The sequence below is a fragment of the Caretta caretta genome, chromosome 5 (genome assembly GCF_965140235.1).
Source record: "Caretta caretta isolate rCarCar2 chromosome 5, rCarCar1.hap1, whole genome shotgun sequence".
NCBI lineage: Eukaryota > Metazoa > Chordata > Testudines > Cheloniidae > Caretta > Caretta caretta.
The window spans coordinates 130,783,129-131,359,844 of NC_134210.1; the positions used below are offsets into that span (position 1 = coordinate 130,783,129).

Genomic DNA, 576,716 nt, shown 5'->3' on the forward strand with positions numbered 1-576,716 from the left:
GTCAGGTTCCCCAGGAGGAAGGCAGGAAACTTCTAGGAGTATTTGGTTGGGAGAGAGAAGGAAAGGGTTGGTTAGAGCCAGGAGGACTTCACACTTTGTGGCAGGACATGACAACACATAACTGTGTCTAATTGGATCAGTAGGGGGAATTTCAGGAGGCAGGGTGTAATAACCATTAACACCTTGCCCATTAGGCAAGGTTCTGTGGTGACTGCAATGACCACAAGTGACAGTGACCTGTTACTATCTAACTCAAATGCCCACAACAAAATAAAACAAAGCAAGAGGTGGCTATTTTTATTGGTCCCAGCTCTTTAAGAAAAAGTATACAATGACCTCAACTTTCTGGAAGTATTTGATTTGTAATTTATGGGGACCCACTGGCATGCTCCACGAGGAAGTGAAATATCTTCCCTGCGTTTTGGGTTACAATGGTTCTGCCTGCAGGCCATTTTTAGAACTGTCTGGAAGCTTGTTTTGTGCCAGCACAGGAAGAATGTGTCACTGCTAAAATGAGCCATGTCATGGTCTCCAACACAGGCATATTAGGTGACTGTGATGAGTGAGTTGGTGGTTTTTCTTCTAGATGGTTTAACACAGACTAGAATCATTACCATCAAATTAACTCTTACGTTTCCTCTGTGACCATCTCAGAGAGCCGGTTTATATCTTCCTGAGTTCCCTCTAAATCAACATTTTCTGTACTGTGATCCCCAGGATACAGCTGAGAAATGTTTTGGGGACATACCCCACTCCATCCTAGCTCCACATCTAGCCCTAAAGAAAGGGGAGTTGGTCCTGATCTCCCCGGACCTCTTCGTGATCCCCAGGTTGAGGAGAGTCCATGCTTTAGGTCATTTAGTTTGGCTGGGACAATCCCCTTTTTCAGCTCTGTCCCAGCCATCCCTACTTATTCACCAAAACTGGGGTACTTGTTCCGGCTGCAAGGCAGAGCGGAGAGCAGTGGCTGAGGCCCCAGGGTCAGCTGAAGACAGTGCTGCCCCCCAGCAGGAAAGCAGAGAAATTTGCAGCTGGTGGACAGGATTGCCTTAAGCTGACCCCTCCCCTGGGCAGCACAAAGCTTGGGGGGTTAACTCCAGCTCCAGCCGTGGGCGGCATGGGACTCAGGGGGTCAGCCCCAGCCATGGGCGGCTCAGGGATCGGTGGGTCAGTGTGGGTGGTGAGGGGAGGACAGGTCTGGCAAGACCTGTGCAGAGGGCGAAAGGGGATACAGCTCCGTCCTGTTTTGAGTTTAAGAAATATAGTCACTCTACATTTAGTGATGTGTTTTGAAAGTGGGCATGTTAGATTTAAATTTCCTACTGTGGCTGAGATTTAAGACAGCAAGCACCAGGTAGAGGGAAGACTGACATATATAGAAGCCATGTATATAAGCTACTTACTTACAGGCATAAAAACTATTTTAAAATATGATTACTGTAATGTGGTGGTTACTGTAATGAGTACTGATTAAAAGTAAAGATTGCTGCCAGAGTTCTGTATAGCCAAGCATCACCAGGGGACTGCCCCGCCACACCTGGGCTATAATGAATTAGCTGCTTCCAGCCTGAGAGGGTGGGACTGAGCAGGGCCAAGTGATAGTTATAAGGCCCAGGTGTCCATTAAGAGGGCTGATAAAGCTTTATTTGGAGAGTGGAACTATAGGGAGCAGGTAGGCTCTTGTGGAAGGCCCTGAGCCTGCAGAGGGTTGGGGGACTCCAAGGGATGCGGCCTGGGGCCCAGTACCCTATCTCAGAGCGAGGAAGCATGCCAAGAAGAGAACCCAGCAGGGGCTGAAACAGTAATCCAGAGGAGCCAGCGGAGGCCCAGTGCTGTATTGCAGAGTCAGAAAGACTCTTGAAGGTAGCCCAGAAAGGGCTGGGAACAGGGCCCAGAGGGTAGATTGAAAAGAAGCCCCTGGAGTGCAGAGGAACCTTTTTATTTATTTGGGACTCTTTTGTTTGGATTTGTTACCCTGAAAGGGGATTGAACTCAGAGTGACCCAGCCAGAGGGCTGTGCCATGTGAACCCTGGGAGAAACAGAAAATCTGGGGGAGGAGGAAACTGAGGGAGAGGGTGCCTGCAGTGCAATGGGGCGCAATGGGCCAGCATGGGGCGCAATGGGCCAGCCACACCCCATAACAGGGGGTCTTTAGTGTAATTGAGAATTTGCCCTAACAAGCTATTCACACAGTCAAACATATATGTAAATCAGGAGATCTCTCCCTCCCTATCTGGTGTTTTTCAATAAATAATACCATGATGTATCTTCCAAGCCTTGGCATTCAGGCAAAACAAACCACAAATGCTTCCATGCTGTCTGAGGAGAAGAAACCAAAACGTTTCTTTTGTGTCTCTGGAAAAAGTGATCCAAACCAGTAATGTTCCCTGCTGTGGGAGATGACAGAAGATGCTAAGCTTCAATATCAGTCAACAGCAGACTTTGTTGTAGTTTTCCATGGCTTTGCCTTTTAAAAAGACTTCTGGTGTTGTGTGGCATTATAAAGGCAGTTTCGGCATCACAAAGTAAAAGATTTTGACACATTTTATTAAATTCGGAGGCAGTGATGAAATGTTATTGTCCCCCTGAAACTCATTGTTGGCTGCAGAATCCATGGACTCATGGTGAGTTTTGGTAATTTAAGTTTTTTCCAAATACTTGAATGCACTAGTTGCACAAATGACAATTCATTCCATTGCCATAGAAGTCTGGAGATGGACAGCATAATGCACGCTGATCACTCTTGTGTTGCCCTTGGACCATGTGTGAGGGTGGCAGAAATACAGCGAAGCAAGGACAGAACCTGAAGGAGAGGAAATGCTCTTTAGAAGAATTTAAAATACTAATGCCCCTGTACTCTGTTGGCTGGTAGTCATCATAGAACCAGGATGGTTCCTCCGTGGCCCAACCGCCCTCTCTACAAGCCATCAGAGCTGGCCGATTGCAGGGCTGAGCGCATGCTACTAGCTTTCAAGGCCTGCATGTTTTCTGCAAAGTCTACATGCGATTCCAGCTTTGTTTTGTGGTGGTACTAGCTGACCAGCTGGCTGGGGGGACCAGGAATGGGGGTGAGGATATGGCCCATAGTCTTTAATAAAGATCAGGCTGCTCAGCGTGGCTCTTAGCCGGCCGACATGACGTGACTCCCATTAGACAGGAGGCAAAAAGGGAAAGTTAGAAGGAATAAAGGCGAAGGAGACCCTTTGATTCATCTCTCAGGCATTGCTCAGAAGCGTGATGTCCTCTTGCTCTATCTCCTTATCTGCTTTGGCCAAAACATCACAAAAGATTGGAAGGGAGGGCCACAGGTGTGATGGTAAATCCCTGGGTCCCAGTTTCTGGTGGCAACCATTCTGGATTTGCTGACGATGGCCAGTTATAGTGAGGGCGATGCTGCATCCCGCGCTGAGTAAGCTGCTGAGTGCTCCCCAGAGATACACTCTCCAAAAGGGCTGGCCATCCTCTCCTGGCACCATCGCCCAATCAGAACGTATTGCTAATGGGCCGGGACTGGACGCTTCCTCTCACCTGAGAAGACTGGGGTTGCTGCTCTGAATATTTTGTAACCCCATTAGTCCAAACACACTCACTTCACCCCATCCTGCTTAGTCCATTCTGAAGGGTCATGAGACAGAGGCATGGAGGGGGAAGAGGGACATTATTGGGTTAAATCTAAAAGATGAGACTAGGCCGGGGGTTAAAACAGAACAGCGGAAACCCCAGGTAAAGGGTTAAGAAACAGTAAGGAGGAGCAGCGTGGGGCTAAATACATAGTTTGAGGGCAGGGTTTTCAAAAGCCCTCAGCGTGGGCCTAGCTCTGCTTTCATTGTGGGAGTTCTACCGTTGCCTTCTGTGGGAGCAGAGCTAGGTCAGTGGGCGCTTTGCCAATGTCTTCAGTGAGAGCAGAGCTAGACCGACACCGAGTGCTTTTCAAAATCCCACCCTACATTTCCTCCCCACCCCCAGGCTTTGTTGGTATGTGGTCTGCTTAAGGCTGGACCCTGCAAAGCCTGAGGAAGGTGAGGACCTCTCACTCCGGCAGGTAGTTTCATTAACTTCAATGGGATTAGTCATGGGCCTCCTGCTGATGTCAATAGCCAAACTCCTAGTGACCTCACTAACAGGAGGCTCAATCTTCTGTGTGAGTGAGGATTAGCCATGCTAGTAGTAATGGCAGGACCAGGCCTTTGACTGGGAGCTCTTCAGGGTGAAGGCCTATTTCCTTCACTGTCTGTGAAGCAGCCTGCATGCACTTGGGAGCTGTGTCAGTCGTTGTTTACTATTACCAGTAATACTAGTTAAAGGGCCACATGCCTCCATTTTCAGGTGCTTATACTATTTCAGAATAATCACCCTTTGTCTGTAATTTCTCCAGCATGTTCTCAGCCTAAAAGGGAGTGGGTCTGGGAAATTTGGTAAAATTCTACTTGGTCCTTTTAAAGTTATCCAAATATGAAAATGGGTTTTATCCCACTACTTTAAAAAAGAACCAAACCCGTTCAGAAGTATTTTCCTGTGGATAACTCAAACCCATAGTTTGAAACTTCGCAGCATTATTGCATAGGTGGCCTCCAAGAAGAAAGGCCTTCACTATGTTTGAATAAACTAGGCGTCCAAGTAGAGTTTAGCGTACTTGAAGATACCCCACTGCCTCTGTCAGGCATAGACCTGTCTGCTTATCGTCACAAAGTAGAAGCTGGATAGAACTGACAGTGCTGGAGAGAGTTGGTCTTGGGGCCATAGGACAGGCAAAAAGCAGATAAGCTTGCTGATAAATAGAACAATGCTGCCAAGAATCGGGTGCCAGGTCACCCGCATTTACACCCTTAAAGAGAGATCACAGGATGGCTCCTTGAGGAATAAATGGCTCCCCAAGAACTTCTCACTAAATCCTATTACAGCTATTCAGCATTAATTACCCAGAGCTCTGGCTGGTTCAGCTTCCTTCTTTTTTTCATGTTTCTTGTTGTGATCCAGAGTATCTGACTTACTGGAGGTAGAGATCGAGTTCAGTGGCACTGCTCCCCTGTTAAAAGTTAAGCATGTGCTTAAGTTCTTCGCTGGATCAGAACATAAAACTACTCTGTCCCTAAGAGCTCATTATTTTAAAGCTATCACTGATGATGCAACAACTTGGTTTATATCATCCACTCGCACTGCTTAGCAACACGACATCATTCTAGACCCCATGAGCAATGGGAGCAGGGAGTGTTGTGGGTGAAACTCTGTCTAAAGTCCATTCCTGTGAGACGTTTTGGAGTTTGATGATTTGATCCTTAGCCCCACTGATGTCAATAGCAAAGCTCTTATTGACTGTAACAGTACAGATTCAGACCCTGAATGAAATGACAGGTTCACCGGGGGAAGGAGACCAAAGCCCTGAGATAAATGGGGAAGTGGGATACTGGGAGAAAGCATGAGCAGGAGCGCGCGAGAGGGGAGGGCTCCTGCCTCATACTGAGAAAGAGGGACGATCAGCGAGTTATCTCAAGGGCCTAGACACAAATGCAAGAAACCTGGGAAACAAGCAGGGAGAACTGGAAGTTCTGGCACAGTCAAGGAATTATGATGTGACTGGAATAACAGAGACTTGGTGGGATAACTCACATGACTGGAGTACTGTCATGGATGGATATAAACTGTTCAGGAAGGACAGGCAGGGCAGAAAAGGTGGGGGAGTTGCATTGTATGTAAGGGAGCAGTATGACTGCTCAGAGCTCCAGTTCAGAGAGTCTCTGGATTAAGTTTAGAAGTATGAGCAACAAGGGTGATGTCGTGGTGGGAGTCTGCTGTAGACCACCGGACCAGGGGGATGAGGTGAACGAGGCTTTCTTCTGGCAACTCATGGAAGTTACTAGATCACAGGCCCAGGTTCTCATGGGAGACTTCAATCACCCTGATATCTGCTCGGAGAGCAATACCGCGGTGCATGGACAATCCAGGAAGTTTTTGGAAAGTGTAGGGGACAATTTCCTGGTGCAAGTGCTGGAGGAACCAACTAGGGGAAGAGCTCTTCTTGATCTGCTGCTCACAAACCGGGAAGAATTAGTAGGGGAAGCTAAAGTGGATGGGAACCTGGGAGGCAGTGACCATGAGATGGTCGCGTTCAGGATCCTGACACAGGGAAGAAAGGAGAGCAGCAGAATACGGAGCCTGGACTTCAGAAAAGCAGACTTTGACTCCCTCATGGAACTGATGGGCAGGATCCCCTGGGAGAATAACATGAGGGGGAAAGGAGTCCAGGAGAGTTGACTGTATTTTAAAGAATCCTTATTGAGGTTACAGGGACAAACCATCCCGATGTGTAGAAAGAATAGTAAATATGGCAGGTGACCAGCTTGGCTTAACAGTGAAATCCTTGCTGATCTTAAACAGAAAAAAGAAGCTTACAGGAAGTGGAAGATTGGACAAATGACCAGGGATGAGTATAAAAATATTGCTTGGGCATGCAGGAGTGAAATCAGGAAGGCCAAATCACACCTGGAGTTGCAGCTAGCAAGAGATGTTAAGAGTAACAAGAAGGGTTTCTTCAGGTATGTTAGCAACAAGAAGAAAGTCAAGGAAAGTGTGGGCCCCTTACTGAATGAGGGAGGCAACCTAGTGACAGAGGATGTGGAAAAAACTAATGTACTCAATGCTTTTTTTGCCTCTGTCTTCATGAACAAGGTCAGCTCCCAGACTAGTGCACTGGGCAACACAGTATGGGGAGGAGGTGACCAGCCCTCTGTGGAGAAAGAAGTGGTTCGGGACTATTTAGAAAAGTTAGACGAGCACAAGTCCATGGGGCCGGATGCGCCGCATCCGAGAGTGCTAAAGGAGTTGGCGGATGTGCTTGCAGAGCCATTGGCCATTATCTTTGAAAATTCATGGCGATTGGGAGAAGTCCTGGACGACTGGAAAAAGGCTAATGTAGTGCCCATCTTTAAAAAAGGGAAGAAGGAGGATCCTGGGAACTACAGGCCAGTCAGCCTCACCTCAGTCCCTGGAAAAATCATGGAGCAGGTCCTCAAGGAATCAATTCTGAAGCACTTAGAGGAGAGGAAAGTGATCAGGAACAGTCAGCATGGATTCACCAAGGGCAAGCCATGCCTGACTAATCTAATTGCCTTCTGTGACGAGATAACTGGCTCTGTTGATGAGGGGAAAGCAGTGGACGTGTTATTGCTTGACTTTAGCAAAGCTTTTGACACAGTCTCCCACAGTATTCTTGTCACCAAGTTAAAGTAGTATGGGCTGGACGAATGCACTATAAGGTGGGTAGAAAGTTGGCTAGATTGTCGGGCTCAACGGGTAATGATCAATGGCTCTATGTCTAGTTGGCAGCCGGTATCAAGTGGAGTGTCTCAAGGGTTGGTCCTCGGGCCAGTTTTGTTCAAGATCTTCATAAATGATCTGGAGGAGGTGTGGACTGCACCCTCAGCAAGTTTGCAAATGACACTAAACTGGGAGGAGAGGTAGATACGCTGGAGGGTAGGGATAGGAAACAGAGGACCCTAGACAAATTAGAGGATTAGGCCAAAAGAAATCTGATGAGGTTCAACATGGACAAGTGCAGAGTCCTGCACTTAGGACGGAAGAATCCCATGCACCGCTACAGACTAGGGACCGAATGGCTAGGCAGCAGTTCTGCAGAAAAGGACCTTGGGGTTACAGTGGACAAGAAGCTGGATATGAGTCAACAGTGTGCCCTTGTTGCCAAGAAGGCCAATGGCATTTTGGGATGTATAATTAGGGGCATTACCAGCAGATGGAGGGACGTGATTGTTCCCCTCTATTCCACATTGGTGAGGCCTCATCTGGAGTACTGTTTCCAGTTTTGGGCCCCACACTACAAGAAGGATGTAGAGAAATTGGAAAGAGTCCAGTGGAGGGCAACAAAAATTATTTGGGGACTGGAACACATGACTTCTGAGGAGAGGCTGAGGGAACTGGGATTGTTTAGTCTGCGGAAGAGGAGAACGAGGGGGGTTTGATAACTGCTTTCAACTATCTGAAAGGGGGTTCCAAAGAGGATGGATCTAGACTGTTCTCAGTGGTAGCAGATGACAGAACGAGGAGTAATGGTCTCAAGTTGCAGTGGGGGAGATTTAGTTTGGATAGTAGGAAAACGTTTTTCACTAGGAGGGTGGTGAAACACTGGAATGCGTTACTTAGGGAGGTGGTGGAATCTCCTTCCTTAGAAGTTTTTAAGGCCAGGCTTGACAAAGTCCTGGCTGGGATGATTTAGTTGGGGATTGGTCCTGCTTTGAACAAGGCGTTGGACTAGATGACCTCCTGAGGTCCCTTCCAACCCTGATATTCTATGATTCCATGACAGGAACAAAGAAAGACGATTTGTATCAGTTTTCAGAGTAGATTTGTATCCATGGTGCCTACAGAGCAGCCACTGGTCAGCTCAGTACGAAAGTTTTGTGGTAACAGTCAAAATGCCCTCCAGGCTTCTGAATTTTTGCTCATTACGTCTTGGATAACCTATTTTTTGTTAAGTGAGAGTATTATTTTATTTTCTGTAAAATTACATGTAATAATCTGAGGTTTAAAAAAACTGACCAACTTCAGGGCAATTGATTGAGCACAGGGGCTCCTTTACTAATCCCATGGATACTGTGACTCATCAGCACAGTGGGTGAAATTCTGGCCCCACTGAAGTCAGTGGCAAAATTACCATTGACTTCGCTGGATCCAGGATTTCACCCAAGGTATAATGTATATGGGGGGGTGGGGGGGAGTCAGGTATCATTTGTTTGTATTTACCATTCACCCAGAGGAGATGATCCTGAGATTACAATCTGTACTGTCTAATTACATGTTTCAGAGTAACAGCCGTGTTAGTCTGTATTCGCAAAAAGAAAAGGAGTACTTGTGGCACCTTAGAGACTAACCTGCATCCGATGAAGTGAGCTGTAGCTCACGAAGCTTATGCTCAAATAAATTGGTTAGTCTCTAAGGTGCCACAAGTACTCCTTTTCTTTTTGTCTAATTACAGTACACGTACAAATGATACCATTGTTTTTTACTATCTTGAGACAGTCCTGAGATCTTTGCTTAGTTTTTGCTATGGCTTGTCAAAAACCCGGGAAAACTTTATGCAAACGTTGTTAATGAAAAACTCATTCCTTCTTTGTTGTCAATGTTGTGAATTTCAAAACTGTCCTGCTAGCTGGCTGTTTGGTCAAAAAATCAGGATGAATTTTTCTGTGACATTTTCTGAAAAAAATTTCTTTCTTTTTCACTGAAAAATTGAAATTAGGAAAATTTCCAGCTGCCCTAGTTTTTTCCTCCTCAATTCTTTCCCAGGCAAATGCTCCTGAAATTTCCTAGAGGTCTTCAGGAATTTACTTGAGTGAAAACTGAGCAAGGATTTCAGAATCTGGCCTATTGTAATTAAAATATTTATAATTACTCACCTGACACTGTATTGTCCCCTTCATGGGCTACTCCCATCTAGGGGACAGAAAACTCCATGGGTTTCCACTCTGAGTTTCCTATGCATTTTTCCAGAGTGGCAGGGAGTTGAGGGAGGAAGTGCAGAGAACAGGATGTATAGTTATCCCTCCTGTTGCAGAAAGGGTATTCATCTCCCAAAACCAGTGGATCGCCAGAGTTCTTCACAGAGGATAATAATGTAACTGTCCTCTGTGACTAACATACGGAGACCTTGGTTCTATTCCCAGCTCTGCCATCAGCCTGCTAGGTGACCATGGGCAACTCACTTTGCCTCTCTGTGTCTCAGTTTTTCCATCTGTACAATGGGGATAATGATACCTGGTAGAGTGCTTTGAGATCTACTGATGAAAAGTGCTATATAAGAACTCACTATTTATTATTAATAATAATAAATTAGTAACAAAGCTAAGTCTTTGGGATGTTTGTTTTGACAGTGGCCCTTTAATTTAAGTGTGTGTGTGTGTGTGTGCGTGTATGTATATATATAAAATTAATACCTGAATATATTACTCCATTTTTATCAGGCTTGGCATTTCACTTCTTCCTCACTCTCATTTTCTAAACAATTGTTGTTTGATTAAATCCCTTTGGTGTTATTTTCAGATGGGGAGGGGGGATGTAAAACTTTTAACTCTTTACGGCCTGAACTTCCAAATGCTCCTGTCATTTTTGTTATTTCTAGAGAGCCGGGGTTAATGCAATTCAGTGCTCCCTGTTCTGGTCTTGTACTCTCTCTTCATGTCCTTTCAGCGCCTAAGAGATTTATTTTTGTTTAGCTTTCCTGCTCCATTCAAATTGAGATTACTATTATTAAGATGTGTTTAGAGTACAGCATTCCACTCTTTCCTCTTTATTTTGAGCTTCTGGCTGACTACGCGTGATAATTACATGTAACCACTTCACTTTGTAATATATTCCCCATATTTCCCTTCCAGCTGACCTAACACTTTCATACAGTAACATACTACAAAGTTCACTAACCCTTTTTATCTGGAGGCATAATTGGGGCTGTGTGTTTCTGAGTCTCTGAAGTCCACATCAATCCTTCTAAGCAAACTTCCTTTCAAATGCAGATAAAGTAGAGTACTTTTTCTCAACTCAATGAGAAAAGCTCTTTTGCCTCCTTTAGTGCCTGTTTTATGATATCTCTTTCATTATTTTAATAGAAAAATCAGCAAATTTAGCTTTCCAGGCCATGCAAGCAGCACTGTGCATCTAGTTTTGCTTGGTTTTGACTGTATCATAACTTAGCCTGTGGAGCCTGATAAATATGATTTGAATATAATACCATAATAATAATTTGAATATAATATAATATAAGACCTAAGTGCAGATGTCCTTTTTCACAGCCTCTCCATGCCAATGCTCCCCGGGGTTTTTAACATGACTTAACTGATACCCAGTTAACGCAAGTTAGCTAAGACGTTTGTATATGACAGTCTGGGTACCCCATCAATGTCTGTTCCACACACATTTGTGAAGTCTAGACTAGCAAGTACACAGAAGTGTTAGTAACCTTGAGGTAACTGACCCTCAGTCAATTCAAGTTAAAAACACTAGTGTAGACACAGTCTCAGTTTGCACTAAGGGGGAAGTTCAGGCCCCAATTCAGGAAAGTATTTAAGCATGTGCTTAAGTTCATCCTTGTTCAGCAAAGCCCTTAAGCACATGCTTAAGTCCCATTGAAGTCATCGAGGTTGCTATACAGGGATAAAAAGAATAAACAAACCCTGGATAGACAGGGCCTTAGCAACTTTGGTTTTCCCTCTGTGTTTCCATTAATGACAGTAAACTCTGGCTTTTAACTGAAATATGACACAGTTGTACAGTTTGAAAGTATCTTTAAAACATTTCCTTTGCACACCTCTTATCTTATTTTCCATCAGGCAATTCACCATGGATCAGTTGCTTTGGAATATACATCCATTCAAATGATATGGCAAGTGGCATTTTGATCTGTTCCAGTGAGTTACATGTGCTCCAGTAAGTACTGTTGGTTATTTTATCTTTCTACTTTATACTCACAATTGACTGAAAATGTCTCACATGTAAGAAGCTATCTAACCAATTCAGTAGCAAGACAGCACCATACAAGACATTCTTGCAATGTACAGTTTGATCAATCTGGCATGTGAAAGTCATGTTGCTCCCAAACCCAGTCATGTAGATCAGATGTGGAGCTGGCTTACGAAACACTTGACTTCCACCCATCATCTATGAGGGCATTGTTAATAAGGTCACTACCATGGTAGGTAAATGTTGTCACAGTATTTAGCACCTGGCTGCTAACGCTGATGATCAGTTTGAAACACTGTTTACTTAGCAGTGATTGGTTTACAGCCACAGTATTTGAAACCCTAATTGCCTAACCAATGTCACATCTCTGGTTCTTCTTCATAGGCCTATGAATGCCCAGTTATCTTCCAAAGAGTAGTTCTTTAAAATAAGATCTGTTGAAGAGATTACTTTACATATTGCATGTAAATTATATCCCTAGCCAAAACCAAGGCTCTTTGCCAGAAGAACACATTGATTTTTTTTAATGGTTAGCACAATCTGCTGAAAGAGTAATATGCATTTTATATATTGCCTACGCACACAGTTCTTTTTATCACGAGCACGCTTCCACAAAGCTCAGGAGGAAATTACAACTGAAAAAGTTAATACATACTTAACTTGAGGTCTGAATTGGGCAAGCTTATGGCAGCTTGTTGAGCTGGTACTTTTTTTTTTTTTTTTTTTTGGAGGCCTCCACCTTGTACTCCAAGAGCTAAGCATTCATTACAAAAATAAAGGATGAAATTGTAACCCTGTTGAAGTCCATGGGAGTTTTGCCTTTGACTTCAGTTGGGTCAGGATTTCACCCCAAATCTCTGTCTCTTACTATTGTGCAGATAAACTTAAAAATGTGAACAGAGCGTTACTAATACAGTGATGTCTGCCTCAGTCTCCAGCCAGCCTGAAACAAGGAGTCTGATTCTCCCTTGCCCTGCACATAGTATAGCTATAGAGATCAGTGGGAGGTAGGTTTAAATTGCTGCCGAATCAGAATGGCAGCATTTTAGATCCACTGTTGCACTAGAGTAAATGACTGTGCCAGGCACAAGGCACCACAGAGTAAGACCCGGTAGCAGTGAGAGACGTGTGGCAGCCCCTATTCATCACAAGTGGGCATTAACTTTAAAGACTAATAACGCTCATTTAAAATGTCAAAATTGTTAATGCATTACTGATCAGTGCATGCAAAAACGAAGTGAGGGATTATGAAGGTCTGTGCCATCTGCTAAGAATGGCACTGCATTTTGTTGTCTTGGAGGGTGGAACTCGGTTTGTGGATGGAGCTTTGGGGAGTGCCAAGCCCGCCCCCTCCCAATTTGACTGATTTACTCCTGCAAAAAACTTGTTTCTTTTTGCTTTTTTTGGTCTCTAATAAAACAAGAAAAAAGAACAATCACCTCTACCCTACAATAGTTTCACATGCTAAGGCATGTTGTGGAGTGAGCTGGTGTCCAAACTTTAAATAAATATGTTTATATTTCTCCTTTATTTGCTTAAGTCACAAGAGTTTTGTTGTACAGGAATTATAGCGGCTCCATTAGTACCAATATAATTAGCAGAAAGTTCCTATTATTAAGCTTGTTGAGGGATATGAAACTTGGCCACTTTAATTCACATTTGGCTGGAGCCTGGCACACAGGCTCTTACCTTTAGTGCAACGTTTTTAACTGGAGATTACTGACAACGTGAAATTTTGAGATTTTAATCGCTTTTGATCAGTGTCATAGCAAATATGGTTGAACTTTGACAGCTAAAACAATGCAATAGGTTCTTCCATGTAAAGCTTTTTGTAAGGATCACATTGTTCATATGAAGATGACTGGACTGTCATGGCCAATGGAATAACTTATCTGTGCGCATAGTATTTCTAAATCACAAAATGATGACAGAGGTTGGTTTCATAACTGGATCTGGAGTCTTTAGGGCAAGAGTGAGTCCAAAGTAAAGGCTCCCTTTATGCTGTATCCCAAGCCAAAAATGGTTGAGTGGAGAAAAGACAATGGAAGAATCATCAGGTTCCATTGATATGGAAACCACTTCAGACAACCTGCAAACCCAATGTTATGTCAGTGAATTAGGGACTTCACTTTGTCCTTGACTCCTACTAGCAACAACCAATAAAATTGTATAGTAAATTTCTTAACATTCCCAGACAAACAAATTGATGAGAGGTTACAGCTGAAAAAGTATCCTGTAATTTAAAGGAGAAAGCTGGAAGAACAATTTTTGGTTTAAAAACTTCAACATTAGAAAACAGGAAATTCTACGTTAAATTTAAAATAAAATCCTCCCAACCTTTGAGTGTAGGGAAATTCACAGTGAACTCTCTGCTCCCCTTATGTCAGTCCTGGCTGAATTCCTGTTCAGGTGACCTGTTCGGCCATTAGAGGATAACTTGGCAGTAATAATAATATCTAGTGCATTTCATTAGTAGATCTCAATGCACTTTACAAAGGAGATCAATATCATTATCTCCATTTTATAGATGAGGAAACTGAGGCACAGCATGGTGAAGTGAGTTGCCCAAGATCACCCAGCAGGCCAACAGCAGAGCCAGGAATAAAAACAAGGTCTGCTGAGTTGCAGTCCAATGCACTAACTAAGTCACATTGCTCTCCATCGCCCATGCCCTTTTGGGTGGTACTTATGTCTGGAAGTTGGCTGGTACATGTATTGGTAAATCAGCGATGGCACAGTCTTTGTCTAGGTGGCAAATTGCAAAACAACATTTGCATAATAAAGGTATACTTTCCAGGAGGGGAAGAACATTTTGCATCATGGGTATCTGTGGGCCTCAGAAATGTGAAGGGATGGATGTGGTTTGAAGATGCCTGCTCACAACCACAGCAGCTGGGTGCTGTTGCGGAACAAAAATTAGCCCCCTGTAATCCCACAAAATTCCATAGGTGTTCCTCTCAGGGTTCTAACCTACACACTGCCTAATGTTAGCATCTAGTGCTTTGAGCTCCTGCAGATTAAGAAGGCACTAAAGAAATGAAAAGCACAGTTATTGGATAGCACTCTTTGGCATCCATCTGTGCTCCTGTACCAGAGCTCAACTGCATGGGTTAGGAGCAGCCTTAATTTGTAATTTTCTTGCTGTTGTCAGATTAAAAGTGTGGTTTGGGCCCTTTTTTCTCCCTGTTGAGCTGCCAACATTTCAAGTCCCACCATTAAGTTTATTTATATCCTAATTCTTTGAATTTATACTGCATATGAATAATACACCACAAGGATGTTTATGCATTTAGTTTCTCTCTCTTGCCCATCTAATGCAGCCAACACACGCAGCTTTGGAGAGGTTTCACTCCCATCCTCTGCAAGATTACTGTAAATTTTGCAAAAAGAGTCAGTCTTTTATTGCATCCAGTTTCCCCAGCCCCTGTCCAGTGCTGCATAAGACAGGGAGAGTTAAACCCTTCTAATATGTGTTCTGTATTTGCACTTTATGTTTTGGTTTGAGTAACTCAGAATGTTCTTTGCAAACGAAAAGGAGTACTTGTGGCACCTTAGAGATAAATTGGTTAGTCTCTAAGGAGCCACAAGTACTCCTTTTCTTTTTGCAAATACAGACTAACAGGGCTGTTACTCTGAAACCTGTCACTTTGCAAACGAATTGCACTTTTAATTTATAACTCTTCTAACTCTCACCTGTATCTCAGGTCAGGTGTAATTTATTTTAGTGTTTAGATCCCAGTCCTGCATGGACAGATGAAGTCCATAAAAGTTGCTCATGGTGCATAAAATTAAGCACATGCGTTAGATTTTGCAGGATCCAGACCTAAGTTCTCCAGCAGCATGTGTCAATTTAAATCAAATCCAAACCAACTTGTCGCTGCTTTCACTTCCATATGTTTTTATTCCCTCACATATTCCCTTGTCATTTCCCTTCCTCGCATTTCAGTTTGATTTACTTGTCCTAGAACTAAAAGACCTCCTGAGAAGCTGTAGCTCACACAGAAGTGCTGGGCTTGCTGCAGAAATTGTCTCTGGCTTGCATTAAAATCCACGAATTTACTTTCCCCTTTTCTTATTATTACCGCTGCCTGACTCCTCCAATGTCGAGGAAGTGCCTGGCCTCACTCCCTAACCGAAAGTCCCTGGGCACTGAAGGAGAAAAGGCCAGAGGAGAGCGAGGGGGTGATTAGACCCACAGCCCAGTCCCCTCTCTGGCCTGCCCGGCGTGGGGGCAGACCCCGGGGAGCGGGCTGCAGGGGAACTAGGCTGCTCCGAAGGCTCCCGGGCAGGGGACTGGGAGCAGCCCGCGCCCCGGGAAGACGTATCCTCCCCCCTGGGTAGGGTGGGGGGAGAGTTTAGGGTTAGGCACCTCCTGCGGCCAATCGCACGGAGCGGGTGACTTCGTGCCTCCATCCAGGGGCTGCCGCAGGAACTACAGAGCTGAGCCCAGCCTCCTGCAGGGGAGGAGAGGAGCGGCCGGTCCCCTCGGGAGGGCTCCCCGCTGCTGCCGCTGCAGAGCCCCGCTTTCCCCCCCAGTCCCGGCATGGCGAGCCCCCCCTCCCGCGCGGCCCGGGGACCCTTTAAGGGGAGGGGGCAGGGGCTGGGAGGCCTGGTATTGGGGTGACTCCGCTCCCCTCCGGCCAACGCTCGCGGCTCGCCAGTCCCCGGGCTCGGAGCGACGATGGTGCAGCTCGCCTGGGCTTGCCTGGTGCAAAGCTGCCTCCTCCTGCTGGCCCGAGCACGCCGGAGCTCGAGCCCCGCCAGCGGGGACCCCGCCGCCAGCTGCGAGCTCCACCGGAAAGTAAGTGCCCGGCCCGGCTCCGGTCCGGGGGAAAGTCCCTGCTGAAGGGGACAGGGCTGGGCTGGGCTGCGAGGGACTTTCCGCTGCCCGGGGCTGGGCGGTTTAACTTGCGGGGACCCGCCTTGCTCCCCTGGTAGCAGCCCGGCGTGGGATGTCTCCCCATGTGGGAGAGCCGGGAGGCAGCCGCCTGTCCCGCTTGCCTTCCTTCCTGGCTGGTTTGTGGGATGCAGTTTGGGGCTTTGCCCGCGCCCCGCGCAGGGAGAAGGGAAATCCTGGCTGCCCCCCCCCCCGGCTTTCCCTGCCTTCGGGGATCTGTGGGGTTCCCCCCCGCCTCGTACAGCTCCGTTCTTTTGCTCGGAAACACGCTGGAGCAGGGGAGAACCTCTCTCCAGAGACAGGGGAGGGGGAAAGGAGCCGGGCACGGATGGCTGGCTCGTAAAAGATGAGGTGTAAATAGTGAAGTGATGGGATTTCCAGTGTCCGTAATGAGATCCAGCTAGGGGAGATAAGGAGGGGTGAGGAGCGCCAGCCTGCTGTTTGTGTGGGTCCTCGCCGTGTTTACTTTCTGCAGCTCTGATTCCTTTGGCAAATCACTCCAGTTTTAACCGCCCCCCCCCCCCTTGCATCCTGCCAGTGATCAGAAGAAGTGTTCTCCAAACACGACCCTGTTTGTTCTAAGCTCCTGATCCTGGTAACGCCACCACTGTTTACTCTCTCTGCACAAGATGATTTGAATTAAAACGCCTCCTTCAACCTGCACTTCAGATCTTTTTGTGACATCCTGCAAATTCAGCTAGATAGGTCCACAGATTCTGTACTGGACTTTTAAAGTTGGAATGAAAGGCTGCAAAAGGCAGGCGAATGATTTCACTAGCAGAGGGAAGTGTAAACATGTTGAAAACTGTCCTAAGCCTGCTCTGTAGATGACCTCTGGGACCTTTTAACTTGAAAATGGTAACAGAACATAGATCCAAACAAAGAGTAAAACATTGCTCCTCACAATTTTTGCTTGAGACTATCTGACTGGTTTTTTTTAAATGACCATGTGATTCAGTTTTCCAGAGATTCTTTGACAGTATAGAAAATTTACAGATGACTTGTTCTTTTTGTGCTCGTTTTCCTGTTTCCAGTCCTCTGAGGCATGGCATACCACGTTTTATTAAGGTACCCATAATGTATTATTCCCTCATGGAAATCTTGCTGTGGTGCTCTTTTAATAAGAACTGCTGCAAGAAATGTGTAACTAAAACCAGTTTCTCATAAAGTAGCCACCAGCAGTTTTTTCTTAGCGCTCAGAAAGAGTTCTTGCTGGAGCAGCTCGGAATATAGAAGAAGGTGAAATCAGAGCACAGAAGGATTAAATGCCTACTGTGAGCATCATGTGCAAACAGGGAATTGATGGTAATGGACATAATACACTTTTTAGTTTAATTAATTAAGGATGACCTCAATTGGTGCCTGCTTGGTATGGTATAGTTAAGCCTCGCTAGGATGGTTGCCTGGAGACAAACTGATAGTACAACCAGGCACTTATATAGCGTGTTACATGGTCAAAGACCTGTACAAACATTAACTAATGAATCCATACCCTGGGGAGGTAGCTATGGAATATTATGCCCATTTTATGGATGGGGAGAATGAGAGATTAAAGTGACTTACTCCAACCCACAGAGTGGCCCAGCTTTCTGCAAGGGTATTTGCCCCACATGTGCAATGCCAGTTGTGTGTGCAAATCAGGGATGTGCCCCTAGGAATGGGCATGCATAAATCCCAAACTTCACATCCACAGTGCTTGTTGGCACATAGGAGTCAGGCACAAGGAAAGGGTGGGCGCAGACTTGGGAGAAATTGGACTGTTCTCTTGCTTCAGGGGCAAGTAACTCTCGTGAAATAGGTGGGAGTTACTAGTTGGTTGCGGTGTTGTTGTGGCTGTGCTGGTCCCAGGGTATTAGAGAGACACGGTGCGGGAGGTAATATCCTTTATTGGACCAACTTCTGTTGGTGAGGGAGACAAGCTTTCAAGCTCCACAGAACTCTTCTTAGTGTCTGGAGTTATTAGTGTCCTACAACGCAGCTTAGCTCCAAGCTATGGGTGTAGTTTTGGGGAGGGTCAGGGGGGCATTGACACCCCCCCCAACTGCAAGTCTCGGGCAGACATGGAATTTCTTCCCCCCGCCCCCCATGCACAGCCTTGTTGGAATTTCCTCCCCCTTGCCCCCCCAGTATAGAAGTCAAACTGTGCCTATGCTCCAAGCACCACCTGAATCTGAATCTCCTTTCATAGTTTGTTTTACCTTTCAGTGTCGTGGCTTCCTGCTGGCTTTTGCCAAGACTCGTCACTTCTGCCAGGGCAGTTGGTTACTTTGGCACACTGTTTGCCAGAATTGCTACCTGGTTGCATTTATGTTACTTTTTATTTTTTATGAGGATAGATTTTTTGCTTATTGCTCAAGCCCCAACCTGGACAGTTAACAACCATACTAATTAGCAAGCTAGCAGCATAAACTTTTGTTATTACTGACCTGTTTGAGGCCGTCTCTACACGATTGAATTTGACTGTCTGAACATGATTGTTCGCAATGATATTAGCTGACCCATGTTGAGCATGATTAAGCAGCAAGTGAGGATGAGGACGAAACATGATGAACAAAAGCATAAGGCCAAGATTTTCAGAAGTGACTAGTGATTTTTGGAAGCCTCATTTTTTGGCTGCCCAATTTGAAACACTTCAAAGGGGCCTGACTTTCAGAAAGTGCTGAGTACTCACACTCCGAAAATCAGATGCTTTTAAGGTATCTCAAGTTCGGCATCCAAAAAATCAAGGCACTCATAATCACTGGTCACTTTCAGAAACCTTAGGCATTCTTTCTCTAGTTCATTAAGAAGTGCTGCAGTGTGTTGGATTCAGTGCGTGGCTTAGAGGCAGTCTGACCTGTTCTCATGTACCTGAGAAGATGCTCAGCCTGGTTTGCCTCATCTACGCTCACTTCTGATGTTTAGTCCTGGGTTAGCTAACATGATTGCAGCCAGCCATGTTCAGGCACAGCAAATTTCATAGTGTAGAGCAGACCTGAAAGGAGCTAGGATCCATTGAAGTGCAGGGCTCCTATACTTAGGGAGGTGACAAATCCACAATTGGCTCATCTCTGTGCACAATATACCATTGGTTTTACAATGATTTGGGGATCCTGTGGGAGGATTTAGCAGCTGGCCAGTGGGGTCAGGTTGGAGACCCTTGTCATCAGGGAGCTGTGTGATGGTTTGGTAGCTGGGAGAAGGCCAGGGATACCTTTTTATTGCTCTTTCCACTTGTGAGCTTGTCTCCCATGCGCTCACTGCAGGGACGCCTACCTGTAGCCCACCTGTCTCATGCTGGGTCCTGCTGCCCCCTAATGAACTGTCCATACACCAGGCAGCAGTAGAGTCTGGGGCTTTCCCAATCAGAATCAATCAGGAATCGGGGCTTTGGAGCACTGCAGACTCGACTGTGTGTCACACTACAGGCAGCTTATCTGAGATGCCAGAGCGGGTCTAGCAGACGGCGCTCAACCCCTGCCAAGGTAGAAGGCGGTTTGCCAGCCGGCCAGTCAATTTATTACTGGAGCCAGGATGTAAACCAGATTTCAGTGTAATCAGTGGCGGCACCCTCATAAAACTGGGTCATGTTTGGAGAGCAGGTGCCAGGCGAGGCTCGGCTCCCTTCAGAGGATGGGGCGTAGAAGCCATGGGCTTGTGTGAATTTGTAGCAAGGACTTTCAAAAACAAAAAAGTTTTGGGGCATCTGTAAACTTTGGCAGAAAAAATTGTATTTATGGAAAATTGCAAGCCTCTGGTTGAAAACACCAACATGTTTTCACCAGCAGTTGATGCAACAAGACTTTTACCCTTTGTCAAGAAAACCAGAGGTGAAATGTGTTAACGAAGTCTCATTATCTCCTGATTACTATGCCATTAAAATGTGAGACTGCCTGTAGTTTTCCATATTGACAGTCTGCTTCCTCAGGTCATTAGGACAGTGGGAGAAATGACACTATTCAATGATAGGTTTCAGAGGAACAGCCGTGTTAGTCTGTATTCGCAAAAAGAAAAGGAGTACTTGTGGCACCTTAGAGACTAACCAATTTAAAGAGACTAACCAATTTAAAGCTCATGCTCAAATAAATTGGTTAGTCTCTAAGGTGCCACAAGTACTCCTTTTCTTTATTCAATGATAGATTTTATTTTCAGGTCATATAAATAGGAGTATCCAGCTATTTTCACGGGGGTGTTGTGTAAAAAGGAAACACACTCTTGAAATGACACATGAACACTTCTAACTCCATCTCTTTTTAAACAACATTCCCCATTGTGCCTGAAGTGGATAAAGTTTTTTTAAAATACCAGTTCCTCAAATTATGGGATGTGCTTTTTCTTACCTCCCTAAATTGCTTTTACACCTGCCCTCCTCTGTGACTCCCAAACCTTCCATCCTGAGTATGTGTATTCAGTGTCTGAAAGAGATAAGTTGCTATTTTAAGGAAGTGGCAAACAATAATTCTTCAGAGACCTTTCTTGTCAAAGCTCCATGTTATAGCTAAAACTGCAGCCAATAATTCTCCCCAAATCCTGGATTTTTGGCACAGTAGAAACCATTCTATGTTTTCCTGGGGGGAAAAAGCTTTTAAAAGAATTAATTTGCAAGAGTGTCTTTTGTGAACATTTAGGGTTTTCCCCATTCATGAATGAACTCTTTTGATCTGTTAGTGTATTTTGCTAAATGTTGATGCACATTTATGTGTTTAATGCCAGCCCCCAGGGATTAGCAGTTGTAGCTATTTACAAGTGTAGGGAGCATTGTTCATGATAAATGGGCCAATTAATCTAAATGGCTAACTTTTCCCCATTATATTTGCTTCTAAAGAGCATAAGCAGTTTGTCCCTTTATGTTATCTCATCTGTCTGCTGTAAATTCTGGCTTTTAGTTTGAAAACTGATTTTTATTTTTCCTCTGGTGAAAAAGGTACTGAATTTGTATTCTTTTAATAGTTGTATGCAATGCAGTCCTTTTCCCCAGGCAAACTCCATTAAACTAGATTTAGGATATTAAGTATGCCAGTAATTTAAAGGAGGGGAAATGAAGAGAATATTATTAATAATGTATTTAACATTTGCAGTTAGGTGCATGGGGCACTTCACTCACTGTACAAAGACATAGGCCCCGATCCTCAAAAGTCATTAAATACCTTTGGGGATCAGGGCCACAGTCCCTGCTTTGAATAGCTACAACCTAAGTGGAACGTGACAAGATGGGACACTGAAAGAGATAAGCAGCAGACAAAGGAGATAGAAGGAGTGCAAAAAGCACACACAGAGTAAGATTTTGGGGCTGCTTGAGGGATGTATTCCCAGTTTTGTATTACAGTACTTTAAAAAAAAAAAAGCGTGAGAATATGGTAGTAAATTTAAAGAGGCCATGTGGTGCAACAGATTGGCCACTGGACTAGGATGCAGATGACCTGGGTTCTATTTCTGGCTCTGAATGATTACAGTGATAGAGGCCCTAAATGATACTGGAGCCACTGTACGTTCACATAGTGACATTCCCTTCCCTGAAGAATGTAGTCTAAATACGCAAGACAGCCCCAGAGTGGGAGGGAAGAACAGAGGTGATGCGGTTTGCCAAGGTCACACAGCAAGTCACAAACAGACCTAGGACTAGAACTTAGCACTCTTGATCCTCAGTTCAGTTCTGTACCCACTGCACCACACTGCCAGTGAAGAGTCCTTTCCTTTTTGATTTTCTAGGTTCTTGCTCGTTTGTCAATGGCTTTCTGGTAACCGGATGCCCAGTGTAATTCCACTGGAGATCTTTGTTTCTTCCCGTTGCTTAGCTGCATTATTTATTTTCTGTATCTCTGTAGTGTTTTACAGCAACCAATACAAGGTTTCAATGGTTTTGAAATAACTGTTGGGGAGGCAAATTACAGTATCCCTGATAGTTGTGTTACAATAAAATACTTTGCGCGGATGTCATAAAAACCTTCCTGTTTGACAGGTTGTAGCTCTGATCTACCAGCAGGTCTTTGTTGGCACATGAAACGATATATGTCAACTGACAAATGAAGTAGGAGGTGTATATTTGGGGACTGAATGTTATGTCCTGTTACGGTCCCGTAAACGCTGCTTGTGTCCTCCTGGAAAAGCAAGCCGGCAATTGCAGCAAAGCCTTTTGCTGTTGGTTTAAAATAGCTGGAATCTGGGGGTTGGTCTATTTCATGATGTCTCAAAAATAAATCCATGAAAAATCTATTGGAAACACCCTTTAGCAAGAGCATTTGGCACTTCTGCTCTGCTAAAAAAAATAAAAGGAAGTCAAGGTGCACAGAGAATTGTAAAATTATCTAAAGGTAACTGGATCAGCTAACTTCAGGAGATAGCTTGGCACAGGATTCTGTTCCTAGTCATGCTAGTGACTGTGATTTGGCCTTAGGCAAGTCATATTGCCTCCCCATTTCCCTCAAACTCTTTTCTATCTTTTTAAGCTCTTTGAGGCAAGGACATATGTCTCCTACGATATGTGTGTGATGTGCCTATGACAGTAGGGTTCTGATCTTTGCTGGGGCCTATCTAGCTATGATCTTTATCTTGCCCTCTTCACTGTCGTATCCGAGCACCTCACAGTCTTTAAAGTATTATCCGCACAATCATAGAATCATAGAATATCAGGGTTGGAAGGGACGTCAGGAGGTCATCTAGTCCAACCCCCTGCTCAAAGCAGGACCAATCCCCAATTAAATCATCCCAGCCAGGGCTTTGTCAAGCCTGACCTTAAAAACTTCTAAGGAAGGAGATTCTACCACCTCCCTAGGTAACGCATTCCAGTGTTTCACCACCCTCCTAGTGAAGAAGTTTTTCCTAATATCCAACCTAAACCTCCCGCACTGCAACTTCAGACCATTACTCCTTGTCCTGTCCTCTTCTACCACTGAGAATAGTCTAGAACCATCCTCTCTGGAACCACCTCTCAGGTAGTTGAAAGCAGCTATCAAATCCCCCCTCATTCTTCTCTTCTGCAGACTAAACAATCCCAGTTCCCTCAGCCTCTCCTCATAAGTCATGTGTTCCAGACCCCTAATCATTTTTGTTGCCCTTTGCTGGACTCTCTCCAATTTATCCACATCCTTCTTGTAGTGTGGGGCCCAAAACTGGACACAGTACTCCAGATGAGGCCTCACCAATGCCGAATAGAGGGGGACGATCATGTCCCTCGATCTGCTTGCTGTGCCCCTACTTATACATCCCAAAATGCCATTGGCCTTCTTGGCAACAAGGGCACACTGCTGACTCATATCCAGCTTCTTGTCCACTGTCACCCCTAGGTCTTTTTCCTCAGAACTGCTGCCTAGCCATTCGGTCCCTAGTCTGTAGCGGTGCATTGGGTTCTTCCATCTTAAGTGCAGGACCCTGCACTTATCCTTATTGAACCTCATCAGATTTCTTTTGGCCCAATCCTCCAATTTGTCTAAGTCCCTCTGTATCCTATCCCTGCCCTCCAGCGTATCTACCACTCCTCCTAGTTTAGTATCATCTGCAAATTTGCTGAGAGTGCAATCCACACCATCCTCCAGATCATTTATGAAGATCTTGAACAAAACCGGCCCCAGGACCGACCCCTGGGGCACTCCACTTGACACCGGCTGCCAACTAGACATGGAGCCATTGATCACTACCCGTTGAGCCCGACAATCTAGCCAACTTTCTACTCACCTTATTGTGCATTCATCCAGCCCATACTTCTTTAACTTGCTGACAAGAATACTGTGGGAGACCGAGTCAAAAGCTTTGCTAAAGTCAAGAAACAATACATCCACTGCTTTCCGTTCATCCACAGAACCAGTAATCTCATCATAGAAGGCGATTAGATTAGTCAGGCATGACCTTCCCTTGGTGAATCCATGCTGGCTGTTCCTGATCACTTTCCTCTCATGTAAGTGCTTCAGGATTGATTCTTTGAGGACCTGCTCCATGATTTTTCCAGGGACTGAGGTGAGGCTGACTGGCCTGTAGTTCCCAGGATCCTCCTTCTTCCCTTTTTTAAAGATGGGCACTACATTAGCCTTTTTCCAGTCATCTGGGACTTCCCCCGTTCGCCACGAGTTTTCAAAGATAATGGCCAATGGCTCTGCAATCACAGCCGCCAATTCCTTTAGCACTCTCGGATGCAACTCGTCCGGCCCCATGGACTTGTGCACGTCCAGCTTTTCTAAATAGTCCCTAACCACCTCTTTCTCCACAGAGGGCTGGCCATCTACTCCCCATGCTGTGATGCCCAGTGCAGCAGTCTGGGAGCTGACCTTGTTCGTGAAGACAGAGGCAAAAAAAGCATTGAGTACATTAGCTTTTTCCACATCCTCTGTCACTAGGTTGCCTCCCTCATTTAGTAAGGGGCCCACACTTTCCTTGACTTTCTTGTTGTTACTAACATACCTGAAGAAACCCTTCTTGTTACTCTTGACATCTCTTGCTAGCTGCAGCTCCAGGTGGGATTTGGCCCTCCTGATTTCATTCCTACATGCCCGAGCAATATTTTTATACTCTTCCCTAGTCATATGTCCAACCTTCCACTTCTTGTAAACTTCTTTTTTATGTTTAAGATCCGCTAGGATTTCACCGTTAAGCCAAGCTGGTCGCCTGCCATATTTACTATTCTTTTGACACATCGGAATGGTTTGTCCCTGCAACCTCAACAGGGATTCCTTGAAATACAGCCAGCTCTCCTGGACTCCTTTCCCCTTCATGTTAGTCCCCCAGGGGATCCTACCCATCCGTTCCCTGAGGGAGTCGAAGTCTGCTTTCCTGAAGTCCAGGGTCCGTATCCTGCTGCTTACCTTTCTTCCCTGTGTCAGGATCCTGAACTCAACCAACTCATGGGCACTGCCTCCCAAATTCCCATCCACTTTTGCTTCCCCCACTAATTCTTCCCTGTTTGTGAGCAGCAGGTCAAGAAAAGCTCCCCTCCTAGTTGGCTCCTCTGAAGCAGGATAGTGCTACTATGCCCATTTTACTGATGGAAACTGAGGCAGCCTGCAGTGGAGCAGAGGATTTAACCTAGGTCTCCCAAATCCTAGGCTTGTGTCCTGACCACTGGACCATCCTTCCTCTCCTCCATCTGGCATCTAGGGCATCAATATACATAATAAAGTGACTGGTGCCTAAAATTGAGTGTGGTGTGATCCGTCTCTGGATCCTGTGAGTCTGATTTTCCTCTTACGCTGGTGTAAATCAGGAATAAGTCATTGAAATTAGTGGAGTTACGTGGTCCCCTTTGCATCTCTCTGGCAGTGTCAAAGGACCGTAAAGTGTAATGCTCACTTTAAGGCCCCTTTCTGCTGCTGGAGCAGTGTAAAATGACCTTAGTGTAGAGTGGAATCAGACCCAGTGCCTTTATCTACTAAATATTCTTGAAATGAGGTGAGAGAGAGAGGCTGCCAACTGTCCCATAGCGCTGGGAGGGTGAGCAAGCGTCACCACTGTTCCTGTGTTATCTCACAGCCACTTAGCACTTTGTCGAATTGCTCCCCTTTTGGAGGGAGGGGAGGAAGATGTTTGCTTGCTTTTTATCTTTAAGCTACATGGAAAAAATACCTAACAATAGAAGAGCTGCACAAGGGCAAGTTAGGATCAGTGTGTGATACGCACAGGGTGGAGTTTTCAAAGGCACTCGGCCTGGCTGTTTTCTCCTCCAAGCCCAGGGCAGTAAAATTAGGCCCATGCAGAATGCATTTGAAAGTCTCACCCACAATTTTCAGAGTAACAGCCGTGTTAGTCTGTATTCGCAAAAAGAAAAGGAGTACTTGTGGCACCTTAGAGACTAACCAATTTATTTGAGCATAAGCCTTCGTGAGCTAGAGCTCACTTCATCGGATGCAGTGAGCTGTAGCTCACGAAAGCTCATGCTCAAATAAATTGGTTAGTCTCTAAGGTGCCACAAGTACTCCTTTTCTTTTCACCCACAATTGCCATCTCAGGTACTTGGGTGGCTTTCAGTATCCTAGTATCTAAGCACCTCACACTCTGTAATGTATTTACTCTCTCAGCATCTCTGGGGGGCAGGGCAGGGCTGTTATCCCCATTGTACAGATGGGGAGCTGAGGTGCACGGGCGATTAAGTGACGTGCCCAAGGTCGCACAAGAAGCCTGTGGCAGAGCAGGGAACTGAACCCAGGTCTTCCCCATCTCAGGCTAGTGCTTTAACCGCTAGTCCCTCCTTTCTCTCACATCACTGCCACCCGTTCTCTCCATCTATGCTGAGTAGAGCTCTGGCACAATTAAGGAACTTACTAGACACTTACTAACCAGAGGCCTATAACAAAGCTGTAGATTTTGTGGGGGGTTTCAGGGGGAGAGAGTGGGTGGAAGAAACACAAGGGAGCTCCAGAGGCAGCCCCTTTGGTGCGCTGCCCAACCTCCCCTCAATACCTTCTGTGGCTGGAAAGGGGGAGGCTGTTGGGGAAATGGGCGTAAGTAATAACACCTGCTCTCCTAGGAGAGTGGGGGTGTCAAATGCTTTGAATGCCGGCACCGCCTTCTGGCAGAAGATGCAACTTTGTGCAGCAACTTCTAAAGCTCTGTGTTGGCCAGCAGGATTGATTATGTTCAGGTGTTGGGCTCCTGTCCAGAGCAGACTGTGCCATTCAGTACTAAGGGTGTGCTTTCCCACCAGATGTGCCGTCCCTCCAAAGATGGTAAATGGAGGTCCATTCTGCCCATTTCTAATGCCTGTTCTTGTGGGAATTAACGATCCCATAATAGTTTTCAGAGAGAAGCGAGGAGGCCCAGCCTGCCCTCAGTAATAACTCTTGCTGCTGTTTAGTGCATAGAAATGTCTGTAGTAACATCCAAGTACTCTTTAGGCACAGAGATCTCATCTGAGACTGGGTGAGAGCTATTGCTGAGTGCATAACCGGGGCTGGCTTCTCCAACACAATACACTGTACTTACGGATTGCAAGCTCTTTGGGGCAGGGACTGTCATTCACTCTATGTCTGTACAGAGCCGAGCATGGTGGGGCCCTGATCTGTTTGGCCTGTAGATGCTACTGCAAAATAGTTCTTTGATAATAATAATAATAATTAATAATCTACTTTCGGTATCTATCTGATTGCTTTCTAAAGGCCACTGAACTTCCCAGAGTATGTGAGTATTATGGCAATTACTCTTCTGGTGAGTTTGTTTATGATCCTGGATGAACCTCAATTGTCACCCTTTATGTTCCAGCCAGATAAAGCTCGGTTCTCTGCATGTTGGCTTTAGCCTTCCAGCAGCTTTTGTTTGGTTATATTAGTTGAGCCAAAGAAATTTTAAGCTAGCCAGAGGCAACTCTTTCCCTATGATCCCTTTTAGCTTTGGCTCCTCCCGTGCATTGCCTGTCACATACAAGATCAGACCTGTTTAAAGCAAAGGATGCCCTTTCAACCCCCTCCATAGCTATGGCTGCTCTCCTGTCTTTTTGTTCACTTGCAGCTAGTAAGTGACACCACTTGTCACTCCTCCTCTGTGGCTTCCATTTGTCTCCATTTGTTTTCTTGCCACATTAACGTCTTCCTCGTATTTTCCCTATTAACTAATAACTGGTTTAGTCCTCTATAAAATTAAAATGCTGGTAAATAAAAGGATTTTACACTCTTTAAAGAGACCTCGTCAACTTGAAAATCACCTTGATTTTCATGGGAGCGGCTGGGTGTTCTGTGCTTGGAAAATCAGGCCATGTATTTATGCCTAAACGTAGGCACCCATTATAAAAAAAATCTTGGCCTTGAAATGTAGGCTTATGGTGCGTGCTTTGGAAAATCCCACCCTACCTCTGAAATCAACGGTAAAAACTCTCATAGACTTCAGCGGGAGAAGAGTTAAATCAACATTGAACACTCTGGCTAGTTGCACCCTGAGCGTACTATTCTTAGTGAAGGTTAAGGCTGTGCAGAAGTTGATGACACTCTGCCTGGGGAAAGCCTCCTTCCTTACTACAGGTGAGTAGCCCATTTGTAAGGATTTCCTGGATGAGTGGATTCTCATTAAGTCAAAAATAAAATAAATCAGAATGACTGTCAAAGCACTGGGAAATGAAGCATTAAAGTAATTGGACCTTAAGCACATGGATTCAGAAAAGCTTCCCTGTTCAGGAAGGGGATGTGAACATTTGCCTGCTGAAGTCAGGGCAAGTGCTAAATTGGGCTTTTGCTCCATGTCTATTTTCAATCTTCTGTTAGTTATTACTTTACATATTTCTGTCCCTTCCCTATGTCAAACCTCTTCCATCTCTATTAAACCACCCTCTCTATCCTCCCCCCTCTACTTTCTCTGCTTGCTTTTTCCTCATTCATGCTCCTTTCACTTTCTTTTTCCATAGTCATTTCCTCACATTCTTTTCATGTCCCTGCCCTGTCCTTCTTCTTTTCTTCATCTAGCATCTAATGGTCTGTTGTATTTTTCTAGCCTCTTCCTTCAGGCCAGCTGGACCCCTTTGCTCCTGTTTAGCTTCCTGCAGGATGAGGGAGTTGAGGACAGAGAAATCAGAGGAATCCCAACATGCCAGAAAAGCTAATTCAGCGATAGAGTGGTTTTTGTGGCATGTGTGTCCGTAACATATTCCAATGTCCCATGCCAGCTGTGGGATGCACCTTTCATTTCTTCGGCATGCATGTAACTTTGCCTCAGAACACTGCAGTCCTCGCTTGATTTGGAGACCTAGCCTCTGGGTGACAGTAAAGTAGATGTGCTGGAGTTTTCAGCTGAGGAGTGCTGTGATCTGGAGCTGTGTTTGATAGAGAACATTCTCAGAAACCATTGTCTGGGATGAGCCACTGTGGAATTATCTTTCACATTAACCCTTCTGGCCCTAGGTTTCCACTGGAAATGCATAGGCAATGTGTTTCCAATAAGTCTTCTAAGGAGCCTGTTCTGCATTTACCAGCCAGAGCAAGGCATCTAAGCTCAACATTCACGCACACGTAAATCTAACCCCAGCTCTAGGGCAATCTTTTTGGCTGAAAGCTGACCATATGTTTGAATTGAGTGTCTGGATGCCCCTGTTGGAGCCAGACATTCGATAACCAGATCTTCCTGCCGGGCAGGGATGGGGTGGAGATTCCAGATGTTTTGTGCTTCCCTGCTTGTGGGCAGACAATCAGGAGCAGATTGCCTCTTACAGCAGCACTGACCCCATCGTGTACTCTGATTGTAGATTACCTGGGCCCGCTCATCAGCTGGTGTGAACTGGTGTAGCTCCTTCAAGTGAAGTCGTTGAAGACGTGGTGACCCCGTATATATTTACTGTCATGCCATAGACCACTCAAAGGCTTGATACAACATTACCCTCTAGGATTCTTTGAGATGTTATGGTCAGTTCTAGGGGAACACTTTAAATCATTCTCTATTAAAGCAAACACAGTGACGTCTGAGAACCAGACAGAAATTTAAGCCACCACAGGGCAGGATCTTTTTAGAGCTAGTTCTAAGGTTTGTTGCTACTAAAGTAACTAAGCTGTGCAGTTAAGAGTTTGAAGGCATCTGAAAACCATATGTTTTTTAAAAAATAAATGTAAAAGTTTTTTCTCTATTTCAAAAAACATTTCTTGGAACTGTGGGCCAGGTCTGGCTCTCAAGCAGCATTCTAGCTTCCTTTTTTGTCTTCTAAAGTAATTGCCTTTTTCTCCCAAAGCTGTGCTGAGATAGGTTACGCCGAGGGGTCAGGGATGGGCATCAGCCACCTGTGCAGCCTGTGTTTCCAAATTATTATCTGAGTATGTTCCTTATCCACCTGCCTGTTATTTTTCATGTTACATGCTGACTCAGAAGTTCTCCAAGGATGTGAAGCTTGGCAAGGGCATTCCCTCACCAAACAGATTTGCATCACAAAAAGCTGTGTCCAGACTGTTTCCTGGATGAAAGTTTTCTGTCTCTATGCATGTTTCCTTTCTCCTGGAGGGCCTCAGAAATCATCCATGGATGCTAAAAACATGGGCTTTTCCTGATGGAGAGGTTGAAGGGTGGAGATAGTGGCAGCGAATCGACTTCACCAAAGCAATGGCCGCATTTGACCCACTCTGGCTGGGGGAGGTTGGCTAAGGTAGATTCCACTCCCTGGCTGGTATCTGCAGGCAGTGTTGTCATCAACGGCAGGGCTGAAGTGTCTGTCACTTGGGTTTTTCTGTGAGATGGAGAGGCCAGAGCCACTGGTTTTATTTTTAAAAAAATAATGACAATGGGGTTTTAGTGTTTTAAAAAACAAAGAAAAACCCGAGTAAGGCAGGGGGGATTTTACTACCAAAGGAATCTCACAAGCTGAAAAAACAACCACGGTCCCAAAAGCGTGGCAGGTCCACCTTTGTTAATAGTGCCTAGCTCTAATTATCAGTAGGTCTGAAGGCACTTCGCAAAGGAGGTCTGTCTCATTATCCTCATTTAACAGACAGGGAAACCGAGGCATGGAGGGGTGAAGTGATTCTCCCCGGGAGCTGGCCAGAGCCAGGAATAGAACTCAGGTCTCCTAAGTCTCCGCCCCATGTTCTACCACTAGACAACACTGCCTTCCTTTAAAAGGAGAGACCGTTCCTGTGGGCACCGAGAGTAACTCTACTGGCCAGCAACATCGTGTGGCCCATTGTATTTGGGGTGCAGACTTGCCGGCGAGAGGCAGATCATACTAAAACAATGTAACTATTTATAACCTATGTCACTTGCCGTGGGTATTTCTCTCCTCTCCCCGTCTGTGTGATTTTTCTCCCCATGCCCCTCCCTCCCCTCCAGCCTGCAGGCCATTGTTCGTTTACTCGGCTGTGTTTCTCTTCCCTTCAGCAAAGCGAGCTTAACTCCTTCCTGTGGACTATAAAGAGAGACCCCCCATCTTACTTTTTTGGCACCATCCATGTCCCGTACACCCGGGTCTGGGATTTCATCCCTGAGAACTCCAAGAAGGCCTTCCAGCACAGCCACATTGTTTACTTTGAACTGGACCTCACAGACCCCTACACCATCTCCGCTCTCACCAGCTGCCAGCTGCTGCCGCAGGGCGAGAACCTCCAGGACGTGCTCCCCCGGGACATCTACCGCCGGCTCAAGCGTCACCTGGAATACGTCAAGCTCATGATGCCTTCGTGGATGACTCCGGACCAGCGGGGCAAAGGGCTCTATGCTGACTATCTCTTCAATGCCATCGCTGGGAACTGGGAGCGGAAGAGACCTGTGTGGGTGATGCTGATGGTGAATTCTCTGACCGAGGTGGACATTAAATCGCGTGGCGTCCCTGTCTTGGATCTTTACCTGGCCCAGGAAGCCGAGCGCCTGAGGAAGCAGACCGGGGCTGTGGAGAAAGTGGAGGAACAATGCCATCCACTGAATGGGCTGAATTTTTCCCAGGTAAGAGGAAAACGGTGTTTGACGTGGAGCGACCAACTCTGAGGATGTCTAATAAGGACAAATATTTGAATACAGGCTCTCTACTGGAGAACCTGTGAACACAGATCTGGGAGACGCAGCCCACAACTAGGGCCATGGTAGATGAGAGGGAGTGGCTGGGCAGGTGCAGTGCTCCAGCCAATGCAGTTACTGTGATACACCTTTCCCTTCTCTCCCCAGGGTCCCTGTGTGGGACTCATCCTGTCCCCTCCCTGCACATATCGGGGAGTCTAGTACCAATGTGGGTGAAAAACTCACATCCCATCCCTGCTTGGAGCATGGAGGTGAGGGCTCCTGGCAACTTCTCTCCCCACCTCCCCCCCTCCCCCCCCCCCCCGGTCCACAATGAGGCTCTAAATCGCTTGATGCATACCCCATAGGCACCACACTATTAACCCCTTCTTTGCTGAGAACTAGCCATTTATTCTACTCTCTGAGCAATTTTTAATTCACGATAAGACTTTTCCTGTGGCCCCAGAGATGGGGACTTTGCCTGTGTGATTGCATCCTTTGTCTCTCCTGTATGCACTGCACTGGTCAAGGTGACCTGCAGTGGGGGAAAATCAGTTTGTGCCCTTTCTTTGCTGCCTTATGGTGAACAAAGAAGTATATCCACTCTCAAACAAAGTATGTTTTTGCTTGTTTTGTGTGTGTTTCTTCTCAAAAATATCATAAACACACAGTCTTTCCTATTTTGTGGGAGGGTTTTTTTGGAGGCGCTCTCTCTGGGTAGAGGTGTGAAATCCAGTATTGACAGGTCTCATGATTTCATCATTAATCTCACGATGTTTCTTCAAGCCTCAGCTGCTAGAATCAAGTGATTCCATGAGAAGCTCAGTTTTTCTTAGACCAGGGGTCAGCCATCTTTGAGAAGTGGTGTGCCAAGTCTTCATTAATTTAAGGTTTCGCGTGCCAGTAATAAATTTTACATTTACAGGGGCCCCAGACTGGCAGCGGGCTGAGCAGTGCCGGCGGCTGGGACCCCGCTGCCGGTCTGGGGCTCCGTCTGCCGCACGTGCTGCCGGTCTGGGGTCCCGGCCAGCAGCCTTGCTTATCCTGCTGCCGGCCTGGATGGACGGAACCCTGGGCTGGCAGCGGGCTGAGCGGTGCCGGCGGCCGGGACCCCGACTGGCAGGGGCTGGCGGGCAGAATCCCAGACTGGCAGCGCGGGTGGCAGACGGAACCCCAGACTGGCAGCGCGCTGAGCCACTAAGCCCACTGCCAGTCTGGGGTTCCGTCCACCAGCCCCTGCCAGCCAGAGTCCCGGCTGCCGGCCCCGCTGAGCCCGCAGCCGGTCTGGGGTTCCGTCCGCCGGTCCCTGCCAGCCGGGGTCCCACCCCGCTGAGCCCGCTGCCGGCCCGGGGTTCTGTCCACCCGGGCCGACAGCGGGCTTAGTGGGGCTGGCAGCCGGGATCCTGGCTGGCAGCAGAAGTGCCACTAAAAATCAGCATGCTGCAGGTTGCTGACCCCTGCCTTAGACAAACACAGTGTAGCCTGGTGGTTGCAGAGAAAAGCTTGAAAATGTGACAAGAATGTGCCCTGAAGGCTCAGACGCCAGAAGGCAAAGAAAAAGAAGCCCAAATGTATTATTTTAAAAAACCAAACCTCATGTTTTTTAAGCCAGTCTCTTGATATATATAATATGTATTTTTCAAGGGGCCTGTTGATTTTTGGACCCTTGGGCTTTATCGATACTGTAAATCTTTAGCACAAGAGCTTTGTTATGATTGTTTCTTCAGGCAGCTGTGTTAGTTGTGTGTTAATTACAGATCTTGGTTTTAACAGGCTGACTAGAAATCACTCCTTCTCTAATCATGTGTCACTTGAATGGGGACCCAGGTATTATGATCCTATTAGTGCTGCAGTTATCCATATAGTCTTCCAGGGGAGAAAGAAAGAAAGAGAACGAAAAACACATACACACACCACTACCACCGCATTTTTATACATGACAGAAAAGCAAACAAGGGCCCACCCCCACTTGTCTTCTTTGTAGGTGATTTTTATTACTTTAATGGAATTCAGGCAGGTCGGAGAGACATGATTTCCCCACACAGAAGCCTTGCTAGTTTGTTCATATTGTATTACGCTCCTGTGCAGTCTGTGTTTTATAACCCCGCTCGCTGCTCTGTTCTATTTTGATTGCTGTTTGTACTACCCTGTAATTATAACTCCCTGGGTCACCCTTAGCACCTTTCTGAAGGACAGGTACGGTGTTAGTCTCTTGTGCCAGAGGGAGCTGTGTTTAGTCCTGCGTGTTTCTGCACTGGTTATTGTGGCACTCTGGAAGCACAGAAACCCTTTGATGTTTCAGTGCTGGCTGGCTTGTTGATGGGGCTTCTGCTAAGAGCCCACCAGCTCCAATTCAGCTTCCCTCCCCTAATCCTCCAGCCTCTCCCTCGCCACATCATCTCCCTTCTTCCCAGTGGTCTATGTATAGGTTTGGCTGCTTCCTCCTGTTTCCCCCCCATAGCTCCCTTCCCCAGCCTTTTTCAGCTCCCATCGAGTTAACACCAGCGTTTCAATACCGTCCCTTCCTGATGCATTCTTTTTGGAGTGGGCAGATTGGGCCTAGAATCGGGGATGAGGGGACTCCTGATATGAATTATACATGTCTAGTAGCTGAGTCCTATACTCTTCAGTTTTCACAGAAGTCTCAGATGAACTCTTCCCCTAGGCACTGGCTTGGTATTGTAATTGAATGTTGGGAATTGTTCTCCTTTGAGACCTCTATCTCTGACATTGCATCATCTTCATGAACTGCAAAGAGAAAACCTAGGGCAGCTATTTCCTTCCTTTGGGGTGCAAAGAAATCATTTAGCCCTTGCTTTCCGAGAGGTTTTGCTCTTTGGCTGTGGTTGTTCTTCCTACTTCCTCTTAATCGTTATTTTTATGGCTCTGTCATACTGTATTTGCCAAAGGCGTCTGTTCTTTACTAACTTGGGCTGCCTTTCCTGTTTTGAAATGACACTTTTGGCTTGACCATACTCTGTATAGTGCTTTTAGCCCTGTGGTGGTGTTCTGTGTCTTTTTTATCCCTTTTGCTTTTTCTGAGCGCTGTATAACTTCTGGGAGTGTGAAAAGACTGAAACAGTCACCACACTCGGTCTGTCTCATTTATTTTCCTGCCTTCACTCTTCATGCCATTTCTAACCTCATTTGTTTAAAAGTTCCCCCTTCGGGGCTTATTGTGTCTCGTGGTGCAATCCCCTATAAGGATGCAAACTTCAGTCATTGCAGAATCAGGGCCTACGTTGGGCTGAGAAATTATTTGGATCCAGACCGTTAAACTTTGAGGTGTCAATAAGTATTAGGCTTCAGTTTTTTTTGTTTTGGATCCATCCAAAATCTACAATACCAAGCCAGAAGAAAAGGCTTTTTATCCACTGGCTCCAAAGTGGTATTTTATTAATAAAACGTTTGCCTTTCATTTCCAAGGTGGCACGTTCAACTCCTTTGTGTCAGTTCCCACAGTACAAGACCACAATGGAAAATTACCTTTGGAGATAGCAATTCAAACAAAAAGAAAAGGAGGACTTGTGGCACCTTAGAGACTACCAATTTATTTGAGCATAAGCTTTCGTGAGCTACAATGAAGTGAGCTGTAGCTCACGAAAGCTTATACTCACATAAATTGGTTAGTCTCTAAGGTGCCACAAGTACTCCTTTTCTTTTTGCGAATACAGACTAACACGGCTGTTACTCTGAAATTCAAACAAAGGATCTCAGAAAAGGATAGATCAAGGAGCCATGCATGGCCTGAAGCTAAGGAAGGAATAGTTTAGGTTGGATGTTAAGGGAATGGTCTTGACATTAGGAGAAATTGGCTGATGCAATAATCTACCAAGGCTGCTGATAAAGGCCCCTTCACTATGGAGACTTGAGAACAGATTAAACAGGACACTATTTGGAATGGGATGTTGTAGTGTTCTGCACCTTGGGTGTGGCTTCAAGGTGCGTGTATTTTAACCATTCCTCCTTGATCCAGTTGGAACATCAGGAAGTAGGGCTTCTAGTTATTTCAGTGCATGTCTGTGACACAGATTCAGTTATTTTGGTTCCAGTTGGTGTATAGATAAGCCCGTAGCCTATATGTCTAGACACAGAAGTCAGGGCATTATCTGGGTGTCTCAGAAGGGAAATGGTTAAGTGTTTGAATTTATGTTGTCATACTTAGACTTCAATTAAGACATTATTAACTAAATTTGATAGTTTGCACCTCTGCCTCAGTGTAAGAGGAATGCAGTCACTGATTTGCAGTCTCTGCATTCAGAAGGGCTAGACGCTTTGTTTGTTTTAAATGAGAGCTTGGATTCTGTGGAAAGACTTCAAAATGACCAACTCTGCACAATTTGCTTTTGTGTAAATTTGAATTGTTCACATCTAAAGCTGCCAGGATGACATTTGTACTTGTTCAGTTGAGAAACTAGTTTTTGATGAACTGTATTTCCTGATTAAAATTAATAATTAACTTGGCACACCAAACACTTGCATAGTAGAAACACAGTCTTCAGAACATATGAGACAACGATTGCTTCTCTCTCTCCCCCCCCCCCCCCCCTTACATTCCCACAGAGCACCCATCACTGTGCCACCTGACCAACTCCCAACAGGACTGTATGAGCAGATCAAGATACGATTTTCCCTTTCTTCTCTGTCATCAGGGCTGGGCTCCGCTGTGGGGGTTTTCTCAGCGGAGACACTAAGGGAATGTTCAGTCAGAGACAACTTGGCTCAGGCATGTTGCTCTGCAGGCACTGACATTTGGGTCATTCTCATCTCTTCTGGCAATGAGTTCCAGGCTGATGGGCCAGTCAGTGGGTAAGCTCTGTCTGCTCCATTTACAAGCCTCGCCTTGGGATTGATAGTACCCCAGGGAATGCACAGAGCCACTGGCTGGTGTGTGTGTGTGTGTGGGGTGTGTGTGTGTGTAGAGGGTGGCGTTATATATACGGCAAGTGCTTTACAGCGCTTTTCTCTCCCCTCTCAGCATCACCTCCACCTTCCCAGCATGCAGCCTCAGCCAGGTGCTCTCCTCCTGGGGGAGATCTCCACCCAGCCCTCGGAGAGCTGGGAGGTGGTGTGCGGTGAAGGTGATCTAGACTCGGGTATTGTCTGCATGCTGCTGGAAGTCTAGTTCCTCCTGATCCATAGCCAAGTGCACACTGTCCCATGCCCTGATCTGCAGTAGATGCAGGTGTTGCTGGTCCAGGGCCTCCGGATGTGGGGCCCAGCCTGAGGTACCACCTGTCAGGCCGCTTGTGGCAAGTGTTTCTGTGTGTGGGGGAGGGGGGCTCCTATCTGCCGTGAGGACCTCACAGTACAGCCACCTTCCCTCCAGCAAGATGCTGCTCTTTCTGGAGCCTCCCCATGGCACTCCTTGTGAGCACCAGAGGGCGTCGCTAGAGCAGCATAAGGGCCTTTCTTCTCCTCCGAGATTTGACCGTGCTCCCAGCTCCTGCTGTCTCAGGGAATGAGCCTGGGATCCAGACTCCCATGGCATCACCGCCCTGGCCCTGAGATGGTTTAAAATGGGATTTTAAACACTGTACCATGCTGTACTGCCTGTGAGTGTGTCTGTGTGTCTCACATCTGCCTTCTCTCCTGGGCTCCTATACTCAGACGTGATGTGCTTAGTAGGAAAACAGTTGGGGTGCTCTGAACTGCATGGCACTGATCGCTTCTAGGTAACTTTGGTGCCACTTTCAAAAGAATAGCTTCTGCGTTGGCAGACAAAATGGTGCAAGCACAAGTCCGCAGCTGACTTGCAGACTACATAAAACTAGGAATATAAACTCTGAGGCATCAGGTAGCTTTCTGACTCAGTTTACCCATGGGGGAAATGAGAATGGAGCTTGGAATTGGATGAGGAGCATGTCAGTTGATCTAAGCCTGTGTTAGACAATATCCAAATTAGAACTTTCAGAACTCCTCCTCTCTTTGCTTGAGGCTTAGCGCTATCTTTGCTAAGCGTACAAAAGTCAAATGTGAACAGACAAGTATTTGGGAGCAGCTTTCCCCAGTTGACAATGCAATTTGAAACCAGTGAGAGGCTGGCGAGGCAATCCATGCCACTTAAATCTAGTACCGTCAACAACGCCAAGTGTATACAATGTTTAGGTTTGAGATTTATTGGAATCACAATCCTGTCATAGAACCGTGTTAGGGCAGATTTATGTAGCCGGCCTTGTAAATTTCTCACAATCTGGTTACACTGTTCTAATAGGATTAGCAGGATTGCTACATTTGGCCAGAACCTGAATTAATTCTTGGCTGAAAACGTACGGCTTCAGGTTTGGTTTATGTAGGGCATCTGCTAAAAGGATTAAGGGAACATTCCAGTGAAGAACTTTGTTTGGGCAGCTTTTGTGTATTTCTCTGTTAACCTGTTTTGGGTTTTTTTGGAGGGTTCCGCATGTCTGTTTTTCACAGAATCTGTAGTCTCAATGCACTCACTGGTACATGGCTGATTTTCATCCTGTTTGATCCTCGTATGTGTCATTTGCACTTCTTTCTTCAAAGTGCCCTAAAAGAATGAATGTGAAAAATGTTGGTACATCTTTGCAGGCCATAAAAGCTGCAGAAGTTTAAACCTGCTGGTGCCCCAACTGTAGAAATTTTGCATTGGATCCGACTGATTTTTGTCAAACAAAATTTTTTGCTACCAGCAAGTCTTCTTATCTTAACCCTTCCTAATGCACAGCCAACTGTTCTGTTCTTGCTGAGATGATCACTGTCCTTGTTTGGTGTCATCTGAGGTGAGGTTTCATAACTCAAGGGTCTCAGAATTGCAGAGGCAGAGACCCTGTGGATGGCTATGGTTCATGGTGGGAGCAGTGTATCATTCTTCCCTGTTGAGGAGAGCCCGGAGTTCTTCAACATCCATGCATTGCTTCGTCGCTGGCCTGTAAACTCACTGGAATGAGGAATGCAGCATTTTGGCAGTGCGAGGTGTTCTAAACTCCTTTTAAGCAGACATGTTTCAAAGCATATTTGGTTCAGCTGAGCAAACAAGCACATTCAGGAGTCTGTTCAGCATGTGATACAAATCTCTGCGGTGTCGTTAGCATGTGCGTAAGGGAATGCAGTACATTATATCAGTTCTGTTCCATGCTCTTCCACTGGGCTCCTCACTTGCATTTCTAAGAGTTTGGTCTAGACCTCAAGGAATCATTCATATCTGGACTTTATGTGAGGACTGATGGTGTTTTACTGTTTTCCCTTGTTGCTCACATGAGAAGCTCTGTGAACTAAAAGACAACCGTAATCCTGTACAAATGCACCGCTGAACACATCAGGACTTTCTACACAACATGCTGGTGAAAACCTTTTTACTGATGCCTGGGCCCAATCCTGCATCTTTAGTGCAGGTGAAACTTCCACTGACTTGAGCCCATCTGGCCTCCGTAAGTGCTGAATTAGGTTTTTAAAGTGTGTCTTCACTGCAGAGTGAACTCAGGTTCTTACCTGGGTGTTGCTTTTCACCTCCTTCCCACCTACACACACACCTCTTTCACCCAAGTTTAGTGGTGCTTTCAGCCCGAGCTAGCTGTTGTATCTTAGGGGTGTGGGCTGGAGTCTGGGTGCCTCTTTAACTCAGGTGGATAATCCACCTGCTTTGCAGTGAGGATACACGTAAATCACTTGGGTGCTGACTGTTTTCCAGTGCCTTCCCACAAGATAGACAGACAAGGTCTCCCACAACTCACTGGGAAAAAATCTGCTTACTGCAGCACAAAGACTGTGGGATGTACCCCCCAGAAATCTGAGTAACATCCACAGAGGAGCGCAGTGACAGTGAGGACAAAGTGATGTGGGCAGGGCTTTGCAGTGCGTCAGCTTGCACCCAGGCTAGGCTAACTTGGGTGCTCAGACCTGGGTGCTGATCACCCAAGTTATCCCTGCAGTGAAAACGTGCCCTTCGTTAGCAAATGCTTGGTGGTTCGCTGGTGGTGTGATGCACTCTGAGCTCATGTGTAACACTGTTACCTTTTTCTGGGCAAAACATGTTCTAGGAGGAGTTTGCAGATCTTTGCCTACCTCTGCACTCCTGCTAACAGCCTGTACCTCCCTGCCTATGCAAGCAAAACCTGAGTCAGGTGTTCCGGAGTAGTCTCAGAGAGAAAAAAATAGCCGGGGGGGCCCTTTTAGGTCATGGTGTTACTACATGGCACCAGGTCTGAGCGCCTGGGTTATCCTAACCCAGAGGCAAGCATCTGCACAGTGTGCGTGGGGGCATAGCCATGCTTCTTTGTGCTGAGATGCACCAGAATTCTTGCGGCCAGGAGAGCTTGTCCATCCTTCAGGGGGAATTGTGGGAAGGCACTGGAAGACCATAGTCCAATTCTCTCTCTCTCTAAAACTCCGCTGTCATTAAGGACAGTCCGGCTTGACATGAAGAGCTACAATTTCCAGGCTGGATTCTTCAGTCTGCACTGAATCCTGGCCAGTTGGATCAAACCAGGATCTTGAGCTCATTACTGTGATGACAAGACAGCTTTCAAAATGCCAGCCCAGTGCTGTGGTTGGGGAGGGAAATTTCCCCCAGGTTCTGGATGAAGAGTGAACCAGTGACAACTCAGCAACCCAGCAGCCAGCCCTGCCTGCCAAGGCGTTTTTAACCCTGGTAAGGTTTCAGAGCCACTTGGATTCTTAAAGGGCTGCTTTGAATCTGATGGGGTCCCTTTCGGTTTGGATTAGTGAAGACATGCCGTCCAAAAAGTAGCCTATAGTTTGTGCTAGCTGGAGTGTAATGTTTTCATAACTTCCAGTAATTATGAGCTTGCTATGGGCTCCTTGATAAAGGCATTTTTTCGTCTCTTCACTACCATTAGTCATAGCATGTGAGCACCCACAACCGCTCCTCTGGCTTCGGATTCTTGCAGGGATTTACACATTCTGACATCTTGGGATCCTGTGATGGTTCAGAGGCTAGTCGCCCTAGTGCTGCTTCAGAGTTCGGGGGATGGTTATAGTCATGTTGGTTAAAAAGAGGTGCATGAACCACACTAGTGAGAAAGTAAATGCAACCAGTGGCTAGAGAGGTCTTTCTAAACGTATCTAGCCTGCACATCCATAACTCGAGACTCTTCCCTGTAACAGGAATGTCTGACTCATGATAGTGTTCGAAACAAAACATACCCACATTTAAATAAGGCAGGTTCTCATCTGGGACAGTCCAGTGTTCCTTGCTTTAGAAAGTCCAACTTGCTGTTGCTTGCCAGTCATTAGAGCCCAGGACTGTAGCAATCTGCTCGATTTCATTGACTATTCTGATACAAAACATATATGCTGGATGATCTCCCGTGAGGATGTTGGACCAGATTCTTGACCTCTCTGTGTGCTTTGGCTGTGCTGGCTTAACAGTCCACCCAGGATTCCCCCTAAGTAAGGGGGTTCACCAAATGGCATAGAGCCTCTGTAGTGACCCCACACCATCCCCTCCCAGACCACTGTGTAGGGGGTTAACCTGGAAAAAGGGGGTGTAGGAATAGTGCTGCTGTGCTCTGGCAGTTCTTGGCTGCTAGAATAGTCCTTTGGGGGCATGGGCAGCTAAGCAGAATTTAGAGCAGCTCCCAAGCTGCTCTAAATTAGTGAAGGCCTGCTGCAGAACTGGGACTTGCATCTTGCATCAGCTACCTTTGCATCTCCCACCCCTTCTCAGCTGCAGCTGAAGAACTAGCCTGGTTCACCAAAGTCAACAAAATGGTTACCTGAGGAAAGGTGCCACAGCCCAACAGTGCGGACAGTCACAGCCTGGAGAAAAGGTTGAAGCACAGCTTCTGATGCACATCAGGAGGAGGCAGTGTATGGGCTAATGCCACAGTAACAACCCTGTAATTGTTGAGTGACTGTTACAAATATATGGACATTTTAGGCCCTGTTGGAAAGAAACTATCTAGTAATTATCCCTCTTAGGTTCCCTTGTGCATGCAGGTACAGCCGGCCCTTCTTGTTAGCTTTCAAAATGTGCTCCAATTAACCGGCTGGCTAGCTGACTCCAGAAAGGTCCTATTTGGTACTGGCCTTGATAATAGCAGTGGATTCATACAGGGATCAGACTAGCTTGATTTCCAAGTCTAAAAGGTTGGGACCAGGTAGAGAGCTCATTTTTGCCACTTTAAAATCTCTCTTAAAGAGTCAGTGGCGCTATGTGTTGCTAAACCTTCAAAATATCTGACTCTAAAATGCAGTTTTAATTGTTTGGGCGGGTTGAGAGGTGCATTTATTGTGATAGGAAGATGCTGTTCAGTATTCTGTATTGTAGCATTTTGCACTTGAAAACATGCCTTATATTACTGCAGCACCTAATCAGGATCAGAGGCTGTGCAAATCTATCGTCCGGGTCCTGAAGCCTTCCTAATTTGGCCTTCAAATTGGTGAAGCTCCTCTGAACTCAAGGGAGCTCTGCTTATTTACCCTGAAATCCCAGCTTTGTCACTCTCTTCACCTATCTAAAGCTCTCTGTTCCATTTATTGTCAGCTCAGTTGTCCTGACCTCCACTGCTCCCAATTTAACAGTATCTTTGTATTGATCAGCTGCCCCTGATGAAAGTCAGACCTCAGTGTATTTCTGGTCAGCCCAGTGAAATGGAGACAGGGTTCCTTTTCTCCCTGGTTCAGGCTGTCGACACTGGCTCACATGCAGCGAGATGTCTTCTCAACAAGGGTTAGAAACCGAAATGCTAGGTTAGCTCCTCAGCTGGCGCAAATCAGCATAGCCCCATTGCTTACAATGGAACGATACCAGTTGAAACCAACTGGGGACCTGATCTTTGTTTTTAAATGAGAGGCTGCATCTGAATGTGCAATGCAGGCTGGATAACTATATCAGGTGGGCCAGAACTAACCCTAAAAGGCCAGGTTTCAGAGTAACAGCCGTGTTAGTCTGTATTCACAAAAAGAAAAGGAGTACTTGTGGCACCTTAGAGACCAACCAATTTATTTGAGCATAAGCTTTCGTAATGAAGTGAGCTGTAGCTCACGAAAGCTTATGCTCAAATAAATTGGTTAGTCTCTAAGGTGCCACAAGTACTCCTGTTCTTTTTCCTAAAAGGCCAGTTGCTTAACACCACTGGTTTATAACCATTAGAGATGTCTTGATCTATTTTTCTGTCTGCCAGATGATAAGCTGTGGAGGTAAGTATTCCACTGATGGACCTACACCTTAGTTGCTCCTTTTAGATGAAATGTATAAAGAGTAAAGCCTTGGCTCTCAAGCATTTTAAAAAGTCCTTTAAAATTCTACATTCACTTTTTCTCAATTTTTTAGTTGTAAAACCTAATGCCGCCTAGTGCAGTCTACTGACACACCGGCATAAATGTCATTGTGCACTCTCTTTATCATAATTATAGCAGGAGTCCCGAGAGGGTGGGGGGAAATGCAAGCAGCACTCGTTCCAACTCCATAGCTTTGATCCTAGCCTTCTTTCCACATCAGACAACTCCCAGGCCTATGGCTCCTTTCTAGACTCTTAAAACACCCTATCGGGTATGACATGTTTGACACTTCAGGATCAGTTCATGCCACGCAGGATTCTACTCTTGTCTTACAGATCATCTCCTGACATTTAAATGTGTCAGCAGGATGCTGGAGGGATTCCAAATAAACCCCAGGATACTTAAATGGAAATTAAACAACACATGGATGTTCTATGGAAATTATCCAGATTCTAAATCTTTGCTGATCAAGTAGATCAATTCAGATCCTTCAACTATGAGCCATTTATTCCTCCCTACACTACCCCTGTGTTATATTTGGTTGAAAAGTGTGTATCACAAGTGTATTAAAGGGACATTGTCATCTTGTTTAGATCTAAAATATAGTTCCCATTAAGGGTTTTATATATGTTGGGCTCATGGCCTTTTTTTGGTTAAGCACAAGGGGGCAGAATTAGAGCTGAGTTTTCAGGTTAACTCTGCATTCCCGGCTTGATTTCTGAGCTTTAATGTTGCATTGATGCTTGCTCATTTGCATGGAAATGTAAACACGTTTATTTACAACACTGACTGGCCTAATGACACCAGTCTGGGGTTCCTGGGAAATAGCGCTAAGCAAGAACTTTAGTTTCTCCACATTTTTTTTTAAATACAAAGGCAAGTACCAACAAGCGAACATGTAGGACCACTAAGGCACAGGATCTTAGCCTTCTGCTTCATATGTATGGCACTCCTGCATGCACTTCCTGCTAGAACTCCAAAAATCTTTTAAGAGCAGCAGGCATAGAGCCAGCATATCATAGATAAATCATAGACATTCAGGGTTGGAAGGGACCTCAGGAGGTCATCTAGTCCAACCCCCTGCTCAAAGCAGGACCAATCCCCAATTTTTGCCCCAGATCCCTAAATGGCCCCCTCAAGGATTGAGCTCACAACCCTGGATTTAGCAAGGCCAACACTCAAACCACTGAGCTATCCCTCCCCCCATGTTAGAGGTTAACTTTGGTATCAGCCACAATAACATGCAAAGCATGTGGGAAAGGTGAAGAGTTGAATGAAAGGGACGTTCACCTGTCCGTAACGCAATCTGCAGTAAATCTCCAACGGGTAGTCATTTTAACTTGCAGTAGCGATGAGATCTTGAAGAAGGAATACCGGGAAAAATTCCTGTCACTAGGGGGAGTCATGGCTAGGGAGAGATTTACAGTGCAAAACTGAGTCCCGGCTCCTTCAAAGCTGCACATGCTCTGCCCATTTGCCACAGCCAGAGCTGTCAAGGGGGCAGTCCAAGATAGAGCTGGATCAAGGGGCCGCAAGCGGGGAGGGTCCCAGAGCCTGGGCTCCAGCCCAAGCCTGAATGTCTACACCACAGTTTTACAGTCCCGCAGCCTGAGCCCCGCAAGTCCAAGTCAGCTGACATGGGCTAACCGCGGGAGCTTAATTGCAGGGTAGACATCGTCTAAGCGATGGCTCTTGCCTCTGGCCAGGATAATCTGCAATGGAGCAGGGAGGCTGAGGATGGGGCATGATCAGGTCAGAACGCAGGCTCATGTCAACACTGTTGTTGCCATGTTAATATATACCAATCACACGTGCAGCTGGAAGCGCCTGGATTTCTAGTTCCCATACCCATCATTCCTTTCTGTGGGATTTTGCAGATAGGCCAGAATCCATCCCAGTTCTCATTTCCACCACAGAGGGCAATAGCCAATCTTCCGTTCTCATCACTGTTTTTAAAGACTTTCTTTGCATCTTCAGCACCTCTCTTGTTTTTCCTCTAACATTCTCACCAATTCAAAGGGGAGTCATAACATCACCGAGCTTTGAAAACATTTGCTGGGAAGTTGGGATCAAAATCTGTGCCACAAGTTTCATTTAACACCAACCGAGCAAGAATGCCTTCTGCTGTGTTTCACAATTACTTCACTAGTCCTTGTCTGCTCAAATTCTAGTTTATTTTCTATTCCCGTTGCCCCTTAATCGTCATCCCTCTCTTGAGACCAGCCAATTCATCATCTAGGATCTAGCCACAGATCTGGGTAATGGAAACCTGGAGACTCATCATTTCAATCTTCCCCTTAAGTGCTCTGAGTATTATGCTGTGGTTTGAGCATCCTGTACATAACTTGGTCAGTTTCCAAATTGCATTTGCCCCAGCTAATGGTTCCTCCTTCGTCTCATGCACCCCAGTCTCGGGAGCAAAGTAACTGGAGATTAGCCGCAGATAACACCTTCTTTATCTTGGCAACCGAACATTCCAGCAGAGATTTTTATTGACAGGCGCTTATAGCTGAGCTGAAGATTATAGTTAATGCTGTTGGAAATACCCCTTCCTGAAAGCAGGGCTGTTTTTATTGGGGGTGGTGAATTACACTTGCTTCAGCCTGATTTATATATAAAAAAGTGGTCCCATACCTTATTTGCTATAGTTTCTGATAAGAGTGGCAGGGGAAAATAGGGTGTCTTCCTATTGCCAAGCTACTGACAGGAACAAAAACCATGTAAAGCCCCACTGAGTCTCAGATGGTGGTCTCTGAAGCCAGCACATTTATCTGGTTCAGCTAACTCCGAGCAGCTCACCTTATTTTCAGTCGTGTGATTTTGAGAAGTAGAATGAAGATGGGGAAGAGATCCATCCTGACGTGGGTCGGGCTGTAAAGGCTTTTCTTTTGTAGGATCACTCAGGTAGGCTTCAAAGCCATCCGGTAGCAGCTACAATGGAGAGGGGGCATTGTAAAGCGTTTGGAGAGGGAAATAGGAGCTGGGACTTGGGAAAACAAATTCCACAGGGACATAAACAGGAGAGCGTGAGGTAAAGTTGATATGGGTGAGCTGCTTCCATCCACATCCTCACTGCTTTTCCTGTCACGCTCCCTCGATGTGTAAGTTACATTCACTTGGCATGTCCACTGCAGCCAGATTCGTGCAAGTTATGTTACTTTGCAATGCATGCTTGCTCCTAGTTTTTCATAGAATCATAGAATATCAGGGTTGGAAGGGACATCAGGAGGTCATCTAGTCCAACCCCCTCTCAAAGCAGGACCAATCCCCAATTAAATCATCCCAGCCAGGGCTTTGTCAAGCCTGACCTTAAAAACTTCTAAGGAAGGAGATTCTACCACCTCCCTAGGTAATGCATTCCAGTGTTTCACCACCCTCCTAGTGAAGAAGTTTTTCCTAATATCCAACGTAAAACTCCCCCACTGCAACTTGAGACCATTACTCCTTGTGCTGTCCTCTTCTACCACTGAGAATAGTCTAGAACCATCCTCTCTGGAATCACCTCTCAGGTAGTTGAAAGCAGCTATCAAATCCCCTCTCATTCTTCTCTTCTGCAGACTAAACAATCCCAGTTCCCTCAGCCTCTCCTCATAAGTCATGTGTTCCAGACCCCTAATCATTTTTGTTGCCCTTCGCTGGACTCTCTCCAATCTATCCACATCCTCCTTGTAGTGTGGGGCCCAAAACTGGACACAGTACTCCAGATGAGGCCTCACCAATGTCGAATAGAGGGGAACGATCACGTCCCTCGATCTGCTCGCTATGCCCCTACTTATACATCCCAAAATGCCATTGGCCTTCTTGGCAACAAGGGCACACTGCTGACTCATATCCAGCTTCTCGTCCACTGTCACCCCTAGGTTCTTTTCTGCAGAACTGCTGCCTAGCCATTCGGTCCCTAGTCTGTAGCTGTGCATTGGGTTCTTCCGTCCTAAGTGCAGGACCCTGTACTTATCCTTATTGAACCTCATCAGATTTCTTTTGGCCCAATCCTCCAATTTGTCTAGGTCCTTCTGTATCCTATCCCTCCCCTCCAGCGTATCTACCACTCCTCCCAGTTTAGTATCATCCGCAAATTTGCTGAGAGTGCAATCCACACCATCCTCCAGATCATTTATGAAGATCTTGAACAAAACCGGCCCCAGAACCGACCCTTGGGGCACTCCACTTGACACCGGCTGCCAACTAGACATGGAGCCATTGATCACTACCCGTTGAGCCCGACAATCTAGCCAACTTTCTGCCCACCTTGTAGTGCATCTATCCAGCCCATACTTCTTTAACTTGCTGACAAGAATACTGTGGGAGACCGTGTCAAAAGCTTTGCTAAAGTCAAGAAACAATACATCTACTGCTTTCCCTTCATCCACAGAACCAGTAATCTCATCATAGAAGGTGATTAGATTAGTCAGGCATGACCTTCCCTTGGTGAATCCATGCTGACTGTTCCTGATCACTCTCCTCTCCTCTAAGGGCTTCAGAATTGATTCCTTGAGGACCTGCTCCATGATTTTTCCGGGGACTGAGGTGAGTGAGGCTGACAGGCCTGTAGTTCCCAGGATCCTCCTCCTTCCCTTTTTTAAAGATGGGCACTACATTAGCCTTTTTCCAGTCATCCGGGACTTCCCCCGATCGTCATGAGTTTTCAAAGATAATGGCCAATGGCTCTGCAATCACATCTGCCAACTCCTTTAGCACTCTCAGATGCAACGCATCTGGCCCCATGGACTTGTGCACGTCCAGCTTTTCTAAATTGTCCCGAACCACTTCTTTCTCCACAGAGGGCTAGTCACCTCCTCCTCATGCTGTGCTGCCCAGTGCAGTAGTCTGGGAGCTGACCTTGTTCGTGAAGACAGAGGCAAAAAAAGCCTTGAGTACATTAGCTTTTTCCACATCCTCTGTTACTAGGTTGCCTCCCTCATTCAGTAAGGGGCCCACACTTTCCTTGGCTTTCTTCTTGTTGCCAACATACCTGAAGAAACCCTTCTTGTTACTCTTGACATCTCTTGCTAGCTGCAGTTCCAGGTGGGATTTGGCCCTCCTGATTTCATTCCTACATGCCCGAGCAATATTGTTATACTCTTCCCTAGTCATATGTCCAACCTTCCACTTCTTGTAAGCTTCTTTTTTATGTTTAAGATCCGCTAGGATTTCACCGTTAAGCCAAGCTGGTCGCCTGCCATATTTACTATTCTTTCAACTCATCGGGATGGTTTGTCCCTGTAACCTCAACAGGGATTCCTTGAAATACAGCCAGCTCTCCTGAACTCCTTTCCCCTTCATGTTAGTCCCCCAGGGGATCCTACCCATCCGTTCCCTGAGGGAGTCGAAGTCTGCTTTCCTGAAGTCCAGGGTCCGTATCCTGCTGCTTACCTTTCTTCCCTGTGTCAGGATCCTGAACTCAACCAACTCATGGTCACTGCCTCCCAGATTCCCGTCCACTTTTGCTTCCCCCACTCATTCTTCCCTGTTTGTGAGCAGCAGGTCAAGAAAAGCGCCCCCCCTAGTTGGCTCCTCTAGTACTTGCACCAGGAAATTGTCCCTTACGCTTTCCAAAAACTTCCTGGATTGTCTATGCACCGCTGTATTGCTCTCCCAGCAGATATCAGGAAGATTAAAGTCACCCATGAGAACCAGGGCGTGTGATTTAGTAGCTTCTGCGAGTTGCCGGAAGAAAGCCTCATCTACCTCATCCCCCTGGTCCGGTGGTCTATAGCAGACTCCCACCACTACATCACTCCTGTTGCTCATACTTCTAAACTTAATCCAGAGACACTCAGGTTTTTCTGCAGTTTCATACCGGAGCTCTGAGCAGTCATACTGCTCCCTTACATACAGTGCTACTCCCCCACCTTTTCTGCCCTGCCTGTCCTTCCTGAACAGTTTATAACCATCCATGACTCCAGTCATGTGAGTTTGAGTCATGTTTGACAAACTTGTAAATAGCATTTCAGCCCCTTCTCTCTGCCCCCCAATGTGATAGCCCTGGCTTTGGCCCAAGGACTTGCAGTGGGGTGGCACCAGGTTACTTTAGGCTGAGTTCACTCTCCTAGCGCTGCCACTGCTCACTATGCAACCTTGGGCGAGTCATTTAATCACTATTTAATCAAGTCTTTATGTAGTTATACAATTGAAGGGTGGGTGAGAAATGCCTGTAAAATGTATATTTATTTGACCGTCTCCCTCACTATTCATATATTTCTCAGTGTTATAAGGTGTCCAAGTCTTCTGGCACCTCCTGGAGGGGATCCCATGCTCTCTGTGCCTATGAGGGGGGCTTTGCCCCACTGGCCAAAAGCAGTTCTAGGGCTGAATACTTATCAGAGGCAGCTCTACCAGCTGAGCTAATAAAGTGCAGCTGAGCCTCTGTAGGCTCATTGCCTTAAAAGAAGGATGTGCTGGAGAGAAGTCATAGGGTTGTGGTGGTAAAGAACTGGGATGGGGCATAGTGGGGAGCTGCCTAGTACGGTGTGTAGTTCTTGATTTGGATTTACTGATTGCAAAGCTGTATGGCAGGAAATACTTGTGAAGCTGGAGACAAAGACACTCTACCTGGAGAGGATGCCTTGGTGTTTAAACATTTCTCTGATCTTTCCACTCCTGGCCCTGCAGCACTCAGCTTCTCCGACTGTATGTTTGCCAGGGCAGTCTCTGGGTCTCCTCGGGGCCTGGACCGATGGAGGCTTCATGCAGATTGGAGCCTCTAAGTGCTTCTGTCGTATTGCTATTTAATTATTAATGTGCAGTGTTTCAAAGTATTCAGCCAGTCAGAAGTTGGTCACATGGCCTGTAAGGCTTACATGTCCTAACACAATGGAAGAAGGCAGCGTTGGCCTTGCCAAATGCTCCACCCAGAGGAATTTACAGACTAGAATTCTCTGATTTAGCCTGACACCTGCCGTACTGCGTGGATGCACTACTGTCCTATAGCATCTGCCTGCTAACTGCCTTATGTCAGGTGATCTCTGTGAACCAGAACCAGAGAGCTGTGTTCTGCCATTCTGGCTGTCTTGGGAGAGACACAGCAGCCTGGTCAGAAAACACCTGCTGCTAACTGTGGGTACAGCTGAACTGGCGTGGAATGCAGTTTTGCTGCAAAGTGAGAAAAAGTCCAACAACATTTCGGACATTGTGGCTGAAACCCATCTTAGCCACAGGTCATAAGCATTGTCTTGGGCCACCCTTGTAGTTAAACTGTATTCAGCCGCATTCATTGCTGATGTCTTCATTTAAAAAACAAACAACAACAAAAAAACCCAACCCCCCCCAATCCTATACCTGGATTACAGCTAGCGGAGTGACTGAGATAATACTTCAAAGTATTTCTCATGGGGTGCGTGCCTACCATCTCAAATCCTTCCTTGCAATAGCCTGTCCATGGAGGCAGCAGCACTGAACCCAGGGTGGCCTCCTCCTTTCACCCATCACACAGGCTGATGTCCTAGGGGTTTCAAGCCACCGATGGACACTACTCAGTCAGTAGCCAGATCCCCCAAGTTCCTGTCACTACCTGTCAGGCTCCTGTCTGAAATACAATAGACTCTCAGTGACTAATCTGCAGATCACACATTTCTTAGAGGTGACTTCCAAAGTGAAAAAAAAAATTAATTTCTCGCCTTTTTCGCGTATAAAGATGGCCCAAAACTCTTCCCCAAAATCTGGTTTTCACACTAACAGGTCCAGTTCTTGGCTGGCAGACTCCACAATGGCTGGCAAAACAGCAAAACAGTGAGATGGCAAGAGCCAAGAGAGTGACCGTTGAGCTATTAAATGTGGGAGGGACTTTCAGTCAAGCTGTTAAAAAGTGGGGTTTTGTTAATGCCTATGTAATGTCAGTGACTAAGTAACATTTTGAATAGAGGAAGTCTTTGTTAAAGATTCGTCACCCTCAGCTAAGCGGTTGGCACTAAACATCCTGGAGACTTCCCAAAGGCTCTCCATTAGAGCTAGGGACAGAGCAAAGCTGATATTCCTGATACTTCTAAGGAAAAAGCAGGCAGTTCAAATAAACGAGGCCTTCTTTATACACCTTAGCAAGCAAAGGATGGTAAGCCCCATTTTTTTGTTTTGAAAAATGATTGGTAGGCCGCTTTTAAATAAACGCCCTATTGGTCTCACCTCACTTCTCACTGAAGGTTTAGTAGCCAGGCATTGCAGTGAGGCCTCTTGTGACTAAGATTTCATCACTTTTATACAACATAATGCAGTACTTTTACTAGAATGTCAAGTGTGATATGGGATATTTCTAAAGAAAGAGATACTGCATCACAAGATGTACTTTATTATTTATTTTATGTTTTACTTGTCCGTGTACTTGGCAATTTTCAAAGTAAGTTAAGGTCTATAAACCACCTTTGTGTACGGGGCAGTGCCACATATAACTCCCGGGTATGGCTCTCTTATTGTCCTGGCTTTCTTCATGTGGCCCATACTAACAGCTGCAACTACAGCTCACTTCCGAGTGAGTAGAAATCGAAAATAGCTCACTTTCTGTCCAGTGCCATGTCTTAATACATGTAGTGTGCTCAGAACTCTGAGGGTTCACCCTTTAAGCAAGGCTCTGTCTTCACTGCTTAAAAAGCTGTGTTTTCGTGGCCGGGCATCCAGCATGCATTAGCTATCCTGGTCTAGAATTGTGGTGGAGACAACCGCTCTGTAGTTTTTACCGTGAGGTAGCTTAGTGCGGTCCACACTATACACCTACCGGTGGGTCACCTCGCCTAGTTTACCTCAGTAAAACCCAACATTTGTTTTTTAGCAATGAAGACAAAGCCTAGGGTTTTACAGCAAGATAACTATCGCACGTTACGTATCTTGCAGTAGTCCCCCACCCCTTTATAGCACTGACGACAAACCTAAGTAAAGCCATTTTGAGCTATAGCTGGCCCACTAAGTGCTATAAAAAATAGGTTCTCAATCCTGCAAACGTGTGACCCCATAGCATAGTATAATCTTACAAGTGTCTCTCCTGTAATTCAGCAGTGTCAGGATTAACAGATGCTGAGCAGTATTTAAAATGAAGACACCTGGTTTTGAAGGAAAACCCTTAGTTTTAAAGAGCCACTGTTCACTGAAACATCACTGCTCTGTGTGTGTTTTAACTGTACATGTGACACCAAAAGCCCCGAGCCTGTAAACAGTTATACATATTGTTAACTTCACATGTGTGAGTGTGACTTCAGTGGCACTGTTGACGTGTGTAAAATTAAGCAGTGCATAATTGTCATGGGGACCCCAGGATCAGGGGCTTAAGAACATTATGTGCCGAGGGAGGTCAGAGAACTTAATTCTCTTTCCTAGCTTGTTTGCCTTGGGTGTAGTCAGGCCCCTTTCTCTTTGCGCTGCACCTTCTGCAGTCATTTACACATGTGTAAAACACTGTCCTACTGATTTCTTAGCGTTAAACACCCACTTTGCACTAGTGTGATGGACTGACTATGCAAAGTTTAGGGCAATGGTAAATTGAGCCTGTAATCAGTTTCCTCTGGTTGTGTGGGTCTTTCCTGGGAGAGGAAAATGTGATGCTAACACAGCATGTTGGCATGGGGATCCAGGACAGGTGGAGGACCTGAGAGTCATGGATAACCTCTTTCCGAATGGCCTGGGTTTCAAGTAGATTGCCTTCATTTAAAGTGCTTTTGAATAGTTGTCCTGTGAATTCATTAGCTGTTCTAAGGCTGAGTTAGCTACTAAAGCCACATGATTGACAGTATTGCCAACTCGAAGCGTTCAAAGCTCATGAGTCAGGCCACCACAATTATGAGAATGGCTTAAAAATCATGAGATTTTTGAAAAATAGATATTGACTTCTTTTTATTTGCTTTCTGGTTTTTGATCCTGTTTCCAAGCTTTTATCTGCAGTCATGAAGGGCTAGAAACTTATTTTTAAAATGAAAGCTGGGATGCTGATGCAGTCCCATTACTCCAGAGCTGGGGCTTTACCCAACAAACCTTGGGAGCGTTGGCAACACGGCAGTGGTGTATGCAGTGTAATACGAGAAATTCTTTTATTCCAACTGGAAGGAAAGGGGGCTAATCTTGACACTAAAGCATTATTGTATTGATGCAAAACAGCGAGTAACAAATCCGTCTGTGCAGCCTGCTGTGCCTCCTCCCAATACGTTGTTCTTGTAAACATCCCTGGTTTTTGGCTGCACTTTATAGCTAAGCAGCATGTTTGACAAATTCCCCCAATGGTCCCGGCCTATACAGCGCACATTTTCCCATTAAAAGTGAAGAAAGGGACTCAAGTAGCTGCTCCTGCTTTCCAGAGGCAAAGTTACTCAAAACGTGTATTCTAGTTGTTAGAACAAAAAGTTGCTTTGTTTCTGCTCAAGTTGCTCTCATCTAATTTTCACTTTTTTGGGGGCGATTAGTTCTGACATGCACCACATAGCTCCCACTGGCTAAAAACGAAAGGAAATCAAGTCCACGGGTCTCTTACCAAATGTCTTCAAAGCAGAGTGTTGGAGACAAAGTCAAGAATGGATGCAATTCCAGGCAGTTAACAGAAGGGAGTGATGGCGTTTCACTTGTGAGCTTTGGCTGTGGGCAAGCCGGGACAGTCATTTAGCCTGTTTGTGCCTCAGTTCCCCATCTGTAGAATGGGAAGAATAGCACTGCCCTACGTCATGGGGTTTTTTTTGAGGATAACTACATGAAAGATTGTGCAGTGCTCAGATAGCACAGTGCTGGGCACCAAATAATTATTATAGAATCATACAATATCAGGGTTGGAAGGGACCTCAGGAGGTCATCTCGTCCAACCCCCTGCTCAAAGCAGGACCAATCCCCAACTAAATCATCCCAGCCACGGCTTTGTCAAGTTTGACCTTAAAAACCTCTAAGGAAGGAACCTCTAAGTACCTTATCTAGATAGTCAAGGTAATTCTGCTATGCCCCATGCCTTTGAGGACACATCACCTTCTCTGGAAAGTAGATGGAGTCTTAGCATGAGATTGCCTCTCCAGCACTGCTAGTCAGCATTGGTGGTGCTGGATGTGATGCTGCTCTATAAGTTGTTTTAATGCATTAGGAATAATGAATGTCAGGTAGGTATTATTGTTACCGGTGATCCATTTTGCTATCACGGTTTCCACAACTTTGTAATACCACAGTTATTGCTGCTGTGGCTTCATCATAGCTTCTCTTCTATATGACTGGCCATAGGAGTCATCCTGGAGGCTCACACTGGATCAGGAACTTAGTTCCCTAATGCTGCCACAACTTACAGGGGGCTGAAGAGAGGGCAAACCAGTCCTTCGAATGCTGTTGGCTAGGCAGGGCAAAGTAAGTGCTCTCAAGAATAGAGAGAGTAAGAAAAGGAGCTTTACAAATTCTTGCAGCTGCTTCTGCAAGTTTGCTGGGGTCAGCCCATGTGACCTAGACCCAGCCAATCAATAATTTAGTAAGAGGTGGTTAGGGGAGGACCATAATCTTGACTCATTCAATGTAGACCCCAAGTGGAATCTTCCATTTGCTGGCCAGGAGATCACTGAGTTTGTGGACTCTCAGCAGAATTAGCAGTAGGGCTGTTCAAGTGAAGTAGGCTGAGAATATGTGCTATCTGGCCTAAGTGTGAATCATTAGGAGTACATTTCTCCCTGGTATAATTCCAGTGAACTCCTGGCCTTTTCTCAGATGCTGAAGCTTAGAGGAGAAAGCAATTTAAAAATGTCTTCTTGCTTCGGCTAAGGCAACCTTTATTTTCAAAAGGGAAAAGAAAAAAAAATTAAGGGATTAAAACAGCTGTTGGCATTTCTTAATAATGGTGATTTGGGATTGCACCTCATCCAAAAATCACTATTAATTGACTACATTATTCAAACTTTAATACCTTGTTTCTCGAAATATTAATAAAGAAATGATCTAGAAGAAAAGGAAATGTCAGGATGAGTGTGCTTATTTACCACAAAAGAAAGAAAAGAAAAGGAAAAGACTGAAAGATTGCTTTACATTTTCAGTCTTGTGTGATGTTCTTTTCTTTTTCTCTTTTTTTTTTTCCTTACTGTTTAGTGAAGGAGGCTTTTGATAATTTATGTTGGATTGGTGTATTTTTAGAATTGCTTTCCGTAGGATTGACAGTGCCCTGAGTGCTTCCCAAGACCTGGCTTTCGAAATAAAAGGATGATAATTGTTTATTACTTCTCCAAATAAATGCTGTTTCTCCAACAGGAATTTGATTGCCACATTTGACCAAGGTTCTCTCATCTAACGCTCTGTTAGTTCAGAGCATAAATCTGCAGCAGGATGGCTCTCTGCATGCGTCTTGGAATAAATGCTGCTGTCTAGAGGGTGTTTTTCATTTCTCTGTGAAAGGGCACAGGGCTAACAGCCCCAGTAAATGAAACGGTTCTGGAAATTGGGGAAGTGATTGGCATTTTGTCTCCAGCAGGCTGATTCTAAACAGATTAGCAGGAAAAGTGTCCGTTTACATCAGTTTAGGAAAGGAGAGATGCCCAAACATCAGCCAATTTATTGGTGAATACTCTGAAGTGACCTGATGCTAATATCCTTAAGCTGGTCATTTACCATGGTTAAAGGAGAGTAGGATTAAGTCAAGGTAACTTTTATTTCCATGCAAGGCTAATGCTGGACTTATTTGTGCTAATTGTAATAAGCAGAGCCCCAACAGGCTGAGAGGAGGCTGAAGTACCTGCAGGTGCCATGGCAGAAACAAAGTAGAAGTGACAGCCACTTCACAATGTCTGCCAAACGCCCGCTTGGGTAACCAGTTTGCAGCTGCCAAGGCTCAGATCCAACATTTCAGAATTCACTCCAGGCCCTTTTTGTGCACGTTTAAACTTTTCCAGATGGTTCGTAGACTTGTTACAGAACTTGGCCGTGTGCATCCTTTTTTGCCGTGCTGGGTGCTTGTGGAATGCAGCTGCACTTTATGCAGATACACACTGGCTGGGAGAGACTTCCAAAAGTACTCAGGGATTTAGGAGCACAGGTCCCATTGACACCAATATGACTTGTGCACCTAAATCTCCTAGCCACTTCTGAAAATCTTTCCCTGTTGGGACTATATGGGCCATAGACCCAGTGACCTATATATCGCTCATTTAAAAAAGTAGGATTTAAGTTGTTGTTGTTGCTTGTGAATCAAACAGCTATCAGGAAAACTTTGTGCCTGACTCCTGTTACAGCCAATGTGCTCATGCTGTGACAGACGTGTCACAGTAGGAAAAGCTATATGTGACTGATTTTACCCACTATGTCAGTACAATCCAACACATCTGGCTTATTGGTGTGTAGGGGGGGAGGAATATCTCTGTGTTTTCTGAGTTGTCGTACTATTTTAAACCGTATATAAGAAGCACGCGAGTGGAAGGTTTCAGTGCAGTTGTTAGCTACTGGAAGTACAAGTTCTTATGCGCTGAGTTACAAGATTGCCAAATGCACTGTCAGGGGGGTACGTTAATGAACGGGAGGGCAGGCTGAACACAGCTGGATACATGTAAGTATTTTCCAACTCAACTATCTTCGGTGGGTACTTGAAAGCACAGCATCTGCAAAAACCAAAATCAGGTGTGGCTTGTACTGTTGTATACCTTGTATCCATGGCCCCCAGATTGTGTGTTCCTATCCAAACCTTGTGCAAAACTGCAGGAAAAGAGCTTAATCCTTAAAGGAAATAAAACAAGAGAGGGATCAAAATGGAGGAGAGAAGCCAAATAATGGACCTTTGCAGCTTGGCTGGTTCTTACTTCTTTGCTGTATTCTCTGCCAGCATCGCTAACCCATTTCCTCCTGTGCACCTGACATTTAATCTAGAGATTATAACTTTCCAATTTTTCAAAACTGCACACTACAGCTCCCCCCTCCCCCAGACCTCGCTCCCACCTCCCCCAGGACTCACCTACTACCTTCAGAGCTGGGCTGGGAGGAGCCTATGAGAAGACTGCCTGCCCAGTTGGGGCATGGAGGAGAGGAGGGGGATGTCAATCCCTGGAGCTAGGAGCTGGAGAGAGCACTTTGAGAAGCCCTGCCCGGCCATCATGGGCAGCAAGCCTGGCCTCCAGCCCTGCTCCTCAAACGCTGCATGCAGTCAGGAACCCGACCCTTGGCAGCACCAGTATCTATCTCACCACTGGAGCTAGGAGCCAGTTCCTCAGATTAAACTTTTTTCCATCAGCTGAGCTCCTCCATCAGCAGCTGCTCTTCCTGCCCTTCTGGCAGCGGAGACTGGTTACTGCGGTAACCGGACTTTTGGTTTCCGGTCAGCAGTACTGACTGGACACTGCAAGGGTCCCCTTTCGACCGGACTTTCCAATTGAAAACTGGACAACTGGCAACCCTAAGTTAGTCCCTCTCTATCTTGGAGGGTGCGCAGGCTTGGAGGGTCTGCATTGCGTACTATGGCATAATATCTCCCCAGCCAATCCTTATGATGGTCAGAGTTAGAGCTGCATGGGAAATGGTTTTCCCATCCTGGGAGAATTTTTGAGATTTTGAACATTTTTTCCCATCCTGAATGGGAACAAAACATTGAAATGTGGCACGTTTTTCCAAACAGAAAGTCTGAAAATAATTCATAAGGGGTTCACCAAAAATTTATTTTTACTATAAATTAACTTAAATTTCTAGACAAAAATTCATTTCAACCTGAAAAAAAGAAATTTTGCATTTCCCAGTTTGAAAATTTTGAAACTTTTTCAAAATGTTTTTGAAACTGGAAGTTTGTTGAAAGCAACCTTTTACTGAATAAATAGTTTCAGTTTTGACAAATTGGCATTTTCTGACCAAACACCCCTCCCCCTGCCCAAACACTTTATTTAACAATTCCCCATCTGCTCTTGTGTCAATGTTATCTCCATTTCAACAAGAACACCACCTTTTTAGGGAGGTCAGTTCTGGGGTCCTATGCACATTAAAATTCCTTTCTATGAAGGTAAACTGCAAAACAGTGCTAAATTTTGAGCTGACCACATAATTTGGGGCTGAAAGGCCCTCATCTAGCCAGGTTTGGGGTGGCAAGGGGAGGGGAAGGTCAGCTCAGGAATAAGCTTCACCTAAGCATTAAAAAAATCTTTTCTGCTGTAAAGTCTTTTTTTGTACCACCTCGTTTGCTGGATGTTTATATTGCAGTAACACCTAAAGGTTCCAATCCAGTCTGGGACCCATTGTGCTAGAGACTGTATTCACATGATCTATATCCTGTGGACTTTCCCTTGACTATGAAAGAGTCTGAGTCTAGGTCAGGGTTAGCTAATACATACTTGCTTAGGTCAACCTAAACCCTTTCCCCAGTGTAGATGCTGGGTAACATCCTGTAGCTTAATCTAGCCGGTTGAATTGTAGTCAAGACAAGGCCGTGGAGTGTACAATCTAAATTCACAGTCCTGCATGTGCGTAGGTTTAAGCGTCCATATAGTCCTGTTTCTCTCGGTGACACTACTCAGGTGCTTAAAATTAACCATATGCAGAAGTGCTTGCAGGATTGGGGCCTGAGAATCTGTAAAGTGTGTGACATCACAAATACCGTGAATTGCAGTGAGACCTTTGGCATTTGTGATGCTGCATGCTGAAATATCTTCTGTCAACTGTGCCCACCTAGCAGTTACATAACGCACAGTAGCCATCCATTGGTCTCAAAGCGCTCTACTAAAGTGGGGGGAAGCAGGGGTGTTGTCATCTCTGTTAACAGAGATGGAAATTGAAACACAGGCATGTTGATAGACTTGTCCCATATCACACAGTCAGTGGCAGACTCAGGACTAGAGCTCAGATCTCTAGAGCTTTAGTCCACTGCTCTGTCTAAGCAAGGCAGTACACAGAGGGCTTCCCAGAGAAGACACACACCAGTGTTTTCAAATATGGGTGCATACCATGAGGTTAGTGGCTGCATTGTTTTTCTCAAAGGTACTTGGAGCTCAGTAGCACTCAGTGACTTTAATGGGATTTGGGGTGCTCAGAACTTCTGAAGAGCAGGCAACCTCTATATAGAAGCTGACAGCTGGATGTAGACTAACTGTAGGCAACTACCTGTAAAAACTCTAGCCATAATTTGTAGAGAGTTGGTTAAACTTATTTCTGTGCTGAATGCTGACCCCAACCTGAATGTGGGGGTAGGAGGATTCGGGGGGCCAGACATCTGTGCCCAACTGTTCTCAATTTTGTCTTGCGGTTCACCTTTTAAACCTTCTCCTTGGCATTTCAGGAGAGTAACTCCAGCTGTCTCAGTCATGTCCAATCATAAGGATTAGTTTTCTGTAATGTTCCTAAAAATTTGCACAATATTTCAAAGGCTTCAGCTTCCCTGTGCCTGGGGCATCTGACCTCCTTCCCCTGCACCTTTGATCCGTTATTTGGTTAAAGTTATGAAACCCACCTGTTGTACTGAGCATGTTTCCCTTAAGGACCTATGTAACTAGTTAGAATCCCACCAGCGCCTCTGAAAGATACTTCCCGATTATGAATTGCTCCGTAAGTCAAGTCTGTACAAGAAGAAACAAAGTTTAATTTTTCTCTTTTATTGAACGAAAGGAAGTTGTTATATGGGAAGCGAATCTGAGTATCTTTCTTCAGTGTGGGGTGTTCATAGAACTATTCTGGCACAGGTCTCTCTGCCAGATCTCAAATCTATCTACCAGAATTTAACCCTGGGCCTTGTTTCCACTCTGCTGTCTTTTTTCCATTCTGCCGCATGGAGAGTGTTGCGTAGCACATTCTGACAGGCCCAAAAGAGACCCTTCTATTCCATTGTCCCCTTTTTTTCTCTTGTTTTGGAAACGGATTTTAAATCAGCAGATCATTTTCCTGGCCATTATGGAATATCCACTGATATTCCATGGCCCTGCTTAGTTATTAGTGGGCCTGCCGTGTTTCTCAAGATCTGCTGCTGTATTACACAGGTAAAGACCTTCTTATTCCTTTTTAACTGAGTTGATCTGTTTTTTTCTGCCCTTTGCTCCTCTGTGTTAACTAACACTCTATGTTCTTGTTTGTCTGTACAGTAAAGGTTGTCTTTTCCCCTTCACCTTGTTGCACACCCTGTCTGAAGCTACACTGTTACTTTTTCCTTCCATTCTTCCTGTTCAATAGGACTTGAGTCCTGATTCTTTACAATCGTCCCTGTGTTTTTCTTCTCTCTCTTGGTAACTGGTTGATACCATCTCTTTCGTCTTTCCCATTCCACCTCCTGTTCTTCTCATTTACTCCCTTCTCTGTAATAGGAGCATTGGGTGATTTTGTAGCACTTAGGATACTCAGTGTTTCTCTGCTGCACTTTGCAAGCCATCTTGCATTTCCAAGCACACTGTGGTTGGTTGGCTGCATTATGGCTGCATCTGTGGTAGCATTTCTCAGGGAATGTCCTGGTAGTGCCATTTCTTCTGTACTTGTGCTTGCGCAGGCAGAACTCAGGTATTTTTACCATTGTGTCGTCTAAACCCGCTCACAGCAAGACTTATCGACGTGATACTACAAATGACAGTTTTCAGCAGCCTGCACCAGGGATCACAACATTGGGGCCACCAAAAGTGTTCGCAACAGTGGCAAGTCTCTGGGAAAGAAGCAAGGACCCAAGTTCAGCTCTGGTTCAGCTGCATTGTTGCTAAGACCTGTTGTCAGCATTGGGTGAATGTGACCTACTGTGGTCAAGGCTCGAAAGGCAGATGAACACACCAGCTTTCCCTTGCTAGTGAGTCATGCCGTTGCCCTGGTTCTGAAATACATTTAGACTTCTCTACGATGTACTTTAGAATGAAAATGAGGGAATCTGGAAAAGTGGAGACAGCCATGGCATCTGGGGAGAACGTGGGCAAGCTGAAAGATTGGGGAGGAAGAGAGAGGTGTCTGAGTCCTGGGAAATCTGCTTCCTTGTGGTGGCTTTTCTCCAAAAGGGGTCATGGGCCAGATCCTCGCCTGCTATATGTTGGTGTAGTTCCATTGGCTTCAGCTGGCCCTTTAAGCCTAGTGGGAGGGGCCTGCGAGTAGCATCCTCCTAAAGTTTGTCTGCTGTTGAAATGAGTGGAGTGGGCAGAGAACTACTCTGTTATATGCATGAATGCTCTGTGGTTCCTGCTTCTCCAGGCTCCAAACTGAGGTGCTATTTGGAATAGTTTAATGCAATCACAGTGTGGCAATCCCTTCTCAGCCTCTTGCGGGTGTTGTGATTTTTGCTGTCATCAGATTATTGGACCCAGGGCAGACTTCTCTAAGCCTCTGCTGCATGGAAGTCCTCAAAGAAAGAGAAACCGTGAAATGAACCTATTGTGTGGTCAATGGAAGCATTGCAAATCCAGGTGTTAGGTAGTGAGGTAACCAACTTATTGTGAACATGCAGTCTCCCAAAGCTCATTTAATTAGAAATGAATTATCCAGAACATGCTATATTTTTCTTTTAGACATTGCTTTCTCTCCAAACCACCTTTATTTTTCCCATGCTAGATTGTTCTAAATTGATAAAGATTATTTTATTGAGTGTATAATGTTGAGTCCTGAAAAGACTTTTCTACCAATTTCAGCTTAGCAGAACATAACAGCATCTGAAACTTTTTAATAAAAAGAAACAAGTATATAAAAAAGATGAGTATAGATTTGAGCAGCCTGCCAGTCAATATTAGCTCATTGATTTCATTTGAGCACACAGTCTATGTGCTGGAGTCTTAAGTGTTCCCAGACAAATAAGTCAAGAAGCCTTTGGATGAAGAAACTAAATTTAGAAGATTGAGGGTCATCTCAGAGGCAACACTTGCAGAAGAAGGCAATTTAATGTGAGTACATTAAAACAGTGTTGCAGTGAGTCACTAGGATTTTGGGGTGATGAGGAACATGTAAGTACTTCCATCGATAACCAAGTCAAACCTTCAAAGTTAGGAAATACCAGAATTAAGTTCTTCCTTCACAATCTTAATTCTGGTTTTTTTTTGCACATGCCTTCTGATAGTCGCTAATTACATGAGAATTTACTGTTTTCCTTTCCACCAGACCCCTTGGCACAAATACCTATTTTCCACTAGCTTCCTTCTCAGAAATGGTTGAATCATTTTTGCATGGACTTCTCCAAAGGGCATAAATTGAGACAGGTGCCAAGCATGGAAAATACCAGCCTGAAATGTCAGTTAGACTAAGCCGTAAACACCCAGCAACAGAAGATTATAATAGAAGGTCTTGGCAGTTCCAGGTCAAGGCAGTGCGGGACTGTAGGTCCACCCCAACGTGGGGGCCCTACCAGGGTCACTACCCCAGTGAAGGATGGTGGCCCCCTGTCAGGTGCAGGATCAGTGGAAGGGTGACCTCCTCCCTGAGCAGCAGGGGCCTGGGCTTCTGTGGTGGAAGGTGTGGAAGCTGGTGGCTCCCCGCCCCCCGTGGTTCTGCTAGCGATTCGTCCCTCTGCTGAGTGCTGCCTGTAGACTTCGGCAGCCATCCCTGCCTCACTGCACCCCGGGCAAGCTTTCAGCATTGCCAGACCCAAGCATTCAGGTTCTGAAACATAGTGAGATTTTACAAGATCATAAATGCGGGGTTTTGTTGATTTTGTCTTCTGTGATTTCACCCTTTAAAGTTCACGTTTTTCAAGCTTTTCTCTGCAACCAAGTGGGCTAGAAAGTTGCTTTGATGCCAGGAGTTGGGGCTGTAAGAAACACATAAAATCTCACGAGACTCTGTAGAATGACGAGAGTTGGCCATGCTTCATTTTCAAGCTTTTCTTCAAAAAAAAAAAAGGGAAGAAGGAGGATCCTGGGAACTACAGGCCAGTCAGCCTCACCTCAGTCCCTGGAAAAATCATGGAGCAGGTCCTCAAAGAATCAATCCTGAAGCACTTGCATGAGAGGAAAGTGATCAGGAACAGCCAGCATGGATTCACCAAGGGAAGGTCATGCCTGACTAATCTAATCGCCTTTTATGATGAGATTACTGGTTCTGTGGATGAAGGGAAAGCAGTGGATGTATTGTTTCTTGACTTTAGCAAAGCTTTTGACACGGTCTCCCACAGTATTCTTGCCAGCAAGTTAAGGAAGTATGGACTGGATGAATGCACTATAAGGTGGGTAGAAAGCTGGCTAGATTGTCGGGCTCAACGGGTAGTGATCAATGGCTCCATGTCTAGTTGGCAGCCGGTGTCAAGTGGAGTGCCCCAAGGGTCGGTCCTGGGGCTGGTTTTTTTCAATATCTTCATAAATGATCTGGAGGATGGTGTGGATTACACTCTCAGCAAATTTGCGGATGATACTAAACTGGGAGGAGTGGTAGATACGCTGGAGGGGAGGGATAGGATACAGAAGGACCTAGACAAATTGGAGGATTGGGCCAAAAGAAATCTGATGAGGTTCAATAAGGATAAGTGCAGGGTCCTGCACTTAGGACGGAAGAACCCAATGCACCGCTACAGACTAGGGACCGAATGGCTAGGCAGCAGTTCTGCGGAAAAGGACCTAGGGGTGACAGTGGACGAGAAGCTGGATATGAGTCAGCAGAGTGCCCTTGTTGCCAAGAAAGCCAATGGCATTTTGGGATGTATAGAATCATAGAATCATAGAATATAAGGGTTGGAAGGGACCCCAGAAGGTCATCTAGTCCAACCCCCTGCTCGAAGCAGGACCAATTCCCAGTTAAATCATCCCAGCCAGGGCTTTGTCAAGCCTGACCTTAAAAACCTCTAAGGAAGGAGATTCTACCACCTCCCTAGGTAACGCATTCCAGTGTTTCACCACCCTCTTAGTGAAAAAGTTTTTCCTAATATCCAATCTAAACCTCCCCCACTGCAGCTTGAGACCATTACTCCTCGTTCTGTCATCTGATACCATTGAGAACAGTCTAGAGCCAAGTAGGGGTATAAGTATAAGTAGGGGCATAGCGAGCAGATCGAGGGACGTGATCGTTCCCCTCTATTCGACATTGGTGAGGCCTCATCTGGAGTACTGTGTCCAGTTTTGGGCCCCACACTACAAGAAGGATGTGGATAAATTGGAGAGAGTCCAGCGAAGGGCAACAAAAATGATTAGGGGTCTGGAACACATGACTTATGAGGAGAGGCTGAGGGAGCTGGGATTGTTTAGCCTGCAGAAGAGAAGAATGAGGGGGGATTTGATAGCTGCTTTCAACTACCTGAAAGGGGGTTCCAAAGAGGATGGCTCTAGACTGTTCTCAATGGTATCAGATGACAGAACGAGGAGTAATGGTCTCAAGTTGCAGTGGGGGAGGTTTAGATTGGATATTAGGAAAAACTTTTTCACTAAGAGGGTGGTGAAACACTGGAATGCGTTACCTAGGGAGGTGGTAGAATCTCCTTCCTTAGAGGTTTTTAAGGTCAGGCTTGACAAAGCCCTGGCTGGGATGATTTAACTGGGAATTGGTCCTGCTTCGAGCAGGGGGTTGGACTAGATGACCTTCAGGGGTCCCTTCCAACCCTGATATTCTATGATGATTCACACCAGTATGGGCTAGAGGCTTTTTTAAAAAATGAAAGTCAAAATTTGGATTCTGGGACTCTAAGCATGTATGTATTGTTCTTGTGCCTTATTTCGGCCCGACTATTAAACACCTTTAAGCAAGGCATCACTTCTGCTCCACCTGTAATCGGGTGCATATCACATAACTGTGATCTCTATAACAAACTGCAGAGCTGTGTGATAAATGTCTCTTATCATGCACATTTGATCACCTTGCCTGTATTCCCAGTGCAGCTCTTTCATGAATTTCAGGAATTTGCAGGAGATGGTTGGGAGATGTCCAGATAATCTCCACGCCAGAATTTAGCATTGAGAGGAAAGAAAACGAAGTAAGAGAGGATACAGCCATGGGTAGGAGGAAGGGCAGTGTAGATACAAGTCTAATAGGTTATACTGGCAGTAAAATGACCGTGCCTAATAGGGTACAGAATGTGAGTGAAGCCAAACAGCAAAAATTAAGATGTTTGTACACTAATGCGAGGAGCCTAGGTAACAAAATGGAGGAACTAGAGCTACTGGTGCAGGAAGTGAAACCAGATATTATAGGGATAACAGAAACATGGTGGAATAGTAGTCATGACTGGACTACAGGTATTGAAGGGTATGTGCTGTTTAGGAAAGACCGAAATAAAGGTAAAGGTGGTGGAGTAGCATTGTATATCAATGATGAGATAGAATGTAAAGAAATAAGAAGCAATGAAATGGATATGACTGAGTCCGTCTGGGCAAAAATTACACTGAGGAAGAAAACTATTAGAGCCTCCCCTGGGATGGTGCTTGGGGTGTGCTGTAGACCGCCGGGATCTAATTTGGATATGGATAGAGCCCTTTTTAATGTTTTTAATAAAGTAAATACTAATGGAAACTGTGTGATCATGGGAGTCTTTAACTTCCCAGATATAGACTGGAGGACGAGTGCTAGTAATAATAATAGGGCTCAGATTTTCCTAGATGCGATAGCTGATGGATTCCTTCATCAAGTAGTTGCTGAACCGACAAGAGGGGATGCCATTTTAGATTTGGTTTTGGTGAGTAGTAAGGACCTCCTAGAAGAAATGGTTGTAGGGGATAATCTTGGCTCAAGTGATCATGAGCTAATTCAGTTCAAACTGAACAGAAGGATTAACAAAAATAAATCTGCAAGTAGGGTTTTTGATTTCAAAAGGGCTGACTTTCAAAAATTAAGGAAATTAGTTAGGGAAGTGGATTGGACTGAAGAATTTATGGATCTAAAGGTAGAGGCAGCCTGGGATTATTTTAAATCAAAGCAGCAGAAGCTATCGGAAGCCTGCATCCCAAGAAAGGGGAAAAAATTCATAGGCAGGAGTTGTAGACCAAGCTGGATGAGCAAGCATCTCAGAGAGGTGATTAAGAAAAAGCAGAAAGCATACAGGGAGTGGAAGAAGGGAGCGATCAGCAAGGAAAGCTACCTTATTGAGGCCAGAACATGTAGGGTTAAAGCGAGACAGGCTAAAAGTCAAGTAGAGTTGGACCTTGCAAAGGGAATTAAAACCAATAGTAAAAGGTTCTATAGTCATATAAATAAGAAGAAAACAAAGAAAGAAGAAGTGGGACTGCGAAACACTGAGGATGGAGTGGAGGTTAAGGATAATCTAGGCATGGCCCAATATCTAAACAAATACTTTGCCTCAGTCTTTAATAAGACGAAAGAGGATCTTAGGGATAATGGTAGCATGACAAATGGAATGAGGATATGGAGGTAGACGTTACCATATTTGAGGTAGAAGCAAAACTCAGACAGCTTAATGGGACTAAATCGGGGAGCCCAGATAATCTTCATCCAAGAATATTAAAGGAATTGGCACATGAAATTGCAAGCCCATTAGCAAGAATTTTTAATGAATCTGTAAACTCAGGGGTTGTACCATATGATTGGAGAATTGCTAACATAGTTCCTATTTTTAAGAAAGGGAAAAAAAGTGATCCGGGTAATTATAGGCCTGTTAGTTTGACATATGTAGTATGTAAGGTCTTGGAAAAAATTTTGAAAGGGAAAGTAGTTAAGGACATAGAAGTCAATGGTAAATGGGACAAAATACAACATGGTTTTACAAAAGGTAGATCGTGCCAAACCAACCTGATCTCCTTCTTTGAGAAAGTAACAGATTTTTTAGACAAAGGAAATGCAGTGGATCTAATTTACCTAGATTTCAGTAAGGCATTTGATACCGTGCCACATGGGGAATTATTAGTTAAATTGGATAACATGGGGATCAATAGGAAAATTGAAAGGTGGATAAGGAATTTGTTAAAGGGGAGACTACAACGGGTCCTACTGAAAGGTGAACTGTCAGGCTGGAGGGAGGCTACCAGTGGAGTTCCTCAAGAATTGGTTTTGGGACCAATCTTATTTAATTTTTTTATTACTGACCTTGGCACAAAAAGTGGGAGTGTGCTAATAAAGTTTGCAGATGATACAAAGCTGGGAGGTATTGCCAATTTAGAGAAGGACCGGGATACCCTACAGGAGGATCTGGATGACCTTGTAAATGGAGTAATAGTAAAAGGATGAAATTTAATAGTGAGAAATGTAAGGTTATGCATTTAGGGATTAATAACAAGAATTTTAGCTATAAGCTAGGGACGAATCAATTAGAAGTAACGGAGGAGGAAAAGGACCTTGGAGTATTGGTTGACCACAGGATGACTATGAGCCGCCAATGTGATATGGCCATGAAAAAAGCTAATGCGGTCTTGGGATGCATCAGGAGAGGTATTTCCAGTAGGGATAAGGAGGTTTTAGTACCGTTATACAAGGGCACTGGTGAGACCTCACCTGGAATACTGTCTGCAGTTCTGGTCTCCCATGTTTAAGAAGGATGAATTCAAACTGGAACAGGTACAGAGAAGGGCTACTAGGATGATCAGAGGAATGGAAAACTTGTCTTATGAAAGGAGACTCAAGGAGCTTGGCTTGTTTAGCCTAACTAAAAGAAGGTTGAGGGTAGATATGATTGCTCTCTATAAATATATCAGAGGGATAAATACTGGAGAGGGAGAGGAATTATTTAAGCTCAGTACCAATGTGGACACAAGAACAAATGGATATAAACTGGCCAGCAGGAAATTTAGACTAGAAATTAGACGAAGGTTTCTAACCATCAGAGTAGTGAAGTTTTGGAATAGTCTTCCAAGGGAAGCAGTGGGGGCAAAAGATCTATCTGGCTTTAAGATTAAACTCGATAAGTTTATGGAGGAGATGGTATGATGGGATAACATGGTTTTGGTAATTAAATATTCATGGTAAATAGGGCCAATGGCCTGTGATGGGATATTAGGTGGGGTGGGATCCGAGTTACCCATGCCTCCAGCGTAGACATAGGAAAGAATTTTCTGTAGTATCTGACTGATGAATCTTGCCCATATGCTCAGGGTTTAGCTGATCGCCATATTTGGGGTCGGGAAGGAATTTTCCTCCAGGGCAGATTGGAAGAGGCTCTGGAGGTTTTTCGCCTTCCTCTGTAGCATGGGGCACGGGTCACTTGCTGGAGGATTCTCTGCTCCTTGAAGTCTTTAAACTACGATTTGAGGACTTCAATAGCACAGATATAGGTGTGAGGTTTTTTGCAGGAGTGGTGGGTGAAATTCTGTGGCCTGCATTGTGCAGGAGGTCAGACTAGATGATCATAATGGTCCCTTCTGACCTAAATATCTATGAATCTATGACAGGCCAGCAGCTCAGCTGCTGTAAACAGCCACCCCTTTAAACTCAACCTGCAACCAAAATGTTTTCTCCTTTTACTTCCTACCCAAATGTGGAACTTTCCGGTAAACTTACCAGGATGGGCTCTGTTCAATCCCATGACCCCATAAAGGTTGATTTTCAAAGTCAGCTGACGATCTAGCCATACAATTCCCCTTGGAATTCATTGGAGTTGTTTGGCAACATAGCCTAGTCTGCTTGGAAAACCACAAGCCCGAGGCAGAGCTGGAAACAGGTCCTTGCTGCTGTTGGAAGCACTAGATCCTCTGCTTTCCAACTGAACACACAGTGCTCCCCTTGCTCCCCAGGGATATTGGCTCTGAAAGACAGGACATTCATTATGTCTTTCGCTCTCTCCCTTAGAGCCCTGCAAAATTGACACACATGGTAACAAGGATATGTCTACGCTGGAGGCATGCCCCCAGCTGTCCCATGTGGTGTGTTGCCCAAATCCCCCAACCATCCATACTCAAGGCCTTTAAATGCCTGTCTAGGGGCACATGGAACCCGAGCTGGCATGCTCCATTGAGGATATTTGGGACAACGTGTGTTGAGCTATGACCCGCCCACTTAGCAGTGTGGAGGCAGCAAAAGCGTGGGCCCCTGGCCTTGTGTTTAGATAGTCCTCCAGTGCCATTCCCATAATTCCCTGTGTCTGTATCTTCCAGGTCTTCTGGCCTTGGAATCTATGAAAGAGGCACTCAGTTATCGGCAGAGGTATAACAACCTAGAGGGATTTTTTGGTTATTTGTATTGTGCAGATACCAAGAGCCCAACCAACATCAAGGCCCCCTTGTGGGAGGCAGTACACAAAGAGGAGTAATAGTGTGCAACTGTCCCAACCCAATGTCAATAAAACCTTCATATCGCACTCTGCCATCTTATATTCCATAGATAGAGTCTAAGATTTCACATGTGAATAAAGCCAAGAAAAAGAAGTGTTCATCCATATAATGAGGTGTTGGAAAATGGCTAGGTGTTTATCTTTTTTTTTTGGTTATATTACAATAGCACACAGAAGTTCCAATTAGGTCAGGCGCTGCACAAACACACTGTAAGCTGTTTGGGAAAGGGTTCTCTCTCACAATCTTATACTTCTCCCCAGTGCTTTTCCCAATTAAGAAAAGGAAGATCTAGCCTGAGCATGAGGAGAAATATGCTCATGGTGAGATGTGTTCATGACCTGATTAGTTTCTCAAAGGAGGAGGTTCAAGGGCAATTATATGAGACTTTTAAAACCTTGAAAACATGGTGAGGACTGGAGTAGTCCTCATCTTACGGGGTGATGGAATAGCTGCCTAGTAAGTCATGTGTAACTAACTTGGTTAGACCTCCCATGTGTGGGTGATTGCTTCTAGGAAGGTTGGACCAAATGCAATCCCTAGTTTATCCAGGAGCTAGGCACATAACATCTCATGACAATAACACTTCAGATTGCCTTTAATCTTTTCTTTGCAGAAGAAATATGTTATTTTAGTTCAATGCAGAATAGTTTTTGGATGAAGGTAAAGTGTTGAAAATACAGGGATCTGTTTGACTCGAGGCATAACAGGTGAAATATTTATCATAAAACTATATCCATCCCCAGCCTTGATCAGAACTCATAGCATTTGCAGTTTACACTTTATCTGCTAAGCTACGTAATTTCATTGCTATCCAGTAACACACGCACATGTTAAATTTATTATTGAAGTTAATATTCTGTAAACGTCTAACTCAGAAAGGGACTTAAACACGTGTCTAGATTTAAGAGAGACAAGGTGTGTGAGGTAATATATTTTATTGGACTGATGAGAGAGACAGCCACCTTGTCTCTCTAATATCCTGGGACTGACACAGCTACAACACTGCCTAGTGTGACGGGGCAAGGCCAGATGGCTATAGAAAAGTAGTGGGAGATAGATCTATTAGCTCCAGGCTCAACAAATCCCTGGTACCAGGATAAGTGAAATGGCAGCTGCTCCAGGTCAATTAAGACACTATAAGGTGGGTAGAAAGCTGGCTAGATTGTCGGGCTCAACGGGTAGTGATCAATGGCTCCATGTCTAGTTGGCAGCCGGTATCAAGTGGAGTGCCCCAAGGGTCGGTCCTGGGGCCGGTTTTGTTCAATATCTTCATAAATGATCTGGAGGATGGTGTGGATTGCACTCTCAGCAAATTTGCGGATGATACTAAACTGGGAGGAGTGGTAGATACGCTGGAGGGGAGGGATAGGATACAGAAGGACCTAGACAAATTGGAGGATTGGGCCAAAAGAAATCTGATGAGGTTCAATAAGGATAAGTGCAGGGTCCTGCACTTAGGACTGATGAACCCAATGCACAGCTACAGACTAGGGACCGAATGGCTAGGCAGCAGTTCTGCGGAAAAGGACCTAGGGGTGACAGTGGACGAGAAGCTGGATATGAGTCAGCAGTGTGCCCTTGTTGCCAAGAAGGCCAATGGCATTTTGGGATGTATAAGTAGGGGCATAGCGAGCAGATCGAGGGACGTGATCGTTCCCCTCTATTCGACATTGGTGAGGCCTCATCTGGAGTACTGTGTCCAGTTTTGGGCCCCACACTACAAGAAGGATGTGGATAAATTGGAGAGAGTCCAGCGAAGGGCAACAAAAATGATTAGGGGTCTGGAACACATGACTTATGAGGAGAGGCTGAGGGAGCTGGGATTGTTTAGCCTGCAGAAGAGAAGAATGAGGGGGGATTTGATAGCTGCTTTCAACTACCTGAAAGGGGGTTCCAAAGAGGATGGCTCTAGACTGTTCTCAATGGTATCAGATGACAGAACGAGGAGTAATGGTCTCAAGTTGCAGTGGGGGAGGTTTAGATTGGATATTAGGAAAAACTTTTTCACTAAGAGGGTGGTGAAACACTGGAATGCGTTACCTAGGGAGGTGGTAGAATCTCCTTCCTTAGAGGTTTTTAAGGTCAGGCTTGACAGAGCCCTGGCTGGGATGATTTAACTGGGAATTGGTCCTGCTTCGAGCAGGGGGTTAGACTAGATGACCTTCAGGGGTCCCTTCCAACCCTGATATTCTATGATTCTATGATAAGACACCTGGGGCCAATTAAGAACTTTCCAGAAGGCAGGGGGAATGCTAGGTTGATTGGGACAGCTGAAGCCAATCAGGGGCTGGCTGAAATGAGTTAAAAGCCTCCCAGTTAGTCAGGTGGGTGTGCATGTGGGAGGAAGTTGCGGTGTTGGAGAGGCTGAGTAGTACACACCATATCAGTCACAAGGAAGGAGGCCCTGAGGTAAGGGTGAAGTGGAGCTTGAGGAATTGAGGGCTGCTGTGGGGGAAGTAGCCCAGGGAATTGTACATGTCATGTTTCTAAAAGGTCAGCTACCATAGCTGTTACTATTAGAGTCCCTGGCCTGCAGCCCGGAGTAGAGGGTGGGCCTGGGCTCCCCCCCCCCTTTGCCCCCTGATTAATCACTGAGACTGGGAGACAACAGAGACTGTGCAAGGAAGGATAACTTCTCCTCACCTCCCTTGCTGGCTTATGATGAAAATGGCTCAGTAGACTGTGACCCTTGTCTCTAGAGAGAGAAGGGTTACGCAGAGGGTCACAGTGAGCCTTTAAGGCTAGAGAAATCTGCCAGGAAACGTGGGACCCACGGAGGCAAGGACAGAGCTTTGTCACATTAGATTTAAGGCATTTTAACGGGGTTACTAACATGCTTATTGCCTGAACGCAATAGAAACATACAGTTTATATCGTACTTATGTATTTCCTGTTTACTGCTTGTGCAGCACTCCAAGAGGCTTTGGTTGGAGGGAGAGCATGCAATGATTATTATCATAGCCTATTAAGAATTAAAAACAATGTAAAGGCTACAAAGTTCAGATATGTTGGATTTTTAATCATTCATACAAAGACCTGATGCAATCAGAATGTCATTCAAATCAGACAATGTATGTTTATTGTTCATCCGTTTATCGAACAAGTACATTTTTCTATAATAGAGCTATAGACTTATCCCTAAACAGGGCCTCTGTCTAATACTTTTTGATTATGGTGTTACTGCAAGTTGGTAAGCAATGAGAGAGCACAAAAATACCACTGTGAGCACCATGAAATTCTGAGATGATCTTCTCCAGCCATCCGAGGGCACACATACCGAGGTGAGGAGCTGTGTTAACAGCTCAGTGGATAGATTCTTTACGCCTCTCATTAGTGATGACAAATGTCAATACATAACTTGTGCAATGGTTAAAGGGAGGGGGGCAGATCCTTAACAGGTGTAAACTGTCCAAGCTGCATTTGGAGCTGTGACCGTCTACACCAGCTGAGAAGCTTTTCCTAGTTTGTCTGAGTTTCAGGCTGTTCTCAGGGCAGCCTAATGGGAGCAGAGTTAAGGTGGTCTGAATGGCCTTACCTGTGTGCATGCATTTGAATACTGGGAGGAGTGAGGGGGTTGTGTGATGTTGAACCCTAAACTGGAATTTGTAGGTGTGCCCAAGTGTGTGTTTTCTTGGAAGGTTTTTTCACTGCAGTACGTGATAAGATTCCTGTGAGAGGTCCTTGATTTCAATAGAGATTTTGGAAATGAAGAAGAGTTCTGTTGGGCAAGACCCCAGGGAAGGTAGTAAGAGGAAGTGAAAGACGGAAGGTCATAGAGTGATATTGTAATGGAGGCAAAGTAAAGGGAAATTCCATCGCAAAAGAAAATTGCTATGAAGAGGAATAATACAGACACGTAAAAGATGAGATCTAGGCTTTGGTGCAGATTTTTGATATTACAAATGGCAGTTGAAAGTTAAGAGGAACTAGGCATCTAACTGCCATTTGTGCCTTGAAAATCTTCCTTGTCTATGTTGGAAAAGTTCAGTGGTTTCACTAAAATGATCTAAAAATTGCTAGTTAAACCACTGCAATTTTATGTAAATGCACTTTAGCTAACCCAATATAGGCAAGAATTAAACCACTCTAAGTCCATTGCATCATGGATTTCCATAGGTTTAAATATATTATTTGTTTAAATAGTTAAACCCGGAGCACATATCTAATACAGACCATTCCGTAGAGCTGAACTGGGATTGTAGGACAATGGAAATAATCAAATATTTGAATGGCAACAGAATCTTGAAGAAATCTGTGCGGGCGCGGGGGGGTCTTTATTTATGAAACACACCAAAGGCTTTGGAAATATCAATAATACATCTAAAACATAGAGATACCTTTTCATAAGAGACTGGAAAAAAGTGTTATAACAATATCTGGGGAAAAGAAAACCCATGGCAAGAACAGCACTCAAAGGGGACCAAATATGAGTGGATGATGGGAACGATGATCAGTGTATGATGAAGCAAACCGCTTTTTAATAAAAAGTGCGCGAGCATGAAACATCAAGAAGTGGTTAGAGCCACTGTTGCTTAGCCAGGGAAAGTTATTGACGTGGAGAAGATAAAAGAATACCTGGTAAAACTAAATATTTCTAAATCAGCAGGACCAGAGGACACACGTCCAAGACTTCTAAAGGAACTAGCACAGGATACAGCGGAACTGCTAGCCATCATTTTTGAAAATTCACGGAAAACAGGTGAGACCCCAGAGGGTTGGCGAAAGCAAATGTAGTAACATTCTTTAACAGGGTAAAAAAGACAGTTTAGGAAGTGACTGACCAGTTAGTTTGACTTCAGTAGAAGGTTACAACATCGTGAAAAGGAAGGATCCAATTTGTAAGCACTTATATAGCAAGCTGGGTGAAATTCTTCAGTCAAAACTTCTTTTTGGCAAAAAATTGGTAACATTGAGACATTTCTTGCATTCCTGTCAGTTTTGCCAAATTGTTCTGGTTGAAAAAACCCAAAATCCTACATAAAAGGATCTGGAAAACCAAAATGTTTTTTGTTTCAACATTTTTGTAACAAAAACATTTTTGATTTTTTTGGTTCAAAATGACTTTGTTTCAAAATTTCCTTTAATTTTATTTAAAAAAAAAACAATAAAATGTTTTAAAATAGTCAAAGTCAAAACATTTCGGTTTTGTCAAATGACATGTTTAGTTCTGCCTGATTTTTTTCCAATGTTTTGATTTGCTGAACATTTCAACCCCCACGCCCCGTTCCCAGTCTGACTCTGATACAAGTGGGTTCCCCCGAGTTCTTTGGAATTGCTAGCAAACCAAAAAATCTGCTCTTCGCACAGCTCTGCTTAGGTAGCCCATCCTGTTGTGACACCAGGAAATAAATATGGCTCAGTGAGATGCAAGCAGTGTGAGTTCATTTAAAAAAAAAAGATTGTCTGTGGGCAAAGTGGATGTAATGAACTTAACCCACTTGGCCTTCGGTAAGACTTTCAATACATTCTTGCCTGGAAAAATAATAGGGACGTTAAGGGAATGTTTAAAAGGTATGGTAAGGTACCAACAAGGGCTGGATCTCCCCAGCATACAAGCTAAGAAAAGATATTCAGCCCATTCCGACCTTTGAACTTACGTTATGTTATGATCCTTAACTATACCAGGATAGCTAACGTGGCACAATCCCTGTAGTGTGGATGCAGTTTACACTGGTATAAAGGTGTCTCATACTGGTATAGCTTATGGCTATACTGGTATAAGGCACCTTTCTGATATAAATGAATTCACATTAGGGGTTATACCGGTATAACTATTTTGGTAAAAATCACCCCCTAACTGGAACAGTTGTCCCAGTACAAAAAATCTGTAGACCAGGTCTTAATGTTTATAAAGTGCTTTGACATCATCAGATAAAATGTGCTAAATAAGCACATATGATTATCACTGTGGAAGCTGGCTGCTCACAATGGAGATAGCCATGATGAAAAGATAGAAAAAAAGTGTGCTTTTCAGATGGTCTGATGTGTGCTAAGAGCCGCTCTCCTGGTGGTTGGGGGTTATGCAGAACGTACTGTATTTATACATTACTGGAATTTGGCACTTTACCTTTGCAAGCTATTTTGAAAGGAAATCAGCCAATGAAGCTACTGACCAATGACAACTATTGCTGAAGAGTCTGGGTGAGTCAGGGACTTCAAAAGACTGAAGATAAAAAGCAAATGTGATCACATTAATGTGTCACTACAAACAAGACACACTGGGTGGTCATGGACAAGGATGATTTCTCCTGTCTCTGCACAAATTATACTAAACTGGGAAGTGTTGGGGGGCAGGGCTGTGCATCTGAGCTGAGCAGCTCCAGGTGAGCTGAGGGGACATGTTCAGTGTTTAAGTAATTGAAGTGGTGGGCACTGTGATAAAGTTGAACAAACTGGCAGCCAGGAGGGAGGCGCTGGGGGGCAGGGAGAGAGGGGGAGCTGGCTGCCAGTGGGTGCTAAGCACCCACTAATTTTTTTCCATGGGTGCTCCAGCCCTGAAGTACCCACGGAGTCAGTACCTATGGTGCCAGGAGCTGTACAGACACAGAACAAAAAGTCCCTGCTCCAAAGAGCTTACACTCCAAGTCGTGGGGTTACTGCACGGCCTCCCTACAGAGCAGAGTTAAGGTTGTTTGGGTCACTTAACTGAGCATTTCTTACCTTAGTGTGTTGGGATTTCTGTCAAGTTTTAACTCTGAATTTCCTGGGTTTGTAATACTTGGTTTTAGGATAAATATACCAGCTTGTGTTGTTTTTTTTACCCGTAAATTCCTGAATGACATGCACTCTCCACCTTAAAATCTTAACCATAGATTTTTTGTTTATTAATTCGATAGGGGTTTGGCTTAGCATGGGATTTTTCTGCCTTGCTCTGTGTCAGGACAAGAGGGACTATGAAATGGGATTAAGATATCACAATAGTAATACCGACTTGGAGGTTGTTTCATGAGTTTAAATGTTCTAGTGTTGTCTCCTTTGAGTTGTGGATGCATTAACCTGGAGAAAGGTGTAGTCAGTTCAGCAGCTGTGCCAGTAGGAGAAGCTTTCAGGGGTTTGTGTGTGTACAGACAATGAAACCTATCGTTAGTTGCCTGATTCTTTATAAGACTCTGTTTGCAGTTGCTTAGAACACATGGGCAACCTTAATTCTGGTATGATTGACTTTGCAGGCTTCATGTCCTTTAAATATAGCTTGTTCAGATGTATTTAGCGAGAGAGGTTTCACTGATTAGAGAAAATAAATTATATAATTTCTTTTCTCCATCAGTTATGTTGTAAACTTAAAGCCTGTCAAGCACTTTAAGATACTGGGACAAAAGATTCTCTATGAATGCAAGGTGGTAGTAGTATTACAATTATTAACATGAGGTGTACTTAGGCTGTCTACACTTACCGTGGATCAGTGCTGCCAGGGGTCGATTTGCAGGGTCTAGTGAAGACCTGCTAAATCGACCACAGATCGCTCGCCTGTCGGCTCCGGTACTCCACCGGAACGAGAAGCATAAGGTAAGGTAAGTTGACGGGTAAGTCAAGTTTCTCCCGTCGACCCAGTGCGGTGTAGACACTGCAATAAGTTGACCTAAGCTATTCACGTAGCTGGAGTTGTGTAACTTAGATCGACTTAACCCCGTAGTGTAGATCTGCCCCTAGAAGTGATTTCAGGACACTTACTCCTTCTTTGGCATAGTCTGTTTTGTCGTGTGAACAGACCCTTAAGGGGTCTCGGTCTCTCTCTCTGTCTCCCTTTTTAATAAATCTGATTCTAACCCTGAAAAACAAATTGGGTAAGGGAAAGTGTTGCTTTTCTCTCAGCTCTTCTCTTTGTTGTCAGGGTGGCAGCAGGGTGTATTCCATCTGATGGGATATTCCACATGGTACATCAGGTGCAACATAAGGCCAGGGAATGGTTTGCAAGGAGATGGTTAATAGCACGCTTATACTCAGACCCCCTGTAGTGTTCTGGTAGCTCTCTAAACGAAACTTCTGCACAGACTCCTGCTGTCTCCATGCCTTGAGTGGTTTTTGCAGGGTTACTTGCTGTAGCAGGAAAGTTCAGGTTCCAGGCTTTGAGAAGGGCACTCCCAGCCTTTTGCTTCAATGGGAGTTGAGATGTAGCCACAGAACATCTAAGAAGTGCGTTGCATCTAAGCAAGGAGCCCTGCTTTCTTCTCAGCACTCAGTTTGAACCATTAACATGACAAAGGAGGATTATTGACTTTCATTGCCACGATGCCTTTGATTCGAGGCTCGCTTTGATTCGGGGCGGCTGTGCTCACTTGCACAGAGGGACCGGTCCCCTTCAGGTGAAGAGGGAGAAGAGAAATGAGCTCTTAAAGCGGAGGAGAGAAGAGAGCACACGACTCAATTGAATGGGTGACGGCAACCAATGCAGGGAGTTGCTGAGAATGGACACCAAAGCAGCCACGATGCCTTGAGACAGTTAAAAGCAAATTGTCTGGCTGAGCGGGCTGTAGCAAGGAAGATGCTCCCCCAAACTATAATTCAAGGGGTTGAATGGCCCTCAAAACTGAGAGCTGAGAAAAAAACATAGAAGATGAGGCAAATGATCGAACAGATGTGAGCGCTTTTGTTGCGAAGACTTGGAGGCTAGCGGGGTGGCGATAGGCTAATTTGAGTCTCATAATGCCAGGTTCCTTTCATATGCAGAGCAGCGCTTTGATCTGGGCTGGATGAAAGTGCTGAAAAGTGGAGAGGATGGCAGGGGGTCTTTTGTCTTTGACAAAAAAGGCATCTGCCGGGCTCTAACTCCCTCTTCCCCACCCCTTTAGCCTAGCAGGCTGTTCCAACAATGCCCGCAAAGGGGACAAGTGTCTCCTGACAGCTGAAGGAATCTCAGGGAGGAGAAAGACTTGCAGCAATATATATACCAGAGAGCTTAATCGATTTTTTCCACAGTACAAAAAGGGGGGGGGGGGCAGAGGGAGAGAAGAGAGAGAGATCTCAGTGGAAATGAGAGGTGGGAGGGGGAAAAAACCTTTCTAATAAACTTGTTACTTTTGTTCTCGGAATACATCTTTTCAGGAGATGCTTTGATGCTGGTGTGAATGCACTTAATGGAAAGTGGTGCTGGGGTGGGGGGCAGGAGAGGAATATTTCTGAAAGAAGGACAAACTTGGAGTGATTTCCTGTGGATCTCAACGCAAGGAACATTTCTGAGTTAATATAATACAGTGTGATGCAAGAGACACTCGGAGAACAGAAATCTACCTTATGTACCATGGGTTTGCAAAATCAAGCTTAACACAAACAGCTGGCTTAATTTAAACACTCCCCAGCCATGCAGAATTAACTGTAAAGGTCTCTTGCAACTTACTGTTGCAAATTTCTGTCTGGCTTTTCCCTGTTTGCTATTCTCTTCTCCCTTTTCTAACAGTGTACAGTAGCTCAGTTTCCTACTTGCTGCAGGGGGATTTTAACTTGGTGCCAGCATCCAATTCAAAGGCTCTAGATCAACTGGAGGCCTGATTCCAGTTGCTTACTTGTCTTACCCCTGTGTAACTCAGCAGAACTATTCCTGCTTTAGTATACCTGGTAAGTGAGATGAGAATCAGACCCTGACAGTCTAATTACTGTGGGCTTCCCAGATCAGCACTTTGTAATAGAACTAACATGTTCTCTTAGTAGTAACACGAGATAAGGTTATCAACTCTGAACCAAGTCAGTTACACAAATTAAACACCTTGAGCACATGAGTTCGGGAATTCTCCTTGCTATGAAATGCCCAGGACTATCAATCATTGACTGTTTACTGAAGATAAACTTTTCAGCAGGGGCACCATTTGAAGCAGCATCTGGTATTGCAAACAGCTGAAATGACACCATTCTCTAAAATAATTGTGTGGGGAGAATTTTAGGTGCTGTTCCTAAATGCAGGAGTGCCTTTACAAAGGCACACATGCTAGTACAACATAACGAAACCCTCAGCTTCCTTCGGCAATCCGTGCTGTGCGCTAGCTGCGTTGTAACCATACGCTCTTCTTTGATAAACATGCCACGTTCTACCTCCAACAAATGCCCTCACAAAGCTTTAACAGCCTGATGCTGAGAGTATTTTTAGCACTACCATCATCCGCCCTGCACTGCATGGATCCTGGTGCCATGAATTTACTGCATGAAATTGTGGCTCTGTTGATTCCTATGCATTTGGCATAGCTTGACTTTTCTACCTCCCAGTGCTGTGGACTTGATCTTGAGTTCCTTTGGCTCCCCCTGATGACACCAAAGGGGTGCTGAAGGTACAACTGGGTGCCATGCAAGCAGGAGAGCGCACCCTAACTGATCTGCAAATGTTGGCTCAGAAGTGGTTCTTACTGGATGTCTATATCAGTTCTGTGTAGAGCTGTAGCTTAGATGGTTGGAACTAAAATGGGGGTGTTGCTTCCTGGAAAGTGAAAATAGGGACTGAACAGTTCCTTCCCAAAATGGAAATGAAAGCAGCCAATTGAGGTCAATATCCCCAGCTGCAGAATTGGTTTCTGGTGTTCGATAAAGCTATACTTGCCTGGGTGCCTTTTGCAGAAAGAACAAGGCATGAGACACCTAGTTCCCATTAAAATTAGATGGGAATTGGGCATCCAAAATCCAAAAACTTGAGTCCCTTGGGTGGCTTTGAAAACCTTATCCTGGAGCTTTAGATGATCTTCTAGCTGAAATATGGAATATCTGATTAGAACAGCAAAAGGCTTTTCCTCTCCTACAACTGCTTTACCTCTCTGACTATCCAGTAGACCGTTGCTGATCTTCACACTTCTGTGGTGGACAGCTCCCACCTTTCAGCGAAGAGTAGTGAGCCAAGGGTTGTAGTGAATATTTATATTAGTAAGGCTTTGTGAAGTACATCTCAGTGTCCTGTAATAGGTTTGAAAAGATTAAATCTTTATTCTGACAATTGTAGTTTTTAGTTTTAAACTGCATCTTTATGGCACAATGTCCTCGCTTCGTTGTGTGTTCGCGATCTCACTGATTCACAAAATTTAATGACAGGTTTCAGAGTAACAGCCGTGTTAGTCTGTATTCGCAAAAAGAAAAGGAGTACTTGTGGCACCTTAGAGACTAACCAATTTATTTGAGCATGAGCTTTCGTGAGCTACAGAGCTGTAGCTCACGAAAGCTCATGCTCAAATAAATTGGTTAGTCTCTAAGGTGCCACAAGTACTCCTTTTCTTTTTACAAAATTTAATGAGGCCTCCTAGTGGAGATGCACCTTATCCCAGCAAGAGTGCTTTTGCTGTTACTGCATATACTAGATCCTGGAACAAAATATGCCATTCTGGCCAAAGCACTTTTTTGCTGGTAAAATCGCATCTATCTTAGGGCTTTTGACGGTAAAGATCACACCCCAACTGACATTTCTGTACCAGGAAAAGTTTAAATCAGTGGCTCTCAACCTTTCCAGACCACTGTACCCCTTTCAGGGATCTGATTTGTGTTGTGTCCCCTCAAGTTTCACCTCACTTAAAAACACTTGCTTACAAAATCAGACACAAAAATATAAAAGTGTCACAGCATGCTATTACTAAAAAATTGCTGATTTTCTCATTTTTATCATATAATTATAAAATAAATCAATTGGAATATAAATATTGTACTTACATTTCAGTGTATAGTATGTAGAGCAGTATAAACAAGTCATTGTCTATAAAATTTTAGTTTGTACAATCTTTGCCAGTGCTTTTTACGTAGCCTGTTGTAAAACTAGGCAAATATCTAAATGAGTTGATGTACCCACTGGAAGATCTCTGTGTACCCCAGGGGTATGCATACCCCTAGTTAAGAACCACGGGTTTAAAGTGTAGAGCTGACCTTTGTCTGAGTAGGCCCCCTCTAGTCTTTAGCGTCAATTAGGGCTTGCCTATACAGGAAATTAAACAAAATGAACCAGAAGTGTGAAATTAAAGGGCCTTAGTTAAAGTTCCTGAAATCCCAGTGTGGACACACTTGTTCAGAAATGTCCTTAATCCACTTCAGTTTAATGTACTTCCAAAGTGAATTAAGCTAAAGGAAACTAAGGGTATGTCTATACTAAGAAATTAGGTTGAATTTATAGACGTCGTTTTTTTAGAAATCATTTTTATATAGTCGATTGTGTGTGTCCCCACACAAAATGCTCTAAGTGCATTAAGTGCATTAACTCGGCAGAGTGCTTCCACAGTACTGAGGCCAGCATCGACTTCCAGAGCTTTGCACTGTGGGTAGCTATCCCACAGTTCCTGCAGTTTCCGCCGCCCATTGGAATTCTGGGTTGAGATCCCGATGCCTAGTGGGGCAAAAACATTGTCGCGGGTGGTTTTGGGTACATGTCGTCAGGCCCTCCCTCCGTGAAAGCAACGGCAGACAATCGTTTTGCGCCTTTTTTCCTGGGTTACCTATGCAGACACCTTACCATGGCAAGCATGGAGCCCGCTCAGATCACTTTGGCAATTAGGAGCACATTAAACACCACGCGCATTATCCAGCAGTATATGCAACACCAGAACCTGCCAAAGTGAAACCGGGCGAATAGGTGACGTCAGCGCAGTGATGAGAGTGATGAGGGCATGGACACAGACTTCTCTCAAAGCACGGGCTCTGGCAATGTGGGCATCATGGTGCTAATGGGGCAGGTTCATGCGGTGGAATGCCGATTCTGGGCCCGGGAAACAAGCACAGACTGGTGGGACCGCATAGTGTTGCAGGTCTGGGACGATTCCCAATGGCTGTGAAACTTTCACATATGTAAGGGCACTTTCATGGAACTTTGTGACTTGCTTTCCCCTGCCCTGAAGTGCCAGAATACCAAGATGAGAGCAGCCCTCACAGTTGAGAAGCGAGTGGAAATAGCCCTGTGGAAGGTTGCAACACCAGACAGCTACCGGTCAGTCGGGAATCAATTTGGAATGGGCAAATCTACTGTTGGGGCTGCTGTGATGCAAGTAGCCCACGCAATCAAAGATCTGCTGATATCAAGGGTAGTGACCCTGAGAAATGTGCAGGTCATAGTGGTTGGCTTTGCTGCAATGGGATTCCCTAACTGTGGTGGGGCCATAGACGGAACCCATATCCCTATCTTGGCACCGGAGCACCAAGCCAGCGAGTACATAAACCGCAAGGGGTACTTTTCAATAGTGCTGCAAGCTCTGGTGGATCACAAGGGACATTTCACCAACATCAACGTGGGATGGCCGGGAAAGGTACATGACGCTCGCATCTTCAGGAACTCTGGTCTGTTTCAAAAGCTGCAGGAAGGGACTTTATTCCCAGACCAGAAAATAACTGTTGGGGATGTTGAAATGCCTATAGTTATCCTTGGGGACCCAGCCTACCCCTTAATGCCATGGCTCATGGACAGTAGTCAGGAGCTGTTCAACTACAGGCTGAGCAAGTGCAGAATGGTGGTAGAATGTGTATTTGGATGTTTAAAAGCACGCTGGCGCAGTTTACTGACTCGCTTAGACCTCAGCGAAACCAGTATTCCCATTGTTATTACTGCTTGCTGTGTGCTCCACAATATCTGTGAGAGTAAGGGGGAGACGTTTATGGCGGGGTGGGAGGTTGAGGCAAATTGCCTGGCCACTGGTTATGCGCAGCCAGACACCAGGGCGGTTAGAAGAGCACAGGAGGGTGTGGTGCGCATCAGAGAAGCTTTGAAAAACAGTTTCATGGCTGGCCAGGCTACGGTGTGAAAGTTCTCTTTGTTTCTCCTTGATGAAACCCACCACCCCATTGGTTCACTCTACTTCCCTGTAAGCTAACCACCCTCCCCTTGCTGCTTGCAGAGGCAGTAAAGTCATTGTTGCTTCACATTCATGCATTCTTTATTGATTCATCACACAAATAGGGGGATAACTACCAAAGTAGCCCGGGAGGGAGGAGGAGGGAAGGACAAGGCCACACAGCATTTTAAAACTTTAAAACTTATTGAATGCCAGCCTTCTGTTGCTTGGGCAATCCTCTGAGGTGGAGTGGCTGGGTGGCCGGAGGCCCCCCCACCGTGTTCTTGGGCGTGTGGTGAGGAGGCTATGGAACTTGGGGAGGAGGGCAGTTGGTTACACAGGGGCTGTAGCGGCGGTCTGTGCTCCAGCTGCCTTTTCTGTAGCTCAACCATATGCTGGAGCATATTAATTTGATCCTATAGGAGCCTCAGCATTGAATCCTGCCTCCTCTCATCATGCTTCCGCCACCTATCATCTTCAGCCCTCTCTTCAGCCCACCACTTACTCTCTTCAGCCTGCCATCTCTCCTCCCAGTCATTTTGTGCTTTCCTGCACTCTGACATTGTCTGCCTCCACGCATTCGTCTGTGCTTTGTCAGTGTTGGAGGACAGCATGAGGTCAGAGAACATTTCATCGCGAGTGCGTTTTTTTGCCTTCTAATCTTCACTAGCCTCCAGGAAGGAGAAGATCCTGTGATCCTTGAAACACATGCAGCTGGTGGAGAAATAAAAAGGGACAGTGGTATTTAAAAAGACACATTTTATAGAATTATGGGTACACTCTTTCACGGTAAACCTTGCTGTTAACATTACATACATAGCACATGTGCTTTCGTTACGAGGTCGCATTTTGCCTCCCCCCACCGCGTGGCTAACCCCTCCCCCGGCCGCGTGGCTAACAGCAGGGAACATTTCTGTTCAGCCACAGGCAAACAGCCCAGCAGGAATGGGCACCTCAGAATGCCCCCTTAAGAAAAGCACCCTATTTCAACCAGGTGACCATGAATAATATCACTCTCCTGAGGATAACAGAGAGATAAAGAACGGATGTTGCTTGAACGTCAGCAAACACTGGGACCACACGCTGCCATGCTTTATTCTGCAATGATTCCCGACTACGTGCTACTGGCGTGGCGTGGTAAAGTGTCCTACCATGGTGGACGGAATAAGGCTGCCCTCCCCAGAAACCTTTTGCAAAGGCTTTGGGAGTACACCCAGGAGAGCTTTGTGGAGATGTCCCTGGAGGATTTCCGTTCCATCCCCAGACACGTTAACAGTAGCTGTACTGGCTGCCAGTGCCAGGGCAAATTAATCATTAAACACGCTTGCTTTTAAATCATGTATACTATTTAAAAAGGTACACTCACCAGAGGTCCCTTCTCCGCCTGGAGGGTCTGGGAGGCAGCCTTGGGTGGGTTTGGGGGGTACTGGCTCCAGGTCCAGGGTGAGAAACAGTTCCTGGCTGTCGGGAAAACCGGTTTCTCCGCTTGCTTGCTCTGAACTATCTACAACCTCCTCCTCCTCATCTTCCTCGTCCCCAAAACCTGCTTCCATGTTGCCTCCCTCTCCATTGACAGAGTCAAAGCACACGGTTGGGGTAGTGGTGGCTGAACCCTCTAAAATGGCATGCAACTTATCATAGAAGCAGCATGTTTGGGGCTCTGACCCGGAGCAGCCATCTGCCTCTCTGGTTTTCTGGTAGGCTTGCCTCAGCTTCTTAAGTTTCACACGGAACTGCTTCGCGTCCCTGTTATGGCATCTGTCCTTCATGCCCTGGGAGATTTTGACAAAGGTTTTGGCATTTCCAAAACTGGAACGTAGTTCTGATAGCATGGATTCTTCTCCCCATACAGCGATCAGATCCTGGTACCTCCCGTTCGGTCCACGCTGGAGCTCTTTTGCGATTCTGGGACTCCATCATGGTCACCTCTGCTGATGAGCTCTGCACTCACCTGCAGCTTGCCACGCTGGCCAAACAGGAAATGAGATTCAAAAGTTCGCGGGCCTTTTCCTGTCTACCTGGCCAGTGCATCTGAGTTGAGAGTGCTGTCCAGAGCGGTCACAATGGAGCACTCTGGGATAGCTCCTGGAGGCCAATACCGTCAAATTGCGTCCACACTACCCCAAATGCAACCTGGCAAGGCCGTTTCAGCGCTAATCCCCTTGTGGGGGGTGGAGTAAAGAAATCGATTTTAAGAGCCCTTTACGTTGGAAAAAAGGGCTTCGTTGTGTGGACGGGTTAAATCGATTTAACGCTGCTAAATTCGACCTCAGCTCCTAGTGTAGACCAGGGCTAAGGCTACTTCTGAATGAGAGCATCCACAGAGGGATTTAATGCATTTTAACAACGAGTACGTCTACATTGCAGCCAGGGGTGTGCATGGCAACTCATGTGGACATACCCGTAGTTATACTCTAGCTAACCTGCTAAAAATAGAAGTGAAGATGCCCCGTCTCCCACCCCCCAAACCCCACCAGATATGTGCTTGCTTGTGCAGCTTACACAGAAAGTCTGTGCCACAGCATCTTCACTTCTATTTTTCACAAGCTAGCTAGAATACAGCTACTGCAGATATGTCTACACGAGTTGCAAATCACACCACGGCTGCAGTGTAAACTACCCTGAGGCACTTTAAATTCACACCTTTAGTTAACCTGGTTTAACTTTCTTGAACTTCCTCAGGTAGACATGCCCTTAGCGGGGTGCTATTGGAGTGAGAAACAGAATTCCTGCAGTACCTGAAAAATGTGGGCATTAAGTGCTGTTTTTTGTGTCTTGAGGAGATTGAAACAGATTGTGTCTATATATACTAATACACCGAAGTAAAAAGTTCTTTGTGGGTAGGCAGTCAGGTTTGGTTGTAATGAAGGCAACATCATTTCACATTGTGTGAACATAGCTCTGTAATCTCTGCACTCTCATCTGTTGATCAGAAGGCAGGCACATACAATGGGGAGGGACAGACTGACATGATTAAATCCCATGTTCCCATTGTTTTATAATCTTGACATTTGGTATATGCATCCATGGACCTCTGAGCACTGGTTGGGGAAACCTTTACATTTTCCATCAAAGGTCACCAGTCCAAAACAGTTTACAAAAACAATACTAATGTCTCCTATGAGGCATTGATGGTGCTCATGACATCTCTAGTTTGGAGGAAATAAGGCCGCCTGAGGTCACTGGTTTTGTTCATTGGATTTTAGCCAAGGTAGTTGTTGAAGAGGGAGTAATTGCGCTGCATGGACCAATGCTGGTATCTGTTTCCATCCGAAAGGCAGACTGCTGTCAAATAGCATTCAGAGATCGCTATTTTCATACTGCCATAGTTGGACATGGATAAAAAATTTCCTCTGGGCAGGCACATTTGTAAAAAAACAATCTCTGTGTGGCATGCATGGATATGTTTATATACATGTATGTATAGACACCAAAACTCATCACACAAGACTCAAATTATTATTTGTATTACCATGCTAGTCCTTAACCAGGACCCCAATGTGGTGGGAGCTGTACAAACACAAAACAAAAAGACAGACCCAGCCCCAGAGAATTTACAATCCAAGTATAAGACAAGTGACAACAGATGGATACAGACAGATGAGGGAGTACCAGGAAGTAGTGAAATGATACTGGGCAGTCTGATCAGCAGTGGTCAGAATAACATTACGGTTATGCCAAAGTCAGGCGCTGGACAAATTCTTTCTCTGGGTGGTGTTACACTCAGGGCTGGTTCTAGGCACCAGCAAAAGAAGCAAGTGCTTGGGGCAGCACATTTCTAGGGGCGGCATTCCGGCGCTGCCCATGCCGCCCCTAGAAATGTGCCCCCGCTCCCCCAGCTCGCCTCTGTTCCGCTGCTCCGCTTCTCCTCCCTCCCTCCAGGCTTGCTGCGCGCCAAACTGCTGTTTCGCGCGGCAAGCCTGGGAGGGAGGGAGGAGAAGCCGAGGGGCGGTGCGCGTGGGGGAGGCGGCGGCGGAGCGGAGGTGAGCTGGGGCAGGGAGCGGTTCCTCTATTGCCCCCCTCATTACTTCTTGCGCTCCCCCCACCCCCACTCACCTCCCCTCCGCCTGCTCCCCTGAACGCGCTGCCTCTCCTCCGCCTGAGAGGGAGGGGGGAGAAGCGGAACAGTGGCATGTTCAGGGGAGCAGGCGGAGCGGAGGTGAGCTAGGGCAGGGGGTTGTCGGGGGGGAGCAGCAGGAAGCATTGGGGGGGGGAAATGCGGCACTCCCGGGGGAGGAGGCGGAGCCGGGGATTTGGGGAAGGGGTTGGGAAGGGGCAGAGTTGGGGCCGCGGCTGGGGGAGGGGCACGAAAAAAAAGCTGGGGCGGCCAAAAAATTTTTGCTTGGGGTGGCAAAAATCCTAGAGCCGGCCCTGGTTACACTTCACCACCTTGCACATCCCGTAGATTTGATATTAACCATATTAATATTTATCCCAATCCTCTTTACTTCCTTTGTGTTCTGATGAATTTGGTATTTTGGTAAATTTGTTTTATTTGGAAAAAAGGAGAATAAAAGTGATAAAACACCCAATATTTTTATATATATATATATCTATATATCTATATCTTTATATATCTTCCGTTCATGTGTTGAAAAGCACCAGTAGCTCTAGGTGCTTTTTGCAGTACCTGAAATAAACAACAAGCAAGAATAAATTCCACACAGCAAATGGCACAAAGCCACCCAGGCTGGAATAATTCTTCCCATATCTAGCCAGGCACATCCTTCAACCCGCCTTCTGCTCCAATGGCAAAGAGGATGAGCTTTGCAGAATGTCCTGGAAGCTAGCAATTCTAGCCTCTCTCACTGCAAAGGGACCAGCTCCAGAGTTGATGTGTCCTCATGGGAAAAGGCCCCACCCCTTTAAACCGGGGGCCTGTCAGCTTTAGCACGTCTGCTAATAGCAGCTGCCCTGATGTGGGAGGAAAGGGAAGAGTGTTACAGGAGCGTGGTAGGTTCTGAGGATGCTGGCTTTTTGTCTTTAGCTGACTCGCTCTTACGTCAGCTCAGGTCATTCCTATTGGGTACAGCAGATGAGTTTAAAGGGCTGAGTGTCTCTGAGGCAGAGGGATGTAGGGGCTGGGATAAAGAGGTCTTGTAGGGGGAACCGTAGGGAACAACCAAGCTTGGGAGCAAGGTAAGGCTGAAAACAACTTTTCTTGTTTACCTTAACAATAAAGGCAAACCTCCAGAAGAGGTGAATGTTTGTTTTATCTTGTCCAGTGTGTATGCATTGTGTTCAGAGCAGATAGCATCATCCTGCTTAGATAGAGGGTCTGTCCGGTGCCAAATCCATTTAGGGCTTCTATAGCCCAAAACCACCACCTGAATCTCAGTCAGGCAGCCAGTGCAGATTATAGGCACTGTCGTTATGTGCTCTCTGTGGCCCTAATTCAGGAAAACATCTGTATTAAAGACAGCTCCCGTATTTCAACCAGGTTACCATGAACAATATCACTTTCCTGAGGATAACACAGGGAGATAAAGAATGGATGTTGCTTGAATGCCAGCAAACACCAGGACCATACGCTGCCGGGCTTTGTCATGCAATGATACCAGATTACTTGCTACTAGCATGGCGTGGTAAAGTGTCCTACCATGGAGGACGGAATAAGGCTGCTCTCCCCAGAAACCTTCTGAAAAGGCTTTTAGAGTACCTCCAGGAGAGCTTCATGGAGATGTCCCTGGAGGATTTCCGTTCCATCCCCAGACACGTTAACAGACTTTTCCAGTAGCTGTACTGGCCGCGAATGCGTCCCAAGTCCTTAGGGCAAATTAATCATTAAACACGCTTGCTTTTAAAACATGTATTGTATTTAAAAAGGTACACTCACCAGAGGTCCCTTCTCCGGCTTGGTTGGGTTGGGAGGGTATTTCAGTCAGGGTGATAAAAAGATCCTGGCTGTCGGGGAGAATGTTGTGCTGTGTGCTCTCCTCAAGCTTGTTCTCCTCCTCATCATCATCTTCTCTGTCAGCATGGTGGAGAGTACCCCATCATTGGCGTCCACGGACAGGGGTGGGTAGTGGTGACCCCCCCCACCTCCCCAGAATTGCATGCAGTTCAGCGTAGAAGCAGCATGTCTGGGGCTCTGTCCAGGAGCATTCGTTCGATTCTTTGGTTTTCTGGTACGCGTGTCTGAGCTCCTTAAGTTTCATGCGGCACTGTGTTGTGTCCCTGCTGTAGCCTCTGGCCCTCATGGCCTCGGAGATTTTTTGAAATGTTTTGGCATTTCGTCTTTTGGAACGTAGTTCTGATAGCACGGATTCCTCTCCCCATACAGCGATCAGATCCAGTACCTCCCATTCGGTCCATGCTGGAGCTCTTTTTCGATTCTGGGACTGCATGGTCACCTGTGCTGATGAGCTCTGCATGGTCACCTGTGCTGATGAGCTCGCCTGGCCAAACAGGAAATGAGATTCAAAAGTTCCCCGGGGCTTTTCCTGTACACCTGGCCAGTGCATCCGAGTTCAGAGTGCTGTCCAGAGCGGTCACAGTGGTGCACTGTGGGATAGCTCCTGGAGGCCAATACAATCTAATTGTGTCCATACTAACCCTAATTCGAAACGGCGATGTCGATTTCAGCACTAATCCCCTCATCGGGGAGGAGTCCAGAAATCGATTTTAAGAGCCCTTTATGTTGAAAAAAATGGCTTCGTTGTGTGGACGGGTGCAGGGTTAATTCCATTTAGTGCTGCTAAATTTGACATAAACTTGTAGTGTAGGCCAGGCCTAAGCATGTGTTTCCATCCCATCAAAGTCAGTGAACAGAGTTGGGCTCAAGCCTTAAGTGCTTTCCTGAATTGGGATTTAAGTGAAGCCCTGCTCAGTGCAGAATACTTCTTCTTACTCCTGCTTCTGAATGGCCCCAAGCTGAAGCCTGAAGCAGAGAGAGTGTGCTACAGAGGTCTAGTCTTGAATGGTAAAGGCATGGGTAACTCCAGCAAGGTCTGCACCCAAAAGAACCAGTAGTCCTCTTCTCACCAGGTGCTCTTGGCCTCAGCTGCTGTTTGAACAGCCCAGGATCTAGAAAGACACCCCCTCCCCCCAAGTTGCATAGCTGGGTAACAAACAATCCCTCAGTCTGCGGTGCTGACCCTTCCGCTTGCTGCCCGCTGCTCTGTCTCCGTGGGTCGCACCTCGGTCTGCTAGCCCTTACCCTGGCCCTGATCTCATTCAGATACTGAGTCATTCATCCTATTGCAACCCCCAGGGATGTGTAGAGATGCCACAGCCTGTATCTCCCCCTGAGCCCAACAGCCTCCTGTATTCGGGTGAGCAGGAGGGGAGGCAGGATAGATTCCCCTGCCCCCACAAGGCAGCGTACTCTGTTGTTTCTGATGTGTAAATAGCTATACCTCTGCAGGAAGGGTGGGTTGGTGAAGCATGTGGATTACCACACTTGGAGTGGGAGTAGAGTTGAAGATTCTTGTTCATATTTATCTTCACAGCCAGTGAGTTAAGCACTTATGAGGAACTCTGTCTTTTCCTCCCTCCTCCCTCCCTCAGGTGATCTTTGCTTTGAATCAGACTCTCTTGCAGCAGGAGAGCCTCCGAGCAGGAAGTCTCCAGACCCCATATACGACCGAGGACCTTATCGAGCATTACAACTGTGGGGACCTCAACTCCATCATCTTCAGCCATGACACTTCTCAAGTGAGTCTTGCCGCTGCACCCCCTGGTATTTCCCACCTGTCCCTGACTGCCAGAGAATCCCCTGATTCTGCCCTTCTGCCATGCCAGCGTCCTTCAACGGACAGCGCTGCCTCCACTCCGGAAAGGTCTGAGAATTGTTACCAATAAGTGGAACCACTTATTGTTCTGTTTAGTGTGGTAGAAACGGGAAGGGGAGAAATGGGGGGGGGATGTTTCAAATGATTGTGCCTGCCTTCTTGTCAGGCTGCCCCGATTTGGATTTTGGGGGGGTTTCTGTTCCTGTTAATTTGAACCTTTCGTTTCTTGCAACTTGAGAGAGTTAAAAGCTTTGCTCAGGAGTCCAGCCAATCCAAGCATACTAACTAGTGTTAGTGTGACCAGGTACAGCAGCAACACTGGGGCTCCCGGCATGCAAGGGGTTAACTCTGGCTTCCCTAGCATAGGTGTGCTGAGGAGGGGCTGTATGCTTAACAGGCTTTGCCAGGCTCGATATACAGGTATATCTGTCCACCTCCCCTTTGTGGAGGTACAATTTAGAGTGTCAAAAGAGTGCTTTTGCCAGTAGACCGTAAACCATTTCCCCAAACAGAATTAGCTATGCTGGCAAAAGGACATTGTTGCTGGTATAACTGCACATACCGTAGGGATTTAGCTGTGTTGGTCGGGGGTGTGATTTCTTTCACCCTCCTAATTGACATAGCAATGCCAGCAAAACCTTCTGGTGTCGACCAGGCTTAAGAGGGTACGTCTACACTGCAGCTGGGAGTGACCCTCCCAGCCCAGGGTGACAGACCCGTGCAAGCTAGGCTGCTTCAGATAGCTGCGTGGATTTTGTGGCTCTGGCGGAGACTTGGTCTAGCCACCTGAGCTCAGACCCAGGGGCTCGGGTGGGCGCGACAGCCCGAGCTCTCGCCCAAGCTGCAGCATCCACACTGCTAATTTTAGCATGCTAAGCTGTGTGGTTTGTTTTATGCTGCACAGCTTTGCCCCGGTTGAACACCCCTTTGCTGCTCCACTGCCATGTATTCTGCTGAGCTCTCCCTCCCGCAGGTTGCAATTATTTATCTAACACATCGCCCCTTCAGCCTAGAACCAAGGGGTCAGGTTGCCTCTCACTGGGGCGGTGGAACCAGTGCAGTGGAGAGGAGAATCAGGCCATAAGGTTCTTTCCTGGTGATGAGTTAAGAATGATCACCCCCATCCTACAGACGGGGAGAATGAGACAGCAAGAGATTCGTGGCCTGCGTTTCAAATGTGCTGAACACTTCCATCTCCCCTGGATTTGATTTGCACTTGTGGGCTCTCAGCACCTGGGAGAATCAGGCCCTGTGGGACTTGCCCAAGATGACTCAGCAGGTCGTTGGCAGAGGGCCAGATTCTGCATGTGAGAACACTGCTCTAGATCCGGAGAAATGTCATTCGAATTACAGCTGGTTTACACTGGGCCAGATGCTGATCCTGGTTATGCCAGTCAGGAACAGGTCAAAGATCCTCTCACTCCTGGTCTGCTTCTCTAACTGCTAGCTCACACTGCCTTTCCTTCGATAGGCCCCTTCGCAAATGTGGGTAAAGATTGCTAACTGGCTGACTTGAGTGGCTGCTTTTCTCTCCAGCCAGGACCAGAACATGCTCTGTCCTATACTCTAGCTTGTTGCCTGTAGACAGCGGAGTCTTCCCTGGCCTTTTCTTTGAGACAAACAGGATGTCTGACTGTTTAATTTTAGCACCAAAGCTCCGAGAGGTCACTTTTATTTTTTAAAGGCCCCTTTGGCATTAGGTTGTATAAGGGGAGAGTCAGTTTAGTCCCAGTGGAGAGGAGGCCCAGGCTTTTGGTGCGAATAGTGACACATGCATGTGAGCCTCACTTTGGCACCTATGTAACACTGGACAAATCACAAGCATTTTAATGCCTGTATTTCCCCCATCTTGGCAGTGGGGAGCATAGACGTCGACTCCGTGGGTGCTCCGGGGCTGGAGCACCCACGGGGAAAAATTGGTGGGTGCTCTGAACTCACCGGCAGCTCCCCGCCCTGCCCCAGCTTACCTCTGCCTTTGCCTCCTTCCCTGAGCGCGCTGTGTCCCCGCTTCTCCTCCCAGTGCTTGCCTCCACAAAACAGCTGTTTTGCAGCTTAACAAGCTCTGGGAGGGAAGGGGGAGGAGCGGGAACGTGGCGCGCTCGGGGAGGAGGCAGGGAAGAGGTGGGGCCGGGGCGGGGATTTGGGGAAGGGGTTGGAATAGGGGCAGGGAGGGGGCAGAGTTGGGGTGGGGACTTTGGGGAAGGGGTTGCAATCGGGGGCAGGGTAGGGGTGGGAGGGGCAGGGGTGGAGTTGGGGAGGGGTCAGGGACAGTCGGGGGTCGAGCATCCACTGGTGCCAGCAGAAGTCGGCGCCTATGGTGGGGAGGGCAGTCACCTCCTCACAGTGGTTCATGGATTGGCTACTTCATTTTTGTCAAGCCCTTTGAGCTCCTTGGATTGTTTGCACTTCTAGAGTACGTGCCATTTTGATATATATTCCTATCGCTGTCTTGGGACGGAGCATGCTTTGCATTTAACCGTGCTTTTTTGTAACCTAGTTATTTGGTGGAGACTCATGGCAGCAAAGAGGTGTCTAAGAGGATTGTGTTGAAAGCATGTCAGCGCAAGGGGAGGCGGGATTATGTAGGAGGGCAGAAGGGTGTATATGACCTGATTTGTGTACAGGTTTTGTATGGGTGTAACTCTGTCTGTTAGTTAATAATGATACCAGTGCAATCCTGCATGCAACTTGTATGGGTGTATAAAAGTGTTTTATACCAGTAGAGCTCTTCCCCTTCCCATATGGGAATAGATATATTGGTATAATATGTATGTGTGTACGTAACTGCATCCACATTCCGGCGATGGAGTTAATGCCATACAACTCTGTAGTGCAGACAAGGCCTAAGTAGGAGAACTGGGATGAAACAAAGAAAGATTGGGTTTAGATTGAATATCAGGAAAAACGTATGATGACACGCAGAGTCCGTTGCGGGAACAGTCTCCCAAGCAGCGTGATGGAATCCCCAGTGCTCTGATACTATAAACGACAAGAAAACTCCCTGTAAGGAATCATTTGGCCTTGTCAGGGCGGTGGCTGGGTCTCAGACATAAGACCTCTGTTACTTCTGAGTGTGAGGTTCTGCCTAGCCCCTTATGTACGTCAATGAAAACGTAGGTCTCAACCTAGCAGAGCTGAGTGAGAGCTCGGTGGTGGGAGGGGTTCCCTGCCGATCTAACATTTCCCTCTGTGGCAGAGCACGTTCAGTGGGGTGCGCTGCGGAGCTGAAGCTACTGTCATGTGCAGTCCATTGTGCCAGTCTCCTGGCACTGAGCTTTGTGTGTGTGTCACTGTCTCTTTGTTGTTGTGCACACCTCACCATCGCCTCAGGGTGCCTTTGCAGCTGAGTGAATTGTTGGCAACGATAATAATAAATAGCACCTAGTTCTTTTTTAGCATTTTCCTCCACAGATCTCAAAGCACTTAACAAAGGAGGCGAGCATCATTATCCCCATTTCACAGATGACCATACAGATTAGACAAGTTTATTTTATTCAATTACTACAGATTACAGGCGATTAACCTTACTTCCCGTCCCGAGGAGAGAACTGCTCTGTTGATACCATGCCTCATGTCTCTGAGGGACAAGTTGCTCTTCACCTACACGAGAGTCCTTTTTCTCCACCTCATAAAGCTCACCTCGGAGACAGATTCTATGTGAGCTAGGTCAAAGAGTGACCTCCCTGCAGCCCTAATAGTCTAAATCTGTTAAAACAGCAATTCCAAACCAGTTGGATATGATCTGGGAAGTGCTCACACCCCATTGGCGGAGAAACGACAAAAAAAAAAAAAAACCTGCCAAATTCTGTGGGAGCCAACGAGGGGAAGGAATGAGCAAGGCACTGTCTTCCTCCTGGAGCTCCTCAATCTTACAGCACTTACTCCCCCTCTCGCCCCCTTGAATCTGGGCGGTTTTGTTTTTTAATCTCCTTCCTCTGAAGCATCAGGGGTAGGCCTCAGCTGGAAATGGGATGTTGGATGGGGCAGGCCAGGGCTCTGAGGTGGTACTGAGCATTCTCTCTCTCAGATACTTGGCTGGCTGGTTCTTGCTCACATGCCCAGGGTCAAACTGATCACAATGTGTGGGGTGGGGTCAGGAAGGAATTTCCCTCCAGGTGCGGCTGACCGTGACCTCAGGGGTTTTTCAACTTCCTCTGCAGTGTGCCAGTGCATTATCCGGGTATGTCTCACTTCATCATTTCCCTGCCACTGCAGGGGCCTTGGGCACTGGTGCCCCTTGGTCCCAAAGAATGGCAAAGGATTGTGGGAGAGGGGGGTTGCAGCAGGCAACCACTGGTGGATTTGGGGTTATTGGGGTGCGTGTGTGAGGGGTGTTTGAGAACGAATGTTTAAAGGATGCTGTAATGACATCAGGACTGGGGACTACCTTGTAAATGATGCACATGGAGCGGGTTGAAAAATGGGAACGTTCTTTATGAAAAAATTGTCCCTTTTTGGGAAAAACGTTGAAATTCTTTGACCAACCCTAGCTGCTTGGTTATTATTCTCCCCCAACCAGCGCGGCTTGCGGGACAGCAGGCAAATGGCTCATGTGACACTGTCCCTATGATCTTAATGTTATAATACTTGGTGGGTTTAGGGAAAAGGTATGAAAATTCATTGAGAAGGGGTTTTTGTCCTGCTGTACATGTTTTTTGTGGGGAATGAGGGGGAATGCCAGGCTCCTCGATGCCTGACCTTGACAATCTTCATCTCCTTGGAATACACCAGTGGAATAAAGTCATTTCCCACAAAGATTTTTCTTTCTTGCCTAGGTCCCAAATTTCATTAACGCCACCCTGCCACCCCACGAGCGCATTACTGCCCAAGAGATAGACAGCTATTTCCGCCAGGAGCTGATCTACAAGCGCAATGAGAGGATGGGAAAGAGAGTGAAGGACCTGCTGGAGGAGTACCCTGACAAGAGTTTCTTCTTTGCATTTGGAGCCGGTACGTGCTAGACGAGCTCTTGAATTTGATTACTTTCTTCCTGCATTTTTACAAACTCTGCTTTCAAGCCCCAGATTCTGTTATGAATCCCCATGCAGAACTCACTGCAGGATCAGACCCTTTAAAGGCATAACAAATCCTCTTCCCTTAGTTAGTTCTTTAGCCGTAGACTATTATTCAAATTAAAGATACATGTGAACTCTTTGGAGCTCACCAAGGTAGGCAGGGTTGTTGAAGGTGCATACTTAGTTTACGGCCTCATGCTAGCTTAAGTCTGAAAAGTTAGTTGGTTGATGGGTATCTAGTTCAATCAGTAGTGCCAAGACACTTCCAATGAGATTGGGGCCCCCCTGTGCTATGTGATATACATGTGCATAAGGGACAGTCCTTGCCAGGGTGGATTTATTCAAATCAAAGTGATTTAAATCACCTGATTTTAATCGAGATTTAAAGATGCAAGCAGGAAACCTTGATTTAAATAACTGATTTTAATTGTGCTTTGCATTTGTACTTTTTAGTTATTTTCCTAAGTAACAATTGATTCTCATTGGTTGGTAACCATTAAAACATGCTGATTTACAACTAAATAGAACTAAATCTGATACTTATACTGTATCCTCCTGGTTAGCAAATAGATCTAGACACATTTATTTTTACAGTCTCAGAAAATGGTGAATTTTCTTATTTACTAGATGACTGATTTTCTACTCATGATTTGTGTTAATCATGGAAATTGGTACTCAACTAAAAATGCACAAAACCAGCATTTGCAATTTTTGTAATTACTTGACTAAAACTACATTAATGATGCTGGATACTAGATTCTGTGTAAGTTTACCAAAACATATTTTGCATTTAAAATTAACTGATTTATTAAACAAAGTATTATCTGTAGGTAATGTGTTGAACTAACTGTTTGTGATCACCACATCCTTCAAGATTTAAGAACTAACAGACCATACTTTCACACCTAGTTTTTATTCATAGACTGGAAGAGGAAAACAAGCATTCCTGCTTTTTCGGCTCCCAGTTGCTTTCTTAACTTTGAATGAACTAGTCATTGAACTGACCTAGTTGAATAAACTGAAATGAAGAAAATATTCTCTCTGCACTTGCAGAGCAGGCTGCTGCTGTCAAAAACTGGTTGAGCACTCTCTGGTTCCAGTTGCTGAGCCAGTGACTTCCACCAGGTCAGTGGTTGGACTTTCTTTAGCACTTGGCAGCAAACATGTAGTGCAATATTATTTTTTGCATTTAATTTAAATGGTGTTATTAGATTATAAAAGTGTGGGCCTTAACACAGGTTGTCAATTTCAAATTTAATTTTAAATGTTTATTTTTAATAATCAACTTGTATTTAATAAAAATCTGATCTAAATAAAAAAATAGATCTTTTTAATTAAAAAAACCCTTCATGTTCATACACCCTGGTCCTTGCGCTGAAGACCAGCTTGGCTTAACAGTGAAATCCTAGCAGATCTAAAACATAAAAAAGAAGCTTACAAGAAGTGGAAGGTTGGACATATGACCAGGGAAGAGTATAAAAATATTGCTCGGGCATGTAGGAATGAAATCCGGAGGGCCAAATCGCACCTGGAGCTGCAGCTAGCAAGAGATGTCAAGAGTAACAAGAAGGGTTTCTTCAGGTATGTTGGCAACAAGAAGAAAGCCAAGGAAAGTGTGGGCCCCTTACTGAATGAGGGAGGCAACCTAGTGACAGAGGATGTGGAAAAAGCTAATGTACTCAATGCTTTTTTTGTCTCTGTCTTCACGAACAAGGTCAGCTCCCAGACTGCTGCGCTGGGCATCACAACATGGGGAGTAGATGGCCAGCCCTCTGTGGAGAAAGAAGTGGTTAGGGACTATTTAGAAAAGCTGGACGTGCACAAGTCCATGGGGCCGGACGAGTTGCATCCGAGAGTGCTAAAGGAATTGGTGGCTGTGATTGTAGAGCCTTTGGCCATTATCTTTGAAAACTCGTGGCGAACGGGGGAAGTCCCAGATGACTGGAAAAAGGCTAATGTAGTGCCCATCTTTAAAAAAGGGAAGAAGGAGGATCCTGGGAACTACTGGCCAGTCAGCCTCACCTCAGTCCCCGGAAAAATCATGGAGCAGGTCCTCAAGGAATCAATTCTGAAGCCCTTAGAGGAGAGGAAAGTGATCAGGAACAGTCAGCATGGATTCACCAAGGGAAGGTCATGCCTGACTAATCTAATCGCCTTCTATGATGAGATTACTGGTTCTGTGGATGAACGGAAAGCAGTGGATGTATTGTTTCTTGACTTTAGCAAAGCTTTTGACTCGGTCTCCCACAGTATTCTTGTCAGCAAGTTAAAGAAGTATGGGCTGGATGAATGCACTATGGGTAGAAAGTTGGCTAGATTGTCGGGCTCAACGGGTAGTGATCAATGGCTCCATGTCTAGTTGGCAGCCGGTGTCAAGTGGAGTGCCCCAGGGGTCGGTCCTGGGGCCGGTTTTGTTCAATATCTTCATAAATGATCTGGAGGATGGTGTGGATTGCACTCTCAGCAAATTTGCAGATGATACTAAACTAGGAGGAGTGGTAGATATGCTGGAGGGGAGGGATAGGATACAGAGGGACCTAGACAAATTGGAGGATTGGGCCAAAAGAAATCTGATGAGGTTGAATAAGGATAAGTGCAGGGTCCTGCACTTAGGACGGAAGAACCCATTGCACAGCTACAGACTAGGGACCGAATGGCTAGGCAGCAGTTCTGCAGAAAAGAACCTAGGGGTGACAGTGGACGAGAAGCTGGATATGAGTCAGCAGTGTGCCCTTGTTGCCAAGAAGGCCAATGGCATTTTGGGATGTATAAGTAGGGGCATAGCGAGCAGATCAAGGGACGTGATCGTTCCCCTCTATTCGACATTGGTGAGGCCTCATCTGGAGTACTGTGTCCAGTTTTGGGCCCCACACTACAAGAAGGATGTGGATAAATTGGAGAGAGTCAGCAAAATGATTAGGGGTCTGGAACACATGACTTATGAGGAGAGGCTGAGGGAACTGGGATTGTTTAGTCTGCAGAAGAGAAGAATGAGGGGGGATTTGATAGCTGCTTTCAACTACCTGAAAGGGGGTTCCAAAGAGGATGGCTCTAGACTGTTCTCAATGGTAGCAGGTGACAGAACAAGGAGTAATGGTCTCAAGTTGCAGTGGAGGAGGTTTAGGTTGGATATTAGGAAAAAGTTTTTCACCAGGAGGGTGGTGAAACACTGGAATGCGTTACCTAGGGAGGTGGTAGAATCTCCTTCCTTAGAAGTTTTTAAGGTCAGGCTTGACAAAGCCCTGGCTGGGATGATTTAATTGGGGATTGGTCCTGCTTTGAGCAGGGGGTTGGACTAGATGACCTCCTGAGGTCCCTTCCAACCCTGATATTCTATGATTCTATGATTCTAAGAGCTGGCAGTCTAAATAGACAACACAGACAAAGGCTGGTAGGGGTGGGGGACAGAAGCACAGAAAGGGGAAGTGACGTGCTCAAAGTCACACCAGTAGATCTGTGGACCAGCCAAGGATAGAGCCCAGGTCTCCTGATTCCCAGCCTAGTGCCCTACCTACTGCCTCCCAGTTAAATTTGTCTGTAAACCTTAATGGCCACTGGAAAGAGAAATGCAGCTAAAACCACGCTCAAGGAGAGCAGCATCCTGTCAAGCATGAGATGCACATGACACATTCATCTGATCAGTGGATGTTGTTTCAGTGAGGGTGGAAGGTCTAGATAAGGAAAGGGAAATATTTATCTAAGTGCAGTAACAGCATTTACAGTAAGGAGAAATCCTTACGCATGCAGCAGGGAGCTCTGGTTATGGGCTATCTGCTTAGCATAACGAGGATCTCTCACACCGAGCAGGGCAGTAATGAAAGGCAGCTGATAGTACCTGTTCAGGCATGCATAAAGATTATATACATACCATCCTTCTGCACTAACACACTGCTGCATACAGCTTTCCACCGTGGAGAAAAGTGAATCAGACACAGGTTACTTGGGTTAGGGCATTCGGGTGTGTGACACAAGTTCAGACTTTGTCTGTCCTTGGCCTCGCCAGTACATATCAGCTGCCAACACCACTTTCTGAACTCCTGTCAGGTCGAAGCAGTGTGTGAATCCCTGATGGGTTCATATTGATAATGACAGCCATAGATAGGAAACAAACACCAGCCACAGAAGAAGGCATAATATTCCTTCCTCATGAGAAGAGCTAGTCCTTGCCAGGTACTGCTCCAGTAATTGGGTCATAACTGAACAGTGAATGGCCGACGTTCAAATGCAGAAGAGTTCACATGGACACAACTGTGAGCGTGAAAGCAGCTTGTCCCAGAAGCACGGTCCTCGAAGGAGTAATGCCCTCCCGGCAGGAGCACATGCAATGAAATGGGCAGGAATAAGCCAGACATTTCCAGATACCTATTCCTGAGTTTTCTTCCCTGTCTTCCATTTTGTTAGTTTATTTCTTCTCTCTCTGAAGACCTGTCTGCACAACAACTTACATGCAGTGTGCCAAGGTGTGAATCTACAGCAGAAATGTACATCAAGTTGTTTGAAACGGGAGTACAGCAAAGTGCCCTAGAGCAGTGCTACTCAAAGTGGTGGTCCATGGACCAGTGCCGGTCCGCAAGCCATCGGCTGCCGGTCTGCGCACACATTGGAAAAAAAAACACCAGTTCCCCACATCAGATAGCTTGAGAAGCACTGCCCTACAGAACTTTTAGTGCATGGGAGCAGAGTCTACGCAGCCAGTTAGTGTGCGGCAAGCTGGCGTGTTCTACATTCATTTAACACCCTGGCTTGTCATGCAGTAACTCATTATGAAAACAAGCCCTCAATTTATTTGCCACTGTCGTCATCTCATACAATCTTCTCTGGCTTCCTCAGTTCTCTATCTCTTCGCTCTCTGGCACCTGCCTCCCTGTCACTTCCCTTAGATTTTTAAAACCATTCCAAGACATCTTTGCTCTTCCCTTCATCCCTTTCTTCTCCTTCCTTCGCTTCACCATTCCCCTCGCTCTCCCTTTCAATTGACACGCTCCCTTCTCCATTCCCCCCACTGCACTTTCTCTTCTCAAATCCCTCTTCTTCCTCGCCCATGGGGGAAGAGCTCTTGTACTTCTGCAAGGAAATGATGCTGTGGGAAATATCCAACCCTGCGCCTGTTGAGCTCTAGGTCACAACAGACACTTTGCACGCAGCCTGCAGGAAGTACACTGCTGCTTCTCACTCTCCACACACCAGTCAAACCTTTCTCAGTGTTTCCAGCATACTTTCTATGCCCCGCCTGCTGGAAGTTTCCAAGCCATTTGCGTTGTTTCTTCTCTTCCCCAGGGACGGACACTCACTCACTCTGTACAGGGGCCAATTTGGAAAGTGTCCCATTGTCATGTCTTTCTGTGGTACTTATCTGGCCACATCTGAGCACTCTCACATTCACATATGTATTCTCACAGCACCCCAGCGAGAAAAGGCAGGGCTGTTATCCCCCTGGGGAACTGAGGTACAGAGAGAGGGTAAGTGACGTGCTCAAGAGCACACAGGAAGCCTCTGGCGGAGCAGAGAATTGAATGCAGGTGTCCCAAGTCACATACTTGTGCCTTTAGCCAGTGGATCATCTTTGTATTTGGGTGTATGTCTTTGCTCTTCTCATCAGCCCTTGGCTTAAAGAAGTTCAATAACGCCACTGTAGATCATCCAGAAAGCAGTACAGGCCCCAGATCATGTTCCTACTGAAAAAACAAGGGCTGTATTATTCTGAAGCTATTAACACAGACTGAATGTTAGCAAACTGTCAGTAAGGCTACAAAAAGAAGGGCTATGGTCAACATTTCTTCTGTTACCAAAAGAAAAAAAATCAACCAATTACTGAAGGAAATAATGAAGCTGTTCACTTACTATGACGCAGATTTGTATGACAGTAAACCTCCAGGGAATGCTGTTTTCTTTCCCCAAGTTTTTGTTTTGTTTTTGTTTTTACAGACCGCCCAGAAAGGGGAATTGGTATGAACAGCCCGATTAGCCAATGTCTGAATTAACAATTCAGCAAGTCGTTAGAGACTTAACATCTCAGAAACACCAGGTCTTACTAGTTTTCCTGCTTTGTGACTTAATATGCTCTAAATTAAAATTAATTCACAGACAGTCCAGCACCATCTAAGACATGTGTACTGAAAGGAGCAGTCGTGATCAGGGAGAAGGTTTGTAGGTTATCACAAAAGAGGGATTGTCACTGACGAAGTGCACAACTGGTAAATAGGTCTTAGACTGTAATCAGAGAGGGACTTGGTTAGAAAGAGAGATGACATGCTACTGTTTAAGGGACTGAGCCAGTGCCTACTGGAGTCAATGGAAAGGCTCCCACTGACTTCACTGGGCTTTAAATATGACCATAAGGCATTTGTCAGACCCCATCAGTGTGCAAGACTCTACATCATGCCATGGGAATTTTAGATGGTCAACTCTGTGGGGCAGGAATTGTCATGTCCTGTATATTTGTCCAGCACCTAGATCAATGGGGTCCCACCCAGACTGGCCTCTAGGCATTACTGCAATAGAAATGTTAATTAGTATCAGTTCTTATGATTTGTTTATTGTTTTGAAAAAGATACAGTTTAGGGCAAGAAGCCTGAAGAATCTTAATTAAAAGTGAAAGTCGTAATTGTGACTGGGTTTACAGTCTGCGGGACAGAGGAGATTGATGACGTGAGCCAGCAGAAATCTTTGTAAAACAAAAAAAAGAATTCAAGGCCAGGATACATTTGTCGTACTTATAGGGAGGTTTTAAAAAACCCTAAGGAACAGACGGTAGGATTTTCAGTTACCTAGGCAAGTTGGGAGCCTGATTCCCTTTGAAGGTCAACTGGAGTTAGTAGGGTAATTTGCTTAGGCACTTTTGAAATTCCTGCGTACAGTCTAAATAATCAGACCTGGGACTCCAGGAGTAAATAGGGAATGCAGCCAGAGCTACTTTGTGCAAAGGGTGCTAAACTCACGCAGTCGGTTACTGGAAAAGCCAAGAGACGCAGAGTATAAAGACATTCAAGAAACACACTCGGCCCCGAAAGAGAAGACTGATTTGAAAAAAAACAAACCAAACCCAAAAAGAAGCAGTCAAGTGAGATCACGATATACCAGATTAAGTCAATTTTGCCTCTCCCTGTGCGTGAAGGGCCTGATTCCCCGCTGTGTTACTCCGCTTCCGGGATGCAGCATCATTTGGAGCTCCATGAGTGGAATAGAAGGGCAGAGTCCCAGAAGATGTGTGAACATGTGTAACTTGAGAGTGGCCGATCCAACTTAGCAGCTTTTCTGTCTGTTTACTCAGTAGCTTCTTGGAGACTACAGCTAGTGTAGGATTATCATAATGACAGGCTCCAATGGGGATGTAGTCTGTGGAAGCGGGAATCATTTCCAAAGCCCCACAGGTCGCATGAAGGGCACTCAGCCTGGAGCCTATGACAAATATACACAGTTGAAGTTTGAGTGTGCACAAATACCCCTTCCGAGGTATCCGTGGAATCTTCAAAATAAGGTAAGTCAGAAGAGAGAGAGAGTTGCAGAGAGCAGATCTCGATGGTGGTCGGCTGGCAGCTCCTTGTCTGTGCTAGAGTTCCCTCGTTAGTAGAAGGTGGTGGGAGATTGTTTCTAAAAAAAGCTAGTGTAGACATGTCCCCAAAGCCCTTTCTCTGGAAATCTCCCACCACTGGGCTACCACCAACACAGCTCTCTCCAGTCATAGCAACCATGAGAACACTTATGCAAAACAGTGCATAGGTGTTTTTACCACCATGTTTCCTAATGCTGCTGGTCTTGCTGTCATAGTGATAAAAGCATGACCAGCCAGTTTACACTAATACCTCCATCACTGATAGGGCTGGCGCAGCTGCAGCTAGATTTCCAGCAAAATGCCAGTGCAGATACACCATTGATAGGCAACCTGCCAGAATGGAAAGGTTTTTTTTAATTTATATTTACTCAGGAAAATCTTCCTTCAAGCCATGATTTACTTAGTTGTCAGGCATTCAACGTTTAAGACTTGTTTTGAAATAAGTGACCCACACATTTGCCAAGGGATCTAAATCTATCCACAGAGACTGCTGGGTAGAAAGGCAGCTTGATATGATTTATGATTTATGTTTTGGATTAGGGGAATTGCAGCTTTATTAAATCAATTTTGGAAATAATATGTAACTGCATCCTCTATATTGTACAAGGCCTTAAGCACAACAATTCTGAGAAAGTTTCCTATTCAAATAAGTGAACCACAGTCTAAGTAAATATAGAAAGACTGCCAAATCCGCCCATCTGAATGCCAGCAATTGCCTATGCATTAGTTGTTTGCATGGGAAAAAATGTAAAAGAATAAAATGTCATTTTTTTTTCACCCTGCTAGTAGAAAACACAGGCCATACATTTGAGGATTTCTTTAACTCTTTCAGTGAAACAAGTATATACGAAGTGTATACTTTAGGGATGTCAGAGTATAGAGAATACATTTATTTATTTATTAGGGTTTTTATTACTTTGCAATAAACAAGAGTCCAGGCAATGCCTTGGAAGCCTTTGATACACTGTTCAAATTACACCCAATAAGCAGATCTGTTAGTTACCCCAAGATCAAATCAAATAACTCCGCAACAACGTAAGTATAACAAAAACTAATTAACCTCCCCAGCAGAGTCCAACACCACTGTTGCTCAGTCCTACCCAGTCTAGCTGGAGATCAATCCAGAACGCACTCGATCTGCACGAGGAATATATTCCTTTGGGATTTGCCTTGATGATGATGACGAAGAAGAAGAAATGCAATATGGTGGCAAAAAAGCCATGTGACCTTGGTCTGCTTCTGCAGAAGCATCACAACATGGAAAAGGAAGGCTTTAAATGCAGCTCTAATCTCTAATCTAAATAGTTGTTCCATTGACTTCAGTGGGCTTTGGATTGATGGAAACAACTCTTCCAGCTGGTTACGCCAGATTTGTATTTTTCCTGTAATGAATTCTTCCCAAGTCTTTCCTTTCTGGCAGGATTAGATTCTTTAGAGTATGGTGCTTCCTGGCAGTCTATCCCCGCTCCTCCCCCCACACTTTAATCAGGCCAGTTTGTGAGAAGGCTCTGAAAAAGGCTCTAAAAGACCTGTGAGCCCAGAGCCCAGCCCCATACTCAGCTGAACTAAATGGAGATTGTGGGACCTGGTGAGATTTTATTTGTCTTGCACTTTTTCTTTTTTCCACTTGTCACCCAGTTGCCTGAAGGCATCTTGCGTACCTGCAGCTGGATGGCACATCACGTTCCCAAATTTAGGAGAAGGCCAGGAGAATCCAGGCGGGTTGTTGAATGGAAGTAGCTACATTTCAAAAGAGCATCTTAACAGTATAAACTTTAAGGCCAGAACTCTCAGAACCTGTTGGGAATAACCGTGAATTCCCCCACTGAAAACACTGGGAACTGAGTGTTTGAAAATCTGGGTACCTTCATTTACGTGCCTAACTGGGAGCTGTTGGGTACTGAGACCTTTCTTGAAAATCTGGCCCTGAAAGTATTATATCAAAGCAGCAAAAAGACTTGACTGTAAAATGTGGCTTTGGTCATTGGAAAAAGAAGCATTTTTATAAATGTATGGAACTTCCATATTTCAGGAAATGGACCGAATATACGAAAATGTTTTGAAAGTAACTTCAGAGAGAGACTCTGAGAACTTCTTGTTGAGGAATAGAGGTTAATAAACAACTTTGACCAGAGTCCACAAGTCCTGCTACAGAGGTATTAACTGAAGAAGCAACTGAATCTTGTCGATAAGGAAGTGAGACAATGGAGAAGTGACAAACACTGATACCTGGGTCCCTCTGGTCTCTGAAAATGTATTCTCTGCTTTCAGTAAATTAGGTGAGAAGTAAAGTAGCTCCTATAAATTGAGGCCTGGAATTACTTTGTTAGGGTTGTGATTTTTTTTTTCTTTTTAACTGGAATAGTTATACCAGTACAACCCCAGTGTAGATGCAGTTATTTTCCTTCCTGAACAGGAATAGTATATAAAGCACCTTTATACTGATAGAACTGGTGTATTAGGTAAGGGGCTGTGCACTTTAACTAGACAGGTATAGTTAGAGCTGTACAACTTTTGCATGTGGACAAACAGCTTAGAGAAAGGATCTTGCTCCTCAACAAAGGACAGACGCTGCAAAATGACATGAGAAACTTGCAGCAACAGAAGAAGCTTCAGCATAAAGCAAAGACCAGCAACAAGCTCAAGAGCCAGGAACAATCCCTCAGCTCCAGCATGGCTTTGCAAATGTTGGTGCCCGCACCCGGCGCCACACGCTAGGTTAACTCTGTCACCACCATTGACTTTGGTTGGCTGTTGAACTGTTATCGTAACTTAAGGTTTATTAACAGCTTATGATGTTTAAACACTGACTAGTTGGATAACATATGTCTGGAAAATAGATGTGGGATTTAACTTTAAGATTATTAGTTTTCAATCATTTGCCTGTCTTAAACCACTGTTCAAAGCAAGTTGATGGATTAAAAGGCATGAATACTCTTCAAGTGGTTTCTTTAACTGAATTAAAGCTCTTCTTCAGTTTCTGAATTTCATTGGACTTAGCCAGGTCGTCCTTTCTATTTAAAAAACCCCACAGGTTTAGTTTAAAGGAAGATGAATCCTATTCCTTTTACCAGACTTCCCTTTGCAATCAGTACATTGTTTGGAGAATCTAGGAGGTAGGTTAATTGCACAGGATCCACCTACTCAGTTTGGGAATAATTAATTTTGAGTTTAGCTCACCTAGAAAGCAGAATACAGGAAATGGCTCTCATGCTTATAGGAGCTGTAACGTCTGTTGGAGGTGTGCCTCCGGAAAGGTGCAGCAGACGAAGCCGTAACAGCACTAACTCCTTTATTGCCAGTTTTTGCTTCTTTTCTTTGTATACTAAATTATGCATGGTTAATAACTTAGTGCTGAGTTATGGCATCCCTTAGGCACAAAAAGCGCCTGTGTTGATAGACTGTGGGTCCACACATCCTTGAATTTGTATCACAGGGAACAATAATTCAGTTTTCCTGATCTTTGTTTCTCCAGGCTATAATTTTAGTAATTTGGGCGTTAAATTACTTTGCGCACTACATCCTAACTCCTACACAAACATACCCTGATGAGCTCCCATGGGTGGAAACAAACGGGTCTGTGGCCCTATGCAAGCCCATGCACTGGGATTCCTTGCACTAACAGGGTGACACTTCAGGCCAGTATGGAGGCAACCTGGACCAGAGCTAGTCCTCCCTCCATTGGATCCTTTGCTTAAGCCCCTCTTCCCCATCGCAGTCACATGGCAACATTTCTTTCATCCAATTCATTTTATGAGGCTGATTCTTCCATCTCTGCCCAGTGGGTAGCAAGATACCATCTCTGTAGTTCAGGACAGTCTGGGTAGAATGGCTGATGATGCCAAGACAAATGGGAAATCTTTTCCAAGTGTGCGCTGGACACTACCCAAGTTAAGCTCGGTAAAAAGCATATGAAACTTATTACATCAGGGATTGTTTCTGCTGTAGGCTGCCTCTGTTATGGCTTGCCAGGTTTTGTTGATATAGAATAGGAGGGTAATCCCATGCAGGTCACTCTTGCCTCCCAGAGGATCAGCTGTTTTGTGGCCAATCTTTTTTGCAAGATAGTTAATGGTAGATGAAGCTATCCGGGGACACACTCCTACAATCCTTTTCCCTGCTCCAGGTTATCATGCTTCATCCAGTCCAGCTCCTTTTAGGGAAAAGCAGAGATTGGTATTGACAGAGGAACCTCTGCTTTTGGAAGTCCCTGTACATGAAGGCATGCTTGTCTACAATCGCCATCCCCTCCTGGAGAAGAGCTCCTCGGCCTTGCTTTGGTGTATATCTTCTCCGCACTGGTCCTGGAAACTGCATCTTTTGAGATTACTCCCTTCCAGGAGGCCATGCTTAGGTTCCATTTTTATTACTTCTTCCCTGCTGCACCCCACTCTGCAGGGAAGTCATTTGGGAAAACATGAGCCTGTGGTAGAGACCAGCCCAGAAGTTCAGGTTCCACCTCATGTAGTGATCTCAAGGGAATACAATGCTGTATTTTGCACTGTCCAAGTCGTTCAGCGGAGTCTGCCTTCTCCTGGATTTAAAAAATGCAAACTTTCTGCTACAAGTGCCAAACCCTGTGCTCTGTGAGCTGAGTGACCAATCTGCGGGACTAACCCGTGTGATGCCTTCCTACATCTCCCCCATGGACCTGATCTGCCTGGAATTTCTCCTTGTGTTTGTGTTGCTTTGGGTTGCTGGCAGTTCAGGGCCCTTCCTCGCACCTTCACCAGCTGTTGGGAGGAAAGGACTCTTCAGCTATTGGTGCCTTGATGATTGATTTGGTGGGTGAATGAAACTCTGAAGGGAAGCAAGCAGAGGGTGAGTTGCTGTTGTTCATATCTCTCAGCTGTCTGAAAAATGGAGCCAGGAGCTATGCTTCATGCTCACAGGACATAGTCTGTGAGGTGGAAAGTACATAAAGGAGGGTCAGGCTTGATCATACAAGTAAGCTTAATCCAGTTAACCAGGTTTCATCCTGGGCATATCTGTAGCTGTCATGGCTACTGTTCTGGATGTACTTCCTATTATTTTAAAATGTTTTACGTTTCAGGAGCATTTTAGGAAAAGTGGTTACAGATTCTCCCTCCTTTCCTAGATGTTTCTAAAAAATTAGAAGACTTGTTTGTCTAAGATATTTATAATGGCTTGTTTTCGCAATCCATAAATTGCTAGCCCACAAAAGCCATCTGAATGTTCCTAACCAAGTCAGAGAAATAAACATCCTGACTTAGGATATCCCAGCGGTTAGGACCAGTTGCATCACTCTGTGGTTGCATCACCACAATCACATGCTACAGCTGTTCTTACCACTACTCAGGGGACATCGATCTAAAATGCATTTCCCGATAAACATTTTTGTTCACCCATATATATCCACCGGTTTGTTATTGTGGAACAATTTGTAAGTTATGGGTTATGCGGGAGTTTGAGGGAAAAGTGCTGAGATATTTCTGCTAAAGAAATACACACAAAATTACATGGAATTCAAGTTTTAGTTTCTTTTTTACATGGACTTTAAAAGAAAGGGCTGATCAAATTATTGATCTATCAGCATCAGATAGAATGTTTTGTTGAAATTCTGACAGCGGCATCATTTACAAAATGCATTCTTGCGACATTTAATAATTAAGAGACAAATTCTGGAACATCAGTGAAACCGCTACCGTCTGGCACTTCCTCATTTGCTTGGCTAGAATTTTACAAATGTCCAAATTCACAATGGTTTGAGTTGGGTTCAGCAGTCCCCTGATGAAAAAGATATTCTTGACTTAATTATAAAGAATAGAACACCTCTGTGTGTGTTCAAGGCAGTAAAGGCTGCAGACCGGAGAAATTGAGCATGTGTGAAGAATTGTGTCACTTAGGATATTACAAAAAATAAAGACAGGTTTCAGAGGAACAGCCGTGTTAGTCTGTATTCGCAAAAAGAAAAGGAGTACTTGTGGCACCTTAGAGACTAACCAATTTATTTGAGCATGAGCTTTCGTGAGCTAATAAATTGGTTAGTCTCTAAGGTGCCACAAGTACTCCTTTTCTTTTTACAAAAAATAAAGAAACTGACCCAACCAAAATCCCTTGCCCAGTAGAATCACATAATGCAGAACATTTGAGAGGGATGTTAGGAAGATTTGAAATTCAGGGGCCAATGCTTTAACTGGTTTGTAAGTGCATGTTGGTCAGACAGCTTTGTTATTTGAGCATATTGCCCATCACAATCCCTGCACTCCACTTCCTTTCAGTACAGATTAAAGGCTTGGTTTTATTTACTCTCCAGTAGAGAGTATGGCTGAGCTGGTGCACACAACAGCTCCTCAGTTCCCTTTTGAGTCTGAACACAGAAGAATAGAGATTCATGGCTCCCCACCCCCTGCCAGAGTAAATTGACCTCTCAAATGCATCACTTCACCTAGTGGTATGAGGATAATGGAGAGCTGTGTACAGAAAGAAAGGAGTAGGCTTTCTGATGGGACAAGGGCCTGGGGCTTTTCTTTTGGGGGCATTCAAGTGTGTTAGGCCAAAATAGAAAACAGGTGAAAGAGGCCTACTCCCTGTCATGCTTCTATGGACTCATTCTCTCATACAGCACGACTGTTTGATCTTAAACCTTGGGAGGGTGAATCCCCTCTCTTGTTGTTTATAGTTGCTTTCTGTGAGTAGATGGATCTGGTATATATAACCAGGGCTCTTACTGTAGAGGGGGCTTGGACTGTATGTGTTCCCAGAACAGAAACAAAGTAGTAACTAATGACAACTTTACCAGTTCTAAATAGAGGAGCTATCCCGAATATCCATGAGATCCTGTGGCTGCGGCCCTCCTCCTTCATCCTCTCTCTTGTTTGCTACTTTCGCACGCAATATCACATCTAGAATGAGTTTGTAAGCTCCTCGGGGCACAGGCCTTCTCTTTCTCTTTGTAGTGCAGAGTGTCTGGCACTCTTTTGAATGTTGCATAAACAAACAATATAACAATATCTCTTATGCATGACACATGAACAGCTGGGTGGTAGTGGTGTTGACTTCTGGTGGTTGTAACTGTTGTGAAATGAGTTTTTGAAGGCCTCATGACATGTCTGGGCATGTTTATGAGCACAGTTGTGTTTTCACATATACATTTTTTTTGTTCCGTTTCTCTTTTGCCGAGATTTATTAGCACATGATTTCTCTCTGACAGTAGAGAGAGAAATCATTGTCCATCTGCTCATTGATGTCAGTGCAAAGACTCCCATTGACTTCAGTGCACTTTGTCTCAGGTCCTAAATCATTTCCTTAAAAGAAAATTTCAGTGTAATATAAAAAATGTTCTTATCACGCCATCAAATTACAAAGAAGAGTAAGGACCTGATTCAGGAAATCACTTAAGCATGTGCTTGGTTTCAGTGGTACTTAAACAGTTGCTTGACTGCTTTCCTGAATGGCAGCCTAAATCACGATTATTATTTTTTGTAATGTTCATAAACAATAAAAATTACAAAAAGGAAAATGCCTTACAGCTTGTCTATGTTACCTAACACTGCACATTTCACCGGATATCCAATACAAGTATGCAGTTGTGCAACTTTACAACTTGTCAAAGGTTCAAGACCAGGCAGTACAAAATCAGACACTATTACACAGACATAACATGTCAGGGTGGGGGTAACAATAACATAATCATACACAAATAGGAAAAAGAGGGAAGGAGGAGGCTGAGGTGGAGAGTGGGAAGAGGGAGGGAAAGAAGCAGAGAGGTGAAGTTAATGGAAGTCTGGCATTATTTGAGCTACCTCAGCATTTTTAAGCCAAATGTCATGACACCTATTAGGTATCAGATTTCTTTGAATTCCTATACTTGCTCTCCACGTGGATAAGCTAATCTTTCTTTAGCTGCAAACTCAGACAGGTCCGAATACCACTGCTCTATTCTGGGCATAAGCCTACTCCTCCATTTTTGTAAAATCACGCACTTGGTAATCACTGCAGCCCTCAAGAACCAAAGGCTTTGTGGTGGAGTGAAACCCAGCGTAATTGGGCCATAACCTACGATATAATTTTCAGGTGAGGATTGGTTGCTGAAGTCAAGGGCTATTTTCACTCTTGTGTCCACCTTTTTCCACAGCTGCCTGCCTGCCTGTCGGTCCCATAGTATATGCGTCAGGGTTCCTTTTTCTTTACTGCAGTTCCAACAAACCAAAATTGCTGTTAGGAAAAAGAATAATTAAAACTCAGATAGGGAGTTGCCATTTTGACAATGTGATATAGATTAGAACACAGGAAATACAGCTTGTTATTGAAATGTCTGAGAACCTGAGATTTTTAACGCCTAAGGTAAGTGCTCCTGTTTTAAAAACATAGATGGCTGATAATGAAATAAAGGTTAAGAACCTTGGTATGGCTTTTGATCACTCCGCTTCCATGGAAAGCCATGTGTCCGACAGAGTACATCACAAATGTGGTCTCTTGTTTTATTCCAGATGAGCACTTTGCGCAACTCATACTTTAGTGATCATAGGCTTGATTATAGTCACTCCTGGTCTAGCGGGGCAGCTTGCAACTTGGTCAGAACACATCCTGGTGTGTGTTCCCTCGTTAGGCCCGACTTGCCTGCTTGCCAGCAAATGCCAGTTGAGCTGGCACTGTTTGATTTTTAAAATCCTTTTGGTGACCTTTCTTCAGACCCCAGCCTGTCAAGTATCGGAGCTCAGACCACACCATTCTTTACAGATGATATCATTTCTCCCCAGCTGGGAGGTAATCTACTATAGTGAGCCTGGGGGTGTGGGACTTGCTGCTCCTGGACATCTATCTCAGTACCCCATACCCATTTTGGGGAATATACCTTAAACCCCATTTTTCTATACATGATTTTTAATCTGACCCTCTTGGTTAGTTTTATTCCTATGCATTTAGGAGGGTGTTTTTGATTGGCGTACTTTCTCTAACTGCTTGTGATAATTTTAACACCAAGTGCTTCTGCAGGAGGAAGGGAGTTCGCTACAAATTATAATTTTATTTAATAGCAGGCTGGTAAATGACAGAACAGGATACAGCTTTGAAAGTCTGTGCTGTACTTCCTGTGTCTCAGTCTGTTTCCCAGAATCTCTGTCTGATGAGGTATGAAAACAAACCTGAAGTCACAATCACAAGTCTTGAAGTCACAAGTCCTGGAGAGGATTTTCTTTTCCCATGCTGGTCAGCGTTTATTATAATAGACTGTCATAATTAATTCATTATGATGTCAGCATACAGGCAAAGCAGCATACACATCTAGTTGAAAATGGAGTGGACTTATAAATCACTGACAGAATTATGCCAGAGCCAGCTAAATCCTCTCCAAAGTTTAGTGGATTTTTGCTGAAGTTATAGGTGAATATCTGTCTCTAATTGCTTATTTTAAAGGAAGTGAGAGATTGAATTCTAGCCAGGCCAGGGCAGTGTCTGACCAAAGTCCAGAGCTATTTTTAATTCACCACAGTGGGATGACTCTTAATTTAATAATCACAACAAAAGGTTTATGACTTGATATTTAGCGCCTTTGGTTATGTGTACTGAAGTAAATGCTGTTGCTCCACATTGATACCAGTGTAACTTTATATCTCTGAATGATCTCATCTGTTATGAGGTCAGAAGGCAGTACCTGTTCACACAGGTGCTGGAATTAGGGGTGCTGGGCGTGTGGCAGCACCCCTGGCTTGAAGTGCTTTCCATCGTATACAGGGTTTACAGTTTCGTTCAATGGCTCTCTGCACCCCCACTATACAAATTGTTCCAGCATCCCTGCCTGTGTAACAATGTGCAGGAACACCTGGGAACAGTTTGGGATAGGAAGTGAAGGGTACTTTATCCAGTTGAATCTACAGGAGAAATGTGAGGACAGAAACATTTATTTACCATAGTGGCATACTGGTGGTGATTAGCAGCAGGGAACTTCAGAATGACCCAATGAGAACATTCTGGCACCACCCAAATAACCGGTATTGACGCTTCTCCAATAATTTGGTATATCATGTACTTTTTCAAGACCTCATAGAAGAGAAATGGAAACCAGTTGCTCTGACAGATCTTCTGCTCCTAGAAGTGTGGCTATGGTGGATTGTCGAGGAGCGTTTTTCTTTGGGAGGGGTGAGGATGGTTATTGCTATTCTTGTTTGATTTGCTCCAAAGTTTCTAATTTTTTTTCTTAACTGCAGGTCATTTCATGGGCAACAACACAGTGATTGATGTTTTGGGAAGAGAAGGGTATGAGGTAGAACACACTCCTGCTGGACAACCCATCAACAAGTAATATATACATGTTTTTATCATATTTGATAAGCCATTGAGATAGATAAGCTGTAGACGACTATAGAGATACCGTGGAAATAGATAGACTGCTCTTTTTTGCTATTTCCCGGTACAATTCCTTTGCTCTGTTTATCTTCTGGGAGCTAATTTGGAAACGCAGCATGCATGACACTTGACAGGTTGCTCTTTCGTATTGACTTGGACATGTTTTTCCCATAACTTTTAAAGCCTTGAGTTAGCAAGTATTTATGAACGGCAAGTTAAACCTGTTTGGGTGGACAAGCTGACTTGTTGTAGTGTAGCACAAAAAGGGAAGGGCTAAAGGGAAGGGCTGCTAGTTTTTCTGTTTTATAGCCCCTTTTTCCCCACCCTGACCCCAGCTTGGCACATCTTCCCCTATGGCCTGTGCTCCTGGGACCCTTCTCCCATTCCTTCCCTCTCTTGTGTGTTCAACCAGTCCCTCCCCTTTGGCTCTTTCCCCCCTGTACACAAGTGTCGTATCACTTAGCTTGAAAAGTCTTCCCTTGTCCCTTCCCTACCTGCCAACTCATCCCCTGTATTCTCTCTAAACCCCTGAGTCTGCTCTGCCTTGACTCCGTGTGCAACGCTCTCCTTGACCTTTCCAATCTGACTTCCAGCCTCTCCACTCCAGAGCCGGCCTCACCAGCATCCTCCCTAACGCTCTTTGTGCTAAGCTGTATTCTTGTTCCCAAGCTGTCTGCTGCCACCAATACCATTGATCACTCTCTCTTCCTCCATTTTATCCTCCGTTTTAGACTAGGACACTTGTCTATTCTGGTTCTCCTTGCTGAGCACTCTTTTTCCTCATCCTGCCTGGTGGCTCCTCATCCTGCCTTCACTCCTACCTATGGATAGTCTTCAAGGTTTTCTCCTGAGCTCACCTTGGTCTCCCTCAGTGCTCTCTCTCAGGTGTTCTGCCGTGGTTTCAGTTACCAGAGAACTTCTACATCTCCCCCTCAGTCTAGCCTTGCATCTCCCTCTGTCTCAGCCATCTCCTCCTGGACTTCCTGCCAATATCCCAAACTCCAGATTTCTGATCTCCCCCCTGCTCTGCCTCCTTTCTCTGTCACAACTGATCATTTCCTTATTCTCCCTGCTTGGCTTGCCACCTGGGCCCTATCTTCCATTGCTCTCTCTCCCCTGCCCCACATACAGGTGCTCGCTAAATCCCATGTTTGGGCCTAGTATCTAAAATAAGCCTGTTCCCTTGTATTCTTACTGCTAAAACCTTGGTTCGCATTTTGTTCATCTTTCACTTTGACTACTGTAATATTTCCCTTTATATCTCCTTCCCCACCACATACCTCTGCCTTCATTATTGTCAGCGTTCCTTTTCTGAGCACCACACTCTCCAAACCGCCTTCCCAAACACCTCTACTAAAGGGGCTCGCTGGGGCTGGGACCATCTTTTTGTTCTGTGTTTCTACAGTACCCAGCACATGGTAGGGTTCCATGGTAGGAACTCCTAGGCACTACGGTCATACAAATAATATAAATGAAGTCACTTCCTTTCCTCCTGACCACGTCACCTTCCTCCTTGAATCCTTTCACTGGTGTTGACTGTTACCACAAGGGATGTAAGCTCCTTGTCGGGCTACATTTTAACCTTGGCTTCTCACATGGTGCTGAACATGCTTTGTCATAGTCTACACTTGCTTTTAAACCAGGCTCCACATGGGTTCAGCCACATGCCTTGCCATAGCCCTAATGTCAGCAGTATTCTGTTCTCTAGAGGTTCTTGTACTGCACTCATCACCATAGGATCTGAACACCACTGGGTAGCTCCCTGTGTAGGCGAGCCCTCTATGATGATCCATAATAGCCAATCAGAATCTAATACTTGAATCACTTCTTTTTTCAAAGAAAAAGTGCATGGTTTAAAAACGTTTCCTAGAAGGATGAAAAGTCTGGGGAAATGTGGTTTTTGTTTGATGAGAGCCTTTTGGCCAATCATTCTTTACAACTGCCTTAGCAACTTCTTATGCTCCAGAAAAAGAGAGCTCATGCCATCCTAAACCCCACTTCACATGGCCTAGAGATGGGAATAAAAACAAAGCCTAAAGAAAAGTCACAGAGTGAAATCTTGAGCCCACTGAAATCCATGGCAAAACTCCCCTTGCCTGGAATGGGGCCAGGGTTTCACCCATAGTATTTTATACATTGAAGGAGGCGAGGGTGGGTGTCAAAGACACAGGCCCCTAACTCCCACTGACAGTCAGGGAAAGTTCAGTGCCTAATTAACTCCCATTTGTACCTTTGAAAACCTCCCCCTAAAATCAGAACTTGCTGCATTTCATGATGTGCAGTGTGAGAGCCGGGAATGAAGCCCTTGGTGGGCTGTGGCTGAAACCTGCTGAATGAGAAAGGTGATCAGGGAGATGGAGATGAATCCTGTATTCAGAGAAAAAAATGAAGATAAATGGCTCTGTTAAAATGTTGGGAATAGCCATCTAGGACTATTTCAAAGCAGGGTTAAAATGGGAAATGAGTTTACAATGGAATGAAAAGCAAAGGAAGGAAAATCCCTCTTGGGATGGTTTTGAGGCTCATGACAGGATAGCTCAGGTTGGACATATGACCAGGGAAGAGTATAAAAATATTGCTCGGGCATGTAGGAATGATATCAGGAGGGCCAAATCGCACCTGGAGCTGCAGCTAGCCAGAGATGTCAAGAGTAACAAGAAGGGTTTCTTCAGGTATGTTGGCAACAAGAAGAAAGCCAAGGAAAGTGTGGGCCCCTTACTGAATGAGGGAGGCAACCTAGTGACAGAGGATGTGGAAAAAGCTAATGTACTCAATGCTTTTTTTGCCTCTGTTTTCACTAACAAGGTCAGCTCCCAGACTGCTGCGCTGGGCATCGCAAAATGGGGAAGAGATGGCCAGCCCTCTGTGGAGATAGAGGTGGTTAGGGACTATTTAGAAAAGCTGGACGTGCACAAGTCCATGGGGCCGGACGAGTTGCATCCGAGAGTGCTGAAGGAATTGGCGGCTGTGATTGCAGAGCCATTGGCCATTATCTTTGAAAACTCGTGGCGAACGGGGGAAGTCCCGGATGACTGGAAAAAGGCTAATGTAGTGCCAATCTTTAAAAAAGGGAAGAAGGAGGATCCTGGGAACTACAGGCCAGTCAGCCTCACCTCAGTCCCTGGAAGAATCATGGAGCAGGTCCTCAAAGAATCAATCCTGAAGCACTTGCATGAGAGGAAAGTGATCAGGAACAGCCAGCATGGATTCACCAAGGGAAGGTCATGCCTGACTAATCTAATCGCCTTTTATGATGAGATTACTGGTTCTGTGGATGAAGGGAAAGCAGTGGATGTATTGTTTCTTGACTTTAGCAAAGCTTTTGACACGGTCTCCCACAGTATTCTTGTCAGCAAGTTAAGGAAGTATGGGCTGGAAGAATGCACTATAAGGTGGGTAGAAAGCTGGCTAGATTGTCGGGCTCAACGGGTAGTTATCAATGGCTCCATGTCTAGTTGGCAGCCGGTATCAAGTGGAGTGCCCCAAGGGTCGGTCCTGGGGCCGGTTTTGTTCAATATCTTCATAAATGATCTGGAGGATGGTGTGGATTGCACTCTCAGCAAATTTGCGGATGATACTAAACTGGGAGGAGTGGTAGATACGCTGGAGGGGAGGGATAGGATACAGAGTGACCTAGACAAATTGGAGGATTGGGCCAAAAGAAATCTGATGAGGTTCAATAAGGATAAGTGCAGGGTCCTGCACTTAGGACGGAAGAACCCAATGCACAGCTACAGACTAGGGACCGAATGGCTAGGCAGCAGTTCTGCGGAAAAGGACCTAGGGGTGACAGTGGACGAGAAGCAGGATATGAGTCAGCAGTTTGCCCTTGTTGCCAAGAAGGCCAATGGCATTTTGGGATGTATAAGTAGGGGCATAGCGAGCAGATCAAGGGACGTGATCGTTCCCCTCTATTCGACATTGGTGAGGCCTCATCTGGAGTACTGTGTCCAGTTTTGGGCCCCACACTACAAGAAGGATGTGGATAAATTGGAGAGAGTCCAGCGAAGGGCAACAAAAATGATTAGGGGTCTGGAACACATGAGTTATGAGGAGAGGCTGAGGGAGCTGGGATTGTTTAGCCTGCAGAAGAGAAGAATGAGGGGGGATTTGATAGCTGCTTTCAACTACCTGAAAGGGGGTTCCAAAGAGGATGGCTCTAGACTGTTCTCAATGGTAGCAGATGACAGAACGAGGAGTAATGGTCTCAAGTTGCAGTGGGGGAGGTTTAGATTGGATATTAGGAAAAACTTTTTCACTAAGAGGGTGGTGAAACACTGGAATGCGTTACCTAGGGAGGAGGTAGAATCTCCTTCCTTACAGGTTTTTAAGGTCAGGCTTGACAAAGCCCTGGCTGGGATGATTTAACTGGGAATTGGTCCTGCTTCGAGCAGGGGGTTGGACTAGATGACCTTCTGGGGTCCCTTCCAACCCTGATATTCTATGATTCTATGATTCAGAGGCCTAGTAATGGGATACAGAGGCTTTGACATCTCAGTCACTGGCTTGAACCTGTTTAGACTAATAGACTTTAAGGTCAGAAGTGACCATCAGTCTGACCTCCAGCACATTGCAGGCCACAGAACCTCACCCACCACTCCTGTAATAGACCTCAGGCTGAGTTACTGAAGTCCTCCAATCATGAGTTAAAGATTTCAAGTTGCAGAGAATCAACTATTTACACTAGTTTAAACCTGCAAATGACCCGGGCCCCATGCTGCAGAGAAAGGTGAAAATCCCCTAGGGTCTATGCCAATCTGAGCTGGGGGAAAATTCCTTCCCGACCCCAAACAGACGTTAGACTCTGAGCAAGTGGGCAAGTCCCACCAGGCAGACATCTGGGAAAGAATTCTCTGTAGTAACTCAGAGCCCTCCCCAACTAGTGTCCCATCACTGGCCATTTAGGATATTTGCTGTAAGTAGTCACAGGTCAGCTACCGTGACTCATCATACTGTCCCCTCCATAAACTTATCAAACTCAGTCTTGAAACCAGTGGAGGGTTTTCTGTTGTTTTTTTTTTGCCCCCACTGCTCCCTGTGGGAGGCTGTTCCAGAACTTCACTCCTCTAATGGTTAGAAAGCTTTGTCTAACTTCAAGGCTACACTTGTTGATGGCCAGTTTATTTGTTCTTGTGTCCACATTGGTGCTTAACTTAAATAACTTCTCTTCCTCCCTGGTATTTCTCCCTCTGATGTATCTATAGAGAGCAATCATATCTCCCTTCAGCCTTCTATTGGTTAGGCTAAACAAGCCAAGCTTTTTGAGTCTCCTCTCATAAGGTAGGTTTTCCATTCCTTGGATCATCCTAGCAGCCCTTCACTGCACCTGTTCCAGTTTGAACTCATCTCTCGTTAAACAAGGAAGCCCAGAATTGCACACACTATTCCAGATGAGGTCTCACCAGGGCCTTGTATAATGGTAACAACACTTCCCTGTCTCTACTGGAAATATCTTGACTGTTGCATCCTAGTCAGGTCTTTCCTTTGCTCTGTCACTTCCAACTAATACATCCCCAGCTTATAGCAAAAATTCTTGTTGTTAGTCCCTAAATGCATGACCTTGCACTATTAAATTTCATCCCATTTCTATTACTCCAGTTTACAGGGTCATCCATGTCTTCTTGTATGATATTCCGGTCCTCCTCCGTATTGGCAATACCTCCCGACTTTGTGTCACCCGCAAATTTTATTAGTACACTCCTACTTTTTGTGCCAAGGGCACAAATGAAAATGTTAAATAAGACTGGTCCCAAGACCAATCCCTGAGGAACTCCACTAATAATCTCCCTCCAGCATGACAGTTCACCTTTCAGCATGACCTGTTGTAGTCTCCCCTTTAACCGGTTCCTTATCCACCTTTCAGTTCTCTATTAATCCCCATCTTCTCCAATTTAATTATTTCCCATGTGGACCTGTATCAAGTGCCTTACTAAAATCCAGGTAGATTAGATCTACTGCATTTCCTTTGTCTAAAAAAATCAGGTATCTTCTCAAAGAAAGGGAAATCAGGTTGGGCTAGCACGATCTACCTTTTGTAAAACCATGTTGTATTTTATCCCAACTTACCATTAACCTCTACGTCCTTAACTACTTTCTCTTTCAAAATTTGTTCCGAGTCCTTGCATACAATTGAGGTCAAACTAACAGGCCTGTAGGTCGGTAAATGGTCAAAAGTAATTCCCAGATGATGGCACACTCTGACATATGATCTCAGCCCAGCCCCAGTGGACATGTAAGCACATTCCCATGCCCATTATCCTAGGAGGAAGAAAAGGAGTACTTGTGGCACCTTAGAGACTAACAAATTTATTTGAGCATAAGCTTTCGTGAGCTACAGCTCACTTCATTGGATGCATTCAGTGGAAAATACAGTGGGGAGATTTATATACATAGAGAACATGAAACAAAGGGTGTTACCATACACACTGTAACGAGAGTGATCAGGTAAGGTGAGCTATTACCAGCAGGAGAGACGGGGAGGGGGTGGGGGGGAACCTTTTGTAGTGATAATCAAGGTGAACCATTTCCAGCAGTTGTCAAGAACATCTGAGGAACAGTGGGGGGTGGGTGGGCGGGGGAATAAACATTGGGAAATAGTTTTACTTTGTGTAATGACCCATCCACTCCCAGTCTTTATTCAAGCCTAAGTTAATTGTATCCAGTTTGCAAATTAACTCCAATTCAGCAGTCTCTCGTTGGAGTCTGTTTTGGAAGTATTTTTGTTGAAGAATTGCAACTTTTAGGTCTGTAATCGAGTGACCAAAGAGACTGAAGTGTTCTCCGATTGGTTTTTGAATGTTATAATTCTTGACATCTGATTTGTGTCCATTTATTCTTTTACGTAGAGACTGTCCAGTTTGACCAGTGTACATGGCAGAGGGGCATTGCTGGCCCATGATGGCATATATCACATTGGTAGATGTGCAGGTGAACGAGCCTCTGATAGCGTGGCTGATGTGATTAGGCCCTATGATGGTGTCCCCTGAATAGATATGTGGACACAGTTGGCAACGGGCTTTGTTGCAAGGATAGGTTCCTGAGTTAGTGGTTCTGGTGTGTGGTTGCTGGTGAGTATTTGCTTCAGGTTGGGGGGCTGTCTGTAAGCAAGGACTGGCCTGTCTCCCAAGATCTGTGAGAGTGATGGGTCGTCCTTCAGGATAGGTTGTAGATCCTTGATGATGCGTCGGAGAGGTTTTAGTTGGGGGCTGAAGGTGATGGCTAGTGGCGTTCTGTTATTTTCTTTGTTGGGCCTGTCCTGTAGTAGGTGACTTCTGGGTACTCTTCTGGCTCTGTCAGTCTGTTTCTTCACTTCAGCAGGTGGGTATTGTAGTTGTAAGAACGCTTGATAGAGATCTTGTAGGTGTTTGTCTCTGTCTGAGGAGTTGGAGCAAATGCGGTTGTATCGTAGAGCTTGGCTGTAGACAATGGATCGTGTGGTGTGGTCTGGATGAAAGCTGGAGGCACGTAGGTAGGAATAGCGGTCAGTAGGTTTTCGGTATAGAGTGGTGTTTATGTGATCATCGCTTATTAGCACCATAGTGTCCAGGAAGTGGATCTCTTGTGTGGACTGGTCCAGGCTGAGGTTGATGGTGGGATGGAAATTGTTGAAATCATGGTGGAATTCCTCAAGGGCTTCTTTTCCATGGGTCCAGATGATGAAGATGTCATCAATGTAGTGCAAGTAGAGTAGGGGCATTAGGGGACGAGAACTGAGGAAGTGTTGTTCTAAGCCATCCATAAAAATGTTGGCATACTGTGGGGCCATGCGGGTACGCATAGCAGTGCCACTGATTTGAAGGTATACATTGTCCCCAGCTGTGAAATAGTTATGGGTGAGGACAAAGTCACAAAGTTCATCCACCAGGTTTGCCGTGACATTATCGGGGATACTGTTCCTGACGGCTTGTAGTCCATCTTTGTGTGGAATGTTGGTGTAAAGGGCTTCTACATCCTAGGAGGCTGTCTCACTGTAAAAGACCTGCATGAACATGGGGAGTGAAATGTCCCTTTAGCTTTATGTCCTATCCCTCCAGGTCAGGGGAGACTTATGGGGAAGTATCTTGGCGTCTCAGTCTGGCACTGTTCATTGGCCCTAAAGTCACTTGAAACTTTATTGTAAAATGGGAAGATGAACGTAAGAGAGTAGAAGAACAGCCACTGGCTGAAGCAAACGCTTCAGAGTGAAACAGAAAGGAAGCCAATCTGCAGCATGGGGAACAGAGCAGAGTGAAAGGCTGTCAGATGAGGGGGAAAAAGAGAGGAGGGGGAAGATAAATTGAGGTGCACATAAACAGCCTGCCCTCCAGAGTTGTGATATTGTGTAGTGGCAGCATCCTCAGCTTCCCTCTTAGGGCAACCTGAGGTCCCCTTCGCGCCACCATCATTGTGCAAAGGGAACATACAGGAGCCGAAGCCCTGACTTGCACACTTGCTCGCTTTGTGTGCGCGCATGCTTTTCCCTTGGATGGGGAACCAGCTGGGGGCAGACAGAAGACCGAGTGAGTTGAGCTCACAACTCTGGGAGGAAACGACAGAGCCAGCTGCAGCAAGGGCTTCTGTTCCTTTGAGGGGGACACTATATGCAGGCTGGGAGTTGAGAGGCCAGGAACTGGAGCATGGAGGGAGAGGCAGGGCTCCCGCCCTAGCGAAGGGCAAGGAGAAGAGAGACTGTGCTCCAGCCTCACAGCAGAGAGCACCGAGGACAGTTTTATATATAGTGCCCTGAATTGAATTAAGCTCCCGGTGTGTCTATTTTGGGCTTTTAAATGTTATTCCTGATTTTAGGCTGAATATGTATTTCATAAAATATTCATCATACAATCACAGCCTTAATGATTGCGACTCCCGCTCCCCTCTGCAGCTGCTGTGCTCAAGGAGAGTTCTGCCGGGGTGACCTGGCACGAGGGGAGGGGAATGCGCCATGTCTCCATGCCTCTGACTATCCCTGGGTCCCTCTGGGTGTGGGACCTGCTGCCATTCAAAGGCTCGCCTACAGATTTACTGCAGAAAGTATCAAATGCCCTGAGATCCGCACCTCTATTAACCAGGTCACTCTAAAAATGCGAGGATGATGTGTGTGCACAAAGAATAAAACAGGTGCCCTGTGCTATTTGAACAGGCACTTCCTACACTCACCAAGGGATTGGATTCCTAAATCTCATTGTGATGTGTTTGTGGCAGTGCCCATGAAACACTAGGGGCTTTTTAAACCCTCACAAAGGGGCGCTCCTTGCTCACAGTTTCAGGACAGATGGAATGACAGAGGTTGGGGGAAGGACAACAGTAAACAGGGGTTTCTACACAGGTCCACTCAGGTTGCTGAAGGCAGCACAGTAGCAGTGGGTCTGTAAGGGGGAATTAAAAGTGGAAGAGCTCAGCAAGTTTGTACCATACCCAGGACACAGAGGTGATGCTATAAGAAGCTGAGAAAAGGGCAGGCAAGACTGGAGTGGAGGGAACCAGGGCACTGTAGTGCTTGAAAAGGGAAGAATAGCTCAGAATCTGTTTGCATTCCAAACCCAGCCCTGTATTAAATGTCTCTATCTGAGCTCGTTCTTCAGAGTGCCTTCTGCTTCACGGTCCCAAACGGTCTCATTTCTTGGCACTGCCTCTGTCCTCTCAGTCATCTTGGCTCAGGGTTCAGTTCTCAGTTTTCTTAGGGAAATGACTGTAAATTCACTCCTAATTTCATTCTCCCCTTCCAATGGGGACTCACATTCCATTCCACATCCTCTCGCCTTTGATCTGTTTGATTGAAACTTGTTTTAAATTCCATCACAGAGTTCAGGTTCAGTGACCAGACCAGTCTGGAAACTCCAAACTCTCACTGAAATCAGCCCATCTCCTCTCTGGGAGCCTGACTGCCGTTGCAGCAGGAGAAGGGAAACACTCATGGTACTCCCAGGGTACAGCTGGTGAAAGCAACATTTTTTTGCTCACTTTCTTCCTTTTATATTTAAGAACACAAGAACAGCTATCCTGGGTCAGACCAATGGTCCTTCTAGCCCAGTATCCTGTCTTTTGACAGTGGCCATTGCCAGATGTTTCAGAGGGAGTGAACAGAACAGGGCAATTATCGAGTGATCCATCCCTTCTCCTCTAGTTTCAGCTTCTAGCAGTCAGAGGTTTAGGAACAGCCAAAGCATGGGATTGCATTCCTGACTGTCCTGGCTAATAGCCATTGATGGACTGATCCTCCATGAACTCATCTAGTTCTTTTTTGAACCCAGTTACTGTTTTGGCCTTCAGAGCATCCTCTGGAAATGAATTCCACAGGTTGACTGTGCGATGAAGTACATTCTTATATTTGCTTTAAACCTGCTGCCTGTTACTTTCATTGTGTGACCTCTGATTCATGTGTTGTGTGAAGGGGTAAATAACACTTCCTTATTCACTTTCTCCACACCATTCATGGTTTTATTGATCTCTATCATATCCTCCTTCAGTTGTCTCTTTTCCAAGATGAACAGTGCCAGTCTTTTTAATCTCTCCTCCTGTTACAGATCCTAATAATTTTTGTTGCTATTCTTTCTACTTTTTCCAGTTCCAATATATCTTTTTTGAGATGAAGCAACCAAAACTGCATGCAATATTCAAGGTGTGGGCATACCATAGATTTATATAGTGGCATTATATTATCTGTCTTATTATCTATCCCTTTCCTAATGGTTCTCAACATTCTGTTAGCTTTTTTTGGCTGCTGCTGCACATTGAGTGGATGTTTTCAGAGAACTATCCATGATGACTCCAAGATCTCTTTCTTGAGCGGTAACAGTGTAAACCCTATCATTTTATATGTATACTTGGGATTATGTTTTCCAATATGCATTACTGTGCATTTATAAATATTGGTTTCAGAGTAACAGCCGTGTTAGTCTTTATTTGCAAAAAGAAAAGGAGGACTTGTGGCACCTTAGAGACTAACCAGTTTGTTTGAGCATAAGCTTTCATGAGCTACAGCTCACTTCATCGGTGAAGTAAGCTGTAGCTCACAAAAGCTTATGCTCAAATAAATTGGTTAGTCTCTAAGGTGCCATAAGTCCTCCTTTTCTTTTTATAAATATTGAATTTCATCTGCCATTTTCTTGCTCAGTCACCCAGTTTTGTAACTCTTCGCAGTCTGCTTTGGACTTTAACTATCTTGAGTAATTTCAGCCAAAGACCGTGTCCAGCCTGTCTGCTGCTTCTCCTCATGCTATAAGTTAACCTCCAGATCACTCAGGTATTCAGGTTGTGCTCCAGCTTTGAATGGAATGCCGTTAATAAGATAGATCATCCAGGTGCTTAAGAGGAATTTGGTTGGGCTCCACTTGAGGGAAAATACTCTTTCTTACAGACATCAAGGATTGGGTTGTAGCTTTAAAGCTACTTCCCTGTATCAGGCATGATGCAGAGCTGCAGTGCCCCAAAAGGGGCACCAGGCAGATAGTGTCTGCTTGAGATGAGGCAGATTGCTTCCCTGGTTGTACTAGCTCCTACCCCGCCGCCAGCATGGAGACCCCCTTTGAAGAGGCTAGCCCCCCGGCCCCACCAATTCTGCCCGAGGTCACCCCACTGTGACCTGAACCCCTCGCCCCCTTGCGGCTGGAGGAATCCTGCCCCCTCCCCCCACCCAGAAGACCCCTGGGCCGGCAGAAGCCACCCCAGCCTTGCCGTGCCTCCCCTCCTGAGACCCCAAGCCGCCCCATGGGAAAAGCTTGTCTCTTCTCGAAGAACCTGGGTCCAGGGAGGTTACTGGTGAACCTGAGAAGCTGAGTAGCACATACTGCCTCCTCAGCTGCCCTGGAACCTGCATGGTGCATAATAATAAGCAAAACTTCCCGTGCAAACTGCACAACCAGTGTCCAGCAGCTGCAGTACACCAGGGCAGGCCTTTTACACCCACCGCCTATGGCAGCCAGGGTTAGAGGAGGAGCAGCAGGCCCAGAGCCCCATTTCTCCCCCAGCTGCTTTTTGGAGGAGGCAGTGGTTCCTGTGCTCCCCAGAGCCAGCCTTGAGGGGGAAAGAACCTTCCTTGCCCCAGCACTTGGCCTACCCGCAAGTGTCTCCTCTCTGCAGCATGCTTCAGCTTTGTTATCCTAGGGGCCTTCAAAATGATGTCACCAACCACTAGGGTTGGCCTAGATCCCCCCTGAATCCATGGGATCTGCTGCCACCAAGTGGCAGGCTGACCTGACACACATCTCCCATTAAAACTCTCCATCCCATAGGGGTCCCTTACTGTAGTACCTGAACATCTCACAGGCTTCTATGTGTTTCTCATCAGCATGCACCTGTGAGGTAGGGCAGGACAGTTATCTCTTTTGACAGGTGGGGAACAGAGCAATGAGAGACTGAGTGACTTGCCAAGGTCACCCGGAAGTCTGTGGGAGAGCAGGGAACTGCATGCTGGTCTTCCAGCTGTTAAGCCTGTGCCCTGACCATTGGACTATCTTTCCTAGGTGCCAGTGAGTACTTCAGAACTGGTGTTAGGGTGACCAGCCAGCAAGTGTGAAAAATCGGGACGGGGGTGGGGGGTAATAGGAGCCTATATAAGAAAAAGACCCAAAAATTGGGACTGTCCCTATAAAATCGGGACATCTAGTCACCCTAACTGGTGTTTAGATTCCCCAGTAGAAACAGCAGCATGGCCATGAGTGTGAATTAACCCTGTAACTAAGGTTCTATCAGAAGCTGTATCAAGCTCTTCATTAAAAGGCCAGTTATAGACCATCTCAAATGCATTCTCTTCTTCTGTTTGTCCCATCTCTGAGGTCCTGCATGGCTCCAGGGATTGCTAATGACATATAGAGCATTTCATCACTAGATCGCTTGTTTACAAGATGCAGATTTGTAACGGTGAGGATAATTCCGCTTACCCCAAGGGATGTGGTAAATTGTCCATCCTTTGGAGCCTTTAAACCTAGGCCAGGTCTACACGACGGACTGATATCGGTATAACTGCATAGCTCAGGGTGTGAAAAATCCACACCCCGACCAATGCGATTACACCAACCTAACCCCATTCGTAAACAGTGCTGCGTTGATGGGAGACTGAGCTCCCTCCTCTTGAGGAGGTGGATTAACTACGCCAAGGGTAGAAACTCTCCTGTCGGTGTAGGAGCGTTTTCACTTAAGCACTACAGCAGTGCAGCTGCACCGCTGCAGTGTTTTAAGTGCCAACCTGCCCCCAGACTGGCTGCCTTTCTAACCGATCATTCCACCTCAAGCTGGGCCGGATGCAGGAATAACAGGGTGAAATTCTCTGAGCCATGCTATGGAGGAGGTCAGATCAGATGAGCATCATGGTCTTTTCTGGCCTTAGAATCTATCATTTTTTGGCCTGATTCTGAGAAATGGTGCGTATCTGCCAGTCTGACTTCAGCAGGCACTCAGTGCCTCTCAGCAGCAGTGTTTTGGTAATGTAGTCAGCTAAGTGCATTATGTTATCCTTGAATGATTTTTTCCTCCTGAGCTCAGCCTGTGCATTGGTCGGTGCCGGAAGCACTCTTTCCTTAGGCCCTCTGAACTGAAAAGACTCTGCTTGACCCGAGGTGTGACATGGGGCGGGGGGGATGGGAACAGAGGATGGGTAGATGATAAGATTTAAACCAGCAGAACTTCCAGGGGGAAATATTTGTTGACGTAGGGGATCAGGAGGCTGCATAGCATCTCAGTTGCCATGGGGCTGGACCAAGACCCCACTCAAGGGCGTTCCAAACATTCTGGTTTCCTTTCCCCCCAGTGGGAAGAATCAAAAAACCTGGTCAACCTTCTCATCATCCTCACCGGCGTACACCCCCTATGTGATTGCCCAGGAGCTGCACCGCCCGCCGCATCCTCAGAAAGAGGAAGAGGAGCTTCTGCCCCACCTGCTGCTGCCCGAGCGTGTCGACCTGCTGGAGAAAGTGGACAGGAAATACAAGAAGAAGAAGAAGAAGAAGCAACAGAAGAAGCAAAGGCTGCGCCAGTTTAACGACCTCTGGGTTCGCATTGAAGAAAGGTACCAACTGGCGGGGGAGGGAGGCGCTCCGCTACACTAAGATTGGCTGTTAATCAAGGCTTATTAACATGCCACAAACCCTGTGTTTTAAACTCTATTCACTTCCTCTGGTGCAAATCCAAAGAGCAGAATTTGGTCTCTTATCTCCTGCAATTCTTATTTATGCATTTAGATTTAAATAATAATAAAAATTCATATTTCTAGGTGCCCTAACACACCATTAACAATGCAATTGGTTCTGTCTGCATAATTGGTTTAGTATCAAAAATAAGGTGGGGTGGGGAAGAGGCAACTAAGGTGGTTTTCCCAACCAAGAGAACTGACTCTCCTAGGACAGATATAACCACAAGAACCATAGCCGCCTTTTGAACTGTGTGTCGTTCGTCAAGCACCTTCCATTTGCCACTGACCCACTGCTGAATGTGCATCTGTAGATTTACTTATTTCCTTCCCATCTGATAAAATGCAGGTCTGATTCTTCATCACCTTGTGCCAACATTTACCGCTGTGAAATGTGCTCATTCAGACTGGGAGCGTTTCACTCCCACTGTGTGCAGTTTAAATGACTGCTGAAGGGGCAGGGCAATGGAAATTGGCCCCTACGAATTTTAAACAAGTTTCTCAATTCAGTGGGACTTCCTAAATCATTATTTTTCATCAGCCTCAAGGTAGAGAGCGCTTGAGAGCACCTGCACTGCTTTGATACATTATATCAATATATCATTGCTTTTTGATTCTTCTGAATGATATATTATGGGGACAGGTCGGGGGAAAGCTGCAATGGCTGTTCTTGTCTGAGTTTAAATGCAGAGATGATCATTATACTATATATTAAATATGGTTGCATAGGTTGCTATAATTTTCGTTTACTGAAGTTAATAAAGTTGATGTTAGTTATAGTTTGTGGTTTTTATTGTTATAGCTGGTATTAGCTTGACCTTCAGCAGACAATCCTAAAGGATAACCCAGAGCCTTTACCAGTTTAGGCCCTGATCCTTCTTATACCCACACATGTTTAACTTTATGCATGCAATATTCCTGGTGAAGTCAATGGGACTACTAATGTGCTAAAGCCTACTCCTGTGTGTTTGCGGTATCAGAGTCTTAGCTGAGGGTCATTTTTACAGCAAGGGGTAGGTGAGATGGGAAGAAGTGTCAGCTGAGCATAACTAGGAGTAAGGGCTGTTTCTCCAGTTTCCACTTCAGGAATGCTCTAGTCAGACCTCCAGGGAGCACAAAGCTGATAAAGTTTTGTTGGTGGCTACTGTCAGCAACCCCCTCCTGACTCCAGGTATATGTGCCTTTAGGGCCTTGGGAGCGGCAGAGACCAGATCTCTCTTTCTTACTTTCTTTCTTTGCAGTTTTCTTTCCACCCATGAAATGCATCACTTGAACCAGAAACAAAGTCTGATTTTTAGTAGTGACCCTAGCAGCAGAAGGAGTAAATGGCTAGAGGACGAGCCTCCCAAACAGCTTCTATACTGGGGGAAAACAAGCGGAGTGATGTTTATTTCTTCTTAATTGTCTGCCCGGTGCCTTCCAGCTAGGGAGAACTATAGGACGCCACTGTATCTGCCGCATACTGTCACTTAACTGCCCATCACTGCGCTTCAGATTAGATTCTTTCCATTGCAGGGGTCTCTGCACTGTCTTTGAATGTGTGGAAAATCAATACTAACTTTACGCCCTAGATATCCTACGTTACCTCTAGGTGATGGGCAGTTCCTGAAATTGCTGCCTTGTTTTAAGAAAAAAAAGAGCAAACAAACACATGCAAACTTCTTTGCATGCTTCTGTTGTGCTAACTGCCCCACCTAGTGGCGCTGTTTCACGTCACTGATGAAATTCAGTCATTCACAGGAACCCTTCAGACATAAATACTCAGTCCATCTCTGAAGCCACAGCCCTTACTCCTACATATCCATCTCTCAGTGGGTAAATCTCTTGTGCTTGGGTCTGGTCCATTCGTAAAGTAACTCCTGTGAGCAGGTAACCATGAAAGGCCTAACTCAAGTGATTTCATACAGTCTTGTAGCGGGTTTGGCCTGAATTGCTCTGGTCTGTGCTCCTGTATGTATCTGCTCTCTGCTTTGTTGCACTGCCAGCTGGGTTCTGTCCAGTTACTGTAGGAGCCGCCTGCGGGGCTGTTGGATATGGAGTGGTAAGTGTTTTCAAAAAGCAGACTAATTGCCTTCAAATTCCCCAAGCATTTTTGCTTAATGCACTCAGCCAACGTAAAGCAGGAATAGTGCACAGCAGCTGGAGCGCGCTGATGCAAGTGAAATGGATATGTTTGTACAGTTGGGCAGGTGTGCTTGCTGGAATTTTGCTGGAATTTATCTTAGTTTCCACCTAACAATGCTGGGCCTGGGGATTTGAGCTGTGTCTGCCTATAGCCTCAGGGTCAAATCTGGCTCCAACCTGTTATCCAGAGAGCAGTGCCCTCTGCTCACACTCCTGTTTGGGACGGGCTTTTCACGTGGACCTTTGCTTCTCAGTCTCTAGACTGAGAAGCATTTCTAATAGATGCCTGGATTTTCCTCACTCCCACTGTCCCATATATGGTCTATATGCTTTCTCCACCTGCCAGTGATGCCCTTTCACATGGAGCATCATTTATATGGAGGCTGCAGAGAGGCTTGATTCATGCTAACATGCACGTGCAAACTGGGGAGAACCTGGACGGGGTTCAGGCTCAGCTGTTGAAAGCAGATGCATCAACCCTATAAATTGGTGCCATGTGGTGAGAATGCTGGTCGGCAGAGCCTTCTCTGCTGCAAGGCTAGATTTGTTTATCTGCTAAGGTTGCTGATCAGCCGAAAGGCTGGCTGCAGGGGCTCAGGAATGTTGCTAATACCTCTCTGCTTCCTTGGGATCTACTGTCCCTTCTGTGAGTGAAGGAAGTCTAATCAGGTAGATCCCAGCTCAGGGACAGGAATAACCAGCTCCACCACATTGAACACCCCCATCCACCAGAGAGTCTCTCTTGCCAAGTCCTTATATTGATGCTCAGCTGGGTTGGGGCCCTTCGGGAATTGTGGTGTGAGATGGGGATGAGGTATTGTCCATGGCATTCTCCTCTCCTTTGCCAGTGGGGATCTGATAGGAGCATTATCTGGCTCTGTCCTCCTCTGAGAGGGGCAGGTGTGCAGTGCCCTGCCGTTAGCAGCATGAGTCATCAAGGAGTCTGATGTCAGTGGGGCTAGGGAGGTTCAGAGTGGGGAGAGTGAAGGGCTCCCTTTCCTTGTGGATCCATGGGGCAGGGAGACCAAACTCACAGCCTCATTCAGGAACACACAAGATCTGCAGACAGCTCCACAAGTTGGTCTTGGACCCTCCTGTGGGCATTTCTGTGACAATATGACTCCTGGTTCGTGGTGATCATTGACCCTTGTGACTAACTGCTGACCAAGATTATTCTCTGTTTGCCTTGCAGTACCACTGACCCACCTCCCCGGATTCGCATCATTAATGGCTACATTACAGTAGAACCTCAGCCACGGGGACATGGGCGATCCAGTCACCTCCACACAGAAACCAGCAGGGCCCATGTGCCTGTTCACTCTCTGCTCATCTTGCTATTGACACGGGCTTTGCAGACATTAACAATGCTGCAGTGAGACTTGGGGTGAAACTGCAGGGTCTTTGGCTAAAAAACTTGGGGGGTGGGGGTGGGAATAGAAGACCAGAATCTCCAGGTGGGATGCCTGTTCTTTGGAATATCTTTAGATTCCTCCTTTTCCTGAATCTGGACCCCTAACACTATTAACTGGCTTGACATGCCCAATACAGGAGAAGATATTTTTAATGAAAGCCATTATTTATTCTTCTCTTGCAGAAGAATTATTGCAAGGTATCCCATAATGCTCTTGGGAGATGTACAATGTCGCTGTAACATAGCTGCTGTTTAGCTGTATGAACCCGACTAAATATATTTTTTTGCCTTCACTGCCTCGCGTGGTGCAATAAGTTAAACTCTACTAACTCATTGGTGACTTTGGCCAGAAGAGACTGTTTTGGCCACATCAGCACAGCTGAGAAGAAGAGGTTGGTATCTGATGTCTGTGTTGGTATCTGTCACTTTGATTTCTCCCCATTTTGGGCCCCAGATGATACATGTCGTTTAGTGCAAAATGTTCAAAAGCACCTAAGCGGGAGTTGGGAGTTTTAAGTCCCGTTGAAAGTTGCTTTTGACAATGTTACTCTTAATCAAGACTGGCCACCTCTGTGCAGAGAAGCACTGCATGTAGATCGTGTGCTAAGGGAATCCGGGCCCTTAGTGCTTGGCAACATTTCTGAGGGGAGAGAAGCTAAGCCAAAATCACATTGAGTCAAAGCCCTCCATTGACTGGGCTTTTCTGTAGTGCAGCCCTGTTTCCCCTCCCATTCATCTCATTTTTACTTAGGACTGGTCTACACCTATCTATGTCACTCGGGGCTGTGAAAACTTCACACACACCCTGCCCCCCCCCCCGAGGAGAAGAGTTAAGTCAACCTAAGCCCCAGTGTAGACACTGCTAAATTGACAGCTTCTCAAGAGACCCCTTTCCGCCACCCTAGTAAGTGTCTGGGTCACAGGGCTATGGTGGCATAGCTGCAGCACGGCAGCTGTGCCGCTGTAGTGCTTGTAGACATGGCCCAGAGTGCCCAGAAATACAAATTATTGGGGTATGTCTACACTGCAACTTGGAGCTCCAGTAGACAGATATGCGCCAGCTCTGCTCGAGCTGGTGCACTAAAAATAGCAGTCTTACCAGAGTAGCATGGTGACTCAGGCTCGCCATCCGAGCACCAGCCCATCTGAGATCCTAGGTATGTACTCGGGCAGCTGGCACACAGAAAATTACACCTTCCAGCTGCTGTGTAGATGTGCCATTAGCTGAGGTGGTGTGAAATGGGTCCAAAGGGCTCCTGGCGCCTCAGAATGCCCCCTGACTGTGAGACAGGGCAGGCATTTCACTAACCACTGGCAGCTGGTTGGGGAAATGAACTGAACTAGCTACACTGTCCACTTTCTTTTAACTAAAGCCCCCAGCTTCCCCTTTCCTCCTCCTATTTGGTGTGACCTCTTCACAGTCGCCACTGCACGAAACAGTCAGTGCTGGCTTTTCTCCTTGCCTCCCACAGGCTCATTCCCATGCCCCTGCTGCTGTTCAGAGCTGTTCCCGAGCAGCGCTAACAGGAGTGAAAAGGCCACAGTCATGTCCCTTCTGCTGGGTCACCGGGGAAGCTGGGGTTTGACCCTCCACGGCTAGGCCTTTTATAATCCCTAATGGTCCATGGCCTGTCAAGTATCAGTGTAGCTGAAGCAATAATCCTGTCAGGTCTATATTCGGCCTTTGTTCATGTAATACTTGCTTTGGGGTTAATGCCTGCGTCCAACTAAGGACAGAATATGGCCCTAACTGGTTTATTTAACCACATTAATTGTTCATCTATGTAAATTGCATCCTGAGACACAGTCTCACCGAAATATAATTGCTTTCATTCAATGAGTGTAGAGGCTGGTGTACACTCTGTGCATGGGCGAGATCACTGGGTCCAACAGAGCTCTCACCTTTGCTCCCAGATTCCAGGGCTAGCAAAGTTTAGCTCTGGCACAAGTTCAGACAGCCGCAGAAGCCGTCCCAGCAGCCCTGGGTAGCCAGAGTTGCTCAGACTACGGGGTGTGGCTATTTTGTTGGCCATTGGGGCTACTGTCCACTTGGCAAGACTTTTGGAAGATTGTAGTCTAACTTGGCAGTAACAGAAATGTTCCCTGAACCTGCCTAACGGACCTGAGATGTGCCTAAGGGACTGCTCTCCACCTGTCTGTCCAAAACACCAGGATCACTTCAGTTGTCTTGGCTCATTGTCCTGAAGTTTGGTCTGCATTGGGGTGGGGGATCCCCTAAGGCCTCCCTTACCGTGTTGGCCAGAGTCCCTATGCTGCAGTCTCCAGAGCTAAGTGTAAGGTTGTATTTGGTACACTTGTACATATTGGCCCCCTTTTCTTTCACTCTTTCTTCCTTGTGCACTTGCTGACTAGCTGCATCTGGGCTTAATTCTCCACACCCACACCTTAATTTTTATTTTTTTTTGTACAGTGTCCCAGATATTTGACAGGGAGTCTGGGCTCTTTGAAATCAATGTGACTATTGCCATTGACTTCAGTTGGGCCAGGATTTCACCCTCTATTGGGGTGGCTGGTACTTTCAAAGTAATAAATGAAAGAAATAGAAATTTGAGAATTCACTGGTTAGGTAATATAATTCTGTCTGAATTAGACTTCAGCCTCATGGAAGCAGGGGCCTGTCACTTTGTTTTATTCTGCTGCGTGGCATGTGCTTAACAAATGATGATACCCCGGATCAATATTCCGTTTGTACCCCAGCATTACAATGCACAGTATGCTTGTGTTGCTTGAATAATGAAAAATTACATGACCATGAATGTGATATTTTAAAAACGTAACGTTTGTACAAAAACCTGGAAAAATTCAGCCCACTTTGAGAATGGCTTATTGAGAAAATTCCTCTACTGGCCCAAATGGCCCATGTATACCTTGCAGTTTTCACATCCTTATGAGTAGGTGTACATTCATTGACATCACTTATCTTGAACCTGGTGCATCTTCCAGTCAGTCACTTTTTGTTATTTCATGGGTTTTCTCTCTGCTGCTTGTGGCTTTTCAAGAATTATATCTTACTTCGTTTTCTCATTTATTTCCAGTTCTGTTAATGATTGGGATTTCTTCTAGAGCTTTGCAGGAGGCATTACACAGCACAATGCTCTTTCTTACACATTAATGTTATACTCTTATCTCACACTGCTTCTCTGTAAGCTATGAATACCCCCCCCCAGAGTAAAAGGGGGATTCATTACTAGTTTACTTTCAGCCCCCCTCAGAGCATAATCCTCCAGATAAAATTGCAGAAAGGAGCAAAAAATTGCATGTGCTTCAACCTGGTTCTCAAAAGCTTATGTGCAAAACCATGCCAATGTTCTTGCTAACAATATGAACTGGAGTAATGCATGCAGCTGCCTGCCTACCTCTCCGTTCTCCAACACCCCCTCTATGATTTCACTTGTTTTGATTCTCTTAAAGGAGAAGCAATTTTTACCATTAATAATGCAAAATTAGACTTCTTCAGATCAGAAAAGTACAAGGCTCACAGAACGTGAAAGATAAATAGAGATGAAGAAACGTAAGCTTTTGTTTCCTTTATTCTTTGTGCTCCGCTTGATAGAACTTGTTCCTTTTGTAGTGTCCGCGATGGAACTCTGTAGGAGAGTGTAGCACTTCTGAATTGACGAAGAGGCCAAGACATTCAAAGTGCTCAATTTCACTTCAAACACTGGGTTAGTCTTATGACTGGTCCTATTTTCTTCCCTGTTGAGTTTAAGCTGCAATTACTCCACAAGCAAGGTACACATGCTGGTAGAGTTCACTGGGTTATTATAGGTTCTTTTGATCAGCTATTTAAAATACTGTGACATAGAGTGTGTAGAAATCACATTCAAAGCTCCCATTTAGACAGCCGTGGAATGCACTTTAAAAGTTAAATTTTTCCAGTAGTTTGATCTCTGGAAAAAAAACGGGAGAAAACGCATCATTTACACTGAATTGATTTTATCAGAAGAAAATGTTTAAACCATTAAACAATCCCAAAGAAACTGTGAACTTGGTATATTCCTGCTGAAATTGGTTATACAGCCAAAAGAGTGCTGGTTTTACTCAGTATGGGCCCAATCCTGTAACCCATTATCATGTGTGCAGTCTTGCCCTATGCAACTAATCCTAATGAAATGAGACTACTCACATGAAGGAAGGGTTGGAAAGTCAGGCCCTAACTACGGGCAGGTCCACACGTAAAACTCTGCAGTGGCACAGCTGTGCCGCTTTAGCGAAGACGTTACTCTGCCGACAGGAGAGCTTCTCCCATCCATGTAGTTAATCCACCCAAGGCTGCCTCCTGGACCCGGCAGGCGGAGAAGGGACCTCCGGTGAGTGTACCTTTTAAAATACTATATATGGTTTAAAAGCAAGCATGTTAAAGGATTAATTTGCCCTGGCATTCGCGGCTCTCCTGGATGTACTCCCAAAGCCTTTGCAAAAGGTTTCTGGGGAGGGCAGCCTTATTGCATCCTTCATGGTAGGACACTTTACCACTCCAGGCCAGTAACACGTACTCGGGAATCATTGTACAACAAAGCATTGCAGTGCATGTTTGCTGGCGTTCAAACAACATCCGTTCTTTATCTCTCTGTGTTATCCTCAGGAGAGTGAGATATCATTCATGGTCACCTGGTTGAAATAGGGTGCTTTTCTTCAGGGGACACTCAGAGGAGCCCGTTCCTGCTGGGCTGTTTGCCTGTGGCTGAACAGAAATGTTCCCTGCTGTTAGCCACTGGGAGAAGGGAGGGTTGAGGGGGTAGCCACGCGGTGGGGGGAGGCAAAATGCGACCTTGTAACGAAAGCACATGTGCTATGTGTGTAATGTTAACAGCAAGGTTTACCTTGAAAGAGTGTAGCCACTGTTTTATAAAATGTGTCTTTTTAAATACCGCTGTCCCTTTTTTTTTTCTCCACCAGCTGCATGTGTTTCAATGATCACAGGATCTTCTCCTTCCCAGAGGCTAGTGAAGATTAGAAAGAAAGAAAAACACACTCGTGATGAAATGTTCTCTGAGCTCATGCTGTCCTCCCACACTGACAGAGCACAGATGAATACGTGGAGGCAAATAATGTCAGAGTGCAGGAAAGCACAAAATGACCGGGAGGAGAGGTGGCAGGCTGAAGAGAGTAAGTGGTGGGCTGAAGACAGGGCTGAAGCTCAAATGTGGCGGCAGCGTGATGAGAGGAGCCAGGATTCAATATTGAGGCTGCTGGAGGATCAAACCAGTATGCTCCAGTGTATGGTTGAGCTGCAGCAAAGGCAGCTGGAGCACAGACTGCCACTACAGCCCCTGTGTAACCAACCGCCCTCCTCCCCAAGTTCCATAGCCTCCACACCCAGACACCCAAGAACGCGGTGGGGAGGCCACCGGCCAACCAGCCACTCCGCCACAGAGGATTGCCCCCAAAAAAGAAGGCTGGCATTCAATAAATTTTAAAGTTGTAAACTTTTGAAGTGCTGTGTGGCATTTTCCTTCCCTCCTTCACCATCCCTCCTGGGCTACCTTGGTAGTCATCCCCCTATTTGTGTGATGAATGAATAAAGAATGCATGAATGTGAAGCAACAATGACTTTATTGCCTCTGCAAGCGATGATCGAAGGGAGGAGGGGAGGGTGGTTAGCTTACAGGGAAGTAGAGCGAACCAAGGGGCGGGGGGTTTCATCAAGGAAAAACAAAGAACTTTCACACCGTAGCCTGGCCAGTCATGAAACGGATTTTCAAAGCTTCTCTGATGCGTACCGCACCCTCCTGTGCTCTTCTAACCGCTCTGGTGTCTGGCTGCGTGTAACCAGCAGCCACAGGATTTGCCTCAACCTCCCACCCCGCCATAAACGTCTCCCCCTTACTCTCACAGATATTGTGGAGCACGCAGCAAGCAGTAATAACAGTGGGAATATTGGTTTTGCTGAGGTCTAAGCGAGTCAGTAAACTGCGCCAGCGCGCCTTTAAACATCCAAATGCACATTCTACCACCATTCTGCACTTGCTCAGCCTGTAGTTGAACAGCTCCTGATTACTGTCCAGGCTGCCTGTGTACGGCTTCATAAGCCATGGCATTAAGGGGTAGGCTGGGTCCCCAAGGATAACTATAGGCATTTCAACATCCGCAACGGTTATTTTCTGGTCTGGGAATAAAGTCCCTTCCTGCAGCTTTTGAAACAGACCAGAGTTCCTGAAGATGCGAGCGTCATGTACCTTTCCCGGCCATCCCACGCTGATGTTGGTGAAACGTCCCTTGTGATCCACCAGAGCTTGCAGCACTACTGAAAAGTACCCCTTGCGGTTTATGTACTCGCCGGCTTGGTGCTCCGGTGCCAAGATAGGGATATGGGTTCCGTCTATGGCCCCACCACAGTTAGGGAATCCCATTGCAGCAAAGCCATCCACTATGACCTGCACATTTTCCAGAGTCACTACCTTTGATAGCAGCAGCTCAATGATTGCGTTGACTACTTGCATCACAGCAACCCCCACAGTAGATTTGCCCACTCCAAAGTGATTCCCAACTGACCGGTAGCTGTCTGGCGCTGCAAGCTTCCACAGGGCTATCGCCACTTGCTTCTCAACTGTGAGGGCTGCTCTCATCTTGGTATTCATGCGCTTCAGAGCAGGGGAAAGCAAGTCGCAAAGTTCCATGAAAGTGCCCTTGCGCATGCTAAAGTTTCGCAGCCACTGGGAATCGTCCCAGACCTGCAACACTATGCGGTCCCACCAGTCAGTGCTTGTTTCCCGAGCCCAGAATCGGCGTTCCACAGCATGAACCTGCCCCATTAGCACCATGATGCATGTATTGGCAGGGCCCATGCTTTCAGAGAAATCTGTGTCCATGTTCTCATCACTCATGTGACCGCGCTGATGTCGCCTCCTCGCCCGGTATCACTCTGTCAGGTTCTGGTGCTGCATATACTGCTGGATAATGCATGTGGTGTTTAATGTGCTCCTAATTGCCAAAGTGAGCTGAGGGGCCTCCATGCTTGCCTTGGTATGGTGTCCGCACAGAAAAAGGGTGCGGAACGATTGTCTGCCATTGCTCTGACGGAGGGAGGGGCGACTGAGGACACGGCTTACAGGGTTGGCTTCAGGGAGCTAAAATCAACAAAGGGGGTGGTTTTACATCAAGGAGTATTTCAGGCAGGACTTCACGGAGGGTTCCAATAAGAAATGGTGCACCTAAGTAATTGTTCTTATTGGAACAAGGAGGTTAGCCTGGCCTCTGATTGATACCTGGTTAGATTTACCTCGCTGCACCTTCTCTGTGAGTGACTGCAGCGTGACCTAGAGGAATGAGTCCCCTAGACGGGGGAGGGGGGGAAGCAAATGAGTACAAAGCAAATCTGGTCTATTTCTTGTTTTGATCCACTCCATCTATCTTTTACATTTTTGGCTGGCAGCAGATGGTGCAGAAGGACTGCATGCTATCCACATCTCAGGGCTGCTCGGCAGAAGATGGTACAATACGACTGCTAGCCATCCTCATCTCCTGCCTGCTCGGCAGAAGATGATGCAATAGGACTGCTAGCAATCCATATCGCCTGCCTGCTCACCATAAGATGGTTCAATAGGACTGACTGCAGGACTAAAGAGAATGACTTGATCAAGTCACTCCAAATTTAGTCCCTGCGCCCATTTCTGCCCAGGCGCTCCTGGCCGATGTGGCCAGGAGCACCTCGGACATGACGATGACGGCTACCAGTCCTATTGCACCGTCTGCTGCCACAAGGCAATGGGTTGCTGCTACTGTGTAGCAATGCCGTACCGCGTCTGCCAGCACCCAGGAGACATACGGTGACAGTGAGCTGAGCGGGCTCCATGCTTGCCGTGGTATGGCGTCTGCACAGGTAACTCAGGAAAAAGGCGCGAAACGATTGTCTGCCCTTGCTTTCATGGAGGGAGGGAGGGAAGGGAGACCTGACGATATGTACCCAGAACCACCCGCGACAATGTTTTAGCCCCATCAGGCATTGGGATCTCAACCCAGAATTCCAATGGGCAGCGGAGACTGCGGGAACTGTGGGATAGCTACCCACAGTGCAACGCTCCGGAAGTTGACTCTAGCCTCGGTACTGTGGAAGCACTCCGCCGAGTTAATGCACTTAATGCACTTAGAGCATTTTCTGTGGGGACACACACACTCGAATATATAAAACCGACTTCTATAAATTCGACCTAATTTCGTAGTGTAGACATACCCTCTGAAGGCATAAGTGAGACTGAAGTGGTGCATAGGCATTGTCCTGAACGTGTGTACTGAGGTGAATTTCACTCCTCGTATTTAATTATTTGAAAATGTAGGATTAACTTGCACTAGTAGATCAAGGTGCTAATGGTTATAAAAGGAATTAGAGCAGGAATGTTACAAGAAATCCCTCTGCTGAGCTTGGAAGTGCATCTATGAAAGGGACTAGGTGGGACAGATGTTTGAACCAGCGCAGACCTCCAGTTGGGGCACTAAAGCAATCCTAATGCAAAGAACCCTGAAATTCAGGCTTCTGAGCTACAAAAAGATCTCAGAGAATCTGTAATGTCCTTGGAGGACTCAATTAACCATCTCTCTACAGTAGGCCCTCATTTTCAAAGTTATCGATGTACCAATGTATCAATGCAATGTACAATGTAACATTTGAAGTGAGCTGTAGCTCACGAAAGCTCATGCTCAAATAAATTGGTTAGTCTCTAAGGTGCCACAAGTACTCCTTTTCATATTCCCACCTTGTTCACACAAACACCTAGAGTGTGTGCAAATAAAGTATCTGTACTCACATGATTGGTTAGGCAGCTAATTAGCTGATGTGCATGCACAGTATACTGATTTATGTGTGTGCATTGGCTGTCTTCGCTTCTGTTCAGCTTACACACATGTATTTGTGCATCTCTGAAACCTGGTCCCTTAGATCCCCAATTACCTGTGTCATGCTTGCTTTTCTTTCTCTGCATTTTGGCAGGGGTGGGGTGGATGAATCTGCTTTTCCTTTTACTATCACTATTCCCCAAATACTGGGTATGACTCTCATTGGTGGGCGGGGGGAAGAAGTGGGGAAAAGAGATCTGACACATGATTTCTGAATGGCTGAGGTTGGCAATACCTGAGACTTTACTTTTGTTCTTCAAGGAAGTGAACAACCAGCTAAAAAGGAACGTTTGGCTTCGAAGTATTTGTTTGCTTTTTGGGTGAAAACACACAATGGGCAACAGCTTTAGAGGCATGAAAAGCTCATTGGGGAACCCCCCTCTCCTACAGTGCACAAACAGTGCAGTGTCCTTTGGGGCCTGCGATAGACCCCCGTGATTCTTGGGATCTGGAAGAGTCAGGGATACACTCAGATTGGATTATGGAGCAGCATAGTTAAGGCTCCAGTTAAATTTCTGTTTAAGGTTGAATTTTGCATTCTCTGAAATCCATAAAAATGGTCACATCAGTCTATACATTGGTAGGTATGGGTCTGGGGTAGAGTTTATGGCGAAAATCTGAAGTCTATTGAGACAGAGCATCATAAAAATGAGGCATTTGCACAGTTGTAAATGTTTTTTAATTACAACTGTCAAACGATTAAAAAAATTAATCATGATTAAACAATACAATGCCATTTATTTAAATATTTTTGGATGTTTTCTACATTTTCAAATATTGATTTCAATTACTACAAAGAATACAAAGTGTACAGTGCTCACTTTATATTTCTTTTGATTGCAAGTATTTGCACTGTATAAAAACAAAAAATTGTATTTTTCAAGTCACCTAATACAAGTACTGTAATGCAGTCTCTTTATCGTGAAAGTTGAACTTACAAATGTAGAATTATGTACAAAAAAACTACATTCAAAAATAAAACAATGTAAAATTTTAGAGCCTGCAAGTCCTACTTCTTGTTCAGCCAATCACTCAGACAAACAAGCTTGTTTACATTTGCAGAAGATAATACTGCCTGCTTCTTCTTTACAATGTCACCTGAAAGTGGGACCAGGTGTTCTCATGGCATTGTTGTAGCTGGCACTGCAAGACATTTACGCACCAGATGTGCTAAAGATTCATATTCCCTTCATGCCTTAATCACCATTCCAAAAGACGTGTGTCTGTGCTCATGATGGGTTCTGCTCAATAACAGTCCAAAGCAGTGCGGACTGACGCATGTTCATTTTCATTATCTGAGTCAGACACCACCAGCAGAAGGTTGATTTTCTTTTTTGGTAGTTTGGGCTCTGTAGTTTCTGCATCAGAATGTTGCTCTTTTCAGATTTCTGAAAGCATGGTCCACACCCCATCCCTCTCAGATTTTGGAAGATGCTTTCAGATTCTTAAACCTTGGGTCAAGTGCTGTTGCTATCTTTAGAAATCTCATATTGGTACCTTCTTTGTGTTTTGTCAAATCTGCAGTGAAAGTGTTCTTAAAACGAACAACGTGCTGGGTCATCATCTGAGACTGCTATAACATGAAATATATGGTAGAGCAGGAGGCATACAATTCTACCCCAAGGAGTTCAGTCACAAATTTAATTAACATTTTTTTTTTTAATGAGCGTCATCAGCATGAAAGCATGTCTTCTGGAATGGTGTCCGAAGCATGAAGGGGCCTATGAATGTTTAGCTTATCTGGCACGTAAATACCTTGCAATGCTGGCTACAAAAGTGCCATGTAAATGCCTGTTCTCGCTTTCAGGTGACATTGTAAATAAGAAGCGGGTAACTATCTCCCATCAATGTAAACAAACTTGTTTGTCTTAGCAATTGGCTGAACAAGAAGTAGGACTGAGTGGACTTGTAGGCTCTGAAGTTTTACATTGTTTTGTTTTTGAGTGCAGTTATGTAACAAAAAAAAATCTACATTTGTAAGTTTCACTTTCAGGACAAAGAGATTGCACTACAGTACTTTTATGAACTAAATTGAAAAATACTATTTCCTTTATCATTTTTACAGTGCAAATATTTGTAATAAAGAATAATATACACTGATTTCAGTTACAACACAGAATACTATGTGAAAATGTAAAAAAACATCCAAAATATTTAGTAAATTTCAATTGGTATTCTATTGTTCAACAGTGCGATTAAAACTGTCGTTAATCATGATTAATTTTTTTAATTGTGATAAATTTTTTTGATTTAATTGCATGACTTAACTGTGATTAATTGACAGCCCTATTTTTAATTATTTGTGTGTCTGTGCAAAACTAAAGCCTGTGGCAGGAGACACGATATTTATGCCACCAGACTCTTTTTGCTGGGAGCTAGTGTCTGGCATGAAAAACAAGGTCTAAAATTTGAAATATGAAAAGTTATCCGACCTTCAGTTTGGAACTACAGAGTTGGCTGCCCTAGTGCAGGTGATCCAGTCATGGACTGTCAGTATCACGCACACAGAGTGCTCAGCTGATCTGAACTCCTGACACAGCTGTAGCTACCAGCACTTCCCACTGAGTCTAACAGGCAGCCTGGAGTGATAGGGAATGGGGAACTGGTGCTGGTGTCTCAGGATCTCAGCTAAAAACTGGACTCCCCCTGCAGCTGCTCCAGACAGCAACCAGCTGCAGTTCACTGTCTGAGGGGCACGGCTGCTAGTGTAACTCCTGAGGCAGCTTCAGGGACAGGTCTCCCTTGGGGGGCAGTGAAAGAGGGCATTGGATCCCTGAGCCTTTCACAAAAGTGCCTCATACAGCCATGGATCACCAGCAGAGGGAGCGCTGGGCTGGCGATCCACGGGTGTCTCCCCAGACAAGCACTGCCTGGGACATTTCTTGGTGGGGGCCAGCACTGGGATCATGGTTGATATGGGGACAGGGAGATTATTACCCTCTAGGACCCCTCCATGCTGTGGTGGGGGTCCCTCATCTGTACGAGCCCTAGAGCGCTGAAACTGCCATGCTTCACAGGGCAACTTCGTCAGTATTGGAGCTGCCCTCTGGCGACGCCACCTGCTGCTTCCCCTCCCTGTCCACCACCCAACCTGCAGCTCTAGGGCATCCACACATTGGGAGATTCCCCACCCTAGCAGCTTGATAGGCATCTATCCATAGCCCCTTGCTCTCCCCTCATTCCACCTTCCCCGCTGACATCCCCAGCATCCCTATACAGTCCCTGCTCCCTGATGTCCCTGCAGGAGGCCATCCCTGCCTGCCCAGTATGCTGCTGGCCTGGAGGGAAGTGATTCCTCGCCTCTTCATCAGCACCTGTCTGAGCAGCCTCCTGTTGCTCCTCAGACTCCATCCCCTTGCTGGCAAACTTGGTAGGTAGCTACTAGAGAAACCTACATGAAACTGCCTCCATTGGTTTGCATTGTGCACCTCCAGGGAAATAGGAAAAATAAACGGGCAGCAGAAGCGGTAAGTAGGACAAACTGGCCCCCACTATGGGTGTTTACTAATCTAAGGTGGTGTCAGGGATATGGTTAAGGCACTGTTTGTGGTGGGAGAGCTTTCCAAGTTGACGCTGACCCTTTAAATCACGTTCCAGCTATAGCTAATCAGCTTTCTGTAACTAAACCTGAACTTGTACGTGGCTACTACAACAAATAATCAGTAGTAAATTAGGGGAAAGAGGCGACAAATGGAGAGACAGCAGCAGCATACCTACACTGTGCCTCTTGAGATGAGACCTTGATTGAGCTCTCTGATATCACCTGAAAATTCGGGGGGGGGGGAAGAAGAGGGGAGAATAATTTGATAAAAACTCTTCTATGGTCACTGATAATAACTGAGTGATTCAAAACATTATGTACAACTAAACAACGTTTACCTTGGAGATAATACATGGATCTTTCCAAGTATGCAGTGTCCCTCCATTGACACTAGGTGTTGCCCATGTGCTTTAGAAGCAGAAAGCACATGATACTAGAAGAGTACCAGGCACATGGCATGCTGGCAAGAGTTTGGGGACTAACAGGCACCTGTATACAACGTATGTGGATGAGCTAGCACGATCTCTTTTAGAAACGTTCCAAGAAGCAATTCCAAAAGGCACCTTTCCTGACTCACTTTATTCGACACCTGTTTTTCTTGTATTTGGCAGACTAAACTAACTCCTTCAGAAATGTGAATCTTATATACAGAGAGTACTTCTAAATTGTCATTGAAAATATTTGCTAAATTGCTTGCTATATATATTGAAAGTAATCAGGGTGAGTTACACTAAAATCAAAGATTTCAGAGAAGCAGGCGTGTTAGTCTGTATTCACAAAAAGAAAAGGAGTACTTGTGGCACCTTAGAGACGAACCAATTTATTTGAGCATGAGTTTTCATGAGCTACAGCTCACTCCATTGGATGCATCAAAAATCAAACTAATATGACAAATGCAAGCAAACAAAAACATAAGAACTCAAATAGGGATTCAGGTCTCTAAACAACCCACTTAAGCCTTGCCCTCATCCTTCTTTGGGGTGTCATGATTTATTTAAGCCATAAACTCTTTGGATCAGGGAGAAAGTTTCTAGTTATGGTACTGAAACAGAACACAGGAGGTCTAGATACAGTTCCTGGCTCTGGCACTGACTTCTTGTATGACTTTGGTCAAGTCACTTTCTCACTTTGTGTTTCAGTTTTCCTTCTTTAAAAAGGAGTTAATATTGCTTGAAGGTGTTCAGATACTAAATTGATAGCAACCACATAAGTACCTAGATTGTGCTTAGCATATTTTAGCTGTTAAATAATAGATAAAAACCATCTGTATTTATGACAGGAAATTTCACTTAAGGTATTCAGTACTCTACTATATGCAATGGACTCAGAAGAAAATTAATTACTAATGTGCAATATTTGGCCATTGATTTCTATTGAATGCAGGCTAGACCACTTCCCCGCATCTTGTGAGTGAAATCTATACATTCCGTTTATCTGCTAAAAATTCCAAACATTTTCCCGCACTTCCATTTTGGAGAGAATGAAACCACATGTGTGCTGGATTCCATCCTGACCAGCAGCAGGAGTCAGGCTGGCTGTTTCCCCATGAGACTGACTTAAAGAGACCCCTGGCTTCCCACTCCCAACATGACAAGAAGATCCTTCCACTCTGATCTCTCACCACGCAATCCCAGTCCTATTGATTTCCATGAAAAAGAGTAAATTTTCTTTCTGATAAACTGAGATGTTTACAAATGTGGCTATTTGTTTTGTTTTATGTTGAGTGGTACAGGAATGCATATCAAATGGAATCACACTGTATTTATGAATCTGCACGGTGCCAAACACAGCCTGTCTGAGAACTCAAAAAGAAAAGGAGTACTTGTGGCACCTCAGAGACTAACAAATTTATTTGAGCATAAGCTTTCATGAGCTACAGCTCACTTCATCGGATGCATTCAGTGGAAAATCAATATCCCATGCATCCGATGAAGTGAGCTGTAGCTCACGAAAGCTTATGCTCAAATAAATTGGTTAGTCTCTAAGGTGCCACAAGTCCTCCTTTTCTTTTTGTGGATACAGACTAACATGGCTGCTACCCTGAAACCTGTCTGAGAACTGTAATTCTATAATTACACCCATCAGAGATGCTCCAGTTCTCTTGTATTCTATAATATATGAATTTCTGCAACTAGCAGGCATCTCTAATCTCTGTTCCCTCCCACCCAGCAGCAAATTGAGGCAAAGATGTGGGGTCCATGTTTCTTGGCCTATGTTATTACCTCCTCACTGTTGGTTTGGATCTCAGATAGGAAGCCATCTGGAGGCCGGAGGTCTTTTGGCCTCCTGATGCTGCAGGGGTAAAATCCTCCTTTCCTTCGCAGAGCAAATGGGAAGGAATGTGATGTCTGATCCCACTCAGGCCAGCTCCTGAATAACACAAATCTTCAGCCAAATCCCCCCCATTAGACCGAAGAAATAAAGAGAATGGGAAGTTTCTTTTGGGATTCGTTTGCTAAATTAATCTATTTAATGTTGACAAAACAGAATTAAAAAAAAATCACCTTCACAAATGGCTTCACTGTGTTCATTTTGACTGGGTGAGTTTGGGGGGGGGGACGGATAGCTCAGTGGTTCGAGCATTACATTTGAGCAAAACCCAGGGTTGTGAGTGCAATCCTTGAGGCAGCCATTTAGGGATCTGGGCCAAAAATTGGGGATTGGCCCTGCTTTCAGCAGAGGGTTGGACTAGATGACCTCCTGAGGTCCCCTCCAACCCTGATATTCTAGGTTGCTTTCTTTCTTGTAGCCAGCAAAATCTCCCCCCAGAAAAGCACAGGTTTTCCCTTTACAACCACCTATTCTGCGCAGGCCAGGCGTTTGGGAAGAGATTAGGCTCCAGGGTCCATGCTGAGGCGCAAGGCCAGGGTTTTGGTTTTTTTTGAAGCAGAAAAGAATTTTATTTGTGTAACACTTACAAAGAATCACCAGAAAGAATAAAGCAAAACTATGCAACAAAACAAGAGCAAACAGAAGGTATAACACAGCAGCCTTCAGGAGGGAGAAGTGTTCAGGCTAGCCTGGGCCCAGAGCGGGGGGGCTTCCTCGACACTCGTGGTCTTCCACCCTCCTGAGTTACCTAGTGCCATGCCCAGTGTCACCGATTATTCCTCTCCTGAGAGTGCCCGACAAGATGGGCATGGCTGCGGGGTGGGCAGTTTGGGGGGGGTTACACCCACGTGTTATAGGACCCCTCCTAAGTGACAATGATGATGGTATCCACAGCGGCAACGGCTGGGGCTGGGGTCTCTCGCTTTTCCCCTCAATCAAAGGGTCAGACCTAGGGAACCAGACGGGGTCACCGAGCAGAGAACCTCGGACAGCACCCACCGCTCCTCAAAGGTGTCAAGGGAGTCGGTGGAAGCTGCCCAGAGGAACTCTGCCCGGATACGTGAATGTACTGAGGATCGGAAAACGGCCCTACAACCGCAGGACGCTTCATTAGCCAACCTCCCCTCTCTGGTTTTATAAATGGCTGTTTTAGCTAGGGCTAGGAGGAGGTTAACCAGGAGATCTCACGATTTTGTGGGGCCACGGATGGGGAGTGTGTAGATAAAAAGATGAGGGGAAAAGTGGAGCCAAAAGCGTAATAAAATATTCGTGAGGAGCCAGAAAAGGGGCTGCAATCTGGCACACTCTAAATATACATGTGCCAGGGTTTCCCTCACGTTGCAAAAAGGGCAAGTATCCAGGATGGGGGGTGAACTATGTCAAAAACACGCCCGTGCTTACAGCTCCGTGAAGGAGCTGCCAACTAATGTCCCCGACGGGCCTCGGGACCAAGGTGGAATACAGGCTGGCCCACCAAGGTTGCTCACCCTCCAAAGGTGGCAGGAGGTCCCGCCACTTTGTATCGGGGCGGGACACCAGGGTGTGGGCGTGAAGCGTGAGTGTGTATAAATATTTCCGTGGCGCGATTTGGAAGCTGACCGGCTGCAGTTCATGCAGCCGGCTTGCAGTGAAAGGGTGAGGGGTTTGTTGGGATCTACGGGGTAGGGGCCCAATTGAAAGGTTCGGAGGGCCTGGGGTAGAGGGTGGGCGGGGTGCGCCCTCGCGCAGGGCTCGATTAAGATAAGCCTGAGCAGCGGGCGTCAAGGCGGCCTTCACCTCCTGAAGTACGCGCCGGGGGATACAAAGTCTGGAGAGCGTCAGGGGATCCAGCTGGGCGAGCGTCAGGGGATCAGGGGATATGCACTGGGCGAGCGCCAGGGGATCCAGCCAGTCTCCCCGGTCATAGTCCAGGAGGTCTCCCACTCTCGTGACTTCCGCCAGGACCAAACTCTGGCGCACTGAGCGGGACTCCGCCGCCTGCACACGGAGCTGGGGGGTGTGTAGCAGGGGCTCCGTGAGGAGATCTGCTCCCACGGTGGCCGCCACGGACCTGGTCGTTGAGAACAGTTTCCAGGTCCGGAGGAGGTCCTGGTAGAAGACCGGCAGCCCGGAGAGGTCTCGCGGAAAACCTCTCAGACAGAGATAAAAGAGCTGCCGGTCGTATCGGAGCCCTTGGAAGTGGCGCAGGAAGGCATGAGCCAATATGCTCCATGTCGAACTACCTGCACTATAAAGGAGCCTCTGCAGGGCCTGGAGGCGGAAGACACGGACCTGAGTGTGCAGACACTTCAGGCCCTGCCCTCCTTCCTTCAGGGGTAGATGAAGAACCGCAACAGGGGCCCAGTGCATTCCTGACCAAAAAAACTCTAGAATCGATGTCCGGAGGTTGGTCAGGAAACCCGGGGCCGGGACCAGGGTGTTGAGCCGGTACCAGAGCGTTGACAGGACTAGTTGGTTAAGCACCAGTGCTCTCCCTCGGAGGGAGAGACATCGGAGTAGCCTCGTCCATTTCCGGAGCCGCTCTATTACCCAGCCTTCTAAATTTTGCCAGTTCTCCGGCGGGGAAGGGTGCGTGGCAGAAAGGTAAACGTCTAGGTAGAGCAGTGGACCCGCACTCCACCGGATGGTCTGAAGCGCGGGTGGGAGGGAGCTCACCTGCCGCCAGTCCCCCACCGCCAAGCCAGAGCTCTTGACCCAGTTGACTCGGGCGAAGGAGGCTGCCGAATAGATGGCCTGGCAAGCCTCCACCCGCGCCAAGTCGCCCGGGTCCTGGACCACGAGGAGTACGTCATCGGCATACGCCGACAGGACCAGCCGCAACTCCGGCTCCCGCAGCACCAAACCTGTCAACCTCCTGCGGAGGAGACAGAGGAAAGGCTCGATTGCCAGAGCATACAGCTAGCCCGAGAGGGGGCACCCCTGCCGCACTCCTCGCCCGAAGCTGACCGGCTCGGTCAGGGTCCAGTTGAGCCTAACCAAATACTCCGCGGAGGCGCACAGCACCCGGAGAAAACTCACAAACTGAGGTCCGAATCCAAACGCCTGCAGAGTGCTCAGGAGGTACTCATGGTCTACTCTATCGAACGCCTTTTCCTGATCGAGAGACAGGAGGGCGAACGACAGACTGTCTCTATACCCGAGTTCCAAAAGGTCTCGGACTAGAAATAGGTTGTCAAAAATGCTGCGACCCGGGACAGTATAGGTCTGGTCTGGGTGGATCACGTCTGCCATCACGGACCCTAGCCGCAGCGAGATTGCTTTCGCTACGATTTTGTAGTCCGTGTTAAGGAGTGAGACGGGACGCCAGTTTCGTAAATCGCGGAGGTCCCCCTTCTTTGGCAACAAGGCGAGCACTGCTCACCTGCACGAAAGAGGGAGGACCCCGCCCTGCAAAGACTCAGCCCAGACAGTGGCTAGGTCTTGGCCAAGGATGTCCCAGAACGCACGGTAGAACTCCACAGTCAGCCCGTCCATGCCTGGAGATTTATTGGTGGGCATGCGACGGAGGGCTTCCGAAAACTCGGCCAGGGTGAGAGACAGCTCTAGCCGGTCTCGGTCGCCCACGCTGACCATTGGGAGTTGCTCCCAGAGCACTCTGCAAGCACCAGGATCGGTCGGATCCGGGGAGAAAAGGCTTGTGTAGAAGTCACGGGCCCTCCCACACATCTCCACTGGATCCGTGAGGGGGGCGCCGTCTTCTGCTAGAAGGCAGGTGACGTGTTTCTTGGCCCCCCTCGTTTTCTCCAGGGCATAGAAGAAACGGGAGCTTTGATCCATCTGCCGAAGGAGGTGGATGTGGGATCGAACAAAGGCACCTCGGGCCCGATGGTCCTCGAGGGCCAGGAGCTCCTCCCGCTTCTCCCGGCACGCTCTGCAGAGGAACGGGTCCTCGGGGCTGGCAGCCAGATGCCTCTCCATCTCTAAGACCTCCCGTTCCAACTGCTCTATCGCTGCATTTCTCCGTCGGCTGGTGCCCCAGGTGTAGTCACGGCAGAAGAGCTTGGTGCGCACCTTCCCTAGATCCCACCATCGCCGCGCCAAGGGAAAGGCACGCCACTGCTCTTGCCAGGCCAGCCAAAACTCCCGGAAGGACGTCACGAAGCCCTCATTCTCCAACAGGCTGTTGTTAAAGTGCCAATAGGCCGGCCCCGGCCTCTCTGCACGGAGGGAGGCTGTTATGGTGGCTAGATGATGGTTGGAAAATGGGGCCGGCCAAATGTTGGAGGAGTGGGCCTGTGAAAGATGGAAACGGGATAAATAAATACGGTCCAAACGAGAGTGGTGTGACCAATGGGCCTCCACCCAAACAAAGGTGAACGTGGAAGTGTCATCTGGGTGGTGGTCACGACAGACGTCTACTAGGGAGTGATATTCGACTATTTCTCGGAGAATGTTCGCAGCGGCCGGGCTCAGCTCGGCCCCTGAGCGGTCCTGTTCCTCGAGGGTGGTGTTAAAGTCCCCTCCCAGGACTAGGCACTTGTGAGAATCTAGGGTGCCAAGGAAATCGGACACCCGCTGATAGAATTGTGGCCGTTTCGGGCTCGTAGTCGGGGCATAGATATTAACAAAGTTGACCACGAGCCCCTCCATACGGACTCGAAGATGCAGCAGGTGGCCCGGCACGGCCTCAGTGACCCCTAGCACCTCGGGCCGTAGGTTGGGGGAGAACAGGGTTCGCCACTCCAGCTTGCCACATCGTGAAGTGGCTAAAGTAGACCCCGTCCCCCACTCCAGCCGCCAGCTGTCCTCGGCGGTCAGATCCGTATGGGTCTCCTGCAGGAAAACCACAGAGTACCCCCCTTCCCGAAGGTAAGAGAGCACCTGGGACCTGCGGAGAGCCATCCTGCAGCCCCTGGTGTTCAAAGTTGCGATAATGAGAGGCATCATGCGGAGGGCTCGGGGGGTGGGGGTTCCTTGTTGGCAGGGGTGTTCGCGGCCCCCGGCAGGTCGCACAGTAATCTGTGACCCATCCCGTAAGTGAGTAAATCATTACGGAAGCCGTGGGCCCGCCCGCAGGCCGCAGCACCGTGCCTTCCTTGCCCTCTACCCTCCTTTATAAGGGCCCTTGTGGCCTGGAGGATTTGATCAAAGTCCCCCCCCCCATAGCTGGAGAGCCAGCTGTACCCTGTTGCCGGCGCCAGGGATGTTTTCTAAAAACTTCCGTAATGCATTTCGCAGCTCGGGGGGGGGGGGGGGGGGTTGCGATTTCCGGGTTGTTCTCTGGTGGGGCTCTTGCAAGGCCAGGGTTTGCAAAGCATCCACGCGCCTCCAGGGGCAGCTAGGAGCCCACAAGAGCCTCTAGGCAGGTTGGGCAGCGACCTCACCAGGCACGTCTGAAAATCCCCCTGGCTCCAACTTGGGGGCCTACAGACCTTTACAAGCTGGCCCGGCCTGCCCTGCTCCAGCAGCCCCCATGTGCTGGGGCCCCGCCCAGGGCTGCAGAGAGCCCGCTGCCCGGAGCGGCCCCTGCTAGCGGTGGGGTGAGCCGGGGGCCCCAGCCTGTATGCAAATGCCCTACCTAATACATGCAAATATCGCCCCCGTTCTGCCAGCACACGCCTCGGTTAGGTCAAGGAGCGGCTCGGGGGGCGCGCGCTGGGCAGGCGGTTGGACCCCCCGCAGCGCGCTCCGGGACGCGTGGCCCCCATTGGTTGAGGCGAACGCGCTTCCGTTACCGTGGAGATCATTCGCCCCGCCTCGGCCTGCGTGGCGGCAGCTGGGGCTAAAGCGTCGGGGTTGTTGCCGGGCGACAGGGCGCTCGCTGGGCCGGGAGCGGAGAGTCTGGGGAGAGAGTGAGTGAAATGCCGCCTGGGGATCCCCCTTGCCTCCCCCCGCCCCGGACCCCTGGGGACCCGCCCTTGCCTCCCCCCGGCCGGGACCCCCCCCTTGCTTCCCCCCGGCCGGGACCCCCCCCTTGCCTCCCCCTGCCGGGACCCCTTGGGGCCCCCCCTAAATCCCCCCAGCTGGGACCCCCTGGGGACACCCCTTGCCTCCCTCCGGCCGGGACCGTCTTGCATCCCTCCGCCCCCCGCTAGGGACCCTCCCTGCAAACCCCCTTGCATTCCCCGGTGGGACCCCCACGTGCATCCCCCCACCCGGCTGGGACCTCCCTGGGACACTCCTGTATTCCCCCCACCCGGGACACCCCCTGCATCCCCCGACCGGGACCCCCAGTTGGGACCCCACCTGCATCCTCCCACCTCCTGGCTGGGACGCCCCCCCTGCATCCCCCTGGCAAGGACCCTCCCGGTATCCCACCACCCGAGACCCCCCTGCATTCACCTGCCCAAGTAGCTAAACAATATTTGGGGGCTTGCTGGGTTGTTTCCAAGAGGAGGAGAAATTGATTATATGAAGCAGGTATTGCTTCCGTGCAAACCTGTGTATTTACAAAGAACGTACATGAAGTCCAAGCTTTTTGATCACAGTAGGAAAAAACAATAGCCAGGAGTTTCCTTGCTCACAATTTCCAAGCCTGCCTCTCTAGCAAGTCCTGTGCCCCCCAGGAGCTCTGTCCCTAGGCTTCCTCTGAGGGTTTCTCTCACAGCTGCTTCTCTCATTGTCTGGTGGCTTTCTGCCCCTCTCATGCACACAGCCTGTCAAACAATCCATGTGCCTCCGTGGATTCACCAGTCCCAGGGAAACCCCTCAGACCATGCAGCTTAACCTTACTCAGCTTCTCCATGCAGCTCCTTGGGCAGTAGCTCCTATTGACTCCAGCTATTTTACACTATAAATGGGCTTAATTGCTCCTCCCATTTAGCATGAAAGAAGGATGGTTAGTACACCCATCAATTTTAACCGGGTCTGTGATTCATGGAAGCCATTAACACTTTCTTCCAGCATAGCATCATTATTATTACTGGTATAATGCTACAGGTGTGCATGGTGCTTCATTCTGTATAATCCCCATACCAGGTAGGTGGTAAATCCTGCATTTCAAGAGGATCATACCTTCCCTCTTCCTCCTCTACTCTATCTGAACAAAGAAGAGAAGTTTCCAGTACTTGCAGAAGAGAAAGTTAAGGTGGAATTCCTGGATTCTGGTTTTGCTGCAGCTATTCCCAGCAGGAAATGAACAGCTGCCACTCTTAATACAGTTCTCTTTAATGAGCATTAATATATTGGGGGTGGGAGGGGAGTAAAGAAAACTTCCCTCCACTACTAGAGGGGAAGAATTTGAAATTTTGCTAAGATAGGACATCTCTTGTTATAGTGAAACTGATTTATAAATTGCTATGTATTTCTCCTGAAGGATAATAGTGAAGAATTGAAATCCGACTCTTCTCCCTTAGTTTTAACTTTTAAAATAAATTTGTAGGGTTGCCAGTTCTTGTGCTGTCTCCACTCTGGTAAAATCCATGGAAAACAGAACAATTTGAATTGGCGTAGTACTGGGGTTCTTAACTGTGTCACATTTGCAGTTCCAAAACCATAGACACTTTTCTCTTTCCACCTCATTTCTTTTGTGTCCATATTTTAGATCTCTTGAAGCTGGTTGGGTGGAGTGCTGGAAGTGGGACAAAGTATGTGGTCTGAGGGAGTGGAAAAAATGCTGTTTGATTTATGCTCTCCTCCTCACACCTCTATGGAACTGATGGGTGGTGAGGAGGTTACACCAAAAACAGTGCCCCCGAATGCATAGAGCCCTGCAAATCTGCGATATCTGCTTTATACCCACAGGCAATGTTTGCGGATCGCAGATCAGATGCAGATACAAATTTTGTATTTGCACAGGGCTCTATGAATGCATTCCAGCTCCATTCAGTTCCCTCTGGGGTCTTGGCAGCCACAGCTCCTGCAGCAAGGGAGTTTGAGTGAGTTAATACCAGTTAGTTGTCGGCGATGACTCATTAATTTATTTATGTAATCCCTGTTGAGGTTTGGGTAGGAGAGAAAGATCATGTTGCCATGTCCTTAGTCTTGTTCCTCCTCTTGTCCAACACCTCCCCACCATCAGATCCTAATATCTGTGGACCTGCCAAAGGTGGTCTTCTGGTGAACCAGGAGATAAATAATGTAGGAGTGGCTGTCTGCCCCTCAACCACCCTGCCCTTGATTTTCTTGAGGAGGAAAGGGGAGGCTCTTAATAGTTACATCATTTAATTAGAATAATTCCAAGAGTCCTATACAAATGTATCTGACTGATAAAGAAGAGGAAAGATTTGGAGAGGAAGAAAATTGTAAATTAGAGGTACATGTAGCTCCTCCACTTTCTGACAACTCTCCCTTTTCCTCCTGAAACTATTGCATATGTCTTTCAGCTAAACACATTCTCAAAATGCTTTGACGCTCACTCACTGCTGTTGTATGTAATCTAACGACCAGGTTAGTATCTGCCCTATTATTTTAATATAGTTTGTTGCGTAATTTTTCTTTTTTCTTTCACATAGTTGGTTAATATCTGGGCATTTTAAATTCTACAACAAAATGGATTTAGATTTGTAATAGCCTCCTTTGTTTTACTTTAAAAATTATGTATGTTTAATTTTTAGGTAACTATGTCTAAGAAGCTGTCGTTGCCTTCTTTAACTACATCATCATCCACTGTAAATGGCAGAAACAATGAATGTACAAGTGCAGAACTTCCCACTTCAATCACTAATACTAGTAAACTGAGGGAAAGACTAATTTGTATGGCTCCAAAACAGATAGCAGCAAATCCTCAAGGTCTTAAATTCATACACAGCACAAAATCGCAAGAAAGAACAAGAAAGAGACAGCAAGCCATAAAACTGGAACCTTTGGTATGTTTAAGAGAAATATGATTTTTAAACTGATCTGTAAATGGGAGCTATTATATTTACAGTATAATAAAATTTTGTCCCACAGTCATTAACTGTAGTAAGATGTATATGCCAATTCTTCTAAAAAACTAGAAATGCAGGGCCAGATTCTCAGCTGATGCAAACTGTTGTAGCTTAACTGAAGTCACTGGCACTGTAGTGATTTACACCAGCTGAGGCTCTGGCCTGCAGTTTTTTGTATATGTAATATTAAGTAATACATGAAAGCTTTCTTTAGTCTTTTTTTTTTTAAAGAATATCTTCAACTAATTAAAATGTTGATTAGCAAAGGTGTTTTCAGTCCAAGTTTATATACTGAGAGGAAGAACCAGAACACCAGAAAAACTTGATTTCCACACAGTTCCCATTTGGTGTTGCAGGCAGAGGAACATTGTGACATCATAGGTAACTCTGCCAGTTCTCACTCACTCACTCCAGTTCAATTGCATACTTCAACCCCGTTGTTTGAGTCAGCAAACGAAACTGCAGGTCAGGACTGAGGTGCTTGGACTGAGTTGGTGCACACAGGGGGCTCTGCTTCTGGTCAGGAGCTCTATAGGTTGAATAGGTATGAGGCTGCAGATTTGTTTCATGGCTCCCTCCACACTATACCTGGCTCAGGCAAGATCATTTACGTTTGCCCAGTCAGAAGTTCTAGTTCATCTAAACTGTGCCTGTTTGGGGCTGCAGTGAAACTCTTCTGCCTACAGCAGAAAACGGGCAGTCAAGGGGAGAGATGGCCAAGACAAGCAGCAGTTTTAGGGTTAGGGTCTAAAGGTACAGTTAGGGATACTGGAGGATATGAATGCTGACTGGCTAAGTTACTTCTCTTGTCACAGTGGTACTTCTCAGACTCCTCTGCCTCCAGCACCAAACTGATACCATTAAGGGGAAGTTGTTATTGATATGAAGTTGATAAAACAGTGAAGAGGAGGAGTAGTTTAGCCGAATTAACAATAAATTTTAGCTTTAGTGTCAGTATCCTGGAACATTGCACGTCCAGGGATAGAAACTACGTTCCTGCCATTTCTACCACCTGCCAGCTCAGGAGCGAAGCATGCAACTCTTTGATATAAGACTATGCAATTTTACTCTTGTATTCCTTTCCTTCAAATTAATCATTAACTTCCTCTATTTTTTATATTTTTTCCTCCCCCAAGCCTGTGCTAAAGGTATATCAGCATCAGAAACAGCCTGAATACATATATCAAAAGAACAGAGAGCGTTTATTAGCTTGTGGATTACTACAGCCTTCTCCCTCAGCAGATAAAAGAAAATGGTCTGCTTCCATGGAACCAATGGCATCCTATGTTCCTTTAGTTGAGCTTCCAGAACATGTAAGAGAAAAGCAGGTATTGAATAGCGACCCTAATCATTAGCTGTTATGGACCCCCGCTCCTGTACTTCTCATTCTGTTGAAATCAGTGGAGTTTCTGTGTAAGGAAGAAATGCAGCCTTTTAACATGAGATAATTACATTGGCCCAGATTGATCCTTTCAGAGAAATCTGTGGAAGATAGCCTCAGGGAGTGTGAGACAAGCTTTCCTTTGAAGGAGCTGAGACCCTGTGGAGTTTGAAAAGGTGAGGGCTCCCAACCCCACAGGTCTGCAGGGAAGACACCTCTGCTCTTCCCTCCCCCATCCCACTTCCAGAACCTGCAAAGGTAGGAGCTGCCTGCCTTTAGCCAGGGGAATCTGTCTGACCCACAAGGAGCAGTGTCATGGAGCTTGGCCAGTCCCATGTTATGATTCCACTGCCCTTCATTGTACTCCCAGAATTCCATGGAGTCCTAGTGATCTTTTAGCTTTTGATATTACTTGAAAACTCCAGAAAGGGTGATCACTTCTGGCCAGTCTTCATCAGGATGAAAAGAACCGGTATATAGAACAGTGCTAGTAAGGTAGAGGCAGCAAACTCTGAAGAAAGCTTTAACAATGAGAAAAAAATACTTGTATTTCTTCTGTTCATGGCTTTGCCCTTACAAGATTCTTTATTGAGAGCTATATCCGACAATAGCCTGTATATTCCTTTTCTTAATGGGTTGCTTCCTTCTTTTCTTTCCCCCCAAATTCATTTTCCTAGGCTCTGATTTTATATTTAAATATTAATTTTGCAATTGGTAATATCCTTGAATTAAGAAAATTATAAAAGGGCATTGTCATGACATAAGGATATTTTGCCATGTCTGATGTATTTTTTCTGTAAACTGATATCTAATTTTGCTTTTATTTTAAGGTACAGCAGCAAAGCCCCAGTAAGGTACTAACTCCTAGTCCTCCCAAACAGCTACGTACTGCTCTAAAGCCAAGTGCCTGTAAATCTTCTGCCTCTCCACCTTCTTATGTTTTTAATGAAACAGAAGATGTAATTAAAGCTAACATTACAGATCCTCTGAAAATTATTAAAATAATATGTGAAAACAAAAATCTTGGATTCCTGTACATGACTCCAGCAGTTCCTAAGTCATCCATTAAATATGATACTTTTAATTTGAAGTGAGTTATTTTTTTCAAGCTGTTTATTCAGATTATGCATCGACACTTATTGTTAAACTTTATAACGAGCAGTGTTTATGTATTATACATCTACTTAGTTATGTTTATGTATTATAGTTGTATATACAGTACATATAGTAATATATATATTATACATCTACTTAGTTATTATAGTTATAACTATAAGCACAAGACAGTTAGCCAGACAATTAATTTTCCCCTTTATATTTTATCATTTAATTCTTTAGAAATAGTTGATATTGGAACTGCTACTTTTTAAGAAAGTTGCTTTATATTTTTTAAAATAACTATAATTGGATATAAAGAGAAAGTAAAACTATATTCTTTATAGGTTATCAATATAGCATGAAGTGTGTTATCAGATAAAGAGATGAGCACCTGTTTCAGGAGTGTTGTCAAGCACAAGGCCAAGAAGTGCATATCTTAATGACCATCTGGCTGCAGAGTATGATTGATGTATTGGTCCAGATCCTCAGCTGCTGTAAATTGGTATATACCTGCTGAGGATCTGGTCCTTTATCTGGTACCAGTAATATGGTAGATACAAGGAAACCATTAAGGATGAGAACAGCCATCTTGCCACAAATAGTGTCTTCTGTTAATCACAGAGAGGGTACTTCCTCCAGTAAAGCTAATAAAGACACCATGAGTTGGAAAAAATTTCAGGAGGTGCCAGATCATCTGACCAAAGGCAGAAAGATTGAGACAAACAAGCAAAAACAGAGACAGAAGGAGATAGATAAAACAATAGAGGAGAAAGTCTGGTCAAACCACTGTTCTAATGGTAATATTTAATTTCTGGATTCTTTGGCTCCTTGTGCTAACGTTACTATGGAGGCAGGCTGCTGAACCTCAGGTGTGAAGGGAGAGCTTTGTATTACTCTGCAGAAATCCTTCTGGCTGATTTTAAAGAATGCTACCGAAAACCTTGGAAAAGGAGTCATGTGCAGTTCTTCTCAGTAGGATGGTGGCTGTGATGCTGAATCTGAACTGAAACATTGATGGATTGTCCTTTAATACTCTGGTCTGAAACTAAAAGATGCTACAACCTCCCTAACCTCTCACCAGAAGTTGGGAATTAAAAAAAACAAAGAACTCACTAACCTGTGTGCTGCCTAGAGAATTGATGCTAATTTAAGCAAACGTTCTAATTCCAGTTTCAGATCACTGAATCCACAGAATTCTGAGCATATAAGAATGTACTGAACACAATCTCCATGTGACAAAATCATCTTGGGGCCATATCAAAACATGTCCAGACCAATTGGCAACATTTGTGTAACTCTTTTGATGCCATACTCACTGCTGGCCTAGGTCTTGGGCCATCCATCCCATAAATAAATGCATTGTGGGTGTGCGTTGAACATATGGTGTTACTGTGGCGTTCAGTGTTGTTGAGGCCTTTCTGTGAGGAAATGAGTGTCTTTTGAGTAATGAGTGAATGATGTTGCACTGTTGGTGGCTAAATGGTCATTGGGCTTTGGAAGAGACTAGAGTTAAAGCCGGAGACTACAGAGCTTGCTATCCAGCCAAGCCTCTAGGGCATAATTCATCTCCCACTACACAAGTGGGATTGTGAAGGATGAAATCAACCTCCCTTGTCAGTCTGAATGCGGGGTACAAGGCTGAAAACTAGATGATCTGTGGCTACTTTTCCAGGACTCAGTCGTGCAAGGTGTTGAGCATGCTTTTAGTGTTTTAGCACTTTAGTATATGTTTATGTTAAGCATGTGCATAGCTCCATTAAAGTAAAAGGGACTATTCATTTGATCAAAGTTAAGCACGCATGCTGATTAGTGATGTCATAAGTGCTGCCTTAGCTGCTGCTCTCTCTTTGCCTCTTGGAGAGTTACCCCAGTTTTAAAGTGATGTTACTATGGAGAATGAGGCCTAAAAGTGGGAGCTGAAAAGACAACTGAGAACAGATTTTTGGCTCCTGCTGCAGCTTGTGGCACAATGCAGTCACAAAGCCATCTTGATGGGCCTACCTCCTTAGTTTTTTTTTAATAGATTTTACTGGAAATCAGTGAATTCACTTGTATCCTATTAAAATCAACTTTACATTTATTTTTAGAATTGTAAGCTATGACTGCATCAACAAAAATGACTACTACACCATTAGCCAGAAAGCCGTTATCCACACATGTGACGGAGAAGTTGAATTCATGCAGCTAGATCGCTGGGAGCAGGAATATCTGTATCACAAAACATTTACTAAGATTCCCATATTTGCTATCTTTTGCAAACTGAAGTCATTTACGGAGTGGAGGAAAAATGTCCGTGCCAAGAAAATCAATGCGTGCCGTAAAGCTTTGCAGGAGAACTTGTTCATCGTTAATGCTGTACGTATTTGCTAATGTTGATATTTCTGAAGGAAGTAGAAAGCTAATGTCATTGCTAAAATATGGATGCATCCTCTCAAATGGAGTTCTGGCCTAATGTATTTTCAACTAGTAGGAATTCTGTACTGTTACCAAACATAAAATCAGATACTAATGTCATGATTTCCAAAAAGTCATAAATCTAAGCCTTTGTTTGGATTTTAATTTGTAAATATCTCTTGATAAACTATTCTTATTATTTGGCAGTCCTTGCGGCCCGCAGTGCTTAATGTTCAAGAAATGTGTTACCAAATCAGTGACATGGGGCTTTGTCGTCTTGAGAAAGGTTACACGTACACGCTGGAGGAATTTAGAAGCACTCAGTTCAAACAACTGGATGAGGTGAACTGTTTTCATTGGTTCCAAGTTCCTTGCATATTCTTTTAGAGATTAGGTTTACATGGTTCTTTATGTGTACTATCATTTTCAGGTGGCAAGCCGTCTAGCAGAGTTCAGGGAGCTAGCGAAAAAAGTTGTTAGAAGTGCTTGTCGAACTGCCCTGCTTGAATCTGGATTCATTCCTGATGATTATTTTTATGGATCAGGCAGTGCAGGTATGAAAAGAAACTAAACATTTAGTAAATGACTGCAGGACATGTGGATCTTTACTGTGCATTTTGTCATGTATACCAGGCCACTGAACTGTTTCTTGAAAGAGTCTAGTATTTTCCCCTTAATCTGATAGGCAGGGTGTTACAATTTTGTACATGTATTGTATTGTGGAAAAGGTGCATCTTCCATGTCAATTTATAGTCCATTTGATAATAAATAATGTCTAACAATTCCCATAAGAGGCCACCTCAAAAATTATAATGTTAGCATCCAGCTTTGACTGTTTGGGTTAGGCCTCCATAAAGAATTGAACTTGTGTTCTGCTCAAAATGAGGAGAAACACTGGCTCGTTCTGATCTCCAATGACAGGAAGTTCTATAGCTGAACTTTAACCCCATGAGCCGGAGTCGGCTGACTTTGGCCAGCCACAGCTGTGCCACGGGTCTTTTGTTCCAGTGTAGACATACCCTGAGTGCGCTGTACCACTAAAATATGTGCTTAATTGTAGCATATGAGTAGTCCCATTGAAGTCAATGGGGCTATGGGCATGCTTAAATACTTTACTGGATTGGGGCCTAAATCAAGAAGAGAACCTTAAAAATCAGTCATATACATATTTTCAAATGTGGCCTCCATTAGATCCATGAAGAGTATATGTAAACTGGTAAATGTGCACTCAGGTTTAAAACTTATGAGTACTAATAGGCTCATAAGTTTTAAACCCAAATGTGGGTAATTTTTTAAAAAGCAAAAACTATTTTAAGGACTACTTGGTTAAATGCTATGCATATTGAGCCAAAACCTCAGCTGATGCAAATCAGTGTCACTCCACTGGCTTCCACAGCATTATACTGGTTTACATGAGTTAAGGATCTTGCCCCTACTGTAAAATATTTTTTGTAAAAATTTTTTGTTTACTTGTCTATAATTTATATATTTTAAATTATTTAATTAGAAAAGAATAAGAAGTCTGAAGTACTTGTTGAAATGCTCTCTGTTTGCTGCTGCTGACATTGCTACTTCAGTATGTTTAAGGGATGTTCTTTGGCTTGTCACTGTAAGGTTTTAAATTTAGTGGTGGGGTATGGCAGTTGATTGGATCTCCTTGCTATCTTCTGCTCCTCATTACTTCTGGAGCTGCTTGGGCACAGTTGTCATAGAGCTACCTGGAAATCTGCAGTGTACATTTAAATATGTATGTTCGCTTTACCTTGTTCATGTTACCTAAACTAACAGGGAACTGGGGGGAAATACAGGTTTCCAGAAGCCAGTGTAGATGTCTTTGGCCTCTAAAGGGTCGCTTGAGATCCATGTGAATATTTGAGGATCTACAGCAGGGGTTCTCAACCTCTTTCTTTCTGAGCTCCCCCCTGCAACATGCTATAAAAACTCCATGGCCCACCTGTACCACAATAACTGATTTTCTGCATATAAAAGCCAGGGACAGGGCCCTTGTTAAGGGGTAGCAAGCAGGGCAATTGCCCAGCGCCCCACACCACAAGGGGCACCGCAAAGCTAAGTTGCTCAGGCTTCTTCTTCTGTCCGAGGTGGAAGGGCTCAGGGCTCTGGGCTTCAGCCCCATGCGGTGTGGCTTCAGCTTTCTGCCCTGGGCCCCAGTGAGTGTAACGCTGGTCCTGCTTGGCTGCCCCCCTGAAACCTGCTCGCAGCCCCCCAGATGGTCCTGGACCCGTGGGTGAGAACCACTGATCTACAGGTTTTGGGAAATGAGCTCTCTGCTTTCTCTGCAGGGGTTGAGAAGAAGGGGGAATTTCCTCTGAACCCTTCCATCGGGGAATTTCTGCGCAGTTTCCCTGGTGGAGTTTCTTGGTTACTGTGCTGTATTTTTTCTTTAGCCCCCATGAAAATGCCCTTTGCTTTTGACACAACTCAGACTGAATTGTTAAGTGATAGTTTTATGTAACTGTAGAATTTTCAGTTACACACGCTGTAGTACTTGCAATATTTTCATTAACATGTTTGCATATCTTCCATACAGAACAGGTCACTATGGCAACTGGATTAGCTGCTTCAAGTCTCTTTCTTGCTCCTCATTATGAAAGAGAACTTTATGGAGAAACAGCTGACAAAATGACCTACACAGAGCAGGCCAACAAAAGGTCTCATTGTAGAAGGTTAACATGGTTAGTGTCTGGTGTTTGTAGCAAAAGTTGTTCTTATGCTTTCTCCTCACATAATCTCACAGTAGTTAAAATTATACAATGCAGTGTTCCTTACAAACAATGCACTAGTATATGTTGAACTGATCATAAGCAAATAATAACTGCATACCAGATCAGTTCATCTAATCTTAGGAAGGGCCAAGTATCAAATGCTTCAGTGCATGTTGTTGGTGCTTAATAAATAACATATCAAATAATATAATCATAAGAGCCAGGTTAAAAAAAAGACAAAAAACCTCACAAGGCATCCAGCCAATATTGCAGTGTGGTAAAAAGGGTTGGGGGTGGAAATCTGCCCTGATCCCTACAGGCAATCAGCTTAGGTTTCGAAGCATAAAATCTTTTAATATTATTTTAGCTGGTGGCTACATAGTTGTAAAGATTGCTTTGCTTTAGTGCATTACGTTGTATTATGTTGTTCTATGAAACATCATAGAGTCATAGAATCATAGAATATCAGGGTTGGAAGGGACCTCAGGAGGTCATCCCCTCAGGACCAATCCCCAATTAAATCATCCCAGCCAGGGCTTTGTCAAGCCTGACCTTAAAAACTTCTAAGGAAGGAGATTCCACCACCTTCCTAGGTAACGCATTCCAGTGTTTCACATAGATAGAATAATAGAATATCAGGGTTGGAAGGGACCCCAGAAGGTCATCTAGTCCAACCCCCTGCTCGAAGCAGGACCAAATCCCAGTTAAATCATCCCAGCCAGGGCTTTGTCAAGCCTGACCTTAAAAACCTCTAAGGAAGGAGATTCTACCACCTCCCTAGGTAACGCATTCCAGTGTTTCACCACCCTCTTAGTGAAAAAGTTTTTCCTAATATCCAATCTAAACCTCCCCCACTGCAACTTGAGACCATTACTCCTCGTTCTGTCACCTGCTACCATTGAGAACAGTCTAGAGCCATCCTCTTTGGAACCCCCTTTCAGGTAGTTGAAAGCAGCTATCAAATCCCCCCTCATTCTTCTCTTCTGCAGGCTAAACAATCCCAGCTCCCTCAGCCTCTCCTCATAAGTCATGTGTTCCAGACCCCTAATCATTTTTGTTGCCCTTCGCTGGACTCTCTCCAATTTATCCACATCCTTCTTGAAGTGTGGGGCCCAAAACTGGACACAGTACTCCAGATGAGGCCTCACCAATGTCGAATAGAGGGGAACGATCACGTCCCTCGATCTGCTCGCTATGCCCCTACTTATACATCCCAAAATGCCATTGGCCTTCTTGGCAACAAGGGCACACTGCTGACTCATATCCAGCTTCTCGTCCACTGTCACCCCTAGGTCCTTTTCCGCAGAACTGCTGCCTCGCCATTCGGTCCCTAGTCTGTAGCTGTGCATTGGGTTCTTCCGTCCTAAGATATCCCACATCCTGATAGTGTATTTTACATTACATGTACAAATGTTCTCCACAACTTCATTAGCTGGAATTTCCATTTTATCTAGCTGGATGAGATAATTGTATATACTTACTGTAGTATGTCTGCACATAATTATGGTATATGTGCTGAGGGTTTAATCAAGTAATATGTTTCAAAGTGGACTTGCAGGGTTGGTCAGCATGGTCCCCTGCAGAGAACCATGAGTGGATTTTGTGCTGCAGACCTCATAGCCCTGGAATGGGGTTATGGCAGCTTCAAACCATCATTGTGCCTTCCTCATCCTGGGCTCTTCTAGGGACTGTAATTGAGATATCTCTGAGGTCCTGTCTAATTTACAGCACCTCTCCATGCAGTCCTATGGGCTGCAGCACTGCCTGGAATCTCTACAGTGCTGCTGCTCTGCCTTGACTTGCCCTTCCTGCCCTCAGACATGTCCCTTTGGTGGGACTTGCAACAGGGTCCTAGGGAGATAACTTTATGGCCATCCTCCAGCATGCCTAAGCCAGATGTGCTCCTGGCAAGATATGGGCTTTTAGGGCCCCCTTTACACAATGTAAAAGAACCAGAGCAGAAGTGAAGGTCTCGCCTCATAACTATCTTTCATGAGTTCAGAGATCTTAAACAAGCAGATTCAAGAGATGGTGAGGAAACTGGCTAGCATCTAAATCTAGCTGCCTAGCACTGGAGTCTCTCCAGTGATCCCCCCTTCTGGGGACTTCTCTCTAGCTCAGAGTCATAATCTTCCTGGTCTGCTTGTGGGGCAGTGCAGTCATACACTACCCCACATGCAAGGTTTGATACCATACCACAATTTAGGCCTTAGTTTGTAAGTTTTTTGAGGTAGGGGACCATGGGTGAAATCCTTACTGTATTGAAGTCAACAGAAGTTTTGCCATTCACATCAATGGTCCAGTATTGCATCACTTGTCTTTTTATCTGTCTATAAAGTATCTCGCAAATGCTATAAAGTATCTTGCAAATCACTACAAATGATAGTAATAAATGTAATCATTTTAATTTAAACATATTTGTGTCAAAAGATTTTAGCTTGCAAGTTGATGAGTCATAATTGGCAGTAAATAGTGGAAAAACAATGATTTCTGTTATGCCTGTAAAGTCCTCTGTAGTAAAACAGCACTGACATGGGGATCTCTGCAGAACTGGAAAAATATCCGGACGTGTCTATCAGAACATTCAGATTCTCAGGGCCACAGGGCATCAATGTGCTCTCTTCTGTCTTGCTTAAAATTAAGTGACTGAAACTTTGAAAAAAATGGTGGAAGGAACAGTTGGGCAAATCTTTACTGCTCTCAAGTTTCTGGGTGCATGAAGTCTGTATTTTCACAGGGATTTGGTGCAGACTTATTGTCTCTAAGCCGTGAAAATTATTTAGGGTGCCTGGAATATTTGAGCAACTTTGATGCTTTCAGTGTAGAGCACCTAGCAAAATTTGGCTCTTGTATAGCGCTTTATGACAAATTCATAAAAATTTACACTAACTCATTAGAAAGTATAACTGGTCATTTTCAGAGTTAAAAGCTATTACCACAGTACAATGTGGCAGATCTTAATGGTCTTCTTCCCCTTGCCAGTGAAGATTAAGTTACCAAGAAAGTTGATTTCAGTGATGATATCAACATGTTTTCTTGGGAGGTGGTATGGAAAACACACCAAGGAAGAGGTCCATATAGTCAGTTTAAGCCAGTAGAAAGATGTGTAGAGTGTTTCCATCTGCTCAGAAAAAGCAACATGAGGTAGGATGTTTGGAAGGGCTTGGGTGTGGCTGTGTTTTAAAAAGAATAAGTTATGGAGGCTAAAATAGAGATATATAATATAAGCTTGTTTTAGCCTTAACTGTGCAGAGGCAATTGCCTGGCTATATAGTAAGGACCTGTCTACATGATGCGTTACTGTAAGCCAGTTGGGGTGTAAATTCTAGTGTGCACCAGCATGTTGCGCACTAACTGGCTTGTGTGGACTCTGCTGATGCACACTAAAAGGTCCCTAGTGTGCACTAACATAATACCGTTTGAAATGGGACTATGTAACAATGCTACATCAAGTTGCTACATTTGAGAGCCATATTAAACCAAAGGAGCTATGTCACAGGTTGCCCTCAGGGGACTACAGGATCATCATGAAGAGAGAGAGCCTGCACTTCCAAAGCAGAGATTTGTAAGACAGACAAGTGATTGAATACCTTTCAGTGGCATCATATAATTAATCCTTCTAGATTTCTTCTGACACCCTTCGGGTACTAGGTTCTGCACACTAATAGAGTTGGGGGTTTTTTAGATTATCTTTAATTTACATTTTTGTCCCACCCTCAGTTTTGCTCATTTTGGCCACTTTCCATTCTATTAAAATTGATGATTATGTGTTGTAAGAGAGAGAAATATTAGTGCTATCTTCTCATTTCTTTTCTATAGATAACATATCCAGCAATCCATTAAAATTTCTGCCTAGAAGAGAATTATCACTATTTCAGAAAAAAATTATATGATTAACAATCTCATTTTATTGGAGAAAGTTGAGCAACTGCAATTTATGTTTTCATGCATTCATGTTGATACATGTTTATATAAATGAGGCCAGTTTTTGTGCTAACTTTGCAACCTCACTAACTTAATTGGTTTCAAAGTTTCAGCTATTAAAAAAAAAAAAAAGGAGCAAACCAAACTTTGATCTTTTAAAATATAAATAAAATGAATAAACAAACTTTTTGTTTGGCACAGTGATCCACCCTGTGCAATTAGGAAGTTTAAAAAAGAAGCAATGAAATGAAATAATTAAGAACTAAAATAATCTAACACACTGAACATCAATATACTTACTGTATGGTAATTAATCATTAGTACTGTAATTTCACTTTTACAATCAAATTATAGAGTTGCTTGACAAAACTATCAATTTTTGTAAATGCCACTTTTAGCATTTATGTCAGTGCTACTCTGACTCATCTAATAAGGGGTGATCCTTGAGAAAAAGTTAAGATGTCTTAAGAAGTTAATAAAAAGCCCAGTTATACTGCCTGACTTTGAGAGATTCCTATTTCTTATTATGGCAGAACATCCCTACAGTTGAGGCTCTGCTGCTGAATTCACATAATAAAATTTGTTTCTTGAAGGAACATTCCATTTTTCTAGATGAAACCAAGTTATCACTTATGTAAATACTGCTGGACCAGATTTGCCAGTACATTCCATCAGCTTTGCACTAGTGTGGCGATACAAAACCTAAACCCAGAGCAGCACAAAGCAGCTCCAATGTACTGGTGAATCTGGCTCACCCATCTTTGTCATAAGCTGTTTCGAGTTTAATATGAAATGTGAAGTAATTCAGAGTTTGTTCTATTATTTGTTCTGTAAGTCTATCACAAAACCATCCCTCAAAGTTCTTTTCTTTTGTATATGTATGCATTCTGTGCATATTAGAGTAAAGGTATTTTTCTGCTTTCTGTTGGGGAATTGTTGGCCCAAATCCTGAAATCCTTACTCATTTTTTACTCTGTCTTTACACAGGCAAAAGTTCCAGTAAGGTTAATAGGAATTTTGCCTGAGTAAGGAATGAGTGAGGACTTCAGGAACCAGTCCTTTGAAAGCATAATACACAGTATACCTTTCCATAAAAATCAAACGCTCTCATCACAGAGACTTGTGGTATTCACATAAAGTGACAAAGTATTGTGCTTCCTTCTTCTGTCTCTCAAGCTTTATCCGTCTTGCTGACTACCTAATAGTGAACACTATGCATGTCCTGGCAGTAAAATCAGTCACTACTCTTTTGAGCTACCTTTCTGATAAGTTGAAAAGGACACCTGCTGCAGATGTCATACAGAAGTGGAATACAGAGGAAAAGATTGAAGTCTCTGAAAAAAAGGTAATTTTGTTTCAATGAAAACTAAGGCCAAGTTTTTAAAAAATGAGTGCATAAAATCCCTATAGTCCATAATGAGGCATATAAATAAGTGCTGTGATTTCAAAAGTTCTGAGTACTCAGCAGGACCAATGATTGCAATCTTAGCCTACATGTCTCATATTTTTCTGTTTATAGGTTGGTTTCAAAACAAAGATTAGAGGGAAATTTTTGTTAGGAAAGTTTAAATTCTTGCATTAATCTCATTAATAGGTGAATCTATGCTGATTATCATTTTCTTAGAAGGAGCTTCAACTTGCATTGTCTTGCACTGTTTGTAATGTAGTGCACTGTTACGTGTAATCTATGGCTACTATAGTATTTACAGCACAGTAAAGAAACAAAAATTACACATTTGTAATCCTACTTTCCCTCCCATTTGCAAGCAATATGTGCCAAATGGGCCTTTGCAAATAAACTTATATTTAAATTCCTAGAACTGGAAAAAATCCTGTATATCTGAATTGAGATCTCAGACTTTATATGGGATTTCTCTTCTTCCAGACTTTTTCTTTAGTGCCCCTTTTGCCCTTTAATATATTCACAAATTCTCAGCCTTTGATCTGGTGCCAAGGAGCACATGCATGCATTTACATGCATATATGGAAGCAAATTTCTGATCTGTAGCAAGGGGTACAAAAATTGCTGCTATTTGACAAGGAACTCTTCTAAGGGCTTGATTCTGATCTTACTTACCACAGTTTTACACTGATGTAATTCTATTGACTTTGACAGAGTTAATCTTTATTATACCCAATTTAATTGAGATCAGAAGAATCTGTCTTTGCAAGTTTGTTCACAAAGAGTTTAGGGCCTGGTTTGGCTCCCGTTGAAGTACCAGAAATTTTGCCATTGATTTCAGTGAATCTAGGATTGACATTTATTTGTTTTATCAAACTTTTTCATTCTTCTTTTGTCTGCTTAAAAGAAATGTGCAGCATCATAGAGAAAAAGTGATGTTTATTTTTCACCCAAGATTTTTAAAAATTTCCTGATCTTTTGAAATTTGTATTGTTTTGGTTTCATTGTTTCAGGCTGTGTCAGGGACTGCAGGGCAGGATGAAGAGGAATCATTTCTGCCCATGTTTCTTACAGAGTTAATTTTGGAGATCCATGCATTGTTGTTTGCACCATCTTTGGATGACTTCCAGGTCTGTCGTAAGAAAGATTTATCTTTTAGTTGCATGTTTTAATCAGTTTCACTGAACAGAAATGTCAGGATTGTGGGCCAGATTCACTGGTATGCCCTGCTTGTTTTTATGGAGTCCAGAGACACACAGCAGCTGCAAATCTTGTTTCACTGCCTGGTCACTAGAGTGGTGCAAAATAGCCATAGCATCCTAGTGATCCCTGTATGTTCGGTAGTGATCAATGGCTCCATGTCTAGTTGGTAGCCGGTATTAAGTGGAGTGCCCCAAGGGTCAGTCCTCGGACCGGTTTTGTTCAATATCTTCCTTAATGATCTGGAGGATGGTGTGGATTGCACCGTCAGCAAGTTTGCAGATGACACTAAACTGGGAGGAGAGGTAGATACGCTGGAGTGTAGGGATAGTATACAGAGGGCCCTAGACAAATTTAGAGGATTGGGCCAAAAGAAATCTGATGAGGTTCAACAAGGACAAGTGCAGAGTCCTGCACTTAGGACAGAAGAATCCCATGCACCGCTACAGACTAGGGACCGAATGGCTCGGCAGCGGTTCTGCAGAAAAGGACCTAGGGGTTACAGTGGACAAGAAGCTGGATATGAGTCAACAGTGTGCCGTTGTTGCCAAGAAGGCCAATGGCAATTTGGGCTGTATAAGTAGGGGCATTGCCAGCAGACGGAGGGACGTGATCATTCCCCTCTATTCGACATTGGTGAGGCCTCATCTGGAGTACTGTGTCCAGCTTTGGGCCCCACACCACAAGAAGGATGTGTAAAAATTGGAAAGAGTCCAGCGGAGGGCAACAAAAAATGATTAGGGGACTGGAACACATGAGTTATGAGGAGAGGCTGAGGGAACTGGGATTGTTTAGTCTGCAGATGAGAAGAATGAGGGGGGATTTGATAGCTGCTTTCAACTACCTGAAAGGGGTTCCAAAGAGGATGGATCTAGACTGTTCTCGGTAGTTGCAGATGACAGAACGAGGAATAATGGTCTCAAGTTGCAGTGGGGGAGGTTTAGGTTGGATATTAGGAAAAACTTTTTCACTAGGAGGGTGGTGAAACACTGGAATGCGTTACCTAGGGAGGTGGTGGAATCTCCTTCCTTTGAAGTTTTTAAGGTCAGGCTTGACAAAGCCCTGGCTGGGATGATTTAGTTGGGGCTTGGTCCTGCTTTGAGCAGGGGGTTGGACTAGATGACCTCCTGAGGTCCCTTCCAACCCTGATATTCTATGATTCTGTGGTGCTCTCACTGTAAAAATGGAACTGATTATGTGCTTTTGATCTCAGAGATACCTGTATGCATTAGGGATTCATCCCACACTCTCAGGTGACATCTCACATTTGTACATACTCTCTACCTGATTGTCTCCCACTGCTGCCCTTTGGAATAGAGACTGCTGCCTAATACAGTAACCGCTCAGGGAATGTCTACACTGCAGCTGGGAGCGAGCCTCCCAGCCCAGGTAGACAGACTTGGGCTTGTGGAGCTCACAATAGCGCACTAAAAAAGGAGCTGTGTGAACACTGCAGCGCTGGCGGAGGCTTGGACCCTGTGGGTAGGATGGGCTTGAACTTGGGTGGCTAGCCCGAGTCTCTGCAAGTGCCTCAACCTGCGCATATCTGTTTTTAATGCAGTAGCACAAGCCAGCTACTGCATTAAACTGTCTTCTTGGGCTAACTGAGTCTGCATAGCTTTCTTCAGCTCTTCTTCCACATCCAATGGTGCAACAGTGATATTCTGCATCAATTGTGGCTAGGAACCAGCTCTTCTCTACAAGCAGAGTGCCTTCTGGCTACTACTGTATTTTTTGTTGTGAGGAGTGATGGTTTTCTCTGGGTTCTCCCTGTTTGCTCTCCGTATGAGGCTCCATCTAGTATCTTATCTGGCAAGAGCAGTGCTTAGCATGTTGCCTCTCCACTACTCCCCATTCCTGCTGGTCTGGAAGTGAGACATAATCTGCTGTAGACCTTTGCATACATACAAATGCACTATATTTTGGAAATATTTCACACCTAATTTATTTCACAATTCAGAAGGATTCAAAGGGTGTTAATGATGTTTTCTGTTGTCTAACAGGAACGTATTGCAGATATTATTAATCAGTTTCAGGCAACTGTGTTGTCTGTTGCTAACCTTGTACCTGATCAATACTTTGATGCCTTTACTCGTCCTATTATTAATAACAAAATTGAAGAAAAGACTTGTGGTGAAGGACCAAGTTTATCAACCATGTTTAAAGATGATAAGCATTTGCAAGCTATCATCCAGCAAATAAAGGTACCAAACGGTTTCAATTTTAGATTTGATTTTTAATTAATCAATACCCCTGTGTGCCAAGTCTCTTCTGAAGGTACTGCCCGTAGGTTTGTCTAAGGGTGATACAACACTGTACAGTTTGCATGCCTATCCAATCTTTGATGAGACTGGGCTAATTTCCACAAGGAAATTGACTGACACTACCAAATATTTTCAACCAGGTCACCAAACTGACCTTAGATGGCAATGAGTTTGATTCACTATTGATCTGAGTTAGATGCAGATTGGTGACCTAGAGATAAAAGACCACTATTCCATTACCAATCTACTGAACCTTACAGTTTCTCCAGAAATTTTCTTTTAAAGTACCAAAAAGAGGAGTCAATGTATCATGTAGAATTGTTTTAATTTCTTCTATTTGTTTGCGCCAAGCAAATTCTTATGTACAATGTTTTTTTGTGTGTAACATTTAGGAAACTGTGTATTCAGCATTTGAGTCAGCCAGCTTATATGCAGACACTTTTGAACGGTTTCGGTTATTTTTCAAAGAAAATGAAAGTCTTGACTTGGAAGCTCTGAAGCAGCAGGAACATGGTGAGTTGTCTTTTTCTCTAATTTTTAACTAAGATTCTTTGTTTGTTCGTTTTCTGTGTTATTGCAGCAAATATCTGCAGTATTTACTCTTGATTTGGTTATAAATGTTCTCTAGACCAGTTTCCAGCAGAGGAGTGCATAAATCATGGGTTCAAACATTTATTTACTCTTTCACACAAAATAATCTATGACTGTGTGCACACAAGATAACAATGGAATGAACTCCATTTGTATCTGCAACAGTGGAATAAGCTGTATTTAAGCCTTGATCCTGCAACTTGATCTGCATAGGTGGCCCCTGTGGAATCCTTTTAAAGTCAGTGCTGTTCCATGAGGGGGCTGTGCTCATCTGATTGTGGGATCTGAGCCTTAGTTTGCACCTTTTGACTTCTTATCTGCTTATGCCCAAATAAATCTGTTAGTCTTTAAGGCCTCATTGTTTGAAGTATTTCAGTGTTTCTCCGGTGTGCTAGGCAGGTACTGATGTTTACCTGCACCATGCAAGGGCCACTGCCTCCAGCAGCAGTGCACGTTTGTCCCTCCAGCAGATGATTTCTTCCCTCAGCCCTGGCACAGCCTCTCCCTACCCACTGCCCTTTCATAAGCCAGAGTAGGTCCCCATTCCCTTTATGTTTATTTACTCAGTGAGGACAAGTGTCATGCCTTTAAAAAGAAAAAGCTAATCAAACTTTATAGAACTTAAATTTTAAAAGGCTTGGTTTTAGCTTTGGGCAAAGGTTCAGGTTGATTTATCCAAATTGAATGGTCTGTACCTATCTCTTAAAGCTGAACCTTAGTTTTGAAACACTGACCCATAGCTCTGTCTTGTAGTTTCAGTACATTGTTCAGTTGAATAGATGTTTGCATTTGTTTCTGTTTAGATAATCAAAGTTCTAAATATGTTTTGTTATGTTTACAACTATCTGATAACAATTGTTCATACACTTTTGATCATTCTTCACACAAAGTGTCAGTTATTATTTTTAGTTTGACACTGTCATTATAACACACAGGTGTTGATTTCTTTGCGGAACAACTGGAGAAATATCACAGAGAACACAAAGATGCTTTGGCTATAAAGCAGAAAAGAAATGTAGGCTTGTTGCTTATAGATGCTAGAAAACTGAAAGAAAAATTAATACCATCACCAAAGCGCTGCTTGGAGGTAAATCTACAGGCAATATAGCAAGAATTTATTCCATTTCAGTTTTGCTAAGGTCAGTGACTGCCCAGTGAAGCAACTGGACAAGCTGGCCAGTTTGTTTTGTTTGAAGTCCTACCATTATTTATATTCTAGTACAAAAAATGTTATGATATCTCCAGCAATATCATGGGTTCATCTCGTTTTTAAACTCAGTTCATACGCTAATTTCACAGGTACTTTGCAACATCCTTTAAGATGTACTGCAAAATATTACAATGTGGCATCTTGGTTGTAAAGTGGAGTATCTTACCATGAGCACACAGTGCCAGTGCTTTGGGATTGTACTGGCTGCCTGTTTGTTATAGGTTCAAGTTTAAAATGATCTGCTCTGAAAAAGGCCTAATTGGCCTGGAACCTCCCTAACAGAGAACATTCACCTCTCCCTATGACATCAGTTGAGATCAGCGGAGGCTCTCGAGCTGGAGCTCCTTTGGTTAAAAAGAAAGGAGCTGCCAGCAGAGCATTCTACACGAGGGCTCTTCATCTTTGGAACTCGCTCCCATCCAGGCCAAAATAGCATGAATTTATTGACCTTTCACCTCCTAGCTTTAAGAATATTTTACACAATCTACTATTTCCCTTTGCTTTCTAGGTTATTAACGATATGCTTCCAGTTATCGGGAAGAAAAAAGTGGCTGCCATTATCGCTGAGGCACAAGATGCCAAATTTAAACTTGAGTTTCTCCCATCCACAACTACAGAATATGTTAATAGCCTGATATTCCTTGATGAAATTCAGGAACGAGTAAGTACATTCTATCTTTCAGGAGATTGGGGTGAGGGGCCACTGCATATATGTATATGTATTTTATATATGTCATTTATTGAAAAAGGTGGGTAAGGAAGACCATGTATTCACATGCTGCAGACCCCCACAAAAGTAAAAAATAAAGTTTGTACATTATCATTTCTTAATGGAGCATCACTAGAAATTATAAGACTGGGTCAGAGTTAATATCAAACTTGTGTTATACTTTTTTGCTTATACACAGCCAGTTCATTAGTCAGGAATGGACTATTGAGCTGACGACCTCCATCACAGAGATGTGTCTCATCACATCACAGAGACAGCACAGTGGTGAGGAGTTTTGGTGTCACATTTCCCTCTATATAAAACTGGGATCTGTGTCTCAAGCCCAGTATTCTGCCTTTACTGGTAGAAGCAGCTCAAGAAGAGACGAGCTTTCTCTGCTCAGTTTGCTATTGAAAGGCTTTTTTCATTGGCTATGTCTGGAGTTCTTTTCCCTCCTCCTCACTCCTCCTGGCAGGCTCCTGATGCACAGAGCTCAGTGGAGGATGTGACTAGAGAAAACAAGCATAGCAGGGCCACTATCTATGAGCATCCTTCTCTTCTAGCAGTGGGGTACTATTTGGCAGCCCCTCCAGCTTCTGAGACTGATGATTTTCTGTGCTGATACTGCATAGTGGTAACACTTACATGAAGAGCCTTTTCAGATGCTCCTCTTGTCAATGGCCAAGGTCCTTGGACAACTAGTTCACCTTCCCAGGTTCAGTCCTTCAGCCTTTAAAAATTTGGCGCAAGATCAGAAATCTGACACAGGAAAGGTCTCTAACAGAGGTCCTAGTTAGCAGGATCAAGTTGATATGCCTCCCTCTTAGACTAGGATGCACGAATGGAATTTCACTTGTGCCATGGGAAGTATTCGTACACGGTACTGGAAGAGGAACCTAATGATATCAGCTGCTTCTGTGCAGGGTATGATCAATGGCCAGGCCAACTGGCTGAGTCATCAGACACTCTCCCCAAGACAGTGGGGGGATTGAACGGCAAATGCTTCAGTCAGTCTTCCTGGAGTGGGGGAATCCACAGATTGACTCAAATAGCAACAGCAATGGTATCTGTTCTGTTCCAGGGAATGAGAAAGCAAGGCATGGAAGATAGATGCCTTCTCCTTTAGTCTGTCCTTGTTAGTGTTTATGGTCATCAAAGACCTCCTGGTGCCAGGATCATGTGTGCTACCATGACAAAGGCATAGTTTAATTGACAGCCTAAAACTGGGAAGGATGAATTGTGAATTTGGCCATCCCAACTAGCTGGAGAATGTTCTCCTTCAGACTATGGGAGACTCTATATCCAAGATTTGTTACCACATCTTCAGAACCTGATGTATTATATGCAACATGGCCTCAGTGCTAAATCAGTTTCAGCCAAGACCTATATTTGGTTTTTGTTCAATCAATACATTAAGAATCCAAGTGGCTATATTAGGAGCTCTTATGATTCCTTCAGAAAAGAGATTCTAATTTCTCATCCTCCTGTGCTCAGATTTACGCATGCTGTGACAGAAATCTGTCCTTCTATCCAAACACCCATTGGAAGTTGTTCCTGGATTAGCTGATGCAGCAGTCATTTGAACTGTGGGCTACAACCCCAGTGTTTTTTTCCTCTTAATTTAAAGTAGCTTTTCTTATACCAGTCACCCCTGTGAGAAGGAACAGTATTTTGAATGTCTGATTAGTCATGGCAATGCGGTCCTACAGACAATCTTGGAATTCCTTTCTAAAGTTGTCCCTTACCAACTGCACCAGGAAATTTCTTTTTCATCCTTTTTGTACAAATATTTCTTACCTCACTGAGATAAGATGGCAGCTTCTGGACATGTTGTTAGTTGCTTCACGGTCAGAAGCATTGGAAGTTATCCGCTGGGCTTGTGATGCAGTTTACCAAGCATATGTAGGGGGAAGCTGTGATATCAGAAATCCTTGGCAGTGAGCTGCCACTGCATGCTCATGAGTGGTGTGGCCAAACCAATAGACCATTCCAGACTAGAGGACTTCCTGTTATGAGGAGACAACTTTTACAGGTAAGGACAAAGCTACCTGTTTTCATTTTTAAAATGTTTCTAATTATTGCCAGCTGAAAAATATGTACTTATTGCATTCACAGGTGGTGAATGCTGTGTTAAACATTGAACTACATTTTCAAGTTTTAACCTCCCTTTTTCAGCTGCTAATAATTTTCTCAAATTCCTTTTAGACTGAAATTTCACACTTTTAGTAGCAGCAAAATCCATCGTCTCCAAGTGGGAACCAGAACATCCAGAAATAGACTTACTTGCAACCAGCAAAATAAAGCAAACTGAGAGAGTAACTGTGTGCCACTGCCTAATATTTTGGTATCAAAACTCTCTACAATGGAATAAAATGGTAACATAGCATACTGTATGCTAAGGGAGGGTACATTGAAGAAGATGCCATAAGTCCAGCCAAACATTTCTGTCTTCTCCAGCAGCCTGGACATACTCTGTTTTCAAACAGTAGTGATATAAGAAACTAAAAAATTCAGGGACAAGATTAACCTGTTAATTTTAATCACATAAAAAGATAATATTTGGCTAGGACTTGTTTTCTTCCCCTTATTAAAATTATTTTTCTATAATAACCATATTTTGATACTGTCAGCAATGTAACTAAGATTAAATAATGGTAAGGATTACTTAAGAAAACATGGTTGATTCACAGTAGTTGAAGTATGACTGTTTTTGCAGATTGAAAGCCTTGAAGAAGAAGGAAATGTGGTAACTCAGATGTATCAGCTTATTGAACAGTACCAAGTACCAACACCTCCTGAAGATTTTGCTCTTTTTGCAACTCTGAAACCATCCATTGTTGCAGTTCGCAATGCAATTGACAAATCAGTGGGTGAAAGAGATTCCAGCATTACCAAATTTTGTCAACATTTAGATCAAGATGTTGTAGAGCTAAATGAGGAAGTGAAAGAAGTGAAACAGCAAGCCCAGGTTTGCAAAGAGCAGTTTACATTATTTTCATACTGTACATAATTTCTGCAATTGTGTTTTATTAAAACAAGACAACCGAGCAGTAATAAGGACTATAAAGTTATCAACAGTCTATTCAACAATGTGAAGTAAGGTTTGATCTGTAATCCGATGCAAATGCTCACATTTTAAATTGTGCTGTATGCGTTAAAGGGTTGCACAGTATTTCTGAGGGCAGGATTTGGCCTTATGGATCTAAATATATAGGACCAAATTGTATCTTCTGCACCAAAACAGAGCTGATCTTATCACAGTGGTTCTCTCAGGGACTGGACTTCTCCCCAACCTGTCTCAGAGCTTCAGCAATGTCCCACATACTTACTGCCTCTGCATGTGATGGGGTTCATCAGCTTGACACTTGCTCCTTCACCTTCCTGCCCTCACCCCAAGGTCCCTGAGCATCGGGGTACAGTGAGTCACCATGAATCTGGGCTCTGTGCCTTCTCAGGGGCTGTGGACCCCACATGGAGTCCCAAAATGCTCATCTTCCTACCACAGGCAAGGGAAGCACACCAGTTCCATTGTAACCAGGGTGTTGTGGATAGGGGGGCAGGATTTGATCTGTAATGCTTAGACATATTTTGAAACGTACATGTTTTTAAAAGTGAGAAGTAATTCTTCTACTCTACTCTGCGCTGATTAGGCCTCAGCTGGAGTATTGTGTCCAGTTCTGGGTGCCACATTTCAGGAAAGATATGGACAAATTGGAGTAAGTCCAGAGAAGAGCAAAAAAATTAAAACATGATCTATCAGGGAAGATTGAAAAAATTGGGTTTGTTTAGTCTGGAAAAGAGAAGATTGAGAGGGGACAGGATAACAGTTTTCAAATATATAAAAGGCTGTTACACGGAGGAGGGAGAGAAAATGTTCTTAACCTCTGAGGATAGGACAAGAAGCAATGGGCTTAAATTGCAGCAAGGGAGGTTTAGGTTGGACATTAGGCAAAACTTCCTAACTGTCAGGGTGGTTAAGCACTGGAATAAATTGCCTAGGGAGGTTGTGGAATCCCCATCATTGGGGATTTTTAAGAGCAGGTTAGACAAACACCTGTCAGAGATGGTCTAGATAATACTTAGTCCTGCCATGAGTGCAGGGGGCTGGACTATGTGACCTCTCGAGGTCCCTTCCAGTCCTGTGATTCTATCATTCCATGGTTATGGATATAAAAGGGATCAGTACTTGCCCAACTGCAGGGTTTCCTCACAGATGTTGCCATAAGCAATCAGGTCCTGGAAAGATGCCCTTACTGTGTGGCCCTAACCATGGCATAGGGAAGTTCCATAATCTATTCAGTTAGGGAGCTAACCTTCACCAACTGACGACAAATGGAAGATGGCGGTGGGAGAATATATTTTTCATTTATAAAGAGAAGAGATTTGATCTAGAATCTTTGAGACTTGATAACTTTTCCATACCTATTTACATTGGTCATTTAAAATAGATTAAATCTCATCACACATACGTTATGCAATAAATTTTAATATTGAAACATTGGTCGTATATGTCACTGAGTTTAAAACTTATTTCCATTAGCCTGGAATATAGGATGTTTATCTCAACCTGAACTAAAAGCTAAATTTAACAAACTAACAAAAAGTTGTTTTTGCTAAACAGGACCCACAGATTTTGGATATTGCAGCTGACCAAGCCAAAGTAAAACAAACTCTGACAGACTTGCAAACCATTCTAGATGAGCTACAGAAACGGGCATTCCAGTATAAATCCTACCAGAAGAATTTCAAGGTAATTTTTCCCCTCAGCTCTTTGCTGGACTTTTATGAAGCCTGAATTGAGCTGTATTTTTTGCAGTGTTAAACAAATTTTTCTGAATAGCAGAACTTTGTAAAGCCAATGCCCTGGCTAGTGTGTTTTTGGAAATAGCTATTTCTTGCCCAAACCTGCTCATGCACAAGCGAAGGCTGGATTGAGTCTCCTTTGAAAAATTGTTTGTGTGATGTCCTAATTAAACCAATGGGATTTTGTAATCTTTGTAAGCATTTTAAAGAGACTTTATGAAAATCACAATCTCCATCAGCTACGTATGGGAGGGGGGTGGGGGGTGGGAGTTCAAGGGACTAACAAAGACCCAGCTAGAAGTCTGGGGATTGTTTGTGGCTCACTTCTGATAAGGCCCAGGTAGGCCCATGTCCTATTGCATGTTTACTGGTATATCGTTTCCTAATCAAACAGGCTCATGAGGGAATCCAGATGTCCACACACTGTACCTTCTTTGATGTGTCTGCATTGAAGGAGCTAATGCACTGTGGGAAGTACCTTGATTTTATTAGAATTTTCAGATAATACCATGGAACAGCCTGTGGCAGTCACCTGGACTTCCCCACTGGTCTCTTCAGCTAGGGAAAAAAATGCACAAGAAATGTGCAGTAGGGAGCAATCCTCCTTTGGCAGGGAGTTGGGCTATGTCTTTTAATAGGTCTTTTTCCTCTTTAGACTGTGAATCCTTTGGGCTTTGGGATTCCTTATAGGCTTGGAAACCAGAGTTCTTCTGGAGCATAACCCTTGTAAGAGCTACATTAAAGAAACAAAAGTGACAAACACTGACTGCATTTGTAATATCTATGAACTATCTGTTGTATGAGGGCCTCATGAGCATTAGATGAGAGCTTTGCCACCACGCCTGGATGTTTGTGTGGCAATAAATGTAATACTGATGACAGGGAGTTTGTAAGCTTTGTAAGCACTCACCTTACAACTTACTTGCCTCTCAGAGGGTACCTACATTGCTGGAAGGGCCACTAGAACTTGTAACTTCAGCCGGTACAATATCTGATAGTACAACAGCTGAGACTTCTTTCAAAGGTTCCACTTCTCATAGTTGAAAGCACTGGGTTACACAACTGTATGTCATAACTTCTAAGAACTATATTGGAGGAGGCTGTAATTTCCCTGGGTTTGGAAATGTGCTTTAAGTGGATACATATGTACAGCTGTATCAGTAGGTTTAGAGGGGTAAGTAGCACCAGCATGCTGTTGGATAGAACAGACTTTTTTGGAAGATGTCAGTTTGCTGGTTACTAACCTAATGCCATCTTTGGGTAGCACCTGGATCCTAATAATATTTAGGTGGCCACAATACCATTTGAAAACATGGGCAGTTGAGTTACTGTAAATTGGTTATGGGTGATAAATAGAATTATTGCAATCTGTTAGAGTGGGAGAGCTCCTCTACCTGTAGTTAAAGGGAATGTCACTGATACGTCTCAGGACTGGGTATACTATGGAAATCAAATAGAGCTTTTCCAGCTTCTTAAAGCATATCTTTGTTTAGTGATGAATATTCAGCACAGATGGAGAGAGCTATTTTAATGCAATGTATGTGCCTTGGCAGTTTTTCACAGAACTGACTAAAAATTAACAGTAGACTGCAATATTTACTGACTGCTGTAAATAAAAGGAGTCAAGACAACTGAATGGAGTTCACAATAATTTTGTATCTTTTGCACAAAAATATTTAAGAAGAAAAGTGGTTTAGAACAGATTATTTGCTCCTAAAGCAATATGATAAATTGCTATCCCTACTCTTCCCCAATGTTAACTGTAGCATTTGGGAAATGTGAAGTGGGTATTTTAAAAAATACACATTAGATCAGAGGTGGGCAAACTACAGCCCGTGGGCCACTTCTGGCCCGCGGGACCGTCTTGCCTAGCCTTTGAGCTCCTGGCCAGGGAGGCTACCTCTGGCCCCTCCCCTGCTGCTCCCTCCCCCACTGCAGTGACGCCGCTGGTAAGAGGGCGGGGAGCGGGGGGGGGGTTGGATAAGGGGCAGGAGGTCCCAGGGGACCTCTCAGGGCGCGGAGGTGTGGACAGGGGACAGGGAACGGGGGGGGGTTGGATATGTCTGGGGTTCTGAGGGGGGCGGGAAGTGGGAGGGGGCGTATAGGAGGTGGGGGGCCAGGCTGTTTGGGGGGAACAGCCTTTGCTACCCAGCCCTCCATACAGTTTCGCATCCCCATGTGGCTCTCGGGCCAAAAAGTTTGTCCATCCCTGCATTAGATTGTTTGTTTTATAATAAGTTTTAAAAATGACTTTTTAAATTTCTCTTTTGAGGTGGAAATTTCAAAATTTGATGCTTTGGAGGAAGTTAGTGCAGAACTGAAACTCAAACAGCTGCTTTGGGATTCTTGTTCTGAATGGGAAATACTCCAAACAGAATGGATGGAGGTAAATTAAGTGCTCTGATTCCTAAATGACTAAGTATAAAAATGATGTATAATACAGTTTATAATATAAAATTCTAGTTTATAATATGTAGAAAAAATACTTTCTTTTATTTTTCCAAAGTGGCATTATAGATTTTTGAATTACAGAGCTATAAAAGATTACTATGCAGCTAATCTTTTTGTAAATTATTCCAGAGGTTATGCTTCTTGAATTGCTCTATACTATCTTGTGAGTTTAGTGAAGCAAATTGTAAAGCTTGAATAACATGGCAGGAATTTTGTAGATAAGTAAGTTTTATTCTAACCATTTAGAACAAACATTTGGGTTATGAAGGCTACTTAATCTTTGTGTCACTATGGATATCTGCAGTTACTAAGGCTACTAAAGAGGAAAAAGAAAAAGAAAAAAGAATAAAAATAGTCTGCCCTTAGATAAAGTTTCACTTTCCTTCATTTGGCTTTCTTCAGGCTTCTCTTCAAAATATACATGAGTTACTCCTGTGGGGAATTCTGTGCCACTGCGCATGCGCAGAATTTATGTCCCTCACAGATTTATTTGCTTCCCCATGGAAAAATCACTTTCTGATGGGGAAGCAAAGGGAAGCCACAAAAGCAGTCATGCGACCCTCCCCAGCAGTATGTTTCAGGTGTCCAGGGCCGCGAGCAGAGAGGTAAATGATTGTGGGGCAGGAGGCGGGACTGGGGAAGACCTGGTTGGTGTCTCCTACCCTGCGCCAGGCTCAGCTATTAGTCCCAGATGGGCTGGGGAAGATCCCCTGGCATCCGGGGCCGTGTCAGACACACCCCCAGATTTCTCCCCCAGCTGTAGGAAATGCCGCAACCCGCCCCCCACATACACACACTTCCTGCACCCAACGCTCCTGAGCTGAAGGAGGAGGGATCACTGTACAGGGAGCTGCTCCCCCATCCTTCCAACCCCCAGGCCTCCATACCCCCTCATACCCAGACCCTCCCACCAAGCCTCTGGCCCCTGCATCCAGATCTCCCCCCCCCGTTGAACCTCACCCCCCCTTCACCTGAACCAACCCCAATGAGCCACCTGCACCTGGATCCCTACCCCACTGAGCTCCACTTCCCGACCATCTGGACCCCTCCCCTGAGCCCCCCCACACCCAGACCCCCCCCCCTTCCGAGCTCTATCCCCCACGCCCCCCATGCTGCACCCCAACCACCTATACCTGGACCCAATCTGCAGGGTCCCATTACCGTTGCACCCAGAACCCTCCAACAAGCCCCTGTGCATCCAGATCCCCCCCCGCATCCGGATCCCCCACTGAACCGCCCGCACCCAGGTTGCTCCACACAGAACCCTCTCAACCCACACCTGGATCCCTCCATGCTAAGCCCCTCCACACTTGGATCTTGCCATGCTGAGCCTGCTTGCCCGCACCTGGCAAGGAGGGGCAGGCCCAGTCCTTGCGCTGTGTCAGGGTTGGGTGCAGCCTTTCTGCTGAGTCTGTGTCCTGGGTGGGAGCTGCACAGTGATCTCCCACCTCTGTGTAGCCAGTGGCCTGTGCTCCCCAATGCCATGCTAGAGCCTCCACATTTATTTGACAAATAAAATTTGCATAATTTTACAGAATTTTAAAATGTAGTATGCAAAAGTTTTAATTTTTTGGTGCAGAATGCTGCCAGGAGTAGTGAGTTGGATCCTGCAGTGGTCAGATGACACCTCAAAGCATGAGTTTTGGCTACTCATGTCTTGGCCAACAAAACAGCTAATATTCTTCTGGGTTGTAAAATTCTTTCACCGCCTCGTCACATTCAGCTGTAGTTTTGACATTCTGACCGCCTGCAGTAGTAATTTCCAGCATGATTTGTGAAGAAGTTTTTGTTTTATATTTACCTGCGATTAACTTTAAACATCTCACTGATACCTCTTGTTTTCTAACCACCGATTATGTCTATAATAATATCCATAGATTGGAAGCTCTTTATGGCCAGGGCCATCTTTTCATTACATGACGTACAGAGCCTAGCACAATGGGGTCCTGAACGATGGCTCTAGGTGCTCCTTCAGTACATATAAATCCATAAATATTATTATTATGAGACCGCATATAACTCCTCAGTCATTATAGTAATGGCCTATTCTTGTGTGTGGGTTCCCAGTGCTGTACTGGTGGGAACTGCCATGACTTCAGAGGTTTAGGGCGGCCAGCATCTCCCCTCCTACAGATGGGATGTTCTCTCCCTGTTGGGGAGATGGACTAGCCCTTAGTGCCTCTAGCTGTCAGTTCCTGTTTCGCTGCTGACTGGAAGAGGGGCTCCCTATCACTGCTGCTGCAGCTGCATTAGTCAGAAAAATCAACATTTTATCTGCTTTGTGCTGATTTTTGTGAGTGTTTCCTCAAGGTGTAGAGTAATGTATGCAACTATCTTAGATTCTGTCAGTGAAAACGAACTAACTAAATGGAGAAGGAAGGTTGATTTTTTTTGTGCTGTGCGAGGTGTCTCCTACTTCTCAATACTAGTGTTTCATAATTTCTTCCTCCCCCACTGCTTTTAGTCTTTCCTGCTCGTTTAGATCAAATTTGGCTCCATTTGTGCCCTCCTATAAAATACTGAGGTGTGTTTCCTATTGTGTATCAGGCTGCCATACACCCTAAGTGGGAGCCTTCTTCCACCAGAGCATAGAGGGATTCCGCATCTGAAAGGTATATGGTACATCTCATCCTACCTCTTGTCATGGTATGGTAGTTGGTGTCATGGTGTATTTACTTACTGTATATTAATTACCTACTAGATGTCTGTGTGTGCTGTATAGAGATTTAGACAAGGCTTGGTCCCTGGTGAAAACAAGGCAGACAATGCTGGGACTTGAGTTGTGGGGAAACCTGTTTGTGTTTGTACTTTGTTGTTGTCCAGTTGTTTAAGAAAGACTGTGGTCATTCCATATATTGTGGCAGTGGAAGACTGCAGGCATCAAAAGTGCCAGCTTTGCCTATTATCAAACACAGTATAGCCTTTCCTTTTTAATTTGCAAAATTCACTGAGTCTCCCTATCATTAGTGTTCTATTGTAGTACCTTTCTTTTACCTGTGTTTAATGGATTAGGTGTATATAATAGTGCTTTGCTTTAGAATGTATGGTCTTTTGAAGCCTTTGAGTGCCCAAGGATTGCAGGATCTGACCATATACTGTAACTGTTGTACGCACTGTGTGTCAGATTTTGCTACCCTTACTTACGTTGAGTAGTATCTTTCTGTATGAGTAGTGCCATTGATTGCAGTGATTTCTTTGTGGAGTAAGGTACTATACAAAATGAATGTGACCATTAATTAATATATTTTTCTATGTTTGATTTCCACAGTGTAAATTTGATAGCTTGGATCCAGAATACCTGAATTCTCAGGTTTCCAAGTATGCCAAATTTGTGAATCAGTTGGAAAAAGGTTTGCCACCCAATAATATAGTGCCCCGGCTCAAGGGGAATGTGGAGAAGATGAGAGAAAAGGTAAAATAGCAACTTGAAATTCACTTTCCAAAAAGCTTTTTAGAAAAGGGGAGGAATAGCTCAGTGGTTTGAGGGTTGGCCTGCTAAACCCAGGGTTTTGAGTTCAATCCTCAAGGGGGCCATTTAGGAATCTGGGGCAAAAATTGGGGACTGGTCCTGCTTTGAGCAGGGGATTGGACTAGATGACCTTCTGAGGTCCCTTCCAACCATGATATTCTATGATTCTATGAAAAACATGAAGTTAAAATATACTACTTATTTTTCAATAAACTTCAAAGATTCCCTCATTTTATATAACTCATCCAGAGGCAAAATGGAAAAGGAGTGAAAAACAAAAAACTGAAAAGTTCAGTTTTTTAAAACCAAACGATTTTGGTTTTTGCCAAAAATTTCAAACAAAAAGAAACTGTGGGGAAAAGGATCTTTTGTTTGTAAAAATAATTAAATAAAATTTTTGATCAAAAGTCTTTTACAAGTTCTACTTACAAGCTTTATTTAAAAGATGGTGCTTTGAGAGAGGTCTAGTGTTGTAAAATACATGAATGAAAAATAAATATATTGTTCGTTTGACTTTTCCAGCTTCCAGTTATCACAGACCTAAGAAACCCCTTTTTGAAACCCAGGCACTGGGCAGTTTTGGAGCAAATAGTTAATGCACAACTGGTGGATGTGGAATACCCGTTATCTTTGGCTCGACTTGTTGAGCTCAGTGCTTTTGACTTTTCTCAAGAAATTCAGGATGTTTCTGGACAAGCCTCTGGAGAAGCTTCCCTGGAGACCATTCTCAAAAAGGTAACTTTTACAAACAAACATTTTGTCTTTGTTTTTGACAATGGGCTGAAAATCTTGACCTTTTTATGGACGAATAAGAAAGAATGTGTCTCTCAGTTATGGTTCACAATATATAAGTACCGCATTAATGGTAAGTCGAATTTTTATATTTGAGTGAAATATAAAGCAGAAATACAGTTTCTGTCATAATTCATAGATATTACGGTCAGAAGGGACCGTTATGATCATCTAGTCTGACCTCCTGCACAATGCAGGCCACAGAATCTCACCCGCCCACTCCTGCAATAAACCTCTCACCCTTAATAATAGACCTCTGCCCTTCCAAGGAGCATGTTCAAGGGGGCTTACAAAGGCAGAGAATGATTCTGCAGGTGCACTGCCCACAGAACTCTCCTTGGCGGAGAATGTTGGGCCCACAGAATGTTCTGTGCCTTTTCGACTGCCTCTACAGTAGCACATACCTCCTAATGTCAGCAAGTCTGTGCTGAAGTCATGTTTTGGCTTAAAAAGGCTCTGTGCAAGTTGACATTATTGTAAATAGACAAAAACCACGCTTTGTTTATTATGGTTTTATGCAAAATAAGAAAAAGGTTGATGCTTGTTAAATGGAAAAGGACAAAGTCAACAGAGATTTTTTCCCTTTTTCTTCTGAGAAGAGAGAACAATCATTTGACAGTGTCTGTTTAGCCCCATGCATCTGAAGAAGTGGGTTTTTTACCCATGAAAGTTTATGCCCAAATAAATCTGTTAGTCTTTAAGGTGCCACCAGACTCCTCGTTGGGTTTTTTTTAGGTGAAAGAGCAGTTTTTTCATTAGTTGGAATGAGACTGTCTACATTTTATTTACTTTGTAAAACCTAAATGTTTTAGTGTTGTAAGTAGATTTACAAGGTTTATAATTTTCTCAACCAGGTGGAGGATTCTTGGAAAACAACTGAATTCATTGTTCTTCCTCATCGTGATTCTAAAGATGTTTTTATCCTTGGTGGTACAGATGACATTCAGGTAAGTCACTGTTTGTACTTAATAGGCAGCTGAGAAAAGTTCACGTGAAACTAGCAAAAATTCAGATGAAACTAGCAGTGGCAGGTTACATTTATAAAATTCTGGCAATGACCTGGTAATGGTCTATGTTGATGGAACATTTTATATTATTTTAAACAATGTATAAAAAAATATAAATTCACATTCTTTTTGCTTATCCATTTAATAACAAAATTTTTTCTCAAGAGAGTTTCTAATTTTTCATCAACATTCAGTTCTCCAAAGTTAACAATTGCAATATGTATTACAATATGTAATTATCTTAATAAATTGTAGATATTTTGGATAATATCAAACATTAGAACTAGAAGAAGTAATATCAGCTGGATGACTGCATAAAACCTATCTAGAGCCCCTCTCCTGCAACTGTCTTCATGCGGTGTACCCTTTTTGCAGGCGCTTGGGTCTATCTGTGCAGAGCCATTTGCAGGATCAGGGCCTAATTTCTGTGATTTAGAAAATATGTTATGAAATTATAACATACACTTAATTCAGCCAAAGTTTGATTCAATTAAAACTTTAGGCAACAAACCATTTGTATTGTAGTTAGGGTGACCAGATGTCCCAATTTTGTAGGGACAGTCCCGATTTTGGCGTCTTTTTCATATATTGACTCCTATTACCTCCCACCCCCGTCCCGATTTTTCACACTTGCTGTCTGCTCACCCTAATTGTAGTGAAATAACATACCTTCATCTATTTTATTTTGATCATCGCTAGTGGAGAATCAGGTCCCTAGACAGTAACTGACAGACTGTGTGCTTCTTATTTAAGGTTCTTCTTGATGACAGCACTATTAATGTATCCACTATAGCCTCCTCACGATATGTGGGCCCTCTCAAAGCACGTGTTGATGAATGGCAAAAGCAGCTCTCCTTATTTAGTCAAACATTGGTGAGTAGCAAACAACAAAACAGCTTCTTAGGACTTAGCTTGAGTCTCAAATAAAGGGCAAAGTGGTGGAGTTCTAGTTTATTTTAAAATACTGAATATGCTGAAATTTTTTTTTTTTTAACCTAATTTTACAAGGTGATGTCACAAAGTCCTCTTTGATCTTATATTTGTTGGGAAACCATCATTCAGAAGATGTGAGCGACTTACACAGTTCAAATAATGAGCTTATATTTGTTTAACTTTCACCCTGGGAATGTTATCTAACTGGCAAGTGAATGGCCTCTGCAAATTGGAAGTGCGTGTTGGCTGCAAGCAGAGAGAAGCTAGGGTGCATAGTAAGAGCTTTCAGTAGGGTGGTATCAGATCTCTCCAGGTCTTGGTGTGGGTGGAGGGTGGGTCCGGCAGCCTATGGGAGGCAAGGTCCAAGCCTCTTGCGACGTGGGGTAGCTGGTGCCTTGCTGCTGGAGTGGGGATGCTTTAGCAAAGCTTTTGACACGGTCTCCCACAGTATTCTTGTCAGCAAGTTAAGGAAGTATGGGCTGGAAGAATGCACTATAAGGTGGGTAGAAAGCTGGCTAGATTGTCGGGCTCAACGGGTGGTGATCAATGGCTCCATGTCTAGTTGGCAGCCGGTATCAAGTGGAGTGCCCCAAGGGTCGGTCCTGGGGCCGGTTTTGTGCAATATCTTCATAAATGATCTGGAGGATGGTGTGGATTGCACTCTCAGCAAATTTGCGGATGATACTAAACTGGGAGGAGTGGTAGATACGCTGGAGGGGAGGGATAGGATACAGAGTGACCTAGACAAATTGGAGGATTGGGCCAAAAGAAATCTGATGAGGTTCAATAAGGATAAGTGCAGGGTCCTGCACTTAGGACGGAAGAACCCAATGCACAGCTACAGACTAGGGACCGAATGGCTAGGCAGCAGTTCTGCGGAAAAGGACCTAGGGGTGACAGTGGACGAGAAGCTGGATATGAGTCAGCAGTGTGCCCTTGTTGCCAAGAAGGCCAATGGCATTTTGGGATGTATAAGTAGGGGCATAGCGAGCAGATCGAGGGACGTGATCGTTCCCCTCTATTCGACATTGGTGAGGCCTCATCTGGAGTACTGTGTCCAGTTTTGGGCCCCACACTTCAAGAAGGATGTGGATAAATTGGAGAGAGTCCAGCGAAGGGCAACAAAAATGATTAGGGGTCTGGAACACATGAGTTATGAGGAGAGGCTGAGGGAGCTGGGATTGTTTAGCCTGTAGAAGAGAAGAATGAGGGGGGATTTGATAGCTGCTTTCAACTACCTGAAAGGGGGTTCCAAAGAGGATGGCTCTAGACTGTTCTCAATGGTAGCAGATGACAGAACGAGGAGTAATGGTCTCAAGTTGCAGTGGGGGAGGTTTAGATTGGATATTAGGAAAAACTTTTTCACTAAGAGGGTGGTGAAACACTGGAATGCGTTACCTAGGGAGGTGGTAGAATCTCCTTCCTTAGAGGTTTTTAAGGTCAGGCTTGACAAAGCCCTGGCTGGGATGATTTAACTGGGATTTGGTCCTGCTTCGAGCAGGGGGTTGGACTAGATGACCTTCTGGGGTCCCTTCCAACCCTTATATTCTATGATTCTATGACAAGGTCAGCTCTGAGTTCTTGACATGAGGCACTTCTTGCAGAAGGTGTAATAGCTGGGAGTGATTCTGGGTTGGGTACATGTAATTGAGGAAATATAGTGGGCCAGTTCATCAGCTGTGGGGTAGACAGGGCTAATGTTATGGGTAGAGGAAGGGTTCTGCACTGAAATACTGCAGATGATCAACTGAGGATCAATATACAAGGCCCAGTTGGCCTAAATAACACTTTAAGCATGTGGACCTAAATTGAAATGGGAAATTATTCAAAGTATTAAAACTAAAGAAAATGTGTATGTGTGATTTTAAAATTTAGCAACAGTAAAACATTAATATTAGAAAGAGAAGCACCACTGGACAGCTTTCTTCCTCTGCAGACGTGGCACTGGGAGAGGCTCACACAGCACTGATCAGAGCTACGGGAGTTTTTTGCAACAGGAGAAAATAAGAGGTCCTAAGCATGCTCATGTACAGGCGAGGTAGCAGGGTCCCAGAGCTCGGGCTGCAGCCTGAGTCTGAATGTCTACACTGCAATTCAACAGCCCCTTAGCCCGAGTGCTGCAATCCCAAGTCAGCTTGCATGGTCCAGCCACAGGGTCTAATTGCAGTGCAGACATATCCCCAGAGGCCAGCATCACCTGGAAGTGGGATTGTGCCTATCCTATGTCCCCTTTGTGCCAGCCTAGCCGGTGCAAAGAGGCTGGATTAACAATGAACAGAGCCTGAGGCTTATTTCTCTGTAATTTCTCACTGTTGCTACCACCATTGCAACTCCACTGATAGCAGCAGCAGTGTAGACATGGCACCAATAGCTACTGGTGCTGTGTAGACCTACTCTGAGCAGGGTTAGGGGACATGGTGCTGAAAATGCTGGCAGCCTGGAGTTCTGCTTACACAAGCACTTCTAATGTTGCTACCTCCAGTGGAGCTGCCAGAGTAGTAGCCACAGTAGGAAGTTTAGGGCAAAAAAGCCTTGTGTAGATACCACCTCATAGTATGACATCTTTGTGCTGCTGGAAAACCTGACTGGCCTGCCATATCCAGCACCATCTTGTTAATCCTCATGCAAGGGAAGAAGGCAGCAGACCTGCAGTTAAGCCTTTGTTTGGTGGTGGCCAAGTCAGTCTCTTGCAGTCTTTTCCATGTCATAAAATAAAAGTTCTTCTCAAGCAGCATATATTTTATCCTTTATTTTCCCCTTTTAAAAAAATCACAGTTTAAGAGCGAATCTGACAAACAAATATCCAAGAAAATTTGTTAGATTTTTCAAAGCAGCCTAGCGTGTTATCAAATAGAGTTTACTTGGTGAGTGCATTGGAAATGTACGTTCTTCATGACCATACAATTTGCCATATAGAAAATTATCTTAGGAGATCTTTGGGGAGTGGGGGGCAAAGTGCACACTGTCTCATCAAATGTCTGATAGTTGAGCCAAAGGGCTAAAATTGTGTCATGAATATTGAAATTTTGGCAGTCTAAGGGTGGATATCTTTGAAATATTGTGGAGGATTCATGTTTAATATTTGTGGATTTTCTTCTGCTTCCCAATTTGAAAATTCAGACTGTATTTCAATAGTTCTCCTTTGTAAGGATGGGGACTAATTGCTCAAGTTTTCCTTTTTTTCTAGGAAGAATGGTTGACATGTCAGAGAAACTGGCTTTACTTAGAAAGTATTTTTAGTGCTCCTGATATACAGAGGCAGCTACCTGGAGAGGCAAAGATGTTCTTACAGGTGGATAAGTCCTGGAAGGAAATAATGAGAAAAGTTAATCGTCTGCCAAATGCTCTTCGTGCTGCTACTCAGCCTGGTATAAAATAATGGTGTATTATCCCAATCAATGTATAAGCCATTGTAGGTGATGTTAATCCTTATTCAGCACTTACTAGGCTAACATTTATGTCTGTTAGTAGGATGAAAAATATCTGTACTGCTCCACCCCACGGCCACTCTCCGTGCAGCGTAAAGTAACAAGGAATAAGACAGTAAAGGAATAAGACAGTTGTGTCCTGTTTACTATGTACTGCATTTAATTGCATTATGTTGTCAGTCAACTTTCTGTTTAATATATATTCAAAATGTAACTTGCTATAGCTCATTTGCTCTCTTTATGCATTCTCCCCCTAGTTTCACTGTGCTTTCTCTTCTCTTCTCACTCATAATGTATATCTTCCATTATTGTTTTCAGTGTCCTGTCTCCTTTTTACTTTCTCTCCTTGCAACCTTTCTCTATATTATGTTCTCTCCCTATTCTCCTATATTTTGTGTCTTTCTATCAATCAGTTTCCCTCACTGTCATCAAGTGGCCTTTCCACCTCCCAACCACACCCTGATGGCTTCAAGGAAGCTCTGCACACAGCCCATTGCCTCAGTTTCCCCTTTCAAAGGGCTCCTTAAATAAACTCCATACAGGCTTTTTTGTCCAATAATGCTCCTGCATCCAAGTCTAGTTTACTGACATAAAGCAGAAAGCAAAAAATCAGTCCGGAGGCTTCTCTGCTTCCCCAAGTCTGTTCTTTGCAGCTCTTCTCTGCCTTGGCAGGCCACTTTCAATCATACCTGGCTGGAGTCTTTTCTTACTTTTGTAAGAGTCTCTCTTTCCATCCAGTACTATCCTCCTTGAGATCTGGTTTTACCCACAAAAGAGTTCAAAATAAAATTGCCTCAATTCCATGCATTTAACCTCTTATTAGGGTCCTCCCAGCCCTTTCCTGCCTATAGTCTCAGGCATGATAACCACTAGACAATTAAGTTGGCTTAACTGTGTTGCTCAGGGATGTGAAAAATCCACACCCATGAGTGGTGTAGCTAAGCCGACCTAACCCCTGGTGTAGATAGCACTGTCTTCTGTCAATCTAGCTACTGCTTCTCGGGGAGGTGGATTGCCTACTCCCACTGGCATAGGTAGTGTCTACACTGAAGCATTACAGCAGTGCAGCTGCAGCGGTCCAGCTGTGCCACTGTAGCATTTTAAGTGTAGAGATACTGTGAGTCCCAAGTCTTTCTGTTAGAACCCAGTGACTCCTAGCAACCTCTGATCTCCCTGAGCATCCTCCACTCAGCTTCCTGTTGCTCTTTATAGCAGAACCAGGTGATCCTTGTCTCAAGCCACCGTGTTACACTCATCTTTCCATCTCTCCCCTACTTCACTAATCTAACTTGTAAACTCTTCCTGAAGGGCTTGATCCTGCAAATGCACACAGGAGTGAGGTGCACGGTGGGTGAAATCATTACCATTCTGATTATATACTATTTAAAACTCACTTTGAATTGGTGTCAATGACCTCAGAAGGTGCAGGGCAATGGAAAATCAGACTCAAGCTTTTCCATATTAAGCATTAAGATCCAGGTACTAAGTGGCACTGGACACTAACTCTTTCATTTGCCAGGGCAGGAGAGTTCATTTTGGATTACAGTAAAATTTGCAGCAGTCAAAACATTCAACTTTCTGCTGCTGCATTCTTGTAGAATCCACTTTATCTGTAGAATGTTAGGACCTTTTTACTGGGTTTTAGACTTCTTTGGTTGTTTGAATCACTTTCTGTCCGTTGAAATTCTTCATAGTCTACAGCATATACAATATTTTAAGAAACAAAATGGACACTTGCTTTATTTTATGAAGTATTTTCCTGCACAAGTCCTCCAAGCCGCAGGCAGGGGATCTCTCATATTCACGACTGAGTACTGCTCTATCTTGGCTTTTTCCAGGGTGATACAGAAGGATGAGGGGCAAGGCGCACTGGAGCCATAAAATGGTGCACATCCCTGTGCCTGGACAGCTCATAGCCACTATTACAGCCCAGTGGTTGGAGTAGCGGCCAAGGAGCAGCTGGATGGCTGTCCAGTGCCCTGACTGTGTTGTGAAGGATGAGTTCTTCCACCTCTAACCCTTGGGCAGAATCCTCTGTTTGTTTACTGAGGCTTCATGTGAGGGATAGAAATTTTGCCCTTGTAGGATTAAATTAAAACGAGTTCAGTGAGTGAAGCAGTAATTGAATATGTACCCTGGTTTCATAGGTGAATTCTTTGCAAGCCCAAAAATGTGCACTGAAGTTATTAACACAACAATATTTAGTTTTATCTGGTGAAAGGGTTTCAGCCATAGCTTATAAAAAGTGGAGTTTTTCCTTGCATTTTTAATCACAGTGTTTTCTCTTTTGTTTTTTCATTCTCAATACTCTGTTTTCTCAAGTAATCTTTTTTCTCTTAATAGGTCTCTTAGAGACTTTTCAGAATAACAATGGGCTACTTGATCAAATTCAAAAATGCCTAGAGGCTTATTTGGAGTCCAAGCGAGTTATCTTCCCCAGGTTAGTAAAAAGTCATTGCAAACAATCCGTGCAATCTGCTGATTGACATCAATCGAAGGCATATATTTGATTTAATGTTATACTGTGTGTTACTAATACAAAAGGCAAGAATCTTTAGTTATACTATAAAATTCTTCCAAATTGTACTAGTTTTAGCTACCATGAGAATGGTTTTTTAAATTTTTCTGTAAAATATATTGCATCTAAAGTACTTTTGTTTATCAAACAGGTTTTACTTTTTATCGAATGATGAACTCCTGGAAATCTTGGCCCAGACTCGCAATCCTCAAGCAGTTCAGCCTCATTTAAGAAAATGCTTTGATTCAATTGCTAAACTAGAGTTTGCCATGATGGCTCCATCTGAGGGAGAAGAAAAGGTTTTTACTAATGATATTTTAGCAATGTTGTCACCCGAGGGAGAGAGGGTAAGTAAATATTTTTATTACTCTTTCACTCTGTTTCCAGTCAATATATATTTTCCATATATACGGTACTTGAAAGGAAAAAGTTAGAAACACAACTATTATATATGAATAAAATACAGAATAGGCCAGATCCATCACTGCATTACATCAGGTTTATAAGGCTACAGTTCCTTAGATTTCAGTGGTGTTATACTTGCATAAAAATGATATAATCACAGGATTGGAAGGGACCTCGAGAGGTCATCTAGTCCAGTCCCTTGCACTCATGGCAGGACTAAGTATTATCTAGACCATCCCTGACAGGTGTTTGTCTAACCTGCTCTTAAAAATCTCCAGTGATGGAGATTCCACAACCTTCCTAGGCAATGCATTCCAGTGTTTAGCCATCCTGACAGTTAGGACGTTTTTCTAATGTCCAACCTTAACCGCCCTTGCTGCAATTTAAGCCTTTGGCTTCCTGACCTGTGGAGTAATACACTGGTGAATCAGGCCTAGTATTTTTTTGCTGTGCCATCAATGACCCTAGAAAACACCTGCAGTATGAACGTATAAACTCAGAGGAAATAGTACCTCCATGGTTAATACAGCTTTTGTTTGTAGGTTGGCTTAGGGAAGGGACTTAAGGCCAGAGGAAATGTAGAAGACTGGCTTAGTAAAGTAGAAGAAGCCATGTTCGCTTCTCTTAGACGCCTGACTAAAGCTGCTATTGCTGATTATCAAACCAGAGTGAGAATGGAATGGGTTGTTGCTGGACACCCATCTCAGGTAAGCCACACTAATTTTAGTGTGATCTTTCTTGCCTACTGTGATAGAATACACCCCTGTGTTCACACCCTACATGCTGTTGCAATAACGTTTGTACAAGGTGTGCCTTATGAGGAACCATTTGAAGATTTATAACTTGCTGATCAGTATTAGCATGATAAAATGTGTCTGGCAGCTTTATGCCTAAAGTTATAAGTTTCCCAGTATGACGTTAAAAACCCATGTTCAGAGTCACGAAGCACCAAACTGGTCAAACATACCTGACTTGAAAAAGGAGAATATGCTTGTCTTAATTTGTGTTTAAGCAATAAACAGAGTCATCAAGCAGAAAGGGGGAAGGGAGAAAATAAGGAAAGCGTGCACAGGTGAAAAAGCCACACAGGGAACATCCTTCCTCTAGCAAACTTCCTGTCTCTTGGTTCTCAGCTGGAAATGATTTTCAAAGAGGGACTAAAAAACTATAAAAAGAAGGGGCAAACACCCCAAGACACGCTTTTCTGTATCCCTGCCCACCTCATTCTCTGCACCTGAGAAGACAAAGGAAACAGCCATTGGACTCTTTGGGAGGGGTCCTGACTCCATGAGTTTTGTCAGTATTGCTACTAGAAACATGTGGTGAAAAACGTTGTTTAAATCTAATATAGTTCATTAAATTAGGCACTAGAAAGTGTTTTATCTTTATTTTCTTGTAACCATTTTTTATTTTTATGCCTCTTTATTTCTACTGACTTAAAATCTCTTTGTAGTTAATAAACTTGTTTTATTATTTTGTCTAACCCGGTGTGTTTAACTTAAAGTGTATGGGCAACTCTAAAGTAATAAGCAGTTGTGTATTTCTTCCCTTAAAGGAATAATGGACTTAATATGTTTGGACTGTCCTTGGGGAAAATCCAGGATTGGGAGCATGTTGGGGTCACCCTGCAGTATAACCCAGGCTGGTAAAAGCCAGAGCGTAACCCTAGTTACACACAGACACTCTGGGTGTGGCTTGCATGCTGGATGGCTGTTTGTGAGTGGTCCAGGAGGGAGCTACTTCAGCAAGGCATTGTAAGGCACCCAAGGTTGCAGGACAGGGATGACACAGCCCTCCACTGGTCTGCATAGCACCCTGGTATGTCACACCTATCCACTTACTTTGGGCTTGATCCTGCAAACATCTAAACATATGCTTAGTTTTAAGCCCATGAGTTGTCCAATTTAAGCCCGTGCATGCTTGCAGGATCATGGCAGTGCTTATTTATGTGACCCCATCATTATTGTATCTGAGTTCCTACTCTGCCAACTTCTTTAAGACGTATCAATGGTATTTTTGTGTTTCCTTTCTACAGGTTGTCCTGACTGTTTCTCAGCTCATGTGGTGCTGTGATCTGACTCAGTGCTTAGAAGGAGAAGATCATGATCACTTACAAGCTTTAAATGACTTTGAAAAAATAAATTTTGATGTGAGTTTTGGCATCAAATGAATTTAATATTTTGTTGTGCCATGCTTGAAAATTAGTTTTGAATTAATTTTTAAAAAGAAAGTAAAATTCTGCTAAGTGGCTAAGTCTGTGTATCCAGTCATGTTGTGAACCAGCTGATGTTCACGTGCCTGAGCCACCTCAGGGCTTACTGCATCAGGGGAATAGTGATCTTAAGGTCAAGTATAGAGATTGTGGCTTCGGCTGAAATTGATAGGGCTTGCTGCATGGAAGTTTGTTCATGTCTTCACAAGTCACTGTTTGCTCGACATGACATCAAGAGCAGATGCTGGTTTTAGAAATGCTGTGCTGCAGTCACTGTTAAACTTGCCAGATTCCTCAGGCCACTATCGCGGGGAGGTCAGTACTAGCTAGCATCCTGCAATAGAGCTTTACAGAATCAAGATCATGAAGGAGAATCTTGTAAACAGTAACTTTTTCTCCAACTACATTGCCTCCATCGAGCCTCACTGACCCTTCATCCTTAACTCTGCTTTGGAGCCCATCTCCAAAGAAGGCTTCTGGAGGCAGAAGAACTGAGGGATGGCTTAAGGGAATGGGTATTTATACCCTGCTTCTATGGAATGATGGCTTTGAGGGAATTGTGAGTGCTCATCTCTGCCAACGTTGCTCAAATATGGTCTTTTGGCCATGTGAGTGGGTGTGTGAGTGGGGCTCAGAGTATGATTCAGGGGGCTTTGCATAGGGCTTTTTCTGTGAGGTTTAGCCACAGTGGGTAGAGGTTTCAGTGTGTAGTGGTCAAATGCTAAGTGCCAATACTTTCAAGTTGGTGTTTGATAATATTTGGCTCCCCAATGGAGCTGATATTTGGGAAATATGGTAGTCAGCTTCCATGTCACCAGTCTGTTTGATTTTCTGTTATATCTTAAATAATTTTATATACTTTAGTTGGTCTTAGAGTTGCTAAGTTTATATATATTTTTTCTTATCTGTATTGAGAACTGTTTGAAAGCAGTCAAAAATGGGAAAAAATGAATGCAAGCTTTATTTTAATGACCCTCAGATGTAAAACAACTATATTCTAAATAAGCACAATATCTCCAGAAGTGTGCAATTATATTTCTTAAACTTTCATATATTAGTTAGAGACATATCCTGGAGCTGTGCTAATTTGAACCAGCTGAAGAGCTGACCACCTATTTTTAAAGTTCTGATATTTTCAGTGCACTGAGAAAATATTTTAACACTTTATTTATTCATTTATAGAGGTTAAATGCACTGGCTGGATTAGTCCGTGGTATTCTTCCAAAATTACACAGAAATATTATAACAGCGTTGATAACTATTGATGTACATGCAAGAGATATTGTTAGTGAACTTGTAGCAGAAAAGGTAAAGCAATTGTTTTTTCCAAAATAGCACTTTGTACAAAAATATCCAAGTTAACTGCTTTGAATCACATTATTCAAAAATGCATTGTGTATTATCTCTGTAGGTGGACACTGTTGACAATTTTGAATGGCAAAGACAACTACGTTATTATTGGGATCTTGATCTGGATAACTGTGTTGCTAGGATGGCTTTATCCCAGTATACTTATGGTTATGAATACCTAGGAGCATGTCCAAGATTGGTGATAACCCCACTTACTGTATGTATTTACTTATACTCTTTATCATTATTTAGCTGGAAGTTAGAAGTATTAGTAGTGAATAACCCGTAGATAGGTAGTTGATATTTAGAAATCTTTTAGTATGGGATTGACATGTAGCACTGTATAAAACAGGGGCTTATGCTCCTTCATAGTGTTACCTCTTTGCAGCAAAATAAAACTAAAGTGCACTGGAAGATAACAGCCTGTTACTATTACCAGTTACACCTTTGGTGAAAAGTCTCAAGATGTTCATCTATACCTATGCAAAGGTATTTAATTCAGCCAATATTCAACATATCTTGGCATTTTCTATTACATGGAAAATTCAGGAATATTTATGGACAGGCTTTGAACTGAGTTTTTGGCTGCAGTGAACGATCCAAACTGACATATGGGAAAATCAGGCTCATGTGCAATAAGGAATGTAATAAAGTTGGGCAATGAGTGTTTACCAGAATGAGGACTTCAGAATTTAGCCCACTATATGCTAATATACTGAGCTATACTTTTTAATGGTGTATGTTGGACAGTTTGTGCTGATTTAAATATATTAGAGCAGATCTTCCGATGGTATAAATTGTCATAGCTCCATGGGGAGCTCCAAGTAAGGATCTGCTCCATACTATTTGATATCACCTTATACATAGAGTATTTGTAAATATGTCAGCAGGCTTATGAAGTGTTTAAAACAAATCAGAAAAAGTGAAAAGTAGCAGAAGCTTTGGCAAATACCTACTCTTCCATATGTAACAATACTATATGAATCTCATCAGGATCGCTGCTACCTTTGCCTTATGGGAGCTTTGCAGCTTGACCTAGGTGGAGCTCCTGCTGGACCTGCTGGAACTGGTAAAACAGAGACTACTAAAGACCTTGCAAAAGCACTTGCCATCCAGTGTGTTGTGTTTAACTGCTCTGATGGTTTGGATTACAAGGTATGAGAAGTAAATGTATTAATATGAGCAATCTCTCTATGCAGTCAGTGGGATTGCACAGACAAAACTCAATGCTCCATTTGTCCCTGTGAAGTTACATGTCTACAGTCACATAGGAAATGAACAGTAGAGCTGGAGTAGAAACCAGAGCTCTTGGATTTGTAGTCATGAGTCTTAATCACTAAGCCAGTCTTCCTTTTGTTTAGCTATACTACAGTATAAAGAGGATCAATGTGCCCAGCCTTTATAGAATCTCCCCATAGAAATGGTGCTGTAATTTTGCCCTACCACAGAATTTTCTCTTTGCGTTATGAGAAAGGAGAGGGGAGGGTGATGAAAAGAAAAAAAGAAATGACACATTAAAATTAACAAAAAAAATCTTAATTATCATTTGGAAAGAGTGAGGAAGTCAGGGAAGTTTTTAGGAAATTAGAACTATATAGATATAGAAACGCATCGGCTGCAAGCATTTTGGATGTTTAAAAAGGCAGGTTTTTGGAAGATGTGTCCATAATAACAAGTTTCCCTATTCTTTTGAACTGCATTTAAAAATTTTATCTTGGGCTAGATTCTCTTTTTTGCCAAGATGCACTCAGTTTGTAGGGGCTGGTGGTATCATACTGCCCCAGCCCTGGTCCTGACATAAACCTGTTCTAACATGACAGCTACCTATGGTTCCCTAAGAGACCATTAACTAGGGGACACTTGCCATAGGGGAGTGGACTCCACTCCACCCCCTCCCTACCCATTTGCCTTATCACACCCACTGCCTCCCCTCACAAGCCCCTGTAACAGGTCGACTAGGTTGGTGTAGGAGCTGGCTCCACCAGTTTTACACCCCTTTGGAATTCCTTTCTGCTGTGACAGGTTTCAGAGTAGCAGCCGTGTTAGTCTGTATCCACAAAAAGAAAAGGAGGACTTGTGGCACCTTAGAGACTAACAAATTTATTTGAGCATAAGCTTTCGTGAGCTACAGCTCACTTCATTGGATGCATTCAGTGGAAAATACAGTGGGGAGATTTATATACACAGAGAACATGAAACAATGGGTGTTACCATACAATAGCTCACCTTACCTAATAACTCTCGTTACAGTGTGTATGGTAACACCCATTGTTTCATGTTCTCTGTGTATATAAATCTCCCCACTGTATTTTCCACTGAATGCATCTGATGAAGTGAGCTGTAGCTCACGAAAGCTTATGCTCAAATAAATTTGTTAGTCTCTAAGGTGCCACAAGTACTCCTTTTCTTTCTGCTGTGGAAATTCTTAGCAGTGGCCAGATCATGTTCCCGTGTACCTACTGAGCAGTGTAAAGGGATGGAACTGGGATTGCAAATCTGTGCACTTTTACTGACAATTTTGTAGGTCAGCATTTAAATTCTCAATTATGAGCTGATTTGATTGTACTAATTTTATAAGAAAACCATGTAGAACGGAGTTCAGGGAAGGTTTTGGATTTCACAAATCATGTGACATCTTTTTAGAGAACATGGACTTTTTTCATACTATTAATTGTAATAAAGAAATTTTTCTAAGAAAGCATTTTAATATGCAACATGTGGCAATAAAATAGTTTTTTAAGAGATTCTATTTTCTTTTCCCATGGGGGTATAATTCTCCTATGGTCAGATCTGGTGCAGATACTCTCTGATGTCAGCTTTCCCTTGACATTTATTTCTACTTCCAAGGCCCAATTTTCTTTTTCTCTTCTATTTAAAGGATTGAGAACCCCTGTTGTAGTGCCTCTTTTCTCTCTGTCTCTCTCTCTTTGCTCCTTAATCATCTTTATTTTTTTTAGTTCGAAATTAGCCCACTTGATGAAAGTATCTTGAAGTGCTTTTACTACCTAAAGCCGATCAAAAGCAAGTATGCATAAAAATATGGCTTACAAATTGATTGGAATCATTCTGGGGGTTTTACTATAAACATTCTATTCTGCGCCTTGTGCATATGCATCTTTAATTACAGAATAACATGCTGTTTGTTCCCAGGACCGCTGCCTCATTCAGTGGTCTGGATGCATGTTCCAGTCAGAATGGGGGCCCGTATCATGCTGTACACTGTATAAATAAGCCAGTTTTTCTTTCTTCCACAAAGTGACATTTCTTCTTCCTCTCCATTTCTCTCAAACTGGATTAACTAGCTTCATTGCTTTTGAAGAACTGGAGACATGCCAGTGCAGTGTTAAGCTAAGACTGTGCTATGATTTCAGATGATGGGACGATTCTTCAGTGGTTTGGCTCAGTCTGGAGCATGGTGCTGCTTTGATGAATTTAACCGAATTGATATTGAAGTTCTGTCTGTGATTGCTCAGCAGCTGATTACTATTAGGAATGCTAAAGCTGCAAAGGTAATATCTTTTTTTATTAGATATTAAAACAGACCTAGTGTTTTATGTACATTTTTAATGAATGTCCTGTTAGTGAAGACACTGAGATCTTAAATTCTTTATTTAACCACAGTATAGGTACAACACAGACTGCAGCAATATAAGCTTCTCCAAAAATGTGTCATAACCCTGACCTAGTGAGGTCACTTGTAAGGGTCCGAGGGTAGTTGAGTCTCCATTCTCCACGTCCAGTCAGTCCTTATCCTTTATTATGAGATTTCCAGCAAGGGTGCTAAACAATGCCAACTATGGGCCTGACCCAGCAAAGACTTGCTACTGTGCATATCTTTACTCTTGCATGTAGACCCATTGAAGTCAGTGGGATTACATACTGGAGAAAAGATACACAATAGTCACTGTTTACAGAATTGGGTCTGTGATGGCATATTTCATGATGTTGAATTAAAATCACCAACTCATATGACAACAGGAGTGGTCCTCCATTATCAATTTTATTTAATGTTTGGATATTAAACTTTTAGATTCTTCAGATTCTTATTTTTCAGGAAAATGTAGTTAAATCTTTATTTTTTAGTGTTTATTAAAGTGGATTATTGTTCAAAAGCTTTTCCCAGCACAACTCTGTGGATGTTAATTAATTCTGACCTGTAACACTTACGCTATTTTCACTTAATTTCAGTGCCCAATAGAGACCATCAGATTAATTTCAGTTGAATTCTATAAAACAAATCCATCTAATTTCTTGCCTAATTTAGCGTTTGTAAGTACTTTTCTTTCATGCACACTTCTTAGTCACAGAATATTAAACATTCTCGCCTTCTGCCATTTTTAAGCTCCTCTCTAAAGAGTCTGATAAATTATTACTTAACTTTAGTTCCATTCCCGAACATTCCAGGCTGTGGTCCTTCCGTGTGTCATCATACTAAATGAAGGATATGTATGTACACAGCAACTAAGATAATGCCTGGCTCCATTCTGAATTATGTAAAAGTATTAGGGGAGTTGGATTTATTCACAGTGGAAAAGAGTAGATCTTGAGGTGACCTACCATTAATGGAGATTTTGAAATTCCAGAAGAAATTAGTAAAATTGGGAGAGATCAATTGTTCACATTGGTGATGGATTCCAAAACTAGGAGTCTGCTACACATTTGGAAACTTAGTCACAACTGTTGTTGAAAGATATAATGGCTAATAACATCTTACATATCTATAGGGCTAAATCTTCTGGTTCAAACAAGAGCTGTGCACCCAGCGTGATTTGACGTGTGGGGTGGGGCAGAGCATAGAGACCACACCTTCACAGTGGCCCCCACAGCAGGCCTGCAGAGGAGAGAATATGGGGAAGAGGCATGGGGAGGGCTGTTGATTTTCATCTACCTGAATCCATTGTTGTAACCCCACTGTGTTGGGGCTGCATAGCAGATCATGGATGATATTGCAGCCCTGAAGCTGATGGATGTGATGGGGGTCTTTGTGGCTTTCCTTGCATCCTACCCCCAATTAGAAAGGCCTCCAACCCCTCACTGTTTAACTTCCCTACCTAGAGCTAAGGCAAAGGCCAGGTAAATGGGCTGTAGGTTTGACCCATTGGGCTTTTCATTTAGAGAGATCACAAAGCACTTTATTGTACCTCTCCATGGATTCTGTCCTACACAGAAAGCATCCAATGGCATTATTACTCCACTTTCCAGGAAGCAGGAAGATAAACACGATCCACCTCTGCTTCATCTCAGCTCTCCTTTTTGAGGGCTGGCTTTTATCTTTTATTCTTATTCAGCCTTCCTCCACAGAGTGCAGATCTTCAGTTCCTAGGGTCAGGTTCACTATGCACTGAAGACTTTCAGAAACCTGATTTCGCAACAGGTCGTCCTGATTCAGATGGACAATCAGGTCACTGTGTTCTAAAGCAACAAGCAGTGAGGCATTGTACCCCCAATGTCTTGGAATTCTTAGTAGAGAAGGAGGGGGCTCCGTCTCACAAAATGTTCCTGGTCACCACTTATCTAACAGCAGAGGACCAGGAATCTCCCCAGACTGATCCAACCTCTTAAAAAACTCAGTGCCTCTGTCAGCATTTTCAGTTGGTTAGATTAGTATTAGAAATTCTAGCTTTGTTTATTTTATGTGTGGAAACTGTTTCTTTTATTCATTTTTATTAGTTCCAACACCTCAGTGTGGGCTCATGGATCCTACGATGGATCCAAAGGGAAAGAGGTGAGGATTTAGGAGATGTGCCTCTTGCTCTGCTGAATTCTCCTCTTCAGATGCCCGTAGGAGGTGTCTGGCTTAGCTGGGGAAAGAACACTCTCCTTCATGGTGCATGATCAGCAGCAACTTCACCCCAGGATCTCTCAAGGAGCATCAGAGCCAGCTTCAAGCCTTTCTAGTTCAGGAGGCTCTGGGGATTAAACCTCTGGTTCCATAACTGCTGGTTCAGTGAGAACTGAGAGGCCTGCATTGGTCATTAGTCCCTCAGGAAATAAAAAGCAGCCTCAGATCCCACTGAAGGTACTGTCCTCAGTGTCTGAACTGAAAACAAAATGTCCAATACTGAAGGATCCTAAACCAGCAAATCCTAATTCTAGACATGTGGAACCTCCGAGGTGTCTTCCTCTGTTAGCAGAGCCAACTGTTTGTGGAAAAGCCTCGCTTTATAACCAGAAATTCCACAAAGCTTTCTGCTGTACTCATGAGAATTTCATATTTATTTCTATTTGTTTCACATTTAAAACCAGGTGTGAAGCCAGTAGTTACATTAGCTTTTTCAAAAGCTTAGAAAGAAAAATGCATTATCCAAGTGTATTCACACTCAGATATAAATGCAAATCACAATTCACTGTCTGTAATCTGTCTCTTCAAAAAAAAAGTCCTAATTTTTTAAAAAAGAATGTGTGATTTTATATTTTGTAGAAATTTAGTATAAAGTATATTGACATTTCATTTTCTTTTAAACAGCTCTCTCGATTTATGTTTGAGGGACGTGAAATAAAGTTGGTTATGACCTGTGTGGCATTCATCACAATGAATCCTGGCTATGCTGGACGAACAGAGCTACCTGACAATCTAAAAGCTCTCTTCAGACCCTTTTCAATGATGGTTCCAAATTATGCCTTGATTGCTGAGGTACCTGTAAATATAGGGATTGTCATATGACCTCTGGTATGCAGGATGGCAGACTAGATAATCACAATGATCCCTTTTGTCCCTAATCTATAATATATATGATAAACATGTTGCAAGTGTTTATTTGAGGGCAGTGTTACTGTTTAATAGTAATGAACCACAATATTATCATGAGTCTCTGTCTATTCTCCATCTCCCTGGAGTCTTCTCAAATATGCCATTAATGAAGTTATGCTTGTGCATAGATCTCTTTGTAAACTATTTCCTGGAAAGTTGGAGTTTCTTTATAAATCCACTTAGTTAATCCCACACAGCATTCTTCTGTTTGGACATGAAATATAAGTCCGTAATTTAAAATATTTGCTATACTTTATTACATAGTCTTAAGTGTGAGTCTTTTGGTCCTTTAGGGCTAGACTGTGCAACCCTTCCCTGCACTGGTGAGTATTTACTCACACAAGTATTCCCATTAAAGTAAATGGATCTATTAGTAAATTCTCACCACTGTAAGGTTTGCAGATCTAGCCCTTAATATTTTCCCAAAGTAAATTGATTTAATGCTTTATTTCCTGTAGACAGGAGAAGATTGCATACCCGAGAGTGTTTGTAAAAAACTATAGTTACTATAATTTTGCGTTAATTTATTTTATCTCTAATACATATATTAATATGCATACATTCAGTGCCAGTTGAAGACAATGTGAGAGCAGCACTGAGTCCCTAGAAATAAAAAATTCTAGTATTTAATAAAAAATGTAGACATATCTTGTTTTCGTTAGGTGATTCTGTATTCTGAAGGATTTGAATCTAGTAAAATTCTTGCAAGGAAGATGACTCAAATGTACAAACTTTGTAGCGAGCAGCTTTCTCAACAAGACCATTATGACTTTGGAATGAGAGCAGTCAAATCTGTATTAGTCATGGCTGGGTAAGTATCCTCATTTTGTGTGAGATATAACATTAGTATGAATATAATTTTATATACTTAGAAATATTAACAGTTTTTATGTTTTAAATTATGTTTATGTTAAGAAAGATTCCTTCTGTAATTACCACTATTGTAAATGAAATGTGGATGATCACTGCATGATTTTTACACAATACATTTATACATTAGTGTAATACATGAAAATAGAGAAATTCCTTGGTTATAGGGACAATGTAGCCTGGGAGCATAAGGCAGTATATGTATTATTGCATACATTCTGACTGTCTTCATCAGAAATATCTGAAAATGGCTTATTAAACATATGAATTTCAAAAGCTCTACACTTTTTTCTACATTCTAAAAGGAAGACACATATAGAGGTCCAAAAAAAAACCCCCAAACCAAACCCTATTAGTAACCTCTGAAGATAAGTAACAAACTTGCATGGAACTCGCAGTAGTATGTCTGGATACACTAATTTCTGTTGGTGATGTGATTGGCTAAGATTGTTTCCAGACTCCAGTATTACTGAATTCTGAGGAATAAATAATAGAAACATGGTGAGTAGTCAAAAGTTGGAGTTCAGATATAATAAGTGGATTTTTGAGTTAACACAAAATTTTATCTGGACAGTGTAAGTGAAATGTACTAGAATTCTTAGGGAGTCCTTTTGTGAGAGATTATTTACACAAGTTCACCTACAGTACCCATGAATAATAGTCGGTATTAAAATAGATTGAGTGAAACTGAGACATCTTGTTTGCTTTTTATTAAAATTCAGGTCACTAAAAAGAGAGAACCCAGATCTGAATGAGGAAGTGGTATTAATAAGGGCTTTACGAGATTCTAACCTACCAAAATTTCTTGCAGATGATGCTCTTCTGTTCAGGTAATTTTCTATAATACTAGTTTGTTTTCTTCATCTAGTCATATCACATTTATGTTGCCATAGTGAAACAGAAGACCCAACTTTCTAAGTGTAGTTTAATTTGTATTTTAGGTGGAGATTGTTGCACTTAATGTCTAACACAGTGATTCTCAACCTAGTTACTATTGTGTTATGTGGGCTGCATCCACGCAAGATCTACCAAAAAAAAAAAAAGGCTTAGTATTTGTTATAGGACAGCAATATGATTCAAATCAATACAGTACCTTTCATTTCAACACTGGAAACGTCTACCGAGAGCATTTTTAATTAGCAAAATAAGTCAAAACGTTAACTGTTAAAATTAATTAATTTACTGTAAGGGTGGCATGGGATGGTGTCTTGCCACCATCACTTCCATACTGCTGCTGGCGGCGCGGTTGAGCACCTGGAGAGCACAGCTGCGGAGCCTGCCTGCAAAGATAAGGAGCCCTCCCTGGTGCGGGGCGCCCCTCCCAGCCAGGGACTGCCTGCCATACGCCCAGTTCCCACGCATCCAGCATCCAGACCCCCGCTCCTCCAACACTGGGCTGGCACACGTGCCTGCCCTGCAGACAGGGTGGCCTGTCCGGGGCAGAATGCCACCCCCAGGGATTGTCCCCTTCAGCATCCAGTCCCTCACTCAGGGACTGTCTTCCATGTACCCAGCCCTCCCAAGGACTGCCCCACAACATCAACCTACCCATCCAGGGACTGTGCCCCAGCTACCAGTCCCCTCACTTAGAATTTGTCCCCCATGCACTGGATGCACCTCCCTCCCTAGCCCCCTGCACTCCCTCTCCATGCCCCCTGTGGCACTAGGCCCCTGCACCCCCTTCCCCGTGCCTGCTGGTCTCCTACTTCAGCTGCATGGAGCTAAGGCATGCAGCCCACCCTGCCCGCCTGCCACTGCGGTCCTAGTGCCAGAAGCCTACTGCAGCCGGGGTCACTGGACCCATGATCCTGCGAGGTGGGGGCTGATGCTGGACCTGATCCTGTGCTACCCCATTTTTTCTCACACACACATATCCACTGGGTGTTTAAAGTTAAGCACCTAAATCCCTATATTGGCACCTCAATAAAGCCCCAATTCAGGAAAGCACTTAAGCATGTGCCTAAGTGCTTTACCTAAGAGAGGCCTGGTTTGTTTGTTTGTTTTGTTTGTTGACAAGTGCTGAGTACCTGTAGCTTCCATTGACACCAGTGGGGGCTGCAGGTTTGCATTGACATCAGTGGGGGCTGCAGGTTCTCAGCACCTCTGAAAATTGGGTCACTAGTTCAGGTACCTAAATATAGGTTTAAGTTCTTAACTGTACGTACTTACATTTGAAAATGTTGGTTTAAGCCCTGGAGCAGCCGTTCTAGCACATTAGGTGATAGCTATATACAAGAGCTGTCCAAGTGAAAACAACAACAAACGAGAATGGATATGGAGGAGAGGGATAGCTCAGTGGTTTGAGCATTGGCCTGTCAAACTCAGGGTTGTGAGTTCAATCCCTGAGGGGGCCATTTAGGGATCTGGGGCAAAAAATTGGGGAGCTTTGAGCAAGGGTGTTGGACTAGATGACCTCCTGAGGGCCCTTCCAACCCTGATATTCTATGATTATAAGGAGTACTTCAGTATGAAAATGGATGTTTCTAAATATATAATCCATGTAATTTTTAATTAGTTTAATGTAATTAACAAAAATAAAAAGTGACTTTTTTTTCTTTTTGTCTCTGACAGTGGGATTATTTCTGATCTTTTCCCGGGAGTCATAATCCCAGAACATGACTATGGGATACTACAATCAACAATTATAGATGTCATGCTTGCAAAAGGATTGCAGCCTGAAGCAAGCATGGTTCATAAAGTCATACAGCTCTATGAAACCATGTTAGTAAGGCATGGTGTTATGCTTGTTGGGCCAACAGGAGGTGGAAAAACTACAGTTTACCAAATTTTGGCACAGTCTTTAGGGGTTTTACATGGGGCTGGTGAGGAAAACCCTTTTTACCAGCCTGTTAAAACCTATATTCTGAACCCCAAATCAATTACAATGGGTGAATTGTATGGTGAAGTTAATAATTTAACTCTGGAGTGGAAAGATGGCTTGATGGGTCTTAGTGTTCGAGCAGCTGTTAATGACACAACTGAAGATCACAAGTGGATCATCAGTGACGGGCCAGTGGATGCACTGTGGATTGAAAACTTGAACACTGTTTTGGATGATAACAAGATGCTTTGCTTGGCAAACAGTGAAAGAATCAAACTCACACCCTCCATCCATATGGTGTTTGAGGTACTGTAATTTCTTGGAATTTAATATTCATTGTGATATTCCTGATTTGCTTCACTTAATTTAGGGACTATATTGTTATATTGATAAGATATATGATCTGCAGCTGAATTTATCATAGAATCATAGAATATTAGGGTTGGAACAAACCTCAGGAGGTCATCTAGTCCAACCTCCTGCTCAAAGCAGGACCAACACGAACTAAATCATCCCAGCCAGGACTTTGTCAAGCCGGGCCTTTAAAAACCTCTAAGGATGGAGATTCCACCACCTCCCTAGGGAACCCATTCCAGTGCTTCACCACCCTCCTAGTGAAATAGTTTTTCCTAATATCCAACCTAGACCTCCCCCACTGCAACTTGCTCCTTGTTCTGTCATCTGCCACCACTGAGAACAGCCTAGCTCCATCCTCTTTGGAACCCCCCTTCAGGTAATTGAAGGGTGCTATCAAATCCCCCCTCACTCTTCTCTTCTGCGGACTCAACAAGCCCAGTTCCCTCAGCCTCTACCCATAAGTCATGTGCCTCTACCCCTAATCATTTTCGTTTCCCTCCGCTGGACTCTCTCCAATTTGTCCACATCCTTTCTGTAGTGGGGGGCCCCAAAATTGGACGCAATACTCCAGATATGGCCTCACCAGTGCCGAATAGAGGGGAATAATCACTTCCCTCGATCTGCTGGCAATGCTCCTACTAATGCAGTCCAATATGCCATTAGCTTTCTTAGCAACAAGGGCACACTGCTGACTCAGATCCAGCTTCTCATCCACTGTAATCCCCAGGTCCTTTTCTGCAGAACTGCTGCTTAGCCAGTCGGTCCCTAGCCTGTAACAGTGCATGGGATTCTTCCTTCCTAAGTGCAGGATTCTGCACTTGTCCTTGTTGAACCTCATCAGATTTCTTTTTGCCCAATCCTCCAATTTGTCTAGGTCATTCTGGATCCTATCCCTACCCTCCAGCATATCTACCTCTCCCCCCAGTTTAGTGGCATCCGTGAACTTGCTGAGGGTGCAATCCATCCCATGATCCAGATCATCAATGAAGATGTTGAACAAAACCAGCCCCAGAACCAACTCCTGGGGCACTCCGCTTAATACTGGCTGCCAACTAGACATGGAGCCGTTGATCACTACCCATTGAGCCTGACAATCTAGCCATATCTGTTTGTTTGTAATTTTTGTCCTGGTCTGTCTCTATTTTTCTCTCTATGGAGGATGAGAATGGGGATTTCTCCAGAATGACTTCTCTTTCACATGTTAGCAATTCAGGGTCAAAGCCAAGGAGTCTTTGCCATCAGGTAGTTACCCAGAAGCTAATATTAGACTTGAGTAACTCTTGTTATTTCATTGTATCTCTCTTGGTCACCTGATCACACAATCTTATTTTTATCCAGAAACTGAGTTGCCTTTCTGACATAATATCATCGTTCATAGATCATAAAAAAAGAGTGCTAGAAAGATTCCTAGCAGATTTCACTGTTTGGAATTTTCTTCTGATATCCTGTCAGGATTAAGTTTCGCCTCATTACCTTATTACCCTCAACATTGTGCCACTCTAAGCAATTCTTTTCCCTTCTTTATGTTTAAACCCTCTGGTTCTTACATCCCACTTAAGTATCGTTTAACTAGTCTAGATATTTTAGGCCAGATTCATCCCTACTGTACTCCATTGGAATCAGTATTTAGTTGGATAAGTATACTGCTGCAACTATTCAGACAGCCATGAAAACAACTAACCAAAATTAATCAAATTGAAAAGCCTCATTACTGTTGAAAATGCATGCATTCTGGTTGTTGAATATGATCACTGACATGATGATCTGGCTAGATGTAACTGGGAAAATACTACATATTATTAATTATGAGTATTGCATTGGGAGCCTAGCATCAAAGTGTTCAAGAACTCTTACGGCTGTGATTAAATAGAAATAACATCCACTAATGTTCTGGAAACAGTGAATTCTCCAAGCCAAGAGTGACCTGCACGTATTCAAGAAATTGTGCATTAGCTTTCTCTCCAGAGTGGCCAAGGATTTGTGAGGTGTCCACGTTTCTAGCTGTTCTAGAAAAGCTCTCTTGTGTAAAGAATAAATTGAAAGGCAGTTATGAGCGCTCTCCTGATTTGTCATGTCAAAAACCTGATTTAGTTGCTATATTAAATTGTTGACACAGTTTTTCCATGGTTTCCAAACCATTTCACTAGCAGACCTATTTATTGATGCTTAACTAATTTGGTTTTTGGCGTAACTGCTAAGTAAAGCTGTTCCCTATGTGAATATGATCATAATTTACTCTGTGGTGGATAGTGATGAATCAGCATGCCAAAAAAAGAGAAACTCCTTTACCAGTTATGCATTTTTGTCTTCTGATCGAATGAGGAAATTGCATATGGAGGGTGGAGATCAAGAAGCTAATGGGGAATAAAAATGAATAAGGTGGTAGATTGCAGTTTGTACTTGAATGCCTGTCCACAAGTTAACTCAGGGTGAAGGGAACTGGAAATATACCTTCTCTGTTACATGCATTTGAAATATACGGTATAATGTTTTACATGCAATATCCATATACCTCAGGTACAAGATCTGAGGGTTGCCTCACCTGCAACAGTTAGCCGATGTGGAATGGTATACATTGACCCTGAGGAGCTGAAGTGGATCCCATATGTACAGACTTGGATGGCAGGTCTTGCAAAAGTAAGTGTCAGAAAAGTTAGTTTTACGTACTGATGTAACACTTCCAAATCTCCCCCTGAAAGAACTTGTTAGCAACAGATATTTAATATTTAATAAATATCAAGGATTTACACTTTTATTTATTTATTTTAACTAATTAAATAACATTATTATGAAGAGTAACATTTTAATAAACCAGTAATTATAATTAACTGTAATAAAGTAGGAATCTAAATGTACAAAATATATAAAAATATGCAGAACATGCATCTAAGTGTTTTTCCACTTCATGAAAATTTCCAGTTCATTATTTGTCTTCAGTGGAATAAATCATGAAAAGAAGGATTACTCACGTGAGTCAGGGTTGCAGGAACACTCCTGTCAGTGTAATCCTTCATTTGTATATCTATAATATATAAAAATGTGTTGAGTGTGCATGTGTACAAAATTTATCAGTATTCTGGATGTCAAGGATGCTGTACAGCTTGTTATTATGATGTGTGCTTTGTTCAAAACAATTTTTTGAAAATGTATTCATAAAAATATTGTTTTCATTTTAGTTAAATGAGGAAGCAAAACAGCATTTGTTTGATCTGTTTTGTCGCTATGTTGATGATGGTCTAAAGTTTGTCAATAAAAAGTGCTCACAAGCTATTCCACAAGTGGACATCAGTAAAGTTACTACGCTTTGTTGTTTACTGGAGTCTTTGCTGTTTGGAAAAGGAGGCCCTGATCTTAAAATGGTATAAGCATTTAACATACTACTATATAATACACTCAAGATATGCAGAAAACACTTACTTACTTACTTACTTACAATTCTGGTATAAAATTTTAAATGTGGAATAATCACATTTTATGTTCAATAACTTTTGTTTTGTAGCTTGTGTTGTTTGATTTGAAATCATGAAATCTATTAATGATCTGAACTGACTGATATTCAGAAATGATCGTTTCTTTGTTTAGAAGGGCACTGGAATCTTTCTGATCAGTGGGATGTTAGCTTTTAGACCAATGTTGAAAACTAGTTTTAACTGGAGTAAATTGGAATTTGCATTTAAAAGTGCATTTTAAAATAAAATGCAATCAAAATACCTCCCTCCCTGTAGCCCTAGCCCCTTGTACCCCCTTCCCCGAGCCTTCTGGTCTCCTACCTCAGCTGCACGGAGCTCAGTTTGTAGACTTGTGAAGTGTTATTCAGAATGACCAGGTGGGCTCATAAGTTGAACATTTTTCATTTTTAAATGAATTGGATTGAGAACATGCAGAGCTTAGTCTCCATGGGTATTGTTAGTACTGAATACTAATTCAGCTTTCATGACTGCAGGGCTTTTTTTAAGACACTGATGTAATGAAAAGTAATGTACAAAATGTATGAACTATCTTTCTTCTTTATAGGACCAATCAAAATTAAAAACCATAGTCTGCCAGACTTTTGTTTTCTGCTATTTATGGTCACTGGGTGGAAATTTAATGGAAAACTACTGGGATGTTTTTGATACATTTGTGAGACAACAGTTTGAGGACAATCCTGAAGCCAAGGTAAAGAAACAAGTTGACTCACGGCATTTACAGTAGCTTCTATACATAGGGAGGTAGGGGGATAATGTAACAAGCAGAGGTAGCAGAAAGGATCTTTCCTTCTTAAACCTAAGTCCTAACCATTTGTGGTCATTAAAGATGCTGTGGTACTTTTTTTTTAAAGACCCAGGGCCTGATTCTTCATTGCTTTGTACTTTGTGTAGTCATTTACACTGATGCAAAGTGAGGACAAAGTGCTACCAAATTAGAAAGGTGGCATTTCACACCTGCTTTGCACTCACACTATACAGGTGTAAATCATGACAGGAGGGGCTAGATTGACAAAGAAATGTAGGCGTGGTGATGTTGGGTGTCACCTGGTAACTGGGATTCACAAAGCCTGAGTTCGGCACCTAGGCTCCCTATACAATGAATGGGAAGAGAGAGGTGCCTCTCCAGGGGATTCACTAAAGCCAGCAAGCTAGGCGGCTCCTTGCCTAAACCAGCCAATTGAAGAGGCCAAACTGAGAGGTGTGTGCTAAGCCCCACCACTTTCTCGGAGATAGGTGCTTATGTCCATGCTGCAGGGAGGTGCCTCCCTTTGTTGGGGATTCTTGGCTGCCAACTCTCTTGGGTTGAGGGCCTCTGTGGTTTTTGCAAGAAGCTGGTGGTGAGGGAGAAAAGGAGCGGGAGGATTCTTCATTGTTTTTCCACAGTGGAGCAGCTTGAACAAGAGAGACTGAGGGAGCCCCACCTCAGAGTACCCAATAGGTCAGTAGCTAGGGTACTCACCTGAAAGTTGGCAGAGCCCCGTTCAAATCCCTTCTCCCTTCAGGCAGAATGGGGGTCTCCCACATTCCAGGTGAGTACCCTAACCTCTGGGCTAAAGGTTATATGGGAGGTCCTCCTCCTCCCCACTCCCACCCACCCTGCCGTGTGTATGCTTCCTAATAGGAGCCTGATCTGGTAGGCGAGGTCTGAGCACACTTACTGGATTGGGCCATACAGACAAATTAGGCAGAGGAACACCTATCTTGCCCTGTTTCTTGCTCTGGGGACTTAGGTGTCTGGACACCTGGCATGGGGTTGCAGTGCGTATGCTCATAAGAATGGCCATACTGGGTCAGACCAATGGTTCATTGAGCCCAGTATCATGTCGTCGAACAGTGGACAATGCCAGGTGCCCCAAAGGGAATGAACAGATCAGGTTATCATCAAGTGATCCATCCCCTGTCGCCCATTCCCAGCTTCTGACAAACAGAGGCTAGGGATACCATCCCTGCCCATCCTGGCTAATAGCCATTGATGGACCTATCTTCCATGAACTTATCTAGTTCTTCTTTGAACCCTCTTATACTCTTGGCCTTCACAACATCCTCTGGCAAAGAGTTCCACCGGTTGACTGTGCATTGTGTGAAGAAATACTTCCTTTTGTTTTTTTAAACCTGCTGCCTATTAATTTCATTTGGTGACCCCTAGTTCTTGTGTTATGAGAAGTAGTAAACAACACTTCGTTATCTACTTTCTCTACACCAGTCATGATTTTATAGACCTCAATCATATCTCCCCTTAGCCGTCTCTTTTCCAAGCTGAAAAATCCCAGTCTTATTAATCTCTCCTCATAGGGAAGCCGTTCCATACCACTCATCATTTTTGTTGCCCTTTTCTGAACCTTTTCCAATTCCAGTATATCTTTTTTGAGATGGGGTGACCACAGATACAGAAACATAGATGCCTAGGGAACTTTTACTGCAAAAATTTAGGTTCTGGAGGGTTCAGGGGCAGCTGAGCAGGGGCTTTGTGAATCCCACTCATGCCTGATTCTGGCATTTAGGCACTTAAAGTGGCAGCTAGGTGCCTAAGTTCTTTTGTGAATGGAGCCCAAGGTGCATGGCAATGGAGAATCATTAATTGTAATGTCCTAAATTCCTCCTGCAGCTTCATTTTTCTTGTTTCTGTTTTGTTAGACAGCTGCCCCCTTCCAACCTAGAAGTGGTGACATCCATGATATACAGTGTATTTTTCTGGATCCTTATCTCTCCCCTAATCCAAGACACTTGGGGTTGTACCTCTTCTCCAGGATATGCAGGAAGCCATTTCGGGCTTGTCTGTCTGGGGATATTAAGGAAAGTTAAGGCGAATCAACTAAAGATGTGAAGTGAATGTGCATAAATTCAAGTGTGTTAACCTCCACATGGAGGCTCTCGTTCAGGAGTAAAGTGGTTTAGTTCACTCTAACTTAATTCTCCCAACTAAGGCCATTTTGCTTCTGAATGAGAGCAACCATACAGGGAGCAGAGTTAACATGTTTTAACTTATATGCATTGACTCCACAGCTTTAGTTGATTCGCCTTAACTTTTCTGAATGTCTCTATGTTGACATGCCCATAGACTTCTCCATGAAGTCTCCAGGGTTTGGCCATCCCCCAAGCAATCCCTTTCCAATTATTTTTGAAGCCACTTTGGGGTCATTGTTGAGCAGTTCCCTTCTCATTCTGTCCATGGAGGACATTTGAAAACAAACAAAACACAGGATTTTTCTGGGAATGGGCCCACTGGGCTGGCTCCTTGCCTGTGTTTCGGCACTACCCCAAATTGTGGAGCTGGGGAAGCAGGCCAAGCAGATGGTGAGATGGTGCTTCAGCTGTAAGGAGATCTTCTCAGGAGCCACAGAAGAGGAGCTTTGCCAGATTGATACCAGTTCATGGAGCTTTACTCTGCTGAAGGAAGGGGTTCAGAGTGTGGGTGGTTTGCTGGCCTCTCTGCAGCACCCCCATCAGCTGACACTCTTCCGCAGATATCTTCACAAAGGTGGGGCAGTCCTCAATGCCAGCGATCCAGCAAGCAACGCTGCCTTTAATATTTAGAAAAAAGAAAAGGAGGACTTGTGGCACATTAGAGACTAACCAATTTATTTGAGCATAAGCTTTCGTGAGCTACAGCTCACTTCATCGGATGCATTCAGTGGAAAATACAATGGGGAGATTTATATACACAGAGAACATGAAACAATGGGTGTTCAGGGGATTCATTGCTGGCACATGATGGCATATATCACATTGGTAGATACGTAGGTGAACGAGCTTCTGATAGTGTGGCTCATGTGATGGGGCCCTATGATGGTGTCCCCTGAATAGATATGTGGACACAGCTAGCAACGGGCTTTGTTGCAAGGATAGGTTCCTGGGTTAGTGGTTCTGTTGTGTGGTGTGTGTTTGCTGGTGTGTATTTGCTTCAGGTTGGGGGCTGTCTGTAAGCAAGGACTGGCCTGTCTCCCAAGATCTGTAACAGTGATGGGTCATCCTTCAGGATAGGTTGTAGATCCTTGATGATGCGTTGGAGAGGTTTTAGTTGGGGTCTGAAGGTGATGGCTAGTGGCGTTCTGTTATTTTCTTTGTTGGGCCTGTCCTGTAGTAGGTGACTTCTGGGGACTCTTCTGGCTCTGTCAATCTATTTCTTCACTTCAGCAGGTGGGTATTATAGTTGTAAGAACGCTTGATAGAGATCTTGTAAATGTTTGTCTCTGTCTGAGGGGTTGGAGCAAATGCGGTTGTATCGTAGAGCTTGGCTGTAGACAATGAATCGTGTGGTGTGGTCTGGATGAAAGCTGGAGGCATGTAAGTGGGCATAGCGGTCGGTAGGTTTCCGGTATAGGGTGGTGTTTATGTGACCATCGCTTATTAGCACTGTAGTGTCCAGGAAGTGGATCTTTTGTGTGGCCTGGACCAGGCTGAGATTGATGGTGGGATGGAAATTGTTGAAATCATGGAGGAATTCCTCAAGGGCTTCTTTTCCATGGGTCCAGATGATGAAGATGTCATCAATGTAGCGCAAGTAGAGTAGGGGCATTAGGGGCGAGAGCTGAGGAAGCGTTGTTCTAAGTCATCCATAAAAATGTTGGCGTACTATGGGGCCATGCGGGTACCCATAGCAGTGCCGCTGATTTGTAGGTATATATTGTCCCCAACTGTGAAATAGTTATGGGTAAGGACAAAGTCACAAAGTTCAGCCACCAGGTTTGCCGTGACATTATCGGGGATAGTGTTCTTGACGGCTTATAGTCCATCTTTGTGTGGAATGTTGGTGTAGAGGGCTTCTACATCCAGAGTGGCTAGGATGGTGTTTTCAGGAAGATCACGAAGGATTGTAGTTTCCTCAGGAAGACAGTGGTGTCTCGAGGATAGCTGGGAGTGCTGGTAGCATAGGGCCTGAGGAGGGAGTCTACATAGCCAGACAATCCTGCTGTCAGGGTGCCAATGCCTGAGATGATGGAGTGTCCAGGATTTCCAGGTTTATGGATCTTGGGTAGCAGATGGAACCCTGACCAGGGGTATTCTAGGGCTTTGTCTGTGCTGATTTGTTCTTGTGCTTTTTCAGGGAGTTTCTCATAAAAAACCTACCTTCCACACAAACTTCCTCATGGCTGGACTTTACAAAAACTAGACAAGCCATTTAAACACACACACTTTGCTTCGCTACAAAAGAAAAAGGACACTAAACCATCTAAACTACTACATGCCACAAGGGGCCACAAAGCCTGTTGTCAACTGTGTCCACATATCTATTCAGGGGACACCACCATAGGGCCTAATCACATCAGCCACACTATCAGAGGCTCGTTCACCTGCACATCTACCAATGTGATATATGCCATCATGTGCCAGCAATGCCCCTCTGCCATGTACATTGGCCAAACCGGACAGTCTCTACGTAAAAGAATATATGGATACAAATCAGACGTCAAGAATTATAACATTCAAAAACCAGTCGGAGAACACTTCAATCTCTTTGCTCACTCAATTACAGACCTAAAAGTGGCAATCCTTCAACAAAAAAACTTCAAAAACAGACTCCAAGGAGAGACTGCTGAATTGGAATTAATTTGCAAACTGGATACAATTAACTTAGGCTTGAATAAAGACTGGGAGTGGATGGGTCATTACACAAAGTAAAACTATTTCCCCATGTTCATTCCACCCCCCAACCCTCAAGCTGTTCCTCACACGTTCTTGTCAACTGCTGGAAATGGCCCACATTGATTATCACTACAAAAGGCTTTTTCCCCCCTGCTCTCCTGCTGGTAATAGCTCACCTTACCTGATCACTCTCGTTACAGTGTGTATGGTAACACCCATTGTTTCATGTTCTCGGTGTATATAAATCTCCCTCCTGTATTTTCCTCTGAATGCACCCGATGAAGTGAGCTGTAGCCCATGAAAGCTTATGCTCAGATAAATTTGTTAGTCTCTAAGGTGCCACAAGTACTCCTTTTCTTTTTGCGGATACAGACTAACATGGTTGCTACTCTGAAACCTTTAATACTTAGAGTCATTTGATCAATCAAATACTCTTCAGTTTGGTGTCATTTTTGTATGGAACCAGATGAGCATGGTGCCTGCATGCTATTCGTGATAAAGAATCACCAAAATATTTAAATGTAAGATTCTGCAATCAGTCTGGGCAATAACCGAATAGAGAACAGCATGGAAAAGATGAAAATTCAGTTACTGGTTTACTACATGTCACTGGAGAATGCAGAGATGTAAAGGCATTTGAATTTTAAGATATAATGTTTTTATTATTATTATGAAGTACTGTTTAGGATTATTTTGTCCTTCTAGCTTCCAACCTCTGGAGATCTTTGGAGTGTTTACATGGATTTTGATAGTAGACGACTGGATCTCTGGGAGAGGATTATACCTACTTTCAAGTACAGTAGACAAGTGCCATTTTTTGAAATGCTTGTTCCAACCACAGACACTGTGCGTTATGGCTACTTAATGGAAAAGTTGTTAGCCGTCAGACATTCCGTATTGCTCACAGGAATTACTGGGGTCGGCAAGGTAAGAATCCTTTGGATAGCAATAGGGTCACTTGATTAACACTGGAGGGTCACACACTTGGTTGCTTATGTAGGCTGACCTATACACCCTGCCAGACCCTCACCCCCACTACAGCTGGATCCCTCAACTCCCTCCCCCCACCCCCAACACTGGTCAGAGTCCACTGATTTGGATGAAAATTGGAAAATTTTGATGTCCACTTAAATCAAACTTTTCCAGTTTTCAGATTGTCAGATTATCTTCCAAATCAGTAGGGGTCTGACCAGAGTGGGGGTGGGGTGCAAGAGGTCTGGTTGGAGAGAGCCTGAGAGGAGCAGGAGAAAGAGGTCCGGCTGGGTGGTGAGGGTGGGGTGACTAGAGTGGGGAGAGGAATCTGCCCTCACTCTCACCCTAACCTTGAGGTCACTGCCTCACCCCTATATCCAGAGTGACACTGCTCCTTTCCCACAGGCCTCTGTAAGATCACTACCTGCATCCCTGTCCAGAGTGACTCTGCTCCCATTCTACAGGCCTCTCTGAGGTCACTCCCTGAGCCCTGTATCCTGATGGGCCAAATGGTGATTTTAGTGGAAATCAGGCTTTTCAGCAAAATCAGTAGGGTCTTGCCTGTTGATGCCTAGAATATTCCCTGAAGTTTTAAAATTGATCTGATGTGGTTTTCAAAAGTTGTGGCATTACAGAGCGACAGAGAAAGGGCACCGAGTTGAGTGAAGGGCCTACCTTCACTCAGCCAATCAAAGGAATTACATTTAGTATTAATTAAGACAGGGCTGTTAGGGGAGTGCATTTGGGATGTGGGCAGGGGAACTTCTGAGGGAAAGGGGCAACTGGGATACAGGTTTGGGGATTCCTGAGGGAAGGGGTAAGGAGAGGTGGTTGGGCAGCGGGTTGGTGGGTGGATTCCTAAGATGCAGAAGCTAAACGATTGCTTTACTATCAGTGTTCACCACAGAAGATGTTGGGGAGATGCCAATCCCAGAACTACTCTTTTCCTGTAACACTGACAATGCGCTATTAAAGATTAAGACATCGAAAGAAAAGGGGCTGGAACAAACAGATAAATTAAAAAGCAAAAAGTCACCTGGTCCAAGTGGTTTTAAGCCAAGAGTTCTGAAGGAATTTAAGAAAAAACTGGCTGAGCAGCTGGCTAAAATATGAAATGTCCCATTAAAATCTGCTGCTGTGCTGGATGATTGGAGGGTAGCGAATGTTGTATCTATATTTTTTAAAAGGTGTTTGGGATGATCCAAGGAACTGCAGACCAGTAACCTTTACTTTTATATCTGGTACATTGTTTAAAACAACAATTACAAACAGAATTATGACATATTTAGGAAATCATAATACGATAGTGTCTAAACAGCAAGGCTTCTGCAAAGGAAAATTGAGCCGCACTGATCTGCTAGAATTCTCCAAAAGTGCCAAAAAACAGTGGATAAAGGAGAACTAATTGACATAATTTATTTGGTCTTTGACAAAGTAAGTCCCACAAAAGAAGCTGCTAAAGAAAATAAGGTTTAAGAGTCAAAGTATTGTCATGGATCAGAAACTTGCTAAGAGACAGAAACCAAAGAGTGGAAATAAATTGGCAATTTTTGTTATAGTAAAGGGTTAACATCAGGGTGCTTCAAGATTCCATATTAGGTCCTGTGTTGTTTAATACCTGGTGACAAGTTAGGTGTCGTACTTTACAGATGATGCAGAATTATTTAGATTAGTCATAACTAGAGAAGACTAAGGAACTTCATGGGACCTGACCCAGCTCAGTGAATAAGCGACATGATGGCAGATGATATTCAGTGTTGACTAATGCAAAGTAGTGCTCAGTGGAGGGAATAATTTGAACTACCTTGTGGGCTTCTAAATTAACCTTGTGGACTTCTAAATTAACAATCAGTTTAGGTTAGGGGCCTTGGCATCATTGCATACAGCTCAATGAAGAGCTCTGCTCAGTGTGCAGTAGCAGTCAGAAAAGCAAACACGATGTTAGGATCCACAAGAAGAGAAAATGGAAACTAATAAAAATAAAACTGCAGGCAAGTTATCCTGTAACTGCCTACTGCAGCACATACTTTCTCTGAAGCTGCTAGTACTGACCACCGTCAGAGATGGGATACTAAATTAGATGGATGATGGAGCCTGGTTCCATCTAGTATGGTGATTCCTTTGTTCCTAAGCAACAGCCAGGAAACAGTGTAGGAAACAGCAATGGCTCCTGTACTCCTATAGCTGGAGGACAGATTTCAGGGGTATTCACTCTGCTCCTATGGAGCTAGAGAGGATCATCAGGGGAGAGGCTGAGAGTGGAAGTAAGATCTGGCCCACTGTTCTACTCATTTGATTAATTTCATTATATTATTTGTTGTAGGACTGTGCAATTTACCAAAGTGATTGCATAATAGAACCATAAAGAGAGGGTGTGTGTGTGTGTGTGCGTGTGCGTGTGTGCAACTTTGTGTATAATGCAGTTATTATTACTTATTTTTTTTTGTAATTAAAGTCTGTAGTTGCAAGGGGATTGCTAAACCAAATACAAGAAGAAGCAGGCTATGTTCCTGTTTACCTAAACTTCTCTGCTCAGACATCATCTGCTAGGACACAAGAGATTATCGAATCCAAATTGGAAAAGAAAAGAAAAAATATTTTAGGTAATGATTTTTAATTTTATCTATTTGCTTATCTTAATTGCAGTAGTATAAAAATGTGTGTCTGGTATTTTAGTTCAAAGTATAATGTTTCTGAGGGCTAACTTCCAGGAAAATTTATTGTTAAATTGGAATACAAGAAGTGAAGCTTCATTTCTATTAAATGATGTAGTTCTTGCAGTTTTACACTTGAGGGCAGTAATGTAGTACAAAAGCTTTAAAATCTGTTAACAGTTATTATAATATTGAGTAGTGTGAAAAGTTGTCATATACAATGATTTACAAGGGGATTCTTGAATGATATATTTACATTTTCCACACTAAAAACATCCTTATCTTAGAGTTAAGTTTGCTCAAGTATATTTCTTACAACAAAATTACTGAAAGTAAAAGAAATCAACAACATCCACACCCGCCTCAGTTCACACCTTTTCCAACCTCAATTCACAATAACTAAACACAATTCTAGACTCTTCCACTCCACAGCAAATTCCCTTTCAGTTTTAAGATGTAACCACCCACAGTGCAAACACCCCCTTCTTTGTAATTATACTCAAATGCACAACCTGAACTCTGACTTTGGATAGATTAAGATACATATGTTTAGTGCCAAATCTGCAATGTATTACTTTTTCATGTTCATGTACAAATATGTGGTCAGATATCAGGTTGTGTGTTTGAGTGTGATTATGGGAAATATGATGTGTACATTGTGGATTCTTAAACTTAACTAAAATACATGAATATTAAAATTATTTCAGTGTAGAATAGAGTTAGAGGAGTAGGGGATGGAAGGAGGCCATGGAACTAGGGAGCTGGGCAGGACATTGGGAGCCATGGAACAGGTCTAGATAGAGAAGTAGGGGTGAGTGTGCAGAAGAGGCTGGGGAGTCAACTAGGAGCCCCAATCCCCAGGCCTTCTCCTGAACCCCCTTACCCTGCACACCAGCCTCCCTGCAATAAACCAAAATTCATGGAGCCCATGACCTGTGTGTGACTTTACTAAAAATAACCAGGGGACAGCGCTAGGTAGAGGGGAGGGATAGCATCCCATGGGGGGACGGGGACAGACCGACAGGCTGATCCCCCTGCCATGGCAGGGGGCACAGCCCTGGTTCCAGCGGCCTCAGCGTGGGGCAGAGCCATTGGAGGTGCACATCCCCCACTCTGGAGCTGACCTCAGCTGCAGGACAGGGGTGTGCAGCCCCAGCTGCAGCCCCCTCCAAGCCCCAGCTGCAGCAGGGGGGCGGGGGGTGTATGGTTCTGGGAAGCCGTGAGGGGGATGCATAGCCCCTGCTGCAGCCCCTGGCGGAAGCTGCAGGACTGAGGCTTGAAGGGGAGGGGCGCAGCCCCCACTCTGGAGCTGGCCACAGCTGCAGGACAGGGGCGTGCAGCCATGGCCACAGCTGGTGGGGAAGACTGTGCAAGGCCCTGCGAAGTTGCGAGGGGGACGCATGGCTCCTGTTGCAGTCCAGGCCATGGGGCAGGGGCTGCAGGGTCCTGGTTCCAGCCCCAGTTGCAGGGCAGGGGTGCACAGTGCTGCCTCCAGCCCTGGCTTCAATCCCTGACAGCCAAAGAAGATAGGGAGGTCCAGTAAAGTCACAGAATCCATGACTGCCGTGACCTCTGTGTCTAAATTGTAATGATAATCCTTGGCTGTTAGAATGTCTGTCTGATAGATTCCCGCCGGCAAACTGCAAAAGGTTTTTCAGAGAGATGAGCTGGCTCCCTAGTGGAGCTGCAGGTTCTACTTCTCAAGCAACTTTCTCGGTAGCTCTCTCCCTTTCCCTACCCCCATGATGTTCATTTATGTGTAATATGGGTTAAGACATGGTGGCAGTAGACAAGGAGGGTGGGAGTCATGCAGCCAATGCTGTCTCAGAAGCAGAGCTTGTAGCTCCACTACAAAGGCAGATTCTCTATCTGCCAGTTTCCTGTGGATCACCAGACTGTAGACCTGGTCTAATGGATCTAGTTTGGTATGTCAGCCTGGGACTTCCAGTGTGGAATGTTTTCACGTTCAAGACAGTCTGTGGGGCATGGATGGCACAGTGGCATCTAGGGTGAGGAGCTACCAAGGGATGAAGCCTTGGAACTGGAGAAAACACGGCAGTGAGCTGTGGAGGCAATGTGTGGGAAAATAAATCCTCCATGAAGATGCAATGCTTCATTGGTCTTCATGGCAAAATATTAAACAGGTTTGTGATGAAGAAGCTCGATAACTGTATTATGAGTTTTCCCAATAAATTACCATGTTGGGCTTTTTTGTAGGCTGAAGTCCTGTTCGAAATTTGGTATTTTTGATATTGCTACGTTAGGGATCCCCAAAAACCATTAAGGTCTCTGGAAAAATTACCAACAGGAGTGATTTAATGTCTTGCAAAGTTGTACAAAGAAGGCTCTAAAGAGTGTGACATGTACCTAGAAAAATGAAAATGTGTTCTCCTTGAAATAGACCGTGTTTAAGAATGATTTCTGTGCACAGTTTCACAGAATTTGAATTCACAAAACAATTTAAGTGGGAAACTCAATGCAACCTTAACTGTGGAGCTGCTAAGGCACCTCCATAATGTCTTCTCAGCATTTTGGAGCAAGCCTCCCAGCCCGGATCGACAGACTTGGGCTGGTGGGGCTCAAGCTAGTGCTCTAAAAGTGGCTGTGGAGTCGGCACTTTGAAGTTGTGGCTGCCACAGCTGCCATAGCACTTATTCAACCTATGTCAAGGGGAGAGCGTCTCTCGTTGGCGAAGGTATTCCACCTCAGAGAGGCGGTAGCTGTGTAGAGGGGAGAAGCCCTCCCGGCAACATAGCCCTGTCTACACCACGCATAGGTCAGTATACACATAGATCAGTATAACTAAGTCAGGGATGTGAGTGACGTAGTTACACTGCCATAAATTTGTAGTGTAGACCAGGGCTCAGTGTAAATAGCCTAAGGCTTTATTTTTTGTAACTGGAATTTTTATTTCATAAATGGAAATTACCAGCACTGATTCTTCTGCCTTTTATATTTTTATTTCTTAGGAGCACCAGGAAAAAAAAGAGTTGTTTTGTTTGTGGATGATCTAAACATGCCTAAATTGGATCGGTATGGTTCTCAGCCTCCAATTGAGCTACTTCGGCAGTACCAAGATTTTGGAGGATTCTATGACAGAGAGAAACTATTTTGGAAAGAAATACAGGTCATCCCAGCTTTTAGATTATCTAACTATCCTGTGAATTTGATAAAGTTAATTGTATTCTTTGTGTACGGTTAATGTGCTCTAACTCTGCATTGCTTCTAAACATCACTTGGATTTTTTAAATGTACCTTTGTATTCACGCTCCAAAGTTTTGAGCTTTGTGTGTGTGTGTGAGATCCTCCAGAACACTTCCATTTTCATCCCTCTGCACTGCCTACCCTTTAGCCCTGTTTAGCATTGACACCCCTTCTGTCCAAGGAGGACACATTTCCCTCTGAAGCCCATTATCGCTGCTCCTTGAGGCAATAACATGAGAACGGTGTGAAGTATGTGCTGTTCCTGTAGCTTTCAAGCTTCTTTCAGTCCAGGGAATGAGGGTCTGAGATTTTCTTCTAACAACCCTTGAAGGCGTTGGCGTAGATGTCAGTTTCTGGCTTTAGTCCCTCTCTCTGAATAATGACTCCGATACTAGCCAGTAAGTCTTTCTTCTTTCCTCCCTTGCAATATAGCATACATTCCTCTGCCTTCAGCCACAAGCCAAGAATTTGATGAGAGAGAATTCCAGTCCTCAGCTGCCAGAAGTTGACGGTTGGACCTAGGGTTGTTTTTGCAATTGTGGCTAAGTCTTTTGATATGCCTGAACTCCAAATAAACTGAAGAAGGGATTGTCAAAAAGAAGTGTTAAAACAGATGTTGTTTTAACTTTTTGTTTCAAACACTGGTTTCAAAAGATGAAGAGGCAGCTACCCACTTCTAGAATTCTACTCTTAGTTTAGTAACTGAGTTGTCATTTGAAACCCAGTGTTTGTGCAGATTATCAAAGCATTTCAGAGCAAAGATTGGACTGTTAAGAAAAATCAGCCAAGACTTTTATGCCATTTTTGACCAGTATATAGACTGAAGTCAAGTGTACAGTTGACTGGCTGAATTTCTTCAGATGTCCCAGTCCCAGCACCCAACATCTGTATTGTTCATAGGATAGCAGCAGAAGGTTAGGTTGCACAGAGTGATTTTGAAATTGGGCAACTTCTTACTATCATTCAGAAAGAAATTTCCTTTCTTCTCACAATGTGTAGCTCCCACCAAAGGATTTCAAGTTTAAGCTGTAGTAATGTGGTAGATATACATACTATATAGGGGTAAACTAGGGTATTTAGCCACGAGGCCCCTCCCCATGTTGAATAGAGTTCCCAGGTGTCCAGTTTTCAACCAGAACGCCTGGTCAAAAAGGGACCCTGGTGTCTCTGGTCAGCACTGCCGTTAAAAGTCTGGTTGGCAGTGCAATGGGGCTAAGGCAGGCTCCTTGTGGCTCTCGGAAGCAGTGACATGTCCCACCTCCGACTCCGAGGCATAGGGGCAGCCAGGGAGCTCCATGTGCTGCCCAAGCACCAGCTCCGCAGCTTCCATTGGTCGGGAACTGTGGCCAATGGAAGCTGTGGAGATGGTGCCTGTGGACAGGGCAGTGTGCAGAGCTGCCTGGCCGTGCCTCCATGTAGGAGCTGGAGGGGGGACATGCTGCTGCTTCCGTGAGCTGCATGAGGTAAGTGCTGCCAGGACCTGCACCTCAAACCCCTCCCACACCCCATCCTCTTGCCCCAGCCCTGATACCCCCTTAGTCCCAGCCTGGAGCCCCCTCCAACATCCCAAACACCTCATCCCCAGCCCCACCCCAGAGTCCACACCTCCAGCCTGAGCCCTCACCACCCCATGCCCCAGCCCCTTTCCCCAGCCCTGATCCCCTTCCTGCTCTCAGAACCCCTTGGTCCCAGCCCAGAGCCCCCTCCTGCACCCCAAATCCATCATCCCCAGTCCCACACCAGAGCCTGCACCCCCAGCTGGAGCCCTCACCCCCCCTGCACCTCAACCCCCTGCCCCAGCCCAGAGCCCCCTCCCACACCCTGAATCCCTCATTTCTGGCTCCACCATGAAACCCACATCCCCAGCCCATATCCCCTCCCACACCCCAACCCCCTGCCTCAGCCTGGAGCCCCCTCCTAGACTCCAAACCCTTCAGCTCCACCTCCCAGCCTGGAGCCCCCTCCTGCACCACAGACCCCTCATCCCCGCCCCACCCCAGAGCCCGCAAACTCCCCCCCCCCCCGCATCCCACCCACTGCCTCAACCCGGAGCCCCCTCCTTCACCCTGAACTCCTCATATCTGGCCCCACAGCCGGAGCCCTCCTCCCCACCCCACTCCTACTCTAACCCCCTCCCCCTGAGCCAGCCTGGTGAAAATGAGCAAGTGAGTGAGGGTGGGGACAGCGAGTGACTGAGGGAGAGGGGGATGGAGTGAGTCAGGGGTGGGGACTCAGAGAAGGGGCGGGTCCTTGGAGGAGGGACGGGGCAGGGCAAGTGTGTTTGGTTTTGTGCGAGTAGAAAGTTGACAACCCTAGTTAAGTTAGTGTGGATCTGTGACACCCTGAGGGAGCATCAGGAAATATTCTGCCACAGAATGCCTCCCAAAGCTCTCTGGGTATGCTGTGGGGAGCATGGTCTACTGTAGCCTTTAAGTGTCTCCAGCATACCTCACTTTGCTGCCAGCCATGGCTCTGTCTACTCTCCAGCCTTCTCCACCCCTTTTTTGGCCCATTGTTCTTAGGAGAGAGCAACACAGTAGCAACGCTTGTGCTCTCCTGAGTGAATGAGCTGCAATTTTGCATGGGCCTCATTTGGGCCATGCTACAGGAAGGGAGGTTCCTTGTTTTCCCCTGCCCTGCGACTGTGTGGTTAGTTGCGAGCAATCAAAACGTAGCCCACAGTGAGAACGCAATAGGATGGGGGACTCCACTACTCTAGTTAATGTCTCTCTTATGTGTGTGAGACAAAATATGGGGACTGGGCAGAGTAGGGAAAGAGGAGTAATGAGCTGGCCAGCACTGACCATGTCTCTTCTGGGACATGCTGTTGTGCTTGAAGGACTTTCATAAATGAATTATTTTGAATACCAGTTTTTTAAAAAAAAAAAAAAGAGGGGATGGGGGAAAATCACATTTGCTTTACCAGGAGCTTGCTAAAGATATGGGTACTAAATGTATAAGTAACAATGTTTGCATAATTAAACAAATTACTGAGTATTCTGTTTGGTGCAAATTGTGCCTGAATTTCCCTTCTGTAGGATGTAACAATTGCATCAGCTTGTGCACCCCCAGGCGGTGGTCGTAATCCAGTAACTCCACGTTTCATAAGACACTTTGCCATGCTGTGCCTTCCAACACCCTCGGAGCACAGCCTTAAACAAATTTTTCAGGTCAGTAGCAACTTCTGCGTGGCCCTAAGGAATCGAAAACGTATTCATCTGTGTACTCTGTCATACTGCAATGTGGTCCTATAGTTAAGAGTTTAGGAATGTGTGTCACATTGGAACTTTTGCAAATTCTTAAAGTGAATTGAAATTTGATTTTGGAGACTGAGGCTAGATGCACAAAGAGCCTGATCCAAAGCCCTCTGAAGTCAAGAGGCATCTTTCCACTGACTTCAGTGGACTTTGGATCAAGCCCATAGAGCCAGGAAGAAGCATATATTTAAAATTATTAGTCATTAACCTTCTAAGGTATTTTTATTTCAGTTGTGTTCAGTGTCTTTTTCTTTATTTAAATATAACATTAAATATTTCCTTCTTCTCTTCAGTTTCTGTAAACATATTACTTTAATTGGCTAAAAATTGTCTAACATTTGTGCATTATTCTATAGCTGCTGTGCATAATTGAACATAAGGATGGATAAATATTGATATTTATTATAGTGCCCTGCTTCTAGGTTATTGGGAACACTCTCATAACTTAATATTTTTTTTAGGAGTTTTCCTTTTTATGGGTCCAATCCTGCCACCTTTATGCCCAAGGACAATGGGTCTCTATGTATTCACTGGTTTCCAGTAACTCAGTCAACAGCTTTTTGACAGACAAGTGTCACTTCTCTGTTTATTTTGATAGATCAGATGTTTTTCCTTATATGTTTTTTCATGTACTTGAAGTTTGTTTGTTTTTTTGAGTCACCAAAATATTTTCTTAAAAGTCACATTTGTTTGGGGTGGTTGATTTAATTTTCCCTCCGTGCACTTCTTTTTTATCCTCCACACTCGTTTTAACCCATCACTCAATACCCTATTTTGCATCTCTGTCCTCTGGCCAAAGAGATCCTTGGGCCAGCTTCCAAGCTGTGCCTCATAAAAGGATTCTTCAGGTGCAGTAAGGGTCGCTTTCAGCTGCCCTTGCTTCTCCCTAATTCTGGTCTGTTCTTGGGTTTGGCATGGACACCAGCATAAATTAGCATTGTCCCTGGGACTGCTCCGATTTATTGCACCCTTGTGTGGCTCCTAGTACGCTACCCTGCAGCCCGGAAGAGCCATAGTGCAAAGCACTCTAGCTACTCCCCTTGGCACCCCAGCTAAACCCACAATACTTGATTGATGGCCGCTGGGTGTGCTGCACTTTTGTAAATCCAGCCACTTATTTAGGTGTCTAAACATGGCTTTAGGAGTCTAATTTTTGGGTACCCATTGTTTAAAGTCTTGATCAAATTAATATAGTATCTTGACTTTTCAAATTAAATACCTTGAAATTATTACAGATTGGAATCACAGCTCATTTCAATAAAAACCAAACTTTTCAGCATTTTATGACTGCAAAGAAAATAAAAATGTCCCTTATGTTTAGTTCTAAAGTGTCTCTTACTTTTTGTGTTGTTGTTCTGGATATAGGCAATCTTAAAGGGCTTTTTGGCTGAATTCTCTCCAGCAGTAAAGCAGACTGCAACAAGTATAGTAGATGCTGCTGTTGAAATATATCAAAGAATGAGCATTGATCTTCTCCCAACACCTGCAAAATCCCATTATGTATTTAATTTACGTGATTTGTCAAAGTGTGTGCAAGGTAAAACGTGTTTGGTTTTGACATGGTATTTTTTCTAGTTCCTCTAGTGTATTTTCAGGTGTCAGTGGTCTTTCTGTCCAGTGAGGAGACTCTAAGCAGTTCACATTCTCTATTTCAGTATTATATCTTCTGAAATTTGTTATTTACTAGAGAAAAGGATATAATTTGCAATGAATAATTTCTTTGTTCAGCCTTTTTTTCTGCTTGCAATATATCTAAGAGGAGATCATGATTTCCTCCAATTTCTACATTATATCGAAAGAGGCAAACCTTTTTTTAGGCAAGCACATGCTTCGTTTTAGGCAAGCACATGCTTCGTTTTAGGCAAGTTTTAGGCAAGTTAGGCACATGTTTTAGGCAAGCACATGCTTCGTTTGTCCCTACACACATTTCTCACCGTTATGTGCACCGCCGCCTCCTATTTGTTCACTTTCTTGTTTACATGCACATCTGTACTTGCACTTCTCAAGTCTTTCAAACATTTACCCCTTCACGTGCAGACTTTGATTGATGGTGTGTGCATCTGGTGGCTGCTTAGAGAAGATAAATGGTGTTCTCGTTTCCCTATTTGTTTCTGCCCTCCCTTTGCTTTTTCATGTAGTTGTGTTTCTGTGTTTTGTTTCCCCCATAGTTGATTGTGCTGTCTCTAAAGATAAAGAGTAGCAAATGAAACCGCTCAGAGGAAGGCACCAACGACTGTGTCAAGGTTCCTTCCCCACTCTGAACTCTAGGGTTCAGACGTGGCGACCCGCATGAAAGACCCCCTAACCTTATTCTTACCAGCTTAGGTTAAGACTTCCCCAAGGCACAGATTTCTTTCTTGCCTTGGGAACCAGCTTAGGTTAAAAACCTGGTACGCTGCCACCACCAAGCGATTTAAACTAAGAACAGGGAAAGAGCCCACTTGGAGACGTCTTCCCCCCCCCATCCCCAAAATATCCCCCCAAGCCCTACACCCCCTTTCCTGGGGAAGGCTTGATAATATCCTCACCAATTGGTACAGGTGAACACAGACCCAAACCCTTGGATCTTAAGAACAATGAAAAATCAATCAGGTTCTTAAAAGAAGAATTTTATTTAAAGAAAAGGTAAAAAAATCACCTCTGTAAAATCAGGATGGTAAATACCTTACAGGGTAATCAGATTCAAAACATAGAGAATCCCTCTAGGCAAAACCTTAAGTTACAAAAAGACACAAAAACAGGAATCTACATTCCCTCCAGCACAGTGAATTTACAAGCCAAAAAACAAAGAAAACCTAACGCATTTTCTAGCTAGATTACTTACTAACTTTACAGGAGTTGGAGAGCTTGCATCCTTGATCTGTTCCCGGCAAAGGTATCACACAGACAGACAGACAAAAGCCGTTTTCCCCCCTCCCCAGATTTGAAAGTATCTTGTCCCCTCATTGGTCATTTTGGGTCAGGTGCCAGCGAGGTTACCTTAGCTTCTTAACTCTTTACAGGTGAAAGGATTTTGCCTTTGGCCAGGAGGGATTTTATAGCTCTGTATACAGAAAGGTGGCTACCCTTCCCTTTATATTTATGACAGACTGTAAGAAGTATGTTTGGATTTACACACTGCACAAGAGATTGTGAGGACTAGGATTATTCAGATTCTAAATAAGAAAAGTTAGAGGAAGTTTAATAGACTGTTCACAATTATGAAAGACATAATAAAAGAGGAGTTGCTCTTCCTTTTTACCTGTCCCAAAATAAAAAAATGAGTGGATATCTAAAGTCCCTAAAGAAATTGAAGGGTAATAAAACTCGTAAGACTTAATTCAGCATATGGCCAACCTGTGAAGTTCATCATTGTGGGAATTCTTCACTTCGGATAGACTGCTAGGGCAGGACAGTTTTATTACTTATTAGGTTATCTAAGCTAACCTAATAAGATAATAAAATATTATGCTTCAAGGCATAAAATGGTTGATTGCTGGAGTCAAGAAGGAATTTTTTCCCTCAATGTATGATACTACACAGTGGACTTGGTGTATTCTTTAGGGGGGAGGTCTTAGTCTTCCTCTGAAGCATTTGACACTTGTCAATACTGGAGGCAAAATACTCAATTAGATGTCTGATCCATAAAACCAATTTTATGTTCCTAGTATTTTAATCTCTGTTTGTTTCACGTCAGTGCTTGTGTGCAGTATATATTCTTATAAATATTATAAGAACATTATAAATAGTCATAAGATGTTTTGTGTGAGATAGATGATGTTGGTAGATGGTGTATATGAACAATATTGTTAGAATTAATAACAATCATAATAAATTCAATATTCCCTCCACTTTTACTCTGCTGATCTCTCCTATATAGGCCATATCCTCTATTAACTTCCCAGTTGTGATTTTTTTGCCACCATCTCTGTAAAGCTAGTCAGCTCTTAACTCTGTTTCTGTATACATAATAATAGGAGCTTGATTGCTTCATTCCTAATCTTGTACTTTTGCTGTATTTACATAACAATGTCTTGCAATTTAATTACCTCCTTCTTTCCTTCCTGCTACAACCACCTCATCTTGTGTAAACATTCTCTCCAGATGTTCATGTGTACTTCAATTTTCAGTGTAACATGCCCCTTTTCTTCAATATGCTTCTTTCTAATTAGTGTCTGATCCTGTTGAGGCACTCAGAATCTTCAGCTACCGCTAAGGCCTTTGCAACTGATCCAGGAAATTCTTTTCACAATCGTAAATTATCTTTCCAGTGTTTTTAAAATGTTTGTTTCAACGGTGTTTAGAAAGTGAAGATCAGAATTTGTTATGTTAGTGAAAGTATTATTCGTGTACTGTACACACAGGCATTCTCCAATGTGATCCTGGAGCAGTCAGAGACCAAACGCAGATCTTCAGACTCTTTTGCCATGAGTGTCAGAGAGTATTCCATGACCGCCTCATCAACAGTGAAGATAAACAGTATTTTCATTCTATGTTATCTGAAATGGCCAGTAAGGAAATCAACGTACTCCATTTGTATTACATTAGACATGTAAATATATGTTACAAAAACCTATCTAATCTAGAATTTTAATTTGTAGGCAAACATTTTGCAGTCCCAGTTGACCCAGATTACTTTGTAAGAAAACCAATCATCTTTGGGGACTTCCTTAAAGTAAGTCTATCATAAGCCTAAGTTTTCATAGAATACTGTTTACTTTCTGTTTGTTTAATGTAACTGCAGGGTTTATAAAGTGTAGAGGCAAAATATAAACACTATGATTTCAGCATAAACTAATCCTAAATTCTATGGGCTTGATTCACTGATACAATAAGCAGGAACATCTCCATGGAAGTGAATAGCATTTTGCCTGTTATACCAAAAGTGACTGTGGCCCTTTATGTTATATTTAGAAGAGAAGTAGTCCTTTTGCATCTTGATAAAATGTCGGCATTAGCAAAAATGGGATTTCACACAGTTCTTCTGACTGCAGACCACCTTTCAGGGAACTAGCGTAATAAAACTAAGCTGCATACAGATAATCTGAGAACTGGCCCCCCTATATTAGGAAGAGGTGAATAGTCTTCTGCCTAAAAGTCAGACATAGTAGCTAATGTACTTTCACTGGAGGAAGTTGTTAATGTTTTCACAGCCTCTGTTACTAGTGACCAAAGAGAATCATTCAAACTGAGGAATGGCAAAATTAAGTGATCCTAATTGTAAAATAGGTGGCTGAAATAAGTCTGGTTCTCCTTCATAAAGTTGCTTCTCCCCCCCCACCCCCCGCAAGATATGTGGATTTCACCAGGTATTTTCCATTACAGAGTGCACTAAGAAATGGCGATAAGGGATAGCAAATATTCTTTTGAAACAATATGGTATTCCAGGGACAGAAGTAGATTCCAGGTAGATATTTGATCTTTGGATCCTGATGGGAATGGATAGGAAAGGAAGCCATCAGTGGTACAATTTATGACTTATGGCAAGGACAAGCTAAATCTTTAAAGGATATTTTTAAAAAGCTAGAGGCAGGTATAAATATGCAAGCAAGAGTCAGGCTAGGGATGGCCTGACTCTTGCTTGCATATTTATACCTGTCTCTGGAAATTTCCACTATGTACATCCGACGAAGTGGGTGTTCACCCATGAAAGCTTATGCTCCAATACATCTGTTAGTCTATAAGGTGCCACAGAACTCTTTGCCACTTTTACAGATCCAGACTAACACGGCTACCTTTCTGATACTTAAAAAAACTAGTAGCATTTAACAAAGATTATACTAGGAAAGGATTTATACTAGGAAAGGAAAGTTCCACCATAAGCACTCAACTAGATAGATCAGATAGCAAACTGGGGGCAGTTTAAGGGACAAATGTGCATATTAGCAAATATATCCAGGACAAAGGCCTCAGGGACCTGTGGAGAGAAATTATTTCTCTCACAGAGTTTACATGTTCAATTTTCATTCTTTTTCTCTCTACACAAGGACAGCTTTTAAATTACTTTGACTCACTTCTGCAAGCAGTAACTGCTGCCTTGTGAGGAAATCTTTTGCAATTAGCCCCAGCTGAGATCTCATTATGACATTTACTGGGTAGGGAAGGATTCATGTGGAATGCAGGTTACAACTGAGTAAAAGAGGCTAGTAAGTGAGAGGAAAAACACAACAGCTGAATTCTTTGAACTAAACGCTAGGGGTGATTTGGTAAAAAATGAGGTCTGGAGCATAGCTAAAGGTGTGATTAGAGGTCAGTTCCAAACTTTAGCCACAGGTATGAAAGAATTGGAGAAGTGAGACTGCTCTTAACAGACTGCAAAGCTAAAATGAAAATGGATTTAATGCCTGAATTGTTTTTCTTAATTTCCCCAGAGAACACATTGAAGTCAGTGGGAACTGCTGGGAATTCAGCACTTAGGGTGCCATTCAAATGCCTAACTATGGATTTAGGAGCCTATCTCTAGGACCCAAGTATTGAAAATCTTGACTAATAATTTGTGGAGATTTTAAGCACTATAATTTCTGTCCATTCATTTTCTCTTATTTTCCTCAAATAATTTCCTTTCAGGTCGGCGCAGAAAAAGCTGATCGAATATATGAGGATCTGACTGATACGGAGAAGATTATATCAGTTTTACAAGACTATCTGGATGACTACAATATAACAAACTCTAAGGACACAAAGCTGGTGTTCTTCCAGGATGCCATTGAGCATGTTTCAAGGTACAGGACTGTTTAGTTAATACCTAGGCAGTATCATTGTTTTAAGGTAAAAATCAGATTGGTGTAAACAAGTGAATTTAAGTCATTTTGAGAAGAATTTAAATTGTGTGACTAATCACAGGTTTACACAGTGAAAGGATGCATTAAAATACATAGAGAATTAACCATGGAGTCCCTAATAAGCAAACATATTAAATTCATCTTGCCTTCAAATGCAAACTGATGGTCAACCTGAGATGGAAGGAGGTAATTGTCAATCCATGAAAATGGTATAATCCCATGCTGAACCCTGAATCAAGAGTGTGCCCAGCTGCATGAGCTGAGTGAACAACCACCTGCCATAGCCCTCTGATCATCACGATACCCATGAAATCCTATGCTGCTTCAGAAGACCTGCCATCAACATAGACACTGAAATCACTGGGCACTGTCAGCCTCTGCAACTCCATTGGCACTTAGATTTTTACATTCAGATTTAGGAGTCTAATTTAAGGCACCCAGATACAGAAGTTTTGGTCTTAGTGAATAGAGAACCAAATATTCAAAACATGGTCTCCATTTGTGTGTATGAACTTGGCAGATGCAATCTGCAGCTAGACAGATACTACACTGATATGTGTTTCTGGAACAAATCTGTATACTTGTCACTTGTGCACACAAAATATAGAATTTACAGAAACCACTTAGAATCATAGAATATCAAGGTTGGAAGGGACCTCAGGAGGTCATCTAGTCCAACCCCCTGCTCAAAGCAGGACCAATCCCTAACTAAATCATCCCAGCCAGGGCTTTGTCAAGCCTGACCTTAAAAACTTCTAAGGAAGGAGATTCCACCACCTCCCTAGGTAACGCATTCCAGTGCTTCACCACCCTCCTAGTGAAAAAGGTTTTCCTAATATCCAACCTAAATCTCCCCCACTGCAACTTGAGACCATTACTCCTTGTTCTGTCATCTCCTACCACTGAGAACACTCTAGAACCATCCTCTTTGGAACCCCCTTTCAGGTAGTTGAAAGCAGCTATCAAATCCCCCCTTGTTCTTCTCTGCCGTAGACTAAACATCCCCAGTTCCCTCAGTCGATCCTCATAACTCATGTGTTCCAGTCCCCTAATCATTTTTATTGCCCTCCGATGGATGCTTTCCAGGTTTTCCACATCCTTCTTGTAGTGTGGGGCCCAAAACTGGACACAGTACTCCAGATGAGGCCTCACCGATGTCGAATAGAGGGGAACGATCACGTCCCTCGATCTGCTGGCAATGCCCTTACTTATACAGCCCAAAATGCCATTGGCCTTCTTGGCAACAAGGGCACACTGTTGACTCATATCCAGCTTCTCATCCACTGTAACCCCTAGGTCCTTTTCTGCAGAACTGCTGCCTAGCCATTTGGTCCCTAGTCTGTAGCGGTGCATGGGATTCTTCCATCCTAAGTGCAAGACTCTGCACATGTCCTTGTTGAACCTCATCAGATTTCTTTTGGCGCAATACTCTAATTTGTCTAGGGCCCTCTGTATCCTATTCCTACCCTCCAGCGTATCTACCTCTCCTCCCAGTTTAGTGTCATCTGCAAACTTGCTGAGGGTGCAATCTACACCATCCTCCAGATCATTAATGAAGATATTAAATAAAACCAGCCCCAGGACCAACCCTTGGGGCACTCCGCTTGATACCGGCTGACAATTAGACATGGAGTCATTGATCACTACCTGTTGAGCCCATCAATCTAGCCAGCTTTCTATCCACCTTATAGTCCATTCATCCAGCCCATACTTCTTTAACTTGCTGGCAAGAATGCTGTGGGAGACTATGTCAAAAGCTTTGCTAAAGTCAAGGAATAACACATCCAATGCTTTCCCCTCATCCACAGAGCCAGTTATCTCATCACAGAAGGCAATTAGATTAGTCAGGCATGACTTGCCCTTGGTGAATCCATGCTGACTGTTCCTGATCACTTTCCTCTCCTCTAAGTGCTTCAGAATTGATTCCTTGAGGACCTGCTCCATAATTTTTCCAGGGACTGAGAAGAGGCTGACTGGCCGGTAGTTTCCAGGATTCTCCTTCTTCCCTTTTTTAAAGATGGACACTACATTAACCTTTTTCCAGTCGTCCGGGACCTCCCCCGATCGCCATGAGTTTTCAAAGATAATGGCCATTGGCTCTGCAATCACATCCGCCTACTCCTTTAGCACTCTCGGATGCAACGCACCTGGCCCCATGGATTTGTGCTTGTCCAGCTTTTCTAAATAGTCCCAAAACACTTCTTTCTCCACAGAGGGCTGGTCACCTCCTCCCCATGCTGTGCTGCCCAGTGCAGTAGTCTGGGAGCTGACCTTGTTCGTGAAGACAGAGGCAAAAAAAGCATTGAGTACATTGGCTTTTTCCACATCGTCTGTCAGTAGGTTGCCTCCCTCATTCAGTAAGGGGCCCACACTTTCCTTGACTTTCTTCTTGTTGCTAACATACCTGAAGAAACCCTTCTTGTTACTCTTAACATCTCTTGCTAGCTGCAACTCCAGGTGTGATTTGGCCTTCCTGATTTCACTCCTGCATGCCCGAGCAATATTTTTATACTCTTCCCTGGTCATTTGTCCAATCTTCTACTTCTTGTAAGCTTCTTTTTTGTATTTAAGATCAGCAAGGATTTCACTGTTAAGCCAAGCTGGTCGCCTGCCATATTTACTATTCTTTCTACACATCGGGATGGTTTGTCCCTGTAACCTCAATAAGGATTCTTTAAAATACAGCCAACTCTCCTGTACTCCTTTCCCCCTCATGTTGTTCTTCCAGGGGATCCTGCCCATCAGTTCCCTGAGGGAGTCAAAGTCTGCTTTTCTGAAGTCCAGGGTCCATATTCTGCTGCTCTCCTTTCTTCCTTGTATCAGGATCCTGAACTCGACCATCTCATGGTCACTGCCTCCCAGGTTCCCATCCGCTTTTGCTTCCCCTAATAATTCTTCCCGGTTTGTGGGCAGCAGGTCAAGAAGAGCTCTGCCCCTAGTTGGTTTCTCCAGCATTTGCACCAGGAAATTGTCCCCTACACTTTCCAAAAACTTCCTGGATTATCTGTGCACCGCTGTATTGCTCTCCCAGCAGATATCAGGGTGATTGAAGTTTCCCGTGAGAACCAGGGCCTGCGATTTAGTAACTTCCGTGAGTTGCCGGAAGAAAGCCTCGTCCACCTCATCCCCCTGATCCGTTGGTCTATGGCAGACTCCCACAACAACATTACCCTTGTTGCTCACACTTTTAAATTTAATCCAGAGACTCTCAGGTTTTTCTGCAGTTTCATACCAGAGCTCTGAGCAGTCATACTGCTCTCTCACATACAATGCATCTCCCCCACTTTTTCTGCCCTGCCTGTCCTTCCTGAACAGTTTATATGCATCCATGACAGTACTCCAGTCATGTGAGTTATCCCACCAAGTCTCTGTTATTCCAATCACATCATAATTCCTTGACTGTGCCAGGACTTCCCGGTCTCCCTGCTTGTTTCCCAGGCTTCTTGCATTTGTATACAGGCACTTAAGGTAACTCGGTGATCGTCCCTCTTTCTCAGTATGAGGCAGAAGCCCTGCCCTCTCGTACTTTCCTGCTCGTGCTTCCTCCCGGTATCCCACTTACCTCAGGGCGTTGGTCTCTTTCCCCCAGTGAACCTAGTTTAAAGCCCTCCTCACTAGGTTAGCCAGCCTGCTTGCGAAGATGCTCTTCTCTCTCTTCGTTAGGTGGAGCCCATCTCTGCCGAGCACTCCTCCTTCTTCAAACACCATCCCATGGTCAAAGAATCGAAAGCCTTCTCTCCGACACCACCTGCGTAGCCATTCGTTGACTTCCACGATTCGACGGTCTCTACCCAGGCCTTTTCCTTCCACTGGGAGGATGGACGAGAACACCACTTGTGCCTCAAACTCCTTTATCCTTCTTCCCAGACACACGTAGTCTGCAGTGATCCGCTCAAGGTCATTCTTGATAATATCATTGATGCCCACGTGGAGAAACAGGAAGGGGTAGCGATCCGAGGGCTTGATGAGTCTCGGCAGTCTCTCCGTCACATCGTGAATCCTAGCTCCTGGCAAGCAGCAGACTTCTCGGTTTCCTGGTTGGGGTAGCAGATAGATGACTCAGCTCCCCTGAGGAGAGAGTCCCCAACCATCAGCACCACCCACCTCCTTCTCTTGGGAGTGGTGGTCGTGGAACCCCCATGTCCTAAGGATGCATGCCTTCCAATCGGTGAGGTCTCCTTCTGGTCCCTTCCCTCAGATGTATCATTTAGTCCACTCTCCGCATTAGTAGCTGTGGAGAGAACATGAAAATGGTTGCTTACCTGTATCTGCATTGCTGGTACATGGACGCTCCCCTTTCTTCTTCTGGAGGTCACATGCTGCCAAATTTCTTCACCGTCCTTCTGTCCCCGCTGCGCAGCCTGCTCTGAATCTTCAGAATGTTGTGTCCATAGAAGCATATCCTGACATCTATCCAGGAAATCTTCAGTTTCTCTTATGCAACGCAGGGTCGATACTTGTTTCTCCAGACCTTGAACCTTCTCTTCCAATATGGAGACCAGCTTATGCAGTCAAACCAAACCAAATTAAGTGCAGATCTTTTGGCATGTATAAATTCTGTCATTTTAAAAGTACTCAAAAATTGTGTGTGCTAATAGTGTGAACATGCACAAATAGAGGCCAGATTGAAGAGCCTTCTTTGAAAATTTGGCCAACAATTAATTTGTAATGATGTGGCACAATTGGTAAAGGATTTAATCTAAAAGGGAGGTTTGATGTTCATGAGAGAAAGCTTCTAGAAAGCTGAAGTCCTTCCAAAATGGAAATCAACGGTGGGGTTCATCAGTTTGAAACTTGGTTAAGTGGCATGTTCTTAAAGACCACGGAATGTATCTTGAAGTCCCTGTTCAGTCCAAATTCAACCTGTGCTGTTTATTTTCTCTACCCAGGTATACAATTTTATATCTATGTATTATCATAATTCATAAATATTTAATAAATATATGGCACATATTTACACTAAGACTCACACCCTTCTACAGTACAGAGCAACTTGAAGTGAGAGTAAATATAATTTATGCCCACTTTGTGTCCCGTTTATGCTTCCAGAGCAGTGTAAATGAGAATAACACCCTGAATGTGCTTGGTAAAGTAAGCAATTAAAAAGAGAATTTTCCCAGCTGCCTATCCTGTAAGTTCCTCCTGCAAAAAGCCAAACAGGATTCTCCAGAAGTGTTTTCTTGGAAATTATCCATAGTAACCAACTTGTTGAAGTCAGAATATGTCAAAAGCGATTTTGAGTTAAAGATTCCCTCTGTTCGATAGCCCAGCTGAGATGGGGGATCCAGAGTACGCTGGGTGGGTTTTGACTGCAGAGTAGGGATCCCAAAAGGAGACTGAGTTTTGGGTGGGGTGAATTTATCCTGAATTAATGCAGCTAGGTCAGTCTCTGAAATGTCCCTCTGAGCTTGGCTTGTGTGAGTCTGCATGTGTTCCCTGCCTAAGCCTCTGGGCAGAGCAGGGAATGTTCTTTTCCATTGGGACCCTGGCATTGTGCAGGGGAGGCTTCCATTGTTTGGATTGCAGAATTATAGGATTTTCACTATGGTATCATGCCTGGGTGATGCTCCTGTGCCATAATGAGATAATGTGCCATAATGAAACTCCAACAAATAGTTGGAAAATGCTGTCATTTTTACTACACCTCTACCCCAATATAACGCTGTCCTCGGGAGCCAAAAAATCTTACCGCATTGTAGGTGAAACCGCATTATATCGAACTTGCTTTGATCCACCGGAGCACACAGCCCCGCCCCCCCAGAGCACTGCTTTACCACGTTATAACCGAATTCATGTTATATCGGGTCACGTTATATTGGGGTAGAGGTGTACTTTAAATTCTATGCTTGATTTTCCTATAGAATTGCTCGGATGATCCGTCAGGAAAGAGGAAATGCCCTGCTTGTTGGAGTAGGAGGTACTGGCAAACAGTCTCTCACTAGACTTGCCTCTCATATATGTGGATACAAATGCTTTCAGATAGAACTTAGCCGTGGTTATAATTACGACAGTTTTCATGACGATCTGAGGAAGCTGTATAAGATGGCAGGAGTAGAAGACAAAGATATGGTTTTCCTGTTCACAGACACGCAGGTATGTTTGAATGGGTCAACCAGAAAAGCAGTTGACTTTATCATTTAAAATGTTGTGGCATACACAATAAAAGTTATTTATTTTTATATGGTGTTGTTTATATGGAGTAAGAAAATGCTTTAGAGTGAGGATCATAAGCTTTAAATCAATAAATACAATCTTATAGTAATATATAAAAGGAGGAAGTGACTCAGAGGAAGGAAGAGGAGAGTTCTTGGTAACTGAGGTAGTGTAAATGAAAGAGCTACCTCCAGCTTTAGAGAATTATGGGAAAGGGGCACAGGAAGAAGGAAGAGCGGGCTTGAGACTGCAGGTGAATATGGTGTCTGAAAGAAAGAGTGGGCCAAGATCATGACAGGACCAAGCACAGAGTTCAATCTTGTGCAGTGGAAAGGATGAGCGGAAGGTATAAATCTTCCCCCAGAAGTGAAAAATGAGGTCAGTAGAGCTGTTTTGATTTACATCAGTTGAGGATCTACCCCACTGACTTCTTGTTCAAGGCACTCAAGAAGTATAAAATGATTGATATTAGTGAAAACCAACGATGTGATCAAGTAGGATGAAAAATGACAGGTCATGATCAGAAGCCACAAGTAAATAATTAACTATATAAGGGAAGGTATTCTTAGTACTGAAAAAAGATACAACATCTTACATACATTATTAATATTGTATCTGTTTACTTACCACAGAAAAGTGTTATACTTTTCATACTGGAAATAGATCAGGGCATCTAAAAAATACATCTGAATCTTATGATTTATTCCCAGAGCTCGGACAATATCATTTCTATGAATAAGCTGTGATCTGGAAGAGCGTGCTAGGTAGTGACTCATAAAATAAATATTGTAAATATCCCTACCTTCACAGTTTCTGTATCCTAGAATGTATCTGATTCCAGGTATCCCTGCTGTGTGTTCATTAACTTCTGAGAATTGAATATGCTTTTCCACATTACAGCTAATTTACAGGCATGCTTTTGTGTGAGCTCTGCTATGAAACAAGCAAAATTGCTTCAAGATTTTATCATTCTTTTGGATACACTAATTTCTTCTGTGTATACTTTCAAAGCCATAATTGCAAAAGGCGTTTCTCACATTTAGCCTTTAGAAGATTATTTTGCTTGGCTCATGTTTGTTAATAGGAACTGCTTCAACTTTATGCTATAAAGCTTAGAAGTAGCCTCCTCTGAAGTTGTGATCAGTTCAGCTATTGTACAGTAAAGAACTTTTGATCTTTCTTTGGGAGCTGAAGGCCAGATTGTGAACCTTTCACTTCCATTGAGGAGCAGGTAATGATAAGTATTCCCAGTAATGGTAGTGGAACGCCTCGAGTGAGTAACTGCTCACCAATGAGAGTAAGGGGTTCACTATCTGGCCCTGAGAAACTGTTCTTTGATTAGTGCTGTAACAACTTCAAATCAATTACTTAGGGCCACGTTGGGGCTAGTCTCTGCAAAAAGGAGAGGGAAGAGTTAAATTTACTGCTGTGCTCTCATTCAGTACCCACAAGGTGGGCTGAGCAGCACGGGCCCTGTTCCTACCTAGCATCTCCCCAAGCTGTTTGAATGAGGTTTGGGAGAGGGCAGGGTTGTACCCAACTCGCATCTGCAACCAGTGTTGGCTGTGCATAGCATGGTACATATATTGTACCCTCTCCAACAGTGGCAGAGCCTACTGCTTTGGCGAGTGATTCCCAGGAACCCCCTGGAGGAATTCTGGCTAACAGGGACACCAGCTGCAGCAGAGGTCGCTGCACACGTTCCCATGTGCTTCTGCCCGCTGAAGGCAGAGCCTAGCCCTTATCTGAATGAATAATTCCCTGAACTACATCAGGGAGTTTCTTGAGCAAATGCTGTAGTTTCTTTTGGTAACTCTCAGTGGGATCAGAGGGTAATGGCTTGTAGAAAGTGGTGTTGGAGAGCTGCCAAGCAGCCTCTTGTTCATATTCCGGCCTATTCATGATGACAACAGCACCTCCTTTGTCAGCCTTTTTGATTATGATGTCAGAGTTGTTTCTGAGGCTGTGGATGGACAGCATTTGCTCAAAAAACTCCCTGAAAAAGCACAAGATCAAATCCGCACAGACACACCCCTGGAACCCCGACCTGGGATATTCTATCTACTACCCAAGATCCATAAACCTGGAAATCCTGGTCTCCCCATCATCTCAGGCATTGGCACCCTGACAGCAGGATTGTCTGGCTATGTAGACTCCCTCCTCTGGCCCTACGCTACCAGCACTCCCAGCTACCTTCGAGACACCACTGACTTCCTGAGGAAACTACAATCCATCAGTGATCTTTCTGATAACACCATCCTGGCCACTCTAGATGTAGAAGCCCTCTACACCAATATTCCACACAAACATGGACTACAAGCCGTCAAGAACACTATCCCCGATAATGTCACGGCTAACCTGGTGGCTGAACTTTGTGACTTTGTCCTTACCCATAACTATTTTACATTTGTATACCTTCAAATCAGCGGCACTGCTATGGGTACCCGCATGGCCCCAAGTATGCCAACATTTTTATGGCTGTCTTAGAACAACGCTTCCTCAGCTCTCGTCCCCTAACGCCCCTACTCTACTTGCGCTATATTGATGACATCTTCATCATCTGGACCCATGGAAAAGAAGCCCTTGAGGAATTCCACCATGATTTCAACAATTTCCATCCCACCATCAACCTCAGCCTGGTCCAGTCCACACAAGAGATCCACTTCCTGGACACTACAGTGCTAATAAGCGATGGTCACATAAACACCACCCTATACCGGAAACCTACCGACCGCTATGCCCACTTACATGCCTCCAGCTTTCACCCTGACCACACCACACGGTCTATTGTCTACAGCCAAGCTCTGCGATACAACCGCATTTGCTCCAACCCCTCAGACAGAGACAAACACCTACAAGATCTCTATCAAGCATTCTTACAACTACAATACTCACCTGCGGAAGTGAAGAAACAGATTGATAGAGCCAGAAGAGTTCCCAGAAGTCACCTACTACAGGACAGGCCTAACAAAGAAAATAACAGAACGCCACTAGCCGTCACCTTCGGCCCCCAACTAAAACCCCTCCGACGCATTTTCAAGGATCTACTATCTATCCTGAAGGATGACCCAACAGTCTCAGAAATCTTGGGAGACAGGCCAGTCCTTGCCTACAGACAGCCCCCCAACCTGAAGCAAATACTCACCAGCAACCACATACCACACAACAGAACCACTAACCCAGGAACCTATCCTTGCAACAAAGCCCGTTGCCAACTGTGCCCACATATCTATTCAGGGGACACCATCACAGGGCCTAATCACATCAGCCACACTATCAGAGGCTCGTTCACCTGCACATCCACCAATGTGATATATGCCATCATGTGCCAGCAATGCCCCTCTGCCATGTACATTGGTCAAACTGGACAGTCTCTACGTAAAAGAATAAATACTCACAAATCAGATGTCAAGAATTATAACATTCATAAACCAGTCGGAGAACACTTCAATCTCTCTGGTCACGCGATTACAGACATGAAAGTTGCGATATTACAACAAAAAAACTTCAAATCCAGACTCCAGCGAGAGACTGTTGAATTGGAATTCTTTTGCAAATTGGATACAATTAACTTAGGCTTGAATAGAGACTGAGAGTGGCTAAGTCATTATGCAAGGTAACCTATTTCCCCTTGTTTTTTCCTACCCCCCCCCCCAGACGTTCTTGTTAAACCCTGTATTTGTGCTGGAAATGGCCCACGTTGATTATCATACACATTGTAAGGAGAGTGATCAGTTTAGATAAGCTATTACCAGCAGGAGACTGGGGTGGGGGGAGGTATTTTTTCATGCTTTGTGTGTATAAAAAGATCTTCTACACTTTCCACAGTATGCATCCGATGAAGTGAGCTGTAGCTCACGAAAGCTTATGCGCAAATAAATTGGTTAGTCTCTAAGGTGCCACAAGTACTCCTTTTCTTTTTAGAAAAATGACAGAAAATTTTAGGGATATGTTGCAAACTGACTCATTCCACACGCTGCAGAGATATGAAATTTCATCTACCTGCTATTATGCTGTCTGCATGAGAGATCAGAGTATACACAAAACCAGCAATAGTAGCAATCAGAGAGACCTGAACATGTTAGGATCCTGATATGTGCACCATATAAAAACTAGAAACCTGATTAAGAAGTAGAGTTTGCACAGGGTTTCTGGGTTTCTGGTAATTACCTGAATATTTCCAATAATTATTAAAAATCTCTTTTAGTTAATCTGAAAAGTGGCAGTTTAACAACCTCCCATTGTCATAACATGATACACAGACACAGCAAGGTTCAGCCTTTGTGCTGGTTACTCCAGTGTTTAATTACGCTCAGTGTTAAAAATGTGTACCTTATTTCTAATTTGAACTCTGCTAGCTTCATCTTCTAGACTTTGAAAGTTATTATGTCATTGTCTGCTAGATTATAGAGCTCTGAACCATCAACAGCAGCTGGAAGCACCATTAATGCCTGGCTGAGCATGCTCTGCTCCAGCTCCAGCTCCTCCTCCTCAGTGCTGTGTGGAGCTTGCCCAGAGCAGGGAGTAAATTTGCCAGATGGGAGGTGGCTCTTGGCCACTGGGATGCCAGCGGTCATTCCTCCCCAAGCTGCACTGAGCCGGGAGCCCTGCCATTACTCCTCTCTGCAGGGCAGCTGCTTGTTCCCCACTCTGATCTCTGGCTCTTGCTCCGAGGCCCTATCCGCACCCTCCCAGGGTCTGTGAGTGCAGAAACGCCCAGTCTGCATGTTGTTAATTCAGTTAATTTCTCCTGTGGCAGTAGCTCTGGCTCCAGCTCCTTATTGCAGACACGTCTGGGGACTGACTCGTACTCACTGGCCTCACAGTGCATGGAGCCTGGATGCTCATGCACATGCAGCCTGAGGGAAGGCAAGGGGGTCCTGGGAACAAGGGACAGAGAACAGAGTGGGGACCAAACAGCTTCCCCCAGTGTGGGCTGTCCCTTAGGAGGTAGGCCATGTCAGGAGATCAGGCTGCGGGTCAGAAGAACTATGATAGAAGTAGGAGCACTGATTATCTGTAAAACAGGAAGGGCTGTGTTATGAGGTACAGAGGGAGAAAAAGGCTATTTACCTGTTCAGAAGCAGCTACTTCTGGTGGTTGGGTTGGCGGATGAAAGTATTGGCCCTCAGTTTGAAGAGTTAACACAAAACTGACTAATATCAAAGTAGTAAAGTGACCATGAGCACAATAAACTTGACCAAATGACAAGATCCTACAGATAATATTGGTAACTTCAAAAGACCACCATCAGTGATCACACTGAACAGTGTGTGTGAATCAGATTAGAGGCCACACATTTGTAAAAACTTCTGGACATAGGTGAGAAAACGAAAGGGGAAGACCTGTTTTGTTTTCCTAGGTAATATATTGATGGTATCTGTTTCAAATATTTAAAAGGTAAGGATTTTCAAATACATTTTTCAGTTAAAAACAAAGTTTTTTCTTACAATTTTTATAGCTTATGAATACAGCACTGTTATTTTTATTTTCCTGATTGTTTTCTCCATACTTACAGAGGACACACATTAATTCATTTGACATCTAATATTTATAAAATCTTATCTATAGATTGTTGTAGAGGAGTTCTTGGAAGACATCAACAATATTCTCAATTCTGGGGAAGTACCTAATTTATTTGAAAAAGATGAATTGGAACAGGTTCTGGCACCTACGAGACCCAAAGCTAAAGAGGCAGGAATAGCAGAGGGGAACAGAGATGAGGTAGGAGAAGTATTGCAAATATTAGTTTATTGTATCAGATAACATTGTAAATAGATGTTACTGAAATTCTTATTTTCAAAGAATTAAGTATAGACATTCTAACACATGCCTTTTATCTGTCTCTTATTTATCTAATGTATCTAATGTGAAAAGAGGAGAACATTACATTTTGTTTACACTCAGGAAGATCAATTTCCAGGACTTTTAATAAGTACTTCTGTTCTGTCACGTGTGGACAAAATATTCCTATTCCACCTTTGGAGAGAAGAATTCAGCTGTTCATAGAGAATTTCTGAGACTAGCTATAGAGGTTAGAGATGGAAATGGCCCATTAGATCGTTCAGCGAAAGCAGGGTTGTTCCCTGGAGTACATGATTGTACTAGATTTCCTTTGAGCAAACAACCTCATTGTCATCTCCTTTATTTTTCCTTTATGCTATGTTCTTTTTAAACAGGTATTTCAATACTTCATTAACCGAGTTCGTCAGAAGCTGCATATCGTTCTCTGTATGAGTCCCGTAGGTGAAGCTTTCCGAGCGCGATGTCGGATGTTTCCGTCCCTTGTGAATTGCTGTACTATTGATTGGTTTGTGCAGGTTCGTACTAACTAGATCAACAGAGTAATAACTTTGAGATGTCTCAGTAATAAACACTGCTGTTATATATTCTATGTTATTAAAAATCAAGTAAAAATCTAGCCTCCTGAATGTCATCTGGGATTATGTGGTCTATGTGTTATTTTTCAATGATAGGTAATTCCAAGATTCTCATTAACTAGAATATCTCGAATAACTGATTGTGGTTTCTACTCAGCTGATGATAACATATTGGATCCTGGCCTCTCCTTCAGTCTGAGACATTTGACAAAACCAGAGGCAGCTCAGACTTGTCCACAGGCTCCAAGGATTGACATCCTTTCGTTCGTTGACCAGATTCTCTGCCTCCAGTGATGCAGACAAAGCAATTCAGCAATCCTGCTTTATCCTTTGCAGTCCTCACTTTAAAAGCTGATATGGGAGCAGAAGCCAACAATCACCCCCCACCCCCACACACTCTTTACTATCCTTTAGGGGACTCAGATTTCCAGGTCTTTGCTCCCTAAACGAGACAAGATGCTGATCTCGGTTTGGTCCCCTCTCCTCAGTCCTGGTGCAGCAGGCCAAACAGAGAAAGCTGAAGATCATAAAATCATAGAATATCAGGGTTGGAAGGGACCTCAGGAGGTCATCTAGTCCAACCTCCTGCTCAAAAGCAGGACCAATCCCCAATTAAATCATCCCAGCCAGGGCTTTGTCAAGCCTGACCTTAAAAACTTCTAAGGAAGGAGATTCTACCACCTCCCTAGGTAACGCATTCCAGTGTTTCACCACCCTCCTAGTGAAAAAGTTTTTCCTAATATCCAACCTAAACCTCCCCCACTGCAACTTGAGACCATTACTCCTTGTCCTGTCCTCATCTACCACTGAGAATAGTCTAGAACCATCCTCTCTGGAACCACCTCTCAGGTAGTTGAAAGCAGCTATCAAATCCCCCCCAGCATGGATTCACCAAGGGAAGGTCATGCCTGACTAATCTAATCACCTTCTATGATGAGATTACTGGTTCTGTGGATGAAGGGAAAGCAGTGGATGTATTGTTTCTTGATTTTAGCAAAGCTTTTGACACGGTCTCCCACAGTATTCTTGTCAGCAAGTTAAGGAAGTATGGGCTGGATGAATGCACTACAAGGTGGGTAGAAAGCTGGCTAGATTGTGGGGCTCAACGGGTAGTGATCAATGGCTCCATGTCTAGTTGGCAGCCGGTATCAAGTGGAGTGCCCCAAGGGTCAGTCCTGGGGCCGGTTTTGTTCAAGATCTTCATAAATGATCTGGAGGATGGTGTGGATTGCACTCTCAGCAAATTTGCGGACGATACTAAACTGGGAGGAGTGGTAGATACGCTGGAGGGGAGGGATAGGATACAGAAGGACCTAGACAAATTGGAGGATTGGGCCAAAAGAAATCTGATGAGGTTCAATAAGGATAAGTGCAGGGTCCTGCACTTAGGACGGAAGAACCCAATGCACAGCTACAAACTAGGGACCGAATGGCTAGGCAGCAGTTCTGCGGAAAAGGACCTAGGGGTGACAGTGGACGAGAAGCTGGATATGAGTCAGCAGTGTGCCCTTGTTGCCAAGAAGGCCAATGGCATTTTGGGATGTATAAGTAGGGGCATAGCGAGCAGATCGAGGGACGTGATCGTTCCCCTCTATTCGACATGACTGGAGTACTGACATGACTGGAGTACTCACATGACTGGAGTACTGTCATGGATGGTTATAAACTGTTCAGGAAGGACAGGCAGGGCAGAAAAGGTGGGGGAGTAGCACTGTATGTAAGGGAGCAGTATGACTGCTCAGAGCTCCGGTACGAAACTGCAGAAAAACCTGAGTGTCTCTGGATTAAGTTTAGAAGTGTGTGCAACAAGAGTGATGTAGTGGTGGGAGTCTGCTATAGACCACCGGACCAGGGGGATGAGGTAGATGAGGCTTTCTTCCGGCAGCTCACGGAAGCTACTGGATCGCATGCCCTGATTCTCATGGGTGACTTTAATTTTCCTGATATCTGCTGGGAGAGCAATACAGCGGTGCATAGACAATCCAGGAAGTTTTTGGAAAGCGTAGGGGACAATTTCCTGGCGCAAGTGCTCGAGGAGCCAACTAGGGGGGGCGCTTTTCTTGACCTGCTGCTCACAAACCGGGTAGAATTAGTGGGGGAAGCAAAAGTGGATGGGAATCTGGGGGGCAGTGACCATGAGTTGGTTGAGTTCAGGATCCTGACACAGGGAAGAAAGGTAAGCAGCAGGATACGGACCCTGGACTTCAGGAAAGCAGACTTCGACTCCCTCAGGGAACGGATGGCCAGGATCCCCTGGGGGACTAACTTGAAGGGGAAAGGAGTCCAGGAGAGCTGGCTGTATTTCAAGGAATCCCTGTTGAGGTTACAGGGACAAACCATCCCGATGAGTCGAAAGAATAGTAAATATGGCAGGCGACCAGCTTGGCTTAATGGTGAAATCTTAGCGGATCTTAAACATAAAAAAGAAGCTTACAAGAAGTGGAAGGTTGGACATATGACCAGGGAAGAGTATAAAAATATTGCTCGGGCATGTAGGAATGTTATCAGGAGGGCCAAATCGCACCTGGAGCTGCAGCTAGCCAGAGATGTCAAGAGTAACAAGAAGGGTTTCTTCAGGTATGTTGGCAACAAGAAGAAAGCCAAGGAATGTGTGGGCCCCTTACTGAATGAGGGAGGCAAACTAGTGACAGAGGATGTGGAAAAAGCTAATGTACTCAATGCTTTTTTTGCCTCTGTTTTCACTAACAAGGTCAGCTCCCAGACTGCTACGCTGGGCATCACAAAATGGGGAAGAGATGGCCAGCCCTCTGTGGAGATAGAGGTGGTTAGGGACTTTTTAGAAAAGCTGGACGTGCACAAGTCCATGGGGCCGGACGAGTTGCATCCGAGAGTGCTGAAGGAACTGGCGGCTGTGATTGCAGAGCCATTGGCCATTATCTTTGAAAACTCGTGGCGAACCGGGGAAGTCCCGGATGACTGGAAAAAGGCTAATGTAGTGCCAATCTTTAAAAAAGGGAAGAAGGAGGATCCTGGGAACTACAGGCCAGTCAGCCTCACTTCAGTCCCTGGAAAAATCATGGAGCAGGTCCTCAAAGAATCAATCCTGAAGCACTTACATGAGAGGAAAGTGATCAGGAACAGCCAGCATGGATTCACCAAGGGAAGGTCATGCCTGACTAATCTAATCGCCTTTTATGATGAGATTACTGGTTCTGTGGATGAAGGGAAAGCAGTGGATGTATTGTTTCTTGACTTTAGCAAAGCTTTTGACACGGTCTCCCACAGTATTCTTGTCAGCAAGTTAAGGAAGTATGGGCTGGATGAATGCACTACAAGGTGGGTAGAAAGCTGGCTAGATTGTCGGGCTCAACGGGTAGTGATCAATGGCTCCATGTCTAGTTGGCAGCCGGTATCAAGTGGTGTGCCCCAAGGGTCGGTCCTGGGGCCGGTTTTGTTCAATATCTTCATAAATGATCTGGAGGATGGTGTGGATTGCACTCTCAGCAAATTTGCGGACGATACTAAACTGGGAGGAGTGGTAGATACGCTGGAGGGGAGGGATAGGATACAGAAGGACCTAGACAAATTGGAGGATTGGGCCAAAAGAAATCTGATGAGGTTCAATAAGGATAAGTGCAGGGTCCTGCACTTAGGACGGAAGAACCCAATGCACAGCTACAAACTAGGGACCGAATGGCTAGGCAGCAGTTCTGCGGAAAAGGACCTAGGGGTGACAGTGGACGAGAAGCTGGATATGAGTCAGCAGTGTGCCCTTGTTGCCAAGAAGGCCAATGGCATTTTGGGATGTATAAGTAGGGGCATAGCGAGCAGATCGAGGGACGTGATCGTTCCCCTCTATTCGACATGACTGGAGTACTGACATGACTGGAGTACTCACATGACTGGAGTACTGTCATGGATGGTTATAAACTGTTCAGGAAGGACAGGCAGGGCAGAAAAGGTGGGGGAGTAGCACTGTATGTAAGGGAGCAGTATGACTGCTCAGAGCTCCGGTACGAAACTGCAGAAAAACCTGAGTGTCTCTGGATTAAGTTTAGAAGTGTGTGCAACAAGAGTGATGTAGTGGTGGGAGTCTGCTATAGACCACCGGACCAGGGGGATGAGGTAGATGAGGCTTTCTTCCGGCAGCTCACGGAAGCTACTGGATCGCATGCCCTGATTCTCATGGGTGACTTTAATTTTCCTGATATCTGCTGGGAGAGCAATACAGCGGTGCATAGACAATCCAGGAAGTTTTTGGAAAGCGTAGGGGACAATTTCCTGGCGCAAGTGCTCGAGGAGCCAACTAGGGGGGGCGCTTTTCTTGACCTGCTGCTCACAAACCGGGTAGAATTAGTGGGGGAAGCAAAAGTGGATGGGAATCTGGGGGGCAGTGACCATGAGTTGGTTGAGTTCAGGATCCTGACACAGGGAAGAAAGGTAAGCAGCAGGATACGGACCCTGGACTTCAGGAAAGCAGACTTCGACTCCCTCAGGGAACGGATGGCCAGGATCCCCTGGGGGACTAACTTGAAGGGGAAAGGAGTCCAGGAGAGCTGGCTGTATTTCAAGGAATCCCTGTTGAGGTTACAGGGACAAACCATCCCGATGAGTCGAAAGAATAGTAAATATGGCAGGCGACCAGCTTGGCTTAATGGTGAAATCTTAGCGGATCTTAAACATAAAAAAGAAGCTTACAAGAAGTGGAAGGTTGGACATATGACCAGGGAAGAGTATAAAAATATTGCTCGGGCATGTAGGAATGTTATCAGGAGGGCCAAATCGCACCTGGAGCTGCAGCTAGCCAGAGATGTCAAGAGTAACAAGAAGGGTTTCTTCAGGTATGTTGGCAACAAGAAGAAAGCCAAGGAATGTGTGGGCCCCTTACTGAATGAGGGAGGCAAACTAGTGACAGAGGATGTGGAAAAAGCTAATGTACTCAATGCTTTTTTTGCCTCTGTTTTCACTAACAAGGTCAGCTCCCAGACTGCTACGCTGGGCATCACAAAATGGGGAAGAGATGGCCAGCCCTCTGTGGAGATAGAGGTGGTTAGGGACTTTTTAGAAAAGCTGGACGTGCACAAGTCCATGGGGCCGGACGAGTTGCATCCGAGAGTGCTGAAGGAACTGGCGGCTGTGATTGCAGAGCCATTGGCCATTATCTTTGAAAACTCGTGGCGAACCGGGGAAGTCCCGGATGACTGGAAAAAGGCTAATGTAGTGCCAATCTTTAAAAAAGGGAAGAAGGAGGATCCTGGGAACTACAGGCCAGTCAGCCTCACTTCAGTCCCTGGAAAAATCATGGAGCAGGTCCTCAAAGAATCAATCCTGAAGCACTTACATGAGAGGAAAGTGATCAGGAACAGCCAGCATGGATTCACCAAGGGAAGGTCATGCCTGACTAATCTAATCGCCTTTTATGATGAGATTACTGGTTCTGTGGATGAAGGGAAAGCAGTGGATGTATTGTTTCTTGACTTTAGCAAAGCTTTTGACACGGTCTCCCACAGTATTCTTGTCAGCAAGTTAAGGAAGTATGGGCTGGATGAATGCACTACAAGGTGGGTAGAAAGCTGGCTAGATTGTCGGGCTCAACGGGTAGTGATCAATGGCTCCATGTCTAGTTGGCAGCCGGTATCAAGTGGTGTGCCCCAAGGGTCGGTCCTGGGGCCGGTTTTGTTCAATATCTTCATAAATGATCTGGAGGATGGTGTGGATTGCACTCTCAGCAAATTTGCGGATGATACTAAACTGGGAGGAGTGGTAGATACGCTGGAGGGGAGGGATAGGATACAGAAGGACCTAGACAAATTGGAGGATTGGGCCAAAAGAAATCTGATGAGGTTCAATAAGGATAAGTGCAGGGTCCTGCACTTAGGACGGAAGAACCCAATGCACAGCTACAGACTAGGGACCGAATGTCTAGGCAGCAGTTCTGCGGAAAAGGACCTAGGGGTGACAGTGGACGAGAAGCTGGATATGAGTCAGCAGTGTGCCCTTGTTGCCAAGAAGGCCAATGGCATTTTGGGATGTATAAGTAGGGGCATAGCGAGCAGATCGAGGGACGTGATCGTTCCCCTCTATTCGACATTGGTGAGGCCTCATCTGGAGTACTGTGTCCAGTTTTGGGCCCCACACTTCAAGAAGGATGTGGATAAATTGGAGAGAGTCCAGCGAAGGGCAACAAAAATGATTAGGGGTCTGGAACATATGAGTTATGAGGAGAGGCTGAGGGAGCTGGGATTGTTTAGCCTGCAGAAGAGAAGAATGAGGGGGGATTTGATAGCTGTTTTCAACTACCTGAAAGGGGGTTCCAAAGAGGATGGCTCTAGACTGTTCTCAATGGTATCAGATGACAGAACGAGGAGTAATGGTCTCAAGTTACAGTGGGGGAGGTTTAGATTGGATATTAGGAAAAACTTTTTCACTAAGAGGGTGGTGAAACACTGGAATGCGTTACCTAGGGAGGTGGTAGAATCTCCTTCCTTAGAGGTTTTTAAGGTCAGGCTTGACAAAGCCCTGGCTGGGATGATTTAACTGGGAATTGGTCCTGCTTTGAGCAGGGGGTTGGACTAGATGACCTTCTGGGGTCCCTTCCAACCCTTATATTCTATGATTCTATGACATTGGTGAGGCCTCATCTGGAGTACTGTGTCCAGTTTTGGGCCCCACACTTCAAGAAGGATGTGGATAAATTGGAGAGTCCAGCGAAGGGCAACAAAAATGATTAGGGGTCTAGAACACATGACTTATGAGGAGAGGCTGAGGGAGCTGGGATTGTTTAGCCTGCAGAAGAGAAGAATGAGGGGGGATTTGATAGCTGCTTTCAACTACCTGAAAGGGGGTTCCAAAGAGGATGGCTCTAGACTGTTCTCAATGGTATCAGATGACAGAACGAGGAGTAATGGTCTCAAGCTGCAGTGGGGGAGGTTTAGGTTGGATATTAGGAAAAACTTTTTCACTAAGAGGGTGGTGAAACACTGGAATGCGTTACCTAGGGAGGTGGTAGAATCTCCTTCCTTAGAGGTTTTTAAGGTCAGGCTTGACAAAGCCCTGGCTGGGATGATTTAACTGGGAATTGGTCCTGCTTCGAGCAGGGGGTTGGACTAGATGACCTTCTGGGGTCCCTTCCAACCCTTATATTCTATGAGTCTATGATTCTATGATTCTTCTCTTCTGCAGACTAAACAGTCCCAGTTCCCTCAGCCTCTCCTCATAAGTCATGTGTTCCAGACCTCTAATCATTTTTGTTGCCCTTCCCTGGACTCTTTCCAGTTTATCCACATCCTTCTTGTAGTGTGGGGCCCAAAACTGGACACAGTACTCCAGATGAGGCCTCACCAAGATCTAGGTGACCTTCTGAGGAGACACACAAGAGGATCACTGCCATGATTCCTGTCAGCTTGCAGACCTTTGCTTTGTCAAGTGATGGGGTTCAACGTCTACATGACTTGTAGGAACCACTAAATCCACCCTAGCCCACCAAGTCTTATCCAGAAACGTCTCATCAAAGGCTGGCCAGTTTCAATAGCAGTGGGCTTGTGGAATTCATAAGGCCATTTGATAAGGTTTTTTAAATATAATGTACTCTTTCTGCAATGGTCGAGAGAAAACATCTAGTTTGTACTGAGAATTTACCACTTTTCACCACAAATGTTGGCTTTGACCATGATGAAGTGAATGACTGTTGTTCAGACAATCTTTTTCCCTTTTGCAGTGGCCCAGAGAAGCACTTCTTTCTGTATCAAGGACATTTTTCCTGAATGTTGATCTTGGAAGTGACGAGTTGAAAGAGAAAGTTTCAGTAATGTGTGTAGATATCCATATGAGTGTGACTGAAATGGCAGATCGATATTATGCTGAGCTGCGGCGACGATATTACACAACACCCACTTCGTATTTAGAATTAATCAATCTCTACTTGTCCATGCTGGGGGAAAAAAGGAAGCAGTTGGTTTCAGTAGGTTTAATTTTATTAAACAAAAATCTCTGCTTATTGTGTCTGAGAAATGTGTCTTCCTTCCCTTCAGATTTTTGTATTACTTTTTCTTCATAGTGCAGCAGCTTCAGGGTTTACCATACATAAAATGGCTTGTAATTCTTTTGTGGTAAACCAGCCCAATTTTCCTTTTCCAAGTACTGAATATTAAACCAAGGAATTTTTAAAGTCTAATTTACTTTGTACTGTTGGTGCTTTTTGTTACCATTTTGCTCTTCATTCGCATGGAAAATGAAAAATTTTGAGTCATTTCACTTCCCCCATCTCTTGTCCTAGGACAAGACACTTGGGATACAAACATTGCAGCACAATGATTAAAGCAAAACCAAAGAAAAACAAACATTGCATCAAAAGATTGCAATAATATTCAGGTTTTTAAAATGTTTTATTTAACAAAAATCAATGTTGAGCCTAAACATCTGGCAGCTTCTGTTTGATAAGCCTGATCATGTATGCCAATTTAGATGTTTTTTCTTTTATATCTGAATAAATATTATTACATCCATAATAACATAAAATTTTTATTACAGCCACCCTTAAAATAAATGTATTATACAAATTATTTATAACATAATTTACAACTGATATGAAACTTACATTACAGGGTATTAAAATATATTTGTACATAAGTTTATATTTTTATCATGTTAGAACTTTTTGGAAGTACAGTGTTTGGAAAAAGTACAGTTGTATTTTTTGGAGTCAGTGTTTGGGAAAAAGTAATTAGATGTGTGAAATGTTTTTTTTTGTGCTTCAGGCTCGGGATCGCGTGAAGAATGGCTTATCCAAACTATTAGAGACGAACGTGCTTGTAGATAAAATGAAATTAGATCTCTCCGCTTTAGAGCCAGTCCTTGTAGAGAAATCTGTGGATGTTGAGGCTTTGATGGAAAAATTAGCAGTGGATCAAGAAAATGCTGATCAGGTACAAAGAATTATCTTGTAATATTTATGAGATAACATGTGTTACTGCTCAATAATTCATAGATGAAGTAATGGGCTCTATGCTTTCCTCCTTTATGTGACACACTGGGGAGCACAAGGGCCTAAAAGCGCAGAACTGAGCCTTGACAGGGATTGCCGGAAGGGAAAGGCAGTTAGCCTGTATCCTGCTTTTCTATAGTGTAGCTTCTATCAGTACAAACATTTCCTCTGTGGACGCAGCAGAGTTTATGCAGACATTTTCCATGTTAGTTAATCATAGAAACATAGAATATCAGGGTTGGAAGGGACCCCTGAAGGTCATCTAATCCAACCCCCTGCTCGAAGCAGGACCAATTCCCAGTTAAATCATCCCAGCCAGGGCTTTGTCAAGCCTGACCTTAAAAACCTCTAAGGAAGGAGATTCTACCACCTCCCTAGGTAACGCATTCCAGTGTTTCACCACCCTCTTAGTGAAAAAGTTTTTCCTAATATCCAATCTAAACCTCCCCCACTGCAACTTGAGACCATTACTCCTTGTTCTGTCATCTGCTACCATTGAGAACAGTCTAGAGCCATCCTCTTTGGAACCCCCTTTCAGGTAGTTGAAAGCAGCTATCAAATCCCCCCTCATTCTTCTCTTCTGCAGGCTAAACAATCCCAGCTCCCTCAGCCTCTCCTCATAAGTCATGTGTTCTAGACCCCTAATCATTTTTGTTGCCCTTCGCTGGACTCTCTCCAATTTATCCACATCCTTCTTGAAGTGTGGGGCCCAAAACTGGACACAGTACTCCAGATGAGGCCTCACCAATGTCGAATAGAGGGGAACGATCACGTCCCTCGATCTGCTCGCTATGCCCCTACTTATACATCCCAAAATGCCATTGGCCTTCTTGGCAACAAGGGCACACTGCTGACTCATATCCAGCTTCTCGTCCACTGTCACCCCTAGGTCCTTTTCCGCAGAACTGCTGCCTAGCCATTCGGTCCCTAGTCTGTAGCGGTGCCTTGGATTCTTCCATCCTAAGTGCAGGACTCTGCACTTATCCTTATTGAACCTCATCAGATTTCTTTTGGCCCAATCCTCCAATTTGTCTAGGTCCTTCTGTATCCTATCCCTCCCCTCCAGCGTATCTACCACTCCTCCCAGTTTAGTATCGTCCGCAAATTTGCTGAGAGTGCAATCCACACCATCCTCCAGATCATTTATGAAGATCTTGAACAAAACCGGCCCCAGGACCGACCCTTGGGGCACTCCACTTGATACCGGCTGCCAACTAGACATGGAGCCATTGATCACTACCCGTTGAGCCCGACAATCTAGCCAGCTTTCTACCCACCTTATAGTGCATTCATCCAGCCCATACTTCCTTAACTTGCTGACAAGAATACTGTGGGAGACCGTGTCAAAAGCTTTGCTAAAGTCAAGATACAATACATCCACTGCTTTCCCTTCATCCACAGAACCAGTAATCTCATCATAAAAGGCAATTAGATTAGTCAGGCATGACCTTCCCTTGGTGAATCCATGCTGGCTGTTTCTGATCACTTTCCTCTCATGCAAGTGCTTCAGGATTGATTCTTTGAGGACCTGCTCCATGATTTTTCCAGGGACTGAGGTGAGGCTGACTGGCCTGTAGTTCCCTGGATCCTCCTTCTTCCCTTTTTTAAAGATTGGCACTACATTAGCCTTTTTCCAGTCATCTGGGACTTCCCCCGTTCGCCACGAGTTTTCAAAGATAATGGCCAGTGGCTCTGCAATCACAGCCGCCAATTCCTTCAGCACTCTCGGATGCAACTCGTCCGGCCCCATGGACTTGTGCACGTCCAGCTTTTCTAAATAGTCCCTAACCACCTCTATCTCCACAGAGGGCTGGCCATCTCTTCCCCATTTTGTGATGCCCAGCGCAGTAGTCTGGGAGCTGACCTTGTTCGTGAAGACAGAGGCAAAAAAAGCATTGAGTACATTAGCTTTTTCCACATCCTCTGTATTGCCGCTCCAAGAAGCGTTAACATCGCTTGTGCACTCTGTGACACGCATTTTAGGGGTTACAGCTGCTGAGGTGAGGCCAATAGCAGTGTAGCCAGCTACGCTGCCAGTGGTAGGCCAGAGCCTGAGGCCTACAGGATTGGTCTGTCCTTGCAGTTCCTTGGCCATTGCTCCTCAAAAGTAAAGGGATTTTAGTATCTTTCACCAATTAATAACTTTCTGTGTGTGTCAGGACTGTTGAAGCTCCTCTATAATTCTATTTTGCATACTTTATGTATAAAACCAAAAATGCAGACCTGAGTGTTAAGCAAACCCTTAAAGAAATAAGACAGAACAAGTTAACCCATTTAAATCTCTGTTTTGTTTTGAAAATATTTCACTGCACATTTAATTTTGAGGTTCGCCGTGTTGTTCAAGAAGATGAAGCTATTGCAAAAGTGAAAGCGGAAGAGACTCAGGCAATTGCTGATGATGCTCAACGGGATCTGGATGAAGCTCTCCCAGCTTTAGAGGCTGCAAACAAAGCTCTTGACTCTTTGGATAAAGCAGATATATCTGAAATTAGAGTTTTTACCAAGCCTCCGGATCTTGTCATGACTGTAATGGAAGCTATCTCCATTCTTTTAAATGCAAAGTAAGCCATTCAGAGCTATATAGTATTTTGTTTTAATTTATTTTAATCCATTATTTGTTCATCTTTTCCTTTGTTTTTTCTTTGATTCTTCCCCACTCCCCCCAGCTCTTCATTAGTGAAATGTTTTGTATAATGGTACCTACTTCTACAGTAAATTCACATTTTAATAGGAAGAGTACACTAATGTGGAGAATATCTTTGGTTGAATCAAAGCATTGTCTCTTTGACAGCTGTAGTCACAACTGCTTAGCTTTGCTTTGTGGGTCTCTCACGCAAAACACCTTCTACACTTTTCTCAGAAAAATGGTATCATCGTCCACCATGCTGTGGTGATAATATAATAAAAACTCCCCTGAACTTTGGGGAAGTTCACATCTACATTGGCATCTGTAGTTCATAACTGGTCTCATTCTCTATAGTGGGCTGGACTAAAACCGCATGTCAAACTTCCTGAACTTTTTCCAAGTTTCAGAAGCCGTTCCAAATGTTGTGTCTTGGGTCCATCGCTAATTTATAGTAACAGACCACATATATTCTCTGAAACCAGTTCTTAATGAGGGGAAGAAAGGAAGACTAAATTATAGGGTTACATTTAATTTTGCATGACATACTTTGTGTCTTTGATAAAAGCAATTATTTTATGAGTTTCCAAAATCCCTATTGATAAAACTTGTCAGCTTTGATGTGCTTGGGTCAAATTCTATTTTCTTGAAGCATAAAGTTGTGGTATGCTTCAAGCAATGGAGTAATTAACATCCAAAGAGGATGTAGAGATTTATTACATCAATAAGATATCATAACAAAACAAAACAATGAAAAGCCATATTTTAGATAATGATGCTAAAATATCTGTTATGGTAAACAAGCCACATTTCAAGAACTGAACATTCCACAGGTCAAATTCTCCCTTTTTACAGAATATTAGAGTATTTTTTACTTAAAGCGTAAGTACCATTGAGTTTTTTACTCTCAACTATATGGATTTTTAAATCTTGACTATAAATGAAGTAGTTTTTCTTTAAATAAACCAAATGTATTATTTAATTTGAGATTGAGTTACTTTTTATTAAGCCTCCTCTCACTTCTACTTTGAGAATTTCTCACTGAGCTCTTGGAGGCTGCTTTTTTTAACTATTAAGAGACTGGTCTTCTTATCATCTTTTGCTGATGAGTGTTTCCTAACAGGTATCATATCAGTACAAAAGTCTCTTGGCCAGATCTTCAGTTGGTGTAAATTGGCATAGGTCCAGTGACCTCAAAGAAGCTACATTGATTCTCAGCAGCTGAGGATCTGGTTCTCTGAACTCCAAGTTGGTGGTGGATTCTCCATAAGGACCACATCCAAAATTTTTGACTAAGATAGCTTTGGATTTTCATGTGAGCCAATCCAGTTTTTTACAAGTTTGTGTACCAGAGAAGACTAGATTCCATGGTTTCAATGTGAAAACAGTTTATTACTTTGACAGGATTAAACCATATAGGAATTTCACATAGTTGTTGGAGAGAGAAACAAAGGCCCAACTCTTTGGTTAAAAGATTGTCTCAGGAGATTAAAGTACAGATTCATATCTATTGTGACTTGGCTGGAATTTCAGAGTCAGAAAGCCCATAGGGCCCATTCTACTAGAAAAGTAGCAGGTTTGGCAGCCTGCCTTTGTCTCTAGATTATTTGAAATCCACAGAGGTGCTACCTGTGGTTCAATTCACACTTTCACAAAGCATTAGACTCTCTAGTCTAAGTGCCAATTTGGAGGAGAGAGCTATAGTCTACTTGTAATAGCACTTCTTAGCCTTCATTCAGAGGCCTAGCCCTTTGCTTAGATGTGTCCTACAGAGGAGATCTAGTCTACAGCACTTTTATGTTAATTACATATGATATAGAAATGTAAATCCTGTTGCTATGTTTTTATTAAGCACTGATTGTGGGGTCAAGCTCTTCAAAACACTGTATAAAGCAAGAGGAAGTGTACTGAAAAGTGCAAATTTGTTATTTAAGATCATGTTCTCAGGGTGTGTCTGTCTCAAATTCTGTTACTGTTGTTTTCTTTCAGGCCTGACTGGGCAGCAGCAAAACAGCTCCTTGGAGATTCCAATTTCCTCAAAAAACTTTTAGAATACGATAAAGAAAATATAAAGCCTCAAATATTGTTAAAGCTTCAGAAATATATAAATAACCCAGATTTTGTGCCTGAAAAAGTAGAGAAGGTGTCCAAGGCCTGTAGGTCTATGTGCATGTGGGTTAGAGCCATGGATTTATACTCTAGAGTCGTCAAAGAAGTTGAGCCAAAGAGGCAAAAGTTAAATGCTGCACAGGTGTGTGTTTATGTCTCTAATGTCTTTTATTTGTTAGAATGGTAACTTTGATGATATTATTAATTTTTTTTTACCGCGGTAACACCTAGAAGTCCCAGTCATGGATCAGGACCCACGGTGCTGGGCGTTGTACACAGACGAAAAATCAGTTCCTGCTTCAAGGAGCTTCTGATCTAAGTAATAGAATTTTTTTCATCCAGAACTGTTCTTTTAATTCTTTGGGCCAAATCCAGCAGAAAGTAGCCTCCTGGGCTGCTGTCCTGCCCTGCTACAGAAGCTACTTCTAGTTCCAAGGATGACGTATTCTCTCCCGAATCATAGAATATCAGGGCTGGAAGGGACTTCAGGAGGTCATCTAGTCCAACCCCCTGCTCAAAGCTGGACCAATCCCCAACTAAATCATCCCAGCCAGGGCTTTGTCAAGCCTGACCTTAAAAACTTCTAAGGAAGAAGATTCCACCACCTCCCTAAGTAACCCATTCCAGTGTTTCACCACCCTCCTAGTGTAAAAGTTTTTCCTAATATCCAACCTAAACCTCCCCCACTGCAACTTGAGACCATTACTCCTTGTTCTGTCATCAGCTACCACTGAGAACAGTCTAGATCCATCCTCTTTGGAACCCCCTTTCAGGTAGTTGAAAGCAGCTATCAAATCCCCCCTCATTCTTCTCTTCTGCAGACTAAACAATCCAAGTTCCCTCAGCCTCTCCTCATAAGTCATGTGTTCCAGTCCTCTAATCATTTTTGTTGCCCTCCACTGGATGTTTTCCAATTTTTCCACATCCTTCTTGTAGTGTGGGGCCCAAAACTGGACACAGTACTCCAGATGAGGCCTCACCAATGTTGAATAGAGGGGAACGATCACGTCCCTCCATCTGCTGGCAATGCCCCTACTTATACAGCCCAAAATGCCATTGGCCTTCTTGGCAACAAGCGCACACTGTTGACTCATATCCAGCTTCTCGTCCTCTGTAACCCCTAGGTCCTTTTCTGCAGAACTGCTGCCTAGCCATTTGGTCCCTAGTCTGTAGCGGTGCATGGGATTCTTCCGTCCTAAGTGCAGGACTCTGCTCTTGTTCTTGTTGAACCTCATCAGATTTCTTTTGGCCCAATCCTCTAATTTGTCTAGGTCCCTCTGTATCCTATCCCTACCATCCAGCGTATCTACGTCTCCTCCCAGTTTAGTGTCATCTGCAAACTTGCTGAGGGTGCAATCCACACCATCCTCCAGATCATTAATGAAGATACTGAACAAAATTGGCCCGAGGACTGACCGTTGGGGCACTCCACTTGATACCGGCTGCCAATGTCTATAAGTGCTGAATTAAGCTTCATATGGGCACTCCATTTGTGGGTAGAATCAGCACATGGGGCGATCAGGTATTGTACATCAGTGGTTCTCAAAGCCGGTCCGCCGCTTGTTCAGGGAAAGACCCTGGCGGGCCAGACCGGTTTGTTTACCTGCCACGTCCACAGGTTCCACCAATCGCGGCTTCCACTGGCCGCGGTTTGCCGCTCCAGGCCAATGGGGGCTGCGGGAAGCAGCGCGGGCCAGCGGACATGCTGGCCGCCCTTCCTGCAGCCCCCATTGGCCTGGAGCGGCGAACCGCGGCTAGTGGGAGCTGTGATCGGCCGAACCTGCAGACGCGGCAGGTAAATAAACTGGTCCAGCCCTCCAGGGGCTTTCCCTGAACAAGCATCTGACCAGCTTTGAGAACCACTGTTGTACATGACATTCTTGCCTAGTTCTTCCAAGACTGACTAAACCCAAGTCATCTGGGGATGAATTTTCAAAGAGCTGTGGCCCAAAGGAGACTTTCCCCAGCCATTGGTCCTGTGTCAATGTTCAGCCAAGCTGGTTACAGCAGAGACTAGAGTGTCTGACAGTTTCATACCCTACTCCCTAGAAAAATGGTGGAGGCACTCATTATGAAAATGCCATTTTATTAATAGGACAAAAATGTTCTGGTTTAAAGCTACTTTTTCAAAAAGACTCCTTATTCATATGTAGGCACCTGAATAAGTGACCTGATTTTCTCAAGTCCCCTGTACCTGCCACTTCCATTGGCTTCAGCTCTTCTAAAAATCAGGCCACCAGGTTTGAAAGCCGTGGCCTAAATGTTTCCTCACATTCTTAGGCTGAGCTTGATGCTACTATGGCTACCCTACGCGACAAGCAAAGGAAATTAAAACAGGTGGAGGATCAGATACAGGCATTACAAGACCAGTATGAAAGAAGCCTTGAAGAAAAAGAGAGCCTTGGTAAGTGATTTCTCTTGAAGTCGTTAAACAGTTAAATTAGTCTTTCACTTTCATGCCTCCACTATACAGCTAGCTGGACCAGGGGAAACTAGCTAGCCCTGACCCAGTCAGTCTCATACTATACACAATATAAACAGTGGAATGCAAATTAATATGCACATTGGTAGGACTCCATTGAAGGGGTTAAACACGTGATTTAGTAGCACTCTGTCTCCCCAGTGCTTCTCTGGTCACACAGTACCGCGGTAAGGAGATGCTACATCTGCTGACAACAGTTAGGCTTGTGACTATTCCTTCAGGCAGCTTCAAGTGGAGCAACTGGATTCCAGTAGTAGGTGATGATAATATCACAGCAGGATGATTTGAAGAGGGTGTGCTGAGAGTTTAGCGAGGTCAGGACATGTTTTTCATGGTCCATAGTCTGTCCTGAAGTACCCAATCAATAGGCCAAAAAGAAGTTTGCTCAGAAGCCACTGGAAGTTAAGGCTAGAAGAAAGGGTAGGGGCAGAGGGAGGCTAAAATAGAAAGTAAGGGAAAAGATTATTAGGAAAAATTGACTTTTTAATACTAATCACAGTCCAATAATTTTATAACTGTTTAGCAAGGACCATGGCACTTACCCAAGCTCGCCTCACTAGAGCTGGAAAGCTGACAGCTGCATTAGGAGATGAACAAGTTCGGTGGGAAGAGAGCATCAGGAATTTTGAAGATGAGATTTCAAACATCATAGGAAATGTGTTCATAGCAGCTGCTTGTGTTGCCTATTATGGGGCTTTTACAGCCCTTTATAGGCAACTGGTGAGTAAAAATAATTTCCCTTTTCTTTTTTTCCTCCATAATGTGGTGCTTGTGAAAGGTACCAAACTGGCATCACTGTAGAATTGCTTTAGCCTCTGAACAGGTACAATATGGACAGTGTCAGTCTAAGCATTCCCCCACAACCTCATTAATGATCCTCAGGCTTGCTGTCCAGAGTTAAGTTTTAATACATATTCAGCCATTAGTGACAATTGTGAAGGGTGTAGGATTATTATTAGTACAAGACTAGGACCCCTGTCTATTCGAAATTAACTAAAGACACTCACTTGTCGCCTCCTAAGCAATCAAGCAGCCATCCAATGATGATAACTTTTAATTACTACCAACTAGCGTCCAACAGGTTGTTACAATTCCCATTAAGTAATATAATCTCCTATGAATCTCTTTTTACAATTAATCTCTCTCTATCCCAGCTGATAGATTGCTGGATCAAGAAATGTCAGAATCTAGAGATTCCTATCAATCCAGACTTCAGTCTTATAAACATTTTGGGAGATCCCTATGAAATTCGCCAGTGGAACACGGATGGGTTACCACGTGACTATGTGTCTACTGAGAATGGGATTCTTGTGACTCGAGGGCGACGCTGGCCACTGATGATTGACCCCCAGGATCAGGTGAGCACTGATTGTAAACTGTACTGATGCAGCTCCCTTTCCAAAAATGCAACTACTCCGTAAGTTTTTGTACCAGACATTTCTCACACTGACACCTTTTTCTTTGTTGGCTTGGGGCCAGATCCTTATATCGTGCAAATCAACATACTTCAGTAGCGGTATGGTGACTAATGCCAGCTGAGGATCTGGCCCATACATTTTCATTATGAGACCTGTGATTAAAAATAAAAAACACAACAATGTTTCAAGTGTTGCATGGACTCTAATTTAACATTCTCATTCCAATCAAAATTGGAATAGGTTTAAAATAATGAATAGAGGTTTCTAACTATAAAAAACGTGGAAATGATTGTGCAAAATGTGTGATATAAAAACCCTCCACAATACAAAAACTATAAACTGTATTGATAACAGAGGAAAAGCAGGATTGTGTCCAGTTTTCCTTAAAGCCCAGGGATGAGTCTCAAAGATGGTTGAAGCTATGAAAGGAGTTTCGTACAATGAAAGACTGTGAAGACTATTATTATTATTTAACCTAGAAAAGAGAAAAGAAAAACTGCATATATCTGCCTCACAACTGGTGTTTATTTTGTGCTATAACTTTCACCACACATTTTTGTGGTTTTCTGAATCCCCTTAATTGACCTAGTGCTAAATGACTATTGAACAACAGCCAATTCTGTTAGGACAATTCCCTGCATTGTTCACTCCTTTTCCCTAAAGTGTGATTATTGGAAGAGGTAGGTGAACACAATGAAAGAATTTAGAATGAAAAAACTTTTTCAGTTTAATTTTTACATTTAAAACATTACAAGTATAAATCTACTATTATTATTTTAGGGTCCAATTGTGTCTGTGTGGGTATTCCTTCCTTCTTCACTCAACCCTGCAGCACCATCCTTTCCTCTTCCCTAGACATCATACAGGTCTCTCTCCATGGTCTGGTGTCCTTGTTGGAGGAGAGGGGCTGCTGACTGAATGGGCCAGGAGAAGTATGGGTGGGTCAGATGTGCACAAGGATTTCTCCTTCCTAGTGCACAACTCATCCTAAAGGGGATGAATGGGAGGCCAAACCCCCTCTCCACACCAGCCTTGAGTGCACCACACAGTGTGTATAATCCCCCGGGAAGCTGGCCCTCTGATATACAGTCCCTCTTAAAGTTTCTCTTGGTGTGGTGCTGCCTCACACTACTCCCCAAAATGATTCCATGCTTGAATGGCACAATCCGGACCTATAAAGGCTAATAAAATACTAGCAGTCCTAGCACAGTTGAATATCATCACACTGTGCAGTGTAAAAGCCACCGATATTACAGAGACCAGCAAAAACCTTTTTTTCTGGTGATGCTTCTCCGGAGTAAAGAGTTAGTACAATTAATTTACTTTTCCTGATCAAAGCAGTGGTCTTAAGAATTGCACTTCTGAATATTGAGGCAAACATGCTAATTAACCTTTTGGTCAAATATGAAACTTAGCCAACCTTAGTGATTACTCTCATTTCCTACATAGGCAAATCGGTGGATAAGAAACAAAGAAACAAAATCTGGTTTGAAGATAATTAAGCTTACAGACTCTGGTTTCCTGCGTACTCTTGAGAATGCTATTAGATTGGGTTTACCTGTTCTTCTAGAAGAGGTATGTATCTTTTATCAATAAACTTAAATTACTAACATTGTATTTCTATCTCTTTACATATGTTGGAATTAGTAGGAACATCGTAATCAAAATTTTTGTCTACGAACTTCAGTTTTTTCTGGCCACAAAATCCCAGAACATTTCCTACATTTTAGGTATATTATTTTTTCCAGAGAAATGTTAGCTAAAATAAAGATATAAAGGCCTGTTCAGTAAATATGGCTATTCAAAAAGCAAAACAAAAGCTCTCTCTAATTAACAAAAAAACTCCAGGAGAAATTCATTCTATAAGATGATAATCTAAAATGTGCATTATAGAGTCACAGGTTTTCGCTTTGTTTTTTTTCTTGAGAAACCTGCCTCCCATTTGAATTTTCATGTGGGTGGCATGTTGACAGAGGAGACTTTTTAATCAGACAATATATTTTTTGAAACATTTTTGAAATCTACTAACACTTTTTGTAATTTCGTATTTCTAAATGGTTTGATGTACAAACATCACATCAATGAAACAGACCAACGGCATTTGGGGCTGTATAAGTAGGGGCATTGCCAGTAGATCGAGGGACGTGATCGTTCCCCTCTATTCAACATTGGTGAGGCCTCATCTGGAGTACTGTGTCCAGTTTTGGGCCCCACACTACAAGAAGGATGTGGAAAAATTGGAAAGAGTCCAGCGGAGGGCAACAAAAATGATTAGGGGACTGGAACACATGACTTATGGGGAGAGGCTGAGGGAACTGGGATTGTTTAGTCTGCAGAAGAGAAGAATGAAGGGGGATTCGATAGCTGTTTTCAACTACCTGAAAGGGGGTTCCAAAGAGGATGGCTCTAGACTGTTCTCAATGGTAGCAGATGACAGAACGAGGAGTAATGGTCTCAAGTTGCAGTGGGGGAGGTTTAGGTTGGATATTAGGAAAACCTTTTTCACTAGGAGGGTGGTGAAGTACTGGAATGCATTACCTAGGGAGGTGGTGGAATCTCCTTCCTTAGAAGTTTTTAAGGCCAAGCTTCACAAAGCTCTGGCTGGGATGATTTAGTTGGGGATTGATCCTGCTTTGAGCAGAGGGTTGGACTAGATGACCTCCTGAAGTCCCTTCCAACCCTGATATTCTATGATTCTATGTTATTTGTTAGCCCTGGAAGACAGAGAGGGCCAGATTCTCCATCCTATTGTGCTCTTGCAGTGCAAAGCAGTCTTAAATTTGGCCTAAGAGAAATGGTCTGAAGTAAATAGGATAAAATTCAATGAGGAAAAATGCAAAGTACTCCACTTAGGCAGGAACAATCAGTTGCACACATACAAAATGGGAAATGTCTGCCTAGGAAGGAGTACTGCAGAAAGGGATCTGGGGTCATAGTGGACCACAAGCTAAATATGAGTCAACACTGTAACACAGTTGCAAAAAAAGCAAACATCCTTCTGGGATGTATTAGCAGGAGTGTTGTAAGCAAGAAGTAATTCTTCCACTCTACTTCATGCTAATTAGGCCTCAACTGGAGTATTGTGACCAGTTCTGGGTGCCACACTTCAAGAAGGATGTGGAGAAATTGGAGAAAGTCCAGAGAAGAGCGACAAAAATGATTAAAGGTCTAGAAAACATGACCTATGAGGGAAGATTGAAAAAATTTAGTTTGTTTAGTCTAGAAAAGAGAAGACTGAGAGGGGACATAACAGTTTTCAAGTACATAAAAGGTTGTTACAAGGAGGAGGGAGAAAAAAAATGTTCTTCCTAACCTCTGAGGACAGGACAAGAAGCGATGGGCTTAAATTGCAGCAAAGGAGGTTTAGGTTGGACATTAGGCAAAACTTCCTAACTGTCAGGGTGGTTAAGCACTGGAATAAATTGCCTAGGGAGGTTGTGGAATCTCCATCATTGGAGATTTTTAAGAGCAGGTTAGACAAACACCTGTCAAGGATGGTCTAGATAATACTTAGTCCTGCCATGAGGCAGGGGACTATACTAAATGACCTCTCAAGGTCCCTTCCAGTCCTATGATTCTAAGTGGCCAAATTGGGATTCCTCTGGCAGAGGGGAATTCCTGAGGTCGCTTTAATGTATGTTGGGGGTGATCACGGTAGTTCTTGGGGTCATGGGACCTCCAGAGTTTCACACAACTCCCTCCTCTAGGGTTCTGTGGTTGGTGTACCTGAGCCAGGCTTCAGGGTTATGGATGTAGTACAAGTCTGTTGTTTAATAGGCTGAATGCAAAATTTTTAAGTCATTCCTTGTGGAAATTTGAATCTCTGAGGGTTTTAAGGAGAAATTTGAAAGAGGATAAATGAGATGGCTCTATGGATATTTAAGGGGAGCTCCTCCCAAGGCATCATGAGAGAAAGCATGAAGGTGCTTTTTTAAGAATTTAACAAGTGGGCAATGGAGGCTGGTAACAAGAGCCAATCGGAGGTGCGAGTCAACATGTTGACAGAGAATGAGTGAGAAGTCAGATGGGGATAGGCTGTAAAGGCCCTCGAAAGTGAAGACAAACAGCTTGTGTTTGATGTGATAGAGAGAGAAGCCAGTGGAGGAATACAAAGAGTGGGGTGACATAGTCAAAGTGACATGCTAGGAAAATGATATTTGCAGCATCCTTCTGAATAGATATGAGCAGGACAAGATTGCATTTGTCAAGGCCAAAGAAAAAGATGTTGCAGTAATCAAGATGTGAGATGATGAGAGCCTGGAGGAGGGTCTTAACTGTATGGATGCATAGGAAAGGCCATATCTTAGAGATGTGCTGCAGAAAGAATCTGAAAAATTGAAATATAACCTGTATGTGATGACTAGAGAGAGGACCAATTTGAAGATGGTGGCCAGGTCATGGGCCTGAGTGACAGGCAGGATGGTGTTGCTCACAGTGAACAAAAAAGGAGATAGGGCAGAGGGCTTGTGGAAAAAGATTCAGAACTCTGTTTTAGCCACCATGTTGAGCTTGACTTGATGGTTAGACAGACGTGAGATGTCAGAAACACACTTCTTCGAGTGATGGTCCCTATCTGCATAGATACATGTGTGCCCCATGCACCTGAGTTTGTAATTTTTTAGTCAGTAGTGTCCGTTGATCCTCACATGCGCCATAACTGTCCTCATGCTCCAAACTGAGTGTTTAAGGGATGGTGTGGACCAACACCTCTCCAGTTCTTTCTTATCACCGCATAGTCTAAGTCAGAGTTCATACAGGTGGTCATATGGCACAAGGCATCTGGACCCTTTGGGAGTCCAGAAAGCATATCAATTTACTAGATCTCAGGGTAGTCCATCTAGTCTGTAATGCATTCTTTCCACTCATCCAATCCCAATGTTCAAATAATGTCAACATAACTATAAGGACAACATAACAACTGTCTTCTATATAAACAAGTAGTGGGGAACGAGATCCCTTCCTTTTTGTATAGCATCAGTTAACATCTGTAACTGGTGCAACCACCATCACATAACCCTTTCAGCAGCATGTTTACTAGGGGTGCAGAACTCCCTAGTGGACAGTCTCAGCAGATTTTTCCATGGACCACAAATGGGAGATTCACAATTCAGTTCTAAACAAGGTCTTCACCCAATGGGCAATGCTGTCCTGGGACCTTTTTGCCTCACATGTGAACAAGAAACTTCCTCTATACTGCTCCAGAGCAGCCCTAGGCAAGGTCTCAAAGGGAGATACACTCCAGCTACCACAGAAGGCTCACCTGAGGTATGCTTTCCCTCCCATTCCATTAATACTACAGGCCCCATGGAAAATCCATTAAGATAGAGCTCAAGTCATCCTCATTGTGCCTAACTGTCCAAGACAGTTAAGGTTTACAGATCATGGAATCATAGAATATCAGGGTTGGAAGGGACCTCAGGAGGTCATCTAGTCCAACCCTCTGCTCAAAGCAGGACCAATCCCCAACTAAATCATCCCAGCCAGGACTTTGTCAAGCCTGACCTTAAAAACCTCAAAGGAAGGAGATTCCAGCACCTCCCTAGGTAACGCATTCCAGTGCTTCACCACCCTTCCAGTGAAAATTTTTTTCCTACTATCCAACTTAAACCTCCCCCACTGCAACTTGAGACCATTACTCCTTGTTCTGTCAAAAGATCTACTGAAGCTCTCAGCTCAGCTGCCCATAAATGTCTGCCCATTTCTGGACCTCCTAACACAACATAAGGGCACTTTCAAGCATGCAATCTGGAACCACTGCAGCCTGGTATTTGGATGGTCACTGGATGGTAAGAGCGCTTGTGTTCCAGAGTGATGCAATCCATCCTTAACCACAGAAGAAAAGACTCTACTAGGATATGTTATTCAGCTAAAAGGAGGTGTTTCTCCTCTTGGGCTCAACAATGCATTATTGCCAGAATCTGCTGGGTTCTCTGCTATCCTGAAATATTTACCCATAAGTCTTTGGATGTCTCATTTAGTTCTCTTCAGGTTCATTTAGCAGCAATCAGCCCTTTTCATCCTCCTGTTGATAATCACACGATCTTCACTCATCCTGTTAAACTAGATTTTTGAAGGGGCTTCTTAGACCGTTTCCACCACTGGTGAAGTTCGCACCCCAGTGGGACCTCAATTTTGTTCTTTCATCTCTCAGCAGACCTCCCTTTGAACCTCAAGCCACATGCTCTGTGGCCCATCTGACTATGAAAGTGGCCTTTCTAGCTGAAAGCATGCGTGGTGGACCCGAGTTTCATAAGAGTCAAAGCATCCATTTACTGGTATTGTTTCCAAAACCACATGCCTCAGTTGAAGAGAGGAGACCGCATTCTCTGGATGTCTGAAGGGCACTGGCCACTTGATCTCTATTTCATCCTTCTGTGAAAGTGGCCTTCGCAGTGGCAATAACATCAGCCAGGAGAGCTGTTGAATTACAAGCATTATTAGCCAAACCACCTTATACTGTCTTTCATAAGGATAAAATTTCTGTGAAATCTCACCCTAAGTTTTTACCAAAGGTGGCTCCAGAATTTCAATTAAATCTATCACATTGCTGTTGTTTTCCCTAAGCCATATGCAGAGCATGTAAAGCAGAGCAAAAGCTGCATTCGTTGGATGTAAACAGAGTTCTTTTGTTCTATCTTGTCAGAACTGCGCACTTCAGAAAGTCTCCTAAACTGTTTGTAACATATAGAGAAAAGGACCAAAGATGAAGCTGTTGCAGTGCAAACAGTCTTTAACTGGATTTCCACATGTATCAAACTTTGTTATCAGGTGACTGTAAAGACTCTACCTGATAAAATAATGGCTCATTTGATGAGAGCTTGATCCACTGTGATGGCCACTCTCAGGACATTTGTAAGGCAGCAGCCTGGTCCTTCATCCACACATTCACTGAGCAGTACACAATTGAACAGGCTTTCAGACACCATGCAAAATTTAGCAGAATTGTCCTGCAATCACACGACTCCTGGTACCCACTTCCAGCAAGGGTCACTGCTTGTGGGGGGTTGGGGGGAGAGGTCATCAGCAATAAAATATATGTATACAGCTCATCATTAGAAGCAGAAATGGTTACTTGCCTGCACAAAGAAAAGGAGTACTTGTGGCACCTTAGAGACTAACCAATTTATTTGAGCATAAGCTTTCGTGAGCTACAGCTCACTTCATCGGATGCATACTGTGGAAAGTGTAGAAGACAAATAAATTGGTTAGTCTCTAAGGTGCCACAAGTACTCCTTTTCTTTTTGCAAATACAGACTAACACGGCTGTTACTCTGAAACTTGCCTGCACAGTAACTGGTGTTATTCCAGATGTGTTGTCTGTATACATATTCTATGACCCAACCCCCATCCCCGCTACTCAGAGTCTTTGACATCGGGCTCTGTAGGTGGCAAAAGAACTGGTTTTTGTTTGAGGCAGCCCACCCCCCCCCCTTTATGCCCTCAGTTGCTGGTGTGAGGATACACAGTGGATGTGCTCACACCAACAGTGGAATATGTATGCAAACTACACATCTTGAAGAATACCATTTACTATATAAGTAAGTAACTAGGGCTGTCAATCACAGTTAACTCATGCAATTAACTAAAAAAAATTAATCGCACTTATAACAATAGAATACCAATTGAAATTTATTAAATATTTTTTGATATTTTTCTACATTTTCAATATTGATTTCAATTACAACACAGAACACAAAGTGCACAGTGCTCACTTTATATTATTATTTTTTATTACAAATATATGTACTGTAAAAACGATAAAAGAAATACACCTCTTCCCTGATATAACACGGTCTTACTGCGTTATATGTGAAACCGCGTTATAGCGAACTTGCTATGGAGGGCTGGGTATGGAAGGCTGTGCCTCCCCAAACAACCTGGCCCCGCCCCCATCCGAACCCCACCTACTTCCCGCCCCCTGACTGACCCCTCAGAACCCCCAACCCATCCAACCCCCCTTGCTCCCTGTCCCCTGACCGCCCCCTGAGACCCTCTGCCCCTTATCCAACCCCCCAGCCCTGGCCCAGCCCCCTTAACACGCCACTCAGAGCAGCATGTCAGAGCCAGACATGCTGCCACCATAGGTGCCGACTCCCTGGGTGCTCCGGGGCTGGAGCACCCTCAGAGAAAAATTGGTGGGTGACAGAGCACCCACGGCAGTTCCTCGTCCTGCCCCCCCGTCCCAGCTCACCTCCGCTCCACATCCTCCCTGAGTGCACCACCACCGCTCCGCTTCTCCCCCCCCCCCCCGCCCCCCAAGTCTTGGCACGAATCAGCTGTTTGGCATGGCAAGCCAAGGAGGGATGGGGGAGAAGCGGAGTGGCGGCGTGCTCAGGGGAGAAGGCAGAGTGGAGGTGAGCTGGGGCAGGGATCGGTTCCTCTGCACCCCCCCCACCCCGGTTACTTGCTGCGGCCCTCCCCACGCCCCCCCCAGCTCACCTCCGCTCCACCTCCTCCCCTGAGCACATGGCCCCTCCACTTCTCCTCCCCTACCTCCCAGGCTTGCGCAAGCCTGGGAGGGAGGGGGGAAGAGGGGAAATGCTTTACCGCATTATATCCGAATTCGCGTTATATCGGATAGCGTTATATCAGGGTAGAGGTGTCGTATTTTTCAGTTCACCTCATACAAGTACTGAAGTGCAATCTCTTTATCATGAAAGTGTAACTTACAAAGGCAGATTTTTTTGGTTACATAACTGCACTCAAAAACAAAACAATGTAAAACTTTAGAGCCTACAAGTCCACTCAGTCCTACTTCTTATTCTGCCAATCGCTAAGACAAATGAGTTTGTTTGCATTGACGGGAGATACTGCTGCCTGCTTCTTATCTACAGTGTCACCTGAAAGTGAGAATAGGCATTCACATAGCACTTTTGTAGCCAGCGTTGCAAGGTATTTATATGCCAGATATGTTAAACATTCGTATGCCCCTTCATTCTTCAGCCACCATTCCAGAGGACATGCTTCCATGCTGATGATGCTCATTAAAAAAAATAAGGCATCAATTACATTTGTGACTGTACTCCTTGGGTGGGGGGGGGGGAATTGTACATCTCCTGCTCTGTTTTACCTGCATTCTGCATATATTTCATGTCATAGGAGTCTCGGGTGATGACTCAGCACATGTTCGTTTTAAGAACACTTTCACAGCAGATTTGACAAAACACAAAGAAGGTACCAATGTGAGATTTCTAAAGATAGCTACAGCACTTGACCCAAGGTTTAAGAATCTGAAGTGCCACCCAAAATCAGAGAGGGACGAGGTGTGGAGCATGCTTTTAGAAGTCTTAAAAGAGCAACACTCTGATGCAGAAACTACAGAACCCGAACCGCCAAAAAAGATCAACCTTCTGCTGGTGGCATCTGATTCAGATGATGAGTCAGTCTGCACTGAACATGAACATGTGTCAGTCTGCACTGTTTTAGATCGTTATCAAGCAGAACCCATCATCAGCATGGAGGCATTTGCTCTGGAATGGTGGTTGAAGCATGAAGGGACATGTGAATCTTTAGCGCATCTGGCACATAAATGTATTGCAATGCCAGCTACAACAGTGTCATGCGAATGCCTGCTCTCACTTTAAGGTGACAAGAAGCAGGCAGCGTTATCACCTGCAAATTGTAACCAACCTTGTTTGTCTAAGTGAATTGGCTGACCAAGAAGTAGGACTGAGTGACTTGTAGGCTCTGAAGTTTTATATTGTTTTATTTTTGAATGCAGGTTTTTTTGTACATAATTCTACATTTGTAAGTTCAACTTTCATGATAAAGAGATTACACTACAGTACTTATACGAGGTGAATTGAAAAATATTTTTTTTGTTTTTTACAGTTCAAATATTTGAAATAAAAAATAAATATAATGTGAGCACTGTACCCTTTGTTATTCTGTGTTGTAATTGAAATTAATATATTTGAAAATGTAGTAAACATCCAAAAATATTTAAAATAAATGGTATTCTATTGTTGTTTAACAGCACGATTAATTTTTTTAATTGCATGATTAATCACGATTAATTTTTTTAATCGCTGGACAGCCCTATAAGTAACCATTTCTTCCCATAACATCTGCATGATGAATTTCTCAACTGGCAACACTTTCAGTGCAACACCTTATTTTCTAAGAGCAAATTTTAATGTATATCCTCTTTCATTCTGTAGAAAGATGTCCATCAGTATCATAACTTATGTCTGTTGATGGCCAAAGCACAAAACAAAAGCTTTAGCACAGTCGTGATGTGTGTTTGGAAGGCATATACACAAGCACTCAGAAAATACGTTTTGTTTTCTTTCATTCACAATGTGTACGAGCAGAATCTCAAAATAGTCTCTGGATAGATAGTTAAAAGGTTTATCAGGAAGGCATATACAGCTTCTGTTAAACCAGATATTTTTTCCTATTTCATATTATGCTCTGGTTCCACCAGAAGTTATTGGATTAGAAGCAGGCATTATTGGGTGAAATTCTGTGTTATACATAAAGTCAGACTAGATGAGCACAGTGATCCCTTCTGGTCTTAAAATCATTGAATATCTAGCAGCCATGTTTTGGGCAAAGGTCCTTAGTAAACTCCGAAGAAACTTGCAAAGCCACAACGTAGGTATAACTCCTTGTGTTTCATAAAGCACTGTAAGATAGCTGTTCAGGAGTTTAATGCATTTCTCCCCACCCCAAAAAAGCCTCCATTTCCTAACACCAGAGCATGGATTATGTATCTTTATACTCATCTTTTCTTTCCCTCTGCCTGAGAATCTTACTACTTGCCACGTCCCTGAGTAAAGGGCCAGTATACATGTTAGGATGCAGGATGGGAAAATTGTTACCTTTTAAAATTATTTTCCTTGATTAACACCTTCGCTAGTCTGTCACACAACAAAAAATACATACATAACTGAATGGCATGTTTGATCTGGGTGCATGTTTCAGAATTCATTCAGACCTAAGTGAAGTTCAAGTTAGAATTTTACGGACAATTAACCTTGTTTGAGAAATTATTTATATAGATTTGGGAGTACATGACGAGGGGCACGACCGAGTGAGTAGGTTGCTAGGCAATGAGCTCAGCTGCCGAAGGTGCCACTGCAGAGGAGTTAGCACTGAATAAAGGACTAATGGAGATATTAATAACAGAAAGGAAATGATCATATAATACATTTTCCATTCTGCCCACCCAGAGTTGATTATGCCCTAGGTAGGATTCAGTGAGTTTAAACTCAGAACTTTTTGAGTAAAATATCCCTCCCCTAAGCGTAAGATTTTATTGTGCTTGAATAATTCAATACTGAGTTAATTTTTAAACTTCAGACTTGCTATAGATTTGTTACTAGGCCTGGCTCAAACACACTTTTTTCCCCCTTTCACAAGCACTGAAATCAACCATGACAAAGTGTCTGTGGCTATAGCCCATGTATCTTGACAGTGGTGTCACAGAACTGTAGTTTATTCAGCAGGAATAACTGTCCAATTTGTGAGTTACCAAGCAATTTCTTTGAAAGTGACAGCAGCACATACAATTAATTGTTCATGGATATATTAAGCTTCAAGTATCAAGGGGTAGCCGTGTTCATCTGTATCCACAAAAACAACAAGGAGTCCAGTGGCCCAAATTAATTGTGTTAAATTTGCAAATGAATTTTAGTTCTGCAGTTTCTCTTTGAAGTCTGTTTCTGAAGTTTTTTTGTTCAAGTATGGCTATGTTTAAATCTGGTATAGAATGTCTAGGAAGATTGAAGTGTTCTCCCACTGGCTTTTGTATGTTACCATTCCTGATGTCCAATTTGTGTCCATCTTTTACGTAGAAAATAAAAGAATAACTAAAATAAAAGAACTAAACTAAACTTAATTTAATTTTAATTTAAACTAAACTAAACTAAAATTAATTTGCAAATTTAACACCATTAATTTGGGCTTGAATAGGGACTGGGAGTGGCTGGCTCACTACAAAAGCAATTTTGCCTCTCCTAGAATTGACACCTCCTCATCAATTGTTGGGAGTGGACTCTCAGAATCATAGAATATCAGGGTTCGAAGGGACCTCAGGAGGTCATCTAGTCCAACCCCCTGCTCAAAGCAGGACCAACTAATCATCCCAGCCAGAGCTTTGTCAAGCCTGACCTTAAAAACTTCTAAGGAAGGAGATTCCACCACTTCCCTAGGTAATGCATTCCAGTACTTCACCACCCTCCTAGTGAAAAAGGTTTTCCTAATATCCAACTTAAACCTCCCCCACTGCAACTTGAGACCATTACTCCTTGTTCTGTCATCAGCTACCACTGAGAACAGTCTAGATCCATCCTCTTTGGATTCTCCTTTCAGGTAGTTGAAAGCAGCTATCAAATCCCCCCTCATTCTTCTCTTCCGCAGACTAAACAATCCCAGTTCCCTCAGCCTCTCCTCATAAGTCATGTGTTCCAGTCCCCTAATCATTTTTGTTGCCCTCCGCTGGACTCTTTCCAATTTTTCCACATCCTTCTTGTAGTGTGGGGCCCAAAACTGGACACGGTACTCCAGATGAGGCCTCACCAATGTCGAATAGAGGGGAACGGTCACGTCCCTCGATCTGCTGTCAATGCCCCTACTTATACATTCCAAAATGCCATTGGCCTTCTTGGCAACAATGGCACACTGTTGACTCATATCCAGCTTCTCGTCCACGGTAACCCCTAGGTCCTTTTCTGCAGAACTGCTGCCGAGCCATTCGGTCCCTAGTCTGTAGCGGTGCATGGGATTCTTCCGTCCTAAGTGCAGGACTCTGCACTTGTCCTTGTTGAACCTCATTAGATTTCTTTTGGCCCAATCCTCCAATTTGTCTAGGTCCCTCTGTATCCTATCCCTACCCTCCAGTGACTGAGGTGAGGCTGACTGGCCTGTAGTTTCCAGGATCCTCCTTCTTCCCTTTTTTAACGATGGGCACTACATTAGCCTTTTTCCAGTCGTCTGGGACCTCCCCCGATTGCCATGAGTTTTTAAAGATAATGGCCAATGGCTCCGCAATCACATCCGCCAACTCCTTTAGCACTCTCACATGCAGCGCATCCGGCCCCATGGACCTGTGCTCGTCCAGCTTTTCTAAATAGTCCCGAACCACTTCTTTCTCCACAGAGGGCTGGTCACCTCCTCCCCATGCTGTGCTGCCCAGTGCAGTAGCCTGGGAGCTGACCTTGTTCGTGAAGACAAAGGCAAAAAAAGCATTGAGTACATTAGGTTTTTCCACATCCTCTGTCATGAGGTTGCCTCCCTCATTCAGTAAGGGGCCCACACTTTCCTTGACTTTCTTCTTGTTGCTAACATACCTGAAGAAACCCTTCTTGTTACTCTTAACATCTCTTGCTAGCTGCAATTCCAGGTGTGTTTTGGCCTTCCTGATTTCACTCCTGCATGCCCGAGCAATATTTTTATACTCTTCCCTGGTCATTTGTTCAATCTTCCACTTCTTGTGAGCTTCTTTTTGTATTTAAGATCAGCAAGGATTTCACTGTTAAGCCAAGCTGGTCACCTGCCATATTTACTATTCTTTCTACACATCGGGATGGTTTGTCCCTGTAACCTCAATAAGGATTCTTTAAAATACAGCCAGCTCTCCTGGACTCTGCTGCTCTCCTTTCTTCCCTGTGTCAGGATCCTGAACTCGACCATCTCATGGTCACTGCCTCCCAGGTTCCCATCCACTTTTGCTTCCCCTAACTCTTTCCGGTTTGTGAACAGCAGGTCAAGAAGAGCTCCGCCCCTAGTTGGTTCCTCCAGCACTTGCACCAGGAAATTGTCCCCTATGCTTTCCAAAAACCTCCTGGATTGCCTGTGCACCCCTGTATTGCTCTCCCAGCAGATATCAGGGTGATTGAAGTCTCCTATGAGAACCAGGGCCAGCGATCTAGTAACTTCCGAGAGTTGCCGGAAGAAAGCCTCGTCCACCTCCTCCCCCTAGTCTGGTGGTCTATAGCAGACTCCCACCATGACATCACCCTTGTTGCTCAGATTTCTAAACTTAATCCAGAGACTCTCAGGTTTTTCTGCAGTTTCATACTGGAGCTCTGAGCAGTCATACTGCTCCCTTACATACAGTGCAACTCCCCTCCTTTTCTGCCCTGCCTGTCCTTCCTGAACAGTTTATATCCATCCATGACAGTACTCCAGTCATGTGAGTTATCCCACCAAGTCTCTGTTATTCCAATCACATCATAATTCCTTGACTGTGCCAGGACTTCCAGTTCTCCCTGCTCGTTTCCCAGGCTTCTTGCATTTGTGTCTAGACACTTGAGCTAACTCGCTGATCGTCCCTCTTTCTCACTATGAGGCAGGAGCCCTGCCCTCTTGCACGCTCCTGCTCGTGCTTCTTCCCGGTGTCCCACTTCCCCACTTACCTCAGGGCTTTGGTCTCCTTCCCCCAGTGAACCTAGTGTCAAAGTTTGACTCAGACTCACAATTTATCAGACCACTCTGTTTTATTAGCAAAGCTGCTCTGCTAATACATTTAGAAGTGAGCCCCCCGAGTGGGGCTTGTGTCTTTTAATTTATACAGTTTTTTGGAGAACAACTTACAGAGAAGTTACAGACAAAAGAAGAAAAAGATTTTAGTCACCACCCTTCGAGATCCCTGAGACCAGTCATGTATCTTCAATTACCTGCCACCCTTAACAATCTCCTTTAACAGCTTCCAGTTAACTTAACTAACTGCCCTTCACACCTTCCATTCTGATGCCTGCTTCTTAGTGCTGGCTCTATCTTAATTGCTTCTCCATTCAAAAGCTAACTGTCCCTACGTGTGCTCCCTCAGATACTTTGTAACATGTTTTGGCATGCCCTCTCATATACAATGTATCCAGCATGTCCCCTTATACGTTATACTTATACAATGTTATACTTCCACACTAGTTTAAAGCCCTCCTCACTAGGTTAGCCAGCCTGCTTGCGAAGATGCTCTTCCCTCTCTTCTTTAGGTGGAGCCCGTCTCTGCCTAGAACTCCTCCTTCTTGGAACACCGTCCCATGGTCAAAGAATCCAAAGCCTTCTCTCTGACACCACCTGCGTAGCCATTCGTTGACTTCCATGATTCGACGGTCTCTACCCAGGCCTTTTCCTTCCATGGGGAGGATGAACGAGAAGACCACTTGCACCTCAAACTCCTTTATCCTTCTTCCCAGAGCCACGTAGTCTGCAGTGATCCGCTCAAGGTCATTCTTGGCAGTATCATTGGTGCCCACGTGGAGAAGCAGGAAGGGGTAGCGATCCGAGGGCTTGATGAGTCTCGGCAGTCTCTCCGTCACATCGTTTATCCTAGCTCCTAGCAAGCAGTAGACTTCTCGGTTTTCCCGGTTGGGGCGGCAGATAGATGACTCAGTCCCCCTGAGGAGAGAGACCACCCGACCACCACCACCCGCCTCCTCCTCTTGGGAGCGGTGGTCGTGGAACCCCCAACCCTAGGACAATGCATCTCATGCCTTTCAATTGGCGAGGTCTCCTTCTGTTCCCTTCCCTCAGATGTATCACCTAGTCCACTCTCTGCATTAGTACCTGTGGAGAGAACATGAAAACGGTTACTTACCTGTATCTGCATTGCTGGTGCGTGGACGCTCCCCTTTCTTCTTCTGGAGGTCACATACTGCCAAATTTCTTCACCGTCCTCCTGTCCCCGCAGTGCGGCCTGCTCTGAATCTTCAGAACTTTGTGTCTGTAGAAGCATATCCTGACGTCTGTCGAGGAAATCTTCAGTTTCTCTTATGCAACGCAGGGTCGATACTTGTTGCTCCAGACCTTGAACCTTCTCTTCCAATATGGAGACCAGCTTGCAACTTTGTACAGACAAAGTCGCTTCTGTTCTGTGGAAGAAAGACAAACATGGCACATCCAGTGCAGGTCACAACAGCTGAACACCCCCCATCCATATTACCTTCCTTCTACGAGCTTCCTCAGGAGTTGTAGTGACTACTCAGAGAAGCCGGCAAGATGTAAGCCTCAGTGGGCTCTCCCCAGGCAAACTCCCTTTGTTAGCCTCTCTGCTGTTCGCTGCTCAGCTGGTTCGCAGCTGACTAGCTTTTTATAACAGTCAGGCCCACTCAAGGCTCACCTGGAACAAAGCACTCCCAATTCACACTTTTCAAACCACCAGTCAAGCACACGGTCAAACTGTCCCCACAACAGACACTCAGATACTCACCAACACAGCCTCCCTAATGCAGCCCTTAGTGTACCTCCTCTCAGACAGCTCCCAGGCAAACTCCCTCTGTTAGCCGCTCTGCTGTTCGCTGGACTCCATCCACCCTGACTGAATTGGCCCTGTCAGCACTGGTTCTCCACTTGTAAGGTAACTCCCTTCTCTTCATGTGTCAGTATATTTATGCCTGCATCTGTAATCTTCACTCCATGCATCTGAAGACGTGAGGCTTTTACCCATGAAAGCTTATGCCCAAATAAATCTGTTAGTCTTTAAGGTGCCATCAGACTCCTTGTTATATTAAGCCTCAGTTATAATATTTTCATTTGGCCCACAGACAGATATTTCTTGAATCCCATAGGCATGTCCAAGAAGCTATTCCTAGTTCCTCTGGCCCAAAGCTGTGACTTTAAGCAGTCAGTACACATTGACTCGAGACCAAGGTTCTGATTTGAGTAGCCATCAGGATCAGTAACTGCAGGAAAGAAAAAGATATGCATAAGTGAATCTCCACCAATGTATTGTATGTTTGTCAGTTTTCAATACCCAAGGTAAAAATTCAATGCTGTATTCATTGGCATGATATATATGGCACTAGGATCTGATGATTCATGACTCACTTGAAAATTCAAATGTATTTCTTTATTTCGATTTATTTTCTTACTTTTTATAAATGTGCCTCTTAAAAATCTGTATGCTCGTTTAAAAAAAAAAAAGAATCAGCAACACCATAATATGTCCCGTAGCTAATGGATAATAGAAAACATGGCTTTGTTTGCATATTAACAAATGTAAACAAAAAGTCCCATACCCAATCCAAGAATTCCCAAGATACACTCAACCATTCCTTTCAGAAAAGTGCAAGGTGAACAGATAGGCGCCCTGCACTTTGCCATGAAAGTCAGCAGATCTGGAAATGACAAAGGCGTGAATAAATGTACTGAGATCCATGTCCAAAAAAAAGTCTCATTCTTCTCAGTGAGTCTACATGAAAAAAGCACTCTTGCCCATCCTTGCTATCTGATCATCCAGAAACAAACACTGATCCAATGGAACCCCCATATCTTCATGTCAACTACGAAAAAAATAGTCATATCCTCTAAACTAAGGGACAGATGTCTTCCTTGCATTTTTCTGTGACTGAATGCTATATGCATCTCAGCAAACAATTTGATTATGTGCTTAACTACTTTGCTAAATACAATAGTAAGCACACTTTGAAGTCTTCTGTTGAATTAGGACAATAATTCTGCCCAGTTTACTGTTTCTGGTTCCCATAGTATGATGATTTTCTGTCTTGACTGTAACCAGTCAGAGATATAGGAAGAATGGGGCACCCTGGGCCCATAATACAGATAATAAAGGGTAGTGAGAGTTGGCAAGAGAATCCCGTTATTGGACACAACCCTGTCAGGTGCTGAGCACTCTCCAGCAAAACACTTAAAGCACGTGCCTAAAGTTAAACTTAAGTGTAATGCAGGATTGGTCTAGAGTGCTCAGTATTCTCCAGGATTGAGCCCACTAAGTCTTAGGAAGCGGATGTGTATGGGTCCTTCCCATATTTTGATCAAGTTTTGAAAATAACGTTTTCATTACCATTCTGTTTCTAAAGAGACATGACTGTTTTTTAAATGTCTCGTGCCTTTTTTTTCCCCTAATGTACCATAATGAAATGTGGTTGAACATATGCAAATTATGTACAGTGAATTTGGAATTTTGTGACCCAAAAAAAAAATGAGGCCCAAATCCTGCAGAGACCTTCGCATGTACATAACTGTATGTACCTGAGTAGCCCATTGACTTCAGTGTGACTATTCATGTGTATGAAGTTATGTCTGTGTTTAAATCGTTGTAGGATCAGGGCCTAGTTTTGTACTTTCAGTTCTCATGTAAGTAAAGAATATTTTCTTCTATCTCTGTGTGTTTGCTTTAACACTGTCTAAATTCTGTTACATCACTGATTTGTGCTGTGAGATAGTTCTGCAGTAAAACATGTAGGCTTTCTCTGGTTTAAAAAACAATGCATAATTTGAAGTGTGTTTAATATCCATGGGATTTGGGCACATAACTCTGTTAGGCTCCTTTGAAAATCCAGCCATAATCTATAACAAAAACTAGGAAGGCAGAGAGTAATAAGTGAACAGAAGAATATCATTGGGACCATCTTTTTGTTCAGTGTTTGTTCAGCACCTATCACAATGGAGTCCTGGTCCATGACTACGGTCCTAGCCACTACAAAAACAATGAGGCGTCCTTGTGGCACCTCAGAGACTAACCAATTTATTGAACCAATACAGGTTTCAGAGTAACATGTTTATGCTCAAATAAATTGGTTAGTCTCTAAGGTGCCACAAGTACTCCTTTTCTTTTAGCCAATACAGTAATACAAATAATAAATAATTATTTTTATTATTCTCCTTGCATAGAGTGGAGAGTGTTAATTTAATTTTGCATTTTAGTAATGAAGTATTTCAGTTACATGTACAAAATACCTTAATCTGGTTTCTTTTTCTAAAGCTGAAGGAAATCTTGGACCCTGCACTAGAGCCTGTTCTTTTGAAGCAGACCTTTGTTACTGGTGGAAGAATGCTTATTCGCCTTGGAGATTCTGACATTGATTATGACAGAAACTTTAGGTTCTACATGACAACTAAACTACCAAATCCACACTACCTTCCAGAGGTACGATGCAGCATTCTAAATTCATGTCATACAAACCATAATCAATATTACTAGAAGGACATTATCAAATTCTGTTGGCCCACATTATTACAGACCTTCCCAAGTCTCAGCTGGTATCTTTTATAATTAAAGTTTTAAAACAGGTGAAAAGAAATAAACCCATGTCCTTTCATTCCATGGGTGAATGTAGCACAGTAGAGTCCAACATGTCCATGCTACTGTATGTGAAAACATTCATGGACTTATCGACTGTTCTGACAAAGAGAGGTTCGCTCCTGCTGCACAGTATCACCAGGACTGAGTCATGTCTCAGGGCTCAACCATTTTGTTGTGTCACATATTGGAGGTTCAGAATACAGGGCCACTGAGACTGGTCCTGTGTGTTGTTGGAGTCCTGTATGTTGGGTCTTCCAGAAGATCCTGCCACCTGGAGGGGAGAGCTCTATCACATGGCTACTCAAATATTAACATGACAGCATGACTTCCAGTGAAGACCCTCATTCATTAATGGACAAGCTGTATGGCCTATTTGAAGGACCTTTGGAGGGTACCCCTAATGGGCTTACTTAGGAGATCCTGCTGTCTGAAAGGGGATTGTTTCATTAGTGGTTCCTCTGAAAATCCGCCACTAGTGAGATCCTCCACAGTCAGCTCCCTCCCAAAAACCCCACTGCAAAAAGGGTAGCACAGCTAGTAGGATTTCCTAGAAAATTTACAGATGTCTATCACTTTCTAGACAGCTCTGGGGTCTAGCCAGATGATGGATGGTGTAGGACTGGGTAACTGTGATGTAATTGCTTTGATTAAGGAGGTATTGCAGGCAACTGATACACACTTTATTTCAGAACCCTATTACTTTATTTTGAGGTTCATATGGTCCTGTATTTTGTATTTATATGCCGTATCATCCAGTTTCCACACATAATATTGTCTGTTACTTTATTCTGAAAGCATTTTGAAAATCAAGCAGTCTGCTGAAGTGCCTAACGGTAGACACCCAGGTCTGAAAAGATGCACTGTCAGCTACATGGGCCGGGGTATAAGGTGACCTCCATTCGGATCCTGGTTCTGATGTTGACTTGGAGTGTGACAGTAGCCAAGTCGCCTAAGCCCTGTGTGTCTCAGTTCATTTTACAGTCACAGCAAATTAAAGATGCCCCAATAGGCCTCATGGTCTAAAGGACTAAGAACTGGGGTGGAAGCCAGGAATTTAGGAGTTGATGCTATTCCAAAGTGTAGGCAACTGGTCATAATCCTTCTTTGTTCTTATGTAGCACTTTATAGGCAGGTTTTATTTATGTTCACAGCCCCCCAGGAGAAAGACAACTAAATTCCTTTTCTTACTGCTCCAGCTTTTAAGTAATTGTTGCAGGCTGACTTTCAGAATTGCTGAGCACCACAACGCCAATTGAAGTCAATCGGAAATGTTGGTGCTCAGCACTTCTACAAATCCAGCCCTGCATGTTTAGACCAGCTTGTGTAATTAGGCACTTAACTCTTGTATGTATTTAAACAGCTGCACGCACATGCCTGCCGCATCCTTCTTTAAGATCACGGCTTAAAAGTGATCACTGTTTCTTACTGTGCATGCACCAGGCTACTTTTCAAATATTCAAGACTTTTGTACTTTGTAGCCATATTTTCTCAAACTTGCTGTCCCTTATACTAGTCATTGCAGACTGGTTTCATGTAAAATTCAAAGTTTATAGTTAGGGCCTGTCACGGGGTGCACAGTCGGCCCCTCTTCTGAAGGCCCAGTTGCCTTCCCAAATAAGTCCAGGGAGACTTCAGCTTTGTGCAACACCTGTGTCCTTTATTCTTTAAGCATTTTCCCACCACCAGTGTCCAACTATATACAGTCCTTACAGGTTTCTTGTCTACCACAGGCTGGGTTAGTAAGCAGCTAGAGGGCTTCCACTTCCCTCTCTGACTGACCTCTCTCTCTGGCTGCCCACTCCTTCTGGTTCCTTCCCAACCTTTATAGCTCCTAGCCTATCCCGTTGGCAGGTGTTGCCAGTCGCCAGGCAGTCATAAGGCTTTTCATCCAGCCCCAATCGATCCTCCTTGATTGGGGCTGGCGTGGCAGGGGCTGATTAGGTGTGTTTGCAGCAGCACCCTGCCACAAGGCCCTACTAAATTCACGGTCCATTTTGATCAATTTCACAGTCATAGGATTTAAAAAATCATAAATTTCATTATTTCAGCTTTTTAAATCTGAAATTTCATGGTGTTGTAATTGTAGGGGTCCTAATCTAGAAAGGAGTCGTGGGGGATCACAAGGTTATTGTGCAGTGGGGCGGGTGGGGGTGTTGGTACTGCTAACCTTACTTCTGCACTGCTACTGGCAGTGGCGCCTTCAGAGCTGGGTGGCCAGAGAGCAGTGGCTGCTGCTGGCCGGGAGCCCAGCTCGGAAGGCAGAGCCGCTGCCAGCAGCAGCGCAGAAGTCAGGATGTCATGGTATGGTATTGCCACCCTTACTTCTGCGCTGCTGCATGCAGAGCTGGGCCCTCAGTCAGCAGCTGCCACTCTCCAGCCACCCAGCTCTGAAGACAGTGCAGAAGTAAGGGTGGTAATATTACGACCCCCCCTAAAATAACCTTGTAACTCCCCTACAACTCCCTTTTGGGTCAGGAGCCCCAATTTGAGAAACGCTGGTCTCCCCTGTGAAATCTGTATAGTATAGGGTAAAAACGCACAAAAGACCACATTTCATGGGGAGAGACCACATTTCACGGTCCGTGATGTATTTTTCATGGCTGTGAATTTGATAGGGCCCTATTTATAGTTTCAGCCTTTTGTGAATTATGCCACTGGAAATAATTATAAGAACAGTTATTGTGCAAAGTGAAAAACGTACTTTTATTTCATCCTCTCATCCCTCCAAAAGTTTGATCAAACCTCCCAAAAATCGCTTTTGGACATAAACCAACAATGTGAAATTTCAGCCCAAATGGAAATTTTTGAGTAAGTTGTGAACAGCTATAAATTAAAGTTTAGATTGGAAAAGCCTTCTCAGCCATAACTCTACCTTCACTGTGGGTGCCATTATTATTTTTAACTAAACCCCTGATTTTATTTTCTTAACCTACATAGAAATAATTTTTGTCATTTGTTATGTTTATTCTACAGGTGTGTATTAAAGTTACTATAATCAATTTCACTGTAACCAGATCTGGCCTGGAGGATCAGTTGCTAAGGTTTATAACTTTTATTTCCATTATTTATTTCACAGTAGTTGCTTTTAAATGTTTAAGGTGACAGCAGGATAAAATGAAAGAGGGAAAACAATAAAGAAAATGTTTTTCCACATAGTTATATAAAGTATCAAGTCACAATCACCAATAACTTAAGGACAACCTATTTCTTGCCTTAGTATGCATGTTTTCTAAAATGTCTTATGCTGGGATAGGTATATCTAATTTTTGAAGTATTGTAATAGGAATCAGCTATTTGTAACTCGGGATACATAATTACTTATATTTTTCTAATACTCTGTCTAATAGGCTAGATTTAAAAATCATGACCCACTACTTGACTTTAGGGGGAGCTGAATCAAGCCCATATAATGAGCATGGAACATGCTGATGTGACATATTTGATATTGTTTATATTAATACCAGATGAAAATATCCTAAATATACTCTCGGTTACAAGACAAGATCAGACCTACATTGATTTTCGAGTGAGAAATATACCCAGAACATGGGGTGGTTCTTTGAGTGGGTGAAGACATGTATTGTATTCATGCCCAGTGCACTGAAGCCAGAGAACTTTGCTTAGCAGTACCCACTGGAGCAGCGCTCATGCCCTCTGTCCCTTGTAGCCCCTTCCCAAGCTATATAAGGGCGATGCTGCCCTGACCCCCCTCAGTTCCTTCTCACCCCCTGTGGCTTGAGTCAGAGTGGTGTCTCACTTCATGTTCTTCATCACAGTGTTCCTCTAGTTTTTTTCTGTAAATACTTAGTTAAGTTTAGTAGTACCTTAGAATTTAGTTTAGCTTAGTGTAGTTAGTAGAGTTTTTTAACCCAGGGTGCTCCCTTCTCCAAATTTTAAACATTGTCCCTCATGTGGCATTGCTATCCCTAGTAGTGACCCCCGCACACCCAGTGTGGGTTGTTCCTTGTGCAAAGGCACATTAAGGAAGGGCACTCCATCGGTAAGGCATTTAAGAGAACGCAGGTGGCAAGGGACTTGTGTTTGAAGCAGCACATAGTGAGGCCTGCTGCGGAGCCGCAGACTGCTGCATACCATCAGGCCCCCCCGAGAGCTCCTGAGCTGTTACAGATGGGGCTGCACCTATGGACTTGGATTCTTTGCCCAGGAGGAAGAGGGACCATTCTTTTCCTCTGGGGACCAGAAGAAGGAGAACCAAAAAAACGGACCTGGTCCACTCCAGAGTTCGGAGAAATTTCTCCTCCCTATCTAGGAGTGCAGACCAGCAGCGTTAGTCTTCCGGTACGTGGGATAGAGCTGGGCTGTCAACCTTCTGTCCAGTACCAATGCCTGATTAATTAGACTCCACACTGTCAACTCTGGTTGTTAGGGGGCTTATTCCTTCACCCACTTACTTCCCTGGTCCTTCTCGCATGAACAGAGAGCAACAATACCCGAAGTCCAAAGGTGCAAACAATTCGATGTTTATTGGGGTGAACTTCCAGCAAGCATGATTCCAGTTTCCTTCCTTAGTATCCTCCTTCCCAGCTCTGACACCACAGAGCCTTACACCTGTGTCCCTGTTCCCATTCCTACCCTTAGCCTAACATGATTCCAACTTCCTTACTCCCATTCCCTGTTCCCATTTCCCCCTTTAGCAAAACATGATTCCAATTTTCTTACCCCCATTCCCTGCTCCCATTTCCCACACCCACATGCCCATGCCCACCCCCACCCACACCCAGTCACTTCCTCATTGACTACAGATTATATAGTAAAACTTGAGTTCTGCTTAGCTATACCTTAACCAATCATTTTCCTGAAATTTAACTAACCAATCCTAACATATTGTAACATGATTATGTAACCAATTATATCCCACCACCTTAATTAGTTTACACCCAGAAAAATTAATTATACAGCAGACAGGAACAATCACAGAACCAGACAGAGATTATACAGACAAACAATAGCAAAGTGGGAACTACAATGACAAGACAACACAGAAGTGAGGATTTCACATCCCAGCTATTGATAAGTGAGTTCTTGCCAGACAGGATGCTATCAAACTAAGTTTCCTTTTACATTTTCTAGGCACTTCCCTTTCTCTGGAGGTGATAGGAATACAATCCTGTCCTGATAGTGCCTAACAGCCCAATAGCACCTTCTTTCAATGTGACTAGTTTGGAATGTGAGGATGTGACCGGTCGCTTCCCAGCTTATGGCTGCCTCTGCTGTTTAGCCAAAGTCCTTAGCCTAAGAACAGGGCCTCAGACTGTCACAGAAAGAGAAGGCCCTTACACCAGCAGACAGTGATTTTGATTCTTTCTTTTATACCTCTATCACTAGCCAAGTGATAAGAATACATCTAAATTCTTAGAGTGTAGGCCTTTACAGACAGGCCTGAATATCTATATCCTAACACTTGGTACCATCCAGGGGAGGGGATTGTCCATTGAGTTCAGCACTGATGACAGTGGTGTCTGCACAGACAGTCTCCACAACACCAATGTATCAGGCAGCAGTGGAATTGCTGTGCCTGTCTGTTCCCAATTTGCCACTTAGTCTAGAAAATTCGACAGCTGTGGCTTCATCTTGGGTGTCCTCAGCACCTCCTGGATTGGTGGCCAACTTAGTGTTATTGCCAGCACAGTCATCTGCAGTGCCTCATACACAGAGCTCTGGGTTACAGGGGCCTGGACCCTGTTTGGTACCCAGGGCAGATGCTATCTTCAGTACCGACAACAATTCCGGCGCAGTCTACATCGGCTAAGTGTTTGGTACCAATGCCCGCTTTGGTACCGCATGTGTGTGTGATACATTTACCACTACTCAAAGTGCCTTTGACTGTACTATCATAATGCCAATTAGGCCAGTGTGTTGGACTGCAGATGATTCGGGATGAGACGGCTTGGAAGGAACTTCAAGATCAAGTGCAGAAATGCCTTCCTCTCCTTTGCCTTTGCAGTACCACTCAGAGATTTTCAAGACCTCCTGGGATCATCATTGGTACTGGGATTTGTTCCACTCCTACAGTAGGGACAAAGCTTCCAGGCCTATCTCCTACTGGTCACTAATGTTGTATCCCTGTCTACTGTAGCCTCTTAGGAATCTGTGGGTGATTCTTCATTCAGCGAGGTCCTGATCATGTGCTCAGTCCAGGGCTAGATCACTTGTTCCTCAGATGGTCTCTCCAAGTGAGCCACCTGTGCTACAGCCACAGACTAAGGGGGCTTCCTCTGACCTGGTGCAACCTGATCCATTGATACAGTCAAATGTGTTACCACAAGAGATTCCAGTGATTCCACTTTCCTTTTCTGCCTCTTTACCAGATGATGCTACGGTGCCCGAGTCCTCATCTCCGGAACTGGAGGATTTTAAATTTTATCAAGCGCTCCTGAGATGAATGGCATCATCAGTGGATATTCAGGCTCAATTTGTTCAGGAAAACTCTCATAAGTTAGTGGATATTCGTCAATCCTCAGCTCCTGAAAGAGTCACTCTCCCTATGAATGAAGTGATATTGGAGTTTGCCAAATCTCTGTGGAATACCTCAGCATCTATAACACCCATGGCTAAGCATACCGATGAGAGATATTGTGTCCCCATGCAAGGTTTCAAGTATTTTTTTTCTCATCCACCTCCTAATTCCCTGGTTGTGACAGAGGCAAATGAGAGGGTACAGGAGGGGAGATGTAAATTTACACCTAAATACAAAGTCTAAAAGGTTAGATTTGATGTGGAGAAAAGTGTTTTCAACCTCCTTATTGCAAATGTGAATTGCCAGCCAGCAAGCGTGATTGTCTAAATATGACTTTGCAAATTGGGATGCCAAGTTACCAGAATTCTCCATGGAAGAGTTTAAGGCATTTATTGCAGAGAGCTGTTTGGTGGCCAAGACGTCTTCACAGTCAGCACTGGATGTAGCAGATATTCCATGCAGATATGTGACTTCAGCTGTGATGATGAGGATGGCCTCATGGCTACAGATCTCTGGCCTAGCTCCTAAAGCTCAACAGACCATAGAGGACTTACCATTTGATGGTCAGTTTTTGCTTTCTGAGAGAACTGATGAGACTTTACATTCTTTTAAGGACTTTTGAGCTACTTTATAGTCTTCTGGGGGTGTCTAGCTACACCACAAAGGGATGTCATTTTGTAGGTCAGCAATAACACTAGCAATGTTGCGCTGAGTGATACATTCACCAGTCATCCTACTCTGTTAGGCTGCAAGACTTCCCAAGAAAAGGACATCACTGAAGAGAAGATCTTCTGAATCTAGTTTTAGCCAACCAGCCTATCCTTCTTCACCTTCAGGGAGGCAGCCTATTTGATTTTAAGATCGAGAGCAGCATACAAGTTGTGGACCTCCCACATTTCTTCATCTGCTTCCTGACCTGCTGACTCAGCACCATGGTCAGGTTGTTCATCCAGTGCTGAAAAGTCTACACCTCACGGCATAGATTGTACATGGCTAGACATGTAGGTAGGGCAAGGCTTGGAAGCAGTTCAGAGGATCCTGCTTAATAGTAGAAAACCATCTACTTAGTTGGTTTGGTCAAGATCTAAGGGAATTCAATCCATGTGAGCTTGTGTTCAGGACATTTTGGGCTAGCTCTTATATTTGATGTCCTTGGGTCTAGGTCTTAGCTCATTGAGGGTTCATTTGTTGGCAATCTCAACATTCCATCCTCTGATCCAAGGAAAGTCAATTTTCTGAAAGATATTTTCCATCTGTTTCCACTTATGAAGGAAATCGTCCCATTCTGGGACATTAATACTATACTGGCTGCCCTCATGGGTCCTCTGTTTGAGCCGATAGCAACCTGCTTGTTGTCTCTCCTCTTGTGGCTATAACATCCACAATAAGAGTCAGAGAATTACAAGCCTTACTGGCATAACCTCCATATACTCAATTCTTCAGAGACAAAGTTTCCTTAAGATCATAGCCAAAGATTTTGTCCATGGTGGTTTCAGTTTTACCTTAACCAAGTTATTTACTTGCCTATATCCTTTCCGAAGCCACACTCAAATGCAAATGAGCAGCATATCCAGATGTTAGATGTGAGGCTGTGCTTGGCATTCTATTTGGAAAGAACTAAACTATTTCATTCAACACCTTGACTTTTTGTCAGATGAAAGGTCAGCTGGTCTCCTCACAGAGGATGTCCAGGTGTGTAACTTACAGGCTCACTCAATGAGAGCCCAACAGACATCTATCTCATTTCTCAACGATGTTTCAGTATTGTACACTTGCAGGGCTGCTACATAATCTTCCATACATATTTTTATCAAATATTGTGCTATTATAATGGCATCTAAGTCAGATGCAAACTTTGGGATGGCAGTTCTGCAGTCACTGTTTAAGTAGACGCTGAGTCTCTTGTCTCACAAGTACTGCTTGTGAGTCACCTGAGTGGAATACACGTCTGTAACCACTTGAAGAAGAAAAGATGGTTTCTTACCTGCATTGTACTTGTTGTCTTTGAGATGTGGGTGAAGACATATATTGCACCATCTACCCTCCATCCCCACTGCATCGGAGTCTCCAGTCTGGGATTTGAGGAACTGAGCCCAGTTGGGGTGGTGCTGCTGTTAGATAGCCTGGGCAGGGGTTACTTGGGTCAGAAGGTGCGAGCACTGCACATACAGGTACTGCTAAGCAAAGTTCTCTGGCTTCAGTGCGCTGGGCACACACACACCTGAGTGGAATACATACCTGCACTCACATCTCAAAGAACAAGAGTAATAATACAGGTAAGTAACTGTCTTGTTTGGGTCGATGGGTCAGATGTATTTTGCTGTTCTGAATAACTGACTAACAATTATGTTTAAAATAACTATTACTATTTGATATTCTATCAGTTATATCTAGTTTCTTTACATATAGCTGTAAGTAAATGTATTTTTAAATTATAAAGAGTGATTTACATATAAATATACATATTTATCTTGTGGGTGTATTCTATAAAGTCCCATTTCATCACACATCTTAAGCCTGTGCTTAACTGTAACCATGTGAGTACAGTAATTCCTTTAAAGACTATGGAATTACTTGTGCACTTAGATTTAAGCACGTGTTTAAGTGCTTTGCTGGTTGTGGGCCTCAATTTCTGTTCTGTTCAGATCCTTAAACAGTGCTTATCACCTTGTACCAGTAATTACTTTACAGAGCTAGCCAAGATGACAACAGTTTACCTTGTTCTTAGAATAGGAAGTACCTGTGGTGACCCTGCAGTCACACTTAGCAAATACAGCAGTGACTTTTTAACATCTTCTGCAGTATTTTCCTATACAGTCAGTTAAAGAAGGTTATTGATCTTACACCTTAGCTAGGCAGTAACTTTGTGTTCCCCTGGGAACTTCATGGAGCTGCATGTTCCATGGCAGAGGGCCAAATCCCCTAACTTACACTGCTGGACTTTGGGTGGGAGGGAAGCTTCTGCTCCCTCCCTGATCCTCAGCATGGCCCTGATGTAATTTAGAGTAGCCTAAGAACTGCTGGAAATTACGTTGGCTCCTTTGACTTGGACTGCCAGAGGACATTACACTCTGGTTTCACTCCTAGACTGCTTAGTAACATCCGCTATGCCACATGGGGATTGCCCCTATGTTGTGGGAATCCATAATTGCTCTGCATTCCCATTATGCCACTGGAGAAGCACAGAAGGGATGGAGTGAGGGGCCAGGAATGTTTTGGAAAATTTGTTGGAATGAACTGGATTACTAAACAAAAAGGCAGTGAGGGCAAGAGAGAACAGGTGATAAAGCTATTAACCAGAAATTCAAACGTCTTTTCTAGTGATGTTGTGCGATTGGAGAAACCTGAGCTTGAGGAACAAAGAACCCAGCTCATTGTGAGAATCAATGCTGATAAAAATCAGTTGAAAGCTATTGAAGACAAAATTCTAAAAATGTTGTTTACTTCTGAGGGAAACATCCTAGACAAAGAAGAACTCATCAACACACTCCAGGAATCAAAGGCAGGAGACTCACTTTTACAATACCTTGTTTTAATTAAAAATAAGTGATCGATCTAGGGCTGTATGAAATGTTACACAGGGAAAGAATTCTCAGATTTATGTTTCTCCTTTATACATTGACTTTTACAGATCCACAGTCCTAAAATAATAGGCTAAGCTTTCAAAACCCAGACGCATGTAATGCAGTTAGTCTGACTTGGGGGTCATGTGTCCCAATATAAAACCATTTTAAAAATCTAAATGAATTATATCCAGTAGTTTCCTATCTGTTGTTTTCGTTAGTATTTTAATATTGTAGATTAGAATTTTAATGTTGTAGATTAGCTAGGCAATATTTAACTCTACAAAATTCATGTTTGTTTGTTACTATCATAAAAATATTTTGCGAATGTGGTTGCCATTAAAAAGTCAGCATTTGGTAATAGTTACCACACTGTGTATGAGATACCACAATCTCCCCTTACACTTACAATAAGGAATAGCTGTTAACTGTGTGGAATCTGTTAGCAAATACTAACTTGATTGGTTGTCACTCTAAGTATATTTGGCTCGAGATTTTTGCTTTATGAAAAGATAGTTTTCTTATTTAAAGAATTCATGTGAGATAATTATGCAGTGGTTTCACTTTGCTTATCAAGGCTAGGTTCAGCTACAGTTGTTCATATTGAATTCTATCTTACTCCACAAGTAATCCCATTGAAGTAAATGGGACTCTGCCTAATTGCTCCCAAATGCGAATAAGGACTATACAGTCTTACCAAATGGGACTGTTTGCAAAGTAAGATTCTACTCAGTGTGAAAGCCGTAGTAAAGATCTAGCTGTGAATTGTAGAATTCCTGAGATTGGCCTAGTTCTTAATGGGCAAAAGTCTGCATTACAAAAACCACAGTCCCAGTTGGTCAAAGCTGGCCCTCTAATTGGTGGTCTCAGACATGTATTGAACAAGCCATGAAGAATGAACTACCATGTCACTCCGAAAAGTGGTCCTTTCAGGTCAGGCCTGAGACCCACCAGATGGGTAGTGTGGGGAAGCTCGCATTACTGTTACCCTTGTAGTATCAGTACAGTGCATAATTTGGGTTAGGGAAAATGTAACCTATCATTCTAAACTCTTTCTGGCTGATTTTGGCCCATAACATTCACATTCTCAAAAGAGTAATAAATTAAACTAATACCATGGCAAGCTGGAAAATCAGACCCATCCATTATACATTTATTTGCAGGTAGAGTTTTGGAGTAGTCATCTACATGTAGGGGCAGAGCTTCAGATGGAGTAAATTGGCATCGCTTCATTGAGGCTTAGGAGCCGGCCCATAATTGCCAGCAGAGTTTAGGCTACCATTCTAGCATGATGTTAAGCTAGCCTCTTTTTCCCATTCTCTCCAGCACCTCTCAGTACTGAGGCTGATAAGTTGCTTGATTTGTGTATGGTTATATTCTTCAATTAATTATTTGGTAAACATTCTAAATATATTTTTCTCTTTCTTTTTTTTTCTTGTTATAATTTTTCATGATCTTCTGGGATATTGCCTCTGATAAAAACCTACTAGTTATTCTTTAGGGTAAACTAATGCTGTTGACTAATGACATTGTCAATATAAGTTACAAAATGCAGCATAATACATTGATTTACATAAATGCTTAGCATTTCATTTTAAATTATCAAGGGAACTAATATTCTTTTCTTAAAATATCCAATAGCTAAGACATAACCAAACCTGAATCTTGAGTTTCTGGCTTGTGACAGCCAAAAGTTCTCTGTAGCTCTTGGAATAGAATAAATTCCTCCCTCAGTATGAGATGGCGCTTACATGTCTTTGGCAAGTGATGCATAAAATTACACCAGTGCCATCAACATCAAATGAAGAGCTTGCTCCTCGTGCTCCGAGCTCTGTCTATCATGAAATATTTTCTAAAATGCTACTAAAACTTGTTTCTTTTAGGTTACATCTGGTGCCATTAAAACAAGGCTAAAAGAAGCAGAATCTACTGAAGAGAAGATAAATGCTGCTCGTGAAAAGTACCGCCCTGTTGCTACTCGAGGGTCTGTCATGTACTTTGTAATTGCAAGTCTGTCAGAGATTGATCCCATGTATCAGTTTTCCTTAAAATATTTTAAGCAGGTTAGTTTCATTTTTCTTTGAAGTAAATAGCATTTAGTATAATGAAGATATGAATAGAAATAGTTTTATAAATATAAAAATAAATAAAAAACAGGCAACAAAATTTAAGCCTTTAAGAAGTGTTTTTTCATTACATCAAAAAAGAATTCATTCTGTTTCTAATTTTATGATACATTTGGAAAATTAGTAATGTTATAAAACTTCCAGGTATGATTCCAAGTACTGTTTCCAAATTTAGACATACATTTAGGTGTCTAGAGATAAGTTGTCTGATTTTCAAAACTGCAGAATACCCAGAGACTCTACTAAAGTCAAGTTTCAGAGTAGCAGCCATGTTAGTGTGTATTCGCAAAAAGAAAAGGAGTACTTGTGGCACCTTAGAGACTAACGAATTTATTTGAGCATAAGCTGTAGCTCACAAAAGCTTATGCTCAAATAAATTTGTTAGTCTCTAAGGTGCCACAAGTACTCCTTTTCTTTTTACTAAAGTCAAGAAATTTAACGTGATGGTCAGCACCTCTTAAAATCACTGTTGTTTAGGTGCCTGAATTTAAATAACTGAGTTTTATAATATTTAATGTCAGCGATTTTTCCAGCATCTCACAAGAAGTCTGCACCCTGAAGAGTACTTGACTCTTCAAAGTTAGCTTATTTTTGTAGTTCAGTGGTTCTGAAATTTTGGTCCATGGAACAGTGGTGCTTGTTAGAGCATTCCCTGTAGTCCACAGAGCTTTCTATGTAACAATGGTGAGTAATCTCTATCAAACAAAACGAGAGGATGTAAGACACACCCATCATATTAAAGCGAGTTTATTTTATCATCGTATCTTCTTACTGTTCTCTTAATATTACTTCTTCAAAATTCCATGCACTATAGCGATTGCAGAAAAAAATGGAAATCATTACTGAGAGGTTGGGAGGAGACATGCTCTGTGTATGAGAGGATCTCTCGCTTAAGAAGTGTTGTACAATATGACAGAGTTTGAGAATCATTGTTCTAGTCCAGTCAATTAATCTAGAAGTATGCTATTATTAACAATTAGAAATAAACTCATCAAAACTATGTTTGTTTTTTTCTTGCAGTTATTTAATACAACTATTGAGACTTCTGAAAAGAATAATAATCTGCAGCAGCGCCTGGCAATACTGCTTAGTCAGACTCTCTATGCAACTTATACCAATGTTTCCCGCGGCCTTTTTGAACAACACAAACTCATCTACAGCTTTATGCTGTGTATTGAGATCATGCGGCAGAGAGAAGAACTTACAGATACAGAATGGAATTTTTTCCTCCGTGGTTCTGCTGGCTTAGATAAGGTGCATTTGGAGTAGATTGATGACAAACAAAATAGTAAATGATTATATCTATTTTTGGTTTTGCAAAGCAATTTGTAGATAGTGAAAGGAGGTTGGTGTCTAAATTTGTCTTTACAATAGAGACTTTGGTGACTTCTAATTATGATTTTCCATCATGTGATATGATACATTTTGAGGCCTGAAACATTTGAACAGTTATTTTAGATATTTGTTACTTATTTGTTCCAATCAAATAAAGCATCATTATTCAGGACAGCATTTAAACACATACTTAATTTTAAGCGTAATGGGACTTAAACACATACTTAAAGTTGAGCATGTGCTTAAGTGACATTCTGAATAAGAATGAATTTAAGATCATGCTTAAATGCTTTTCTGAATTGGGGCCACTATTAATAAACTTGTTTCTTGTGCAGCTTTCACATTTTGACTACTAAAAATAGTCGTATATTTGTTGAGCTTTTATTTACCTTCTTCTTCTTTCATATTTTCACTGATTCTTTCATCTTTCCAACAGCAACGCCCTGCTAAGCCTGATGTTCCATGGCTCGAAGACACCACGTGGTTTATGTGTTGTGACTTAGAGGAAACACTCCCGAGTTTTCAAGGAATTCAGAATGAAATACTGTCCACACACATTTTCATTAAATTGGGTAACATGATAAATAAGAAAGTGGATTGGAAAAGCCATTTTCCTTCTACCAAACCTCTGCTTCAAGGGGGGTTTTCTGCACTGATTCTACTTCTATTTTATCAAACCTATTTTTGAACAGCTTCAGAAACAGTAACTCAGCCAATGCAGCAGGCAGGTTATTCAAAGCCTTAAGACATTCGTTATGTGTATGATGGACTTTTCCATTTTCCCTTTGACATAATGATGCCTTTTCCTTTTACTCTCATTTATACTCTCTGCTGGGGGACTTGGCAGAGATCTTCTTTCAACAGTCTGGAGCTCCACACATTGGAAGAGTGGGGGCAGCAGCAGAGGAGGCCCCCTATCTCTGCCAAGGCCTCAAAGTAGCAGCAGGGGCTCCCTTCTCTGCCCCACGAACGGCAGCAGGGCTCCCCCTGACTACTTGGGAAAAGCAGGGCACCAGTGTGATCTTTTCTCTCAGAACCAACAGTGCCCCCCTCTTTCTCCCAGTGATGCAGAGGTAATAGCCAGGAGGCCCCCAAGTACTCTATCCCAATAGCTGAAATGTATCTGCTTTATTAGAAGAGTGGGCTGGGCGTGCTGCACATGTCTCCTGCCGCACACACAATCTTCTGCAGCAGTGATGTTGACAGGGGCCCCCAAATCAGTGATACTGCAGGCAACGCCTAATTAAGATGAATGGGCAGCTTACCCCTCTCAGAGCTATCTTTTTAGGCTCTCTGCAAGCTCTGGCAGACAGATCAGTTACACTTGGGTCACCTTTTCAAGCTTTTCTTTGAAACCATGAGAGATAGAAAGCCATTTAAAAAAATTGAAGCTCAGATTCTGACATAATTATGCGACAGCAGGAGCCTATCGTGCCTATGCCTTAATCCAACATTGTCTGTCCCCAAGTTAGAATCTTACAGCTGGTCACACAGTCACCATGATTGCATGCAAAGAGCCAGTTAGACCTCTAACTCATGTACAGAAGAGAGCCTTTGCCTTTTTGAAAATGTGATCTTAAATATCACCTTACCATTGTGAATTATTTCAGCTTTGCAAATTCTAACTTTAAGACACTGCTAATGCCAATGTCATTTGTAGGGTGCCTTGAAATTCATGTCAACCCAGAAACTTCGGAAACATATGATTCTGAACCCTCCCCTTCTGCAGAGCAAACTGAAGAATTAAAAAAGGAAGGCACCGTGAAAGCTTCCTGGGACACAAGACTAAGCATGTTTCAGAAATTAATTATTGTGAAAAGTTTTATGGAAGAAAAGGTAAAATCCAAATATACAGAAATTTGCATCCACACCAAAGCTACAAGAATTTGCAAAATTGTTTACTTTGGGCCATATTGTGTCATTTGGATGTTGGCTTGAAGAGGGGATGATGCAAAGATGGACCTTCCCAATGGAAGATTGGATCTGTATGGAAAAGAGGGCTAGACCCCTTCTCTATCTTCTTTGGGACTATGTGAATCTGCTGCAGGAGTGGTCCCTGTACTCTTCCAAGCAGAAGGACTGAGATTTATGACTGGCCCATGGGTGGCAGGATGGAGAGAGCGTCCTTGTACCAGTCACAATCTCTCCCTTTTTAATTAGTTTATATTTACTATGGGTCTGCTGCAAAGTCTGTGAAGTTTAGAGTGCAATGGGAAGTTTGACTTCATAGAGGCTACTCACATGCTTCTGTGGACCATGGTCAGTTCTAGTTTGCCAATTCTTATTATATTATCCAAACTTTTTGGATGTTGAATCAAACTTTTTGAAATGCCCCTAGTACTAACTGTGGCGTGTTTGAGTTAACACAATGCAGTGAATGTTTTCTGTTTATGGGTTTCGGGAGGTGGTCGGTTGAAGGGATCGTAGTGATTTTGAACTTGGAAGACTGATTGATTTTCACCACTGATTAATTAGTCTTTATTATTTGTATTTGCCCCAGTGAGGACTGGGTCTTATGGTGCTCTACAAAGACATACAAAGATACAGTCCTGGCCTGAAAGGGTATACAGTCAAATGTAAATACTGTTCTCTGTGCCTCTTTCTGTTTGTAAATTGGTATGTTTTCATATCCTCAGGTGGTCTCTGCACTTACTGAGTTTGTAATAGAGAACCTTGGAAAACAATTCATAGAGAATCCCCCAGTTGACTTGGGGACTCTTTATCAAGACATGTCCTCTTCAACTCCTTTGGTGTTTATCCTAAGCACAGGCTCTGACCCCATGGGAGCTTTCCAGAGGTTCGCAAAAGAACGAGGATATTCAGAACGGTACAAATTACATAGTTTTATTAGACATGGTATTCAGCTGGGATATTCAAAGGACCCTAAGGAGTTTATGGAAACTGGGTATCCGGTATCAAAGAACCCTAAGAATTTTAAGGGAACTGGGTACCTAATTCATCTAATCTTCTTTGAAAATCCCACTCTCTCATGCTTGTACATTTATTCCATTGAGTTATACTGTAACATGTACTGTCTGTGGGTGAAATGCTGGCCTCACTGACTTCTACCATTGACTTTAGTGGCATCAGGATTTCACCCTCTCTGTACATTAATGTATGTTAAAATAATTTTTTTAGTTCTCCTCCAAACTATATACTATAGCTATGCTTCAGAGATCTTCATATTTGTATATATTTATATTTCTATATTTGTAGCCAAAGCTGTCAAATCAGACTCCTAAAACCATATTAGGCACCTAAATAACATTGGTACAGTTTTCAGAGATTATGAGCTCTTTCAGCTCCCATAGACTTGGATTTGTAGTGGATTTGTAGGTGCCCAGCGTCTCTGAAAATTTAGGGTCTAAATATGGATTGAGGTGCCTAAATTTCAGCACCCAAGTTAGGAAATGTTGGCCACTATCTTTAAAAGCTACAAATCCTAAATACCTACCATTTCAAAAGTCACTGTATGTCCAGATATTTGCATCATGAACATTGACAAAATTTTCTCTCTGTTTCAGATTACGGTCAATTTCACTAGGGCAAGGGCAAGGACCTATTGCAGAAAAGCTGATAAAGGATGCAATGAAAACAGGAAATTGGGTTTTTCTGCAGAACTGTCACCTAGCAGTTTCATGGATGTTAGCTATGGAAGAGCTTATAAAAAGCTTTACCGAGCCAAGTATGTAGTTTTCCTTCTGTGATACAATATAGGTCCCTAAAGGTAGTGCCAAATCAGAAGTGTGCTTTTCCACTTTTTGCTTGTCTTGCTGATGAGATGGGAAAGAGCCAAAGAAATGGTCATCTGTAGGATTAAGAAGTTGCTCATTCTATTAGAGAGTATTACCTTTATTCTACGTGCTATAGTGCTCATTTATGTATTATTTTCATTTGCTTGTTTATAGGCTTTCACCATTGTATCTGTTCACCTCACGTATATTAAAGAATGTATTTGCATTAATGAATTTATCCTCACAATGCCAACACCCTATGAGACAGGGAAATATTATCCCTATCCACAGATTGGGAACTGAAGCACAGAGCGATATACATATGATTCATCACAGTCCTCACTGATCTACTCCACCCAACACACCAAACTACTTCGCCAAATGTCCACTACTAATGGTGTTTGGAAGCAGGTAGTTTGGTAAAAGGGGATGTGCAGACAGGAAGGCTGTGGAGGGGCAGAGTTCAAGTTGTAGTCTGTTGTAGTGACCAGGTGTGTGTTTGTAGGTGACTACCTGTGTGTTAGATGGGTTACACTGTAATTTCCTTGCTTTTAGTGGTTTTGTTCCATGTATGTAATATCGGTCACAACTTTAACTGCTTCACAGTGAAATTTTTTGTACATTATAAAAATTAAAGTCCGGGTTGCTTCAGCCAACTCCCATGGGAAAACTCCAGCCACTAACCAGAGGCCCTTCTTTCTTGCTAGGCCTTTTCCAAGTACATTCACAGACTCACAGAGAGCTGAACTCTTCTCTTTGAGAGCTTCCTTCTCCCCAGCCACCTCAAGTCCTCTGAAAACCAATCCTTCTATAGCAGCAGCTGCAATTGAACCCAGCTGGTCTGCTTTTTGCCTCTCTTTGGGTCCCTGTTAATCCTTTCTCTACCATCATAATCCACAGTTTGTTTGTTCTCCTTCACTGTCCCTGTAAGTTAGTGCTTAGCCAAACTGTGCATATTGGGGTTGATTTTGAAGCCATAAAGACTATTTAGAAATTCAACTCCCATTGAAGGTCAATGGAAGTTGGCCACCTGATTTCTTTAGACTCCTTTGAAAATTCCAGCCATTTAGTTCTTTTACTGTTTCTTTGTATGTCAGCACTTCCATTCCCTTAATTATTGTGTTGCTTTTCTCTGTACTCCATTCAATTTTTCTGTAGCTTTCTATTACTTAGGTGCCTAGAATGGAACACAGTATTCCAGGTTTGGTACCACTATAGTCATGTACCGAGGGAGTGTTATTTATGACATGATACTTCTGCAAATACAGCTCAAAATTATATTAGCATTTCTTGCTGCCATATCCCGTTGCAATCTCATATCCAGCTGTCTGCTATCATCCCTCAATCTCTTTCAGCATTATTGCTTTTCAGGTTTTTCTTTCCGAAGTAATATCTGTATTTCTTATTATTTTTCTCCATATGCAATTTCTTGAGTCTTGCTTTATCTCCTGACTCCCCTGTAGTCCCTACTCTCCAAGCTCTCCATGTTTCTTGTTACTATCTGTTTATGTCCACTGGGGTTTGAAACACTTCCCAAATTATCCCCTGTAATTTAAATATAATGCTGTTTACTCCCTCTTCCAGATCATAAATGAACATTAGATAGTATATGTAGTTCCAATACTCCAATCGTTGGAAAGATAGATCTTATAGCAAATTGTTTAAGATTTGTGTATGAATTTTAACTAAACTCTTTCATAGGAGTGTAGTGAATGTACTCATTATTTTGGTTTTCAGATGTTTCTATTCAGGAGAGCTTTCGACTCTATTTAAGTTCCATGCCCAGTGAAACCTTTCCTGTCACTGTCCTTCAGAACTCTGTCAAGGTAATATATCTGGAAATAACCCTAAGCAAAATGAACAATTCAAGGACGAAATAAATTATTTATGGCATATCTCAAATCAAATGTCTAATCTGTATTTTCTAATGAATCAAAATCCAAAAAGCATATTCTACAAGTTGGAATGTTTGTATCTTTTGCTTTTATATTTAGGACGGCCAGACACATCATTTTCTTTAAAAACACTAAATGGGATCAGCTGACAATCAGCAATCCCGCCAGTACAAACTCAAGGTGTCCAAAGTTCTGACGAGCCAAAAGGAATCCAAAATCCATAGTCTCTTCTCCATTGTGGTACCGTAAATATAACATATTCAGTAACCACCATCACCAAAACCATGCCATCAGAGGGAGCGTGATATTTCAAGAGAATGCAGAATGAATCAGGAAAGGACTCACCTCTGCCCTGCAGAGCTCTTTATAGACCATGTTGATCCTGCATGCACCAATCCTGTTGCCAAGTGGCTGCAATTTTATCAGCTCTTTTAACTAAGTCCTGTGTCCTCACCCCAATTTTGTGGCTCAAGTGGTCTCCCAATCTGTCCATTAACCCACCTGTATATTACTCAGCTTCGTTTACATCCAGGGAAGTCATGCTCCATGCCTTAGACATCCAGAGGGCCTGAAGTTATTATCTATGTAAGACCATATCTATCTCCAAGTCCTTCAAACTTTTTGTGGCATATGGGGATTAGGCCTGGGTTCAGTCCATTGCAGTTTACAGGCTGTCCAAATGGATCAGAGTATGTATACATGATTTTATGACCTGACAGGTGTTCAGACACCTGGGAATATCAGAGCACACTCAACTAGGTCCAGAACAGCTTCTAAAGCATCTTTTTGCACAGTCTTCACCGTCAAAATATACAAGGCTTCTCCTTGGAGTTCTAAATGTACTTTTCACAGCATTACTCCCTCAACTTGATCTCTAGAACAAATTTGGTGATCTCTTTTATCTCCTCTGACCACCTGCTGGACAATTACTGCTGCTGGCTAATGTACCAAGAGAGGGGAGCTCTCTATTCTTCTTCAAGTGCTTCCTCATGTCCATTCCATGTTAGGCGTGTGTGCTCACCACATGCACTGGTGCTGGAAGCTTTTCCCTTAGTGGTATCTGTAGGGGACCGGCTCTGGCACCCTCTGGAGTGGCGCACATATGCTGTGGTATAAGGTGCGCCGCTGCCTCCTCCCCCAAAGTTCCTTCTCATTGCCAGTGATGGTGCTGGAACGTTCCTTTGCTTCGGCAAACTTTTCTTTCTCTAGAACTGTTCGTTGCAAACTTTCTTTTGTAAATAGTTCCCTTAGTGTGTTTAATTTAGTTTATAATTGTCTCAGATGGGACTTAGGCTCGGGATGGGGCATGCCCCGGGCTTTAAGAACTGCAACTGCTGTAGGAAGCCTAAGCCAGTCAGTGACCCCCCCCGACCAGTTGTTTAAGGTGTTTGGGGAATCTCACTTCAGCGACAGGTGTCAGATCTGCAGGGGGTTTAAGCCTCGCGCTAAGAAAGAGCGGGACATCCAACTTAAAGTGTTCCTTACGGAGTCGGCGCTGGAGCAGGTAAGATTGGACTCCATAGCTTTGGTGCAGAGCGACCTGCTGGTGCTGTCGTCAGGTGAAATTCCACTTCCACATCTTGTCCCTCCTGGTGCCGCCCACACCGGTGACGGCAGCTCCCAAATCAAGGGGTCAGCCTGCCTTTGGACCATTCCTTCGGTATCTGTCAGTGCAGCTCTGCTCACCACCTCAGGGAGCGTCCCGCCAGTGCTCATCCACACAGATCCACCACACCGTGGACATAGGGCTGCCTACCAGTCAGAGCCCTCGGCGCCAGTCTCTGGATTCTGGTCCTTGCTTTGCGGGCTCGAAGCGTTGGTCACCGGTAGTATGGCGTAGACCTACTGAGACACACTCAACCCCACGACCCCAGTACTGGGATGGTCGTAGCCACTCCCCTTCTGTTAGAAGCCACTCCAGCTAAAGCCTCCATCAGGACTCTCAGTACCAGTCACTGGCCAACCGACATAGGTTGCCGTACCAGCATCGATGCTCAACATAGCAGCATCAGTCACGCTCTTGCTCCCGCTCCATGGATCGGCACCTGTCAGGAAGCGTTAGGCAAAGATCACCGGGGTACCATTTCAGATACGCCAGACATCGGTCACCGGGATCTCGGTGCGGTGAGTCGTCGCCCGCGTACAGATCCCACTCGGAGCATGGCAGTGGACACTGCTGGGACCGAGACACCTGGTCACCCTCAGTACAGTCCCAGTATCCAGAGCAGGGCCCTTCATCCTAGGGCTTGGAGTCGGACCAAGAGCACCTGCATGTGGGTCAAGGTCCTCCATTGATGGCACTGGTCCTTCGCGCAGCACCAACAGGACTATCATGGCCTCAATGTCAATGGCCCATGCCAAGGCACCCTTGGAACCCGTGAGCATCAGTCAGTGTTGGGAGTCTCTGAAAAGCCCTCTGCCATGGTCTTCTGCCTGTGTGAAATGGAGGCCACGCTGCTTGGGACCCCCCATGTACAACAGATGGGGGAAGAAGGTCCTGCTGAGTAGGTCACAGAGGTGGTGGCACCTGCTGCAGCCACATCCTCTTCCTCATACCCTGATGAGGCCAACATGGGGCCCCCACCTGCGGTCTCCCGGGACGATGCCAAAGCTCATCAGGAGCTTTTGAGGAGAGTAGCCTCGAACTTGGGGCTAGAAACTGAGGAGTTGGAGGAGCTCTCTGACACCCTCTTCCACGTCCTCAGCTCAGCAGCTCCCTTTAGAGTCACACTGCCAGTTTATGAGGGGCTGGCCAAAATTACCAAAGCCCTCTGGCAGACCCCCTCATTGGTACCCCCAATTTCCAAGCGGGTGGAGCACAAGTATTATGTGCCTGCAAGAGGATATGAGTACTTGTATACCCACTCTGTCCCGAACTCGTTAGTAATGCCTGCAGTCAATGAGCAGAAAAGTCAGAGACAACCAGGGCTACTCCCAAAAATAAAGAGGTGAAGAAGCTGGACTCTTTTGGGAGTAAGGTTTATTTGTCATCAAGCCTACAGCTGAGGGTGGTGAACCATCCGGCCCTATTGGGCTGTTATGATTTTAATGTTTGGCAGTCAATGGCCAAATTTGTTGACTCCCTCCCAGAGGACCCCAGGAAAGAGTTCCAGGCCATCCTGGAAGAGGGGCAGGGAGTGGTGAGGGCGGCACTGCAGGCAGCTTCAGACATGACTGATTCTGCAGCGCGGACCATGGCCTCAGCCATAGTAATGAGGAGAGTGGCTTGGCTGCAGTCCTCGGGCTTGTCAGTTGAGGTCCAACAGTCCATCCAAGACCTCCCATTCGATGGCCAGGCCCTGTTTGCAGAGAAAACAGACAATAAGCTGCACGAGCTAAAGGACTCACGCACCACACTCAAGACCCTGGGCCTGTACACCCCAGGGCAGCAAAGAAACCAACTTAAGCTGCAGCCTCCCCATCAGTAGCGCAGCCAGCCTAGACAGGAACCCTTCCATAGGAAGGGCAAGGTTTACAAGTGCTGTCAGGGCCAGCAGCCATCTGCCTCAACGCAGGCTGGCTCTTCCCGCTTCCAGCAGGGATCAAAGTAGACATTTTGAGGGTGTGCCCGAGGGCGACATTCCAGCCACTGTCCTGGATCCTGCCCCCCTCCATTTCTCCAGCCGCCTTTCTTTTTTCCTCCCAGACTGGGCGTCTATAACTTCAGATCGTTGGGTCCTCAATTCTGTGGCGCAGGGCTATACTCTCCAATTTGTTTCAAACCCCACATCCCACACTCTCTCCACATTCCTCTTCAGGGACCCCTCTCATAAGAGTCTACTGCATCAGGAAGTACAAGTCCTGCTGCAGGCAGGGGTTGTGGAAGAAGTCCTCCTACACCTCAAGGGCAAGGGGTTCTACTCCCATTGCTTTCTGATCCCATCCTGGACCTGCGACTCCTCAACAAGTTTCTCAAGAGGGTGAAGTTCCGCATGGTCTCACTGGTCTCCATCATCACCTCCCTGGATCCAGGAGACTGATACGCTGCCCTTGACTTGAAGAATGTGTACTTTCATATAGTGATCTCTCAAGGACACAGTTGCTTCCTCCGCTTCACGGTGGGATCCGCATACAACCAGTTCGCAGTGCTCCCCTTCGGCCTGGCAACAGCACCAAGGGTGTTCACAAAGTGCATGCTGGTGGTGGTGGCTCATATCAGACGTCAAGGTATCCTGATCTACCCATACCTCGATGACTGGCTGGTCAAGGGTCACTCCAGATCCAGGACACCATTGCAATGCTGCTGACAACGTGCAGGAGGTTAGGCCTGTGGATAAACAAGGAAAAATCAATGTTTGTCCCTGTACAAAGGATAGAGTTTATCAGGGTGGTCCTTGACTCCACCAGAGCAAAGGCATTTCTGCTGCATGACAGGTTCCAGATGATGGGGACCTCATCACTGGAGTCTCCGCATTTCCTTTCACAACAGCCAGGGTCTGTCTGCGGCTGCTGGGCCACATGGCAGCGTGCACATACATTGTCCACTATGCGAGGCTCCGGATGCGACCCCTCCAGCAGTGGTTGGCTACGGTCTATGCCCCATCCACAGATCACCTAGACAAGGTCGTCACCATCCCACCAAAGGTACTCACCATGTTGCAGTGGTGGACTGACCGTGGAACGATCCTCAACGGGGTCCCTTTCGACAGCCCACTATCTTTGGTGTCGCTGATATCAGATGCCTCGCCCCTTGGCTGGGGAGTGCACCTCGGCGTGACGTGGACGCAAAGTATGTGGTCCGCAGAGGAGATGACGTTGCATATAAATGTCAAAGTACTCAGGGTGGTTCACCTAGCCTTCGCGGTTTTCCTCCTGCAGTTATCCAGCTGAGTGGTTCGAGTGCTTATGGAAAACACAGCCTTGATGTTTTACATCAACAGGCAAGGGGGAGCGCGCTCATCGGCACTCTGTCAAGAAGCACCCTGCCTAAGGGATTTCTGCATCCAGCATGCTATCCACCCAGAGACCTGTCACCTTCCCGGTGTCAAGAACACTCTGGCAGATTGCCTCAGCAGGTCCTTCTTTTCTGACCTCGAGTGGTCACACCACTCAGAAGCGGTCCAGAAGCTCTTCTAGAGGTGGGGAACTCCCCAAGTAGACCTGTTCGCTACCAGGCAGAAGAGGAAATGTCATCAGTTTTGCTCCCTGTAAGGCCTCGGCAAGGCTCTCTGACACCTTTCCCCTGTCCTGGTCGGGAGATCTGATGTATGCATTCCCACCCATCCCACTCGTCAGCAGACTCCTGTCAAAAATCAAGAGTGATAAGGCTTGAATCATTACGATTGTCCTGGCATGGCTGCGCCAGCATTGCTTCGGCATGCTGTTGGATCTGGCAGTAGCCCTGCCATGGCCATTGCCCGACCTCCCAGACCTTCTCTCGCAAGACCACGGTCGCCTCCTGCACCCCAACCTCACCTCCCTCTACCTCACGGCATGAATGCTGCATGGTTGAACGCGGAGGAGCAAGCCTGCTCCAGGGAGGTGAAGCAGGTCCTTTTGGGAAGTAGAAAACCCTCCACTAGAGCGACTTACCTGGCAAAGTGGACGAGATTCTCCAACTGGGCATTTGAGTGTAGCTTCTTCCCTGCAGTCAATCTTGGAATACCTGCTCCTCTCAAAGAATCAGGGCCTGGCCCTCTCTTCTATCAAGGTTCATCTACTGCCATCTTGGCTTTTCCTCCACCGATCCGGTGTTCTCACACAAGATGTCCATCAGGTTCCTGAAAGACCTCAAAAGGCCCTTCCTGCTCGTTAGGGATCCTGTCCCACAATGGGACCTCAATCTGGTTCTCTCCATACTCACGGGTATGCCCTTTGAACTCTTCGGCTCTTGTTCCCTTTCCCACCTATTGTGGAAGGTCGCCTTCCTTGTGGCAGTGACATCGACTAGGTGAGTGTCAAAGATTAAAGCCCTGACCTTGGAACCGCCATATACGGTCTTCTACAAATATAAAGGACAGTTGGTACCACATCCAGCCTTCCTGCCGAAGGTGGTGTCTTCCTTCCATATCAACCAGGACATCTTCCTCCCAGTGTTCTGTCCTAAGCTGCACAAGACCAATGAGCAGAGGCAGCTGAATGCCTTGGACATGCAACCTGCCTTGGTGTTTTACCTAGAGCATACCAAGCCCTTTCACAGGTCGACACAGCTCTTCATCGCAACAGTGAACAGGATGAAGGGTCTTCCAGTGTCTTCTCAGAGGATCTCCAACTGGATCACTTCCTAGATCACGGATCTGTTATGAGCTGGTGGTGAGGTCCAACCACCGCCTCTGGTGAAAGCCCACCTAACGAGAGTGCAGGTGTCCTCGGCAGCCTTCCTGACACACGCCCCCATCCAGGACATTTGCAGAGTCGCCACATGGTCTTTGGTTCACATGTTTACAGCACACTAGGCCATCACACAACAGGCCAGAGACCACGCTGGGTTCAGCAGAGCTGTGTTACAAGCTACACGTCCATGAACTCCTGCCCACCTCCGTTGGTATTGCTTGGGGGTCACCAAATATGGAATGGACGTGAACAAGCACTCGAAGAAGAAAAGACAGTTACCTTTTTCTATAACTGGTGTTCTTCAAGATGTGTTGCTCATGTCCATTCCATGACCCACTCTCCTTCCCCACTGTTGGAGTTCCAGCAAGAAGGAACTAGGGGTGGGGGGGACTGACGGCACCCCTTATACCGTGGCATACACACGCTGCTCCAGAGATAACTGTCTTTTCTATTCTTAAAGAAGGAAAAATGGTTACTTCCCATGGTTCTTCAGGATGACTGCCTACACAACCTCCCTACTTCTGCCAAGTCTTGAGTTAAAGATTCCTGAATTAATGGCAGAACTGAAAGGAGTTACGGGGAACCCTTCAGATGGTAGGAAGGGTGAGTGTACCCATCAGACACCGTTTTCTTCAAGGCTACAAGCTTCTATGCCAGGGCACAGACAGTGTGCTCCCTATGGGTTGTCATCTTAGAGAACTGCTGTTGAAACCAACAGTTTTATATATCCCTTGTGTATACCAGGTTGTTGTTCTCTCCCTCTGTTTTCTTGTTTATTTTTTAGCTTGGTATAACTTTACTAGTTAACTCAGTTAAGCATTATGGGATATATTATATGTGAAAGATACTATAGAAAATGTAGTTGTAACATATTGTGCTCATTAGAATGTGGGAGGCACATGCCCTTCCCTTTAATAAAACTCCAGGAATGTTCTCCCTTCCCCAGTGGAACTTACGTTGTGAAAAAACAGAAAAATCAGAAAGGTCCACCACTCACACCTTCTTTGTTGAAGCCAACACATGGATTCTATCATAGTCTGGTCCATTTGATTCTGTTCTATATAGGTTCTTATACTATACTCATCACCATAGGATCTGAGCACTTTCCAGTAGTTCCGTAAGTAACCTTCACTCTAATCCAGACACTCAAGGCTGGCAAGCTCTAGCTCCTTACAAATGTAGCCTGGGACAGCACCAAATGGAATACCCTGCTGAATGAAAGAGCTTACCCTGGCATGAACTCTGCTGTCCCTCCTGATCTTTGTAACCCTAATCCATTTAAATCAAGATACTGACTACTGCTGGCTGGACAGTCTTTCTGCCCAGTAGGACAGCCTTCTGCTAAACCAAGATCCGGAAGCTGGAAGCTGTTGTCTAAATAAAGCAGATAAATTGCAATAGTGTGTACTTGAATCACCCTTTTTGCTATTTTTATTTATTTATTCTAATTTGTGCCTGCACATTTTTTCCAATTTCTTTCTGCTCCAATTTTCCTTATTTTCATAACATAGCTTTTCATTTCCATATGTTTTCTAGGGGAAATAATCAATGTGTTCATTTGGTTAAAACCTAAAGCTTAATGTAGATGAGTCTCCTCAATGTAGAAAATACAATTTACATGCAGATAGCCATTCAAGTGATCACTTGACAGCACTGCAGTAAAAAAATGGAGAGCAGACTTACGTATATAACAAGAACTGGTTATTTTTCCCAATTCAGGTAACCAATGAGCCTCCAAAAGGACTTCGTGCAAACATCAGGCGGGCATTCACAGAGATGACGACTACGTTTTTTGAAGACAATATCCTTGGCATAAATTGGAGGAAAATGATTTTTGGCATTTGCTTCTTCCATGCTATCATTCAGGTATACCTGATGGTGTTAGTTCAGATAGCAGAGGTACTAAGATGCCATTACAAAATTAGTTCAATAAATCTGTTATATTCAGAATACGTCTGATGGAATCATAACTGAAATAGCAGTATTTTGTGCAAACCTTATTTAGCCATTAATTTCCAGAAACTAGAACTGTAAGTTATATTACAAATTAGGGCTGTCAATTAATTGCAGTTAACTCACGCAATTAAATCAAAAAAATTAATCACAATTAAAAAATTAATCATGATTAATCGCACTTAATAGAATACCAATTGAAATTTAGTAAATATTTTGGATGCTTTTCTACATTTTCAATATTAATTTCAATTACAACAAAGAATACAAAGTGCACAGTGCTCACTTTATATTATTATTTTTTATTACAAATATATGCACTGTAGAAATGATAAAAGAAATAGTATTTTTCAGTTCACCTCATACAAGTACTGAAGTGCAATCTCTTTATCATGAAAGTGTAACTTACAAAGGCAGATTTTTTTGGTTACATAACTGCACTCAAAAACAAAACAATGTAAAACTTTAGAGCCTACAAGTCCACTCAGTCCTACTTCTTATTCTGCCAATCGCTAAGACAAACAAGTTTGTTTATATTAACGGGAGATACTGCTTCCTGCTTCTTATTTACAATGTCACCTGAAAGTGAGAACAGGCATTTGTATGGCACTTTTGTAGCTGGCGTTGCAAGGTATTTACATGCCAGATCTGTTGAACATTCATATGCCCCTTCATTCTTTGGCCACCATTCCAGAGGACATGCTTCCATGCTGATGATGCTCATTAAAAATATAATACATCAATTAAATTTGTGACTGTACTCCTTGCGGGAAGAATTGTATGTCTCCTGCTCTGTTTTACCCGCATTCTGCATATATTTCAAGTTATAGCAGTTTCGGATGATGACCCAGCACATGTTCATTTTAAGAACACTTTCACAGCAGATTTGACACACTGCAAAGAAGGTACCGATGTGAGATTTCTAAAAATAGCTACAAGCACTTGACCCAAGGTTTAAAAATCTCAAGAGCCATCCAAAATCTGAGAGGGACAAGGCATGGAGCATGCTTTTAGAAGTCTTAAAAGAGCAACACCTGCTTCATGATTTTTCCAGGGACTGAGGTGAGGCTGACTGGCCTGTAGTTTCCAGGATCCTCCCTCTTCCCTTTTTTAAAGATGGGCACTACATTAGCCTTTTTCCAGTCGTCCGGGACCTCCCCCGATTGCCATGAGTTTTCAAAGATAATGGCCAATGGCTCTGCAATCACATCCGCCAACTCCTTTAGCACTCTCGGATGCAGCTCATCCGGCCCCATGGACTTGTGCTTGTCCAGCTTTTCTAAATAGTCCCGAACCACTTCTTTCTCCACAGAGGGCTGGTCACCTCCTCCCCATGCTGTGCTGCCCAGTGCAGTAGTCTGGGAGCTGACCTTGTTCATGAAGACAGAGGCAAAAAAAGCATTGAGTACATTAGCTTTTTCCACATCTTCTGTCACGAGGTTGCCTCCCTCATTCAGTAAGGGGCCCACACTTTCCTTGACTTTCTTCTTGCTGCTAACATAACTGAAGAAACCCTTCTTGTTACTCTTAACATCTCTTGCTAGCTGCAACTCCAGGTGTGATTTGGCCTTCCTGATTTCACTCCTGCATGCCCGAGCAATATTTTTATACTCTTCCCTGGTCATTTGTCCAATCTTCCACTTTTTGTATGCTTCTTTTTTGTGTTTAAGATCAGCAAGGATCTCACTGTTAACCCAAGCTGGTCGCCTGCTATATTTACTATTCTTTCTACACATCAGGATGGTTTGTCCCTGTAATCTCAATAAGGATTCTTTAAAATACAGCCAGCTCTCCTGGACTCCTTTCCCCCTCATGTTGTTCTCCCAGGGGATCCTGCCCATCAGTTCCCCGAGCGAGTGAAAGTCTGCTTTTCTGAAGTACAGGGTCTGTTTTCTGCTGCTCTCCTTTCTTCTCTGTGTCAGGATCCTGAACTCGACCCTCTCATGGTCTCTGCCTCCCAGGTTCCCATCCACTTTTGCTTCCCCTACTAATTCTTCCCGGTTTGTGGACAGCAGGTCAAGAAGAGCTCCGCCCCTAGTTGGTTCCTCCAGCACTTGCACCAGGAAATTGTCCCCTACACTTTCCAAAAACTTCCTGGATTGTCTGTGCACCACTGTATTGCTCTCCCAGCAGAAATCATGGTGATTGAAGTCTCCCATGAGAACCAGGGCCTGCAATCTAGTAACTTCTGTGAGTTGCCGGAAGAAAGCCTCGTCCACTTCATCCCCTGGTCTGGTGGTCTACAGCAGACTCCCACCACAACATCACCCTTGTTGCTCACGCTTCTAAACTTAATCCAGAGACACTCAGGTTTTTCTGCAGTTTCATGCCTGAGCTCTGAGCAGTCATACTGCTCCCTTACATACAGTGCAACTCCCCGACCTTTTCTGCCCTGCCTGTCCTTCCTGAACAGTTTATATCCATCCATGACAGTACTCCAGTCATGTGAGTTATCCCATCAAGTCTCTGTTATTCCAATCACATCATAATTCCTTGACTGTGCCAGGACTTCCAGTTCTCCCTGCTTGTTTCCCAGGCTTCTTGCATTTGTGTATAGGCGCTTGAGATAACTTGCTGTTTGTCCTGCTTTCTTAGTATGAGGCAGGAACCCTTCCCTTTCATAGAATCATAGAATCATAGAATATAAGGGTTGGAAGGGACCCCAGAAGGTCATCTAGTCCAACCCCCTGCTCAAAGCAGGACCAATTCCCAGTTAAATCATCCCAGCCAGGGCTTTGTCAAGCCTGACCTTAAAAACCTCTAAGGAAGGAGATTCTACCACCTCCCTAGGTAACGCATTCCAGTGTTTCACCACCCTCATAGTGAAAAAGTTTTTCCTAATATCCAATCTAAACCTCCCCCACTGTAACTTGAGACCATTACTCCTCGTTCTGTCATCTGCTACCATTGAGAACAGTCTAGAGCCATCCTCTTTGGAACCCCCTTTCAGGTAGTTGAAAACAGCTATCAAATCCCCCCTCATTCTTCTCTTCTGCAGGCTAAACAATCCCAGCTCCCTCAGCCTCTCCTCATAACTCATATGTTCCAGACCCCTAATCATTTTTGTTGCCCTTCGCTGGACTCTCTCCAAATTATCCACATCCTTCTTGAAGTGTGGGGCCCAAAACTGGACACAGTACTCCAGATGAGGCCTCACCAATGTCGAATAGAGGGGAACGATCACGTCCCTCGATCTGCTCGCTATGCCCCTACTTATACATCCCAAAATGCCATTGGCCTTCTTGGCAACAAGGGCACACTGCTGACTCATATCCAGCTTCTCGTCCACTGTCACCCCTAGGTCCTTTTCCGCAGAACTGCTGCCTAGCCATTCGGTCCCTAGTCTGTAGCTGTGCATTGGGTTCTTCCGTCCTAAGTGCAGGACCCTGCACTTATCCTTATTGAACCTCATCAGATTTCTTTTGGCCCAATCCTCCAATTTGTCTAGGTCCTTCTGTATCCTATCCCTCCCCTCCAGTGTATCTACCACTCCTCCCAGTTTAGTATCATCCGCAAATTTGCTGAGAGTGCAATCCACACCATCCTCCAGATCATTTATGAAGATATTGAACAAAACCGGCCCCAGGACCGACCCTTGGGGCACTCCACTTGATACCGGCTGCCAACTAGACATGGAGCCATTGATCACTACCCGTTGAGCCCGACAATCTAGCCAGCTTTCTACCCACCTTGTAGTGCATTCATCCAGCCCATACTTCCTCAACTTGCTGACAAGAATACTGTGGGAGACTGTGTCAAAAGCTTTGCTAAAGTCAAGAAACAATACATCCACTGCTTTCCCTTCATCCACAGAACCAGTAATCTCATCATAGAAGGCGATTAGATTAGTCAGGCATGACCTTCCCTTGGTGAATCCATGCTGGCTGTTCCTGATCACTTTCCTCTCATGCAAGTGCTTCAGGATTGATTCTTTGAGGACCTGCTCCATGATTTTTCCAGGGACTGAAGTGAGGCTGACTGGCCTGTAGTTCCCAGGATCCTCCTTCTTCCCTTTTTTAAAGATTGGCACTACATTAGCCTTTTTCCAGTCATCCGGGACTTCCCCGGTTCGCCACGAGTTTTCAAAGATAATGGCCAATGGCTCTGCAATCACAGCCGCCAGTTCCTTCAGCACTCTCGGATGCAACTCGTCCGGCCCCATGGACTTGTGCACGTCCAGCTTTTCTAAAAAGTCCCTAACCACCTCTATCTCCACAGAGGGCTGGCCATCTCTTCCCCATTTTGTGATGCCCAGCGTAGCAGTCTGGGAGCTGACCTTGTTAGTGAAGACAGAGGCAAAAAAAGCATTGAGTACATTAGCTTTTTCCACATCCTCTGTCACTAGTTTGCCTCCCTCATTCTGTAAGGGGCCCACACATTCCTTGGCTTTCTTCTTGTTGCCAACATACCTGAAGAAACCCTTCTTGTTACTCTTGACATCTCTGGCTAGCTGCAGCTCCAGGTGCGATTTGGCCCTCCTGATAACATTCCTACATGCCCGAGCAATATTTTTATACTCTTCCCTGGTCATATGTCCAACCTTCCACTTCTTGTAAGCTTCTTTTTTATGTTTAAGATCCGCTAAGATTTCACCATTAAGCCAAGCTGGTCGCCTGCCATATTTACTATTCTTTCGACTCATCGGGATGGTTTGTCCCTGTAACCTCAACAGGGATTCCTTGAAATACAGCCAGCTCTCCTGGACTCCTTTCCCCTTCAAGTTAGTCCCCCAGGGGATCCTGGCCATCCGTTCCCTGAGGGAGTCGAAGTCTGCTTTCCTGAAGTCCAGGGTCCGTATCCTGCTGCTTACCTTTCTTCCCTGTGTCAGGATCCTGAACTCAACCAACTCATGGTCACTGCCCCCCAGATTCCCATCCACTTTTGCTTCCCCCACTAATTCTACCCGGTTTGTGAGCAGCAGGTCAAGAAAAGCGCCCCCCCTAGTTGGCTCCTCGAGCACTTGCGCCAGGAAATTGTCCCCTACGCTTTCCAAAAACTTCCTGGATTGTCTATGCACCGCTGTATTGCTCTCCCAGCAGATATCAGGAAAATTAAAGTCACCCATGAGAATCAGGGCATGCGATCCAGTAGCTTCCGTGAGCTGCCGGAAGAAAGCATGCTCTCCTTCTCATGCTTCCTCCCAGTATCCCACTTCCCCACTTACCTTAGGGCTTTGGTCTCCTTCCCCCAGCGAACCTAGTTTAAAGCCCTCCTCACTAGATTAGCCAGCCTGCTTGTAAAGATGCTCTTCCCTCTCTTTGTTAGGTGGAGCCCGTTTCTGCCAGAACTTCTCCTTCTTGGAACACCGTCCCATGGTCAAAGAATCCAAAGCCTTCTCTCTGTCACCACCTGCATAGCCATTCGTTGGCTTCCACGATTCGACGGTCTCTACCCAGGCCATTTCCTTCCACGGGGAGGATGGACAAGAAACCACTTGTGCTTCAAACTCCTTTAGCCTTCTTCCCAGAGCCACGTAGTCCGCAGTGATCTGCTCAAGGTCATTCTTGGCAGTATCATTGGTGCCCACATGGAGAAGCAGGAAGGGGTAGCGATCCGAGGGCTTGATGAGTCTCGGCAGTCTCTCCGTCACATCGTGAATCCTAGTTCCTGGCAAGCAGCAGACTTCTCGGTTTTACCAGTCGGGGTGGCAGATAGATGACTCAGTCCCCCTGAGGAGAGAGTCCCTGACCACCACTACCCGCCTCCTTCTCTTGGGAGCGGTGGTCATGAAACCCCCATCTCTAGGACAGTGCATCTCATGTCTTCCAATTGGCGAGGTCTCCTTCTGTTCCCTTCCCTCAGATGTATCATCTAGTCCACTCTCCGCATTAGTACCTGTGGAGAGAACATGAAAACGGTTCCTTACCTGTATCTGCATTGCTGGTACATGGACACTCCCCTTTCTTCTTCTGGAGGTCACATGCTGCCAAATTTCTTCACCGTCCTCCTGTCCCTGCTGCGCAGCCTGCTCTGAATCTTCAGAACATTGTGTCCGTAGAAGCATATCCTGACATCTGTCGAGGAAATCTTCAGTTTCTCTTATGCAACGCAGGGTCAATAATTGTTCCTCCAGAGCTTGAACATTCTCTTCCAGTATGGAGACCAGCTTGCACTTTGTACAGACAAAGTCGCTTCTGTTCTGTGGAAGAAAGACAAACATGGCACATCCAGTGCAGGTCACAACAGCTGAACACCCCCCATCCATATTACCTTCCTTCTATGAGCTTCCTCGGGAGTTGTAGTGACTACTCAGAGAAGCCGGCAAGATGTAAACCTCAGTGGGCTCTCCCCAGGCAAACTCCCTCTGTTAGCCTCTCTGCTGTTCGCCATTCAGCTGGTTCGCAGCTGACCGGCTTTTTATAACAGTCAGGCCCACTCAAGGCTCACCTGGAACAAAGCACTCCCAATTCACACTTTTCAAACAACCAATCAAGCACACGGTCAAACTGTCCCCACAACAGACACTCAGATACTCACCAACACAGCCTCCTTAATGCAGCCCTTAGTGTACCTCCTCTCAGACAGCTCCCAGGCAAACTCCCTCTGTTAGCCTCTGTGCTGTTAGCCGCTCAGCTGGTTCGCAATGTTATCCTTGCTTAGCGTACTAGGTTGCTGCTGTCAGATTATTCATGAATGTTGCATTCATCTCACTTCAAGAAAAAATCACGGAATTATTTATTTTGAAAAATAATGCAATATTTGGAATTACATGAACTGGGCAGATGGAGAGCTGTAAGATTAGACATGTAAGACTAGAAGATAGGTTGAATTTTGAGACAACCTTTCTCATCTCTAATAGGGAGATTTATCTCCTAAGTGACCAAAAGCTAATACTTTACTTTTAATTGTACAGTAAGGGTTGGGGAATGGATAGAACGAAAGTTCAGCTGACCCGTTGCTGGGGGGGAGTTGCAATGTGCTCATGGCATAAGACAACTTGAAATTACTACCCTCTCCTGTCCCAAGAGCCAGGAGGAAAATATGACTTGGGGGGAGTGTCCCTGAGGACCAGTGCCTTCAGGTGCTACTCATGGGTAAGGCTGCCATTTAGTAGTGGAGAATCATAGAATCATAGAATATCAGGGTTGGAAGGGACCTCAGGAGGTCATCTAGTCCAACCCCCTGCTCAAAGCAGGACCGATCCCCAATTAAATCAGAATCTGTGACTTCCAAAGACCTCTGTGACTTCAGCCAGCACCGGCTGGGAGCTGAAGGATCCCCAGCTGCCACAGGAGGTAGGGAGGACCCCCGCAGCTCAGAGCTGTCAGCAGAAGGGGGCCCTGGAATTCCGAGACCCCATGGGTGGTGGGGGCCCCTGAAGCTCCCAGCCCACCGGCTCCCCATTTTGTCAGGGATATTTTTAATAAAAATCAGGGGTAGGTCACGGGTTTCTGTGACTTTTTCATTGTTGCCCGTGACCTGTCTGTAACTTTTACTAAAAATATCCTTGACAAAATCTTAGCCTTAGTCATGGGGCAAAAAAGCTTACACATTGCCCCTTGCTAAGGTCTGTGCTAATCTATCACTTTATCATTTCTGTTACAAAATTTGAAATTGCTATCAGAAGACAACGCCACATTAAGATATGATTGCTATCTATAAATATATCAGAGGGTTAAATAACGGAGAGGGAGAGGAATTATTTAAGCTCAGTACCAATGTGGACAGAAGAACAAGTGGATATAAACTGGTCATTGGGAAGTTTAGACTTGAAATTAGACGAAGGTTTCTAACCATCAGAGGAGTGAAGTTTTGGAATAGCCTTCCAAGGGAAGCAGTGGGGGCAAAAGACCTATCTGGCTTTAAGATTAGACTCGATAAGTTTATGGAGGAGATGGTATGATGGGATAACATGATTTTGGCAATTAATTGATCTTTAAATATTCATGGTAAATAGGCCCTGTGATGGGATGTTAGATGGGATGGGATCTGAGTTACTACAGAAAATTCTTTCCTGGGTATCTGGCTGGTGAATCTTGCCCATATGCTCAGGGTTTAGCTGATCGCCATATTTGGGGTCAGGAAGGAATTTTCCTCCAGGGCAGATTGGAAGAGCCCTGGAGGTTTTTCACCCCCCTCTGTAGCATGGGGCACGGGTCACTTGCTGGAGGATTCTCTGCTCCATGAAGACACACTATGACAGCCCAAGACACCTGGAAGACTTTAAATCATGATTTGAGGACTTCAGTAGCTCAGACATAGGTGAGAGGTTTTTCGCAGAAGTGGGTGGGTGAGATTCTGTGGTCTGCGTTGTGCAGGAGGTCAGACTAGATGATCATAATGGTCCCCTCTGACCTTAATATCTATGAATCTATGAATTAACAGTACAATTGCTCTGAGCATCCTGAACAAACTAATTTTACTCAGTTTTGCTTTTAATTTAATATTCAAGGAGAGGAAAAAGTTTGGACCTCTTGGGTGGAACATCTGCTATGAATTTAATGACAGCGATAGAGAATGTGGCTTACTGAACCTAAATCTTTACTGCCAAGAAGGAAAGATACCCTGGGATGCCCTAACTTACATAACAGGTACAGTGCTCAGATATTTTATTTTAACAGCTCCAGTATTAGCAGTTATCTACTTCTAGCATTCCTCAATAAACACAAGACATTACTAAGCTATATAGCTACGTGCAACAACTTAGCAGGTCTAAGTTGATTATTTGTATAGGGCCATATTATGCTTTTACTTATAACCGTGGAATCCTACTGAAGTCAATACAATTATATGGGTTCTGTAATCAATCTTCACCTTTTATGGCATTTTAAAGTTGGAATCAGGGTAAGGCACTAGCTAAGTGCATGTCTACACTGGAATGGGCAGTGTAATTTCTGTCTTGGGTGGTCATAGCCACGCTAGCTCTGATTGAGTTAGTGCACTAAAAATAGAAGTGTAGACACAACAGTGTGAGCATCGGGATGGGCTAGCTGTCCTGCGTATGGTTTAGTCTAAAACCCTAGGTACCCTCGCCAATCCCTCTGCTTGTGCTGCTACATCCACACTTCTATTTTTAGCATACCAGCTCGATCAGAGCTAGCATGGGTATGTCTCCCTGAGGTGGAAATTACACCTCCAGCTCCAGGTTAGACATACCCATTCAAATGCTATCTAACAGACTGGCATCAAGGGCATAGGCCAAACAGCAAAGACCTGTGTGGTTTTGAAAAGTCCTAAGCTATGTCCATCCTGCAAAGTTTCTGTTTGGAAGGATCTCCTGACTGGAGAAAATTAGCAGCCTTCTAACTTGATGACCCGAGCATATAAATCTCAGCATTCAGAGCTATTGTGGACACGTAGGAGCATCAAGTTATGACCCCTCCAATGGAAACCTGATATCAAAGTGGCAATATCCAAACAGCTGCTTAATTACCCATAGCAACAAGATAATCATCATGCAGATTATATCTAGTTTACTCCTTGAGCAAGAAGAAAAGAAAATTGTCAGCTCTCACTTTACAGAGTCAAATATAAGTGATTTAAAAATTCTTCAGCAACTGTGGAGAGACTGATAAAGCTAATCTAACCATTAGTAATCACCATTGTATAGGATAGCAAACCAAAGCCTTTGTTCAAAAGCATTTCTTTATACTTTAAAAAATCTTTTCAGGAACACACAGAGGCCTGATTCATCACAATGTAACTCCAGCTTCTGAGTGTAACTACATTGATTTCAGTGCAGTAACAACAGTGTAAAACTGGAGTAAAATAGTAATGGGTAGGCACTTCCTTCTGAAAGTAAAACAGCTTGGAACTCCGAGCTCATTGCATTCTCTACTGGTACCATGCAGTCAGCACTGACCCAAGAATAGAGATTATTATAATTTCTGGGTTTTGACAGCAAGAATTTAAGGTAATTTTTCTTCACAATTTCAGTAATGTTCCTCTTTGCTTTGCTGCTTAGCTCTGCTAAGTAGATTTTAGTTTGCATAATTAGTTAGACAGGAAACAAAAATGGTAGTTTTATGATAAAAATAATTAAAGTGATTTATGAAGGAATAAAAACCGTCTTCCAAAGAGTACAGTAAAAAAAAATAAACATATTCACAGTGGTTTAGGCAAAACATATCTGATCCCTTATTCTAAGATGTCCTTCTAGATTACCCCTGAAATGTGAAAATGCTTTTCACATATCTATTTCATGGTGGTTTATAATTTTTTACTTAATATTTCCTTTATCACAAACCCTGTAATTTGGTTGTAGTATTCCACAGTGTTAGAATTGCTTTTATAGTAGTTACTTCACAAGATAGGTATGTGAATATAACAGTTAAGCGTCTCTCTTTGCCTAGTTTCAGAGTGGTAGCCATGTTAGTCTGTATCAGCAAAAACAACGAGGAGTCCTTGTGGCACCTTAGAGAATAACAAATTTATTTGGGTTTAGCCCATGAAAGCCTATGCCCAAATAAATGTGTTAGTTTCTAAGGTGCCACAAGGACTCCTCATTCTCTTTGCCTAGTTTTACATTTTTCCCATTAGTTACCTGTACTATACAGCAAAAAATGCTTTTCCAATGTAAATGAAAAATAGGTCCCATTATTCTGTTCTGTGTTTTGTCAAGCTGAAGATTAAAACTACTGTAAATTCTCTAAAAAAGAAAAGGAGTACTTGTGGAACCTTAGAGACTAACAAATTTATTTGAGCACAAGCTTTCGTGAGCTACAGCTCACTTCATCCACGAAATGATCATCATCACGAAAGCTTATGCTCAGATAGTTTGTTACAGTCTCTAAAGTGCCACAAGTACAATTTAAGGTAAAGGCCAGGTTGCAGGATGGAATATTGATTACAGTGCCAATGCAAGCCCATAGGGGGCCATAAGCAGGAATATTTTTGTGGGCCCTTCACCCATGCTCAACACATACTAATAATTAATAGGAGACCCCCTTGAGCTGCTTAGGGCCCTAAGCAATTGCTTAGTCTGCTTATGCCTAGCGCCAGCTCTGCCTAATGACTCCTCCCCTAATTTGCCCCACAACGTGAAAGTTCTTTTGGTCTCCCTATGATGGCCTCTTTTCAGATCCCTGTATGTAGTTAGATACTGTTGAATATATTACTCTAATGAGATTATATATAGAAGGCAGTGTTTCTGTATAGCTTTGAAAGTACTAAGATGGTGTGAGTGTAGTGTCCCAGCCATCTAGCTCCATGAACAAGTCTGAGCTGCCATTCAAATGTCTGAGATTAGGGCAGAAGTCAGTCCCAGAAAGGAGATCGTCAGACAACACATTTTCTGTTACCACATTAAGGGCCAGAGTTTCCCGATTCAAAATGGATCATGAAAATTGTGTGTACCATTGTATGTGTATTTTGCATATGCAGTTACTCCAGTTACACAGCAAATTGAGTGACTGTGCATGCAGATGGTTAATTAGGCACATGAGATGCAGCTACCCAGTTTACATAGAATCATAGAACTAGAAGGAACCTCGAGAGGTCATCTCATGGCAGGACTAAGTATTATCTAGACCATTTCTGACAGGTGTTTGTCTAACCTGCTCTTAAAAATCTCCAGTTATAGAGATTCTACAATCTCCCTAGGCAATTTATTCCAGTGCTTAACCACCCTGACAGTTAGGAAGTTTTTCCTAATGTCTAACCTAAGCCTCCCTTGCTGCAATTTAAGCACATTGCTTCTTGTCCTATCCTCAGAGGTTAAGAAAAACAATTTTTCTTCCTCCTCCTTGTAACAACATTTTACATACCTGAAAACTGTTTTCATGTCCCCTTCAGTCTTCTCCTTTTCAGACTAAACAAACCCAACTTTTTCAATCTTCCCTCATAGGTCATGTTTTCCAGACCTTTAATCATTTTTGTCGCTCTTCTCTGGACTCTCTCCAATTTGTCAACATCCTTCCTGAAATATGACGCCCAGAACTGGTCACAGTATTCCAGTTGAGGCCAAATCAGTGCGGAGTAGAGAGGAAGAATTACTTCTCATGTCTTGCTTACAACACTCCTGCTAATACATCCCAGAAGGATGTTTGCTTTTTTTGCAACAGCATTATTGTTGACTCTTATTTAGCTTGTGGTCCACTATGACCCCCAGATCCCTTCCCACTGTACTCATTCCTAGGCAGTCATTTCCCATTTTGTGTGCAACTGATTGTTCCTTCCTAAATGGAGTACTTTGAATTTGTCCTTGTTGAATTTCATCCTATATACTTAAGACCATTTCTCCAATTTGTCCAGATCATTTTGAATTATAATCCTATCCTCCAAAGGACTTGCAACCCCTCCCAGCTTGGTATTGTCCACAAACTTTGTAAGTGTACTCTCTATGCCATTATCTAAATCATTGATGAAGATATTGAACAGAACCGGACCCAGTACTGATCCCTGCAGGACCCCACTCATTATGCCCTTCCAGCATGACTGTGAACCACTGATAACTACTCTCTGGGAACGGTTTTCCAACCAGTTTTTCACCCACCTTACGGTAGCTGCATCTAGGTTGCATTTCCCTAGTTTGTTTATGAGAAGGTCATGAGAGACAGTATCAAAAGCTTACTAAAGTCAAGATATACCACATCTACTGCTTCCCCCCCATCCACAAGGCTTGCTACCCTGTCAAAGAAAGATATCAGGTTGGTTTGACATGATTTGTTCTTGACAAATCCATGTTGACTGTTACTTATCACCTTATTATCTTCTAGATGTTTACAAATTGATTGCTTAATTATTTGCTCCATTATCTTTCTGGGTACAGAAGCTAAGCTGACTGGTCTGTAATTGCCCAGGTTGTCCTTATTTCCCTTTTTATAGATTGACACTATATTTGACCTTTTCCAGTATTCTGGAATCTCTCCTGTCTTCCATGACTTTTCAAAGATATTTGCTCATGGCTCAGATATCTCCTCAGTCAGGTCCTTTAGTATTCTAGGATGCATTTCATCAGGCCCTGGTGACTTGAAGACATCTAATTTGTCCAAGTAATTTTTAACTTGTTCTTTCCCTATTTTAGTCTCTTCTGATCCTACCTCATTTTCACTGGCATTCACTGTTAGATGTCCAATCACCACCAACCTTCTTGGTGAAAACCGAAACAAAGAAGTCATTACGCACCTCTCCGATGTCCACATTTTCTGTTATTATTCCCCTTCCCCTCCATTGAGTAACAGACCTACCCTGTCCTTGGTCTTCCTCTTGCTTCTAATGTATTTGTAGAATGTTTTCTTGTTACCCTTTATATCTCTTGCTAGTTTACATATACAGCTGCAGTAATTACATGCTCAAATTAGGCACATAATTGTGTGTGCAACTTGTTTGAAAATCTGACATTTTTTATTAGTTGACTTAGATGTATTGCAGTGTCAGATTTTATCAATCACTTTAATGAGTAAAAAAAAAATCTTTCTGACAGTTAAACACTCTTATTTCCATTAAAGTGATGCACAAAAATCATGCTATCCTGGATTCTAGGAAAGATGAATGTTAAAATTTTAAAAAGTAAAAGCTTTTTAATATGTGAATTGTTATATGACATTGTAATCTGTAAAAATCAAACACTGTTTCAGGTGAAATTACATATGGAGGGCGAGTTACAGACACCTGGGATCAGAGGTGCCTGCGTACAGTCTTAAAGAGGTTTTTTTCTCCTGAAACATTAGAATATGATTACAAATACTCCAAATCAGGTAAATACAATTAGAATTGTAGAGGATTTCCATTTAGGTTAATGCAAACTGTTTGTCTATCACATTTTTTTATGATTTTGTGTATTTAATTCTGTATTTGTGTTGTAGAAAAATTCTGGTCTTTCTGTGATGGATCTTGCATCAGTCAATGGGGTCTGGTTCTCTCTGTGTGTCTAAGAACTGGATAACAAGCTTAGTTAAAGTCTCCCTAGTTTTTTATTGAGAAAAATGTCTCTTGCCCCACAGAGGACATTATTGGTAGTGTATCTCCTTCCATTTCCACAGACAGAAGTCTCTGACTCAGAAGTATATTTTCCAAAAAGAAGCTTTTGGCCCAAATTTTGCAGTATTTGAGAACCTGTGAACCTTGAGGTCTGTTGTGGACTTCCTAAGATTTTCAGGGACTCCGTAGAATGTGGGTCTTCTGTGAAAAGTCACTATGTAAACTGTTAACTTCTTACTCTCATCCTTGCACCTGATTCTCTTCTCACACTATTTTTACACTACACTAGCCCCATTGACATCCATGGAGTTACTCATGATTTACTCCAGTGTAAATGAAAGGGAAATTAGTCCCACAATAGAATATAGTTATATCTGCTGAATTTAGTGACAAAACTATTTTTGCTTGTATTATATACTTCAGTTAGCACTGCTGAGCCAACACAATTAATGGTAATAATTGTCAATTCTAACTTATAGATCTTAGAACACATTGCAAAGATGAATAAACATTATTATCTCCATTTTACAGATGGGGAAACCGAAGCACAGAGAGGTTAAGGGTGAGATTTGCAAAAGTGCTCAGTCCACTTGGTTCCCACAGTTCTCAAAAGGGCTCATCTTAATCTAAACACTTTTTAAAATATGGCGCCCCAAATAGGAACTCATAAGTGGCTCATGGTCACATAGTGAGCCAATGGCAGCACTGGAAATAGAACCCAAGTCTACTGACTTCCTGTCTAGTGCCATATCTAGTGGATGATGCTACCCCCCTTTCTCTCTAAGAAAGAGAGAACTGGATTGTATCTAATCCTTCTTGCACATCAACAGACTTGTTTGCTAAAATCCAATAAATTACAGTTGAGCAAACCCACTGAAGACAATAGGGTTGCCCAGGTGTCATCAAGGGCATAATCTAAAGACAAAGAGCTTGTGCATGTGTAATTGAGGGCAGAATTTGGCCTGCAGAACCTTTATGCTGGGTAATTGTGTGTGAGAACCTATCTTGACTTGCATATTCCAGGGTGAATGGCAGGAATAGCAGATTAGGAAAAAAAACGTATTTTTACTTGGGACCTGAGCATATCTGATCTGGAAATGCCAGAGAGATGACAAGCCTTGAACTCCACTGCTATTTTTACAGAGCCACTTCTCTGATTAGAGCTGTACTTTAAAGTCCTTACCAGAACTGGCCCCGTTAAAGGACTTAGGGGGGCTAAAAGTTTAGCACAACCAGGAAGATTCCAGTATTGCTGTAGGGTTTATAACTCCCAATGTATCCTGCTGATGGTGCTAAATCTTTTTACTCTGGCCATCTTCAGGGAGAAGGGGAGCTCTCTTGCTTCCCATTAAATATTGAAAAGCTGCATAGCACCATGCTCAACAGGTGTTTGAGGTGGATCCCACTGCTACAAGCACTGCACATTGTCAGCATTCTCTGCCTGAAATATGTGGTCAGAGTGTCAAACTAAGAGATGATCAGAGGGACATTTCTCACTAATTTGGGAGCATTTTATACCCCCTTTGCACTGTTGCAAATGACTACACAAGGCACAGTGCAATGGAGAGTCAAGCCCATCAAGTTTGGATTTCTCCTCCTTGAGCTGGGCTACTCCTAAGATTCCTTTTTTCAGGACTGCGGCACTCACCCCCTCCCCAGAAAGGCTCTTCCACCTCCCTTGTTATCAGTGTGAGGCAGTGAACCACCTGTCTCAGTGACTCACCAGAACCCACTTCACCATTTCTGTATCTATTTTTGGTACTTGTATGGCACCCATCATGGTAGCCTCTGAATGCCTGGCAATCGTTAATGTACCTATCTTCCCAGAACCCCTAAGAGACAGGGCAGTGCTATGATCCCCATTGTACAGATAGGGAACAGAGGTACACAGAGCGCACGTGACTTGCCCAAGGTCACACAGCAACTCTGTGGTGGAGCAAGGACTTGGGCCCAGATCTCCAAAGTCTGAGGCTTGTGCCCTGACCACTGGACCCTCCTCTGCTCTGTCCTACACACACAACTTCAATACCCTTAATGCCATTTATTCATGTCCCTTTATATGTATTTCCCTGGAAGAACAGGGGGAGCAGAGAAGAGAATTTAATTTCAGTTTCTTGAATAGCCATCACAGGCCAGTGACAGATTGCACTTACTTCAGTCCAGCACTTATCATCTCAGCCACACCAGTCTTTCCTTCTTCCAGGCCTGGTAGTTACGCTGTTAACAGATGGCAATTAGTTATGAGTAGTTAGCCCTAGTTGTGTAAGTTGCTGAGTAGCTAGAAGCCTCCAAAGAGGAAAAGCACTGTAATGACCCACCAGAGAGTTGGAAGGCCAGTCAGGAACTAACCTGGGGCTCACTATACCAGTGTGAGTTGCCACTTCAGCTCAGCAGTCAAGCCTGTGAAAGCCGTTTGTTTCTTTTTATTTTAAATAAAGTTTGTTCTGTCTATGGGATATAACAAGCAACATCCCATATCCTGCTCCTGTTTTTACATTGTTTCCTCAGGCAACAAATATCCAGTTGTTTTTCTGTTCCAGAATATAACCTGTTTGCTTCGAAAGTTCTAGTTCCTCTGAAATGCTAAGACACGCTAATGCAAAACATGAAAATGTGAGACTTTTGGCCCTACCTTTGTAAAATTCTGCCTCTAACAATTTTATAGTGTCAGAATCTGATATATGCCTGTCACTCATAATGAAAAATGTTACCATCCAAATGTATTTTAAAGCATATTCGTATAGATGTTTTGTTGTTTACGTGGTGAATTCCTTTACTTCTTTGAATGTGCTTTCAATAATTTAAGTTTTTCACTAATAATATACAATATATACATTTTGACATTTCCATACATTTTTGCTCATTTATTTCACAATAAAACATTTTAATGTGGAATCTGTATGTGCATTTCTGTAATAGGTATATATTTTGCCCCTATGGCTGATAGTTTGCAAGATTATAAAGACTATATTGAACATTTTCCTTTGATCGACGACCCAGAAATATTTGGAATGCATGAGAACGCCAATTTGGCTTTCCAGGTTTGTAGGCTTTTCTTAAATACATGTTCTAAATTAATGATATTAAATGAATTATACTATGTAGCTTAAAGGGAGAATTTGATTTAATAATTATAGTTTGTTAAGCAGAAATAACAAGCAGGAATTGCTAGGCAATCCACCCTAATCATTAGATTTATTTTTTCCCATATGTAACTCCCGAATGTTTTCTTTAACCAGTTTCCTGTCAAGCTGCGTTTTAATGAAGTGCACCATGATTTATGCTGGACAGTTGTTTATTGACATTGATTCTATCCTTAGTTTTACACAAATCAGCCTCTTCTCATGGGACATTATAATTCCTGATTAGACGGATTAGAGATGTGAAGGAATACTGACAACCTGTTCAGAACACACACGTTTATATTTATTAATTTATTATATTTATGCATTTTCCCTGGAGGGACCCAAACAATCTTCCAGAATCCTTAAATACCACCCTCATAGTAGTCTAGGAAAAACAGCATTACACACATACAAACACTCATTAAAAATAGCTAGATAATGTGGTTGAGATTTTGAAAGCAGACTGGGGGATTTAGACACAGATGGGTGGGACTCAAGTGATCTGGGTTCAGTTTCTGGCTCCACCAAAGAATTGGTGGCCTTAGGCAAGTCACTTAAACTCTGTGTGTCTTTGTTCCCTATCTGTAAAATGGGGATAGTGATACTTCCTTTCTCCCACCCTTAGAATTATCTATTTAATTTAAGAGCTTTCCAGGAGAGAGACTGTCTCTTATGATGTGTATGTACAGCACCTACCACAATAGGGCTTTGATCTTGTTGGGTAGCTTCAAGATGCTACTATAACATAATGATCTTTCATTAATTTAGTGGAAGTTAAGTGTCTAAGTCCCCTAGACTGCTTTGAAAATCTCAACTACACACTCTCTCTTCCACACATAATACACCATTGAAAAGCAATATCTTTTGTGTGTCATAAGCACTGAATTAGAAAAACATCCACTTTTGCTTGTAGTATAATATTAATTCTAAAAACTAGACTAATGTAGCAATAAGCTTACGGCCCAGCACCATAAAAGCAAAAGACTGTCATACCACATAAAAAACCAGAAGATAAACTACACATTATCTAATAAACTTTGGTCCTAGGGGTTTGAAGCAGGGATTTTATAACTTCCAATACTAAGATAATTAAAAACATTAAAATTTTAACTCAACTCCCTTAACTTTATAGTCTCATTCAGTATATACTGCAGTAAGTTTAATGAACTAATTTAGAAACATCCTGAGAAAAAAATGCCCATTTCACACTTTTCTGTAGAAAGCAGCAAAAATTAATGTTACTTTTAGATAAGTCAGTGGGGAAAATATTAACAAATCTTTTTTATCTAATTTTAAATGTTTATACTGAATTCCAGCAGCATCAAAGGTCTGGAATTCAGTGCAGTGGAATGGATGCATTTTATAAGAGAGAGGTTGAGAAAAATGATACCCATTATAATAAATATATAACACACTCAATGATCATGGGGACTTATTTCTTATGGTAACAATAGCTGGTCAAAAAAGCCACCTAAAAACAGAGCAAAGTTCTATTTACAGATTTCAATTACATTTTCAAGTAAATTCAAGAATGAAAATATCATGAACAAATGATAAAATTTTCCTTGGAAGTAATTGGTTCTGAATATAAACACCTAAAAAAAAAAACAAGAGAGAGATTAAAATATTTAAGTAATAACTTGTGATGGCAAATTTTTAAAGGTACACGGCTTTTCTGTTTTTCTCTTTGCAGCGTAAAGAGACTAGCACTTTAATCACAACAATACTTGAGGTTCAGCCAAGATCAACTGCACAAGGATCAGGAAAAAGCAATGATGAAATTGTTCAAGAGCTTGCTAGCACTATCTTGACAAAACTGTCTGGTAGGATAGTGGTGTTAATGTGTTTTTGTCAGTATTACTGCATATATATAATGGTATTTGGGAAAAATATGTTTGTTTGTTTGGTTTTTTTTGTTTGTTGATAAAGAACCTTTTGCTTAATTCCTTATCTAGGAAAAGTGTTATCACTGGAGGTATATGGTGGTATCAGACATGAATGTATCTCCACACTGAAACAATAAACATACATGTAACTACATGTAAACAGAACTTGTTAAAATGGATCAAAAATATACTGTACTTTAAATGATAAAAGGGGAAAAAACCAACAATTCATAATTAACCTATAGCACTTGCTTCATATGGGGGAGATTTTCACAGGGACAAGGCATGGTTAGGCACCTAACAATCATTTGTGCCTTTGAAAATCATGCCCCAAAGTGTTTACTGAGACAGAAAACATACTAGAATTCAAAACATTTTGTATGGATAATCAAAATATCCAGATTTACACTAGCTAGAATATACATTTATAGAGGATAACAACTTTTATGCTTCAGAATGTAAAACTATCAACAGCTGTGTGGGGTTAAGACTACACTGTCATCATAGCTATGTTATTGCATAGTGATAATGGTTTATGCCTTCCTTTAAAGCATCTGATACTGGCCATTACTGGAGACAGGATATTTGACTAGATAGAGCAGAGAGAGACCAGTGGTCTGATCCAGTATGGCATATCCTGCTAGTTGTGTCTGGAATATAGACACAGTGGGGAAGACATCCCCAGAGAAGGGTGGTGATTCAGGTGCTTAAATCCTGTAAAAGTTAATGGACTTTAAGTACGTGCTTTAAAGTAAAGCACATGCTTACGTGTTTTCCTGATTTTTCTTAGTCAAAAAGATCTCTTCCTTAATGTTTATTCATGAGTGTGAGAGGACGGCCTATAAAATGAGAACAAAAACAGAAAATATTCTCAGCTTGGGGCTAAACCCAGTGCTGTATGACCTGGCTGTAGAGACCTGCCTTCCCAAAGGCATTCTCCCTTTTCCATTTTCTAAACAGCCACTCTTAAATATCTTCCCTCCAGCACCTATTCAAGAAGAGGGGCAAGCTTAACTGGCACTAACAACCTGCGCAGTGGAGAACAAAGGGGAGCCTCTGCACATTGGGACAGGAAGTTTAAGATGTGCAACTAAAGGCCCCAGTTCAGCAATCAAACCTGCACAGCGAGTCATCATTTACCCTTACAGAAAATCCTGAGGAAGTCAATGGGAGTCCATGCTGCCAGGCTCTTATGCATACACAGAACCCCATTAACTGCAGTGGGATTCCAAATAGGCAGAAGGGTCCTACCATGTGATTCTGATTGCAGTGTGAGGGCATAAATTATGTTGTGAGATTTAGCTATTGCATATAAATGCAGTGTTAAGAGATCCTTCCATAAAATAATGTGCCTAAGAGCTAGGGGAATGTAGTGCCAATCTTTAAAAAAGGGAAGAAGGAGGATCCTGGGAACTACAGGCCAGTCAGCCTCACCTCAGTCCCTGGAAAAATCATGGAGCAGGTCCTCAAAGAATCAATCCTGAAGCACTTAGAGGAGAGGAAAGTGATCAGGAACAGTCAGCATGGATTCACCAAGGGAAGGTCATGCCTGACTAATCTAATCACCTTCTATGATGAGATTACTGGTTCTGTGAATGAAGGGAAAGCAATGGATGTATTGTTTCTTGACTTTAGCAAAGCTTTTGACACGGTCTCCCACAGTATTCTTGTCAGCAAGTTAAAGAAGTATAGGCTGGATGAATGCACTATAAGGTGGGTAGAAAGTTGGCTAGATTGTTGGGCTCAACGGGTAATGATCAATGGCTCTACGTCTAGTTGGCAGCCGGTGTCAAGTGGAGTGCCCCAGGGGTCGGTCCTGGGGCCGGTTTTGTTTAATATCTTCATAAATGATCTGGAGGATGGTGTGGATTGCACTCTCAGCAAATTTGCGGATGATACTAAACTGGGAGGAGTGGTAGATACGCTGGAGGGCAGGGATAGGATACAGAGTGACCTAGACAAATTGGAGGATTGGGCCAAAAGAAATCTGATGAGGTTCAATAAGGACAAGTGCAGGGTCCTGCACTTACGACGGAAGAACCCAATGCACAGCTACAGACTAGGGACCGAATGGCTAGGCAGCAGTTCTGAGGAAAAGGACCTAGGGGTGACAGTGGACGAGAAGCTGGATATGAGTCAGCAGTGTGCCCTTGTTGCCAAGAAGGCCAATGGCATTTTGGGCTGTATAAGTAGGGGCATAGCGAGCAGATCGAGGGACGTGATCGTCCCCATCTATTCGACATTGGTGAGGACTCATCTGGAGTACTGTGTCCAGTTTTGGGCCCCACACTACAAGCAGGATGTGGATAAATTGGAAAGAGTCCAGCGGAGGGCAACAAAAATGATTAGGGGTCTGGAACACATGAGTTATGAGGAGAGGCTGAGGGAACTGGGATTGTTTAGTCTGCAGAAGAGAAGAATGAGGGGGGATTTGATAGCTGCTTTCAACTACCTGAGAGGTGGTTCTAGACTATTCTCAGTGGTAGAAGAGGACAGGACAAGGAGTAATGGTCTCAAGTTGCAGTGGGGGAGGTTTAGGTTGGATATTAGGAAAAACTTTTTCACTAGGAGGGTGAAACACTGGAATGCGTTATCTTGGGAGGTGGTAGAATCTCCTTCCTTAGAAGTTTTTAAGGTCAGGCTTGACAAAGCCCTGGCTGGGATGATTTAATTGGGGATTGGTCCTGCTTTTGAGCAGGGGGTTGGACTAGATGACCTCCTGAGGTCTCTTCCAACCCTGATATTTTATGATTCTATGAATGTGTCATTAAAACTGTTCACCAGAAAACAATGAAGATTCCCTTAGCGGAACAAAGGCTGAATCTTGTTGCTATGATATCCTGTCATACCAATTAGTTTATCAGAACATAAGATTTTCTAAACAGTTGTGACTGTTAAATCCTTGTACAATAATTACAGTTTTTTAAATTATGCACCACTGTGCTGTTAATATGCAAACACGTCAGGTGCAATTATCTGCATGTGGTGTTTTTTTCTAAACTCTTGCCCCAGCTAGCGAAATATCACTGAAATTCTCTGCTCCGTAATCATTGTGAAGATGTTTAATTTGTTCCCATTTTAAAAAGAATGTGTTTCAATATGTTTTTAATGTCAAATGGTTTAATGGTTTCTCTTTGGAGAGGGGTGGAACTTCTTGATTTTCAAACATATGTTTTGGAAATTTTTCTCACTAAAGTGTACATTTTATTTTCAAGGGAAAATGTTGTTTGTACACTCTGTATTTGGTGAACTGTTTTCATGCTCACAGTTCTGCATTTTAAACAGCAGCACCATGAGAAGAATCAAATTTACTCTAACAACAAGAGGCCAAATCTTCAACTGGGGGTAATTGGCACCACTCCATTGACTTCAGTTCAGCTGATTTGTACCAGCTGAGTCTCTGGGCTTTCTTGTCCAAACATGTATATTGTTAGGGACAAATCCTGCCCCTCCTGTGAGGGTACGGAGGGCACTGGGTCCTGCTGCCTCTCTGCTACATGGAAGATTTTGCATCCCTGTGGGACACAGATCATAGCTCTACCCAGGCTTCCCTGCACATCGTTACCCAGAAGGGATTCAGAAGGGAAGTGGGACTGGTGGGTGCACCACTCAATGATCCATCACTAAGGCTAAGATTTTTGTCATGGATATTTTTAGTAAAAGTCGTGGACAGATCACGGGCAATAAAGAAAAATTCACGGAAGCCTGTGACCTGTCCCTGACTTTTACTAAAAATATCAATGACAAAATGGATGGGACTGGGCAGCTGCGGGGTGGCTGGGAGCTCTGGGGTGCCCCACCACCTGTAGGACCTCAGAGCTCCAGGGTCCCCCTGCCCCCTCACCAGCAGCGGGGAGCATTATGGGAATCCCCCTGCCACTACCGCAATGGGGAGCTGCCGGTGTCCCCCTGCCCCGCAGTAGCGGCTGGGGAGCTGTGGGGTTCCCCCTTCCCTGCAGCAGCAGTGGGGAGCAACAGGGGTCCCCCATCCTATGGTGGTGACTGGGGAGCTGCGGGGGTCCCCCTGCCCTGCAGCAGCAGCAGGGAGCTGCGGGGATCCCCCTGCCCTGCGGTGGCAGTGGGGGTCCCCCGTCCCACTGCAGCAGCCGGGAGCTGTGGGGTACCCCCTCTGCCTACAGCTCCCGTGGGTACCTCCACTGCCCATGGCAGTTGAGAGCTTGGGGGCCCGCTGCCTCAGACGACAGGGGTACCTTACAGCTCCCTGCCGCTCCCGGGCTGAGGTCACGGGGGTCTTTGGAAGTCATGGATTCCGCGACCTCCATGAGAAAACCATAGCCTTATCCATTGCTCAGTCTCCCTGTGTGAGGGAAGGTGGGCATGGTGGAGGTGACTCAAGACCCGAGGTTGCTGTAGCAAACACAGAGCAACTCTGCAGCTACTCCAAAAATTGGGTGGGAGCAAACGGGGGTTATTTCCCGCCAGTCCCTTAGGAGCTCCCCAGCAGAAGTGAACTTGGAGACAGCTCATCAGGAAGGAAACTGGCAGTTTTCCAATCGAGGGATAACATTGTTCCTCTCCTTCTTCCCTCACTGTAGTGACACCAGATCTTCCTGACTGATAAAAAAAGGTTTCTATTGCAGGAAAACTGGAGATAGACACTGCTTCAGAAAGCCTTTTTGTCAAGGATGACAAGGGACGTGTGGACTCTTTAACTACTGTACTTGGACAAGAAGTGGATCGGTTCAACAATCTGCTTGACTTGTTAAGAGTATGACACTTAATTGAATCGTTTTACATTGGGTGGCAGTGTTACCGGAAGCTCTATAGCTAGATTGTACCCCTGCCCTGTGCGCTGTGGGGGTGTAAGGGCTCCCTCCCCTTCGTGGTGCAGTGCATCTAAGGGTTACCCACAATCACAACTCCTGCAGGGGCTCTTCCTGAGATGTTCCTCCCACAGCAGGTGAAGGAGCAGACAAAGCTGGCTGGCTGCAAGAGGGCGAGTATTCTACACCCCTTAAAGAGGAGTAGTAAATTCCTCCCTTCCTCCCTAGTGAAACTGACTAGACATGGCTGTGTATAGAGTCATAGTGTTTAAGGCCAGAAGGGACCACTAGCTCATCACAGCTGACCTCCTGCATATCACAGGTCACCAGCAACTGGTAATGAGACAAAAGTATGTCAGCCCACAGGAGACTAGGCTGTTATGTGCCACAGGCAGCGAAGAGGAGGGACCAAGGTTTCTGTAACGAATAATCTAGCCCTAAATAGCTGTTTCTGTTATGGTGTGGGATCACTTGTTTAAATGTTTCAACCATTGCATACTTTTCCACTTAGTAGTTTTGCTAGGTGGATTTCATCATTAGCATCTGGAGAAATTATTTAAACTCCTTACCTAAGAAGGGCTGCACAGATTGTTATAGGTGCAAGGAATTATGCTTACTCTTGCTGTCAAAACGTTGTAGAAGAGAGTATTCTTTAAACAGTACTAATGTTGGGTGGAAAAACGTTTGACCAGAGTACAAGGAAAATAAAAGGTTCAGGCTAGTGGTTTGTGACCGTAAATCATATGAAAATCCACAATCTGATTGTGTGGGGAGGGAGGCGTACAGTGCCAAAAGTCACTGTATACATTATTTTATTCAAACTATCCTTTATTTTTGCAGCAAAACCTATCTAAAATTATTTAAAAATATTCCAGCCAATTAAAATAACCATTGTTTCCATTCCTCAGCAGCCAGAGTTCAGGAAGGTGGGTAGAGGAGAGAGATACTGTCTCTTCTTCTGCACTGCTTTCCTGTCTCTGACAGTTCTGTAAACTCAGCGATCCCAGAGAAAACACAGAATCTGAGACCCACCCACAGGGGTCGTGTGACAGGCCACTATATCAATGAGACTTCCTGTTCTCTCAATGGCCAACTCTGACTGGGACTTGAGAATGTTCATGGCTATGCAGGAGGTGATCATGATCAGGCACTTAGTTTCCCATGCAGCCCAGATTTTTACTTGGCAGTTCTCAGTATTCCGTTAAATTGATTCAAATGTTTATTATCGTGTCCACACAGCTGCATTTAAAGGCCGTGAGTGTTATTTTAGATGAAGTTAATGGGATCCACAACTCCCATAACAGCCATTGCAAAAATTCAGCTTCAGTAAAGGTGTTTATGGTTTGGTACACTATAACATTTTTTATTTTTTAGAGCTCCTTAGAAACCCTCAACAAAGCTATTGCTGGTTTTGTGGTGATGTCGGAAGAGATGGAAAAAGTATACAACAGTTTTCTTAACAACCAAGTTCCCACACTCTGGGCCAATGCAGCATACCCTTCTCTGAAGCCATTAGGAGGATGGGTAAAAGACCTTGTACTAAGGACAACCTTTGTAGATGTAAGTAAATTGCCTTATGATGAGGTAGTGTGCTAGGTCCTTGCTCAAGGACTGAATTTGGTCATGCCAGAAGCTTGAAAGGGGAGCTTGGTCCAAACCTAATGTACCCAAACTTCCCACTTAATCCTCTCCCCAGAATTTTAAAATGAAACCTGTACAACATGTAGCGCTCTCGGAAATCCTGGATAAAGGGGCAAGAGTAACCCAGATCCAAATACTGGCCTTATCCATTTCTAGAGACATGGTTTCAATCTGCCTTCAGTCACAAATGCCATTGTGCTTCATAGGAAAGGCATAATGCCATCAGGGCACTGGGAGGCGTGAATTGGGGAGCTGCTCTTTGCTACTCTCTTGAAAAGGAGCTACTTGCACTCCCCACAATTAAGCTATCTCAGCATTTTCCTTTGTGCCACGGTGGGTGAGATCATGCCCCATCTGGGACTGATAGCCATGCCAGTCATGGTAGGTTTTCCATTTCCCTTCCCCTTCAGTAAGACACGTACTGATATTTATTAACGGTTCCGGATCTCCACCATAAGTTTGTCGCTATTACTAGTACCAGCACGGACTCACTGGTACTGCAGGCATTACCAATGCCTGTAGGTTCATAGAATATCAGGGTTGGAAGGGACCTCAGGAGGTCATCTAGTCCAACCCCCTGCTCAAAGCAGGACCAATCCCCAATTTTTGCCCCAGATCCCTAAATGGCCCCCTCAAGGATTGAAGTCACAACCCTGGGTTTAGCAGGCCAGTGCTCAAACCACTGAGCTATCCCTCCCCCCTCACAGCCCTTAGCTTTCCCTTCCCACAACTCCTTCCACCTTCAAACATCCCATTTTCAAAGTCTCTTCAGAGGTGATCAGTGGGCCGTGAGAGGATTACATGATGGATCTTCAAAAGGTTTGGCTAGGAACTGGACAAGCATTTGAGATTGTGGTTGCTTTGCAGACCTAACCTCTGGAGTTTTTTCCTTTTGAGATGTGCCCCTCCCTGCCATTAGTGTAGAAATACCACTTTTTCCACTTTAGTGTTCACCATGCTCCTTGTAGTGTGCCCACGCCCACTAGGATGTAGCATGCCTATTGGCCGTGTTCTGGAATTCTGTAATTACCACTTTGGGAGCTTTGAGATCTGGATCCAAATGTTTTGGCTTAGGCTTATCTCTGATTCGACTGCAAAGTCAAGGGGTGTTAGGATCAGGGGACTTGGGGCAACCTGTTATGGAGATACATTGGTCACTGTCCATTTTGCCCTAGATAAACAGATGTGGTTAATTCAGTGTTTGCAGTGTTCCCTGTATTTCTCTCTGTTTGCCACAGGGAACATCTAAGAAACAGTACAAATACTATGATACATTATTTATTTCTTAAGGCAGTTTGACAAGATTTTAATGATAACCACTGTAGGAGTCAGCCGTAGCATGCGTACTTTATAAGTGTAAAGTGCTGGTAAAATGGACATGTCTGTTATATAAGATCCTTTTTCCTATACCACAATGAAGTATAAAATCAACCGTACATGACTTGAATCTTGTGGAATAGGGTTTCGATCTTGGGACCAAACTCAGCTCTCCTATGTGGGTGCAGTTGAAGTCAGTGAGATTGTGCCAATTTACAGCAAGTTGAATACGGCCCTTAATTTAATGAGACTATGCAGTAAAATAGGAAATGTGAAACTTCATAAATAACATCCACTAAAATGTTCTGATTTTAGTCCTGGCTCAGAAGGGGTCAACCGAAGTCGTTCTGGATCTCTGGTTTCTTTTTTCCACAAGGATTTCTGACAGGTAAAAAAATCAATACAAGTAATGTACATGCATAAAAGGTTGTCTTTCCTGTTGCCTGCTCTACAAAACAAAATGTCCTGGGACACAAAGTTGCCAGGTCCATGGTGGTCTGAAGCCCTGCATATGTTTTCCACAACTTTTGGGGCTTTCTTCTTTGCACATAGCTGAAAATGGCCTGGGTTTTGAGCAAACGGTAGCTCTTTTTGGCTGCTATCTGCTGAGCTCTAATCAGGATTGCCAGTCTTTGTAGTACACCCTCCCTAGTGAAACATGCAGAGTGTCCTGTTTTGCCCCATCCCACAAAAGAAGAAGAAAAATAGAATTTCCTACAGCCCAGTAACTCCCACTAAAGGCAAGTGGAGCCTTTGTATGAGAAACAGAAGCAGAAGAGTGTGCAGCCCTCTCTGGCTCTGTCCTTTCACTTTTACACCTATACAGAGAAACTGGAGGGGATGGTCTTTCCAAGCCTTAGCCCTGCAAGAAAAGTATATATAGGAGGAAAGCCTTTGCTAATTCTCTCCTCGCTGAAGCAGAAACCAAAGTTTGGAGACAGCATCACTCAACCTGATTCTTTTCCTCTCCTGAAAGAGAGAGTCTCATAGCCCTGTCTCCAGCCGAATCCCAGAAAGCTGAAAGACTAGTATTTCATCGGAATACAAGTAAAGAAAGAACATGTAAATGAACACAATTTGTTTTGTTTTAGACAGATTGTATTCAAGTAGGCAGAAAAAGCATCCAAATCATTGTCACATACTATAAATAAAAGAAAAGGAGTATTTGTGGCACCTTAGAGACTAACAAATTTATTTGAGCATAAGCTTTCGTGAGCTACAGCTCACTTCATCGGATGCATTCAGTGGAAAATACAGTGAGGAGATTTATATACACACAGAACATGAAAAAATGGGTGTTATCATACACACTGTAAGGAGAGTAATCACTTAAGATGAGCTATTACCAGCAGGAGAGCAGGGGGGGGGGTTCAGGGTTGTGAGTTCAATGCTTGAGGGGGCCATTTGGGATCTGGGGCAAAAATTGCGGATTGGTCCTGCTTTGAGCAGGGGGTTGGACTAGATGACCTCCCTAAGGTCACTTCCAACTCTGATATTCTATGATTCTATGACTGCTGAATTGGAATTAATTTGCAAACTGTACACCATTACATTAAGCTTGAATAAAGACTGGGAGTGGATGTGTCATTACACAAAGTAAAACTATTACCCCATGTTTATTCTCCCCCCACCCCACCCCACTGTTCCTCACGCGTTCTTGTCAACTGCTGGAAATGGCCCACCTTGATTATCACTACAAAAGGGTTTTTTTTTCTTTTTTCTTTCTATCCTGCTGGTAATAGCTTACCTTACCTGATCACTCTCATTACAGTGTATGGTAACACCCATTGTTTCATGTTCTCTGTGTATATTAAATCTCACCACTGTATTTTCCACTGCATGCATCCGATGAAGTGATCTGTAGTTCACGAAAGCTTATGCTCAAATAAATTGGTTAGTCTCTAAGGTGCCATAAATATTCCTTTTCTTTTTGTGGATACAGACTAACACGGCTGCTACTCTGAAACCTATCTTTTGTTTAGATTTTCTAAATGAAAATTTGAAAAGTTTCAGCAAAATAAAAATATTCCTACAAAACATTTCAGTTTTGCAGAAACTCCATTTTACACCAAATAGTGATTTTGATTGAAAATTCCCAATCATCTCTAATGGATATCAAGATGGTAGCTTTTAGCATTTTTATTCTCAGTAATAAACATACAGGCAGCTCTGCTGCATGGGTGAAATGTCTTGTTCCCATTTACAGTAGGTCAAGTGAGCAACTGACCCCTCTCCCAATTTTATTTAAAAAATACTTTTTTTTCAATTTGCCAGGCACTCTTCAAAATCATGCTCGTAAATATAATTTACCAATAGATGAGCTTAGTTTCAGCTATAATGTCATCCCTGTTTATCGAGATCAAGCACAAGTTACAGAAGCATTAAAGGTGTGCCAATTTGGACAAGAATTACCTATGGATATGCAGGTATTTTGGATGTTTATTATCAATACCAAAGTAAAAATAAAAATCCTTCCTATCATCTCTTTTGAGCAAAAATTGACATTGACTCTGCATAATCTAAGATTAATACTATTGTTCAATAACACATAAAGCTTTGAATGTCAGGACTTTATGTTGTGTTTTCCTTGTGTTTTGTCACAAAGAAATTTCATCCAAAATTTGAAAATTAGATAATTTTCAGGCAGCTGTAGTGGTAGAGGTTTCTATGTACTGTGACAAAGCTCTGTCCTTGCCTCCGTGGGTCCCGCGTTTCCTGGCGGATTTCGCTAGCCTCAGAGGCTCACTGTGACCCTCCACGTAACCCTTCTCTCTCTAGAGACAAGGGTCACAGTCTACTGAGCCATTTTCATCATAAGCCAGCGAGGGAGGTGAGGAGAAGTTATCCTTCCTTGCACAGTCTCTGTTGTCTCTCAGTCTCAGTGATTAATCAGGGGGCAAAGGGGGGGAGCCCGGGCCCACCCTCTACTCCCGGCTCCAGCCCAGGGACCCTAATAGTATCAGCTATTGTAGCTGACCTTTTAGAATCATTACATGTACAATTCCCTAGGCTACTTCCCCCACAGCAGCCCTCACTTCCTCAAGCTCCACTTCACCCTTACCTCAGGGCCTCCTTCCTTGTGCCTGATATGGTGTGTACTACTCAGTCTCTCCAACAGCGCAACTTCCTCCCACAGCTCCTGACATGCACCCCCACCTGACTAACTGGGAGGCTTTTAACTCATTTCAGCCAGCCACTGATTGGCTTCAGGTGTCCCAATCAACCTAGCATTCTCCCTGCCTTCTGGAAAGTTCTTAATTGGCCCCAAGTGTCTTAATTGACCTGGAGCAGCTGCCATTTCACTTATCCTGGTACCAGGGATTTGTTGAGCCTGGAGCTAATATATTTATCTCCCACTACTTTTCTATAGCCATCTGGCCTTGCCCCGTCACAGTACGTGTTCCGTCCTGTTCCCCCAGGAATCTAGAACTTCTTGTGGTGATGTGAACATGTCATCCAACTTTGATCATTCCGTTCATTTTTTTTTGTTCATAAATTTGGAGATTTTGCTTTCTTGTCATCTGCTGTTTATTTCAGTTACCCTCTCCAGAAGATGGTGTATTGGTACATGGGATGTTCATGGATGCCAGTCGTTGGGATGATGAAGAGATGGTTATAGAAGATGCCTTACCTAGACAAATGAATCCAATGTTGCCAGTGGTGCATTTTGAGCCCCATCGAAATTATGAACCAAATCCCTCTTTGTATCAGTCACCACTTTATAAAACTGGAGCCAGAGCTGGAACACTCTCTACCACAGGTGACTGTTTCTTTAAAATCATAGTTCTTATCAAAATCAGACATCTGACCTTTTAAATGGAAGTCATGTGCATAAGTCATTCAAAAGGAATTTTTCCTAAGTTTGCAATAAGAGCTCAAATTTGGCCTGTGGCCTCTTTGTCAAAACAATTCCACCTTTCTCTGTATGTTATTTATTTGCTGTGTAATAATCTAAGAAGACTGAGAAGAAAGAGAGACACAGGTTCCGCGGGAATGGCTGAGAGCAATTAAGGCTTTCCTGGCTCCGAGGGAACGCTCTCAGGTTAAGCCTTAGAGAAAGACAAGCAAGCATGTAGACTGTTGATTGTTTTCATCTCTGTTGTCTCTGAAATGCCTTTGTTCTAAATAAATAATACTTAGCTTTTTGATAAAGCTATTGCAATATGGAGTTATTAATGCAATAGTATAACTCTGCAAAAAATAACTCTCCAAATACAAGTAGATTTATTAGCTCCACACTGCTAAGTTTCAGCTTCAGATGCGAGATTCAGAAGCTGACTGGTCAGCTAAAAGAACTTAGTAATATCAGGAGATACAGAGGTCACATGAAATAAGTGTGCCCTCTGGAAACCACAACCACTGACAATTCCTTTTCCCTGCACATGCAGCTCTTTCACAGTTTCCCCTTAGAGACATTGCCTGATTTTCCTTCTTAGTGTTTGTATCTTCCATGTACAGTGTGATTTTATTTCTATTGTCTTTGTTTAGACAGTGTTGTTCTCAACACATTTTCCTTCTTGCAGAGAGAATGTCCAGCCTCTTTTATAAAATGACAGTTAGCAAGGCCTTCATTCACTTCTTACTTGTAATGGAAAAGGTGCAGGAGCAGAATGCTGGGAATCTGCTCCAAGCAATCAGGTGCCTCTGTTCACAACAGCAATAAAGGGAGGGGTGATGAGGCACCATGAAAACTTGGCTTCTAATTGTTTGCTCAGACGTTGTCAAGGTGCTAGAGATGCTAAAGTGACTGTGTGCCATGATGCTAATGAGATTTTGCATAGGTCATGATCATGGTTGTGTCAGTGCAGAAGTATGTCATTGAGCTGGTGTTGATTAAGCTAATGATGCTGAAGCTTAATGTCTTTTCATTAAAAAGATGTGGTTAAGTGTTTTTGAATCTACTGCCTTCATTCACATGCCAGAGATGCAGAAGCAGCAGTAGTACATGGATGGCACTGATGCATTTCACAGTCTTAACCAAAGGTGTCAAGATCACTTGAACAGTGCATGAGCATATTTGTAATAAAGCCTGTCTTCAAAAGGTGGCAAACCAGGAGTAGCTAAAGTCAGTGAAGTTACAGCTGTGTATGTGAAATCCAAAGTATCCTGTGTTCTGTTCAAGAGCAGAGACAGCCTGCTTCCTTGACAGATGCCTTCCTATTAACTTGAAGTCAGGGATTCTTTTGTATGTTTCCTGCTCTCCCTCTTGTTCCTTATGTAATCAGCAAGGTAAACAGGAGAGAGCCCATTTTTTTCTAGTAGCTCCTGACTGGGCTTGCTGCTTATGGGGCTTTCCTGAGGAGGTCATTGGAACCTCTGTTTCCAGACCTCTTAACCCAGATTCATGGTCAGATTTAATCAAAACCAGACATCTCCTCTTAGGTCTAGACACTGAATGTTCCACAAGACTGAAAAGGTCCTTCTACAGACTCACTAGATGTCACCAAGAAGGATATGTCTCAGAATGGAAGAGAGAGATTATTTGGGCTTCAAGCAAAACTTTTTATTGCCTTTTTTTACTTTGACTCTATATTTTGAACTGTCTCTTTCCCATATCAAGAAATCAGGACTAGTCCTGGACTTGATCAGAGTGCTTCTGGTAGCTATGTATACATACTAGCTAGCCTAATTTTCTGAGCTAGCCTAATTTTCTTTTTGCGAATGCAGACTAACACGGCTGCTACTCTGAAACCTAATATGAGAAGGTTTCTTCATTTTATGAACTTCCACTACTTAGTATTTTACTTTACAATGGTCACTCTTAAAAATTGAGAGTTTCCTTAGATACCTAAATAAAATTGTCTTAGTATTTTCAAAAAAATCCCTAGGTATTCGCAATAGCAAATATAGCAATTTCTATAAATACATAACCATATCTATTTGTGAAAGGCAGAACGGTCGCATTTTGAATAGAGACTACTGAAGTCCTGATAAAATTAATGGAGTAAATTCCTCCAAATGTATGTTGATATTGCAATTAAGATAACAAAAATAATACTTAAAACCCCAGCAATCCATCGGACCATGTTGAGGTTGTTGTTGTTGTCTTTATATTTGAGAAAACAAATGGGACAGATTCTGATATGCTTACATTGAATAGCACCTTACCTGAAATCAATGGGATCACTTGTGGAGTAGGTGCTACTCAGCGTAAGGATATCAGAATCTGGCCCAGTGTACTTGCTTATTACGTGGATAGAGTAAGATTTCTGATGTCCTTGACTATTCATTTATTTGTTTTTAAGAGCTTAGGTTTTGTAAATGTTGTTATAGGTAAGTACCCTGATGTCATTTAGCAATTTTGAAAGTAATCTGTTTGGTTGTGAAATTATGTAATGCTTTATCTGATAGTATTTGACGCTGACAGTGATGCTGCCCACCGAGATGTGATGAGAGATGTATTGTAATGCAATAGGCACGGGATGTTGTAGCAATCTTGGTTCTGAATGTGCTGGTTGTGGAGGTTAAATTCTCCACCATAATGTTGCGTTGACATACTGATTTGCATTGCTTAGGTAAATGGTAAGTTTTTCTCTTTGCTTTTTTAACTAGGTCATTCTACCAATTTTGTGGTAACAGTCTTATTACCCTCCAAAAGACCAAGTGACTACTGGATATCGAAAGGATCAGCCTTGCTCTGCCAGCTGAATGAGTAAGCAGGGTGCAGTTACATTCCAGCAGGAGTATGTGTAAATCACATTCACGATGTATACCAGCAGAATGGTTTTAGCATTATCACAATCCTAGACTCCTGACAGTATAATAATACGGACTACTAACTTATAATTTACTTTTTCATTTGTATTAGATTTTATAAAATAAAATGTTGCCCAATATTCATTTTCCATTGTTATTTTTAGGCTAGTTCTTATCCTCTTACTGCTCCTAAGATTTATGCACCAGTGCTCCAGTTAAAAATACTCTTCCACAGTATCTGCATGTTTCATGTAAAGAAACATGCTTTGCATTGGGATGCTAAGTTACTATGACTGCTGTGCTTTACTTTCAGCTTTTATGCCTTGTTTTCTGTCTCTGGAGATTGCTTATGATGACAAAAGGCTTTAAGCAAAAATATTAAGAGTCCTTGAGTGACTGATTCTAAAGGTCATTCACTGTCCTGCCTGCTATATTTTAGCTATAAAAGCTGCAGAAAGAAATGGGTATCTAATATTTTAGAAATACTCCGTCTCCATCACTGAAGCAACTGGGTAACTCACAAGAATTAAAAGAATCCATTACGATTATAAACTATAAGCCTTTCAACTTAGTCTCAGTAGCAGGGCCCACTGGTCACTAACACCAAGCCCCGTTCCACTTTATTTCTGCAAATTAGCCAAAGACTTGTACAAGACAAACAGCTCTTGCATTGTGGCCTGCAGCTCACCAAGCTCAAGCTCCGAAGGAGCTGTAGCAAAGGGCACTGAGAACTTCATGCTGCTGGCTCAGGAATGTTCAGAAAATTCAGCTCTGGAGCGTACAATGGAACAGTAGAATCTCTTAGAGCTTTATATAGTATAGGTCGTGATCAACACCTTGAACTACACCTAGAAGTGCAACTAGTCCAGATCATGGAGCACTGCTGATATAGCAGATAGAAGATCTTCTTACACAAGTCAAACCACTGTCATCAGCACTAGCAGCCACTTCTGGGTGCTTCTCCAGCATAGTCCCAGGTGGAGCACATGGCTATAATGATCTAGCCTTGAGGGTACAAAGGTATGGAACAGTGTGTATCCTAGGGGAGAGGTAACCTTCCTAGCCAATCATAGATGTTAAAAGGCACTACATACTATAGTCACATGCAAATCCAGGGGAGCAAAGAGTCCCTATGACCCAAAAACTATGGGTGAGGTTGAATATACACCTGCAGCGAAAGGTTCACTAATGACTCCAAGCTGTTCTTTTAGATATTTCAGTTTTATGTCCATTTATCTAGGAGGAACTTAAGCCAGTTTAGTCCCATCCGCTTGCCTGCCTCTTTCCATACTAGGAGCTCAGACACCATAATATATGGGATAACAATGATAAGATATAGATCTGAGTGTCATCCTCACATTTATGGTACTGCAGGGAAAAACTTCTTGTTGCCCTATCTGCGATACATAGGCACACAAGAGGAGAGGTGACAACTTTGTCATATCTCACATATAAAGGCCTGCACAGAGGATGAGTGAATGCTCTCTGCCACCATTTAGGACCTCTCAAAGAATAAGGAGAGAATCCACAAAAGGCCTTCCTGTTAACTCCTGCAAGATTTAAAAGGTACTCAGCAAAGGTTTGTGGTCAGATCAGCATGGACCCTTTTACCCATGTCCATTCTCAAAAGCAAACCATCAGCAATAGCTAGTGTGACATTACACTCCATATTCTTTATGAAAATATGCTTATGATATGGATATGACATAATTGAGATGTACTTTATGCAAGATGGCTCATGTAAGATATCATTGGAAAGGTTATGATTTACTGAATGTGATTATCCAATTTGTATGCCTGTATCATTTCTATATCTGAAGTTAGGAATATTGACCATGTATCTGTATTTCAAATGGGTTACTTTGGGTGTCACCTACAACTAACCCTTCAGGTACAACCACGGGAAAGCCAGACAGTGCTAATGGCCCATTAGCTAAGACAATGGACTGTAAAAGAGCTTAGTCTTCCTGTGGATACTCAAGACAGCTTACAAGCAATGACTGCCACAGCCATGCAAGAGATATGGGTCCAAGTCACCTGGTACTGGATATCCTTCTTCCCCTTTTGGAATGCCAGACAAAGGGTTCCCGCCTTACATAAGAGCTATATAAGGCAGGGGAGTGACATCATCATGATTCTCCTCTGCCTCCCCACCCAAAGAGACACTGAAAAACACCTGGAAGCAAGAACTGAACTGGGGGGAGAAGGGTTGAGCCCAAGCTGGAAGGGCATCTAGCTTGTGAGTAATAATATCTGAGGTCTCAAGCTGCAGACCAGTGTAGGTGCCTTTCAAGACTTTCTGCAATCTGCCTTTAACAATATCTAGCATGAGAAATTACTATTTGTAACCAACTTCTTTAGTGAAACAAGCTTAGTTTGCGTATTTTGTTTTATTTGCTTAGTAATCTGCTTTGTTCTGTTTGCTCTCTCTTTAACCACTTAAAATTCACCTTTTGTAGTTAATAAATATATGTCTCATTTATAATATAATCCTATTTGTACAATTCGTAATTGGGGATGGTGAAGAGGCTGTCCATACGTTTCTTCACACTGAGGGAGGAGGCAGATTTCATAATGTACCTTTGGATCTGCACTCCAAGGGAGGAGGACACATGAGTGCTGGGGCAAGTCCCTTAAGCTGAGTTTTCCCAGAGCTGATTTCAGTGTCTGTGTCATTCTGCAGTTGGGTGTGGCTCTGCCTGTGTGTGTGCCGACGGAGGATTAATAGCCTGGCTCAAAAAGACAGGTGAAAAGGGTGCCCAAGATGGCAGAACAGTTGGGCTCAGTGGTATCCCAGCACATCAGGTGGCATCTTAAAGGGGGGCAACCCGTGACAGATAGTAATACCTTTCTCTACTAAAAACATGCCCAAAAGCAGCCCACTAGAGATCAAGGACACTGAAATATACAGAAACCACTGGAACTGCTTCAGCTTTACCAGTTATCTTCTCCAAAAACAATTGGTTATATACTGAATGGGAATAAGTAAAGCTTTAAGGTCAAAAGATGGTTCCTTTGGCAAGCAGCCTCACCACTACCTGTTTGATTGGAAGTATCTGAAGTTCTTCTTCAGTAATGGGCCCAAGATCTCCCTATTGCTCTCCAGCAGCAATTATGGGAAAGGTCTGGCTCACCATTGTGGGAAACAACTCTTGTCAACTCCCCTAAAACCTCTTTTGAGAAAAACAGGTTAGAAATCAGTCAGAGAAGGCAATGTGTTATCATTGATCAAATACCCAAGAATGTGCTAGGTTCCTCGCAGACATACAAAGAGTTTGTAACACCAGAGAGTAGAAGTTTTACTCATGTTGTGAAGACCACATCTTCTGGTAAACACTTTAGGGATAGGGGCCCCCTGTCAGCCCAGATGGCCAGTTATAATCTGCTGGCAGATTAAAATCACAGCAGAAGAGATGGGCAAGTATTCTGATGAGGGGTTCATTTTACAGTGGACAGAAGACACCTATGATAAGGAGGCTTTTTTACCATCATCTTCCAACTGAGTGACATAAGAGTTATTGTTTATTGATATTTAAGCATTACAGTAGTTAGCAGCAGCAACATGGTTACAAGTGAAGACAAGTCTTCCATGGTAAACTTTAGCTAAACAAAAATAAGTTGTCTTTAATCAACATAATTTCTTTAACAAGACCACATTGGCCAAGTTTGAAAGTGGACCACACCAACAGAGCCCAACAAAGAAGACTAGACCGAGACATCTAACGTCGAAATCCTGGCCCCATTGAAGTCGCTGGCAAAACTCCCATTGACTTTGATGGGGCCAGGAATCCTCCCAAAAAATTTAGGATTAGCAGGTATTAGATTGGCAGTTGTGATTCAAGATGTATTCAAATTAAGCACATGGACGACAGTAGCAACACAACAGTGTCACTGAGAATCTGTACAGTTCTCTGCATGCTGACTGAGTTTTCTGTTCCCTTTCAACAACCAACATTTCCTCCATTTAAAAAAAATATTTCTGTAAAGTTTTAGCAAAAATACATTCTGTTAACATCTTGATTGGAAAAATGTTTCAGATAATCACAGCAATAGTACAAGCGAACACCAGTAGTTTGTTTAGCTAAATGCAGTATAAACAGTGCAGAGTGATACGTTGTCAAACATGAGAAATGGATGTCACAGCCATACTAATCGAAGATACTGAAAGATAAAGATATTGAAAATGACAATATACTAAAGAACATGTTAGTCAGAATGACTTATCAATCTAGCTTTTACTTATTAAACAATAGCTAACTGTTCACTGATGGTTTCTTAGTAGTACACATACACTAGTGCTTACTTGTAACAAAGATTTGAATTCTTGCCTACCACTTGTCACAGATCATAACATCATTACAGGCAGACACAATCTAAGAAATAAATAACAGGGTCCAGTATTTATATTATTCAGTCATTACAATCACTAACACTGGAGATAATCAGCTCTCAAAACTAATTTCAGCTCCTTCATCTTCTATGTAAGATTTAAATTACGTTATTTAGCAAAGTTAATGGCGACATTTTTTCTTTTGAAATGACATTTTTCGTACTGAGTGCTCCTCTTTGAGAGCCTTATGCAAAATCCTTTGAAACAGCTTCTATAAAATTTGGAGCAGACATCAGTATTGTAAACGTACAGATGATTGCAAAGAGTGAAAATGCAACCAGGCATAATCGGTCTATGACAGCTGCTGCAAACTTCCACTCACTACAAACTTCTTCACCCTCATCTTGTTTTCTGAAGCGCATTGCAATGAACTGAACTTCTTCCAGGATTTTGACAATCACTGGGATAGTATCCATTAAAGCTTTCTTTTGAACTAGCTCAATATCTTCCATAGAGGCACAAGTGACCTTTCCACACTTACTACCTGAGTCACTGTTTTGTGGGCAGCATGGGTTTTCCATGGCATGGTAGCTATAGATCACATTCCCGTTGCTAGATTGGTATCCAGGTAACACATTCATTTCAACGCTACTGATGCTTGAACGGTGCTTGGGATAGTTGTATTTGCAAGAGAGGGGCCTTATGTTCTCTCCAGGCTTTTTCATCCTTAAAAACCAAGCACACCAATTCAGCAGGAAAACACGGACCTGAAAAACAGGAGGAAGTGATCAAAATATTTTAGAGACCTTTATCTTATTTTCACTGACTGAACAGTGCGCTTAGAAATCTTTGCAGGATCTGTATTTCACAAAGTGATTTTGCCATCTATATAAATCTCCATTTGGACAGCCGTAAACTATTGTAAGGGAAAACTGTTTCATTATCACAAATTTATATTGGCTTGTGATGGGGTGTACCAGGCCCTTTTAGGACCTCCGGAAGGCCCTGTGGTCCTACCACACGCCGCTTTGTGAGAAAGAACCCTGAGAGAACAGGGCAGAGACTATTACAGACTCTCCAGGCAAGGAGGCCTGGAAGAGACCCTGCTTACACGGGAACAGGCTGAGGACCCCAGAAACTGACTGGACAGAGTGGGAAGCAGCCCAGGGAATGCAACAATAGACGCTAGTGATGGAAGCGACAGTTGGCTGCTAGTCGTAGGGTCCCTGGGTTGAGACCCGGACTGGTGGGCAGGCCTGGGTCCCCCCACTGGTCACAGACAGAGTGGCCAAGGAAGCAAAAAGTTTTGTTTGGAAACCAAGAAGGGGGGTGCTTACACAAGCCCAGAGACAGGACTGAGAACCTCAAGGAGGGGCCAACTGTTTGTGTTACTCCGGTAGGGGGTTGTTTTCCGTCCATTTCACATACAGACAGTGTGTGACTCAGCTGCAGGGCTGAGTCACTGAAAACCCATCTGAAAAGAGAAACTACCAGCAGAAAGCACCGCAAAAGCAGAGAGTGTAGGCCCATTCCCAGCCAGCAGGAAGTGCTTGTGGGAGGTGAGTAGCCACACTTTTACACAGCTCTATTTAGTGAAAAACAGAAACAGGAAAATGGACTCTTCTTCTGTTTCAGGCTCTGCCATGTAACCGCTCCATGTCTTTGTTTGCCCATCTGTAAAATGGGAATAAGGCTACCACACAAGCTGGGTGTAAGGCTTATTTCTAAGGGGATCAGTTGTAAGGTAGAACTTTACTCCACACATGGTCCCAATGCATTATTGGGTAGCTGAATCATGTGGTGACAGCTAGCATTATATTAAAAGAGCCTTGTGGTGGGGTATTTACCCCACACTGACATTAAAGGGGCTAACTAGAGCTAGGGAGCTCAGTTAATGCACCTGGCTGCAGCTGGAGGGTGGCCAGTCCTAATTAAAGATGAATCCCAGCTGTGGGGAGGAGCAGAGTGGTTTGTATCTGAGTGGTTTGTAGTGGGAGAAGAAGGCTGAGTGGAAAGGAGCTGCAGCGAGGGAAGAACTCAGCAGCAACTCTCTTGGTGGTAGAGGCAAAGAGACAGCGGAGCAGCAGGAGCTGTCAGAGAAGTTTGTGATGTGGCTGGGCAGAGCTAGGGAACCCTGCAGGGTAGAAGACTCATGTGGGTCCCTGAGATAACGAGGGAAGAACCAGCTCAAGAGACTGAACCAGAGAGCAGGAGTAGGGTGGTTGGGAACAGTGCAGGGAGCTCTGACGTGAGGGACATGGTGGGATGTGAACACAGACCAGGGCAGGAATCCGACCTCCAGTGAGAAGCCCTGGGCAGTGTTGCTCATTACAAGAACGCAGGAAGGCACTAAGGAGAAAGACTATGGTAGGAAGGAGGCAGCTAGGTGGAGCATACCTTATAGAAGGGTGTGAGGATCACTAGGCCCAGAGTCATGAGCCGGAGATCTGACAAGGGCTTGGAATTATTATTTGGACTCTGTTATCCCAAAAGCAGTGGGAATAAATTGTGGCCGGGCTGGAAAGTCATGTTGTGAGAAGAGGCTGACCACCGTGAGACCAGAATGACCGTCGGCAAGGAGTGCAAGACAGAGAGCTGCTACTCTGCGCCTGGCCAGGAGGGGGCACCCCAGAGGCGAGTGCATCCTTCTACAGGCCATTTTTCAGTTGCTTGTTACTTTCTCAGACTTCCCCTTTCAAAGTGAAATTTTCCCAAGCCAGGTCTCTTCCCACATATGACTTTTTTAGGGTAGTTTGAGCAAAAAGTTCAGTCAGTTTTGAGACCACAAGAAGTGAAGAAAATGTACTTTTCACATTACAAAGCAATTCTTGCGCCCTTCTGCTTGTAAGCATTCCAGGGTCTCTGTTAAGAGGAGAAAGCTGATGGCAGTCCCTTTCCACAGATTTCATGACTGGGTTATACCTGAAAGATTTGAGGTAATCGTTCTGATGCTGTTGTAGCAGGATTATGAGTCAGAGTGCTGAGAGTTTGTTTTGTAAGGGTAGTTTTTCCACTATTGTTTAAATTTCAATAAACTTAACTGAAAGTCATTTTCAATCCATGGCGAGGAGCTCAGCAAAACTGCAGAGGAGGCCTTTCTCATTCTTTGGAGTGTAAACTCCTCCTCTGGTCTAGCCTGCCTCTGGAAGCCTATTGGACAAATGCTTCTTGCAAGGCTATTGTGTGAGGTAATTGCATGAGGGTGCATCCTGCTTTTCCTTCTCTAGTTGACGTTTAGAGCTCTTCTCTGAACTCCTGGCAGGCTGGGATTCTGTGTGTTTGTATAGATTGCTGGGAACGGAGAAGAGCAACAACAACAGGAAACTAAATTAACTTATGTATTTGTCAAATAGAGTGTGTGTGTGTGTGTTTGTGTGTTCAAGAATGAATTGACCTTTGCAGGTAACCTGTGAGCCACTCTTAAAAGATAAGAGCCTATTTGCATTTTTTATTATAGCTGCAGACAACCAGTCCTCAAATGACAAACAAATGCAACTTAACTCTCACAGCCCTACCTGAATTTACACAATTCTCAGGATACGAGAGGTTACAATATTTGTTACAATCGCATGAAATAGAAGTGTCAGAAGTCAGCAGTGATGTAAGTTTCCCCCTTTGTTTTATGTTAATATGAGGAAAAGTTTATAAAGTTTATGGGTTTCTTGATCTGACTGCTCCCCTCCCATGAAGCTGATGAATGGTAACCATGGACCCCAATCTTGGAAACACCTACACACAAGTCATCTTGTAGAACTCAGTGGGGTTACTCACACATCTAAGAGCATGTGTAACTTGGGGCTCATCCATTTAGACATTTCTGCAAAGAAACCCCTTAGAGTTGTGTTATCGTCTCCACTGCTATCACTTTCAAAGTGTTGCGAAGCCATTTGCCCAGTGAAAGGACTTTTGGACTGCATGAGTTGTTAGCCTTCCAGCTAATAATTGGAGGCTTTAAAGTTGCCAATATTTACATTGACACTGATTTTACTAGGAACTGCTGAGTGATCAGCATGTCTGAAATTCAGACACTTATTTAGCTGCCTAAATCATAGAATAATAGAATATCAGGGTTGGAAGGGACCTTAGGAGGTCATCTAGTCCAACCCCCTGCTCAAAAGCAGGACCCATCCCCAATTAAAACATCCCAGCCAGGGCTTTGTCAAGCCTGACCTTAAAAACTTCTAAAGAAGGAGATTCTACCACCTCCCTAGGTAACGCATTCCAGTGTTTCACCACCCTCCTAGTGAAAAAGTTTTTCCTAATATCCAACCTAAACCTCCCCCACTGCAACTTGAGACCATTACTCCTTGTCCTGTCCTCTTCTACCACTGAGAATAGTCTAGAACCATCCTCTCTGGAACCACCTCTCAGGTAGTTGAAAGCAGCTATCAAATCCCCCCTCATTCTTCTCTTCTGCAGACTAAACAATCCCAGTTCCCTCAGCCTCTCCTCATAACTCATGTGTTCCAGACCCCTAATCATTTTTGTTGCCCTTCGCTGGACTCTCTCCAATTTATCCACATCCTGCTTGTAGTGTGGGGCCCAAAACTGGACACAGTACTCCAGATGAGGCCTCACTAATGTCAAATAGAGGGGAACGATCACGTCCCTCGATCTGCTGGCTATGCCCCTAATTATACATCCCAAAATGCCATGGGCCTTCTTGGCCACAAGGGCACAGTGTTGACTCATATCCAGCTTCTCGCCCACTGTCACCCCTAGGTCCTTTTCCGCAGAATTGCTGCCTAGCCATTCGGTCCCTAGTCTGTAGCGGTGCATTGGGTTCTTCCGTCCTAAGTGCAGGACCCTGCACTTATCCTTGTTGAACCTCATCAGATTTCTTTTGGCCCAATCCTCCAATTTGTCTAGGTCACTCTGTATCCTATCCCTGCCCTCCAGCGTATCTACCACTCCTCCTAGTTTAGTATCATCTGCAAATTTGCTGAGAGTGCAATCCACACCATCCTCCAGATCATTTATGAAGATCTTGAACAAAACCGGCCCGAGGACCGACCTTTGGGGCACTCCACTTGATACCGGCTGCCAACTAGACATGGAGCCATTGATCACTACCCATTGAGCCCGACAATCTAGCCAACTTTCTACCCACCTTATAGTGCATTCATCCAGCCCATACTTCTTTAACTTGCTGACAAGAATACTGTGGGAGACCGTGTCAAAAGCTTTGCTAAAGTCAAGAAACAATACATCCACTGCTTTCCCTTCATCCACAGAGCCAGTAATCTCATCATAGAAGGCAATTAGATTAGTCAGGCATGACCTTCCCTTGGTGAATCCATGCTGACTGTTCCTGATCACTTTCCTCTCCTCTAAGTACTTCAGGATTGATTCCTTGAGGACCTGCTCCATGATTTTTCCGAGGACTGAGGTGAGGCTGACTGGCCTGTAGTTCCCAGGATCCTCCTTCTTCCCTTTTTTAAAGATTGGCACTACATTAGCCTTTTTCCAGTCATCCCGGGACTTCCCCCGTTCGCCACGCGTTTTCAAAGATAATGGCCAATGGCTCTGCAATCACAGCTGCCAATTCTTTTAGCACTCTCGGATGCAACGTGTCCGGCCCCATGGACTTGTGCACGTCCAGCTTTTCTAAACAGTACCTAACCACCTCTTTCTCCACAGAGGGCTAGCCACCTACTCCCCATGCTGTGACGCCTAGCGCAGCAGTCTGGGAGCTGACCTTGTTCGTGAAGACAGAGGCAAAAAAAGCATTGAGTACATTAACTTTTTCCACATCCTCTGTCACTAGGTTGCCTCCCTCATTCAGTAAGGGGCCCACACTTTCCTTGGCTTTCTTCTTGTTGCCAACATATCTGAAGAAACCCTTCTTGTTACTCTTAACATCTCTTGCTAGCTGCTGCTCCAGGTGCGATTTGGCCCTCCTGATTTCATTCCTACATGCCCGGGCAACATTTTTATACTCTTCTCTGGTCATTTGTCCAATCTTCCACTTCTTGTAAGCTTCTTTTTTATGTTTAAGATCCGCAAGGATTTCATCGTTAAGCCAAGCTGGTCACCTGCCATATTTACTATTCTTTCGACACATCGGGATGGTTTGTCCCTGTAACCTCAATATGGACTTAGGAGATGAACTTTAGGTCTTCATTTGTGAAAATCTTGTCCCACCTTTGTAAGGATGTTTTCTGTCCTCTAGGGAGGCACTAAAGGTCTGTGGCTATTAAATCTATCTTGTCAGACTTCAGCGAGGGCGGATTTGAAGACTGACTGGCCTCGCTTGCACAATGCTCAGTTCTGTGGCAATGCCACTCCCAGGCTATGTCTTCCCTGGAAAAACAGCTGGGTTCTTAACCCCCATTAGTTAACCTGAGTTAACATCCTAGTGAGAAAAGAGTTTGTAGTTTTCACATTAGTTAGCAGGTTGAGTTAGTCTAACTCCACTGCTTCCTCAAGCACTCCTTCCCCTGCCCAAGCGTGGAGCACTGCGCAGAGCAGGTTCGGGTGTGCCTGTGATTAGCAAGTGGGTAGGAGGGGACAGGGCATGGATGGATCGCAGCAGCAGAGGAAGGGAGTAAGCTGCTTCTTCCATCCTCTATCTTGGTCTTCTGCTGGGTTGTAAAGACTTGAGGACTTGTTGGGCGGGGGGCGGTGTAGCCCTCCTGGCATCCCCTCCCAACCCACTTCTGGTAACACATCTGAGAACTCCTGGTGAGGTGCATAATGTAGATTGTGATCTCCCTTCCCACACAGTGCCAGGGAAGGGCTACTGAAGGCTACTGTGAGCCTGGGGGATGTCGGGTGACCTAAAGAGGACAAGGCATGGTTCCAGTGCTTTAGGAGAAATGGCCTTTCCTCAAACAGCAAACACAATCTGTGACTTTGTAATGAACCCTACCAGCAGAAGAGTGTCTAAGTGATTCCCCTATGGGCCTGGCATAGTGACATGCAGTAGCTGAATCCTACTGAGAGGACATGAGGATGACTTCTGTTCAAAGCTCCTTGTAAAATCATGCCTAATACCCCAGACATCAGCTCTGCACCAATATGCGTTCCCAAGCCACATTCTTGTGCCCCATCTGATGCATTCCAAATGTTAAAAAATATAATGAATATATGAACTTTATAAAAAACTGGAGCAAACCAACAGATTAGATAACAGTGCATATACTGCCAATGGCCTGACTGAGGTTCTTCCAAGGGATATGGGTGCAATTAACAAGTTAAAGGCACCTATAATTTGCAAAGCTATAAAAACAAGAGCTGGCTATCCAAAGAACTCTTGTCCTGTGCTGCTGAAACCTGAAGAAAGGGGAATCCATATGATGCCATCTGCACTGAGCATGGAACTTCATTAAGGAAGGCACCAGTCTTTTAAAGAGAGAAGCACTTTTATATATGAAAAAGTGCAAATGACATTGAAAAAGACATTAAAATAGAAAGGACACAGTCTGTGATTACATAAGCCTCATTGCTGCCTAACTCAGGGCTTCGGATTGCCCTGGCCAGTGGAGCACTACGCTTAGGTGCTAGGCTCAGTTTTGCACGTTCTCTTTGTGGCTCTAGTTTGGGGCGGCTTCTCACCAAGAGCAGGAATGCTCCTGAGTCCTACAAACCCAGCCTCCCCTCATCCCTGAGTCCTACAAACTCAGCCTCCCCTCATCCCTGAGTCCTACAAACCCAGCCTCCCCTCATCCCTGAGTCCTACAAACCCAGCCTCCCCTCATCCCTGAGTCCTACAAACCCAGCCTCCCCTCATCCCTGAGTCCTACAAACCCAGCCTCCCCTCATCCCTGAGTCCACAAACCCAGCCTCCCCTCATCCCTGAGTCCTACAAACCCAGCCTCCCCTCATCCCTGAGTCCTACAAACTCAGCCTCCCCTCATCCCTGAGTCCTACAAACCCAGCCTCCCCTCATCCCTGAGTCCTACAAACTCAGCCTCCCCTCATCCCTGAGTCCTACAAACTCAGCCTCCCCTCATCCCTGAGTCCTACAAACCCAGCCTCCCCTCATCCCTGAGTCCTACAAACCCAGCCTCCCCTCATCCCTGAGTCCTACAAACCCAGCCTCCCCTCATCCCTGAGTCCTACAAACCCAGCCTCCCCTCATCCCTGAGTCCTACAAACCCAGCCTCCCCTCATCCCTGAGTCCTACAAACTCAGCCTCCCCTCATCCCTGAGTCCTACAAACCCAGCCTCCCCTCATCCCTGAGTCCTACAAACTCAGCCTCCCCTCATCCCTGAGTCCTACAAACTCAGCCTCCCCTCATCCCTGAGTCCTACAAACCCAGCCTCCCCTCATCCCTGAGTCCTACAAACCCAGCCTCCCCTCATCCCTGAGTCCACAAACCCAGCCTCCCCTCATCCCTGAGTCCTACAAACCCAGCCTCCCCTCATCCCTGAGTCCTACAAACCCAGCCTCCCCTCATCCCTGAGTCCACAAACCCAGCCTCCCCTCATCCCTGAGTCCTACAAACCCAGCCTCCCCTCATCCCTGAGTCCTACAAACCCAGCCTCCCCTCATCCCTGAGTCCACAAACCCAGCCTCCCCTCATCCCTGAGTCCTACAAACCCATCCTGAGCCCTCCTGCTGCCCAGGCGGTAGTGCAGGGCTTGCCTGTCACATCTGGGTACTTGGGAACCCTGTCCCCGGTGATTAACCCTTGTAGCAGGAGTTACACAAGGGCTCTTGCATGTCAGATCAGTGGCCAGCTTTCAAAGACGCTAAGCACCCAACAGCCCCTGCTCTTTAGTCACCTGAATACCAGCTGAGGAGCCTCACTTTAGGCTCCCACCTTTGAAAATCTTGGCCTTGGCAAACCCCCTCGGTTCAGTGGCCACATAGCACCCATATAGTCCAGTGGAAGAGAGAGAGCACCAGTTGCTCTAGGCTCTGTTGCATGCTTGGTGCTTACAGAACCCACCACCTTATCAGGCTAGGTTCAGTACTAACCCTCAGGCCCTCTCCTCTTCTGTCTCCTAACGAAACACACAGGAGTACTATGGATGTAGTGATCACTTTCAGGAAGGGAAAGGAATTTGCACAATTGTGAAAGTTAGTTACTGGCTCGGGAAAGCAGGGGGCTAGTGACACTACTGCAGCTAATTAAGCCATGTGTCTTTTGTGCTGCCCCTGTGCAGGTCATTAGCCTGCCCCTGGTTCACCAGCTGTCAATTCCTTTGAAGCAAAAGGTGGAAATAACCCCACAATGAGGAACTGAGAGGAGTTAAAATGTGCAGAACCCTCGGTGCAGTGGGGAGGAAGATGAATGAGCAGTAGGGAATCCAATGAGATTCGCCTTGCAGAAAACAGTTTCAGGTAAGCAATTTCCTCTTCTCTGCAGAAAACCATCTTAATAGATTCACATTCTTACCGAGAAAAAAGGCTGCAGGGCTATCTCTGGAAGAAAAATTTAACCCAGACTGCAACAGGCATGGAGAAAAAACAGGGCCGATGTGCCGGGAATCACAGTGGCCAAAACTTTTGTATTTGAGAGACTTAAAGAGTTAAACTCCTTCTCATCCTCCTGGTGACGTCCTCCTCAGTACAACTGCAGCACTCCTGCCTTTTCACTCTAGGTCTAGCCCTGTCCCTCCCACCCCATCTCTTCTTACGTGGGTCTCTCTCTTTCCTGGCCTGGCACATATCCATTCAAATGATGTTTTCTTCAATAGTCACGTAGGCTCTACTGCAATGCAAATAATCATTACGGGCCTCAGTTTGCTAGGTGCTGTACATAGGCAGAGATAGTGCCTGCCATGAAGAACTTACAGTCTAAATAGATAAAACAGAGAGGTGACGTGACTTGCTCAAGGGCATACAGCAGAGCAGCGGCAGAGCAGGGAGCAGAACCCAGACTTGCTGGATCTCCAGCTAGTGCCCAATCCACAAGCCAGTCTCTCTCTTCATGAATAGCCGACCCAGGAACATCCGTCACGCACACCTTCCTAGTACACGGCTGGAAGGAAACACAGATTCTTCATTTACTGCTCCAGCCGTGGGTGAGGAGCACTGCCCCCCTAGATGTGGGAGGAGGGGCTGGCTCCAGGTATCCTGAAAGCTCTGCCTTTAGCATATTCCCAGGCAGTCTTCAAATCAAAAGGGGTCTGTGACGGGGTTGGGACTCACCACCGCAGCGCCTCCTGCTGGCTCGTCACGGAATTAGCTCAGACCAGTGTGGAGCACCCTCCACTGGTGGTGTCCCGTCCGTCTCTCGCCCTTTCTTGACGCCTGGACCCACGCTGCTCCTTTCTTGGGGCGTCCTCTTCAAGACACTTCCCTCCGGCAGTGCCCCCTAGTCCTTGTTCACCCCCTTACGGGGGGGAGGGGGGCGGCTGTGTGTTTATCAGCAGTCTTTCACTTCGCCCAGCCCCAGCGGCCAAGCACACCCCAAAGTCTAACCCCTTTTGCCAGGGCTCTGGTGCAGTCCACTATCGCCATGTCCAACGGCTGGGTGTATGTGCACCCAGAGACCCTTTGGCGGCAGCCTTCCTGCCTTCCTTCTCTCCCCTTCTCCGCCTCTCTCCCTGGGTCGCTTCTCCTTCATGCCCTTTGCACCAGCCCAGCCCAGCCCTTCCCTTCCCTTGGGGCCTGCAGCCTGGCAGATACCGGGCTGGAGTTCCTTCTGCTCCCCTCGCCTGCCCCGCACTGCACTGTCCCTGGTGCTAGTCCTCTCGCACAGGAGACAGACCTTCACCCTCTGAAGGCCTGGGAGAGACCCCCTGCTCCCTTCCTGGGCAGCCTTTATATAGGGCTGAGCCTGGCCCTGATTGACTATCTCTTACTCAGCCTCTGATTGGCTCCCTAGCAGGCCTTCTCTGATTGGCCGCCCACCCGCACAGCCCCTCTGGCCTCCTGGAACCCCCTCTAGTATAGGAGTGGGGCAGCCACCCCACTACACACCCTCCCCCTTAAGAATGCTCGGGGGGGGGAGAAATCCCCTAGCGCCCTTGTGCTCCTCGCAGCTGGGCCCTCAGGGAATCTCTTTCCTATTGCAGGCTCTCCTCCAACTGGAGCAACCTGCTTCCCTCTTCCATGGTCTAGATCCCCACTGTAGACTGCTCCAGTCCTACGTGGGTTTCCTTCTCAGTTTGGGTCCCCCTCCGCCCCCGTGGCCCTCCTGTCACTAGGGTGGGTTCCCTGGTTAAGGTGGGGCCTCTCTGCCCCAGCTCCCTTCTCTCTGGGGGTCTCGGGCTGCACTACCCCTTTCTGGCGGCTAGTCCCAGACTGAGCCTGTTTTTCTGGCACTCCCTCTTTCTGCCTCAGGGGGCCGTGTCTCCTTATGTGGCCCTTGGTGTGGCAGGGGAAGCACTCCCAGTGCCTTCCTGCTGCCCCAGCCCTAAGACTGCTTGTTTTCACCCTAGCCCTTCACTTAGGGTTAACCCAGGCCGTGTGAGCCTTATCAGGGCACTCCCTCTAAATCTTCTTCCCCTTATAGGATAGTGTGGCACAGTGGCCAGAGTTCATCTATCTCCTCTGAGGTAAGAGAGGGGGTCAAAGAACTATGCCATCACAAAAAAAGGGGGGGAGGGGTTAGAGACCCCCGGTAGGGGAGACCGGGCCCACCCTCCTTCACCGGGCTCCAGCCCAGGGCCCTGTCATTGAGGGCGTGATCCACCCCGGCTCAGTGGGGAATCCTACTGCAACACGCTGCCCTCAGAGTGGTGGGAGATACCACTCCCTTCCCTTTCCTGGGTCACTTCCTACCAGTTCTCCCAACATAGCAGTCCCTGTGGCATCAGGGCTGTCAGGTTCCTCAGCCCCTGGGGCTCCCCGGGGTTCCCACAGCTGCCAGTCTCTAGTCCCACTTCCTGGCCCATCGGCTCCCTCCTGTACAAGTGGCCACTGCTCCTGGGCTGGAGCCTCTGCTGGGTGTCCTCCTTCCTCAGCCGCCCGCCCTGACTGAGCAGCTCTGCAGGCTTTTGTACTTGACTCTCGGTTGGAGCATGCCCAGCAGAGCCTTAGGGGCATGGCTTCTTCTGCCAGCAGGGAAGGGTTGACCGTCTCCTTCCCAGTGCTGGGCCTGTCCGCCTTGTCACACACCCTCCCCCTTAGAATGACGGTAGGGGTTTCCCCTGCCCTGTCCCCTTCCTCGTCCTTCTCTTCTCCCATCCAGGAGAAAAAGTCTGCATTTTTGTGGGCCTTACCTAGCCTGTGCAGTACTTGAAAGGAATAGGGCTGGAGGCACAAATACCACCTTATAATTTGGTCATTCGTTTCTTTCATGCTTTTAATCCAGCGGAGAGGGGCGTGATCAGTCACTAAGAAGAAGTGATTCCCCAGCAAGTAGTACCGCAGTGCGTCGACTGACCACTTAACTGTGAGGGCCTTCCACTCTATGGTAGAGTAGTGCGTCTCGCGTGGAAAGAGCTTCCAGCTGAGGTATAAAATGGGGTGGTCTTCCCCCTCTACCTCTTGCGACACTACAGCTCCTGTCCCTACTCCAGACGCATCTGTCTGGAGAATGAAAGGCTTCGTAAAGTCGGGTTGGGTTAACACAGGCTCCCTGGTCAGTTGTTCTCGGAGCACATGGAAGGCGTTCTCACATTCCTCCGTCCATTGGATCTTCTGGGGCTGGGTTTTCTTTATTAGGTCCGTCAAGGGGGCAGCCAGTGTTGAGAAATTAGGGATAAACCGCCGATAATACCCCGCCAACCCTAAGAACTGTCGTACCTGTTTTTTGGATTTAGGGGTGGAGTAGTCCCTCAAAGCCTGTACCTTATCAACCATGGGGCATAATTTCCCTCGCCCTACCGTATAGCCTAAATAAGTCACCTCCCGCTGTCCTAAATGGCATTTGGCTGGATTCGCCATGAGGCCTGCGTCATCCAGGGCTTGTAGTACCTTGGTTAGGTGCTGCATATGGTATCACCAGTTGGAGCTATAAACGACAATATCCTCAACACACAAAAAAGAAGCTTAGAAGAAGTGGAAGTTTGGACAAATGACCAGGGAAGAGTATAAAAATATTGCTCGGGCATGCAGGAGTGAAATCAGGAAGGCCAAATCACACCTGGAGTTGCAGCTAGCAAGAGATGTTAAGAGTAACAAGGATTTCTTCAGGTATGTTAGCAACAAGAAGAAAGTCAAGGAAAGTGTGGGCCCCTTACTGAATGAGGGAGGCAACCTAGTGACAGAGGATGTGGAAAAAGCTAATGTACTCAATGCTTTTTTTGCCTCTGTCTTCACGAACAAGGTCAACTCCCAGACTGCTGCACTGGGCAGCACAGCATGGGGAGGAGGTGACCATCCCTCTGTGGAGAAAGAAGTGGTTCGGGACTGTTTAGAAAAGCTGGACGAGCACAAGTCCATGGGGCCGGATGCGCCGCATCCGAGAGTGCTAAAGGAGTTGGCGGCTGTGATTGCAGAGCCATTGGCCATTATCTTTGAAAACTCATGGCGATCGGGAGAAGTCCCGGACGACTGGAAAAAGGCTAATGTAGTGCCCATCTTTAAAAAAGGGAAGAAGGAGGATCCTGGGAACTAAAGGCCAGCCAGCCTCACCTCAGTCCCTAGAAAAATTATGGAGCAGGTCCTCAAGGAATCAATTCTGAAGCACTTAGAGGAGAGGAAAGTGATCAGGAAGAGTCAGCATGGATTCACCAAGGGCAAGTCATGCCTGACTAATCTAATTGCCTTCTATGACGAGATAACTGGCTCTGTGGATGAAGGGAAAGCAGTGGACGTGTTGTTCCTTGACTTTAGCAAAGCTTTTGACACTGTCTCTCACAGTATTCTTGCCAGCAAGTTAAAGAAGTATGGGTTGGATGAATGGACTATAAGGTGGATAGAAAGCTGGCTAGATTGTCGGGCTCAATGGGTAGTGATCAATGGCTCCATGTTTAGTTGGCAGCCAGTATCAAGTGGAGTGCCCCAAGGGTCGGTCCTCGGGCCGGTTTTGTTCAATATCTTCATTAATGATCTGGAGGATGGTGTGGATTGCACCCTCAGCAAGTTTGCAGATGACACTAAACTGGGAGGATAGGTAGATACGCTGGAGGGTAGGGATAGGATACAGAGGGCCCTAGACAAATTAGAGGATTGGGCCAAAAGAAATCTGATGAGGTTCAACAAGGACAAGTGCAGAGTCCTGCACTTAGGATGGAAGAATCCCATACACCGCTACAGACTAGCGACCAAATGGCTAGGCAGCAGTTCTGCGGAAAAGGACCTAGGGGTTACAGTGGACGAGAAGCTGGATATGAGTCAACAGTGTGCCCTTGTTGCCAAGAAGGCCAATGGCATTTTGGGATGTATATGTAGGGGCATTGCCAGCAGATCGAGGGATGTGATCGTTCCCCTCTATTCGACATTGGTGAGGCCTCATCTGGAGTACTGTGTCCAGTTTTGGGCCCCACACTACGAGAAGGATGTGGAAAAATTGGAAAGAGTCCAGCGGAGGGCAACAAAAATGATTAGGGGACTGGAGCAATTGACTTATGAGGAGAGTCTGAGGGAACTGGGATTGTTTAACCTGCGGAAGAGAAGAATGAGAGGGGATTTGATAGCTGCTTTCAACTACCTGAAAGGGGGTTCCAAAGAGCATGGATCTAGACTGTTCTCAGTGGTAGCTGATGACAGAACAAGGAGTAATGGTCTCAAGTTGCAGTGCGGGAGGTTTAGGTTGGATATTAGGAAAAACTTTTTCACTAGGAGGGTGGTGAAACACTGGAATGCGTTACCTAGGGAGGAGGTGGAATCTCCTTCCTTAGATATTTTTAAGGTCAGGCTTGACAAAGCCCTGGCTGGGATGATTTAATTGGGGATTGGTCCTGCTTTGAGCAGGGGGTTGGACTAGATGACCTCCTGAGGTCCCTTCCAACCCTAATATTCTATGATTCTATGATCAATGTATGCTGCGGCATACAAACTGTGGGGGCTCAGTACCTGGTTTATGAGTCACTGGAATGTAGCCGCAGCATCATGCAACCCGAAGGGCATCACTGTAAACTGAAAAAGGCCCAATGGCGTAGGAAAGACTGTCTTTGCTCGTGAGGTAGGTGTCAGAGGGATCTGCCAATACCCCTTGGTTAAATCCAGGGTGGAGATAAATTCTGCCTGTCCTAGTCTTTCCAGTAACTCATCCACCCATGGCATGGGGTAGGCGTCAAAGTGAGAGATGGCATTCACTTTGCAAAAGTCTATGCAAAATCTTACTGAACCGTCTGGTTTGGGGATCAGCACTATGGGACTTCTCCAGTCACTCCTCGATTCTTCCACCACCCCCAGGGTTAACATCGATTCCAACTCCCTCCGCACAGTCTCCCACATTTTCTTAGGGAGCGGGCGGTGGTTCTCTCTCACCTTTTGGCCGGGGATAGTGCGATATGGTGGCTGATCACCATTGTCTTCCCTGGTTGAGCGGACAGTACCATGGGGAATGCGGCTACCACCTGCCGTATCTGTTCTCATTGTGTAGGGTTGAGCTCCTGGCCAGTGTCTACCCTGCCCGGCTCCTTGTATTCACTGGATAAGGGCCCAAGCTTGGGCTCTGGGGGGTATGGGGCAATCATAAAACCCTCTCGGACCTTCCACGCCTTCAGCAGGTTCACGTGGTATATTTGGGTGTCCCTTCATCATCCGGACATCCGGATCTCGTAATCAATGGGCCCCACCCACCGAACCACCTCGAATGGTCCCTGCCACTTGGCTAATAATTTAGACTCAGAGGATGGCAGCAACAGCAGAACTCGGTCCCCCGGTTCGAAGTTCCTCATCTTCATCCCTCGATTGTACTGGATCTGCTGGTTGTGTTGTGCTTGTAACAGGTTCTCCCTGGCTCAGGTGCCTAGTTCCCGAAGCCATTCCCTCAAATGGAGGATATGCTGGACCGAACTTTTGACCTGGGTCTCTTGTTCGTTCCAGGTTTCTTTCAAGAGGTCCAAAATCCCCCGGGGTTGTCTCCCGTAGAGGAGCTCGAATGGGGAGAACCCTGTGGAAGCTTGTGGCACCTCACGTATGGCAAAGAGGAGTGCTGGCAAGTACTTGTCCCACTGATGGGGGTCGTCCCCCATGAATTTCTGCAGAATTGCCTTCAGGGTCGCATTAAAGTGTTCTACCAATCTGTCCATCTGGGGATGGTAGACAGAGGTCTTAAGGGCCCGGATGTTCAGGGGTCTGCAGAGCTCTGCCATCAGCTTGGAGGTTACATTAGTCCCCTGGTCTGTCAGTATCTCTCGTGGCAAGCCCACCCGGGAAAATATCTGTAATAGCTCATTGGCGATGACGGGGGCCGTAGTTGTTCGTAAGGGTACTGCCTCTGGATACCTAGTTGCATAGTCTACTACGACCAGGATGTATCTATGTCCCAAGCTACTTTTCTCCAGGGGCCCCACCAGGTGCAAAAGGGGTGCCAATCACTGGTAGAAGCACCAGGGGGGCTCTGGGTACCCCCTTTGGGCCGGCCTTCTGGCACTCTGGGCAAGAGGCACAGTAATCCCGGACCTCTTGGTGTATGCCTGGCTAGAAAAAAACGTTCTCAAGTTGTAGGAAAGTCTTTTCTTGCCCCAAATGTCCTGCCCAGGGGACCGCGTGGGCCAGGTGGAGCAGTGCTCATCGGAAACTTCGGTGGACCAACAATTGGCACACCTCAGCTCGTGTCTCTGGCTCCTGGACCACTTGATAAAGTAAGTCGTTGTAGATTTCAAAATGGGGGCCTTGGGGCCGATATTGCTGAGGATGGGTCTTCCCGTCCCAGCTGACCGCTTGCTCCCAGGCTCGACTAAGGCTGGAGTCCCCTCTCTGTTCCTCCAGGAAATCTCCATCAACCTCCAGCCACCTCGTCTCTTCTCCTGTCGGACCGTCGGTCGGGGTTTGGCTCCCTTCAGTTACTTCGGGCCCTCTCGGTGTCCTTTCCAAGGGGTCTTGTGCCCCGGGTTGGCCCAACAAACCATGCCTCCCATAGCAGGCTCTCTTCCTCTTCACGGGCTGTCCGCTCCAACCCCGCATAAGACCGGCAAAACCAGGCCAGTTGCAACCCAAGACCACGGGGTATGCTAATCTAGGGGCCACCCCCACTAAGCAATGTGCCTCTCATTGGGTTACCTCCAGTTGTACCCAGACGGTGGGATAAGCCTTCACGTCCCCATGTATACATTGTAACTGTATCGGGGCCCCAGCGGGAAGGGAGTCCTCTACCAGTCCCGTGTGAATGACAGTCTGGCTGCACCCTGAGTCAACCAATGCGAAGGTTGGGGTTCCCTCCACTCGCACCGGGATCACCACCTTCGCCAGCCCGTCCTTCCGGGCTTGTCGGTCTGCCATCAGGACCTGTCCATAATTACACTCCATGTAGGGGCACTCTCTCCTGAAATGCCCCCTTTGTCCGCACTGGTAGCATCTATTGTGATTCCCCTCTGAGGGTAGGGTGCCTTGCAGTAGGCTTGACTCCCCAGACGGGTCCTCTTGGTCTCGGCGCAGGCATGCTGCCGAGGGGCCCCGGGGCTTGGGGTTTGTTGGAGACCCCAACTGCCGGATGGGCAAATGGGGACCTCCCCCACCGGTCATATGCACCGCTCCCTCTGGGGGTCAGACTCCCCCTCCTGAAGTCCTTGTCTTAAGACCAGCTCGCTCTTCTGGCTCTGCTGCCATGAAGTCTTCGACGAGGGACGTAGCCTCTGCGAGGGACTTTGGCTGGTGTCGCTGCACCGACTCCTTCCCCCCGGCGGGAAGGATCCAGAGGAACTGTTCCAGTGCCACAGCCTCGGCCACCTGGCAACTAGTATGGCAATCAGGCTCTAGCCACCTCCAACAGAGGTCACGGACCTTCTGGGCTACGGCCCGTGGTCTGGCCCCGGGCAGATATTTCTCTTGACGCAACCTCTGTCGATACGTCTCTGGACTGATGCCCATCTGGTCTAGGATGGCAGCCTTAACCTTCTCATATTGCAGCATCTCCTGTGGGTCCAGATTGCGGTAAGCAGCCTGCGTGGGTCCCGTTAAATACGGGGCGAGAATAGTGGCCCAATGCTCGAGGGGCTACTGACTGGCCGTAGCTACCCATTCAAAAATTACTAAGAAGGCTTTGGGGTCGTCCCCTGGCCCCATCTTCGTCAGCCGCACCGGTAGTCCCCCCGCAGCCCTCCCCTGGCCCTCCTCCAGCTGGGTTGGGGGAGGACTGGCTGCCGTTTTCAACAAGGTCACCACCTGTTGAAAGAGTCGATCTTGACTCGCTTGCTGCTGGGCGGCTAACTCCCGAACCAGCTGTTGCCGGGATTCTTGTTGCTTTGCTCCCTGCAGTTGCTACTGTGCCGCCAGTTGCTGTAACAGCTGCGTCTGCTGTTGCTGCTGGTTTTCCAGCAGCCATTTTAGGAGCTTATCCGTCTCCGTCTTGTACATGTGGGTCCTTCTAGCAGGTCCTGGTCATTGCCCACATTCTCCACCACTTGTGACGGGGTTGGGACTCACCACCGCAGCGCCACCTGCTGACTCGTCAGGGAATTAGCTCAGACCAGTGTGGAGCGTCCTCCACTGGTGGTGTCCTGTCCGTCTCTCGCCCTCTCTTGGCGCCTGGACCCACGTTGCTCCCTTCTTGCGGCGTCCTCTTCAAGACACTGCCCTCCGGCAGTGCCCCCTAGTCCTCGTTGACCCCCTTACGGAGTAGGGGGGTGTTTATCAGCAGTCTTTCACTTCGCCCAGTCCCAGCGGCCAACCACACCCCAAAGTCTAACCCCTTTTGCCAGGGCTCTGGTGCAGTCCACTATTGCCACGTCCAATGGCTGGGTGTATGTGCAAGGGGGAAGTGGGCGGGACCCAGGCCCGCCCTCTACTCTGGGTCCCGACCCAGGGACCCTTTGGCGGCAGCCTTCCTGCCCTCCTTCTCTCCCCTTGTCTCTCCCCTTGTCCGCCTCTCTCCCTGGGTTGCTTCTCCTTCATGCCCTTTGCACCGGCCCGGCCCTTCCCTTCCCTCGGGATTAGTTGACCTTCCTGTAACTAGGTAGAGCCCTCATCACAGCCAGCACTAGTGTGAACAGTGGAAGTGTCTGTGCTGCTAGAACAAGCCTAAATGCAGTTTGCCCTGAGATACTGGTGCAAGGTCAGCCCTGTGTGTACTGGAAGCTCTGCAGCAGAGCGGGTGGGTCCCAGCTCCGATGTACCCAGAACGTTCATGATGCTGAGAGTTCTGATCAGCTCTGGCTGGGGCTTTGTTGCTCCAAGGCCGATGCAGGGATAGGAGATTCCAACACAGCAATCTGCTGGAAGGAGAACCTCATTCTGTGATGTCCTGCAGCCTCCAAATATTCCCTCTCTGCACTCTGGGTGCGGGGCTCCCAAAGCTGAGTGACCAGAAGCCACGTCTGATCACTTCCACTGAGGGAAGAGTTCTCCATGAGTTGCCTGGTCCCCACAAAGATAATGCCTCAGTTGAGGGGCTGGTTTCATGCACCACTAGTTAAGGCTTATGATAAGGCCTGCTAAGTTATTAAAGCTTCACAGTGTGCCAACCATGCCAACGCAGGAAATTTAGCTGACCAAAATAGGGTCTCCACTCTGGCTCCTCTGTGGCTGAAACTGCTGTAGCTTTGCTGGGTAGCTTCATCTCACACTTAGCAGAATGATCAGAGGGTGTCTTGATGGGACTGATGAGTGATTAGAACCCCTGGAAGGTCAGGAGGGTCCAGAGACTGGTAAGCACATTCCACAAGGCAGCCAACCAAAGTTCTTATTAAGGCAGAATATGCAGGAGTCACACCTGGGCTGCTAGGGCCATGGTGCAACTGCTCTTGGCACATGGATTCATGGGTGGGATGGTTCTCTTTAACGCTCTCTTAGAGCATTGTAACTGGATGATGATGATCATTCAGAATTCATTGGCTGTGCTGTCTGGAAGGTAAAACAATTATTTTAAATGTCATGAAAGTTGCACTAAGAAATCATTACTAGCATGCCCAGCTACTGGATTTTCCACTGTTTGCTTTAAACTTGCATCAACACCCTGGAGTATTTTTAGAGCAGATGAAATGGGATGTGAAATTGGATACTGGGCAGTTTCCCCCTCCCGCCACCCAAATCTGTTGTGTGTTTCGTCTCTAACACCAGGTGACATTGATGGGTTGTGTGACATTTTTCTATCTTGTCAGAGACAATGAACTAAGTGTCAGAGGCTGCTGCACCCTATAAAGTCTCCCCATGAGAAACAGTGAGAGAAAAACTGTGTTTTGTTTTGGTTTTGGGGTTTTTACTTGAACATCTGAAGAGCGTATATTGCTCCTGAAAGGCCCCAGCCTGTCTGATTAGCTGGAACTGGTGGGCAGAGCCCAGCAAAGTGAGGAAACACGGCCCCCTCAGAAGAGGGAGGGCCACAGCACCAGGACTTAATCTACTACCAGGGAGGTACAAACAGGAATTGGGGTGCAGGTCACAGGACCAAAATGAGAGATCTAGAGGGGACCACTGAACACAGAACTGAGGACAACGCCCCCTGCTCTTCAGAGAAGTCAGTGGCCACCGCCCAGAGGAACTCTGCCCATATGCATGAGTGTAGCAGTAAAAGGAAACGACCACCTGCAGTCACAGACTTCCCCCGACCCGTCAAGCTCCCCCTCCTAGACTGATGGATGGCCATCTTGGCCAATGCTAGGAGGAGATTGCAAGGGTCTGGTCTTAAGACTGTGACATGCCTGCAGGCTGAAATCCTTCATATAGCCACAGAACAAGCCCAGGGCACCAGCCATACAATCACCAGCCCTGACCTGCTGGTGGGGAAGAGGTAGCTCAGGCTTCCGCTTCCATTCAGTGCAGAGAGGCATCACCAGAGATGTCACAATGCTGATGAGCTCATCTCTCCAGCGTGTTGTGTCAGGACTACCCTCAATCCCAAGCTGGGGCAGGGAGAGCGTTCCTCAGCTGTGCCAGGGCAGCTCTCATGTTCCGCACAACATGGGGCCTGCCTCCGCAGCTCAGACTGGGATTTAGCCTCCCAGCTACAAAAGAAGCTCTCCCGATGAAGACTGGCTGAGTTGAACCTGAGGCATTGGGTTGGCCCAGGACAGATCTCCCAGCAGGTGAGTCTAGAAGTGTCCTGAATGTACTTAGATGGTGTCAATGGAAGTGGCTGTTCTGGTTGTAACAGCTGTTCTGGTTCTAGTCTCCTCTGCTCACTCACCCTATTGAGTGAGTGGGGGTGGGCTGAGAGAGATGTGATCACGGTCTAGCTGGGCTTACCCCAACTGCCATGTCCGAATAAGAGAGCAATGGGGGTTCCAGTTGGTAAGCTGGCCCAGTTCATACAGTGCCAGGAACCAACGGGAAAATTCGGGAGGCAGATCCAGGTTCAGATTCGGAACCTCTGTGCTGCCACTTGCTCTGTGCTGACTGAAATGGGGCTCCTGGAGCGTAAACACAACAACAAAAGGATCCGTGGTGGCTGAGACGTGTTTGTGTTTTGTGCTTTGAAAACCGTAAAGCTTTTCTGTGCCAGTGGGTCAGAGAGCAGTAGGGGTCCTTGGGGCTGGCAATAGCAAAGTGGGCACCATTAAGAAGAGCAGCTTTGGTTTGCCAGGCTGTTTGACTTTCCCATGTTATCGGAACAGTAAATGGCACAAACTCCAGTGGGAAGCCTAATAACCAGGGTGCCTTTTGAATGGTCACCCAGATTCTGGGTGTGTGGGGTTTTTTTCTACGTGACGCAGCCAGCATGGTGATATCACACCTGTTCTGTTCAATCACAATTATTTAGCTGATTACAACAAGTTGTGGTCCCATCAGTTCAATATCAAGAAGAATCATTTATTTCCTGTTACTGCATATGTCCATGTTGAAGCCACTTACCCAGTGGGGCATTTTTCCCGCTTGTGGATCGTGATGATGAAACTGAAGAACCAGGACCGTTACCACCACCGAGAGACCAACAATGACCATGATGCTAGCGAAATATTGAGCTGCAATTAAAAAATAACAAAGGAGAGGTGGGTTTGATTAGAAATGACAGGGTGAAATCTGCAGTCCTGATTGTGGTCCTGTGCCGCCCCCATGTGAGAGAGTGAGCTTCCCCTCCAGGCTGAAAAACACTGTTGAGCCCCTGCAAAGAAATGCCAGGCATGGGCCCTGTAAGCAACTCATCATCAGAAAAAGGGGCCCTGTGAATGCAGGCGTTCCTGCAGCCCCTGACTAATTAAATTGTAATGGCACTTACGCAAAGGACAAGGGCTATACGTTTCTAGAATTCTATCAAATACAGTATGTCTTTGCATAAGAAAACTATATTAAGGGCTAGATTTGCAACAAGCCCTGAAACGAGGCAGCATGTAGTTGCACTGCTCCAGGAGCAGGGGCCAGGTTGTGACTGAGATGTCGTCTGGTCCTTAGGTCCCCATCTTGGTCCGTGGAGGAGCTAATCTGTGCCAGCTCTCCATCTCCCTGTCCCTGCCATGCCACCACATGTGCACAGGGGCGGCATGTTTGTATAATTTTTGGTGGTGCCCAGAATGGGTCCCGCCTTGTAAGCCGATATATATTTTTAAAAATAATGTAAAAATGTGAGGGCTCTGGGCTGGGGCTGGGGTTGAGGGGTTTGGGGTGTGGGAGGGGCTCTGGGATAGGGCAGAGTGTTGGGGTGCGGGAGGGTGAGGGCTCTAGCTGAGGGGTGTGGGAGGGGCTCAGGGCTAGGGTAGAGGGTTGAGGTGCGGGGCTGAGGGATGTGGGGTGGGGTGCAGCCAGGGATGAAGGATTCAGAGTGCAGGAGAGGACTCAGGGCTGGGGCAGAGGGTTGGGGTTCGGGGGAGAGGTGAGGGATCTGGCTGGGGGTGCGGGCTCTAGGGTGGGGCAGGGCGGGGGATGAGAAGTTTGGGGTGCAGGCAGGCTGCTCCAGGGCTGGGGCCAGAGAGGAGCACTGTCCCCAGCCCTTTCCCCACTGGCAACAGCGAGCTCCCTTTCCCCCACAGCAGCATTGCCCAATGCTTGGGGGAGGAGCCAACGTTCTGCCCAGCTGTGCAGGAGGGGGGTGGCAGCCCCGAGGTACAGGAAGTCTATGCAGGGGAATAATAATGAGGCACCTTATGTCCACTCATTCCTCTACACTGGTCATTAAGCAGGTCACAGTCAAGCCCTAAAATAAGCGAAGTACCTGACTCCAGCAAAGTACCTGGAGGAACTTCAGCTTTGAGGCTCTCTGTCCACTGCTGTCTGTGTCAGGGTATTGCAAACCAGCTCAGCAATGTATGAATGCTTTGATATCCTATGCACTATCCCATGATAGACGGGAGCTGGGGAGTTTATGGATGGGTGAAACTTGTGCCAGTCAGGACTTCGGAGAGTTAATGTTGTTTCATACACTGGGCTGGAAAGTGAGCAATATGATTGTGCATATAGCAGATTAGTTGACTGATAAAAGGAGATGTGCGCAGCCTACTCATGCTGCACTCTGAATGCATAGCTTTTGTCTTTGTATATGATCAAAGGGACACAGACCAACAGCCTTCTCAGTAGGGTTACCGTATGTCCGTATTTTCCTGGACATGTCTGGCTTTTTGGTTCTTAAATCACCGTCCGCGAGGAATTTTTAAATATCTAAAAACGTCCGGGATTTTGTCATTATTATTTTTCCCCAAAGAAGAATTAATCATTCAAGAAAGAAAGTGAATGTTGATTACTCTAGAGAGTGTCCGCTTTTTCCCCCTAGCTCTCAGTGCTTGCGCCGTGAAACAGCTGTTTCGCATGGCTGGGAGGGAGTGGGGAAGAGGGGGAACGCAGCGCGCTAAGGAGAGGAGGCGGAGCCGGGGCGGGGATTTGGGGAAGGGGTCCAATGGGGCAGGGAGGGGGCGGAGTTGGGGCGGGGACTTTGGGAAAGGGGTTGGAATGGGGGTGGGGAAGAGGTGGAGTTGGGGTGGGCCCAGGGGTGCGAGCAAATTCCCCCTGCCCTATGGATTGTCCTCTTTTTTGAGTGTTCAAATATGGTAACCCTATTCTCAGCAGTGTAGTCATTGCCAATGCAAGATAACTGCCAATAGGGATGCCTGATTTGACAGCCTTTAGTAGTGGAGGAAGTATGACTCATTCTGTCATGTCGAGCATAGTGCTGAAAGCAGAAACTGCAGGCCAACCCTGCAACACACCATGATCATTTCTGTGCAGCTTTCACCTCAAAATCAAGCCCCTGTGCCCACTGATTAAAGGAGGTCTCTGGTGTCTCTCCATAACCAACACACTAGCCAGATAGGAAACCTATAACAAAGAAGCAAGGTGACAAGAGAGGAAGGATGATGCAGTAGTTAGGGCATCAGAGTAGGACTAGAGACTCTGGTTCAATTCTTTGCTCCACCATAGACCCCTGTGGGAAATTGAGCCCTGGTCCCACCTGAAAGGTATGTTGTTAGGATAAATATATTAAAGATTGTATGGCATTCAGATACAACAGTAATGGAGGCCTTATTAAAGGTGGAAAAACTTGATGGAATATTTTGTGATATTGGACTTTTGAAAGGAGATCCAGTACAACTAACCTTAAGAGACAACGCTGCAGCTAGCCAAGGGAAAATGCATTTTCCGCCTATCCCAAATCAAGTTTTAGGGCAGACAATAAACAGAGATGGAATCCGTCCTAGCCCTGAGAAAGCCAAAGCAATTTGAGAAGACCTGGATCAAGTACCACTAAGGCCTGGTCTACAGTACGCGGTTATTTTGGAATTAGCTGAGTTATCTCGAAATAAAACTGGTTCCATCCACACGACCAAACCAGTTTTTTCAATTTAAAGGGCTCCTTATTCCGATTTCTGTACTCCACCTCGGCAAATGGAGTAGCTCTAAAACTGAGATCGCAGTTCTGGGTTACAGGTACTGTGGACACAATTTGACGATATTGACTTCCGGGAGCTATCTCAGAATGCTCCCTTGTGACCGCTCTGGACAACACTTTGAACTCCAATGCACTAGCCAGGAAGGCAGTAAAAGCCCTGGGAACTTTTGAATTTCCTGTTTGGTCACCATCAGCACAGGTGACCATCAGCACAGTCCATCATCACAGGCGACCACGCAGTCCCGGATTCACAGAAAGTTCCAGCATGGTCCGAACGGGAGGTACTGGATCTCATTGCATGTTGGGAAGACAAATCTGTTATGGCAGAACTACGTTCCAAAAAAGAGAATGCAAATACGTACGCTGAAGTCTCCAGGGCCATGACGGAAAGAGGCTACTCCAAGGACACAGAACAGCGTCGTACAAAAATCAAGGAGCTCAGGCAAGCGTACCAAAAAGCAAGGGAGGTGAACAGGTGCTCTGGGTCACAGCCCCATACATGCCGTTTCTATCATGAGCTGCATGCAATTATGGGGGGTGATGACACCACTACCCCACCACTGTCCATGGACACCTGCAAGGGGGGAGTAGCATGGAGTGAGGATGATGAGTTTTTGGAGGACAAAGAGGAGGAGGAGGACAGTGCACAGGCAGCAAGTGGGGAATCTGTTTTTTCCCCCAGCCAAGAACTATTCTTAATGCTGGAGCCAATAGTCTCCCCCTTCTCTCAAAGCATGCTCCCGGACCATGACCCTGGAGAAGGCACTTCTGGTGAGTGAGAGCTTGATCGGAGCCACACGGTGGGGGTTGGGGGGAAACCCAGCCGCGCTGGGCAGTTCACGTTTAGTTTAAAGGCCTCATCACTGCTCTGAGCCTCATGGGAGCCCTGCAGTCTGTGTGTGTTGGGGGGGGGAAGGGTGTTGTGTGAAGCGATCATCCCAGAGAGCCCACAGGCTGCCTGCAAGCTGAATTCTGTTGCCCGGCCACGTGTGGTGGCTTACTCACACCAAAGTGGCAGGCACTTCAGTATAAGAGGCAAAATGAGACCTTGTACAGAAACAACATGTGCTGAGTACTATGAATTGCCTGTTTCACTGAGAAACAGTGCCTCCTTTGTTCTCTAAAATGTATCTTTTAAAATACTACCCTCTCTTTTTCTCTTTCCGAAGCAGGTGCAAATGTTTCAACGTGGGCCCTATCTACTCTGTCCCAGAGGCCGGTCCAGATTAGAAGGCGGAAAAAACGAACTCGGGATGACATGTTCGCTGAGCTCATACAGTCCTCCTGCACTGATAGGGCCCAGCTGAATGTGTCGAGGCAAACAATTTCGGAGTCCCGTAAAGCGTTAAATGAACACAAAGAGAGGAGGGACGCGCACAATGAGAGCAGGCAGGATGCTATGGTCAAGCTCATGGGGGAGCAAACTGACATGCTCCACTGTATGGTGGATCTAATGCGGAAAAGACAGCAAGACCACAGACTGCCGCTGCAGCCCCTGTATAACCGCCCTCCCTCCTCCCCAAGTTCCATATCGTCCTCATCCAGATGCCCAAGAACACGGGGAGGGGGAAGGCTATGGGGACCTACACAGTCAACCCCAGAGGATTGCACAAGCAGCAGAAAGCTGGCATATCCTAAATTTTGATTTGGTTTCTGGATTTGTCCTTCCCTCCTCCTCCACGCCCCAACCCAATACCCCCCCTCCTCCATCTAGGTTCTGATTTCTCTTAATGTTTTGTGCAACAAATAATAAAGAACAGTTTTTAAACAATTGTGACTTTATTTCCTTTCATATATATATATAGGGTGTAGGTAACTTTAAGAGAAACAAACACAACTCTCATACCATACCCCGGCCAGTCATGAACCTGGCTTTCAAAGCTTCTCTGATGTGCAGTGCACCCTGCTGCACTCTTCTAATCACCCTGTTGTCTGGCTGTGTGAAACTGGCTGCCAGGCGAGTTGCCTCAACCTCCCATCCTGCCATAAACCTCACAGATATTACTCTCACAGATATTGTGGAGCACGCAACAAGCAGCAATTACAATTGGAATATTGCTTGTGCTGAGATCTAACCGAGTCAGTAAACTGCGCCAGCGCGCTTTCAAATCTCCAAACGCACATTCTACCACCATTCTGCACTTGCTCAGCCTATAGTTGAACTGCTCATGGGGGAGCGGCGGCGAACAGCAGAGCAGCTCACAGCAGGAGTTTGCCTGGGACTGCTGAGTGGCGGCGAACCAGCTGAGCAGCGGGGGACAGCAGAGCATCTCACAGCAGGAGTTTGCCTGGGACTGGGAAGCCTGGCTGTTTAAAAATAGCCAGAGCTTCGCGAACCAGCTGAGCGGCGGCGAACCAGCTGAGCAGCGGGGGACAGCAGAGCAGCTCACAGCAGGAGTTTGCCTGGGACTGGGAAGCCTGGCTGTTTAAAAATAGCCAGAGCTTCGCGAACCAGCTGAGTGGCGGCGAACCAGCTGAGCAGCGGGGGACAGCAGAGCAGCTCACAGCAGGAGTTTGCCTGGGAGTTCGCCTGGAGTGAGCCCAGTGAGGCTTACGTCTTGCAAACTGCTCTGAGGAAGCTCGTAGTAGGAAGGTGATATGGAAGGGGGGGGGTTCAGCTGTTGTGACCTGCACTGGATGTGCCATGTTTGTCTTTCTTCCACAGGACAGAAGCGACTTTGTCTGTACAAAGTGCAAGCTGGTCTCCATATTGGAAGAGAAGATTGAAGGTCTGGAGCAGCAGATAACGACCCTGCGTTGCATACGAGAAACTGAGGATTTTCTGGACAAAACTCAGGATAGGCTTCTAGGGGCACAAAGCTCTAAAGATATAGAGCAGGTCGCACAGAGGAGCCAAGAGGCCAGTGAAGAAGCTTGGCAACATGTGACCTCCAGAAGAGGTAAGCGGAATGTCCGGGTTCCAGTAACACAGACACAGGTAACTAACCGCTTTCATGTTCTCTCCGCAGGTACCATTGCGGAGAGTGGACCAGATGATATGTCTGGGGCGAGAAAGCAGAAGGAGACTCCGCTGGTTGGAAGGCATGAGATGCGATGTCCTGAGGTTGGGGGTTCCACGACCACCACTCCCAAGAGGAGAAGGCGGGTGGTGGTGGTCGGGGACTCTCTCCTCCGGGGGACTGAGTCATCTATCTGCCGCCCTGACCGGGAAAACCGAGAAGTCTGCTGCTTGCCGGGGGCTAAGATTCGCGATGTGACGGAGAGACTGCCGAGACTCATCAAGCCCTCGGATCGCTACCCCTTCCTGCTTCTCCACGTGGGCACCAATGATACTGCCAAGAATGACCTTGAGCGGATCACTGCGGACTACGTGGCTCTGGGAAGAAGGATAAAGGAGTTGGAGGCGCAAGTGGTGTTCTCGTCCATCCTCCCCATGGAAGGAAAAGGCCTGGGTAGGGACCGTCGAATCATGGAAGTCAACGAATGGCTACGCAGGTGGTGTCGGAGAGAAGGCTTTGGATTCTTTGACCATGGGATGGTGTTCCATGAAGGAGGAGTGCTGGGCAGAGACGGGCTCCATCTTACGAAGAGAGGGAAGAGCATCTTTGCCAGCAGGCTGGCTAACCTAGTGAGGAGGGCTTTAAACTAGGTTCACCGGGGGAAGGAGACCAAAGCCCTGAGGTAAGTGGGAAAGCGGGATACCGGGAGGAAGCACAGGCAGGAATGTCTGTGAGGGGAGGGCTCCTGCCTCATACTGAGAATGAGGGGCGATCAGCAGGTTATATCAAGTGCTTATATACAAATGCACAAAGCCTTGGAAACAAGCAGGGAGAACTGGAGGTCCTGGTGATGTCAAGGAACTATGACATGATTGGAATAACAGAGACTTGGTGGGATAACTCACATGACTGGAGTACTGTCATGGATGGTTATAAACTGTTCAGGAAGGACAGGCAGGGCAGAAAAGGTGGGGGAGTAGCACTGTATGTAAGGGAGCAGTATGACTGCTCAGAGCTCCGGTACGAAACTGTAGTAAAACCTGAGTGTCTCTGGATTAAGTTTAGAAGTGTGTGCAACAAGAATGATGTAGTGGTGGGAGTCTGCTATTGACCACCGGACCAGGGGGATGAGGTAGATGAGGCTTTCTTCCGGCAGCTCACGGAAGCTACTAGATCGCATGCCCTGATTCTCATGGGTGACTTTAATTTTCCTGATATCTGCTGGGAGAGCAATACAGCGGTGCATAGACAATCCAGAAAGTTTTTGGAAAGCGTAGGGGACAATTTCCTGGCGCAAGTGCTAGAGGAGCCAACTAGGGGGGGCGCTTTTCTTGACCTGCTGCTCACAAACCGGGTAGAATTAGTGGGGGAAGCAAAAGTGGACGGGAATCTGGGAGGCAGTGACCATGAGTTGGTTGAGTTCAGGATCCTGATGCAGGGAAGAAAGGTAAGCAGCAGGATACGGACCCTGGACTTCAGGAAAGCAGACTTCGACTCCCTCAGGGAACGGATGGCCAGGATCCCCTGGGGGACTAACTTGAAGGGGAAAGGAGTCCAGGAGAGCTGGCTGTATTTCAAGGAATCCCTGTTGAGGTTACAGGGACAAACCATCCCAATGAGTCGAAAGAATAGTAAATATGGCAGGCGACCAGCTTGGCTTAATGGTGAAATCCTAGCGGATCTTAAACATAAAAAAGAAGCTTACAAGAAGTGGAAGGTTGGACATATGACTAGGGAAGAGTATAAAAATATTGCTCGGGCATGTAGGAATGAAATCAGGAGGGCCAAATCGCACCTGGAGCTGCAGCTAGCCAGAGATGTCAAGAGTAACAAGAAGGGTTTTTTCAGGTATGTTGGCAACAAGAAGAAAGCCAAGGAAAGTGTGGGCCCCTTACTGAATGAGGGAGGCAACCTAGTGACAGAGGATGTGGAAAAAGCTAATGTACTCAATGCTTTTTTTGCCTCTGTTTTCACTAACAAGGTCAGCTCCCAGACTGCTACGCTGGGCATCACAAAATGGGGAAGAGATGGCCAGCCCTCTGTGGAGATAGAGGTGATTAGGGACTATTTAGAAAAGCTGGACGTGCACAAGTCCATGGGGCTGGACGAGTTGCATCCGAGAGTGCTGAAGGAATTGGCGGCTGTGATTGCAGAGCCATTGGCCATTATCTTTGAAAACTCGTGGCGAACCGGGGAAGTCCCGGATGACTGGAAAAAGGCTAATGTAGTGCCAATCTTTAAAAAAGGGAAGAAGGAGGATCCTGGGAACTACAGGCCAGTCAGCCTCACCTCAGTCCCTGGAAAAATCATGGAGCAGGTCCTCAAAGAATCAATCCTGAAGCACTTGCATGAGAGGAAAGTGATCAGGAACAGCCAGCATGGATTCACCAAGGGAAGGTCATGCCTGACTAATCTAATCGCCTTTTATGATGAGATTACTGGTTCTGTGGATGAAGGGAAAGCAGTGGATGTATTGTTTCTTGACTTTAGCAAAGCTTTTGACACGGTCTCCCACAGTATTCTTGTCAGCAAGTTAAGGAAGTATGGGCTGGAAGAATGCACTATAAGGTGGGTAGAAAGCTGGCTAGATTGTCGGGCTCAACGGGTAGTGATCAATGGCTCCATGTCTAGTTGGCAGCCGGTATCAAGTGGAGTGCCCCAAGGGTCGGTCCTGGGGCCGGTTTTGTTCAATATCTTCATAAATGATCTGGAGGATGGAGTGGATTGCACTCTCAGCAAATTTGCGGATGATACTAAACTGGGAGGAGTGGTAGATACGCTGGAGGGTAGGGATAGGATACAGAAGGACCTAGACAAATTGGAGGATTGGGCCAAAAGAAATCTGATGAGGTTCAATAAGGATAAGTGCAGGGTCCTGCACTTAGGATGGAAGAATCCAATGCACCGCTACAGACTAGCGACCGAATGGCTAGGCAGCAGTTCTGCGGAAAAGGACCTAGGGGTGACAGTGGGCGAGAAGCTGGATATGAGTCAGCAGTGTGCCCTTGTTGCCAAGAAGGCCAATGGCATTTTGGGATGTATAAGTAGGGGCATAGCGAGCAGATCGAGGGACGTGATAGTTCCCCTCTATTCGACATTGGTGAGGCCTCATCTGGAGTACTGTGTCCAGTTTTGGGCCCCACACTACAAGAAGGATGTGGATAAATTGGAGAGGGTCCAGCGAAGGGCAACAAAAATGATTAGGGGTCTGGAACACATGACTTATGAGGAGAGGCTGAGGGAGCTGGGATTGTTTAGCCTGCAGAAGAGAAGAATGAGGGGGGATTTGATAGCTGCTTTCAACTACCTGAAAGGGGGTTCCAAAGAGGATGGCTCTAGACTGTTCTCAATGGTAGCAGATGACAGAACAAGGAGTAATGGTCTCAAGTTGCAGTGCGGGAGGTTTAGATTGGATATTAGGAAAAACTTTTTCACTAAGAGGGTGGTGAAACACTGGAATGCGTTACCTAGGGAGGTGGTAGAATCTCCTTCCTTAGAGGTTTTTAAGGTCAGGCTTGACAAAGCCCTGGCTGGGATGATTTAACTGGGAATTGGTCCTGCTTCGAGCAGGGGGTTGGACTAGATGACCTTCAGGGGTCCCTTCCAACCCTGATATTCTATGATTCTATGATTCTATGCTCCTTACTACTGTCCAGGGTGCCTGTGTACGGCTTCATGAGCCAGGGCATTAAGGGGTAGGCTGGGTCCCCAAGGATAACTGTAGGCATTTCAACATCCCCAACAGTAATTTTCTGGTCTGAGAAGTAAGTTCCTTCCTGCAGCTGTTCAAACAGACCAGAGTTCCTGAAGATGAGTGTCCTGCACCTTTCCTGGCCATCCCACGTTGATGTCAGTGAAACATCCCTTGTGATCCACCAGTGCTTGCAGCACCATGGAAAAGTACCCCTTGCGGTTTATTCACTGGCCACCCCGGTGTTCCGGGGCCCAGATAGGGATATACGTTCCATCTATCGCCCTGCGGCAGTTAGGGAACCCCAGCACATTAAAGCCATCCACAATGGTCTGCACATTTCCCAAAGTCACTACTCTTGATAGCAGCTGGTCAATGATTGCATTGGCTACTTGCAGCACAGCAGCCCCCACAGTAGATTTCCCCACTCCAAACTGATTCCTAACTGACCGGTAGCTGTCGGGCATTGCAAGCTTCCACAGGGCTATGGCCAATCACTTCTCAACTGTGAGGGCTGCTCTCATTTTGGTGTCTTTGCACTTCAGGACAGGGGATAGCAAGTCAAAAAGTTCCATGAAAGTGGCCCTACGCATACGAAAGTTTCTCAGCCACTGGGAATCATCCCATACCTGCAACACTATGCGGTCCCACCAGTCTGTGCTTGTTTCTCGGGCCCAGAATCGGCTTTCCACGGCATGAACCTGGCCCAACAGCACCATGATCTCCCAATCGCCACATGCCATGCTGTTTGTGTCCATGTCATCATCACTATAGTAATGGCGCTGTCGTCGATTCCTCGCCCGGGTTTGCAGGTACTGCACATACTGCTGGATAATGCACGAGGTATTTACAATGGTCAAAACTGCAGCGGAGATCTGATCGGGCTCCATGGCTATGGCGTCTGCATGGGTAATCCTGGAAAAAGGGCGCGAAATGTAGGAGAGCAGAGTGGCAGCGGAAGAGGTGCTGTTTGGTTCACGGTAGCCGAACAAAGGCTGAAAAGGGTTGTCTTCTGTAGCTTTCATGGAGGTGGGAGCCCAGGACAAACAACATGGAGAAGCTCGGAAGCTTATAGTGGGAGTGGCAGAGTGGCAATATAGTGGCAATAGTGGGAGAGCAGAGTTGGTGACAGAAGCTGTGCTGCTCGGCTCACGATGGCCGAGCACAGCTGAGTTGGAGAGGTGGATTCATAGTAGCAGGAGAGCAGCGGTGCACCGTCTGCTGAAAGCAGTAAGGCGTCTGCACGCCAAAAAGGTGTGAAACGATTGTCTGCCATAGCTTTCTGACGACACACACCCAGAAACACCCGCGAGAATGTTTTTTCCCCATCATGTACTGGGAGCTTAACCCAAAATTCCAATGGGCGGCGGAGACTGCGGGAACTGTGGGATAGCTACCCACAGTGCACCGCTCCAACATTCGATGCTAGCCTTCGTACTGTGGATGCAATCCTCCGAATTCACACACTTTAGTGGGGACACAGAAGACCAAATGTATAAAATAGCTTCCGAAAATTCAAATAGAATAATTTTGAAATAATTTTGTACTGTAGAAGTACTCTAAGATGCCAATATCTATTGCTAAGGTTAATGTGATTTAACCCAATTACTAAATACATTCCTGAGAAAAATCTGGTAGTAGCAAACACTCTGTCATTGTGGCAGCCAGGGCCGGCTCTACAGTTTTTGCCATCCCAAGCAGTGAAAAAAACTGCCGCCATGGCCGGCAAAGGGGAGAAGTTGCTGCCGATTTGCCGCTGCGGCAGGCAGAACAGAGAGGCTGCCGCCAAATTGCCACTGTGGCCGGAGGAACTGCTGCCCCTTTCTACCTGCCACCCCAGGCACATGCTTGGAACGTTGGTGCCTGGAGCCGGCCCCGGTGGCAGCATTGCACTCACGTACCCATGAGCTTGAAAATGATGTAAAAGGGCATGCAGATGCTGTGGACACATGCAGACAAGTGTCAGAAAAGCTACAGAAAGCAACCTTTACAGATACCGAACTTCCTGAAGTTCCAAGTGATATTAGGAGTGGATGGCCCATGTATCTAAGGACACTAAAGAAGTGACAAGAGACAACTTTGCGGGTGCAATTAAGCAAGTCTAATGGACTCATGGTTAAAGGCAGTTGCATCATAATTCCAAATGAAATGAGTGGCGATATCTAAACCTCTTCCTTGGAGGACATCAGGGATTAACTAAGTGCTGTGACCGTGTCTATCTGGCTGGAAAGGTGAAACAGAATGAAGAGACTGACATTTCTCAGTGGTGGGAACACCTTCAATGGAAAGGGGCAGCTAGGCTCTACAACTACAGGATGTCTTTGGGACAAAGAACTGGGCAGGGATTCATGAGCACCTGATTCAGTTCTTGATTTGCCACAGGCCAGCTACGGGACCCTGGACAAGGTACCTAAAGAAGAGAAGCATTCAACTTCTATGAAGTTTAAGGCAAGGAAGATGCCCAACTCCCTCAAACACCAGCCTTCATCTCTTTGGGCCTCAGTCCCTCATGTGTAAAACAGGGATCAAACCACATCCTGTCTGTCGAGTGTAAGCTCTTGAGTCAGTTCTGCCCCTGTGTGCTTCCATATACGGGCTGAGCTGAGGGGGTAGAAGGCACAACAGGATCATGCCATGGACCGTTAACTGTAACAAAGACTAGCCTCCACACCAGCAATATCTGGTACTTAAATCCTTGCTAAGGGACAGATAAAGCAGGTCTAGCAGTGTAAAAAAGACAAGGAACGTGGGAGTCTAGGTCTGTGTCCAGTGGTGCCAAAAAGCCACGGAGCATTATAGCTAAAGGTCCCAAAGAGGGATGCGAAAGCGTGTGCTGAAGTCAGGAATCCTGTTTTCCCCTACCGCACACACACACAGCCCCTCTCCTGAGCAGGAGCTTGGAGCAATAGTCAAGATTTTAATAATGTCTCGGAGGCGTTATGTCTCATACTCTCTTAACGCAACTTCCCATAGCCTCAGAGAAGAGCACAGCGCTGATAAGGAGCCTCCAAGGTCTCCATTAAAACTACGGTATAGTTCTGTGAGGCAGTCCCAGCATCCCAGGACAAAATGAATTATGCAGATAGGCTAATAGAATAATCTTGACAGCTAGGGGAATAGAAAACCCTCTCTATTACAGACCAAAGAACTAAGGGAGATTTTACTCATTGTGAGGGGAACAGACAGGATTAACCACTGAAAGGAACTACCCAGTGAAGTAGTGGATTTTCCAGCTCTCCGTGTGTTCACATCAAGACTGGTTGCTGGGAGGACAGGACTAGCTGCAATGCACCTCTCTGATCGCAGGCCTTGTCTCTTCACTGCTCTCGGGATAGAATGCTACCACTTCCCCACTCTCCAGACAGGCCTGGCTGCAGTACCCTGGGTACCAACCCTCTGTACCCTGTAGGCAGAACAGGCCCCAGCATGCCCAGTGAATTAGAAACATAATAGACATGTCACAAGAACCATCACTGCCCTGAAATACTATGCACGTTGGGGAATATTGCACATTTAAAGGGGCACTGTAAGGTTACTAAGCCTCACAGAAAATGACTTTAAAATGGTTTTAGACTGGGATGCAAAGGAACCCTAAGGAATTAGGTACCCATCAAATTTCAGTGGGATTTTGGGGACCTAACAATCTGAATGTTCAGGGTTAGGTTCTGGTTTGGGCTGACATGACGTGAGGGGAAGAAGTCATTGGGATGCATAGGCCAGTAGGGACCCCTGTGATCAGCTGTCTGACCTCCTGCATAACACCAGCACTCCACGGCAATCCAGGGTGTGACTGCCACACTTGTAGGCATACCCAGTCTAGCTGGCTGTACAGCCCCATCCGTGGTCTGCTAGCCCAAGCTGCCACAGCTTCACTGCCCTTGCTATTAGAGCAAAGTGCGATCAAAGCTAGCTCTGTGTGTGCTGCAGTCCCACCTTTGGTGGCAGGGCAGACAGGCCTAGGACAGTTAAGCTCACTGAAAGAAAACAAGAACATGCCAACAACGGATACCTGTACAGGAATTAAAGCCACTCCCTCTTCCATTTACTGCAAATGGAGACCCCCAGCACCACGTGACTTGGCTACTAAGCCCCCTCCTCAACATGGCACATCCCACTGGCAAATGGAGTTGAATGGAATGACATACCCTTTGCATCTGACTTCTAGGATCTGCTCCTTTGACCTTTCCTGGGGTCCAGTCCTGTGCCTATGGAAACCATTGGTAGTAGGCTCAGGCTAAGAATCTGTGTCACTAAACAAAGCTTGCATGACCAGGCATGGGTAATGGGGTGGCCTGTGTTAGCAAGAGACACACGGATTTGCCTTTGTAACTCCTTGTGCAGCCTGCATTCTCATTGGCTTGGAGACTCTCAGGGCACGAGTGATGTCAAAAGCAATGCTGTTTGCGGTGGTGAATTAGAAACATAATAGACATGTCACGTGTGTGCTGAGCTGTCCCCAGGGCCCAGCGAGCTGGGGTGGTGCTAAAGTCTCCAGGCCATGGGGCTGAGCTCTGCACTGACCAGCAGCAGATGGAGCCCCCTTCAGGCAGCCTCAGTGGCACAAGTGCTTAATGAAATATAAAGTGAGCTTGATTTGTGAAAGAAATTACATTCTTTTCATTGCCCTCCCCTGGGTGGCTGCCATGGGACAGGAATGGGAAGTATGTCAGAGGAGCCAGGAGACCTTGCTTCAACCCCCACTTCTATTGCTGACTTGCTCTGTGGCCTTTTGACTTCCCTGTGACTCATTCTCCACCTAAGTGTGGATGTGGGAAATGCTTTGAAATCTCTATAAAACATGAAGAAATCGATGGGATAGTGGTGACTATTAACCAGTCTTCTTATAGTCTCAAAACACATGCTGTTTCCTTAGCATCTTTGTAACACTTGAATAGCTGCTTCCAAGGCACAGAAGCGCAGGCAATCTCTTTCCAGAGTGAGGTACTAGCTTTCCTAGGGCTGATTTATTTTTTGTCTTTTTATTGCTAGAAGAGGCATAATGTGTAGTGTTGTACCTAGGCAGCTGCTTCAGCACCTGGGGGTTGTAGGCATGAGTCCCTGGGCCTTTAGAAATGCATCACAGACTGAATTACCAGCAGACACCTAGCAAATATAGTGGATGATGCTATCCAATGGGGGGGGCTGTAAATAATCAGTAATAACAGCTATTCATTCTTGCAGTGGTGCTTAACTTTGCTGATGACATTGCTTTCCCAAGGACGATGTGGAATGGAATGATTGCCCTTACATCAGAGAGAGAACAGAAAGCAACAAAAATTGGACTGAAAGCAAATGCAGAGAAGACCAAGATTATGAAGGGAGGAAACTGGACAACAGATACAAAGGTGCACGTGTATGGAAAAGAAATCAAACAGGTAGAGTTCTGCCACTTGGGGAGTGTGATGACATTGGAAGGTGGCTGTGAGAGAGAGATTCATATGAGATTAGGAAAAGAAACACTGCTTTTGGAAGGATGAACAACCCGTGGTCAAACAGAGGTCACCACACCAAACTACAGGTCAGGGTATACCATGCGATTGTACAGAGCACTCTACTGTACCGAGCAGAGACTTGGCCAATGACAGTGGCTAACCAAAAGAGATTGGAGGCTGCCCATCGCAGATGGCTGAAGAAGATATTACACATTTCATAGAAAGACAAAGTAACTAAAGGGAGAGTCAGGGAGCCGACAGAGCAGGAGTTTAGAAAAGGTCATCACAGAGAGAAGGCTCAGGTGGTTGGACATATGCCCTGTTTGGAAGATGGGCAACACGCTAAGCAAGCAGTGAATGGCGTACTCAAGGGAGGAAAGAGAAAGTGTGGAAGGCCAAAGAAGAAGAGGCAGAAGAAAGTGAAAGAGGACTGAATGCACTGGCATCACCTGGGAAGAGGTCCCACAACTAGCGAATGACCGCAATCAATAGAGGGTGTGTCAGCGGCGCAGGAGAAACTAAGCTCTAAGGTAAGATGATGGTCCTCCTAGATGGTGTGGGAAATTCTATAAAAGAGATGGAAATAGTTTGCAAATTAGAATTGCTGCTGTGGGGTGGGTATGGTAGTATAGTATGACATCCTGCCTCACTGAATGGGTTTGTTGCAGGACTACAGTGAAATATCAAGGTTTGTTTGGAGACATCAGGGCATGTCCTCAGCTTCTGTGCAACTCTGCCAGAGCACAGCAGCTGAGGACCTGCCCCATCATGTGTATTTAGGGCAGTGTAAGAAAAACTAAAACCACGCAGGGAGCAAGAGTGGGGGCTGGCTGTGCAGGAAATCGAGCAGAAATGAATTGGAGAACTCTTTCTCTGTCATCTCTAGGACTGTCATAAATATAAAGGGAAGGGTAAACACCTTTAAAATCCCTCCTGGCCAGAGGAAAAACCCTTTCACCTGTAAAGGGTTAAGAAGCTAGGATAACCTCGCTGGCACCTGACCACAATGACCAATGAGGAGACAAGATACTTTCAAAAGCTGGGGGGAGAGAGAAACAAAGCCTCTCTCTCTCTCTGTCTGTGTGATGCTTTTGCTGGGGACAGAACAGGAATAGAGTCTTAGAATTTAGTAAGTAATCTAGCTAGATATGCGTTAGATTCTGATTTCTTTAAATGGCTGAGAAAATAAGCTGTGCTGAATGGAATGGATATTCCTGTTTTTGTGTCTTTTTGTAACTTAAGGTTTTCCCTAGAGGGATTCTCTATGTTTTGAATCTAATTACCCTGTAAGGTATTTACCATCCTGATTTTACAGAGATGATTCTTTTTACTTTTTCTTCTATTAAAATTCTTCTTTTAAGAAACTGAATGCTTTTTCATTGTTCTTAAGATCCAAGGTTTTGAGTCTATGGTCACCTATGCAAAATGGGGAGGATTTTTATCAAACCTTCCCCAGGAAAGGGGGTGTAAGATTTGGGAGGATTTTGGGATGAAAGACGTTTCCAAACAGACTCGTTCCCAGTAACTGGTGTTAGACGTTTGGTGGTGGCAGCGAAAGTCCAAGGGCAAAAGTAAAATAGTTTGTACCTTGGGGAAGTTTTAACCTAAGCTGGTAAAAGTAAGTTTAGGAGGTTTTCATGCAGGTCCCCTAGAGTTCAGAGTGGGGAAGGTACCTTGACAAGGACTTATTGCTCTTGAGTAATTTCACTCCATGCTGCAAGGAGGAAGGAAGGCTCAAGGGGCAGGAGGAAGTAAAGAGGTCCCCATGGAAGTCTGGTCTAAGGCTCTCAACAAGACCAACAAACATGGCCAGGATGCTGAGGCAGAGTTGCAGTATCTGAGCTAACCAATCACCGAAGACCCTGGATGAAATCCTGACCCCGCCCCCCCCATAAAGTCACAGGCAAAACACCTGTTGGCTTCAATGGAGCCAGGATTACACCCTCTGTATTTTTCCCCTATAAAAGTCAGCAGGCTTTAGGGATGTCTCTGGGCATCCCACTACCTGGTAAACCCTGGGTTTAGAATATAAATTCTTCGCTGGCAAAAGGGAAAACGGGCCCAAGGATCTTGGAGTCACTCAGAATACTTGCAGCATATGCAGAGAGCGCCCAATTCCACCTTGAAGTCACTAGGACCTTCAAAGGGCCCAATCCTGCTAGATTTCCAGTGCGCTCTCAGCTTGTGCTGATTTTATTGGGAGTGCAGATCCACTCACACAAGTACGGGACTCAGCACTTTACTGGACTGTGCCATTGGATCCAAGGGGGAATAGAAAGTCAAAGGGTCAGTCCTGCTTGTTCTGATCTATTGTGGGAAGGTGAGATAGGGACAGCGAGGAGTCAAGAGTGGGGGTACTTGTAGGAGAGAAATGTCAGTCTACATTGCACTGGCTGGAAACTCTTGCACTGTCCTTTGCCTCCATTTGGCTTCAGAACCAGAACTTTGCAGTGTTGCCAACCCCAAATGTTCCCAAACCATGAGATTGCCTTAAAAATCATGTGATTTTTAAAAAATAATTAAATTTAAATTTCTTTTTATTTACCTGCTGGTTGCACTTAAGTCATGTTTTCAAGCTTTTTCCTGCAACCATAAGGAGTTGATTTTTTTTACTTATTATTTATTAATTTATTATTGTATTTTATTGTATGAACACTGAGATTCTTACATAATCCTGTGACTCCAGGAACTGGTGCATTAGGAACAACACAAAACAGTGTGAGATTCATGATAAAATCGTGACAGCTGGCCACACTAGAGAAGTTTGGTTGTATCGAGGGAGTGTCAGGAGAGACCTGGGGACAGGAATGTTGGGGACACTCCTCCCTACACAGATGCTTCCTCCTCACCGACCAAGGAGGAAATTGATCAAAAAAGAGACAGAAAGATGAAGGGGCAGATGCTAAAATGGCAGCAGCAGAAGGGATATGGGCTGAAGACCACAGTGGTAATAGGATCCTAATCTCATTTTCCTCCCTCTAGCCAGAACCACTGGTGCCTTATGTTCTTATCTCTTAAAATCTATAATTCTAGTAGTCAGCAAGACACAGCTCTGTTTCCCCCCAATAATTTATAGCATTGTGTTCCAAATGGTTGAATTGTAGAAATCACGCAAAGTGTCCACTGAGGTCATGTTTATCCACAGGTTTTAACTTCAATCCCTGGTAAAATAATGGACCAAATGTTCAGGGAGCGGTGGGGGAGAGAACAAGCGACTAATGATAACAGAGCTGTGAGCACTAAGCACACATCACAGATTAGAAAAAGCAAGTGGTGCCAGATTAACTCTGTCATGAGTGGAAGAGGGGAATGCTGTGGCTATAACATCTGGCTGCGATAATAGCTCTTGATTTTAGTGCAACATTCGACATCGTGTCTGACAAGCTTTACTTTGCAAGTAACTCTAGCTGGCATGGTTATAACTAGAGTTACTCACATACCATATAGTGAGCAGACAGCAATTTATTATATGCTGATGAGTGGGTTCCAACTTCCAGATGAAACATTCCCCCCCACACACACGCTGTTTTAGATGCTTGTAACAGTAATAAAATGCCTTTTCAGAGTGAGATGTTGACTCCCAACCCAAAAGCGACACTCTGATTTTGGAGAAAGTTTGAGGGGGAAATAGTTAAGCTCTTTTGGAGTTATTTGAACATTAAAAACCCCTTGGTTTGCCTGTACTCATTGTGAGTTGGATTACTGCAGGAGGAGAACTCCAAAAAGGATTGAAGACTTTGTTTATAGTAGAACTCATGGAGATGTAAGGTTCAAAGCATGCTTGTGGGGAAGAGGAGAATCAGTCCAGTAATATCAAAGTTCTGATCATTTCAATTTGGTTCATGAGCAGACGGATTCCTATATCCAGTTTGCTGAAGTGCTCTGAAAGCAAAGTGTCTCAGAACACTGGCTGGAGGTGAGAGGAAGCAGTCAGCTGAAAGCTTCATTTAGCAGTGTCCCTAAGCTGAAATCTTGTTTAATGGTGCTCTTAAGGTAAGTGTTCTGTGGGTCACTACACTTTCTCCTCTATCTTAATACCCATAGGGGACTGATCCAAGGCCCCCTGCTGTCAATGGAGAGACTCCCACTGACTGACTGCAGTGGGCATCGGATCAGAGCCAGAGTGAAGGAGATGATCAGGCTGAGACACAGAGGGCCTGATCTATCCAGTTTTACAGCAGTGTGCATGCAATGAAGTGGATGGAGTCACAGCAGCATCAGTAGTGGAGCTAATGGGGGGCGGGGTGGTGATCACCCCTCCTGGGGGTTTTTATGTGTATGCTGGAGATCAAGCCATGATCAAGTCATGGCGCTGGAGATCAAGCCACATCAGTGTGGGATGGGCAGCAGCAGCTCCTGTCATTCCAGGCATTGTACCATGGCATGCACGGTTGTGTGGTGCTGCGACCTCATGTGCTATGCTACTCACACAAATTTGGCCTGGCTGTCCCCCCCTCATGATGGAGGGGTGGCCGGGCCAAGCCTGAAAGGCACTGTGACCCCAATGCTTGGAGTGGGTAGCCAGGTCCAGCCCTATGGGACAGGAGCTGCCACTGCCAGGTGAGTGCAGGGTAGGCTCGTTCTCCAGCCTACCATCAATGATCCATCACCCTTCCTGGCGTAGCTCCACCACTGAGCAGCATAAAACTGGTTCAGCGGGGTGGAAGATCAAACCCAGGGTCTGCATTACCCTACAGTGCAGAATGGTACATGCAGTCCAGTCTGTGACCAATAGTTTAAAAACTAAGGGCCTAAAGTTAGCCTGTGTCATGTTCATATTTAGGGAACTAAATTACTTCCCTGATTTTCAAAAGTGCTGGCATTCATGACTTCAACAGGAGTTGCTGGGAGAGTCACAGTTCTGAAAATAAAGCCATGTATTAATTGCCCAAATACAGATTTAGGAGCCTGACTTTTAAGGCATTCACTTTTTTAAATCTGTATGTAGTTGTGTCTAGATATCATATGCAATGTTTATGAAATTGCAGTTTGTATTCTATTATAATTGTTATTCTGTGTCCACTTGGGAGGCTGAAACCTATGAAGAAAAGCCCACTGACATCAGTTGTGCCTCTAGATACTACTGTAAGCCAAATGATAAGCAATGTGTATAATTATGTAGGGCTTTATTTGCTTACCATGTTTTAATCAGGCAGTAGTTATTCATTTAAATCCTTTGTGCTTCACTATACACACAATATAGGAACATTTTCAGTTCTGAACCTGTTTTTAAAGGAATAATGTACCTTGTTCTTTGATTAGCTGTATGATGACACAAGAGTTTGGATGGAAGTACAACCTCTTGATTTAAAGTTATTTGTTTTTTCTTTATGCATTGTGTGTGTGTGGTCGTATTCCATAAGCAAAATCTTTGTTTAAAAGAGACTGAAGTTAAGTCTGACATACCCCTGCCCCCAGTGCAAACTCTTACAAACAAGGAAGTAGTAAGTCAGAGAACACCTCTGAACTGTTTAATGCTAACGTAGCACTGTTTGACTGATGGTGGTAGATTCCACATCGTCACTAAAAAGCCTTACTTCTTCTGAAAGATTGGTTGCATAACACATTAATTGCCTTCCTAGTACAATGCAAAACCTCAGTTACAGCCTCAGCAAATATTCAGGACTGATCTCTGTGCACGGGTTAGGTGTACCATATATGATGTGTGTGTGGGGGGAAGTGTGACATCACCATTAAGTTTTTGCATTCTCTAGTGAGGAAGAGTTAATGTGTGCAAAAATTCATATCCATCTAGTCTGGTCTCTTGCAGAGCATGGGCCGCAGGATGTCACCCAATGATTATCCATCAAGCCCAATGATTTGTGTAGTGAGTTTGGAGTTTCCTGGCTTTATACATGCCCCCTACTCCCATGCACTGTTCTATCCATTTGTATAGATGTCATCATAAAAAAAAAAAATTAAAAATAGGCCAAGTCACAAGTGCAGCCAGGAAGGTTGCCCTAGGGAGGAATCAGCTGTTCTAGGGATGGATAAGTTCAGGCCTCAGTGATTGCTGTATAATCATGCTCCAAAGGTCTTGACAAAGGTTGCACTCCACAGCTTTCAGGGCTTGCAGGGACTCCCCAGGGCTCAGCAATAAAGCCTTGCTGTTATAGTTGACTGAGTTTGGTTCTAGCTCAGCCATTGTCTTTTATATATCACAGTGTTCAAATGCTTTGTATCCACGTCACTGGGTTTGTTGGCTCTGTTAAGATTTTAAATATAAATCAATGAAATTAATCTCAGTGGTTTCCTGACTTCTCTGTTCCTTAGTTCAGTGTCCCATGTGAGTCCTCAGAAACTCAGCCTTCATTTTTGTCAGTGAGCTTCAAGGCAGGCTTTGAATATACCACACTCCTGAAACTCAGACCCTCTGACGACTGTGGGGGTCTCTTGTGCTAACAGCAGAGCAGGACTCCTCCATAGCATGCTGCAAGACACACAGCGAACAGCTAGCATGCTGACCTGTATGCTCTTTCCCTGGTGGGGTGCAAGCAAGGGCAGTCATCTATGGTACCAAGCAGTACACTCACCAGCAGAGGGAGGGTGTGGTCATTGCTTCTGCTTGGAGAAAAAACTGAAATACAGCACCCCAGAAGTGCACTGGGGGCAGTGTCATGTTTCTCTGTACCAGACATGGTCTGGCTACAGAGCTTGCTTATACACACCAGTTGTGTTCATCATAAGATCCTTTAATGCTCTGCCACGTATGGCTGAGGTTCATTTAAATATGGTATTTGACACACAGTGCCAGCAAGTGGCTGAACAGTATAATACAGTTTATTATTCTATCACATCTCCCCCTTTATGTTCTGCATTCCTGACATTTACTGTATTTACATTATCACACTATCTTTGAAGCTCTGAACAAATCAGTCTGTCTCTAAATTGTACTGGTTTTCAAATTACATGACCCAAACGCATAATGACTTGCTCATTGGGCTGTCCCCAGTTGCAACATCTGACTGTGGTCGATTTGGAATCCTTGAGTTATCATCTTGTTCTGCATCTGCCATTTCTAGGGTTTGCTCTGTTGATCACTCTCTCTGAGGAATAAACTGTAGCTGTTGACGGTTTCTGTTGAACTCTTTACTGTCAGTCTCAATCACATATGATTTGGGCACTGAATACTTTTTCTTCATGACAGCTGGAGTTGTCCATCCTTCTCCATCCAATCTGACATGAACACAGTCACCAGATTCTAGACCCAGCCGTTCTCTAACTGAGTGTCTGTTGCAAAAGTGTTCATAAGCTCCTTTAGCCTTTTTATCCAATTTCACCGCTCTCTCCATCTCTGGCCACCTTGGAAACAGGTTCTTTTCCAAAATTGGAACAGTAGTTCTGAGTTGTGCTGGACTAAATCTAATGGAATCATAGAAGATTAGGGTTGGAAGAGACCTCAGGAGGTCATCTAGTCCAACCCCCAGCTCAAAGCAGGACCAACACCAACTAAATCATCCCAGCCAGGGCTTTGTCAAGCATGACCTTAAAAACCTCTAAGGATGGAGATTCCACCACCTCCCTTGGTAACGCATTCCAGTGCTTCACCACCCTCTAGTGAAATAGTGTTTCCTAATATCCAGCCTAGACCTCCCCCACTGTAACTTGAGACCATTACTCCTTGTTCTGTCATCTGTCACCACTGAGAACAGCCGAGCTCCATCCTCTTTGAAACCCCCCTTCAGGTAGTTGAAGGTTGCTATCAAATCCTCCCTCACTCTCCTCTTCTGCAGACTAAATAAACCCAGTTCCCTCAGCCTCTCCTCATAAGTCATGTGCCCCAGCCCCCTAATCATTTTTGTTGTCCTCCGCTGGACTCTCTCCAATTTGTCCACATCCTTCCTGTAGTGGGGGGCCCAAAACTGGACACAGTATTCCAGATGTGGCCTCACCAAGTGCTGAATAGAGGGGAATAATCACTTCCCTTGATCTGCTGTCAATGCTCCTACTAATGCAGCCCAATATGCTGTTAGCGTTCTCGGCAACAAGGGCACACTGCTGACTCATATCCAGCTTCTCATCCGCTGTTATCCCCAGGTCCTTTTCTGCAGAACTGCCGCTTAGCCAGTCAACCCCCAGCCTGTAGCAGTGCATGGGATTCTTCTGTCCTAAGTGCAGAATTTTGCACTTATCCTTGTTGAACCTCATCAGATTTCTTTTAGCCCAATCCTCCAATTTGCCTAGGTCACTCTGGACCCTATCCCTACCCTCCAGCATATCTACCTCTCCCCTCAGCTTAGTGTCATCTGTGAAGTTGCTGAGGGTGCAATCCATCCCATCATCCAGATCATTAATGAAGATGTTGAACAAAACCGGCCCCAGGATAGACCCCTGGGGCACTCTGCTTGATACCGGCTGCCAATTAGATATCGAGCCATTGATCACTACCCTTTGAGCCCGACAATCTAACCAGCTTTCTATCCACCTTATAGTCCATTCATCCAGTCCATACTTTTTTACTCGATGGCAAGAATACTGTGGGAGACCGTCAAAAGCTTTGCTAAAGTCAAGATATATTTTGTCCACCGCTTTCCCCATATCCACAGAGCCAGTTATCTCATCACAGAAGGCAATCAGATTGGGCAGGCATGCCTTGCCCTTGGTGAATCCATATTGACTGTTCCTGATCACCTTCCTCACCTCCAGTAGTAGCTTCAAAATAGCTGCTATTGGTTTTGATCTGTAACTCAGAAGACCAAAGAATGGATCTTCCTGCTGTAGGATTTTCTTGGCTGTCTGTACAGCTCTTTCAGCCTCTTCATTTGCTTGTGGGTAATGTGGGCTGCTAGTAATATGATCAAAATCATATTTCACTTGGAATGACTTAAGTTGTGCTGCAGTGAATTTTGGTCCGTTCTCCATCACTCGTTGCTCTGGAATACCGAAATGAGCAAAAATGCACTTCAGTTTCTTGATAACACTGCAACATATTATATCTTTCAAGTACATTATTTCTCTATACCTGGAAAAATAATCCATGACAAGCAGGTAATGATGTCCTCTAAATCTGCAGCTCGTCTCTTCCATGGTCCGTTGTGTCGGGCTGCTGTATGCAGCGTAGTTGTAGCCATGGCAGTCTCAAGTTATTAGAGAAATAAGGTACGTGACAGAGGCAACACATAGGGGGAGAGGGGGGCACAGAAGGTCTTCCCCCCCTCCAATTTCTGCAAGAGCAATAACACAATGCTACACACCAATTATGTCACTGCACGGCTGAAGATTTTTTTTTTTAAAAAAAAGTAAGAACCAGCATTTTTAAAAGCAAAAGAATTTGGGCCAGATTTTCAGAAGTGTTTAGTAGCCACACCTGGGCCCAGATTTTCAGAAGAGCTCTGCTTCCATATAGGCATTTAATGAGGGCCTGTGACAGAGTGTACTTTGGCCCAGAGGCCCCCTGCTGGAGGCCCTGTGGTCCGATCACATTCCACCCAGCAAAAGAGCAGAAGAGGTGAGTCCTCCAGGCTGCCTGGAGAGGCTGCAGGGAGCAGCCAATCAGTACATAGCAGGCTCATATAAGGAGCTGCTAGAGAGAACAGATCAGTTTGCTGGCTGGAGCTAGAGGTGCAAGGATGGTGTTCCTGGCTGGCTGCAGGAGCTTTAGGGTTGGACAGATCAGTGCTGACTGAAGTCAGGTGAGCAAGGAAGCTACTGGGGCTAAAAAGGGAAGTGGGCCAGGACGGCACAAAGGCAGAAGTTAAAGGGAAGCAGCAGGCGGCCGCTCCTTATTGCAGGGGTGGGCAAACTTTTTGGCCTGAGGGCTGCATCAGGTTTTGGAAATTGTATGGAGGGCTGGTTAGGGGAGGCTGTGCCTCCCCAAACAGCCAGGCGTGGTCTGGCCCCCGTCCCCTATCCCCCACTTCTTGCCCCCTGATGGCCCCCCTGGGACCCTTGCCCCATCCATCCCCCTGCTCCCTATCTCCTGACTGCCCCCAGAACCCCTGCCACCCTATCCAACCTCTCCTCTCATTCCTGAATGCCCACCCCCCTGCCCCATCCCTGCCCCATCCAACCACCACTTCACTGTGTCCCCTGACCATCCCCAGAACCCCTGCCCCTGACTGCTCCCTGCCGTCCCATCCAACCCCTCCTCTCATTCCTGACTGCCCCCAGAACCCCTGCCACCCTATCCAACCTCTCCTCTCATTCCTGAATGCCCACCCCCCTGCCCCATCCCTGCCCCATCCAACCACCACTTCACTGTGTCCCCTGACCATCCCCAGAACCCCTGCCCCTGACTGCTCCCTGCCGTCCCATCCAACCCCTCCTCTCATTCCTGACTGCCCCACCGGGACCCCTGCCCCATCCAACCATCCCTTCTCCCTGTCCCCCGACTGCCCCCATTCAACCCCCCTGTTTCCCACCCTCTGACTGCCCCAACCCCACCCACACCCCTGACCACCACCCCGAACTCCCCTGCCTTCTATTCAACCCCCCGCGTCCCCTTACTGCGCTGCCAGGACAGGCAGCCGCACCGCCCGCCTGGAGCCAGCCATGCACCACGCAGGACAGAGACTGGGTCAGGCTGGGCTCTGCAGCTGCGCTGCCCCAGGAGCTCGCAGCCGCCCCACCCCTGCCGGGAGCATTGCAACGATGGGAAACAGCAGGGGAGGAGCCGGGGGCGAGCCTCCTAGGCCAGGAGCTCAGGGGGCAGGCGGGAGGGCCCCGCGGGCCATAGTTTGCCCACCTCTGCCTTACAGGGTCCCTGGGTTGGGACCCGGAGTAGTGCGTGGTCCCAGGTCCCCACCCCACCAGCTACTAGGGAAGTGGCTTAAGCACTGAGCAGGAGAGTAGCAGAGTGAATGGCAGCAACTGGCTGAGGTTGTGGGGCAAGTGATGCTGCTTTTCCACAATTTCAGCCCGTGCACATCGGCGGAAGCACTCTATGTGGAAGTCCAGTCTGCTGTCTTGACCTTCAGGAGGAGTCCACCTAGAATCCTTCTTTTTGTAGTGTTGGTAGGGAGGTCTCTGTGGATTAGTATGTTGTTCAGAGGTGTGTTGGAAATATTCCTTGAGTCAGAGATGTTGAAAATAGGATTCTAGGTCACCACAGAACTGTACCATGTTTGTGGGGATGGAGGGGCAGAAGGAGAGGCCCTCAGATAGGACAGGTGCTTCTGCTGGGCTAAGAGTATAGTTGGATAGGTTAACAATATTGCTGGGTGGGTTGAGGGAACCATTGCTGTGGCCCCTTGCGGCATGTAGTAGTTTAGAAAGTTTAGTGTCCTTTTTCTTTTGTAGAGAAGCAAAGTGTGTGTTGTAAATGGCTTGTCTAGTTTTAGTAAAGTCCAGCCACGAGGAACATAGAGTGCTTCCGCCGACGTGCATGGGCTGAAATTGTGGAAAAGCAGCATCACTTGCCCCATAACCTCAGCCGTGCAGAACACAATGCCATCCACAGCCTCAGAAACAACTCTGACATCATAATCAAAAAGGCTGACAAAGGAGGTGCTGTTGTCATCATGAATAGGTCAGAATATGAACAAGAGGCTGCTAGGCAGCTCTCCAACACCACTGTCTACAAGTCATTACCCTCTGATCCCACTGAGATCAAAAGAAACTACAGCATTTGCTCAAGAAACTCCCTGAAAAAGCACAAGAACAAATCCGCACAGACACACCCCTGGAACCCCGACCTGGGATATTCTATCTACTACCCAAGATCCATAAACTTGGAAATCCTGGGAGCCCCATCATCTCAGGCATTGGCACTCTGACAGCAGGATTGTCTGGCTATGTAGACTCCCTCCTCAGGCCTTATGCTACCAGCACTCCCAGCTACCTTTGAGACACCACTGACTTCCTGAGGAAACTACAATCCATCGGTGATCTTCCTGATAACACCATCCTGGCCACTATGGCTGTAGAAGCCCTCTACACCAACATTCCACACAAAGATGGACTACAAGCCATCAAGAACACTATCCCCGATAATGTCACGGCTAACCTGGTGGCTGAACTTTGTGACTTTGTCCTTACCCATAACTATTTCACAGTTGGCGACAATGTATACCTTCAAATCAGCGGCACTGCTATGGGTATCCGCATGGCCCCATAGTATGCCAACATTTTTATGGATGACTTAGAACAACACTTCCTCAGCTCTCGCCCCTAATGCCCCTACTCTACTTGCGCTATATTGATGACGTCTTCATCATCTGGACCCGTGGAAAAGAAGCCCTTGAGGAATTCCACCATGATTTCAACAATTTCCATCCCACCATCAACCTCAGCCTGGTCCAGTCCACACAAGAGATCCACTTCCTGGACACTACAGTGCTAATAAATGATGGTCACATAAACACCACCCTATACCGGAAACCTACTGACCGCTATTCCTACCTACATGCCTCCAGCTTTCACCCTGACCACACCACATGATCCATTGTCTACAGCAAGGCTCTGCGATACAACTGCATTTGCTCCAACCCCTCAGACAGAGACAAACACCTACAAGATCTCTATCAAGCATTCTTACAACTACAATACCCATCTGCGGAAGTGAAGAAACAGATTGATAGAGCCAGAAGCGTTCCCAGAAGTCACCTACTACAGGACAGGCCTAACAAAGAAAATAACAGAACGCCACTAGCCGTCACCTTCAGCCCCCAACTAAAACCCCTCCAACACATTATCAAGGATCTACAACCTATCCTGAAGGACGACCCAACACTCTCACAAATCTTGGGAGACAGGCCAGTCCTTGCCTACAGACAGCCCCCCAACCTGAAGCGAATACTCACCAGCAACCACATACCACACAACAGAACCACTAACCCAGGAACCTATCCTTGCAACAAAGCCCGTTGCCAACTGTGTCCACATATCTATTCAGGGGACACCATCACAGGGCCTAATAACATCAGCCACACTATCAGAGGCTCATTCACCTGCACATCTACCAATGTGATATATGCCATCATGTGCCAGCAATGCCCCTCTGCCATGTACATTGGTCAAACTGGACAGTCTCTATGTAAAAGAATAAATGGACACAAATCAGATGTCAAGAATTATAACATTCATAAACCAGTCGGAGAACACTTCAATCTCTCTGGTCACTCGATCTCTGACCTAAAAGTCACAATATTGCAACAAAAAGACTTCAAAAACAGACTCCAACGAGAGACTGCTGAATTGGAATTAATTTGCAAACTGGATACAATTAACTTGGGCTTGAATAGAAACTGGGAATGGTTGATTCATTATAAAAAGTAACCTATTTCCCCTTGTTTATTCCTCCCCTCTCCCCCCCCCCCCCCCCACTGTTCCTCAGACGTTCTTGTTAAACCCTGGATTTGTGCTGGAAATGGCCCACCTTGATTATCATACACATTGTAAGGAGAGTGATCGCTTTAGATAAGCTATTACCAGCAGGATAGTGGGGTGGGGGGAGAGAAAACCTTTTGTAGTGATAAACACCCATTTTTTTTCATGGTCTGTGTGTATGAAAACATCTTCTGTATTTTCCACAGTATGCATCCGATGAAGTGAGCTGTAGCTCACGAAAGCTTACGCTCAAACAAATTGTTAGTCCGTAAGGTGCCGCAAGTACTCCTTTTCTTTTTGCGAATACAGACTAACACGGCTGTTACTCTGAAACCTTCTATAGTGATGTTATACACAAAAAACTACCTGAAAAGAACGTTAAGGTTGCAAAGCCAAGCGCTCCAAAGTTAGGAGATGCCAGATTGAAGGTTGCCTGTGCAGGCTTGATTCAGCCTCCTTGTGTGTATGAATTATGATACAGTCTTTAATTACACAATCACATTCTGTTTTTTTGAGAAGGCCCATGGCTCAGTCAGTGTACAGGCTGGACAATATTGTGTTTTCTCCTGGTGGTCAATGTATGGCCTCAGGCTTTGTTCTCTGCGCGCTATTCAAACCCTGCTCCAAAGAGAGAGTGATTAATTGTCTCCGGGGCTTCTGTGCAGTGCTCATCACTACAGTACCTGAGTGCTTCACAAACAGGACTGAAGTTATCTTCACAACACCCCTGTGAGGTCAAGGGATGGTGGTATCCCCCTGGTACAGACAGGGAACAATGGCACAGAGATATAGATTAAAAGTATCCACTAATTTTGGATGCCTAGTTTGAGACACCTGGGATCCGATTGTTCTGAGTAAGTAGCATTCTATATAGCAGTTCATATGTTCAAAGCACAGCTCCCTTTAACTTCAGTTGCAGATGTGAGCACTCAGCTCTTCTGCCATTCAGACCCCTGGGCAACGCAGAAAATGAGGATAGTTTTGGTTTAAGTGACATGCCCAGTAACCCTGTGGCAGAGGCAGGGATAGAATCCAGTTCACCAGGGTGGCATTAAATTGCCCTAACCATGAGACCTTGGTTTCTCTTCCTGCTGTCCCCTGCCTCATTCATACACACCTTCCAACTTCTGCAACAAACGAGGCGGGGGTCCTACAGACAACAGCCTCCTCAACTGCACAATTGTTGGGAAGCACACGCTGAGAGTCCTTAAGATTTTCATTCAATTCTTTTGTTAACTCTGGCCTGCGTAAATCACACATACTGAGGTTTATGGAACAGCTGTCTCTCAGAGGGAGCTCTGATACCCTGACGCGTCTTGTCTTTATGCAATGCATTCTGATCAGCAGCTGAGCTCACGTTCATCCCTGAGCTTCTCCTGAAGAATATTTTAAATTCCTCTGAAATAAATGGAGGGCCGCCATCTGAAACAAACTCTGCAGGGAGCATACTCTGTAATGCTTCAGTAGTATTTGCAACATGTGTGTTGCATCAAGCCACCTGGAATGAGTGCAGCTGTATTTGCATACTATGCAGTCTTTGCAAGGCCTTAGTTGTCCACTGGTACATGTGACATGGAGCAAATTTCTGGTGTGTTTGTGGTTGCCTGTTCTCTCTCCCTAGGGATGAACATGGCTAGCTCAATGGGGCCACAATCTTAAATGTAGCCTGCAGGCATGACTGCAATATAATTAATACGTAATTCACAATGGCTGTTTAACTTTTCTGTAGTCTGCTATGCATCTGACTTCCAAAAGTAACTATGGGTATGTCTACACGGCAATTAGTCACCTGCGGCTGGCCCGTGCCAGCTGGCTTGGGCTAAGGGGTTAATTGCAGTGTAGATGTTTGCAGGGTCCTAGGCTCGAGCCTGAACGTCTACACTGCAATTAAACAGACCCTTAGCCTGAGCCTTGTGATCCTGAGTCAGCTGGCACGGGCCAGGCTTGGGTTTTTAATTGCAGTGAAGACATACCCTACAAGTCAAGCTTTTCACTTTCACTGGGGCTTGGTGATGTTGAAGAAATTCAGCTGGCATCCCAGCCTGCAAGCATGTTGGTATTACTACCAATCTGCCCAAAATTCTAGACAACTCAATTTCTCTAGAGGAATAAGAATGACTCTTTCAACTTCTGTGTCATTTGACTCTCCCAAAAGAATATATTAGAAAGGAAGGTGATGAAAGCGCTGGGTTGAAATTTAGATGTTCTGCTGCAGAGTTCTCAGCTCTGCTGCAGCCTTCCTGGGTGACCTTGGGCAAATCACTTAGCCCTCCTGTGCCTCAGTTCTCTTGGGGTAAAATAGCAGGGAAGACATCAGCTCAGGTTAGCCGCTCAAGGTAATGCCTGTAGGGCTGCCTGAAGAGGAACTTGACCTACTAAGTTAAAAGCGGAGCTGCAGTGTGTTCACTACCATCTTAACCCGAGTTAAGAACACACTTTTTTTTCCCTCAGTGTAGACGAACACTTAGATACAGTACATTGTGTAGTGCATGAATGAGGAGAAATGCAAAGTATTGCACTTTGGAAGGAATAATCAATTGCCCAAATACAAAATGGGAAATGACTGCCTAGGAAGAAATACTGCAGAAAAGGATCTGGGGGTTACAGTGGATCACAAATTAAATCAGAGTCAACAATGTAACACTGTTGCAAAACTAACATTCTGGGATGGATTAGCAGGAGTGTTGTAAGCAAGACATGAGAAGTAATTCTTCCACTCTGCTCCATGCTGATAAGGCCTAAGCTGGAGTATTGTGCCCAGTTCTGGGCACTATGTTTCAGGAAAGTTGAGGATAAATTGGAGAAAGTCCAGATGGAGAGCAACAAGTTGCAGTGGGGGCAACCAAGCAACTAATTTAGCCCATTCACTCGGTGTGTTGAAAATGCATCAGTAATGCAGTTGGGTTTTCCCAGTATTCCTTTTAATTGTGATTGGCATCTTTAGGAGAAGGGCAAAGGAGAGCAGAGGGGGAAGGTGGGTAGGGAGGGGCGAGTGAGGGGTGCTTAGTGAAAGCTGGAGGGCTGCTCACGGGGAGGAGGAGAAGGAATTGTCGCTCAGACAGTGACATTTTGAGATAGGAGTCTGGGGATGGGATTTTCACAAGTGCTCAGTGCTAGCCAACTCTGTTCCCATTGAAGGCAATGAGGGTTTTCCCTCTGGGTTCACTAGCACTGAGTTAAACCTAGTCTGAATGCATCTGAAGATCCCACCATATATCTGTATCTTGGGGTTCTGGGAACATCATAAAGCCCTTGTGCTTCACCTCCCCAAGACTAAGTGTTAACCCCCTTTTGCTCCCCTCACACAAACCTTTACAGGTGAAGCCGGTTTTCCATGTGTGCATTGCTTGTATGGTCTGAACAAGCGCCTTGTCCCCTGTACTACTGATCAGGGAGTCTCCAGGCGCGACATGGAGCCATTCCAAAACAGCCTGGGAAGCAAGGTCACAGCCCTGGGTGCAGGTAGCATGGAAAACGCACGTACCTATTAGAGGGACAGAATCCGAGGTGGCAGGCATGATCTCCGCCACAAGCAGCATGAACACTGTCAGGGACAGCAGGACAGTGATGCCTGGATGGAAAAGAAAGGATAAGTGTGACTTTTGCTGAACTGGTGTGGCCATTCCACTAACATCGTGGCCATGAAATAAAACCCTGTCCTGGTCACTAGCTAAGCAAGCCCATGGCTTCATCTCCGCTTCCTCGTCTCCAAGAGAAGAGCTTCTGCTAGGAAAGATGCATCCTCCAGTGCATCTTCATCTACTCTCTGTTCCCCTTCTCCCCAGTTTCCCTATTTGCTTTGGCTGCCAATAACCCTTGACCCAGAGCTCTCTCCCTCCTGCACTGCAAAGCTGCTGAACACAATCGCTGCAACCTTGCCTGTGTACCTTGTGGCCTTGACTCTTCCGCTCTGAACTCCACCATTTCCTCTTGCCCTGCCTACTCTAGCTCTTTTACTCTGGCCTCCTCAAATCCCAGCTCTCCACCGTGCAGGTAACTAAGCTTCCTAGCTTCTCACCAGTACACCCCAGGGAGACAAATTCAGACTCCCTCCTCCAACAAACTGCAGGTCTCAAACTGGTCTCAGAGTTCCATCTGGTCTGTCATTGCCCCTGGACTCATCGTGTTTCATAGATGAGACTGGATTTTAAGGCCAGAAGAATCCATTAGGAGCACCTAGTGTGAGCTCCTGCAAAACGCAGGCCAGAAAAAGTCCATTTACTAACTACAGGTGGGATTCTGAACAGCACTCTGCGGTGGCCCATCTCTGCTCCCATTAACGTCAATGGGTTTTGACCATGGATGTCAATGGTGGCGGAGAATGCTGAGCACTTTTGAAACTCCCACCCTAATCTGAATTCTGACCCCTTACTCATATTGTCCCTCCATGAATAACCCCCAAGACCAGTGGGTCTCCTTGTAGAGTGAGGTTCTACTCACCATGAGCAAAGTATCACAGTTGGGTCCTTAGAGCTCTGGAACTTTGTTCAAATACTCCTTTAACCTCCCCTAGACAGACCCAGATGTCCCAATCTTTGTTTCCTAGCTTGGTGGCTACTGAGCCACCTTTTAGCCTTGTGTAATCACGGTTCATCTCAGGAAGCCTTTGTTGCTTTCAACCTCTCCATGCATGTGCCCAGGCCTGCCCCCTGAGACCTGCTTTCTCTGTCCTTGTGACTTGGCTATGAACTCCAGGTTTCAGAAGAAAAAGACGATTGCCCTAACCCACTGTTCCACCTAGTCCAATGGAGATGTCTAACTCTATCCTGCAGAACTGGTAAATTGCATTCATTTTTCAAAGCACGGACCAAGAGAATAATCCAAATCAAGGCCAGCCACTTATTAATACCTAGTATCAGCAGGAAGCTATATCACCACCTTGCTCAGATCAATACAAATGTCTGAGCTTACATAGTGGTGAATCAATAGGGCTACCTGCGGTAAGTGCTCACTAATATGAGTGACGGTTCCTCAAGCTGGCCCAAAGAAAGCCGTCTTGCTATTAGTGTCTGCAGCTTTCAGTGGGCTCCCACCATGGGAAATCCCTACTAGCCAAGGGCTATAGCAGGCTGAGCTTTTTACCCTCCCTTTTATGCCAAACTTCTAGGAAGAGCTAAGGAATTAATTTTCCTTACCTAAAGAGATCTTCTCTCCCGAGTCAGCAGGCAATAGGAAAACAAGCAATGCCAAGCCAGATATAAGGACACAGGGAATCAGTAAGTTCAAGCCATAGTAGAGGGTGCGCCGGCGCATGGTTACAGTGTATGTCACATCTGGATACGGTTCTTTACAGCACTCGTAGTACAGCTCGTTCCTCTTCCCTGGGACACCTGCGCAGAAGGAAATCAGAGGTGGAAAGAGCTGCAGTTGGCCTGATACCTGGCCTGATATCTGGAGCTGTGTAGCACTCAACTCTGAGTCAGCACTTTATGCCTCTGAGCATTGGACCCAACGTTCAAAGGCATTCTGTTTAGACCATTGTTAGTACATGCGCTACGGTAACGCCTAGTGGCCTTAGAGAGATGGGCCCCCTTGTGCTAGAAGCTGTACATATAGTAAGAGACCGCCCCTGCCCCAAAGAGCTTACAGTCTAAATAGACAAAGGATGGGACGGGGAAAGAGGTGAAGTGACTTGCCCAGGGTCACACAAAAGGTCAGGGGCAGAGTCAAGAATAGAACCTGCGAGCCCGACTCCCATCACTAGGCCACGCTGTCTCTCAAAGAGCCACTTTCCCATTAGTGGAACTAGTTCAATCGTGTAACCCTCTAGGTTGCCAGCTGCCCAAACCCTCAAACTGGACGTTCAAATCTCAACAGGCATCTTTATTTTGTTAAAGGAATTTATTAGAATGGGGTTTGCACTCTGTGTGTGTGTGCGCGCGTGAGAGAGAGAGAGACAGACATTAAAAACATAGGTATCTTCTGTGCTGTGTAGCTATTAAAGATCCCATGACTCTATGTTTTGCTCTAAGGTTCTTGGTCAAAACTTCCCTTCTTCCACTGTTGTGCAGTCCTAAACCACTCTGAGATTAAAGGAGCTATAGAAATATAAAAAGATTGTTTCCCTCTTACTTTGCTCACTGTATATATGTAGTGATTGCAGGATTTAGAAATACAATAATTATTCCGAGCTGGCATATTGGTTGCCAATTTTTATTTTTTGAAACAATATAACTGTAACAGGGCGTAGCAGGGCCCCCCACGCAGTCTGGCCTCTGCACCGAAAATCATGGAAACCTGGCTCAGCAGTCATCGGTGTTGTTTATTTACACAGTGCAATCCCACCACCTTTCCACCGTGTAGAGCATGGGGGTTTCACTCGGAAGGGCTTCCCAGCCTCTACAGCCAGGAGAGATGAACTTCCGCTCTCTGGCTTCCCCCTTTCCATCTGCCCCTCTTGGCTTCCTTCCTCTGAGGCTTTTATGCAGCCCCAGGCTAATTAGGTACAGGTGTGTCTAGCCAGCTCCAATTTACCACCCTTAATTGGAGCTGGAGTGACAGAGGGCTGGTTTAGCAGTCCCTGCCCAGCACCCTGTCAGAATAACTCATTAATGGAGAAAAATATTGCAGCTGAATTAAAGCAGACTCATCCTTTGTATATTCAGCCAGTTTTTCACAGTTGAATTCTCTTCAGCAAGAAGAACCGAATGTGAGACAGATGGTAGTTTTTGCTGTTGAGGTCGTAACTCATTGTCTTTTATAAGTTCCTTTCCCCCAGCATTGGCAAAACTCAAGCGATCCAGCTGAAATTTCTTCTGTGCAACTCTGACAGATGCGGGATATTTTAGGAAGGTTTGGTAGCGCTCAGACAGGCATTCAGGTATGGCAGTGTGGAAGATCAGAGCTGGAAAACTGTCTGCACACTTTCTGAAAATTCATCTGGAAAACAGCTTGGCTTAGGAACCCAATGAGAAGTGGTGGCTTTGTTTTTTGGAAAGGTGGCATGGTTAATTTTAATGTAACCTGATCTGGTCTGTGTGAAACTGAGAGCACCATGAGATTTCACGCACACTCTGTACCATCTTTGAAGTCTGATCCACGTATTAGCATGCCAATACACCCCCACAAGTGCTCTCATTGTAATTTGCGAGGCCTTAATGTGTCGCATATGTGGAAGGCCATACAGCCCACTTATTAAAATGATAATGGCCACAGTTTCAGAAGGGTGTGTGGGGATTCTCCATTGTTCCCAATGGGACCTGCTGGCTCCCTTTTGAAAACGGGACCTATAATATGCACTGAAATATCACAGTGACTCTTGTAAAAGAGAACTAAAAATTTCAAGGCAATTCTCAGACACACCCATTTTGTGACACCGCAGCTAAGGATGTACAGACAGGTAAGTTGAAGGGAAGATGGAGAGAGCCTTAGTTAATGTCTGTTTTGGTTTTAGAAAACAGACTTCAGAAAGTCAGGCAATTCAAAGGGTTTGTTTTTAATTAAGGAAAACTGGAAAAGTCAAAGGATGAAAATGCAGAGTTAAGGTAACCCAGGCCACATCAACATCACCTCCATGGCCGTGTTTTCAGTACCTTGGAGATGGGAACGTAAAGTTCCTGCTTCTTCCAACCCCTCCGTAGCCTTCTCTCTCTTTTTTTTTTTTTCTTTTTATCTCTCTTCTCACCTTCTATTAATAAGAAGCCTGCTTAGCCGGCCAGGGAATCTAACCTTGCAACATTTTGCTGTGAAAAGCTCCAAGCAGTCCTGAGCATCTCAGCCTTGGTAAGAGGAGACTTAACCACAGACTGGATGCAGGACAATTAGAGTAACCTAGTCACTAACTGTGTCATGGGCTGTAGATTGTGCCTCTGATTTTCTAGCAACTGAACTGCAAATGTGACCGATGCTGCCGTGTCCTAGCATTTGCTTTTCTTCCTCTCTTTCCCCTGTTCTGTGTTTGTCTGGTTTGGTCATAAGAAGAACCCAGGTCAGACTTTTGACAGAACTAGAAATATGCCAGGTTTAACTTGGTGGCTTGCCCATGGGCTGGGGAGCCTGGGGGCTAAGCCAATTCGGATTATGAGCTGAGCCTCACCTGAGAGGAGTTAGGTGATTTCCAGTCTGAAAAATAGCAGGAAGCTGCAGGCGAGGGGTGTTTTGGAGACTAGCTGAGACTATTGGAGACAGGAAACTGGGGGAAAGAGGAGACTGTGGAGCTGGGGCTGGTGGAAGGGAAACTCTGAGGAGCAAGTTTGGCTCCTGTAGCACCTTAGCCAGGGAAAGCCTGCAAGGGAGAATTAAAGAAGGGAGTTCTTAAAGGGGCTTGGATGAAGGAGAAACAAAGGTGTGACTGCCACATAGACCACCCTAGCTCCAAGGGAGTGCTGGGGGGCAGGGAACGGAAATGGGTATCTACAGTTAGCCTTCCCCAGCCTTAGTGACTGTGATGTCTGGAGACACTGCGGCAGGCTGGCTTTCGATAGTTGTCCATCGCACCCGGTGTGCAGAAGACTGTTTACAGCCTGACCCTGCAGCTGACCATGTCCACAGTGGCAGCACAGACACAGCACCCATCACCGTTTTCTCCTCTGGTTGTATCTTCTGGATCGTCTCTTCCTTCACTGTTCACTGTTTTGCTTTGGTGCTTACGGGTCAACAAGTCTGACCCACCATAATGTGTAGCTTCAGTGTGTCAGGCTGACACAGAGAAGGGGCTTCTTTAGAAGAGAAGGCCATGGTAGTGTTAGGCAGGCTGCTTATCTAACCCCATTATTACATTGGCCACCGTCGGAGTGATGTGAGAGCTGACGCAATTCCATCCTGGCCTGCAGGAACAAGCGCAGGCAACTCAAAGACCAAATATGTTCCTCAGTGATGCTTGTTGAAGGCAGGATTTCAAGCCAGAAATAACCAAACGGGGCACTCTTCTGAACTGATAAACCTGTAGAGGAGTATTTGAAAACCAGTGCAGCGCTGAGTGAGACGGACCTTTGGGGTTTTCCCCTCCCCATGGAGTCCTTTACCCTTCCTGAAAATAGAATCCTGATGGTTCCCATTAGTTTCTCAGGTACCCTGCCTTAAGACTTCACATTGCAGCTGCCAGCCTCCAGGGAAGGGCCACATGAAACCAAGCTTACAATGTAACAAGCTAAGCAAGTTCTATATGTGGCCCACCCACCCCTTGATGCAGACAGAGCAACACAGAATGGATGCGGGTTATATACAAACTTTTTCTGAGCTGCTCCCTGAAATGCCTGGTAGAAACTCTGTAAAGTAGCTGAGGACTTTCCTCCCCTGGGATTGAACTTGACATCTCTACTGGGCATAAAGCTAATACACCTTAGAGATGAAAGAGCTTGATTCTGATCTCACTTAGCCTGGTTTTATACTGGCATTACTCTGACCTCAGTAGCTTTGCTCCTCATTTACACCTGTATAAGTGAGATCAAATCAGGTCTGAAGAGGCTGGGTCTAAGAACAGAATCTGTGAGAAGAATCCGCTTTTTAAAAGTACAGTTTTCTTCTGGAACGGTAGAAAGAATGGAATGCAGTGACCTGATGTAGCGGAGGGGAGGCTACTGACTAGATCGAATTGAGACTTTGCTGTTCTGTGCCATGTCTACACTGATGGCACTATAGCTACTACAGCATCACAGCTGTGCTTCTCGAAGCCCATAGTGTAGACACATACTACCATGACGGAAGGGTGTTTCCTGTTGCTGTAGGAACTCCACCTCCCCAGGCGAGGGTAGCTAGGTGAACAGAAACATTCTTCTGTTGACATAGCTGCGTCTACACTGGGGGTTAGGTTGGTGTAGCCAGGGCCCTCAGGGGTGTGGAATTTTCAGACCCATGAGTGTTGTAGGGATGTCGACCCAAGTTTGAAGTGTAGACTAGGCCCTGAGTATATGGTTTTGGGGTTTTGGTTTTGGGGTTTTGCAAGAGTTCCTTCTGAATTTTGCTGAGATCAGACTTTCTAACCTAATCACCTTTAGGCTAAATAAGTTGCAGAAGCGTGATTCGAAGTTCACTATGGGTGTAGAAGACACAGAGATCCAAATTCTGTGCTGACCCCCTGCACCTATTGTCAGTAGAATTTCATAGGTTATCAGACCCCACAGCAACATACCCACAGGCTCCCTAATGTAGCTTTAGTTAACTTAGCAGGACAAGGAAGAAAACACTTGAAACATTGTCTGCAGTCCAATTGTGAGATTTCTACTGCTTTTCAAATAGGAGCTTTTAATACCTGTACTTCAAATGTCCAGATAAGAGCCGTCATTTCCATGTACTCATTTTGCCTTAAAGTTTCAACTCATTTAGATTTCTAAGCGAGCCAACTTACCCACTAAATCCCATTCTCCATTCGATATGTAATTGGAAATATCTGCTTCAAGCATCTGCAGATCAAGCAGCCAGCCATTGTGGGTCCATGAACCAAATTTCAAATTGCATTTTTGCACATCAAAAGGGAACCAGCGGACGTCAATGTAACACGTGCTCTTCAGAATGCCTGAGAATAGAAGTTAGAGGGGGAAACAGTCATCTGAGGTCTGAAGGGCAAATGCAAAACGAAATGACATTGTGCTGAGATCCCGTGGAATTGTCAGGCCTCTCCCTACGATTAGATTCAATCCATCTGAGCAGACTCCGATTAGAATTTCTAATTCAACTGTTCCACTGACAGCACTTACGATTTCCTGAGCCAAATTACTTTCCTTTTTCAGTTACGTTCTTGAGAGACCCATCTGATGAAGTGTTTCAAAAGAAATAGGGGCCAAATTCTCTCCAGATGTAAGTGGGTGTGTTGAGTTCAGTGACACTGCACCTACATACACCAGTACAGAAACCAGCTATTGGGCTATCAACAAACATACAAATTCCTGACCTTTTACCCCTTGGTTTTCTTTCCCATGCTTATTCTCCTTGGGCCATAACTCCAGGTCTTCCCTCATGTATTTCCTCTAGGGCTAGGTCTGCACTATATCTGGTGCAAGCCTCCCACCCTGGGTCATGCAGTGCTCTGCAAAATTGCTGTGGGTGAGACTGGGGCTCTCAGGCCTGGGGTGGGGTTGGATGCGGGGGGTCAGACTGGCAGCCCAAGTTGCTGTGTTGTGTCAGAGCATTGTCTATGCAGCTATTTTTAGTGCACTAATGCGCGTCCCATGTACGCTAGTTTGTGAACCCAGGCTAGGGGACTCACTCCCAGATGCAGTGTGGAGATGTCCGAGGAAGCCTGCTGGGCAATCCTACCCTGTTCTACCAATCTGTGCCAGTCTACACAATGGCCGTTAATGGCACAATGGCAGTTAAGCTGACCGCATCCCATGTGTCTCTGCTCTGGGACTGAGAACCATTACATGTCAGTTGGCTGCGGAGAAGTTCCTCTTCCCAGTGGTCAGGGCACCAGCCTGGGACTCCACCAATCGGGGTTCACGTCTTTGCTCTACCACAGACTTCCTGTGTGATGTTGGGCAAGTCACTTTGTCTCTTTGTGCTTCAGTTCCTCATCTCTAAAACAAGGATAACAGCACTGCCCTGCCTCACAGGGGGCAGTGAGGATAAGCCCACTAATGGCTGTGAGGCACTCAGATGCCACAGGAATGGTGCCGTAGAAGTGACATAAGCAGATAGGCCGAGATTCACAAAGAGACTTAGATGCTTGACGGCCACTTTAAGCACCTAAATCCCAGAATTGGACCCTGGTGAGATTCATACAACCCCTGCTCAGCTGCTGCAGAACCCGATAGTCCCGTAAACTCGTTGCCACCCAAGTTTTTTCGTAAAAGTTCCTTAGGTGCCTGTGTTTCTGCTTCTGGGCATGTGCAGAGTTGCCTCACTCCAGGGGTCTGAATGGCTAAGCCCCAGAGCGATGTGTGAACTTGGGGAAGAGAGGTGTTCCTCTGTGTCACTTGCCCGCCAGCCTGATCTGGTAAGCACGCGCAGACCTCACCTACCGTATCAGGCCCTACATAAGACCTCACACGCAACCCCCGGAAGGGAGAGGCACTTCCTCACAACTTTTAGCCCTTGGTTAGGGGATGGGAGAGACCTGGTTCAAGTCCCCACTCCCCTGATGGGGGAGATGGGATCTGGAGAGGGCTCTGAGGAGAATGCCCTAACTACCGGGCGATGGGAGGTTCTGATGGGGGAGTGCCCTCACTCTCTCTCCTGTGGAAGCTGTTCCACTGTGGGTAATCAGTGGAGTGGCAGGATGGGGGCCCTGACTGGTCTCCCCAGTCTTTGGTGAGTGCTCTGCGCACCAGACGACAGAGTAATTCTTAGAGTTGCTTGTGCTGTCTCTTTCTCACCCTGCAACTCTCATTATTTCTCCACAGTGGAACCGCTCTGATAGGGGAGACCGAGGGAATAGCCTAGTAGCTGCAGCACTCCCCTGAGAGGGACAGATCCCAGTTCAGATCCCGCCTTGTCATGTGGCAGATGGAGGACTTGAGGTCTCTCACATCCCAGGTGAGTGCTCTAACCATTGGGCTAAAAATTATGAGGGAGGTCCTGTGTCTTCTCCTCCGTTCTCCTTCCCACCCCGGCTTCTTCAAAAAATGGCAGAGATGCCTAATGCTAACAGGCTTTTCAGCTGAGAATCCCAAGCAGAGGGAGGCGTCTCTCTGCAGCCCAGATGTAGGTGCCTATCTCTCTGAGAGGGATGGGGCTAAGTACTTACCCCTCACCTTAGTATCTCCCATGGTCTAGCTTTTGCAGGGAGCTGCCTAAGGTGCTGGCTTTTGTGAATCCCATTCTAAGGCACCTAGCTCTGTCCCGTTGTACTGGAGGCTTGACCGCCTCACCCAGGCTTTGTGAATCCCAGTGGTTTTCTAGACGCCTAAGTTACTTTGTGAATCTTGCCCCTAGAGCAGTGGTTCTCAACTCCTTTATCGTTATGGGCTGTGTGCTAACTGGGCCGCATGCGGGCCGCAGGTTGAGAACTGCTGGTATAAGCTGTAGCAGCATCACTGTACCATGCATTTTTACTTGTGTACAGAACAGTTAATAAATATAAATTCATTATCTGAGTCACAACAACCTTAAACAAATAGATTTCAGAAAAAAAGCTACAGGATTAAAATGTTTAGCCCTTGAAATCTTGGCCTCTTAGTGCTAATTCCATCTAAAATGTCATTCATTATATGACCTAATATGTTGCAGTATGAAAAGCTGGCCAGATCATTAAAAGGTTCAGCATTGTATGATGCTGAACTTTTTTGTCACAGATGCTGAGCACTTATCAATATCTGGCCTGTATTTAGGGGCCTAAAATAGAAGCTGAATTCTTTTTGAAAGTCTGTCCCACAGCATACAGCGCACAAAGCTTCTCATCCAGATCTGCTTTTAAACTGATACAATTAATTCTCTAAATAGGAGAATTGACTGACGCTATTAAAGTAAATTGATTTAAACCAACAAACAAAATCAGTCTCTTACCTGGAGGAATGTACTGACAAGATCCAGAATAATTCACCAACACGTTCGTGTGAAACGTGGCATCGAATCTTTCATCCGCACTAAAGCATAACACAAAAAACCCCCACAGGCACTTGAATTCAAAATGTGGTGAACAGTAAGGTAACGATCATTAATTTCTGAATAGCGGGTGTATGGATTAGGGTCAGGAGGGTAAACTTTGTAAAATATCATTAGTTGGAACGTCTAGCTCACGCCAAACTGAGCTTGGATCTTCTTTCAAGATTTAGATCAGTTGGATAAAGCATCTCTCAACCAGCTGGTTGGACCCTCACATGGCCCCAGTCACTGAGGGAGAGCTGCTGCAAGGAGTTCCGCTCCCATTTAGGCAACTAAGTGAAATGGCCTGATTTTCAGAAGAGCTCAGTGCCTTTGATGCCAAGGCTGTGACAATGGGAGACAATGATAACCTTTGTAACCTCTGGCCCAGTGGCACCTTACTCAAGGTGGAGGTACTAGGTGCTAGCATAGCAGTTGCTTGGAACTGCAGCTGCTCTTCAAAGAGAGCAAGAAGTCATAGGCCAGGGGTGAAGTGGCTGGAGAAGGAAGGGAACTGTCGGGGGCTCAGATGGCATAGTGGCAAGCCTGGCGGGTCTTTGTGGGTGATCAGTGAGCAATCAGGGATCTGGATTGTAAGCTCTTAGAGGCTTTCTTTTTGTTCTGTGTTTGTACAGCACCTAGTGCAGTGGGGTCCTGGTCAATGGCTGGGGCTCCTAGGTGCTACACAGATACCAATAGTAATAATCGGCACAACGTTGTGTGCAGACCTTGTGGGTTAGAACTCTATAATTTCAGGAGTTAGTTGAGGTTTGGGGAAGCTTCCAGACTGCTTGATACTTATCCAAACTGAATCAAACAATCTAGCCCTTCGGATCTTGATATTTTATACAACTTGCATTCAAAACAGCTATCGCAGACTTTTCCGTGCTGGCATCGTCCTGCACTCCCTTTGAACTGAAGGGCACTTCATAATTATTTTACAGTCTTAGGGCCCGATTCAACTCCCAGTGAAGCTAATAGGACTATTTCTATTGAGTTTCATGGGCTTTCTCGGTCCCTATACGTAGTCTTTTAGCTATATGGAATTGTGATATTTTTACGTGCGAACATCATCTAATTTTCCATAAGGCTGTACCAGAAGACTACAAAAGCACAAACAACAAATGAAACCAGGATAATTATTTACATTAGCACAAGATAGGTAATCATAACTTAATCTTTCATTATAAAGACCATGGCCAAGGGCCTCAAGCCATTTCTATTTTACGAGCATCGTTAAGATAACTCTGTGCTTCCATCTAGACTTTTCACTGTACTGCAGCACTTGTCTGGGTTTGTTTCCATTGTTTGGAGGCCATAAACCTGATCCTCAGCTGGCGTAATCTCCGTTTGAAGTCAATGGAGCTATGCTGATTTACACCAATGGAGGAATTGACTCCGTGTTTGTCTCAGTTCTTATAAACCTTCCGTACCTGTTATACAGAAGAATGTCTGGTACCCATATCTGGTCAGAGGGAAATCGTAAGTTCTGGACTCCTGGGTATGCGTACTGATCCCAAGACAAGTAAACGTCAATCCAGTACTGTAGGAAAATATAGACACAAATGTTATTTATCATTTCTACAATGTAGGATCATAGGGGAAAGGAATATCTTCCTGTATGCCTGGCACATTTGGGTGCTCTGGAAATATAATGAATATTAGCAACAGCAATGATAACATAATAATTACTGTTTTAGGGTTAATAACAAGTGACAACAATGAAAAAGACAGGTGTATGCACTGAGGAGCTCACAGTGTAATGACTTAACATTTGGACTATTACATTTTAACATGTTTGTTGTTTAAAAAAATCTCTAAGGAAATATTTATTTCCTGTGTTACATCAGTGGATGCCCACTTATACCAGCTGAGGGCCTGGCCTGGAAAGCATACAATTGCACTCTGTATTCCAAAATGATTGTCTGATCTTTTCCCCTCTCCCACCCAAAATACCAGATTTGAATTTTTGCTGAACTTTGGGATCAATACAAATTCTTTATTGAAGACTACAGAGTGTCTAGGTTCTCCTGTCCAAAGTCTATGCACACAAGAGGGTATGAAAATGATAACATGGCAGCAGTATAAAAGTATAGGCTGGAATTGTTTAGGTTATTCTTCTTTTATAACCAAGATCACTCAGACTATAAACTACCATGTAGTTGGGGGACAAGCAGAAGGATCATTTGCTCCATTCAGATAATATATTTGGTTTCTAATGTAACATTAGAGTTAGTTCAATCATTCGTCTCTCCTGTGATCTCTTAGCTTTGAAGAGGCAGCGCCAATGAATCAGAAGCTCAGCTTTATGTTGCATAAGAATAAATGATCCCTCATACCATACGGCAATGCTTAATCCTATGCTGGAACATTCATTCATGAGTAATAGTGCACAGGGACAACAACTCTGAGCTTTCCTTGTACGCATTTCATTGCAGATCAGACTTACTTAAGAATTAAGGGATTTAAAAAAAAATGGGAGAGAAGGAGATTTCCAAAAGTGCCTAAGTGGTTTAGGAGTCTGCCCCATTGATTTGCAATGGGCCTATTCTTTTAAGTTCCTTAGGCACTCTTGGAAATTTCCCCTGGGTCCTACAGTCAGGCCTTTAAGTCCATATTTAGACACTATCTGGAATTCTCAAAGGAGTTTAAGAAAGCAAGATGTGCAGCTTCATTAGGATTTGAGGCACCTTTGGAAATCCCAGTCATTGACTTCAGTGGAAACTGCAGGATGCCCACACCTTTGAAAACCAGCCCTCCAATTTCAATGACATGTTTAGATCCTCATTTATTAACATCTGTGCCTTAAGGCTCATTGGACCAACTCCACTGAGCTCATCAGAGTTACAACAGGAATTAATATGGCCGATCATTTCATTTTCAGATCTGAAAGGAAGTGATAACTGGGATTTTCAGAGGACCCAGCTCCCACTGAAAGCCGATCAGAGTCAGACACCTTCCACCTGTGTGCTTCTTTGGAAATCCTGCCCCATTCCTCCTTCAGCAATATTTCCAAGAGCTCAATTTGCTTGAGTCCCAGTATAGAGGATGACAGACAGTTCTTCTGCCAAAGGATCATATTCAGTAAGTTCCTGTTACAACAATTTCTGTTCAGTGTTGATGCAAAGTTACTCACCATCTGTAGCCAAGCATTCGTTATCAGCACCTGATTCTTCTCATCCTTCAAAAAGAGAGAAGAAAACCTAATTAGCCCAAGAAAATATTGTGGGTTTTTTCCCGACAAAATCAAACCCAAACCCAACTCGCAGGGTAAATGAATGCAAATATTACAGTCACAAATTATGGACTCGGTGCTGGAGTCATTGGGTGAAATCTCTGACCTGTGTGGTGATGAAGATCAGACCAAATGATTGTAATAGTTCCTTCTGGCCTTAAAAACAAATTTTTAAAATTCCACACTCATTATAATTCACCAGCAATGAAAATAATTTGCCATGGCCATTATTTACTTGAAGACATTTATTCTCTACAAAAGCTATCAGAGATTTTCATTTTAATTAGATGGCTGTGACTACAGAACTCTGTGACATACAGGAACTGGAGAGGATTAACGCTGTCATTATTGTTGCTACAGACTAATCGAATACTGGTCTTGAGCAGAAGTGAGGGCACGTCAGCAAACTGTGAAAATGTTTATCGAGAGGACGCTATGCAGAACAGATGTGGTGCTCTGTGTGTCTAAACACAACTCTAAGCAGGCTGCAGATCACACTGGAATCCAATTCTCTATCCATAATAACAATACGTAGTGCTTTTCAGCTATAGATCTCAAAATGCCTTGCAAAAGAGATAAGTGCCATGACCCCCTTTTACAGATGGTGAGACTTAGGCACGGAGAGGTCAAGCGGATTGCCCAGCAGGCCAAGAACATGGCTGCACAACTACCAATGTATAGGTTCATATCATAGAGAGGAACATAGCACCTCGTTCGCATGGGGGTGACATGCAAGCCCATACACCCTCAGACACACCCATACTTTTCCCCACTTCAGCTTTGCATGTAAGGAGGCAAGGGCCCCGTTGGTTTCAGACTTAACGCTCCCAGGGCTTAAGCATAGCTGTGGCCACGCACAGCCTCTGCTGGCACTTGTGCAGGCATGTGACATCTTTTCAAACTCCACTGTGGACTGCACAGAGTTTGCAAGATCAAGGAGTGGCTGCTAAGGGGCTACATTGTCACTTAGTGCCTCTCCCTATGCAAGGGGCAGTGGGTAGCTGGGATGCTCCAAAAGCAGTGCAGGGAAGGGTTGGGACTCATCCCTATGCTCTAGGCCGTAGCAGAACCAGGTGACTCCCCACTGTGCCTTAGCTCAGCTCTGCTGGCCATGCATTGAGGGAGGGTGTGGCAGATCCACGGCCCCATCCATTTCTCATCATTCTCAGCCAACCAGCACAGGATGGAGACCTGTAGAACCTGCTTGTCCCCCTGCCACCTGCACAGGAACTGGGAATGTGGGCAGCATGCTTTCTATTTCCCTATGCTGGTGGGCTGGGCAAATGATCATTTTGACCTAAAAACTCCCCTTCTTTTGTACTAGGAATGAATCTGTTTTGTTGTGTGCCCTTTGCACTCGTTCGTTGTGAGCAAAGGAGAAGCAGTAAGCACAAAGCTAGCCGAGAGAACAGACAGATTAGCTACATTGCAATGGAGATGGAGAGAGTCATGGGCCTGAGATGACTGCATTTCAGTAAGTGGTGTTGAACAAAGCTACTGTGGAATAGCATGGTAAATCTTGTGAGCTATAGCACATTGGACTTGGACTGCAATGATCAAAGAGACACAGGACCCAGCACAAAACCCATCAGGCTTGTAAGATCTGGGGACAAACAGGCCATGATAGCTAACACTTTGAATGGAAATATATGAATAATTCCCAGACGCAACTTCATTAAGACAAAGAGTGACATTTTGGCTCCATTGAATTTGGTGGGGCCAGGATTTCACTCTGTCGATTTAAGTTCTTTTGCAGACATTAATGACAGAGATAAGATGCCAGATTTTCAAAAGAGTTCAGCTCCCACTTAGGTGCCTAAATGAAATGTCTGATTTTTAAAAATTCTCAGCACCCAGCAGCTCCAGGCTAGGCAGATGCTTCAGCTGCATTCTCCTCGTGTGGAGCCTATAAAAACCTCTGCAGGTACCGTGGCTACTCTCCGTGGTCTCAGCCAGGGCAGCCGTCAAGATGAGGAGCCACAAGCCCATTGGGTCTGGGAGTCCATAGAGCAAACTGAAGAGATTGTTAGCCCTGGGGGCTCTTTCTGGTCCTGTGTAGGTTGAAAGCTCTGTAGGATCCCAGTGGGTCTCTCTCCTCTTGTAACATCCTCCCATGAATACAAGCCAGGAAGCATAAAAAGCTGCACGATCGTACCCTGCAGTTTTTTATACAAAGACCATGGCTTCCAAATACTTAGTGAACCAGCTCCCTATGAACTCTCCTGTTTTCCCAAACTAGTTGAAAGCCTCAGCCCTCCCAGGGGCCAAAGGAACTAGTCAGCTGTGGAGTTTCTAGTCCAAGCTATTTGTTCCCCAACAAGTTCAGAAACATTTGCAAAAACCCAAACCTCTGGTTTGATTCAAACTGTCGCCATGTAAAGGCTTGTCTACACTACAAAATTAAATTGACCTTCAGCCACCGCAGTAACTAAAGCAGTGGTTCACATCCACACTACGCTCCTTCTGTTTGTGGTGCACATCCTCACTATGAGAGCTTTCACTGACTGAACTGGCTGGGGCATTGTGGGGCACTGACAGCAGGAGCCCAGCAGCCCTGGGTCTGATGGCCTAAGTTGTCAGCTGGGCATTGGCTCACAGCTGGCCCCCACGCTTGGGCTGTCAGCACTAGGGCAGGGTGGGGGCAGCCATGAACCAGGGCGTGGGGGGCAGGCTCTAGCTGTCAGCCCCACTGGGGGCTGACAGGCAACATAAGCAATGCAGTGTCTATATGGATGCTGCATTGCCCTAACTACACCAACATAAGCCCGGTGCCTCTTGTGGAGGTGGAGTTACTGTGTCGGTGTACAGGGAGACTCACTTCGACAGAAGCACCATTCAAGTGTAGACGCTGACATAATTAAGTCAATGTAAGCTGCCTGGCATTGACCTAACCTTGTAGTGTGGACCAGGCCTAAGTGACACACCTTGTCCAACTGCTAGCAGATTTTCAGGCAAACAATCCCACCCCCAGCCATTCTCCCCGGCAGGCAGACTGCACATGAGAAATTCCTGGTCCATGGATTTGTTTGGCCAACTTGGAAGGAGCTTTGGAAGCTGAGGTTATATTGGCCAGCTGGCCCCCACTTAGCTTGTGAATGCCATCTGCCGTGATGGGCAGAACTGCAGTCTGAGCCCGTCTTGCTAATGCCATCTGCATGCACTACCCCAGCCGGTTCTAGCTTCACTGCCACCACTGTCTTTATTGCTATTAGTGCTTTCTTTGGGTCTTCGACTGAGAGTAAAAGGGAGCAAGCCTTTCCCGTTCAGGACTGTGCCTGACATCGCTGCCAATGACACAGCTGTGTGCAGACAACAAGAGAGCCCCCGAAGGAGCTGAGGATAAAAGTCCTCAAAGCAAAGCTACTTGTCACATCCTCAGCTCTCCTGCTCGCCCGCATGAAAATGAATCCACTGTCTTTTCCTGTCCGTAGTCCCACTATGTCCAAAACCAACTGGCACTGAAAGCACAAGCAAACTGGAAGTGGTATGGGCATGTTGCAACGTTTTGTGGCTCACAAAGAGAACGAGGCCGCAGCTGTAGTCGCATTCCTGCAATGCAAATATTAGCTATGGAAAATGACCAGTTGCGCTACCTCAGGCTGCAGTCTCTCTGCAGTCACCTTCACCGTAGATGTGCAAATTTGCACATGAGGAGTCAGCAAAAATATGAGCAGCTTAAGCCAAGCGCATCTGTCGTGCTGCCTGGAGTGGCTCACAACCATGAGTGCCAACCTCAGGGCAGACACCGCAAACTGGTGGTGTGTTCTATAATTAGATTTCACCATGTCAGTAACAAATGTGAACTCCTGGATCACTATATCAGTCCTTCCATGGAGTCAGAGATGGTCCCCTTGGGCATTCCAGTTTATCTTCCCACCCAGGCAAGCTGCACTAAGTGATAAATGGTCACTTACACCAAAGATCACAAAATATCCAGGTTGCTGCCAGTCTCAAGAGATCAGTCCCCTTCCCCAGGTCAATTTGTACTTTAGATCTTGCACCAAAGTCAACGCTTACAACCAATCCTATAGTTAACTAAATGAGGATTTATTAACTAAGAAAAATAAATAAGAATGTTATTTACAGGTTAAAGCAGGCAACGTACAGACACAAATGAGTGACAGTCTATGGTTCCAAAAGGTGACAGAGTTGTAGTAATCTGTCAGCATTGAATGTCTTGTAGGGCTAACCCAGCCTGACCCTGGCGATCTCTTCTCCTGTTTCCCAGCTCCAGCCCTGTGACAGTCCAAACAGCAATGAGAGAGAGAGATGGAAAATATTCTTGTCATCTAGTTTTATTTCCTTCTTTCGGAATTCAAGCAGATGGGATAAGCCCTTTTGCACAAAGGCTCTTTATGGGTGCGATAGGGCTCTTGACAAAGCCTTTGTGTTGTGATGTTCCACAATGGCCCATTTGGATTCAGTAGCCCTTCCTGGTGGGCAGGAGATAACACCTTTTGTAAGAAGTCAGCATTTTGCATTAGGTGAAGTTTTGCCCTGTTTGATGAGTCACATCATTCAAAACAAACATTTTACAGTTTGGGGATTTGGGCCAGGGGCTTCGGCGCTTTCCCCCTTCCTGTGGGGCTCCTGAGGTACACAGGAGGGAAACTTCCCTACCTCCCCCAACACTGAGTTTGTTGGCATCAGCAAGCTCTTGGAGCAGGGAGCTTTGGGGGAGGAGATCCGGAGGCATCTGTCCCTTCCTGTGGGCCTCTTGAGGTCTGAAAGAGCAGAGAATCCCAGAGAGATTTAGGTGGCTCATGAGCACCTATTGTAAGACAAGGCACTTTCTGTGTGCAATAGGAGTCTTTGCACAGGGAGCTCATGCGCTGTAAATTCACACCCTAGCTTGCTGTGCAATAACTTCCCCATGTAGACAAGCTCTCAGGCAGTGCAGGCTGGGGCATTGTCCCTTATGAACGTTTTTGGCAGGAAATGTTTTTCCCACTGGTGAGTTTCCCCAGTGATTGGTTTACACCTTGGGTTTCAGCACTGCAAAGAAAAAGACTCAGGATTTACTTTAGTATTCAATGAAACAATCATAGCAGTCATATGAAAAGAATCTATAGGGAACTCATCAGCTATAGGGAACTTTCTGTGGCAGGCCTACAAGTCTGGAACTTAATGACTATAGACAGGTGCCATCCCAGGCCTGTAAACTCTCCTCTCAAGTCCAGGATCTTTAGCATCCTCCTCCTTAGGGCTGTAAGCTTTACTTTCAGTCATGGCCCCCTGGGTCTGTAGCCCCCATCACAATGACCTCTGAAATTAGGCTTTAAACAACTCAGGTTTGGTGCCAGACTCGAGGTTTCTGGTAGGGGAGTCCCGTGAACTGAGTGTTCTTTCTCTCTCACTTTTTAGTAACAGCAATCAGCCAGAATTTTGACTAACACCCAGCTGGTTGGGTCTCTGGCAGCCTTGGAAAAAGATTTCCCTGTAGGCCCCCCTGGTGGCCATCCACAGTCTATTCTCAACCTTGCCTCAGGGCAGTGATGAGTTGCCAAAATCTTAACAACCGGTTCCCTCCTCACCCCACGAGGGGGTCGTGGCCCACCCCCGCCCCCGGGGACTCCTGCCCCATCCAACCCCCCGCGTTCCTTGATGCCCCCCCCGGATCCCTGCCCCATCCTCTGTCCCCTGACTACCCCCAGAACTGGGCAGGAGGGTCTTGTGGGCCACCATAGTGGGTGCCCACCCCACCCCTAAGAGCCAGACGGACCTGCTGGGGGGCGAGGTGGGGAGTCCTGGCAGTGCTTACCTGCGACAGCTCCCAGGAAGCATCTGGCAGGTCCCTCTGGCTGCTAGGGGCGGGGTAGCGTAGCTGGGGGGGAGCAGGGAGAGCAGCCGCTCCCCCCCCCCCACTGATCACATCAAAAGTGGCCTCTTAGGTGCTGACTCTGTGGGTGCTCCGGGGCTGGAGCACCCACGGGGAAAATTTGATGGGTGCAGAGCCCCCACCGGCAGCTCCCCGCCCCATGCCCAACCCCAGCTCACCTCCCCTCCGCCTCCGGCTCCTCCCCTGAATGCGCTGCTCTCCTTCTCCACCCCCCCGCCCCGGCTTCCCGCGAATCAGCTCTTCAGACGGAAGCCTGGGAGGGCTGAGAAGCAGGCGGTGGCTTCGCGCTCAGGCCCAGGGAGGCGGAGGTGAGCTGGGGCGGGGAGCGGTTCCCCTGCGCCCCCCTCCCAGGTTACCTGCTGTGGCGCGGGTAGCCCTCCTCGCACACCCCCCCGGCCCCAGCTCACCTCCGTCTCCCTGAGCCTGAGCGCGAAGCCGCCGCCTGCTTCTCAGCCCTCCCAGGCTTCCTGCGCAAACAGCTGATTCGCGGGAAGCCGGGGGGGCGGGGGCGCGGAGAAGCAGAGCGGGGCAGAGCGTAACTCAAGGGTGGAGGCGAAGCAGAGGTGAGCTGGGGCCGGGGGCAGGGAGGGGAGCTGCCGGTGGGGGCTCTGCACCCGTCAAATTTTACCCGTGGGTGCTCCAGCCCTGGAGCACCCATGGAGTTGGCGCCTAAGGCGCCACTTTTGGCCGCTTAAATTTTGAAGCCCTTTTAGAATCAGTTGTCCATCGCGGAACAACCGGTTCTAAAAGGGCTTCTAAATTTAACAACTGGTTCTAGCGAATCGGTGCAGACCGGCTCCAGCTCACCACTGCCTCAGGGCCTGTTTGAACTCGCAGAGTGAGTTCTGCTTTGTGGACAGCAAGACAGGGAAAGTGCTGTTTGTGGGATTTATAACCATTCATGGCTGGGAATGATGCCGGGAAGCAACACAGTAGCCCCTTCCAGTTGTCAAATGGGGATGTGAGGGTTTCCTGCATTGGCAGGATGTGATTTTCAAAAGTCTTTGAAACTTTTTCCAATTTGTCCAAACTGCCCAGTTTGCAACTGTAAATGGAATAATTTCAGCTGCAAGTTAGGACTGCTGCTGTACACCTGCGTTTGTTGAAAACCAGGCCCATACATAAATGTATGTTCACAGCACACACACAGAGACGTTAGATAAAACATGAATATTCTTGCTGGAAGGTTGCAAAGTAACGTGACTTTATTTCTTAGGATTCAGAATGGTAACTCCCAAGAAACTGAAAACCAGAAAGAGAGAAAACAGACTGCTAAAAGAGAGAGGCACAGCTCCCCCCAGCTTGGCATAGGCTGGCTGCAGACTGACTGCTGCTTGACCCAGGTCACATGCTTCCCTACAGAGCCTCCTAGTCTTCAAGCAGGACCAGTAAACCCCTTACAAATACAAGAGAGAGCGGTTCATTTTAACACAGGTTTCGATGCATCCCAGTATATATCTAGCTCTCTTGCCAAATTCCTTCTGGAGAAGGGCCCTGAGACAGCAGGCTGGGGAAAAGGCCAAACCTCTGAATTGTCTGGAGATGAAGGCATCTCCCTTTTCCATCAGGGTAGCTGTGGCATTGCTAGAGGAAGGTTCTAGGAGACTGATGCAAAGCTTCTCAGTCACAAAGTAATCTTTCCATTCTTTTTGTAGCAAAATAATGGGGACAGACCATCTGCCCTTAAAGCAATGCCAGCAGGGGATGGTTTGGGGGCATGGCCAGCAATCCAAAAAAATGGGTATGGAGGGGAATTAGGGCTAACTGAAGAAATCAGAGGGAGGTAGGACTTCATACTGCCACCTCAGGAGACAGTCCCCGGTCAAATGGGAATCCAGCCTGTTGGTGGATGGGATTTACCACTCCAGGCCAGTAACACGTACTCGGGAATCATTGTACAACAAAGCATTGCAGTGCATGTTTGCTGGCGTTCAAACAACATCCGTTCTTTATCTCTCTGTGTTATCCTCAGGAGAGTGAGATATCATTCATGGTCACCTGGTTGAAATAGGGTGCTTTTCCTCAGGGGACACTCAGAGGTGCCCATTCCTGCTGGGCTGTTTGCCTGTGGCTGAACAGAAATGTTCCCCACTGTTAGCCATGGGAAGGGGTGAGGGGTTAGCCACACAGTGGGGGGAGGCAAAATGCGACCTTGTAATGAAAGCACATGTGCTATGTATGTAATGTTAACTGCAAGGTTTACCGTGAAAGAGGATACCCATTGTTCTATAAAATGTGTCTTTTTAAATACCACTGTCCCTTTTTTTTTCTCCACCAGCTGCATGTGTTTCAATGATCACAGGATCTTCTCCTTCCCAGAGGCTAGCGAAGATTAGAAAGAGAAAAAAACGCACTCGTGATGAAATGTTCTCTGAGCTCATGCTGTCCGCCCACACTGACAGAGCACAGACGAATGCGTGGAGGCAGACAATGTCAGAGTGCAGGAAAGCACAAAATGATCGGGAGGAGAGGTGGCAGACTGAAGAGAGTAAGTGGTGGGCTGAAGACAGGGCTGAAGCTCAAATGTGGCAGCAGCATGATTAGGGGAGGCAGGATTCAATGCTGAGGCTGCTGGAGGCTCAAACCAATATGCTCCAGTGTATGGTTGAGCTGCAGCAAAGGCAGCTGGAGCACAGACTGCCGCTACAGCCCCTGTGTAACCAACCACCCTCCTCCCCAAGTTCCATAGCCTCCTCACCCAGATGCCCAAGAACGTGGTTGGGGGGGCCTCCGGCCACCCAGCCACTCAACCACAGAGGATTGCCCAAAAAACGGAAGGCTGGCATTCAATAAGTTTTAAAGTTGTAAACTTTTAAAGTGCTGTGTGGCATTGTCCTTCCCTCCTCCACCATCCCTCCTGGTGCTTCTCTCCTCCACCACCCCTCCTGGGCTACCTTGGTAGTCATCCCCCCGTTTGTGTGATGAATGAATAAAGAATGCATGAATGTGAAGCAACAATGACTTTATTGCCTCTGCAAGTGGTGATCGAAGAGAGGAGGTGAGGGTGGTTAGCTTACAGGGAAGTAGAGTGAACCAAGGGGTGGGGGGTTTCATCAAGGAGAAACAAACAGAACTTTCACACCGTAGCCTGTCCAGTCATAAAACTGTTTTTCAAAGCTTCTCTGATGCGCACCGCGCCCTCCTGTGCTCTTCCACCCGCCCTGGTGTCTGGCTGCGCGTAACCAGCAGCCACGGGATTTGTCTCAACCTCCCACCCCGCCATAAACATCTCCCCCTTACTCTCACAGAGATTGTGGAGCACACAGCAAGCAGTAATAACAGTGGGAATATTGGTTTCGCTGAGGTCTAACTGAGTCAGTAAACTGCACCAGCGCACTTTTAAACGTCCAAATGCACATTCTACCATCATTCTGCACTTGCTCAGCTTGTAGTTGAACAGCTCCTGACTACTGTCCAGGCTGCCTGTGTACGGCTTCATGAGCCATGGCATTAAGCGGTAGGCTGGGTCCCCAAGGATAACTATAGGCATTTCAACATCCCAAATGGTTATTTTCTGGTCTGGGAATAAAGTCCCTTCCTGCAGCTTTTGAAACAGACCAGAGTTCCTGAAGATGCGAGCGTCATGTACCTTTCCCGGCCATCCCACGTTGATGTTGGTGAAACATCCCTTGTGATCCACCAGACTTGCAGCACTATTGAAAAGTACCCCTTGCGGTTTATGTACTCGGCGGCTTGGTGCTCCGGTGCCAAGATAGGGATATGGGTTCCGTCTATGGCCCCACCACAGTTAGGGAATCCCATTGCAGCAAAGCCATCTAGTGTGACCTGCACATTTCCCAGAATCACTACCTTTGATAGCAGCAGCTCAATGATTGCGTTGACTACTTGCATCACAGCAACCCCCACAGTAGATTTTCCCACTCCAAGTTGATTACCAACTGACCGGTAGCTGTCTGGCGTTGCAAGCTTCCACAGGGCTATTGCAAGTTCCATGAAAGTGCCCTTACGCATGCGAAAGTTTCGCAGCCACTGGGAATCGTCCCAGACCTGCAACACTATGCGGTTCCACCAGTCTGTGCTTGTTTCCCGAGCCCAGAATCGGCGTTCCACCACATGAACCTGCCCCATTAGCACCATGATGCCAGCATTGGCAGGGCCCATGCTTTCAGAGAAGTCTGTGTCCATGTCCTCATCACTCACGTTACCGCGCTGACGTCGCCTACTCGTCCGGTATCGCTTTGCCAGGTTCTGATGCTGCATATACTGCTGGATAATGCGTGTGGTGTTTAATGTGCTCCTAATTGCCAAAAAGTGAGCTGAGCGGGCTCCATGCTTGCCATGGTATGGCGTCCGCACAGAAAAAAAGCATGGAATGATTGTCTGCCGTTGCTCTGACGGAGGGAGGGGCGAGTGATGACATGGCTTACAGGGTTGGCTTACAGGGAATTAAAATCAACAAAGGGGGTGGCTTTACATCAAGGAGTATTTCAGGCAGGACTTCACGGAGGGTTCCAATAAGAAATGGTGCACCTAAGTAATTGTTCTTATTGGAACAAGCAGGTTTATCTGGCCTCTGATTGATACATGGCTAGATTTACCTCGCTGCACCTTCTCTGTGAGTGACTGCAGTGTGACCCAGAGGAATGAGTCCCCTAGATGGGGGGGGGAAGCAAATAAGTACAAAACAAATCTAGTCTATTTCTTGTCTATTTCTTGTTTTGATCCACTCCATCTATCTTTTACATCTTTGGCTGGCAGCAGATGGTGCAGGACTGCAAGCCATCCACATCTCATGGCTGCTCGGCAGAAGATGGTGCAATAGGATTGCTAGCCATCCTCATCTCTTGCCTGCCCGGCATAAGATGGTGCAATAGGACTGCTAGCAATCTGAATCATCTGCCTGCTCACCATAAGATGGTTCAATAGGACTGACTGCAGGACTAAAGAGAATGACCTGGTCGAGTCACTCCAAATTTAGTCCCTGCGCCCATGTCTGCCCAGGCACTCCTGATCGACCTTACAGAGGCGACCAGGAGCACCTCGGACACGACGATGACGGCTACCAGTCCTATTGCACCGTCTGCTGCCACAAGGCAATGGGTTGCTGCTGCTGTGTAGCAATGCAGTACCACGTCTGCCAGCACCCAGGAGACATACGGTGACTGTGAGCTGAGCGGGCTCCATGCTTGCCGTGGTATTGCGTCTGCACAGGTAACTCAGGAAAAAAGGTGCAAAACGATTGTCTGCCGTTGCTTTCACAGCGGGAGGGAGGGAGGGCCTGATTACATGTACCCAGAACCACCCGCAACAATGTTTTTTACCCCATCAGGCACTGGGATCTCAACCCAGAATTCCAATGGGCAGTGGAGACTGCGGGAACTGTGGGATAGCTACCCACAGTGCAACACTCTGGAAGTCAACGCTTGCCTCGGTACGGTGGAAGCACTCCGCCGAGTTAATGCACTTAGAGCATTTTCTGTGGGGACACACACACTCAAATATATAAAAACGATTTCTAAAAAACCGACTTCTATAAATTCAACCTAATTTCGTAGTTTAGACATAGCCATAAAAAGGAGCTGCAGGGCAGACCAGAGGTAGTTCTTTGCTGGAGCTAGAGTGCAGATGATGTTCCCGGCACCATGGACAGCTCAGTGCTGGCAGGGACTAGAGTGAAAACAAGCTCGTGGGTGGCTGCTGGGACTGAAGGTAGAAGAGCCCCGAGGTAAGGGTGAAGCATCAGTGAAGGCTGGGCCCATAGGGAAGTGGCCCAGGGAAATGAAGGCAGTTTCATTAAAGGGACATGGTAGCATGTGACTGCTATTCTTAGGGTTCCTGGGCCGGGACCTGGAGTAGGGGGCAGGCCTGAGTCCTCCCCATCCCCCATAGGCCACTAGCGAAGGACAGTGATAAACTCCTGGCAGGGGATCTGAACTACTTAGTGGCCCAGCTGGAGAGCTGGGGCTAGAAGAGCCCAGAGATGGTGAAATTGTTGTCTCTAGGGAGGAAGCCCTGGAGGTATGGCCTGATACCAGGGCCAGGACTATTTAAAGACTGCAGACACATGTTACCAGAAGGGGCTGCTCATGAGAGGAAGGTGCCATTACACGGACCTTGCAGGAGATGGTGAACCTAGCAGTGGAGATCTGTGCTGGGTGAGTTGTGCCCTGATGGCCCACAAAGGGGTGCTGCAGAGGTAAACCCAGTCAGTCTGTCACACGGTGGCTGGCCCCTTTCAATGAAGCAGGTCCAGCTCCCCTGTGCCAGAACCAGCGCTCCTGGGGGTGAGTCAAGAGGGTGGGGCAGCACCTGGGGCTGTAAAGAATCAAGGAGACTCAGAGAGGGAGGATACCCCCTGAAGAAGCTGTAGGAGGTTTCTGGAGGAATGCTGAAGAACAGCAGAGGGCTTTGCTGGCTGCCCCCTCTCCTCCCCTCCCCAAGCCAAAAAGCCAGGGCCAGAGGGCACTGAAGGCAGCAGAAGAGCATAGGAGGTTGCCTTCTGATTTCCGAGACAGAAGTAAGGGCTGTAGGCCAAGCAACAGTGGTGGGGCTTACCCACTGGTACCTCCATGCTGGCGAGCTGGAAGAGGAATAGGGAGATGATGGAGGCTCCCTTGGTGAGGGTGAACTCCCAGCAGTGGGTGTTCCTGCTATGCCAATGGACTAGATGTCATGGGATGTTAAGGGTTGTATGCCCTGGGGGTGATAAATGGACTATGTTTTGGGGAATTTATTATGGATTATTGTCACTATGGTTTTGTAATAAACTGGCCCCCAGGAGGGATATTATTGAGGCAAGGTAGTCTGTTGTGGAGTCCTTAGGGGCCTGAAAGGGGTATGGGATGGTAACCCTGGCATTAGAGTGCCCAGCCACAAGGGGGTGCATGGGGACAAGCCGGGGAATCGATCAGACCATTCCCTACCAGAAGTCACCATCTGAGTTCTTGGGAATGTGGCGCTCTAGCAAAAATAGTCCATCCCCTGGCACTGCCTCTGGTAGGCATGATGTGCCAGATCCTTAGCTGGCATAAATCATCGAAGCCCCATCATCTTCCCGGGTGCTATGCCAATTGACCCCAGCTGAGGGTCTGGTCTGTTGACTTGTTAGTGTCTTTGCAGAGTGAGATCAGTATCTTTACTGGCTTTTTTTTCCCCACCAACAGCCCCGCATTTTCACGTGGTTTGTGCAATGTCCACACTCACATCAGGCCAAACTTTGAAATTCTTAAATATGCAGCTCTTAAACCATTTCAGCATCCAGCCCTAAACGTTGATCTCTATTCATTTCAGATTCCTTCTACCTGACCACTCTGATGCAATGGCTTGTTTTCTAGGAGTGGTCTGTAATGTAGGAAGGCATATGCAGTTTTGCATCCTGTGCAAATGGCTTTAAAAATAAGACACACTAGCCACATAGCTTGCCACAAGCACACTTTTCACACAGACCAATCTAAATACCTTGCATTGCAGCTTACTGTGGCTGATTCCATACACACATTGCTCTTCTAACTGTTCTTCCTTTCACCTGGGTAGTTTCTAAACTGACATCAAGCTAAGACACTTTCTTAGAGGAATAAAATCACTTAACAGTTTACCAAGCATGGTTTCCTTGATACAACCAGGCTTTAGCAAAGGGAAAGGTCCAGGTCTGGACAGGGTGGACAGCAGCATAATACAGACCTTGGACTTCAGAAAAGCAGACCTTGACTCTCTCAGGGAACTGATGGGCAGGATCCCCTGGGAGGCTAATTGAGGGGGAAAGGAGTCCAGGAGAGCTGGCTGTATTTTAAAGAATCCTTATTGGGGGCACAGGAACAAATCATCCCAATGTGCAGAAAGAATAGCAAATATGGCAGGCAACCAGTTTGGCTTAACACAAAAAAGAAGCTTACAAGAAGTGGAAACTTGGACAGATGACTAGGGAGGAGTATAAAGATATTGCTTGAGCATGCAGGGGTGTAATCAGGAAGGCCAAAGCACAATTGGAGTTGCAGCTAGCGAGGGATGTGAAGGGTAACAAGAAGGGTTTCTACAGGTATGTTAGCAACAAGAAGAAGGTCAGGGAATGTGTGGGCCCCTTACTGAATGGGGGAGGCAACCTAGTGACAGATGTGGAAAAAGCTGAAGTACTCAATGCTTTTTTTGCCTCGGTCTTCACAGACTAGGTCAGCTCCCAGACTGCTGTCCTGGGCAGCACAGTATGGGGAGGAGGTGAGCAGCCTTCAGTAGTGAAAGAACAGGTTAAGGACTATTTAGAAAAGCTGGACATGCACAAGTCCATAGATCTGGATCTAATGCATCTGAGGGTGCTGAGGGAGTTGGCTTATGTGATTTTCTGAGCCATTGGCCATTATCTTTGAAAAATTGAGGTGATTGGGGGAGGTTCTGGATGATTGGAAAAAGGCAAATATAGTGCCCATATTTTTTTTTAAAAAAGGAAGACGGAGAATCTGAGGAAATACAAACCGGTCAGCCTCACCTCAGTCCCCAGAAAAATCATGGAGCAGGTCCCCAAAGAATCCATTTTGAAGCAGTTGGAGGAGAAGAAGGTGATCAGGAAGTCAACATGGATTCATCAAGGGCAAGTCATCCCTGACCAACTTGATTGCCTTCTATGATGAGATACCTGGCTCTGTGGATATGGGGAAAGCGGTGGATGTGATATACCTTGACTTTAGCAAAAGTTTTGATACTGTCTCCCACTGTATTTTTGCCAGCACTGTAAAGAAGTATGGATTGGATGAATGGACTATAAGGTGGATAGAAAGCTTGTTAGATCATCAGGTAGTGATCAACGGCTCAGTGTCTAGTTGGCAACCAGTATCAAGCGGAGTGTCCTGAGGCCCTTTTTGTTCAACATCTTCATTAATGATCTGGATGATGGGATGGATTGCACCCTCAGCAAGTTCATGGATGACTCTAAGCTGGGGAGAGAGGTAGATACGCTGCAAAGTAGGGATAGGGCCCAGAGTGACCTAGACAAATTGGAGGATTGGGCCAAAAGAAATCTGATGAGGTTCAACAAAGACAAGTGCAGAGTCCTGCACTTAGGATGGAAGAATCCCATATACCGCTACAGACTGGGGACTGACTGGCTAAGCGGCAGTTCTGCAGAAAAGGACCTGGGGACCTCAGTGGACGAGAAGCTGGATATGAGTCAACAGTGTTACCCTGTTGCCAAGAAGGCTAACAGCATATTGGGTTGCATTAGTAGGAGCATTGCCAGCAGATCAAGGGAAGTGATTATTCCCCTCTATTTGGCACAGGTGAGGCTACATCTGGAGTATTGCACCCAGTTTTGGGGGCCCTACTATAGAAAGGATGTGGATAAATTGGAGAGAGTCCAGCGGAGGGCAACAAAAATTATTAGAGGGCTGGGGCACATGACTTACGAGGAGAGGCTGAGGGCACTGGGCTTATTTAGTCTGCAGAAGAGAAGCGTGAGTGCGGGGGAGGGGATTTGATAGCAGCCTTCAACTACCTGAAGAGGGGTTCCAAAGAGGATGGAGCTGGGCTGTTCTCAGTGGCCTGGACACCAGAACTGAGAGCAAGGAGCCTGTCTCTCCTGAGCTCTCAAAACCCCCATTGCTGAGCTAAGAGTGGAGGAGGAAACTGCCTGATTCAACTGCAGAGAGGCCAAAAGCTGGGCCTTGGGGTGGGGAAAGGTGGGACAAGGAGCCTGAAAGGGTGGAGGCTAGAATAGGAGGGAAAATGAGATGAAGTACTTTGGGAATGAATCTGAGTTGTGCAGTGAAAGAGGCTGTTGTCAGTAGGACCTCGGGTGGACACCCCATCACCACACTGGCATATGAGGGGTTAATAGAACCCTATTGAGGCTGTGCAGGAGATGCAGCCAATAAGAGAAGCTGCAAGGAATAGGGTGAAGAAGGTGCTGGGGCTGTGGGGAGGTGGCCCAGAAAAATGTACTAAGAAGTTGGAGGGGATGCAGCATGTGGCTGCCATCTACAGGGTCCTTGGGTTGGGACCCAGAGTAGTGGGTGGGCCCAGGTCTCCCCCCCACCACCACCACCAGTGGGGAAGTGGCTGGACTGCTGGACTGCCATACAAACCCCAGAATGGGGGAACACAGATGGTGGAAAGTGTATCTCAGAATAGGCAGGACACTAAAGGAAGAAACAGGAGGGTATCATGGTGATGGCAGTTGCAGGCTGCTCTGAGGAACTGGATTCTATCCTTGCCACTAATTTCCTGAGTGATGTTGGGCAAGTCAGCCACACCAGACTCTTCACAGTGGTCACTAACTGGGTGTTCCTCATTTTCTGGGGGCCTGACTTGAGACCCTGGGGTCTGATGTGCAGAAGTGCTGAGCACTCAGAGCTATAACTGCACTCTCTGGAAGCTGTGCTGTGAACGTATTAAATGCTACTATATGTTGCTAAGCACTCTGAAAAATCAGGTCCTAGGGGGTCTCAAATTGAGCACCCAAAATTAGTGGATACTTTTGACCTTAATCTCTCTGGGCCTCAGCTCCCCGTCTGTAAAAGGGGCATAATAATATTCTCTCGGCTCACAGGGGAGTTCTGCAAATACATTCAGTCCTGTTTGTGAAGCAATCAAATACTACAGTGATGAGTGCCATGGAAAAGCCCCTGAGGAAAGTAATAATTCTGTCTTCAGAGCAGGGTGTGACTAGTGTTCAGTAAACAAGGCCTGGGGCCACACATTGAACATTGTGATAAAAACAACATTTTGAATAGCTGCTCATTAAGTGAGCACCTTCCATCCTGTGCACTGACTAAGGCAAGGGTCCTGAGGAAAAAAATAGTATGTGATAATGTAATACAGGCAACCTTAATTCTGGCATTTCTTAACTTTGGAGTTGTTTCACATTTAAATCATGATGCAGTTAGTTGGCTTATGTAAAATGGGCATTTTGATAATGCCTGACACTCAGAACTTAGTTGAAACAATAATTCATGACTCTTTGACATTAGCATCACCAGTTCTCAAGCAGTTTCCACACTGATGTAGGAACCAATTGTTTGTTTTTTCCAGAGTTCAAAATTGGTCAGAGTAGGTTGGCCTCACAAGAGAGCGTATTGGGTTTAGTTTTAGTGAATATACTGGTCTAGCAGCCTGTCAAGGTTCCTTCCCCCACTCTGAACTCTAGGGTACAGATGTGGGGACCTGCATGAAAACCTCCTAAGCTTACTTTCACCAGCTTAGGTTAAAACTTCCCCAAGGTACAAATTAATTTTATCCTTTGTCCCTGGATCTCCACTGCCACCACCAAACTCTAACTGGGTTTACTGGGAAACGTAGTTTGGACATGTCTTTCCCCCCAAAATCCTCCCAACCCTTGCACCCCACTTCCTGGGGAAGGTTTGGTAAAAATCCTCACCAATTTGCATAGGTGACCACAGACCCAAACCCTTGGATCTGAGAACAATGAAAAAGCATTCAGTTTTCTTACAAGAAGACTTCTAATAGAAATAGAAGTAAAGGAATCACCTCTGTAAAATCAGGATGGTAGATACCTTACAGGGTAATTAGATGCAAAACATAGAGAATCCCTCTAGGCAAAACCTTAAGTTACAAAAAAGACACACACACAGGAATAGTCATTCTATTCAGCACAGTTCTTTTCTCAGCCATTTAAAGAAATCATAATCTAACACATACCTAGCTAGATTACTTACTAAAGTTCTAAGACTCCATTCCTGGTCTATCCCTGGCAAAAGCAGCATACAGACAGACACAGACCCTTTGTTTCTCTCCCTCCTCCCAGCTTTTGAAAGTATCTTGTCTCCTTATTGGTCATTTTGGTCAGGTGCCAGGGAGGTTACCTTTAGCTTCTTAACCCTTTACAGGGTTTTTTCCTCTGGCAAGGAGGGATTTTAAAGGGGTTTACCCTTTCCTTTATATTTATGACACAGCCGTATGCATAATTTTTCTGCCTTGGCATTTTAATACCTACTCTTCATGAATATTAATCAGAGATTTTTCAGCATTTATAGTGATGCAGGGCCTAATTCTCATCTCACTCACACCAGTTTTATATCTGTAATTACACCTACTTCAGTAAAGTTACTCTTGATTTACAATAGTGTCAGTAGAGAAATTGGGCCCCTGGTAATAAATGGCATGAATGAGATGCACAGTTTGCTGGGGATTTTTCTACAAATAAAAAGTAAATATCACACAGGTTACTCAGTAAAATCACAAGTAAATGCAGAAGATATTAATGAAAAATGATTCTCTTAGTCTGTAGGGGCTGAAAGTCATTTTTTCATTAATACTTTATAAATTCGAAATACCTACTGAATAATCCTTTCATGATTATGGCTTTGTTTCATGTTCTCTGTCTGTTTCAGTCTTGACTGGTCGAGTTTACACAGTGGAAGTTATCTGGCTGGAAAAGATTTGTACAGGATGTACTATAAGGATTATGGTTTAATCTAGTGAATCCAGATGCTATACTAGGAATAATGTCAACGGGTGCATATTACTAGCATATTTATATTTGTCTGTATCCCTCACTTTTTTATTTTCGTTTCTCACATGCTGCAAAATGCAGAGCTCAGTGGAGACCGGGGCCAGCATCTCCACTGGTGTAAATACATGTAACCCAAACAGCTAGGGTGAGTCACAAAATGCAAAGTAGGGAAGTGCAGTAATTTAACCCCTTCCACCCTGCAGTCTCCCCTACCACATTCAAAACAGTACATGGCCTCTAAAGTGCATCTGTCCTAGAGAACTGGATCATTTCAAGGATAAATGTTACCCTTCATACAGCTTGGTCCTCAAGCAATTAATGTGTCCGTGCTCAGCAACCTGGTTTCTTCAGATCAGTTGTACATAAAAGACCCACTCTAGCTGTAGCAGCACCTATGTTGAAGCACTTTCCCAGAATTCCCTGAATGCCTCCATCCAGACCAAGAGCATACAAGCAGCTGAATAGTTGACAGTAGAATAATACTTTTGTCTTGTTTTCAGCAACAGTTTATACAGTAAAAAAAATCTGTATATTAATATAAATCATTCACTTTTCTAATAAAACCACTTCCTGGAAAAATTAATGTGATGTGACGGAGAGACTGCCGAGACTCATCAAGCCCTCGGATCGCTACCCCTTCCTGCTTCTCCACGTGGGCACCAATGATACTGCCAAGAATGACCTTGAGCGGATCACTGCGGACTATGTGGCTCTAGGAAGAAGGATAAAGGAGTTGGAGGCGCAAGTGGTGTTCTCGTCCATCCTCCCCGTGGAAGGAAAAGGCCTAGGTAGGGAGCGTCGAATCGTGGAAGTCAACGAATGGCTACGCAGGTGGTGTCGGAGAGAAGGCTTTGGATTCTTCGACCATGGGATGGTGTTCCAAGAAGGAGTGTTAGGCAGAGACGGGCTCCACTTAACGAAGAGAGGGAAGAGCATCTTCGCGAGCAGGCTGGCTAACCTAGTGAGGAGGGCTTTAAACTAGGTTCACCGGGGGAAGGAGACCAAAGCCCTGAGGTAAGTGGGAAAGCGGGATACCGGGAGGAAGCACAGGCAGGAATGTCTGTGAGGGGAGGGCTCCTGCCTCATACTGGGAATGAGGGGCGATCAACAGGTTATCTCAAGTGCTTATATACAAATGCACAAAGCCTTGGAAACAAGCAGGGAGAACTGGAGGTCCTGGTGATGTCAAAGAACTATGACGTGATCGGAATAACAGAGACTTGGTGGGATAACTCACATGACTGGAGTACTGTCATGGATGGTTATAAACTGTTCAGGAAGGACAGGCAGGGCAGAAAAGGTGGGGGAGTAGCACTGTATGTGAGGGAGCAGTATGACTGCTCAGAGCTCCGGTACGAAACTGCAGAAAAACCTGAGTGTCTCTGGATTAAGTTTAGAAGTGTGTGCAACAAGAGTGATGTAGTGGTGGGAGTCTGCTATAGACCACCGGACCAGGGGGATGAGGTAGATGAGGCTTTCTTCCGGCAGCTCACAGAAGCTACTGGATCGCATGCCCTGATTCTCATGGGTGACTTTAATTTTCCTGATATCTGCTGGGAGAGCAATACAGCGGTGCATAGACAATCCAGGAAGTTTTTGGAAAGCGTAGGGGACAATTTCCTGGCGCAAGTGCTAGAGGAGCCAACTAGGGGGGGCGCTTTTCTTGACCTGCTGCTCACAAACCGGGTAGAATTAGTGGGGGAAGCAAAAGTGGATGGGAATCTGGGAGGTAGTGACCATGAGTTGGTTGAGTTCAGGATCCTGACACAGGGAAGAAAGGTAAGCAGCACGATACGGACCCTGGACTTCAGGAAAGCAGACTTCGACACCCTCAGGGAATGGATGGCCAGGATCCCCTGGGGGACTAACTTGAAGGGGAAAGGAGTCCAGGAGAGCTGGCTGTATTTCAAGGAATCCCTGTTGAGGTTACAGGGACAAACCATCCCGATGAGTCAAAAGAATAGTAAATATGGCAGGCGACCAGCTTGGCTTAATGGTGAAATCTTAGCGGATCTTAAACATAAAAAAGAAGCTTACAAGAAGTGGAAGGTTGGACATATGAACAGGGAAGAGTATAAAAATATTGCTCGGGCATGTAGGAATGTTATCAGGAGGGCCAAATCGCACCTGGAGCTGCAGCTAGCCAGAGATGTCAAGAGTAACAAGAAGGGTTTCTTCAGGTATGTTGGCAACAAGAAGAAAGCCAAGGAATGTGTGGGCCCCTTACTGAATGAGGGAGGCAAACTAGTGACAGAGGATGTGGAAAAAGCTAATGTACTCAATGCTTTTTTTGCCTCTGTTTTCACTAACAAGGTCAGCTCCCAGACTGCTACGCTGGGCATCACAAAATGGGGAAGAGATGGCCAGCCCTCTGTGGAGATAGAGGTGGTTAGGGACTATTTAGAAAAGCTGGACGTGCACAAGTCCATGGGGCCGGACGAGTTGCATCCGAGAGTGCTGAAGGAACTGGCGGCTGTGATTGCAGAGCCATTGGCCATTATCTTTGAAAACTCGTGGCGAACCGGGGAAGTCCCAGATGACTGGAAAAAGGCTAATGTAGTGCCAATCTTTAAAAAAGGGAAGAAGGAGGATCCAGGGAACTACAGGCCAGTCAGCCTCACTTCAGTCCCTGGAAAAATCATGGAGCAGGTCCTCAAAGAATCAATCCTGAAGCACTTGCATGAGAGGAAAGTGATCAGGAACAGTCAGCATGGATTCACCAAGGGAAGGTCATGCCTGACTAATCTAATCGCCTTTTATGATGAGATTACTGGTTCTGTGGATGAAGGGAAAGCAGTGGATGTATTGTTTCTTGACTTTAGCAAAGCTTTTGACACGGTCTCCCACAGTATTCTTGTCAGCAAGTTAAGGAAGTATGGGCTGGATGAATGCACTACAAGGTGGGTAGAAAGCTGGCTAGATTGTCGGGCTCAACGGGTAGTGATCAATGGCTCCATATCTAGTTGGCAGCCGGTATCAAGTGGAGTACCCCAAGGGTCGGTCCTGGGGCCGGTTTTGTTCAATATCTTCATAAATGATCTGGAGGATGGTGTGGATTGCACTCTCAGCAAATTTCTGGATGATACTAAACTGGGAGGAGTGGTAGATACGCTGGAGGGGAGGGATAGGATACAGAAAGACCTAGACAAATTGGAGGATTGGGCCAAAAGAAATCTGATGAGGTTCAATAAGGATAAGTGCAGGGTCCTGCACTTAGGACGGAAGAATCCAATGCACAGCTACAGACTAGGGACCGAATGGCTAGGCAGCAGTTCTGCGGAAAAAGACCTAGGGGTGACAGTGGACGAGAAGCTGGATATGAGTCAGCAGTGTGCCCTTGTTGCCAAGAAGGCCAATGGCATTTTGGGATGTATAAGTAGGGGCATAGCGAGCAGATCGAGGGACGTGATCGTTCCCCTCTATTCGACATTGGTGAGGCCTCATCTGGAGTACTGTGTCCAGTTTTGGGCCCCACACTACAAGAAGGATGTGGATAAATTGGAGAGAGTCCAGCGAAGGGCAACAAAAATGATTAGGGGTCTAGAACACATGACTTATGAGGAGAGGCTGAGGGAACTGGGATTGTTTAGTCTGCGGAAGAGAAGATTGAGGGAGGATTTGATAGCTGCTTTCAACTACCTGAGAGGTAGTTCCAGAGAGGATGGTTCTAGACTATTCTCAGTGGTGGAAGAGGACAGGACAAGGAGTAATGGTCTCAAGTTGCAGTGGGGGAGGTTTAGGTTGGATATTAGGAAAAACTTTTTCACTAGGAGGGTGGTGAAACACTGGAATGCGTTGCCTAGGGAGGTGGTGGAATCTCCTTCCTTAGAAGTTTTTAAGGTCAGGCTTGACAAAGCCCTGGCTGGGATGATTTAATTGGGGATGGGTCCTGCTTTTGAGCAGGGGATTGGACTAGATGACCTCCTGAGGTCCCTTCCAACTCTGATATTCTATGATTCTATGATTCTAATTAAACATTTTGTTTGTGAAGCCACCTACTTAAAATGAACAGCTAAGGGCTTTAAAATATTATAACGCCCCCATAATGCACAAATTTTTCTGATCAAGCCATTCATGGCTTATTAAAACACCACAAGCTTAGCTCTATAAGACCAGCATTAATCTGGGTCAGAGTTAATGTCTTTGTGTGTTGATGGAATGTGTATTTTACACAGGAACGGCCCCTTTTTGGGCTTTTGAAAGTGCCGTGTGAACAATTGTGCCTTGTACCACACCCTGTCCCCACCCCTTTGCTCTCTGCTCCCCCCTGGGTATGCAGGGCCCCCCTGGGCATACACACCCTTTCTGAAAATGCTGGATGAAGGCAGAAAAATCATCCTTTTGGCCACCTAAACTGCCATTTTCTTCCACACATGCTTCTGGTTTGCTCATCCTGGGATTGCTCGGTGGACGAATGGGTGAGCGGAGAGAGCACCGAGGGGGAACAGCATTATGGGGGAGGCTCTACCAACGTAGCTGCAGCGCCTGGGCTCTAGGACCAAAACACTTCAGCCGGAGCAGATTCACTGAAGGCTTATGCAAAGGTGCCCCTGGCTGGGTTGGCTGCAGAGCCTGAACCGGAGACCTCTCGATCGAAAAGCATGAGATGCTACTGCTTGAGCAAAGGAACAACTACATGGCCAGGAACAGATTCGTAAACGTCTTTACCTTGGCTGGCTAGGAGAGGGGGCCAAAGACCCACACTCCCCCAGCCTGGGTCACCCTGCCTCAGAGCGGTGCAACCAGACCTCTCTACTTGTGAAATAACAGAAGCACTTTTGTGTGTGGAGACAAAGCTTTATTCAGGCTCAGTAGCATTCTCCCACGTAAGTAGTCCCATGAAGTCAGCAGGGCGTGTGAGCAAGGACCACAGGGTGGGGCCCAAAGTGTTTTGGCAGCATTCCAGGCCCTCGGACATGTCATGGCGATCTCCGCTTTCCTGAGAAGAGATGAGACTGCAGGGGCTGATGAGGCTAAGAGATAGCCAGGCCCTTATTTTGGAACTAGGCAGGAGCTGGGGCCAAGAGACGAATGAAGTTCTCCAAGCTCGTACTCAGCAATGTATAATCTGTAGTGGAATGGCACACAGTAATTACAGGGAGCCACGGAGATGTCTCTTGTCTAGGAAGAGTTTTAAATGAAGTTATTAACTCTGTGATGCAGCAAGGGCATTGTGAGGTGGGAGTTTTAACAAATCTTTTTTTTTTCAAAACATTCAGACGCAGCCCAGACCCGGGCATCTTTATCTGTTAAAGTTCTTGTCCAGACAATGGAATCAACAATTTTTATTCCAAGACTGGTGAACTTCAAAAAGTTCACAGCTCGGTATAACAACCTTACCGCAGAAACTTTCTCATGAAACTTGCCATACTGCCTGCTTCTCGTCATGTCCCCACTCCCCATGAGAACAGGGCACAAGCCTTCAGCCCTTCCTCACATGAGTAGTTCTTAGTCCTTTGTGTAGCACCATTGGATGTGGGTCTAATAAAAGGCTGAATAACCAAGGGCGTGGCTACACATACAGCAGCGCAGCTGTACCCATGCATCTGTGGTGCTGTAGCACTTCGTGAAGACACTACCTACTCCGATGAGAGCTTCTCCTGTCAGCTCCAATTGTTGTAGCTACATCAATGCGAGAAGCCCTCCGGTTGATATAGCATTGTGCACACTGGGAGTGAGGTCTGTATAACTGCATTGCTCAGGGGTATGGATTTTCCACACCCCTGAGCGACTTAGTTATACTGCCATAAGTCTGTAGTGTAGACCAAGCCTGAGAGACCAGACAGGATTGGGATCCTGAGAGTAGCAGGATCAGGCCCCACACTGCCCTTGCAGAATTTTGGTGCTTCCAATCAAAACCAGTCAGATTGTCCATTCCATTGCAACCTGGCATACAGGGGAGCAAACTGACCGGATTGCCCCCCACCCTAGAGGATCCCATGCTGCCTACCTCACAGCTCCCAATGTAGGGTTGTGCCAGAGCTGGGAGCTGACTGGAGTAGGTTCTGCTCTTGCTATTCTCAGCAGCAGAGTGGCCCATGGAAAGCCACAGTAACCTAGAGCAACCCATCTCCAAATTGCACTGGGGCCTCTGGGAGTCCCTTGGCAAAGCCTAGAATTTGAGAGGTTCAAAGCCCAGTGCAGGAAAACTAATGCAGTTTGACCCAGGAAGTGCAGGAGGCAGCTGCTGGCATGGTATTCTCAGTGACAGGAACCCACGTGTTGAATTGATTTTCCCATCGTTGGTGCAACAAAGCTGGAGTCAGTTGATGTTCAGTGCATGCTGCAAGGCCCATCTGTTTTTCCCAGGCCATCAGGAAAAGGGTAGGTTGCTGGGAGTTGCATTAAAGGGGAGTGGAACGTTTTATTCTTAATAGGCAGAATTGAAAGGAGAGCACATAATCTGTTGCTGAGATTTGTGCTTGGACAAAGTTAGATGTCTTCAAGTTGCCAGGGCCTGATGAAATCCATCCTAGAATACTGAAGGAGATATCTGAGCCATTAGCAATTATCTTCAAAAACTCATGGGAGATGGAAGAGGACTGGAAGAGGGCAAATATAGTGCTACTCTATAAAATCTGGGGAATTACAGACCAGTCAACTTAAGTTCAGTACCTGGAAAGATAATGGAGCAAATAATTAAGCAATCAATTTGTAGACACCTAGAAGATAAATAACAGTCAGCATGGATTTGTCAAGAACAAATCATGTCAAGCCAACCTGATAGCTTTCTTTGACAGAGTAACAAGTCTTGTGGATAGAGGGGAAGTGGTAGATGTGGTATATCTTGACTTTAGTAAAGCTTTTGATACTGTTTCACATGACCTTCTCATAAACAAACTAGGGAAATACAACCTCGATGGAGATACTATAAGGTGGGTGCATAACTGATGAGAAAAACATTCCCAGAGAGTAGTTATCAGTGGTTCACAGTCAAGCTGGAAGGGCATAACAAGTCGGGTCCTGTAGGGATTGGTCCTGGGTCTGGTTCTGTTAAATGTCTTCAGTGATGATTTAGTTGGGGATTGGTCCTGCTTTGAGCAGGGGGTTGGACTAGATGACCTCCTGAGGTCCCTTCCAACCCTGATATTCTATGATTCTGTGATTCTATGATGTGATCTACTTCTCTGGTACAGTGTCCTTGTTTGGTGAAGGCTGTTTTAAATGTTTTAAGGTGTATATCCCAGACCTTCTCCTGAAAGTTTATCCTGTGTTATCTGAGGCCATGGCTGTAGATAACCGGTTTCTTGGTGTTTGGCGTGGTTGCTGGATCTGTGAAGGTAGGTGTGGTGATCTGTGCATTTGTTGTATATAAGTTGTCCGTAGGGCCATTGTTGAAGCTGATTGTGGTATCCAGGAAGTTGATGCTGGTGCAGGAGTGAATGATGGTAGTTGAAGTTGTAGTAGAAATCTGAGGAAATTTGGGTCATCTGTCCAGAGGATGAAAACTATCCAGATACATAGTCAGTTTCTAGTTGCATTTTTCCAGAAATTCTTCCACAAGGTGGCCCATGAAGAGGTTCGCATATTGGAGAACCTTCCTAGTACCCATGGCTGTTTCCAACAGTTTGGACAAAGTGTTTGAATGTAAATGTTTTGGGTAAGGATGAAATGGATGAGTTTGGTGATGTCAGATGTCCACCTCAAACTGTTGTTCATTGTCTTGTGGATATTTGAGGCAAGCAGCAATGCTGGGGTGAGGAATGTTGGTGTATAGGGAGGTGACTTCCTGATAGTAAGTATGGTGTTCTGAGAAAGGTGGTTAATGCAGAATTTCTGGAGCAAGTCAATTGTCCTGGAGGAAATTTGCCCTTTGTCTGGCAAGTGGTTTCTATGAGTCCCAATAGTCCTGTAAGAATGCCATGGGCAGATATGATGGGAAATGTTGAGACAAAGCTGAGAATTTGCAAGTTTTCTGAAGCCATAATCTAACACTCGGCTATTTCCTTGTCTTCAGAGTCTGTGAATAAACACTTTTTTGTTTATTCTGACTATATTACAATAAAAAAGTGCATAACAAAAGGGCCTGGTGCTCACAGTATTGTGTACATGGCAATTTCCAAAATAGTTTGTCAGGATTCTCACTCTTCTTGGACCACATTTTGCTCCCCCTTACATTAGTGGGGCTTTGGGCAACTAGGAACAGTTCCTTGTAACTGGCCCTCCATCCATCCATCCATCCAAGCCCCCTCCCTCATCAGCTGGGATCCATTGAGTTCTGCTACAGAGCTGGAGGGTAACAGCACTATGAAGGAGACCATGCATACAAATGAGCTATATTGTAAATGGCGCATATGCAGTGTAATTCATTGGAGAGGTCACATAGTGAACTGGGATTTAGGAGACCTATGTTCTGTTTCCCAGCTCTGCCAGTGACTTCCTGTGTGACCCTGGGAAGTCGTTTCCCCTCTCTGTGCCTCTATTTCCCCTCCCACTCTTTATGTCTCGGTAGACAGCCAACTCCTTGGGGCGGGGCGGTCTCTCACTGTGTGTATGTGCCGCATCGAGCACAGATGGGGCCTCAGTCTCAGTTGTGGCTAGTAGGGGTGACTCCAAGAGAAATAATAGTGTATGACTGTGCACAACAAATACACATCCCTGCAGCTGACAGTGCAGGGAAGTGCCTAGAAAGTATCGGTTTTCTGGGCAAGACTGGAAGGGCTAATTAATTCTGCAGTGCACCGACTCCCATGCAAACATGGGCTGTGTCAGCTTTAGCTGTGATTTAGGTCTGTGTCTGGAACCCTGAGCTCTAGTGATAGAGTGCCGTGCACTGGCATCCATGTGCCATGTCTTTGATATGTGGAAAATACATTCTCAAGGGCTTTGGTTTGCTACCACTGGCTTCTAAGTAAAAGCTAAATTAATCCCAGAGACAAACTGCTGGTGCCAGCAGCACCAAACCTAATCCAAGCAATTTATGCTTTTACATTTTTATTTGTGTAACCCACACACCTCATGGGTGTGGTGTTCTGTCCCATCTAGTGGCACTGAGACCATGTAGAGAGAGCTTAATGAGTTTGCTCTGCAGCCTTAGCTAACAGCCATATGGCTTTAAACTCATGCAGTAGAAGCTCATGCACTAATCTCCAAAAGTCCCAGGTTCAATCCCGCCTGCCAACAACCGGGGTCTGTTGGCATTACATTTGTGAAGGGGGGAGGATGTGGATTTCTCCATGTGACGTGGCATTCATCATTATGGAGAGCAAATTATGGAGCCTTGAGAGGCATCTTGCCTTTCCATGTTGCAGAAGGGAGTCTGTATGCCACAGAACCTGTTTTTTACCATGTTGGTTGAGTTTAGACCTGACTTGGTTCAAGAGAGCCAGTGTGGAAGCAGATTCCTCCAGCTGCTGTATAATGTTTTATAGATGTGATGTCAAGCCAGGTCCTCGTCTAATAGAAGGAGAGAGGTGAACTGGGCTAACCAGTGGGATAATCCCCCTAATCCTGTCATGCAATTTTAAAACAGGCTGGTAAATTCTGGTCTGTTTTTTTTTTTCTTTTCATGTTCCCTTCCTGGACAGGGAAAGCAGTAAACAATTCCAGCCAGTTGTGCAAGGCTTACTCCTGTTGGTGAACTCCTGTGCATGTTTCCATTAGGCCCAATAAGGTGATTTATGCGAGTGAGTGATCCCTGAAGCGAGTAAGATTTGCACAATGGTGAACGCAGCACTGCGAGTACATAGGCACAATATCCTACAGACTGCACGGGCACCTGAGATAGCCAGGACGTGTGGGATTTCTATGATTTCGGGCATCTCCTAGCCTGGTCTGGTAACTTCACTGTGTGAGGAGCTCTGGTGACCTTCCCTGGGAGTTCAGCGGGTGGAGTGTGTGAGGGTTGGGGCTTTGCCTAGCAATGTGGGCAAGTACCAGTAGAGTGAGGTGATGCAACGTGCTCTAATTCTGTGACTCCTGCTACAGAACGGTGCTGGTTGAACTGTGTTATCTGCTGAGCCTGAGATTGTGACTCCAACTCCTTGGTTCTCACCATTCTCTGGTATTGGAAGTAAACTGCACCACCCTATGCCTGGCACCGAATCCTTCCCCAGCCCGCTAGCCAGTGCGCTGTGGGGCAGAGCTAATGATCTTCCCACACACACCTGAATGGGAGAGGCAGTAGCAGGCCATTGGAAGTGGGTTTGAGTGAGGGTCCCACAGGGGTCTGCTCTTGGCTTGACACTAATCAGTATTTTTATCAGTGACCTGGAAGAATATATACAATCATTGCTGGCAAAACATCCAGATGAGACAAAAATTGATGGAGTGATAAATAATGATGGGGATAGGCACAGACGACTCGTGCCTCCTGATGCTGGGGGAGCACGTGACCACCACACATGTCTCCTCTGCCCAGTGGACCCTGTGCCCAGCCCGGGTCCACTGCACTCTCCAGAGTCACTTGATGGGGAGGGCTGGCTGTCCCCTTCTCCCACTGCACCTCCCCAGGTGCGTTTGGCTGCTCTCCCTGGGGGCTGGGCCCAGGTGGGAAGCGGGACAGAGCTGCTTCTCATGTGACTGAAGCTGGCCACTCCAGGTCACTGACTCTGTGCAGTGCAGCAGCTGCCTGAGAGAGCCTGGCTGGGGCAGTGGCCCCCTCTGCTCCCCGCCTGAGCCCAGCTGGCAGGGACAGGGGCCGAACCAAGTGAACACAAGCTTCTGATGCAGGGCTGTAGCTAGAAGAGCTAACATGGTTCTGTAAGCAGGAGGATATCAAGTAGGGGCAAAGCAATGATAATACCTCCGTATATGGCATCAGTGACACTATTCCTGAAATTCTGTGTCAACTTCTGGCATACACACTTTAATTCCTAAAACATCTTCCAGTTCTTCCTGCCAAACACCTCTAAGATCCAGCCTTTCTTCTCCAGCCACATGGCTAAAACTCTTACCCAGGCTCTCCTCTTGCGTCTCCTCTTGCTTGCTTCCTCTGTGGCCTTAACCTATTCTGTCCTACCGCTTTCATATCCATTCACGATACTGCAAAGATATATTCCCTAGCTCATTGCTTTGAGTATGTCACTCTTCTTGTAGTTCCTCCCCTGGCTCCCGCTTCTTTGCTGCGTCAAAGTACCTGGCGTCACTTTTAAGGTCCTTCACAGCCAATTGCTGCCCTTCCTGTCATCCCTCATATGCTGTTGAGATGCCAATTCCTGACTCCCCTCCGGTAATGATCCCAGCCATCAACACCCATTGATTCAATTTTCAAATGAGCACCTCTGCACTCTGTCCTCATGCCACCCCCTGTCCCTGGAGGAGCAACCCATAACCATCTGCGTGGTCACCACATTGCCCTGATTCATCTCGCTCCTTAGAACTCTCTGCTGTGACCTTACAAAGGGGCTGTTGCTTGTCATGCTGACCTTTGTCTCATTGTTACCTGGTGCTTCCACCTATCTTCTCTCATCTTATGCTTAGGTTGTCTGCTCTCTGCAGCACAGGCTGTCTCTTATTCTGTGTTTGTACACCACCCAGCACCATGGAGCGCTGGTCCCTGGCTGCAAATACTATGCCCTCACTGCAGCTCTATCTACATAGTTTATCCAAGAGATGGTTAACAGGTGACTAGATGACAGTCTATAAAGAGGGGAGAAGATTTCTGACGGTAGAAAGCTTTTTAATCTCATGGCCAAAGGCATAACATCCAATTGTTGGAAGCTGAAGCTAGATAAATTCAGACTAGAAATATGGCCCAAATGTTAAACAGTGAAGGTTATTAACCTTTGGAACAATTTACTCAGGCATGTAATAAATTCTCCATTCCTTGAAGTCTTTTTAAATCAAGCCTGATGGCTCTCTAAAAGGGAATGGCTGGGTAAAATGATACATGCTGGTAGTATTCAGGAAATCAGCCCACATGATCACAATGAACCCTTCTGGCCTGTGATGTGGCTACCTGGAAATGCAGAGAAGTAAGAGGGCCCTTTGTGCATCTGTGGACCTGAGGAGATCATAGAATCATAGAATATCAGGGTTGGAAGGGACCTCAGGAGGTCATCTAGTCCAACCCCCTGCTCAAAGCAGGACCAATCCCCAACTAAATCATCCCAGCCAGGGCTTTGTCAAGCCTGACCTTAAAACTTCTAAAGAAGGAGATTCCACCACCTCTCTAGGTAACGCATTCGAGTGCTTCAACACCCTCCTAGTGAAAAAGTTTTTCCTAATATCCAACCTAAACCTCCCCCACTGCAACTTGAGACCATTACTCCTCATTCTGTCATCTGCTACCACTGAGAACAGTCTAGAGCTATCCTCTTTGGAACCCCCTTTCAGGTAGTTGAAAGCAGCTATCAAATCCCCCCTCATTCTTCTCTTCCGCAGGCTAAACAATCCCAGTTCCCTCAGCCTCTCCTCATAAGTCCTGATTCCAGTCCCCTAATCATTTTTGTTGCCCTCCACTGGATGTTTTCCAATTTTTCCACATCCTTCTCGTAGTGTGGGGCCCAAAACTGGACACAGTACTCCAGATGAGGCCTCACCAATGTCGAATAGAGGGGAACGATCACGTCCCTCGATCTGCTGGCAATGCCCCTACTTATACATCCCAAAATGCCATTGGCCTTCTTGGCAACAAGGGCACACTGTTGACTCATATCCAGCTTCTCATCCACTGTAACCCCAGGTCCTTTTCTGCAGAACTGCTGCCTAGCCATTTGGTCCCTAGTCTGTAGCGGTGCATGGAATTCTTCCGTCCTAAGTGCAGGACTCTGCACTTGTCCTTGTTGAACCTCATCAGATTTGTTTTGGCGCAATCCTCTAATTTGTGAGGTCCCTCCGTATCCTATCCCTACCCCTCCAGTGTATCTACCTCTCCTCCCAGCTTAGTGTCATCTGCAAACTTGCTGAGGGTGCAATCCACGCCATCCTCCAGATCATTAATGAAGATATTGAACAAAACCGGCCCCAGGACCAACCCTTGGGGCACTCCAATTGATACCGGCTGCCAACTAGACATGAAGCCATTGATCGCTACCCATTGAGCCTGACAACCTAGCCAGCTTTCTATCCACCTTATAGTCCATTCATCCAGCCCATACTTCCTTAACGTACTGGCAAGAATACTGTGGGAGACCATGTCAAAAGCTTTGCTAATGTCACTGCTTTCCCCTCATCCACAGAACCAGTTATCTCATCATAGAAGGCAATTAGATTAGTCAGGCATGACTTGCCCTTGGTGAATCCATGCTGACTCTTCCTGATCACTCCTCTCCTCTAAGTGCTTCAGAATTGATTCCTTGAGGACCTGCTCCATGATTTTTCCAGGGTCTGAGGTGACTGGCCTATAGTTTTCAGGATCCTCCTTCTTCCCTTTTTTAAAGATGGGCACTACATTAGCCTTTTTCCAGTTGTCCGGGACCTCCCCCGTTCGCCATGAGTTTTCAAAGATAATGGCCAATGGCTCTGCAATCACATCTGCCAACTCCTTTAGCGCTCTCAGATGCAGCACATCTGGCCCCATGGACTTGTGCTCCTCCAGCTTTTCTAAATAGTCCCGAACCACTATGCAGCAGAGGGCAATGAAAATGATTAGGAGCTGGGGCACATGACTTATGAGGAGAGACTGAAGAAACTCGGGTTATTTAGTTTGTAGAAGAGAAGAGTGCAGGGGGATTTGATAAAAGCCTTCAACTACCTGAAGGGGGGGTTCCAAAGAGGATGGAGCTGGGCTGTTCTCAGTGGTGGCAGAAGACAGAACAAGGAGCAATAGTCTCAATTTGCAGTGCGGGAGGTCTAGGTTGGATATTAGGAAACACTATTTCACTAGCTGGGATGACTTAGTGGGGATTGGTCCTGCTTTGAGCAGGGGGTTGGACTAGATGACCTCCTGAGGTCTCTTGCAACCTTAATCTTTTATGAATCACTATGTTCTCAAATGATCTCACACAGGAAGATAAGACAAAAAACACCTATCCTCTGTGGCTGAACACTTTTCACAAAGCAATCACTCTGTCTGACTTCTCCATCTTCGTCCTCAAAGGAAACCTGCACAACCCTTTCAAAAGAGAAGCCTGGAGGTTTAAATTCATAACTCTGCTAGGCACTAAAAATCAGGGACTGAACAGAGACCCTAGATTTATGGCTTATTACAACAATCTGTAACCCATTAACCCCCTCAGTCCTATGACTGCAGAGGTACTAACAAGCCACTCTACCTTGAATGGTCCCTTTACAATATGTGCTAACCACTTATACTAAGGTTTCAGAGTAGCAGCCAAGTTAGTCTGTATCCACAAAAAGAAAAGGAGTACTTGTGGCACCTTAGAGACTAACCAATTTATTTAAGCATAAGCATCTGATGAAGTGAGCTGTAGCTCACGAAAGCTTATGCTCAAATAAATTTGTTAGTGTCTAAGGTGCCACAAGTCCTCCTTTTTTTTTTACTTATACTAAACAATCCGTTCCACCTTGTATTTAGCTGTGATGCATGGAATATCTTTCCCAGACCAGAAGAAGAGCTCTGTGTAATCTCAACAGCTTGTGTGTCTCACCAAAAGAAGTTAGTCCAATAAAGATATTACCTCGTCCACCTTGCATCTTTAATAATATGAGAGTCTGGCAACAAGAGATGGTTTAGAAAAGATATTTGAGAAAGGTGGTGAGCTACTCATGCCCTTCAACTTGAAAGCAGCTGCTCTCTAGGCAGAAAATAGCCTGATTCAGCAAAGCACTTTGGCCATGCCTACGCGACTGCTTATGTTGGCAAAACTTACATTGCTCAGGGGTGTGAAAAAACACACCTTACAGCAGCAGAGCTGCATCCGTACAGCTGTGCCGCTGTAAGCTCTCTAGGATAGACATAGCCTTAGACACATGCTTTCAGTGCTGTGCTGAAAAAGGCTGGACACAAGTGCTTTGCTAAATCGGCTCCTAAGCAATGCGGATGGACAGCTTCTCCTCCTATGAAGCGGATAAGGAGAAGCAAGCCACTTTAATGGCACCCTCTATACAAAATAATTTCTCTGATTTGCACAGATGGCAAGGTTGCATCCCTGGGAATGGACACTTAGGAAGAGAAGATAAATGGTTTCATTCAGTGCTAGTCTGTCAATCAACCGGAATTGAGGCTGAAAACATGGTAGAATTGGTGACCTTTTTTGGATCTCAAGACATAACCCTCATATCATGTGCAAAAGCAGGGATTCTAATATTCTCCAGACCCTGTCTCTTGCTGCCATCGTGCCAGGCTAGAATTGTTTTTATTTTAATTGAATGGATCCTGTATGGATGTCTTAGGGTCTGAACGTCCCCCAAGTTTGGATTTGTTTGGATCTGGGACCCTTTTCTAATGATCAGTGCTGCAGAGGGGACTTATAGCATGCTTGTCTGGAAAGAGGTCATTCCTGATCAGAGCTAATGCCCCCACAACATCTGGAGCATTAGACAAAGAGCAAAAGCTTTGTTTTTAAAGCATATAACTGCTTAGTTGACCTCCTTTTATAAAGTAAATCTTTCCTACTTTGGCTCATGCACAAGAGATATAAAAATTTAAATTCACTGGAACAGCCAGGATGACATCCGGGAGATAAAGTGCTTAAAGAAATGCTCTCAAAGGAAGTTTTCATCTAGGTATTTTAAAAACCTCCCCCCAAAAGGGGCCTTGTTTTTGGGGCATGCCAGAAAATCTGTTTCTGTAATTCCCCCTCTCCCCAAGTTATCCTTGGGCTAGAGGACAAGATAGATGATTTTTGAAAATAGTACAGCGTCATTCCTCAGGTTGGTAGAAAACCAAGAAACTCTATCGTTATTGTGTTTAAAAAAAAAAGACTGCCAATAACAATAAAAAGAGGGTGGTGGTGTGTCAATGCATGCAGAGGACAAGGCTAAGAAGACGCACACCGTAGTTCTAGGGGCTGGAATGTAGTGGGCAGACACTACATATGCAGTCAGTTGTCTAGGGAATATATTGTATTTAGAAGGCAAGGGTCAGACTATTTCTGGGGGGGTTAGCTGCTGTTCTGTACAATGAAACCCTCCTCACCGTGGAGGGGAGATTTTGACTTGGATTATTTTGCATGTTTAAGTTCACTGTGGGGCATATCTTCCCCCTGACCCCCCAACTCTGCCAGGCCTTGGCTAACACAGAAAGGGCCTCTAGCGCTTATAGTAGCAGCTCATGCTTTAAGATTCTCTAGGTCTAGGTTTGACCCCTGCTGCCAGTGACTCATAGGGTGCTTCATGTTACATCTACACCCACTCCGCTGCAGCTGGCCCCTTCCCCTGCTCTCTCTCTCTCTCTCTCTCTGCATCTTGCACTCATGACTAACAGCACTCTGCACTGCCCCACCCTCGTTTGCATGCTCAGAAGCCAGCAAGCAGGGCCGGCTCTAGGCCATGCCACCCCTAGAAATGTGCCCCCGCCGCCCCAGCTGGCCTCCACCTGCTCCCCTGAGCTTGCCGTCGCTGCTCCTCCCTCCCTCCCAGGCTTGCCGTGCGCCAAACAGCTGTTTGAAGCAGCAAGCCTTAGCGGGAGGGGGAGAAGCAGAGTGGCGGCGTGTTCACGGGAGCAGGCGGAGCGGAGGTGAGCTCGGGCAGTGCCGGGGGAGCCGCAGGAAGCGGGGGGGGGGGAATGGGGCATGCCCGGGGGAGGAGGCGGGGCTGGGGATTTGGGAAAGGTGTTGAGAAGGGGCGGAGTTGGGGTGGAGCCGGGGGCGGGGGGTCACGAAAAAAAGCAGGGGCGGCCAAAATTTTTTTTTGCATGGAGCAGCAAAAATCCTAGAACCAGCCCTGCCAGCAAGAAGCAGCTGCTGCTGCCACCTGGCTGTTTGGCAGAGGAGTTGGAGTACTAACTGAGTGTCTGATTGGCTGCTAGCCTGCAGGGGGCGGGCATTAGGGTGTCTGTTTGTTTGCGTCAGGGAAGCCTGGCTGTTTAAAAGTAGCCAGAGCTTCGCGAACCAGCTGAGCGGCGGGAGACAGCAGAGCAGCTCACAGCAGGAGTTTGCCTGGGAGTTCGCCTGGAGTGAGCCCAGTGAGGCTTACGTCTTGCAAACTGCTCTGAGGAAGCTCATAGTAGGAAGGTGATATGGAAGGGGGGGGTTCAGCTGTTGTGACCTGCACTGGATGTGCCATGTTTGTCTTTCTTCCACAGGACAGAAGCGACTTTGTCTGTACAAAGTGCAAGCTGGTCTCATATTGGAAGAGAAGATTGAAGGTCTGGAGCAACAGATAACAACCCTGCGTTGCATACGAGAAACTGAGGATTTTCTGGACAAAACTCAGGATAGGCTTCTAGGGGCACAAAGCTCTAAAGATATAGAGCAGGTTGCACAGAGGAGCCAAGAGGCCAGTGAAGAAGCTTGGCAACATGTGACCTCCAGAAGAGGTAAGCGGAATGTCCGGGTTCCAGTAACACAGACACCGGTAACTAACCGCTTTCATGTTCTCTCCACAGGTACCGTTGCGGAGAGTGGACCAGATGATATGTCTGGGGCGAGAAAGCGGAAGGAGACTCCGCTGGTTGGAAGGCATGAGATGCGATGTCCTGAGGTTGGGGGTTCCACGACCACCACTCCCAAGAGGAGAAGGCGGATGGTGGTGGTCGGGGACTCTCTCCTCCGGGGGACTGAGTCATCTATCTGCCGCCCTGACCGGGAAAACCGAGAAGTCTGCTGCTTGCCAGGGGCGAAGATTCGCGATGTGACGGAGAGACTGCCGAGACTCATCAAGCCCTCGGATCGCTACCCCTTCCTGCTTCTCCACGTGGGCACCAATGATACTGCCAAGAATGACCTTGAGCGGATCACTGCAGACTACGTGGCTCTGGGAAGAAGGATAAAGGAGTTGGAGGCGCAAGTGGTGTTCTCGTCCATCCTCCCCGTGGAAGGAAAAGGCCTGCGTAGGGACCGTCGAATCGTGGAAGTCAACGAATGGCTACGCAGGTGGTGTCGGAGAGAAGGCTTTGGATTCTTTGACCATGGGATGGTGTTCCATGAAGGAGGAGTGCTGGGCAGAGACGGGCTCCATCTTACGAAGAGAGGGAAGAGCATCTTTGCCAGCAGGCTGGCTAACCTAGTGAGGAGGGCTTTAATCTAGGTTCACCGGGGGAAGGAGACCAAAGCCCTGAGGTAAGTGGGAAAGCGGGATACCGGGAGGAAGCACAGGCAGGAATGTCTGTGAGGGGAGGGCTCCTGCTTCATACTGGGAATGAGGGGCGATCAACAGGTTATCTCAAGTGCTTATATACAAATGCACAAAGCCTTGGAAACAAGCAGGGAGAACTGGAGGTCCTGGTGATATTCCAATCACGTCATAGTTCTTTGACAACAGAGACTTGGTGGGATAACTCACATGACTGGAGTACTGTCATGGATGGTTATAAACTGTTCAGGAAGGACAGACAGGGCAGAAAAGGTGGGGGAGTAGCACTGTATGTGAGGGAGCAGTATGACTGCTCAGAGCTCCGGTACGAAACTGTAGAAAAACCTGAGTGTCTCTGGATTAAGTTTAGAAGTGTGAGCAACAAGAGTGATGTAGTGGTGGGAGTCTGCTATAGACCACCGGACCAGGGGGATGAGGTAGATGAGGCTTTCTTCCGGCAGCTCACGGAAGCTACTAGATCGCATGCCCTGATTCTCATGGGTGACTTTAAATTTCCTGATATCTGCTGGGAGAGCAATACAGCGGTGCATAGACAATCCAGGAAGTTTTTGGAAAGCGTAGGGGACAATTTCCTGGCGCAAGTGCTAGAGGAGCCAACTAGGGGGGGCGCTTTTCTTGACCTGCTGCTCACAGACCGGGTAGAATTAGTGGGGGAAGCAAAAGTGGATGGGAATCTGGGAGGCAGTGACCATGAGTTGGTTGAGTTCAGGATCCTGACACAGGGAAGAAAGGTAAGCAGCACGATACGGACCCTGGACTTCAGGAAAGCAGACTTCGACTCCCTCAGGGAACGGATGGCCAGGATCCCCTGGGGGACTAACTTGAAGGGGAAAGGAGTCCAGGAGAGCTGGCTGTATTTCAAGGAATCCCTGTTGAGGTTACAGGGACAAACCATCCCGATGAGTCGAAAAAATAGTAAATATGGCAGGCGACCAGCTTGGCTTAATGGTGAAATCCTAGCGGATCTTAAACATAAAAAAGAAGCTTACAAGAAGTGGAAGGTTGGACATATGACCAGGGAAGAGTATAAAAATATTGCTCGGGCATGTAGGAATGATATCAGGAGGGCCAAATCGCACCTGGAGCTGCAGCTAGCCAGAGATGTCAAGAGTAACAAGAAGGGTTTCTTCAGGTATGTTGGCAACAAGAAGGAAGCCAAGGAAAGTGTGGGCCCCTTACTGAATGAGGGAGGCAACCTAGTGACAGAGGATGTGGAAAAAGCTAATGTACTCAATGCTTTTTTTGCCTCTGTTTTCACTAACAAGGTCAGCTCCCAGACTGCTGCGCTGGGCATCACAAAATGGGGAAGAGATGGCCAGCCCTCTGTGGAGATAGAGGTGGTTAGGGACTATTTAGAAAAGCTGGACGTGCACAAGTCCATGGGGCCGGACGAGTTGCATCCGAGAGTGCTGAAGGAATTGGCGGCTGTGATTGCAGAGCCATTGGCCATTATCTTTGAAAACTCGTGGCGAACGGGGGAAGTCCCGGATGACTGGAAAAAGGGTAATGTAGTGCCAATCTTTAAAAAAGGGAAGAAGGAGGATCCAGGGAACTACAGGCCAGTCAGCCTCACCTCAGTCCCTGGAAAAATCATGGAGCAGGTCCTCAAAGAATCAATCCTGAAGCACTTGCATGAGAGGAAAGTGATCAGGAACAGCCAGCATGGATTCACCAAGGGAAGGTCATGCCTGACTAATCTAATCGCCTTTTATGATGAGATTACTGGTTCTGTGGATGAAGGGAAAGCAGTGGATGTATTGTTTCTTGACTTTAGCAAAGCTTTTGACACGGTCTCCCACAGTATTCTTGTCAGCAAGTTAAGGAAGTATGGGCTGGAAGAATGCACTATAAGGTGGGTAGAAAGCTGGCTAGATTGTCGGGCTCAACGGGTAGTGATCAATGGCTCCATGTCTAGTTGGCAGCCGGTATCAAGTGGAGTGCCCCAAGGGTCGGTCCTGGGGCCGGTTTTGTTCAATATCTTCATAAATGATCTGGAGGATGGTGTGGATTGCACTCTCAGCAAATTTGCGGATGATACTAAACTGGGAGGAGCTGGAGGGGAGGGATAGGATACAGAAGGACCTAGACAAATTGGAGGATTGGGCCAAAAGAAATCTGATGAGGTTCAATAAGGATAAGTGCAGGGTCCTGCACTTAGGATGGAAGAATCCAATGCACCGCTACAGACTAGGGACCGAATGGCTAGGCAGCAGTTCTGCGGAAAAGGACCTAGGGGTGACAGTGGACGAGAAGCTGGATATGAGTCAGCAGTGTGCCCTTGTTGCCAAGAAGGCCAATGGCATTTTGGGATGTATAAGTAGGGGCATAGCGAGCAGATCGAGGGACGTGATCGTTCCCCTCTATTTGACATTGGTGAGGCCTCATCTGGAGTACTGTGTCCAGTTTTGGGCCCCACACTACAAGAAGGATGTGGATAAATTGGAGAGAGTCCAGCGAAGGGCAACAAAAATGATTAGGGGTCTAGAACACATGACTTATGAGGAGAGGCTGAGGGAGCTGGGATTGTTTAGCCTGCAGAAGAGAAGAATGAGGGGGGATTTGATAGCTGCTTTCAACTACCTGAAAGGGGGTTCCAAAGAGGATGGCTCTAGACTGTTCTCAATGGTAGCAGATGACAGAACGAGGAGTAATGGTCTCAAGTTGCAGTGGGGGAGGTTTAGATTGGATATTAGGAAAAACTTTTTCACTAGGAGGGTGGTGAAACACTGGAATGCGTTACCTAGGGAGGTGGTAGAATCTCCTTCCTTAGAGGTTTTTAAGGTCAGGCTTGACAAAGCCCTGGCTGGGATGATTTAACTGGGAATTGGTCCTGCTTCGAGCAGGGGGTTGGACTAGATGACCTTCAGGGGTCCCTTCCAACCCTGATATTCTATGATTCTATACCAGCCATACCAGTTTTTGTAGACAGACAGGCACTGCCGTCTCTGCAAACTGGTGCCATTGTGTATCGGGGTACTGGAGTTAGAGGTGCTGGGGGTGCAGCTGCAGTCCCTGGCTTGGAGTGCTTTTCCTCATATACGGGGTTTACAGTTTGGTCCAATGGCATTCAGCTCCCCCACTATACAAATTGTTCCAGTGTCCCTGTTGTGTATTGCCTCAAATAGCCACACACGTCCTCAGGAGTAGCTCCAGAAATAGCACAGGGCCCATAACTACAGCTTGGAGGCTGGCTCTGGGAATAGCACATGCTTATTAATTTGTAGTAACACATGGCTCATAAGCTGTTTAGATGTACAGTGTTTTTATGTAATATCATTAAAAAGCTACATAATTAATCAACACGTTTCTCATCTTCTCAGGGACATCTGTGCATTTAGAGTGGTATTAGTATTCCGAAGTGACAAACCCATGTGTTAGCATTCTGCAAAATCCCTAATCCAAACCATTCTGTTCTCAAATTCCATTCTATAGCAGTCTGATTAAGAGGCAACATGCCGTCCCTACACCATTTACAACAGCAGCTGAATTCGTTATCTTAATGAGGTTATGCCCAAGAAGCAGAATTGCTGCTGACTTACCACATCGATTATCTGCAGCAAAGAAAGTTGTAGCTCAACAATAAGAGGTTGGGAATCATTCACTACGGGGCGTTCAAGGCGATTGTAGTTCCTCAACAGTTCTCTGTACAGACGCCTTTGGTTTTCACCCTGCTGGGAAACTTTTGGAGGGGAAAAAAAGATGGTGACATAAATCATCTGGCCCGATCAGAAAGTCCATTTTATTTCTGAATCCTCCGTAGCTTATTTTGATCTTCTAAAACAGAGAAGCAGATTCCCAGAAAGTAAAGACCTCCTCAAGTTTGCCCATATCGAACACATCTTCCATTCTATGGTTTCATAAAACATCGTGCACTGCATGTGTTTCTATCACGGAGCAGCCAAAGAACTAGAGGTATATAAGCTGGCTAGGAATCTTTTTGCCACATGACAAAACACACAGCTGAAGCTCTCTAAGGCAGGAAAGCCCAAACTACAATATGGTTTTAGATTTGGTCATTTCCAGGTGTTTCCGCTTTTGTGGGGTGCAGGAGGGGGGGTTCCAACCATATTTGTGTTTCGAAACAAAACATTTCAAAAAATTAAAAAAAAAATTTCCTGGCTGAAACTATTAGTAGAATTCTGCCTGAATTTGTAAATACTTCTAGAGCACTGAAAAATGCATTTTTATTGTTTTTTAAGGCAAAAACCAAGCGTCAAAAAAACTTCGCCCAGCTCTGAGTGGCTGCATTGTGTCCTGAAGCCCGAGAGCTGGCATTACATTGACATCTGTATGTGTGTTTATCCTATCTAAGTTAACTGTGGGGTCCTAGTTATCAATGGATTCGATTAGGCCTGGCCCTCTGTGACCATGCATGTCTGGGGGAGGCAGAAAAGAGCCTCCTCCTTGCCCTTGGCAGTGCTCACAGGGGCTGGGCAGAATTGCAGCCTTTGTTCAGGGGAGGTGCAGGCTTGCTATCAAGATGTTCCTGTAGGGATGCTGCAGGGGGTGGGAAATAGACAGAGCTATGACTTCATGTCCCCATGTGCTAACCAGCACACCTGGCTTCCCTGAAGTCAATGCCCAAATTTGCACTGATTTTCACTGCAGCCAGAATTTACCAAGGCAAAAGGAGTAGAGCTGTGGGAGGTTTTATTTCTCTCAGTGCCTCCCTGCTGCCCCTCAACACAGGCCTGTGCCAAACAAGCACAGTCTAGCCCCATATAAATGTCTCATTCCTCTTAAAACCCTACAGCTCTTTGCTTCGATAACCTGCGTAGCCTCAACTGCCATGTGTGTCACATGGATATTCCTAATATCCAACCTAAACCTCCCCCACTGCAACTTGAGACCATTACTCCTTGTTTTGCCTCCTTAGCTTTGTTTAAATTGGCTTGTGTTTTTCCCCTCCAGTAGCCACTCTATGCTAGCGTTTGAAAATCCCTCTATCCACAACAGTGTAGACTGTACTACCATTGTGTCCTTTAGCTTCATTAAACCAAGCTCTCCTGTGTATTACTTAGAACAGAGTCAAACATATCTCCTCCTGCATCCTCTGTTCCAAGAAGCAATTCTTTATGGGGTTGAGAAATTTCTTCTCAAAACAGTGCCTTCATGGGCCTGTTAATATTTTGGCAGCTGAAGTCCTCCATTATGGGGGGAGGGATAGCTCAGTGGTTTGAGCATTGGCCTGCTAAACCCAGGGTTTTGAGTTCAATGCTTGAGGAGGCCATTTAGGGATCTGGGGCAAAAATTGGGGATTGGTCCTGCTTTGAGCAGGGGGTTGGACTAGATGACCTCCTGAGGGCCCTTCCAACCCTGATAGTCTATGATTATCATCCGATCTTGTGTCCTCTCTCAGTGTTGGGCAATTGCTGGCGCCCGCTCAACTTGGAGACCAGCAACATATCCCAGTGATTATATAGCCCATTGTGTTGGGATTTGTAGCCATGTGTTTGTGCGCATTTCATTTTTTATCTATGAAATTATGTACATCTGCATGCAGTTTGGAGCCTGGAGGTTCTTGGTGAATTGCCAAGGCAGCTGTTGGTGTCACAAATGGTTGGCCTGTCTAATCAGGCTGTCGTCTCGTTTTGTTGCAGCAGCCTCTGAGCAGGAAGAGAGGTGAGATTGGGGACAGATTAAAATAATTTTTTTAGAAAAATTAGACCAGCACAGTTTTAAAATCCTCAGTGCTTCGGTCACCAGGGAGATGATTGGTTTTCTCTCTCTCTAAAGCCCCAAAAACTCCATGGTGTGAAGTTGGAATGAACTAAATTGTGGCATTTTTCTGTAACAGGAGGTTGTAATTTCTGGGTCTGGGGACTGGTAGTGAGCTGCACAAATCTGGCCCCAGTCTTCGGGACTGGATCTTTTTTCCGGTGGCCAGTATGAAATTGCATCCAAAATAACTATTGGAAGAATGGTAAAGTTGAAAAGTCAGTTGCTCAAAAGTGACACCAGACATGAGATGAAACCATCATTCACTTCCCTTGTGCAGATGCATTGTGGTACAGTCTTGCCCCACATGACACAGGAAGTGTGTAGCAGAACCAGGAATAGAACCCAGAGCTCTTGTCTTTAAGCACAAGAGAATGGCCTCTTTTACTATCCACTAATGCACTATGTATGCACTAATGTATGCACTAATCAGGCAGGGGTGCTATGGAAAATGTGATTATGTAATTAAAGACTGTATCGTAATGCATACTCACAAGGGGGCTGATTTGAAGTTGTACAGTCAACCTTAAATCTGGCATCTCCTGGCATTAGAATGCTTGATTTTGCAACCTTAATGGCCTTTAACATAGGGTTTTTTTAAAATGCAATTTCCTATCTCTCTCTCTCTCTCTCTCTCTCTCTCTTTTTAATAAAGAAAGCTATAAAATAGTAATACCATTATTTAGAACCAGATTGACACCTTCCTGGGTTATCATCAGGATCTGAATGCAGGACCTTTAGATCTACAACACAGACTGCTACCATTTGAGACAAAGGAGTAACTGGTAGCAGTAGTAGGTTGTTATCCTATATGTGGACTAGCCTTTGTGGGGTGGGGAATGCAGTACACGTTTTGCTAGTGCTTTACTTAGCCATTCCCCAGCCAGCAGTAGAAGAGCCTGAATCAGAATTTCTGGGTACTAATCTTGGCCTTTTCTGCACAGTTTGGTTACCAAGCACACAGATTTGCCCTATTCATTCTAAAAGGTTGTGTGGGTGTGACTATAGTCTGCCATATTAGATGTGCATGTGTTCCAGCTCTGCCAGAAGTGATAATGCACGACTTTGCCATTACCTCATTGTGGGAACGATACTTGTCTCCCTTCTATGGTGGAGGCATTAGGCCTGGCTCAAGAAAAAGGCCTGGATACCCAGAAATATTACCATTAGTCAGTAGAAATGCTGAGACACTTTGGTCTGTTGCTGGCTTCCAACCAAACACACCTTCCTCTAGGCTACAGAGGCGGCTGCTGCTGTTGTTCCCCATGCGGAGCCAAGCACTGTGGAGCCTATGAGCGTGCTCAGAGTGGATGAAAGGTGGTGGGAGCTGGGAAGTACCCTCGGTGCATATGACAGCAGTGAGGCTGGAGGGTGCCCAGTGCAGCTGGAACATTCCGAGATTTTAGAAGCAAGATGAACCATATCTGAGCATGTGCAAAGGCTTCTAACTTTGCCAGATCTGGGTGGATTTTCTGTGAGGAGCACAACGCACCCCTCTGGCCCCAGGACCACCCTCCTGCCTCATTTCTAGTTTTTGCTCCAAAGCACAGAAGCACTGGAGCTCTTCAAAGAAATGGATTGGGCAAAAGTAAAATGCTAGCAACGCGATGCATTTTCCCTTAACTTTCTTCATGGAAATGGCTGACCCCTGCTTGTGAATTTTTTTTAATTCAACCTCAAGCAGAGAACAAGCTTGGGGGCGGAAAGTCTGGCAAAGTTATAAGCAACTGAAACCAGCCTTATAACAGAAAGTGTAAGGCAACCTTAACTATAGGCAGTGCTGCAGATAAAATAGACGATCCCAAAAGGCTCTAGGGGGAGAAAATACTGGGTGCTAATGGGCTCTTTAGTCTAATGGCTGGAAGCTGTCGCTGCACAAATTCAAATTAGAATGAAGGCACAAATGTTTAACAGTGAAGGTGATTAACCGTGGGAACAAACTCCCGAGGGGAGTGGTGGATTGTCCATCTCTTCATGTCTTCAGATCAAGCCTTGGAAGAAATATTTGAACCAAACACAAGTGACAGGGGTAACTAGGTAAAATGTAAAGGTCTGTGATATACTGGAGATCAGATTCGATCAGCTAATGGTTCCCTTTGGCCTTAAACTCTATGAAGTTAGTAAGCAAGTGTGACCGAGGGCAGGGAGTGAGTAGGTGAGCCTGCACTCTGATCCCTTAGAGGCCAATTACTGCCCCAGGAGAAGCTGACTGGGAGTAACGAACTCAATTGGCCCATCAGTCCAAGGCTGAGAAGAGATACAGGAAAGAAGTGCAAAAAGAGAGAGAGGAGGAACAGGGCTAGCTTTAATTAACTGGCCTCCTAAGCTCAAAGGTTGTGGACTCAAACCTCTGTAAGTGTCTAGCCACTAGAGGGAAACAGAGCCACACTGTGTTAGTGTGGGTCGTACAGATAATACTTACTGTCCTACTCTCAAATGGTAGCTGTGAGGCTTAGTTCATTGGCGTTTGCAAAGTGCTTTGAAGGCCTGGGGGAGACAATGCAGGAGAAGCGCTCAGTGGTGCTCCTGGCTCAGGTGATGTTGAGTCTAGTATGAGTTGGCAGCAGCATGCATCCCGGGAAGAGCAGCCCATTTGTGGTACTGCATGTTGCATAGTCTCCTTAGGACTCCGGGGCTCTGTACCCTTTGGTTAGCTGCTTTGATTGTAAAGTTATTCAAAGTGTAACCTGACACTGATTTTTAAAGCCCTTAAAGGTGCAGGACCTGGCTGTATCTGAGAACCTCTTGCTGGAGCCTTGTGCTCAGACAGCAGGCACTATTTATGGATTGTACCACTGAGCATTCCTCTCCCATCTGTCCATCCCCCTTGTCTGTTGTGCAGCCCATTGGATAGGGCGCTGGACTGGGATCCAGTAGAGCTGGGTTCTGCTTCTGGCTCTGCCTCTGACTTGACGCGTGACTTCAGGTAAGTCACTTTCCCTCCTGTGCCTCTATCTCCCCTCCCACCCATTGTCTTGTCTATGTAGAAATAAGCTCTTTGGGGAAGGCAATCTCTCCCTCTGTGGGTACTTCTGCACTGCATGCTTCTGTTGGCCGCACGGAGACTACATACAGCATGGCTATAAACAGCCAGGGAGCTGGTGAGGTGCGGCTTAGGGGAGTAAAGACATGCCTGAAGGGTGTGGGTGTGTAGGCGAGTACACACTCTGCTCACCCAAGGTGTGCCTCCCTCTCTAGGCTGCTATTGTTAGCCATGCAGTGTCTCCCTGCCCCCCCTCTGCCAGAGCCTTTCACTGACACAGGTAGCTACACGCCGCAGTGTGGACCCACCCAGTGTGTAGCTACACATACACTATGTGCCACCACCAGTGGTGTGTAGTGTAGACGCAGCCTGTGTTTGTGCTGCACGCAGCACAATGGGCCCCTGATCTTGGGTAGGCTCTTGAGGTGCTGCTGTAATCTGACTTACATCTGAATTTGGTAGGTGATTGGGCTTTTGTTCTATTGGGTCCTAGTGGGTCTGGAACTTGCTCCTCCTTGAAATCCGTCTCGGCACATCCCTTCCCACTCCCAAATAACATCTTTTGGATTTAAAAAAAAAAAGTTAGGGAGTTTTAATCTGAGTTCTGCTGGCCACATTTATTGCTTCCTCCCTTTCTTCCCCACTTTTTTTTTTTTTAATTCTTTTGGCATGTCTTATGTGTTCAAGCTTTTAGAGGGTGATTTCATCTGAATTATTTTAATTGTTTCTACTTCCCTCTTTTTGCTTTAGCAGAGGAACTTTACACAGACAGTTATTACTTGATTCATATTATTGATATTGTCCAGGCCTTTGTCCAGTCCTCCCTGACTATTCCAAAAATATTCCTTTTCCTTTATTATATATACCGCTGTTACCAGGTCTCCACCAATTATTACGTTGCTTTTGTTTGAGTGACGTTTAGATCTTAAAGCAGTTCTGTAGCTCAGCATTCTTGAATCATCATTAACTTCATTCCTCTTCCCATCACACTGCTGCTTCTCTAGTATTTTGTCTCCTGATCTATTTGTAAAAGCCCTTAACCCCTTAGGCTATCATTAACTCATTCTACTTATTTGCTGCCCTTACCTTTTCTGAATCTGAACCTTTAACTGAATCTGCATATTCCTGATGGATCCCTTCTCTCTTGCCCATACTCTTTTTTTTTCTTTTTCTTTTTTTTTAAACAATCATATATTCTTAATTCCCCAAATTTTCCTTTCTTGAACATCAATCTCATTATACCAGGATGTAGGATTTATTTGTATAGTGAATTCAGACATCACTCAATCTGATAGGAAAGCTTATACAGCAAGACGGTATTAAGAAAACTAAAGAAGCATCTGTTTAGCAATATGGAAATATCCTTGTCATAAATATAAAGGGAAGGGTAACCACCTTTCTGTATACAGTGCTATAAAATCTCTCCTGGCCAGAGGCAACATCCTGTTACCTGTAAAGGGTTAAGAAGCTCAGCTAACCTGGCTGGCACCTGACCCAAAGGACCAATAAGGGGACAAGATACTTTCAAATCTTGGGGGGCGAGGCTTTTGTTTGTGCTCTTTCTTTATGTGGTTGTTCTCTCTTGGGACTGAGAGAGGCCAGACGGAAATCCATCTCCTCCAACCCATCCTAATCCAAGTCTTCAATATTGCAACCAGTATAGGTAAACCAGGCAAGGCGGATTAGTTTATCTTTTGTTTTATGTGAATTTTCCCTGTGTTAAGAGGGAGGTTTATTTCTGTTTTCTGTAACTTTAAGGTTTTGCCCAGAGGGGGATCCTCTGTGTTTTGAATCTGAATACCCTGTAAACTATTTTCCATCCTGATTTTACAGAGATGATTTTTACCTTTCTTTCTTTTTTTCTTTTTCTTTTTTTTTTTTTTTTAATAAAATCCTTCTTTTAAGAACCTGACTGATTTTTCCATTGTTCCAAGATCCAGGGGTTTGGGTCTTTGATGATTTTGTAACCAATTGTTTAGGATAATATTCTCAAGCCTCCCCAGGAAAGGCGGTGTGTAGGACTTGGGGGGATATTTTCGGGGGAAGACATCTCCAAGTGGTCTCTTTCCCTGTTCTTTGTTTAAAACACTTGGTGGTGGCAGTATTCTGTTCAAGGACAAGGCAAAGTTTTAACCTAAGCTGGTAAGAATAAGCTTAGGGGGTCTTTCATGCGGGTCTCCACATCTCTACTCTAGAGTTCAGAGTGGGGAAGGAACTTGACAATCCTAAAAGCCCTTCTAGAATCTTATGGGATATTTGATTTACATGTTTATCTTTCAGGTCGTTTCTCCATAGATTCGTATAGGGTTTTTAGTTTCCACTATGAAGTTTTCGTATGGAATAAACAAATGTAAGGATTTTTTTTCCAAGGATGTGAAATAAAGAATAATGAAACAGATAGTGGGGATGATCCAGGCAAAATGTGAAGTTATGGAGCATAAAATATTTTTCAGGTGTGTCTGTTTTAGAATATTCACTAGGAATCTAACCAGCTTTGAAGAAATGCAACATATTCAATCCACTTTGGCAGACATGTGCATGCATAAATTTACTTAGTGTATTCTGCAGATTTCTGGGAATGTAGAGCATGTCATTTAATCCCTCAAAATACCAATATGCCCTTCTGCTTTTGTTCTTATGTGTAGTCAGTGTCATGGCATTTTCCCACAATTGTAAGCCCTTTCTTTCTTTTATTTAAGTCCTTTTTCCTTTGGATTTTAGTCCATAAAGACAAAGTACTCTTAAAATTGTATCCTTGTTTAGACATGAAAATTGTAATTCTCTCTCATCAATTGCCTCATAACATGTATGCTCTGTACTTGAGTATTTCTTGTCTTTGGTTAAACTCTCTTTCAGCTAGTTCCCTTTTGTATAGTCTTTGATTCTAACCTTCAGAGTCTCATAAAAATACAGAATTGTCACAGCACACTATTACTGAAACATTGTTGAGTTTCTCATTTTTACCATATAATTATAAAATAAATCCATTGGAATATAAATATTGTGTTTACATTTCAGTATGTAGTATACAGAGCAGTATAAACAAGTCATTGTCTATCATATTTTAGTTTGTACTGACTTTGCTACTGCTTTTATATAGCCTGTTGTAAAACCAGGCAAATATCTAGAGAGTTGATGTACCTCCTGGAAGACCTCTGAGTACCCCCAGGGGTACACATTCCCCTGGTTGAGAACCATTAGTACAGAACATAGGCCTGGGAATTAGGAGACCCTAGTTCTCTTCTTGATGTGGCCTTGGGCAAGATACTTCACCTCACCGTGCCTCAGTTTCCCTATCTATAAAATGGAAATCATGATGCTTTTGTAAAGCAATCTGAGATCCACCGATGAAAAATGCTATAGACAAGCTAGGTATTATTTTATTTTCAGTTTCAAGCTGGCTGCAGGAAGCCAGTGGGGTTGTCTGAGAATAGGAGTGATATGTTGTAGGTGTGAAAAGCCTACTTGGCACCAGGTTCATTGTGAACATGCTGGAGATTTGGGAAGACCATTGAGAATTGAGTCAGTATAGAGCCAGGATAAGGATTTCAGCACGGGAGCAGCTGGGGCAGTGTAGATGTGAGCAGAATTTCAGAGATGATGATAGTAAGATATCCAGGTACAGATATGACTGACGTTTCTTTCATTATTTTTCTTTATTCTTTTTGTACAGCGCCAGGGGTCCTGGTCCATTCCTGGGGCTCCCACACACGATAGTCATACAAACAGTGTTTCTATTACGGTAGGGCCTACAGACCCCAACTCAGATCAGGGCCCCATTGCGTCAGGGGCTATACAAACACATATTGAGAGACATTCCCTGACACAAAGAGCCTACAGCTGAAATAGACAAGACAGACCAGGGTGAAAGAAACAAAGTATTATCCTCCTTTTACAGAGGGAAAACTTAAGTTATTTCTCCAAAGTTGCACAGGATGCAGAGCCAGGAATTGAACCCAGATTTCCTGAGTCCCAGGCCAGTGGTGAAGGGTATGTGTCTACACTGCAATTAGACACTCACAGCTGGCCAGCCTCGCAGAGTCCTAGAGCCCAGGCTCCAGCCCACACCTGAACATCTACACTGCAATTAAACAACCCCTAAGGCGAAGCCCCATGAGCCCAAGTCAGCTGGCACAGGGTTTTTCATTGCAGTGTAGATGTACCCTACTCACAAAATCACTCTTCCTATATTGAAAGCAGCTTTTTAGTTTTCACCAATCACATTTCAGAGCCACCTCCTTCAATCCCTGCCAAGCGGAATGCCCCCAAAGTGACAGCAGTACTTGTAAATATCACATTACTCAGTACCCTAATTTTTTACAGAGCAGAGAACTTCCTGACTGCTGTGCAGTCTGCGCACACCACATACTGTGTCCCGAGAAATTGTGAGTCACCTGGAAGAGCCAGTAAGAGCAGGAGTTTTACCATTAATTTTGGAGTCGAGCCAACGCTGAGTGCTTTTTAAAAAAACTCACCCTAATGATCAGCTAAGCCACAATAATTTATTTCTCCTTTTTATCCCTGTCTGCCAATGCCACTGTGAAATTTAGACAGCAGTGACTGCCAATTTTCTGAAGGAAAAGCTACACACCTTTCCTCCTATGAAGTGTAGCCTTGTGTAGCCTGTGACACGGCCATTGGCCTAGGTGAATATACATCTGTGGATTTACAGGGACGTCTCGGCAGTGCCTGCTTTAAGTCATGCAGCCATTAATGCTTTCTTCCCTGTCGCTGGTGGGTTGAAGTGGACAGAGGATGTCTAGGAGGGATTGTGTACTTTCTGATAGAAGTTTTGGGTGGGTCTTGAACATCAAACATGTGCTCAGCTTTTGCTTTTAGACACTGAGGAATCAAAGACGGTGTAAATCCCTTTGTATCCAGTTCAGCCCTGGTTTAAACAGGCACAACCGAGTTTCTGATTTTAAGCTAGGGTTCGATTTGTCTGTATGGAGGAAGCAGGACTGGGACCACGGACAGAGCCCCTCATTCTGAAATCCTGCTAGTGGAAGTGATTACTGTCACAAAAGGGCTACTTCGATGGAAAGGAAAATGAGGCAGCGGAGCCCAGGGCTCTGAAGGATGAGTGGGTGAGGGGGGCTCTGAAAGCCAAGCTAAGATTCCAGACTGAAGTTGGATGCTGCTTTTGAGAATCTCTTGATGAGGAGCGCTATGACCCTGTCTGGCTGATCCAATTATGCTGGCAACTAATCAAGCAAGGACCTGATCTAGAGCCCTTGGTCGAAATATTTTATTTTGGCTGGCTTTGATCTGATTTGCTTATCTTTACATCAAGTGTCTGAACATTAGCCATGTCTTGACATGTGGCCTATTGTACAAGTCCTTTCTCAATGTCAATGACTCCTTTGGAGCATCATGTTTTGTTACCGTGTGTCTCTCTGCTTCCAAGCAGCCATACACCGTTGTCTTTGCTGTGAGTGCAGGATTAGACCCCGACTCCCATCTTTTTGTAAGACCTGATGGGGAAGGCAAACAGTGTGAAAACTAGGGCCTTCGTGGCTACCGGGGTACACTGAGGACCATGTCAGCTTTGACCTATTTGAATAATTCTCTTCCAAGAGCAGAAATAGGAGCAATAACAGGTACTCTTGGGCGGTGTGGGTGCAGGGGCCAGATTCTGATTTTGCATAAGCAGGTTTTATGCCATTGTAATTCCACTTATTTAAATGGAGTCACTCCTGATTTGCACCATTGGAAGCAAGAATAGAACTGGACCCCAGGCTACTACAGTCATGCTCTGATTCCTCTCCAAAGAACTGTAAGGCCCAATGCTGATCTAAGTTGGGAGCACAGCCACCAAAGTCAGTGGTGCTACACCTGTGCATGTGAGATCAGAAACAGGCTGAAGAGTGTGCTCTCTCAGCAAAGAAATCCCTTGTCAGGTTTCTGCACTTCCCTTCTCTCATGGAATACCCTAGTCTGCAGGCTTCCTTCTCACTGGTCCCGTGTCCAATGGCTGTGCCAGCCTGCTGTGGGAATTTTCTCATCGGATGCAGAGGCCTCTGATTGAAAGCAGGTTTTCTCTCTGTTCAAGATTTCTTGATCTTTTCCCTACTACCACAGGTGGAAGTGGCCTGTAGAAGTAGGAAAGTGGGGTCTGTCACAAGCTTCATTTAAGCTACTCATGGCAGGGAGTGTCTTTCCCTATGCCTTCTGTGGCCCTGAGCATGATGTCTGGGAAGGAGTTTGGTTGCGGGAGGGGGTGCAGGTTCTGGGAAGGAGTTTGTGTTGGGGGGGTGCGGGCTTGGGCTCTGGGAGGGGGTGTGTGTGGGGGGTCAGGCTCTGGGAAGGAGTTTGGGTGCGGGGTTGGGCTCTGGGAGGGAGTTTGGTTGCAGGAGGGGGTTGAAAGCGACCGGCACACCCCTCTGGCAGTGGCTCCTAGGCAGCCAATTGGAGTTGCAGAGTTGGCGCTGGGGCAGGAGCAGTACGCAGAGACCCCCCCCTGCTCACCCGTAGGGCCGTTCCAGCCACTTCCAGAAGCAGCACAGGGCGAGGGTGGGCAGGAAGCCTGCCTTAGCCCAACTGCGCAGCTACCGGTGGTGGCGGCCAAGGGTCCTGGGCCCTTTTAAATTGCCTGAGCCACTGGCAATTGCCCCCTTTGCCCCCCTCCCCCAGTCAGCGGGCCTGGGCAACAGAGTGCCCATATGATAGCAGAACCAACAAGACTGCCTGAACAACCGTGCTATTCCCTGAGAGCAAAGCAGGGCCTGGGTTTGAGCAGGAGTTTACACCTTCAAGGCCAGTCTGGGGACAGGCACATCTGAAACTGATTCTGAGGCAGAATCTTTGTGTGCGTGAGGAGAAACGCCTTTACAGTGACAGGGGGGTGGTCGGTCAGCGATGAACTAGGCTATGGGGCCTTTAAGCAGCTACCTCCTCAATAACTTCTTCCTGGGGATGAAAGACTGTTTTTCCCCCACTGGCTGCCTTATAAGTGACCATGGACTCTGACTGCACCACCTGCTTCGTGTAACACTCAGCCCCACCAGTGCAGAACTTCTTTCCTGGGGGGCTGAGGGTAGCTAGAGTTAGGCTCTGTGGAAGGAGGTGTGGGACGCTGTGCATGGGACCTGACAAGCCCTGGGTTAAGACCCTTAGGCAGCCAAAGGTCTCACAGCTTGAAGCTTGGAAACACTGCAGACCTCAAGGGTTATGGCCGGGGAGCCGAACTTTAGAGGGCGTTCACTGATGCAGTCCTTAACAGATTCCATTAATGTAATGGGAGCTGCAGGAAACTCATCCCTACTGACTGTGAGCCGCTGACATACCCATGGCCAGGACCCCGCAGCCACCCTGGTTCCCAATGGGGGGGAATGGAATGTGGGAGGGGGACGCTGTTGTTCTCGATTGGGGAGGGGAAATGAATCGGGAGGGGGTCTCTATTCTCGGTGGGAGCTCATGTGTGTTGAACTGTTTTGAAAACCTGGCCCCAGACCTTGTTTCTGTTTGCACCCAGAATGATCTAAGGGTTTTTTAATCTTAAGGATAGAAGTGGGTGCTGTAAATCCCTTTTCCCTCAGTGCATTAACTGACCTCTCATAACTATATTGACTTTTAAAGGCTCTTAGAAAGTTATGAAGGTTCAAATAAGCCCTGCCAAGTGTAAAGGCACTGTTGCCCCCTTACTAACATTCAGTGGGGGTGTTTTAGTTGCTAGCTCCCAGTACTAAAAAGGGGGAAGGGTCGATGGGGAATCAGGACCCTGAGACTGACAGCCCCCAGGAACAATGGGGAGAGGCCAATGCTCCAGGTCAGCCTGAATGACAGGGCGAGCAGGCTAATCAGGGAGTCAGGAAGCCAGGGAGGTCCCGTCCTCTGTGTGAGCTGGATTTGCCTGGATCAGACAAAGTGGGGCCGAGCTAAGGAGAAAGCAGGGGCTCAAGCTGAGCTGGGGAGCAGAACTGTGCTAGATCTAGAGTGCCCGGAAAAGCAGCCCAGAGAGAGCAGACCTGTGTCCTGGGAGCAGAGCTGCAGCCCCAAAGCCAGAGGCACAGCCCAGAGAGAGCAGACTTGCCCTGGGAGCAGAGCTGCAGCAACCAGAGATAGAGGAGCCAGAAAAGCAGCCCAGGAAGCAGGTCAGTGCTGAGAGCAGAGTCACAGAAGCAGCCTGCAGAGCAGACCTGTCCTGGGAGCAGAGCTGCAGCAACCAGAGGCAGAGGGGCCAGAGAAGCAGCCCAGGGAGCTGGAGCCAGAGCAGCAGCAGCAGTCCTGAGACAGAGAGGTGCAGCTGGGGCTGGAGCAGTCTGGAGCTGAGTGCGGTGAGCAGCTGGGGAGACCGAGGGGGACCCTGGGCAGTGGGCCCAGCACAGGGAGACGCCTCAGCCAAGGGGCTCTGCAGGCCAGGCTTGGATCGTAACCCCGACAGGGCGGGGGCGACACTGGGAAGAAGGGTCCTACCACTTAGAGCCTGAGAGCGTGTGGCCACCACCAGAGCAAGTGTCCAACCCACAGCATCCCTACAGCACAGCCAGGGCTGGAGCAGGAGGCCTGGGACTTACAAGGAACAGACTGTGAACTGCCCTGACGTTCCAGAGACACTGTTTGTGATGTTCCCTGCCACAGAGCAGGTTGATGTGTTTCCTTTAACCTTTCCCATTTTTCCTTATTCTTTTTAAAATTAATTGTTGATTAAATAACTTGCATTTGCTTTAAATTATATGTAATGGTCAGTGGGTCAGAAAAGTAGCCAGTGCAGAAAGAGTACCCTGGAGTGGGGACACCCTAGCCCCAAAGCCCGAAGTCTCATTGAAAGTCAGTGGAACTTAGGGTGAAATCCGTGCTCCATGGAAATCAATGACAAAACTTCCATTAATTTCAGTGGAGCCAAGATTTCTCCCTCAAAGTATATCTACACTGCAATTAAAAACCCAGAGCCAGCTTGTGCCACTGATTCAGGCTTGTGGGGCTGGGGCTAAGGGGCTGTTTAATTGTGGTGTAGATGTTCAGACTGGGGCTGGAGCCTTCGAGGTGAGAGGGTCCCAGAGCTCAAGCTTCAGCCTGAACCCCAATGGCTACACCACAATTAAACAGCCCCTTAGCCCAAGCCAACTGGCGCAGGACAGTGTTTAATTAAAGTACAGACATACCCTAAGTGTCTAAGGCCCAGATTCTCAAAGTATATAGGCTCCTAACCTCTATTGATTTCAGTGGCGCCTAAGTCACTTTGGAAAATCAATGTTTTCCAAAATTGAATCCATTATCCCTTCTGTTTAGTTTCAAGGTCTAGTGTTTGTTCTGCTTTTCTTAATCACTGTAAATGATTTCTCCCGCTATTTAACTGCTGAATATTGGTAGGCACAGATCATTTCCCACAATGATGGCGTTTTCTGTAAGTTATAGTCCAAATTGAAGGTGCAAGTAAATGACATCTTTCTAAGAAGGAAAGGTTTTTTTACAGCCTTGACATTTAGGGCTGAATTGATAGTCGTATTACAGTAGCGCCTAGAAGTCAGAGCCCAGTTCAGGACCCGGTTGTGCTAGTCACCGTACAAAAACAAGGTAAGAGGCTTATAAGCCTCAACGAGAAAAGAAAAGGAGGACTTGTGGCATCTTAGAGACTAACCAATTTATTTGAGCATGAGCTTTCGTGAGCTACAGCTCACTTTTTGCGAATACAGACTAACACGGCTGTTACTCTAAAGCCTCAACGAGTTTACAATCTAACTAAAACGAGACAGACAAAGGATGGGAGCAAAACAGAGGCAGGAAGTGACTTGTCCAAGGATACACAGCAAGTTAGCGGCAGAGCTGGGACTGGAAGCCGGATTTCCTAATTCTCACTCCAGTACGCTACCCCCTGGGCCACTCTGCCTCTAATTCAGGAGTGAGGCAGGAGGTGGTGTAAATTGGATGTTGGCAAGTGGTACAAGTTAGTCTGAGTGCATGGAAATGTAAGGGAAAGTAATTTACATGACAAGAGGCCAGAATAATGTATTTGTGAATTATAGGGTGGCCTGTTTTAACTTAGCTGCTTTTCCTGCAGTATCTTCTTCTGCATCCTCCTTCATATGTAAGTGACTTCAATGTCATAGAATATCAGGGTTGGAAAGGACCTCAGGATGTCATCTAGTCCAACCCCCTGCTCAAAGCAGGACCAATCCCCAATTTTTGCCCCAGATCCCTAACTAGCCCCCTCAAGGATTGAACTCAAAACCCTGGGTTTAGCAGGCCAATGCTCAAACCACTGAGCTATCCCTCCACCCTTCCCTTTGACTGCTATATAATTTACCCCAGGCTACCCATCACCTACCTATGAGGTTTATGAAAGAGCTCCCCATTACTTCTAGGAAGCAGACTGCAGAGTTTGTTTGCAATGATAGCAAAGAGCTACACCCGATATCTAAAAACAGGAAAAATGAGGCTAGATGTTCAAAAAAAATGCCTTAACAGTCAAAGCAATTACACATCAGAAGGGTCTGCCTGAGGGAGTTCACAGAGGTGCTTTCACAGGAGGTACTTAAGTGTAGATGGCATAAAACTTTTGAAGGAGTAGGTCATTCCATACCCTTCCATATAATGGCCCATGAAATGATTTGCAATAAGCAAGAAATTACATGAATTCCTTTTTGGTGTGTTGGTACATTGTTGTTATAGTGATGCTAATTATGATTAACTTGTTTGACTTTCATGTGGGTGCAGCGTGTAACCCTTGAGGAGCTCAGTTGAAGTGTAATGTCAAAAAGGCTCCAGCATTGGTAAAGAGCTAGAAGACACATGCTTCATTTTTCTCAAATCTAAAGAGAGAATTCATAGGGCTAATAAATAATATTTCTCTGTCTATACAGTTTGGGACAGCTTGGGATCCTCTAGCTTGCAGGTCCATCGTGTGTTCACGCCCCTGAGCTCAGGAGCAGGCTGTAAATGTGGCCAGTTGTGACTTTATAACAACATTTAATAAAAGGAAAATCATACATTATTGGAAATAGAAGCGCTCTATTTGCAAATTCCTCTTTAAAATCGGATAGCTCCTTCATGAATTAGTAATTATCTCAGTATTTAAAATACAGTGTTTCAATGCAAAAAAAAAAATGTCATTAAGTATCATATAGGTGTCTTGCAAACAAAATTCACAGGTATTAACAGCTCACAGCTCCCCCATCTGGCTATCACTTCAGTGCTTTAAGTACCATGTAGGTATCTTGCAAACAAAAGTAGCAGGACTCTGTTTAGCTGGGTAATAGAACATTTACTGGGGATATTTTATTACCATGTTACCCTAACCCCACTTCTCAGCCCTCCAATGAAACTAATGTATGTTTTGTAAGGCTAAATGGATAAACTGATGAGAAATTATTCAGGTGTAAAGAGCATGGCTAAATAGTGCTACGTAGTTGAGAAATTAGTTCACTATATGCCTCATTCCAGAAAGCAACAACCTCTAGGCTTTCTGCCTAGACACTGCCTAGATATGGCACTAAATGGCCAAAGCAATCTGCCACAGGGAAATGCTAAATTTTGCAACATGTTCAGAGCAAGAACAATGGTCAAAAAATAATTAGGACAAACAGAGGTTTTTACATGAAACACATTCATTTAGAAATTGATGAGAAAACTTCAGCTGGGGAATACTGGATATTTTTTAGGGCAGATGCAATTTCAACTTCCCTCCTTTTAGCTTTTCTCATGAGTCTTACAAGCTCATTACATTGCTCGAAGAAGCAAACAACTCCTAGGTAATTTGATAGCACAGGGTAGTTATTTTACAAAGTCTGTTAAAGCACTGAATTCATCTTAGATTAAAATTCTCCCATTCTTGCAAGGCTAGTGGGAATTTGCATTAAATTTTATAGATTCTTGCAACTTTGTACCCCTCACTGGCTTAAAACATTGATATTTTAAAAGGCAAAAGATCCAATAGAGGGGAAATATTGAACCAGAAATAGTTTAATCTATTGTCTATATAGGTGGCAAGCCTTATAAAATTATGCATAAGTAGTAAATAGTTCTGGAAACCCTTCTAATCTTATTTTGTACTGTGAAAATGCAATTATAAATGTCCAGAAGACAGATATACGATTCCCTTCATCATGCTATCTAGCCACTAGTTAAAATGTCTCATTCCTGTAAAGTATGGCTAGCATAGTTGTTTATAAGACCGCAGAAGGAGTGTATTTTGAAACGCAACAATGCACTATAGCATTTCCTAGGATGATATTGTTTTCTTCATAAAAATTGTTTACCTGCTTTCCCTAATGAAATCAATTGCAAACCTCCCATTGACCTCCATGGATCTAGGATTTAGCCCTGAGAAAGTTGAATCCAAAAAAGACACAGCTGAATTTCTTGGGGGAAATCAAATAGTTCCCGTGAAAACAAAGCAGATGAAACAGAACTTACCTTTAAAGAAGGACAGAAACAAAGATGCCCACAGATACAATCCGGAGTAAACAAATCCCAAACACTTGTCAGTGAGCATTGTCCAAACAGAATCGGAGTGCCACTTCTAAGCAGGCAGCAAAGCAGAATGCTGTCTTTGTGACAGCACCAAATGCTTGATAGATTCAATGATTAACAGTGCTAATAAGCCCTTCAACCAATTTCCCACCGTAGGAGGAAAGTACATGTGCCCAGCTGTCCTTTCAGTCTAAGGAAGCCAAGTTCAGTGCAGCTTAAGTAAATCCAAGTGCATGCCAGGGCTTGCTAGGTTTTTTTTTTCTCTCCTGGTGCTCTGCACCTTTTCTAGTGCAGAAACAAATGCCAGTGAGACTGCACAAGAGGGGTGTGGGTAAAGGGGAGGGGCAGCAAAGGGCCAGCGCTGCCTGGGAGAGATGTTCCACGTTCCCACTGTCTGTAACTAACTCCGAGGCCGCACGTCTGCTTTGGTTCCAAGGCAAGTACTAGAGTGCCTCTAGAGCTACTTCTCAGGCAAGGCGAGCTGCAGCCCCCCTCCCCCTCCCCCCCCCCGTTCCCTTTACCTACCAGTGTGATTTCTAGCAGGGAACTGGAGCCTGCCACTGTGTGGAATTGAATGCAGAGAAAACCTCCGCTGTGTGGAAGTTCAGATTTTAGCAGCACAGATGTCAGAAAGCGGAGGCCTGGGGGCCTCAGCTTGTCTTCACTCTGCCCCTTTGCATGTGTGCATGACAGTGCAGCCCTTCAGTCCTGGCTCCAACCAGAAACAAACAGCTGTCTTACAATGCTCCTCGCTCCTGCTCCGGCTTGCTCTCAGCCAGGAGATTTTTGCACACCTTCTGGTCCCTTTCTCTTTTTTGCAGCTCCACTTTAATGGCCAAGCACCAGCAATAAAATATTAGACGTGAATAACGTGCACTTCAAACCTGGCATTTTCCTTGATTCTTCTCCCAGCCTCCATCTTCCGCTTTCTCAGAGATGCAGTTGGGATGGATTGGCATGCTCCTGCATTGCCACACACAAGGCAACTTCACACAGTCAGACTCTGCGCTGTGATTCCAGCAGGGGGCATCTCAGGCCAGCCCCTCAAGGGATCCTCCGGACCCCCCAAGAACCGTCCCACAGCTGTTCTCTTTCTGACCAGGGCTGGTGAGGGACGTCCCCTGGGTTGGAGCAATCCGCTCTGCGGGTGCATTACTGCCCAACTCTCTTTCAGCACCTGTTGGGCTCGTCCATCTCCAGGGAATACCCTCTCTCAGACCTGGTGCTTTGACTGTCACTAAAACAGAAGGGCTTTGTGTGACATGGGGAGGCAGCCTGGTCTAGCGAGTAGGGTTTTGGATTTGGATTCGAGACCTACTCTGCCACTGACCTGGTGTGTGACCTTGGGCAAGGCCCTTCTGCGCTCTGTGCCTCAGTTTCCCTTCCCACATTTTTTCCATCTCCTCTGTAAGTTCTTGGAGGGGGGGGCAGAAACTGTCTCTGTGTTGGTACAGCACCTAGCACAATAGGGCCCTGAGCTTAGTGGGGACCTCTAAGTACCGTAATCTATGTAATCTACCGTAATCTATGTAATAAAATTCCAGGATTGTCACTCTTTGTGTCACTCTGAGCCTAAAATGTCTGTTGAGTCAGGGTGAAGCTATGGAAACAGCTACAGGCAGGGTTGAGAGCTCTTTTTGTTCAGAATATCTTTGGGTTAAATCATCACTGGGATTTGCAATCTGTTATTGTTCATTTTTTAAGATCTCAGCCATTTTCTTTACGAATTACACCCCTGTGATAGTGTCTATGCCACATGTCTGTGCCATGCCAAGACCACTGTGATATCAGAGGTAACTCAACCAATTACCACCCTTACTCTACAACTAATTTGAATATAACAATTTCATTGGTTGTATGAGGGGAGACTGCACATACGGTGAATTACTTGGCCCTGCTGCCACAGATCTTCAAAATCACCCACACTACAACACAAACACAAACAGCCCCCTCCCACAGCACCCACCCTTTATTTGCCACCCACAACTGTCTAAGCACAACACAACCAGCACACAATAACTCCAAGCATCACTCTGAAGTCTCAAATGTCTGTTGAACCAGTGTGAAGCGGTGGAGACAGCTACAAGCATGGCTGAGAGCTTGTTTTTGCTTTGACTAGCTCCAGGTTCAAGCATCGCTGGGATTTACCGTCCAGTTTTTAAGCTATTAGCCTTTTTTAAAAATTTTTTAAACACTCACACACACGTATGAGAGCGTGGGCTTTCAGCTACTGGTATATAACAATAATCTTGTGACAGCCCTACATCCGGTGTAATCACACTCCAACTTCTATTCCCAGTCTGGCCAGGGTGGGTGAGGAATCTCCCCTGGGTTGGTACAATCAGTTTAGTTGCATATTACCCAGGTCTCTTTCAGCGTCTCTTGGGCTTGTCCCACTCCACAGAATATCCTCAGTGAAACTGTAGTGTGTTTAGTGAAGTGGCTCAAACCATGGTCAGCGTTAGGCACATCAGGGCTCTGTGCCCTGTGGCTTGTCTCACATTTTGGGGGTATAGAAGGAGGTGTTCCATTACCTGTAGAGCTCATTGCTAGGGTGGGAAGAATTCAGGCATTTTCATATTTACTGTTTTTTCCTCTTTCCTTCACCCCTTTTTCTGACTTCACAAAAAGCTCTGGCTGCAATCACGTCGTCCCTCCCCCGCTGCTTTGTCCTGCACCTCCGAGAGGATCCTGGCTAGCTCCAGCATAGCACTGGCTCAGTCACAACCAAGTTGGAGCACCTAAAAGCGTTCAGGGCTTCTTCCAGAGATCCCCATCAATCCAGCTTCCAGGGCAGTGGGGAAGGCCTCAAAAGGTTTCTCTTGCTCAGGGGATCCAGAGTCAAGAGACCCAGCTGGGCTGCAAGGCTCTTCACTGGCACTGCCCAGCTCATGCTAAGTCCAGCAAGATAGACGGCAACTCTTGCTGAAAAGGATGTAGAGGTCCTGGTGCTATCCAACTGACCATGAGCTGTCCATGCAATGCTGTGACTAAAATGGCTAATGTCATCCAGGGGGAGATTGAGCAAGAGGTGGTATTACCTCTTAATATAGCATTGGTGAGACCCTGAAGTATTGCGTCCAGTTCTCGTGCCCACATATAGGGGCCATACCTAGGAGAGGCCTGGGCAAGCATGAGAATAGATGGCCAGTCCAGAGTGCCCTGTGCTCCAGCCATCCCTTCCTGATTGATTGCCCCTTGGGGGCTATTGCAACCAGGGCATAATTTAGAGCAACCCCAAAGCATCTCTATGCTACTCTGGGGGCCAAGTTCTCTGATCCTGTGACCAACCACAGTTGGCACCTCTGTGGCTCCCTGGCCCTGCTGGGCACAGCAGAACACTGAGCCCCAAGGGGGAGCTCAACACTGCATAATGGGGACTACCCTCTTTCCAAAGCCTATCCACACTGTGGGTAGCACACCAAGGGATACAGTGGCACATATTAGATGTGATTGTTTATTGCAGGAAGATGTTGCTAATGGAATTACTCACCTCCATAACCTTGTAAAATCAGACACATCAGACATTGCTTTCACAATTTTTTTTTTAATCGCTTACTATTGTCACCAGTGCACATTAGGAAAGAAGTGTTGCAGAGACCGCAGCTGTTTCTGATGCTGTGCTGGGACTTCAGTCCACCCCTACAGTCATCATAATTAAAGATTGTTATTCTCTTTTCCTGTAGAGACATTCTGGCACTTAAATCAACTCAGAGAATAATTCCTTTTATAACACAATGGGGTTTTTTTTTTCTTGTTTCTAAAATACGATGTGGGCTAAAGCTCTTTGGACAGCTAAAGCCTCTGGCTGAAGTGCTCCTTTGCGAGAAGAAGAAGAATGAGGGGGGGGATTTGATAGCTGCTTTCAACTACCTGAGAGGTGGTTCCAGAGAGGATGGTTCTAGACTATTCTCAGTGGTGGAAGAGGACAGGACAAGGAGTAATGGTCTCAAGTTGCAGTGGGGGAGGTTTAGGTTGGATATTAGGAAAAACTTTTTCACTAGGAGGGTGGTGAAACACTGGAATGCGTTACCTAGGGAGGTGGTAGAATCTCCTTCCTTAGAAGTTTTTAAGGTCAGGCTTGACAAAGCCCTGGCTGGGATGATTTAATTGGGGATTGGTCCTGCTTTGAGCAGGGGGTTGGACTAGATGACCTCCTGAGGTCCCTTCCAACCCTGATATTCTATGATTCATACCATTGACCTACAGGTTTGTTGTAACCAGTCTCCATCCACCTGCCTCTCTTCATCAAAGTTCGTTGATAGTATCAAAACAATAGCCAGTAAATATGGAAAACCAGTCTCCCCCATAAATATGAGCATATCTCTGAGCTTCTAGGATTCTGGAGCCCAGGGAATGACAGTGAAGGGGTTAAGGAGAAGGGTCACCCTGGAAGGGAGGTCTATTGATGCTGGAAGTAGGGATGCAGGAGGTACTGCCACACCCCCTGGCTTGAAGTGGTTTCCATCGTATATAGGGTTTACGGTTCGGTTCAATGTTCTCAGCACCCTACCTCAGCAATTGTTCCAGGGCCCCTGGGAAGGTCTGAGATTAATAGGCTTTGTTTTACTAAAAGGATCCAAGAGAGATCAGGGCCCCTGTTGCTCTAGGCACTGCATAGGTGCCAGAACTAGGGGTGTGCTGCCGTAAGGATACGGCCTTTTCCTATAGCCATATTGTAAGGCCTGAGGCCTTTGTCTGTGATCATATTAGGAGGGCAGCAGCTATTAGCCAAGAAACAGGAAGTCATCCTCACATTCCATCTAAATTACATTATTTTAATGTAATAGCAGACTTAAAAAGGCAATCCTATCCTAATAGTACCCACCATTACCAGATTTAAAAAAACAGATCTTAAGGTGGTTAAAGAAAACTTAGTTTGATAGCATTCTGTCTGACATGAAATCACTTAATAGTTCTGGCTGTGAAATCCTCATTTCTTTATGGTACCCACTTCCCTATTTTTTTGTCTGTATGGTCTGATTGATTGTCTGTTACTAATTAATTTTGCTCGGTGTAAATCAATTAAGGTGGTGAGGTAGGATTGGTTAGAGAATTGTTACAATATGTTAGGATTGGTTAGTAAAATGATTGATTAAGGTATAGTTAAACAGGACTCAAGTTTCACTATATAAACTGGGGTCCAAGAAGAGGACCAGCAGAAGAATAAGGAGGATAGCTAATGTGATGCCAATTTTTAAAAAGGGCTCCAGAGGTGATCCTGGCAATTACAGACTGACACGCCTGACTTCTGTACCAGGCAAACTGGTTGAAACAAAATTGTCAGACAAAGATTAATGTAATTTGTTGGGGAAGAGCCAACATGGTTTTTGTAAAGGAAATTTTGCCTCACGTATCTACTAGAACTCTTTGAGGGGGCCAACAAGCATGTGGCCCAGGGGCTATAGTGTACTTAGATTTTCAGAAAGCATTTCAAAAAAAGGTCCTTCACAAACACTCTTCAGCAAAGTAAGCTGTCATGGGATAAGAGGGAAGGTCCTCTTATGGATTGGTAACTGGTTAAAAAGATAGGAAATAAAGGGTAGGAATAAATGGTCAGTTTTCAGAATGGAGAAAAGTAAATAGTCCCCAGGAGTCTATATTGGGACCAGTCCTAGTGAACATTCATAAATGATCTAGAAAAGGGGGTAAACAGGGACCTGGCAACATTTGCCGAGGATACAAAGCTATTCAAGATCTGCAGAGGGATTTAGGCACTGCCACACAGCATTACAATGCCCAACTTTTAAGCATCTGGAAAGCCTGAATTCCTGCACAGTGGGAGAGAGTTGCCTACAAATAGAATCACAGGCTCCAACTTTCTAAAGTGCCAGGGGGTGCTCAACCCCTGGCTCTGCCCCAGGCCCTGCCTCCACCCAACCCTCCACCTCTTCCCAGTTCCACTCCCTCCATGGAGCATGCCATGTCCTTGCTCCTCCCTACTACAGCCTCCTGTACACTGCAAAACAGCCGATTGTGGTGGTGCTGGGAGGGAGGGGAAGGCACTGATCTGCAGGGCCCACCAGTGGGTGGGAGGATCTGAAAGGGGGGCTGCCGGTGGGTGTAGCACCCACCATTTATTCCCTGTGGGTGCTCCAGTCCCTATACCTCTCAGCCACACTGGCCACTGCAGAAGTCATGGAAAGTCAAGTCACACAAGCCTGATCTCAGTTGTTTGCTCTCTTAGCACATAAGGTCTCTGGCACATGCTGCATGGCTAGCAGCTCCATGAAGAGAGGGGTGGAGTGAAAGTGATGGAGTGACCACCGGCCACCAAAGTCGCTCTGCGTAGCCAATGCCACTGCCAGATGTGCTCGGCAGGGGACGCTGTACTCACCTCAGTACGACGAGGCCTCCAGCAGCACTGTAACCCAACAGCGCTAAAAAAATAGAAGGTTCTGCAGCAAATCTGGCCCTGGGAAAGGGAGAGATTTGTTTTTCCAATGGACCCAGCTATTCCTATTGCCAAAGGTGGCACTGGGAACCCTGTGGTTGGCTGAAGAAAACGAGAGCTGAGCTTAGCCGGGAACATGCTGCTCAAGGAGCCTTGGGGGAGACAGGCAGTCATATTGGCTCTGGGACAAGTTGAAGGGCAAACGTTTTAAGACCTGAGGTTTTGAAAACCATCTCATGGATCTGGATGTCCAGTTCCTGTTAAGATGAATGGGGATTTGACACCTAACCCCCCTGGATGGCTTTGAAAATGTCAACATAACTTAAGAGCCCTGTCTCCATTTAGAGCATATTCCAAAGGGTGGGCACAACAGCAGGGATTTCCCTGAAGAGCTGGACTGTATTCAGAGATTACACCCATGGTCCATTCTTGGCATAACAGATAGAAGGAGTAATGATGCGCCCATAGTTAATAATAGGCAGAAGACAATAATTCATGAGGTCTTAGTATGATCTGCAGAGCCAGGCCTTTGACTGCCTCACTTGCTCTGTTACACCAAGCATATTTTTATGAACTAGAGAACAAATTCTAGAGCCAAGAGAATTTCACAATCTCCCTATCACTTAAAGGCATGTGGTCATCATCCCAAATATGATGGGTTTTCCCCTTTATAGGAAGAATGTAGCCAGTTAGATTAATCATTTATGAAAACTTCTGATGAGCAATCTGGTTGCTAGGATCCAGGTAATATTGCAGCCTCAACTACTGCTGAAATCCCAGAGTCACTGGCTGCCAGGTTTGTGTTTCAGGCCTTGATTCAGCAAGTACTTATGCAGGTGCTTAAATCCCATTGACTTCAATGGGACGTCTGAATGGGACCTTCAGTCCTGTCTTAGACTAAAGCTGAAAATTCAGGTGAGCAATATCTTAGAATTGGATCCAGTTCACCAATGAAGGTTCAGATGGACTCAGATAATGGCAACAATCACTGGTTTTCAGACAATGCTAACATTAGTGAGGGTTGGAAAACATGACCTTTGAGGAAAGGATGAAAGAACTGGGCATGTTTCCTCTAGGGAAGACTGAGGAGGGACAGTCTTCAAATATGTAAGAGATTGTTATAAAAAGGGTGGTGATCAATTGTTCTCCATGTCCACAGAGGGTAGGACAAGTAGTAATCTGCTTAGTCTGCAACAAGAGAGATTTAGGTTAGATATTCAAGAAAACTTTGTACCTCTAAAGGGCTGTGAATCTTGGAACTACCACCACTGGGGGATTTTAAGAACAGGTTGAACAAACATCTGTCAGGGAAGGTCTAGGTTTACTTGGCCAAGTCTCAGCACAGGGGGCTGGACTAGGTGACCTCTCAAGGTCCCTTCCAGCTTACATTTCTAGGACAGGCCATGTCAGCAGTGGTGGACACTGCCTTGTGCAAAGTCCTAGTTGAAGCCACTTGAGTTTGTCCTTGACTGGGGAAGCAGTTGCTTAAATCACATCTTAAACCCCAGAGTCTAGAAACAAATGAGTCAAAAAACAAAACCCTTTAGCCCTCAGGGCTTCCATCTACAGCTCCCTCCTTTGTAGGGCAGGAAGTTTTAAGGTGCTAGCTAGCGGTTGGGCAGAGGGCTATCACCCCATTTGAAGTCCCAAACTCTTCTGTTCCCTCTCTTCCTCTTTCAGCTTGGCTTGCCTTCATTAGCTGCAGCAGCTGGGGGTGAGGGGGGGGTGGTTTCTCTCCCAAAGTGAGATTTTTTTCCACAGCTGAGCTGGGATGAGAGCTGGCCTTGCTGTCTGCTGGCAGGAAGGGTTCTTAATCCCTTCTGCCTGTGTTGTGTGACGTGTGTTGACTCACTAACAGGTCCTACACTGAGAAACGAGCCAAAATCTGCTGAGCAGTCTGTTAAGACTGAAAACAAATCTATTTGAAGCGAAGAGGCAAAGAAGCTGGTCAGATTAACAGAGCAGGGGTCGGCAACCTTTCAGAAGTGGTGCGCCGAGTCTTCATTTATTCACTCTAATTTAGAGTTTCGCGTACCAGTAATACATTAACTTTTTTAGAAGGTCTCTTTCTATAAGTCCATAATATATAACTATTGTTGTATGTAAAGTAAATAAGGTTTTTAAAATGTTTAAGAAACTTCATTTAAAATTAAATTAAAATGTAGAGGCCCCTTGGACCGGTGGCCAGGACCCAGGTAGTGAGAGTGCCATTGAAAATCAGTTCACATGCTGCCTTTGGCACATGTGCCATAGGTTGCCTACCCCTGACAGAAAAGACATTTCTAATGACAAATAGTCTTAGTTTGTGCATCATCCTCTGATAATTAGATCAAATACAAATAGAGGATCTGATTCTCACTGGGTTTTGTTAAGAAGTTGCTCTGAAACAAGGCTCAGGGTGTATTTACCACAGAATAACAGTTTGTGTGGGAGGAAGAGCTCCAATAACTCAGAATCTGATCAAAAACAAACAGATCACTAACTTTTGTAAAAACAAGGGGAAGGCATGGAGTCTGTTCTAATTAGAATTTAATAATTACACAAACACATTCCAGTGGGAAACCATTTCCCTTGTAAAACCAAGGGGAAAGATGGTTGCACATCAGTATATAGAAAGAGGTGTTCTCAAATTCATTATTTCAGGCACTGGGATAGTAAGGGCACACATGCAAAAGTAGTGGTTACTGAAAGGAGAAACTCAAAATCGAAAGACACAAAAATTACTGTTATGGAAGAGGCAGTGTGAAGTGTCAGTTCTTGTAATATATCTAGTGCTACTTCTATAGCAGAAGACCGAATGGGATATGAAAAGCATGCTGGAAAGAGAAAATACAAATGTCAACATTTGGAAAATGCACCCAAATGTGAAAAGGGAAACAAAAACTGTCTCCAAAAGTCTTCATGGAAGTACAGTGATTGCTACAAAGGCAATCAGAAGCCACAGTGAGGGAGTCATGTAAGAACCTAGACAAACAGGTAGACTGGATGGATACAAAAGCAAGTGCTGGCATTTAGATAGCAGTGCACCCAGTGAAACATAAAACTGACAAGAAGCCCACATATGGTGCTTGTTTGTGACAGAGAAATCAGACAAAACGACACAGAAAATGATTAACAGAAGAAAAAATTACACAGGAGACATCATGCAGTTGACATGTTCTTCTCCAACTGGGAATACTTCACGGTAGAGAAAAGGCCCAGTTTTCAAACTTGGAGCAAACATTTGTGGAGTACCTGTGCTAGTGTAACCCTTCTGTCTAGTGGAGCCAGTTGTAGAGGGCTTTCCCTTCATTCTCTCCCCTGGTTCTTGTCAAAGACCAGAAGTCCAGTGTGCAAACTATGCAATGTTTATTGGGGTTAGTTTCCAAGCAAGCATATTCCAAAGCCCTTCACACCAGTCAGGCTTATCTCTATACATTGATAGATCATTTCCCCCCCCCCCCCCCCCCATGTTCCCCTTCCCAGCTCTGACTCTGCAGAGCATTTACCCAGTGTCCCTGTTCCCCATTCCTGTTCCACCTACTTAACAAATGTGATTCCAAATTTCCCTTCCCCTCACCCCCACTTCCTGTTTGACCCCAGTTTATATGGTAATATTCTCAGCTATACCTTAACCTACCATTTTACTTAATTTTAACTAACCAGTCCTAACATATTGTAACAATTCTCTAACCAATTATATCCCACTATCCTAATTAATTTACACTTAGCAAGATTAAACAGCAGACAGAAACAATTAGAGAACCAGACAGATTAATAGAAAAGTGGGGTATAAAGTCAAAGATAAAATAATACAGAAGTGAGGGTTTCACAACCACAGGTAAGTGATTTCTTGCCAGACAGGATGCTGTCAAACTAAGTTTTCTTCAACCATCTTAAGATCTTTATCTGGTGGTGATGGGCATCATCAGACAGGATCATCTCCCTAACAGCCCAATAGCACCTTATTTCAATGTGACTAGTTTGGAATATGAGGATGGGACTATACGCTTCCCAGCATATGGCTGCCTCTGCTGCTTAGCCAAAGGCCTTAGCTTAACAACAAGGCCTCAGATTATCCTAGTGAGAGAAGGCCCATACAAGCAGGCTGTGATTTGGATTCTTTGTTTTTATACCCCTGTAACTAGCTAAGTGATAAAAATACACCTAGAAGTATAGGCCTTTACAGGCAGGCCTGAACATCTACATTTTAACAGCCAATAGCAACAAGGGCTGGGTTCAGTATCTAGGGGTTCCTTTACAACAATAAAGCACAAAGCCAGCTTCAGCCCCCACCCAGTGACCTCGGACAATTACACACCACCCCGGGCGCCTCTGAGAGGCAGTACTTCCCCTCTCACTAGCACAGACCCTGAGTGTAGCAAAAAACTTTATTAAAAGGGAGGGAAGTAACTCAGCATTAATTTGGGAAAACACTGTAACTAAGGTTCATAAACACAAGCCATGAGCAAAAGACCCACCCCCAAGTAAGTTGGGCAGTGTCCTTTCCCCCCCTCAGATTCTTAAGTCCAGCAACACAAAAGTCGCTTTAATATGCTCATCCCTTCTTTGCACCCCACTCACAGTTGCTGTTCTTGGCCAGTGCAGTCCCAGAGTTCAGAGGTTCATCTGCAGAGTTCACCTCCCATCCTGGGTGGAAGGATGGGGTAAGGAGGCACCTTACACAATCTGCTGCTCAGGCACTTGCTTCCCACCCCAATGGCCAATTGCCACACCTCTCTGCAGGGCTCTGCTCTGGCCCTCTCTGCCAGCCACCCGCCACGCCTCTGTGAGCTACCGTGCTAGCTACACCAAGATGTCTTCAGTGCCCCCCCATTTAACACAGTTCTCAGTGATTTCAGCTGTTAGTGGGGGGAAGCTTCACTGCTGGTACACAGTGAACAATCTCTTGCAATAGAGACACTGTCCCAAATTAGGTCTAATACTTAGACATCAGTGATTTCAGCTCTGCAGTATATAATAAACTCAAGTCTAAATTAGCTCTTTTATCATCTCATGTAGAGATGGCGTCAACTGGTGTCTATGACCCTTGAACAGTACCCACCAGGTATAATCGACACCCTTTCTTAACTTTAGGCTTTGGAACCCATGTCCCCTGCCTAGCAAGTGCCATTCAGTTCAGGATGAGTCCCTCTGTCAGGGTCAACCAGGTTCAGTTCTGCTGCCCTCAGTTCACACAAAGATAACAACCCTTTATTACTCCTACCCCAATAACAAGGAGACTGGGGATCCAACACCAGCCACACGTGATCATTTGGGCAAGCAATCCCATCATGCTGAGCATCTAGGCAGGGTGGGTGTGTCCATGCAAACAAGATCAGCTCCGAAATCTTTTTCCACAACTCACCACTAGATGTCAGGGGAGAGCTCATTCAGACTTCTTACACTAGCATTGGCAAGTGAGTTAATTATCACTCATCTAACTTAAGTAATACAACCAAAACCTCTGCTCTAGCAATCAGGTTTCCACACTAAGGCTTGCCAAGCAGACAGCACTAGTTGCACTAGAAATGTCATAGAATATCAGGGTTGGAAGGGACCTCAGGAGGTCTAGTCCAACCCCCTGCTCAAAGCAGGATCAATCCCTATATGGCCCCCTCAAGGATTGAACTCACAACCCTAGGTTTAGCAGGCCAATGCTCAAACTACTGGGCTATCCTTTCCCCCCCATCCCTCTCCTCCTCATTGAGGACATCTTGCCCCTCCACTCACTCCCAATCCTAGAGCAGGTTCCAGGTACCTTCAAGAATGAATGTCCATCTGCGAGCTACCAAGAGAATTTTGCTCCTCTTGGTGGATCAGAAAGGCCAGGGCAAAGCACAGTAAAGCCAGGGAAAGGATTTCAGTCTTGGGGACTAGGTGGTGGAATAAAATTCCAGATGAGATTAGATCTAGCCATAGTCTGACCACCTTTTAGGAAGCACTGCAGAACCTTCCTCATTGGGAGAGCTTTTGCACCCTGGCATGCCTCAGGGGCTGCTGTAGCTCTGGTCCACAAATATCCTGACCAGATGCTGAGTGGTCCTGACATGTGTTCTCAGGTTAAAACCTTTCACTGTTCCCAAGGTGAGACTCTTCTTAGGAGCTCAAGTCAACACAGGGAATCTGGAGGTGGGGGCCTTGCTTGATTTATCTCTTCATAATTTACTGGGCAAGGACGCAGATGTGTCAAAAAGGGTATAACTTGAATTTCCCACTAGCAAGCTCTTCTGTGGGAAAGAGCCATATAAATGTAGATGGGGGAGAGAGAGAGAGAGAGGAGTAAAACACCCCATTCTCCTTCAAGCCTTTTGTCTGGGAGCAGCCAGCAAAGCAAGAGATGGGGAGAAATTTCACACAACCAGGTTGTCAGCCACAGTGGAGATGAAGGCTTGCTACACCTCACCAAGAGAAGGGACATAGAATCATAGAATATAAGGGTTGGAAGGGACCCCAGAAGGTCATCTAGTCCAACCCCCTGCTCGAAGCAGGACCAATTCCCAGTTAAATCTCATAACTCATCAGAAAATCCACAGGTCAGAAATAAAGGAGGGGAGTCTACTGGGGCTACTTCTCAGCTACTGGGTAAAGGACAAAGGATACCCCAATGCTTAAACTAAGGCCAGCTGGCTAATACAAAAGAAAACATCCCAATCTGCACTCACAAGAAGCTGGGAGGAATTCACAGCCCCTCACTGCAAGGGGGAAGTAGCTGAAATAACACAAACAGTGGGTGGAGGAGGAAGGTCACCTACTGAAATGACCCAGATGCAAAAAGGATGAACAATGACAAAGTATGGGTCTTTGAATCCCTTGACAGCCTGCAGATAACCAGCTCACTGGGGGAGTGCCAGGCTATAGAAGCATTACAGATCCTCCCAGGCATGTAGGCACCTAGCTCCCATTGATTTCACATGGAGGGAGACATGCCCTGAGGTGCCCATAATCAGGGGCTCATCTGTACAAGACCAGACCTAGGAGGATAGGCTCAGAGAGGAAGTGGCAGGAAGAGAGCAAGCAGCGTGGAAGGAAATAACTGTCAAACAGCTGGTCACTCAGGGATGTAAAGATACTTCCCAAAGATGCTAGAGGGCATGAATTTCCAATCTGATTGTTCAGAGGACGACGAGAGTGGCAGATTGGATGCCATCTGTCCAAAAAACACAGCTCAGAGCACATGGAAGCTGAGGGTAAATGTGGTCAGCGTGGCCACAATTTTCAAAACTGACCAGTCATTTTTGGGTGCCCAACACCTTGAAGGGGGCTGATTTTCAGAGGCCAGGTTCTCAGCTAAACATCACCTCTCTACTCCTCTTCAGTCATAAGAGCAGAATGGCCGTATTAGGTCAGACCAAAGGTCCATCTAGCCCAGTATCCTGTCTTCTGACAGTGGCCAATGCCAGGTGCCCTAGAGGGAATGAACAGAACAGGTAATCATCAAGTGATCCATCAGCTGTCACTCATTCCCAGCTTCTGGCAAACAGAGGCTAGGGCAGGAGTCTCAAACTCCAAGGACTGCGGGGGCCACATGAGGACTAATGCATTGGCCCAAGGGCCGCATTACTGACACATGCCCCGGTCACTGTCCCCACCCCCACTCCCACTCCATCCATGAGACCCTGCCCCACCTCTTCCCACCCTTCCCCTGTCCCCATTCCAACAACTTCCCAAAAGTCCCCACCTCAACTCTGCCCCCTCCCTACCCCCAGGGGATGCAGAAGGGGTGCAGCAGGGGGCTCAGGGCAGGCTGGCTGGGGTGGCCCCTGCACCACTCTGGGAAATGGCCAGACCATGTCCCTGCGGCCTGGGGGGGGGGGGAGCATGGCACAAGGCTCCACATGCTGGCCTTGCCGCTCCTGCAGGTACCTCCCCTGAAGCTCCCATTGGCCACAGGTCCCCCTTCCCAGAAAATGGGAACTGCAGGGGGCAGTACCTGGAAGCCATGCCAATGCACAGAACTCTCTACCCCCCCCCCAGCCCCATCCACAGGGACATTGTGCTGGCCACTTCAGGGAGTGGCACAGGCCTGGCGGGGGGCAATCCTGCAGGCCAGATCTGGCCCACAGACTGTAGTTTGCCCACCCCTCGCTGCAGGAAATAGCCCAGGGGTCTCAAACAAGTGGCCTGCAGAGCTAGGACACCATTCCTGCCTGTAAAGGTTCAGACTCACCCCTGTAGTGCCTCCTGCTGGTCATTGGGAATTAGCTCTTTTCCAGCCTGGAGCACCCTCTGCAGGCTGGTGATCCACACAGCTCTGGCCCCCTGTGTCCCTCAGACACCGATGCCCCTTTCTCTAGGGTTCTGCCCCCTGGCAGCACCCCCATATTCTGCCTCTGGGTCTCCCCTCAACCCACTATCCCCACTTTGCCTCAGTCTGGGCTACTGCTAGTCATCACCAAGGCCCTGGGGCAGACTGCAGTGTAAAGGCCACTCATCATAGACAAGGGGGTTCAGACCTGCTGCCTTCTATATGCCTTGGACCAGGCCTTACCATCTGGGGAGTTGCCAGCCTGGAGCACCCCTGCTCAGCCTGCTCCTTTCCCAGTACTGCACCACCCTCAGTAACCTATCAGGTAGGCCCTACTCTCTCCTAGCCTGGAGAGAGACTCCTTAGGCTTCTGGCTCACAGCCTTTTTATACAGGCCAGCTGGGGCCTGATTAGGGTTTGGCCCAGCTGCAGCTGCTTCCCCAATCAGCCATCCCCAGCCACAGCCCTCTCCAGGGCTGCTTTTAACCCCTTCTATTTTAAGAGCAGGGTAGCCAGCCTGCTGCACTGCCCATCCTGGCTAATAGCCATTGATGGACCTATCCTCCATGAATTTATCCAGTTCTTTTTTGAACCTTGTTATAGTCTTGGCCTTTACAACATCCTCTAGCAAAGAGTTCCACAGGTTGACTGTGTGTTGTGTGAAGAAATATTTCCTTTTGTTTGTTTTAAACCTGGGCCTATTAATTGCATTTGGTGACCCCTAGTTCTTGTGTTCTGAGAAGGAGTAAATAACACTTCCTTATTTACTTTCTCCACACCAGTCATGATTTTATAGACCTCAATCATATCCCTCCCAGTCGTCTCTTTTCCAAGCTGAAAAGTCCCAGTCTTATTAATCTCTCCTCATAGGGAAGCCGTTCCATACCCCTAATCATTTTTGTTGCCCTTTTCTGAACCTTTTCCAAGTCCAATATATCTTTTTTGAGATGGGGCAACCACATCTGCATGCAGTATTCAAGGTGTGGGCGTACCATGGATTTATATAGAGGCAATATGATATTTTCTGTCTTATTATCTATCCCTTTCTTAACGATTCCCAACATTCTGATTGCTTTTTGACTGCCGCTGCACATTGAGTGGATATTTTCAGAGAACTATCCACGGTGACTCCAAGATCTCTTTCTTGAGTGGTAACAGCTAATTTCGACCCCGTGGGATTCTTTGCAGATGGGCTCATTCTCCTTAAGTAATTAACGACCTAGCTGCCTGGTTGGCCGCTAATAGGCAATAGAACAGAGCTCCCTAGGCTGCCCCTAGAGAGAAGTGCTCCTAAGGAAACAGAGTAGGGGGTCTCCCTAGGCAATAAGCTTAGGAAGAGACTGCCAAGGCTGCAAGGAGCTGTGCCCTGCCTGGAACTGAGCTGCAGTTGTCAGGAAGGCCCTGACTCTAGGTAAGGAATCAAGGTTGTACCTTGCCTGTAAACGACCTTGTTGTGGGATGGATGAACGTAGATGGAGGCTGCCTCCCTGCTGAGAAGCCAGAGTGAAGGTCTTTTGTGTGTGTTCTGTTAAGTTTTGGTTCAGTCAAGAAGACCCTCAGAAAGTTGGTGGGGGGTGTTGTTTGACACATAAAAGCTGTGCTGAACTGAAGCTAGGGGGAGTGATTGCAGCAGGTGTAGACACAGCTGAGCAAGCCTTAATCTAGGTAGCTCGTGAACCAATAGCAATGAAGCAACAGTACAGACTGGAGCACTGGCTAACCACCTGAGTACGGACCTTGAGTGTAGCCATACTGAAGCCCAGGCTGCCACAGCCTAACTGCTGTTGCTGGTTTTGCTAGCTAGATTAAAACTAGCTCAGGGGTGTCTACCTGTGTTGCAATCACACGTGCTTACTCTGAGTAAACAGACACATAGGTCTAAAATGGGTTGCTGGATTCACTTCGGATTTTTCTGGACAATTTCTTCTCCAGTCATCTCACCTCTGGTTCAAATCCCGCTTTGCTTTTTAAGGAAGTTGGGCAGAAGGTGATCAAAACTTGGTGATTAATAGAAACTGCCTTTGAGCCTTGCCCATAGAGTTACTGCCTATAGAGAAACCCTACCAGGGTTTCAGAACCAACCAGGTTAGGATTTTAGGCAGCCTTATCTTTGGGATTCTAATGTTACTTCCTGTTCTTGGCATCATGTTTGTAAACAGTCTATGGTAATCAATGAGGTGATCTACAACTGTTGCAATCAAATGATCCATCATCGCAGTTTTCATGACAGTGTATAGAAAGTCCAATATAGCAGAATTCTGCTGCCATCTTCTGGCCCAACATCTGTGTGCAGAAAGATCATGTCTGTAAATCTCTTCCTTACACACACACACAAAATATACAAGAAATCAAAATTACTGCTGTTTAGTTCTGGACAGTAACAAAGGAGATGCTGCAGAATGGGACACAGAGAAGTCTATTCATAACCTCATTCTTCCAAAACACACTCAATGATTCTCAAGTCTAAATGAGAAATTCCAAATGGTGATGAATTTTAAGATTTATCTAGTGGTTAGAGCAAGGGAGTGGCCATCAGATTTTCCCAGTTCTGTTCCCATCTATGTCTCTGCCTTGTTCTGGAACCCCTAGGCATGTCACTTATTCTCTCTCTGCCTCAGTTTCCTATCTGTAAAATGGGTATAACTACTTGCTCATTTTAAGAGCAGGTGAGAAGTAGTTGGCACTGACAGTAAACTTGAGCCCCAGGTTTAAAGGTAGCTGAGATCATGAGCGGCTCAGAAAACAATTTCTGCCCAATGGGAAATTCTGCTGTTTTGAAATTTCTTTTCATCCCAAATTGGGGCAAAAAGTCAAAATCTTGCAGAATGAAAATTAGAAAATATTTTAATTCAGAAACATTGAAATGATCTTATAGAAACAATGTTTCATAATGTCAAAATATTGTAGTACCACATTAACTATCAAATATATAAACATTATATAAGTAGTCACGTTGTCTAGAGTGGCTCATGACCGTGACTGCCTCCCTCAGGGCAGACTGTCAGAAAACAGGCAGACACCCCCAACTGGTGGTGTGTTCTATAATTTGATTTCATCAAGCCAGTAGCAAATGTGAACTCCTGGATCAATATAACAGTCTTGCCATGGAGTCACGGACAGTCCCCTTATATTCTCCAATCTATCTTGCCATCCAGATAAACTGGACTTAGTGATAAAAGGTCACATATACCAAAAATCACACCACATTTAGGTTGCTTCCAGTCCCAAGAGACCAGTCGCTTACCCCAGATCAATATGTACTCTCGCTCTTACACCAAAGATAATGCTGGCAGCCAATTCTATAGTAAACTAACTAAAGGTATATTAGCTAAGAAAAGGAAATGAGAGTTATTGAGAGGTTAAAGAAGGCAAAATATATGCACAGGTGAATCACAGTTTGTAATTCCAAATAGTGGCAGGGATGTAATAAACTACCAGTTACCCTGAAAAAATTTCTGGGAATCCAAATTGTCTGTAGGGATCTCTGCTTTGCATCTCGTACATTTCCATGTAAGAGTCCAGAGATGAAGGATCTTTCCTTGAATCCACACTTATAGCTTCTTTTCACATAAAACAAGCTGACAGGGTCACTACCCACGTGGGCTTTTCCTTTGATGAGAGCATGAGGCGTGCAATTTGAGTCTTTGACTTCCAATCATTGCACACAATGATTGTTTGCTTTGAAATTAGCACTTTTCTGTTAGTTCTTCATTTGCATTCTACAAGGCTTCTTTCTCCTTTGGCAGGTTATTTCGTTACCAGGGTATACACAATGTAAATGTTTGTTACTGCATTATAACAGGATACAGATAAGTGAAACAATGGAAGTAATATCCCACTAGATTTCCTGAAGTGTTAACAATCATTTTGATCTATACTAATACACCAGTGAATTGGCCTGGGGCTCTGGCATGAGCTGGCACCTGGTCAACCAGCATCACAAGTTATAAATCTTTATAAGCTTAAGTTGAAATTAAACTAAATGTCAGAATGAAACTAAATAAGAAAGTTGAATCAAAAATACTCCATTTTGATTTTGAATTGTTTCGAAAATCTTCTGTCAAATTTCGTCAAAACGGACATGTTCTCGTGAAACACTTCGATTTTGACAAACTGCAATTTCCAGCGGAAAACTGTTTCCACTGGAAATTTTTGGACCAGCTCTACTTAGCTCGATCAGCTCCCTTTAGTGTCTAGTCAATGTCTGTACTGGGAGTTTTGTATTTTAGAGAGACACCTATGACAAATAACAGAGCCAGCCCAAGACTATTTCTGCTGAAGTCAATGGAAAAACTCCCACACTAAACTAACAGCAACAACCATCTTTACAAAAGTCTCAGATCCTCTAGCACTAAGCTTTCAGCCTTTGACCCAACTCACTACAAGTGGGACAGCTAAAGAAAAATACCCTCATTGGAATGCTGGTTTGGGGTGAGTGCTTCCTCATTTCTGCTCATTGTTCTTGCTCAGGAAGTCCGTACTAATTAATTATTATTATCATGGTACCTAGGAGCCTAATCGTGGCCCTGGACCCCATTGTGCTGGGTGCTACACAAACACAGAGAAGAGAGACAGTCCCTGCCCCAAAGAATTGGGTTTTTCCCCTTACAAAATTGCAGCCTGGCTATAAGGATTGTGTGGAGATTACCACCAATCCACAGGATGAAGGAGTCTGCAGTTATTCCTGGTTTTGCCACACATTCCCTGCGTGACCTTAGATTTGTCATTTCACATCTCTGTGGCTCATCCTCCCTGTCCGTAGTGTGGCCATAACCATTCTGATCAGCCTCACAGTATTATTATATCCAACATAGTATTGGTTACTAGTGGATAGTATTACACAGTATTATTATATCCAACCTGATGCAAGTTCTTACAACCAAATATGGAGAACGTATGAGAGACGACTGGTTTCTAGCCTATAGACAGAGTTGCTGTCATCGATTGGGATCTCTGGTTCACATGGATGGCAGATGGAGGAGGGTGTCCTTTCTGTGTTGTGTGTGGGTTAGAGGCAATGTGTCTGTGTCTTATGCTGTGCAGGGGTGGGTGACCTGGAGCAGGGTTTGTGACTATGATGAAGTTCATAGGAGTTGGCACTCAGACTAGTATGTGCCCTCCTTGCTTTGCATGTTTGGATGACAACACCCTCATTGGATTGCCTGCAGAGATTGAAAACAGACCTTTAGATTTAAAGGGAAAAAAGTCTCTATTGTTTGAGCTGTAGGACTAGGGCTGGCAGCTAGGAGGCAGCCTCATAAACCTCTTACTTGGTCCAGTCCGCGGACAGAAACAGACTCACTCATAGAATCATAGAATGATAGAATATCAGAGTTGGAAAGGACCTCAGGAGATCATCTAGTCCAACCCCCTGCTCAAAGCAGGACCAATCCCCAACTAAAGCATCCCAGCCAGGGCTTTGTCAAGCCTGACCTTAAAAACTTTCTAAGGAAGGAGATTCCACCACCTCCCTAGGTAACACATTCCAGTTTTCACCACCCTCCTAGTGAAAAAGTTTTTCCTAATATCCAACCTAAACCTCCCCCACTGCAACTTGAGACCATTACTCCTTGTTCTGTCATCAGCTACCACTGAGAACAGTCTAGATCCACTCGGCCAGTGCATTATAGCTGGCTGGGAAACATGTTTGTCACAGGGCTTGTGAAACTCACAGATTCTTGTAAAAAGAAAAGGAGTATTTATGGCACCTTAGAGACTAACAAATTTATTTGAGCATAAGCTTTCCTAAGCTACAGCTCACTTCATCGGATACATTCCTCTGCAGAGAAGATGAAGTGAGCTGTAGCTCGTGAAAGCTTATGCTCAAATAAATTTGTTAGTCTCTAAGGTGCCACAAATATTCCTTTTCTTTTTGCAAATACAGACTAACACGGGTGCTACTCTGAAACAGATTCTTGTGTTTTTAATTGGAGCCTCATGGCTCAGCCCTGAAGGGAAGGGTGGATTGTGCTCCTACCTGACCCCCTCCCCTCTGAAAAGGAAAGCTGCATGTTAAGAAGCTGCTGGTGAAATCATAGCAACATCCCCTCCATCTCCCTCAGGAGCTGTGGCGGAAAGCAGCAGGGGCTCAAAGGAGTAGGGACCTGGCAACTTCTCTTCAGGGGGTTGCTGGGGGCAATCTGAGCGGAGTATGGGTAGCAAGGATGCACTCTCTCCTGGCGTGTTTGTGGGCATGCCGGCAGGAGCCGAAGGTCTGAACTCTGGCTGTCAGTGTCAGCAACTGCAAGGGAAAAAGTCACCAGGACAAACTTCCAGCCCTTGTGGTCGGTTTGCAACTTCAGGCCTATCTGCAAAATACCAAAGGTCACAACTTCCTTTAAAATAAAAGAGAACTCAGAATACTAAAACAGGCAGGATAAAAATGAAGGACTGCTGCAAATGACTTAATTAACCACATGGCCTTCCCAAAAATGCCTGGATGAAAGCAATAAAATAAACCTAGCCTGGAGTTCCTGAGGCCAGACACTCTTGAGAGATGACACACACACACAACATTTGAATAAATTGGCATGTGATGGAGTGTAGTGCACACAGGCCATGTATGGGTTAATAAGGACTTGAAAGACCAGTTATGTTATCTGGCTGCAACTGAAGAGGGAGGAGCTGTGTAGTGATTATAAAGGCAGGAAGCCTGGAGCAGAAGGGGGCTGTAGGGAGAGGTGAGTTTGCAATTGCTCTGGGAGTAGAGGTGGTGAGGATGAAGCCCAAGGGAGGGAGAACAAGCCTGAGTACAGAAGGCTGGCAAGACATAAAGCAGCAGCTGGTTAGCACTCTAGTGGTGCACCCTGAAAGATGGGTGGGCTTTGGACTGCCAGGTAGGGAGCTCTGGGAAGGGCTCATGGAAGAATAGAGTAAGGGGACCTTAAGAGGCTGAAAAGGACAAGCCTGAGGAGGGCAGAAGCTGGTCTGAGTTTATATTTTTATGCTGGAATCTTGCTTGGGGGATTCCAGGGAAGGGCCCTGGGAGTCCTGCCCCTGACAGAAGGATTAACCCTGAAACAGGCTAGGTAGGAGCAAGGAAGAAGTGGTCGGGACTATTTAGAAAAATTGGACATGCACAAGTCCATGGGGCCGGATGCATTGCATCCGAGAGTGCTAAAGGAATTGGCGGATGTGATTGCAGAGCCATTGGCCATTATCTTTGAAAACTCATGGTGATCGGGGGAAGTCCAGGAAGACTGGAGAAAGGCTAATGTAGTGCCAATCTTTAAAAAAGGGAAGAAGGAGGATCCTGGGAACTACAGGCCAGTCAGCCTCATCTCAGTCCCTGGAAAAATCATGGAGCATGTCCTCAAGGAATCAATTCTGAAGCACTTAGAGGAGAGGAAAGTGATCAGGAACAGTCAGCATGGATTCACCAAGGGCAAGTCATGCCTGACTAATCTAATTGCCTTCTGTGACGAGATAACTGGTTCTGTGGATGAAGGGAAAGCAGTGGACATGTTGTTCCTTGACTTTAGCAAAGCTTTTGACACTGTCTCCCACAGTATTCTTGTCAGCAAGTTAAAGAAGTATGGGCTGGATGGATGCACTACAAGGTGGGTAGGAAGTTGGCTAGATTGTTGGGCTAAACGGGTAGTGATCAATGGCTCCATGTCTAGTCGGCAGCCAGTATCTAGCGGAGTGCCCCAAGGGTCAGTCCTGGGGCCAGTTTTGTTCAATATCTTCATTAATGATCTGGAGGATGGTGTGGATTGCACCCTCAGCAAGTTTGCGGATGACGCTAAACTGGGAGGAGTGGTAGATACACTGGAGGGTAGGGATAGGATACAGAGGGACCTAGACAAATTGGAGGATTGGGCCAAAAGAAATCTGATGAGGTTCAACAAGGACAAGTGCAGAGTCCTGCCCTTGAGACGGAAGAATCCAATGCACTGCTACAGACTAGGGACCAAATGGCTAGGCAGCAATTCTGCAGAGAAGGACCTAGGGGTAACAGTGGATGAGAAGCTGGATATGAATCAACAGTGTGCCCTTGTTGCCAAGAAGGCCAATGGCATTTTGAGGTGTACAAGTAGGGGCATTGCCAGCAGATCGGGGGATGTGATCGTTCCCCTCTATTCGAAATTGGTGAGGCCTCATCTGGAGTACTGTGTCCAGTTTTGGGCCCCACACTACAAGAAGGATGTGGAAAAATTGGAGAGAGTCCAGCGAAGGGCAACAAAAATGATTAGGGGTCTGGAACACATGAGTTATGAGGAGAGGCTGAGGGAACTGGGATTGTTTAGTCTACGGAAGAAAAGAATGAGGGGGGATTTGATAGCTGCTTTTAACCACCTGAAAGGTGGATCCAAAGAGGATGGATCTAGACTATTCTCAGTGATAGCAGATGACAGGACAAGGAGTAATGGTCTCAAGTTGCAGTGGGGGAGATTTAGGTTGGATATTAGGAAAAACTTTTTCACTAGGAGGGTGGTGAAACACTGGAATGCGTTACCTAGGGAGGTGGTGGAATCCCCTTCCTTAGAAGTTTTTAAGGTCAGGCTTGACAAAGCCCTGGCTGGGATGATTTAGTTGGGATTGGTCCTGCTCTGGGCAGGGGGTTGGACTAGATGACCTCCTGAGGTCCCTTCCAACTCTGATATTCTATGATTCTAAGGAGCTGCACAGAGCAGACCTTGGCTGCTAGTTGTAGGGTCCTGGGCTGGAACCCGGTATAGTGGGAAGGCCTGGCTTCCCCTATAAGCCATTGGAGTAGGTGGCAGGAAGCCCCCTTCCCTCTCTCCCTGTGTGAGGGATAAGGACACTGGAAAGCCCCAAGGCAAAGGTGTGAGTGCCAAAGACCCACTGGTAGCACATTAGACTGATTTATGTTGGACTTTCTGTTACCCACATAAGGGGTGGATTAAATTGTGACCTGGCCGGAGGGCTGAATTAGGGGATGAGAAATTGCCAGCGAGATGGTCAGTGGGGGTGTGGGGTGCCAGATGGGGACAGCGAGAGCAGGTGCTCTAGCCACGGGCAAACTCCCCTTCACAGTGCAGGACATCTGAGTCCACAGCCTTCCAAGACCAGATGGGACCATTATGATCACGGTCTGACCTCCTGTATGTCACGGGCCAGAGATTTTTTTTATAACCCTCTCACATAAGGAAACTCTTGGTGCTAAGTCAGAGCTTCTCTTTCAGGATGACATCCGAGCTTGACTGAAAGAATCCAGGGAGTGATGATAAACCATTTACCACATCCCTTGGGAAGCTGCTCCACTGATTAAGCTGGTTAAACAAGGGCTCATCCTTCTCAAGGGCCAGTGGGGTGGGTAAACCAAGGTCAGGAGTTTCAAAGGAACATTTGCGGGGGAGGAGGGGACTGGCAGCTTAGTGCTGAGTGTTCCACCAGGGCTAGAAATGAGAGAACACTTACAATGATGTACACTAAGCAATTTGCACACGGCTTGGGACCTGCAACATATGCAGAACAGTGGACTGACGCCAGATGAAGCTATTCTAGAACAAGGGTGGTGTGCTTAGTCAGCAGACATTTGGCTTTCTCATTTGCTGGAGGGCTCTGGATTTCAGGGGGTAATAAGACTGACCTTGTAAGCTAGGAGTTATGACTCACATTTGACTATTAGCAGGACCTATTACAGTCTTGAACATTTCCCTTCAGAAGAACACATCTGAGCAGGAGATGTTCTGGGCCAGATTATTCTCAACTGGTGTAAACAGGCATAGCCCTCTGAGAAGCTGGCCATCTGTCTTTAAACTTTCCCATGATTAAGGTTGCATGGTCTTGCAGGAGGCATTAGGGAAGGTACCTAGAACGGAACAGCTACCAGAATTGGGGGTCAAACTCAAATGATCTCTCACACGCTTATTGTTAATTAATCATCAGTAAGAAATAACTTGGCGATGACCAGTAGTTGATAACTTTAACTGTGATCATAGAATCATAGAATATCAGGGTTGGAAGGGACCTCAGGAGGTCATCTAGTCCAACCCCCTGCTCAAAGCAGGACCAATCCCCAACTAAATCATCCCAGCCAGGGCTTTGTCAAGCCTGACCTTAAAAACCTCTAAGGATGGAGATTCCACCACCTTTCTAGGTAACGCATTCCAGTGTTTCACCACCCTCCTAATGAAAAAGCTTTTCCTAATATCCAACCTAAACCTCCCCCACTGCAACTTGAGACCATTACTCCTTGTTCTGTCATCAGCTACCACTGAGAACAGTCTAGATCCATCCTCTTTGGAACCCCCTTTCAGGTAGTTGAAAGCAGCTATCAAATCCCCCCTCATTCTTCTCTTCTGCAGACTAAACAATCCCAGTTCCCTCAGCCTCTCCTCATAAATCATGTGTTCCAGTCCCCTAATCATTTTTGTTGCCCTCCGCTGGACTCTTTCCAATTTTTCCACATCTTTCTTGTAGTGTGGGGCCCAAAACTGGACACAGTACTCCAGATAAGGCCTCACCAATGTCGAATAGAGGGGAACGATCACATCCCTCGATCTGCTGGCAATGTCCCTACATATACATCCCAAAATGCCATTGGCCTTCTTGGCAACAAGGGCACACTTTAGATTCATATCCAGCTTCTCGTCCACTGTAACCCCAGGTCCTTAACTGCTGCCTAGCCACTCTGTCCCTCGGTGATCTTATGTTTAGTCTTGAGTCTGGATTATTTCCAGACCTTAGATAAATAAACAAACCTTAGATAAATCAGCTTTGATTGGATTTAGTGATTAACAGTAAAGACAGCCCATATACAGAGAAGCATTCAGTTTGCAACAGGCTGTGGAAGATCTCCCCTGTATCTGTCTGACAGCCTACATCCAGTTTATAGATGGCCTCACCTCCCCATGATGTCCCAGGATAACTACACCCCTTATTGCCCTCTGTCCATCCCTATAACCCTCAGCTGCCTTCGCCCCCACCCATTTCCCCACCTTATCCAGTCTTTCTGCCACACACCCTGCAATCAGCACTGCTAAAATATGTGCAACAGCAGTTCTCACACTCTGTGGCCAACACTGCCAAACTCCCCACAGCAGCAGACCTGAAAACATGCCAAAACCCACTGCCCAGCAAAATTCAAAGCCATCTCCTGCTACATAGCAGAGTGTCATGGGAGTTCTGCTGCCAGCCTAGCACCAAAATCCCTCCTACCCTATCACAAATGTCAACACACTAGAAGTAGAGCCACATGTCTTGATCATTCAGCCACAAAACACCTCCTTTATATAAAAAGAGGCAAATCACTGTCCCCTAATCTCAGCACTCTTTGATTTGTGGTTTATTGCAGCTATCTGTAACCTTCTCACCTCCTCTTTTTGTCCTATGACTGCAGAGGTGTTAACGGGCCACTCTACCGTGAATGGTCCCGTACAATACAGAACCACTAACCCAGGAACTTATCCTTGCAACAAAGCCCGTTGCCAATTGTGCCCACATATCTATTCAGGGGACACCATCACAGGGCCTAATAACATCAGCCACACTATCAGAGGCTCGTTCACCTGCACATCCACCAATGTGATATATGCCATCATGTGCCAGCAATGCCCCTCTGCCATGTACATTGGTCAAACTGGACAGTCTCTACGTAAAAGAATAAATGGACACAAATCAGATGTCAAGAATTATAACATTCATAAACCAGTCGGAGAACACTTCAATCTCTCTGGTCACGCAATCACAGACATGAAGGTCGCTATCTTAAAACAAAAAAACTTCAAATCCAGACTCCAGCGAGAAACTGCTGAATTGGAATTCATTTGCAAATTGGATACTATTAATTTAGGCTTAAATAGAGACTGGGAGTGGCTAAGTCATTATGCAAGGTAGCCTGTTTCCTCTTGTTTTTTCCTACCCCCCCCCCAGATGTTCTGGTTTAACTTGGATTTAAACCTGGAGAGTGGTCAGTTTAGATGAGCTATTACCAGCAGGAGAGTGAGTTTGTGTGTGTATGGGGGTGGGGGGGATGTGAGAAAACCTTGATCTATGCAGGAAATAGCCCGACTTGATTATGTAAAGAGTTGTCACTTTGGATGGGCTAGCACCAGCAGGAGAGTGAATTTGTGTGGGGGGGTGGAGGGTGAGAAAACCTGGATTTGTGCTGGAAATGGCCCACCTGTTGATCACTTTAGATAAGCTGTTACCAGCAGGACAGTGGGGTGGGAGGAGGTATTGTTTCATGATTTCTGTGTGTATATAAAGTCTGCTGCAGTTTCCACGGTAAACATCTGATGAAGTGAGCTGTGGCTCACGAAAGCTCATGCTCAAATAAATTGGTTAGTCTCTACGGTGCCACAAGTACTCCTTTTCTTTTTGCGAATACAGACTAACACGGCTGTTCCTCTGAAACCTGTCATTACAATATGTGCTAACTATCTACTCATGCTAAACTATCTATTCCACCCGGTGTTTAGCAGTGACACTGGGAGTACCTTTCCCAGCCAGGACGAAGAGCTCTGTGTGGCTTGAAAGCTTGTCTCTCTCACCAACAGAAGTTGGCCCAATAAGAGAGATTACTTAACCCACCTTGTCTCTCTGTTATGAGTATAGGCAGATTGAGGTAATAAAATGTGATTGGTGTGTTTTCTTTCTCCAGTAGATGGCATCTAGACACCAGAGCTGATTCAAGTTGCATATTAATATTGGTTTTGAGGATTCAGTCTAAAACTTCTTCCTTAAATCTTTAGTTTAATTAGAACTTTATTTTAAAGAGCAAATCGTAGAAACTGGAAATACTTTGATTCCTTTTTCAGTCTTTTCCACTTAACTGTAAATAGCAGTCTTCTCTATTCCAATGGCAAAGCAGGTGCTTTGGGAAGACCAGGACTCAGAGTCACTACTCAAAAATTCTGTTCCCAGATCTATGAGAAAGTGTGACCTAAAACTAAGTTGTTTGCACTTTGTATTGTGGGTGGATCTATAAGTAGTGCAGAGATGGATAGATGTCTTCATAAATGGTTAAGGGATATTACACCTCGTGCTGCAAGGTGTAACCCAGTCTCTAACGGTTAGATCAGAATGAGTGGGGAGGGAAGGGTCAAGATTACCCCACCTCTGCCTACTGTGGGGTTCTTACCCCTTCCTCTGAAGTATTTGGTCCAGATCACTGGCGTAGACTAGATAGACCTTAGGTCTGATCCAGTCTGGCAATACCTATGGTCCTAAAATGGCAGCTGTTTCCCATGATTAACAAAGGGACTGTTTGTTAGAGAGTCCAATAAGTTGCTTATAACCATCTATATTGCTTGCTGCTGTGCTCCAAACCATCTATAACACATGGTTCTTGCCTGTAATCTACAGATTTATCACCCCTTTTGTGAAGGGTGGCTGTAAGTTTTTGCAGTTGCCTGTTTATGGAGTGTGGTTCTGCTTTTTAAGTCCCGCTTCTAATTTTCCTGAGACTAGTCTGTGGTTTTCCTCAAAAACTCTTAGCTGGGCCTGTATTTTGTCAAGACTCCTTAACTAAGCCTGGTGGCTTTAATTTTTATTCCCACCACTTAGATTTGTGCTTTGAACCAGACTTGCCTCACAAGAGGTTGGCTAGGTTCACTTCAGAATTAATGTGAATGCCCCTGGACTTAGCTTGCTTCCATTTCACATTGTGTAACAGGACTAACAGCATTAAAAGGGGGAATAATGTTACAAACGTCTACAACCAGCCTGGGCAGAATGTGTCCCCTATTTGGTGTCATCTTTGTATATTTCAGGTCAGCAGGACAGTCAGTCTTGGGAGGTGTGCAGGCAGTGGGGACTGGGTAAGAGCCAAGGGATTATGGGAAGCATCTGTAGGTTCCACACAAGAGACTCAGAGTAAAGAGCCCCTATACCCAGCCACCTGCTGGCTTGTAGTAATTGGAGCTCTGTATGAACTAAATATAACCACCTGGAGCTGCCAGGCCAGAGTGACCCTATTTCAAAAGTTCGTAGGCTTTATATTGACTCTTCTGTAGGGCTGTTCTGGATCTCGGCGAAGGGTATCCAGTAAATGAAGTTTTATCTCTGCTCTTCTTTGTGCGTTTCTTGACTTTGGCTTGGCTACAAAGTGGCCAAAAACCCCACCAATGTATATGGCTTTGGGAGTCTACTAATCACCTCTCCATCTCTGCTTCCTTCAATCTTGGTGTGACGCTACTGACTTGAACTGGGACCATATAGATCATTGTTGCAACCAAGGTCCTGTAGTGGCACCAAATCTTATATAAAGAGGTCAAATGCGGTATCTAAGACAAGGTTATGGTTTGCTGATTATGATTATGCTGTCTATATGTGTGTATCATTTTGTAGTTGAAGTTATTAATATTGGCTCTATACTGTCTGTATTTCAAACTTGCGCTATGCTTCTGGGTGACACCTTAGACAAGTTGGTGTCAGCTCTGCCTAGCCCGCTTGATGGCCCATTAAGGACCATCAGCGATACAATTGACCCATTGAGAGAAGGCAGACTCAGCAAGGTATGCAGGGACATGCCTATGGACAGAACTCTGAGGTTTTTCCAGGCCATGTGATGGACAGCTTGTCTTTGGGACAAAGAAAGAAAGACCACATGGCAAAAGAATATAAAAAGCTGCTGCAGCTCCTCCATCTGGTCTTCAGTCCTGCTTCAGACCTCTGGAGCAACTTTGCTACACTGAAGTTTTGAACCAAGGACTGAAAGACCCATCCCAGCTGTGGATGTTCTCCAGAGACTTGATTTGAACCTGCAGTTTATTCTATCACTGCTGCAAGCCTGAACCAAGAACTTTGCCGTTACTGTATGTCATTGATTCCATTTAACCAATTCTAACTCTCATCTATATCTTTTTCCTTTTATGAATAAACCTTTAGATTTTAGATTCTAAAGGATTGGCCACAGAGTGATTTGTGGGCAAGATCTGATTTGTATATTGACCTGGGTCTGGGGCTTGGTCCTTTGGGATCGAGAGAACCTTTTTTCTTTTACTGGTGTATTGGTTTTCATAACCATTTGTCCCCATAACGAGTGGCACTGGTGCTGATACTGGGAAACTGGAGTGTCTGAGGGAATTGCTTGTGTGACTTGTGGTTAGCCAATGGGATAAAACCAAAGTCTCCTCTGTTTGGCTGGTTTGGTTTGCCTTGGTGTGCTTAGAAACCCCAGCCTTGGGCTGTAACTGCCCTGCTTTAAGCAGTTTGTCCTGAATTGGCACTCTAAGTTGGGTCTTGCCAGAACCAGCATCGTTACACTTGGTAGAACTTTTCTACCTTCTGACTTACCATTTCTGAAGCCAGTCTGGCATCTCTATGATTTTTAAGGGGAAGGGGCAGAAATTTGGCTTATAACGGAAACTCCCTTGCAAACTGCTCAGTTCCATAACACTGATATGGCTGCTCGCGTTTTCAAAATGCTGTACACGTGATCCCTGTGGTAGAGAGAATTATCCTTCACTGCTATGTAAGTGAAAACTCTTGTGTCCAATAACTTGTGGTTGGACAAGAGCATCTCTTTTGGGAAGATGTCAGATTTCCCTAAGAACACTACAAGTGACGAATTCACCACTTCTCTTCTCTACATACCTAACAAGGCCTGGTTTGGGTTCAGTTTTGGAAGATGGGTAAAGCTTCCAGAAAGGCATGTGGAGTGGGTGGCTGTGATCCAATTCACCGCTCCGCGATCATGGTGCCTATTAAACAGAAATACACAGATACTGTCATTTGGAGATTGCGAGGGGAAAATACTGTCAAGCTCAATTCATAATTTTAATCTCAAACTTGTAACAATGGTTAGATTAGAACTAGGAATGGCTGAACTGGTCCAGAATTCCAGTCTGGGCTGGATAACACTAAACAATCCAGTAAAAGCACATTTTCAAAGATGACTAATGGACTTGAATGTTCAATTTCCACTCAAAAGTAATGGGAACTGAGGGTCCAAATCCCCACCCATCCACCCCAGTTGACATGTACTGTAATTGATGTTTTGTTTAGGGTACCCAGGAACAAGCGTAAATCATGTAAACAATACATCACAATGAAAATTCTCCAAAAATGCTGGTTTGGCTTTTGATTACTCAGCAAAAGCTTTGGTTTGTTCCATCTGAACCGGCCTGCCCAGCCCTAATCAATTCATTAGAAATGTATCATTGTTACAAAGCAGTTTACATCACTTCAGTGCCAAGTACAACATTAATTCCTTATTAAAGCCTCTGTGACCATCACATGACCTCTCAATGCCGCACAGCAGAAGCTCTTCTAGCCAGAGGCCTTGTTAATAATTGAGATTAAGTGCTTTCCCTGCATTATTGTTTATGAAGGGAATGGAGAGGGTATTGGCGTTCTTCGCTTAAGAAGGGACAGCAATGTTTTCGTCTCAATTTATTGTCCAACATGCACTTTTGTATTGCATATAATCAAATAAGAAGCCAAAGTCAGAAACTGATAGCAGTGTCTTTTTGCTTCATCTCCCCCATAGCAAACCTACAATGTGTTGCTCATGTTTTTATATTCCTATTCTGTACGCCCTAATTAATTCTTAATACCTTACCACAGACTTCCATTATGGCTCTGCTTTATTTCTGGAAGGCTTGGGGCCGTCAAAACTAACATGTCTCATTTATTTGACAGTTTTATGGTTCACTTGGAACAATTTCCAGAGCTGTCCATCACTCTCCTCCTAGCAACTTTTGTAGCTTTTCTATTTTAATCCCGCGCTGGGGAACAGAGCAGAGTAACAGTCCCTTAAGTGATACTTTCAACTTAAAAGGATGAAGTTCCTCTGAAGTATGCAGTGTTTGCTATAATAGTTTATTAGGGTGTGTTTGGTTTTTTGTAGGGCCTGACATTAGTACACTTTGTGCTAAATTATGCCTCTGTGTGTGCAGTTTTATAATTAACTGTACGTGGGGTTTGAACTTTGGCCCTCCAGAACTACAAGCATAAACCACTCTTCCTTGAGCACAAGCAGTTGCTCTGCTAGCAATAGTAGGTATTTATCTTCTTTATGTGGGGTTGCCACTAGAGGAAGACAGGCCCACAGTGTGTTAAGTTACAATGCAGCAGAGGTACAGGGAACCCTCTTGCACCCTCAGCAGTTCCACGCAGTGGCCAGGCATAGTCTAGAAATGGAAAAAGGCAACTAGCACAGCTCTAGCCACCCTAGAGAGGGCATTTCCATGCAAGGTAGACATGGGGACATGCCCTCCACTCCTACATGTGCTAGAAGGATCACTGCCTACCTGTGAAAGAGGTGTAGTAAGGGGCACTTCTCCCTAAAGGCCTAGAGAAGGATTATCACCTGCATAATACCTTCAGGCCCTGCCATTCAGGCAGTGTCCTTCCCTCACTGTGCCCTGTGTTATTTTAACTCTTTTAATTACTGTCATATTACTGATGTACAGCCACCATTGTCAAAATGAGGCAGTAATTTAACAGCAATTGTTTAAAGTAACCTCTCCATTTCATTACCATTCCTTTTGACATTCATCTTAATACAAATCAGAATAAAATAAAGCATGGAGTATTAATCCAGAGTGTTTCCTACAGGACTTGCACTGTGGTTCAGCAGAAAGCCATGCTACTAGTCAAAGAACAAGAGCATGAACTCGCTAGGCCTACAGATCTCGGAATCACTTGCTAGCTTGCACCGTCAATTTTAACCAGGCTTTTTCCAGAATTGTTGTACTTGCTATCAGCTGACACCCAAATATTTCCTGAAATACCGTGTCTCCAAGGCTGCACTGTGAAATCATTCCAGGAAGAAATGTTCTTAAAGAATAGTGCTCCTCTCAAATGTGGCTATGTAAAAAAAAGTACCAGTTCTCTCCTCTGCACCCCATGCGCATGCAGCGTCATGTTTTTGCTCTCGTAGAGCCAACACAATGAAGGCAGAGTATGGCTGTATTCTGTTCCTTCAAGGATGTCATGTGTTACTAAATTCCATGGGGCCAGATTTTGCAACCTTTTTCATCATACTCCACAGATCTTCTCATTGACTGTACTTTCTCAAGCAAGTAGCACCAGCAGAATCAATGTGAGTAAGGTTTACTGAAGTGTTTACAAAGTCCCATTTAGCCACATCTTTATGAATCCATGGAAGACCATGGGGCTTACACATGTAACTGTGGGCCTAATTTTGTCTACAGAAGGTCATGGTTGGACCTTATGATGCATGAGTAGAAAAGTATCCAACCTGACTCTTGGAGTCCAGGTTGAATTTGAAGTCTTGGCAGCTAGATAAAGCATCTTTTACTTGCTTACAGAGATAGTTTTGATCTGGAACACTGAAAGGAAAGCATCAACCCTCGCAGAGCAGAGCTGCACATTCTCGATACATGAGGGGATAGGAGTGAACTGCTCACTCATCTCTGTTAAATGGTGGAACTCAAGGGTGAATTCCTGGTTCCATTAACAGAATAGCAAAGCTCCCGCGGACTTCAGTGGAGCAGGATTTCACCCCAGGAATGCAGTGTTAAGGGTCCATGGCTGAAATTAACCCAAGTCAGAAAGTGTACATGCTCGGGTTTTAGCAGCAACTCTGACTGAGCTGCACTGCATGTTGTCTTCTATTGAGTATGTCTGATTATAAAGATAACACAAGATTATACGGGTACAATTTTTAGTCGCCCAAGTGACTTGGGAGTCTAAGTGGAAAAGCTCCTAAGTCACTTGGGTACTTTTGAAATCTTACTTCACACGTAGGGCTAAACTGTGGTTCTCAGCCACAGCACTGCTCCTAGCATGGGCGGCATTGCCCCAGGAGCAGCAGGGGGGTGAGGGCACCTCAGGCAATGCCAGTGCTGCCCTCGCTTGTTAGGATGGAGCCGAACCTCCCCCAGGTGCAGGGTGATGTGGAGAGGAGTGGGGCCAAGGCCTTGCCTCCTCCCCCAGTCGTGTGTCTCCTCCTGGGGTGGGTAGGGGGAGCAGGAAGGAGAGGTCCATACCCACCACAGAAGACAGGGATTGCTATTGTGAGTTTGATACCTCTCCTTGGGTCCCCTCTGGCCTTGCAACAGCTCAGCAGGAGTGACGCACACAATCTGGTCCTTGACCAGAGAACCGGGATTCAAAAGGGTGTGTATGTGCAGTAGTACTCGGACACAGTCGGGCCTTGCTTAGAAGCTTCATTGTTGAATTTTCTGATGATCGGTCATTTTACACAGGCAGCGCTGAGTTTGCATTAGCAATGTTACCCCTTTTGACATCAGTAGTGAGTCAGGATTTGAGTTCTTGCAGGTTGTTTCCATTAGGAGGAGGAGCGTGATGATGGAGTTAGGTATTTCTTTGGTGTAATCCTCTCTATTTACAAAGAGTATATAGAAAACTCTTCCTGAACACAATAGAAATGAAACAGTAGGAGACAGCTTCCTTGCTTGCAGTTCCAAGCCTCTTTCCAACTAGCACTCTACCCCAAAAGCCTCTCAGCTTTTACTCAGGGCTTGTCTACACTACGCAGCTTTTAGTGACAAGGCTGTGTCAACACAGCCTTGTTGTTAAAAGTCAGTGCATGTGAACGCTCTCTATCGGTATTTCGTCAGCACTTTTGCCAACAAAATACTTCCAGCCCTGCAAGGGGCAGTAGCTTTCTCGGCAGGAGAGTGCTACACTGCCACTTGCATCAGAAAAACTTTTGTCTTTCATGGGGGAGCTTTTTAAGGTACCAGTGAAAGACAAAAGTTTTGCACACAACGTCGCAGTGTAGACAAGCCCTCCTCCTTGTGCTACAAATCTTCTCCTGCTGTCCTTGGCTTTCTGCTGCTTTCTCTGTTTCTGGGCTGTTTCTCTATCTCTCTCACACAGAATCCCAGCTGCAATCTGATCAATCACCAACCCTTTGGACTGCATGGCTTAACTCTTACTCCAGTCTTGCATGTGGCCTGTGTTTTGGGTGGGGTCTCCTACCTATCCTGGAAGACTGCTCAATTGCTTCTGACATTTGTCCTGAATGAAGGAAAATGGTAATACCCACCAGTTTCACTGATGTTTTGCCCAACCCCCACCATGACAGTAATATTTTGCAATTAATGTCCTATGTCAGTAGAGAAAAAAATTTAAAATTAATTTTAAAAAAACCCCAAAGCTATCCAACCTGTGAAGTTTACAGACTCTGCCAGCTTCTCAAGTAGAGTTTAATCACTCATTACTCTCAGTCTAATTAGCTCGCAGAGCTCACAAACTCTGCCACTTTCCCAAAGAGATGTAAACTCCTTGAACTGGAGTGCAATTGCATTCCTCCAAAGCTAGGAGCTGTTCAGGAGCAGGATTTGCAGCCTTACAGAGACTGAAGCTCTGTGGAAGATAAGTTAGAGCCTTAGGCTATGTCTATAATACTGTGGTAAGTTGACCTATGCTACGCAATTCCAGCTATGTGAATAACGTAGCTGGAGTCAACGTACCTTAGGTCGAGTTACCACAGTGGGAGAAACTCTCCCATCAACTTACCTTACTCTTGTTTTCGGGGGTAGAGAACGGGGTCGACTGGAGACAGATCTGCTGTCGATTTGGTGGGTCTTCGCTAGACCTGCTAAATTGACCGCCGGTGTATCGATCTCAGAGCGTCAATCCCAGCTGTAGTGTAGACATAGCCTTACAGAATGTAGGAACTCTGCTGCTAGAGGTAGCAGAAATTGAAGCTCCTGGGAGTGGCCTGGGCGCAGTTAACCAGCTGGGCATGCTTGAACAAGGTGGGCCAGATCCTCAGCTAAGTTCTGTCAGGGCACACTCTATGCAGCTCTGCTGATGCCACTGGAGTTCTATAGGGTGTCCATTAGACTATAGTTTGGCTCCAGATTCTGAGTTAAGTGAAAGTTGGTCTACTTACCTGAGACGCACACGTCTCAGTGACTGTAATGCTGGGTGATTTAAAACATGTTAAGTTGTCTATATGAGGCACATCTAGCCACTCCACCCTGTAGGAAAGCAAATAGGGAGGACCTGGTTGAGATTTTGAAAGTGGAAGGCAGCTTGGGTGAAAGTGATCATGAAATGGTAGAGGTCATGATTCTAAGGAATGGTAGGAGGGAGAACAGCACAATAAAGACAAAGGATTTCAAGAAGGCAGGCTTTAGCAAACTCAGGGAGTTGGTAGGTAAGATCCCATGGAAAGTAAGTCTAAGGGGAAAAACAACCAAAGACAGCTGTCAGTTTTTCAAAGAGACATTATTAAGGGCACGAGCAAACTATCCCACTGCATAAGAAAGATAGAAAGTATGGCAAGAGACCACTCTGGCTTAACCAGGAGATCTTCAATGATCTGAAACTCACAAAAGAGTCCTACAAAAAGTGGAAACTTGGTCAAAATAAAAAGGATGAATATAAACAAATAAGACAAGTATGTAGGGACAAAATTAGAAAGGCCAAGGCACAAAACGAGATCAAACTAGCTAGAGACACAAAGGATAACAACAACACTTTCTATAAATACATTAGAAGCAACAAGAAGACCAAGGACAGGGTAGGACCATTACTCAATGAGGGAGGGAAAACAATAACAGAAAATGTGGAAATGGCAGAGGTGCTTAATGACTTTTTTGTTTCAGTTTTCACCACAAAGGTTGGTGGTGACTGGACATTTAACATAGTGAAAGCCAGTGAAAATGAGGTAGGATCAGAGGCTAAAATAGGGAAAGAACAAGTTAAAAATTACTTAGACAAGTTAGATGTCTTCAAGTCACCAGGGCCTGATGAAATGCATCCTAGAATACTCAAGGAGTTGACTGAGGAGATATCTGAGCCATTAGTGATTATTTTTGAAAAGTCATGGAAGATGGGAGAGATTCCAGAAGACTGGAAAAGGGCAAATTATAGTGCCCATCTATAAAAAGGGAAATAAGGACAACCCAGGGAATTACAGACCAGTCAGCTTAACTTCTGTACCCGGAAAGATAATGGAGCAAATAATTAAGCAATCAATTTGCAAACATCTAGAAGATAATAAGGTGATAAGTAACAGTCAGCATGGATTTTTCAAGAACAAATCATGTCAAACAATCTGATAGCTTTCTTTGATAGGATAACAAAGCCTTGTTGATGGGGGGAAGCAGTAGACGTGGTATATCTTGACTTTAGTAAAGCTTTTGATACTGTCTTGCATGACCTTCTCATAAACAAACTAGGGAAATGCAACCTAGATGCAGCTACTATACGGTGGGTGCATAACTGGTTGGAAAACCATTCCCAGAGAAAAGTTATCCATACTTCACAGTGAAGCTGGAAGGACATATCAAGTGAACAGTTCTGGAATCTGGTTTCTGTTCAATATCTTCATCAATGATTTAGATAATGGCATAGAGAGTGCACTTATAAAGTTTGCAGACGATACCAAGCTGGGAGGGGTTGCAAGTGCTTTGGAGGTTAGGATTATAATTCAAAATGATCTGGACAAACTGGAGAAATGGTCTGAAGTAAATAGGATGAAATTCAATAAGGACAAATGCAAAGTACTTCATTTAGGAAGGAACAATCAGTTGCACACATACAAAATGGGAAATGACTACCTAGGAAGAGATATGGGGGTCATAATGAACAACAAGCTAAATATGAGTCAACAGTAACACTGTTGCAAAAAAAGCAAACATCCTTCTGAGATGTATTAGCAGGAGTATTGTAAGCAAGACACGAGAAGTAATTCTTCCAGTTCTGGGCACCGCATTTCAGGAAAGATGTGGACAAATTGGAGAAAGTCCAGAGAATAGCAACAAAAATGATGATGAAAGGTCTAGAAAACATGACCTACGAGGGAAGATTGAAACAATTGAGTTTGTTTAGTCTGGAAAAGAAAAGACTGAGGGGGACATAACAGTTTTCAAGTACGTAAAAGGTTGTTACAAGGAGGAGGGAGAAAATTGTTCTTCTTAACCTCTGAGGACAGGACAAGAAGCAATGGGCTTAAATTGCAGCAAGGGCGGTTTAGGTTGGACATGAAGAAAAACTTCCTAACTGTCAGGGTGTTAAGCACTGGAATAAATTACCCAGGGAGGTTGTGGAATCTCCGTCATTGGAGATTTGTAAGCAGGTTAGACAAACACCTGTCAGGGATGGTCTAGATAATACTTAGTCCTGCTGGGACTGGACTAGATGACCTCTCGAGGTCCCTTCCAGTCCTATGATTCCATGAAATGACTCATCATTTGCACTGGAGAGTAACTAGATGGGGGAAATTTATGCACAGCAGGACAAAATAAACAATTCACCACGCTGTGTACTAGTTTGTTTCTAGATGCTCTGTGTGTAACCGCCTGCTGCAGTAGTGTACTCTTAAGATGGCAGAAACATGAGTTAACCATGCGGCAAGGCCTACATGTGAAAGGAACTGCACTCATCTAACCAGGCATGTGTATACCAGATTGTAGCCCCAATACCAAAAGCTCCATAGCATGGGAAGCTACTAAAGGACTCTTGAGCACTCTCTCTATAGCAGTGGTCCCCAAACTATGAGATGCACCCCCAAGGGGGTGTGGAGGAATGTTTGGGGGGCACAAACCAGCTCCCCCAGGGGTGGGGAGGGAGTGTCCCTCCAACCTGCCTCTGCCCCCAGCTCTGCTCCGGCCCCTGGCTTCGGTCCCTGACTGCAGCTCCACTTCCAGCCCTGACCCCAGGCCCACCCCCAGCCTCGGCCCCCTTACCCCTGTCAGTGTCCTGTCCCCGCCCCCGAATCGCGGCCTCACTTCCAGCTCTGGTGTGGGGAGAGGGGGAAGGCACGGTCAGGGAGAAGGGGGGGATGACCCTGAAAAGTTTGAGGACCTGCTCTAGAGGCCTGCAGGGGAATTACAATACTTCTCATCACCTCAGCACCACCATCTGGCACCATCTCGTGGAAGGGTTGGTAAATACTTCAGCTATTTGTGTAACAATGTGCAAATGTTTGTGCTTATTTGCATTACAGATCCCCTCCCCATTATGCTAGGTGCTGTACAAACACATAACAAGAGACAGTCTCTGCCCTGACGAGCTCACCATCTAAACAGACAAGACAAAGAGGAAGCTGTACTACACGTGTTGCAGATGGGGAACTGAGGCACAGAGCGGTTATGGGACTTGCCCAAGGTCACACAAGAAGTCCTGCAGCAGAGATGGGAACTGAGTGTGCATCTCCTGAGTGCTAAGCCAGTGCCTTAACTGCAAGAGCATCAATCCTGTCGGAAGAGGCAGTGACATGGGTCGTGTTCATAGCATAGAGGAGAAACTGGGCTCACTCTAGCTGTCACATGTTAAGTTTGTGCCGTTAAAGGTGAATCCCCCTGAGTTAATTGCTCATTTAACAGTCAGTGGAGACATTAGTCATGGTTCTATAATGTCCGTTATTTCCTGATCTCCCCCCTGCCCTCCCTTTTGTCACAATGTAGATTATGATGTTTCAGTTCAAATCTTCTTCCTTCCATATGCTCTTTCAAAGCAAAACAAAGGCAAAGAAATTGTCTGCTGGCAATGATGACCTCAGAATTTCTCCTTATATTTTTGCCTGGAGGCCATAGAAGGTATTGATGGCTCTGTCTGTCCCAGAAACGTCTAACCCGATGATGCTCACAGAGCCATCCATACATTAAATGAAGTATGCATAATTCCTCCTGCAGATCTCTCTAGCCATCACACAGTCACGCTTCACGCTCCAGCACTGCCTTGTAAATACAAAAATCTACTGGCTAGTTTCATAGCTCCTCAGCTGTCCCTTAAATACAGAGGAGTGCCCACCAGCAATGTCTCAAATTCCCACAGGCCATGCTCTCTGCATAGGTGAGGTCCTGCCATATTTCTCTATTTTCTCTGCTTACAGATGGGAGCTCTCCAGCAGTTTGTTTTTAAATTGTAGGGTTATTGCTTTTCCATTAGGAATGTTTTTAGAAAATACAGATGAGATTTTTTTTTCTTCAGAGCCATTTAGGGAGCGGAGTTTTAATCACCATTTACCATCCATTTGAATGGCAATTGGGCTTCTGCATTCCTCAGGCAGCTTTGGAATTGTTGTTCCGGGTGCATGTGAATTTGAGTCCCAGGTTGAAATGCTTTAAAGGGGCCTGACTTTTGGGGTGGGTGCGGGGGAGGGAGGTGCTCATCTCTTCCTGCAAATCCAGCCTTCTTGAGGTGTGCCAGGTTGGGAAACCAAATTTGAAGCACCCCAAATCATTAGTCACTCTTGAAAATGTAGGCTATAGTTCTTGCAAAGTGGTGGGGGGCATATTGACAGGGGTCCTTGGTTTATCCACGCAACAGGCAGTACAAACTTCCCCACTTTGCCCTGGGCCCAGTACACTTTTTTATCCAGAGGGGAGGGGAGGTGGTAGACAGGGTTGGGGGCAAAAAGTTTTACGGGCTTAGCAAAATGTGCAATGGCTGGCCCTGCTCTGAGGCACAAGTCAGCTTTGACAGAGAGGGCTTTGACTTTCTAGTCCTACGACCTCCCAGGAAACTTCCCCAGGGCCTGTCAGCTGGTCTGAGGCTACTGGGTAGGTGAAAGGCTCGGGCCCGAAGGGATGTAGGAGTTGATGAAAGTAGGTGATGCAGAGGTTGGAAGGTGAGGGAAATGCGTAGTTTGAAACTGATGCAGAAGGTAGGAAAGAGTGGAGCCACATAAGGCCCTTATATTTGGCTCCAACTAAGTCAATAGAAGCGCTTTCTGTGACATACATGAGAATTGGATTTGGGAGACTCGAAGGGGGTGACATGATTGGAGAGATGGGAGAGGAAGATTTTCACAACAGCATTTTGCATGGACTGGAAGGGTCTGAAACAGGAGTGGCAGACTGAAGTAGGTCACAGAAATGGAGGGGAGAGCTGACCAAGGCACAAAGCAGGGTTTGACCATTAGAGATGGGGAAAAGGAATGCAAATAACATCCCTTGCTAATGTAACACTGTCAGACCCTGGTTGTCGGCAGGCAGGATTGAACCTGGGACCTCTAGAGCTAAATGCATGAGCCTCTGCTGCATGAGCTAAAAACCAATTGGCTCTTAGCTAAAGCGGTAGAGCAGACTCATTAATCTCTAAGTGCCACAAGATGGGACAGAACGCCACACCCAGAGGTGTGTGTGGGTTACCCTAAAATTGGATTTGAGAGACTCCACATTTCAGTAATTGAGTAGGGCTGCTTCCATCAACATGGTCTTTTGACAAGAAATTGGGGTTTCAACTAAACAAATGTTTTCAAAAAGTGCCTTTCTGCGGAAAATCTCAATTTTTCTTTCAAAACTATGGATGTCTGAAAACCAAAACATTCAAATTGGATATGCTGCCTTGGTGCCTCGTGGGAGTTGTAGTTCGGGTGCTTTATCTCAGTGTTCTTTTTTATGGGCTGAGCTCCACAGCTGGACTTCATCTCCCATGAATCACCAGTCATGGGACTCCCATGATGCACTGCTTCTCCTCACCAAGAGGAGAGCCCGGGGGAGTCAGACTGGGGAGCCCAACACACAGAGGCAAATGGGAGTGTGTGGCACTGTGACCGTATTTCCAAATCCAAATATTTCAATTTTCAGCCAAAACATTTTCACTTCTTTGATTGCCAGAAAGTCCAGGTTTTCTATGGAAGTAAAAACCATCTTCTGGCCAGCTCTGTTAAAAAAAAAAAAAAACTGCTTAAACACCTGGTATGCAGTGTCTTAGCCATCTTGGTCCCAGGCTGTTAGAGAGAGAAGATATTACCTCATCTGCCTTGTATTAGACCTAAGAGAGACAAGCTTTTGAGCTACACAGAGCTCTTCTTCAGGTCTGGGAAAGGTACGCAGTGTCACAGCTAAATACAAGGTGGAACAGATACTGTAGCATAAGTAGTCACCACATTCTAAGGCAGTGGCTCTCAACAAGGGGTATGCATGGAAGGTCTTCCAAGGGGGTACATCAACTCATCTCGAGACTTGCCTAGTTTTACAACACGCTACATAAAAAGCACTACCAAAGTCAATACAAACTAAAATTTCATACTACTTGTTTATACTGCTCTATATACTATACCCTGAAGCATAAGTATAATATTTATATTCCAGTTGATTTATCTTATAATCATATGGTAAAAATGAGAACATAAGCAATTTTTCAGTAATGGTGTGCTGTGACACTTGTATATTTAGTATCAGAGGGGTCGCCGTGTTAGTCTGGATCTGTAAAAGCAACAAAGAGTCCTGTGGCACCTTATAGACTAACAGACGTATTGGAGCATAAGCTTTCGTGGGTGAATACCCACTTCGTCAGATGCATGTAGTGGAAATTTCCAGAGGCAGGTATAAATATGCAAGCAAGAATCAGACTAGGGATAACGAGGTTAGTGCAATCAGGGAGGATGAGGCCCTTTTCTAGCAGATGAAGTGTGAACACCAAGGGAGGAGAAACTGCTTTTGTAGTTGGCGAGCCATTCACAGTCTTTGTTTAATCCTGAGCTGATGGGGTCAAATTTGCAAATGAACTACAAATTTGAAGCTCAGCAGTTTCTCTTTGAAGTCTGGTCCTGAAGTTTTTTTTGCTGCAGGATGGCTACCTTTAAATCTGCTACTGTGTGTCCAGGGAGATTGAAGTGTTCTCCTACAGTTTTTGTATATTGCCATTCCTAATATCTGGTTTGTGTGCATTTATCCTTTTATGTAGGGACTGTCCAGTTTGGCCGATGTACATAGCAGAGGGGCATTGCTGGCACATGATGGCTTATATTACATTGGTAGACATGCAGGTGAATGAACCGGTGATGGTGTGGCTGATCTGGTTAGGTCCTGTGATGGTGTCGCTGGTGTAGATATGTGGGCAGAGTTGGCATCGAGGTTTGTTGCATGAATTGGTTACGAAGTTAGAGTTACTATGGTGCGGTGTGTAGTTGGTGGTGAGAATATGCTTCAGGTTGTCTGGTTGTCTGTGGGCGAGGACTGGCCTCCCTCCCAAGGCCTGTGAAAGTGGGGGATCGTTGTCCAGGATGAGTTGTAGATCACTGATGATGCATTGGAGAGGTTTTAGCTGAGGACTGTATGTGTTGGCCAGTGGAGTTCTGTTGGTTTCTTTCTTGGACTTGTCTTGCAGCAGGAGGCTTCTGGGTACACGTCTGGCTCTGTTGATCTGTTTCCTTATTTCCTTGTTTGGGTATCATAGTTTGAGAATGCTTGGTGAAGATCTTGAAGGTGTTGGTCTCTGAGGGGTTGGAGCAAATGCGGTTGTACCTCAGCGCTTGGCTGTAGACAATTGATTGTGTGGTATGTCTGGGATGGAAGCTGGAGGCATGAAGGTAGGCATAGTGGTCAGTGGGTTTTCGATATAGGGTGGTGTTAACGTGACCATCACTTATTTGCACCGTGGTATCTAGGAAGTGGACCTCCCGTGTAGATTGGTCCAGGCTGAGGTTGATGGTGGGGTGGAAGCTATTGAAATCGTGGTGGAATTCCTCTGCTATGTACATCAGCCAAACTGGACAGTCCCTACATAAAAAGATAAAAGGACACAAATAAGATATTAGGAATGGCAATATACAAAAACCTGTAGAAGGACACTTCAACCTCCCTGGACACACAAAATAGCAGATTTGAAGGTAGCCATCCTGCAGCAAAAAAACTTCAGGACCAGACTTCAAAGAGGAAACTGCTGAGCTTCAGTTCCTTTGCAAATTTGACACCATCAGCTCAGGATTAAACAAAGACTATGAATGGCTCACCAACTACAACAGCAGTTTCTCCTCCCTTGGTGTTCACACCTCATCTGCTAGAAGAGGGCCTCATCCTCCCTGATTGCACTAACCTCGTTATCCCTAGCCTGCTTCTTGCTTGTGTTACCCGGGGTTTCCCCTCCTTAAAGGTCACCTTTCACACAAGGGGGCCTTTACATGATCGCTGTCACACCTTTTCTGGAGGCACCTGAGTTGAGATCCAATGAAAGCTCAAGGATCTCAGCCGAGACTGAGAAAATTATCTTCTTGTTGGCATCCCATACTTAGCACAGCAGCATAGCAATTGACAAGTGATCGCCTTAGCCTCCTTTCCCAGTTGAGGAAGGGGCAACAGGTTTGATATGTTCGTTACCCGGGGGTACAAGTGCCTGTGGCAGTAACCACTGACTCATTTGTTGGGGGACTTGCAATTGCCGGATTTTGCACCATATGCAGGATGTCATTAGGCTGGTAACAAAAACCACTACTATTTGGCAACCCAAGATTACTATGATGGGGTGTGTCAAGGTTCCTTCCCTACTCTGAACTCTAGGGTACAGTTGTGGGGACCTGCATGAAAAACTCCTAAGCTTACTTTTACCAGCTTAGGTTAAAACTTCCCCAAGGTACAAACTATTTTACCCTTTGCCCTTGGACTTCCACTGCCACCACCAAACATTTATCTGGGTTTATTTTATTAGGAAAACATTGTTTGGAAATGTCTTTCCCCCCAAAATCCTCCCAACCTTTGCACCCCGCTTCCTGGGGAAGGTTTGGTAAAAATCCTCAGCAGTTTGTATAGGTGACCACAGACCCAAATCCTTGGATCTTAAGAACAATGAAAAAAGCATTCAGGTCTTACAAGAAGAATTTTAATAGAAGAAACAGTAAAAAAGAAGTAACAATAAAAAGAATCATCTCTGTAAAATCAGGATGGTAAATACCTTACAGGGTAATTAGATTCAAAACATAGAGAATCCCTCTAGGCAAAACCTTAAATTACAAAAAGACACACAGACAGGAATATCCATTCTATTCAGCACAGCTTAATTTCTCAGCCATTTAAAGAAATCATAATCCAACACATATTTAGCTAGATTACTTACTAAATTCTAAGACTCCATGCCTGTCCCCGGCAAAAGCATCACACAGACAGACCCTTTGTTTTTCCCTCCCCCCAGCTTTTGAAAGTATCTTGTCTCCTCATTGGTCATTTTGATCAGGCGCCAGCGAGGTTATCCTAGCTTCTTAACCATTTACAGGTGAGAGGATTTTTCCTCTGGCCAGGAGGGATTTTAAAGGGGTTTACCCTTCCCTTTATATTTATGACAGGGTGAAGGACCAAATTCAGAATGCCTGTGCCAGTGGGGGACCTTCCCAATACTACTTCCCACCAGTGGTGTCACAGGTCCTGGCCAATTCTTGCAAATACCCGTTTAATTTCATTGGCATTATGATGCACAGTAACCATGACTCTGCGCCCTTCCTGTTGTGCACTATGTAACTGGTTCTGTAAATCAGGGTGTACAAGTAATGTTTGTAAAGCAGTTACATCCATTCCAAGGGGCACAGGTTTTAAAATAGAATAAAAAGTAAAAAACACTTTTAACTGACTATATTTAAATTTGGGTAAATGAAATTCAAAATCACATCTCCTAATTGCTACAATATGACAGAAACATTTATTCTCATAAGGATTATGATTTACTTTATGCACAAAATTAACAAGAAATGTACGACACTAACTTCGAAGACATACACAAGGATTTCCTATATACACAAACACAGAATTGTTACTGATAAATGGGTTAATAGCATAATGGGATTTTCCTTCAGTTACTTCCAAACATAAATCCTAAGGTTGGAGGGCATTTTTGTTACATTCATATCCAATTTCGGATCTACCATTTTCGATCATTTTCCACCACCCACACTCTGTGGTCGATAGGTTCCTTTACGGTCTGATTAATATTGAGGCCTAAAGCCACAATGGGAGAAACTCATTTTATTTCTGCCTGGGACATTAGCAAAACAAAGACCGTGATTTCTTCTGAGTCTTGATTATAGGTGAAATTTACCATTTTCCACCAGGCCTGTAACTCTTTCAGTTTGGGTGGAATTTTTCCAGATGATGCTTCTGATTTCTACTGGGAGCACCCCATTCATACCATCGCGAATCATATCTTTTACTACATCAGTCATCCATACTTGCATTTGCATACATGCCATAGCTAAAGAAGTGTTAGCTTGCAAAGTGCCAACAGCCTGCAAGAGGCAGCAATGGTCTTCCTCTTGGGTTTTTCCCCATTCCTCTAAGATATTTGCTACTTGGGATTGCAGAGCTCTTAATTGCTTGAATGAGACCCTAATGGGAATAGCCAAATCTTTTATGTGAGTTCCCATTGCATTCATCTTGTTTGCAAGCACCGCCTCATTAATGCTGTTAAGGACTGCTCCTCCCTTTCCAATTGCTCCCCATAAGTCTCTTTTTACCCTTCTGCATTCCCTGATAGAACTTTCTGGTTTGGGAATATTGTGTGTTTCCATCCAATGTTTCCAACCTTCAAATAAGGGCAGAACAAATTGCTTACACCTGGGCTCTATCACTGAGACCTTTGTCAAACTTAGGTCTAGAATGACCTTTTTGAGGGAAAGGAGTACTTGTGGCACCTTAGAGATTAACAAATTTATTTAAGCATAAACTTTTGTGAGCTACAGCTCACTTCATCGGATGCATGCAGTGAAAAATACAGTGGGGAGATTTATATACACAGAGAACATGAAACAGTGGGTGTTAGCATACACACTGTAACGAGAGTGATCAGGAAAGGTGAGCTATTACCAGCAGGAGAGCGGGAGATGGGGGGGACCTTTTGTAGTGATAATCAAGGTGGGCCATTTCCAGCAGTTGACAAGAACATGTGAGGAACAGTAGGGGGGAAGGGAAGAGGAGATTACGGTATGCATGAGGATAGTGATGTTTCCACCAATCATTCTGGGATTTTTAGCCACCAAAGTGGACTATCATTTACAGTCCAAACCATTATACATGTTGCTTCCCCACTAATTCCAACAGTGATGTTTACTTTGTTCAAACCTTTTAACCTCATGGAAGTGGGGTTGTATCCATTTGTGGGTCCAAAAAGATGGAGGCTTTCCCCTGAGACATATGCGGGACTTGGAACAATGTTGAGGGTATTGTTTACTTCACACTCCAGTGTCTTCCATGCATGGGTCTCTGTAGCCAGACAGCCAGCCCCCCCCCAGACCAGCATTGCTGGAAACACAGGAGGAAGCCGGAACAGGGCACTTAACATATATTCCAGCACAGCCTTTGAAGCTGTGAAAGCACAGGTGTGCTGCTACAATGTGCCTCTGGGAACAGATACAACGATTAAGCTCACAGCAGGCAGAGGCCCTGTGACAGACATGGCTCTTAGCCCCTACTAAATAGCGTGATGCACACACACCAACATCCTAGGTGGGAAAATATTTACCCTGATAAAAGAAAAGTCCAGTAGTTGAAACTTACTGTTTCTGTCCCTTGCAAGTGTAAACTACTCTTGCGAAAGCTGGCGTCACCCAGACAGACCAGCCTCAATCTGGCATAAGAAAGGAGAAAGAGAATAAAGGAGTACAGAGGTATAAGTAGGGGACCTACAGCACCATGATTTTTGAGTGCTTTTCACTATCTATCTGCTGGTCAGATAAGTGACAGCCTCCCAAGGCTTCTGCAGCTAAGAGGGTCCCTACGCCTTGTCCCTTATTCGTCTTTCCGCGGAATTGAGTGACCGATCCTGGCTTGGCACCGCTGGAATCGAGAGATGCAAGGAGGGTAAGAAGCACCCACACCTGATCTCCTATCTTTAGTGTACACATATTTTGAAATAGAGCTCTATACTTTGTTTTCTTCCTTTGGGATTGTGGCTTCAGTTTTGTAACTTGTTTGTGTGTGTAACATCTCTACATTTAAATAAGTAGGCACTAGCAATTTTGTAACCACATGATTAGAATCTAGCTTAATAAATTTTGGTAACCATTTGTGCATAAGCCTGACTTGTTTTCTCTGGTTTACTGTAAAGCAGCCAACACAATTAAAGAACCTCAGCCGTTTTGGCTCTAAAGCCTGGCCATTAGGTGAGAGTACTAAGAGCCTAGCGTTGAGTTGTGCCGCCTCCACGGGGCAAACTCTTGGGGCACCTGTCAGTCAATCCTGGCTGCCTGCTGCGAAGGAGCTCTGAGCTCTAGCAGTTAAAGTCACGGGTGTGGAGAGGCTCTTAGTGCTGCCATTGGGGCACCTGTCAGTCAGTATTGACTGCCCGCTGCGAAGGAGCTCTGAGCTCTAGCAGTTAAAGTCACGGGTGGTTAGGACCTTGGGGCATCCGTCAGCCTAGCCCGGGCTGCCCGCCGCGAAGGGACAATGCGTCCTAGCGGTTAAAGTCACGGATGGTATAAACGGGCATAGCTGGCACCTCACCAAACATCCTTGGCCGTCGGCTAACAGTCTCCCATGTCTCGATCACAATGGCTTTTGGTGTACCAACATAGGAAGAGTAGACCCACAAACACAAGAGTCCAGATAGCAACATACACAGCCAGGACCACATTGCATGCAGGGCTGTTGGACATCTGCTGACAGAGGACTCTGCAACACAAAGCACACACAGATTGTTCCTCTCCCCACTTCAAGAGGGAGGGAGTTGTGAAATGTCTTAGAGCTAATATTAGTCAGGCTCACTGATGTCTGAATCATGTTTCTCCCAAGCTGGGAGTACCTGGGCCTGATGCTGGGCTTTGTCTAAGACTGACTGGCATGGTTTCCCTTCTATCGTTTTAGCTGTGAGGAGTGAAACCACTTGAGTATGTATTTTCTTTCCTGACCAAATTCTAGCTGATAGACAGTGGGGCTAGCCTTGTTACAGATTCAAACAGGTCCTGCCCAAATAGGACTGAAATTATGTGTTTTTTCCCTTACTTGTCGATACATAACCATGTCTCCTACCTGCTATTCTTGGGGATTTAAGATGGGACCCATTATTTTGTCCATTTTCCAAATGTTAGTTCCCAAGGCTATGGCAACCTGCCAATGGGTGTCAGCAACAACTTTTAATAGCTGCTGCATCCATTGGTCTGTGAGGATCATAGAATCTCAGGAGGGGCCTCAGGAGGTCATCTAGTCCAACCCCCTGCTCAAAGCAGAACCAATCCCCAATTTTTGCCCAAGATCCCTAAATGGCCCCCTCAAGGATTGAACTCACAACCCTGGGTTTAGCAGGCCAATGCTCAAACCACTGAGCTATCCCTCCCCCCAATGCGGGGTTGTAGGTTGTCAGGTGGCGTTCTCTTCACCCACCACTGTTCTGGGAGACACATACCTCTCCCAGTCATTGCCTTGAATGGAGTTACTCCATGTGATGCCACAGACCCCCCGATAGCCATCAGGATAAATGGTAGTTTTTCGTCCCAATCTTTCCCTTCCTGGTTTACTACTTTTCTGAGAGCTGTTTTGAGAGTATGGTTAGTTTGCTGCACTTGGCCTGAACTTTGGGGGTGTCCAGCTATATGTAACCTTTGTTTAATCCCAAACACTTGGCAGATTCCTTTTGTGATTTCCCCAATAGAGTGGGGCCCTTGATCTGAATCAATTTCCCTTGGGGTGCCCCTTCTGGTTATTACTTGTTCAGTGAGCATCCGAGCTGTGGTTTCAGCTGTTTTATTTTGAGTAGGGGTAGCCTCAGTCCATTTAGAAAAGGGATCAACAATCACCAGACACTACTGATTACCCCTTGTGGTCCTGGGTAGGGGCCCAATAAAATCAATTTGCAGTTGGGCCCATGGTCCCTCTATTCTCTGATATCTCAGAGGTCCTTTGATTATTTTGGGATCAGCATTATTGGCTGCACCTGGTAAACAGTTATTTACAAACTCCTCCACGTCACTGCTCAGGTGTGGCCACCAGCCAGCAGCCTGCAATCAGGTTAAGGTTTTCTCTACTCCTAGGTGTTCCCCATCGTGAGCTAGGGAAATCATTTCTGTTCTTAAGGCTGTAGGAACCACCCAGACTGCTTCTGGTTCCCCTTCTTTAGTTGCCAGGATTAATTTCTATACATTCTGCCACACTTTCCACTTCCCTTTTTCACTAACTCTGTCAGGCTGGGATCCTGACTTTGGAGGGTTATTAAATCTATGTGAACTGAGTCTCTTTTTCTGGCTGCTGCTATAGGAGCTATACCTTTCCCATTTCTTGGCTGCCACAATTTCCCTTCTCTGGCCCCCCTCCTTGCTTCCTCATTTGCCCGATTATTCCATTTTGACTCCTCAGTCCCCTTCTTGTGTGCTCTGACTTTTCCCATGTATACCACCGTATCCCAGGCCTCCTCCAATGTCCACACATATGTCAGTTTGTCGGCATAGGCTATGGGTTTCCCATCTGCAGACCTCATCTCTCTCTTTTTCCATTCTGGTACCCAATCCACTAGGGACCGAAGGACGCAATCTGAGTCTGTGAAAATGGCTACCTCCTGCGTGGTGGGGGTATTTTCCAGTGCTACTGGTATAGCCACAATTTCAGCTGCTTGGGCAGAATATGGTGTACCCTGTCCCCTCAGCACCTCACCCACAGGCACTTTTACAGCAGCAGAGACCACATGCGGATGGCCATTTTCATAAAAACAGCTGTCCACAAACCAAACAACATCTGCTTTTCCCAGCATCTCTCTCAGCACGGCCCCTCCCTTGAAGAGGGACGGCTCTCGAGGCAGTGGCTCAGGTAATGGGCATTCGTGTTCTTCCCTCTCTATCAGGAGGCAATAAGGTATTGGGGACAGTACTGTGTTTTTTTTCCATATCTACATTTTTGTTTAACAAAGCAAGGGTCCATTTTGCCAATCGAGGGCTAGATATGTGGCCATTGTTGATTTTACCAGTGAGTACATACTTCACTGGGGAATGGGTTGTCTTCAGTAACACCGGGGACAAACCCACTAGGTATTCCCAATGTTGTTGTGCCCATACGAGTGCCAAGACCTCCTTTTCACATGGGGTGAGTCCCCTCTCTATCTCATTCAGGGTCTTGGAGGCATAAGCTACAGGTCGGAGACATGTTCCATGGGTTCTGGCTTAGCACAGCTCCCATTCCCTTGTCTGTAGTTGCTAGTTGTAACACAAATGGTTCTCCTACCCGGGGGCATGATAGGGCTGGGGCTTGTGCCAAGGCTTGTTTTAACTGGGCCATGGTTTCCTGCTGCTGTGGGCCCCAGTGCCATTCTGCCCCTTTCTTTTACAATTCATGCAGTGGGGCTGCTTTTTCTGCAAACCCTTCTATAAAATCTTGGGAAAAGTTAACCATTCCCAGGAAGGATCTCAGAACAGTTACGTCTGTGGAGTCTGGGAGTTTGAGAATCAATTCAACCCTCTGTTGGTCAGGGGAGTGCCCTTCTTGTCCCAGGGTTACCCCAAGATAGTGTACCTGCTAGGAGCACAATTGGGCCTTCTTTGGGTTTACTTTAAATCCTGTTTCCTGAATCTTTTGCATCACTCTGTCTAACACCTTTAAATTTTCCTCCTGGGTCTGTGTACGGACCAGGACATCATCCACATAAGAAATCACACTATCCTTTTCAGGCATTCCCGCCCACATTTTTGCTACATGGACATGGCAGATAACATTATTCCATCCCATGGGGACCTGGGCAAAACACAATTGTTTTTTCCTGAAAGGTGAAAGCAAATTTATTGTAGCTGTCCTGGTGTAAGGGGATAGCAAAGAAAGCATTAGCCAAATCTAAAACTGAAAGCTACTGGGCCCCTTCTACAATGGAAGCCATTATCTCCTGATATTTAGCCAGTACGGGGGCCATAGGTGAAGTCACCTGGTTAAGGGGGTGAAAATCCGCTACAAGTCTGCAGGTTTTGCCATCACTCTTAAGGATGGGCCATAGGGCAGCTTTGTTAGTGCTGGGCTATTTCACTAAAACTCCTTGGCTCAAAAGCCCATCAATTGTTTCCTTTAGGCTAGCTTCTGCCTCTTTTGGATATCGATACTGCTTCTGGGGCGGAGGATCAGGGCCTGTGACTAGGGATTTCTGCATCAATTTTACCACATTCTATTTTATTCTTGGCCCACACCTCCCAGTATTTCTCTGCAGTTGCTAAAACTGCTGGGGGCCAAGCAGACTATTCCAATTCCTCAGATGCCTTAAGGGCTGCTATTCGATAGCTGGCTGAAATCTCCACAGGCTCCCATGGGGTGCAAGGAGGCATTTCCCACAAAACCCTGTTAGCACAATCAACTAGCACTCTCGGTTCCCTCAGCACATCTATTCCTAGATACCTTCTCCCCCCAAATCGCCCTTGGCTCTTCTTTGTCCCCACACTATATGGGACTTTTTTACAGACGGGGACAATGCGTTGTGCCTCATTAAATCCCTGTAAACTTTTGACTCCTGCCGGAGGTCCAAACAGGTGTTTATTGTGGGTACTAATTAGGGAGTAGGTGGCACCTGAGTCCACTAGTAAATTCTGTCTGAACGCCCCTCCTGCAAACTTCACATAAACCGTGAACCTCCCCCACTCACCGGTGTTTAATTGTGCCACAACTGGGGGACCCTGGGGTGCTCGGCCTCCCTACAGGGCAGCCATCGGCTGTGCACTGGCGCTTTTTCCTCGTTGCTCAGCCGGTTCATGTTCTGCCAATTTCGCTACAAGTTCAGCAGTAGGCAGCCAGTCTATCATTTCCTTTTGCTCATATTTTAAAAGCCGCCTCCAAATTTCCCCATGCCATGGGTCGGGGGTTCTGCCTTGACCCTTATGGGGTCTGTCTCCTTTTTCTTTTCCCTGCGTGCTATTTGGAGGGGCTATAGCAGCCACCTTATCAGGTTTCCTTTTAGGAGGGTGCATATCGTAGAATCATAGACTGTCAGGGTTGGAAGGGACCTCAGGAGGTCATCTAGTCCAACCCCCTGCTCAAAGCAGGACCAATCCCCAATATTTGCCCCAGATCCCTAAATGGCCCCCTCAAGGATTGAACTCGCAACTCTGGGTTTACCAGGCCAGTGCTCAAACCACTGAGCTAGCCCTCCCCTGGGATATCCTTTTGGACCTCATTGGCTTGCTTTGCTCTATCGTCAATATCTCTTGTTCGAACTGCTGCCAGATCCATACCCACTAAGGCCATACAAATTAAAGGGAGAAATCCTTGGATTAAAGCTTGTTTGAAAGGGTGGGCTGCAAAGTCTGGGTTAATGACATTTGTCAGCCTAGAATGTCTCCATGCCAATTTCTTTCTCGCTATATAACTTTCTACTCTCTCCCCGGCCTGTTGCTTGTCCTGGTAAAATATAACTGTGGGGATTTCTCTCGGGAAGAGGGTGTGTATTACTTTCCTCTGCACATTTATATGCTTCTCTGTATCATCTGCTCCGGGGGGTGGGGTGCGGGGGACGCATCTGGATATCATAAGGGAGCCCTGCAAAATGCTCAGGGGACATACACTCCCTGCATATAGTTGCCACATCAGGTGGAGTGAATCCAGTCATGCCAGGCACTCTTACCATCCACCCCAAGGCTGTGCTCCTATTCAGCAGGCCGACTGATTTCCCTACTGCCCTAACCTGGTCAGGGGTAAAGGATCTAGTGTCCATCCGCTCCTCTGTTCCTCCCTGACCTCCTTGAGGTCCCCTTTTTGTGACAGAGGTTCTGAGTATGGGGGCCATTGGAGGAGGCTTTTGCAGCTCTTCCAGTGATTCCTGTAGGGGGCTATATGGAGACTGCCCGATGGGATCCAGGTGAACTCACCAGGGTCCGTCAGCTCATAGTTGCAATAAGGGGGGCATGCATTGAGATCCTCCTCTGATTCTATGTCTTCCTCCCAGCTACAATTCCCTGTGATCGCTGCCACGATCCCTCTTTGCTCTCCCAACTGAGCCTTAAGGGCACAAATCTGTCTCCAGCATTCCCCATGGTCTGCCTGGGTTCTGCTTTGTGAATCCTTCAAAAGGGCTCTGCCTGCAGCTTTGCTCTCCGTGGTCAGCTGTTTCAACTCAGACACTTCCCCCTGCAACTTACTACTGACCCACTCCCTGTCACATACCTGCTTCTGCAGTCCTACAATCCGTGCTGCTTGTGTCAGAGACATAGCTCTGAGAGCATCAGATTCTGCCTTCAAATTAATCACTTCACTTTTCTTTTCCGCTCTGATTCTTTCCAGTTCCTGCACATGGTCTTTTAACCAATCTGTCTCCTGATCCAGTGTTGTCACAACCATCCACAACCCCTGCAAAGCAGCCTTTTTCTTTGCCCTACCATTCGGACCTCCCCACCTTCGTGCACTAACCCAGATATCCCATAGCTTACAGAGCTGCAGGTCCGGGGCCAGTGAAGGCACTGGGCTTCCAGGGCCCATTACCCCCATACTCTTGTACAAAATCTGTCAGGCTGTTTCCCAACATCATGTTCAACTGTTCATTCTTTCCAGTTGTTTCCCTGTCTCTGGACATAATTTCTCCACTCGAGCAGGCAATCAGCCTGCATTCTGAGTCCTAGTAATGGAATGTATCCGTAAATTAACTCGCAAACTGCGACACAGGAACTTGTAGGGAGTGACCCCACCCCACTGTCTTTTACCTCCTATTGCAATGGACAAACTACAAACTGTGTGTACCATCTGTCTCCTTCCTCTCTACCACTCCTCTCTGGGGCCTCCAAATTCTGTTACTTGGGGTTCTTCCAACCCAAAGTTCTTGGTAACTTTTACTCTGTGTGAGGTGGTGTCAGGAAATAAAACAGGGGAGACACGGCCATCCGACCGATAGATGGCTGGCACAGACAGGACAACACAAGAGTGCTTTCATTTAAAGCTAAACTTTACTTAATCTCAAGCACTTATACACATGTCCGCAACAGGTTAGTAAAACCCCAACCCTTGATAATTACCAGAGCTGAGTGTTGCTCTCGAGTGGCACAGCGGCAGGCTTCTGGTGGCCAAATCTTCCGTCCGCCAGTGGGGACTGCAAGATGTATCCAGAGGGAGAGTCCAAAAAGAGTCCAACTACCTTAAACTTTTCCCCCTTATTTATACATAGAATGACATGTCCCTTAAAGAAAACTTGTTAAGTAATCAGTTTCAATAGTCAAGCAAAAGGTTCCTTCTGAATATCAGTTAACCAGGTGTGGGTTTTTCCAGAGTTTGCAGCCTTGAGGCCCACAATAGACATTCCTGGGGCACGTCCTGCTCTTCTAAAATGCAGCCACTTCAACACAATTCTCATCAGGAAGGATGTGGGGTCAAACTGCCCCCTCTGTGGCACCCAAAGGACCCCCCCACACACCTTGGTTAAGCTAAGCCTGCTGACTTGACTGCTTTTAGCAATAAGCCATAGTGGTTTCAGGCACTTTACTGGTTTGCCAAAGTCTCCCCGTACACTTGCATATTTATACCTGCCTCTGCAAATTTCCACTACATGCAGCCGACGAAGTGGGTATTCACCCAGGAAAGCTTATGCTCCAATACGTCTGTTAGTCTATAAGATGCCACAGGACTCTTTGTTGCTTTTGTATGTTTGTGTCTGATTTTGTAAGCAAATAGTTTATAAGTGAAGTGAAACTTGTGGCGTATCCAAGAGAAATCAGACTCCTGAAAGGGGTACAATAGTCAGGAAAGCTTGAGCCACTGTTCTAAGGGACCAGTCAAGGCCTGTTAACATCCCTGTAGTCATAGAACAAAAATGGGGGGATAGGGCATTCACCACTCTGAACTGCCAGAGGAGAATCAAAGCCCTAAGACCCTGTGGGGTGGAAGGGACCCAGAGCTCAGGCTCCAGCCTGACCCCAGAGATCTACACAGCAATGAAACAGCCCGTTAGACCCAGCCCCGTGACCCCAAGTCAGCTGGCATGGGCCAGCAATGGGTTTTTCTTTGCTTTGTAGACATACACTCTACCATTGCATTACAGCTTCTTTATTAAGGGTAAGTCAAAGCATGCAGAATATTAAGAGCAATATTACTAAATCATCCGATTACAGAAGTGGAAGCAGCTGCTGTGGCTTTCAGCAAAGTTTATGGCCTCTTCAGAATTTATGAAGAACAACTTAACCACATCTCCGCCAAGAAAAGTATTCCACATTTTGTGATGAGATGCCCCTGGTGTTTTTGGCCTCTGAACTCCAAACATCTCCTGTGATTGAGAGAGAGGACAGCTAGGTTTCTGCACCAATTTCCCTATTTTTTTAAAAAATATTTAAATGTCTTCTATGAAATGCTAAGATGTGTTCTAATTGCAAGACATTATAAATCAGCCAAACAAGATGAAATAGTTTTTCCTTCCAAAGATAAAGCCATCATCAAGATATAGATGAGGGAATAATTCCCAACTGAGAATTTATTCAATGATTTTATCTTCTTCTCTGCTCAGGAGCTAGCCGTGGCCAGAATGATTCCAGAGTTTCTTCAGCAGAGAAGCCTGAGCATGGAGGTTGTTGAACCTGCAAATTGCCACTGTTACAATGGAATATACCATTAGCTATGCCTCTTGTCATTTATGTAACTAATTTATATTATGAAGGCCCCAATTCCACAGTATGATGCATGCAGGCAAACTCCTGTGCCAGGGTATGTCTACACAGCATTTTGGAGCAAGTCTCCAAACCTGGATTGACCGACTTGAGATAGCATGGCTTGTGCTAGTGCTCTCAAAATATGTGTATATAGCACTTTGAAGTTGCGGGTCAGGCTGGAGCCTGGGCTATGACGCCTAGGGAGGCAGGTAAGGAACTGGTGAAAGGGGAGATTACCATGGATCACTGACAAGTGAACTCTCAGGCTGGAGGGAAGTTAATAGAGGAGTTGCTCATTTAACATTTTCATTAATGCCCTTGGCGCAAAAAGTGGGAGTGTGCTAATAAAATCTGTGGATGACACAAAGTTGGGAGGTATTGCCAAGACAGAGGAGAACCAGAATATTGTGCAAGAAGATCTGGACAACCTTGAAAACTGGAGTAATAGAAAAGGGGTGACATTTAATAGTGCAAAGTCATGCACTTAGGGACTAACAACAAGAATGTTTTCTATAAACTGGGCATGTATCAGTGGGAAGTGACAGAGGAAGAGAAAGACCTGTCTGTATTGGTTGATCACAGGATGACTGAGCTGCCAATGCAATGCAGCTGTGAAAAAGGCTAATGCAGTCCTAGGGATGCATCAGGCGAGGTATTTCCAGCAAAGATAAGGAAGTGTTAGTACCAGTGTACAAGGCACTAGTGAGAGCTCATCTGGAATAGTGTGTGCAATTCTGGTCTTCCATGTTTAAAAAAGGTGAATTAAAACTGGAACAGGTGCAGAATTGGGCAATTAGGATGATCAGAGGAATAAAGAACTGACTTGTGAGAGGAGACTTAGGGTATGTCTGCACTGTAATGTAAAGCCAGGGTTAGGGGGCTCAAGTCAGCTGACCTGTGTCAGGGAACCCTGGGCTTGAGCGTCTGTCACGGAGTCACCAGGGCGATGCTCTGGAATTGCTCTGTATGAAGCCAGTCAGGACTCTGGGGGAGTCTCCTCTCTCTGAGCAGACTGTCGCCAGGGCAAGAAGCTCACACAGCTTCGGCCTTCCTGGATCTAACCTCGGAGCATTCAGCATCCCCTTCCACACCATGAGCTTCCCGCAGTGAGTCCTCCCGGGCAGGGCTCCTGGGAAAGCCAGAGGGCCCTGCACCCCAACTCTGCAGTCAGCAGCGACTCAGCCAGCATTGTAAAACAGAAGGTTTATTAGTTGACAGGTACACAGCATAGAGCAGAGCTTGTTAGCCCAGAAATCAGTGACTTTCAGCCAAATCCATCTTGAGGAACCCCGGGCCAGACACCTCCTCTTCCAGTCCCACACTGCAGACTGCCCTGGACCCCGCTGCCTGGCCTCCAACCTGCCCATTGCTCCTCCTCCGGTCTTTGTCCTGCTTCCCAGGCACAGTGTCACCTAGTCGCCTCCCCCGCCTGGTTCTCTGGTTACGAAGGGCATTGGCCATCACCTACGTACAGGCAGCTGGAGCAGTCTCCCCTGCCCCGATGGCCTCAGCAAAAGTCTCACACGCAATTCCCACCACCTAGGCATTGGTGCAGTACACAGGGAAACTGAGGTACACACAGTATTAATATAGGGCAGTAAGACTCACATGCAACATAACAAGGTAAAAATAAACCCACTTCGTCACAGCATCTACATTGTATTTTAACTTTACATTAAGACTTTTCTAACCTGTACTCTAGGGCTCTGGCATCCACACTGCAGGGCGCAGATCTAAGTCAAAGTAACCATATCCCAGAGTCCCTAGTGCCCCCCTTCCCATCCTGAAGTGTGGCCATTCTAGTCCTAGGGTCATGGTGCACTGTGGGAAAAGTTTGGTGCCCGCCCTGACCATTACAGGAAATTGGAAGCAGCTTGCTTTGCAGAAGGCGTGATCGGTTCACTCCGCATTGCAAACCCACGAGGCTCTCTGCCAGTGTGCCAGCCAACCAGTGATCAGAGCAGAATGGGTTAATGTGGACCTGAGCTGCTGCCATTCACAAAGGTAGGGTGGCTTCCATTTTCAATAGAGTAGATTGCAGATTGTTGGGATAGAGGACAAAGGAGGTTGTCCCATGGAATTGTGGGATACTTCTGGCTGACTTCAGGGACCCGAGGTAAGTGAAGCTGTATCTACACTGCAAAGCAATAGGGGTTGAACCCTGGGTCCTGGCTTAACTCAAGCTCAGACCCTCCCACCCTGCAGGGCCCTGGGACTCTGGGTCCGAGCCCTGGGTTAGCACAATCACAGTGTAGACAAAATGGGGGTTAGGGTTGAGCCTAGGTTCAAGCACAGGCTTATGTTGCAGTATAGACACCCCCTTAAGGAGTTCGGCTGTTTTAGTCTAACAAAATGAAGGCTGAGTGGGAGTTACGATTGCTCTCCATAAATACATCAGAGGGATCAATACCAGGGAGGGAGAGGAGTTATTTAAGTTAGCACCAATGTTGGCACAAGAACAAATGGCTATAAACTGGCCACCAACAAATTTAGGCTTGAAATTAGACAAAGGTTTCTAACCATCAGAGGAGTAAAGTTCTGGAACAGCCTTCCAAAGGGAGCAGTGGGGGCAAAAAACCTACCTGGCTTCAAGACTGAGCTTGATAAATTTAATTTGGGGGAGGGTGGTATAATTTGGTTGCCTACAGTGGCATAGGGCCCATCCACGATTGCTAGTGGCAAATATCTCCAAGAGCCGGTGATGGGACACTAGATGGGGAGGACTCTGAGTTTTTACAGTGAATTCTTTCCCAGGTGTCTGGCTGGTGGGTGTTGCCAACATGTTCAGATTCTAACTGATCACCATATTTGGGGTAGGGAAGGAATTTTCCCCTCAGGTCAGATTGGCCGAGATCCTGGGGGAGGGAGAGAGTTCGTCTTCCTCTGCAATGTGGGGCCTGGGTCACTTGCTGGTTTAAGCTAGTGTAAATAGTGTATTCTCTGTAACTTGAAGTCTTAAATCAAGATTTAAGTAGCTCAGCCAGAGGTTATGGGTCTATTACAGGAGTGGGTGGGTGAGGTTCTGGGGCCTGCAACGTGCAGGAGGTCAGACTGGCTAGATACTCATAATGGTCTTTTCTGGCCTGAAAGTCTCTCTGAGTGTAGAAGTTACTACAGAGAGCCCCGGTTCTAGAATTCCAGAGCAGATGCTGTGACTTGCTTCGAAGAGCTCAAGATATCACTAGCCCATGTAATCTCTGCAGTGACCCCCTGCTGTAGAGTCACGCTTTAAAGCTCTATGGTATCATTTCTGGATCACCGAAACTTAGGGTGGCCAACTTTATAGTCACACAAAACCAAACACCCTAGCCCTGCCCCTTCCCCAAGGTCCTCCCCCGCTCACTACATTCCCCCTCCCTCGGTGGCTCGCTCTCCCAAACCCTCAGTCACTCTCACTGGGCTGGGGCAGGGGGTTGGGTGTGGGAGGGGGCGAGGGCTCTGGCAGGAGTGTGGGCTCTGGGGTAGGGCTGAGGATGAGGGGTTCAGGGTGTGGGAGGGGGCTCTGAGTTGGGGCAGGGGGTTGGGGTGCAGGAGGTGAGGGCTCTGTGGTTCACAGCCAATGGGAGTGTGGAGCCATACTCGGGGCAGGGGCAGCAGGCAGAGTCCCGTGGCCCCCCGCCTAGGAGCCAGACCTGCTGGCCACTTCCAGGGCACAGCACGGTGCCAGGACAGGCAGGGACTAGCCTGCCTTAGCCCTGCAGCACCACTGACCAGACTTTTAACGACCCGGCCAGCGGTGCTGACCAGAGTCACCAGGGTCCCTTTTTGACCGGGCGTTCCGGTAGAGAACCAGACACCTGGCATGGCATCCCTAGTAACACTCCACAGCAGGCACCGGAGACCGTCCATCTGGAGCCCTTTGAGATATGGACACTCCAAATGAGTCCTGGAATAGAAGCTTTTTCATCCTTGAATATGGAGCCACTGCCATGGATTCTCTGAGCTTTAATAAGAAAAGAGCTGCAAATAAAGTCAGTGAGTGAAATCCTGGCCTTGTTGAGGTCAAAGGCAAAATTGGTGATGCCAGGATTTCACCTTGTCCCTTTACAGACTTCCTCTCAAGTGTGCTGTTTCTGATGCTGCATAAGATGTGCGCTCTGAGTGAAGGTTTTAGCACATTCAGGGCATTCACAGAGATTTTCTCCAGTGAGAGTTCTTTGATGCTCATAATGAGCGAGCTCTATCAGAAGCTTTTCCTGTATTCAGTTCCTCCCCTCTGTGCAGCTCTTGTGTCAGATAAATGCTGAGCAGTGACTGATGCTCTTGCCCCATTCAGGACATGTGGAATCTGATGTTCAGTGAGACTTGAGCTGAGTGAAACTTCTCTCCCCATCTGGACATAGGTTGGTCTCTCTCCTGCGTGTGCGTAGTGTCTCTCTAAGTTCCCTGGGGACTGATACAATCAATACAGAAGATACAATCATAGAATATCAGGGTTGGAAGGGACTATGGTAGAAAGATTAATTCCATGTCTTTCTCTGCTGCTTTACCAACCTCCTTGTGGTCTTCTCCCTCTGGACCTTGGGAGACAGTCAGATTAGATAATATACTCCAGATAAACAGTATTGTATCTGTTTCACTAATCAATGTCTCTTGTTTGAAGTAGAGTTTAGTCAAAAAATAGGGGGAGGGGTTCCTACTGATAACTTTGACAAAAACAACAATTTTTTTTTAATTTTTTTTTTTTTTTTAGTCACAGCTGAAAATGGAAGTTTTCAGGTTTTGGCCAAAAGATTTTTCAATGAGAATTCAAAATTTTCCCTGGAAAGCAGACATTTTTTGTGAAAACTTTTAGTTGAGTTGAAAACCCAATATTCCATTGAAAAATGGTTTGAAGGGAAAAATTTCATCCAGCCCTAGCTTTAAAGTCTCATCAACAAGAGCAGCTTTTAGTTTCTTTGTCCTCATGTCATTTGCATATCCACTTTCAGGACTGTCTTACTGCATTTCTCCTTCCCAGTTCACCCATGATGATCTCCTATCAAGGTTTTCTTTTCCTCAAAGCCTCCTTCCCATCAGGAGAACCTCTCCGCTTTCAGAACTGGGAGTGGCTGGTAAAGTCACAATTCCCATAATTCTCTTGCATCATCTCCCTATAGCTGTCCCTCTGCTTTTCCTCTGAAAGAAATACAATTGCTCATTGTACTCATTGCTATAAACCTCAGATGCTTTGTCTAAATAGAGCATTTCTCTCTCAGCTACTTTGGTTATATACTTTTGATTGTTTTCTGTTTAGGAAATATTAGATGTCTCTGAAGTTAAATGATAGTCACATTAAAATTCCTGGGGATATTGCACAATGCCAATGTGAAAGTGAGTATTCGCTTAAAAAAAAACCCCATAGTCCGGTATGTGTGGTCTTTAAATTATTGATGTTATCATAGCCAGGTTTATGAATAATGCATCACTTTATGCTGTGCATAGTTGGCGATTTATTTCCATTACATTCCTTGTGGGATGTGTATTTGTTTTTTAAAGCTTTGGTTGCACTTTTGAGATTAAGGAGAGCTGATGTTTATGGAAAGACAGTCAACAAATGTTTGTTTATGCAGAATGTTTGTTCATGCAGAAGAAACATAGACTTCCTACCAAGAAAGTGTGATCACACCAAATAAAGCCTCATATCACAGCAGGCCAATCCATAGATTTTATATAACTGAAAAGCCTTTTTAGTCGTTTTTTTCTAGTACAGACCTAAAGATGTTAAGAGATGATTTATCTGTAGTTACATGTAATGAATCAGAAGGGTAATTGTTAGTGTTCCAGTGTTCCTGTGGTGTTCCAGAACCCCTGGAAGCCAGTGGGCGTCTTGCTGTTAACCCAATACTTGTATTGTTAATTGTTCTTGCACATGTTGCATGTATTCTCTCTGTGTGGTGCAGTTTAAAGAGAGAGCCAGGTCTGCGTGTAGCATTCCCAGAGCTGTCGTCCTTAAGCAGCAAGAATTCCCGGAGAGGGAGCTGACTTTAATTCACTCTCCCACTTGGTGTGATGACAGGGACAGGAATACAGCCAGGACGGGCAGCGCCTGAAGAGGAAGGGAGGCTGGGGATGCTGGATCGAGGGAGGCTAGACAAAGGAGGGGGAGCATGGAAGGATAAGGTGTGTCTGAGGGGATGGAAATTGCTGGGCTGAGGCGATGGGAGGAAAGACGGGAGAGTTTGTGGAGGGGAGATGGGATGTAAAGAGGTGGGGGAGCATGAGCGAGAGAGAGATGGAAACGAGGAGACATCAGACAAGCTTGTGGTTATTCAAAGTCCCAGAGCGGGTCAGTGGCAGCACCAGGCACAGCACCCAGCATGCTTGCACTTTCTACTAACCTTGTAGCTCCCTCCTCCACTCCTCCCTCTCTTTCACTCACTCCTGGCAGTTCCCACTTGAACACAAGGGCTCTCCGCTGAAAGGAGCTGCTTGCTGCTCTGACCTGAGCTGCAGGAAAGGAGGTGATCATAGAATCATAGAATATCAGGGTTGGAAGGGATGTCAGGAGGTCATCTAGTCCAACCCCCTGCTCAAAGCAGGATCAATCCCCAACTAAATCATCCCAGCCAGGGCTTTGTCAAGCCTGAACTTAAAAACCTCTAAGGAAGGAGATTCCATCACCTCCCTAGGTAACCCATTCCAGTCCTTCACCACCCTCCTAGTGAGAAAGTTTTTCCTAATATCCAACCTAAACCTCCCCCACTACAACTTGAGACCATTACTCCTCGTTCTGTCATCTGCTACCACTGAGAACAGTCTAGATCCATCTTCTTTGGATCCCCCTTTCAGGTAGTTGAAAGCAGCTATCAAATCCCCCCTCATTCTTCTCTTCCGCAGACTAAACAATCCCGGTTCCCTCAGCCTCTCCTCATAAGTCATGTGTTCCAGTCCCCTAATCATTTTTGTTGCCCTCCGCTGGACTCTTTCCAATTTTTCCACATCCTTCTTGTAGTGTGGGGCCCCAAACTGTACACAGTACTCCAGATGAGGCCTCACCTATGTCGAATAGAGGGGAACGATCACATCCCTCGATCTCCTGGCAATGTCCCTACATATACATCCCAAAATGCCATTGTCCTTCTTGGCAACAAGGGCACACTGTTGACTCATATCCAGCTTCTCGTCCACTGTAACCCCTAGGTCCTTTTCCGCAGAACTGCTGCCTAGCCATTCAGTCCCTAGTATGTAGCAGTGCATGGGATTCTTCCATCCTTAGTGCAGGACTCTGCACTTGTCCTTGTTGAACCTCATCAGATGTCTTTTGGCCCAATCCTCTAATTTGTCTAGGTCCCTCTGTATCCTATCCATACCCTCCAGCGTATCTACCTCTCCTCCCAGTTTAGTGTCATCTGCAAACTTGCTGAGGGTGCAGTCCACGCCATCCTCCAGATCATTAATGAAGATACTGAACAAAACCGGCTTGGGGACCGACCCTTGGGGACCGACCCTTGGGGCACTCCACTTGCTACCGGCTGCCAACTAGACATGGAGCCATTGATCACTACCCGTTGAGCCTGACAATCTAGCCAGCTTTCTATCCACATTATAGTCCATTCATCCAGCTCATACTTCTTTAACTTGCTGGCAAGAATACTGTGGGAGACCATGTCAAAAGCTTTGCTAAAGTCAAGGAACAACACGTTTACTGCTTTCCCCTCATCCACAGAGCGCTTATCTCGTCATAGAAGGCAATTAGATTAGTCAGGCATGACTTGCCCTTGGTGAATCCATGCTGACTGTTCCTGATCATTTTCCTCTCCTCTAAGTGCTTCAGAATTGATTCCTTGAGGACCTGCTCCATGATTTTTCCAGGGACTGAGGTGAGGTTGACTGGCCTGTAGTTCCCAGGATCCTCCTTCTTCCCTTTTTTAAAGATGGGCACTACATTAGCCTTTTTCCAGTCTTCCGGGACCTCCCCCGATTGCCATGAGTTTTCAAAGATACTGGCCAATGGCTCTGCAATCACATCCGCCAACTCCTTTAGCATTCTCAGATGCAGCGCATCTGGCCCCATAGACTTGTGCTTGTCCAGCTTTTCTAAATAGTCCCGAACCACTTCTTTCTCCACAGAGGACTGGTCACCTCCTCCCCATGCTGTGCTGCCCAGTGCAGTAGCCTGGGAGCTGACCTTGTTCGTGAAAACAGAGGCAAAAAAAGCATTGAGTACATTAGGTTTTTCCACATCCTCTCTCACGAGGTTGCCTCCCTCATTCAGTCAGGGGCCCACACTTTCCTTGACTTTCTTCTTGTTGCTAACATACCTGAAGAAACCCTTCTTGTTACTCTTAACATCTCTTGCTAGCTGCAACTCCAGGTGTATTTCAATTCACCTAATACAAGTCATAGAATCATAGAATATCAGGGTTGGAAGGGACCTCAGGAGGTCATCTAGTCCAACCCCCTGCTCAAAACAGGACCAATCCCCAATTTTTGCCCCAGATCCCTAAATGGCCCCCTCAAGGATTGAACTCACAACCCTGGGTTTAGCAGGCCAATGCTCAAACCACTGAGCTATTCTTTGGCCTTCCTGATTTCACTCCTGCATGCCTGAGCAATATTTTTATACTCCTCCCTGGTCATTTGTCCAATCTTCACCTTCTTGTGAGCTTCTTTTTTGTGTTTAAGATCAGCAAGGATCTCACTGTTAAGCCAAGCTGGTCGCCTGCCATATTTACTATTCTTTCTATACATCGGGATGGTTTGTCCCTGTAACCTCAATAAGGATTCTTTAAAATACAGCCAGCTCTCCTGGACTCCTTTCCCCCTCATGTTATTCTCCCAGGGGATCCTGCCCATCAGTTCCCTGAGGGAGTCAAAGTCTGCTTTTCTGAAGTCCAGGATCCGTATTCTGCTGCTCTCCTTTCTTCCGTGTGTCAGATCCTGAACTCGACCATCTCATGGTCACTGCCTCCCAGGTTCCCATCCACTTTTGCTTCCCCTACTAATTCTTCCCGGTTTGTGAGCAGCAGGTCAAGAAGAGCTCTGCCCCTAGTTGGTTCCTCCAGCACTTGCACCAGGAAATTGTCCCCTACACTTTCCAAAAACTTCCTGGATTGTCTGTGCACCGCTGTATTGCTCTCCCAGCAGATATCAGGGTGATTGAAGTCTCCCATGAGAACCAGGGCCTGCAATCTAGTAACTTCCGTTAGTTGCCAGAAGAAAGCCTCGTCCACCTCATCCCCCTGGTCTGGTGGTCTACAGCAGACTCCCACCACGACATCACCATTGTTGCTCACACTTCTAAACTTAATCCAGAGACTCTCAGGTTTTTCTGCAGTTTCATACTGGAGCTCTGAGCAGTCATACTGCTCTCTTACATACAATGCGACTCCCCCACCTTTTCTGCCCTGCCTGTCCTTCCTGAACAGTTTATGTCCATCCATGACAGTACTCCAGTCATGTGAGTTATCCCCCAAGTCTCTGTTATTCCAATCACATCATAATTCCTTGACTGTGCCAGGACTTCCAGTTCTCCCTGCTTGTTTCCCAGGCTTCTTGCATTTGTGTCTAGGCACTTGAAATAACTTGCTGTTTGTCCTGCTTTCTTAGTATGAGGCAGGAGCCCTTCCCTCTCGCACTCTTCTGCTCATGCTTCCTCCCGGTATCCCACTTCCCCACTTTCCTCAGGGCTTTGGTCTCCTTCCCCCGGTGAACCTAGTTTAAAGCCCTCCTCCTTGGTTAGCCAGCCTGCTTGCGAAGATGCTCTTCCCTCTCTTCGTTAGGTGGAGCCCATCTCTGCCTAGCACTCCTCCTTCTTGGAACACCATCCTATGGTCAAACAATCCAAAGCCTTCTCTCCGACACCACCTGCGTAGCCATTCGTTGACTTCCACGATTTGACGGTCTCTACCTAGGCCTTTTCCTTCCGTGGGGAGGATGGACGAGAAGACCACTTGTGCCTCAAACTCCTTTATTCTTCTTCCCAGAGCCACGTAGTCTGCAGTGATCCGCTCAAGGTCATTCTTGGCAGTATCATTGGTGCCCACGTGGAGAAGCAGGAAGGGGTAGCGATCCGAGGGTTTGATGAGTCTTGGCAGTCTCTCCATCACATCGTGAATCCTAGCTCCTGGCAAGCAGCAGACTTCTCAGTTTTCCCGGTTGGGGCAGCAGATAGATGACTCAGTCCCCCTGAGGAGAGAGTCCCCGACCACCACCACCTGCCTCCTTCTCTTGGGAGCGGTGGTCATGGAACCCCCAACCCTAGGACAGTGCATATCATGCCTTCCAATCTGCAGAGTCTTCTTCTGTTCCCTTCCCTCAGATGTATCATCTAGTCCACTCTCTGCATTACTACCTGTGGAGAGAACATGAAAACGGTTGCTTACCTGTATCTGTGTTGCTGGTGCATGGACGCTCCCCTTTCTTCTTCTGGAGGTCACATGCTGCCAAATTTCTTCACCGTCCTCCTGTCCCCGCAGTGCAGCCTGCTCTGAATCTTCAGAACGTTGTGTCTGTAGAAGCATATCCTGACCTCTGTCCAGGAAATCTTCAGTTTCTCTTATGCAACGCAGGGTTGATACTTGTTTCTCCAGACCTTGAACCTTCTCTTCCAATATGGAGACCAGCTTGCACTTTGTACAGACAAAGTCGCTTCTGTCCTGTGGAAGAAAGACAAACATGGCACATCCAGTGCAGGTCACAACAGCTGAACACCCCCCATCCATATTAACTTCCTTCTACGAGCTTCCTCAGGAGTTGTAGTGACTACTCAGAGAAGCCGGCAAGATGTAAGCCTCAGTGGGCTCTCCCCAGGCGAACTCCCTCTGTTAGCCTCTCTGCTGTTCGCCGCTCAGCTGGTTCGCAGCTGACTAGCTTTTTATAACAGTCAGGCCCACTCAAGGCTCACCTGGAACAAAGCACTCCCAATTCACACTTTTCAAACCACCAGTCAAGTACACGGTCAAACTGTCAAACTGTCCCCACAACAGACACTCAGATACTCACCAACACAGCCTCCCTAATGCAGCCCTTAGCGTACCTCCTTTCAGACAGCTCCCAGGCAAACTCCCTCTGTTATCCGCTCTGCTGTTCGCTGTGATGAGTTGAGGTTGGCAGCTGGCTGAGCCTGCAATGCACATGGGAGCTACCCCTGAGACCAGCTGTAGGGGAGCGTGGAGGGAATCAGACAGACTCAATTTTTGAGGAGGCACCTGTTGCATTTTTCTCTCCTGTGGTCCCTAGAGCAGCCGCCGCAGCGTTTTTGGTTTTGAAAGAGACTTAGGGTATTGCAGCTTCCCATGTGTGCGCCTCATTCTCCTCAACTCTCCTACCATCACCCTGCTGTGCCTTCAGCCACCTCCTACAGGGGAGCAGCAGGGGCAGGGAGCTGAGAAAGTGACCTTTGTCAGCTTCAGCCACACCCAGAGCAACGCAGGAAGGAGGCAAGAGAAAAAATGTTTGGTGCAGCATCCCAGCCCTCCCAGCCCGCTAGCCCTGCAGCCCTAACTTTTACAGCATGGCCAGATCCCTGCTGACACAACTAGCTCCCTGGCAATGGCGTCCTCCAGAGAGGGCATGAAAACCTGATCACTCTCATTACAGTGTGTATGGTAACACCCACTGCTTCATATTCTCTGTGTATATAAATCTCCCCACTGTATTTTCCACTGAATGCATCCGATGAAGTGAGCTGTAGGTCACGAAAGCTTATGCTCAAATAAATGTCTTAGTCTCTAAGGTGCCACAAGTCCTCCTTTTCTTTTTCTTGGTATTAGGGAGCAGCTGCTGCGCTCTCCCCGGTTGTAAGGCTTTCTGGCATTGTCAAAGTGCACATTAGTTTTTGCATGAGCCATCTCGCCTTTTGAAATGAGTTCAACACACAGCACTGAGTCAGCTTGTTAACGCTGGATGAAAGCACGTCGAAGCTTCTGAGTCAATGTTCCCTCTGCAGCAATTACGGCAGTGGGGACTGAGAAGTGACTAAACCTAGGACAAGCCACGTATTCTTAAAGCTTGTATCTGGCAACTAGATACTCCAATGGTGGGTACATGAGACATGCCACAGGCAAGTGATCGGTTTACTTTGGTTCCCCACGGCTTCATCTGCGCTTTGTTATAACAATGACTCAACATTAGAGCTGTGCGAATAACTGATTTTTCAGTTCACTGCATGCAGGGTTGTAGCTGTGTTGATCCCAAGATATTAGAGAGAACAGGGGGGCGAGGTCATATTAAAAGTTGGTCCACTAAAAGATATTCCTTCACCCACTTGTTTTTTTCAGTTCACTGGCAGTACCAAAAGTGTGGAAGGGAAATTGTTTTGGGTCAACCAAAACATTTTTCGAACCAAAAAGTTGAAGAAAAATTCATTTTGTTTTTTAATTCACCCACTTTGATGGTTGTTCCTCCTCCTCCTCCTCTCTCTGGACCTGATTCAAAGCCCACTGAAAGTCTCCTAGATGTCAGTGGGCTTTGGATGGGGCCCTCTTTCAGTATTCCTCAGTTTTGTCTTCTCTTCCCTCTTTTCTTTATCCCTGGGTGACCCCTTCAAACATAACCTTATAGGCTAATGTCCCAGACCTCTTTTCTCTTTTTTCACTCCAACCTCTACATTTCTGTCTATTTATTAACAACTGAAGAGAGGTGTTTAGAACAGAAATACTTTTTCACCCTTAACTATAGCATTTGCTTCTGTACTACAAAGGCATTTTCTTTTGTTTCTGTCATTAGTGCATGTCACCTGTGTAAACAAAAACAAAAATAACGGACTGGAAATTAATGGTCTAGGCCAGGGGTCGGCAACCTTTCAGAAGTGGTGTGCCAAGTCTTCATTTAGTCCCTCTAATTTAAGTTTTCGCCTGCCAGTAATACATTTTAATCTTTTTAGAAGGTCTCTTTCTCTAAGTCTATAATACATAACTAAACTATTCTTGTATGTAAAGTAAATAAGGTTTTTAAAATGTTTAAGAAGCTTCATTTAAAATTAAATTAAAATGCAGATCTTAGTTTAATGTGATCCTTGCCTTTGCTTTTCCTTGCTGAGTTTTCCAACGTCTGGCAGGTATTTGGATACTTTAAGCTGCACACAGGCTTCTGAGTGATCAGTTGTTAACCGGCTCCGAGAGGGACAGAGGACAGATTTCATGTGTGAAAATACCTGTTCACACAGGTATGTGGATCGAAATGCTGAAAGCATTGCAAACGCAATTTTCAGCAGGTCAGAATAGATGCCCCATGTTCTCTCTTGGTAGCTTCAAGTGCACTCTGCAGATCTTCAAACTTTGATGCCCACAATTCTGAGCTTTTTAACTGAACGAGCTGCATTTCGAAATCTTCAACACCTATCCACTGAAATACAGACAAATCCAAGTTGCTTTCTTTGAACTTTTCAGGTTTAATTAGAAAAGAAAGCACTGGGCCAAATCTCTGGAAATCTGTCAGAAAATTCTGATTCCAGTTCTTGCATGTACATTCTAATCTCAGCATCAAACGCAGCGCGCTGTTCCACGTGGCGTGAGAGTGACGTAAGCAGCAAATCAGGACTTTAAAATATCCCACTACAGTGGTGCTGGAACCATTTTTAAGGTGGGGGTGCTGAGCTGTGCACCCTCTTGCCTCTGTCTGCAGCCCTCACTGCCCCAGGCGGGGGCCAGTGGGCCACAGCTGGGGGTGTCTGCAGAGCCCAGGGCCGGTGGCCAGGACCCCAGGCCAGCAGCAGAGCCCCCCGGACCGGTGGCTGGGACCCGGGGCTGGCAGCGGGCTGAGCAGGGCCGGCAGACGGAACCCCAGCTGGCAGGGGGCCATCGGCTGGTACCCCAGGCCAGCAGCAGAGCCCCTGGACCGGTGGCCAGGACCCAGGCAGTGTGAGTGCCTTTGGCACGTGTACCATAGGTTGCCTACCCCTGTAATATTTGCTTATTTCACTTTCTTTGGAAAGTGTTTTGAGTTCCTCAGATGGGGCCTGATCAAAAACTTGCTGAAATCAATGGAAAGATTCCCACTGCCTTCAATCAGCCCTGGATCTGACCTGTGTAAAGCACGTCTAGAGAGAAAATCTGTATTCAGTTCCCAGTGCTGCCACAGATGCCTTGTGTGACCTCAAGCAAAACGTTTACTTCCTCTGCATTTCAGTGCCCCGTAACAATCCTTCCTCCCACCCTTCATCTGTCTTGTCTCTTCAGAGAGTAAGCAGCTTGGGGCAGGGACTGCCTTTCACTACCTGCATGTACAGAACCTAGCACAAGGAGGCCCTGATCTCTTCTGGCAACTCTAGGCACTACTGTAATAGAAAGAAATAACAGTAACTTAAAGGTTTGCTGAGCCCCCTTTAGATTATTCACCAACCCCTGTCTCTTCCTCCATCATATCCTCATCTGACAGAAAAAGGCTTTCCTATTTGGTCTTTGGACTGTATTTAAAAGAAGTGCAACCGGTGGAGACAGTTCATTGCAAATGAGCAAAGAGATGTTTGGCACTGATTCACAACTGCAGCGATTTAGTGGCAGGTTGACCTCCACACCACTTGCTGAAAGACTCACGCCAGGCGTGCTGATTGCTGGTGCCAGAGGGCAGGTAATTTTGTGATGGGGAAGAAGGCTATGGGAAAGAGAACAGAATTCCCAGAATACCCTTCACTTTTTCTTCTTGTTACACAGAGCCATTTATATAAAGTGGAAGCAGATTAATGTGTTCTCTAGCTAATGTGATGACTGCCAAGAATGAAAACCAAGGTTTAGAAACAGCCAGTGTTAGAACCTGCAGGGCTGAAAGCTGGATTCAAGGGGGCTCTGGGCTGCTGACACTTCCACATCATCACCGGAGGCTTAGGCTGGGCTCCCATGGGAGGACCTTGTGAGGCTGGGCTTGGCAGGAAGTTCTGCCCAGCAGGACCAGAGTGGCAGCCCCTCACAGCCGCCTGATTGGCTGATACCAGTATATAAACCAGGAAGCCATGAAGGGGAGCTGTCTGATCAAGAACACAGACTGCCTGTCTGTCTCTGCTCTAGACTCTGCTTGTAATAGACCCTAGACTCTGGTTTCTGACCCTGGTTTGTCCTCAGCTTTGTTATTCAATTGCTGTCTGTAATGTGGTGCCTGTCCCCAATCTCCTGGTAACCTGCCTCTGCCTGCCTCCTGACGCCTAACTGTCAATTCACCCAAAAGGCACCTCTCCGACTCTGACCCCAGTACCTGACTCAGCCCAACTCCTGCTACAACCACTAGTTCTGACTACTCTTGTCCCTGCCATGACAGTTTGCTCAGACTATCTGCAACCTCCTCAATCCATCTAACCCCTCCACAGATGATAGAAGGGATGGGCTGTCTGCCAACCAGTGACTCCCTAAGGTCACCTGTCTGCAGGCGGAGAACCATGCTACACAGTGTGGACCCGAAGCACAGGCCCTGCGCGAACAAATAGACCGGTTGCAGGCTCAGATGGCACAGGTCACTGCCGAGGCCCAGCCCCTATGCAGGCAGCTCACACGCTCACAGGGAGAAGCTGCGACACTACGTGTCCAAATAGACTGTGCATCACTGGCACCATCCCCTGCCCAGCTGGATGATTGGAAATTCTGAGGTTTCCTGAACCAATGCCGGCTGTTCTTCCTGCTCCACCCCTTAGTGTACCCCACAGACCAGACTGAGGTGGGACTAGCACTCAGCCTGCTCTCCAGCGAAGCGTTCAATTGGGCCTCCCCCACTGTTGGAGCAGAGCAGCCCTGTGCTCTCCAACTGGGATGCCTTCATGACAATCTTCAATGACCCACACCGCATCCACTCGGCAGAGGCTGCCTTCTGGAAGCTTTGCCAGGGGCAAGAGCTAGCCACCTCCTATGCCGCACTTTTCCGACAGCTCATGGCTGATGCTGAATGGAATGAGGCAGCCTGTCATAAATATAAAGGGAAGGGTAAACCCCTTTAAAATCCCTCCTGGCCAGAGGAAAATCCTCTTACCAGTAAAGGGTTAAGAAGCTAAAAGTAACCTCGCTGGCACCTGACCAAAATGAACAATGAGGAGACAAGATACTTCAAAAGCTGGGAGGAGGGAGAAAAACAAAGGGTCTGTGTCTGTCTGTATGCTGCTTTTGCCAGGGACAGAACAGGAATGGAGTCTTAGAACTTTTAGTAAGTAACCTAGCTAGGTATGTGTTAGATTATGATTTCTTTAAATGGCTGAGAAAAGAACTGTGCTGAATAGAATGACTATTCTTGTCTGTGTGTCTTTTTTGTAACTTAAGGTTTTGCCTAGAGGGATTCTCTATGTTTTGAATCTAATTACCCTGTAAGGTATCTACCATCCTGATTTTACAGAGGTGATTCCTTTACTTCTATTAAAAGTCTTCTTGTAAGAAAACTGAATGTTTTTTCATTGTTCTAAGATCCAAGGGTTTGGGTCTGTGGTCACCTATGCAAATTGGAGAGGATTTTTACCAAACCTTCCCCAGGAAGTGGGGTGCAAGGGTTGGGAGGATTTTGGGGGGAAAGACGTGTCCAAACTACGTTTTCCCAGTAAACCCAGATAAAGTTTGGTGGTGGCAGTGGAAATCCAAGGGCAAAGGGTAAAATTAATTTGTACCTTGGGGAAGTTTTAACCTAAGCTGGTAAAAGTAAGCTTAGGAGGTTTTCATGCAGGTCCCCACATCTGTACCCTAGAGTTCAGAGTGGGGAAAGAACCTTGACACAGCCCAAATTTACCCATTCTGGTGGGGGCTCAATGTTGAGCTACAAGACAAACTAGCCCGGGTCAAAACCCCACCCATCTAGCCATATTTATTGACCTCACCCTGTGCACTCGATTCTTGTCTTCATGAACAGACGGAGGAAAGGAGAGTTGGCTCAACACCCCCATGCCCACCCTCCACATTGAGACCTGTACAACTGAGTCCTGAACCCATGCAGGTCAGGCTGGGTCACCAACGTCGGAACCCCGAGGAGAGAGCATGTCAACAACAGCTGAACCTCTGTGTTTACTGCAAGGGACCAGGACACACCTCCTGCCCAGCTCAGAAGAACTCAGGAAACAGACCAGCCCAACTTATGTCAAGTTACTAGTTCTATAAAAAGAATCGAGCACGGAGAGAGATGGAGAGCTCTTTTAACACTGAAGCTCCTGCTGATCTTCTCAGGATTGGAAATGAAAACTACACAATGCCAGAGGGCTTCCCCCTTCCTCTCCCCTTCCCCCCCACCCGCAAATAAGTTTAAAGAAGCGTTATTTATTGAACACAAGATGATATGTTAACAACAGGTGTGACCCTGAAAACAGACATGAGAAGCTCCTGACTACTGAAAATGTATTGGAAGCCGTGTTTTCTTACTGTTTATGGTTCTCTTCTTTAAAAAGAGAAGAAACATAACATGAAATAAACTGTGCACACAGCCAGTCTGTGCTAAAACTTCCATTTATTTTTTTATTACCACTCCTTCCCTGCCCATTTGTATGTCTGGCCATCTGTTATGTTGTATCTTTTAGACTGTAGGCTCTTTGGGGCAGGGAGCACTGTTTCCAATGAAGGAGATTTTCAAAGGAACTGAACAGATAGGCACCCAGTGGAACATCAGTAGAACTTATGCCTCTAATTCCCTTTGGCCCTTCTGAAGCTTCTCCCCTATATATGCTTGTACAGAACGTAGCACAATGTGGCCCTGGACTGGTTGGCCCCTGTGCACTATTGTAATATACATGTTCAGTAATAACTAGGAAATTAAAGGAAAAATAGCTACGAAAACGGGAAGCAGCATGACACACAAAATAATGCGGCATTGTAGCGCACGTGGTGGAGGCAGCTTGCATCTGGCACAGCTTATGGTCTCTGTAGTGCACACTGAAATGGAGAGAGGCAGCTGTCCTGCTGTAAAGGCAGCTGTCATTTCATGCTCAGATGCAGCCTGCTACAGAGAGAGACACACACAGTTTGTACTTGCTTGAGCAGAATTTCCTTTCTGGATTTTGCAGCCTTATTAATCTAAACCAGAGGTCAATCTGCCTGAAAGTGGTAGGGCTTTGTGTATGGAAATATATAGCAGGACATATGCTGGTCCTCCCACCACACATCTCTGCCTGCTAACGCCTATCCATAAAAATACAAATCCTTTATAGAGGCTCCCTGTGGCTGGATTTTCTGTTGACTGCAGTCGTGCTTGAGCAGGTGGGAACTTCCTCTCATAGTAAACTGACGTCATTGTGCTAAAGCTACTCAGTGGAGTTCACTGAGACCCTTTTGTGCAGACAAGTAACAGCAAGTTCAGATGAGCAGCTCGGGAAGTGATGCTCAAGTTCAGCGTTGCTTCCTGAAGCAGGGTACACATGCCCCAGAGAGGCAGTTTCAGCATGTGGGTATCAGATGAAATCCGAAGTATACGGTGGATTTACTCCCACGTTGTTAGCTTTACAAATCTGGGTGACCCAAATGCGAGGCCAGCTGTTCCCAGGCTTCACTTTCAATTCCTTCCTCCTACTTTCTCCTTAAAAAAAAATTAGTGGAAAATCCCTTGATGCCTGTCATCATCAGATGCTTCCCAATTGCAATCGTGTTTTGCTTGATAAAATGTGAGGTGTGCTGCTCAACAGCAAACAAGTGACTAAATGCTAATTGCCTTGATTGTGTGAAAAGCATAGAGAGACTTCTTCTTGCCACAGCATTGGAGTTCCATTGTCCAGTGGACAGGATGGTGGTATGGAGAGCACATGCTAGAAGGAGCATGTCAAGATGGGGTGGATACACCGTTTGATAAGTTTAAAGAAGGAGGATCTCTTAGTTTACTCACCACAAAATTCTGCTGGGGCCTGCCATCCACACAGTGCACCTCCTTCCTAGACCAGCATGAAGTTTTTGGTTCAGCCATTGTTATTGACACGGGTCTAGTTCTGACTCAATGCCGGAAAATAATGAATACTCAGCTTGATTGGCTTTCTGCTTCTGTGGTCATCTATCCTCCTCTTCATCCACTTCCCACTTTATGAACACTTTGCCTCCTGTTTGCTTTGATCCTCATCCATTGTCTTCCCACTGCCCTGTGTTTCCCTGCCTCACAGGTTATCTCACTGATGCCACCTAAATAAAGGGCCATCTAAGCACTCAGTGTTTCCACAACAACAAAAGGTAGGCTTGCATGCTTCAGTTCACCAGGAAAGAAGGGAAGAGCCATCAATCTTGCTGGATACTGGAGAGGTCAGAGTGCTTAGTCAGCTGTCCAATCAATTATCCACTTGAACAGACTATGAGTTTTAGAAAGAGGACTATATGCTATTCTTTCTGACATCAGGGCTGCAGGTATTTACAACAGATTTAAGGGACGTGGGGAGACCAATGCAACCATGTAGAATGCACCTTGAAAGCAAAGCAAGTCTCTTTTTAATGGTCAAATGTCGGAAATATTTTGGAGGTTCAACAAACTTAAAAAAACCAAACTCCCTTAAAATCCACCACACAACATCATGCCCATTTGCTCACTACGTTTCTCAGTTTCCTTATCCATCATTCTACTGCAGGGGTCGGCAACCTTTCAGAAGTGGTGTGCCAAGTCTTCATTTATTCACTTTAAGGTTTCATGTGCCAGTCATACATGTTAACGTTTTTTAGAAGGTCTCTCTCTATAAGTCTATATATTACATAACTAAATTATTGTCATATGTAAAGTAAACAAGGTTTTCAAAATATTTAAGAAGCTTCATTTAAAATTAAATTAAAATGCTGATCTTACGCCGCCGGCCCACTCAGCCTGCTGCCAGCCTGGAGTTCCATTCACCTAGGCCGGCAGCGGGCTGAGTGGGGCCTGCGGCCGGGACTCCGGCTGGCAAGGGGCTGGCAGCCAGAACCCCAGCCTGCTGCCACTCAGCCCGCTGCTGGTCTGGGGTTCCATCCGCGGGCTCCTCCCAGCCAGGAGGCTCCTCCCAGCCCGGCTGTTGGCCCTGCTCAGCCCGCTGCTGGTCTGGGATCCCGGCCCTGTCCACACAGAGTGGGTACCTACCTTCTCCCTGGTTCTAGCCCATTCTCTTCCTCTCTCTCTGCACTGAGCTAAGGGTGGGAGTGCACAGGGCTGGGGGTGAAGGAGCAGGCTGGGGGTTGGGGTGTAGGGTCTGGCCAGGAGCTAGAATGAGGGAGGGGGCCCAGGGTTGGGGCAGGAGGTTTGGGTGTGGAGTGCTTATCTGGATAGCTCCCATTTGGTGCAAGGGGTGTAGGTGGGAATGTGTGGGGGGTTCAGGAGCTCCCGTTCGGTGCTCAGGGTGGGGGTGGGAATGTGGGGGGTGCAAGGGTCAGGGCATGGGGTGTGGGGGGCTGGGTATGTGTGGGGGGTGCTAGAGTCATGGGGGGGCACAGGAGTCAGGGCAAGGGGCTGGGGGTATGTGAGGAGGGTGCAGGAGTCAGGGCATGGGGTGTGGGGGGGCTGGGTATGTGTGGGGGTGCTGGAGTCAAGGCTGGGGTCGTGGAGGGGTGCAGGAGTCAGGGCAGGGGGCTGGGGTTATGTGAGGAGGGTGCAGGAGTCAGGGCATGGGGTGTGGGGGGGGGCTGAGTACGTGTGGGGGGTGCAGCTCACGGCAGGGGGCTGGAAGGGATCTGCCCTGATTCCACCCCCCCTTTCCCAAGGCCCCATCCCCACCTCTTCTCCGCCTCCTCCCCGGAGCAGGAGCGTGCTGGGCTCCACTTCTCCCCCTCCCTCACAAGGGCCATCATCTGATTGCCGCAGGGAGGGAGAGGAGGAGGGGCAAGAACTCAGCACACTGGGGGGGGGGGAGAGGCAGGGAAGGGGGAGCTCGCCTGCCCTGCAGCAGCAGCCGGCAGGACCAAGCTTCTTCATCTTGCCCCTGCTAGGGGGTGGGTGGAGAAGAGCGGGCCAGGGCGGGCAGGATTTTGAATGGCTCGCTGCTGCCTGCCGGGGTCCCGGCCTGGGTTCGGCAGCGGGCTGAGAGGGGCCCGCGACTGGGACCCGGCAGGCAGCAGCGTGCCATTAAAAATCGGCTTGCGTGCCGTCTTTGGCACACGTGCCATAGGTTGCCGACCCCTGGTATAGGCTAATGTCCCAGACCTCTTTTCTCTTTTTTCACCCCAACCTCTACATTTCTGTCTATTTATTAGCAACTGAAGAGAGGTGTTTAGAACAGAAATAATTTCTCACCCTTAACTATAGCATTTACTTCTGTACTACAAAGGCATTTTCTTCTGTTTCTGTCATCAGTGCATGTCACGTGTGTAAACAACAACCAAAATAACGGACTGGAAATTAATAAAAAGAAAGGAGTACTTGTGGCACGTTAGAGACTAACCAATTTATTTGAGCATGAGCTTTAGTGAGCTACAGCTCACTTCATCCGATGAAGTGAGCTGTAGCTCACGAAAGCTCATGCTCAAATAAATTGGTTAGACTCTAAGATGCCACAAGTACTCCTTTTCTTTTTGCAAAGACAGACTAACACGGCTGTTACTCTGAAACCTGGAAATTAATAGTATTTGTTTCATCCAGTCATTTATATTGGATTGATCTCACACAACAGGGATTCATTTTAGAACAACGGTCTAGATAGGAAGTTATTATGCAGAGGTTTCTTTAACCACATTTGGTGCCTCTGTTCCCCATTTGTAAAATAAGGTGGTTCTTTTCTCTTTTACCTGGCCTGTCTCTGTAAATCTTTATTCTGCAGAGACATACGTGCTTAATATGCTGTGGGTGGGTGAAGTCAATGGCATTACGGACTGTGCATAAAGTCATACGCGTGTCTGTCATTGCAGGATTGGGGCCTGGGGCAAGGGGCTGTCTCCTACTCTGTATAAATATGATGTATGCTGGAATGGAGCCCTGCTTTCAGTTGGGACTGCTAGGCGCTCCTGCCAAATTAATAATTGATGATTTTTCAATACACTGTGAATCCTCCGGTACCAGTGGTTTATTGATACATGAACCACACTGTAGAAAACTATAGCAGGGCATTGAAACCATGAGCTGCTGGGGTAGGGACCATCTTTCTCGAATGTCTGGAAAACACCTAGCACATTGTGGGGTCTGCTGGACAATAATAACAATGCTATAATGAGCCGTTATAGCATGTAATGCAATATCTGTCTCAATGTTCCGATGGTTTCTGATTATTGAACCTGGAGAATATCACTTCTCCCTCTGCAGAAAAGCTCCCCATCTAGAAAAGTGAGGGGGTTTCACCTGCATATACTGCTAGTTTAACATGCAGGATCTGTGTAGAAGCCACACCAAAGAATAGATAGAGCTGCTGCTTGTGGGCAAATGTTGTCAACTTAGTGGGAGTGCTGCCTGGCTTTCCTAAGGGCTGGTGGTGTCGACCCCCCTCCCACAAACACAGCTCCCCTGCGGCTCTTGCTTTGTCACACGCACCCTGGAAGGGGTGGAGAGCAGCTGGAAATGTGGTGATTCACCTGACACTGATCAGGTTTGTTCCCTTTTCTGCACATAGCATGAAGTCTCTTCTCCTGGCAGTAGTAAGAGCGACAGTGATCCTCTGGCTGCAGATTTTGCTTTGAATGCAGAACTGAAATACGTCTTTACATCACCGAGACCGTTCAAGAACTGAGGGTCACACGCACCTTCTGTCCTGTTCCTTTGCTTTTCCAAACCTCTCGTCTCAGAAGGGAGTTGTAGTACTTTTTGGATAATGCTTTTGGAGAAGTGTCTAGGATTTCTTTACTCCGGCTTCTGTCTGTGGGCATATGCGTTCATGTCCTTGATTAAAGGTAGGTTTCTTTTTACCTTGCCTCTGAGAAATTTATTTAGCCCTTTCCTGCTCCTATTTTCCTGGATTCAACTTGATTGAAAGTTTTAACCAATTGTTTAACTTAAAATAACCTTGTTGTGTAAAAGTCCAGTATACTAAATGTGATTGTTTATCAAACCAAATTTTAAGAATGTTTTTTCTTAAAAGATTTCATTCTCATTTGATTCAATGAGAAAATACCTCTAGAGTATCATGGAAAATAGGAGATAAAGTGATTTAGTGTTAAGCCACGCTTAACTAACAAGGACTAAAGATGTAGGGTTCTTTGCATGTTTTGTATTAAAATTTATGAAAGTTAGAGGTTTCTCACTAAATATTCATTTAGCTTCAGTTGTGTGATACATTTTTCAAAAGCACTTGTATGACTTTAGACCAGATGCCATCACTGAGTTTCAAAGGGACGTGTGCTCCCAAGTGACTTGGAAACTTTGGAAAATCCCACCCTTCATAGTTACCAGGACTCTATTATTGTGAATTACTGTATTGCTTTATATGGTACAAATAAAATGGGTTTTAACATTGAGACAAATGTGAAAATAAATGAAACCACTGGAACTAGGGAAGCTCAGAACACCTTCCTGCTGAACAACATCTTGCTTCAAAATGTTACTTAAGCTTATAGATCTAGGGCCAGGGCCATTAAAAAGCCAATAGATATTGTACTTTATCCAGAATATTTCAATCATGCTCTTCTTGATCTCATTCATACCTCGCTCCTCTTTAATCTCTGTCACTCTGGCTGGCAGGTGTCGCTTTTGCTCACTCTTCCTTACAGGCAAATGAAATAGTGTGGGGAAACACTGAGTTTTGTCCCAAGAGTCTTTTGAGGAGCAGCTCATTCTCCCACTTGCAAACTACATAGAGCATGGTTTCACGGGACACTGACCAAAGAGACAGGAGAGCTGAAAAAGAGATTGCATTTCGTTTGTAGTAGGTGCAAAAAATATGTAAACATAAAGAATATATAATCATTGATTTGAACCATCTTTTTGAGAATTTTCAGATTAGACATAACAAAATATAAGGTGATAGGTGGAATGTTAAAAATGTCTGTCCATAAATGGAAGAAAAAATCCTACTTACCAACATTTCAGATTCTAATATTGGTATAAAAATGTAGCAACAGTAGGCCTACAAATGATATGTCTCCTTTTGACAATGTCATGCTGCATAGCTCAGTTTGAGCCATACCTGGAGTCTGAAGTCAGCAAAGATCTCATTGAAAGTAAGACGCAAATGTTTAGATGAGGCTATTTAAGAGTTGGGAACAGTTTGCCAATGAATGAGGTAAATTCTCCATCAGTGGCAGTCTTGAAATCAAGTATGGGAGTCTTTCATTTAGATGTGCTTCAGTTCAACAGTGAGTCAGTGGGCTTGCTGCAGGGCTAGTGGGTGAAATTCTGGCCTTAATGGATATAATCTATTGGGTGGATAATAGATGCACCCTTGAAATAAATCTACAAGTGTATGAGATCTTCTTAGGATCTGAGCAATGGAATGCCTTGCAGTGGGCTGCTTTAGGATAGACGTGCGTATAATATTTGTCCTTGTTCACCTCATTTACATGTCTGGCTATGGCATGACCTGTTGAAGATGGAAGTGTTACCTACTCCTAAGATGGAACATTTACATTGATTTAAAGAACAGTTCCCGCTATTCTTAGGATCTGTTCAGTGTTTATGGGAGCCCTAGTGTAGACAAGGCTCTAGTGACCTGTTTTTACCACCATGTTATTTAAACCTGCTGGCAGTAAGTACAGTCAAATCAGGGGTAAAACTGCAGGTCCAACTGCAGGAGCCTGAGCTGAACTATCTATACGGTTTAGGTACTTGTATGTTCCCTGTTTCCATAGTAATGGGGTCTCATGCTCTGTAACCTTTTTATCCTCACAACACCCCTGTGAGGAAGGGCAGTGCTTTTATATCCACTTCACAGATGGGAAACTGAGGCACAGACAGGCTAAACACGTTGGCCCAGGTCACACAGGAAGTCTGAAGCACAGCCTGCACCCATTTAGTACCCTAACCGCTGGACTATTCTTTCTCTCCAGGGCTAGGGCACCAGTGGGTGCTAACGTTGGTGTAAAAGAACTGGTGATAACAGTAATGAGAATTCCTTTTGTAAATATCCCATGTGTAGACAAGACTTTAGAGAAAAGGACCAAGATTGTCTCTCTACCTGCTACCGGTGGGGTGCATCACCAGTTTCCAAAAAGATTCGTAGCTCTTGGACTTTACTGGCTTAGTCACGGCTCCTAGACACTCACACACCAGCAGTAGCTCTTGGTGCCTGTTATAGTTCTGACCTTTCCTCCTTGTATCAGTTATCCACACTGTCTGGCTCAAGGCAGACACCCCTAACTGTGTGAAATTAGATTTCACCAACCCACTAACAAATGTGAACTCCCAAAGTATACAATAGTCTTATAATGGGTCACAGACTGTCCTCTTAGACTGGAGTGTCTATCTTGCCACCCAGGCCAGCTGGACTATGTGATAAATGGTCACAAAATATTCAAGTTGCTTCCAGTCCCAAGAGACGGGACCCTTACCTCACATCAACTGGTTCCTTAAATCTCACACCAAAGACAATGCCTGTGTCCAATCCTGCAATAAATTATCTAAAGGTTTATTAGTTAGGGAAAAGAATGAGTTATTTAAAGCAGGCAACGGATACACCAATGACTTCAGTGTATGGTTTCAAAAGGTGATCGAAAGTTGTAATAAACCCTGATGTGAGGAATTCAGGCATCTGTGTCTCTTCCTGAAGAGAGTTAGCAATGCAATCAGCAAAGTCTCTGTCCTTTGATGCTACACAATACATCATTTGCCTTCAATAGGCCATCTTGGGTGCTAGACAAGCACTTTACCTTAATCAATGCTGCTTTTCCTATTTGGTGAGTTACACAATTACAGAGGCTTACAATGCAAACGCTCCCTATAACTTTATACCATGGGCTATAGAGGTTATAGGTGAGATTAATACAGGCAGCATCCTACAAGCACTTTATAAAGTCTAGACACATTCTTATCAACTGAACCTCTAGTACCTATTTTGATAATGCTAATGCACAGGGAGCCAGACTGGTTCCCAGCTATGCATTTGTCAGCATTCAGTGAGGCCTGGGGCCTTGGCATGGGCTGGCACCTGGTCTGCCAGTGTCACACAGGCCTTTGGCACTTCTGGGCTAGGCTTTGTGGTTTTCCAGTTCTTAAACCATCCAGGTGCTGGACCAGTCTCCAGTGTAAACTAAAGAAGCCTAAAGGCTGATCCGATCTACATCAGTTGTCAGCAACTCCCAGGGGCCATTACAGCTGACAGGGATCAGCCAGATGCAGGAATATCTTAGTTATGCCTCCTTGTACCTGGCCACATGCAGTCCTGCGTACCATTGGCCAGGAGGAGGGCCTTGCTATAGGAAGCGCTACACTGGTTCTGTCCCACTGGAGGATCCTCTAGGCAGAGGTCACTCCTGTAGGACAGTTGCACAGAGAGTCATCCGGTGCCAACTTACAATGGATTTAGGGCTACTTGGCTCCACCGAAGAGATGCATCCCAACTGCACTGGAGACTTGGGCCCAGGGACTGCACCTCCCAAAGAGCTTAGGGTCAGAAAGGATGGGCCAGGCAAACAGCAAAGCAGAATGGCCAAAGTACGTCTTGTGAATTGCTTTTTTAAAAAATCAAATTGCACCAAACCATCAGCTGCCTCCTTCTTCCCTGTTGTCCACCTGGCCCAGCCAGCCTGAGAACCTGGGGTGGGGGCAAGGCTGGACAGAGTTAGGTGTTGGTATAGCCTCTCGCGTCCCCCTGCACACACACACACTTTTTCTCTTCCCCGCCTCATCCCCCAGCTGGTGTGGCTCCTGGGAATGGATGGTTTCCTATCTGAGTGTGCTGGGGATGGAGTCAGAGAGTTGGCTGCCCCCTCCCCCTTGCAATGCCCTGAATAGTCTGACCCACAGTGCCATTCCAGCCACAGCTGCTGAGAACAATTCCAGAGTGCTTGCTGTCAGTTCTGGCCAGTTATACGTCTACACGCTTGCCCTGCATCAATCTGGTATCTGAGCCCACTCCTACTGCCAGGCTTTGAGGTACCATGGTTATATGTGACAGGCAGAAAGCATGAAGATAGCTGTAGGAGAACCAGAATCGAGGTTGGGACAGCCAGCACTGCTGCTAGACTAGAGGGACTGAGGTGATAAGAGAAGAGGGCAGTGCGATGGGTGGGACAGAGCTCTGAAATGCCTTGACTGTGAGAACTAGAAGCTTGAGCTTGATGAGGGGACAGAGAGGACAGCCAGTGCAGAGATTCACAGAGGTGGCAGTAGGCTCAGTCATATTTTTACAGCCCATTTGAAGAGCGTCGTGGGAGCAGCTGCTGGCTAGACCTTTCCTGAATGGGGCTCCAGGGAAGCCTTGCAGCCACGGAGACACAGGGTCTCCAGAGCCAAAGAGCCTGAAGTTCCCTGGAGCTGGGCACGGAACCTCTCCCAATCCAGGCCTAAGAAAGGGAGTGTCCAGGGTGATATAGTTTGCTATGTGCCATGTTGTAGTAGCTAATCCCAGGATATTAGCAGTTGGCTCCTAAAGCGGATGTGTATTAAAGAACCCTTTACACGCCTAACTACCTGCTGTAATTACTGCTTGCCTTTGGCTGGAGATCCAAGGGGTACATTGAATGTGTTCATTTTCACCTCCACAGACCTAAATGCAACCCCTGCTAACCAGGAGTTTGGTGTCCACTGAATTATTTACTGTTTCACTTATTTTTTGCAAAGGTATACAATGTATTTTGGGCAAGGAGTGCTCCTAATGTGACAGTTTAATAGCATTTAAAAAATGCACCACAAGGTCGATTCAGCTGGATGCCCGGCCAGGGCAGGCTGGCTAGAATAGGAGGGGAGGAGGTGTGGTTTATTTCTCTGTGTAGTTATCAGTGCTCTAAGAATTGCAATAGATCCATGGCTGTTGATGTCCCAGGTGATGTGAAATCCAGCCTTGCCAGCTTGGATTTGCTAAGTGTGAGGAGCAAGCTCTGATACTTTATGAAACATATTATGTTTGGGTATTACATTATAGGAATCACTTGAAAGACCCATTCACCCAAGGAGGATGCTTTCCTAGGCAAGTTATGTGAATCTCTGCACAATCTAAACTTTCATTTTAAAACTAAAATTAAGTCTTGTTGTAAAGATACTCTTTCAAATGTGACCTGAGTGTAACTGATGCAGTGCTGCCTTCCTGAGTCTGCAGGCACAGGGTGCCTCAGGTGCAGTTTACAGCGTCTCTAAGCTGTAGCAGAGTGAAAACTGACCAGAGTCTGTCAATTTTCACTGCTGCTGGTGAGAACCCTGTGGGCAGAAGTAAAATTGACAAATCATTTTAGCTTCACTTTGCAGCTGCTGCTTTGGAAAGCTGTGAACATCACCAAAGGCAGGTGCTAGTGTTATTCACTAGGAAGGGGGGCTTAAAAATGAAGACTAGGGGACAGAAATATTTCCTGCCCAGTTTTTCAGACTAACTGGTATCAGTAAACATCTTGAACTTGAACTGCTTATCCATACAGAATCTCTGAACCTTTTGGGATTTGTTCATTGCTTGTTGAGTCACTGTAAAGACTCGCATGCTTTGAGATGCTTGAAGAAAGGGACTATATACTGTAAGTGCATATTGTGACATTTAATGCATATTCTTCATAGAAATATGCTTATGTATATAGCATAAATGCGATACATTTTATGCAAAATGGGTCTTGTAAGGTATCATTGGAAAGGTTATAAGTTACTGAATGTAATTATCCAATTTGTAGGCATGTATCATTTCTGTATATAAAGTTAGGAATATGGACTATGTAAGTAATAATTACAACTGGGTGTGTACTTGGGAAACACCCTCCCAGACAACAGGCCATCAGCCTTTGTGGGCTGTTAGGAAGAAACAACAAGACTGTGAAGATACTAATCTCTCTCCTTCCTGAGAGTCATCCTGGGATGTAGCTGTGACACTACTAAGTCAGGTGGTCCTGTCACCTGGTACTAAACACCATCTTGGACTTCTAGTAATTTTCCACTAACAGGAGTGGGAGGTCAAGTTTGGGGAAACAAAAGATTCCTGCCTCATGTAAATTGTATTTAAGGCTGGGGAGGAAGGCAAACAGCATTCTCCTCCATTGCCTGCCCAAGAAGAAAGACTGCTCAAAATACCTGAATAGACAAAGGAACTAACCTGAGGGAAAAGGCAGTGGTGAGTCCAGAATAAGACAGGAGTCTAGTCTGTAAAGAGAAATACCTGGAACTCTAAGCTATGGAAACTCTGCAACTTGCCTAAAAGAACATTTAGGGTAAGAAATTACTCCTTGAAATCAAGTATCAGGGGGTAGCCAAGTTAGTCTGTATCCACAAAAACAACAAGGAGTCTGGTGGCACCTTAAATACTAAAAGACTTTTTTAGTCTTTAAGGTGCCAGCAGACTCCTTGTTGTTTTCTTGAAACTAGTCTCTTTAAGATCTTAAGCTTAGTTTGCGTGTTTTGTTTTATTTGCTCAGTAATCTGCTTTGTTCTGTTTGCTATCCCTTATAATCACTTAAAATCTGCCTTTTATAGTTAATAAAGTTGTTTTGTTTATTATAAAACCCAGTTTGTGCAATTTCTAACTGGGGGGGGAAGAAGTTGTGCATGTCTCTCTTCACTTTGAGGGGGGAGCAAATTCTTATGAGCTTGCGCTGTGCAGATCTTTCTATGTAGCGCAAGACAATATACCTTTGGGTCTGCACTCCAAGGGAGGTGGGCACCTGAATGCTGGAGCAAGTCCCTTAAGCTGAGTCTTCCCATAGCTGATCTCAGTATCTGTGTCTTTCTGCAGCTGAGTGTGGCCCTTGCCTGTGCATGTGCTAAAGGAGGTTTAAGAGCGGGGAGTGGGGCCACAGAGAAGGGGCGGGGCAGGGGTGTTCGGATTTGTGCAATTAGAAAGTTGGCAACGCTAGATGGAACAGTTTTTCTGTTGGAAAAAGCAGTTTCATCAAAATCAAAAAGTTTCATAGGCACACTTTTTGCTGTAAGATTTTGACAAAATTTTCAACCGGGAAAAAAGTCAAAACAGTTTATTTTGAGTTTCTTGATTTCAATAATGTTGAAACATTTCATTTTGTCTATCTTTTCAATTCCTTTTTGTTTTGACTTCATATTAAAATAGTTTAATATAAAATAAATGTAATCTATAATGTTTTGCCCTTATCAAAATGAAATGTTTCAGTAGTTCCAAACTGAAATATTTTGATAGTTCTGAACTGAAATTTTGGAGGGATTTTCATGTTACAGGAAATTATGAAAATACAGCTTTTTGTTCCAATTCAGAATGAAAAAAAAAACATTCAAAACTTTAGACTTTCTCACTGAATGGAAATTCCATTCTCCGACCAGCTCTAATAATAATCCTAATAGAACCAAATATCCAATATTGATTTAAAGACTTCAAGTGATGGTGTGACAGAATGCACCCCTGCATTCACACCCTACACACTATTGTAATAATCATTGTACAAGTATACCTCATAAAGTAGCATTTGAAAACTCATAACTTGCTAATCAGTATCATCCTGGTAAAATATGAGTGGCAACATTATATGAGAGGTTGTAAGATTCCACTGTGTGCTGTTATTAACACATGTTCCAAACTGAGGTTTGGCAAACAAGTCTGTTCTAAACAAAGGAATGTGTGCTCTGCTTAATTTGCATTTAAGCAGTAAACAGTCATCAGGCAGGAAGGGAAACAAAGGAAGCTCAAACAGGTGAGGAAAAAAGCAGCAGGGAACATCCTTCCACATACTCTTTCTCCTAGTGCTTAGCTGGAAATGTTTTTCAAGAGAGGGTCTGTAACTATACAAAGGAGGAACAAACACCCCATAGGGCCCCTTTCTCTCTTCCTGCCCTTCACGTCACCTGAAGTGACAAAGGAAGCCTTGGTTGGACTCTGAGAGAAGGAGTCCTGACCTAAGAAGTTTGTTCAGTAAGACTGATGAAAGCATGTGGTGAGAAAACTTTGCTTTGAATTTAATATAGTTTGTTAAGTTAGGCATCAGTAAGCATTTTATCTTTATTTTTCTTGTAACCATTTCTGACTTTTATGCCTCATTACTTGTACTCACTTAAAATCTCTCTTTGTAGATAATAAATGTGTTTTATTGGTTTATCTAATCTAGTGTGTTTAAACTAAAGTGTCTTGGAAACTCCTTTTGGGATGGCAAATTGTGTGCATATTATTCTTTTAAAGAAATAACAGACCTTAAATAACTTGTATTGTCCAGGAGAGGGCTGGGGTGTGTTGGGGTCACCTTGCAATATAACCCAGGCTGGTGAGAGCCAGAGTGTAACCCAAGTGTGGCTGGCAGGCTGCAGTTACACACAGACACTCAGGGTGTGGCTTGCATGCTGGAAGGCTGTTTGTGAGCGACCCATGTGGGAGCTACTTCAGCAAGGCATTGTAAGGCACCCAAGGTTGCAGGCCAGAGGTGACACAGCTGCTCATTAGTCTAGATTGTACCCTGGTTTGTCACAATTGGTTAATCCACCACATCCCTAGGCAAGTTGTTCCAATGGTTATTTACACTCTCTGCTAATAAGTTGCATCTTACTTCTATTCAGAATTTGTCTAGCTTCAGCATCTGACCAGTGGACCTTGCTATGCCTTTATCTGCTAGCTTAATAAGCCATCTTCTATCAAAACTGTGCATTCAAGTGTTAGTGCACCAAAAGTCTGCATTAACAAGTGGAGGCTGGGTTGAGGACCCAGTGAAAATCAGGCCTGAAATTTTCTCTCTCCTTTTTCCTGCCTCTTCAGCAACTGCTTTCTGTTAATTTTTGTCAATACAGGTTGCTCGGCATGTGAACCAGAAGAACGTTTATTTCAAAAACTTTTCTCCCATTACAACCACTTCATCAGACCGGTGGAAAATGTATCTGATCCTGTGACAGTACATTTTGAAGTGGCAATTACACAGCTTGCAAATGTGGTAAGATTAATTACAGAATGCTTAAAAGATACATGGGTGCTGATTTTATAAGTTTAAAAGAACAATTGCAGGCACATAATTTACACACACAATTGCATGTGCAATCAGAGTGGTTGCACATGCAAATAGCCATTTAAATGTCTCGTGTGTGTGCAGACCTTGCCATTTTCTTTGCACGTTGTATAGACATAGTTCTGTAATCTTCAAGGCTCAGATGATTAGAAGTTTCTTGAGTTAATGGCCCAAGATGTACAAGTGCAGAATCTGATTAAACTGTACACTTTTGTGGGTGGTTTAAAGGTAACTTTTCTGGGTTTCAGGGATTTTCCTGTTTTCTTTTTCTCCCTCACAAACACTCACTGACACATAAGTGGGGCTATATTTTTGGATATTGAAAAATCATAAGCCAGCCTCTTGGATTTTATCAACTAAGGGGCAGATTTTCCAAGGTATTTAGGTGCCTAAAGATATACATGGGCACCTGTGGGGTTTTCAAAAGTGCGTAGGCAGCTGCCTCCCAATGGGCCTAGGTGCATTTGAAAATCCTCTTAGGCACCTAGCTGCATCTTTAGGTACCCAAATACCTTTAAAGTCTGGCCCCAAATGCTTAACTTTTATTACCCACCCAAAGTAAGGCCTGGTCTACACCTAAAACTTAGGTCAATGAAAAATGTTACACCCGGAGAGCTGTAGTTAGGTCAACCAGTGTAGACACAGCTAGGTCTATAGAAGAATTCTTCTGTCATCCTACTTACTGCCTCATGGAGAGGTGAATTAACTACATCGATGGGAAAAATCCCTTCTGTCAATGCAGGAAGCAACTATGCTATTCTCCTACCTGGCATAGTGGCAGCTCCGTAGTTGTGCCCCTGTAGCAGCTGTAGTGTAGAAAGGGCCTAAGTGTCTCACGGATAGGCTGCTATTTGCAATTAACGCATGTTCCCAAGCCTCTGCAATCTCTCTCGCTAGGGCCCCAATCCAGCACCCATTAAATTCAGTACTAGAGGGAGTACATTTACATTAGAGATTCTCATTGGCATGACTGCATCGATGTAGTTACACTGGTGCAGTTTTCCTTAAGGCTGACAGTGCATTGCATGGTATATTGTATTGTGTAGATGCAGTACATTAAACCTTCAGTCCAGCAAAACACTTAAACACCTGTGTAACTTTGTGTCTGAGTAGTCCCGCTGACTACAATGGGACTACTTGTGTGCTTAAAGTTAGGCATGTACTTCAGTACTTTGCTGGATCAAGACCTATATGTGTCTTGGTTTCTGTCTGTGTTGGGCTAACCTGTAACTGTCTCAGGATGCTGTAATTGATTTGTGGGATTGAAAAGTCTACATCTATTTATTTATCTCTAGGATGAAGTCAATCAGATTATGGAAACCAACCTGTGGCTGCGACATGTAAGTGTCAGAATTGTGTTTTGCACCAACCCTGGGCTTTGAATGTGTGTGTTGGCATGAATTTGATCTAAAGAATAAACATCTCCTTTGTAACAGTGTCTTCAGAGATACACGCTAGGTCTACACTGGAAACGTTGCAGCAGCAACACTGCCGCTGTATTGCTCGCAGAATTCGTTCGTCAACCTAGCAATGTTTACCCTGAGGCTTAGGTCATCTTAATTACATTGCATGGAGCATGACATTTTAACTACCTAGTGTAGAGCAGCCCACAGATCTGTAGACCAGCCCACAGATCAAGAGAACTCAGTCTAACCAAGGGCACATTTGAAATGTTTTATAACTTAAGTACCATAATATTTAAAATTATGTAAAGGGTTCTCCCACATTTCTATTGTGTATTATTCTCCACCAAGTGTGTTACCGTGCATTTCATCTGCTACATTTCAGTCATTGGGCTTGGCCTATGCACAGTAGGGACAATTGAATATGCAGGTCTGCACACAGGGAGGAATAATTTCCTAAGAGCAATTTAAATGCCTGATTAATCTGGAAGCCAATAATTTTGGGTGCTTCACAGAGCAATCGTATTTTCTCAGATTTTCCAAACATTCAGGGAGATATTAGCTTGTGCTCCCAATTGTGCAGACAGGTAAACTGTGATGTTGCTCAACAGCATACCCGTTCCTTCCTGAGTAAACCCACACTTGCACTGCCTGCGTAGCTTCCTGCAGCCTCTTTGCTCTTCATTCCAACAAAAAGAACTGTGGCCACCAAAGAGAGATACTTGTTCCACTGAAAGAAGTCAGGAGGTAACATTTACTTGTATGCTTTCCTAGCAGGGTAGAAACGTCATTTATCTCTCCTCTGTGTGTGTGTCTGTCTGTACAGAGGGACTGTGATTTTTCAAAAGAGAAGTTAAGGTGCCCAACTCCCACTGAAATTCAGTGGGGTTTGGGTGCCTAACTCCTTTAGGCTGCTTTGAAAAGCTCAGCCATTCCGTTTAATGGCACTCTTTGTGTGGCCCAGCAAAGGTGCTCTCCTGTGCTAGGTAGGACTAAAGGATTGGCCGTGAGCCCCACAGGAAGGTGGTGTGCTCCAGTGAAACAGCACTAGTCTGGGACTCGGAAGACCTGGGTTCTGTTCTTGGCTCAGCCATTGACTTGCTGGGTGACCTTGGATAAATTACTTCCCCTCTCTGTGCCTTTGTTTCCCCTTCCTTGCTTTGTCTGCCTTGTCCATATAGACTGTAAATCCTCCAAGACAGGGACTGTCCTGTATGTGTATGTACAACCCTGACCTTGGTTGGGCCTCTAGGCAGTACTGTAATCATAAGGACAGCAGGCCCCATGTCTCCTGCCTGCATGGCAGAAGGATCTCCACACAAGATTTGCATAGGTCAACGTGGCTGGTGGCTATGGAGCAACGGCAAGCCAGAAGACAGGCCACAGCAATGATCCACAGGAGTTAGAGCCATAACCCTATGCAAGTGAGGATGGCGTAAACATCAGCAGTACTCTTGTATACTGTACACACGACTGTTAAGTTAATTAACTTAAGAGGCTGCATTGCATCCCAAAGCTCTCAAAATGCTGGGCCTTAGCTTCCTAAGGGTGCACTGCACTTTTTCCAGGCAAATCTTTAAGCACAAGTTAAAAACACTAGGCTTTAAATAATTATTTTTCCTTCCTTTAGATTTGGAATGACTATAAATTGCGATGGGATCCAATGGAATATGGTGGAATTGAATTTGTCCGGGTGCCAGCGGATAAAATTTGGAAACCTGATATCGTCTTGTATAACAAGTATAATGCTTTTTACGTTTGCCATCTTTCAAAGGTCACCGTTTTATATAAGATGCTGTTTCACTTCCTTGTTCGTATTGTTTACACTTGTGTCGTTTGTATTTCTAGTGCTGTTGGGGATTTTCAAGTAGAAAGCAAGACCAAAGCTCTTCTTAAATATGATGGGGTGATCACTTGGACACCACCTGCTATTTTTAAAAGCTCCTGTCCTATGGATATCACATTTTTCCCCTTTGATCACCAGAATTGTTCACTGAAGTTTGGCTCCTGGACATATGACAAAGCCAAAATTGACCTCCTGATTATTGGATCCGAAGTGGATATGAATGACCTTTGGGAAAACAGTGAATGGGAAATAGTTGATGCTTCTGGCTACAAACACGATATAAAATATAATTGTTGTGAAGAGATCTATACAGATATAACATACTCCTTTTATATCCGAAGGCTACCCATGTTTTACACCATTAATCTGATCATTCCCTGTCTCTTCATTTCATTCCTAACTCTGTTAGTCTTTTACCTTCCGTCTGACTGTGGGGAGAAGGTGACCCTCTGCATCTCAGTGCTACTTTCTCTGACTGTATTTTTGTTGGTGATCACAGAGACAATCCCATCAACCTCTCTGGTAATTCCACTGGTTGGCGAATACCTGCTCTTCACCATGATATTTGTGACCCTATCAATTGTCATCACAGTGTTTGTGCTGAACATCCATTACAGGACTCCAACCACACACACCATGCCCAAATGGGTAAAAAGCATCTTTCTCAAGCTCCTGCCTAAAGTCCTGATGATGACGAGACCTCTAGACCCACAGAAGGAAGCCAGCTCTAAAAAGAGTAAAAAAGGGCTTGCCACTAAATCTGGCAAAATGAAGCAATATGGAGACGTTAAATTATACAAGGAGCGGAGATGCTGCCACTGTGACAAGGTGAACGAACTTGCTACCGGCAAAAGAAGATTGAGCCCTCAGCCCATGGAATGGGGGATGGAGCACGTCAAGTACTCCGCTGAAGTCAGCGAGGTAATCAGCAGTGTTCAGTTCATCGCTGAAAATATGAGGAGCCAAAACGAAACTAAAGAGGTAAAAGGGCTATTCGCACTGCCTGGGCTGCACTGTGAACCGTCCACTCCCGGCAGGGAGCGGTTGTGTGCATGAGTTGTCCCATTGAAGTAACCGGTGCTGTTCTGTACCTCTCCAAAAAGCTATCAGATTTGTTTAGAGTGGTTTGTTTAGTGTTGCTGCTTAGTGTTCAGGGTTCTGCCGTTGTCTCTATGTTTACAGACTTCACTCCTAGAATGGACCCACCGCCTGGACCCACCCGTGTACATAGGTTCAGATTTCCCAAGTAGTCCCTTACCAGCTGTCAAGGTTCCTTCCCCACTCTGAACTCTAGGGTACAGATGTGGGGACCTGCATGAAAACCTCCTAAGCTTACTTTTACCAGCTTAGGTTAAAACTTCCCCAAGGTACAAATTAATTTTACCCTTTGCCCGTGGATTTCCACTGCCACAACCAAACTTTATTGGGGTTTACTGGGAAAATGTAGTTTGGACACGTTTTCCCCCCCAAAATCCTCCCAACCCTTGCACCCCACTTCCTGGGGAAGGTTTGGTAAAAATCCTCACCAATTTGCATAGGTGACCACAGATCCAAACCCTTGGATCTTAAAACAATGAAAAAACATTCAGTTTTCTTACAAGAAGACTTTTAATAGAAGTAAAGGAATCACCTCTGTAAAATCAGGATGGTAGATACCTTACAGGGTAATTAGATTCAAAACATAGAGGATCCCTCTAGGCAAAACCTTAAGCTACAAAAAAGACACACAGACAGGAATAGTCATTCTATTCAGCACAGCTCTTTTCTCAGCCATTTAAAGAAATCATAATCTAACACATACCTAGCTAGATTACTTACTAAAAGTTCTAAGACTCCATTCCTGTTCTGTCCTCGGCAAAAGCAGCACACAGACAGACGCAGACCCTTTGTTTCTCTCCCTCCTCCCAGCTTTTGAAAGTATCTTGTCTCCTCATTGTTCATTTTGGTCAGGTGCCAGCGAGGTTACCTTTAGTTTCTTAACCCTTTACAGGTGAGAGGATTTTTCCTCTGGCCAGGAGGGATTTTAAAGGAGTTTACCCTTCCCTTTACATTTATGACACCAGCGCTTTCACAGGCCTACATTTTCCTCAGTGGCTCGTGATTTTGGGAGCCTCCATTTTTGGGGGCCCAACTTGAGACGCCTTAAAAGGGGCCTGATTTTCAGAGTGTGGGTGCTGGTCACTTTCTGAAAATAAGGCCCCTTTAAGGGGTTTCAAGTTGGGCTCCCAAAAACAGAGGTACCAAAATCACTAATGGCTGTTTGAAAATTGTGGCTGCAGAGGTCTCAGTTTCTTCGTGGCTGTCCAACCCTTTCTCTTTAGTTAAGGTATGTTAGACTTTGCCACCCACATCCGTTACTAGCACCTCTCTTCCTGCCCATTTATTTGTAGAAACCCTTCTTCTTCCCTAGAATCCCAGCACAGTATCACCTCAGTCTACTATTTGTGGCCTGTGTCTTTCCCGGCAAGCTTTAACTGACGCTGTAATCTTGTGTAGCAGACTCAGGACTCCTCTGCTGGGAGTTCAAAGGGCTTTTCTTCCTTGCATGCTGCTTTCTCACAGCAGTTATAATGGGTTCTAATGCTTCCTTCTACACCCCTCACTCACAAGGGGCTCAGTCTTAAAAAGTGCTGAGAGGAGGGTTGGCAGTTAAGGTGCAGAACCTGGATTCAGTTCGTACTTCTGCCACAGACGTCCTATGTGCCCTCAGGCAAGTCACTTAGGGTCGAGTCACCAAGAAACGTAGGTGTAGTGATGCTGAGTGTCACATTTAGGCCCTTAGAAGATCACTGGGATTAACAAAGCCTGGGTTATGTACCTAAGCTCCGTATGCAACGAATGGGGAGAAGTAGGTGCCTTAGAATGGAATGGGATTCACAAAAGCCATCATGCTAGGTGGCTCCTCACCAGAGGCCAAGCCGAGGGCTGAGTGCTAAGCCCCGCCTCCCTCTGCCTGGGATTCTCAACAGGTTTGGGGGTGGAGGGATTAAGTAACTAAAAATAAGAAGGGTTTTAAAAACAAGACTCTGTGTTCGGCTAATGGGTTTGCTTGTGCAGAATAATGAATCTTTATCCGAACTGAGACAGATGTCATAGGATGTGATGCTCTGAGGGCACAGTTTAGAATTCTAGGACCTCAAGGGCCGGATCCTCAGCTGGTGTAAATCAGGGCAGCTCCACTGAACTTAATGTGGCTTCGATGGTTTATACCAGCTGACCATCTGGCCACCAGCATTTGCAGAGAAGGTAAGCAGAGGGCCAGATTGTGGGTCTGAAGGAGCTGGCTCCCCAGAAGGGTAGGGGCTTTTGAGCAGGGCGAGATTAAGGCAGAGGCACAACAGGCCATACCTAAGGCTCCTGGAGTCACATGAGCTTGGAGTCCCAAATGTCATTTAAAAAAATTGTTTCAAGCCCTGGTGGATGCCAAGAAAAACCTGGAAATATGACCTATTGTCACTGATGCCTGCCTGAGTCTGCAGACAGTCTGAAATGATAGCTCTAAGGGATGTGAGCTGTCCCAGACAGCTCAGCTCTGAAAGCTGCTGCCAGCCCAAGAAGGGTCAGGGCCATGGTGTGGGGCTGGGATCATCGCTGTCCCATGTGCGGTGTGCCTATGGCCCTGGCTTGCCACTCTGCAGCAGGACCCCCAGGAATTCTGGCACACTAGGCCAGAGTGCGGACTGGAGCCTGAGGAAGTGAATGCTGGATCGGGGGCTGTGCCACCCTTTGAAAGGGTGTGGCATGCATGTCTTTCCCTCCACAGTGTAACATTGCATTACCAAACTCTGTAACCAGTGCTTGTGGACTATGCTAGGGCAGGTTCACTGGTGCATTTCAGCTAACCCGAGATGACAGCAGCTTTGCATCCCGGGGAATTTTGCTTCAGTTCAAAGCAGGGCGGGGGGGAAATTCTTGGGCAAGCTTTGACTTAATCCTTCGTACTCATCAGAACACCGCTTGCTGCTCAGGCCCAGCATGGAGAGAAGGCTGGAAGGTGTCAAAAGCCGGTGTCAAAAGAACAGCAGTACTTTGAAATGTGGACAAAGGGTTACAGGAATTGGGGCTGTAAAAGCGGCTGTATTTGCACTCACACAGAGCACAGCAGCAACCTTTGGAAGGAGAAAAAGTGCCCTAAAAATGAAAAACAAGGTGGGTGAGATAATGTCGTGTATTGGGCCAACTTGTGTTGGTGAGAGAGACAAGCTTCCGAGCTTACACTGAGCTCTTCTTCTGGGCTGGGAAGGGAACCTCACAGCTAAATGCAAGGTGGAGCACATGGTTTGCATGAGTAGGTCCATCTGGTCCACCTTGCATTTAGCAGCAACGTTCAGAGTTAGTTTGCCAGCCCTGACGAAGAGCTCTGGGTAACTTGAAAGCTTGTCTCTCCCCAAACAGATCTTGGGCCACTAAAAGATTTTGCGTCACCCGCCTTGTCTCTCTGCTATCCTGGGACAGACCTGGCTACCACAACCCTGCATATAAAACTGAGAAGGCCGCTGAAAAGGGAAGGAGACATGAAAGGGACAATGTCAGCTCAGAGTTAGCCACAAAAAAATTAATATTCCAGGGCTAAGTACCAGTGAAAAGGAGCCTCAGAAGGCCTGGGTGGGTCAGTTTGGTTTGGATACAGCTTCTCTATTATAATTACTTTCTGAACTTGCTGAGTCAGCAAAACGGGGCTCAAAATCTTGCAGAAACAGCCTCTCTCATGTGAGTGCCAGTTGGTCCTGCTGATGTGCTGGCCAGAAATATCGTAAGAACAGGGCAGAGGCCAAAAAATGCACCGCGCCGGTCTGAGGCCTGACATAAGTGCTACTGCTGCTTTGTTTTCACTTTTAATTTGATGGTTTTGCTACTAATAGCTGGCGATGGTTTAAGGCAGGATTTTAAAGGGCAATAGCATCCTGTTTGGTGTGTAGTCCATTGATTGTCCTGAAAGCACTTAGGCTCCGATTCAGGAAAGCACTTGAGGACATGCTTGGCTCAATCATTTAAGAACTTTGCTATACATTACAGGTCTGATTCCCCATTTTGGACTGACATTGGTGGAGTTTGACCAGGATAACTCTGGAATATCACAGTGGTGAATCAGGCTGCAGATGTGAACTGTCTCTTGAATCAGCCATTGGGCCAAATTCTTCTATTACACCAGTAGAAATCTGGGGGAACAAACTCCATTTGCTTCACTGGATTTCCAACAGTGTAACTGAGAGCAGGGTTTGACTAATTGCCTCTATTTTCTTATTTGTTGCAACCTTTTTACTCTTTCCTTTTGTAGGTTTTTGAGCTTTTTGGTTTTTATCCTAATACTGAACTAATGAGATTGATTCTTATAGCCCATATTTTTTCCCTGCCTTGAAGTCTTAGAGTCAAATTCTGCTCTCCAGTTCATCAGTTACCCTGGATTTACATGGGTGTACCTGACACAGAATCTGACCCTATGGCTATCATCTACCCTGGTTCTGTTGTTTGCAGCTGATGTGCCTATTTAAAGGAGATGCAACAAACTTAGCCAAGGGTTTGCAGTTGTGTCCAAGATTTTTCAAAAGTCATTTGTGACTTTTGAGAGCCCAACTTTAGGCACATTGAAGGGCTGAGTATTCACCCTCAGGAAATCAGGCCCCTTTGAGCACCCAAAAATTGAGGCAAGTCACTTTTGTAAATTTCATAGCTCGTGTATATTCTTCTTCCCGACGCTCACAAGCCTCTTACTCAATACAATTCTTTCTAGCAGAGGATCAAATGAACCCATCACATGTATAGTATGTTTAATGTGGTGTATCCTTTCTTTTCTGCATTGCAGGTGGAGGATGACTGGAAATACGTGGCTATGGTGATAGACAGGGTGTTCCTTTGGGTGTTCATCATTCTCTGTATGTTTGGAACAGGAGGATTATTTCTGCAACCACTGATAGCAGACACATAATTCCAAGAATGCTGGTTGGTTTTTGTTTTGTCCGATTCCCTACTTTTTTGGAGATCCACCCATCTCCTCCACTTTCTCTGTTACACTTGGCTCATCCTCCAAGGGTCCATCTGCAAAGGGCTGCTGTTAAGGTGATTTTCCCTCTGGCTAAGAAGTGGCTTCCCCTTCCAACTGTCAAAGGGAGAGAGAAGGCATTTCACCCTGCAGTCAGTTTCAGACTGTCACATATCTTCGTCGAGTGCCCGCTGACTGACTTCAACAGCGGGCTGCCAGCTCTCCACCTGGCTGATGACACCATTCAATGACTGGGCATGTTGCACATACGCTGATGATCCCTTTGGGGACCTCTGTGGCAATTCCTGCTCCCCTAGGGGGAGATTTTCAAAAGCGCCCAGTGTCGGCCTAACTTTGCTCCAGCAGAAGCAGAGCTAGGCTAGTGGGAATTTTACCATTGCCTCCATTGAAGTCAGAGTTAGGGCAGCATTGGACCCTTGGAAAATCCCCTGCTTCTGCTCACAAGCGCACCCTAAACTTTGTATGTGTTTATTTTGCTGTCTTTATATCCACTTAGTACTCTTCACTACAGCACTTGGATTACGCAAGACAATCCAGCTGAATGTGTTGATGTTTTGTTGTATTCTTACAGTGAAGCCATCAATATGAATAAAAGTACTATAAAAACCAAAATATGACCGGAGTGGTCAACAGGCGGACCATGGGCCAAATCCAACCCGCCAGATGCCTTTGAATGAACCCTGAAATCTTTTTATTTACTTGTCATTATTATTATTATTATCATTATCATTATTGTTAATTTTTTTATTATTTTCTCTGGAATTTGGACCTTGACTATACTTTGACCAAGAAATTTGGACCGTGACAAAAAATAATTGACTACCCCTGAAACCGACTAATGTGGACCCAATTCAGGAAAAAGCTCTCCATCTTCTGCATTGTGGATACCCAACTTAAGGTCCTGATTCAGCGAAGCTGTTAATCACGTGGCTTAATTTTAAGTTTATGAATAAATTCCATGGAAGTCAACCAGATGTAAGCAAATGCTTCAGTCCTGCAAAGACATGTGCTTAACTTTTTGCTCTGCAGATAGGCCCATTGACTTCAGTTATACCATTCACAGTGGATAAAGTTAAACATGTGTGTAAATTGAGCCTAAGTGGCGGGTTTTTTTACACCTTTTGCTGGTTTCCCACAAGGTCTCTGCCTGGACATGTTCCTAAGGACTCGAACCTGCATTCCTTACTAAGAGACAAAATGTCCATTGAAGTCAGTGGATGTTTTTAGCGATATAAGCAATGGATCCTGCGTCTTTCATGGGAAAAGGCTTCTGACTATGACCTGGGTGCAGTGTCCATGTGGTGTGGTTGATGCATGCAATATGTAGATCAAAGTTCTGATTGTCACAGTTTCCTGAACTGATGCAATTTCTTATAACAAAAGAACATTTTTTAAAAATAATATAACACAGTTAGCAGGTACTTAAGAACTAGGATTACTTAAAAGATTGTTTATTTCACATGAGTATAGATTCATGAGTAGAGGAGTTTGATTTATGCCATAAATCAACAGGGGCATGAAAAGAATATTGTTTTCCTATTACAGTATTTGAAGTGTATAGCAGGAAAATTATTTTCTTTAAAAATAATAATACAACCAGTGCTGTCGGTGACACAGTTGAATGCCGCTCAGTCATGCACCGTGACCGCTATGCAGATGTTTGGCCATGCATGGTTTATCTCATTAGCCATTCCTGAATAAAGCCTCTGGAGCATGCCTTCTTGAGGAATCTTTGTGGTTTTTTAATGAGGTCTTGAAGGGGTACTGTCAAGTTGAATTATTTTTTTGACTTCACTGAATTGTGGGTGGGAAGGAAGGGGAGTTGCGGCCTGAACTCTGATATTGCTGCGTGGGCAGTGACTGCTCTCTACCATTTACATTACTGTTATTTGCAAACAAACAGCAGCCAGTTAAGGAAAGAGTTGCAGTTGAAAGCGTGTTTCAGTGGAGGCCAGGGCCCCAAAGCTAACACCTCAGAAACAATAGGATACTTTCTTTAACACAAATTTTACAGAATGGTGTTAAAATTTCTGGAAAGGTACAGTTAAGGCATCCAGCCACTTATCAGCCCTCAGTGTCACCCCACCTGATTTACACCTCCACTTCTCCATCAAACACCCTTCCTCACTGCAGATCCACTGGACTCAGGGACCCCTCCTTACGCAGCTGGCAATCCAGCTTGTTGAATTCTAGCTCCGGTGAAAGGCGTGAGCTTGGTGTTTAACGGTGGCAAGTATTTTGTTGCAGTAAGTGCAACTTGTCCAAAATTGGTGGCCACGTGATGAAATTAACATGGGACATGTTAAACGGCTTCAAAGCTGGCTACCTGATAGGTCCCAAAATGTAATTGCAAAGGGGGAATCATCACTGAGCAGGTGTGTTACTAATGGGGTCCCACAGGCACCAGTTCTTGGTATTTTTGTCAATGACCTAGAGGAAAACAAAAAGTCACCAATAAAGTTTGCAGAGGATACAAAAATGGAGGGGGATGGTAAATAATGATGAAGACAGGTCACTGATCCAGAACCATCTGCATTCCTTGGTAACTCGGCACAGGCAAGTAATATGGACGTTTAATACAGCTAAATGTAAAGATATACATCTAAAGTGGATAGAAAGCTGGCTAGATCGTCAGGCTCAACGGGCAGTGATCAATGGCTCCACGTCTAATTGGCAGCTGGTGTCAAGCGGAGTGCCCCAGGTGTCGGTCCTGGGGACGGTTTTGTTCAACACCTTCATTAATGATCTGGATGATGAGAGAAAAGTCTAACAATGTCCAATGGCTGAAAGTTGAAGTTAGACCAATGCAGACTAGAGATATAGCATACATTTTTAATAATGAGGATAATTACCCGGAGGAACAATTTATTGTGCGTCATGGTGGATTCTTGATCACTGGCAATTTTTAAATCAAGACTGGATGTCTGTCTGAACTATACACTTCAGGAATGATTTTGGGGAGGTTCTCTGGCCTGTGCTGTAGCAGTGCCAGGCATGACGACCTTGGAATCGCTGACCATGTTGACAAATGGAGTTTTCTGAGCAGCACCTTTCCAGCTACAGTTTCAGAAGCAAGCTGCACTTTGCATGGATCCTCACGGTGGCCAGCAGGGTCATGCTCTGACTTTGGTGTGCTCTAAATGTCCTTGCCTATGACGATAATGTCACTCATCAGCGCTCACTGTTGCATCTTGGGCATTGACAACTCCAGCCTCAGCAGTTTCTCTCCCTGTGATGGATTTGATGTTGTGGTTCAATTACCATTTTGGCTAAACCCAGTGGGTCTGGGGCAATTTATCACCTGCTGGAGCCCAGTTTAGTCTCCTCCCCATTTTTTGACCAGCTGTGTTGTGAACAGAGCTCAGCAGGAAACAATTTTTCTGTCCCACAAACATTACTGAGATTGCAAATTTTTTCCCCGTGCTGCACTGGGACAAACCCTTGCAAAAAAATTTTCAACCAAAGAGAAGCCTGCTCCACCCTCGAACAGCCAATAGCCTGGTGCATAGGGCCCTCCCCTGGGATGTGAAAGACCAACATTCCGGGCCCTACTCTGCCTGATTGGGAGCAGGAACCTGGAGCTGGTGCACCTACTGCCCAGCTGAATGCGCCAGGCTCGTGGCTCTTCTGAGGCAGAGCTGCCCAGAACGTCCAGCCCGGACTTGAGGGTGGCCTTGTTGACATTGCAAAAACAAGGGTCAAAGTTTCCATTTCAATGACTCTGCATTTTTCAACATAAAACCCGAAAAGTCCAGCCCAGCTCTGACTGGAAACTATCAGGAAAGCCTGCGGTGTGTCTTTCTCTGCCATCAGGTCACATTGTGTCTTGGAGCAGGGAATTGACAATGAAAGACCATCTCCTTTTACTCGCCTGGTATCCTGAGAGCATCATATACTCCTCTTTGGGGCCCTTTTCTTGGGGTGGAGTCAGCCTAAACCATCTTAAGGGACAGTTATAGCCAATCTAGAGCGCCATAAAGGCAAAAATGCAATGCACAATAGCTAGCTTTGGGAAGCTGATGAAATAAACACTGACAGCATTCTCAAACTCATATCCATCATTAACAGCAGCCATCTTAATTAAGCCACTGGTAATTGCTGAGGGGTTTTTTAGTTTAATTAAAAATAAACCTAAAAAAACTGCACCCCAAAACGACAGGCAAACAGTGTAACGAGCTGTAGTTTTACATACCCTTGCTAACCACTGTGAGTCAGCTCCTCCATTGGTGTAAATCGGCATCGAGCCATCAGCCTCAGTGGTGCGCTGCCAGTTTAACCAGTGGAGGGCAGGGCCCCAAGACTGTGCGGCTGTGGTCTCGGTCACCCTTTTTGATGGCAAGGCAATGCAGACGCGCCCCCTTCGAAGGACCTGAGAGAGGAAAGCGCTCACGCATGTGCTTTAGTGCAGGGGCTCTCAACCTTTTTCTTTCTGAAGCCCTCCTCGACATGCTCGAAAAATGCCAGGGCCCAGCGGGGGACTCAAGGCTCTGAGGGGAGTGCGGGGGAGAGAACCTTGGGCATAGGCATAGTTTGACTTCTATTTTGGGGCAGGAAAGGGCCAGTGGGTCTCAGGTCAGCTCTTCAGGGGAGGGGCATCACCTTCACCCCCTGACTCACCTCAGCAAACCACCCACCTATCTGGGTAAGGGGGCGGGGAATGAAAAGTTATCATGCAAAGAGGTGAGGTGCTCATTTCAAACATTTGGAAAACAGCTCAGGGTGCAGGGGAGGAGCTAGGGGCTGTGTGTGGGCAGGGGGGTAGCTAGAGCCTTGGTGGAGACAGGGAGTAGCTCAAGGTGCAGGAAGGGATGTCTAGGAGCTGTGTGCTTGGAAGGGGGTAGCTGAGCAATCAGGGAGGGGTACTTAGGGTCTGTATGCAGTCAAGGGGGTAACTCAGGGTCCAGGGAGAGGTAACTAGGGGCTGTGTGTGGACAGGGCGTAGCTCAGGGTTTAATGGTGGGGTTAGCTAGGGTCTGTGTGCAGTCAGGGGGTTAGCTCGGCACAGGGAGGAGGAAGCTAGGGGCCATGTGTGGGCAGGGGGGTACCTCAGGATGCAGGGAGGGGGTAATTTGGGTGCAGACAGGGAGTATCTAGTAACTGTGGGTGGGTAGGGGTTAGCTCAGGGTGCAGTGAGGGGATAGGTAGGGGCTGTGTGTGGGCAGTGGCTAGCTCAGGGTGCAGGGAGGTGGTAACTAGAGGCTGTTTGCAGATACGGAGTATAGATCAGAGTGCAGAGAGGGAGTAGCTATAGGCTGTGTACAGGCAGGGGTAACTAGGGGCTGTGTGCAGGCGAAGGATAGCTCAGGGTGCTGGGAGGGGATAGCTAGAGGAGGTGTGCAGGCAGGGGATAGCTCAGGGTGCAGGGAGGGGGTAGCTAGGGGCTGTGTGCAGATAGGGTGGTGTGATGTTCCCCTCTGGTGTTATCTGGAATGGTGATCTGCTAGGTCACTCCAATCCTTGCCCCTGGGAGCCAGCCTGACCCTGCTCTGCTGTGAGAACCCCACTCCTGGGCCGTTCACGCACAGCCTCTGGCATGTCAGCTGCTCCCAGCTACTTGCAAGTGAATGACACGAGCCAATATCTCCAGTTCCAGACACAACCCTGGGAACCTCCATCTGGCAGTGTCCAGTTGTGCCCGCTGGACACTGCAAGCTTATATGCGTTTGTCAATTTAACAAAGAAATTGATATGTACCAGGCTTGTTATCCCAAGGAGAGTCTCTGACCTGCTTCAACCCAAATGCACTGCTTCAGGTAGAATAAACAAACAGATTTATTAACCACAAAGATAGATTTTAAGTGATTATAAGTCATAGCACAAGAAGTCAGATTTGGTCAAATGAAATAAAACCAAAACGCATTCTAAACTGATCTTAACACTTTCAGTGTCCTTACAAACTTAGATGCTTCTCACCACAGGCTCACTGGCTGCCCTTCAGCCAGGCTCTCCGCTTTGATCAGCACTGCAGTCGCTTGGTGTGGAGTCTGTAGATGGAGGTGGGACAGAGAGACACAGCATGGCAAATGTCTCTCCCTTTTATCATGTGCTTGCTTCCCTCATGGCTTTTTGCCCCTCCCCCATTCAGAGTCAGATGAGCATTATCTCATCACAGTCCCAAATTGACTAAAGGAAGGGGGGTGACTCACTCGAGAGTCCAACAGATCCTTGGTTGTTACCTAGGCCAGTGTGGGCTGGGTTTGTCCCATACATGCCCTGATGAGGTTTGAACTGCTCCTCTGCTGCTGGAGAGTTTTTGCCTGGGCTTGCTTTAAGCCATGGGGACACATTTTTCAGCCTCAAATTATATACATGAAATGACAACCTATAACATTACTGTAACAACCATTACTATAACATTACCATAACAACAATGCTCAGTGCATCAGGAGCCTTTCAAAGACACCCAACATGACAAACTTTGCATTAGATTAGATTACAGTCATACTATAAGGATGAACATGGGGGTGCTGGGTGTTCCCCCGAGGTACAGAACATCACAGGAGGGTAGCTCAGAGTGCTGGGAGGGAGTAGTTAGGGGTTGTGTGCAGCCAGGGAGTACCTCAAGGTGCAGAGACGGGGTAGCTAGGGGGGGCAGAGGGGTTACTCAGGAGGCAGGGAGGGGGTAGCTCAGGGCCTGTGTGCAGGCAGGGGCTGGCTCGGGGGCAGGGAAGGGTAGCTAGGGGCTACGTGCAGGCAGGGGTTGCTCAGGGTGCAGGGAGGGGGTAGGTAGGGTCTGTGCACAGAGAGGGTGTAGTTCAGGATGCAGGGTGGGTAGCTGGGGGCTGTGAGCAGGCAGTAGTTCAATGCAGTGAGGGGTTAACTAGGGGTTGTATGCAGGCCAGGGGTAGCTCAGGGTGCGGGGAGGGGGTACCTGGAGGCTGTGTGTGTGGACAGGGGGTACCTGAGGTTTCAGGGATGGGGTAGCTAGGGGCTGTGTGCAGAGAGGGAGGGTGTTAGGGGGCTTATTCCTTCACCCACTTACTTCTCTGGTCCTTCTCGCATGAACAGAGAGCAACAATACCCGAAGTCCAAAGGTGCAAACAATTCGATGTTTATTGGGGTGAACTTCCAGCAAGCATGATTCCAGTTTCCTTCCTTAGTATCCTCCTTCCCAGCTCTGACACCACAGAGCCTTACACCTGTGTCCCTGTTCCCATTCCTGCCCTTAGCAAAACATGATTCCAACTTCCTTATTCCCATTCCCTGTTCCCATTTCCCCCTTTAGCAAAACATGATTCCAATTTTCTTACCCCCATTCCCATCTCCCCCCCCACCCACCACTTCCTCATTGACTACAGATTATATAGTAAAACTTGAGTTCCGCTTAGCTATACCTTAACCAATCATTTTCCTGAAATTTAACGAACCAATCCTAACATATTGTAACATGATTATGTAACCAATTATATCCCACCACCTTAATTAGTTTACACCCAGCAAAATTAATTATACAGCAGGCAGGAACAATCACAGAACCAGACAGAGATTATACAGACAAAGTGGGAACTATAATGACAAAACAATACAGAAGTGAGGATTTCACATCCCAGCTATTGATAAGTGAGTTCTTGCCAGACAGGATGCTATCAAACTAAGTTTCCTTTTACATTTTCTAGGCACTTCCCTTCCTCTGGAGGTGATAGGAATACAATCCTGTCCTGATAGTGCCTGACAGCCCAATAGCACCTTCTTTCAATGTGACTAGTTTGGAATGTGAGGATGTGACCGGTCGCTTCCCAGCTTGTGGCTGCCTCTGCTGCTTAGCCAAAGGCCTGAGCCTAAGCACAGGGCCTCAGACTGTCACAGTAAGAGAAGGCCCTTACACCGGCAGACAGTGGTTTTGATTCTTTCTTTTATACCTCTAGAACTCGCCAAGTGATAAGAATACACCTAAATTCTTAAAGTACAGGCCTTTGCAGACAGGCCTGAATATCTATATCCTAACAGAGGGTAGCTCTGGGTGCATGGAGGGAGAGGCTCAGGCTGCAGAGTGGGGGTAGATAGGGGCTGTGCACTGGTGGGAGGTAGTTCAGGGTGCAGGGAGGGGTAGATAGGAGCTGTATGTAGGGACCGGGTAGCTCAGGGTACAGTGAGGGGGGGTCTCTAAGGGCAGGCTGGGGTAACAGCATGCGGGGAGGGGTAGCTGTAGTCTGTGTGGGCAGGGGGGTAGCTGAGGCTGCAGGGAGGGTATAGCTAAGGTCTGTGTGTGGGTAGAGGTAGCTCAGGGTGGAGAGAGGGGGTAGCTGGGGGCTGTGTGCAGCCAGGGGGTAGCACAGCGTGTGGGGAGGGGGTAGCTGGGGGCTGTGCGCTGACGGGGTAGCTCAGGGTATGGGCTGGGGCTGTGCACAAGCAGGGGGTA

General features: G+C 45.2%; 4 protein-coding genes across 12 annotated transcripts; 3 read left to right on the plus strand and 1 right to left on the minus strand.

The window, feature by feature from the left end:
• The first annotated feature begins 15,750 nt into the window (after positions 1–15,750).
• Positions 15,751–136,358, plus strand: TRABD2A (TraB domain containing 2A). Of its 4 annotated transcripts, none has more exons than XM_075128895.1 (7): positions 15,790–16,265; positions 31,101–31,661; positions 90,112–90,258; positions 95,111–95,285; positions 113,072–113,162; positions 126,934–127,191; positions 135,767–136,358. In XM_075128895.1, the coding sequence occupies exons 1-7, from the start codon at positions 16,146–16,148 to the stop codon at positions 135,822–135,824; spliced, it is 1,410 nt and encodes a 469-aa protein (XP_074984996.1). In that variant the 5' UTR covers positions 15,790–16,145; the 3' UTR covers positions 135,825–136,358. The 4 variants fall into 4 exon arrangements, with proteins under 4 accessions (XP_074984998.1, XP_074984997.1, XP_074984996.1 ...); XM_048851483.2 differs by lacking the exon at positions 135,767–136,358 and adding an exon at positions 130,628–131,139 and having other exon boundaries at positions 15,794–16,265; XM_075128897.1 differs by lacking the exons at positions 126,934–127,191; positions 135,767–136,358 and adding an exon at positions 130,628–131,139 and having other exon boundaries at positions 15,751–16,265.
• Positions 136,359–150,836: 14,478 nt separating this feature from the next.
• On the plus strand, positions 150,837–343,248 carry DNAH6 (dynein axonemal heavy chain 6). 5 transcript variants are annotated; one of them, XM_075128899.1, is made up of 77 exons: positions 150,846–151,363; positions 154,067–154,318; positions 155,518–155,694; positions 156,593–156,852; positions 158,948–159,215; positions 159,462–159,596; positions 159,685–159,808; positions 161,803–161,947; positions 167,078–167,246; positions 168,317–168,433; positions 170,507–170,707; positions 171,160–171,280; positions 172,294–172,445; positions 173,077–173,229; positions 175,994–176,245; positions 177,899–178,027; positions 180,353–180,466; positions 183,800–183,943; positions 184,523–184,735; positions 185,647–185,739; positions 186,553–186,672; positions 189,920–190,100; positions 192,504–192,600; positions 192,830–193,025; positions 193,626–193,790; positions 195,119–195,232; positions 196,478–196,603; positions 196,707–196,862; positions 197,639–197,800; positions 200,017–200,154; positions 203,112–203,279; positions 204,059–204,207; positions 204,989–205,096; positions 206,838–207,393; positions 209,962–210,081; positions 210,621–210,803; positions 211,459–211,602; positions 217,203–217,424; positions 219,925–220,072; positions 223,093–223,250; positions 226,366–226,497; positions 227,950–228,121; positions 230,928–231,074; positions 231,165–231,238; positions 233,131–233,285; positions 239,207–239,438; positions 245,070–245,222; positions 245,678–245,818; positions 253,557–253,799; positions 254,596–254,763; positions 257,148–257,383; positions 259,435–259,696; positions 261,835–261,958; positions 262,560–262,756; positions 263,191–263,394; positions 264,904–265,029; positions 282,122–282,286; positions 285,416–285,483; positions 292,242–292,422; positions 294,367–294,546; positions 295,630–295,863; positions 296,381–296,516; positions 297,605–297,780; positions 298,581–298,771; positions 299,469–299,629; positions 301,416–301,504; positions 309,566–309,712; positions 318,192–318,330; positions 323,317–323,436; positions 326,579–326,700; positions 328,478–328,607; positions 333,272–333,399; positions 334,829–335,014; positions 336,728–336,800; positions 338,687–338,838; positions 339,950–340,172; positions 342,965–343,248. In XM_075128899.1, exons 2-77 carry the CDS (start codon positions 154,073–154,075, stop codon positions 343,066–343,068), a joined length of 12,495 nt encoding a protein of 4,164 aa, XP_074985000.1. In that variant the 5' UTR covers positions 150,846–151,363; positions 154,067–154,072; the 3' UTR covers positions 343,069–343,248. The 5 variants fall into 5 exon arrangements, with proteins under 5 accessions (XP_074985004.1, XP_074985001.1, XP_074985000.1 ...); XM_075128900.1 differs by lacking the exons at positions 285,416–285,483; positions 292,242–292,422 and having other exon boundaries at positions 150,845–151,363; XM_075128901.1 differs by lacking the exons at positions 150,846–151,363; positions 154,067–154,318 and having other exon boundaries at positions 155,562–155,694; positions 156,593–156,616.
• Positions 343,249–346,608: 3,360 nt separating this feature from the next.
• LOC125637303 (neuronal acetylcholine receptor subunit alpha-7-like) lies at positions 346,609–472,096 on the minus strand. 2 transcript variants are annotated; one of them, XM_048851622.2, is made up of 10 exons: positions 471,596–472,096; positions 454,080–454,219; positions 414,086–414,130; positions 412,383–412,492; positions 410,872–410,951; positions 407,777–407,944; positions 402,627–402,821; positions 400,976–401,062; positions 369,181–369,290; positions 346,609–348,205 (listed from the first exon to the last, which is right to left on the minus strand). In XM_048851622.2, exons 1-10 carry the CDS (start codon positions 471,672–471,674, stop codon positions 347,684–347,686), a joined length of 1,536 nt encoding a protein of 511 aa, XP_048707579.2. In that variant the 5' UTR covers positions 471,675–472,096; the 3' UTR covers positions 346,609–347,683. The 2 variants fall into 2 exon arrangements, with proteins under 2 accessions (XP_048707579.2, XP_048707580.2); XM_048851623.2 differs by lacking the exon at positions 454,080–454,219 and having other exon boundaries at positions 471,596–471,687.
• Positions 472,097–549,744: 77,648 nt separating this feature from the next.
• On the plus strand, positions 549,745–570,059 carry CHRNA6 (cholinergic receptor nicotinic alpha 6 subunit). Its single transcript, XM_048851624.2, has 6 exons — positions 549,745–549,984; positions 558,896–559,035; positions 560,403–560,447; positions 562,141–562,250; positions 562,359–563,337; positions 568,160–570,059. The coding sequence occupies exons 1-6, from the start codon at positions 549,906–549,908 to the stop codon at positions 568,280–568,282; spliced, it is 1,476 nt and encodes a 491-aa protein (XP_048707581.2). The 5' UTR covers positions 549,745–549,905; the 3' UTR covers positions 568,283–570,059.
• The last annotated feature ends 6,657 nt before the right edge of the window (positions 570,060–576,716 follow it).

Coding starts and splice junctions, on each gene's coding strand:
- TRABD2A (XM_048851483.2), top strand. CDS start 16,146: ATGGTGCAGCTCGCCTGGGCTTGCCTGGTGCAAAGCTGCCTCCTCCTG. Junction 95,286..113,071: donor CTTCTTTGCATTTGGAGCCG/GTACGTGCTAGA, acceptor TCTTAACTGCAG/GTCATTTCATGGGCAACAAC. Junction 113,163..126,933: donor GCTGGACAACCCATCAACAA/GTAATATATACA, acceptor CTTTCCCCCCAG/TGGGAAGAATCAAAAAACCT.
- DNAH6 (XM_075128899.1), top strand. CDS start 154,073: ATGTCTAAGAAGCTGTCGTTGCCTTCTTTAACTACATCATCATCCACT. Junction 200,155..203,111: donor GGAATGCTAAAGCTGCAAAG/GTAATATCTTTT, acceptor TCTTTTAAACAG/CTCTCTCGATTTATGTTTGA. Junction 323,437..326,578: donor TTACAAATACTCCAAATCAG/GTAAATACAATT, acceptor TTTCTGTAATAG/GTATATATTTTGCCCCTATG.
- LOC125637303 (XM_048851622.2), bottom strand. CDS start 471,674: ATGCTCACTGACAAGTGTTTGGGATTTGTTTACTCCGGATTGTATCTG. Junction 410,952..412,382: donor GACATTCTTCTGTATAACAG/GTACGGAAGGTT, acceptor GTTATGCTTTAG/TGCGGATGAAAGATTCGATG. Junction 407,945..410,871: donor TTGTCAGTACATTCCTCCAG/GTAAGAGACTGA, acceptor TTCTATTCTCAG/GCATTCTGAAGAGCACGTGT.
- CHRNA6 (XM_048851624.2), top strand. CDS start 549,906: ATGCTTTTGGAGAAGTGTCTAGGATTTCTTTACTCCGGCTTCTGTCTG. Junction 559,036..560,402: donor TTACACAGCTTGCAAATGTG/GTAAGATTAATT, acceptor ATTTATCTCTAG/GATGAAGTCAATCAGATTAT. Junction 562,251..562,358: donor GATATCGTCTTGTATAACAA/GTATAATGCTTT, acceptor TTGTATTTCTAG/TGCTGTTGGGGATTTTCAAG.